This window comes from Geotrypetes seraphini, chromosome 11, assembly GCF_902459505.1.
Source record: "Geotrypetes seraphini chromosome 11, aGeoSer1.1, whole genome shotgun sequence".
NCBI classification, from domain to species: Eukaryota; Metazoa; Chordata; class Amphibia; order Gymnophiona; family Dermophiidae; genus Geotrypetes; species Geotrypetes seraphini.
Genome location: NC_047094.1, coordinates 50,018,676 through 50,452,380, shown reverse-complemented (window position 1 = coordinate 50,452,380; position 433,705 = coordinate 50,018,676). Strand labels below are relative to the sequence as shown.

Genomic DNA, 433,705 nt, shown 5'->3' with positions numbered 1-433,705 from the left:
TTGTCCAGAACTTGGGAGATCTCATTCCAGGAGACATGGATGATGATCATTTTTCTGATCTCTTATTATCTGGGGATGCTCCTCCTGTAGCTGGGAGACCGGGAACGTATGCAGCAGGCTCTTTAGATCATGCTTTGGCTTAGAACCAGGGTGACAATCCCATGGTTCTGCGTTTATTTAAGTCTTCTGCCTTGCCAGATCTTATTTCAGAGTCTCTGTGTGAGTTGGATTTAGTCACTCAGCCAGTGCCTTCCTCCTCCCTTATGTGTGGACTACAAGCTCAGTCCTTGGCATTTCCTTGGCATTCTATTAGTCAACTACATGCTCCTCATGACCCTGTCAGCTCTCCCTCTGACATCACTTCCTATACGTGGCACCCCGAAGTGATGTTCATGGGAGAGCCGACAGGGTCATGAGAAGTACATTGTCGACCACTGCGAGCAACAACTTCAACTAGAGGGAAGGGGGAAGAGCATGGGGTGGAGAGGAGGAGGAGTGCTGGGGTCCCCACCAACATGGCCTCTCCTTCTTACTACCCCACTGAAGCCAACCCCTCTGTGGTATCTGTTGGCCAGCCTACAAAACTTTTTTTTAAGCTCGGGATCTGTTCCCCTTCTAGCATTGCTTGCCTACTGCGTCACAGGGACTTGAGCGCAGGCTTTTAAGCATCTGTAGGGGGCTCAGCATAGCCTGTATATGATTTATATTACTTTAGTCTTGCATTTTGGAAATACTGCACAATGCCTTCAAAATAGGTCCTTTCCTTTATAACTCTATGTAATATTACAATGTTTTGGACTATGAAAGTTCTTTAACAAATTTGAATCTGCAGTAAGATGCGATTTGTTTTCCCATATCTGTTTTTGTTATCCATGTAAACTATTTTATTATGTGCCTGTTCATTGTTCACTTGGTAAATAAAATTGTTGTCTATTTTATTAAAATTTTGAAGTACAGGATGGTTTAGGTTGCAGTGCAGGTGCTGCTGGGAATGAATCAGCCCTTGCTGCTGCTACCCAGAATGCAGACAGCCTGACGTCAGATCAGCAGGACAAGGAGGAGGAGGAAGGGTAGGGGGGAGCTTGGTTAGCCTAGCTATTCCAATGAGGACTACTACAGCCGGCTGGGAGGTGCCTGAGCTCTGCTAGTATTATTGTTGTTCTCTGTTGCAATCGGAACAAGAGCCTGGGGGTGGGGGGAAGCAAAGCCCACAATAATCAGGGGAGCAGGAGAAAGGGAGAGGAACGGCAAGGGATTCTGGATTTGAAAAGGTGCGTTTTTGTTTCTCTTTGGGTATCATTTTTGCAGTCTGAATTTTAATCTAAGCAGTAAGAGTCAGAGTGGGAGGAGGGGAGAATCAGGTGCATGATCAGTAAAATCAAGCAGAAAAATGCCTTCTCACATCCTTGGTGCTGGCCATCTTTAGGATGGATGAGACGGTAAGCTAAGAGCATTTTTTGGTATATGACCAATTTGTTAAAGAGCAGAGTCTGTCTTTGTTTTTTAATTTGCAGTCACCAAGTGGGAAGCAAACCCATCTGTCCCTTTAAGGGACTTGCACAAAAAGGCAGAAAGAAAATGCCGGGCCACTGATCTCCCAGGATTTCTCTTCCCACAGGAATATATCCTGGATTAATTTTGTTGTATGGATGTGAGAGTGGTAGCAGAGAAAACCGGCACGGTTAAACAGAATTTTTATTTGAATTAAATAATTCTTTTACAGATATATGTATATACAATGTATATTTAAAAATTGTTACAATAGGAATTAGACACACTGAATTTAAAAATCTGCATCTGAATATTTGGGCCAATTTTCAAAATTTATAATGAAATGAATAGTAGTATTATCAAGTACATATTTAAATAATTTGAAGATATACTACGTATCAGCCTACCCAAAACAGAAAGCAAACGCAAATCTAGGCCACTCTCCTCTTTCTCCTGTTCTGGGGTAGTATCTTCAACTGCCAAGATGATGGAAATACAGATTGATGATGGGGTGGTATACCAGGATGACTACTGCTCGGGCTCCGTGATGTCCGAGCGTGTGTCTGGGCTTGCTAATAGCATCTATCGGGAGTTTGAACGATTGATTCACTGCTATGATGAAGAAGTGGTGAAGGAACTGATGCCACTAGTGGTGAACGTACTGGAGAATCTTGATTCAGTGCTGATGGAAAACCAGGAACATGAAGTAGAACTGGAGCTGCTAAAGGAGGATAATGAGCAACTGCTAACGCAATATGAACGAGAAAAAGCACTACGCAAGCAAGCTGAGGAGGTGAGTTGTTATCACTCTCAGGGGGTTTCTCCAGGGGCTGGACTTTTCATGGACTCCTCTTTGTTTTTGTGGAGTTCAGTCTTTTTTTTTTTTTTTTTTCTGCATGTGTTGCACCAAGAAAATAAATTCCCTCAGGTATCAGTGGCAGGATGAGCTAGGTTTAGTTTCCTATTAGTGAACTTGTGGAATTGTGTTTATTAAGAAAACCAGGATTACAGATACATGCATGAAATATGGCAAAAACCAAGATTAATTTAGGACTTCGATTTATTAAGATTTGTCAGCTCTATTAAACGCAAGCTCCATTAGGGGGTCTATTCATTAACAAAGTGCATTGATGTTGTGTTAATTTGCTTTAATATGTTAATGCACGTTAGTAAATTAGGCCCCTAGTTTGCTCCTGTTGACCTGATCATATAGCGACCTTACCGCAAGGTAACATCAGTAAAGATGATTTCTTTAAAACTGTCATATACTACATCATATACTACATTTGAAGAGATCTCTTTTGTTGCTGGCAGCAAACTATAGAGGTGTGTGAGATTAAAACAACAGCCTCAGAACCCTGAGGTTGTGGGTTCAAAGCCATGCTGCTCCTTGTGACCCTGACCCTGTGCAAGTCACTTAATCCCCCCCCCCATTGCTCCAGGTACATTAGATAGATCATGAGCCTGCCCGGATAGACAGGGAAAAATGCTTGAATACTTGAATAAATTAATTTAAACCGTTCTGAGCTCCCTTGGGAGAACGGTATAGAAAATTGAATAAATAAATAAATATAATGCAAAGCATTTGTTTAGGATTTTGATAAGTCAAGACCTGTTTATTTTCACCTTTGAACATTCTAAATTACGAAATAATATTTGGGGGTGGTTCTTCTCCAAAACTTTTCCTCACTTTGGGTTTTAAATTCATCATATTACATTGATGTCTTCATGTTTCAATGTACTCAAAGAATTATGATACCTATAGGGTTTTTCTATATGACTCTGGAAAAAGGGTTTTACTTTAATTAAAAGCAATGGATGTCAAATCCAGATGTCTCAATCTGTCCTTTTTCTGGAACCATATGGTAACACTACATATGGAGCCCTTTTATGGACATGAATGTTATGTGCATTTAGAAATGATAAACATACAGGGCTGGCCCTAATACTTGGCAGCAGAATTGGAAGGGGGGAAGGGAGAGAAGTAGTGTACAGCAGCAGTTCAGGGGCAGGTTTAGAACATATGCACATATTCAAAGCCTGTTTTGTTCTACGCCCTCTGACAGGAAGCTTGCCTCAGAAGGGATGGAATGCAGCAGGCCTTGAATGTCTGCAGGTACTCAAGGGCCTAGCATCGCACATATTTTTTGGGAGGTGCAGGATGGACTGGTCCGGAGAAGGGGCAGTGAAAGAAAGGAGAAACTAAAACCAGTAAGGGGAAGGGATGGGAAGATAGGGGTTGGTGAAGGGGAGAAGAGCTGGCTACCTAGTGGGGTGGGGATGGGGTTTAGGATAGAGAAAGGGAGGTGCTGGAGTCCTGGCAGAGAAAATAAGGAGAAAAGCTGCACATGGAGTTGGGGGTGGGGGGGGCAAGAAGGCAGGGGTACGTTGAGGACTTTTGTATGATATATTGTTTTGGAAATGGTTCTTGAACTTCTTTTTAATTGATCTTGTGTGCTTAATGTCTTGTTTTGAGTTGGTTTTTTTAATGTATGTATTAAATATATTAATTTAAAAAAAAATGCTATGAGGCAGTCCAGTTTCTTCACAGTGATTTGATTGGGTCAGGATTGAAATTCATGGTTGAACTGTTTTACTGGAATGGTGCTATGTGGTAAGTCCAGTAAGTTAGGATTAGACAACATTGACAGAAATCTTTTTGAATGCAAATCAAGAGAGGATGGTATGGAATACAATTTAAATTTGATGGAACAGGAGAGGTAAAGAATGTTGGTCAGGGCTAGTGATAGGCATGATGGGGCACAGGGTAGCAATTTGGACCCCAAAGCCTGTCAAGCAGGCTGCAACATCTTCAGCTTTAAGCTGACTTGGGGCTTCCTATGACATGGGGACCCAGACCCACTGTCCTTTTGGCACCCCTCTAATGCCAACCTTGGGTAGTGTTTTGGTACCGGAATAGCATGGGGTGCTGCAGGTTAGATTCATGGTGTGTTTGTAGAAGTTTGTGATGCTCCAGAATTTAAGAGATTCCTTTATTGTTGGGAATGAGATGCATTGATAGAACTGAGGATGGGGGAGTTCAATATTAAAATAACATATCAAAACCAAGATGCAAGTACACCCAGCTGTATTACTACTACTAGAATAGTACCGTATGCTACAGATGAAGACCAATGTGTATGTGGATCAGAACTTTGACTGTAGACAGAGATCTTTTTGTCCCTTATGAAATGCCAAAACGTGCTTGCTTTATGCAAAATATATTTTTGCTATTTTTAGGTAAAATATTCACTTTGCTATTAAGTTGTTCTCCATGTCTGGAAATATCTTTATGGAGGCACTTTTCCAGAGTATCTAGATTGGTTGTTAGGGAAACTGACAGACTGTGTGGCTAAATTTATCTTCCCAAAGAGTATGTGGCTCTAGAAATAAGTTTGTGTTTAGGGAGGGAAGTTAAATGGCTAGACATGACTGTCGGCAGCACCCAGCTAACTTAGAGGCCCATATTTAAGACCATGGATTGCTGTTCAAAATCCATCCAGTAATGTCTACACTAGAGCTGACAACCTATCTCCTCCCCCTCCACATATCAAAATAAAAATAAACCTCAGACTCCACCCCAGTGGCGTATCTAGCATATGTGACACCTGGGGCTCATCATTTTTTGACATATGATTTTTAGTAACAATCCACACACCACACAACAAGAATATACCTAGGAAAATGCAGCCATGACAATATTAGCTCCGATGCTCATAGGAATTCTATGAGCCCTGGAGCTTTTACTGCCAAGGCCGGCGATAAAAACCCCTAACGTTGCTTTATAACCCCCTCCCTTTTAAGAAGCCACATTTGCCTTTTATGTCACCGACCTTGGCAGTAAAAGCGCCAGTGCTCATAGAATTCCTATGAGCAACGGAACTAATATTCTCACGGCTTCATTAAAGGGGGGCCAAAAGGGGGGGAGGGGGAATAAAACAAAAATGGAAAATAAGATAGTACTATTTTATTGGACTAATACATTTTTTTAATTAGCTTTCAGAGGCCAAAACCTCTTTTCTCAGGTCAGTAAAGTATACTGCCGTTACGGTATCCTGTCCTGATTTGAGGAAGGGGTTTTGGTCTCCGAATTAGTCAAAAATGTATTACAATTAGTCGAATAAAAGGATCACCTTATTTCCATTTTCTATTTATAAATATTTATCAACACAGCTACAATACTACTATATCGTAAAGCAAAAAAATAAATAGAAAATTTTTTTTCTACCTTTGTCTTCTCTAGTTTCTGCTTTCCTCATCTTCTCATCACGCTCTTCCTTCCATCCACTGTCTGCTCTCACTCTGCCCTTTCTATTTGGCATCTCTCCTTCTATGCCCCTTCCAGAAACTGCCTGCTTCCATCTCTCCCTCCACCCCCATTGGTCTGGCATCCATCTTCTTCCCTTCCTCAATGGTCTGGCATCTCTCTCCTTCCGAGTGGCGTACCTAGCATATGTGTACAAAAAACATGATTTTTAGTAACAAGCCACATGTCACACATGAGTACCTAGGAAAAGGCAGCATCTTACATACTGCAGTGAGCAGTACAACATCAATACACCCATTGTAAAACTAAACAAGCCAGACTAGTACAGATCAATCCTGCAGTCAATCCTAACAAAAATCCATGTCTTTCAAACACACAGAACACAGAAAACACCTTCGCCTAGTATGGAATATGTCATCACAAACGAATCCCTCCCCCTTTTACAAAACTGTAGTGTGAAATTTAGCCATGGTGGTAACAGCTCTGATGCTCATAGAATTCTGAGCATCAGAGCTGCTACCACCACGGCTGGCGCTAAAAAACGCTCTACAGTTTTGTAAAAGGGGAAATAAATAGAAATACATAGACAAAGGTTAAATTGAACCAGTAAGAAGCTGGACTCTGCATACAGTGCACCACAGAAACAGTGACACATGTCTCCTAAAGCAATAAATAAATACAAAATTTTTCTGCTTTCCTCATCTTCTTGTAACTCTCTTCCTTCCATCCACTGTCTGCCGTCTCTCTTCCCCTGTATGGCATCTTCTCTCCTTTTATGCCCCTTCCAGAAATGGTATGCCTCCCCCTTCCATCTCTCCTTTTACCCCCATTGGTCTGGCATCTCTCTCCTCTCCTTCCCTCTCCCACACCTCTCCTCTGCAATCCCTTTCCCTTTTTTCCCTCATTTTCCTTTTCAATTTATATTCTGCATCTGTCTAGATTACGTTCTTACTACCCTCTTATCAATGTCCTTTTTTACTGTCTACCTAAAGCTTGCCACCTCTTTCCCTCACCCCTCCAGTGTTTCCCTAACTCAATCCTTTTCTCCCCATCATGTGCCCTCTTTTTATTTATCCCCTCCTTCCATCATGTATCCTCTTTCTCCAACCCTTCCATCTAGTACCTTCTCCTCTCTCTGTCCACTTCCATCCAGCGTCTGCTCCCCTCTTTCTCTCCTCCCATTTCCTTCCTGCATTTGCTCCCTTATCTCTCCCATCTGCACTTCCATCCAGCATAGGCTCCCCACTACCATCCAACGTCTGCTCTTTCTCTCGCCATCCATCCCTCTTCAATCAGCATCTGCCCCCTTTCTCTCCCTCCAATATCCTTCCCCCTTATGTCTCTCCCCTTTCTCTGTACATCAATTTTATCAGCACCACCCTTCCATACCATCCTGCCCCCTTTCTTTCCCTCCATCACTTTTCCATTCCAGCAATCCTGCTCCTTTCTCTCCCTTCATGCAGCAAGGTCCCACGATGATTGTAGCTGCCGGCTGCCAGTCCACCCCACTATGCACTGGGGGCACTAAGGACATGGGAAGGAAGGAGGGAGGGAATAGAAAGGGACAATTGTTGGGCCTGAGTGCAGAAAGAAAGAAATGAAAGAAATGATACACAGTCAATTAATAGATGTCCCCTTTTGATGAAAAAAATAAATGGTCACGGTACCTCTGACTTACTTTCTCTGCAGCAGAGTCGGCAGCTGTGCTGAGGTGCAGGAAGGTCCCGCGCTGACTCGTCTGCTGGCTCTGCTCCAGAAGTAAGTTACGTCCGAGGGAGTCGACCCAGCAGATGCAGGGAGTTGTGGCAAAGTCCCGAAATGACTGCGTCTGCCGGGTCCACCCCCTCCGATGTAACTTACTTATTCCAGAGCAGAGCCAGTAGACGAGTCAGCGCGGGACCTTCCTGCACCTCAGCTGACTCTGCTGCAGAGAAAGTAAGTCAGAGGTAACGTGACCATTTATTTTTTTCATCAAAAGGGGACATCTATTAATTGACTGTGTATCCTTTCTTTCATTTCTTTCTTTCTGCACTCAGGCCCAACAATTGTCCCTTTCTATTCCTTACCTCCTTCCTTCCCATGTCCTTAGTGCCCCCAGTGCTTCTGTCCTGTGTCCATAGTGCCCCCAGTGCATCCATCCCGTGTCCATGGTGCCCCCAGTGCCTCCATCCCGTATCCATGGTGCCCCCAGTGCCTCCATCCCGTGTCCATGGTGCCCCCAGTGCCTCCATCGTATGTCCTTAGTGCCCCCAGTGCCTCCGTCCTGTGTCCATAGTGCCCCCAGTGCCTCCTTCTTATGTCCCCCCACTACCTTCCAGATTTTGGCCACCCCAAAGCCAGCCTGCCTGTCTACCTATCTCCCTCCCTCCCTGCCGCGCTAAAGTCATCCAGCTTGCCTGCCTACATATTGCCCTCCCTGCCGCGGAATAAAAATGCGCCTCTCCCTTTCCTCCGGGCCGCGCCGCTACGATCCTACCTTCCCCCGCTGACAAGAAGTCTTTCTGACGTCAATTCTGATGTCGGAGAGGACGTTCTGGGCCAGCCAATCACTGCCTGGCTGGCCTGGAATGTCCTCTCCGATGTCAGAATTGACGTCGGAAAGACTTCTTGTCAGCAGGGGGAGGTAGGATCGTAGTGGCGCAGCCGAGGGAAAGGAAGGGCAGGAAGACCCGTACCTGGCCGGCTGTGCACCCCCCCAAGCCGTGCACCTGGGGTGGACCTCCCCCCCTGCTTCCCCCTTGGTACTCCACTGCTCCTTCCCTTCCTTCTCCTACTCCCCCATGGTCTGGCATTTCACTCTCTCCTTTCCTTTCCTTTTTTCCCCTCATCTTCTTTCGCAATTTATTTTCTGCATCTGTCTACATTCTTACTACCCAGTCCTCAATTTCCCTTTTCACTATGTCTACCTACAGCTTGCCATCTCTTTCCCTCACCCCTCCACTATTTCACTAACTTTATCATCTTCCCCATCAAGCATGTGCCCTTTTTTATTTATCCCCTCCTTCCATCCAACATCTTTTCCTCTCTGTCCACATTCATCCAGCGTCTGCCCCCTTTTTCCACTTCCATTGTCTGCTCCCCACTTCCTTCCTTCCTCCTCCCCTCTTTCTCTCTCCTCCCCACTTCCATCCAGCATAAGCTCCCCCTCCCCACTAACATCCAAATGTCTGTCCTTTCTCTCTCTCTCCATCCACCCTTCTTCCATCAGCATCTGCCCCTTCTATCTCCCTTCATCCCACTTCCATCAGCATCTGCCCCTTTCTCTCCCTCCAACCCAATTCCATCCAGTATCCTTCCCCTTCTGTCTCTATCCCTCTCCCTGCATACCAATTCCATCAGAATCTGCCCACTTTTTCTCCCTACATCACACTTCCATACCAGTCTCCTGCTCCCTTCTCCCTCCCTCCACCACAATGCCATTAAGTATCTTACCCTCTCACCTCCCCACCGTTGCTGTATGCTTTCCTAAACCAGCAGCAGCAACAGTAAACTTAAACACAGTCATCGTGGGACCTTGCTGCATCTCCCCGCAGCTGCTGGCTCTGCTCCGGAACAAGGAAGTGATGTCAGAGGGGGTGGACTGTCAGCCATAGGAAGGTGCAGGAAGGTCCCACGATGACTGATTTTAAAGTTTGCTGCGGGTTCAGGAAAGCAAAAGCGTTAGAGTGAGGCAGGAGGTTCCGGACTCAGTGTGCTGGCTGTGCACCCCCTTAGAGTGTGCATCCGAGGCGGACCATCCCTCCCAACCTGCCCTTGGTATGCACTGCTCCACCCCCCTTTTGGAATTTTTACTTACCTTTCTAGAGAACCAGTGCCATGGAAAAGTCTTCACAACCTTGTATATTTTTCACATTCTAATGTCTAAAAACTATATTTAAATTATATTAACATTGGAGTTTGTCTCATTAATCTATACAACTCTACATTTTCAGCCTGAAAGAGCAATGACAGAAGTAGTCAAAAAGTAATTATTCTATCAAGACGTTTTGATTTCTTATTCCGGTGTCTGTCAAACTGTTTTTTTTTAGCTCTGGCGTACTAAATGGAGCAAATGTTTTCATAGCATATTATAATTGAAATTATAAAATCGCAAAACCAACAAAAAATAAAATTTCAGAATTATTTATTTAAAGTTCTTTAAGCTATTTATGGGTAATTGTAACAATGGTGAAACTAATCCCCTCTTCTACTAAACTGCGCTAGCGGTTTTAGCATGGGGAACCGCGCTGACTGGCCCATGCTGCTCCTGATGCTCATAGGAACTCAATGAGCGTTGGGAGCAGTGCGGGCCATTCAGCGCGGCTCCCCGCGCTAAAACCGCTAGCGAGGTTTAGTAGAAGAGGCCCTAAAGTAGATATTATAGAATTGCTAATCAATGCGATGGATGTGCTTGTTTTTGAGTGCAAATTAACTCAAAATGCAGCTCGGTAGTTGATAAGCAAACACACATTTCATCGTCCACCATCTGCAATTGTTCTTTTTTTCTATTTAATTTCTGTCAGAGCTGAAAATCCAAGTTCGCAAAGATAAGAAGATCCAAACAGTAACAAAGCCTTGATTCCTTTGTTGCTCAAGTTAGGATAATTACTGCATAAAAAATAAAATTATTTGCAATTAGTTTTCAAGGAGCAATCATGTCAAAGAATGATGTTTGTCTGGGCGATTGTATCCTTATGTACACAGACACTCATAACATTGATAGACTCTCATGTATGTGACATATGTCATCTGTTCTAGTGTATATTTATGAAGGGAATTTTTAAAAATAAAGTAAGATTCTGGAATCTCTTGTCACACACCAGGAATCTCTTTGGGGCATACCACTGTGCCATGGCACACAGTTTGAGAGACACTATCTTATTCATAAATGGTAGCCCCTTTTGCAGTAATAACAATCACGAATCATTCAGAATAAGTTTTTACTAACTTTACACAGTAGGTGGTACAGGTTTAGTCCATTTCTCTAAGCAGAAGAACTTGATCTCCCAGTCCCAGGTTTATGGCAGACTGGTATAGGTTCTCCTCCAGGATCTGCCTGTACTTCATCTTCACAAGCCTCCCTGCCCCTGCAACAGCATTATGCAAATCATAATATAATGTTTCCACCACCATTCATTATTATAGGAATTGTGTTAAGGTGATATGCTGTGCGTGTTTTTTTGTGCTAAATCTTTTTTATTGTGAAAGGCAGCAAACAGTTAATAAACCAAACAATGGGTCATTTTTCTGTATCTTACTGAACCGCTTCAGTTCTCTAATCTGACCCCCAACCCGTGTCTCCCCTAGAAGTCACATTTACAAAAGAAGTAATCTGATGCTGTGGGTGTTTTTATATCGCACACAATTTCTTTGCACCAAAAAGTACAACTTTTGTCTCTTCAGACTATACAATAAATATGCATGCCGTGTCCTGTAAAAATGTTTCTTCATGTCTTTTCTCAAGCAGTGACTTCCTTCTTGCTATCCTTCTCTATACATGGAGTAATCTTGAAACTAATGAACAGTCAGAATTTTTCCCAGTCTCGGCCTTACACCTCTGTAGTGCTTTTAAGTAATCTTAGTGTATACAGTAAGCAGTTTCCTTAACCTATAACTACTTTAAAGGGATGGTCTGATCAAACTTCCCACTTTACAATGCTCCAAGAAATTTTCACACGCACTAATATTTTATTATAGCTTCCCCAATTTGTACCTTTGAATAGCACTATCCAGGAGATTTATTATGGCTGCTCTGTTTTCAAATGTTTATACATTTGTTTCAAATTCATTTACCATATTAGAAAAACAGCATGATTCTTCTAGCAGTATTTGAATCAGTTTAGCTGCTGTTTGGCCACAAATGGGCTCTATTTAACTTACTATAGGCCTTTGTAGATTTTGTTTTAAACATTTATATAATTTTTCTGATGAATTGTTTTATATCTTTGGACTGTTATCCAAATAGGACTTTTTTATTATCATAATCTGCCTCAAACATCTGGTATAAATGAAATGGAAATACCAAATTAAGACAGTTTTTGGAAATGGAGCCAATTTGAAAGTGTTATGATAAAGTACATAAAGACATACATTCAAAAGTTTTTGTTTCTTAATGACTTTTTGCATATTTCTACAATTGTTCTTTTGCATTGAAAATATGTACTGTAAAAATAAAGCAAGTTCGAGCTATTATTGCTCATATTAGGGACCGGGATGAGAACATACAGGTTACAGATAGGGGTATTGGACAATCCTTTTTGGATTTTTATCAACGACTATATAGTCATGGAGGGGAGGGGGTAGAGGGGGAGGTGGAAGGCTTTCTGGAGAGGATAGAGCTGCCGGTCCTGTCACCTGATGATCAAGCGCAGCTTGATGAACATAAGAACATAAGAAATGCCTTCACTGAATCAGACCCTTGGTCCATCTAGTCTGGTGACCCGCACACGCAGAGGCTTAACTAGGTGCTTCCTGATAAAGACCTAGGTGTTCCCAGATGAGACCTTGTTTACCTGTATCCCTCAATGTGATTTGCAAGGAGGTGTGCATCCAACTTGCCCTTGAATCCCATAATGGAGGTCTCTGTCACAACCTCCTCCGGGAGAGCGTTCCAAGTGTCCACCACTCACTGTGTGAAACAGAACTTCCTGATATTTGTCTTGGGCCTGTCGCCTCTCAATTTCAGTCCATGACCTCTCGTCCGAGTCACATTTGACAACGTGAATAACGATGCTTCTTGCTGGATTTTGTCAAATCCTTTTAGTATTTTAAATGTCTCTATCATATCTCCACGCAGTCTTCTCTTCTCAAGGGTAAACAAGCTCAGTTTTCTGAGGCGTTCTTTGTAGCTCAAATTTCCCATACCTTTTACTAGCTTTGTGGATCGCCTCTGCACCCTCTCCAGCAGGGTTATATCCTTCTTTAGGTAGGGAGACCAGTGTTGGATACAATACTCCAGGTGTGGCCTGACCATTGCTCTGTAAAGCGGCATTATGATGTTAGCCGATCTACTTGTGATTCCCTTCTTTATCATGCCCAACATCCTGTTTGCTTTCTTTGTAACCGCTGCGCATTGTGCCGACGGTTTCAGGGTCCGGTCTATCAGTACCCCCAGGTCCCTTTCCTGTTCACTCTTGCTCAATTTCACACCTAACATTTTATATTCATGTTCCTTGTTTTTCGTGTCCAGGTGCATCACTTTGCATTTTTCAATATTGAACTTCATCTGCCACTTTTCTGCCCATTTCTCTAGCTGGTTCAAATCTCTCTGGAGTTCTTCACTATCCATTTGTGATCCAACTGACCGACATAGTTTCGTGTCATCTGTGAACTTGATTATATTACTCGTTGTTTCCTCTTCCAGGTCATTTATGAATATATTGAATAAGATTGGCCGGTGACGTTGCGTGAGGTTTTGGAGGTTATCTGGGGAACCAAGCCGGGGAAATCACCAGGATTAGGTGGGTGCACGAGTCGTTTATATAAGAAATTTGGGGACCAGGTAGGACCTTTGTTGGTGCGATTAATGAATGGGGTTTCACAGGGGGGACCTTTTGCCTCATACCATGGGTGAGGCGGGGGTTACGATTTTATTGAAACCTGGTAGAGACCCAGCATTTTGCGGGTCCTACCGACCTATCTCCCTGTTGAATGTAGATGCGAAAATTATTGCAAAGGTCAATCCGGGTTTATCCAATGATGTCAGGTGGGGGATAATATTAGGCACACTTTACATCTATTGTGGGGGGGTGCAGCAGAGTTGGGACCCAGCAGCGGTAATGGCGATAGATGCTGAGAAAGCTTTTGACCTGGTTTCGTGGGATTTTTTATGGGCAGTGATGAGGAAAATGGGAATTGGAGGGTCGTTTAGTGGGTGGGTTAGAGCTTTGTACTATGCACCTAAAGCCTGTCTCAGAATTAATCAGTCTTATACGGACTATTTTTCCATTGCCAGGAGCACTCGTCAGGGATGTCCGTTGTCCCCACTGCTTTTTGCGCTCTCTATAGAACCCCTAGCAGCTATGATTCGGGACCATCCTCTTTTGAGTGGGATTCGGGTAGGGGGTGTGGAACATCATATTGCATTATTTGCAGACAATATTCTTTTGTATTTGATGGATCCAGAACGCACTATACCCCTATTGCTAGATTTTGTGAGAGACAAAAACAACCCAAATAATCACCAACAAAGCACCTGCTCCCTGGTACACTAATGACCTCCGATCCATAAAACGATCCCTGAGGAAAGCAGAAAGGATCTGGGCCAAACATCCGGACATTGAAACCAAAACCTACTGGAAAAACATATCCACCACATACAAAGCTGCCATTCTAGAAGCAAAAAAGACCTACTACTCTCGTCTCCTACAACAAGCCCCTTCTAGATCAAAACAACTGTTCAGCCTCACCAACCATCTCTTCACCAACGCCCAAAGGAATAATCAAATCAACCAAACAGAACTCGATAGCGAAACTCTCTCGGACTTCTTCCAGTCCAAAGTACAAAACATCCGAGCTAACCTCGACCTCAACACCAAACCCACTCCTACTCAGCTCCAACCAACTCCATATACCCCCCCCTTCCGCCACTCTCTCCCAATTTCATTTAGCTACTCATGCGGAGGTCCTCGAAACCCTGAGAGAACTCAAACCCTCCAACACCATCCTCGACCCCTGCCCGTCCAGCCTCCTGCTATCTGCCGGAGACGCCATGGCAGAATCCATCCTCCCCATCATTAACACCTCTCTAACTACTGGAACTGTCCCCCTCAGCTGGAAATCAGCTATTATCAAGCCCACTCTCAAAAAACCCTCCCTTGATCCTAATGAACCTGGCAACTATCGCCCAGTCTCCAACCTCCCAATTGTCTCCAAACTCCTTGAACGAATTGTACTCCACCGCCTACACCCTTTCATTGAAGAACAAGCTGCCCTATCCCCAGCCCAATCCGGCTTCCGTAAGGGCCACAGCACAGAATCAGTTCTCCTTGATATCATCGACGACAGCTGGTCAATACTTGACAAAGGCAACGACGCCCTACTAGTCCTACTTGACCTTAGCGCTGCCTTCGACACAGTTGACCACCACCTACTCACATCTAGGCTCCAAGACCTCGGAATCAAAGACACAGCCCTCCAATGGATCACCTCCTTCCTTCACCAAAGGACCCAAACTGTCCTACTAGGGACACATAAATCTAACCCTAAGCCCATCAAATATGGCGTTCCTCAAGGCGCCCTTCTATCCCCCCTCCTATTCAATCTCTACATCAAACCCGTCATCGATATAGCGCAAAAATATAAAATCAAAATCCACTCTTATGCAGATGACATCCAGCTGCTCCTCCCCTTAGGCGAAAACCGGCCATCCCAAATTGCTAACCTCGAACTCTGCCTCACTGACATGAAAACTTGGATGTCAAACAACAAGCTTCAACTTAATGCCTCCAAAACCGAACTCCTATGGATCAGAAACAAAAACACCAAATACCTACGACCTACACTAACATGGGATTCCACTCTACTAACAGCAGCAGATCAAGTTCGCAGCCTGGGAGTAACCCTAGACGGACACCTATCCTTATCCAACCACATATCCCAAGTAGTCTCCACCTCCTTCTACTACCTTCGCCAACTGAAAAGGATCAAACCCTACATCTCCACACCAGACCTCGCCCAACTCCTATACGCATATGTCCTCTCCAGAATGGATTATTGTAACTCCCTATTTAATGGACTAACCAAAAATAATATCAAACGCCTCCAACGGGTCCAAAATGCAGCCATCCGCCTCCTACACAACCTCAACTACCACGATTCCATCTCCCCTGCACTCCATGCTGAACACTGGCTCCCAATTAGCCAACGCTGTACTTTCAAAGCCCTGACAATTGCCCACAAGAGAATCTACTCCACCACCCCCTCCTACATAAAATCCAAACTTCCCATCTATAACCCCACTCGCACCCTCCGCTCAAAGTCAGAGATACGCCTATGCACCCCCCCTGGAAGATCCCTGCTCACAGAAACTGCCCACAAACGATCCTACAGCCACTTCATTCCACACCTCTGGAACCAACTCCCCCCCCAACTTAGACAACAGAACTCATTATTAACATTCCGTAAATCGGTAAAGACCCTCCTCTTCAATTAAAGATCTCCTCTGTCTTCTCCCCCCCTTAGGCCCCACCCTCCACTCTCCTACCACCTTCCCGAAATTCCAGTATGACCCTCTCTTACTCTATCCACTAACAAATTGTACCTATACGCTTATAACTTTCCTTAAACTAAACTACTGTATTTCCCCCTTCTCTCTCTCTGCTTACTCTCCCTGTATTTAATTCTCTCCAAAAACTAAATCCAATCACTAAACCTGTTGTACCACTTATATGTCTAGTTGCTCCCCACTGTGTATGTTCATTTGTAAACCGTTCTGAGCTATTGGGAGGACGGGATAAAAATCTAAATAAATAAATAAATAAATAAGCTATGGGAAGGTGTCTGGCTTTAAGATCAACTTAGATAAAACCGAGCTGATGGATCTTACCTTGGGGGAGGATCGCGTCATGGCACTTCAATGCAAGTTCCCCTTTAAATGGGTGACTAAGAGCCTTAAATATCTGGGGATTTATCTGCCTCGAGATTTGAGTTGCCTGTATGAGGCTAATTACGGACCGATTATTCGCCAGATCCGTTTGGATCTTCAACGCTGGCAAGGACTCTGGATTTCATGGGGGGGACGCATTGCTGTTCTCCAGATGAATATTTTACTCCGGTTATTATTTTTGTTTCAGACCTTGCTTATTCCCATACCAACCTAGACGTTTAAGATGTTACATGCTGCATTTCAGAAATTTATTTGGCAAAATAGAGCTCCCAGAATTTCACAGCGCGTGATGTGGGCGGATCGAGCAAGGGGTGGAACAGGGTCCCGAACCTTCATTGGTACTATCAAGCGGCGCAGTTGCGGATGTTATTGGAGTGGGAACTGGGCGCCTATAAGTGGGAGGTTCAGTTGGAGCAGAGTATTATATATCAGGGAAGTTTGGTCGCTTGGCTCTGGTCGTCTTAGTCTCTTCAGCAATGGGAAGTGGAGATAAATAATCCTTATATTTTACACTTGATTAAGTTATGGATTAGGACTAAACATGAATGTAATAATGGGCGGGTAACTTCTACTTTAGCATCCTTGAGGGAGGAACCCCAATTCAGAGTGGGTAAAACCAATCCTGTCTATGGGAGGTGGGAACGAGCAGGGCTGGTTAAATTTCGAGATTTCCTGAGATCGGGGACCATGATATCATTTGAGGCCTTACAACATCTCCCTGGGGTGAGGGCTGGGGACTATTTGGCTTATCTACAGGTAAAGCACTTTATAACTACTAGAGGATGGGATATGATTTTTCACGTTGAGGCTGGACACCTAGAACAATTGTGGGAGACTATACAGAGAGTGCTCAGGCCTATATCTATAATTTACCAATACTTACGGGGCAGGGTGACATCAAAATTTGGTTTTCAAAGACATTGGGAGAGGGACCTACACTGTTCTTTCATAGCTAAAGAGTGGAAGCTTATATGTAGGGAGGTAGGCAGAGCGTCCCTGTGCTCTTATACAGGTGAATGCCTATAAGGTATTGAGTAGGTGGTATTATACCCCAGAGAGACTTCATAGGATGTACCCTCAATCATCGGCACTTTGCTGGCGGTGTCATGCAGCCGTGGGCACCTTTATGCATATTTGGTGGGAGTGCCCGGTGATAATCCCTTGTTGGATAGGCTGTGACGGGGTCTCTGTCATCAATGTTGGAGATTACTGTTCCTGTTACTCCCCAAGCATGTTTGCTGGGGATGTCTAATATCTGTGAGATTAGATGGCAAACCCGAATATTGCATATGGGTTTGGCGGCAATTAAATGCCTTATTGCTGCTTACTGGAAACAATCTCTGGTTCTAACTCTGAGTGAATGGAACGTGAAATTAGCCTTGCTGGGGAAAATGGAAATGTATATGGCCAAACGTAGTGGATATTATTTGCAATCCATGAAAACTTGGACTGTTATTACTCAGAAATTGCATATTTAGAATATTGGAGACTGTACGATCCTGATGTCTGTTTTCTGTAGATGGGGGGGAGGGGGGTATTTCTTAGAGGGTAATGAAGATGTTGTATGCCTATAAGGATTTATGTTGCCATTAGATCTGGTATTCGCACGGAAGGTGTACTCTTTGCATTGATTGCTTTGTTTATTCTGTTTGAAAACCAATAAAAATCAAATTTTATTTTTTTTAAAGAAAATATGTACTGTTATGTAGATATTTGATATGACTACTGATTTAATGCATTTTGAATTGTATTTTTTGGAAAGCAGAATGTGAAAGTTGTATAAGGACGTGAGGACTTATAGAAGACATTATACTTAAGGGTTCAAGAAGGAAGATTTAAGTAGAAGGCAGTTATTGAGTATCATACTTGTTTTTATATCAGATGAGAGTTTGACCAGTTACCCATCTCTGGAAAAGCTCTGTTTGTATATTAATAATGCTCAAGTATTTAAACATATATGTATCATATCTCCCCTAGCCCACCTTGTCTGTAGGATATAGATATTTAGGTCTTCTGGTCTCTTCTCATATATCTTTTGGCAAAACCCGCATAGTTTTTCATTGCCTTTCTCTGAACTGCTTCAAGTTTTTTTACATCCTTAGCAAGATAGAGCCTCCATTTGAACCCGATACGCCAAGTGGGGCCTCATCAAAGACTTGTACAGTGGCTCATCATCTCCTGTCTTCTGCTGGTTATGTCTTGCTTTGTGTAGTCTAGCATCCTTTTGGCTACAGCTGTTGCCTTGTTGCTTTGTTTCGGCACCTTGAGATCCAGGCTCAAACACTATCACCCCAAGGTCCCTCTTCCTGACTGTGCATATTAGCCTCTTGCCTCCTAGCATATTCCTAGCTTCCTAGGATTTCTAAATTCCTAATCCTCAAGCGCATCACTCTGCACTTTCACTTTAAACTTTAAACCGCCAAACATTAGACCATTCTAATGCTTGCAGACAACATTTCTTATTATTGATTCCCTCTGGTGAGTCCAGTTGCAAATTTTGGTATCATCTACAAAATGGCAAACTTGCTCACAAATACAGTATTTATTCAATATTTATTTTTATTTTACAGGTATTGAATAGGTATAATACAGTACTGAATGATAAATCAAGTACAAGCGAAATGATGTAACTGATACAAAAACTTCACACGAATATTATTCGTGACACCTGTATAATAAAAAGAAATAATTAATAATTTTATTCACTTAGGGCTCCTTTTACTAAATGGTGGTACAGCTTTCTACTGCGGGCTGGTGAGTTAAATGCTCCACTCATAGGATTTCTATGGGTGTCAGAGCATTTAACTCACTGACACGTAGTAGAAAACTCTGACACTGTTTAGTAAAACCCAGCATTAGTATTTATACACCTTATGACCTAAGTGGTTTACATTCAGGTACTCAAGTATTTCTTCCTATCTGTTCCAGTGGGCTCACAATCATGACTAATTTGGCCCACCATGTATATTGACTAGGATTGGCTCTAGCACCCATTCTTTAGGCACTCCATTACTCACCTTTCCTATGAATAGATTCCATTTACCGCCACCCTCAGAGGTCTGTCAGTCGACCAGTTTCTAATCCAGTTCACCACTTGGGGTCCTAACTTCAGCCTGTCCAGTTTATTCAAGAGCCTGTCATGAGGAACTGTCAAAAGAACCAACATAATGAGGCTTTCTCAAAAAACTGTAACCTATTATTTACTGCACTTTCCATTTTATTCAGCATGGCTATTGAATTTTTCACGGTTAAAACTTTACTGCAACTTTGTGATTTAAATTCTCTGTTTCTGGCTGTGAGGTAGTTTCATGCATAGAAGCTTTTGAGTAGTACTTTGTCAATTCATAATAAAGTTTTGCAACTTCAGTTCTCTGCTCCTGAAGACAGGATTCAGGTAGGTATTTTTTCAAGGACATGGTGAGCGAGGCGCAAAATCTTTACATCCCCAGATTCAGAAAGGGGAGCAAAAAGAGTAGAATAAAGGACCCGATATGGATGACTAAAATAGTGAAGGAAGCGATAAGTAATAAGAAAAATTCATTCAGGAGATGGAAAAAGGACAAAACTGAAGGAAACTGGATAGAACACAGGAAGTATCAAAAAGAATGTCACCGTGTGGTTCGAAAAGCTAAAAGAGAGTATGAAGAGAAGTTAGCCAGGGAGACTCATAATTTCAAACCGTTCTTCAGATATGTTAAAGGGAAACAGCCAGCTAGGGAGGAGGTGGGACCGCTGAATGATGGAGTCAGGAAGAGAGTAGTGAAGGAGGAGAAAGAAGTCGCGGAAAGACTGAACATGTTCTTTTCGTCTGTATTTACAAACGAAGACACAACCAACATACCGGAACCTGAGCAATTCTTCAATGGAAATCAAGCAGAAAAATTAACATTCATGGAAGTGAGCCTTGAAGATGTGCGCAGGCAGATAGATAAACTAAAAATAGACAAATCTCCAGGTCCAGACGGAATCCATCCAAGGGTTCTGAAGGAACTAAAGGAGGAGATAGCAGAACTACTGCAGCAAATATGCAATCTATCCCTGAAAACAGGCGTGATCCCGGAGGATTGGAAGACGGCCAACATCACGCCCATCTTTAAAAAGGGATCAAGAGGTGACCCGGGAAACTACAGACCAGTGAGTCTGACCTCGGTTCCCGGAAAAATGGCGGAAGCACTGATAAAAGAAAGCATCGATGATCACTTTGAAAGAAACAAACTTCTTATAACCAGCCAACATGGTTTCTGCAGGGGGAGATCGTGTCTAACCAACTTACTACACTTCTTCGAAGGAATTAACAAACAGATGGACAGAGGTGACCCCATAGACATCATATACCTTGATTTCCAAAAAGCCTTTGACAAGGTGCCCCATGAACGATTACTCCGGAAACTGAAGAACCATGGGGTGGACGGAGACGTACATAGATGGATCAGAAACTGGTTGGCAGGTAGGAAACAAAGGGTAGGGTTGAAGGGACACTACTCTGACTGGAGGAGGGTCACGAGTGGTGTTCCGCAGGGCTCGGTGCTCGGGCCGCTGTTATTTAATATATTCATAAATGATCTAGAAACAGGGACGAAGTGTGAGATAATAAAATTTGCAGATGACACCAAACTATTTATGGAAGCTCGGACTAAAGAGGACTGTGAGGAATTGCAAAGGGACTTGAACAAACTAGGAGAATGGGCGACAAAATGGCAAATGAAGTTCAACGTTGAGAAATGTAAAGTATTGCATGTGGGTAGCAGAAACCCGAGGTACAACTATACGATGGGAGGGATGTCATTGAATGAGAGTACCCAAGAGAGGGACTTGGGGGTAATGGTGGACAGGTCAATGAAGCCGACTGCACAGTGCGCAGCGGCCGCTAAGAGAGCGAATAGAATGCTAGGTATAATCAAGAAGGGTATTACAGCCAGGACGAAAGAAGTTATCCTGCGCCTGTATCGGGCAATGGTGCGCCCACACCTGGAATACTGTGTCCAGTTTTGGTCGCCATACCTTAAGAAGGATATGGCGTTACTCGAGAGAGTTCAGAGAAGAGCGACACGTCTGATAAAAGGGATGGAAAACCTTTCATACGCTGAGAGATTGGAGAAACTGGGTCTCTTTTCCCTGGAGAAGAGGAGACTTTACCCAACGTGTGGTGGACACTTGGAATGCGCTTCCAGAGGACGTTATAGGGCAGAATACAGTACTGGGATTTAAGAGAGGATTGGACATTTTTCTGCTGGAAAAGGGAATAGAAGGGTATAAATAGAGGATTACTGCTCAGGCCCTTGACCTGTTGGGCCGCCGCGTGAGCAGACTGCTGGGCAAGATGGACCTCAGGTCTGACCCAGCAGAGGCATTGCTTATGTTCTTATGTTCTTATGGTATCAAACAGTACCTCTGTAGTCATGGTGCATCGGCTTGTCATGCCACTGGGGCTTGCACGCATCTGTGAAGCTGAAAGCTATGCCGTTGGTAGTTTCACTACCAGCAGGGCCTCCAAACATAGGCAGATTTCAGTGGAGATGTCAGACTAATGAGGTACTACCCAACTGGGCAGCAGCATATGGGCAGTGTTGGAGGCGGAGGATCATATTTGATGCGACAACGGCGACAACATCAAATTTATACTGCGCAGAAGACAGGCCTGGCAATCTACTTCTGTATTCTGCCATGAAAACTTGATATAATTATCAAGTCGCTAGGACTCGAGCATGAGTCAATGGCACCTAACAACAAACAGTACATGCAGTGGTTATCTCCAGGCATTCTTTTGACCATAGATAGGAATGGGTGGGAAGGGGAGGAAGAGAGTGCCGGGCACAATTTAAAACAGAATTTATATAATGATTCTTTGACATAGTTTAACATTGGCAACTGAAATATACTGAGTGCCCTTGGAATAGGTCCAAAGTAACTGACTGGGTTAGAAACTAGTTAAGTGAATAGAGACTGAGGATAGTGACTGGGTTAGAAACTAGTTAAATGAATAGAGACTGAGGATAGTGATAATATCCTTTTCCTCAGCATGAATTCCATTTATCAGTGGTGGGCCAGCTCTTTTTAACATCTTTGCGAGTGATATTGTGAAAGGGCTGTCATGTAAGACTTGTCTCTTTGTAGATGATATCAAATTCTGTAATAGGGTAGATTCTTCAGAGAATGTGGACAGCATGAGGGATCTAGTAAAGGTTGAAGAATAGTCCAGAAATTGATAACTAAGATTCAATGCTAAAAAAATGCAAGGCCATGAACTTGGGCAAGATAAACTCAAGGGAGCAGTATAATACAGAGGATGAAATGCTTCAGTGTACAAAAGATCAGCAGGACATGGGGACAGTATTATCTGATGATCTTAAGGTAGTCAAACAGGTGGAAAAGGCAACAGCCAAAGCCAGAAGGATGCTCGGGTAACTAAGGAGAGGAATAGCCAGTAAGAAAAAAAAGGTAATAGTGCCTTTGTATAAGTGTCTGATGAGACAATTTTGGAGACTGCATTATCATAGAGATTTAAACAAACCAAAAAACCAGAATGGAGCTGGTCCAGAAGGCAGCTATAAAATTGGTCAGTGTTGTCTGTTAAAGCATATGGGGACATTCAACCTCTATGGCAATTCTAATATACCATACTAGCACTACCACATACCACAAAGCAATACCTAGGAAATGGCCACACTAGATTATCAATAAACCTATTGGGAAAACTAAATAAGCTGGGTAAGTACAGATCAATTCTACAAAAACCTTCAGTGACATTTTAACCACACCGAATACAAATCGACCCTCACCAAATATAGAATAAGTAACCATAAACTAAAAATAGAAATATATAGACAAAAGTTAGCACTAAATGCTCCGACACTGCTCTAACGCTCATAGAATTCCTATTTAGTCAGCCCCAGGTTATTCATCTGGAGCCACTTTTGTACTCAGATTTCCTTGTAAATGTCTTGTTAATTATAAAGGAGTTAGATAAACTTTTTTAAAAATCTTCTCAGTTATCTAGATTTATTTTAGGTAAGACAGTGATTACTGCCAGCACCCTAGCTGATGAACAAGAAGTACACTCATAGATAATAAACTGGGTTTGACTCAGGTGCTCATTGGTTTTCCTTAAATAATGTAGTTTTAAATGGAATCCAACTGTTACTTTGACTTTCTCCCCCATGAATAATGGACTAAAATAACAGAACAAAGGAAAAATAATTGCCGTATATAATTTCAAATTGTATAAAATTATTATTTTTGTTTCTGTGTAAATTGAATGATTTTGTGATCATGGAAAACTGAAATTTCAATATAAATAAAATTACAAAAAAAAAAAGAATTCCTATTTAGTATTTAGTGTTCAGTATTTAGCTGCAGTAGAAACCTCTACTGCAGCTTAGTAAAAGGGGTGGGGGGGAGGGGGTAAAACACTCAGGAAGTCAGACTGTATACAGTGCAATACCAGAGAAAAATAAACAGTGATGCATGTTCCTCTGTACTGTGCAGATATAAATTTCAAAAAACTGACATTTCCATCACTAAAAAGGTCTTTTACAAAGCTGCGCTGCCAAGCAGTGCACGCCAAATGCCAAGTCATCTACTCTATTCCTATGGGTGACACGGTATTTAGCGTGCACTGCTTGGCAGCACAGCCCTGCAAAAGACCCCCCAAATTAAAAATTAATAAAATCAAAATATGGAAAATAAGCAGATAATTTTTTATTGGACTAATTTACTACATTTTTTTTTATACCTACACTAGATAGAATGTTGACCTAAGGAATGACAATTTGTCCTCTGAAAGCTAGTCCAAAAATGTATCTATCATAATAAAACCCTTAGCACGCATGCACACTTTAATCTCCTTGCCTCCCTGCGTCGTACTTCCGTGCTGCGCATGCGCAGTACAATAATTCGACTGCTGTTGATCACCCATGCCTGCCTCAGCTGATTTCCTGCCTTCTGCCTCGATCTCCAACACTGGCTGACTTCCTGCCTTCTGCCTACCCTACCAGGATGCCTCTTCTTCTCACCCCCAGACCAGCAGCGGCAGCAGCCGCGGTTTCATCAAGCAGCTATGGGGCCTTTGCTAGGCCGGCCCACTTGAATAATGTGAGGCGGGCCGGCCTAGCAAAAGCCCTGAGGCTGCCCGGGCTAGCGGATGCTGAACAGGGGGAGCAGGGAAGGGAGAAGGGGTACTACTGGACAGGGGGAGGTAAAAGGAAGGGAGAAGGGCTACTGCTGGACAGGGGGAGCAGGGAAGGGGTACTGCTGGACAGAGGGGAGGTAAAAGGAAGGGAGAAGGGCTACTGCTGGACAGGGGGAGCAGGGAAAGGGTACTGCTGGACAGGGGGGAGGTAAAAGGAAGGGAGAAGGGCACTGCTGGATAGGGGGAGCAGGAAGCAAAGAAAGAAAGGCCTCGGTGCCCCATTGTGCTAAAAGTTTGCACATCTATTCTAGCACCCGTTAATGTAATGGTCTTAAACACTAGTTTAGTTCAATAAAAAGGTATCACCAAAGATTCCAATTTTTGCTTTAATTTATTAACCTTTAAGTGGACTAATGTCACCACCACACTGCTTCACTCTCTAAATTAAAAATAACTTTTTTTTTTAACCTTTGTTGTCTGACTATTTAATTTTTCAATTGTGTAGCTCCCAATTTCTGGCTCCTTTTTTCCTAAAGAGGTGCTGAGTGAGGATCTGCTAAGGCAGTGTATTGCAAACTGTGTGCCTCCTGAGATTTCAGGTGTGCCAAAGCACAGTGAGGAGGAGAGGCACTGGCTGACTGCCTACAGGATGTGTCTCTTGTGGCATAAGCGCCTCTCCTTTCTGGCTCTCTTCCCTGCTGGCACCCTCTTCTGGTATCTCAGGGCCCATCTGGAGGGCTTTCGCACGTGCAAAGACATCGATGTGATGATGTCATGCATGCGCATGATATCATCACAGTGACATCTGCGCACTTCTGGATGGTTCGAGCCGCGGCCACTACGTTTAATGTGCCACAGCTTGAGAAAGTTTGCAGGACACTGTGCTAAGGGGAAAAAAAAACTCCATTGGAATATCTTATCTGCTGACATTCAAATTTGGAAAAGGTAAAACATGGGCATCGGTAGGTTATTGTCCTTCTCTTTTACTTAGATTAGGGCACAGATAGCAATTGAGGAAAGTTTTTGTTTAATGTTTAATTCCTGACCACTCACCCCTGGCCTGATGTCTGATTTATAGGCCTTTGGACCAATTAAAATGCTAAAAAAGTAATTAGCTAATCTCTATTTGATAGTAATTAGCTCTTAAGAAATAGTCTAAGAAATCATGGGATTGTAATCTACCAATTACAACATTACAAAATACAGTAATAATAAGATTAAACATTACCATAGCCTAACATAAAACCAGCAATCTTAGGGGACCTTAGTGTATATTTTACAACTCCCGTAGTAACTTAACAAAGAAATCACCAATATTAAGATACAGGCAGCAATCCAGCAGTAGGATGGGACTATCCATTCTTTTCTACCGAGTGTCACATTTTCGATTCTCTCCCAGTTGGTGAGAGTTCTTTTGTGTATGCTCAGTACAAAGAGCTCCTAGCACTCCAGGAATGGGTTCAATCTCTTGAGGCTAGAATAGCAGACTTAGAGGCGCTGAGGAAGACAGAGAAGAATTACAGGGACGTTGTAGAAAAGTCCCAACTCTAGTCTAGCAACTTCTGTTGAAGAAGGCAATCTTGTAGCAGAACTGCCCACTAGGGGATTTAATGTCCTCTCGCACAGAGGATGTGTCTCTGGGGGCTTCTGCCAAGGAGGAAAGGGTTAGAACGGCTGTTATAGTGGGAGATTCGATCATTAGGCATGTAGATAGCTGGGTAGCTGGTGGACATGAGGATCACTTGGTAACTTGCCTACCTGGTGCAAAGGTGGCAGACTTCATGCGTCACCTAGATAAGCTTACAGATAATACAAAATACATCCATTAAACTTATCTTTAAAGCAAAAAAATTTGATCACGTAACGCCGCTCCTTAAGGAAGCCCATTGGCTTCCGGTGGGTCATCGAATAATATATAAACTCAGTTTGATCACCTTTAAATCACTTCTTTACAAAACTCCAGCTTTCATTCATAAACTGCTAATCCCTTATACAGCTAATAGAACTCTAAGATCTGCCGAACAACATCTTCTAACGATTCCATCGCTAAAAATAATTAATACACGTCGTCAGTTTATTTTTTCAGTCACTGCACCCCAGACTTGGAATTCTCTACCGAGCTTTCTAAGGGAAGAAACTAATTTAGTAAAATTTAAATGTAAACTAAAAACATTCCTGTTCAGTGACGCATTCATAAACTAACTAGCTCCTAAGTGTCTTTTTAATAATCATGAGAATTTCATAAATTTAATCTTTCGAGTCTCATTTCCGATTTTTACTCTCCTATCAAATTTTATCTTTTTAAAATTATTATCATTATCCCTCCCTTATGTGCCTTCCCTTTATGTACATTCTACTGTTTTTAAAATGTAACTTCATCCCCTTATTTTCCTTTTGTCTCCAGTTTTGTCAAATCTGTTTTTTAACCTTGTTAGTGGTATCTTCTATGATTTTGTTTTTACATTGTAATTTTATTATATTGTACATCGCTTCGAATTTAGAAGAAGCGATTCATCAAAAACGTATTAAACTTGAAACTTGAAACTTGATAAGATTTTAGACAGTACCGAGGAGGAGTCTGCTGTCTTGATACATGTGGATACCAGTGACATTGGGAAATGTGGTAGGGAGGTTCTAGAAGCCAAATTTAGGCTCTTAGGTAGGAAGTTAAAATTCAGAACCTCCAGGGTAGCATTTTCAGAAGTGCTCCCTGTTCCACGCACAGGTCCCAAAAGACAGGCAGAGCTCTGGAGTCTTAATGCATGGATGAGGCGATGGTGCAGGGAGGAGGGTTTAAAATTTATTAGGAATTGGGCGACATTCTGGGGAAGGGGGAACCTATTTTGCAAAGATGGGCTCCACCTTAACCAGAGTAGAACCAGGTTGCTGGCATCAACATTTAAAAAGAAGACAGAGCAGCATTTAAACTAGAAAATGGGGGAAGGCTGACAGTCGCTCAAAAGAGCATGGTTTGGAACAAGGTATCTTTAAAATATATCATAAAAGGGAAGACAAAGAATCCCGAAAGCAAGATTGCAATACAGGCCGTGATAGATCAGGTTTCTTTAAATACAGAGGCCTAAGAAACAAGATGGGAGAGTTAGAATATATTGCACTAAATGAAAAGATAAATATAATAGGCATCCCTGGTGGAAGGAAGATAACCAATGGGACACTGTTATACCAGGATGCCAACTATATTGCCATGATAGGGTGGAACAAATTGATGGAGGCATGGTGTTAAGGAGGGCCTTGAATCGAATGGACTGAAAAATCTACATGAGCAGACATACACCTTGTAATCCCAATGGGTAGAAATCCCAATTGTAAAGGGGAAAAGGATAGTGTGTACTACTGTCCACCTAACCAGAATGAACAGACAGATGCTGAAATGTTATCAGAAATTAGGGAGGCTAACAAATTGAGTAATACAATAATTTGGTTTCAACTACTACCTTTATCACCAGAGGCCCACTTTAAGCTCGTCACCTGTGCAGTCGTCATTATTCATATCTAGCCAGCTCAGCTTTACGAACAGCTAACACATAGCTCATCTTTCAGCCGAGTCAGGATTTTCCTAATGTATTATTGATTAGCCATTTAGAGTAGCAGAGAAAGGAGAAAAACGGGTGAAACTGTGTAGTTCTCTCTTTATTCTTTGTTAAAAACAAAAGAAGTAAACAGCAAATTCCTGCAAACTTTTATTCAGTCATCTACAAAATAATACATGCATACATTGCTGACAGGTATGCAAATATACCAAACAGGAGAAAGTGATAAGGAATTAGAACATTTATGAGACTACTATGATACAATTCTACTTCCTTCACCATACAACTTTTAAAAGGTTCGAGGGGTGTTCAATAATTTATCTACCTCAGTATGAGTTTTCAAAAAATTGTTGTTTTATTTTTCAATATAGTCCCCTGATAGCTCCATACACTTCATCCATTTTTTGTGCACTTCATTCACTTTTTCTGCAATGACTTTAACCCCTTTGAAAAGAATTCTTCTTTTGACCTTCAAACCAGGACATCATAGCTTCCTTGACATCTTCATCACTTTCTGTCCACGGAGAGATTTCTTCAAAACTCTGAACAGGAAATAATCTGAGGAAGCAGTTCAGAAGTGTAGGGTGGATGGTACAGCTGCTGAAACCCACATTCCTGGATGGCAGCCTATGATTGTCGTGACATGCGCATCGGCGCATTGTCATGAAGAAGCAGCACGCCTGCTATGAGTTTTCCTTGTCTTTTCTCCTTGTCTTTTCTCCTTGATTGACTTCTGCAAAGTGATTATTGTGTTGGTGTAACTCTCCCCAGATATGGTTTTCTTCTGTGACATGAACTCCAGATGCAAAAATCCTTCATCATCCCAGAAGACAGTTACCATGACTTTGCTTGCAGATTTTTCTGACTTGAACTATTTTGGGGTGGGGGATGACTTGTGCCTCCAATGAATTGACTCCATTTTGGACTCAGGATTTCTGTGTTAGAACCAAGTCTCATTTCCAGTCACCAAATGATGAAAAAATTCACTTGGTCTTCACAGAGCATCTCCAAGTTCTCCCAGGTAACACTGGAGCCTCGTGGTCTTCTGACATGGTGTCAGAATTTTTGGAATCCATCTTGCACTAACCTTGGTCATGCCCAACTTTTCATGAATTATTTTCCAAACTGTACCTGCGGGGATGCCCTTTTCTTCAACTATTTGGGAAACCTTTAATTTGTCTGACAAAATTAAATCCTCGACTTTCTTGCACATTTCTGTGCAAGTTGCTTCTACAGGTCATCCAGCGTGAGAGTTATCTTCAATGGACTCTCTACCCCACTTAAATTGCTTGCTCCAAAATTTTACTTTGGAAGATGATGGGGAGACTCACCATAAACTGCAGTCATGTGTTCATGGATCTCCTTTGGCTTTTTCCTTTCTTTTGTGAGAAATTTTTCACAGAACGGTGCTCCAGATCTAGCAGTTTCTTACTTGATTTGCATGAGGACTCTCCTGACATCCTGTCTCTTGGAATGTTAGACTCACACTGAGCTGCAACTGTGCATGAGTAACCTTGAGACATGTCACAACATGCATAGACTTGTTTCAACACACTAGGCCATCTTAGAAAAAAAAATGAAAAAAAACCCAGGCAGATCTGTCGGCAACCCAGGCTTTTCAGGGTTGGGTTTTCCGATCTGATTCTGGCATACAAAGTTAGGGCATCAGTCGGATGACTGTTTTTAATATTAATGCCCTCATTTGCATGCCAGCATTGGAGAATGAGCGATCATACAGAAAACCACGCAGTGAGTCAAATTATGCATTGGGTTGGCAAATATGATCAGTCGCTAAACCAGTCAAACTGGTTTAGTGACGATTGTTAGACAATCGAAGACTTTAGTGCATCTAGCCCCCAGTCTTTGTCTCCTCCACCTCTACTGGGAGCCTATTACACACATTTACCACCTAACTTTGGGATCCACATGCAATTTTTTTTAATTGGCGTGGTAATTGACTGTGCCGGTTTTCAACCAATCAAAAAAAATTAAATTACCAATTAAAAGTCCAGCACCAAACTCATAGGACACCTAGTGATGCCTAAGTGGAGGCACCTTCTGACACCTACCTGAAAAGTAGGCATGGTTGACTTAGGCATCAGTAAATTAGGCTTGGTAAAACCTAGCCTAATATACAGACACCTACCTCTAGGATGCCTAAGTACGCCTAGGTACTGCTAGGCAGAATTCTATGAATGGTGCTTAGTGGTTGATTTACAACCATGCCAAGTGGAGTCAACAGTGTAGGCATGCTTAAGTGCCATTTATAGAATCTGAGCCAGTTAGCTGGGTGCACATTTTGAGGAGTTAGGCATCATATATAGAATCTGGGAAATAATGGTATGTAAGCATTTTTTTAAATTATATTTATCATTTTATTACATCCTATTTTACAAAGATGTTTAAAGGAAATACAAGATTATAATCTTACTTAGTTAAAAAAAAAAACTAAGATACAAAATATACAATGAAAAAAATCATCAAATACAGTCCACAATTAGAGGAGAAGAGACAAAATTAAATAAAGCCCCTCGGGAAAGGGGAACATATACCCAAGAAAATCACAAATTAGAAAATAGAGCAGTATAAGATGTTATCCTATCCATTAGTTAATACCGCATTAATAACCTGTTTCATTCGGACTGTTTAGAGATTCCTTTACCCTCCAGGAAAAAACCTAATTGGGCAGGTTCAAAGAAAATATATTTACTCCCTTGATAGGAGACGAAACATGGGAAATCTTAACTGGAACACTGCCCCCAATGCAATCACTTTTGGTCGATAAATCAAAAATTCTTTCCTCCTAGATTGTGTCCATTTAGAGACATCCGGAAATATATATATCCTTTCACCTAAATAGGTGACCTGTTTCAAATTAAAATACAATTTCAACAACATTTCTTTATCTTGTAGAAATACCAACGAGACTAATAATGTTGCCCGCCCCTGAATTTCAATATCAGATGATTGCAAAATGGCTGAAACATCCAATTGTGTTTTTTCAATTTCCACTACTTTTTCCTTTTGCATTTGTTTTAAATAATACATTTTTTGTGTCGGGGGAAGACTTGCTTCTGGAATATTTAATACAGTCAACATGAAATTCTTAAACAATTCTTGAGGCGGCATAAACTTAGCAACCGGAAAATTAAGGATTCTCAAATTCAAGTTTTTTTGTTGGTTTTCTAAGTTTTCAATCTTCCTCAAGATCATCATTTTATCTGTCATTTGTTTAGTAAGTAAATTCTTAGTCTCAGTTGTTACTTTCTCTAAATTTTTAAGATCCACTTGATGTTGTTGAATAGAAGTCTCTAAAGAACTTATCCTAGTGGTAGAATTCAAGGTAATAGAAACAAAGTTAGTGCATACCAGATGTAGATTCTCTATTGCAGTCCAGATGGAGTCCAGTGTTACTGCCTGAGGTCTCACCAATGGCTTGAGGGAGGAGATAGCAGCCAGATTTTCTATAGCTTCTGCCCCAAGAGAAAGACTCTGGGCTCCTACGACCTCACTACCATTCACTGCCAGAGGCTCCTCACTCCCTGAACGCTGCACCTCCGACGCCGGGGTCAGCGTGGTTGTAACTACTTCCGGGTTCATCGCGGCAAACGAACATGCCTCTCTCCTTACACCGGGGGAGCCCTCCTGCATGTTCTGCTCCACCGACGTTTCCCCGGGTTTGGGAGGGGTATGCGGTCCTCGCGGGCTCAGCAAGAGAGACATCTCGCTGTCCAGGCTGTGAGCTTCCCGGCTCGCAGCAACAGCAGAATCGCCCGAAGTGGAAGGTTGGACTGTAAAAGCAGTGATTACAGTCTATCTCGGCGTCGAGGATCCGGAGGTAGGTGGAGGGACACCCCTCTGTTTCCCCCTTCTCTTCGGCATGGAAACAATTTTCTCAAAAAAAGATTTTAACGAAAAAGTAGACCTTGAGATGGGAGTGATCCTCTCAGCGTCCTGCTCCAGACGCCCATGTAAGCATTTTTTAAAAGCCTGCATAAACAAATTAGTTTTTAAAATTTTCTTAAATTGTTGCAGCATTGGTCAAAAATAAATTTGTCCTGGGAGCCTATTCCATACTGCTGTGCTGTGCTTGCAATAGAGAAGACATGCTGATGACTCTGCATAGCGAATTGTATTTGGTGTTGGTGCAGAAACCTACCTCTCAACATCAGATCTCAGCCATTGCACCACAGTATACTACAGTTTTATTTCTTGTAGATATCATGGAACCTCCTTTTTTAATGTTTGGTAGATGATTACCAGAACTTCATATTGAAAACAGTACAGCACAGGCATCCAATGAAGCTCTTTCAATAGCAGGGTAATGTGCTCAAATTTCTCCTTGCTCAGAATCAATTTAGCTGCTGAGTTCTGAATTATCTGCAGTGTATCTTTCTCGGAGGCAAAGGAAACTAAGGAGGGTAAATCTAACAGTTATTGCATCCTGGTAGTTACTGGAATGTTTTAAGCTTAGTGCTTCTCTGAAAACTATATTACTAACTAGAACTTCTCCCCTGCCACAGGGCACTGGAGGCATGCATTGGAACAAAATGTGTTCTATTCTCATGTCTTAGATGCTAGGTCAGTAGAAAGTCATGTATCTGTGTCTTTGCATTCAGCAATTTTTCAGAATTGCATGAACAGCTTTTGTTTTTCCCAGATGCCTTTGTTGCTTCTTTAGTTGACCCCATACAGATGTTCCTATAGAGCAGTAGGTTCATGGTTGCTAGTAACCTCAGGATTTTTGGTTGATGCTGCCAAAATGTTACTGTTTACATGGCCAACAGGAAGATACTGGACTGGCATGCTAAGTATTAAAATACTCCCATATATTTCCAGAATACTGCTAGCTGATTGGCTGCTGCGCATTCTCATGGTCCAGTGAAAACTCACGGCAGCCATTTAGCTAGTGGCTCTGCATAGGCAGGAGCGAAGGAAGGTTGTTTATGCCATGATTCACCGCTGGACCACCAGTGATACTACAGGTACACAGGGGAGGGGGGAAGGAGATAAAAATTCTTAAAATGGACTGGGACAGGAGACAGGAGGGATCCCTCTTGTCCTGGCCACCGTTGGACCATCAGGTTTCACGGCAGGCTTAGTGGAGGCCTACAAGGCATCGGGAGGGAGGGGGGAAAGGGTACAGAACATGGAGGGAAGGGGGCTGGGTGCAGAAACAGGCAGGGTAGGAAGTGAGTGAGGAGGTTGCATGCAAAGCAGCGAGGGAGGGGGAAAAGGGTGCAGAGCCTGGCAAGGCACTGCACTTGAATATTTGAGTCAACCTTTTTGCCTTTTTGCACTTTAATATTTGAGTCAACCACTGCAATTTATATTTGAGTCAACCTTTCTGCCTCCTTTTTTGAGGGAAAAAAGGTTACTTCGGTTTATATTTGGATTGGTTTATATTTGAGTATATACGGTATCTATTAAATGTTGGAAATGCTCCTTGATGCCAGCAACAATGAATGAATCTGTTGCAATAAGAGTAAGTTGCATGAGCAACTGGGCATGTGATAGAAGGACATTGCAGATAGTAGGAATCTGATCAGCAAACAAAACTCTTGTTGCCACATCAAAGGCAGATAAGACATAAATGTCATTTAATAGTTCATTTAAATCCCAAAACTAGCTTTTACAGTTTTTTTTTAAAATCATTTGAGTTCAGTTGCTAGTTGTCTAAGATGTGTTAAGTTTTTACATATTGCGGACCGGTAGCCGTCACCAGCTCCATCTGTGTATCTTTAACAGCTCACTTTCAATTTATCGCACAACCTTTATTATAATGAAGTAATTCTGAAATGTATCAGATCTGTGAATCGCCTCAGATTTATGCTATCACAATTAATACTACATTCTTAAATATTATCCTTCAGATCCTCAGTTTCATTACTTTAGGCTCAAAAACTCTCATTGCCTAAAGATTTATGTGTCTAATCGTCATCGGATGTTTTGTATTAGGTAAACCTCAATGAATTTTAAAGTTTGAAATGTTCTATTTTAAATTACTGTAGTACCGGTACTTAGGGCTCCTTGTACTAAGCTGTGCTAGTGGTTTTAGTACGCGCTACATTGCCCCGTGCGCTACACGCTAACGCCTCCATAGAGCTAGCATTAGTATTTTTTGTGTAGCGCAGGGTTAGCGTGCACTAAAACCGCTAGCGCAGTTTAGTAAAAGGAGCCCTTAGTTTTATACGAGTACTTAGCTTAGTGGTCTCTGAATAGGGATGTGCTTTGCCGACATGTTTCACCCTGTGCTTTTTCAAGGCAGAATCCTTATAAAAAAGATTTACATGTGACCAATTCAACCTCAACTTAAACAAAGTACCCAGCCTCCAACTGAAATGCTATTTATAAATTTATCACTTCCCAGCCCACCAACTTCTTTGACCACATTATCAAAAAATGATGGCATCGTCGTCTTTTGTTTGAATTTAAATGCCATCCAGGGTCCGTCAGCTGGGACCACGTAATCTTATGTCACCAGCGTCAGAGACCCATTGAGGAATCTCGCTCTCAGTTCTTAAGACCTCCCCCTCCCAGACCGCAGCTAAACAAGGGAAAGCCACTCCAACTCCACATTTAAACCAAGCGGGGAAACTGTATTTAAAGTGTATATCCAACGCTGTTCTTTGAAATTAAGTCTCTCCTCCAATACACCTTACACTTAATACAAAAGATCCGATGATGATTGGACATGAAATCTTTAGGCAATGAGAGTTTTTGAGCCTAAAGTGGTGTTGCTGAGGATCTGAAGGATAACATTTAAGAATGGAGTATTAATTGTGATAGCATAAATTTGAGGCGATTCACAGATCTGATATCTTTAACAGCTCAAGGCATGCCATCCTTCTCAAAAATTACTCTTACTTCCGTAAATATCAGCAACCAAATTTATTAGGACAACTATTATCTAGGCTTCTCATCACCTGTGATATGGACCACAGTCTCTTAAACACAAAGGAAGATCATCAAGTTCTGTCATTAAAGCCAAACCCACTGGCCCTTTAAATTCCAATACACTCAGCCAGTCAGCATAGTTCAGGATTGTCTTTGTACACAACTCCTAATCCTCTCACTTGTCTTCAGGATTGCCCAAATCACAGTCCTTAGTACATGAAGGAATGTTCCAAGCGTCCAACAAACCTAAAATAAAAGTCTAAGTATTACAGTTTAGCTGGTGGTCTAATTCTTCTAACAGGTTTAAACTCCTCAATCCTAATTATTGGTATAACTCAGACAGGTTTACCCCTGGAATAATCTAAAACCTTCAGTTTTGTAGTTTTAAGGTTCATTTCTTAGAGTGGGAAAAGCCTCTTGATAAACTCAGCTTCTCTCTTCTGTGGATAGACTGGCTGTCACTCATCTATGCTCAGTCTTGCACCCCTTTCCATTCCTTTCTTCCTCAGTTTCACTCAGGGGATTCACCCACAGGGGTTTTAGGAATTTCTCTTAAAAACTCACAATTTAGCTTCTTTATTAACCCAGTTCCAGTTCGCCTGTGAGAAAAATGCCCATAGCTCCAGGAGAGCTCCTTTGTGGTGGCTAAGCTGCCTTTCTCATTCTTCTCCTAAACTCGTGTCAGCTGTGAGCTCTTAAAATCCTCTCAAACTTAGTTCCAAGGGAGAACCTCAAAACATGGACCAGAATTGGCTGGGTTTAGTTCTGGCAGTGCTTCCCAAGCTTCCTCTTTTCTTAAATCAGTTCTGCTTTTCTTCTCCTAGTTGCAGTCCTGTTTGAATTGGGCAAGGCTCTGCAATATGGGAAGCTTAAGTTTTTCAGACCATTTTCCTGAGGGGTATGGGGGAGGGGAAAAGCTAAAGGTGCTATTTTGGAGTCTGTTTCAGCTCCCCGTCACAATATTGATACTAGCATTTTATAGATGCTGTTCCATCTAGTCGGAACAGCTTCTTTAAGGCTAGTCTCAATGACATGGGGACACAGTTTGTCCCTGTCCTAATCGGCCCTGGCCCCTTCCCTGTCTGCATCCCATCCCTGTAGGCTCAGTCCTTGCCCTGTGGTTATCCATGGGTACTCATCCCATTGTCTAATGGCTGTATAAGAGAGGCTTGGGGCTGGAGAGTGTGATCAGAGAACTTGAAGGTTGTGTGCAGTGAGCTGGGGGTCTATTATGAGAGAAAGAAACAGGTAGAATATGATGGAGGGGTAGGGAGTTGTATGAGAGAGGGGCTGTGGGCATGGAGATGTGTGAAAGAAGGACTGAAGGGATACAGTATATGTGAAATAAAGGTGAAGGAGACAGGCTGAGGATGACTGGGTGTGGAGTAGGGAGAGGAAAGGAAAGAAAGAACTATTTATTTTCAATTTTAATCTGATGACATTTTGCTTCGTTATTTTACTGATCCTGCTAATCCTGTCATTACTTCTTTACCAACCTGTCTTGATTCTGTAGTCGACTGGCTGTCAGTTAAATTGGTATAGCACATTTTAAATTAGTAATAATAATAATATTATGGGAAGGGTAATGGGGGAGGGAGGATAAGGATCATGGAAATCGTTATCTGTATCCCCCATGATCCCAGAATCACATTTACCTTGCCTTCTCTTTTCCTCCAATCCTGTATCTCCCGCCTTCTTTTATCCCCAGTCCTCTCTCTTTTCCCCCTCCTCAGTACCAGAAATCAACAGAGCAAAATAAAAATTTCAGTCACAAAATAAGTTTAATTATACAAAATAAGTGTACATCAATTACCTTGCAAAATAATTCATACTTCATGTAAATGTAATACATAATTGCCTAAGAATTTAGAAACTTGGCTTGCATATAATGCTTGCATGCCTGCTGCAGAATTTTCCCCTTAGCAACTGCAATAAATTGAGGGTTATGCTTATAACAGAGGGAAACAGGCAAGACAGACAGAACCCTAATTAACACTGGGTAGTAACTTTGTTCCTCTTCTTCCCTCCTCTTTGGAAACCTTCATCCATCTAAGGCAGTGGTCTCAAACTCACAGCCCGCCAGGTATTATGTTGAGGCCCTCGGTATGTTTATCATAATCACAAAAGTAAAATAAACAGTTTCTTGATCATTTGTCTCTTTAGCTATAAATTACAATATTATTATTAAGACTTAGCCAAAAGGAAAGATTTATAAACTACTAGCTGATGCCCCGGCGTTGCACGGGTATTTAATTATAGCAATAACACAGTAAATGGATTGAAATAAAGATACTTTATAGTGGTGAATGAAATTATTTTTTTACAGCTTTATAAAAAGTACAATAATCAAATTATAATGTGAAATATTTGACAAAATGAATACAATACAACTAACACAAAACTTGATTATAAACAACATTTTTAGTTTCACCTCCAGGAGCAAGAACATATAAATTCTTGGGTGAACCCACCCTTGATCAAGCAACATAGAGTTGTCCATGGGAAAAACAGGGGGATCTTAAATCCACTCCACAGTATGTAATAGTCTGTCCCTGTGATTTGTTGATTGTGATAGAGAAAGCAAGTCTCACTGGAATTTGCAATCTCTTAAACTGAAAAGGAAGATCTGTTGGAATAAGTGGCATCCAAAAGTTTCAGTATTGATTTAAACAACTCAATATGTGGAAACTCAGGTTGAAAAGAAACTCCATGCAGTTTGTTTCTGGTTCAGAATGGAACCTGTGTTCCTAGTTCAGCATATGTGAGTACTCATGTAATGTAATAACATTATGAACTGGGGTGCATGAAGGAAACAGTTACAAACACATTTAGAACATACAAACTCTATATGTATGCTGTCCATGGTAGAATAGAAACGATGTCCCTAGTGGTTATAGTGTCATAGAAAGTGTTTTATAGTTGGAATTACTGTGAGAATGGCAGCTTTTTACATTTTATCCATTGACATGAATGGGTGAAATCTGATTTTCTGTGTGTAGCTCCGCCCACGTGTGCAGGTGGGCCGCGAGACCCCCAGAACATATCACCCCAGGTAGTGAGGGATCTGCATACCAAGTTTCGTTCAAATCGGTCAAGTCGTTTTTGAATTACTGTGAGAATGGCAGCTTTTTACATTTTTTCCATTGACATGAATGGGTGAAATAAGATTTTCTGTTTGTAGCTCCACCCACGTGTGCAGGTGGGCCGCGAGACCCCCAGAACATATCACCCCACGTAGTGAGGGATCTGCATACCAAGTTACGTTCAAATCGGTCAAGTCGTTTTTGAATTACTGTGAGAATGGCAGCTTTTTACATTTTTTCCATTGACATGAATGGGTGAAATCTGATTTTCTGTTTGTAGCTCCGCCCACATGTGCAGGTGGGCCGCGAGACCCCCAGAACATATCACCCCAGGTAGTTGGAATTACTGTGAGAATGGCAGCTTTTTACATTTTTTCCATTGACATGAATGGGTGAAATCTGATTTTATGTTTGTAGCTCCGCCCACATGTGCAGGAGGGCCGCGAGACCCCCAGAACATATCACCCCAGGTAGTGAGGGATCTGCATACCAAGTTACGTTCAAATCGGTCAAGTTGTTTTTGAATTACTGTGAGAATAGCAGCTTTTTACATTTTTTCCATTGACATGAATGGGTGAAATCTGATTTTCTGTTTGTAGCTCCGCCCACATGTGCAGGGGGGCTGCGAGACCCCCAGAACATATCACCCCAGGTAGTGAGGGATCAGCATACCAAGTTTTGTTCAAATCAGTCAAGCCGTTTTTGAATTACTGTGAGAATGGCAGCTGTTTACATTTTTTCCATTGACATGAATGGGTGAAATGTGATTTTATGTTTGTAGCTCCGCCCACGTGTGCAGGTGGGCCGTGAGACCCCCAGAACATATCACCCAAGGTAGTTGGAATTACTGTGAGAATGGCAGCTTTTTACATCCTTTCCATTGACATGAATGGGTGAAATCTCAGTTTCTGTTTGTTGCTCCGCCCACGTGTGCAGGTGGGCCGCGAGACCCCCAGAACATATCACCCCAGGTAGTGAGGGATCTGCATACCAAGTTTCGTTCAATTCGGTCAAGCCGGTTTTGAAGTACTGTGAGAATGGCAGCGTTTTACAATTTTACCATTGACGTGAATGGGTGAAATCTGATGTTCTGTTTGTAGCTCCGCCCACGTGTGCAGGTGGGCAGCGAGACCCCCAGAACATATCACCCCAGGTAGTTGGAATTACTGTGAGAATGGCAGCTTTTTACATTTTTTCCATTGACATGAATGGGTGAAATCTGATTTTCTGTTTGATGCTCCGCCCACGTGTGCAGGTGGGCCGCGAGACCCCCAGAACATATCACCCCAGGTAGTGAGGGATCTGCATACCAAGTTTCGTTCAAATCGGTCAAGGCGTTTTTGAATTACTGTGAGAATGGCAGCTTTTTACATTTTTTCCATTGACATGAATGGGTGAAATCAGATTTTCTGTTTGTTCTCCGCCCACGTGTGCAGGTGGGCCGCGAGACCCCCAGAACATATCACCCCAGGTAGTGAGGGATCTGCATACCAAGTTTCGTTCAAATCGGTCAAGCTGTTTTTGAATTACTTTGAGAATGGCATCTTTTTACATTTTTTCCATTGACATGAATGGGTGAAATCTGATTTTCTGTTTGTAGCTCCGCCCACGTGTGCAAGTGGGCCGCGAGACCCCCAGAACATATCACCCCAGGTAGTGAGAGATCTGCATACCAAGTTTCGTTCAAATCGGTCAAGCCGTTTTTGAATTACTGTGAGAATGGCAGCTTTTTACATTTTTTCCATTGACATGAATGGGTGAAATCTGATGTTCTGTTTGTAGCTCCGCCCACGTGTGCAGGTGGGCCGCGAGACCCCCAGAACATATCACCCCAGGTAGTTGGAATTACTGTGAGAATGGCAGCTTTTTACATTTTTTCCATTGACATGAATGGGTGAAATCTGATTTTCTGTTTGTAGCTCCGCCCACGTGTGTAGGTGTGCTGCCAGACCCCCAGAACATATCACCCCAGGTAGTGAGGGATCTGCATACCAAGTTTCGTTCAAATCGGTCAAGCCGTTTTTGCGTGATCGCGGCACATACATACATACACACATACATACCTCCGATTTTATATATATATATAGATTATATAATGTGCTGCAAAAAATATTTGCTTTATTTAGTGTGCTGTGCAAAACATTTGCTCCATTTCGTGTGCTAGAGCTAAAAAAGTTTGAGACACTGATCAACATTATTCAAGATAGACAAACAGGTCAAATAAGGGATTAAGGAGTTTCATTATCCTGGTTCCCATTGGTTCTGTATAGCCAATGCCCTTTATGTAGCTAGGCTGTCAATATTTCATAAGCATTTTGATTTTCTGGCGTTCGTTGTCACTGCTATTTTAATTCTCTGCAGTTTTTGTTTCCTTATGTTTTCATTTTTTTTGCTACTCTTCTGTTCCACTTTCCCCTTGTCACATCTCATTTTTGTTCTTAATTCTTTCGTCCTTTCTTTTTCATACTTAGAGGGGCATAATCGAAAGGGACGTCCAAGTCTTTTTACGTCCATCTCACAAGTTGTCCAAAGTAAAAAAAACAGCTTAACACACATTTTCAAAAAATACGTCCAACTTTTTTTTCATTTCGAAAATCGTCTAATTATACGTCCTGCCAATCTGATTGTCCAAGCAGCTAAATCGTCCATCTTTATACCACATTTTCATCCAACTTTCCGTACAAGTCCAAAACACCTAGAACAAGCCCTGTTGGATGTTGGAGGGGTCTGCAAAGTGATGGACTGCACACCCAGACATGCCACCTAAATAGTGGGGTACCTTACAGGGCACTGCTGTGAACTTCACAAAAAGGGTGCCATGTCTTCTCCTCCCTACAGCTCCCTTATAGGTTACGGTGAGCCCCCCAAACCACCTCCAGAATCACCTAGACCCACTTATCTACCACCCCAATAGCCCTTATGGCTGCAGGAGCCACTTATATGCCAGTAAAAAAGGGTTTTGGGGGTTTATAGGGCAGTGCACATGTTTAAGTAACAATGCAGTGATTACAGGGGCTTATGGGCATGGGTCCTCCTCTCTATGGGTCCCTAACCCACCCCCAAGACGACTTAAGCTGCCTCTGTGCTGGACAACTAGGCTTTCCTATGCCAGGGGCCAGGTGATGATGGTCTGGAGGCTGAATTTTAAAGATGTGATTAATATTTTTATGGGGGTGGAGGGGTCGGTGATCACTGGAGTAGTGTATTGGGGTCTGTATTATATGTTTTCAGTGCTTATCTGGTGAGTTTAGGTAGGTTTTTGTGACTTAGACCATGTTTTACATGGTTTACATGTTTTACATGGTCTAAGTCAGTGTTCTTCAACCACCGGTCCATGGACCAGTGCCGGTCCACAGAAATTTCCTGCCGGTCCACAGGGCCAGCACATGCATCAGGCCCAAAACAGTGTTCTTCAACCGCTGGTCCACGGTGCGATCAATGCGGCATTATCTTCAAGCCAGCTCCCTCTTCCTAACTGATTCAGTGCACAAAGCCACGGGCAGTGGCTCCTACGGGCATCCTGTGCCTGAACCGGAAGCCTTCTCTCTGACGTTGCAACGTCAGAGGGAAGGCTTCCAGATGAGGCAGGGGACGTGCAAGGTGCAATTAGTACTATTATGGGGTTGGTGTCTGGGGTGGAGATTGGGTAGAGATGGGCAGGGTCTGGCCCACAACTTAGCCCAGTGTTCTTCAAACGCCGGTCCACAGAATAATTCTTTTATTTCTGCCGGTCCATAGATGTAAAAAGGTTGAAAAACACTGGTCTAAGTCACAACGTCCAAGTTCCGTCAATCGTGGGCTGTATAACTTTCGGTTATACATGCTATACGACTAAGTCTAAGCCGGCCCACGTCCCGCCCAACTCCTGCCCTTGAGACTCCTCCCAAAACGCCCTGTTTAGCTTTGGTCGTTCAGCGGCTCTATGAAGGCCTAGGTCATTTAGAAATATGTCCAAAACCCGTTTTTAGTATTGGCACTTGGACGTATTTGAGAAATGTTCGTCTAAGTGCTGACTTAGGACGGTTTTTGGATGTATTTCTCTTTCAATTATGAGCATCTTAGGCTTTAGAGCCATGGTCTTCACTTCCAGGTCTCAAAGGCCAGCAATGGGACAGGATTTCAGGATATCCCTAATAAATAATGCATGAGAGAGACTTGCATACCCATTGTATACAAATCTCCTTTGCATATTCCTTAGGGTAGGGGTTGACTACAGTCCAGTTGAATTTCAAGATTTCCACAATGAATATGCATGAGTCTACAATGAATATGCAAGAGGTTAATTTGTAAGTATTGCTTCCATTGTATATAAATACATCTCATGCATATTCATTGTGGAAATCCTTTTTTTGTTGTTGTAAGCAAGGTAAAATGAACAAAACCCAGCATATAACAACAATGTATAACACATATTAAAACAGTAATGCAGCATAGAGGAATGCAGGTTATAACAATAGCTCAATATACAATGGCATCCAAGCGAACAAAACCCAGAAAAATAGTTTTGCATACCTGAGGTTTTTATCATTTTCCAACAAAAGATAAAAAACCAAATCTCTGTCCCCAACTCCCACCCTCCCTACCTCTCCCCTCCCCAGCCTACAGCCCTAGCGACCCAGTGTACAAGGATACATATTTCCTCCACAGTAAACAATATGCTTTACGAGTATCTCTCCTACTATGTGAGAATCTAGCTTGCTCCCATTGAGCCATTTGCAGCATAAGGTCCTGCCATTGTTGCAAAGGTGGGGGATGCTCTCCCATCCAGTGCTGCAAAATGTATTTTCTGTGCTATTATATTGGCTAAGAAATCCAGTGAGTACAGTGCTCTCCAAACCCTTGACTTGTGAGGTCCCCATCCCAGCCTAATAATAGTACCTTTTAAGACCATTCAAGTGGAATACCCAACACTTTCTCCAAATCCAAAGCAGAAAAAACTCCCAAACAAAAATTTCTAAGTGTGGGACATTCCACAAAGTGGTGCACAGGTAACCCGTAAAATGCATGCAGGACATTGGCGCACCAACAATTCTGCCCCGACATTTGCTCACAGGATAAATGCACGCCACCCCAATGCCTTCCCATTTGCAATCTGAGGGGGGGTGTTTGGGAGGAAGCACCCCAACACACTCGTACTCTCGTTGAGGGTGTGTGTGGAGGGAAACCCCCCAACTACACTTACAACTCATGCTGTCCTCCCAAAGCCTTCCTGTTTCCGCTCTTCTGCTCTGAGGGAGGTGTGGGGGGAACCCCCCTACTACAATCACTACGTTCTCTTTCAGGAGGATGTCGATGCGCTCTCAATTTGAAGATTGCCGCAAACCCCCCCTACACTTACAATTGTGCCCCAAAAGTCCCGCTCCCTTCATGCATGCACTTGGTGCATGCATTTGATGGAATGGAATTGTCGGGGCGCAATTGTCCTGCGTGTTATTGACGGTGTACCAGTGCACAAGAATACTAGCAGGAAATTTGCATCTATTGCAACTGTCATCATCCCAAAGCCCCATCTGCTTACCCCTTTGTTTTATGATATAAGTCTGGTGTAGGATCTTAAATTGGATTTCTTGGAGACCCACATTAGGTGTGAGTCGGAAGGCCACAACAAAGCCATTAGCCAACTTCTCCTCCGTAAATTCCTCCATGAGCAACCTGGTCCATGAATCAGCCAACAGAGCAAAGGAGGGAGATGGTCGGTATTCCCTGCCCAAAGCGTACCATGTAGCCAACCTATTGCAGGGAACAGTCCTGTGTAGAAAAAGCTTGTCAAGTAAAGTAAACTGAATAGGGTTCCCAGCTCTGCCTTCAAGAGACATGTAATAGTGGTGGAGTTGCAAGTATTGGAAGAAACACCGCTGAGGGATCCCCCAATGCCATCAAGCCTGCGGAAAAGAAAGGATGATCCCTGACTCACTGCAGTAAAAATAGCCAAGATATCTACAACTCCCAACCCAGAGAAAGCACGAGTGTTTGTATTTATGTTTATTATTCAAGTTTGATATACTGCCTTATCTGGTAATATATCAAATTAAAATCAAAATGAATAAATCTATATATATAAAATCGGAGGTATGTATGTGTGTATGTGCCGCGATCACGCAAAAACGGCTTGACCGATTTGAACGAAACTTGGTATGCAGATCCCTCACTACCTGGGATGATATGTTCTGGGGGTCTCGCGGCCCACCTGCACACGTGGGCGGAGCTACAAACATAAAATCAGATTTCACCCATTCATGTCAATGGAAAAAATGTAAAAAGCTGCCATTCTCACAGTAATTCAAAAACGGCTTGACCGATTTGAACGAAACTTGGTATGCAGATCCCTCACTACCTGGGGTGATATGTTCTGGGGGTCTCGCGGCCCACCTGCACACGTGGGCGGAGCTACAAACAGAAAATCAGATTTCACCCATTCATGTCAATGGAAAAAATGTAAAAAGCTGCCATTCTCACAGTAATTCAAAAACGGCTTGACCGATTTGAACGAAACTTGGTATGCAGATCCCTCACTACCTGGGGTGATATATTCTGGGGGTCTCGCGGCCCACCTGCACACGTGGGCGGAGCTACAAACAGAAAATCAGATTTTACCCATTCATGTCAATGGAAAAAATGTAAAAAGCTGCCATTCTCACAGTAATTCAAAAACGGCTTGACCGATTTGAACGAAACTTGGTATGCAGATCCCTCACTACCTGGGGTGATATGTTCTGGGGGTCTCGCGGCCCACCTGCACACGTGGGTGGAGCTACAAACAGAAAATCAGATTTTACCCATTCATGTCAATGGAAAAAATGTAAAAAGCTGCCATTCTCACTGTAATTCAAAAACGGCTTGACCGATTTGAACGAAACTTGGTATGCAGATCCCTCACTACCTGGGGTGATATGTTCTGGGGGTCTCGCGGCCCACAACTCTATGTTGCTTGCTCAAGGGTGGGTTCACCCAATAATTTATATGTTCTTGATCCAGGAGGTGAAACTAAAATTGTTGTTTATAATCACGTTTTGCGTTAGTTGTATTGTATTCATTTTGTCAAATATTTCACATTATAATTTGAATATTGTACTTTTTATTAAGCTGTAAAAAAATAATTTCATTCACCACTATAAAGTATCTTTATTTGAATCCATTTACAGTGTTATTGCTATAATTAAATACCCATGCAACGCTGTGGCATCAGCTAGTTAGAAATAATTCCAGTAAATGAATAGGACAGAAAAAAAAATCAGACAAACAAAACAAAATACGGGTGTTTGAGTTTATACAAAACACATGAAATCAGAATTTTAAACACTGCAGTTATTTAGCTATATGGAAATGTGTGTAACATCCCAAGGGATTTAGAAATGGGATCTAGTACATCACCTCTTGATGAAGGCTCTGTTGTAGCATTCTACCTTTATTTAAAATCCAGTTCATGGTTCATTGAAAGTCTACTCTATATGCTTCAGGTGGTTAACTGAATTTGTCTTCTTTCTGGTACTTTTAAGAGATGAATGTTGTTTGTAGCCATGTAGATTATATTTGAATGGGTAAAAATGATCCAAAGAATACAGAGTAGAACCCTTCCTTTCATATTTCACTCTTTTTTTTGTTTATTTTCTTGCTAAGATCAAATATCAATAAAAAGAGTTTCCCCAGAAGCTTTAACAGTTAAATCTGGAAAATCTATTCCTTTCTGGAGCACAAGAAAGTTCTAAATGCATTGTTTGTAAATGCTGCAATGATACAGCTGAATGGAGCTTGGAACCCATATAAATCTCTTCAAGCTTGTTCTACAGCATATAAGTCTGTTCTTCTGCACTGTTCTTTCACTTTGCTGATAGACTTTCAGGTGGATATACAGTATGAATTTGTGCAAGGACTGGAAGGGTATGGTCTTTTCTTAAAGTATGTTGTACTACTGCTTCAAAGAATGTATAATAAACCAAAAGTTGCCAGAATTTTTCTTTCTGAAAACTGATTTTACTATGAACTAACTTTCTAAAGACAATCTAGATGTGAATTGAGTTAGTCTCTCTTTTTTTTTAAAGCAGTGGAGGTGATCACATCAGCACAACTGATAACTTCTTTGGAACTCTCAGTACAACTGGGGAGTGAAAAGATATAGAGGCCAATATTCAGAGCGATTTAAGCAAGCCAGAGAGGCTTTGGCACACTTTATCGGTGTTTAAATGCTGATATTCAGCAGCACTAAGCTGGTCAGTGCTGCTGTATATTGGCTCTGACTGGCCTCCAAAAAGTGGGATGGTCAGGGACGGGCCAAGGAGAGGCAGATGGGAGCCTGCATAAATGAGCAGGCTTTTTTTTTCATAGTTTATTTAAATTTTGATTAAACGCTTATCCAAAGGTACAAAGTGTTGTACATAGTTATCTACTATAATAAAATGCTAAGTGCGCATGCGCACTCCTACCTGCGTGTTCCGTGATCCATATGTCCGTGGCCGGCAGGAGTGCGCATGCGCGCTTACAACTGCCCAACACTCGCGGACATCCAGGAGCAGGAGGGAAGGGGGGTAGGTAAAAAGTTTGGTGCATCCTATCTTTATTTAAAGCTCCAAGCTGCTAAAGACTCTCCCCAAAGCCCTGGCGGAGGGTCGGCCCCTGCCCCTGCGCAGGACTGGCAAGCTGAAAGTGTTCTGGGTGGCGGCCAGTGGGGGCTCGAACCTGCGCAATCAAAAATCCCTCTCCAACCTCTCCTTCTTCACTGACGCTGAAAAGAAGCCCCGTTGCACCTCCAAGGCACCCACCCCCGCCCCACTATTACGCTCCCTCTCGCGCTCTGAGCACTCACTCCACATAGCTGAGAGCAACGGCTGGAGGGCGGCGGTTCCAGAGACTGCGGGAGCAGGAAAGGGAGGAGGAGGAAAAGAGAGCCACAGACCCATCTTCCTCCTCTTCGGACTCAAAAGTAGAGAAACAGGTGAAGAAGCAGCAGTCTGAGAGGGGGAAGAGAGCACACTCTTCAGAGGAGGTGTTACTGTCGGCCGCAGACTGGGTTTCACGCCGACAATAATTTTTGTCCGTGTGGTAGGAAACAAGCCGGCAAGTATGGACATGATGGAGGGAAGGAGGGAACAGGTTTCAATGGATATGGCATACGGACATATGCTGGCCACAGTGGACAGTAGGCTGTGGCGCCATGACAGAAAGGTTCCTAAGGGGGAAAAAAGAGGGAGTTGGTAGTGGCAAACATGAATGCAGTGGATTTGAGATGGGGGGGGGGGGGGGTGTTACATATATAGCAATTGGTGAAAATCGTGGAATAGAATGGATATTAAAAAAAGGATGAAAGTGAACTGCTGGATTATGGATGCTATTACTCCTGGACAGGGGGGAAGGGGTGCTACTGGACAAGGGACTTCAGGAAGGATGGAGGGGGTAGAAGAAAGACATATGGCCTTGGGGAAGGACAAATGGGACCTGAAAGGAAAAGATGGCAAAAGGGGTGAAACAGGGTCAGAGAGAGATGGTAGAGGGTGTGGGAGAGGGAAAGGGTGTGATGAGGGTCAAAAGGGTACAGAGGACTAAGGAAATGGTGAAAGGTGAGGTGGTGGGATTGGGATCAGTGGGAGGCACGATCCAGCCATGGTACAGGTGGGGGGGCATGGTGGGCTTCAGGGTATAGGTGGGGCTATTCTAGCACCCATTACTGTAACAAATGTAATGGACTTAAACACTAGTTTAAAATAATTGGGAAACGAACATTTTAGATAATTAAACATAAACCAACAAAACAAACATACTTATGACATGAAAACATTTGGAAAAAAAGGGAAGAACTACAATTTCTTAGAAAGAATACATAAAAGGAAAATACAATAGGGAAGGGAAACAAATTAAGTGGTGCGCAAGTAAGTATAAACGTAAAAAAATCAGTTATAGGCATCTTTAAAGAGTTGAATTTAGGACAGTTCAAAAGCTGTCCTAACTTTGTCTGCTCATCTTAAGCAGGTCTCGGCTGAATGTTGGGCTAGGGCTTTTTGTTAAAAAAAAAATCTCCTGCACCCCTTTCTCCCCTCACCCAGCTGGCCACCCTATCTAATGTGTAGGTAGTCCCTCCCTGGGCCTACATACATACCTGATGGTCCAGCAAGGGGTGTTTGGGGGAAGGAGCTTGGCCCCCTCACAGCTGCCTTGAAATACCATGAGCTGCTGCTACAAGAGGTCACAGCAAACATGTTGCAAAGCAGCTGCAAAAGGGCAGGAGCGAGGAGGCTGCACTCATGCCCCCCGAAGAACCCCCCCTACTGGACCAGATATGTAAGTTGGCTGGGAGGGGCATTTGATGTAGGAGGGAGGGGGAGGGAGGTGCATTGTTGGAGGTGCAGGAGTGGGTACATTTTTTTTGTTTGTTTTTTTAATAAAACAAAGATAAAATGCTTATGCAGCTCCAGCCTGATATTCGGCCGGGGCTGCATAACTCTTATGTGGGCCCGGTTGAATATTGACTAGGTATGCATAAGCTCTGGAGTTATGCCCTGATATTCAGTGCTTGTGCCCAGATATGGCCCGGCACTGAATATCAGGACATAATTTAGCCGGCGGTGGTCAGTGCTTAAAAAAAGTTGACTGACGCTGGCTAAGTATCAGGGAGATGGAGACTAAATTCCTCTATCTTCTATGAACGCTTAGAGGTAGAATTTAAAAGACTGGATTAAAGTTCTTTTTTATGTCACGTCTAAGTTCTTAGTTGGAATACAGGGTGAGGAGGGCTGTGTGCGTGAATAGTCATCCCTTCTCTTTTTTTTCCTTTGCTTCTTCCATGCAGAAGTTCATTGAATTTGAGGATGCTTTGGAACAGGAAAAAAAAGACTTGCAGGTCCAATTGGAAAACCTGGAGCTGCAGTCCCGCCAATTGGAGCTGAAAACCAAAAACTATGCAGACCAGAGTAAGTAATATATCTGTCCTGAATCGGTTACCAAACTCAGATTGCTTAATATGAAATAAATTTATCACAGCCTGTACTGTATACCATCCATAGAAAGGGTTATAGAGTTAAAAGGGTATCCTTTAAAAGAAAGGTAGAAAAGGAGACACATAATTGAAATATTCAAATTCATAATAAGCTTCACTAAGAGATGCCAGAAGGTAATGTTGTTCAGAGAATGTGAACTTCAAGAACCAGGGGCTATTTATACGGAGTGCAAAATCAACCTAGTGGTTAGAACAGCAGGTGGAGAAGCAGGGAAACCAGCTTTCAAATCCTACTGATATATGCCTTGACACTTCACCCCCTGTTGCCTCAGGGACAAACTTTAAAAGTCTGTTTACTAAGCTGTGTTATGGCAATAATGAGCTTTGTGTGCCAAAGAACACAATTTAATGTAAGAATTTTCACAGCAACATGCATCCGAAACAGCTCATCATCATTTGTTTTTTTGCCGGCAAATTTTTTTGCTGGTTGTGTGAGAGTGCCAGTTGCTTGAATGCTGGTTAATTGGGATTCTACTGTACATCATGTACAGTAGAATCCCAATTAACTGGCATTCAAGCAACCAGCACTCTCACCCAACCAACAAAAAAAAAAATCATCCCCAATACAGTATGAACCATGAATTCCCACCCCCCCTTCCAGGCCCAATGCAGCAGTAGCAGCAGCAGTCCTGAGCCGCGAACCTCCTTCACTCCAGCCCTGAAGCAAGCAGTGGTCCTTAGCCGCAAACCCCCCTCCCTTCCTCCCTCCAACCCCAAAGCAGCAGCTGCAGTCAATCAGCAGAGGCAGCGCTGAAAACAGGCTGCTTGCAACCAGTCCCGGCAGGGCCTTTCCTCTTATGCATCACTTCTGACGTGGCAGAAGAAAAGCCCTACCGGGGCTGACCATGAGCATCCTGTTTTCAGCATTGCCTCTGTTGACTGGCTGCCGCTGCTGCTTCGGTAAGTGAGGGGGGTCCAGGAGGCAAGACCCGCGTGGAAGGAGAGCAGACTGGAGGGGGGGGGGGTGAACCAGAAGTGTGTGTGGGCCTATGGAGGAGGGTCTAGCAGGGGAGGGGAGATGAATGGATGCTGTCCAGAAAGAAGTGACAGTGTTGTTGTGGACCTACAAGTGGAGGTGGGTGGAACGATAGAATGAGATGGGAAGGGAGACAAAACTATTTTTACAGTAACTCTCAAGCAACCAGAAATTTGTTATCTGGCATCCACCAAATCCCCATGTGCCAGATAACTGAGAGTTTACTGTATTAAACTTTGTAAGCTATATTATTCATTGAAAGTTAACAACATATGCAGAGGAGGAAGCAATTTAAAGGGGCTGGTCTGTTTAAATGAAAAGGCCCCCTCCCTCCCGAGTCAAAATTGTTGGTCTGTCCCTTCCTTCCTCATACCCATGTGAGGTATGAAAAATATCCATTATACATTTAAGCGCTACTTCTTGTCTTAAAAATTTACAAATGGCCCCTGCCCCCCCCAACCACCTACCTACCAACTAATTTTCCCAGGTGTCATTTAGGAGCAGGAGTTATCACTGGCCACTCTTGCCCTGGCTAGCCTTGACCCATAGTTCAGTGCTTCTCAACTCAGTCCTGGAGGCACATCTAGTCCCATCAGTATATTCACCATGAATATGCATTAGAAAGATTCACATGTACTGTCTCCTTCGTATATAAATCTATCTCATTGTGGATATCCTGAAAACCTGATGGGACTAAATGTGCCTCAAGGACGGGGTTGAGAAGCACTGCTCTAGGTGAATGGTATTCTCTTCACCTCCTTTGGTTGGATTTGATGAGAGCTTGGGAGGATGAAACCTCTAGTTCCTAGGGGATTTGGGGCTATACTATAGGAGGATTCTATAAAGTAGGTGTTAACATTTGTGCATTGATTGTGTGCATAATTCCATAAAGATCGCTTAGTGCTAAGCAACCTTTATAGAAGAATACTTAGAGTGGAACCTAAACCATGCCAGTTAGGTATGGAAATCCAAGTATTCTATAACATGGTGTCTAATTTCTGGGAACACCCCTGACCTGCGTATGCCCTTCCCATGGTCATGCACCCTTTTGAGTTGCACACTGAAATTTAGACACTCATGTTATAGAATAGGGCTTAGTGTAGATGCACATGTAACTCATAATTAGTGCCAATTATGTATTGATTAACCCCAATTACTAATTTTAGATCTAATTGACTAATTAGTTTTCAGGCATATCTAGGATCTGCACCCAAATTTAGGTGCCCAACTTTGGGTAACCTTTATAGAATCTGGGGGATATAAAATATGCCTGCAAATTCCAAAATTCCACTTATGCACTAATCTGTAAATACATGCATATATTACAGGCTGGCACTAACTTATAGAATACCATAAGTTGTGTGTGCATCACTGGCCACCTAGGTACACACAATTATGCCAGACTTATGGCTAGCCTAAGTGCTTATGCCTAAATTATAGGCACATGCTGAAGCTGTTAGGCTAGTATTTTATAAAGGAAATAGGCATCTAAATTCCTTTGTATAATAGACTCCTACTAGGTGCCTTGTTGGCATCTAATTATAGGCACCCAGTTATAGAATTGCTCTCTAAGTGCATGCTGCATGTTTTGGGTCAGCGTACATGCTTTTTTGCACACACAATAAAGAAGCTCCGGTTTTGTGAGTATACAAAAATGTTTAGGTGTTTTAGTGAGCTTGTAAACTTTTTACTAATATGCATGATAAAGCATTTTTTGTTCAAGTTTTAATGCATAGGTTCCTAAGCTCTTGAGTTGCATAATAGACCTGTTCCTTTTCATCCAACTAGACCAGTCCAGAATGCATAGATTGTGACAGACAGCAGATGGAGACAAAGACAAGAGCTGTGAGTTCTACCCTATAAAGACTTTGTACAAGTAGAACTCACCAGTATTCTCTTTCTCCAGCAGATCCTTTGTAGTTCTGGGCTGGTGAGAGAGCTCCTAGGCCCAGTTGAAGATCTAGTCATCTGTTTCAGTTTAGTGGTTGGAGCAGAATTTAGTAATTCTACTACCACACTTCAGAGGATACCTGAAGAAGTCTAGAAGGCTGCCTATTCGTGAGCTGATTGGTTCCTCGTAGCAAGAAAAAAAAAAAGAAGAATTGAGAAGAACAAGTTAACAATATAGAAGAAATATCCAGCAAGAGAAGGTTATTACCAGATCAGAGAGGATGTGATTCAAGGAGAGAATTAAATTTTAGACCATTATCCCCTCACCCTCTTTGAGAGTAGCATTGGGAGTGGTGCTTTGAGTTTGTTGCCCCAGTACATTACCTTCCTTCCTTAGATGCTTTTGTGGAGGTCATTTGTGACCACCTCTGTTTCTACAAGCATCCATTCCAAGATTTCTAATTAATGAGGCAGTTTTACTTGACATGGTTTGGGAGGCCATGCTTTCACTGCACCTTGACATGGTTTGGGAGGCCATGCTTTCACTGCAGGGGAATGGTGTGAAGTGCAGCCTATCCTGACTGTTTTTGGCACCAGGAGTGTTGAAGGCTGACAAGCCAGATTGCTTCAGCTGGTGTAGAACAGTGTGTATATTTTGGCACACCTAGGATCATGGAACTTAGCTATTGAAATAATTATTTACGAGCATGGTGGTCCCAACAAAAATGACTAAAAGGTGTTCCTGCTGTGGAAATCACCAGAGCAGTTCTGGACAGTGTTGTTATTGATGCAGAATCCTTCCTACAACCTCTTCTATTGTGGATGCGGCTGGAAAGCAGTCAGTTGCCTATGGTCTTAAGAAATCGGATCATGTAAGCCCTTATTACAAAAAACTACACTGGTTGCCTGTAGAGGCAAGGGTTATTTTCAAATTTGCTTGCCTCTGTTTTAAAATTTTAACAGGTTCATCTCCGATTTATCGATTACATCATTTTACATTTCCAGGCATAACCTGCACACGTAGTGCTTATTTGTTTGCTTTGCCATCCTTGAAGGGTTGTATTTACAAAAGATTTCTTGATAGAACATTATCATTCCAGGCTGGCCAATGGAATGAGTGTTTAACCAAATTCATTCCAAATGCATTCTCTTATCAAACTTTTAGAAAGTCAATTAAAACTTACCTTTTTGATAAATTTCTCTGACTCAATTTCTATCCCGATGTATCTTTAAACACTCTTAGCTAAATTTGAGTAACCTCAATCTGCTAATGTAATTCTAGAAGCTTTCTTTAATATCGCTGTCTGTATGCAGTTTCTTGTTCTGTAAACCGCATTGAACTATTTGTGGTACTGCAGTATAGAAAAATAAAGTTATTATTATGTCTTCTCACAAAAAAGTTGCCAGTGTGTTGAAAATAGTAGTACAAGAAGTCATTTTAACTCAGGGTTCTAAAGAGTTGCTTCTGGCAGCTGTATCTCATTTACAGATCTCAGAGGAAGCCTATTCTCTTCTAGCCCTTATAGGATGAAGCTATGGCATTGGTGCCTAATCTGGCTTCCCAGCAAAGTACTAGAGATTTTTCTCTGGAGTTTGGTTTTCTTCATAAGGCTTTTCTCTTGCAGCCTGCTCAACCAATCAAACTGCTTCAAGCAATAAATAAATTAATAAGCATAGCTGTACAGTTGGGGCAGCAGTTCTGGTGGCAGCCCACTCTGGGGATTGCTTTGTTACATCCCTTGCATTGTGGACTAGTCTGGTTAGATGAAAACGAAAGAATATTTGATCTTACCCTGCTAATTTTCTCTTCTTGAGTCCCAATCAGATCAGTTCAGAAAACCATCATATTGCCTGAATTTGGTATAATTTTAATTCTTGCATTCTTCTCAGTTATATTTGACAAAAGTGCCAGGGGCTCCTTGAGTTGATGTGTCAGTTATAAAATAGCCCTGAATTCTCTCCAGGAGTACTTTTAGGTTTTTTTGAGCAAGTATAGCTGTTTAGCCTTTTGCTTTGTTATAGAAGTACTGAGGACTGGTAGCTGTGCCTTTACAGTTACCATTATATTGTAGCGTTCATAGTTTGTAAGTCTGTCTCCATCTGCTGGCTGATGAACATGACCCATGCATTCTGAATTGGCCTGGTTAGGATTCAAGGAAAGAAAATTAGCAGGTAAGACCAATTTTTTCCACCTATGTGGTTCCTGTTATTCTGGATCTCAAGCTCTACAGAACAAGGGCTTCTTATTATGCAGAATTCTGTGGTATTTTTATTATTATTTATTTATTTACATTTCTTATACACTGCTTCTATTCAAAGTGATTTACATTCAAGTACTCTTAAGTATTTCTCCTATCTGTCCTGATGGGTTTACATTCTAACTATGAAATAGCAGGCCCCTCCCGCACACGAAACGCCCACCTATTCACCTTTCCCTCCCTAAAAGGCTGCCTTTACAACAGATTCATTGATAGAACCCTAGCATTCCAAGCGGGCAAATGGAACAATTGCCTTACCGCCCTCATCTCCAACTCCCCGCCCTACCACCTGTTCAGGAAGTCACTAAAAACCTACCTCTTCGACAAATTCCACTAACGCTGCCTTCCCTCCTTCCCTGCACCCTCCTGACCTCGACATCCCTCCATTCCCTCTGACTACGCCCCCCTCCCAAGCCACTTTGGCCTCTCTTTCTCAATCTCTGTTTTATCTAACTGCCCTGCCTTTTCATTGCCTCACATTCAACATCACTGTAAATGTACCACCGCTATAACATGTAACATCGCTGTATATGTACAGTCTCTTCTTTAGTATATGCCTTTTTAATACTGCTATTTATGTAACACCTCTGTAAATGTAACAACACTGTAATATGTATCATCACTGTAAATGTACAGTCTCTTCTATTGTTAACCGCATTGAACTTCCATGGTATTGCGGTATACAAGAATAAAGTTATTATTATTATTATTACCTGGGGCAACGGAATATTAACTGACTTGCTCAGGGTCACAAGGAGCGGCGCAGGGATTGAACCCACAGCTTCAGTCTGCTGAGGCAGGGGTTCTTACCACTAGGCCACTCCTCCTATTGGTGCTGTGATGAGAACTTTAATGCTCTTACGTGGAGGTGAAAAACCAATGTGCTCACCCATATCCAATGAGTTTGAATGAGTTTGTTAATATAAAGAAATATAATTAATGATTTCAGTGTCCCACATTTTTGTTAAAACTACTAATACAAGTTCTAATAGACTGTAGAAGAAATAGATAATTCACTTGGGGAAACAAAAGCTTTCTTTAGTACAAAGCAAGTACTGTAGCAAGTGTTAATGGTAAATTTGCTAAACTGAGGTCATAGTCCACATATATCCTTGCTTAGAAGTAAAGTTTATTATTGTCATGGTATACACAAAACCAGTGGCGTGGCGAGGGTAAGAGGCACCTGGGGCTGTGGTGCCCTTCCCCCTCTCTCCTCTCCGCCCCCCCCCCTTCACACGCTCCTTCCCCAACCCCTCCTCCTGCACACGCTTCGCTTCCCTTCCCCTGTACCTCTTCTTGGCATGAGCAGCAACCCCCGAGCTGCTTCGCGCCAGGGTCGGCTCTTCCTCTGACATCACTTCCTAGGCGCGAGTCCAGGAAGTGATGTCAGAGGAAGAGCTGACACTGGCACCGACAGCAGCTTGGGGGTTGCTGCTTATGCCAGGAATGTTACAGAGGTCCGGGGAAAGGGAAATGATGCGCATGTGTGGCGGCAGGGGGTGGAGAGGAGGATGGATGCCTGTGCCCTCATCAAGATGGCGCGCAGGATGGACCGCCCACCCCCCCCCCCCCACCTTGCTATGCCACTGCACAAAACTAACCTCTTTGAAGACATTGCCTCCTAGAGAAACAGAATAGTTAACAAAAATTATGTTTGGAAGGGTAACATCTGAAGCAGAGATAAAATGGGAATACTGTAATGGGAGAAGGGTAGTTTCAGTGGAAAGGCATACTATATCTGATGTCACTTGTCTAATGGGACAATTAATTTCTTGAAGTTTCTCGGTTGGAAGAGCGTGAATCAGAGATGAAGAAAGAGTACAATGCTCTGCATCAGCGACACACAGAGGTACTGTCTTAGTTTCATTTTTTCCTGTCTTCCCTTCTGCATGCCTGCTTAATACCGTGTTTCCCCGAAAATAAGCCCTAGTATGATTTTTAAAGGTGCTCCTAATATAAACCCTACCCCAAAAATAAGCCCTAGTTAGATTGACCCCGGAAGCCCCTCCTGAATGTCCTCGACACTCCCCAACTCCATCCCTGTCAAAAGTGCTGCCCAATTCATCAGCGAGATGGAAAGATGCTGCACAAGGAAATGGGTGAGAGGGTGGGGCCTATGGCCTGCATTGCTGACAGGCAGCTGGCGGAGGAGCAGGAAGGACTGAGCACCCTTCCTGCTCCCAACTTAAAGGTACGGGGAGGGGGAGGGGGCAGTGACGAGATTTGACCCAAGGGGTGGGGAGTATCGGGGGAGTGTATGTTGGCAGGAGGGAGTGCGTACCCCTCCTTTAGCGCGGGGGCAATGGTAGGAGGGAGTGGACATCCCTCCTGCCATATTTGTGTGGGGGGAGGGGGAGCGTCAGGGGGAGTGTGTGGTGGCAGGAGGGAGTGGGCATCCCTCCTGCCATTTGTTTTGTTCGGGGGGGGGGAGTGGGCACTTTGTCGGGAGGGGGCTTTTTATCTTTTTTTTATGTTGGACAGATATTTTGTGTGTGTAATACACACAAAATATCTGACCAGTAAAAAAACCCAGCAGAAGCTCTGACAGCAGTGACAGGAGGCTACTTCTCATTGAGCGATTGAGTTGGTGAGTTTGCATTCAAATAATTTGCACCTCCATGCAAATGATTTGTATGTAAACTTGATAGTGAATCAATTGCTGTTTGAAAATCGGCCAGAGAATCGGCCAACAGCGATTGAGTTGCTATTTTTAGTAAATCTGGGCCTAAGTGTTTCTGAAGGGATCCAACTGGGGGTTGGTGGGATTTTTTGTGTAACTCAGGAGGTTGATGAGATTTAGTTGATAAATAGGAGGAGGAGGGAGCATCTCACTTAACTTCCAGGAAGTCCGACCTGTGATATGAAGGACGGAATCCCCAGCATGCAGCAAGGAGGAGTTAGAGCATTTTTGGCCATATGTTTGCCAGTAAGGAGTTCCAGAAATTTTGAATGGATTTTTGTCCAAGGAGAGGTGATGGACTTTTTCCTGATTTTACATATACCCTTTCCAAGGGTGCTATTTTGAGAGAGATTTTTCAGAGTTCATTTTGTATTTAACACAAATACTAAAGATGATTTTGTGATAGAATGAGAAACTATATTCTATTAAAATATTTTTTTGCAGAAAAGGCAGAATAAGGGGGTATCTACCTGAGGACCCTGGAAGAGAGGAGCTGACATGGAGACCAGGAGATTGTGCCTTGGGGTGACATTAAAGGAGTACCAAAAAAATAGGGCTGAGTGTAGATTTTTTAGCTTGATTTTTTTTTTTTTTCAATTTTGTTTTCCCTTCTCTTTGTTTTCTAAATACCTTAGGTCCCTTTTTATAAAGCCATGTTAGGCTTTTATCGCTAGATGCAGTGGTATTAGCTCCTAGGAATTTTATGAGCATCAGAGCTTTTACTGCCACGGCCGGTGATAAAAAAAAGCCTAACACAGCTTCATAAAAGGGGGGTTTATTTGGGGGGATGCACCTAGTAAATATCATAAGTAAATATCCCCTGAACTGGATTTAAATTCTTTTGAGTGTGGCGCAGTGTGAATTTTTCCCCCAGTGTGATTAGGCAGTCAGATACTTGGGGGATATCTGCCTTCTTCTGTATATCTAAACCCCTTTGAGTTTTTACAAATTCTTTCTGTACCGCCTGGGGCTGGCAAGATCATTAACTCTCACTTTACCAAACGAGGGGCTTTTGAAAACTATGTTTGGGAAGGGCATTTTTATAATTTCAAAGCACGGCAAAGGAAGATATTTTATAAAGGCAACCTATGTGCCTTTATGAAATAGGCTTCCATAATCAGCTTGAGCAGGGCAAAAATCCTCACACATAACGTTATACCTGCTCTGAAGAACATATATAGTAAGGGGCTGTTATGTACTTTAAGACTTCACTACAGATCTGCCCAAACTACACCCCCAGGAACTCCTATGTGCAGTCCACATTAAAGTAGGTGATATCTTTCAGCTCATATATGCCCTGTGTAATTTTATAAGAGCTTTTTCGCACATTAAACATACTTTATATATGTAGAATGCTTAATAAAATTACCACTACTTATTTATTATATAGTGCTGAAAGGTGTAAGCTGTGCTGTACATTTTGACAAAATTACTCTCATTCCCTTTCATTCTTTAACATCAATTAAAGTTAGATGCCAATTGTGCAAACAAATTATAGAATACTAGCACTTTTGTGTGAGACTGTTATAGTTATGTGCATCAGTGCTAGTTAGGCACCAAACTGTATTCTCTAAGCACTAATATTCAGTGGCCATTTTGCCCTAAATATTAGCGCTTATCCGGCTTAGTGCTATTTAACCATCTAGGAGTTGTTCCTGTTCAGTTAAACAACGCTGAATTTTGTGCCTGATATTCAGCATTAACTGACCAGGAACAACTCCTGGATGATTAAATAGCACTAAGCCGGATAAGAGCTAATATTTGGTGCAAGATGGCCGCTGAATATTAGTGCTTAGGGAATAGCCTGCTATTTTGCATGACTTAGCCAGCTATCCACAAAATTTAAAGCAATAGCTGGCTATGTTTAGCGGCCAAATTGGGTCACTTATATAGCTGATCTATTTTTGGCTGCTATATACTTAGCTGACCAGCATTGAATATCGATTTAGCCAGCTAAGTTTATAGTGGCCAAAATTAAACCATATATTCAATACGAAACAGCCCAGCAATGAATATCTGGGCTCAGCACCAACCGCAGAAATCAGTCATATTAGCCCCTATAACTTTAATACATTTGAACTGGCTCTGGCAACTCAATCTGTATTTGCTGAGGGGAAATTTGTTCTTCTTTCTGTTTTTGTTTTGTTGTTTTTCCTTTCTGAGTCCTCTAAATGTCCCCTTAAAAAATAACAAAAATTATCTTTCAGATAACATAGTATTCTAATCATAATCCCAGTATGGTTGACATAGGATCACTTCTCAAGTGAATTCCACGGCTAAAATAAATACTTCTGCAGTGTATCACCTCAGAATTTATTGTCCTTTTCGTACATTTTTTTTCTTTGTCCTTTTCCTGTTTCTCTAGATGATCCAGACCTATGTGGAGCACATTGAACGGTCTAAGATGCATCAGGTAGCAGGAAACAGTCAATCAGACGGTGTCATCCCTGGAAGAAGGTACACACGGGACCTGTTCTATACTGTGTTTCTTGCTCAGTGGGCTGTGGGTGAGCTAGCACCCTTCTTGTGAGTGCCTGAGTGAATGATTAAACTGTTTCCCTCCACTCTGCATATGATGTCATACTGTAGAATCATTTCAAATGGGGTGTGGACAGGAGATTCAGAGTAGAGAATGACACGGTGACAAAATTCATCACCGTTCTCATCCCCGCGGATAACCGTGGGAAATAATTCCATGTCATTTTCTAATGTCTATTTCAACCTTGGTCCTTCTACACCAGCATTCTTCAAAGCAAAGCTTGCGGGTCGATGGTTGTGACCATTCATACTCTGATTCTTCCCTCTCTCCTTAAAGAATGACATGAAGATTGTTTACCGCGGTTATCCGCGGAGACGGGAATGGTGATGAATTTTGTCACCGTGTCATTCTCTAATTCAGAGCTAATGCACATGTAGCATGGCCAGCTACCCTCCAGTATACATATACCAAGGCAAAGGCAGTCTCAGTACTATCAGTAGGGATTTATTAACTGGTTCTAGTCAAACTAAAACTGTGTAGTACATATCAAAATTCTCCTTGCAGAAAGCATATGAACTGAACTTACCATAAAGAGCAAAAGTAGCACAAAAAAAGAAAATTATGGCACAATACATTTCCTTGCAAATACGGCTAGAACAGTGTCTCGCTAAATTCAGTGCCCCAGCCAGAAGGCACTCGGAAGTGCGCGGAGGCCCAACTACCCACGACCCACCAGTGGAGGGATCTGGCGGGGAGAGGAGGAGAGATGCCGGCCAGGAAGAGAGTCGTCTGCACCGGCTGTCTGCCTACAGGACGTGCCTCTCACCCCAAGAGGCACATCCTGTAGGCAGACAGCCGGCATGGACGACTCTCCTCCTCTCCTGTTGCATGCGGCACACAGTTTGTGATACACTGGGCTAGAAGAACTTTTGGGCCTTTCAAATACAGGCTTAGACAGAATGTAGAAGAAACTCCTTTCCTAGCATTCCTTATGCTTAAGAAACAGAAAAGGTATTCTAGCACAATAGACGTGTCATTCCGGATAGATGGATAATCTCCCCATGCTTGTGAACCATGAAGAAGGAATCCACTCCAGGTTTTTGATTCCTCTTCCTTCACCAGAGGGCTCTGCCACGTCCTTCAGGTTTTCCTTCTGCACACAAGCTGGAAGGAGTTTTTCTGATCTGCTCTGTATATTTATTTATTTATTGGTCTTTTTTCATGATTTTTAGTGACTTTCAGTGCTCAGAGCTCCTCACTTTGAGGGTCAAACTCTTCCTGCGTGGCGGAGAAGCAGACTGAGGTCTGCAGCTGACAGGCCAATCCCTCTGTGGTACTTGTTAGCCAGCATGCAGAAACATTTATGGAGCACGAGGTCTGGTCCCATAGTAGCTTTGTTTACCTACTGGATTGCAGGGGCTTGAGCGCAGGCTGTCAGTGATCCATAGGGAGCTCAGTGGGGGCTTTTCAGGGTGCTGGCTGCATTTTCCTTTCCTCCTTTCGCATGTGCGGGTCTGACTGGCAGTACAAAGATTCAGCGTTGGAGGAACGGTCCAATTGAGACAATGATTTCTTCTCCAAGTTTCAGCTACTTTAAGAGCTGAGGCAGGATGCAGCACATCTCCAGCACAGGTCGCAGTGAGTAAGGCTGTTCTCTGAGGACAAGCAGGCAGTTATTCATGGTACTGCCACTTAAAAAAAACTTTAGCACGTGCTTGCGTGTGTACCTTCCTACCCAACATCTGTGCATAAGACCCTCAGTTCTGCATTATCTGCAGAGCAAAGTAGTGGTGTTTTGTATACTTGTATGTGTGGTAAATTTTTTACCTCTTTTTGTGCATCAGGACATTTCATGTAATCTTTGCAGTTGTATGCAAAAAAGATCTCTTAAAGCTTGTCAGATACAATTTGAAAAGTTTTTTGGTTCAACTTCAACAGTGTCTGCAGAAACAGTTCCACCATCTCAGGTATCTCCAGAGTTGATGTAGGCATCCCAGCCATCTGTACTCTCCTGAGGTTGTTCTGGTTCATCTTTGTCAGTGCTCCGACCCTCAGATGACATGCGCAGGAAATCTAAAAAGTGTCAACATTCACCATCTAGACGCACATCCATCTACTACTCCTCAGAAATGTTGACATCCTGACTGATTCCCATCATACTTTCTCTGTCGAGACATCCTCCTCCTTCAGTATCTCCTCAAAGTCAGCCCGAGCCAACTGTACCTTTGCCAGCATTGGTACTGGCTCAGTCCTTACAGGACCAGATCAGGGCATTACTGCAACAGGAATTGGCGTTGCTAATGCATTCACAACTACTGCTTGCTTTGATGCAGCAGACCCCAGCCTCAGCTCAGCCTGACTTATGCCTCACAACTTTCAATACCTCAATGTCGCACTTCATCTAGACATCGGTCTACTCAGTGTCATTCATCATCTCGACATCCATCACCATCGTGACTTTGATTGAGGTCACGCTGCTCAGCCTCTACATCTTGATTCTGATCGATCTCTCAATGGCATTCTCAATGTTTTTCATCATCTAGGCATACTTACAGAGCTTTTTCTTGATGCTCTTTGTCATTCTTCTCGATGTTCAAGATGCTCTCTTTGATGTTCGACATCACATTCTATCAGAAGGCATCAAGTCAAGGACCTAGACTCAGACTTATCTTTATATTTTTCTGAACCTGAATTTTCAGCTGAGGAATCTTTTGGTACTCCCTCAGATCCATCTCCTCTTTTACCTAGAAGGAGATCTTCTGAAAACGTATTTACAACTTTTATCAGACAAATGGGACTGGAACTCCCCATATATGGAATCTGATCAGGAACCTAGAGCAGAGCTCATGGAAGCCTTGGATTACAAAAGTTGGCCAAAGGACTGTATTAAGCTCCCACTCCACAAACGTATGAGGGATGCTCCACTTACATTTTCATTTGCTCCTAGAAAATTGGACACTTTGTACAGGCTTCAGTCCACCCCAGTTTTTGATAAACCACAACTTCAACACCAGTCTTTGTTTGTGGAATCAGCAGTAAAACATGCCCGCAGTTCACGTTCTTATGCCAGTACACCTCCTGGATGAGAGGCTAAGACCTTTGATAAGTTTGGCAGATATGTCTTTCAATCCTCTATGCTATCTAGCTGCATTCTTGATTACAACTTTTACATGACTTTCTACTTAAAGACTCTGATCCAGCAACTTTCTGTTTCAGCAGCATCTTCCTCCATCAGACCAAAATAAATCCTTTCACATTCTAAGAACCTCTCTGAAACTAGGAAATACATGGTATGATCTGCTTTTGATGCATTTGGCATCTCTTCTAGAACATTCATTGTTTCCATCACTATGCATTGATTGGCTTGGCTCTGGGTGTCATATCTTGAACCTAATGTACAAGACCGTTTCTCTAATATCCCCTGTACAGGAGATGACATGTTTGGGGCCCGCATCAAGGAGGTCACAGAGAAAATAAAAAAGCAAACAGATTGCATGACTATCCTCTCTAAAACACAATCTAGTCAACAATATCATTCTTCATGCAAGTATTATACACTTTATAGACGTCAGCCATTTTATGCCTCTAAACATAGATAACCTCAACCAACTTCATCCTCACATCAAGCTACACAAAGACATCATCATCAACAGAAACATCAAAAGGACCAGTCTATGCAAGACTCAGCAGTCTTTTTGACGGCTTCATAGAAAGCATAGCCAGCCTACAGTTATCTCTTCCAAAATACTTGCCAGTAGGGGGAAGAGTTCACCATTTTTACCAACATTGGTGCTTCATCACATCAGATTGTTGGGTTCTTCAAGTAATTTCTTGAGTCTATGCACTTCACCTGCAAAAGACTCCTCCACACCACCATCCAAGAGAGTCTTCTTTCAACTTCCATCAGAAATCTCTTCTTTAACAAGAGCTCTTGTCTCTCCTTCAGCTGCATGTGTTCCAGTTAGTACCTCCCAAGCAGTGAGGCAGAGGGTTTTTTTATTCCAGCTATTTCCTGATACCAAAAAATTTTGAGGTCTCTGACCCATTCTAGATCTCTGAGCTCTCAACAAATACTTGGTGAAAGAGAAGTTTCTCATGATCTCTCTGGAATAGCATGATTGGCTTTGCTTTCTAGACCTCAAAGAAGCTTACACCCATATTCCCATACTATCAGCCTATCACAAATATCTTCCTTTTCAAGTGGAAACGCAACACTGTCAATACTGGGTACTTCCTTTTGGCCTGGCCTCTGCCCCAAGAGTTTTTACCAAGTGTCTCGTAGTGTTCCCATACTTGGATGACTGGTTCATCAAATACACTTCACCAGTCTAGCTCATCAAGCCATTTCCTCCATGATTCATCTTCTAGAACTGTAGGGATTTGTAGTGAACTACAATAAATTGCACCTTTCTCCCTCTCACTCTGGAGTTTATCAGGGCTCTCCTAGACATGACTCAGATTCGAGCATTTTTACCTCAGTGGAGACTCAACAATTTATGTTGAGCAAGCTCATCTCAAACACATATCACAGCTCCACAAATGTTATGACTCATAGGTCAAATAGCGTCCATAGTACATATAGTCTCTTTCATTTGTCTGCATCTCAGAGTACCACAGTGAACACTATTTTCTCAATGGCTTCAGTCAGTAGATCCACAAAGATTCAAGTTACCACAGAACTTCAACTTCAGTGGTGACTCAAGCTGACCAACCTTTCCAGGAACCTACTCTTCCAACCCCCTCCACATCAGAAAATCCTCACTATAGATGTGTCTCTCCTAGGATGGGGGGGCCCACCTCATGGTTTTGGAACACAAGATCTTTGATCCACCTACAAAAAAACCCCTTACAAATCAACCTTATAGAACTATGAGCGATATGGAATGCTCTATCCACCTTTAAGGATCAATTGCACAAACAAGTGGTTCTCATATGTACTGACAATCAAGTAGCAATGTACTACATCAACAAACAAGGGGGAACAGTCTCTTATCACCTCTGCCAGGAAGCCACTCAAATTTGGACTTGGGCAATAGATCACAATGTCTTTATCGAGGCAAGAGAACTTTCCAAATCAATCTCCTAGAACTTTGAGCAATCTGTAATGCTCTATGCATATTCCAAGATTGCCTCCTCAATCAAGTAGTACTCATTCAAACAAACAACCAAGTAGCCATGTACTATGTGAACAAATAAGGAAGCACAGGGTCTCGTCTACTTTGCCAAGAAGCAATCAGAATTTGGTCCTGAGAAATTCCTCACAACATATTTCTCAAAGTGGTTTATCTTGCAGGAAAACAGAATAACTTAGCAGACAGGTTAAACAGAATCCTATAACCTCATGAGTGGTCACTCAACTCAACTATTCTAAGGTGAATATTCAGGGACTGGGGGACTCCAGAGATGGATCTCTTTACTTCCCCACAACCACAGACTTCTCACTTATGTTCCAGACTCTTCACTCCCGATTGCCTAGTCGGATGCCTTATCTCCTCAGCTGAAACATGCCAGAAACATGCCATCATCATCCTCATAGCACCACCGTGGCCATGTCATCCATGGTTTCCTCTCCTACTGCAACTGAGCATATGGGAACCCATCATACTGATGCTTTTTCCAACATTGCTCACACAGAACGAGGGTTCTCTCCTCTATCCTAATCTACATTTGTTAGCGCTCACAACATGATATCTATCCCCCAACCATTAGATACTTCTGTACTATCTTCACCAGCGTCAGCCATCATTGAAGCTTCTAGAAAACCTTCCACACAGAGCTGCTATCATTTCAAGTGGACTCGCTTCACAGTTTGGTATAATCTCCATTCACTGTACCCAAGCATCTTTTCTATCTATCTTCTGCACCTTTCCAACTCAGGCTTCAAGACAACCTCAGTTAGAGTTCATCTCAGTGCTCTCAGCACTTTTCATGCATGACTAGATAAAACAAAGTGCTGTCTGTACATCATTTGTTTGCCAGATTCATGAAGGGCCTTTACCATACCAAGCTACCTCTTAAGCTACCTCTTGTAGCATGGGACCTTAACGTTGTCCTTTCTTCTCTGATAAAGCCTCCATTGAGCCATCTCTCAAATATCTCACTTGGAAAGTAATATTCCTCATATCTCTTACATTTGCATGCTGAGTAAGTGAGCTTCAAGCGCTTGTGTCCGATCCACCTTACACATTCTACAATGATAGGGTGGTTCTTCGGATATAACCCAAGTTTCTCCTGAAGGTCGCCTCGGAATTCCACCTAAATCAATCCATTGTACTTCCTGTCTTCTTTCCAAGGTCACACTTGCACCCTGGTGAAGCAACACTCCACACTTTGGACTGAAAAAGTGTTCTTGCTTATTACTTGGATCGGACCAAACCACACAAGATTCTACACAACTGTTCCTCTCATTTGATTCTAACAGACTTGGAGCTCCTGTCACGAAAAGAACCATCTCCACATGGCTGGCAGATTGTATATCCTTTTGCTATGCTTGGGCTGGGATGATGCTGGTAGGCAATATCACTGCACATAAAGTTAGAGCACTGGCGACTTCAGTAGTTCATGTATGCTGATGCTCTACTCTCGTTGAGGACATCTATAAAGCAGCCATCTGGTCCTCAATCCATAACTTCACATTCCACTACTGTCTGAAGAATCATTCCAGATGGGACAATCAGTTCTGCCAAGCAGTTCTAAAAAATTTATTCTCTGTTTAAATGCCAGCTTCCCTCCAACCCTTTCTATTTCACCAGGCTCACACAGGACCTTGGCAACTAGGGAGTCCCACAAGTGAGAATATGCTGCCTGCTTGTCCTGGGATAAAGCACAGTTACTTACCTGTAACAGGTGTTATCTGAGGACAGCAGGCAGATAGTCTCACAAACCTCCCACCTCCCCTTGTTGGCTTCTTAGCTTTTTTACTGATCTGATGGTCCTGCAAGCTGACGCTGGACCATGTGTGGTATGGGCAGTCTCGAGACTCTGAAGAGTTGTAAAGTGATGGTACACTTTTTGCACTGTCTGTACCAGGCTCTGTGGATGATGTTACCCACACATGATAATATCTGCCTGCTGTCCTCTGAAAGCATCTATTATAGGTAAGTAACTGTGCTATATCTGTCCATGTACAAGTACCGTATTTTCACGCATATAATGCGTGCGTTATACGCGTTTTTACCTACCGCGCATACCCCTCGCGCTATACGCGTGAGCGCGGTATACAAAAGTTTTTCTACATAGTTCCCACCCCGCCCGACGCCCGATTCACCCCCCCCAGCAGGACCGCTCGCACCCCCACTCCGAACGACCGCTCGCACGCGCTCCCACCCGCACCCGCGATCAGAGCAAGAGGGAGCCCAAGCCCTCTTGCCCGGCTGACTCCCCGACAATATCGGGCCAGGAGGGAGCCCAAACCCTCCTGGCCACGGCGACCCCCTACCCCCACCCCGCACTACATTACGGGCAGGAGGGATCCCAGGCCCTCCTGCCCTCAACGCAAACCCCCCTCCCTCCCTCCAACGACCGCCCCCCCAAGAACCTCCGACCGCCCCCCCAGCCGACCCGTGACCCCCCTGGCCGACCCCACGACACCCCCACCCCCCTTCCCCGTACCTTTGCTAGTTGGCCGGACAGACGGGAGCCAAACCCGCCTGTCCGGCAGGCAGCCAACGACGGAATGAGGCCGGATTGGCCCATCCGTCCCAAAGCTCCGCCTACTGGTGGGGCTTAAGGCGCGTGGGCCAATCAGAATAGGCCCTGGAGCCTTAGGTCCCACCTGGGGGCGTGGCCTGAGGCACATGGGCCCAACCCGACCATGTGCCTCAGGCCGCGCCCCCAGGTGGGACCTAAGGCTCCAGGGCCTATTCTGATTGGCCCACGCGCCTTAGGCCCCACCAGTAGGCGGAGCTTTGGGACGGATGGGCCAATCCGGCCTCATTCCGTCGTTGGCTGCCTGCCGGACAGGCGGGTTTGGCTCCCGTCTGTCCGGCCAACTAGCAAAGGTATGGGGAAGGGGGGTGGGGGTGTCGTGGGGGTCGGCCAGGGGGGTCGCGGGTCGGCTGGGGGGGCGGTCGGAGGTTCTTGGGGGGGGCGGTCGTTGGAGGGAGGGAGGGGGGTTTGCGTCGAGGGCAGGAGGGCCTGGGATCCCTCCTGCCCGTAATGTAGTGCGGGGTGGGGGTAGGGGGTCGCCGTGGCCAGGAGGGTTTGGGCTCCCTCCTGGCCCGATATTGTCGGGGAGTCGGCCGGGCAAGAGGGCTTGGGCTCCCTCTTGCTCCGATCGCGGGTGCGGGTGGGAGCGCGTGCGAGCGGTCGTTCGGGGTGGGGGTGCGAGCGGTCCTGCTGGGGGGGGGTGAATCGGGCGTCGGGCGGGGTGGGAACTATGTAGAAAAACTTTTGTATCTCGTGGGCTCTTATTAGACTCTCTGCTGTGTCTTCCAGAAGGGAGGATATTTAGTGGGCAAGTCATAAGCTTCTAATAAAAGCATTTATTAGGGGGCGGTCGGAGGTTCTTGGGGGGGGGGGTCGTTGGAGGGAGGGGGGTTTGCGTCGAGGGCAGGAGGGCCTGGGATCCCTCCTGCCCATAATGTAGTGCGGGGTGGGGGTAGGGGGTCGCCGTGGCCAGGAGGGTTTGGGCTCCCTTCTGGCCCGATATTGTCGGGGAGTCGGCGGTCCTTCGGGGTGGGGGTGCGAGTGGTCCTGCCGGGGGGGGGGCAGGGCAGGGCGGGTAAACGGAGAGTCGGGACAGCGCACGGAGAGTCGGGGCGGGCGAAAGGAGAGTTGGGGTGGCCAGAGGAGAGTCGGGGCGGGCGAAAGGACAGTCGGGCAGCATGCGCGTTATACCCGTGAGCGCGGTATACAAAAGTTTTTATACATAATATTGTGGTTTCTGCGCGCTATACCCGTGTGCGCGTTATACACGGGTGCGCGTTATCTGCGTGAAAATACGGTACATTCCTATGTGATCAAGCTTGTGTATTGATCCACTGATGTGCATTAGCTAATAACCTTTGCATGTTTACTGTGCTGTATAGCACTTCACCAGTATGTAATCTCTGCCAGCATAATGTTTGCAAAGTACCAGGATGAGTTAACACAGAGTCTAGGGAGTTTTATGCATCATAGCATTGACACATTTTAGTCAGCATATGCATCCCTGATGGATAGGGCTGAGTATTTCTATGCTGGTGAGCATTACCACACAGATGTGTTGAATGCTTGTACAAATACATATATGAGCAGTGACAGGTTATTGCTATAGAGAGAGGTTTATGCAAGTACATTTGTGGCTACCATGGCAATAATGTTCATGCGAATGCTTATGCAGTTTCTTATATGTTGCTTTAGTGGGTACACATGTACTGTATCAGCATTTCTATGTGTGCATGTGTAAAGAGAATTCCTACTGGGTGCTATGTGTTGCTGCACTGGGGCATATTGCTGAGCACAAATTAGCACCAATGTGTGTATCTCTGTATTTGTGTAAGCACTGGCATGCATTGTGTGCGTGTGTTTGCATGTTTTTTGCACTCTAATGGTTGTTTTCTTGTCTCGCTTCTTGTGCCATTGCCGCTGTGTTTTGCCTGCTATGTTTGTCACTGCAGTCATCGCCAGTCATGGAGGAAAAGGTAATCTCTCTTTCCATGGTTTGTTGCTGCAACCTTTGGGGATGAATAGCATAGAGCTGTGCTGGGAAGATGGAGGGGTAAATGGAGTGCACAGTGTTGAATTTATGGACCTACCCATTCTAGCAGACTTCTGTGCCATTTCCTGCTAACTATGAGGGCAATTTTAAGAGAGGTCAGTGATACTGCAAGCAGATTTTCAAGCCCTGTTGGCCAGTAGGGCTTGAAAACCACAGAATTTGTGCTTACTTTATCGCAGGAACAAAATGCCCCCTGTAATTTCAACATGAAATTCAAATTCATACTTTTCTATTCCTGCTGTAACCCTACCTACAACCCCACCCCTTTCCAGCATGGACATCATGAATATTTTTGCCTTCCCTGAAGGGGCAATATTGAATTACTTTTAATGTGACTATTTGAAAAATAGCCCTCCATTTGCAGAGGGGCAGCAAACACTTGTAAGACATGCCAGTGAGGTTTGGTTAATTATATATTGTCTTGTAGAAACACCTATACAAATGCTTTATTGACTGATACTCTGCATTTCAGTATTAGCTAAAAGGCCAACAAGGCAGTTAGGAGTCACTGCCCAGGAAAAGGAACTAGGTGTCATCGTTGAGGATACATTGAAACCCTCAGCTCAGTTTGTGGCGGTGGCTAAGAAAGCAAATAGATGTTAGGAATTATCAGGAAAGGAATGGAAAGCAAAGATGAAAATGTTATAATGCCTTTATTTAGCTCCATGGTATGGCCGCAAGTTGAATATTGCATGTAATTCTGGTCATCGTATATCAAAAAAGGTATAGCGGAATTAGAAAAGGTACAGAGAAAGGCGAAGAAAATGATAAAAGGAATGGGACTACTTCCCTTTGAGGAAAGGCTAAAGTAGCTAGGGTTCTTCAGCTTGGAGAAGAGACGGCTCAGGGGTGATATGATAGAGGTCTATAAAATACTGAGGGGAGTGAATCACTTGTTTACTCTTTCCAAAAATACTAGGACTAGGGAGCATGCGATGAAGCTACTAAGTAGTAGATTTAAAACAAACCAGAGAAAATATTTCTTCATAAACGTGTAATTAAACTCTGGAATTCATTGCTGGATAATGTGGTGAAATCAGTTAGCTTAGCAGGGTTTTAAAAGGTTTGGATAATTTCCTAAAGGAGAAGTTCATAGGCCATTGTGGAGATGACTTGGGGAAATCCACTGCTTGTTCCTAGGATAAGCAACATAAAATCTGTTTTCCTTCTTGGGATCTAGCTAGGTACTTGGTACTTGGGACCTGGTTGGCCACTGTTGGAAACAGGATACTAGGCTTGATGGACCTTCAGTCTTTCGTAGTATGGCAATTCTTATGTTCTTAAGACACCATCCTCCATGCCACTTGTAGGCTAGATAGACTCCGGTGCTGAGATTTTAGCACAAAGGACCACAAAATGCATAACTTTTGCTTGCTTTAAACATGCTGGAAATTTCAACAAGGAACATTGCCGTACAGACAAATGACATTCAGCCCTGTACATTACAATACATACAGCAGTTTTCTCCAGACTTGTTCAACACATCCACCAATAGGAAGAACTTCAAAAGCCATAAAGAGGTCTGATTTTCAAGATAATCAAAATATGCAAATTAACTAGGCTCTTAGGCTAAATACATGCATCTCCAGTAGACTGGCATTGCCTAGCCCATAGGAGCTTAGAATGACACTCTGCTAAGATAGTGTAGGTTCTCTGTGATGAGCACAGCACTGTGTTCTGTATACTATACTGTGTCTTCCTGAGACTGCTGGCCAGTGTTCATTCTTCTATAAACAAATCGGCATGGTGTCTTTTATTGCTTTGGTAGAGAAAGAGTCAGTTGTTTTATCCTAGATAGGATGCCCAGAGACTGTAGTTCTGCACTACTACTTATCATTTCTATAGCGCTACTAGACATGTGTAACACTGTACATTAAAACAAATGTCCTTTCTCAAAAGAGCTTACAATCCTAGGCAAGACAGACAAATGGCCAAACGGGACTTAACCAGCCAGGATCCATTCCTGGCCAGCTAAGTCCCACTGAATATCACTGTGCTCTGATTCTCCAGCTCCAGTATAGAGGCACATAAAAATTTTGTATTTGATATTGCTTCAGAGCAGTTTCCTATTCTGGACTTTATTTCATTTGGGACTCGGGAAGATTTTACCCTCTGTTCATAGTTTAGCATCCCACAGGAGAATCAGCAGCTTTAAGACCTAAGCTGCTAATAAATCTATTTTATCTCTCTTATCTGCACAGGTATAAATAATAATAATAATAACAGTTTATATACCGCAATACCGTTAAGTTCTATGCAGTTTACAATAGATTAAGCGAGGTACAAATTGATTGAATTTAAGAGGGGGGAAGAGGAGAGTTAATAGGACTGGAAATGCATTGTTGAGGAGAAAGAGATTAATAGGACAGAGGAAACACTATGGAGGAGAAAGAAGATGAGTGGGTCAGTTGTCTAGATACTTTAGGAACAGTTGAGTTTTTAGATGTTTTCTGAATTCCTCATAAGTAGTGGGCGAAAGCAGTTGATCTAGGTCTTTACCCCACAATGATGCTTGATGTGAAAGAAGGTGTTCATGGTGTTTTTTCAGTTTACAACCTCTAACTGGTATGTGAGCCCTACTGGCCTCCCTCCTCAAGCTTCTGCGTAAATCCATTGTTGTATCAGGCTTTGCTTCTCTTGGGTCTCTGGAGCCTGGGGCTCAATTACATTCACTTCCTTCAAGGTCACAAATGGAGCAAGCAAGGTTGGATGCAAAAATAACAAGAAAGGAGTTCATCAAATTTCACATTCGCACCCTCCCTAATGCTTCAACTTCAGCATACCCACAGCTTTGATATAAATAGATCAGGATTCTTAAAAAGCCATTTCTGCCTAATAACTTCTGAAATCAGTTATGTTAAGTTGCTACTTGTGGGAGTTTATCACCACAGTGTAGCACTAGCTGCTGTCAGCAGGAGGAAACAATTTTTTCCCTCTGAATATGGGTGCAGTTCATGCCCCTTCATTATTTCACCCCCCCCCCCCTTTGCCCCATATTTGGGAGTCTTTCAGCCCTTCATGAGCTTACTCCGCTGGGGAAAGGAAGCAGACCCACAAGGACAGGCTGCTGCTCACAGGCCATTCTCTCGGAGCACCTCTAGAGCCAGTTCATGTTTTGGCGTTTTCTGGTATTTTCTCGTTTCTCTCTGCTCTCTGGGTATACTTCTGCAGAAATTTTTTTTCTCAGTAACTGTTATATTTTGGGGAAGAAATGTATCTTGAATTGTTGGTTGTCCACCGAGCCGCCCTACTTTTGGTATTGGAGGAATCGGCTGCATGAGCTGATGGGCTGGGAAGCTCGGTTGGCTTATTCTTCTCGCCGACAAAGCAGAGACTTTGTTAACACTTGGACTCCATATTTGAACATTTTGCTCCAGAAAGTCGTAGCCAAATTTTGAATTGGCTTCAACTGTATACTGTCCTACCTATATAAGTTCTGGTACTAGTCTGTGTACTGTTTTGGGTGGGGGGGGAGGAAAAAGGGGGGTTGGGGGTTGGGAGGGGATCTGGGTTGGGGTCATGGTGCTTTGGTATGACTATGGAGGATATAAGAGTACAGTCCTCCTTGGTGGGCAGATATTGTTAACTTGAATTGTGCTGTTGACTTTGTTCTGATTGTATCTTTTTTCTAATAAAAAAGATATAAACATAAAACTACCAAACAATACCAATAATAAAAAAACAAACAAACCCCTCCCCCCACCCTCTCAAGCACTCCAGTGTCAAAAGTTCAAGAGAGCACTTCTAGCACATTTTGACATTTAATAGACAGTCCCTACTCAGAAGAGTTTACAATCTAACCTGTACTCTCCTCCCCCCTCTTCCCTTCCTCTTATTTTTTTATTTTTTTTGATGTGATTAAAATCTCCCTCCCCCCCAGCTCCTTTTGTACCTAATGTGTCCAAACTTTGTCCCTGTCTAGGTTATAAAGAGTCTTATTTTATTTTTATGTTTTATAAATTTTTAATATTGTAAACCGGCCAGATACCTGTGATGGTCAGTATACCAGATTATAAATAAACTTGAAACTTGACTTGATGGTGGCCACCCTAGAAGTCATCCCCTGGGTGAAAGCACATATGCATCCAGTCCAAGATTCCTTCCTCTCCAAGTGGTCCTCGCAACAGCATTCTCTTCAGATGGCAGCTTCCCTGGTCATGGGAGGCAAGGAGGAACCCCCTGGTAGCTCCAGGGGGACTCATAATTGAAGGGCATGCTCCTCAAAATCAATTCATGGGTGATACTCACAACTGACGCCAGCCTGAGCAGCTGGGGACCCATTGCTGTGACTGCTTGCTCCAGGACAAGTGGACACCATCAGAGAGCAGGTGGTCCATAAAGCATATGGAACTGAGAGCCATTCATATTGTGTTGAAAGCACTGGAGATTTCACTGGTAGGAAAGGCGGTCTGACAATGCCACTGCGGCAGCTTACATGAAGACAGGGAGGCACCAGAAGTGCCCCTTTGTGCCTGGAGGCACAAATATTGTTCAAGTGGGTGGAAGTTCACTTACAGGTGCTGTCCATGACAGGAACAGAGAATGTCCAGGCCGACTTTCTAAGCTGCCAAATTCTGGATCCAGGGGAGTGGTCACTGTCCCTAAGAGCGTTTGACCTCATTGGGCAGTGCTGGGGAAGACCAGAGATGGATCTCATGGCTTCAACCAAGAATGTGAAAGCAAATCACTTCTACAGTCAAAGAGCCGAATTGGGAAATGCAGGGCTGGATGCCCTGGTTTAGCCCTGGCTCTCAGAGAGTCTCCTCTATGTGTCCCTATCATGGGCCATGGTGGGCCAGATCTTCCAGAGTCCTGAGCCACCAGGGTCTGGTAATACTGGATTGGCCTCATCAGCCTTGGTATGAGGATCTGGTGTGGCTACATAGAGGCAGGTGTCTCAAACTGCCAGTTCATCCGGGGCTCATCAGTCAAGGCCCAGTCCCCATGGAGAATCCAGAGCGCTTTGGTCTTACAGCATGGCTCTTGAGCAAATGGCCCTAATACATAAGAGTTATTCATAGCTAGTTGTTGCATCTCTACTTAGAGCAAAGAAACCTTTGATGTTTGCAGCTTATGCTAAGACTTGGAAGGCTTTTCATTTATGCTGCACCAAGGAACAGGTAGATCCTGGCCAGGTACGAATTCTTGTGATCCTGGCATTTTCTGCAAGCTGAGCTAGAAAAAGACTTAGCAGTGGCATCTCTCAAAGTGCAGGTGGCAGGCCTCTTGTGCTTTCGTGCTAGAGGAGGTAAGCGGTTGCTGGCATCTCATTCAAATGTCACTCAATTCTTGAAGAGGGCACTCAGATTGCATCCTCTGTTGTGCTGGCCTTTCCCATCTTGTGATCTTAATATCATTTTGAAGGATCTCTCTCAGTTCCTGTATGAGTCTCTGAAGATGTGTTTCTTCGGTCAAGATGGTTTTTCTGGTGGCCCTAGTCTCTGCAAGGTGAATTTCAGAATTACAGGCTCTCTCCTGCAGAGATCCTTTCCTCAGGTTTACAGAATCTGGTGTTTCACTTTGGACGGTACCTTACTTTCTGCCAAAGGTGGTATCAGTTTTTCATGTCAATCAAAATATTGCCCGCTTTCACTCTACAGGTTTGGCAAAACAGGATTGTACAGAGGCTGGATTTGCGAAGCGTTTTACTTCACTTCCTGGAAAGGACCAATGATTCTTGTCTCTCTGACCATCTTTTTGTACTGACCAGTCAATCAAGATGAGGCAGACCAGCTTCCAAGGCTTTGATTGCCAGATGGATTTGTATGGCAATTTCTTCTCCTTATATTACCTGTGGCAAACAGCCAGCTATCTCTCTCACAACACAGTTGACTAGAAGTGTTGCTGCCTCCTGGGTGGAGTCCCGGGCTGTTCCATCCAATGAAATCTGTAGAGCAGCTACTCTCCATATCTTTATAAGGTTCTACAGAGTAGATGTGGCAGCTTGAAAGGATGTTGTATTTGGGTCCTCGGGGCTGCAGGCAGGCTCATCTATCCCTCCCTAGATGTCTGGCACTGTTTTGATATGTCAGCTTCAGTACAGAATCCTGTATCTTTGCAACAGAATGGAAGATTAGGTTGTTACCTCAGTAATCTTCTTTCTGTTATAAGACATAGGATTCTGTACGGCCTGCCCTGTGCAGAATTACAATTCACCTATTTTGCTGCCTTGAACATTGCTGGGGTCTGTCACGGGACTTCTCCTGTCATTGAATGAACGTGTAACCCCCCCACCAAAAAAAAAATCAAACCCAACAAGAGTAAAGAGTTTATTAATAGCAATAGTATTTTTATTGAACCTTGGAGTTTCTTATGTGATAGTGTTAGTTGCACACAGCAGGTTGGTTACTGGATACTCCTAAGCTACAAGTTTATGTTGATTATTGTTCTTTTTTCATGAGTTACAGAGCAGAACAGAAATGTGTGTTTTCTTTGGAGAAGTTCACCATGCCCCTCCTTCTCTTTTTTCTTTTGATTCAGTGGAGTTCTGTTGCTTTGGTACTAACTGAAGTGGGAGCTATTCCCACTGGTGAAGGGGAGGAGTTGAAAGATATGAGTGACACCCTTCTGTAAAGTTCATGACTAGAGGAGGACAACAGCTTCAGAACAGAAGGGGCATCCCTCCTACCAGGGATTATTTAGGGGTTTGCGGCAGGAGGGAGTGGACATCCATCCTGCTGCAGACAGTGTGTGTGTGTGGGGGGGGGGGGGGGGGGGTTTGGGGTTTGTAGCAGGAGGGAGTGGGCATCCTTCCTGCCGGATGACTTGCAGTGAGGTTCGGGAGTTCCCTTCCACTCAGCTGATCACGGTAGGGAGATTCCCTTGCTGTGATCAGATCAGCGGCAACACATTTCTCTAAATGGCATCTGTGACATGGACGCCAGTTAGAGAATTGGGGTGGTTAGATGGGGTTAGGCATTTGCACCTGTCCGCAATTCTATATAGGATGCAATATTCAAAAGCCACTTAGGCGGCTGTCAAGACTAGGCATCCTATACAGAATTGGGCTCTTAATGTTCTGCAATTCAAATGAAAGAGAATTCCACAGACTTGAATCTGCAATATAAAACATAGCTGAGTAATATTCCTCTAACTGAATATTGTCAGAAAGAAGGAAAGTTCTTTACAAATGTTACCAAGAATATTGCAAATGTTTATTAATATTTATTTGGTCCATGCTTGATGTTGGATGTGATGAATAATTTTTTTCTCAGCATAAAGCAGTCAAATCTGAAATACAAGTGCTGTAATTTGTGATACTTATCAACATGCCAACCCATGAAATGGTTGAATGGGGTTTGTTTGAAGAATTTTTAAAGTTTCCGCAGAATTTCCTGGTCTGTGTGTAATTGGCTTACTACTAGAACTTGCTTATTTGAAACTGGAAGTTTCTTCAGATGCTATGAAATGTTTAACTTGTTTTTAAAGGAGCAGAAAGGAATTTTTAATGATTGCCTTCTTGTTTCCCATCAGGAAAGAACGCCCAACTTCACTGAATGTCTTCCCAGTCACAGATGGAATGGTACGTGGGCAGATGGGGGGCAAGATAACCCCCAGTACGGACCACTGGCACCTGAGTGACCTCAGCCAGCTGAAGTCCAACTCCAGCTACAAGGTTTGATAGACAGTCATGGGAACAAGGTTCCCCTTTCCTCCACTGTCCATGGCATCTCACACATCTTGTAGAGATGGAGACCATAATGTGTCTTTAACCCTTTGCAGCCTCACTTACCTAGGATGGACAAGTTAAACACTCTTAGGGTTAAATATAGACTAGATGGACAATTACCGTATTTCTTTACAATACTTCTTGCTTTTATACCTTTAAAGACAGGCTTCCCAAATGTTCTACAGAAAGGTGAATAGTGGAGTGCCCTAGGAATCTGTACTGAGACCAATGCTTTTTAACATACAGTATTAGTAAGTGATTCTGAAAGGAGAAGAATGAGTCAGGACTGGCAATGACACAAGTGGATTATGAAAAGTTGTAGGTAGATTTTTCAAGACTGAGGGTACTACACATTTAAATGGCAGATGAAACTTAATATAGTCAAGTGCAAATAACCCTAATTATAGCTACTTCATGCTAGGTTCAACATTAGAAGTCTATACCCAATGAAAGGCTCTTAGGCATCATTGTGGACAATAGATTGAAATATTTTAGTCAATGTGTAGTGGTAGCCTAAACAACAAACAGAATGTTAGAAATTATTAGGAAAAGAGCACCTTGAGTATTGTGTGCAATTCTGGTTATCTCAAAAAAGATAGAGCAGAATTAGAAAAGCTAAGGAGAAGCACAACCAAACGATAAAGAAATTGGAACAATTCTCCTATGGAGAAATGTTAAAAAAGTTTGGACTCTTCAGTTCAGAGACTGAGGGGAGATTTGATAGAAGTCTATAAAGTCCTGATTAGAATAGAACAAGTAAATGTGAATTGGTTCTTTATTCTTTCAAGAAATATAAACACTAAGGGGAATGCAGTGAAATGTTAAATAGCACATTTAAAATAAATCAGAGAAAATATTCTTTCATTCAATCTACAACATTTGATGTACAATTAAACTCGAATTCATTGCTGGAAGTGTAGGTAAAAGTAGTCAGTGTAACTGCATTTAACAAAGGTTTGGACAAACTGTTATCATGTAGACTTGAGGAAAACCACTGCTTATTCCTGGGAGTAGGCAGCATGAAATCTATCTACTTTTTTGAGGATCCTATTAAGTACTTGTGACCTGGATTGGCCACTGTCAAAACTGTTTGAAACGGGATACTGGACTTGATGGACCATTGGTCTGATCTAGTATGGCAATTCTTATGTTCTTATGAGATAGCAAGATTGTGATGATACTCTTTAGATGGCATTCATGGTTTCACATGGTAGCTTATGTACAGATCTTGTATAACTGGACACAGGTTTGACTTGTCAATTGCACTTCTTTAGATAAACACATATCCTACTTCTTAGAATTAGTTTTATTCATACTTTTCTTGCATTCAGAAATAGACCACTTCTGCAAGTCCATTTAGCATGGACTTGTATCTGGAGAAATGTCTATGATAATTTCCTGCACTCCTGCTCATTTGAGATGCGGGTGTCAGAAAGGCAGTAATAATGAGTTTTTTTCAAGAACCTGTGGCTGCAAAGGGTTATTATTCTAGTATTCTTTCATATTACATATGTTTTCATTCCTGTTTCCGTTCTGTTCTTTGGCTTTGTGTCAACATGAATTCATTCCAAAATTTCATACCACATTTTTAAAGCTTTAGATTGGCTATAAACAATCTACCGAGACATGGATGGGTATCTGAATTCAAATAACAAGAATCAAATGCATTATAACTAGAAATATTATGGTGATTTATTTAAATAGTTGTAGCAACTGTCCCTTGGTACAGCTGTGTCGAAGGTGTTTACTACCTTCATTCAGAACATCAATAAAGAGTGTTCTGTTAGCTCTAATTTAGTTAATTTGTTTTCTGAGAATAGCAATGCCCTGTCACTCATCAGACAACAGCTGGAGCTATTATCTTAGAATGCTGCTAAGATGCAGATTGTAAACATGTACTAATTTAAGGACCCTCAGTAGTATAAGAAGGCATAATCTTCCTCACTCTCCTTCTCTTCTTTGAATATCCCTTTTGGATCTACAAAATTGGCCAGCAGGTTAAAGAAACTAAAAAAGGTACAGAGTAACTTCAAGGTCTATTATGATACCGTTTCAGCATTGTTCGGCACTCTCTTTTGGTACTTTTTCACACCTCTCCTTTGTGCTGCATTATGTGTTAATTACTTTCTATTTGGCTACTATTCTTACTGATACTTTTAGAAGAAGTGTGAAAAGGTCCGTCCTCTGCACTCTTCTCCGGTGTAGGCGGGTCCATCCACTTCTCACTTCTACTTCTCACTTCTCTGGTCCCTTGTTCTGATCACAACTCAACTGATTTAACCTCTTCTGGTCCAAGGTCTGGTTACCACCGTCAAATTGGCTCCTTCTCCTCCTCAAATAGGTTTACCGGGGGTTAGGCTGAGGCCAGCATTTCTCCTCCCCAAGTGTCACCTATGAGAGTCCTTGCCTCTAAGAAAAAAGCTCAGAAACCAATCTCTCCTCTCTCCCAGGACTCACCAGCAACTGAGTCCTAATTCCTGTCTCCCTGTATAGTCAGGATGAGGTGTCACTCCATTTGTAAGGATTGTCCACAAATCACCCAAAGTCTGGAGGAAACCTAGGTCCACTTCCCTCTTAGGCCCCTTTCGGGCCCGAAAAGGGACTTTCATCCTTCCAGACAGTCTTCCTCTCTAGTTCCTTGTCCTATACAAATTAATATGCAAGTTAGTCCAGTGGTCAGCAAACTCATTAGTCATAAGAGCCAAAGATCAGCAGTACAACGATTAAGATTTCTTTTGAGAGCCATATTTCTTTTCAAGAACCATATTTTTAGGAGTCGGTTTAAACTAACTACTAACATTAAATAAAACCAGATATGGCAAATGTCATTTAAAAGCAGCCTACTCCCCTTCCAGGTTTAATATCCAACTCTCAACAAGGAGTTCTCTTGCACAACTTTCAGAATTTTCCTTGCTTGTTTTCACATGCATTTCCTTATATTGCACTGACTTTTTGGGGAATGCTGTAAACCAAATTTATTCCCTGCATTTCTTGCTTAATAATGTGTCGGTATAATATTGTCAGTCTTCCATCAGAAACTGGGACATGTAAACATCTGCTGGTATAAAAGGCAGGGATATTTTTAGGGGGGTTTCCCATTTATTTGTTTTCCTGCTTTTGTTCCAATGACCACAGGATGAAATGTCTGAGTCTGGACAGTCCTCTGTGGCTGCAACACCGAGTACCACTGGAACAAAGTCCAACACACCAACCTCATCTGTTCCTTCTGCGGCTGTCACACCCTTGAATGAAAGCCTGCAGCCCCTTCAAGACTACAACATAATGACAAAGAACAATAAGAGGGCAAGAGAGAAACGCAACAGTCGCAATATGGAGGTCCAGGTCACCCAAGAAATGAGGAATGTCAGCATAGGTAAAATACTGCTGTTCTGCCACAGGTTTTTGGAGTAGTAGGAGGTGTGACTACCAGTTTAATATGCACAGGGCCTGCTTAACTATTAGGCAAACTAAGCAGTGGCTTCTTGGGATGGCAAACAGCAGCTGCAGTCATAGCAAAGTAATAGGTTCTGACAGGCACATAGGTTCAACACACACGTGTGGTGTCCAATTATGCGTTATTGCAGTTTTGTTTTGGGAGGATCGGTGTTGGGTTAGTCATGATTTCTGAGTTTAACTACCCAACCTCAGGTAGGGAGATGAGGGGCCTGAATGGTAATTCAGAGGGGCTCAAGGCTGAAACTTTGCTCAGGGCACCTAATACCTTGCACCAACACTGGTCATGCCAATGTTATTGTACTGCTATAACAGCATATGTATAATTATTGTTAATCAGTAGCAAATCATATCGCTGGTTTCCATTGCATCCTATCAGACCAATCTAGACCAATGGGTTGTGTCCCTCTACCAGTGGACAGAGACAGATGAAGAAAATAGTTCTTGTGACTCACTTCTTAAGAGTATAAAAAGATTACATTCTTACCTTGCTAATTTCTTTTCTAGTAAATAGGTATGTCATTCTGGATGAGCAGGTAATATCCCAGTGCTTGCGAGCCATTCAGAAGGAATCCACTCCAGCTTTTAAATCCTTCCTACTTCACCAGAGGGCTCTGCTGCCCCCTTCAGTTTGTTCTAAAGCAGGTGATAGCCCCCTCTAGAAACACCTGCGAATGAGAGGTCTGGAGAACCCAGGGAATCCCAGGGGCAAATTCTGTAAAGGACTCCCTAAATTGTAGGCATCGTTTAGATGTCCGGGAGCACAACGCTGAGCATGATTCTTTTATGCATAGACGCACAATAGAGAATCGTGCTCAGTGGTATCCAGCAAATTTAAGCACATCTATATAGTTAGGCATGCTTTATAGAAGCACCTTTTAGGCATTGCATAGACATCCTGACATCTGTAATGTTATTGCATTTTAGCATTATGACATCATTAGAACAACAATTTTATGCTGCTTTTTTTTTTACATTAAAATTGTATTCAGTAAAATGGCAGGCTCTTCCTCCCCAAGAAGCACCACTATTATATTTTATTTATTTATCTTTAAATTATTTATATACCTAAGTGGTATTTATATTTAGTTACTTTATCATATTTCCCTTCTCCTTGGTGGGCTCAAACTCTTATCTAGTATATCTGGGGCAATGAGGGGATTAAGACTTACCTAGGGCCACAAGAAAAAGGTTATTTGAGCCCACAACCTCAGGGTGCTAAGGCTGTAGCTCTAACCCAGGGGTGTCAAAGTCCCTCCTCGAGGGCCGCAATCCAGTCGGGTTTTCAGGATTTCCCCAATGAATATGCATGAGATCTATTAGCATACAATGAAAGCAGTGCATGGAAATAGATCGCATGCATATTCATTGGGGAAATCCTGAAAACCCGACTGGATTGCGTCCCTCGAGGAGGGACTTTGACGCTCTTGCTCTAACCACTGCACCATATACTCAGCCATTAAACCACATGTCAATTTAAAAGCCAAGCTTATATTCTCTTTATTCACAAGCAGTCATTTCTCTGGATAAATATCAAAGATGTACCTTCAACACTTGTCTAGTTCCTCTGCTGTTTTCTAAAAAAACACTCCTTTGGCCTCTGTCTTCCTCAATCAAAACACATGAAAAAAAAAATATATTGCATACTAAACCTCCTGTTTTTTGGTGTAAAGAGGACTATAGTTAAGGTTAAAAGATATTTAATAATGAATTACTCAAGCAAAGCACATGAACTAATATATTGCATGCTAAACGTCATTCCCAAAGTTTAAGAAAATAAGAAGAGAAACCCTACTCACAATAGCTGTGGTTCAGAGCATGTGGACATGTTTAACACACAATCTTTAAATACCAAAACACTAGTCTTGAACCAAATTATCCATGGAATTCAGTTTACATTATATTTTTTTTATAACTTATACATAAGTGCTCAGTGCCCAATCTCCTGAATTGGAGCCACAGCAAGATTAATTAGGGACCATCATCATACCCTACTCACAATAGCTGTGGTTCAGAGCAACTGAACATGTCTGATGCACAATCTTGATATCATTGTGACATCATCAATATGCACCTAGATGGTAGATTGTCACTAAAAAAAATAGGAATATGTGCTGAAGTACCTGACTATACTAGGAATTTGAACCCATGACCTATGGAAGATGGAAGAAGTGCCTTTAGTCAATGAGCCACAGGAGCTTCCTTTTTGGCAGGGGTTCCTATTATGTTTTAGTGACAATCTGCCATCTATGTGCATATTGATGATATCAAAATGGTCAAGATTGTGCATCAGACATGTCCAGTTGCTCTGAATCACAGCTATTGTGAGTAGGGTTTCTCTTCTTATTTTCTTAAATTTTGGGAATGAGGTTTAGTATGCAATACATTTCTTCATGTGCTTTGCTTGAGTAATACATTATTAAATACTTTTTACCTTAATATCAAACTGAAGTATTCTTTACTCCCCCCCAATAAACCCATACCACTATATCTGGACGCCTCTAGCATGCCTAACCCATGCCTAACTCACACCTAGCTAGCACCCAACTCACGGCCAAAAGTAGACCTGGTTTTGCAACGCCTACATTTTAGGTGAGATTGTAAACAAGTTAGGACATTGAGCAGAATGTGATTCTGTATATGGACGTCTAAATAAAAACCACACCCACTTTTATCATGTTAGGCACAGCTTTTTCTGATGGGCGTCTATGAAATTTTGGACGCCTATTTTGTGAATCGCGCATAGCCTTTGGATGTCTAACTTCCAATTATTGCTTGTTAAAGTCATTAATAGGGCTTATTATTCAATTTATTTGGATGCCTAAGTGTTTGGACATCCACATTGTGGGCACCTAACTTTAGGCATCCTTTACAGAATTTGTCCCCCAGGGTTCAAGATCTACCAATCTTTAGCAACAGCACTGCCAAAAGCAACATGAAAATAATGGGCTTTTAGCAACCATTTAAAATACTTCAATGAGTTTTATCACACACAAACAAAGAAGAGCATTCCACAAGACAGGAGCCAAATAAAAATAGGCACTTATCCATATGAAAACCAAATGCATTCTGACCAGGGAAAGTCCTATTAATTTAGATTCCTATCTGAACTTCAACAGCCTCCTAGGCACATATGGTACAACCAGATTGGCAAATGAGGAAGGAACTTTTTCATAATAGGGTCTATAAGTTAAAACCAACAATTTAAACTAATGACTCCTTTTACAAAGCCACGCTAGCGGTTTTATTGCATGCATCGGATTAGTGTGCGCTATAGCTCGCGCTAGCCGGAAATCTACTGCCTGCGGCAATTTTGCGCACGCTATTCTTCGCGTTAAGGCCCTAGTGCGGCTTTATAAAAGGAGCCCTAAATCCTATATTGCACTGGCAGCCAATGATAACATAAATAAAACAGTGACATGATCAAACTTATGCTTTCTATCTAGTACTCAAATTGCAGTATTCTGCAAGGTTTGTAACTTTTAACATTAGCATTTAGCAACCCTGCCAATACCGCATTTCCATAATTAAACTGTAACATAAAGTATCTAAAAGAGTGAGAAAAACCTTTTCAATGAAAAGACTCTTAATAGTTCCTAATTTACAAAGGACAGTATAACCTCTGTGGATCATTGCAGTTACTTGATCATTAAAAGTAAGTTGAAAATACTTGAGAATGCCCAAATATTGAAATATGTCTACTAGAGGTATAAAAACTCTCAAAACTACTACTCACATGGAGAGATGATCCATTTGTCTATTATGTGTCTAAAATATGTCTAGATTGTATTTGATTCTTCAAAACCTGACGCCTCAGCCCCACCACTCCACCGCAATATTCAGTTTAAAGAGCGGGAAGTTTGATGTGGGTGCCTCATCATTGGCTGTCGGTTCTGTAACGTTATTTAAATCGTTGTCATTTTTATTTTTTGTTTTTTATTTTTTATTTTCGATTCTAAATAGACTTTAAGAAACTTTAAGAAATAAATATTCCAAGACTCTTCGATTTTTGAATGTCATGGTGTAAACTCTAAAAGTTTTTTATATACTTATCTCAGCATAAACCCAGGGAGTCAGACCCGACATGTTTCACAAAGATGTGTTTTATCAAGGGTCTCCCAAGGGCGCCGCTGTCATCCGACTCCACTGTATGAATAAAGTGGAGTCGGATGACAGCGGCGCCCTTGGGAGACCCTTGATAAAACACATCTTTGTGAAACATGTCGGGTCTGACTCCCTGGGTTTATGCTGAGATAAGTATATAAAAAACTTTTAGAGTTTACACCATGACATTCAAAAATCGAAGAGTCTTGGAATATTTATTTCTTAAAGTTTCTTAAAGTCTATTTAGAATCGAAAATAAAAAATAAAAAACAAAAAATAAAAAATAAAAAGCAAAAATTAAAAATGACAACGATTTAAATAACGTTACAGAACCGACAGCCAATGATGAGGCACCCACATCAAACTTCCCACTCTTTAAACTGAATATTGCGGTGGAGTGGTGGGGCTGAGGCGTCAGGTTTTGAAGAATCAAATACAATCTAGACATATTTTAGACACATATTGATTGCTATTAGTCTGGATTATATCAAATAATATTTTTGCCACACGGTTTGCAAGCCATTTGTCTATTAGCCATGTTTAGAACCAGGCAGTGATTCACCAGCCACTATGACAACAACAAAAAACAAGCTTGTAAAAAGCCCAGGTCAGGATTTATCAGGGAAAATCTGGCCACTAATATAATATCATTAATATAAACATAAGTGCTAATATTAAAAGCCTGTATGGGCACCAGCAAGGTGCTCAAGAAGACATTAAATAAAATCATGGGAAAGTGCGGAGCCCTAAGGAACCCAACAAACATGTGTTCTAGGTTGCAAAACCTCAGAACCCTTAGACACAGCAAAAGTACGGCCCGACATCCAGTGCCCACTGATTTACACTTTATAGATGAGCATATCTCAGAAAGCAGGTTAGCCAGTCCTCTGGAATTATGTAAATGACAGTGACAATGATATATGGGCAGTCATCAGGCCTTGATCATCTTTCAGTTAGATTAATGCAGTTGTCTGTTATGCCAGATTACCTGCAGACCACTAGGAGGCTACGATTAATCCAGAATGCTGTCATTTACAAATAATCTTACTCTGATATCAGGGATCATGTAGCACCAATTTTAAAGACTCTACATTGGTTCTCTATAATTTTGTAAGCTGATATTAAAATGTTGTCCCTTGCTGCATTATAATTGAGGCCCTGTTTGTTTAAAGGGTTGTATTCTGAAGTAGGCTATGAGATTTGTTCAGCAAGCTTTGCTCCAGAGTCCACCTCCATCAGAAGTAAAGTTTCAGGGGATTACCAGACAGCCCTTTTCTTCTGTAATCTCATTGCTATGGAATAGTTCCCATAACCTCCAGCATATTTCCACAAGAAAATAGTTGTTAATTCCCCAGTGCTTCCATACACTCCATATACTCTGCAAGAAAATTGATGCTAATCTTCTAAACCGATTTTCTTAAAGGAATGGGCAGCAGTGATGAGTGGTCAGATGTCCAGGATATTATTGACTCCACCCCTGAACTGGACCTGTGCCAAGACCCTCGTCTGGAACGCTCTGGGAACAGGTAGGTGCTTATCTTTAACTCCCTTCTTTCCCCTGTACTTCTTGGCTAATTCAAAGAACATCAAGAGTAGGCACCATTCAGGCTTCACATGAGAGACTCTACAAAGACAAATTTTTGACTAAAAATCTTGAGGGGGGGGGGTATAACATCATTGCTTTAACATGACTGCTTAGTCTTGATTCTTCAGCCACACCAAGAAGAAAGTAGCTTCCTCGTTGATTGATTTCCCCCTGAAGAAACTGAGCTTTGCAGTATATATGCAATTCTGAAAAAAATAGTGATTTTAAAAGTTTTTAATAGAACTGTGAGGTCCCTTGTTGAGAATATAGAGGTGGCAAATTAAGTGAACTGGAGCCTGCAGTGAAGTGTATATATCTGAAATGAAGCAATAGTTTAAACAAAAACACGGTGACGGGACTAAATCGCGCGAGACAACGGCGCGCCGACAACTGAGCGCAGCAACTGAGCGCAAAGTTGACGGCGTGCCGAAGAAAAGCACTATTTTAAAGGGCTCCGACAGGGGGCGTGGGGGGGAACCCCCCCCACTTTACTTAACAGACATTGCGCTGGCATTGTGGGTGGTTTGGGGGGTTATAACCCCCCACATTATACTTAAAACTAAACTTTTTCCCTAAAAAACAGGCAAAAAGTTCGGTTTCAAGTATAATGAGGGGGGTTACAACCCCCCAAACCTCCCACAACGCCAGCGCGATGTCTGTTAAGTAAAATAGGGGGGTTCCCCACCAACACCCCCCATCGGAACCCTTTAAAATAGTGTTTTTCTTCGGCGCGCCGTCAACCTTGTGCTCAGTTGTCGGCGCGCCGTTGTCTCGCGCGATTTTGTCTATGAACCGCAATTGGATTACACAATTTTTTATTTATTCCTATTTGTGAATCCAGCAATTTTTGGCATACAAAAATAACAGTCTGAGTGATGATTTGTTGGTTCATGCCACACCATGGGTACAGCGAAAAGCATCTTCTTCCGTTTCCCATTCAGCCACTATGTTAATCCGGAATAACAGACAGTGCAGCACACATGAGGTGCCCATGCTTTATCTTGGTCACCAACTTTACAGCCAAAATAATGCTTGTATGCTCTTGGAAGTTTGCTGAACAGATTCTTTCGCTGATCTTGTGTAGTAAATTGTCCACATACATAACAGAAATTATCAGGATGGTTAACACAACCTTGTCTGTTCATAATACTTATAATATCTTAGACAAAAAACAAACAAAATATAAAAATTCACAGGTAGAAAAAGCAGCACAATCACTTTTTAGTATAAACTTTCAAATTACTGTTATTATGTGATCGATGAGCTTTCCTAAAATGCAATATTGTGTTACAGAAACAGTAAAATACTGAGACTTCATGATAGCGTTATTGACAAAAATGATATAAACACAAAATGATGCATAACTTAAAAACAGGATGTGATAGATGAAAACTGTTTTCAGATTTAGAGTCAGCATATGGCCCTGGTTAAGGTACAGGTGACAGAACTCCAGTAGCAAAATGTGTGTTGACCAGTGTAATTGGTCCCTTCATTTTCAAAACTAAACAATGCAATTCCCACCAGGTTTCAAAATTACCTAGTCAAAATCTGAAAGGGGATAGGTGAGAAGGGGATAGACTAAGAAGTAATCTGAGGAAATACTTCACAGAAAGGGTGATGAATTTGTGGAATGGCCTCCCGATGGAGGCAGAAAGAGATGAAAACTGTATCTGAATTCAAGAAAGTGTGGGACAAATACATAGGGAGACTGTATGGCATGGATGGACAGACTGGATAGGCCATATGGTCTTTATCTAACTTCATTTATCTCTGCTTTTGTACATCTAAAAGAGGTAAAGACCGAGACAAAAGCAATGAGTTATGATATGACTAATCTTGTTAGAGAAAAGCAGATTTCACTGAACTAGTGAGAGACAGAGGGACAAGTGGAAATCACTTTATTTTGAGGATGAAGAAACTGGGCAAGATAGCAAGCTGACATTTTGCATAATGATATAGAAAATTAATCAATAACATTGGGACATTTTCAAACTGAACAGCAACCCATGGAAGGAGCAGAAAAAGAGATGTCTTTGTGCAGCCCTGTGGCATTGTTGAAATTGTTTTCAGAAAGACAAAGTATATATATATATATATATATATATATAATTTTTTTTTTTACTATAAAATCTGCTATAAATACATGTGGACATTTGCACTTGTTTTTCATGCAAATAGTGTACATATTTCAAGAAAAATAATATGTAGAGATTTGAAAATGCAGTCTGTGGGGCCCTTTTACTAAAATGTGCTAAACAGTGATGGTAAAATGGCCACATTTTCTCTTTATTCCTATTAATGCCCTACATGCTAATTTCTTCATTAGTGCATGGCCATTAGCACGTGAGCACTTACTGACTCCTATTTTCTAGGCAATAAGGGCTCCCATGCTAACCACATGTTAATCAGTTGCTAGGTAGCAGTGTAGCCACAATAACTGATTAATGTTGGGCATGCCTACTCTCCATCCACAGTGCTAAAAAATGTTTTCTGGGTTGTTGTTTTTTTAAGCACAGTTGAAGCATTTGCTGATCCCAAAACTACTGAAAGATGCCTGAACATGCCTCAGGGTGGTGTTTTTAATCTGCGGTAAAACATGTTAGTGCTTATCACAGCATAGTAAAAGGGCCCCTGAGTGTATTGCTTATATGCTGTGATTTAAATATACCCCAGCAGTGTATTACAGGAGCAACTCAGCCAGCCTCTAGTGAAGGAGATGCAGAGTCTCTCAGTCAGCCTCTTTCCCTGTCCCACACCAGCAGAAATGGATTTCTAGTACAATAGGTGTCATTCTGGATGACGGGAATCTCCCGAGGCTCGTGAGCCGTGCAGAACAAATCCATTCCAGGTTTTCAATTCCTTCTTCTTCACCAGATGTCTCTGCTGCCCCCTTCAGTTTTTCCTTGTGCACACAAGCTGGAAAAAGTCTTTCTGATCCGCTTTGTATATTTCTTTATTTTTTAAGGGTTTTTTTTTTTGCTTTTTTTGATGACTTTCGGTGCTCAGAGCTCCTCACTTTGAGGGTCAAGCTCTGTCTGCATAGAAGAGATGCAGACTGATGATTGCAGCTGACAGGTCAATTCTGCTATGGTACCTGTTAGACAGCCTGCAGAAACTTTTGTGGAGCTCAGGGTCTGGTCCCCTATTAACTTTGCTCGCCTATTGGGTTGCAGGGGCCTGAGTGCAGGTTGTCAGTCATCTGTGGGGGGCTCTTCAGGATGCCAGCTGCCTTTCACTTCCCACCTTTTTCATGTGCGGGTCCACAGGGGTTAGAGGCTCAGTCAGACTTTGGTCCAACTGGCAGCCTGAAGATTCAGCATTGGAGAAACAGTCCAATTGAGGCAGAGATTTCTCATCCCGGTTCCATCTACTTTAAGAGCTGAGGCAAGTTGCAGCACATCTCCAGTATAGGTCACATGGGCCACCACTTGTTCTCCTTCCAAGAATGATAGGGCTCTGATCAGCTAGTCATCTAGATCAGCCTGTCCTGCGTAGATATACGGCTACCACAACCATTCCCTTGGTGACCGTATGAGGTGCTGTCACCAGTCCAAAGGGAAGAGCCAAGAACTTGTAATGGTTCTTCAGGATATGAAATCTCTGCAACTTTCTGTGTTCAAGAAAGATGGGAATATACAGGTAGGCCCATGCTGCCGAAGGATTTGGGCACCGGCAGATGCTCAATATACTTCATAGTGCCCAAGAAAAGCTCAGAAGGACTGGATTTTGAAAAGGTTGAGGTTACCAATAAGTTTAGGCTGTCTGACCATCTTTTTGTGCTCACCAGTTAGACTTGACAAGGCACACTGGCGTCCAAGGCCATGATTTTCAGATGGATCCACAGGGCCATTTTGTCAACATATATTGCCTGTGGAAAACATGAAAGCACATTCAACTAGAAGCACGGCTTCTTTGTGGGAGGAAGCTCGTGCATTCTTCCCCAGTGGGACTTGAAGGGCAGCAACCTGGTCCACTCTACATACTTTTCCAAGTTTTATAGAGTGGATATAGTGACAAGGGAGGACTCTTCCTTTGGATCTTCAGTTTTACGAGCTGGCACAGAGGTCCCGCCCTAGATTTCTGAGACTGCTTTTGTATGTCCTGTCCATCTAGCATGACATACCTATTGCACTAGAAAAAGAGATTAGGTTCTTACCTTGTTAATATCCTTTCTAGTAGATAGATATCTCCTGTGCCTGCTTACTGTCTCAATCAGAAAGTTTGAGTCCAAACTGAAATTTGGATGTCAGTCAGACTTTAAGGATATGAAGAATAATCTAGTGCTATAACAAATTGGGGTAATGTTTGAGCTCCATAAATGTTTGTTTGGTATGATTATTTCAATGTTCTGCTTGTTCAATGACAATATGTAATATGTTTGTTATATTTTCAGAGCAGAACAGAGTTATAGTTCTGGGAGTTTCCCATACCCCTCCTTTACATATGTTTCTATATAGGAATATTGCCTGCTTTGGTACCAACTGAAGAGGGCAGCAGAGCCCTCTGGTTAAGGAGGATGAATTTAAAACCTGGATTGGATTCATTCTGCACAGCCTGCGAGCATGGGAAGATTATCTGTCCATATAGAATGACACACCTATCTACTTGAAAAGATATTAGTATGATAAGAACATAATCTCTTTATATTTTTCATATGGCTTACTTCCATGCTAGGATCACATAAATTACTATATCAGTCAGAAAAAATGGTATTGCCCATATCCACCTGAGAAATATCAGGGTTTTTATTTTTCCTGTTGAACAGTCTTCTGCATTGGGCTCAACTGTTTTCTGAAAAAGGAATACATTAATAGACATTCCATAGCATCCCTCTGATAAACACTCCTACCAGCAGATGGAGACTAAGAACCACTGAGCTTTGACTTAACCTGTAAGTGGACTGTGCTGTACCCTGGAAGCCAGACTGTTGTGGTTAGTCTGTGCAGTTTTCCTGAGGTCTTGGTTCCTTCCTGGGGGTGAGAATTCCTTATTGATTTTTGTTATGTGGAAAAGTTAATAATTCCCTCTCTCCTTTGTGTTATTTGCTGCTGGACTGGGACTGAGGCTTGCAGAGGTCTCTCAAGGTCTGGGGGTGTTACACCCGTGCGAATGGATTCCTACTCCTCCCCCTTCTAGATCTTAGTTCCTTTTCTTTTAATTTTGATCTAGTTTTTTAAAAATGCCTTGTCTGGACTGCTCTGCTTGTAAACAGATGGCCAGTCTAGAGATCCTTAGGGGTCTGCCTGCTATATAGCCAAATGACCAATTGAAAAATTAAAATAATAAAAAAAATAAATTGACTAGAGGGCACAAGAGTTATTCTTTCAATCTTTGCAGCTGCCAGTCTCTCATTTCAGTATTTGGCACTGTCTACCAGTTTTCTTCTCTCTGCAGGCCATCCCTTTCTGTGCCAGAGGAAAGATGAGCTCGCAGTGCCAGAAACACTGTGCAATTTGCCAACATAAAGCTCTGGATGTGGCTCTGGATGTGGAATCTGCACTTTTTGTGCTGCCATGACTCTACAGCATTCCATCGGTGGCCTCAGGGTCTGAAAAAAGTGACTGTGATGAGTACCTTGTGTGAGGTTTCGGCAGGTGCACATAGAGTTGGTTGCATCCTTTTTGAGCCCTTATCCGGTTGTTCCTTGAAAGATTTCACTTTGCAATTCACAGAAAACTTCATCTATGATCTTTTCTCCAACTAAACGCACACCAAATCTTCCAAGTTTTAGTTTGAAGAGAACTCTACTGTCATATTAATCATCCATCAAGATCCTTGGTGTCACCTTGGATACCACATTGTCGTTTCATTCACACATTTCTAACATAGTTTCTTCATCTTTTCTATGGCTTTGCCAGCTTCATTCAGTCGCAACTAATTGTGAATTCTCCTGCGCTGGTTGTTTCAAGGCTGGATTACTGTAATTCTTTACTAATTGGACTTCCTCAATACCAGCTGTGCCTACTTCAGCATATACAAAACATTGCACTCAGGCTCCTCTGTCATCATTCAAAATTTGATCACATTATTCCCTTACTCAAATCTGAACACATGCTTCCAATCTCCTATAGGATACTTTTCAAATACAACATTCTTACTTTCCAGATTCAGTCTTCTGGTCCTCCTTTATTCCTATCTACTCATTTGATTCCGTTCTCACCCAAGAGGGAACTTTGTTCCTCTCGCCAGCATTTCCTGTCCATTCTATCCTTTAGACAGATTTTTCTGGATATCAACAGAGACTAGTTTCTCTGTTATTGCCCCGACACTTTGGAACTCTCTTCCGTTATATTTGCAATCTGAAAAATCTCTTAAGCTATTTAAGTTTCAACTGAAAACTTAATTATTTTAAAATGGCAATTGAACCTACTTCCTGATAGTCTACTTTTCTTTTTTGTTTACTCTTCCTTTTTTAATTCCACATACCTTTTGTTCCTTTGATCCCGTCCAATTGCCGAGGACCAGAAGGGAAATGACCTGATTCACATGGCAAGCTGACACTACCTTGGGGTGCAAGGAAGAACCATCTGAAACATCACCTTTTCCTTAAAGAACATCAAGAAAGGTTCCCAACACAAAAAGTGCCTGCAATTCTGAGATGCAATAAGCCATGAGAAAGACAGTTACAGATATTTTATTTGATATACCGCAATTTTTAACAAAAAAAAGTTAAGTCAAAGCGGTTTACAAAAAAATAAAAACAATGGGCAATGGTTAAAAATCAATAAAGATAGACTCTTCCTGCCTTGTCTGCCTACTTGTGTCCAGTTTTGTTAATTTGTCTATGTCTATTTCCCCTGAGCAGTCCTTGGTTTTGCCTCAGGGCATCTGTAAGGCAGCAGTTTGGTCTTCAATTCATTCCTTTGCTCATCTTTACAGGTTGGATATTTATGCCTGTCAGGATGCTGTTTTTGGGGCCTGGGTTTTGGACTATCTTTGGTACTGCTCATCTGTGCCGGTTTAGAGGAACATTAAAGAAGGAGAAATTAGGTCTTACCTGCTAATTTGCTTCCCTTTAGTCCCTCTAGACTGGCACAGAGCCCACCCGTTCTTTGTCTGTACTACTTATGATTCTCGTCTCTACCTCGGTTTGGTCTAAATTACGAGGGGTTAGTTGTTAGGCTAGAATTTAAAGAAAACAAACAAAAAAATCCCAGAGAGGTTGATTGATAATTTGGCTATATGAGTTAGGATGCTCCTCTCCTACTTTGCTTACTATGGAGCACATCAAGTAGTCACTTATGTAGTTGGGGATGCCCTATGGAGGTTTGTCTAGACTATTCTGGAACTGACCAGATCAGGCAGTGCCAGATCCGGTGCCTTGAGATTTTTTGTTTTTTTGAGAAGTGTTTGGCTGTCTTTTTTTTTTCCTTTGAGGGATATCTGCTTGGCTATTCAGTGATTGGCTTCCAGGGAACTGCACAGCCCACTTATGGACGGATCAAGCCACCTACTTATGCAACATGCACAGTGAGGAATCCACCCTGTGAAGTTTTGTGGCAAAGTACAGGAGTACATAGGGAGACTGTATGGCATGGATGGACAGACTGGATAGGCCATATGGTGTTTATCTAACTTCATTTATCTCTGCTTTTGTACATCTAAAAGAGGTAAAGACCGAGACAAAAGCAATGAGTTATGATATGACTAATCTTGTTAGAGAAAAGCAGATTTCACTGAACTAGTGAGAGACAGAGGGACAAGTGGAAATCACTTTATTTTGAGGATGAAGAAACTGGGCAAGATAGCAAGCTGACATTTTGCATAATGATATAGAAAATTAATCAATAACATTGGGACATTTTCAAACTGAACAGCAACCCATGGAAGGAGCAGAAAAAGAGATGTCTTTGTGCAGCCCTGTGGCATTGTTGAAATTGTTTTCAGAAAGACAAAGTATATATATATATATATATATATATATATAATTTTTTTTTTACTATAAAATCTGCTATAAATACATGTGGACATTTGCACTTGTTTTTCATGCAAATAGTGTACATATTTCAAGAAAAATAATATGTAGAGATTTGAAAATGCAGTCTGTGGGGCCCTTTTACTAAAATGTGCTAAACAGTGATGGTAAAATGGCCACATTTTCTCTTTATTCCTATTAATGCCCTACATGCTAATTTCTTCATTAGTGCATGGCCATTAGCACGTGAGCACTTACTGACTCCTATTTTCTAGGCAATAAGGAGTGGTTTGCCATTGCCTTCTCCCATGCAATGTGTGGCTCCACTATGTCGTTGCTGCCCAACATAGAGCCCCTCGGCCTACAGCACCTTGTATTCCTAGGTGGTCCCTCATCCAGGTACTAGCCAGGCCCAACCCTGCTTAACTTCCAATTGTAAGAGTAGGCCTACCCAGGGCAGTCAGGCCATAGATATACAGCCCACATATAGGTTAAGTCAAAACTCAGTGGTCCTCAGTCTCCATCTGCTGGTAGCAGTGCATAATACCCATCTGTGCCGGTCTAGAGGGACTAAAGGAAAGCAAATTAGCAGGTAAGACCTAATTTCTCTTTATTTGAAGTAAAAATAAATAACGAGGCTTATTGTCTGTTTCTTTACTCATGAAATGACAGTCCAACCCAGGGGATTGTGAACAAGGCTTTTGGCATCAACACAGACTCCTTGTATCAAGAGCTGTCCACAGCAGGGTCAGAGGTGATTGGAGACGTGGATGAAGGAGCAGATCTCTTAGGTAGATGATATCTGTATTCTATAAAAATTCCTTTGTATTAGAACATGCAAGAGCTGCATCAATATTGCTGACTAGGTAACATGGCTTTTTCTTTGCTCATCTCTGAAGGGCCCTGTTTTTGCATAACTGTTGCAGTGTGCAGCAGAGTTTTGTCCAGCTAATGTCTTACGGAAACTCTAGCCCTGTCCCTGATACAGTATTGACTGATGTGTTTGGAAAAGAGCCCATATGAAAATAGCCATTACGAATGAAATATGATCCGGTTAACGTTTGTAGGTAGTGTTAACAGACAGCAAGTAAGCTGGAAAGATATGGAGAGTTCTACCTGTGATTTTTAATATGTATTGCGGTTTGCAGTCCGAGCGTTATGCGAATGTTCCATTTTCCTGGAAATTCTGTAACTGACTTTTCATAGCATTAGTGAAATCTGGGCAAAGGGTTTGGGGGTTATGAATGCAGCATCACCAGTTCAAAGAGTAAAAACCAGGCTGAAGAATCTAGTGTTGGTCCTCTGTATGACAGCACACAGCATTGTCACTGAACAGACCATTCAACTCAATGTCTGCTTTAACTGTTGTACACCAAAATAAACAATATTCCTGTACCCAGGTAAACCCACAAGGTAAAAAAAAAAAGCAAATTTCCTATGTACAATAAATGCTGAAAAATATTTTATAGAAATAGATTTTAATTAATATTTTAATGGATAACAAAACAAATCAAAATAGTGTTGTATAACCTCCCAATAGTAAAACTGAAGAACAAGACAACCCCTCTCCCCAACACATTGTCCTATCAACAGCATTCGATATTGTTTCTTAAACAAACACCAAATTTGCGGACTCACTCCTCCCTAGCATCTAACCCTCCCTCTCCAGAAAAATAAGATCAACATGCATCCATTCCTCATGTTGCAGGTTAAAACCACCCATATGCTAATCAATCGTTGGTTCCATGTGTTATATTACTTTTAGTTTCTACTGAAAAAATATATTATGTAAAATTGGGTAGACTCTCATTTAAACTATAAACCTTTAGTGTAGCCATATTGCTCATTCAAGCAAGGATCAAAGTGTTAGTGTCCAAGAAAGTGATGCAATCTCAATCCAATCTCTCTCTCTCTCATTGAAAGCTTCTATACTGCTACTAATGACTGGGGAGTCAATTCAGAGCAGTTTTACATTGCTTCAGTAAGATGTTATAATACTTGAGCTTCTGTAAACAGTTTGGGTGTTTTGTTGATGGTTTCCATACTAAAGAAAAAGCCTGGAAAGGACTCTACAATGAAGACAACAAGCCAAATACGAGAGTCATGAGGAAGATGATGTTGATCACTCAGCAGTGGGTTATACAGAATGCACTTTACTAAATGGAGAACAATGTGAACTTGTAGACTCTTTTTCTTATATCTCATCTAGCTTTTCTTCTAAAAAGGTCTTTATCTGGCTTTTTTTTCTGTGCTTTTCAGTTAAAAGGATCATAAGATCCAAAGAGCATTTGTTTAAAATGGAACACCATTTGTCTAAAAATAACTGAGTGTCTAATAACATAGAGCTTTATTTATTTGTAATCCACATGGAATCTTTTTTGATCTACAATAATTAATTGTGCTGTCATTTAATAAAGTGCATTCTGGATAACCCACTGCTGAGTGACCATCATCTTCCTCTCGACTCTCGTATTTGGCTTGCTTTCCATGCTAAAGCATCTGTAGTGGTGTTACAGTACAGATTTAGAGTGTTTCTGTGGTGGTTTTCAATACAGTATTTACCTACAGTAAATATATAGGGGCAAATTCTATGAACGGCATCACGATTGTAGGCAGCGATAGGCGTCCTACTGCTATCTAACCAGTCAATCGGGAGGCACATTTTCTAAAAAACAAAAATCAAAACCAATCCCTAGGCAGGCCGCCTACACTATAGGCGTCTGTCACGGGTGCAGGGAGATGCTTAGGGACGCTTAAACTCGCCCAAGGCTGGGCCTGGGCATAGTTTTGATGCTGTGCACATGTTGATGCTACAGTATGTGCTAATACTAGTGTGCTAATTCTAACAAATTACAGTATGCGCTAATACTAAAGTGTGCTTATTCTAACATATTATTGTATGTGCTACTAGTGTGCTAATTCTAACATGTTACGGTATGCGCTAATACTAAAGTGTGCTTATTCTAACATATTATTGTATGTGCTACTAGTGTGCTAATTCTAACATGTTACGGTATGCGCTAATACTAGTGTATAAGTGTTTTGAAAATGATCCCCAAAGTGTGCTAAAACCCAACTCTATCTTAGAGTATGCTAATACTAGCATGCACTACCATAATACTAAAGTTCTCTAATACTAACATGTGCTATCATGATAGTATAATAATAACAGTTTATATACCGCAGTACCGTTAAGTTCTATGCGGTTTAGTATGTGCTGATACTAACATGCACTACCATAATACTAAAGTGTGCTAATACTAACATGCTACCATAATCCTAACGTGCTCTAGTAACACTAGTTCATTGTGGTTAATAAAAGAAACTCCGCTATCATGTTAGTATGTGCTGATACTAACATTTGCTACCATAATATTAAAGTGCACTATGCTGACAAGTTAGCGTGTGCTAATACTAACATGTGGTGTGAATCAATGTGATACTGCATGTTATTGACTCCAGCTGTAAATCTACCTGAGCAAAATCTGGCTGCTGGCTGGTTACAAGGGTCATTTCATAAATAATGCACACTATTTTTAAAAAATTTACATGTTTTATTTTTTTTCAAGCATTTCTTTACAGTCCTTCAATATAGTCTCCCTGCTTTTCAGTGACCGAGTCCCAATGTCTGGGAAGCTTCATTATTCCATCCAAGACACCGTTTTTGTTCAGTTGCCAAATGGCTCAGGTACCGGCGGAAAAAGCTGTTCCAGAGGTGCAAAATGATGTCCACGCATAGGTTGTTTCAACTTTGGAAAAAGGTCGAAGTCTGGTGGACTCATGTCTGGACTGTAGGGAGCATAAGGTAACACCTCCAAGTTGTATTTGTGTAGTTTTTCAATGACAAGTGGAGAGCTCCATCTTCCCCATGCCAAAAAAAATTTTGATGAGCTCAATCAAAAGTCAAACGAATGATGATTTTTGCTTATGAAGGCATCATCGTTACAGACAATGTTCCATGTGGAAGAAGTGTCACAGCAGTGTATTATCGTGATTTTTTTGCCAAAAATTCAAAGAAAAATGCACAAAACCCGACCTCAGTTGCTCTTGGCTGGGCCACTCATTCTTCACGACAGCATTCGTCTGCATATAGGGAATGTCGTCATTAAAAAAAAACTACGCAAATACGTCTGGCAGGTGTTACCTCATGCTCCCTACAGTCCAGACATGAGTCCACTAGACTTCGACCTTTTTCCAAAGTTGAAACAACCTATGCGTGGGCATCGTTTTGCATCATTGAAAGAGCTTTTTTCCACCGGTACCCAAGCCATTCGGCAACTGAACAAAAACGGGGTCTTGGATGGAATAATGAAGCTTCCCAGACGTTGGGACTTGGTCATTGCAAAGCAGGGAGACTATATTGAAGGATTGTAAAGAAATACTTGAAAAAAAATAAAACGTAAATTTTTAAAAAATAGTGTGCATTATTTATGCAATGACCCTCGTATATTTTGTATAGCTATTTATGTGGCTGGGGGGGGGCACACTAAACTAAGCCAGTTAGTGCAAAAAATCAGTGCCACTCAGCTAACTTGCAAGACCTCCCTGTGAACTGCCTCTTCCTAGCCTGCTAAAATTGTCTAGCTGGTTATGGAAATTTTTTTAAAGGGGCAGTTTAAGCAGTTAACTGAGGCAGGGTCTGTTAGTTTTCTTCCCATTATCCCTACTGAATCTGTTTTCCCCCATTAATGCAAAGAATATCTTACATAAATCTCCTTTTGCGAGAACGCAAGGTTCATGTATCAGATAGACAGTGCTGCCTCACGTGCAAATCTGAGAATGTCGCAAGGAGCGTGGAACACAGAGAAGGAGCTAGTCCCCCTTCCCTCCCCTCCCCGCATTGGATTTGTTCTGTCCATGGAATCACACTGCTGCTCCTTTCATTGCAGGTCCTGTCCTTGTTAGGATTCCATGCCTGTTTGTCATTACAGTGGCTGAATCATTGTTGAGTTTGTTTTATTTCTATTTTGATAAACTTTTGTTTAGTTGGTTGCAGTCACTGATTGACCCTTTCTTTTCCTGCCCTGCCTCTCTGTGCTTCGCTGGACATACTCCACAGGGGAGTTTTCAGGTGTGTATCTCTCCTATTTCGCTTTTTCATTCACTTTTCTATGTCCTTGTTGAGATTGAATTGAACGATGCAGCATACACATGTGATACTCCCCTGCCGTTGTCCAATCACGGTTGGCTTTGCAGATGTTTCCCCCACCTTTCCCCTCGTATTATTTGCTGCACCAAGAGCACAAGGAGAGACAGAAACTCCATAGCACATTACTGCTTTGTGCTTACTTCTCTGCTGTATCTTAGCTTGTATGGCTTGCTTATGGCTTGCTGCGCTACTCTCATTCATTGTTAAGAGCTGAGTACAACCTGGGTTCCTAAATATCTCCAGGTGGGCCTTTCCCCTTGCACAGTAACCTAATGCAAATGAACATTCAAGCAACATTTTCCAGAACCGAGAACTCTTCCAAGCAGAGAGTCGTGCAGCTTGAGGAAAATGTGATCATTCTGAAAGAGGTCAAAAGTCAATTGTCTGCTAGGAAGAACTTGAAAGCAAACGGAAGATTTTGCAATTACTGTAGATTATTTTATAATAATCAAAACTACAAATTATTTTTCCCATGTATTTTACTGGCTGATGGCTCCAGTTGCTATTATCCTGTATCCTATCCAGCCTACAAATACTCATCTGTATCTCGAATCACCCTCTTGAAAATCTAAGTATCACGATAAACAGAATTGAAGTAAAATGCACACAGAATTGTTATCTAGCATCCTCCTATATCGTGCCCATATTTCTTCTCCACACAAAGTCCTTATTCCTTTTATATAGACCCCGAGTCTAACCAGCACATGCACCAACCACTTGCAACTTACCCACACCCCACAGAATGTATCTAGTATGTAACCCTGTAGCTCTGTAATCATCCACCACTGAATGTAGCAAGTTTGTAACTCTGTAGCCCGTCTGTTATTATGTATGTAATTCTGTAACCCATTCTGAGCTCTTCTGTGAGGATGGGCTATAAAACAAAATAAATAAATAGTGATAATTTCATGTAAATAGTATGAGGAAAGAAAGTGATGGTTTGTTGAAACCATCTTACCCTCAGTAGTGCTTCTGTTGAAACAGTTGCACATTGAGCTATAACTATTATGATACTAATTGATGTGTCAGCTCCATGAACATTATAAGCATTAAGAAGATGAGGAGAAAAGTATTTTTTTTAAATACCTTGTAAAATTCAAAATATGAAGCAAGTGCACCTTCTAAGTTGTATGTGATCATTTGTTTTCTACCTCCAATACCTCTAGAGACCAACTTAAAGGAATGGCCTCCTTTGCTTTGTTTAGGAGTGGCAAAATAACTTTACAGAAAAAAAAAAACACCCCGGAATGGTCCCAGTTTCTATTAAGCGGGAGCCTTACAGTATAGAGACTTCAGCCATTGGTATTAGAGCAGGGGTAGGGAACTCCGGTCCTTGAGAGCCGTATTCCAGTCGGGTATTCAGGATTTCCCCAATGAATATGCATGAGATCTATTTGCATGCACTGCTTTCAATGCATATTCATTGGGGGAAACCCGACTGGAATACGGCTCTCGAGGACCAGAGTTCCCTACCCCTGTACTAGAGAGCCTTATACATTGCACTAACAACATCCCAACTTCTAGATCCATTACTTTTCCACCAGGACTAGAATACACAATTTTTTTTTAAAGCTAATCATTGCAACACACACATAACACACACCTGCATAGAGAGGCACATACTCATGCTTGTACAAGGAAATAGCTACATCTAATTCTAACTGCATTGATTTACTTATATATTCTTACAAACATATGACCGCAAGCCTCATGCAAATGTATATCTCTGAACTTACAAATATAGACATTTCTATCTGTCCTCACGAACATATTTGATACACTTGCAAACACAGGCCTGCATACCCATATAGCCACTCAGTTTTCTTGTGATTATACATTTAGGGTTGCATACATTGAGATATAGATATCCCATGTAGACATGTTGATACTTGGGTGTACAGGTTTACATGCATGTGAATGCACATGTTCTGCTTAAATGGCTGTTTCTTAATTGGTATTTAATGGCTGTTTTTTCTCTTCCTTTCTTCTGTCTGTTTCCTGTAACTTTGTCTATCTACCCTCCTGCTGTGGGATTGCACTCATAGTGCGGGATGATTTCTTTGGTAAGGCACAGGCCTTTTATTTTCTTTAAAAAAATGGTTTTCAAGCTCAAAATCTTTTTCTATTTTTCTTTACTTTTGCTTTCATTTTTGTCTTGTTGCTTGTGGAAAAGGCTGCGATAACAGATTGTGCAATGTGTTTTTTGTGAGCTTTCTCTTTTTTGGGGGCTCATTAGTAGTTGATTCTTTACTTTCATGTTGAAAATACAATTTTGTGGAATATTTATTATTTAGAGAAAATCTTTCTCCTATCTCTGTAGAAAACTACATAATCTCTTCCTCATTTTAAGAAGTTTCCACATCTGTATTAGTGCTGCCCAATTAAGGGAACATTTTTTTATTTGATTCAATTTTGACTATTGAATTGATTTTTCGATTCGATTCACTTTTCCTGCCTAATAGGGTGTTTTTTTCCCCCAAACATCCTGGTGGGTTTTTTTTAAGTCTCCTCACCCATCCCAGCCCCCTTTGCCCTTTCCAGCCCTATGCTGGCGCTGTAGTGTAAACAAAATAAACAAAAAACTTTTCCTCTCTCTATTAGGTTCTAGCTCACAGTCAGGCCCTGATTCTCCAAAAGTGCGTCCAATTTTAGGCAGCTGTAGACGTCCTACAGCTGTCTAATCAGCCAATCGGGATGCACGTTTTTAAAAAAAAAAAATGCTCCCCAGGCAGGCCGCCCGGGAGAGGCGTCCTATACTAAACGCCGATTCTGTAACTGGCGTCTTTAGAGAATCGGGTTAAATTAGACGCGGCCGCTATACTTATGGCAGCAAGGGATCTCCCTGCTGCAATATGTATAGCGGCCGCGGTTGTTGCGGCCGCCTGTCCCATCACCGACAGGAGAATGCCTAACTCCTCCTGTCGGAACCCCGAGCCCCCTCCCCCCCAAACTCGTAATCGCCGACAGGAGGATGCCCAACTCCTCCTGTCGGAACCCCGGAACCCCCTCCCCCCCAAACTCGTAATCGCCGACAGGAGGATGCCCAACTCCTCCTGTCGGAACCCCGGAAACCCCTCCCCCCCAAACTCGTAATCGCCGACAGGAGGATGTCCAACTCCTCCTGCCGGAAAGCCCAACGACCCCCCGCCCCAACTAATCTCCCTCCCCCAACTAACCTTTCAATGTTGGTCAGCTGGACGGGTCTTGCTGCCGTCCAGCCGACGGGTCTGCCTCGTGGAAATGAGACGGCACGCCCCTTCCCGGCCCATCCCCGCTAAATCTAAGGCCTGATTGGCCCAGGCTAGGCACCTTGGCCAATCAGGCCTTAGGATTAGTGGGGATGGGCGGACCCGCTATGCCTAAGGCCTGATTGGTCCAGGCTTCTACAGCCTGGGCCAATCAGGCCTTAGATTTAGCGGGGATGGGCCAGGAAGGGGCGTGCCGTCTCATTTCCACGAGGCAGACCTGTCGGCTGGACGGCAGCAAGACCCGTCCAGCTGACCAACATTGAAAGGTTAGTTGGGGGAGGGAGATTAGTTGGGGCGGGGGGTCATTGGGCTTTCCGGCAGGAGGAGTTGGGCATCCTCCTGTCGGCAATTACGAGTTTGGGGGGGAGGGGGTTCCTGGGTTCCGACAGGAGGAGTTGGGCATCCTCCTGTCGGCGATTACGAGTTTGGGGGGGAGGGGGTTCCGGGGTTCGGGATTCCAACAGGAGGAGTTAGGCATCCTCCTATCGGTGATGGGACAGGCGGCCGCGGCCGCTATACTTTATTGCAGCAGGGAGATCCCTTGCCGCGATCAGTATAGCGGCCGCGTCTACTTACAATGTAGACCAGCATTTTGCTGGCCTACATTTTAAGCGTCTCTTCCTCTACTAGGGAGGCGCTTAGGGCCGCCTAAGTTCGCCTAAGGCCTGTAGGCGAGCTTAGGCATCTTGCGGGTCTCCCTAGGCTCCCGGAGGCGACTTCAGGCCTGCCTGGGGAGCATTTTTTTAAAAAAAACGTGCATCTCGATTGGCTGATTAGACAGCTGTAGGACGTCTACAGCTGCCTAAAATCGGGACGCACTTTTGGAGAATCAGGGCCTCATTGTCTAGCACTTGCTCTGGCAGGAAACACATTTCAAACCTGACATATTGCAATCACAAAATAGAAAGTAAAATGATTTTTCTACCTTTTGTTGTCTGGTCATTTTATTACTGTATATACTCAAATATAAGATGATCCAAATATAAGTCGAGGTACCCTTTTTCCCCACAAAAAGGAGGGCAAAAGGTTGACTTAAATATAAGCTGGGGTGGGGGGTATTAATATTCATGTGCCCTGCCAGAATCTGCACCCAGCCCCCTTCCCTCCTTGCCCTACCAGGCTCTCCACCCTATCCCTCCTCCCTCCCTGCCAGGCTCTGCACCCTGTCCCACCTCCCTGCTCTGTATCCTGTCCCCCCTCTCTCACGATGTCCTGCAGACCTCTACCAAGCCTGCCGTATGACCTGGTGGTCCAGTGGTAGGCCGGGATAGGAAGGATCCCTCCCATCTCCTGCCCTGGCTGACTCTGACAATTATATTACCTCCCTCCCACCTCCCCCCACGTACCTTTTTGAATGAGTTTTCCGCATTCCTGCTCCATGCTGAGCCCCTCCCTGAATGGCTGCCCCAAGTTCTTGCGGCCCAGCAGTATACTGGGTGTATGTGAGCTTTTTGTGCTCCTGCCTGGCCCTGAGCTGCTCCCTAAATGGCTGCCACAAGTTCTCATGAGTCCCATGAGAACTGGCAGTAGCCATTCAGGGAGCGGTTCAGGGCCAGGTAGGAGTGCAAAAAGCTCACTCATACCCGGCACACTGCTAGGCTGCAAGAATTCGAGGCAACCATTCAGGGAAGGGCTCAGCATGGGGCAGGAGTGTGGAAGCTTTCTCCTGCCCAGTATACTGTTGGACCACCAGGGATTCGAAAAGATACGTGGGGGGAAGCGGGAGGGAGGTAAAAAAATTGTCAGTCAGCTGGGACAGGAGATGGGATCAGGTGATATGGCAGGCCGGCAGAGGCCTGCAACAAGTCTGGGAGGGGGACAGGTGGGCACTGACCCGAATATAAGATGAGACCCCTATTTTTGGGTCATTTTTGGGCCCAAAAATCTCATCTTATATTCAAGTATATACAGTATTCAAATAATTTTGGTCCTAAGCTCTCGTTTCTGTTTGTCTTCTGTTAACTCGCTCGCCAGGGTCTCCTGCCCATTTGATATTTTTTTCTTTCTCCATGCTCACCATTCATTTTCCATCTCTGTACCTTCCCTTCCACTGCCATAACCAACATATCTGTTTCTTTCCCACTATATACCATCTCTCTCCCTGCCTTGTGCCCTGGGTCAAACCTCTCTATTCCCCTCCATGCAGCATCTATCCCTTCTTCCCCTTCTTCATTATCATGTGCATCATTTCTTTCTCCTCATGCACCAACTCTCCCTGTCCTCTACCTTATGTCCAACATTTCTCCCTCTCTCTTCTCCATGCATTTCTCCTCCACCTCCTCCCCTCCACCATATGCAGAATATATCTATCTCACTCTTTTCTACCTCTGTTGCATCTCTCCCTTCCTCTCCCAATCCCATCTCCACCAATTCTTCTTCTCTCCTGTCCTCTCCCCCCATGTGCAACAGCTTTCCATCCCTCCTATCCCCCTGTGCAGCAGCTTTCCTTCTTCCTGTCCTGTGCAGCAGGTTTTCATCCCTCCCTCCCATCCTCCTGTGCAGCAGCTCTTCATCCCTCCTATTCCCTTGTGTAGCACCTACTGAATGATCCCCACCCCCCTTCAAGCCTCCTAAAGTAGCAGCAGGGGTGGCAGTGACTGGCTTGGCAGTGGTGCAGCACAGTGAACAAGCTTCTTGCGCCTTCCCACCAGGACTTCCCACCCAGTTGATGTTTTCTTCTTTCTCTGTGCTCACCATTCACCTTCCATCTCTGTACCTTCCCTTCCACTGCCATATCCAACATTTATATTTCTTTCCCACTGTCTACCATCTCTCTCTCTCTTTCTTTCTTGTGCCCTGGGTCAAACCTCTCTATTCCCTTCCATTCAAAATCTCTCCCTTCCTCCCCTCCATTATCATGTGCATCATTTCTTTCTCCCCACACACCATCTCTCCTTGCCCTCTACCTTATGTCCAACATTTGTCCCTCTCTCTTCTTCATGCATGTCTCCCTCCCCTCCACCATTTGCAGGATAACTTCCTCTCACCCCTCTCCTCCATCCCATCTCCACCAATTATTCCTCTCTCCTCTCTTCCCCCATGTGCAGCAGCTTTCCATCCTTCCATCCTGTGCAGCAGCTTTTCTCTTTCCTATCTTCCTGTGTAGCAGCTTTTCATCTGTTCGTCCCATCCCCCTTTGCAGCAGCTTTCCACCCCTCCTATTCCCTTGTGCAGCACCTCTTGACTGCCCCCTCCCTCCTTTTCAGGCCTCCCAAAGTAGCAGCAGTGGTGGCGGTGACCGGCTTGGCAGAGGCAGTGCGGTGAACAGGCTTCATGCGTCATCAGTGATGTGGCAGACGGAAGGCCCCAGAGGGGCAGGCCAGAAGAAACCTGTTCACCGCACTGCCGCTGCCAAGCCGGTCACTGCCACCACTGCTGCTACTTTAGGAGGCCTGGAGGTATGTCAGGAGTCAGGACTCACTGAATTGGTGAGTCCACTTTTTTTAGAAAGTGAATCCATTTGCATCGATTCACCAAGATGAATCTATTTGAATCAGCGAATCGGTAGCACTAATCTGTACCCATGCTATCTTATTGTGAGAGGGGGATGTTCATCAAAAAGATAGAGTTCACCAGGCTCATTCGGTCTGCCCATTGTCTCTACTTCCTGAATTTAATTTTGACTTCATTCACTTCCCTGCTTCTAAAGACGCCATTAACTTGATTGGTTAAACGGCTTATTAATGATTGTGCTAAGTTAAATTAAAGATATTCTGTACTTGTCTCATGCTGTTTTGAATTCTAATCCCATTTAGCCCCCACCACCTCCACTAATAGGCTATTTCCTGCACTTTTCATACTTATGGCGAAGAAATTCTTCTTTGTTATTAGTGACTTTATACTTCTTCACCCTCATAATCCTTATTCTGGAACCTCTCTTCCATCCACAAATGCTTCCCTCTTGTGAGGTGTTTTATATTTTAGAATATACTTCCTTAGGTCCCTTTTTACAAAGCGGCGCTAGTGAACGCCACGTGGCTAAAGCCCTGAAACCTTGCCGGCCCACGCTAAAACGCCTTATAAAAGGGGACCTTAGTTTGCTGCCTTCCAGATTAGGCCTCGCTAAGTCCTTAAGACTCACCTCATAAATTATGGTACATTGCTTTCACCTTTGTATCTGCCCTTTTTTGAAGTGCTTCTGCTCTGTTTTACATGCTTTCAGGCTGACTCCTGAAAAAAAACAACCCCAAAACACAGTGAGGGTAGATTCAGTAAATTTAAAATTAAGTGGAACTGCCATTCTGTTGCAAAGACATAGGATTCTGTACCACAGCTGTTGCTTCTCATTGGTCGCAGATCTGCAGAATGGTGTCACTCAAAACTCTGAACACCCTTTTTGACACAAGTAAAAGTTCCCATACTCTATTGCATACAAAAAGGGAGGCAGTTTTCAGCCCCCTTATTGTAAAATCATCTGAAACTTACCTCTGAACAGATCTGGTTGCCTGATGGATTCCTGAGGCTCTCCTGTGGTTACGCTTTTCTCCATAGAGCAGTGTCTCTCAAACTGTGTGCCAGGGCACAATGGTGTGCCCCGAAGAGATTTCAGGTGTGCCATGAGAGAGTCCAGAATTTTACTTTATGAAATTCCCTTCATAAGTGTGCACTTGAATAGATGACATGTACATTGCGTATGCAAGAGCCTGTTAACGTTATGAGTGTCTGTGTGCATAAGGAGACAACCGCTCAGACAAGCATCGTTCTTTGACATGATTGGTCCTTGAAAACTAACAGCAAGTCATTTTAGTTTTATTTTTTATGCAGTATTTATCCTAACTTAGAGCAACAAACCAATCAAGGCTTTGTTACCGTTTGGATCTTCTTCTCTTTGCGAACTTGGATTTTCAGCTCTGACAGAAATTAAATAAAAAAAAAAAAAAGAATGACTGCAGATGGTGGATGATAAAATGCGTGTTTGCTTGTCGACTATCGACCCACATTTTGAGTTAATTTGCACTAAAAAAAAAAAAAAAGCACATCCATCACATTGATTAGCAATTCTATTCTATCTACTTTAGTTTCACCATTGTTACAATTACCCATACATAGCTTAAACAACTTTAAATAAATAATTCTCAAATTTTTTGTTGGTTTTGCAATTTTATCATTTCAATTATAATGTGCCGCAAAAAACATTTGCTCCGTTTAGTGTGCTAGAGCTAAAATAAGTTTGAGAGACATTGCCATAGAGTAAAATCCTTCTACCTCAGATCCTGCAACGTGTTAGTCTACAGTGCTTTTCTTTTCCTGTGAGTCTATTAATTGTACAGAAGTGCACTTATAAGGCATGCGCATCAAAACTACAGCTACCGGTATCTTTCTTGATTCAGTTCTACATGTACCCTTCTGCATCCCCTGGAATGACTCCTCAATCCAGAGATTGAGTAAACAGGTTTCAAAATTCTGATCTTCTGAATGACCTAAGTCAAAGCTGCCAGGTGAGCCAATTCAAGGAGAGATACTTTAGGTCAATTCTGACCATTCCATTTTGGGATGCATTGTGCTAACTGCTGCAGATTTCAATGAATAGAAACAGGAGCTAGGAATACCGCAGTGCACTGAATTAAGATGAACCCTGCCCCCTCCTGTACCAGCAAAAGTATTCTTTCAACTGGATCACTTGCCACCTCTGTTCTTTTCCACCGTAGCTAGATTTACTGGTGTGCTACTGTGCTGGCATGTGCTAATGCCATTAATGTATATAATTAGTAAATAGTTCCCATTGTATAAAATAGGACTTGTGATAACTGTGTTATTGAGCATTAGTTAGCATGTAGTAACGTGGTAGCATCTATTAATAAATCTAGTCCTAAAAGAGCATTCACAGTACCTTTCGTTGAAAAAATAATTTCTGGCCTATTCTCCATTTCTTGACTTCTTTCCCCCTCCCCCTCATTATCTCAATATCTACTTGATGTTCTCAGCTTTTACTAACCTCACAGGTGAAAAAGCAATCTCTTCCACTTACATTAATACAAGCCATGATCTTCCCTCCCAATTTCTCAGGCTTATTTAATCTGTAAATTCTATATATAGCACAGCGTTTGGTATGTGTTTACCTTGGAAGTGATGAATCCACTACAAATAAATAATTGTTTATTGATGTGGTTGTACTTTTCTTGGTGCCTCCTGATTTCTCCATTTCCTGGAATTCTTGCTTTGCTCATTGATCAGCTCATGCATCTTCCTTTGGGATTTGGGATGGTGTGTTTGAATGTTGTACTGTTTTTGCTGCATATGTCTCTGGCTACTGTTCACTGTATTTAATTTTTTTTTCATTATTTGGGTTTCTTTAAATACAAATGAATATTGCTTTTGTAATAGTGCTGTTAGTGATGTAGAGATTCATACCCATGTGATTTTCTTTGCACTTTGAGCTGTGATTCTTTTGAATATTGTTCAGAGGGCGCTGTCCAAGGTAGGGAACAGGGTTTCCCAGAGTCCCGTCTCGCCCTGTCTGGAGAAAGGGCTGTCCCAGAGGCCCCTCCCTATCTGGAGAGGGGGCTATCAGAGTTTAGTACAAGTCATCTAATCACAGTTCACCTAATAGACAATCGGTTTAATGGCAATTAGTCCAGTGATACATTTCGGCTAAGAGATAGTCTGTCCAATAGGACAGTTGGTCTAATGAGACATTTTGTTAGAGATAAAAGTGAAATGTATTATATGAAGTCTTAAAAATTGATATGCCTATAAAACTGATTGAACCTAAAAGAGCTATCTCTCTGTCTTCCACATAAAAGAGGAACTTTTAGAGCAACATTGACAAATATTCATGCTTTTTAATTTTCTGATATTAACTTTCCTCTCTCATATATATGAGTTTATAAAATTAAGTTCTTCTATAAAGTTCAAGTGCTATTCTTTATCTTCTGAAAATCAAAAGGTCCAAGACCTGTATCTTACTGTAGTTTTTTCATCTGTATCCTGTCTCCTCTTATGTTTGCAGTTGAGCCATTAGACAAATTGACCCATTAGCCATCATGGGTTCGATATTCAGAGCACTGGAGTTAGCCGGGTTGACTCCCACAGTTGGCACTTAGCCCGGATATTGAATGCTGGACCATTTCAGGTGACTGGCATTGAATATCTAGTCCATCTTTGGCCTCTATAAACTTAGCAGGCCAAATCAATATTCAGCGCTGGCTAAGTTATAGAGGCCAAAGAAAAGTGGCCCGATTTGGCCATTAAACTTAACAGCCCAGCACTTTAAATTTTGTGGATAACTAGCTGTCACTAGCTTCTAAGCAATGATATTCAGCAACCATCTCATGCTGAAGATTAGCGCTTAGCTAGCTTAATGCTATTTAACCAGCCAGGAGCTGTTCCTGGCCAGTTAAAAAGTGTTGAATATTGAGCAGCATATATTTTCTAGTGCAAAAGGCACATGAGTCTTGACCAGTGGGTTATTCTCCTCTAACCACGAGTTGTACAGAAGATGTCATCTACCTTTTTCAGCTTCGCCTCCTTCCTCACTGGGCTGGGCTGTAACTCCTCAATTTTTTCTTCTACAAACGAGTTGGAAAATGTCTTTCTGTTCCGAGTGTATGTTATTATTTTCAGGTTTTTATGTGGATTTGGAGGCTTTTTGGTGCTCAAGAGGTCCCCAGCAGCCCTGGAGGAGCTCTGCCTGGGAGAAGACACAAACTCTCTAAGTAGAAGTCTGTAGCTAACAGGGCAACTCTTTTACACGGAGCCTGTTTAGCCTGCCTGCATTTAACAACTGTGGAGCTCAGAGACCAAGGCTTACTCCTGGTTGTTCTGGAGATTGTGTGCAGGCTGTTTGACCTCATGGTGGTCCTGAAGGCTTTAATAGGTGCTGGTTGCATTTCCCTCCCTCTGTCCACGCATGTGGAATTGTTGGGGGTCTGAGGACTTTTTGAACCAAAAAAATGTTTATTATACTCCTGACCCTGTGAAGTAACTGGGTGCAGAATTTTTCTTTTGCGTTAATAAAGAATTTTCCTTTACCTTCTGTGCTTGTATCTGGCTGTTTGTATACTGGCCCAAACCCCACCCTGCAGTAACAAGCAGATTCTCTATATACTTCATAGTGCCCATGAAAGACTCAGGTGACTGGAGACCAATCCTGGATCTGAAGTAAGTCAATGCAGCACTGAAAGTATCCTGATTCCGCATTTGTTTGGTCATTGTGGCAGTAGCGCTGGAGGAATTTCTAGTCTCCTTAGATTTGTTGTAGGCCTACTTACATATTCCCATATTTCTGGGTCACAGAAAGTTCTTGAGATTTCATGTAATGGGGAGACACTTTCAGTTTCAAGCACTTCCCTTCAGTCTGGCAACAGCGCCTTGCACCGTCACCAAGGAGATGGTCATGATAGTTGTGCATCTCCACAAGGCAGGGATGCAGGTGCATCTTTACCAGGGCAATTGGCTGATCAAAGCTCCATCTAAGTCTGATGAAGTAAGAGCAGTGGCACAGCTGTTGCAGGACATGGGTTGGATTATCAATTTCTGAAAAAGCCACCTGGAGCCAGCCCAGTCCCTAGAGTTCTTGGGAATCTGTTTTAACATGGGAGAGGACTGCGTTTTTCTTCAGAGCCATGCAAACTGAAGTGCACTCGCCAGACTTCAGCCCTTCTGGCGATGCCATCTCCTATGAGTTGGCAGTATCTAGAGGTACTAGGGTTGATTCCAGCAACCATAGAGGTCCCTTGGGCGAAAGCTCATATATGCCCTCTTCTGGACATGCTATTGTCCTGCTGGTCCCTGCAGAAGGATTCGATCCAGATGCTGCTGTCCTGGATGATGAAGGCGGGTCAAAGTTTTCATTGGTGGCTCCATCTAGAAGGATGCCACTCCGCATATTCTCTGGGGTGATCTTGAGAACAGTTGCCAGCCTGTATGGCTGGGGATGGTTGGGTCATTACAAGGGTCATCCAGTTCAGGGACACTGGTCGCCCTCTCAGAGGAAATGGTCTAGAAACAGTCTGGAACTGAAAGCAATTTGTCTGACACTACAGATGTTGGAGAACTCCCTGAAAGGCACAGTGGTCAGGGTTTTCTCAGTGATGGCCTATGTCAACAGGCAGGGACGCACCAAAAGTGCTCTGTTGCAACTAGAGGCTCAGTTGTTCTGTTGGGCAGAAGTCCATCTGCAGGCTTTTTCAACTGTACATGAGAGGGAGCATACAATCTCAGTTCAAACTGACTATCTCAGCCAGTAGTCGCTGGACTCAGGAAGTGGCCATTGTCCTAGAAGGCATTGTGTGTTGATGGGGATGACTGACATTCAATCTGATGGCATTGACAGCCAACAAGAAAGTTGATTGTTTCTTCAGCCAAAGATTTGAGCCCGGAAGTGCCGGTTTGGACACTCTAGTTCAACTGTGGACAGAAAGAGGGCTGTTGTATGTGTTTCCCCTGTGGCCCAGGATAGAATAGATCATTTGCAGAGTAGTGAGCCTCCCATTGTTAGTAATCCTGGTTGACCCAGATTGGCTGTGTCGGCTATGGTACACGGATCTAGTGTGCTAGCAGAAGGATGAAGGTCTCAAACTGCCAATTCAACCATCCCTTCTGTTACAGGGTCCAATTCCCATGGAGGATCTAGAACACTTTGGGTTTACAGCAGGGGTGTCCAACCTTTTGGCTTCCCTAGGCCGAATTGGCCGAAAAAAATGTTTCTGGGGCCGCGCAAATGCTGCAGCAAGACAGAGGATGGAGCTGGCAAGATGGTAAACACCCGGGGGCAGCAGAGGAAAACACTGCATCGCCCTCAGCCGGGGCCACACAAAATACTTCACGGGGCCACATGCAGCCCTCGGGCCACAGGTTGGACACCCCTGGTTTACAACATGGATCTGGAGCACAAGCTGTTAACACAGAAGGACTACTTGGGGGTGATCATAGCTATCCTCCTAAGGTTTAAGAAACCAGTGACAGTCACAGCTTATGCTAAGGCTTGGAAAATGATTCAGTGCTAGTGTGCTAATGAGAACGCGAAGCCTTTAAGAGCTCCGATGTCAGTGCAGGTGGCAGGCCTTTTGTGCTTTAAGGCTCAGGTAAAGAAAGTTTTGCTGGCTTCTCATTCAGACGTAGCCAGATGCATCCTCCTCTACAACAACCTTTTCTGTCATGGAAACTTAACATTGTTTTGCAGGGCCTCAGTAAGTCTCCATAGGAGCCTTTGCAGGAGGCATTTCTAATGGATCTAGTTTTTCTGGTGGCTGTCGCCTCTGTGGAAACAGCCTCGGAGTTGCAGGTGCTCTCATGCAGAGAGCTGTTCTTCAAATTTACAGAGGCTAGGGTCAATCTGTTACCTTCTTTTTTGCCAGACGAGGTTTCGGCCTTCCATGTAAATCAGGAAGTCTGTCAACCTGTGTTCCATCCCACATGTTTGAAGAAAAAGACAAAAGTTTTGGCATGGATGGCAAAGTTTTGGCTGGATGTTAGGAGCATTCTGCTCTGTTACTTTGCTGTGATGAATGATTTTTGTCTCTCAGATCAACTTTTTTGTGCTAATCAGTCCTAGTCAACTGGGAAGGTCAGCTTCTAAGGTCTCTATTTTCAGAGGGATTCGCATGGCAATTTCGTCTGTGTTCACTGGCTGTAAGAAACAGCCACTGATCTCTTTGACAGCACATTCCACTAGAAGTGTGGCTTCTTTATGGACAGAGTCCTTTGCAGTAACACCCGATTAGATTTGTAGGGCAGCTACATGGTCCACCATCCATGCTTTTATGAAGTTTTACAGAATAGATGTGAGAAGACAAAGTGATGCCGCATTTAGGTCCTCTGTGCTCACAGCAGGCTCATCTGTCCTGCCCTAGACTCAGGGGACTACTTTGGTATGTCCCACTGGTCTAGTGCCTTTTGCACTAGAAGGAAAGATTAGGTTCTTACCTTGATAATCTTCTTTCTAATAGAAAGGCACATGAGTCTTGACAGTCAGATATCGATTTCACCTGCTTACTGTCTCAGACAGATATGTGTCCAAACATTATGATCTTATCCTATCAGATAAGTCTGAAGAGTAAAGAGACATCTCTGTTCTAAGAGGCAATTGAGAGCATGAGAGCTCCAAAAGTTTTACTGCTATATACATTCAGGTAGGTGGCTTGTTCGTTCCACTTTGTTTTTGTAATTTTTTTTAATTAACATTGTTTTCTTAACAATAATTATTGCAGAGTAGAACAGAAGTGGCTTGTTGAGGAGGTTCCCCATATTCATCTTTATTTTTCCTCTTATACTGGGACAAACTGAGGAGCTACAGCACAGCTCTGTGAAGAAGGAGGCAGAGCTGAAGAAGGTAGATGACGACTTCTACACAACTTGCGGTTAAAGGAAAATAATCCACATGCTCATGTGCCTTTCTAATAGAAAGAAGATTATCGAGGTAAGAACCAAATCTTCCCTTAGACTAACTGTCATTAGACCAATTGTCCATTAGATGAACTTGGGCTGTCCCAGTCCCCACTTTCCCATGTGGAAGAGGGCTGTCTGAGGTCTTCATCTGTCTCCTCACTGGCAAAGCCGATCCTTCAAACCTACCACCTGCAGTAAAGCCAGCTAACATTGGAATAGCTTGCATATAAATCTGCACAGAATGCTCAGAGGACTTTAGTGCAGGAAACAACTTGCATTGGCAGAGATGGTTGCAAATTTTATTTAAATGTAATCAAATGTATGCTAATGATGTTGTTTGCTATGTCTTCACAATGCTCAGAGAATGGAATACAAACAAGCCCTGCTCTTACCCCTGGAAAAATACTGCTGGCTCGGAAACTTTATTTATTTATTTATTTAATTTACAGATTTATAGCCCGTTGCATCCACAGTCCTGCATAGGTTACAAAAACACACATAATCAAATTGTAACAAACAAACAATATATAATAGGATAAAATTACTGTAAAATTACACTCAACTACTATTATCTCTACTCATTCTGCAGAAATACAATAAATAGATGTAGGTGAAAGGTTTGAAGAGAGGATTTGTTTTGATTTTCAGTTTAAAATCTGATGGTTTTGATTTCTTATGGAAGTAGAAGAAAGCCCATGTAAGTGCCAATATTGAGAAAGAAATATGTGGGAATTCAAGTAATCTGAAAGTAAAAGCAAACATTGGCACCTGTTGTCTGTACTTAAATAAAAGCTTTCCAAGTAAATAAAAAAATTGATAAACTTTAAATTTAAGGGTGCAGAAGAGTGGCGGAAATGTGTGCTGCATGGTCAAGTTTGTCTGGTGCATGCGGACAAGAGCTGTACTTACTGTTGAAAATCCTCTGTTCGTGCGCCAAGCATGCTCCTCCTCCGTGCTTTCGCTTTTACAGTGCACATATAGTTTGAATATCATTTTCTCAGAGCATTGGAGAGCAGTTTTTCTGCACTGTTTTGGCAGTTTGGGGTATGCACTGTTGGCTCTACTGTGGTGATTCTGAGAATCAGCTTGTAGGAGGGGGGCCTCTATCACAGATACCACACTCTTTCTATCCCAGAATTCAGTGGCTGCCCACAACGGGATGGCTGTAACATCTTTCCCTTTTCCCCTATATTAGGATGGATCTGTCCCAGAGTTTGCAGCCTCTCCACACTAGGAAGGGATTGTCCCTGAATATCATTGCCTTGTTTAATATTAAAGTTTGTGGTGTGGGTAGCCCTGGGAAGGGGTGCACATGTTACTACTTCTTGAAGGAGATGTTCTAGAACATGCAGAGACGAAAGTGTAGAAGAAATCTCTTTCCTATTTTACAGCTGAGGTTGGCTGAAGAAACAATCAGCTTTTACAGTTGAGCTAATAACCTCTGTGTTTATGCAACAACTCTTTTGGCTTCTCTTTCAGGAATGGGGAAGGAGGTGGGGAACTTGCTGTTGGAGAACTCACAACTATTGGAGACCAAGTAAGAAATCGAATTATTTAAGATCATAACTCCGCTAAATTTACCAGCAAATAGATATCAAGTGTCTGGTGGAAGTGGAACTGTCTTGATTCAGGCTTTGACTATCATCTGACTGAAGAATTGAATGCAGAGTAGCGGCTTGGAATAACAGTGCAGTGCTATGGTTACCAGAAGAGAATATCCCTTACATACCATGTAAATTAAAAGTACAAACATCAGATGTGATATTTGTCATTGGAAGCTTAAGGGCTCTTTTTACAAAGCCACGGTAGAAGTTTCTTCTGTGGGCTGGCGAGGTAAATACTCCGACGCTCATATGAGCGTCTACTGCAGTTTTGTAAAAGCTAGCGTAAGTTAACAAAACAGTACAACTTTAATATATTTGCCCCATTTAAGATCTGCCTCAGGTAAGTTCCTGGGGTAAATGCCCCTCTTTCCCTGTTCTTCCATAGATGATAGATCAGAACCCTTGTAATACTTGTTATATCTACATCTATATCTGTCTATCCATATTTAACATTTTTAACCTGCCTGTCTTTACAATACTAATACTAGACTTGGTTTAACTGAGAAATATGTTACTCACTTGCAGGTGTTTCAGAATACTGAGGCTGAATTGATTTGGTGGTAAATGTTGAGAGTATTCAATTTCTTATTTAGTACTACTATACTGGCTCTCTAATCATGCTGGTCATGTTTTTGTAAATTTTATGCTTAGTTTTTAAAGTCTTGCATGGGCTGGCTCCTGCATATATGTCTGATTTTATGAGGTTAAAATTGACTGTGAGATTCAGCAGACATACAGCAATCCAGAACCTGCAATTTCTTTCTGCAAAAAACCTGTCAAAAGAAAACATTTATAATGTTATTGTATATAAGGGTCCTTCATGTTGGAATGAATTATCTAAAGATATTAAGCCCCTAAATTTAGAAGCCTTAATTGCGATTTCCAGTGCAATAAGAATGGTATACTGAACCGTAGGGTTATCCTCGTATAGTCACAAGCACTCTGCAGAAGTTGTCAATTATAGCTTTATAGCTTCTCCTCCTTCTCCCCGGTCTCTGCTGCTCCCTTCAGTTCTTCCTTCTGCAGACAAGCATGAAGATGCTCTGATCTATTCCCTTTATTTCCTTCTTTTTACGGTGTTTTTTTGTGGTCTTTTTCACTTGTTTTTACGTGACTCCAGGATCCACTGTGCCTGCTTGAAGAGGAGCAGACTCTCTCTGCAGCTGGAAGGTGTATCCTTCGGGGACCTGTTCAGCCAGCCTGTTGGATATTTGTGGAGCTCAGGGTTCTGAGCCCTCAGCATTTGCTCGCTTCCTTAACTTGGTCAGGAGCTTCAGCACAGGCTGTCAGGCGACAGTAGCATCCTTTGGGGCGCTCACAGTGCCAGCTGTGGTTTCGTCCCCCTTCTCGGTTGAGCAGTCATGTGGTCTAGGGGTGGAGGTTCAGTCCGACTGAGGTCTGACTGGCAGTCCAAAGATCTCGGCATGATAGCTGACTGGTGGATTGAGGCAGAAATTCCCTCCAACTCTAACTACTTTCTCAAGTTGCTGAAGCAGGCTGCAGCACCTTTTCCCCTGCACATGACCATGAGTACAGCCAATGTGGAAAATTGGGGGGGGGAGGGGAGGAATCTGAAAAACCCTATAGCCTTGTTCTCCCCCTTTAAAATCCTGTTTTTAGGTCAACTCTGAAGTGTTTTAAAGGCGTTTATGGTGCCAAAACAATGCTGTGATGGCTATCTTGGATTTCCTGATTTTTTCTAAGTTCTCAAACTTTCTCAAAACACCTTGTTTTGCCTCATATATAATAGGGATGTAGTCCTCAGACCTTAATACCTCTATATCATGCCTTATTTGTGCTGAATGAGTGACTGACCAGTGCCTATGTGCCATATGCTATGTGCCATGCAGCATGGGAAGGAGGGCAGGAGCTTCGGGATTAGCCCTTGTGCAGGCCTTCAGAGTTGGAGAAAGATAGGTGGGCCTGTTAAGGGGGACGAAATACATTCCAGGACCCTGCAGCAGTGGTGCTGTACTCCGTCAGGGCGCAGAGGCTTCACAGCTCAAGAAAAGGTGTCTGATCCATCCTAAAGGACAAGAAGTCTTGCCCTCTCAGGCCTTTACCCCAGAGTTTATTAATCTACTCTAGTAGGCTTTTGCACAAGGCAGAAATCTGCTGGTCAAGTCCGTGAGTGATCAGAACATTATGCAAACATTGTCAAAGTCTCAGAGTGCTTCTCCCTAAAAGCAGAGGCTGTTTTGGACTATGATGGTCCTTCTGACAGGGACTCATAGGATGAGGGGTCAGATCTGATCCCTTTACTGTCCCAAAGTGAGGCTTCCCTGACGGGTAACATGGCCTCCTATGTAGAGGACCATGATTTATCGGCTATAGATCAAGTAGAGGATCTCTCCCTATCTCACAGGTCCAATGACTCTAGCACTCCCCCCTCCACCTTATGTCTGGTGCCCAGCACTTCCATCACCCCCACCCTCCTGTGTCTGGTACTTGCTTCCTACATCCAGCACTGCACAGCCTTCTCTCACTCCTTGCCCACAAGTCTTCTTTCCTCCCTCCTGCCAGCACATACCTTCCGGAGCCAGCCGTTCCCACACAGGCCTGCTCATGGCCTTTCCTTTGCTGGTTCCCTCCATATGACACATCATAAGGACAGGACCAGCAGAGGGAAGGTCACAAGCAGACCTATGTGGGATCGACTGGCTTGAGCGCAGGTTATGTGGTCCCTGAGTAAGAACCCTAGGGGTATCAGGAAGCCGGCTGCATCATTTCTCCCCCTGTCACTTCATGAGGAATCTCGGGAGTGGAAGTCAGTGGTAGTGGTCCGGCTGGCAGCCAGAAGAATTCCTTCAACGGTTGAGGTCTGAGCAATTTCTAGTCAGAAATCCTTTCCCTGCAGCCAGGCTGATTCAGACAAATAGGCACCAAAAGTTACAGTGAATACTCCTATTATTCTCTATGGAGAACATTGAGGGGGTCTGAAGTGTTGAGATTTAGAGGTTTCTGGGGTCAGTACTATGTTTCCCCCCTTCCTCCAAAACCCTAAAAATCACCATTTTTTTCTTTTTGCATTTAGCTCCAATGGCCCATTTTTGGTGCAGTTTTTTTATGGTGGCCATCTTGGATTTTTAACAATCTGATTTTAAAATCCTTTTTTCTGCTTCAAAACTGCTCGTATTTGCAAGTGACTGCCTCTGATGGATGTCCCAGGCCTTTCTAGTCCAGGATCCTACTTCGTTTGCTCAGATTTGCCAGTTGAGAAATTGCCGTGTCCCACAGGATGTGGGAAGAAGGAGCAGGAGCTTTGGGCTCAGCCCCCAGTCAGTCCTTCAAGGCCTTGGAATCCCCAAAATCGTGGAAAAACCAGACTAAGGGGAAGAGATCCTGTTCAGATGACCCAAGCAGCGATGGGACAAAACGCAAGCGCATGGTAGCAGATGATTCTGTGTTTCTCCAGTCTGGGGTTGTGCAAGGAACCTCAGGTCCCCCGATGCAAGGCTTTATTCTTTTATGCCTGTGACCCCATGATTGCAGCCAAATAAAATTGTGTGATCCCCTGGAAGTGCAGAATAATGGTTTATCTATAGAGAACCCATCTAGGTCGTGATCACAAAAAGCAGGTTTTGTGACCCCATTGGGGGGGCAATCAGGGCAGCTCCCGGTACCCTCCATAGACTGGGATGTCCTTCCCTTCTCCCCACACAGTTCTGAATCCCCTTCACCTTTAAAAATGCAAGGGTGTCATTGGTGCAGCAGCGATTCTCCAGCACTGCCAGTGGTTTCGTCGGCACTGTTCCTCTGCCGTGGTCTGCCCAAGCGGATATAGGAAGTTGCATCAGATGGTATGGTTATGTGTTTTGTATTCTGGCGTACACAGATTATGGTTAAACTAAATATAAGTAACCAAATTAAATTAAATTAATTCAAAGGATTTATTTGTATGAACTCCAAAGACCCATGATGAGTCCTTTACTTTCAAATTCCTACCCACTGAATGGATAACCTTTTAGCTAATATGTGGCTAAAGTTATACAGAAAAAGAGGGGTGGGATTAGAAGTGCTGGGGAAGCCAAAAGTTATCTGGATAGTGGTGATATTCAGCTGCTACACAGAATTCCTATGAGTGTTGGGGTTCTTACTGCTGCAGTCAGTGCTAAAAACGCTAGCACGGCTTTGTAAAGGAGGGGCTTTATAATTTATCTATTTAAAGTTAGAAGCATATATTCAGCAATTTGACTTCTACAGATTCTTGACTGAATATATGGATAACTCATCCATATATCTTTATGCGGCTTCCATTTGCTGCACATTGATCCCATCTATATATACCTATGTAAATACTGTATGTTTATATCTATACTAGTGTTTAAGCCCGTTACATTAACGGGTGCTAGAATAGATGTGTAGACTTTTAGCACAATGGGTCGCTGAGGCGTTTCTTTCTTTCTTTCTTTCTTTATGTTTTTTATCTCTCTCCCTTTCTTTCTGTCTCTGTCCCCCTGTGTGTCTCTGTCTCTTCCCTGGCCCCCTGTCTTACTGTCTCTCTCCCTGCCCCCCTTTCTTTTTTTCTGTCTCTGTCCCCCTGTGTGTCTCTGTCTGTCTCTTCCCTGCCCCCCCCCCCCCCGTCTTACTGTCTCTCTCCCTGGCTGTCTATCAGTCTTTCTTTCTTTATCTTCTCCCTTCCTTTTACCTTCCATGTCCCCTGTCCAGCAGTAGCCTTTCTCCCAATCACATCCCTCCCCCCAAAGAAAACCAAGATAGTTTATTGTTCTCAACCAATTAAAACCCTCCCCCCACATCAAAGCAAGATTGTTTCCTATCCCCAACAAATCACACCCCTCTCACCAAATGGAAGCAAGATTGTTCCCTTCCCCCTTCCCATCAACCCCCCCCTTTAACTAAAGTAATGTAAGATCGTTCACTGATTCCCCAGCACACAAACCACCGAAATTAAAGCAAAATATTTCCCTTCCCCAAACAGGCTTATTTGATAAGGGGCTCGGCACAGGCCATCATGTTGAGACTTGGAAACCACCTTGCGCAGAACGCAACCGCACAGACAATGAGTGTAGGCGTCAGTGACAGCAGGTTACCTCGACCACCGAGGTTGCGCCCCCACATGAGGCAGTAGGTATGGCGGCGCTGGGGCAGTGCAGAAGAGGAGGAAGATGGGTCTGTGTCTCTCTTCTCTTCCTTTCCTCCTCCTGCATTGCAGGAGAGCAGGGAGTGCCGTGTTGTAAAATTTCTCAGCTGCGCGTGGGGCCGTAGTAAGCATGGGGCATGCTGCACTCTTGGCGGCCACGGACCTACGGATCATGGAAGCATGCCGATAAGAGTGCGCATGCGCCGCTTACGGTTTTATTATATTGATTAGATTAGATTAATTATTCAAATATTTCTGTGTCATGTTGGCCATGAATTTGGACTTGGAGATTGAAATGTACAGTGTCAGCATCTATGAGACAAACATGGTTATTTTTGTTACATAGGATTTTTTGGACCCCAGTTTGATTAAATAAAATAGATAGTTCTAAGTCTAATAGATGCTGGCATTGTCATACTGGTATAGGGATTTTGGATCATCTGTTGTATTTTTGTCTATTTATATTAATATATTGGAAGTCAATTTGGGGCCAAATAAATTTAGTACTAGATTCAAATGTTCCAATGTCATAAGAGGCTATAATTTGTGGAACAATTTTACATGTGAAACCCACACTAGATAAATATAAGAGTCGTCTATTTATGATCCTAACAGGTATAGCCATTCAATTGATTACAAGTAATTGGAAAAACCATGATAGAATTAATTATACATTTTGGTGGGTGAATGTGTGTACTACATACAGATACGAATGAATTAACGCAGAATGTAGGGGTTTTAGTGAGGTATTTAATAAAATTTGGAGCTCATTGACTAAATTTGTAAAAACATAATAATGTATTTTCATCATATCTTTTCTTTTCTTTGGTTTATTTATCTTTACACATCCAGGGGGGTTGGAGGGAGGGGAATAAATATTGATAGTGATATTTGGGTAACTTTATTCTTTATTTGTATTGTATATTAGGATATATTATGATATTATTATATGCAGGAAAATGAAATTATTGAATGATATTTATGTTACCTGTATAGATAATAGTGTAATATGTGGAATATCTTTTGTTCTTTCATTTGTATGACACTGTTTTTGATTAAAAATCAATAAAGAATTAAAAAAAAAAGATTAGATTAATTATGGGATAATAATCAAACTGCTCACATTGGTGCAAACTCCAGTGCTTTAGAAATACTGAATAGTAGTGGTAGTAATACCTATGGGGTTTATACCAATAATCAATACTCAAAGCTTGGATAGTTTTATTTTGATTACAGCCTCTGGGAGAAATACTCACAGATTTGTGCCTGGTTTTTCTGTGGTCACCAAAGTAATAAGTTTAAATAGAAAGCTCTAAAGAAACTACACACAAGTTCCTCAGTTTGCCACACAGTTTTAACGTATGGTAGCTGTCCTCATAGGAACACTATAGTGTGTAATTTTTCTTTTTTTCTTTGTTTTCTTTTATATATTATTCAGTAAGTTATAAAGTGCTTATGCTTAATTTTTATGGTATAATAGCGATAGTAGCGAAAGTAGCGATTACTTAGCTTTTTTTTATATATATGAGAAACTGGGTCTGGCTCAATCCCCACCGACGCGTTTCATTATTTCATCAGGGTCGGGGAAGGAGAACGCAGAGCAGTTCTATGTCTTAGCAAAATGCCGGCTCATTAATCATGGATTTAGCATTTTGCTAAGACATAGAACTGCTCTGTGTTCTCCTTCCCCGACCCTGATGAAATAATGAAACGCGTCGGTGGGGATTGAGCCAGACCCAGTTTCTCATATATATAAAAAAAAGCTAAGTAATCGCTACTTTCGCTACTATCGCTATTATACCATAAAAATTAAGCATAAGCACTTTATAACTTACTGAATAATATATAAAAGAAAACAAAGAAAAAAAGAAAAATTACACACTATAGTGTTCCTATGAGGACAGCTACCATACGTTAAAACTGTGTGGCAAACTGAGGAACTTGTGTGTAGTTTCTTTAGAGCTTTCTATTTAAACTTATTACTTTGGTGGCTAGTTTAAGTCTAACACATCTGTAAGTGAATTTCTGTGCACAAATTTGTTATTGGTTTTTCTGTGGCCATATTTTCAGACAAGGCACTCTATAGGTATACTGTATTCATTTGAATTTGACTCACTGTGCACATTGTTGCCTCCCCTGATCTAACCCTGCCTGTGAGGACATTTCTAAACTGTGCAGGGCTGAATAGCGCACATATTTACACCTGCATAAAAGGAGAGTAATTTTTAGAGAGCTCATTTTCACAGGTAAAATTCTGTTTAACTTTCGAAAATGGCTTTGAATTTTGCCTACTCCAAAGGGTAAATTATACACTAATTCTGATATTTCTGTACTTTGCTACAAAAACCTTTATGTGCATTTGCTGCTGGAATAAAATTGCCATTTTGCTGTCCACCACAGTGAGCACTATCTGATCCTGTCTCCTGTTCTTCCCTTTATGAACTGTTTCTCTTGCTGTCATTAAAGAAATGCTCTGAATGTGGTAAAGAATGACTTGATTGCTAAAGTGGATCAGCTGTCCGGAGAGCAAGAGGTACTAAAGGGTGAGCTTGAAGCCACCAAGCAAGCAAAAACTAAAATGGAGAATCGAATCAAGGAGCTGGAGGAGGAGCTCAAAAGGTGAGTGTAGGTATAACCGCCACTCAGAAAATACTCCTTGCTTACTGATTGATAGAAACTGTGACTTCTATGTTCAAGGAATAGTTTTTTCACACTCTCAAAGCAGTCCAACTCCTCTCCAAGACCTCTTGAGCTTCAAGGCCAATATTGATGTCACTAGATTTCAAGCTTCTCACTGAGTTCTAAGTTGGTCTCTATGGTAAATGGACTATGCATGTTTTACTCTCCCTCAAAAATTTTCCTCCGTGGTTCTTGGAGGAGAATGTGACTTAGCAGTTAGAGCTACAGCCTCAGAATCCTGAGGTTGTGGGTTCAAGCCCTGCACTGCTCCTTGTGACCCTAGGCAAGTCACTTAATCCTCCGCCATCCCAAGTACATTAAATAGATTGTCAGTCCACCAGGACAGATAGGGAAAAAGCTTGAGTTGCTGACTTGTAGCCCATTATGAGCTCCTTTGGGAGGATGGGCTAAAAAAAAAATCAAATAATAACATAAATACATGATAAGACTTATTCAATGACCTGTTTTAAAACTGTCAAGTACATGTAAACTGTTCTGAGCTCCCCTGGGAGAACATTATGGAAAATGTAATGAATAAATAAATAAATAAATACATCTCTACAACACTTGCTGAGACTAGGGTTTCTAACTGCAGAGGTGTAGCAGTTGCACTTCAACCTGTGAATCCTCATGCAGGGCAATGGAGCAATTGCAGGCTTCCTCTCAGGCATTGGTGTAGGCATAGACAACTGCTGAGGGTGCCAAATCCCCAGACCAAAATGAAGCTTGTTCCTGCTTACTCTAGGGCCAAATGCATGTGTTGTTTAAAAGGAGTACCATCATGTTTCTGTGTTTCTATTATTAGAGAGAGGAGGAGATAGTGGATGCTGCGGATGGGGCAGACTGGATGGGCCATTTGGCCTTTATTTGCCATTGTGTTTCTATGTACATTATAGCTTTCCTCTGCTCTTCTTCTGGCTCTCCAGTCTTTGGATCTCTGTCACTCACCAACCTCACTCTGTATTCTGCTGCCTGATCTTGCATTTGGGTGCCATAATCTTGCCTTGCTGCTTCTATGGGCTAGGAACTAAAGCTGTGTTATCCTCTCCTCTTGCATATAAAACTTAAAATGTCTGAAAGAGCACAGCCCTCCTTCAGAGGTAACCACTGTACAGTCTATTCAGAATGCTTGCAAGTATTAGAGGCAAGATTATTCTTGTTCTGCAAGGAGGCATTGGAAGAGAAAATGCCCCAGAGTTACCGTATTTGCCGGCGTATAAGACGACTTTTCAGTACTTTAAAATCCTCCCCAAAGTCGGGGGTCGTCTTATACGCCGGGTACTGTTTACATGCCCTTACTTTACATGCCCTAACATCTCCTTCCTTACCTCCTTACGGTGCTTACGGTACTAGTAAACCTGCCGGGACATCAGCGGGGCCATGGCGGGACATCAGTGTGACAAGGGTGCCAGCTCCTTCATCCTGCGCAGTGGGAAGCAGCGGCGCTCTGGCCCCACCCCTTTTCTCTTTACTACGTCTCTCGCACATGCGGCCGTGTGTGGAGTCTAGCCCTTAAGGAAGTTGCGGGGGCGAACAGGAGGCTTTTGAAGGCTTTTAAAGGGAAACTGTCATGCCAGCAAACTTGCTAGGGACTTGCCCGGCACTTGCTCTCTCCCTCTATGTGTTATCTTCCTTCTATCATTGACAGTTTCAGTTTGGTTAACAGTTTAGAAAACAAATAGCATGGCAGCTCCCATGGGTTTATTGTTCTATTCAGCTTTAGTGAATTAATTAAAATTGTTGAAATAAATTCTGATGTTCTTTTAAGTTTTATTTGTTGTGCAGAAGGTGTGCGGAAGAAGGGGTAGTCTTATATGGCGAGTATATAACAAACTCTATATTTTAACTGTAAAAGTTGGGGGGTCGTCTTATACGCCCAGTCGTCTTATACGCCGGCAAATACGGTACTTGTAGGAGCTGGGAAATGAGAATTTGCAGCTTGTGCTTTGTAATGACCTTCCTGAAGCCTTCATTACACTCTCTTCTTAGACTTAAATCTAGGTAATTGGCTTAATAAAATCTTTAGAGTCTTCATTTTTTCTCAACAATCTATACTTGAACTAGAGACAGTACGACAGAAAACAAGACAGAGTTCAGCCAATTTCATCTTTCAGGCGTCTAAGGTTTTCTCCCCTAAATGTTTAGACTTCAGATTCTGATTTTGAAGGAATCCAGCATGAGGGACTACTAGCACAATTTGTGTTTAAATCTTTATTGATTTTCAAACTTTGATAGTTCAATACAATTGGTAAATCATAAATACAGCATTGGACGCACTAATAACTATACAATTATTACATTAAACAGTCATTTACTCCCATGCTCATCTTAATTATTAATACAATAATACATATGATGTGATTTCAATATTATAATTAAATAATTTAACTCCTCAAAGTACATTGCCCTCCCCCCCACCCACCCACCCTCCCTGGATGTGCAATTTGATAAAAGGCATGCACCAAATATAGAATCGCACTTAGCAGCCTAACATGTACATGTCACTAACATTTAGGCACACCCATTTAGGTCAAGAAAAACCAAGCCTAAATACCTGTGCCTAAGTTGTGTATGGATCGGGCATATACTATAACGGTGCTTAATTTTTAGGAATACCCACTATTTGTTCATGCTCCTGCCCTGGCCACATCCCTTTTGAACTTTGTGCACCAGAACTGATGTGCACCACTTTCTAGAATGCACCTACCGAGTTGTGTGTGTAAATTGACTGTGCACACCAATTTGCACTTGCAACTTATGGTGCTATATGAAGAATTTGGGAATAAATGTGTCACTGTGTGCTCCCCATATGTTTGCCCTTGTGATAGAACAGTGTGTAGCTGGAATGTTGACATTTATACATATATGTGGACAAATAAGTACACAAATGCAGGTATTTACAGGGTACCACTGCACAGTATATGATTTCCAAGTAAGAAAAAAAAAAGCCCATTCCTGTGCAAAGAGCATCTGATTCCTTACTGCTGGTAATGCATCCCTGCTCTCGAGTCTTGCAGAAAGTATCAATCATTTTTCTCAGCTCTGCCTCCTTGTCTCCTTGGGCAGTGCCCTCTCTCTTCAGTTTTACCTTTTGCAAACGAGATAAGAAAGTGTCTTTTTACCTGCTCTGCATTAAATTTTTATTTTTGGGTTTTCTCATTCGATTTTTAGAGCTTCCCAGTGATCCTGGGGCATTGCTTGTGCTTAGAGGTTCTCAGTAATCTTGGAGCATCTCTACCTGTGAGAGGATCCAAACTTTGCAGTCTATTGCTGGGGGGGCATTCTTCTAATAGGGAACCTGCCTGGCCAGCTTTCAGTAACACTGGGGAGCCCAGGGTAGATCCCTTGAGAGTGGTGCTCATCCCTGCAGAGTTCAGGTGTTTGAGTGTAGGCTGATTTGACCCCAATAACTGGCTGGGAGGCTTGGTGATGGTTGGCTGCTTCTCTGACCCCCTCCCCTCCCCCAAAGAATTGTGTGGGTGCAAGTGGGGTGAGGGTGTCAAGATTCCTGAGCTTGGAGGTTTGGCAGCCAGAAGAGATAAACTGCTGGGTATATTTCTTGCTTGCTTGAAGCAAAAATCCTTCTCCTTTTCACCAGCTGGAGCAAGAGCTGGTGCAAGCACAGTACTTGGCAGTTCTGTAAGTACAGTCTATTGTGCTAAGGGAAGACATCAGGGTTGGTATAAATTTGACCAAACTAAGGGTTTCTGAGGCTGTCCCAGTTGTTCTCTACCTTCAAAATACTTTTCCAGTGCAATAGAGATGGTATGCTTATGTGCATATTGCAGATGTCAATCACAGCTTTTCAAGTCCTCCTCTTTTTCCATGGTCTCTGCTGCCACCTTCAGTTCTTACTTCTGTAGGCGAGCATGAAGGTGTCTCTCTGATTTGCTCCATTTATTTCTTTATTGTTTTGCGGTGTCTTTTCGGTTGTTTGGCTTGTTCACAGGTTTTTTTACATGGCTTAAAGGCTCTGCCTTGCCTGCTTAAGGAGCAGCAGACGTTTAAGTCTGCAGCTGGCAGGTGCATCCTTCAGGGACCTTTACAGCCAGCCTACTGCATATTAGTTAGGTACTTGAGCGGCAGTTGTTAGGCATCAATAGTGTACCTTCGGGGTGCTCAGGGTGCCGGCTGCAGCTTTGCCTCATCCCTCCTCTTTTATTTTGCATTGTGTGTCGTGGCCCGAGGGGTAAAGGATCAGTCTGACTAAGGTCTGACTGGCAGCCCGAAGATCTCGGCATGGCATCTGACCAGCGGTTTGGGGCAGAGAACCCCTCCAGATTCAGCTACAGTTTAAAGGAACTGAATCAGGCTGTAGCACCATTTCCCCAAGCACAGGACATGAATACAGGCTATGACAGCTATGGGGACAATTGGGGGGAGTCTTGAAAACTGTGTTTTGATTGTTTCTGCAGTTAGGTCTTTGGTCCCCCTCCTCTAAATTGTATTAAAACATTTTTTTTGGGCAGCCCTGAAATGTTTTGAAGTAGTTTTTGGTGCCAAAATGCTGCTGCAGTGGCCATCTAGGATTTCCCAATTTTTTTCTACGTTCTGCAATTTCTTCAAAACACTTAAAAACTGATAGCCCCTATATCACTTCAAAACTGATAGCCCCTATATTATACCTTACTTGCACTGGATGAGCAGCTGAAGTGACTCGGTGGATGAGGGATCAGATTTAATCCCTTTATTGTTCCAAAGCAAGGCTTCCCTGGTGGGAGAGGCAGCTTTTCATATGGAGAATCAGAAGGCAATATCGGCCGTAGACCAGGGAGAAGATCCCTCTGTTCACTGACTTTAAATCTTCTGCATTGCTTGAGATCATTACCAAGTCTCTTTGAGAACTGAAGACAGACCCTCCTCAGCCTCTGTCCTCTCAGTGTTCTCTTCTGAGTGGGGTTCAGGCTCATCCCACTTTCCCCTTTCCGTGGCACTCAGACATGAGGATCCTAGTCACAGAGCCCTGGGAGACCCCTGAAGGTGGCTAAAACTATGACTAAATTGTATCTCATGGATCATAAATTTCAGCAAATGTTTGCTGGAATGCCAAAGGTGGATTATCTGGTAGCCTAGATGACCAAATGCACTTCCCTACTGAGTGAAGGAGGCATAGTTTTGAAGGATCCACAGGACAACAGTGTAGATATGGTCCTCAGGAGACAGTTTCAGGTCCTAGCCTTAGGGATTAAGGCTGCATCTGCAGCCTCCTTCATGGCACATGCCTATCATTCCAAGCTACAAAAACAGAACCTGGTGGAGGCTGAGCCCTGCCATAGTTTGTTTTAGCTGGGGTAGACTATGTAGATTACATAGCAGATGCACTCTATGATATAATCAGACTCATGGGGAAAGTCTCAGCATATTCGATCACAACCTGTTGTATGTTTTGGATCAGACAATGGTTGAGTGATTCAACCTCTAAAGCAGTGGTTCCCAAACCTGTCCTGGGGGCCCCCCAGCCAGTCAGGTTTTCAAGATATCCGTAATGAATATGCATGAGAGAGATTTGCATACCTGTCACTTCCATTATATGCAAATCTCTCTCATGCATATTCATTAGAGATATCTTGAAAACCTGACTGGCTGGGGGTCCCCCAGGACAGGTTTGGGAACCACTGCTCTGAAGCAACACTGAGCAGGCTCCAATTCAGAGGAAAGATGCTTCTTGGCAAGGATCTAGTTGACTTTATGGCCAGTGTACAAGATCACCAGCCAAGATCTTTACCAGACAGCAGACCCTGAGCAGCCAGAGACCAGAGCTGGGGGTCCTTTCATGGGTCAAGGTGATCCTACCAGTACTCAACAAGAACCTGTACCCAGAGAGCTTTTCAAGGTTCCAGACAGAAATTCTCCAGGATCTTGAGGAACCATACTTCAGGTTCCCACTCCGCAGTGCCAGCCAAAAATCCACAATGATACTAATCCTCAAGCTACTCCTCTGAAGATTGAAAGTTGGCTCTTAGACTATCTGGATTCCTGGGAACAGATAATGACCAATCACTGGGTCCTGGAAATTATCAGAGAGGGTTACGAGCTAGATTTTGTGCACCCTCTCTCTGACTGGTTCATAGATTCACCGACAGGCCGGCCAGAGAAGGCAGAAAAGGTCCAGGCAATGTTACAAAGGTTGCTAGATATTCAAGCAATATAACCAGTCCCTCCAGAAGACTCAGACACTGACAGATACTCCATATACTTTGTCATGCCCAAGAAAGGCTCAGAAGAGTGGAGGCCTATTCTGGATCTCAAACCCTGAGAGCTCCTTGTTCTGGTTGGAGACCGTCCAGTCCATCATTGGATGGAGGCAAGGTCTATTCCTGCTGAGATTTGTAGATCAGCAGCCTGGTCATCCCTTCATACCTTCATCAAATTCTACAGGATGGACATAGTATCACAGGAGGATGCCACTTTCGGGCTCTCAGGACTACGAGCAGGCTCATCTATCCTACCCTAGAGTTTGGGGACTGCTTAAGTATGTCTCTATGGTTCAGCATACCATTCCTCTTGCACTGAAAAAAGAGATTAGGTTCATAGCTTGATAATATCTTTTCCAGTAGATAGGGATGGTATGCTGAACCTCCCGCCCAGTAATTTTTCTAATGTGCCTGCTTTCTGACTCAAGCTTAATGGTCAGCTCCATAACTAAGATTGCACTGTCTATCAGACTATTGAATTAGGAAGAGCTTGTATATAGGAGGGAGGAATAGTTGAACTCCATAAATGTTCAGGCTGTTTGTGTTTAACTTATATTTTTTGTATTCATGATTCCTATTAGAATCTTGTTAATGTTTTCACTACATTAATGTTTCTTCAGTGATTGTTTTAAGTTTATCTGAGCAGATCAAGCATCTGGTTTCAGGAAATTCCCCGTATCCCTCCTTCTCTTGTCTTCTTCTGTAGGGCTGTCGCCAGCTTTGGTATGAACTGAAAGGGGTAGCAGAGACCATGAAGAAAGATTTGTGCAAGAAGGGTACTGGAGGAGTGTCCTTGTACCGTATGCTGTGGGGCACTTGAGGGGAGTGGGAGCTATGGACTTAGCCCCCTCTGGTTCCTTCATGGACTCAGAGTTGCTCAAGGATCGGGAAATGGGTAGTAAAGCCCTTCTAGAGCATCCTATTCATGACTTGTCATCATCCACTAAGCATGTTTGTGTAGACCGTACCGAGCTCTACGCTTGTGGAGATGGCGTGGTATATAAACCTAAGGTTTAGTTTAGTTTAGTTTAGTTTAGACATCACAGACCTGGAGAGGAGACATGAGTTAATCCTGTTGAGATCCCCAGAGGATCCATAACCTGTCTTTGACCTTGATTTGATGTCCTTGACAAAAGCTGCAAAAGGCCAACCTCTAAGACTTCTATTTCATGATGGATTCACATGGCTATTTCCTCGGCATACATTGGCTGTGGTAAATAGCCACTATTGATCTTGAAAGCTCATTCAACCAGGAGTGTAGCTTCTTCATGGGCGGAGTCCAGGGCACTGTCACCTGATGAGATTTGTAGGGCTGCTATGTGGTCCACTCTCCATACCTTTATGAAGTTTTGCAGAGTGTACATGTTGGCATAATGGACCTGGCTTTCAGGTCCTCAGTGCTGATAGCAGGCTCATCTGTCCCCCCCCCTAAACTTGAGGGACTGATATGGTACATCCCAGCCATAAGGAATTGGATGCTGTTTGCACAGAAAGAGAGGATTAGGTTCTTACCTCAATAATCCTCTTTATGCCCTACCCTGTCAGAGATATGTAAAACCTATGTTAGATCTCATTCTGTTTGTGTATTCAGCGGCTTGGAGTAACTAACTGTGACTTGACAAACAGAGACAACAGAGTTGAAAAAGGGCTCTTTTAGGAGAGCTGTATAACCTGAATTAGCTTATTACTTGTGAGCTAGTGCAGATTGCACACAGGTAGGTGGTTTGTTTGAATCTACCTTGTTTTATGACATTGCAGTGGTTGCATACTGTCTTTTGTGTTTTTTGCTATTGCAGAACACATCAAAATTTGTATGTCCGGGGAGTACCCCAAGCCTCTTCTTGTTTTCTGTTATATGGGTTATCACATGCTTTGGTATGAACTGAAAAGGGGGGGCACTGCCCAGGGAGACAAAGAGGTGGAGCTGAGAAAAATGATTGATGCCTTCTACAAGCCATAAGCAATCATATGCTGTTATACAGGAAAGAGGATTATCAAGGTAAGAACTTAATCCTTCCTAGCCTCTTATGCTGGATTTTTCTTAACCAGAATCTGAATAGTCTAAAGTTCCAGGGGAAGAAACCTCAAATGTATGCCTGCTCTTGGTACAATATTTAAAAAGCTCATACACCCAAATCTATATAAATATACTAAAGTGCGACTTTATTCTTGCCAGAGATTAAATATAGAATTATTTATTCTATAACCTCCGGGTCTTCAGTGTGCCGACTGAGTCACCAGACCCAAGCCAGCTGGTCTCTTCATTAGTCCCATTGGTTAATGTTGCTGCTAAGCAAGCTAAGTACATATGATTAAATCAAATTGATATTTTAAATAAATCATTGATTTTTAACGAGAATTAGAAGATACATGAAATGAGTTAGAAGAAATATGAAATGAATTAAAATATAGAAAAAAAAGAAAAGAAAAAGCCTAAATAGTACTAACCAACAGGACTAATGAAGAGACCAGCTGGCTTGGGTCTGGTGACTCAGCCGGCACACTGAAGACCCTGCGTTTATAGAATAAATAATTCTATATTCAATCTCTGGCAAGAATAAAGTCACATTTTGGTATATTTATATAGATTTGGATGTATGAACTTTTTTAACATTTTTGATTAGTCTTTATTTATACCTTCTCCAACTTGGTACAATATGACAGACTCTCTGGAAGACAAAATTGGCTGTTTTGTTTTCTAGAGTATTGTTTCTAGTTCAAGTAGAGATAGTTGGAAAAAAAGAGAGCTCTGAAGAATTTTATTAAGTTAATTATTTCAGCCTAAGGAGAGAGTGAAATGAATGCTTCATGAAGTTCATTACAAAGGACAAGCTACAAATTCTCATTTCCTAGCTCTTACAGGTATCTCTGGGGTATCTTTTTTTCCATTTTCTCTTCACAGAACAAGCAAAATGATCTTGCCTTTATTATAGATTTATTCCCAATAGGTCAAAAACATTTCTCTTTTGACTCTTTATTGGGAACACAATAGAAGGGAGAAAAAGAGGGTTGGCTTGATGGTAATGCTATGTGTTATTATACAGAAGGTCCCTAGTTTGATCCTTGGGTCATCCAAGCCTATGGATTTTGCAGAGGCAGCATCCACAACCCATCAAGATGGAGTCATAGTCATTAAGGCTGACACTTGGTGGCCAGATTTAGAGACCCTTATCCAGGCTTCTGGAAGGATCCCTCATGCATGGCTCCTGATCTTGGTATTTTTGCTGCAGGGACCATGCTTGTCTATGGGGGAATGAGTCTATTAAAAAAAGGGGGGTGAGCCCCAGGTATACATGAATGAAAGCTCATGGCACCTGGATCTCAGCACTGTTTCTAATTTAGCTGGAAGAAAAAAGAAAGGAGAGATTTCCGAACCAATCGAAAGAGGTGTCTAAGTCCGTTTGCGTCTAAGTCGCAAGTCATCCAAAGAAAAAAAACAGCTCAGAACACATTTTCGAAAAATATGTCCAAAATTTTTTTTTTGTTTTGAAAATCATCTAACTATACATCCTGCTGATCTGATTGTCCAAACCGCTAAATCATCCATCTTTATACCACATTTCCGTCCAACTTTTCATCCAAGTCAAAAACGCCTAGAACAAGCCCTGTTGGACATGGGAGGAGTCTGCAAAGTGATGGACTGAACACCCAGACATGGCACCTAAATAGTGGGGTACCTTACAGGCCACTGCTCTGAACTTCACAAAAAGGATGCCATGTCATCTCACTACAGCTCCCTTATATGGTGAGCTCCACAAACCACCTCCAGAATCCCCTAGACCCACTTATCTACCACCCGAATAGCCCTAATGGCCGCAGGAGCCACTTATATGCCAGTTCAAAAGGGTTTTAGGGGTGTATAGGGGAGTTCACATGTCTAAGTATCAATGCAGTGATTATAGGAGCTTATGGGCATGGGTCCTCCTCTCCATGGGTCCCTAACCCACCCTCAAGATGGCTTAAGCTGCCTCTGTGCTAGACGACTAGGCTTTCCTATGCCAGGCGGCCAGGTGATGATGGTCTGGAGGCTGAATTTTAAAGGTGTGATTAATATTTTTATGGGGGTGGGGAGGTCGGTGATCACTGGGGTAGTGTGTGGGTGTCTGTTTTATGTGTTTGCAGTGCTTATCTGGTGACTTTAGGTGAGTTTTTGTGACTTAGACCATGGTCTAAGTCACAACGTCCAAGTTCCGTTGATCCTGGGCTGTATAACTTTCGGTTATACATGTTGTACGACTAAGTCTAAGCCAGCCCACATCTCGCCCAACTCCGGCCCTCGACACTCTTCCCGAAATGCCCCGTTTAGCTTTGGTTGTTCAGCGGCACTATGAAGGCCTAGGTCGTTTAGAAATACGTCCAAAACCCAATTTTATTATCAGCACTTGGACTATTTGGGAAATATTCATCCAAGTGCCGACTTAGGCCGGTTTTTGGATGTTTTTCTTTTTCGATTATGAGTTTCAAGTTTCAAGTTTATTAAAAAAAATTTTTAGACCACTTATTCAGATTTCTAACAATATAAAATTACATAAAAGCACTTGAACTTTTAAAATTTTATTTTTATACATAATTTCATATTGCATTCACCAAACAAACAATGTGAATGATGGAAATACAAGAATAATATCCCACCCATCCGACCAAGATGATAAAGGGGATGGAACTCCTCTCATATAAGGAAAGACTAAAGAAGTTAGGGTTCTTCATCTTGGAAAAGAGACGGCAGAAGGGAGATATGATTGAAGTACAAAATTCTGAGTGGTTTAGAATAGATACAAGTGGATCAATTTTTTTTACGCTGTCAGAAATTATAAAGACTACAGGACACTCAATGAAGTTAAAGTGAGATACTTTTAACCAATAGAAAATAGCTAAGCTCTGGAACACATTACCAGAGGATGTGATGAGTGGTTATCATAGCTGGTTTAAAAAAAGATTTGGACAAGATCCTGGAGGAAAATTCCATAGTCTGCTATTGAGACAGACATGAGGGAAGCCACTGCTTGCACTGGATCAGTAGCATGGAATGTTGCTACTACTTGGGTTTCTACCAGGTACTTGTGACATGGATTGGCCACCATGAAGATAGATACTGGGCTAGATGGACCATTGGTCTGACCCAGTAAGGCTATTCTTATGTTCTTATAAGAGATAATTAATATGTTAAAAAAATCCAAATCCAAAACTTTTGCCCATAAAATTGATGGAGAAGCCAAAAGAAATTTATACATATCATGAAAGGTGCTACAATAGTCCTAAGACATGCTTGTTAAGGAACATCAGAGGGTGGCTAAACAATTGTGGAAGGTTCCTTTACTACTAAAAATTCCAACAGATGTTTAGGATCAAAGAACAAATAATTATGTCCTCTTAAAGAAAAAAAATCATAACATTTTAATGGGATAAGGAAGATACTGTAAAATTCTGCATTAGTTGGATTCTCCAGATTTAACAGTATAATTACTAATGTAGAAGTACTACAATATCTTGTATGATACTATATACAAGACAATCACAGAATTGAGTGTATTTGTATCACCTAACGGAAGTCTAATGGTCCACACTGCATTTCTACTCTTTTCTGTAGAGTGAAGTCTGAAGCTCTTGTGGCACGACAAGAACCTAAAGAGGAGGTAGAAGATGTAAGTATATCTGTATTTATAGAACTGTTCTACTTTTTGATTTATTGCAAGGTTTGGACAACTTTATCTTGTAAGTAGAACTGCCTTATATCCCCTGAATGATATTAAACCCTAGACTTCATTAGGCTGTACCGATCCCTCCATTGTAGCCATGATTATTTCACTTCAATTCTCTGTTTCTAAACAGGTTCATTTTGATCTCTTTTGGGATCCTTACCTGTTTTTCATGGCATCCATGGTCTTGCATAAGCAGCAGATGAATCTAGAGACTCGTGGGTTGTGCCCATTTACTAGCACTGAATTGAACTCTGTCTTATAAGATGGAATGTCCCCTGGTCAATCTGTATTCTCTATCTCCAGCAGGCAGAAGGACCTTACCTCTCAAGCTCCTGGTCTCTGTACCTCTGTTCTGTGTTCCTTAGTTCAAGCTGAGCTTTGGGGGTGTCCTGGCTGAGCAGTGCCAGCTTTAGGAGTCAAACCTGGTAAAGCCAGGTCCCTGCTACTTAGTCTTTTTCTCATTTCCCACATTGTTGAAAACCAAAAAAAGAGTGAAGAGATAATTGGCACTTTAGCTGTGACTGCCTTACATCTTTAAAAAGAGAGTTATTCTGCTTCTTGTTTTAGGGAATCCTTTCTCCCCGTTTGGTAGTTCTGGTTGAGTATTCCTTTAAATTTTTTTATTGAGTTGGGCTCCATTGCTCTTTTGTGTTTGTTTTTTTTTTTTTTATTATTATTATTTATTTATTATTTTCAACTTAAATTTCAAGTATTGCACTTGTACAGAAAGCAAGAATAGGATAGATATCAAATACAAAGCAATATAAATCTTAAATTAAACAAATATACTATTTATGCTCAAGTCCACAATTAGGATCCAAGAATTATTGAAAATTGGCGAAATTATCTAAAAAGAAAATTGTAAAAGAAACTGAGAACTATAGCACTGAGATGAGGTCACAATATCCTAAATATAGGGCTCAAAGATTGTTAACATTCAGGCGAGACATAGCCACAAAGTTTGTCAATTGTGATGGTTCAAAAAACACATATTTAAGAGTACGGTGATATACAATACATTTACACGGATGTCTCAAATAAAAAGTTGCTCCCAAAGATAAAACCCCAGGTTTCAAAAGAAGAAATTCACGGCGACGCCTTTGCGTCTCCCGTGCCAAATCTGGGAACATTTGTATTTTATAACCAAGAAAGCTTTTTTGTCTATTTTTAAAGAAAAGTTTTAACAACCATGTTTTATCAATTGGCAAAGCTAAAGTAATAATCATGGTGGCTGGTGATGCTAGATCCTTCTCAGATATTTCTAAGATCTTTGATATATTTGGAAGTTCTTGATCTGAAGGTTTTTCTTTTAGTTGTTGATTTTGTTCTTTATCAGGCAAATAATAAACCCGTGAAAATGGTGGTAATGAATCTTCGGGTATCTCTAAGTTCTCTACTAAATATCTCTTAAGCATTTCTCTAGGTGTTACTAACTCAAGTCTTGGAAAGTTAATTAACCTTAAGTTATTACTGCGTGAATTGTTCTCAAGCATTTCAGTCTTCTTCCTTAGGTTAATATTATCTTTAACTAATACCTCTTGAACTTGTTTCAATGATACAATTTCTTTTTCCATTTTTTGAACAGATAAATTAGAAATATTCGTTTCTTTTCTTAAATCCTTCAATTCTTTATCATGTTCCTTAATTTTCCCTTCAATTTGTTGGAGTGTAGGAGTAATTTTTTTAACAAAACCAGCCAATAAGTCCCAGATAGAGTCTAAAGTTACTTCTGCAGGTTTAATCAATTCAATTGAGGTTTGTGTAGGTGTAGAGTGCTCACCGTTCTGAAGTCCTTCGGGGGGGTGTCTTCAGCCCTTCCCCCTCATATTGAGATGATATTCCCCCAGGTACCTCCATAGGGGCCCTGGAAAAGTGGGCCCCAGTCTCCAAGCTCTCCAGTAAATCTTCCCTTGCCTCTGGAGAGGAGAAAACCAGTGAATCCGGGGTTTCCCCGCCCCTGGGAGAGCTGGTCGTCTGGGGTTGCGGGGGCGGTGCCCTAACGTCGGGGCTCAGTGTAGTGTCGGGCCCAGGAACATCCACGTTGGTTTCGCCTCCCTGTGTTGTCAGCGGGCCGCCATCCGACGTCACTGCGACCTCCTGCATGCGCCGCAGTAAATCCTGAATATTCCCGAGACCCGGGGCTCCAGGACGCCGCGAGGCAGAAGCGGCACTCCGGCCCCGTCTCTTCGGCATCGCGGTAAGTAATTACCGTTAAGGAAATTAAGAGAAGCACAGTCCTGGGACACGCAGCTCAGCGCGTCCTGTCTCAGATCGCCATCTTGGATCCCTATCCTTTTGTGTTTATTTTCATTCAATTCTGGGCTGAGGATGTTGAGTACTGCTTTCGCCTTGGAAAGTGAAAAGCAGCATCAGGGCATTGTCTGGGAAGTTGTTCAGGTTCTCCTACCATGGATGCTATGCTAGTAGGTGAGGGACCATTGGTTTCCCATGTGGGGGAAGAGAGGCCACACTGTCTTCAATCTCCCTTAACCATTTTACATCAGCAGCTCCTCCTGTGTATTTGGGTAATACAGTGTTGGGGGAGCATATGACTGTGCCTACCCCCTAATTTTCTGGGAGTTCTCAAGAGCCTTTCTCCCCAGAGTTTGTTTTATTACAAGTTTGATGTCAAGGTTATCTTTTTGTGCCATAGCTTCCAATTCCCCCATCTTATTCCTTAGGCTCCTTGCATTCATATACATACATTTGAGTTTGCGGCCTGTTACTTTCTTGCATTTCCTTCCCTCTTCAGTCCCTTTTGATCCGTCAGGATTTCTGTCTTGCCTATGATCCGGTGAGTCTTCCCCGCTATCTTCCTGCACGGTATCATCTGGGTATACTGTTTTCCGAACCATCGACTCTTGGTCGACTGTCGGCTTTCCCCGTCTTCCTAGTTTAAAAACTTCTCAATTTTTCTCTTGATGTTGCTTGCAAGTAGCCTCATTCCGTCTTTGCTGAGGTGGAGTCTATCCTTCCTGTATAGCTTGCTCTTCCCAAGGCCGGATTTAGATGAAAAGAGGCCCTAGGCTATTCCACTTATGAGGCCCTTTCACCTCCCATTTTTAAGTTTGTAAATTACATGAGAGATAATAAAATACATCATTACTGTGATATATATCAATATGTTAAATGGGACATGTTATTGGTACTAACCTTTATAAAAAATGTGACACGGATCTTGAGGCCCTAGGCTGAAGCCTAGTTAGCCTAGTTAGCCTATAGGAAAATCCGGCTCTGCTCTTCCCCCAGAACATTGTCCAGTTGTGCACCAAGTGGAATCCTTCTCCCTCACACCAGCGCCTCATCCACGCGTTGACTGCTTGCAGCTCCGTTTGCCTCTTCTCGTCGGCCCTGGGTACTGGAAGGATCTCTGAGAATGCTACCCTCAGCGTTCTGGTCTTCAGCTTCCCTCCTAGTATCCGGAACTGGTCCTTCAGTCCTTCTCTGCTGTAGTTCCTGTTGCTCACGTTGTTTGTCCCCACGTAGATCACCACCGCTATATCTTCCTCTTCCACGCTGTCGATGATCCTGTCGATGCGGCTCACTATATCTTCTATCTTGGCTCTGGGTAGGCATGTCACCAGCCAATCCTGTCTTTCTCCCGCTATGTGGCTGTTGACTTGTCTGATGATGGAGTACCTCATAACGATAGCTGTCCTCTCTATCTTTTCTTGTCTCTCCAGCCGCAGGTCCATGTCCCTGGTGTATGTCCATTTCTCCAGCCGAAGGTCTGTGTCCTCTGCATACTTCCATCTTCCCTCATCCTGGTGTTGGCTTGCATCGGACTCGTATTTCTGTGGGTTCCCTCCGCTGCTTCCAGGTCTCGTGCTGTGTCACCCATTTCTTCCTTGTACTTGTCCTCCAGGTGGTCCTTACTCACTGTAGGTGTATCTTGGCAGTTCCACAGTTGCTGGTGATTCTCCACAGCCTCCTTGTATGCCTCCTCGATGAACTTCTCTAACTCCCAGACTTCTTCCTCTATCTTGAAGTTTTCTGCCTTTCTGTCATCCTTCTCCACTGCTCGAAGTGCTTCTAGTTCCAGTATTCTGCCTTCCAGAAGTCTGACTTGTTTCTTCAGGCCCTCCAGTTCCTCGTACTGAGTGCATACATAAGACCACCTCCCAGAGGGGAGGTAGTCATACATATGGCAAATGGTGCAGACAACTGGGTAGCTCAACATCCTGCTTCTGTCTGCTGCTTCCATTGCTGTACTCTTGCCGGTCTGCAGTCTGAAGTGGCTTCTCCCTGTTTCCTTATGTAGCGTCCTTGTTGTTACTGTGAAATCCCTCTCCTGATTTTAAACCTGCTACCCTTGCTTGCTTGTTGCTTGTGTGTCCTCTGTGTCTGCTGTGGTTGTCCTCTGTGTCTGCTGTGGTTGCCCTTTTTTCTTCTTTGCAGTGACTCGTCTCTTCTTAAGGCCCTTCGCAAAGGCACTCTTGCTAAGGCGAGCGCCTTTAATGCTTGCCTTCGCACGCCGAACAGCTGAGCACCATTGGCCCCTCCCTTTTAAGGAGGAGCTCCGGTGGATGATGTCGGGGGGGGGGTGGGATGGGCAGAGCTACCTCTTGCCGATGCCCCTTGCTCTCTCCTGCTTCTTCTTCCCTTCTCCTGTTCTCTCCTGCGCTTTTCTCTCCTTCTGCTTCTCCTTTCCTGCTTGCCTGCCCAAGCCTGACTAACTCAGCTCTGTTGGCCCCTCCCATTTTAAGGAGGAGCTCCGGTGAATGACATCAGGGGGGGCGAAGCTATCTCTCACCGATGCCCCTTGCTTTCTCCTGCCTCTTCTTCCCCTCTCCTATGCTTCTCCTTTCCTGCTTGTCTGCCTAAGCCTGAATACTCTGTTAAGAGCCTATTCTCTACAGGAACATAGGCATCTCCTTTCCTTTATAAAATAATAAGCTAATAGTGAATATGCATGCCTATTAATTAGGTGTAAGCACTTATACCAGCCTAGAGCTGGCATAAGTGTGTGCATGCCTAAATTGTGGTGATAATGCTTATAGAATAAGTTACATGTATGTAAATCACGCTGACACCAGACTCTGCCTATGTAAGATAATACGCCTATTTACAGAGTAGCACCTAGGTGGAATTTTGGCATATATACATGTATCTGCCATTCTAATAAAATACACACATTATCACTTTATAGAACTGCTCTCTGTGTGTGCAGCCAAACTTAAAGCTCAGGCACAAATTCTTGCATGTTCCAATGTACAAAATGAAGGATAAGATTCCTGACTAGCATGCCAACAGAATACTGGATTGTACTATCACAATCTATCTGATAAATGTAAATACATGAATCTTCCTCTGTCCCACTTGCCACTTTATTGAGTCTATCTCCCTTTTAAAATCTCATCTGGGAAGAGAAAGCTTGTCTCTTCTCCTTGCTTTGTTCTTAAACCATAAAAGGGTGCTGTATCACTGACTGTTACACAGTCATTCTATTCCACCACCATTCTATTCCTTTCTTTCGTATGTTTACAAGGTTAGATTAGCAGATGGTAGGTTGCAGCCTTGGCTCCCATGTACTAACACTGTTCCTCTGTTTCTTGTTGGCTGAAGCAGTGCTCGTCCCCATTGCAGGACAACATTCCAATTGCTCAGCGCCGACGCTTCACTCGCGTGGAAATGGCTCGTGTGCTGATGGAGCGGAACCAGTATAAGGAGCGGCTGATGGAGCTGCAAGAGGCTGTGAGGTGGACAGAGATGATCAGGTGAGATTAGTAGACCTTGGGTATAAAATCCTAGATCAAAGACTGTTTAACACCAGTTAGAATGTCACAATATTGCTTCTTTCATGTGGACAAAAAACTGAAACCTCATCTACATGCAAATAACTTTTCCAAATTTCAAGCACACTTCCATATAAAAGATTTCCAATGGTAAATGATTCAAGTGAAAACAACTGTAGAACTACTTATCTGAAACAAGGTTAACACAGAGTTGTGGTGTCCCTCTATGCACACCTTCTGTGGCAGGTTCTTGGACAATGGTTTTCACCAGCTTGATGCTTCAAATGGCCTCACAATTCAAAGATTATCCCACAAAATAATCACTCAGGAATATGCAGAGTTCCACTTTTCTTCTGGGAACTCTTCTGTGGCTCTATAAGAGATTATTCTCCCTATCTGTCACTTACTGAGGTTCAGTTCTTGCTCTGTCCAACTACCATTACTCCCCTCAGAGTAAATCCCTGTATTCTATTATCCTGTATGTTTTTATTTCCTGTCAGTTAGTTGTAAGCTCTATGACATAACTAACATGCTTAACTAATGCACTTTATTAATTATATAAAGGGTAATTTTCAAATCCATTATCACTAGCTGAATTGTCCTGTCTGAACAAGGCTAATCATAGGCAGGGGCAAGAGGTGCAGTCACAAAAGGCCTCGTGGCTTGACATGTTATCCCCTTCTCTCCACCCTGTCCAAGTCTCTCTCACCTTCCTGTTCTGTGCTGTGTAGGGGGTTACTGGTGATAGTGACTCTGGTGGAGTACCTAGGGCACCCTGGAATAGCTAGTTTTTAAAGTACACCAGGAGGAGGGGGTTCAAAGAGTGGGAAAAATGCCAGATCAGGGGTGTGGTGGGGGGAAGATGAAGGGGCAAAAATGATGGGCCTGGAAACAGAGAGGGAGATGGTAGACAATAGGATGGAGAGAGGGATGAGAAAGGGAAAGAAGGATAGGGAGAGAAATACTGGATAGAAGAGCAGTTGGGAAGAGAAAAGGAAAGATAGTGGACTTAAGGGAAGTGTGTGACGGGGTGGGGGAGGAGGGAGGGAGAGAGAGAGATGGACTAGAAGGGCAGTTAGGAAGAGAAAGGGAGAGATAGTGGACCCAGGAGAGGTGGTAGAGTGGGAGAGATATGGGATGGGAGGGCAAACTGGAAGAAAAAGAGAGAAGTTGGACCTGGGGAAGAAAGAGAGGAAGAAAAGCTTGGTCTGGGGATGGAATGAAAAGGAAAGATAGTGGACTTAAGGGAAGTGTGTGACGGGGGTGGGGGAGGAGGGAGGGAGAGAGAGAGATGGACTGGAAGGGCAGTTAGGAAGAGAAAGGGAGAGATAGTGGACCCAGGAGAGGTGGTAGAGTGGGAGAGATATGGGATGGGAGGGCAAACTGGAAGAAAAAGAGAGAAGTTGGACCTGGGGAAGAAAGAGAGGAAGAAAAGTTTGGTCTGGGGATGGAATGGAGGGAGACATGCTGCATTTCTTCCTCCTTCGTCCCATTGTTCAGCATCAAAGTATGTGTGTGGGGGGAGGGGGAAGGGAGAAGAAGAACAGAAGATAGAGAGAATAATGTTGGACCATAGGAGGTAGGGAGACAGAGGAAGAGAGATGGAACCATGGGGGGCAGGAGGGAAGAAAGATGGGATAGGAATAGTCTAGGGGGTGGAAGGAAAGGAACAGGGAGATGTCAGACAATGAGAGTGAGGTGGGCTACAAAAGTAGAGAAAGGGAGAGGGAATTCTTGAAATGGTAGAGCCATATGGGAGAGTTCAAAAGGGGGATGGCAAGAAGATGAGCGAGGAGAGAATAGTGAGGAAAATGTAGAAATATGATAACGGGAAGTAGGTGAAAAGAAATAGGAGGCTGGGAAGAGTGAGATGGGAAATGGGAGAGCTAGGGACTGAGAGGAGATGGAAAATTGATAGATAGCTGAAAATTTAAAAAAAGGAAAAGGAAATCTGACTTTTTGCTCTCATTTCCATGCCAAATATCACAGTATCATAGGATAGTGCCACCGGATTATCTAACAAATTATTAATTTGGTCCCAAATTGATTTCCAAAAATTCATAATAAATGGGCAATGAAACAATAAATAATCTAAAGTTCCTGCTTCCAAATGACAATGCCAACATCTATTAGACAAAGAACTATCTAATTTTTGTAACCTAACAGGGGTCCACAACGCTCTATGCAACAGAAAAAAACAAGTTTGTCTCATAGATGCTGACACCGTACATTTCATCCTCCAAGACCAAATTCGTGGCTATTGAGATGCAGTAATTTCATGCTTAATCTCAATGCTCCAAATATCTCTTAAACCATTTTTTAATTTATTTTTATTAAATCCATTTAACACTTTGTACCACTGGGCGGCCTGGTGACCCAAGAAGTCTGTCTGAAAACACAGAAACTCCATACTATAATGATTATTAAGGTGGCACTATCCTATGATACTGTGATATTTGGCATGGAAATGAGAGCAAAAAGTCAGATTTCTGTGAATAATAATAAATTATTACTTATAATGACTGGTGTTGCCATTCAGCAAATCAGGATGTATGGAAGCCATTAACAAAATATTGTACGGAGTAGCTGAGTTTGTTTCCCTTAATTTTATTAGTATTAATTGGGTAGGGTGGGGATATTTTATTAATACATATTTATATTATACTGGATTATATGCTAGGGAGGGAGGGAAGGGGGAGTGATAAGATTTTAAGTAATGTGCAAATGATAGTTTGTAAGTGATATATTTATTGTTAATGTGATTGAATATATGTAACACTTAATGTAATCTTAAAAATGAATAAAGAATATTAAAAAAAAAAGGAAAAGGGTAAGAAAGAGGGTGACATTTGGGTGGACAGAGATAGAAAAAAAGGGAGGAAAAGAGCTCAAAGAGAAAAATCCATATTTTAGAGACAGCTATAGTGAGGAGAATGAAACAGGAGAGAAATGGAAAATGAATAGCAGACACTGGAAGGAGAATTAGCAGAAAACTGACAAGAAAACAAAAAAGAGAAATGGGGACCAAGATGTTGGAAAAACAAAGGCCCTGATTCTATAAAAGTCACCTAAAGTTAAGCGCTTAGATCGGCACACCTAGCCAATCTAGCTACCTAATTTTTTTAAATTGGTAAAAAGGTTGTATATTATTGCATCCTATTTTGGTACAATAAACATTGCCTACATCTTGTACATAGCCTGCAGTTTTTTCTTGGTTTCTTCTTGCTGTTTGGTTCACTGCAGACTACGTTGGATTTTTTTCCTTGTTGCACTTATGCTGCCAAGACATTTTGCTATGGGTCTTTAAAAGCCTTACACTCTTAACACAGTGTCTCTCAAACTGTGTGCCATAGCACAGTGGTGTGCCCTGAAGAGATTCTGGGTGTGCCAAGAGAGATTCCAGAATTTTACTTTAAAAAAAAATTTTTTTTAAAAATTCACTTCATAAGTATACATTAGAATAGATGACATGTATGTCGCGTACATGAGAATCTGTCAATGTTATGAGCATCTGTGTGCATAAGGATACACTAGGATGATCTTGGGTCTTAAGGATTTCTCATACGAGGACAGGCTGCACAGATTGCGGCTATACTCTCTCGAAGAGCGTAGGGAGAGGGGAGACATGATTGAGACATTTAAGTACATCACTGGCCGCATAGAGGTGGAAGACAACATTTTCTCTTTCATGGGTCCGTCAGCCACAAGAGGACATCCGCTGAGAATCAGGGGCGGGAAATTTCATGGGGATACCAGGAAGTACTTCTTCACAGAAAGAGTGGTAGACCATTGGAACAAACTCCCAGAGCAGGTGATCGCGGCCAGCAGCATACAAGATTTTAAGAATAAATGGGATGCCCACGTCGGATCTTTACGAAGGCAGTATAGAGGTGATACCACCTGTGAGCGACCCCTTAGGAGGTTGTTAGGGTAGGGTTAATGGAGTGGGCAGACTTGATGGGCTATGGCCCTTTTCTGCCGTCATCTTCTATGTTTCTATGTTTCTAATTGGCCAGACATTCTTCGACATGATTGGTCCTTGAAAACTAACTGCAAGTAATTTTATTTTTTATGCAGTAGTTATCCTAACTTGAGCAACAAAACAATCAAGGCTTTGTTACCATTTGGATCTTCTAATCTTTGAACTTGGATTTTCAGCTCTGAGAGAAATTAAATCGAAAAAAAAAAAGAATGACTGCAGACGGTGGATGATGAAATGAGTGTTTGCTTAAGAACTATTGAGCTGCATTTTTAATTAATTTGCACTCAAAAACAAGCACATCCATCACATTGATTAGCAATTCTATCCTATCTATTTTAGTTTCACTGTTATTACCATTACCCATACTTTAAATAAATAATTCTCAAATTTAATTTTTTGTTGGTTTTGCAATTTTATAATTTCAATTATAATGTGCTGTGAAAAACATTTGCTCTGTTTAGTGTGCTGGAGCTAAAAAAGATTGAGACACACTGCTCTAACAAATGTACTCCCTAGTAGAGAATGACACGGGTACCGTTTACCGTGGTCGCCGCAGTAAATCCGCAAGAATGGAGACATTTGCAACTGGTTTACCACAGGAATGGGGACAAGACCTTTCACTGCCCCGCGGGATTGGGGCCAAGACATTATACTACCCCTTAGGTGTGGTGAAAAGTCTTGCTCCTGTGTTAAAAAACTGCACCCGTGTCAGACTCGGCATCTCCTCCCCAGCTCGTCTTGCGCCTATTTTACCTTCAGGAGCCAGCCATGCCACAATGAAGACAGAAGGAACCCAAAATCAAAGCTTGAGACCAATGTGATTTGAAGAATAAAATTACCAGACAACAAAAGGTGGAAAAAAAATAAATTTTATTTTATATTTTGTGATTAGAATATTTCAGATTTGAAATATGTATCCTGCTGGAGCTGGTATTAGACATAACTGGGGACCACAAAGCCCAGGCTATGCTTCTTTAGCTTCCAGCTGGCTTAGGACTCTCTCTCAGACCAGGGGGCAGTTGGCCTAGTTGCTCTCCCCTAACACTATTCCTGCCATGTGTGACTGAAGTATTCTGTTAACTTGATTTTTCTAAGTAGCATTCTGTAGTAATTTGGTTTGTTCAGTTTTCACAATAGTGGAGGGGATATTTGTGAAAGGGAGGGGAGACAAGGGTTTTGTTGATCCTTGCTCGGTATTATTTGTGTTTATAAAATGACAATTGTACAGAATATTGTCTCTTTTTATACTTTAATAAAAGAAATTCAGTATAAAATCATAACTATTTGAGGCTTGTGCGGATGGGATCTGACAGTTTGCGGGGCAGGGACGGTGACTAAGCTTGTGGGGATGGGGCAGGAACGGGGACTGAGCATGCAGGGACGGGGCAGGGACGGGGACTGAGCTCACGGGAATGGGACAGGAATGGGGACAAGCTCATGGGGACAGGGTTAGAATGGTGATAAATTCCCCTCCCCCCCCGTGTCATTCTCTACTTCCTAGGTGTCTGCTTAAACAGCCAGGGTAGGCTAGTCTTGCCTTCCTGGATGCTAAATGTGCACAAGCTTATACACGCATCTACTCTAGGGGACTGACTACAAATACTAGCAGTGTATAAATAGAAGAGTGCCCCCTAGGGGATAAAAGTAAGGGTGGCCTGTTAGAATTCACTAGACAGTCATGGAATAATATAAAATGTGAATGAGACTGAGGATCCCAGCTAGAAAAAGAGTACTACAGCAGTATTCCTCTTATAAAAAATATGATTTCTCTACAAAGTTTGATATGTCACTAGTTGCCACTGAATGATAGGACTACTAAATTTCATTGTTGTCTTTTATTGTGCTTGCAGAGCATCCCGGGAGCACCCATCTGTACAAGAGAAGAAGAAATCAACCATTTGGCAATTGTAAGTTAACCAATGATGCAGGCAGATTTGAGAGAAGATTCTATATAGGTCGTCCAAAGTTGGATGTGCAAATTATTGAGTTAACGAGGTATCAACATTCAGTAATTGGAGTTAATTGGCAGCAATTTGGATTTCCCCAGGCCCATCTGGCCTAGTGGCTATTGTATAACATCCATGCCTAAATTTTATAGCATGCAACTCAAAAGTGGCATGTGTAGGTCAGAGAGGTATTCCCACTTGTTAAATTCAAGTATTCGTGTGCCCAGCTGCTATCAGTTGAATGTGAGGATTTACAGCAGACGTAAGTCCGTGCTCCCAAAGTTGGGCATGGGAATCCGCTCTAAGCACTATTCTGTAAAGGTCGCCCAGTACTAAGTAACCTTTATTGAGGTGGTGCTTAGAACAGATCTTAATGGCGCCTATCTTTGGGTATCATATACTGAATCCATAATGGGCTCATTTTTTCTTGCTTCCTAGTGATCTGTTTCTAAAGGATAGAGTCATTGTACTTATTAAAGATTTAATGGAAATGGGGTCAGTTATGTTTGTAGAGTAAATGGTCGCTATAAAACTGACTATAAGGAAAAAGGCTGAAATTAACACTGCAGCAGAAACTATAAAGGTGGCCGTGGAGAAGAGGCTATAAAGATCACAAGATAAGGGCTGTGAAAATGAGACAGACAGTTTGCGACAAGGCTATTTCTGCCACTAGGCGGACCAAACATCTTCCTAGGGTGGCAGAATTTGGGGAGGGGTGGGGTGGGGTGTATCTTGTCTCCAGTGTAGCAGGTGAGCAGCATTTTAAATCTGCTATCAGCGTAGTGAGAGCCTTTCAACACATGTCTGATGAGAAGCTTATTAGAAGAAGCAGGACTTGGCAGTGCTTGAGCACAGGCCTATGCAGAAAAGTCTGCTGCTGTGCTTAGCTTTCTTTAGATGCTGCCTTGTGCTGCAACAGGGGAAGGTAGGGTAAAGGTGGTGACAGTCCAGAATGGAGATGGAAAGAGGTGGGAGATGCTGGACAGGAAGGAGAGGGGGTAGAGAGAAGAGGTAATATGCGGGATACCTGATGGGGAGAGATGCTGGCGAAAAGGGGAAAAGAGAGATGCTGTGTGTGTGTGTGTGTGTGTGCAGTGGCGTAGTAAGGGGAGCAGAGGGCAGTCTTCCCAGAGTGTGGTCTTGCTTGGGACGCCGGCACCCCTCCCCTTCAGCATGTGCGCTCCTTCCTTTCCCCTGTACCTTTTCAACTTCGGAGCGAGCAGCCACCAACTTGCTGCTCACGTTGGCTTCGGCGCTCTCTCTGATGTCACTTCCGGGACTTGCGCCTAGGGAGTGACATCAGAGCGAGCACGGAAGCCGACGCGGGCAGCAAGTTGGTGTCTGCTTGTGCCGAAGTTAAAAAAGGCGTGGGAAAGGTGCAGCAGTGGGATGGGGAAAAGGGCGTGAGAGGGGCACCACCGCCCCGGGCACTGCTCACCCTCGCTATGCCACTGTGTGTGTGAGAGACAGAGAGGTTAGGGAGGGACAGAGGAGATGCTGTTCTTGCTTCATCCATATCTCATCACCCGAATCTTGTTAATGAAGGGAAGGGGAGATGAAATTCTGGATACCTTGGGAAAGAGGCTGGGGAAAGGAAGGAGGATGTGCTGAACACTGAGAAAAGGGAAAGGGTTGAAAGAGAGAATGAGATGCTGGATGTGGGGCCTACAGAAGGGAAGCTGCTGGATTACAGTGGCTGAAGCTTTGCCTGGGGTCTCCTATATTCTTGGGCTGGTTCTGGTTTATAATAGAGCTGGTGAGTTGATATTTGACTAGTCACTTAGGAGTTTAGATGAAGAGTTTGAGAAATGTGCCATCACAGGACCTCTCATTACGGTATGATTATATAGTATTATATAATCATTATCAAAACAGTAATGTAACCTTGATAGTCTTTTGCTAAGAACCTACAGAAGGGCATTAGAAATTAATTCCATGATATGGGACAAGGCAGGAGGTAATCCTAAAGTTTTACTCCTATGCTGTTACTTTTATTTTTAACAATGCATTACTCATCCCATTCTTTTTCCTTCTTTCTGATAGCTTCAGTCGCCTCTTCAGCTCTTCATCCAGTCCCCCACCTGCAAAGAGGTCCTACCCATCGCTAAACATCCACTACAAGTCACCCACGACAGCAGGCTTCAGCCAGCGACGCAGCCACACCATGTGTCAAATCTCCTCTGGTGGTCGCACCCTTGAGTTTTTCCCTGATGAGTGAGTCTCTAAGTTGGAACCTGCTGTTGCTTAAGTCTCAGCGCATTGTCACTTTTCAAAATGTCCCTTTCTGCAGTGGAAATGAGACTTATGCCCTCATTTTACAAGCCTAGTCACATTGATACATGCATAAACCTAAGTGCGTACAAACGACAAGGGAGCGTGGTGTCGGTGTATTTGGGATGGTCAAGTGTGTGGAAAGTTCATAGACATTCTGTAAAATAGTGAGTGGAGTGGAACAGGTAGATATGAATTGCTTGTTTACTCTGCAAAAATACTAGAACTAGAGAGCATGCAATGAAGCTACTAAGTAGTAAATTTAAACAAACCGGAGAAAATATTTCTTCACTAAAAATGTAATTAAACTCTGGAATTCTTTGCCAGAGAATGTAATGTAAGTAATTAGCTTAGCAGAGTTTTAAAAAGCTTTGTATAATTTCCTAAAAGAAAAGTCGATAAACCATTGTTAAGATGGACTTGGGGAATCCACTGCTGGTCCGTGAACTGGTGGACTGACAGTCTGCAGGGCCAGCATGTGCATCGGGCACCTGACAGTGCTCTTCAGCCGCCGGTCCACGGTGCGACTGATGCAACATTGTCTTCAGGCGGCTCCCTCTTCCTCAGTATTGCAGTGCACAGAGCCGTGGGCAGAGGCTCCTACGCGTGTCCTGCGCCTGAACCAGAAGCTTTCTCTCTGATGTCACAACATCAGAGGGAAGGCTTCCAGATGAGGTGCGGGACGCGCAAGGAGCTACTGCCCACGGCTTTGTGCATTGCAGCATTGAGGAAGATGGAGCCGGCCCAAAGATAACACAGGGGGGCAGGCCAGAAGGCAAGGCACAGCATGGAAGGAGGGAGACAACAATGGCAGGGGGGAATTATTATTTTTTTTTTTTTAACTTTAGTGATTGATTTATATCTGCTGTCTGTTCAGGAAGAAACGTATTTGTTTCTTTTCCTCTGGGGTTGTACTGCATGCAGAGTCTTTGTTTGTTAGAGTTTGTTTGTATATATTAGTACTTTTAATTTTTGGTCCCGTATTTGCATGGGGTTATCTGTGTTTTGGTAGGAATGAATATTGAGAAGCATACAGTGTGCTTTGTGTAGTTTAATTTTGTGGTTAACCATTATGTGTTGTTAATACAATTATATTGTGTGTGTGTTTATAGGAAAAATGAATGGAAAAAATAGTATTACAATTAATACTATTATGGGGGCAGGGTCTGGGGCGGAGATTGGGTGGAGATGGGCAGGGTCTAGCCCATGATTTATCCCAGTGTTCTTCAACTGCCGGTGCTGGTCCACAAAATAATTATTTTATTTCCGCCAGTCCATAGGTGTCAAAAGGTTGAAGAACATTGATATACAGCATAAAATCTATTTTATTCTTCTAGTGTAATAGGAGCATCAGTCTTGAACCTGTAGGTTGTGAACCTCTGATCGTGAGATCCTATGTAGAGAGCCTCATTTACATTTTTCTTCTCTGCCTCTCATCACTCTGGGCTGTCCTGTAATTCCTCAGTTTTTCTCTCTACACATGAGATGTTAGGAGCCTATCTGTTCTATGTTTCTATGTTCTGCTTATGCTTATTTTTCTCTTAAATTTGGATTTTGTTTATCTGATTGTGAGGCTTTTTGGTGCTGCAGAGAATTCTGGTTAAGGGTCATCTCCGTCTGTGAGAGTACACATACTCTGAAGGCAGAGGTCACTCTTTGCAGGGCACCTGCTTGGCCAGCCTGCACCAACAGTCTGGGAGTTCGGGGACTGTTCCCATAGGAGCAAAGCTCACTCCAGGTTTTGTCCACAGAGAACTTGTGCGCAGGCTGAGTGGCCTCGTGGTGGTTTTGCACTTGGATCAGGGCTGACTACGCTTCCTCCCCACAACTTTGCGCACAGGTTCCAGTGGAGGTTGAGGTCTCAGTCCGCTTGGTAGGACTGAGGGGCAGTCTGAAGAAGCAAGCTGTCTGATTTCCATCCTTATCTGAGGCAGAAATCTTTTTGTTTACCCAGCTGCATTTTCAGCCTTAGCAGCTCCCAGCACCTGCATGGCACAGTGAGTACTGACTGTATAGCCTATGAGAAAAATCAGAGTGGGGTGTCTCTAAAAGTGTTTTTTTAGGGTTTCTGGGGCTAGGGACAGAGTTTCCCACCTCTAAAATCCTACACTTCAATTTTTTTGATTGTTGATTTAGCTCCCATGGGCTGTTATAGGTACCAGAATTGCTGCTGTGGTGGCCATCTTGGATTTTCCTTTTTTTTGAACAAAAACCTTTATCTGCCTCAAAATACATCAATATAGCTCAAACTTTGGACTCTTCAGGCCAGGATACCCAGATTCATACTGGATGGTTGACAAAGGATTGTCTGTATCCCACATGCTGCGCAGCACATAAGGGTGGGCAAGAGCCATGGACTTAACCTCCTCTAGTCCCTCTGGGGGTATGGGGTTCCAGATGGCTCAAGTTCAGAGTCATAAATCTGGATTGGAGCTGGGAAATGGTGAATCTGTGTCCCTGGTGAAGTGCAACCCACATCTGCTACTAAACCCCTGAGGGGACCCCAGGAACACCTGCAAGGACCCTCTGGGTGTCCTGGTCTGGGTTTTGATGCAGAATTTCTTAGTATGATGTACAAAGCATACTTGAATTACTGTGGTTGGACTCCTTGGGAGTTGCGGTGATAGTAGTACCAGGGGTCCTCCCCTCTAAGGGCGCAGTTTCCCCACAGCAGAGCCATACGCAAGATATTGGGGTTCAGTCCAAAGTTGACTGGATGAAGTGGATTCTGAATTTATGCCTTTACTTTCCCAATCTGAGTCCTCAGTAGAAGGAGATTTGGCATCTCACTTGGAAAGGGAGGATCTCAACCAGGTGGCTTCCCTGGATCTCACAGAGGATCTGACTGTTCACAGGCTGTTTAAGCCCACTGCATTTGTGGAGTCTCTTCAAAAATTTAGGATAGAGCCGCCACAGTGCTCACTCCTGATCAACAATAAGGCTCAGACTACATGCTGTCTCTTCTATTCAGACCTTACTACTAAGATGTTAACAGACCATTAGGAGATTCCAGAGGGGCTCCTTTGGGGGGCAAAAGCCATGATGAAACTTTACTCGATGGGTGCTGATTTTAATCAGCTGTTGGTGGATTACCTGGTGGCGCATGTTTAAAAAATTGCCTTCCTCCCCAATGAAGGATGAGTAGTTTTGAAAGATGCACAAGACCACAGGCTAAATTAAATCCTTAAGAGACAATTTGAGGCTGCGACGTTAGGGTCGAAGGTGGCAGCAGCATCATTGTACATTGCATGTGCCGGATGCCAACATGGATCCCCCTTTCCGCATGTCAGGAGTGGCTTATGTGGAAGATGTTCTATATCACTTATTCATGGTCTTGAGCAAAGTCTCTGCGAATGCTATTTCTGCCTGTAGAATGCTATGGATCACACAGTGGTCGGGATATTCATCTGCAAAGGCTACTCTGAGCAAATGACCTTGAAAAGGCCAGGTGCTTTATGGCAAAGGGCTGGACAATCTGATGACCTGTGCGGTAGATTGTAAGCAATGACGTAGTAAGAGAGGCAGGAGGGAGTGGACCACCCTGGGTGCCATCTTGGTGGGTGCGATGGCACCTCTCTAGCCCCTGTTGCCATGCTCGCACCCTCCCTTTCCTTCCCTCCATCCTGTACCTCTTTAAATCTTCACCAGTGCAAGCAATTACTCTGGCCTGATGCTCGCGTTGGCCTGGATCCCTCTGATATCATTTCCGGGTCGTGGGGCTAGGAAGTGACATCAGAGGAAAAGCCAACATCGGTGAGAGATGCAGACTGGAGAAGCTGCTCAAACTGGTGAAGATTTAAAGAGGTACGGGGGTGGGGAAGGCGCAGGTATGGCTTAGGTGGTGCGGAAGGAGCAGGGGCAGAAAGGATGGTGCGGGGGAGCGCCACTGCATCGGGCATCTCCTACCCTCCTACACCACTGATCATAAGCCAAAGTCTTTGACAGACATTAGGCCAAGGACCTCTAGGGATTTAGGTTGAAGAAAGTTTTGTGGCTTGGTAGTGCTGCCGTAAATACTTAAGAGGTTCCTTGGGCCAGAGATAGAGATAAACCTCAGTCATCCGGAACCCGCTCCACAGCAGCACCAAAAAACAAGCAGTTATGGTGCCAAGCCAGCAATCGTAATGCCACAGATATGTGGGAGGTTGCTCACTGGGAAGCGTGGCACAGATCTTCTTGCACCGCTGGGTCCTGGACATTATTTAGGAGGAGTACAAGTTAGAGTTCTTTCATCCTCTTCTGGACCTCTTCTCCCCTTCACAAAAAATCTTCAATACAAACGTGTTTTCCACTCCATGCTCACCTTTCTTGGTGTAAAAACTTGGAATGACCTTACTGAAGCGATCAGAACGGAACCTAACCACACAATATTCCGGAACAAATTGAAAACTCAGCTATTTGACACTTAATCACCAGTATCCTCCCCTCCCCCCCTCCTCTTGTCTTCTCCCTCCCCTCCCCCTGTCCATCTTCATCCCTCTCTATAAGTCGCCTTGAGCCTACCTAAGTATGAGCGACGCAGAAATGGAAGATTAGATTAGATAGTGGATGTTGGGTATTTGATCAGAGAGGATCTAGAGGGGGTACATGGAATTAGAAGCCTGTCTAGGAATTTGGGGGTATGTTGAAAGCATATTTTAATAAATGTTCTCCATGGACATCAGGACAATTCAGACATAGATCCCTTTCCTCCGTCTCCTCCAAAAAAAGAAAAAAATCAAACAAACAAATAAACAAACAAACAGAACATTCAATATCTCATCATTCACTACCTCTCATACAAGCTAAAGGAAACAACTGAGGACGATGCCTTGCTCAGTGCAGGAAGGATACCAAGGCTCCTGATTGGTTAAAAAAAGGTGTTGACGAGCTTGAGAGGGCAGTTCTGGACTGGTAGCCTGTAGCGACTTTACCAGTGTGTCTGCAAAGTCCTGATGTCCATGGAGAATACCTTCTACAGGTAAGAAACTTAGCTTGACCTACTCAGTGGATTGCCTAAAGAAGGAGATGTAGTTTTTGAACAGAAGCATTTTAAGATATGACCTTTTGTAAACAGTTATTTTTATCTTTGCTTTTTTTTTCTTGCTTGATCTGATTTGGCAGTTATTCCCTTGCTCGCAGTTCAACTGCTGTGCTCTATCTTATTCTTTTGCATCTGCACATGGCTTTCCCTTCCTTGACCCTACGCTTCTGTTTCTAACCATAGATTGAGAAGTAACACTGTTGCTTCTCTCCTCAGTGACTGTACATCGTCCGCACGCCGCGAACAAAAGCGGGAACAATACCGCCAGGTGCGGGAACATGTGCGGAACGATGATGGTCGCCTACAGGCTTGTGGCTGGAGCCTTCCTGCCAAGTACAAACAGGTAGGTTTCACACAACATTGTGATGTAAGAATGTGGAGACCAGGGTGACCTGGGAATATGATGAATGTGGAATCAACTTTGATGGTAGAGGTCAGGTGCACATTTTATAAGGGGTAATTTTATAAGGGGCTTGAGTATGAAGAACAGTGTTTTATGCACTTAAGTAGGGCTTTTATATATTTTCTGGGGTATACCTACATATAAAGTAGGCACCCAGTAATATGAGGGCTAAGTTTATAACAGGATGTCTATGTGAAAAATCCAAAAAAGGCACCTATTTTATGTCTATTTTATAAAGGTCAAATAGCTGAGTAGCAATAATGTTAATCCACATCAAGGGTCTAAGGATAGAAACTTGTTAAATCATCCCTCAATGTAAAGAAATGTCCTTAGAACCTTAGTGGTGATGCTCAGTAGTATATAAACTTTCACCATATGAGGAATGGCGGTCAGTTGTCTAAAGGGCTATCCTTGAAACAAAAATAGCAAAACGTGCCAAATCAAAAAGAAGCCCCCTGATTGATTTACCTTAATGTTTGGAATTACAGATGAGTACTACCTTTTAAAAGGTTTTTATTTTTTTTTGAAACTACATGAATGTTATGTATACAAGGTAAAAATAAAATAGAAAAATCGGAGAAGGTTATGCCGCTGTACCGGGCCATGGTATGCCCCCACCTGGAATACTGCGTCCAGCACAGGTCGCCATACATAAAGAAGGACACAGTATTACTTGAAAGAGTCCAGAGAAGAGTGACTAAAATGGTTAAGGGGCTGGAGGAGTTGCCATACAGTAAGAGATTAGAGAAACTGGGCCTCTTCTCCCTTGAAAAGAGGAGACTGAGAGGGGACATGATCGAAACATTCAAAATAATGAATGGAATAGACTTAGTAGATAAAGACAAGTTGTTCACCCTCTCCAAGGTAGAGAAAACGAGAGGGCACTCTCTAAAGTTAAAAGGGGATAAATTCTGTACAAATGTAAGAAAGTTCTTCTTCACCCAGACAGTGGTAGTAAACTGGAACGCTCTTCTGGAGGCTGTTATAGGGGAAAACACTCTCCAGGGATTCAAGACAAAGTTAGACAAGATACGCAGATAAGGCTAGACTCAGTTAGGGCACTGGTCTTTGACCTAAGGGCCACCGCGTGAGCGGACTGCTGGGCACGATGGACCACTGGTCTGACCCAGCAGTGGCAATTCTTATGTTGGACCAGTGACAAGGGTGGAGTATAATCTCACTAATGAAATTTATATACCACTGAGGTCCTAAGAACAGGGGAGGCCCTATCGTTAAGCGAAGTGAGGTGGTTGCTTCAGGTGGCAGAATTTTTGGAGCTGCATGAAGTGCCCTCAGCCACTCCCGCAGTGACATCTTCACTCTAATTTGGGCAAGCAGAAATTCTCTAATTGCTGCCTTTCAGCTGCCACTGCTTCTCCCCATTCCTCCATATGGTAGAAACTGAATGATAGACACATGATCCCTGCAACCCATGTGGGTCTCCAAGGCTCTGCTGGTCATGCTCCCTCTGATGTTTACTTTCACGTCACAGGGGGCATGCAGTATTCAGTCTATAAAGATTATATGACCCTTGCAGATTTCTGAGTTGCTCTAGATTACACTGGTCATAGGCTGCCTCTATAATACAATCATGCATGATACAATAAGTTAATATGTTACTGTTATTTAATATTTGAATCATTCACTCAAAAGATTTTTTAAGTAAAAGCTCATATTCAATATTGTTATATAATTTTATGTTGATCCAATAAAAGAGCTGGAGTCCACTTTTTTGATAACCAGTGTTCTTCTGTTAGCCACACTCTTCTTCATTACAGCTGAGTCCCAATGGTGGACAAGAGGACACTCGAATGAAGAATGTGCCAGTGCCTGTGTACTGCCGCCCACTGGTGGAAAAGGATCCTACTATGAAGGTAAACAAGGAATGAAATGTAAGAAATGACTATTTACACAGTGCTCATATTTATAAATAATTCTAACTGCTCTCACTTGGCATGCGCTGAAGAATACATTGTCAGAATGCATTGGGACTTTCCTCTAATATTTATATATTTTATTTATTTCAATATATTTTTATTGGAGAATGACATTAAGCAGTAGATACAACAACCAAATGTTCAATGAAACAATGCTTTTTCCCATCCAAACAGTATTACATGCCCGGAGGCCTTTACTCTTGAACTGCCGAGCACATTAAAATTATAAACCCCCTCACTGTAACCTTCCCCTCCAACCCCCCCTCCCCCTTGTTTATTACGAATTCTGTTTTATTGTAAATCAGCGATAGGTTAACAACAAATTGTGTAGTACTTAATAGAAATACATAATTCTAATTGCACTCTTGAGGCTCCTTGAGGCATTCTCATTGATCTCTTCTCCAAGATCACCTCAGCACTCTCCTCAACGGTCACCTCAGTACTCACTTAAGCATCCATCCCAATCTTCACCTCAATGCTCTCAACTTACAAGACCTGATGTCAAAATCTACAATCCAGAATGATTTCATTGATCAGACTCTGACTACTCTGGCTTGTCTGCAGAGGAATCTTATGGCATACTGTCAGATCTTTCTCTACCACCTCCTCGCAGAATATCCCTACCAGAAAGTATGTCTTTTACTAAATATATCAGCAGATAGACCAAACTCTTCCTATAAATATTAGATCAGAGACAGAGTGTAGAGCAGAGTTAATGGATGCTTTAGATTACAAAGAGTGGCCAAGAAATTGCATAAAATTACCTCTCCATAATATACTGAAAGAAGCACTATTCAAAAACTGGGAAGCACTACTCTGTCCTAGTAGCTCCACGCAAGCTTGATACCCTGTATAGGATCCAATCTTACCCAGGGTTTGACAGACCCCAATTGCAACATTGGTCCTCAGTGGTAGATTCTGCTTTAAAGAAGGTGCCCAGTTCCAGAACTTATGTAGGCATTCTACCTAGAAGAGAGGGTAGGACACTCAACAAATTTGGTTGTAGAGTGTTCCAAAGATCCATGCTGGCTAGCAGGATCTTAAATTACAACTTTTATATGAAGTCCCTTATTCAAAAGCTATCTCTTTACAAGCAATACAGAACATCTTAATTCCTATCAACTTGTCTCCAATAACCTACTTGAGACATGGAAGTACATGGTGCATTCTACTTTTGACGCCTTTGATATTATTTGTTGTACCTCAACAATGTTCATTGCCATGCACAGACAATCATGGATCAGAATTTCCAACCTCAATGCTAATGTACAGGATGCCTTTCCAATATTCCCTGAATGGGAGATGATTTGCTTGGAGATCGCATAGAAGAGGCAACACAGAAAATTAAAAAGCATGAGGACTGTATGACACATTATCATTTTCCAAGTCCACTTGGACTCAACTCTCAAGAAAATATACTTCTACTTCTAGATGTCCCACTTACTAATCCAGAAGTAGATATTAGCCTTCCTCATCCTCTCGAACTCCCATTCAATGGTGCCCCAGACAACAAAGCACACAAATGTCCCATTCACAGCCTCAGTCTAAACAGCAGCATTCTTTTTTATTCCATACTAGAGAGCATTGTTAATGTTCCTCAACCCATACATCAGACTCTTCCCATTGGAGGTCAGTTCATACAGTTTTTACACCAATGGTCATTAATAACATCAAATCAGAGTTCTTCAAGTAGCGAGTTAGGGCTATGCCCTACATTTACATACAAATCCTCCAGATCATCCTCCAAGAGAGTCGAGTTTCAGCTTCTATCAGAAGACTCTCTTTTACCAAGAGCTCTCAGCCCCCATCCAGCTCAATGCCATAGAACAGGGGTAGGGCACTCCGGTCCTCAAGAGCCGTATTCCAGTCGGGTTTTCAGGATTTCCCCAATGAATATGCATTGAAAGCAGTGCATGCAAATAGATCTCATGCATATTCATTGTGGAAATCCTGAAAACCCGACTGGAATACGGCTCTCGAGGACTGGAGTTCCCTACCCCTGCAGGAGAGGAGACAAGGGTTCTACTCAGAGTATTTCACCTACCAAAAAGACTGGAGGTCTCCATCCAATTGTGAACCTCCATGCTCTCAACAAATACTTGGTGAAAGAGAAATTTCAAATGGTCTCTCTGGGGGCTCTATTGCCACTATTAAAGAAGAACAGCTGGTTCTGCTATCTAGGTCTCAAAGAAGCATATACATACATTCCCAACCTCCAAGCCCAGAGGAAATGTTTTCGCTTTCAAGTGGAATCATGCCACTACCAGTACAAAGGACTCCTGTTTGGACTGGCATCAGCATCCAGAGTATTCACAAAATGCTTAGTACTAGTAGCTGCGATCTTCCACTAATGTGGTTTTCATGTGTTCCCTTAACTGGACAACTGGTTGATCGAGGCCCCAACATCTTAAGAAGCTCATCAGGCTATGAATTCAATGATACATCTCTTAGAACTTCTCAGATTTGCAGTAAATTACTAAATGTCTTATTTCTTACCCACTTAAATTCTAACCTTTGTTGGAGCACTCCTAGACACAACAAAGGCTCCACACTTTCATAAAGATCTGATAGAAAGTCTCCTTGCTCCAGCACATCACTGCACGTCAAATGCTTCATCTTCTAGGCCACATGACATTCACTGTTCACATGACTCCATTTACCCCCTATATCTGAGCGAACCTCAATGGACACTCTCGACTCAATGGTCTCAATCCACTGAAGCACTTTCCCAATACTTATGAATGACCTCAAATCTTTGTCAGACCCTTCAGTGGTGGCTATCACAGACCAATTTTCCAGGGGCCTTCTTTTCCATACCCCACCACATCAAAAAAATATTAACAATGGATGCTTCCTCAATGGCAGCTGGAATACTCATGAGAAAACTCTCCACACCAGTCTCCTTGCGCTTCAAACAATCCACAATGCGCTATATGCATTCCAAGATTGTAGGGTCTCGCCCTCTTTGTCAAGAAGCAATCCAAATCTGTTCCTGAGTGATCCCTCAAAACATATTTCTCAAAGCAGTTTATCTCACAGGCAAACAGAATGTTTTAGCAGACAAGTTGAGCAGATTCCTATAACCTCACTGTTTTATGTCAGATGTTAAAGGATTGGGGTCTCCAAAGGTGTGTCTAGGACAATTCAGCATGGCTGTTAAACTGCAGCTGTTTCATTGCGGCCATTGTAATGCTTAAAGCATAGTTACTTACCTGTAGTAGGTGTTATCCAAGGACAGCAGGCAGATATTCTCACAACCCACTCACCTCCCCTAGTTGGCTTCTTAGCTTTACTACTGAACTGATGGTCCTGCAAGCTGATGACAGGCAGGAAAGCACTGGTACATGCGCGGTATGGGCGGTCTTCAAAAGACTTAGTGACAGTACACTTTTAGGCTGTACTGGGGCTATATGGATGACATCACTCACATGTGAGACTATCTGCCTGCCATCCTTATATAACACCTGCTACAGATGAGTAACTATGCTGTTCTTTCAGTGAGATAATATTAGAAGGGAAAACACTCATATAAGTTTTTCAATACTCACTGCAGAGCTTAGGTGGCCTGCCATAAAATTATTATAACATGTTTGATGTTGCACAGTGAATGATAGAGAGGAAAACTGAATCAGAACTAGAGTTTAGAGGTTTACTGACCTGTGTGCGTAAGCATTAAGTGTTCCGTATATGCAGTAAAAAAGGTTGTACTCTGATTTACTGACTGGTGACTGCTGATGCAAGCTCTGATTCTTAAGCTTGTATCTTAGAAAAAAAAATAAAAATAAAAAGCTGGCACGGTTCTCGTTGGGGTATAAAGCAGGCACACAGTTTCTGTGTTTTCTTTATCCTTTCAGTTGTGGTGCGCAGCTGGTGTAGACCTGACTGGATGGAAGCCACTTGAAGAGGATTCTGGAAATGGATTGAAGGCTGCTCCAGGGCAGGATCCTTTGACCTGTGACCGAGAGGTGGAAGGAGAAAGCAAGAGTGCCCACACGTCTCCTGAAAAAAAGAAGGTAAACAAGCAGACACTTCATCCTCTCTGCATGTTGCTTTGCCTGCTTTTACTTCTGTCCACTTCTTCTATGCTATCACACCCCGATATCCATTCTGCCTCAGCATCTTTTTTTTCTGTGCTTTTCTGTATCCACACTGCAGCCTCTATCCTTCCTTCTGACCTCTGTGCTGTACCCACACTGGGTCCTCTGTCCTTACTATCTGTTTTTCCATATACACACTAAAGCAACTGGTTTTTGTTTGTTTGTTTTTTCCCTTCAAATCCAGTTGGCATATACCACACTTCATTTTCTTCATTCTAAATCTGATTGGATCCCTTTTAATATATAATTGTACTTGCTCCTTCAATTCTTGGATTCCTTTGCTTACTTAGCTCAACCTAGGGGGGGGAGGGGTCCAGGTATTCTGCATACTCTGCCCTCTGTTCTGTCCCCTTTTCAGTGCTGATTTTCTCTGCTTTATAACTACTGTATATTAAAAGCTGAAGGTTTTTCACATTTACTCAGTGATCCTTTACTAGGCAAAACTTTAGCAACTGAGCAGATAAAGCCCCAGAGTGCCTACTCTTGTACAGGATCTAGTATTTCTGCTACCAGCCCATGGTGGGACATAATTAGGATTGGTTTCTAACACATTTCAAGCAATTGCAGTTAAATTACAAGGGGTTAGTATTAGAGATTCTTAAGTTTCAAGTTTCAAGTTTATTGATTCTTAATGAATCGCCTATTATAGATTACTAGGCGATGTACAAAACCATAAAACATGTAAAATAAACAATGGTGAAAATATAAAAACTGATTTTTGTTATAGATTAAAAAAAAAAAAAAAATGACAAACAAAAATACTTATATATTAAAACAAATATTAGTTTTAGACATAGTACATACAAGAATTGTGAGGAAAAATGGGGGAGAAATTACAATATTTTAGCAAGAAAAAAAGGGTTACAACTATGGTAAAAAACAAATAGGAGGGGAAGTTAAATTTGGTAAAAAAGAACCAAAAAAAAACTTTAAGAATCATATGCATCTTTAAAGAAGAAAGTTTTTAATGCTTTTTTAAATACGGCTAAGTTTTTTAAGTCCCTAATATACTGAGGTAAAAGATTCCATGATTGAGGGGCAAATACTGAAAACATATCATTACGCCTAGTACCTAGTACCTCAAAATTAGGTTCCCTCTGGAGATTCAGTGCCATTCTGTTGTTGAATTTTTACATTCTGTTTCAGGGGCCAGTGCAGAAAATTGTGTCATACAAGTTGTGCTCTGTCCTACAGCTCAACACAGGATTTTCTAATGTGTTTCCCAATGCAGTAAGCAAACTGTATGGCAAAAGGCTAGGAGAGTGAACCAGAGGTTTGCACGTATGGGTCTGCAATAGCAGCTACAATACTTAAAATGATTTTTTTTTTCCTGCAGCATGGCATTCTGTCATGTGCATGGATATGTGCACATGGAACTCTGGCCCTAATGCTCTAAAGTTGCCATTAAAATCCTGTGAGCCATTGTAGTGGCGCAAAATTTTCAGATTTCTAAATGACGAACAATGCTCCAAAATGGTCCGTGGAATACAATCCGATCCGTCGTTGGAGAAAGTGGCTGACACATGCGCAGAATAGTTCACAGAAAGAGACATAAATGTGAACATGTTCCAGGAAAAACTGCATCGTAGGCACGCAAATCATAGGTGTGCCTTATTGTAGCGCATCATAGGCGCATGTTTCAAGTTTCAAGTTTATTCGTTATTTGATTGATCGCCTATCACAGTTACTAAGCGATGTACATAAACTATAAATATAAGGTAAACAATAACAAGAATATATAAAAAATATAAAAATCTTTTAAAAATAGACCAATTACAACAGGAAACACTAGGATAGAAGGGAGCGAAATACATTTTAAGATAGGTAAGGAAGAACATTTAAGGGTAATATACAAAGGGAAAGGGAAAACGAAATAGTTTATTGGGAGTAAAATACACAATTGAACAAAATGAACGGCAGTTATAAAGAGCAATTGGCATTTCAATTAGATATTGAAAGCGTCTTTAAAAAGAAAGCTCTTAAGTTGGCTTTTAAATTTATCAAAATTTTTCTCCTGTCTTAAGTGGGAGAGAGTTCCAAGTTTGTGGTGCTGTAACGGTAAAAATATATTGCCTTCGTGTATTAATCATTTTAAGGGTAGGAATAACCAATAAAAGTTGTTCATTCGATCTTAAAGTTTTTTGAGAAGAATATGGAATTAAAACTTTGTAAATAAATGATGGAGTTTTGTATAGCAATGATTTAAAGGTGAGTAAAGATAATTTATAAAGAATGCGGTGTGCCACAGGGAGCCAATGTGCCTTTTGAAGTAACGGGGTGACATGATCAAACTTTTTGGCCCCCATAATTAATTTGATGGAAGTGTTTTGGATAATTTGTAATCTTCTAATTTCTTTTTGGGCCATTCCTTTGAATAAAGCATTACAGTAGTCAATTTTTGAAATAATCAATGAATGAATTAATGTATTTAAAGATTTGGGACAGAGGAATTTTGAAATAGAGCGGATTTGACGTAACCTGTAGAAAGTATTCTTGACCACGTAGCTAATGTGGTCATGATAAGTAAGATTTTCATCTAAAATGATACCTAGTATCAGGATTTTATTTACTTGTTTGAGCGTAACTCCTTATATATTAATAGAAACCGCTATTTTATGATTTTCTTTCCAGGGAAAGAGTAAAGTGTTGGTTTTATTAATGTTTAAGGACAATCTGTTTTGGTCCAGCCATAGATGAATCTGTTTAAGTTTTTCATTAATGGTGGCAATTTCTGACGGATTATTAGGGTCAAGGGGGTGTAAGAGTTGTACATCATCAGCATAAGCGAATACTGAGAAACCAATAGATTGACAAAGAGTCATAAGGGGAGAGAGGAAAATATTGAACATCATTATTGAGGGGTGGGGGGAGGGGCAGAGAACTACCAGCAAACCATGCAAATATATTTTCTTTTAATTTACACAATCCAGTCCTGCTGGTATACAGTTTTAATGAATTAACCTGAGATGTGCCTTTGACATGCACCTGAGATGCGCTTTTAACACACATGATTCAATGCTACCAGCACCTCCAGACCTGGTAAATTTGGAGTGTTAAAGGTCAGCGCTTTATTTTGTGCATCGCCCAGCAATGTCTAAGCATCACCCGGAGGGCTCATTTTAATATTAATGAGCTTGTTGTATTTAATTTCCGCACTGTTCTCGGAGGCTGCTGCAGGGCACGAGAAAGACTGCATAGAACCATTATGTGCATGGGAGGCTAAAATGCTTGTACGCTAAACTGGTTAGAACAGGTTTAGCGACAAATGTTAAAGGCACAGTAAATTTAGAACATTGGGGGGGGGGGCCTCTTGAGTGCTCGTACACAACAACGCAAGGGCCACGCAAGCGAGACACTGGCTCAGGGTGCCAAAGCTCAAAAATGCCAAACGTCTGCCTCATCAGCTCAGCCTTCACAGAGAACATTGACCAAGGGTGCCACCAATCCTTGAGCCAGCACTATATCAATACATCTCCCTCCTCAACCACCTGTTTTTCAATAAAGCCAGAAAATATATGTGTCTTCTTTGCTAACGGTAAAAAGAAAGAGAGATAAAATCCTCACTGGTGCTGACTGCAAAAGAATGAGTTAATCCTTTTACTTCTCCTTGTATTCAAAATCCACTACTAGAATACCCTGTGCTAAGCACTTATCTGCATCTGCACTAAATAGCTAATATTTTCATTATCACATGGGATTTAAAGGAACTGTGTGCTAATATTTACCCATGTCTTTGTGTGCAGTTAGCTTATACACAAAACTCATTTCCTCACTGAGCACATAACAGTATTGTGCACAAATGACAAACTAACCTGTGTGCAAAGCCTAGCACACTTTACCGCATTGATCCCTCTGTGGGTCTTTGGAAGTTTTATAGGAGACACTCATTACTGTATTGCACATCCTCTGATTTTTATTTGAAATATCTTTATCGCCATTTTCCAGGGACAAAAAAAAAATCACAATCAAATTTAACAGTACCGTTTTGGCAAAACGCATGAATAGTAACAACGGCAGAAACATTTTTCCATTATCACTCCTCTTGTGAAACTCAAATCCCTTCCCCCACCCCCACCTACACACTTCCTAAACTCCATGTTTAAACAAATACACTTCTCCCTCCGTATTCGCTGTGATAGGGGGATTAACAGAGCCACAAATACAGAAAAACCGTGACTAACTTTTTCATATGTTATTCGCTGTTTTCTATTATAAACCATCGTGAATATGGTGAAACCGCGAATGACCTGGCCTGTTCCTGAAGGAGAGGCAAAACATGGTGAAGAAAGTGCTGGGAATCAGCAATTTTATCTGTAAACACTTGGAATCGGCGATTTCTCTATGCAAGCTGATGTAATTTTGGGGGGGGGGGGGGGGGAGGAGCCAGCAAGCTAAAAAACGTGAATAATCGAAACCGCGATTACTGAAACCATGATTACGGAGGGAGAAGTGTATAGTCTTAGGGGTTATTATACTCATAAGTCCAATACACATTCAGCTGATAAAAGGACACAAACTTCAGCCTTCAGCATTCTAGAGTGTTCAATACAGCAGAGCATACCCTGGTAGTTAATGTGCTGAAATAAGGGTTCCATATTTTTAGAAGCTGCTTCTATGGCCCCTAGTATCAATAGACGTTTGTCCCTTTTTCAATATTTTTGTGCACAGATTCTCTGATTTTATGTCTATTATAGGCAAAAGAGCTTCATGAGATGGATGCCACATCCAGCCGTGTATGGATCCTCACCAGCACCCTCTCCACCAGTAAAGTTGTGATCATTGATGCCAATCAGCCAGGCACAGTGGTGGATCAATTCACGGTCTGCAATGCCCATGTGCTCTGCATCTCCAGTATTCCTGGTAAGAGAGAAGTACATAGAGACGTAAACAGACCTGAGTTGTTGAGGAGGGCATGAACGTTTAGCATGGGTGAGAACGAGGCAGCCCATTTCCTCTGCCTCCCTTCTTCTCTTCCCTCCCTCCCCTTAACAAAAAAATTAAAATAAAAAAAAAAATGTCTTAGCTGGTGGAGGTCCATAAACCCTGCCAGGTGAAGGACCCTGGAGCTGTGTGCTCAGTCACTAAACTGTGGCACCTGGCGGCAACATGTTCAACTGATGAAGCTGGCATCCTGAGCATGCTCAGTTCTTGCACATGAATTGAGCATGCATGAGAACCAAGCATGCTCATAAAGCCAGCGTCAGTGGCTCAATGTGCTACTGGCAAGTGCCACGGTATCCCTGTCAGTTAGACAATTGGTGCACCTGGATGTTGGGTGGACATGAGGGCAAAGCGGATGGGCTCAGGCCCACCCATGACCATGTCATTGAAAGGACCTGTTGTTTTAGACTGAGAGATACCCACTAGTCCTGAGCACCTGACTGTTATGTGGTGTTCAAAGCATCCCATATATCCTATATTTCGTGCTTACACCAGGCTACTATTTACTGGCATTTTTTTCCCTGTTACTACAGTAGTTCTCGTATTAGAAACTACCTGTTCAGTGTTAATTACACATACTTGAGCATCACGGTTGTAGAAACAAATGGACCAACATTCTGCCATCACAGTTAAAAAAAAAAAAAAAGCCTGTATGTTCAATGTCGTTATCTGGATAGTGATTGGCGCCAAATATCCAAATAAAGTGGCAACTGCTGGCATTATCCAGATAGTAGCAATATTCAGTCCACTCTCCAGATCACTTATTCGGATAACTTAGGAGATCACCTACCCTCTGCCCATGTTCTATCCTGGCACTATCCACATGGTGCTGGGCAGAATAATAATTTTTAATGGCTCTGTCCAGATAGTGCCATGGAAAATTGCTAGATAGATGTGACCAGTGGCATTTATCTGGATAACAATTACTTCTCAAGTTTAGGCTTTTTGAAATGTTTATGTTATGTTTATGTTGGTTGCTTTTCATTTCAGCGGCCAGTGATAGTGATTACCCACCTGGGGAAATCTTTTTGGAGGGTGATGTGAACCCTGAAGACTCAGCTGATACAGATGGGGTCCTGGCAGGTATCACGCTAGTAGGTTGTGCAACCCGATGCAATGTGCCGCATAGTAACTCTTCTTCCCGTGGAGATACTCCTGTACTGGATAAGGGCCAAAGTGAGTTTCTGCACTCAGTGTTTTCACTCACCTAGATCTGTCTCTTTTCTTTACCATAAAAACCAGTAAGTCATGCTCATTTTAAGGCGGTAACATAGGCTACAAAATCCTGTAGAAAATAGAGAATCTGTTGAGATCGTTATAGTCATGTATGTGATTATCTTTCAGAATTCCAGAATGGTCTTGAGTATCATGGAACATAGTAAGAACCCCGTCACCCACATTTTGCTGCCCTAGGCGTAAGCTCTTTAATATACCTTAGAACAGAGCTTCCCAAACTGTAGGTCAGGACCTCAAATAAGGTCACAAAACCCACATTTGGGGTCATGGCTTGGGTGGGATCTCCACAGATGCACCATAATTCTGTACCTCCGGGGGTGTCACACAGTTTTACGTGGCCACTATTACTGGGTCATATCCAGAAAAAGATTGATAAGCACTACCCTTACTCCTGGTGGATTCTGCATGTGCGAGATCTTGATTCATATAAACAGTCGGGTCTAAGCTGGCAGAGGAGGAGAAAGTGACCCGCTGTGCAGTGGTTTACTTCCTCCTTTACTGCCCACGTCTGCACTAAATCCTCATACGTTTTTATACTTGGATATTTGATTTTAATAAACTTTTTATGTGCCAACTTTTTCTGCTACATCTAGAGACTATTGGTCCACTCTGTTTTGTTTTGCTATGTGTCCTGAGAGGTGAGGAATTCTGCACAAATTCTGCACTCACAGAATTCTACCAGGAGTAAAAGATGAAAATATTAGATGTGTAGATACTTCAGGAAGATGAAAGATTTTAACTTTAGTTATTACTTTACTGACTTCCCTCTCTGCATTCTGTGGTTGGCTGCTGTATTTGCATTAGAAAATGATACGGGGACAAATTATTCCCCGTCCCGTCCCCATGAGCTTTGTTGCTCTCCCTGTCCCATTCCTGTAAGCTCTGCCTTAACTGTACAAGCCTCGAACACTTATGATTTTAAAGCGTTTGAGGCTTCTGCAGATGAGGATGGAGTTTGCAGGAATGGGGCAAGGACAGGAAAAGAACTTGCAGGGACGGGACGGAAAAATTAGTTCCTGCAGGGACAGGGAAAATTTGTCCCTGTGTCATTCTCTAATTTGCGTATTCTGTTGCTTCTCTTCACTTCTCACACAAACACTGTCCACAACTGACTGTTTGTTGTGGACAGTGTTTGTGTGACAGTGGACAGTGTTTATGTGGGAAGTGAAGAGAAGTAATAGCTCGTGAAACCAGCACCAATAAAGTTTGTGTCAGGTTTTCTGAGGCAGCTAGATGCGAAACATGTCAAGACCCGTCTAAGCCTTTGCTCCGCTCCAGCACAGATAAGTTTTTTAAAAAATAACTAATGCAAGATTTAACTAGCAAGATGTTGAAAACTTATCAAATGCAAAGCCATATTATGTGCTATGATTGAAAAAGGAGAATTTTTCCTGCTGCTGGAGCTCTGCTATGTCTGGCCTCTCACAAACCTTTTTCTGAGCATTCAAAAAAACCCCCAACAAAACATGTTACACTGTATTTGAATTAATAACCATTGAGGACTCTTTTGGCTTATTACATTGTATCACATTGACCTTGGTGACACATTTGGTTATTAAGTATCCCTGGTGTGTTGGGTATCCAGTTTTATTTTATGTACATCACATTAAACTGTAAGGTATTTGCGATATAGAAATACATTTTTATGTCATGTTTATGTTACAACAACTCTTGGACATTCATGCCATAGAACCAGTTCCCGAAGACAAATTGTGCACAGAAGATTAGAGGTCTATCCTGGACCTAAAGTCAGCAAATGAGGCACTGAGAGTTCCACACTTCCACATGGAGACAGTTCGGACAGTCACTGCAGCAGTGGCTCCAGGGGAATTCCTGATGGTCATACAGGTTCACACGTACCTGGATGATTGGCTCATCAGAACCCCCTCAAGGCAGGAAGGCATGCATGCAGTGCAGCAGGTGGTGGATCTCCTTCAGGGACTTGGTTGGATAGTCAATTTCATAAAAAGAGGAGACTGAGAGGGGACTTGATCGAAACATTCAAAATACTGAAGGGAATAGACTTAGTAGATAACTGCAGCCTCTCCAAGGTATGAAAGTTGAAAGGGGATAGATTCCGTATAAACATAAGGAAGTTCTTCTTCACCCAGAGAGTGGTGGAGAGCTGGAACGCTCTTCCGGAGTCTGTTGTAGGGGAAAACACCCTCCAGGGTTTCAAGACAAAGTTGGACTAGTTCTTGCTAAACTAGAACGTAAGCAGGTGAGGCTGAACTCATTTAGAGCACTGGTATTTGACCTGAGGGCCGCCGTGTGAGCGGACTGCTGGGCAGGATGGACCACTGGTCTGATCCAGCAGCGGCAATTCTTATGTTCTTACAGCAGACTCAGTGCTTGGAATATCTGGGAGTCCATTTTGACATAGCGAGCCAAACAGAAGCTTAGAAAGCATATCACAGAGATCTTGGCATTGCTGAGCCTCATGACCTGACATTACCTTCAGGTACTGGGCTTGATAGCAGCTACCCTGGAGGTCGTCCCCTGGGTGAGAGCTCACATGCATCCTCTCCAGGATTCCCTTCTCTCCAGGTGGTCCCCCTAATGGCATTCTCTACAGATTCAGCTTTCCTGGTCATAGTGGGTAAGGAACAGCTTACGTTGGTGGCTCCAGGGGGATGCCTTGTCAAAGGAAATGCCCCTCAATCATGGGTGACATGATTGATGCCAGCCTGAGCGGCTGGGGGAGCCAACTGCTGTGGTCATTCGCTCAAGGGTAAGTGGACACCATCGGAAAGCAAGTGGTTCATAAATTGACTGGAACTGAGAGCCATTCATTTGGCATTAAAAGCACTGGAAACTTTCCTAACTGGAAAAGCGGTCATAGTATTTTCCATCAATGCCACCGTGGTAGTTTATGTAAACAGAAAGTGAAGCACCAGAAGTGCTCCATTATGTCTCGAGGCACAGATGTTGTTCAAGTGGGCAGAAGCTCACTTATAGGTGCTCTCAATAGTCCACGTAGCAGAAGTAGAGAATGTCTAAGCTGACTTCTTAAGCAGGCAGACTCTGGATCCAGGGGACTGGTCCCTGACCCAGAGAGTGTTCAGGCTCATTGTATGGTGATGGAGAAGACCGGAAATGGATCTCATGACCTCAGCCAAGAATGGGAAAGCAGATCACTTCCACAGTAGAAGTGCCTGACCGGGAAGCGCAGGGCTGGATGCCCTGTTTCAGCCCTGGCCCACAGAGAAGCTACTCTGTGTGTTCCCACCTTGGGCCATGGTGGGCCAGATCTTCTACAGAATTGCGAGCCATAATACTGATAGCTTGGTATGTGGATCTGGTGTGATTGCAAAGAGGCAGGTGTTTTCTTAATCAGGGTCCTGTTCCCATGGAGAATCCAGAGTGTTTTGGTCTTATAGTATGGTTTTTGAGTGCTCAGCCTTAACTCATAAGGGTTACTTGGAGGTAGTCATTGCGACTCTCCTTAAAGCAAAGAAGCCTTTGATGTTTGCAGCTTACGCTAAAACCTGGAAGACTTTCCAGCTCCTTTGCACTAAGTAGCAGAAAGAGCCTTGTCAGGCACCAATTCCAGTGATTCTGGCATTGAAAAAAGCTTAGGGGTCGCATGCCTCAGATGACAGGCCTCTCTTGCTTTTGGGCTCAAGGAGGTAAATGTCACTGGTATGTCATCCAGATGTCACTCGGTTCTTGTGTGTGTGTGTTGAAGTGTGTGTGTGTGTGTGTGTGTGTGTTGGGGGGGGGGGGCTCAGATTGCATCCTCCATTGCATTGGCCTTTCCCATCATGGGACATTAATTTCATTCTGAAGGGCCTCTCTCAGGCTCCATATGAGCTTCTGCAAAACGTGTTCTTTTTGGACCTTACGGACAAGATGGTATTTCTGGTGACTATTGTCTTGGCGAGGCGAATCTCGGAACCTTTCCTCAGGTTTACAGAGCCTGGTATTTCTCTGTGAATGGTTTCTTCCTTTCTTTCAAAAGTGGTCTCAGCTTTTAATATCAATAGGACAGGATTTTGGAGAGGCTGGATGTGCAGAGTCCTGCTGCACTACCTGGAAAGGACCAATGATTCCCATCTATCCTACCATCTTTTTGTGCTGACCAGCCAATCAAGATGAGGCAGGCAGGCTTCCAAAGCTGCGGAAAACTGCCACTTACCTCTACTACAGCACATTTGATTAGATGTGTTGCTGCTTCCTGGGCGGAGTCCCAGACTGTTCCACTTGATTAAATCTATAGAGCAGTTGCTTGGTACATGCTCCATACCTTTACAAGGTTCTACAGAATGGATGTAGTGGCTCAAGAAAATGTTGCATTTGGGTCCTTGGTGCTGCAGGCTGGCTCATTTATCCCTCTGTAGACATCTGCCACTGCCTTGGTACATCAGCTTCTGTACAGAATCCTATGTTTTTGCTACAGAATGGAAGATTAGGTTCTTACCTTGGTAATCTTCTTTCTGTTATAAGACATAGGATTCTGTATGGCCTGCCCTGTGCAGACTTCTGATTCACCTGTTTACTGCCTCGGACATTGCTGGTGTCCATCACAGGACTTCTTCTATCATTTGGATGAGTAGACAAAACAGAGCTATGGGAATATGAATAACGCTATTCTTCTTAATCTGTGGGGTTTTTAAAATGTGATAGAAACATAGAAACATAGAAACATAGAAATTGACGGCAGAAAAGGGCTATAGCCCATCGAGTCTGCCCATACCAATGACCTACTCCCTGACTTTTACTCCCCTATTGATCCCATGTGAATATCCCATTTTCTCTTAAAATCTGACACGCTGTTGGCCTCAATCACCTGCTGATAGTGCTAGGTGTACATAGCAGGTTGGCTCCTAGATATTCCTAAATTCGAGTTCATGTTAATTTTTTTTAATTATTGTTCCTTTATCATAATTTACAGAGCAGAACAGAAATGCAGTCTGTCTTGGGGAAGTTCTCCATGCCCTCTTTCTCCTGTTTTCTATTTCAGTGGAGTTGATTGCTTTGGTACTACCCATGTTTCCCTGAAAATAAGACACTGTCATATTAATTTGGGGTCCAAATAATGCACTAGTGCTTATTTTCAGGGATGTACTTTTTTGTGTACAGTGATCATCTCTCACCCATCCCCTTGTGCAACATCTTTCTATCCCTCCCTCCCATCCCCCTCCCCCGTGCAGCAGAACCCTGAAAGCAATTTCATTGTGCTGTGTTAGATCTAATCTAAGCATTGTTCTTGTATGCCACATCTTCCCTATAAAATAGAGCTTTAAATGGTTAACAAATAAACAAATTACAGATCGTCCTTAAACATACTGAATTTCAGATGTCATAACATTTCTGAAATAAAAAGTCTTGAAATCTTTGTGAAACAGATAATACAAAGCCATTCCCCCCATGCAGCAGAACCCTGACGACCCTGCCAACTCATTCTCCTGCGCAGCATCTTTCCATCTCTCTCTCCCATCCCCCTGTGCAGCAGAACCCCGATGACCCTCCCACCATGAGGCCAACATGCCTCCATTCCAAACAGTGATGCAGGAAAGGGAAGGCCCCCGGCGGGAAAGGCCGCAAAGCAGCCTGTTCAGTCCAGTGTTTGGAACGAAAGTATGTTGGCCTCGCGGTGGGAGGGTCGGTGGGGTTCTGCTACGCAGGATGGGAAGAAGGGCTGGAAAGATGCTGCGCAAGGGGATGAGTGAGAGGGGAGGAAAGATGCTGCACATGGGGGGGAGCGCTGCCATTGGCGAATTGGAGAGTGACAGGGATATTTGGGAGGGGCTTCGGGGGCGATCCAACTAGGGCTTATTTTCGGGATAGGTCTTATTTTTGGAGAAACACAGTAACTGAAGATGGAGCAGGTCTCCACTGGTGAAGGGAAGGAGTTGAAAGATATGAGTGATACCCTTCTGCAAAGTTTGCGACCATAGGAAGACAACAGCTTAAGTATAGAATCCTATGTATTCTAACAGAAAGAAGATTACAGCAGTAAGAACCTTATCTTCCAGTGCTGGTGTTTCCTTTTCCCTTACACTTCCATGGATCAAGTAAATGCTCATTTCATTCAAGGCTGTGGAGTCTGTACACTAAACATTTGACTCAGACTCTTCTATTATTTCACTGTCCACTCCCGAATCTGACTTCTACTGCTTTTTAATTTTGTGTTCTGGATCTAAAGTATTGGTAAATGGAAGTTATATTTACTAGTACTTTAGATACAGGGCTAAGATATATATTTATATGATAAATTTACCATATATTATAATGCTGCAAGTTTTTAGTTTTGAAGCCGGAGTTGGTACATTTTTACTGACTGACTCCACCCAAAAATGCTTTCGGTTCCACAGCTCTGATCTCAAGGTGACACTATTTATCTATCTGGAGAAGTTTTCTTTGCCATCCTGCCTGTGTCATCTTAAGCAGGGAAGGGATAAAACGTGGACCTCATGGACCTTACGGACCTCGCAGATCTAAAAAACACACGTCCTTAAAAATCTGAGGTCCGAGCCACTTTTGAGGTTCCTTGCCACTTTTAGTCTCTGGCTCTGACAGAGCTCTATGACAATTTAACTCTGACAGATCCTAGCATAGGGAGGGAAAAGCATTAGGATCCGTCAGAGTTAAATTGTCATAGAGCTCTGTCAGAGTCAGACACTAAAAATGGCACGGACCTCAAAAGTGGTGCGGACCTCGGATTTGTAAGGATATGACGTGCAGTTCAGATCCGTGAGGTCCGCGAGGGAGCCGGGGGCCTGAGTTGAGCTGAGCTGCAGGGAAAGCGAAGGCGGACTTGTCAATGCACGGTCCTCGGATTTTTAAGGACGTGCGGTTTTAGATCCGCGAGGTCCGTGTTTTACCCCTTCCCTCTTAAGTAGTGTTTCTTCCTGCTCTCTCTGATTCATTTCATGAAAAAGAGCAGTAGATGAAGGCTGGATGGTGTGACTCACAGTAGTGCTGTTTGATGAGATCAATATAATCAGAAATGGGGGGGAAGGGGGGGATTTCTGTAAACTTACCCACCTCTCCCTATAATCCTTCTGTTCTCAGTTAACATCACATTTTTGCTCTCCTGAAGGCGATGTGGCAACAGTCAATAATGGGAAAATCAATCAGTCGCAATCAACAGAGGAAGCAACAGAAGCAACAGAGGTGCCCGAGAGCAGCAGTACAAGCGAAGGGGAAGCAACACAGATGCGCCAGTGTCCACTCACCGAGCATATCTTTACAGACCCAACTCCAGTGCAACCAATGAACAACAGACTAAGCAGGTAGGGGAGGGGCTTGCACATAGAAATACCCGGGCCACAGATTTTAGTAGTGTTAAATATCTACCGCCAAGAGTGAAGCGAGCGCTCTGCTTGGTTGTCAAAGGAGAGGGATCGCCGACCCCTGCAGTGATTTTTGCTTATTTTCATAAGGCTACTTCTTTTATTTCCCTCCTTTTTTTTTTTTTTACCATAATCGTCCTTCTTTCTATCATTATTATTGTATTTCATTACCCTGCCTTTCCCTTTGTTTTCCTCTTCTGTTTATTCTGTTAGTCGTTAATTTAATATATTTTGTTCAGTGTCCATCTGTCTTTTATCACCCCTGTATTATCTGTAAATTGAATGATTTGTTCATCGCTTAGATATTGGAGTAAGCGATTAATCAAATACTTAATAAACTTGAAACTTGATTTCACACTGTGTCAGAAAAACCAGGATGAAAGCAATCCAGGACATGGACAAGCAGGATGAGCCAGCCACACTACATTGCTAACGTCACTTAGTGATGCTGTGGGCTGATGCTGAAAGAAAAGTGGGAGAGGAGAGATATGATACACTGGAAATGAGTCTCTGTTATTGGAAAGGAAACTCTTGAATGAAGGGGCCTATGATGAGGTGAAAGGGAACAGATTCAGAAGTAATCTAAGGAAAAACTTCCCGTAAAGTGTGGTGAATTCTTGGAATAGCCTCCTAGTGGAAGTGGTGAAGACTGTCTGAATTCAACAATGCTTGGGACGAGTATGTGAGGATCTCTTAAGGGACAGGGAGGGTTCCGAGGTGCCTCAGCCAATCAGGGCCTTAGGCCCCTCCCCGTGCATCACATGATGGACCAGGGCATGGCCTAAGGCCCGTATTGCGTCGTGGACCTGGCAGAGCAACAGGAGCAGGAGGACTTTGCGCTTCCTCCTGCTCCCGAAGATAACTGGAGGTGAGGCAAGGCCTAAGGAGCAGGAGGGACTGGGCAGCCCTCCTGCTCCCAACATTTTTTAAGGTAAGGGGAAGGGGGTGGGTCCGGCCAGCCCAACCCGACCAGGGGTGGGCCAGTTGGGGGTGCAGTAGGCTACTAGGGGGGGGGGGGTCAGTGGCAGGAGTGAGGCCTACGGAGCAGGAGGGACTGAGCACCCCTCCTGCTCCCAACTTTTACGTACGGGGAGGGGGGTGGGCCGGGCAGCCAGGCCAGGGGGTGAGCAATTTATGACTCTCCTGCTCTCTGCTGCCTTTCCCCGCAATGCAGCCTCACTTTAAAACCACAGATTCGCACTGCGGGGAAGAGAATCAGAACAAGAGAGTCGGGGGAGCCAGTAGTCAGGGCAGTTTTAGAGAGCATGAGAGTCTGGGGGGGGGGCAGGGCAGGCACAGAGCAAGAGAGTCGGAGCAGGAAGAGTCGGGGGAGCTAGAGAGAGTTGGGGGTAGGCAGAGAGAGCAGGGGAGCCAGAGAGAAGCGTTGGGGCTAAGCTGTTTTTTACACAAGCTACTGGTCCTCACCAGTCACTTGTTCTTGACCGGCCAGCCAGTCGGTATGTAGGGAAAAAAGTTTTGTGAATCGCGTCCTTCCTGCTTTGCATGCCAATTTCCCTCATTTGCATGCACGGATCGAGATGGGATCGCTACACAGGTTAGTGAATCGGGTTGGAGGGAAATCGGGTTGCATAGGGGTTGCAAACCGATCGGTACACGATCGTTTTGCTTAGTGAATATAGTCCTTTGAGAGGCCCTGGTGTTTAATGGCACCTTTATCGCCTTCCCCCACTGACTTACAAAAAATCTTGTCCTGGTATCTAGTAGCATTCTTGTACCCCCTCCCCCAATGCACACCATAACTAGAGGGAGGAAGCAGTGCCTACTCATTCTTGCCTCCAGGACTGCCACCTTGAAAAATGGCTGCATCTGGTCCTGCATTGTGCATTCTGAGATGCACCATGCAGGGTCAGTCTGAAATTCTCTCAACCAACTGTTGTACGTTGCTCCAAACATCATGGAAAATTTCCTGCATTGTCTGCATGTCAAAACCCACTGTTACCTTCTGTGCATTGCAATGGAGTACTTAATTACCATGGATTTTGCAGGAATGAATTCCATATAAGTTAACATTCACACTCCTCTCTGTGTTGCTTGGAAGTTAATATGGATATATAACTAAGGTGACCATACGTCCCGTTTTCGGGCCGATCGTCCCGTTGTCCCAACCCACCGCTTCGGGACACCAAAAATGTCCCATTTTCAGGGACAGCATCCCGAAGCTGTGTGTGGGGCACCAGGACAGCCGATCACTTTCCTTCCCTGCCGCGCCGATTGAAACGCTGGGCCACCGCCGCTGCTTCTTGGCTTCTTCCCGACGTCAATTTTGACGTCGGAGAGGAAGTTCGGGCCAGTCAGGCAGCGATTGGCTGGCCCCGAACTTCCTCTCCGACGTCAAAATTGACGTCGGGAAGAAGTCAAGAAGCAGCTGCGGCGGTCCAGCATTTCAATCGGCGCGGCAGGGAGGCAGACTGGAAGGCAGCGGCGGTACACGGGCGGGCAGGCAGGGGGTTTGAATCCATGGAGGGGGGTTGAATCTGCGGGTGGGGGGGTGTTGAATCCACGGGGGGGGGGGAGTGTTGAATCGCGGGGGGGGGGGAGTGTTGAATTTTGGGGGGGTTGAATCTTCGGGGGGGGGTTGAATCAGGCACTGGAGAGAGGGAAGGAAGTAGGCAGGCTGGCTGGTTTCGGGGGGAGAGAAGCAAGAGAAGACATAGGAAGGAGGCACTGGGGGCACTAGGGACACAGGACAGGCACTGGGGGCACTATGGACATGGGAAGGAGGCATTGGGGGCACTATGGACATGGGAAGTAGGCACTGGGGGCGCACTATGGACATGGGAAAGAGGCATTGGGGCACTATGGACATGGGAAGAGGTACTGGGGGCACTAAGGACACAGGACAGGCACTGGGGACACTGGACATGGGTAGGAGGCATTGAGGGCACTAGGGACATGGGAAGGAGGCACTGGCGGCACTAAGGACACAGGACAGGCATTGGGGCACTATGGACATGGGAAAGAGGCATTGGGGCACTATGGACATGGGAAGGAGGTACTGGGGGCACTAAGGAAACAGGACAGGCACTGGGGACACTGGACATGGGAAGGAGGCATTGAGGGCACTAGGGACATGGGAAGGAGGCACTGGGGGCACTAAGGACACAGGACAGGCACTGGGGACACTGGACATGGGAAGGAGGCATTGAGGGCACTAGGGACATGGGAAAGAGGGACTGGGGGCACTTTGGACACAGGACAGGCACTGGGGGGCAGTATGGACATGGGAAGGAAGTACTGGGGCACTAAGGACAGAGGCACTGGGGGCACTATGCACATTGGAAGGAGGCACTGGGGCACTAAGGACACAGGACAGAGGCACTGGGGGACACTATGGACATGGGAAGGAGGCACTGGGGGCACTAAGGACATAGGAAGAAAGGAGGGAGGGAATAGAAAGGGATAATTGTTGGGCCTGAGTGCAGAAAGAAAGAAAGAAATGAAAGAAAGGATACACAGTAAGAAGGAAACACAATCAGAGACTCATGAAATCACCAGACAGCAAAGGTAGGAAAAATGATTTTATTTTCAATTTAGTGATCAAAGCCTGTCAGTTTTGAGAATTTATATCTGCTGTCTATATTTTGCACTATATTTGTCTATTTTTCTATAGTTACTGAGGTTTGCATATTTTAAAGTCATTTGCCTTGACATCTTTGAAAACCCCAAATGATAATTAACATTTTCTCTGCGTATAGTGTGCTTTGTAGTTTTTTTTAATTTTGAGGTTACCATTATGAATTAATATGAAGATATTATATGTACATGAAAAATGAATGGAAGAAATTTGGGGCGGGATTGGGGGCGGGGCTAGGGCAGGATTGGGGCGGGACTAGGGCGGAATTGGGGCGGGACTGACAATTAATAGATGTCTCCCCTTTGATAAAAAAAATAAATGGTCACGTTATATATAACTCACAGAAATGGTGTGATTATGCTTTCTGCATCAGCCTTCCAGAGCTCAGACAAGCCCAGAGAGGACTTTCATAACAGTTTAAATCAATCTGCCCTGCCAGTCTGACAGAGGGTGATGGGACATAAGTATGCGAGATTCGGCACGCCAACATTGCAGCGCAGACAATTTGGCGCAAGACCCCAGCGTGCCACCTAAAAAGTTACTTTTAAAGAGCTTCGACTGGGGGTGTATGTGGGGGGAACCCCCCAATTTACTTCATACTCTTTATGTAATGTAATGTAATGTAATTTATTTCTTATATACCGCTACATCCGTTAGGTTCTAAGCGGTTTACAGAAAATATACATTAAGATCAGCGTTCCCGCTAAGCTGCGCTGGGGTGCGCTGGCGCTCAAAATATTACCTCGCAGCGCACAAGTTTCTCGTCACAGCGCACACAGTGTAGAGCACAGTTCTTCAACCGCCGGTCCGCAAACAAAATCTTGCCGGTCCGCGAAGGATTCGGTCCCCGCCGCAACGAAAGGCCGGCGTCAGCTGACTTGCAACTTCCTGTTGCAGTCGCTGTGCCGGGACTCCTGCCTTCGCCGGGACTCCTGCCTTCCACCGCGTTTGCCTCCTGCCTTGTCTCCGCACCTCCAGACCAGCAGCGGCAGCTGTGTATGCTTTTAACTTCGGCACAGAGCTGCCCCTAATCAATAGTTTAGCGCGGTTTCATAAGGCAGCCTCGGGGCCTTTGCTAGGCCGGCCCACATCGCATCATCGAAGCGGGCCGGCTATCAAAGGCCCCGAGGCTGCCTCATGAAACCGCGCTAAACTATTGATTAGGGGCAGCTCTGTGCCGAAGTTAAAAGCATACAGAGCTGCCGCTGCTGGTCTGAACTCTTGGGCCGCTGAAGGAGGGCAAAAAGCAGCTGTCCTGGAGGTTTCCCTTCCTCTCGCCTTTACAGGTTCCTTTTTTCCACCTTTTTTTTTTTTCCTTCAAACGGCAACGGGCCCCAGCATCGACATCAATCAAGTAAGTTCCACTGTCAATCAAGCGGTTCTGCTCGGCCAAAGCTTCCCCTGTGACATGAGCCACCCTCAGGGGAAAGAAAGTGACCCACAAAGGTGAGGGGAAGGGGGGCAGATGATGGAAGTTGGGGGGGGGGAGAGAGAGAGAGAGAGAGAAGGGGCAGATGATGGAATGGAGGAGATGAGAGAGAGAGAGAAGGGGACAGATGATGGAAGTGAGAAGAAGGGAGAGAGAGCAGAAGGCAGATGGATGTCAGTTGAGAAGGGAGAGCAGATGCTGAATGGAAGTGGGGAAAGAACACATACTGGATGGAAGGAGGAGATAAATAAAGGGGGAAGAAAATAGTAAGATAATGGAGGGGTGAGGGAAAGGGGTGACAAGCTGTGTGTAGACACAGTGAAAAGAGGGAAATGGGACTAAATAGTAAGAAAGAATTTAATTTAGATGGAGGCAGAAAATAGAGAAGGAAGACCAGAGAAGAAAAGGGAAGAGAGAGCAGAGAATGATCAGATCTGAGTGGAGGAAATGAGAAGAGAGATATGCTAAAAACCACAGGGGGGAGGGAAGGATAGAGATGCCAGACCATGAGGGGAACAGAAGGAAGATGATGGATGCTAGACCAAATTGGGGGGTGGGGGGGGGCAGGAGGAGAGATGGCAGGGAAAGACAGACAGTGAATGGAAGGGGCAGATGCTGGACTGAAGAGACAGAGAAGGTTATCATGCTGCTGTACCGGGCCATGGTACGCCCTCACCTGGAGTACTGCGTCCAGCACTGGTACTTTAAGAAGGACACGGTACTACTCAAAAGGATCCAGAGAAGAGCAACTAAAATGGTTAAGGGGCTGGAGGAGTTGCCGTACAGCGAAAGATTAGAGAAACTGGGCCTCTTCTCCCTTGAGCAGAGGAGATTGAGAGGGGACATGATAGAAACATTCAAGGTACTGAAGGGAATAGACTTAGTAGCTAAGGCAGGGAGAACGAGAGGGCACTCTCTAAAGTTGAAAGGGGATAGATTCCATACAAACGTAAGGAAGTTCTGTGGTAGAAAGCAACATATTTATTTGGCTCATAACTTGCTGGCGCCCGATATTTTTAGCTCACAGTGAAAAAAGTTTGCTCACAACACCCGCCCGCTTAGAGGGAACACTGATTAAGATTAGAAATAAGAAAGGTACTTGAAAAATTCCCTTACTGTCCCGAAGGCTCACAATCTAACTAAAGTACCTGGAGGGTAATAGAGAAGTGAAAAGTAGAGTTAGAGGAAAAATAAAAATAAAATAAACATTTTAACAAGACAGCATTGATCTAAATACTTTATGCTGCTGTTGGGGTGGGGTGGGGGGTGCAAACCCCTCCCCCATTATAGAGAAAACAACTTTTTTCTAAAAAATCTGGAAAAAGTTAAGTTTACTCTATAATGGAGGGTTCCAACCCCCCCAACCTACCCTAACAGCAGAGTGAAGAGTATGAAGCAAAGGGGGGGTTCCCCCCCACAACCCGCATCAGAGCTCTTTAAAAGTAACTTTTAGATGGCACGCTGGGGTCTTGCGCCGAATTGTCGGCACTGCAATGTCGGCGCACCGAAGTCCCGCGCGGGGATGACTATGAACCCTGACAGGGTCTCCTGCTCTATAATACTCCTTTTCTTGTCTTTTCTCCTTTTTTTCATTTTATTTTCCTCTCCAAGTCCCACAATGAGGAAAAGAACACATTCACCCAGAAATCCTCTGAGCCTGTAAATATGAGGCTTGGCCTACTGACTTCCCATGTGGCTTTCTTCTTAGGATTACCAGATTTTTGGGAACGTACTTAACCCTTGGACTAGAGAATGACACGGGGACATATTTTTCCTTATCTCCGCAGGAACTAATTTTCCCATCCTATCCCAGCGCGTTCTTTTCCGGTCCTTCCCCCATTCCTGCAAGCTCTGTCCTCATCTGCACTAGCCTCAAACGCTTTAAAATCAAAAGTGTCCAAGGGTTTGCGCGGTTAAGGCTGAGATTACAGGAATGGGGCAGGGACAGCGACAAAACCTGCGAGGACAGGACGGGGAAATTGAGTTCCTGCAGGGACGGGGACAGATTTGTTCCCATGTCATTCTCTACCTTGGTCCACCTGCAAAATATCTGGTTAAAGGGGATATTCAGAGACACTATCTGGGTAAGTGCCGCTGGATATTCCCTTGGGGCCCAGTCAGCATGAGTTAACCAGGGTGCATGCACTGGGGGCAGATTTGGAGGCAGAAAGTAGTGCCCAGTGATAATTGGTTTGCACAGCTACATCGGTGCACGTTGACTAGAAAATAGGTTTGGTAAGTGCTTTTATGCTAATGGCTTTTATGCTAAGGACACAGGACAGGCACTGGGGGCACTAGGACATGGGAAGGAGGCACTGGGGGCACTAAGGACACAGGACAGGCACTGGGGGCACTAGGACATGGGAAGGAGGCACTGGGGGCACTAAGGACATAGGAAGGAAGGAGGGAGGGAATAGAAAGGGACAATTGTTGGGCCTGAGTGCAGAAAGAAAGAAAGAAATGAAAGAAAGGATACACAGTAAGAAGGAAACACAATCAGAGACTCATGAAATCACCAGACAGCAAAGGTAGGAAAAATGATTTTATTTTCAATTTAGTGATCAAAACCTGTCAGTTTTGAGAATTTATATCTGCTGTCTATATTTTGCACTATATTTGTCTATTTTTCTATAGTTACTGAGGTTTGCATATTTTAAAGTCATTTGCCTTGACATCTTTGAAAACCCCAAATGATAATTAACATTTTCTCTGCGTATAGTGTGCTTTGTAGTTTTTTTTAATTTTGAGGTTACCATTATGAATTAATATGAAGATATTATGTGTACATGAAATTAGAAATTGAGAAATTAGTGCATAGCTATTAAAAGAGGAAATAGGAAATGTGGCCATTTTATAGCCACACTAAAAGTGGCCTCAGTGTGTGTGTGTGAAACTCACTTGCCAGTTATAGCGCAGGCCATTTTATAGTGCAGCTTAATAATAGGTCCCCATTATTTCTGATTTTTTTTCCGTTTTTTTTTTTTTTTTTTTTTTACCACATAATTTTAAAATTCAAAACTGAACTACATAATCCTGTTTCAGTACCCTCATGTTGTTGATCTCTGTCTGTTAGAAGACATCATCTAGGGCAGTGGTCTCAAACTCAAACCCTTTGCGGGGGCCACATTTTGGAGTTGTAGGTACTTGGAGGGCCTCAGAAAAAAACAGTTAATGTCTCATTAAAGAAATTACAATTTTGCATGAGGTAAAAGCTCTTTATAGTTTATATATCTTTCCTTTTGGCTAAGTCTTAATAATAATATTGTAATTTATAGCTAAAGAGACATATGATCAAGAAACTGTTTTATTTTACTTTTGAGATTATGATAAACATACCGATGACCTCAAAACAGTATCTGGCGGGCCACATGTGGCCCCCAGGCTGCGAGTTTGAGACCACTGATCTCTGGAATTAGCTGAGAAAAATGTTCTGATGAGGGGATAATGGAATTGAAATATTAATAAGAACATTAATGTATTCTGCAGTGTTAAGTCCTGCTTGCTGCATCCAGCCATGGTAAAGTTCCCATTCCTGTTTATTCAGACTTTGTAGTCTTGCATTTGGGCGAGGTCACATGTGGTTTATGCAGTGAGGCATGCTGCAAGGTAATTGACAGCTTTCTCTCTTTGCTCTAGTGAAAATGGACAACAGAAGCTGGATTCAAGCACAACGCAGAAGGAGCAAGAAGCAACCAGTGAGGCCCTTGGAGCTGTCACCAGCTCAGCTCCTACCATGTGGCTGGGAGCACAGAATGGATGGTATAGAACTGTGCAGATCACACTTGTATTTGGTTACTAAACATTTGAAAGTACCATGTTTCCCCAAAAATAAGACAGTGTCATATTAATTTTGGGCCCAAAAATTGCACTAGGTCTTATTTTTAGGGTAGGTCTTATTTTTTTCATGTACAATGATCATCTCTCCCTTCCTCTCCTCCACCCTAATTCTTCCTTTTTGATTTCTCTCCCCCACATGTGCAGCATCTTTTATCCCCTCTCACCCATCCCCTTGTGCCTTCCCTCTGCTGCATCTTTCTATCCCTCCCTCCTTCCCATCCCTTGTGCAGTAGAACCCTTGCCCAGCTTCTATCCCCCCCTTCCGTGCATCTGCAGCAGAACCCTTGAGCAGCCCCCCCTCCGCACAGCTAAACCCCCGCTGACCATCCCATCTTTCCATCTCTCCCTCCCATCTGAACCCCACCGACCGCGAGACCTACATACCTCCCTCCGTCGGCAGCACTCTAAACAGGGAGCTTTGCGGCCTTCCATGCACCATGGTGCTGATGACATCAGTGATGCGGCAGAGGGAATGACCCAGCGGGAGAAGGCTGCGAAGCAGCCTGTTTAGAGTGCTGCCGATAATGCTCTGTGGAGGGAGGTAGTAGGTCTTGTGATCATAGGGTTGGCGGGGTTCAGACAGGAGGGAGAGATGGAAGAGTCAGCTGAGGTTCGGTTGTTTGGCAGGGGTGGGGGGAAGTGCTTCTGTCGGCGAATCCAGAGACTAGGGCTTATTTTGTGGGTAGGGCTTATATTAAGACTTACCCCGAAAATCATGCTAGGGCTTATTTTTGGGGTAGGTCTTATTTTCAGGGAAACATGGTAGCACAGAGACACACTGCCTGTTGTAGATGTAATAGATAATCATTGTTGGTTATGTTCCTAGCATCAGCTTAAAAGAGGAATGTGGTGAGAGCTGAGAATCATCTCTCTAGGGAAGGGATTCAGTTTTAAGAGAGATGGTTTAACTAACCATGTTTCATCACTGAATATAGCAGTGACTTTTTCATTAGTTCTATCAGGTAATAGCAGTTTCAGCAGGTCCATCAAATATATTCCAGCTTCAGAAAAGTTTTTCAGGTACACCGATGAAAGCGCGCAGGACATTGGCACATTGACAATCGCGCGCCAACACCTGCATGTAGGATGAATGTGTGCCACAAGGTCCTGTTGCTTTTACACGTTACCATTATTGTTCTGAGGGGGGACGTGTGGGGGAAACCCCCCACTACACTTATAACAGCTCGTGCTCCCGTTGTGAGGGGTGGGGGGTTGGGAGGGGGAACACCCCCAGTACACTGAAAACTTCTGTTCTCTTGGTGTTCTGCAGTTTTCAGTGTAGTGGGGGGTTCCCCCCACACCTCCCCTCAGAATGCTAAGGGTAAAGGCATAAAAGCGGCAAAAACAATGGTGCACAATCGTCCTGTGTGCATGTGTTGGCACATGATTGTCGGTGCGCCAATGTCCTGTGCGCTTTTGACGTGCCACCATTGCTGGAGAACGTTTGTGAAATCAGCTTAGTGGGGTTTAAAAAAGGCTTGGATAATTTCCTACTAGAAAAGCCCATAGGCCATTATTGAGATGGCTTGGGGAAATCCACTGCTTATTCCAAGACAACCTTGGGGAAGAATTTCGAATGAGTGGGAAGAACCACCCCAAGGTTGTCTTGGAATTTCATCTGAACTAGTCTATAGTTCTGTAGTCTACTGTATAGTTCTCCCTGGTGAAGTGGCACTCCATACACTAGACTGTCAATGTACTCTTGCTTATTATTTGAAACAAACCAAACCTCTTAGAACTTCTATTCAACTGTTCCTGTCATTCGATCCAAACAGCTTCTGTCATTAAGAGAACTATTTCTACATGGCTAGTGGACTGAATCTCCTTTTGCTATACTTGTGCTAGGCTGATGCTTGAAGGCTGTGTCATTGCACATAAAATTTGAGCAATGGTGACTTCAGTAGCTCATCTACGTTCTACTCCCATTGAGGACATCTATAAAGTAGCCACCTGGTCCTCAATTCACACTTTTACATCCCACTATTGTTTAGAGAATCATTCCAGACAGGATAGTCAGTTCAGCAAAATGTATTTCTCCATTTAGATGCCAACATTCCTCTAACCCTTTTAGTTTTGCCAGGCTTATGGTAGTTGTCAATAACCCTTTTCTCACAGGCATGATCCTGGCAGCTATGGAGTCCCACATGTGAGAATAAACCGCCTGCTTGTCCTTGGATAAAGCATAGTTACTCACCCATAGCAGGTGTTATCTGAGGACAGCAGGCATATATTCTCACAATCCTCCCACCTCCCCTAGTTGGCTTCTTAACTTTCTTACTGAAATGATGGTCCCGTGAGCCAGTGTCAAGGCACCAGCATGTGAGCAGTCTTAAAATTTTAAAGTGACAGTACACTTTTTGGCTCTCCATGCTGGAGTTCCATGGATGACGTCACCCACATGTGAGAATATCTACCTGCTGTCCTTTGATAACACCTGCTACAGGTGAGTAACTATGCTTTCTCATTAGATATGTATGTTTCATGCGTACTGCGTATAGTAAGATGTAATATTTCAAAAACAAGAAAAATGACCCAATGTGGCTCTGGCAGATGGAACACTAGCTTTTTGAGCCCATGTCCTGCACACAGCTTCTACGGAACAGTTCATTTCCGACTGGCATTTTTATCCATGTATCTTTACCATAGGACTTCATAGGGACCCCTGAAGAAGACATTCTGTTGAAACATGTTCCATGTTGGGCCCAGGGTCCAAAGCTTTTCAGCGGACTGCGTCCTAGAGGTTTTTATGTGGTTTGCCAAGTTTTAATAATATTTTAATATTTATAAAGTCCATCTCAGGAACATCATTTCTCCACATTGTTTATAATATCTCAACATATATGTTCCTATCTTATGCACATGTGCTCTGATATTAAAATTCTGCATGTATTTACGCATACACAACATATGTACGTTAAGTACAATTTTGCTTTCTTCCCCAGGCTGTATGTTCATTCTGCAGTATCCAACTGGAAGAAATGTCTGCACTCTATAAAGCTGAAGGATTCTGTGCTCAGCCTGGTGTAAGTGCTAGTGACATTATTATGTACCTTGGGCATTTCCCACATTTAGGGAGCTTTTTAATAAAGCCTTGGTAGAAAGTGGCCTTAGTGTGACCTTATGTGGGGGTTTTTTTGCACATGCTAATGCCATTTGAACTATAACAGTAAAATGGCTGATCTATTATTAATGGCCTTACAATAGTGCCACAATTAGAACATGGCCAACACTATAATCATTTCTATAGTGTTAGTAAATACGGGTACTTTTCTCTGGCCCTAGTGGACTGTGATATTGCTTGAACAGGATTTTCAGGAGAGCTCACACCATCAGAACACACGTGGTTATGGCCAAGAAAAGAAGTTTTATTTTCACCTCAGCCTGAACTTTTTACATCACAAATTCTTTGGGAACAGTTATATTTGAAAAAATTAATATATAATGCTTTGTTACAATTGCCCCGCCCCAAACACCAGGTTAGCTACACTTCTTCCAACACTGGGTCTAGCTTAGGCAGAGTATAAAAGTCCAGAGTTCAATACATTAGTGGCCTACCTCAGCCAGCCTTTATAATAATAATAATAATTTTATTCTTATATACTGCCATACCGAAAAAGTTCTAGGCGGTTCACAACAAGGTGAGCTAATACATGGGATACAGATAAAATACAAATTAGAATAATGGACTTAAAAACAGATAAAGACAGAAAGTTTTTACAATATAATGCAGAAAAGAAAACAACAGTTTAAAATTGGGGAAGCATTGCTGACAGTTTAAAAAGAACTGTTAAATGCCAGCTAGACGGGCAATAAAATACCTGCATGGCAGGGAAAGAATTAATACATAGAACAGATACATCAAGTTGAATATAAGGAACTTGATTGAAAAAATGAAACAGAATGCATTAAGATACCAGCCTATTGAAGAGTTGAGTCTAACAATTTTCCTAAAATCAAGATAGGAAGAGACCTCTAACATAGTTTTTCCAAGCCATACATTCAATTTAGCGGCTTGAAATGAGAGGGTTCTCTCAAGGAACTTTATGTGAGGACAGCTTGGGTTCTCCAGTCAGAGTCTCCTGTTCCTACCTTCCTCAGGGCTCTCCCAATCCTCCTCATTCTAGCTCTGCCTTTTATGTTCCTTAGAACTACTTCCTGGTCTGTTTCCCTTCTCCCCTCCCCTTCCTGAGGAGGGCTCATATTTCATAGAGGGGAGGGGCCAATGGCGAATAGTACACCACTGTGCCAGAGAGAGCAGGGCAGCCAGTAGAAAGTCGGGAGGCAGGTAAAAGAGAGAAACAGCTGAAAAGGAGCAGAGGCAGAAGGGAGAAATCAGTTGAGAAGAAGTAGAGGAAGAAGGAAAAGGGCATGCAAGAGTGAGGGGCAACGGCGAGAGGTAGCTCCACTCACCCCTTCAACATCAGCCAAGCATTATTTACCGTAGGTCCCACTGTAGTCAGTAGGACCTATTTTTACTAATAACATATGCTAATGCAATATAGTTAACTTTAGTAAACTGAGATCTGTGTTTGTGCACAAGATGTCTTAAGGATATTTTCTTTCTAGGCATGTGAAAGGCAGAGTTCTTGTGGCTCTGGCAGATGGAACACTAGCAATATTTCATCGAGGCGAAGGTAAGAGTTAAAATGGTAAATGGAAATTAACCAGATCTAACCCTGACACAGGAGAGTTTCAGTACTTTTTTGCATTCTAGGCAGTTTCCTACTCTTAACGTACAGTAGTTCATATCCCTGTGCACTGTGATTTTTTTTTATTGATGAATGGAATAGCCAGAATTGTCCTAAGATTTTTGTTTAATTCTGGTTTGTTTTCTACATTTAGTTATTTTTATTCAACAGTAGTTTGAGAACAAGGCCAGTGCCAGGAAGACTTCTGTGGTCTTTATCCTGAAAATTGCAAGGACAAATCGAGATCAAATATGCCTATGCAGTATGCCTTTGCTGTGCTATATAATCCCACGAGGAGAACCAGAAATTTTAATTTATTTGCCTGTCCAAAGATCACTGGTTGTAGATACAGGTCATTTTTGAATAGGACTTTTATGTTTCAAGCAAGTTTGGTAATTACATTAGTGTAGCTAAGATGACCTATGGCGCTTTTTGGAAAGAAATTAAAACTGTACTATTTGATAGATACATATCCTAAATAGAAATTACATTAACTGTAATAATTTTCTAATAATTTCAATAATTCTATTTTGATTATCCTTTAGAAATATACTGTACTGTTACTATTTGTATTTAGTACTTCAATGATTGTCCAGTCTCTCTTTGATGTAAACCGCTGAGAAGTCATCAGATTGTGGCGGTATTATTATCATAACTATCACATCATACCTTATGCTTTGAGTTTATCTTGTTGGGCAGACTAGATAGACTGTAGTATACAGGTCTTTATCCTAGGACAATTAGCATATTTTCGCACGCGGGTGATGTCATCTAAGGAGCCTGGTATGGACAGTGCAAAAGTATACTGTCACTTTAAAAGAATGAAGTGTCTTGAGACCACCTGCACCACGCATGCGCCGGTGCCTTCCTGTCCGATGTCAACTCACAGGACCATCAGTTCTCTGTTTTCTATAGAGCTGAGAAGCTGTGTTTTATCCCAGTGCGTCAAACTCTGCTTTTAGAGTGCCTTCCCGTTCATTTTTTTCCCTCTTAGTTTCTTCATTATTTCTTTTTCCTTTATTTTGGCAATTTTTTTTCCTGAATTTTACTGCTTTTTTTGTTTTGGGGCCTTCAGGCTCATCTCAGCCTGTTTTCAGGCCCGGAGCATCAAGCTGTTTTCTGTATCATATCTACTCGACCTTTCCGGACAATTAAGTCCTTTGATTTCGTGGCTGCAACTGAGATCCTCACCTCTCTTCTTTTCTGCTGCCACACACCAAGAACAGAACTTCCCTACTTTCCTCCCACCATTTCCCAGGTCGCTAATGCTATTTCTTCAAATGAGCAGCAGTGGTGGAGGAGGCAAAACAGCCTGCCTCACTCTTACACAGGGATGCACACTTAAGTCCCCTTCCGATTCCAGGGCAGAGCCGGGAGTACACAGAGGCTGTGAATGACACTGCTGCTGCTCATTTGGAAAAACTATAGTAGTGGCCCAGGTGAAAGTCTGGTGCAAGCTTGCTGTGGAGCCCAAACCTAAAGAGTTAGTTCCTGCTCTGGTCCTCAACAAATAAAATAACTTTATGTGCTCTCTGCCAGCATCCGGAAGAAATAGGGAGTTACAATACATAAATAAATATCTCCTAATCTGCCAACCATGGTCAGTGTGTGTTTCATCTTTCTCAGTTCATTACATTCAACTTAGTTTTCAATATTATGTTCCAGTAACCCTTTATGGTTTCCAGTGAAGTAGATATGTGTAACCACGATGACAATGCAAGAATAGTTTATTAAAATATTGGTATGAATATTGCTTAGTATGTGGCTGTAATCTGGCGTACCTCCTGCCAACTTCTGACTTTTATGTCTCTACAGATGGTCAGTGGGATCTGAGTAATTATCACCTCATGGATCTTGGACACACGCACCACTCCATTCGCTGTATGGCTGTTGTGTATGACAGGGTCTGGTGTGGTTACAAGAACAAAGTCCATGTTATCCAGCCCAAGACTATGCAAATTGAGGTAATGTGGGTGGGGAACCGAGAGTGAGAGGACTAAATGATGGCAGGCCTGTTTCTTTTCAGGCACATAAAATCCTACCCACTTCTTTTACTTTACTGAAATGAACACAGTGTGAATGGGAGGATCTTAACAGTGTTCCTTTTGTTGCCTACTACATGACATACAAGTAGAACCTATTTTCTCTTCAAGTGCCATAGGAACATCAATCTTGAACCGGTGGGTTGTGAACTTCTGATTGTGAGATCCTGTGTAGAGAGCTTATTTATATTTTTCTTCTCTGCCTCCCATCACTCTGGGTTGTCCTGTAATTCCTCAGTTTTCTCTCTACATATCAGATAGTAGGAGCCTGTCTGTTCTGCTTGTGTTTATTTGTCCCTTAATTTCGGGTTTTCATCCAGTTGTGAGACTTTTTGGTGCTGCATAAGTTCCCAGTTATGGGACATCTCTGGCTGGGAGAAGACACAAACTCTAAAGGCAGTGAGTGGACTGTTCCTTTGGGAGCAAGGCTCGCTCCAGGTTTTATCTACAGAGAGCTTGAGTGCAGACCGAGTAGCCCTGTGGCTGTTTTTCAGCTGGATCAGGTGCTGACTGTGTTTCCTCCCACTGACTTTGCATGCAAGTTCCAGAGGGGGTTGAGGTCCCAGTCCAGCAGAGGGGAAGTCTGAAGAGGCAAGCTGTCCGGTGTTCTAGACTTGTCTGAGGCAGAAAGTTCTCTCATTTCTCTGGCTGCAAATCTTGAAATCACGTCCCTGGTGAAGCTCAGCTGTGCAGCTGGCGTTAAACTCCAGAAAGGAACACAGGAGTGCCTGCACGGATCCTGTGGGCATCCTGGTCAGGGTTTTGCTCCAGAATTTCTTATTATGATGTATGAAGTGTACTTGAATTATAGTGTCTGTATGGACCCGGGGGTCGTGGTGGTGGCATCACCCAGGGGTCCCTCCCTCTAACAGCTCAGTTTCCTCACAGCAGAGCCAAGATAAGGGGGTTCAGTCAGAAGAGAACTAGGATGAAGTGGATTCTATATCTATGCTTTTAGTTTCCCAGTCTGGGTCCTCAGTAGTAGGAGATCTGCATTGCACCTGGGAGGGCCAGGTCCTGACCATCAGGGAGGACCTAACTGTGCGCTGGCTGTTTAAGCCCACAGTGCTTAAACAGATAATTACTGAGTCTCTTCAAGAATTAAAGATAGAGCCACACATATGAGCAGCAATAAGGTTCAGACCACATGCTTTCTCTCCCATTAGGCCATTGCTAAGATATTGAAAGACCATTGGCAGGTCCAGGAGAGTAGCTAAGGTCATGACAAAACTTTACCTGATGGATGATGATTTTAATCAGCTGTTTCTTCTGCTGAAGGTGGATTCCCTAGTGGTGCAGGTTACCTAGTGTACCTCCCTCCCCAGTGCTTAGGACCACAGCCTAAATTTTGTCCTTAAGAGGCAATTTGAGGCCACAGCATTGGGATTGAAAGCAGCAGCATTCATTGCACAAGCTTTCCACTCAAGGGGTAAATGCCCAGTTCCAATGCTGGGAGTAGATTATGTGGCAGATGCTCTATATAACCTGTTCAGGGTCCTGAGTAATATCTCTGCATATGTTATTTCCACCCAGAGAATGCTCTGGATTAGACAATGGGCAGGAGATTCATCCTCTAAGGCTATTCTGAGCAAATTGTCTTTTAAAGGTCAGTTGCTTTTTGGTAAGAGTCTTGATGATCGAATGGCCAGTGTGCAGGATCATAAACCAAAGTTAGGTCGAGATAATTTTTGTGGCTTTAGGCACTTTCGCCAGTACTTGGGAAGACCTTTGATCCAGAGGGCTTTTCAAGGCTTGAGGCAGAGATTTGGGGGTGCGAAGCATCCCTAGTCAGCAGGATCACACCTCAGAGTGGCCCACAAGAAGTAGTTATGATACCAGGTTAGGAGCCATACTTCAATAGAAGGGAGGTTGTGGGTTTATTGGGAGGTGGGCAAGGATCATCTCAGACCACTGGGTATTGAACATAAGAACTGCCGCTGCTGGGTCAGACCAGTGGTCCATCTTGCCCAGCAGTCCGCTCACACGGCGGCCCTCAGGTCAAAGACCAGTGCCCTAACTGAGACCAGCCCTACCTGAGTACGTTCCGGTTCAGCAGGAACTTGTCTAACTTTGTCTTGAATCCCTGGAGGGTGTTTTCCCCTATGGCAGACTCCGGAAGAGTGTTCCAGTTCTCTACCACTCTCTGGGTGAAGAAGAACTTCCTTATGTTCTTACAGAATCTATCCCCTCTCAATTTTAGAGAGTTCCCTCTTGTTCTCCCTACCTTGGAGAGGGTGAACAACCTGTCCTATTCACTAAGTCTATTCCCTTTATTATCTTGAATGTTTCGATCATGTCCCCTCTCAATCTCCTCTGTTCGAGGGAGAAAAGGCCCAGTTTCTCTAATTTTTCACTATATGGAACTCCTCCAGCCCCTTAACCATCTTAGTCACCCTTCTCTTGACCCTTTCAAGTAGCATCATGTCCTTCTTCATGTACGACGACCAATTTTGGACACAGTACTCCAAATGAGGGCGCACCATGGCCTGGTACAGTAGCATGATCTCCTTCTTAATCATTCCTAGCATTCTGTTTGCCCTTTTTGCCGCCACCACATATTGTGCGGACGGCTTCATTGACTTGTCGATTAGAACTCCCAAGTCTCTTTCCTGGGAGGTTTCTCCAAGTACCACCCCGGACATCCTGTATTCGTGCATGAGATTTTTGTTACCGACATGCATCACTTTACACTTATCCACGTTGAACCTCATCTGCCATGTCGATGCCCATTCCTCGAGCCTGATTATGTCACGTTGCAGATCTTCACAATCCCATCTGAACAACTTCGTATCGTCCACAAATTTAATCACCTCATTTGTCGTACCTATGTCCAGATCATTTATAAATATGTTGAAAAGCACGGGTCCAAGCACCAAACCCTGAGGGATACAAACCTGAGTTCTTTTGTCCCCTCCCAGACTTCTCTGTGGATTCCCCAGTGGAGAAAGTGGTCAGAGTCCAAGCGACAATAAAGAGGCTGCTAGATCTTGCAGCCATAAAAGCTGTCCTGGATGAAGAATTGGGCTTAGGCAGATACTCTATATTTATTTATTTTAAAAATTTCTATACCGTTTATAACTAAATGGTTCACAGAGTTATACACATAATTTAAAAACAAAATCATCATAACATACAAAAGATTTAAAAAAAAAAAATGTTAGAACATTATTAAAAACTAAAACCATGATAAGAATGATCGTGAACATTTCATCAACATTGCCAACAAAAGGCAATTAATAACTATAAAAAAGCATCTACAAATTGCTGTGTCTTGAGTAATTTCCTGAATGTACCCTTTACATGGCAATTTCGTATTTGGCCCATAAGGGAGTTCCATTTTTTTAACTCCTACACAGCAAAAAGTCATTTTGCCAGTCGCAACAAGCCTTGGTTTACATTCATCTTCAGTAAAGCTAAATTTTCAGAGCGTAATGATCTGTTTGGTGTGTAAGTAGACATATTGGTTTTAAACAATTCTGGGATGTTTCTATACAAGAACTGATGACAGATCATTACTGTTTTATATTGTATTCTGAAGGCGACTGGTAGCCAATGCAAATGTTGTAGATATGGCAAAATATATACTTTATCATGCCCAAAAGAGACTCAAAAGACTGGAGGCCGATTCTGGATCTAATGTCGGTCAATGCTGCCCTCAGGATACTGCATCTCTATATGGGTAATTCTAACGATGGATGCCAGCCTTTATTGTTGGGAAGTGCATTATGAGAGGTGTTAATCCTCCTCACAGACAAAGTGGTCGATAATCAGTTGGAGCTGAGCCACCTGCTTGGTGCTGAAAGCGCTTGGAAGCTTACTGCAAGACAAAGTGGTTTGAATTTTCTCGGACAATGCAGCAGCAGCAGGGAGGCACCAAGAGTGCTCCACTATGCTTGGAGGCCCAGTGGGTAGAGATATAACTGTTGGCACTCTTGGCAGCACATGTAGCAGGAGTGGACAATGTCCAGACAGATTTTCTCAGCCAGCAGATTCTAGATCCCGGAGAATGGGCTTTATCTCAGGAGGCAGTGGCAGTAGCGTGGGGGAGGGCAGGGAGACAGAAAGAATAGGGGGGCAGGCAGGGGGACAGGGAGACAGAAAGAAAGAAGGGAAACAGAAAGAAAGGGGGGGTCAGGGAGACAGAAAGAAAGAAAGAAAGAAAGGGGATAGGCAGGGAGACAGAAAGAAAGAAAGAAAGAAAGGGGGCATGGAAAGATAAAGAAAGAAAGGGGGCAGGGAGACAGAAAGTCAGACAGAAAGAAAGAAGGGGGCAGGGAGAAAGAAAGGGAAGGGGGGCAGGGAGAGAGGAAGAAAGAGGGAATGAGGTCTGGAGGAGAGGAAGCATACAGTAGGCTGAAAGAAGGGAAGAAATATTGGATACACAGTCAGAAGAAGAAAGTGTAACCAGAGACTCGTGAAATCACCAAAGGTAGGAAAAATGGTTTTATTTTCAATTTAGTGATCAAAATGTGTCCATTTTGAGAATTTATATCTGCTGTCTATATTTTGCACTATGGCCCCCTTTTACTAAACCGCAATAGCAATTTTTATTAGCACAGAGAGCCTATGAGCGTTGAAAGAAGCGCAGGGCATTCAGCGCAGCTCCCTGCACTAAAAACTGCTATCGCGGTTTAGTAAAAAGGGAGGGGGTATATTTGTCTATTTTTATAGTTGTTACTGAGGTGACATTGCATAGAGTCATCTGCCTTGATCTCTTTGAAAAACCCCCGAATATAAATGATAATTAACATTTTCTCTGTGTACAGTGTGCTTTGTGTTTTTTTAAAATTTTTTTATTGTTGGTAGATCATTTTGACTTGGTCATTTTAAAAGTAGCTCACAAGCCCAAAGAGTGTGGGCACTCCTGGCCTAGGCCTTTCATATACCGAGACCTGGCTTCCCTGGGACACTATTCTTTGCCATGTTAGCCAGAGCACCATCTCACTTGCCACTACTACCACACATAAAATAATTTTAAATGACTTCACACACAAAACACAGACAGATATTCACCAAATTCAGAACAAATTAGAAATATGAATCACCAAAATTAAATTGGGAACTTCAAGAAGGTAACCTCAGAAAATATTACAACATTGGAGAAATAAAAACAGAAATGCATTAAATTTTGTACTGAACACAAAGGTGGGGCTTAGCCCCACAATTAATATTTCCCTTGCTGTGGTTGGTGGGGATCCTCAAGCCCAATGCATTTAATTTTGTACTGAACACAAAAGCACAACCACAAAGGTGGGGCTTAGCCCCACAATTAACATTTCCATTGCAGTGGTTGATGGGGATCCTCAAGCCTCACCAGATGATGACTGTCTTCTGACCAGAACTCTCCCAAGCTCTGCAGCCAGCACCCACCTCCACCACATGCCTGCTTGGGTTTCATGCATGCAGTGGCAACTTGGGGATACTGCCACCAGCTGCAGAACCTGGAGATTTTTGGCTGCTGGAGGAGGTGGTCTTCATTTGGCAGGGCTTGGGGAACCCTACTATCTCAAATATTTATATAGTATTTTGTATTTGGGTGGGGAGAAAGTTGGTGCCTATCTATTTTGGGCTCAAGCCCTCCCCACATCAAACATCTGGCTACACTTTTAAATATAATACAACCCCCCCCCCCCATCAATAATGCATATATTCTAAAGCTAACATATTCCTATTAGTAAATTCAGAATAAAACACATTTTATTCTACCTTTGTTGTCTGGGAATTTTGCTGTTCCATCATCTTAGTCCCAGTTTCTCTTTTCTGCTTTATTGCCAGTCTTCTGCTAATTATCTTTCCAGTGTCTGCTGTCCATTTTCTTTTCGCCTCTCTTCTCTCTTGTTCCATTCCCTCACTACAACTAAGATATTGATTCTTCCCTTTCAGCTGTTTCCTTCTTGTTTTTCTTTAATGTATCTGTCTATAAAAATTTCACCCTCTCATATCTTTCTCCTTTTTAATTTTCAGCTACTTATCAATTTTCCATCTTCTCTCAGTTCCTAGCTCTCCTATTTCTCATCTTTCACATCCTCCTATTTTCTTCCATCTAATCCCCATGACCACATTTCTGCCTCTGTGTTCACTATTCTCCTCTCACTCATCATCTTGCTACCCCTTTATGACCTCTCACTATTTCCAGAATTCATCTCTCCTTTCTTGTAGCCTAACCCAGTGTCATTGTCTGACATCTCCCAGTATCTTTCTGTCTCACCTCTCTTCCATCTCTTCCCTCTTGCTCCTAAGTCATCATTATTCCCTCTCTTTTCTGTTCTTGTACCCTCTCCCCCTTGATGCAGCATCTATTTCCGCCCTCTATCCCATTGTTCAGCATTTTTACCTCCCTTCCACCCCCAAACTCAATGTTTTCCCCTTCCCTCTCATCACCAGCTTCATACTTTTCTCTTTCTTTCAGACTGCCCTTTCATCCAGCATTTCTCCTTCCCTCCCCACTGTCCCCAGATCCATCATATCTCGCAGGAAGACCAGGGGAACGCCAGACAAGGATGGAGGCAAGGGAACCCCTAAAGCCATGGGGCCCTGTTTGCCCTGCCCTAATGCCAGCCCTGATGCTTAGGGGGACCTAGGTATGCATAGATGTCACCATGTGCTCTTAATAGCCAGGGGTTTTTTTGGCCTAATTTACCAGTGCCTAACACAGACATGTAGTGATGTCTAAGTCAACCATGCTTATTCTCTGCCCTTAACCATGTCTACTTTTCAGGATTGTGTTGTTAGGCTCCAGTAGGTGCCTCAACTTAAGCATCACATGGTATTGTGCACGAAACCTTATGTAAGGAGGGGGATTTCTGTTTTCACTGAATCTTTCAAAGTGCAGAAATTCAGCAAACAGGCCTCTGATGTCATAGCAACAGGGAAACTGTCTTTACATTATATAGACTCTTCCCACTGCCAAGAGCACAGGGAAACTTCAAGGGGATCCGCAAGGCAAACAGCTCCAATACTAAACCAGTGTCCACCCAATGTTCTGCCTCTACTATACTGAAAGGATTGATTGGACCTACACTGGTAGTCTCCGTGAAAGTAAAAGGGAAACCAGTGAAGGCACTATTGGACAGTGGGTCACAGATCACCATCATCTTTTACTACTGGTACAATGCCTATCTGAGGCATCTGCTTCTACACCCTGTAGAGAGCTTGACCATATGGACCTCAGTGAAAGCGGTTACTCATACTGAGGTTATGTGATAGCAGAAGTTGAATTTCCAGAGAAAATCACAGGGATTCAAGAAACTGTACCCATGATAGCACTAATATGTTCTGAAGCTTGAGGAAGGGACAGCACTTCAATCATCATTGGTACTAATGCTAGCCCAAAAGTGCCAAGAGAAGGTGGGTGTTAACTATCCATCAACTACTCCAAGAGGCTTATGTTAAAGCAGGGCAGTACCACTTTCAGACCCATGAAGAAGATTTGGGCCCTGTTTGGTATGCTTCCTCCAAGCCATTAAAGTTGCTGCCTGGAACAGTAACCTCAGTGGATTGGAACAGTAACCTCGGTTGCCGGCCATGTAGAGCTTCCTCCAAAGATAAAGAAACAACCATTGATGATATATGCTCCACTAGAGAGCACTCTACCTGAAAACATATGAAATGCAAATGTGGGTACAAAATGAATCCAAGAAAGAGATCAGTTTACAAAAGGATCATAAATAGCCCATGTATATAGAGTAGAATTCATCATTGCAGGCTATTCTCAGCAAAAAACATCAACATCAGAAAATTATCTATCCTTGTTCAATTATGGGGACTCACCTTTTCCTTCTTATTGGAAGGACAGATTGATACAGCAGCTTTTAAAAAGAAGCAATGTATTCTCAACATATGAGTAGGATGTAGATTTGGTCAAAGAAGTAGAACATCTCATAGATCAGCATGATCCACACTCCTTCCAGGAAAGATTGAGATGGTTGGCATCAGGAGACATGCATGATGTTGGAAAGCACTTGTGAAAGCTTTTAGATGCTGGAATCATCAAAGAGTTCCAAAATCCATATGCCTCATTGTTAGGAAAAAGAATGGGTCTATGCGCATGTGTATAGACTACCGAACATTGAACAAAAGAACCGTACCAGACAGTACACTTAGATAATGTGTGGGACTGTCTGATGGGTGGCAAGTGGTTCTCAGTTTTAGACTTGTGGAGTGGGTACTATCAGTTACCTATGAAGGAGAGTGATAAAGAGAATAAAGCTTTCATCTGCCCAATTCGAATGGATGCACCAAGGGATCACAGGAGCTTTGAATACCTTCCAAAGACTCATGGAGAAGATGGTTAGAGACAAGAATCTTTTGGAAGTGTAGGTTTACCTCGATGACCTCATTGTGTTTGGAAGAACATGAGGTAAGACTGATGAAGACCCTTGACAGGCTGAAGGCACAGGGGCTCAAGCTGTCATTAGGCAAAAGCCAGTTCCGCTCAAGTGAAGTATGTGGGACACATTGTGTCTGAAAGAGCTATTGCTACAGATTCAGACAAGATTGCAACAGTTGCCACTTGGGATAGACATACTGATTTGGAAGCCCTCAGATCATTCCTAGGATTTTGTGGCTACTACAGAAGGTTTATAAAAAATTATTCAGTGATAGTACGTTCACTAAATGAGCTCACGAATGGTTACCCACCTGAAAAGAAAGGAGGAGGCAAAAACCAAATGTCGGGGCTACCATACTTAAAACCAGATGGACCCAGGAGTGTGAAGAGGCGTTCAAGAAGATTATCCACTGTTTGACAAATGCTCCAGTGTTGGCTTTCACTGATAGTCAACTTCCATAGATTCTGCATACAGATGCTAGCCAAGAAGGGTTAGGTGCAGTATTGTACCAACCTCATCTAGATCATGGATCTCAAAGTCCCTCCTTGAGGGCTGCAATCCAGTCGGGTTTTCAGGATTTCCCCAATGAATATGCATTGAAAGCAGTGCATGCACATAGATCTCATGCATATTCATTGGGGAAATCCTGAAAACCCGACTGGATTGCGGCCCTCAAGGAGGGACTTTGAGACCCCTGAAGATGGTATAAGTCCTGTCACTTTTGCCAGCCAAAAATTATCTGAACCCGGAAAGAAGTATCCAGCTCACCAGCTGGAATTTTTGGTATTAAAGTGGGCTTAACTGAAGGCATCTTTTATAGAATCAGGGTCTAAGTGCAAAAATGTACACACAAGATTATAGAATAAGAGTATAAATGTTGAGATATATATATATATACTAGCTCTTTAAGCCCGTTACATTAATGGGTGCTAGAGACGCTTCCTCCCTTTCCCCTTCCCCTTGCATTTCCCTTTGCACGGTCTCCCTCGTGATCAGGACGGGGTGGAGGGGGCTGCTGGCCGGGGCCGGCGGAGAGGAGCTAGGCAGCTGGAGGAGTAGCAGCATTTGCTGCCGATCGCAGCCTCCGTCCTACCTGGATTTGCTTTTTTTTCTGCATCGGGAAGGTGGAGAGCGGCCTGCAAGGTTCGCTACAGCGGCTGGCAAACCTCAGCAGGCCGCTTTGAAGAGCAGCGGCAGCGGGAGGGGGGAGTCTCTGGAGCACGCGCCTCCAGCTAGCGCAGGCGCTGTGAGGTGTGACACAGAAGCACACCTCACGCCACCAGGAATCACGATCTTTGAAAAGCGCATGCGCACTTAGCCTTTTATTATTATGGATATATATTTATATATATATATATATTTTTTTTTTTTTAGCTCTATTATATTCTGCTTCCTAAAGGTTTCTGGTATAGAGAAAGGGAAAGAAAATGGGACTTGATATACCACCTTCTGGTGGTTACAGTAAAAGCAGTTTATATATTATATACAGGTACTTATTTTGTACCTGGGACAGTGGAGGGTTAAGTGACTTGTCCAGAGTTACAAGGAGCTGCAGTGGGAATTGAGCCCATTTCCCCAGGTTCACAGACTGCTACACTAACCACTAGGCTACTCATATACAGAAATCCTGCTATATGTAAAGAAATTGCTAAATCTTTGCATCCTACAACTTTGGGTTGCATAAGAAGCTTTCTGCAGATTTGGTTTCAATAAAATAGAAGCTTCTTCAGGTACTGCTGTGAACAGAGATTTGGGGGAACCAAGGAGATCAACTAATGCCCTGTAAACATGCAAAAGCAAAGTAAAGTACTAGAAATCTGCACAAGCTGTGTTAATATTGCTGATGTAAACTCAGTTTTGTGTCACTCTTTCCATATTTACCCTTAGAAATCCTTTGATGCCCACCCTCGAAGGGAGAGCCAGGTTCGTCAGTTGGCATGGATTGGAGATGGTGTGTGGGTGTCCATCCGTCTGGACTCCACGCTGCGCTTGTACCATGCCCACACCCATCAACACCTGCAAGATGTGGACATCGAGCCTTATGTCAGCAAGATGTTAGGTAGGAGAGAGAAGCGTCACTCTGAAATGAGAGATGTTCCTCATCTTATCATGGGCACTGCATACTCTGTGAGAGGACTGTAGGCAGCTCTGAGAACCCCCCAGAAATTCTGCTTTTCTTTCTTTTCTTTTCTTTCTTTCTTTTCTTTCTTTTCTTTTCTTTCTTTCTTTTCTTTTCTTTCTTTCTTTTCTTTTCTTTCTTTCTTTTCTTTCTTTCTTTCCTTTTCTTTCTTTCTTTCTTTCTTTTCTTTCTTTCTTTCTTTCTTTCTTTCCTTTCTTTCTTTCCTTTCTTTCCTTTCTTTCCTTTCTTTCTTTCTTTCTTTCTTTCTTTCTTTCTTTCTTTCTTTCTTTCTTTCTTTCTTTCTTTCTTTCTTTCTTTCTTTCTTTCCTTTCTTTCCTTTCTTTCTCTCTCATTATAATTATAGGCTTACCTACTTTAAAGCTTGAAAAGGTACTATGGGGAAGGGGAGGCTATTCATGAACCTAGTTGCCTGAATTAAGGGCAAATATTATAAGAAGTGCCCAAAAGTTGGGCACTGATATAGACACTGTTCAGTGCGATTCAAGTAGAATTGGGTGCTATTTAGTTATTCATGCTGAGCGGCACCTATTTTGAAGGCGCCCATTAAATAGGCCAGCTCTAGGCACAACTAAAAGTTAGGCGCCCATGCGCACGCTTAAGAGCAGTGATTCTGTAAGAAGGCACCTAAAACGTAGCCACGCCCACGCCTAACATGCATAGCGCCTCTTTTTTGAAGGCCACCTAAATTTTTAAAGGCGTCTTGTTACAGAATCGCGCTTTCTTGATAGGCACCTATCTTTCAATCAGTGCTGATTAAAAAGCTTAATTGGGCTTGTTCTTCAATTTAGAAAGGCGCCTATCTAATTGGTGCCTCTGAAATAGGCCCCCAACTTAAGGCACTGGTTACAGAATTTGGGCCTTGGTCACTTATTTAAAAAAGGTGGAGAAATTGTACTGAGCATGTGTAGGCTGTAATAACAACAATCAATATAAACCAACTCCACTATCATAAACACATATAGCTCTAATGTGTCTTGTTAGGAGGGAAAAGCTTCGGGTTCTGAGTAAGCTGTAATACTTAGCAGTTCTACTCTTCAACATCATAGGCATAAAAAACCTCCGGACACTTGTGTTGACTAATTATAATCAATCGTAAACATTAGTGAGCACAACTTGAATCTTGTAATCCCCTGACGTGGGCCCGCGTTTCAAGGCAAAAGCTGCTGCTTCAGGGCACCGAGGATACCAGCTGTAAATAAAGAACAAAAACAAAAACAAAAAAACATTGTCTTTGCACTCATTTAACGCTTCTTACTATCTAGCGAACTTTGTACTCACTGTATCGTTGTTGCTTGTTTCTTATGAGTGTCAACTGTTCAACATGGCGCCTTAGTGTTTTAATACTCCCCCTCTGACATCACCTCTTCTGATTGGTTGGGGGGGCGTGACAGAGTCACTGACATGAAAGCTATTCAAATCAAGCAACCAGACTGTGAAAGGGAACTAATAAAAATAAACCAATCTATGGTACTAATGGCAATCTGTAGACATCCTGTGAAACATGGCATTACTGACACCATGTCCCAGTGCCGACGAATGATCCTTCCTAATTAATGTGCTCTTGTATCATAGTTTAATATGCACATTATTACTCTATCTTCTGATTCATTTCTGGTTGGAGAGAAGAAAAGTTCTCGATTCATGTGTTTAGATGTGTTTACGATAGTGGAGTTGGTTTATATTGATTTCAGTTGCAAATTCTTCTACTCCTGGTATTGTAATAGTGGCTGTAATAACAGTACACATTAAAGGCAAAAACCCAAATTAAGCTTGTCCACACTTCTGTCTTTATACTGCTTCATTTGCATATTCTCTGGTGTAGAGGACATATAAGTCCTGATAATATGTGATTTTCCTTTGCTCGCGAGTTGCTTGCAGAAGAATTAAATTTACATTCTTCAGCTCCGCCTCCTTCTTCAGTGCTATAGAGCCTCTTTCAGTTTTTTCTTTCTGCAAGTGAATTGAGAAGGTATGATTCTGATCTGCTCCGATATTTTTATTTTTTGTTTTTCTTTTTTTTAATCTAAGTTTGATCCTTTGGTTGCTGGAGAGGTCCCTGGTGACCGCGGATCAGCTCTGCCTGGGAGAATACGCAGACTCTGGGTCAGACGTCTGCAGCTGGCAAGGCAACCCTTGGGGTTCCTGGCTGGTTGGCCTGCACTGGATTTTGTGGAGCTCGGGGGTCTATTCCCTTTGAAGCTAGTTTGCATCCTGATTTATCAGATGCTAGATTGTAAGCTGTTTGGCCCTGGTTTCAGTACCGTACAGATTAATGGCTGTGTAAATTTCTCCCCCCACATGTGCATGGTCTGTGGGGGTTGAGGACTCAGTCTGGTTTAGTTTGACTGGCAGTCCAAAGATCCTAGCACATGGACTGGTTTCCTGAGCAAAAGAAGCAGTGTCTTCTCCATTTCCAGCTTCTGTGAGTACTGCCTATTGAAGTCTATGGGAAAATCTGGGCAAGGGGGAGTCTGAATTTGCAGGTTCTGAGGATTTTTGGGGCTGTTTTTAGGGTCCCCCACCTCCAAAAACCCCTTGCCATAATTTATTTACCCTTAAGTGGGTTTTCCTAACCATGCTGCCACTGCAGCCATTTTGGATTTTCCTGATTTTGAATAAAAGCCTCCATCTGCCTCAAAACCCCCTCAATTTGGATTTAAAACATTAGGGATGGACTCCTTTAGTAGAGATACCTCTATATCATGCCAAATTTGCGACAGATGGCCAACTGAACAGCAGCCGTGTGCTGTATGCCGTGGGGCATGTGAGAGAGAGGCAAGAGCATTGGGCTTAGCTCCATATGGTACCCTTAAGGCTGGGGGATCACAGAGGACCCCTTGCCTGGGGAAGAGAACCTCTACGGAGCCTTGGGATGGAACATGGGTGAAGCACAGTTGCATGGAAGAACAATCCGGGGGTCACTAGTCAGGGATTTACCCCAGAGTTTCTTAGTTTATTGTGGAAGCTTACTTAAACTGTCAGGGGTATTTCACAGTGGTCAAGGGAGCAAAGCTGTCTGCACAAGTGGATGTGTCCTCTTCAAGCTTCAGCAGAAATTCCTGAGCAGGAGCCAGAGGACCAGTCTGATAATGGAAGTTGGATTCTATGCCTTTACTGTCACAGAGTGAATCGTCCCTTCTGGGCGATTCGGGGTCTCAAACAGAGATGAGAGGCCAGGAGACTGTAATCCCCCTTGAACAAGGGGAAGACCCAACAGTACGCTGCCTTTTTAAAGCAACGGTGTTGCTGGAGCTTATCCCAGAGTCGATGTAGGAGTTAATCTTAGAGACTCCACAGGCTGTGGTGGCACAGTGCTCAATTATGAGTTCTTCCCAGGCTCAGACTTCATTTTTTTCTGTTGCATCCAGATCTTACTGCCCTATTTATGGAGCATTGGGAGGTCCTGGAGGGCTCCCTAAGAGGAGCTAAGACAATGGCCAGGCTGTATCCCATTCTTCCTGAATTTCCGCATAGCAGTTTTTTGTTCAGCCTAAGATTAACTCACTGGTAGCTCAGGTTACCAAGCGGAGTTCCCTCCCTAGTGAGGGGTGTGTAATCTTGAAGGATGTGCAGGATTGCAGAGTGGATGTAGTCCTCAAATCCCAGTTTCAAGCCTTAGGCTTGGGATTTAAGGCAGATTTAGGCCTTAGGATGGATTTAAGGTGACCTCTTTTGTGGCATGTGCCTGTCATGCTAGAGTCCGTTGTACTGCATGCACGAATGACAAGGTGTACCCGCAACTAGTCATGGAATGGATTGACTATGTTGTGGATGCCATATATGACGTTATTAGAGTCCTGAGCAAAGTCTCAGCTTATTCCATCTCTGCCCACAGAATGCTTTGGATCTGATAGTGGGCAAGAGATTTGGTCTCTAAAGCCACCTTAAGCAGACTCTCCTTTAAGGGGCAGATGCTTTTTGGAAAGGGTTTGGATGATCTTATGGCCAGTGTGGATGATTGTTGTCCTAAAACACTTCTAGACAGTAGATAACGGAACCCTCGAGGGTCTACTCGGAATAAATTTTGTGGCTCCAAGCACTTTTGTCAGTACTCCGGAGGATTCTCTACCCAGAGAGCAGCAAAGGGTCCCAGACAAAGGTTCGGTAACTCTAGTCATACCCAAGCCTCTGGACCACACTCTGCCGCAGCCTCCAAGAAGTCTCTATGATGCTAGGACTGTAGCTGAACTTCCACAGATAGGAAGGTAAGTTATGCAAGTGTCTGCTGGGTGCTGGACACAATCTGAAACAGATACTAACTTGAATTCAGCTACCCCTTGGTGGATCGTTTTGTGGATTTCTCAATCAGACAACTAGAAAATGTGGTCTCAGAGTCTGATCAACAGTGGACAGGCTGCTGCCCACAGAATCAGGCTTGGGCAGATACTCTATATACTTCATAGTGCCCAAAAAAGACTCCGAAGAATGGAGACCGATCCTGGATTTGAAGTCAGTCAATGCGGCCTTAAATGTGCCTCGCTTCTGCATGGAAACTGGTTAGTCATTGCGGTGGTTGCTCCATATTCTGATTTATCCAGTTCACAGGAGATTCTTGAGATTTCATGTACTAGGGAAATATTTCCAATTCTCCGCCCTTCCATTCAGGCTCGCTACAGTGCCGCTCACCTTCACCAAGGTATTGGTGATGGTGTCGGCAAATCTCTGAAAAAAGGAAATTCAAATACATCCCTACTTGGACGATTGGCTGATCAGGGCCCTGTCCAAAGTGGAAGGAGAGAGTGCATTGACTTAAGTAGTCCAGCTGTTGCAGGATTTGGATCATCAACTTCTGCAAGTTCTGCTGGTTCAGCAATTGGAGTACTTAGGAATATGCTTCAACATGTCAGACAGCCAGGTCTTTCTTCCCGAGCCACACAAGCTATAGTGCGGCCTAGTGTTCCCGCTAAGCTGTGCTGGCGTGCGCTGGCGCACAAAATATTAGGTCGCAGCGCACAAGTTTCTCGTCACAGCGCAGGACCGGCAAGATTGACTCATTTGAACTTCTGCAAGATCAGCATCGGAAGCGTGCGCTGGGCCGGAGAGATCTTGGGGAGCCTCCGACAGTGGCTTTCTCCCCTCTCTGCAGCTCTCCTTTACTTCCCAGCGCAGCGATTCACGAAGGCAGCCTCGGGGCTTTTGCTGAGTCGCGGCTGCCTCTGATGATGCAACTTCCTCTTTCCTCAGAGGCGGCGCGACACAACAAAGGACCCGAGGCTGCCTTCGTGAATCGCTGCGCTGGGAAGTAAGAAGAGCTGCTGGGAGGGGAGAAAACCACTATCAGTCTGGGAAGCTGCTGGGCAGGGGGAAAAAAGGGACAGCTGCTACTGGAAAGGGAGAAGGAGAGATGCTTCTGGGAGGGGAGGAGGGAAAGGAATCTGGGAAGCTGCTGGGCCAGGAAAAAAAAGGGACAGCTGCTACTGGAGAGGGAGAAGGAGAAGGAGAGATGCATCTGGGAGGGGAGGAGGGAAAGGAATCTGGGAAGCTGCTGGGCCAGGAAAAAAAAGGACAGCTGCTACTGGAGAGGGAGAAGAAGGAGAGATGCTTCTGGGAGGGGAGGAGGGAAAGGAATCTGGGAAGCTGCTGGGCAAGGAAAAAAAGGGACAGCTGCTACTGGATAAGGAGAAGAAGGAGAGATGCTTCTGGGAGGGGAGGAGGGAAAGGAATCTGGGAAGCTGCTGGGCTAGGAAAAAAAGGGACAGCTGCTACTGGAGAGGGAGAAGGAGACGGAGAGATGCTTCTGGGAGGGGAGGAGGGAAAGGAATCTGGGAAGCTGCTGGGCAAGGAAAAAAAAGGGACAGCTGCTACTGGAGAGGGAGACGGAGAGATGCTGCTGGGAGGGGAGGAAGGGAAGAGAGTTACTGCTGGACAGGAGGCTGGGAGAAAGAAAGAAAGGGGGCAGGCAGGGAAACAGAAGGAAAGAAGAGAAACAGAAAAAAAGAAAGAAAGGTTAGGGAGAGAGGAAGAAAAAGTTGGGGGAGGGAATGAGGTGTGGAGGAGAGAAAGCATACAGGCTGATAGAAGGGAAGAAAGATTGGATGCACAGTCAGAAGAAGAAAGTGCAACCAGAAATCACCAGACAAGGTAGGAAAAATGATTTTATTTTAAATTTAGCAAAGTGGAGGCAGTATTACCACAGTTTTCAAAGGAATTTGCCCAAATAACTTAATAGTTAACTGGGTAAATTCCCAGAGATGAAAACTTCCCTTCACTTACTATGCACAGTTCTGAATTTATATCTGCTGTCTATATTTTACAATATGGTCCCCTTTTACTAAACCGCAATAGTGGTTTTTAGCGCAGGGAGCCTATGAGCGTCAAGAGCAGTGCTGGGCATTCAGCGCAGCTCCCTGCGCTAAAAACTGCTATTGTGGTTTAATAAAAAGGATGGAGGGTATATTTGTCTATTTTTGTATGCTATAAAAAACAAATACAGAGAGAGACTGAGAGCTGTTGACGAAGAGCTACGTGTGTGTCTTTCTTCCATTCCAGCCAGAATATCAGCTTTGTGTTCAGCCAAACAGGCCCAGGTTTCACACTGAATAAAGTATTTTATAATTTTTATAATTTTTATTTCATAATAAAGTAATTATAAAATACTTTCTTTGTGTTTATTTGATTCCTATTCAAGAGAATTACTTTATATATAGTCAATATAGGCAGAGAGTTAAATTTTTTAACATTTTCTAATGGTGGTGTGCCTCGTGATTTTTTTCATGAAACAAGTGTGCCTTTGCCCAAAAAAGGTTGAAAAACACTGGTCTAGAAATTGAAAGCATCAAACGTATTGTCTTCTGGACTGTTTTTAATTTACAGTTTACACATATGGATGTAACAGACATAACTACATTTGTTGTAAAACATTTATTAAGATATCATTTCATCCCTACAATTTCTGTGTTCTTAAAAATATTATTTAACGTTATTTAATTTAGCGTGTAGGCCTAAAATTCCTTTGAATACCTCGTCCTCATGTATCAGCAACTTTGACAACATATTTATTTGGCTCATAACTTGCTGGCGCCCGATATTTTTAGCTCACAGTGAAAAAAGTTTGCTCATAACACCCGCCCGCTTAGAGGGAACACTGATTCCCTTATATATGTTCTTCAGTTGTACCAGGCCATATACAAAAAGAATCTCCTGGTATAAGTGAAGAAAACCTTAGATCCACAACCTGGGTTGTTTTTTTTTTATCTAATCACAGTGTTTCTGCAAAACAGACCAGCACGGAAAACATAAAGTTCTCTACCCATGTCTTATCAGGCACTAATATTTGTAACAATTCTCCCAGATATCAGTCATTCTAGGAGCAACCTCACATAAAGCACATAAATCTTCCTTACCCCAATCGGTCAAAGCCATACTAACCCCATGACTTCTCTTAATATCTTTAAACAAACTTCAGTTTCTCATAATATCTCCCACAGCTGTTCCCTATCAAGCTGCTTCAGAGAAAAAAACTACAGTCTTACCTGATTCACCCAGAGATAGAACAGAGTCACGGCACCAAGCTGTTTGGTTGAGATAAATATATATACAGGCTATCTACCTGCCTCCTAATTCTTCCATATAGTCCTCAGTTCTTAATTCTAACTCAGGGAAGATCAGAGAAAGAAATCTCACACAAAGTGATGTTAAAAATAGTCAAAGCTTTGAGAAGCATTTCTGCATCCTCCAAAATAATGGGACATCAGAAAGACTTCCCCAATACAGGTGACTGGTCATTTTATTGACATCATTAATTAGTTCATTATTAGACATACGTAGTTGGTACATCTTCCAATCACAATGCATTTACAATTTGAAGTCACATGGTTTCTTAATTTTACTTTGTTAGTAATTTCCTTAGCAAAAGTGACTTAACTCCTCACATGCTGTTTGTCTCACCTCTTGTCAGCAATAAAAGGACCATGCAGACATGTTCTATTCTATTGCAAATATCTCGTTTACAGAAACAATCACATGATTTTCTATAGTTCAAGCTCATCAATATTTGCCCTAACTATGTAAGTGGAAGAAAACTATGTTCTTTTTTTTTTTTTAAACTTCTTTATTCATTTTTCCATCAATCAACAAGTTTACAATTTTATACACTATATTATCCACAATCATTTGTACATTCTTACTCATATCTTATCAAGTTGTAAAATATCCCACCCCATTCCCTCCCACTTCTATATTTCAATCATTATCATATTCTAACTCTTTCATTTTATATTCAATCAATCTTGTAAAGGTGCCAAATCATTTGAATATTCCATTAAAGGCCCCCATATCTTTTTAAAATTCTTATAATTCCCATTCTGTAATGCAATAGCTTTTTCCATTCTATATATATAACACACTGTATTCCACCAAAATGTAAAATTCAGACTTGTATAATCTTTCCAGTTCCTAGTTATGTGCTGGATGGCAACTCCTGTTAATATTAATAATAATTTATTATTAGATCCTGAAATTTGACTTTTATATCTCATTGAAGTGCCAAATAAAATTGTATCATAGGATAGGGATACATGATTTTCTAATAGCAAATTAATTTGGGGCCAGATTGACTTCCAGAATACATTTATACAAGGACAGAAAAAAATTAAATGATCTAACATCCCTGCTTCTTGCTTACAATGCCAACTTCTATTAGATTTAGAATTATCTACTTTCTGTAAACGAACTGGGGTCCAAAACACTCTATGCAACAAAAACAACCATGTTTGTCTCATAGATGCCGACATTGTTGATTTTATTCTCCAAGACCAAATTCGTGGCCATTGAGATTCCGAAATTTGGTGTTTTATCTCAATGCTCCAAATATCCCTCAACCCAGTTTTCTTTTTTTTATTCAAATATTCACTTAATAATTTATACCACTGTGCGGCTTGGTGACCCAAGAAATCCGCCTGAAAGCAAAGGAATTCTAAACTATATTGATTATGAAGAGTCTTCCATTCAGGGAACCCCCTCCTGAATAGCCTGCTTCAATTGCAACCATTTAAAACTTTGATTTTTATTCAGATCAAATTTGTGTTGCAATTGTGAAAAACTAAGCAGCGATCCATTTAATATAACATCATTCAAGGTACGAATACCCCCAATAATCCATTGCTTCCAAACGATTTGCGCTCCGCCAATTTTGATCTTGGAGTTTACCCAAATGGATTGGTGTAAAGATTTAGCAATTGGAATAGGTGACATGTTACTAACATAACTTAATGTTTTCCATGTGTCAACAAATATTTTATCTTCTCTATATCTTCTAGGTATTTTTATTAAAACTATGTTCTTATAAACCAATGTGTTTTTCTCTCTAAACCGTCTAAACAACTACTGGAAGAAAAATATGTATACCAGAAACTTTTTCATTTGCTAACCAATACATTTCTGCAACCACATGGTTATAGTCACATGATTTCCCCTAACTCATCAAGCGACAAATATGTCAGTGTGACTTTTAGCTTATTTTCATGGAACCATTGTTATGGCTTCAGCATCTTGTTCCAGACATTAAACCAAAATATTTTGTTCTATGAAGGAAAAATATGTACTCTGCTGGCTGTGCTGTTTATACTTTGCTGTGTCACAAGTGTTTGAAGTATTTCTATTATTCATATAATATTAGTGTCTTTTAAAGTCTTAACTAAAAGTGTATCTAATACATATTACTTATGGGCCTCCCCCTTATGTTCTGCATAATACAATTATCCTCATCAGTGGTAGCATGCGTGCTGGCAGGCAGTGTTATTGTATTAGCTACATGGTACAGTGTACTTTTATGCTTTATAGTGGCAATGCCAATATATATAGGCAGTCCCTGTTTTACGAACATCTGATTTAACATCAGACATGTAGTTATGAATGGGGGGTCCTGTTCTACCTTAGGTGTCACAATGCATGCCTCTCCCTCCCAAGTCCCAACGTGCTTCTCTCTCTCCCTCCCTCCATTCTATGCCTCAAGTACGTGCCTTCCTCCAGTGGGTGTTTACCTTCTGGCCAACTCCCTTCTCCTTCCTGCCACAGTCATTTCTCTGCACAAAGCCGCGGGCGGAGCTCCTAAGCGCATCCCGTGGCTGAGCTGGAAGTCTTCCCTCAAACTTTGGAGGAAGCTCCTCCCATGTCAGAGAGAAGGCTTCTGGCTCAGCTGTGAGATGAGCATAGGAGCCGCTGCCACCCATAGCTGTGTGCAAACGACTGCGGCAGGAAGGAGGAGGGATCCGGCCAGAAGATATACAACTGCCGGAGGAAGGCATGTACTTGAGGTGCAGAATGGAGGGAGAGAGAGGGGCCTGTTGAGACTTGGGAGGGAGGGAGAGGAGCTCATTTGGACTCATGAGGGAAGGAGCACACACTTTGGACAAATGATGGATGGAAGGAAGGAGGGAGGGGGCATAATCTTGGGACACAGAATGGAGGGAAGGAGGGAGGGGAGCATTAGCCATAGGATGAAAGAATGGAGGGAATGAGGGGAAAGAGATGCTGAGGTGAGGGAGGGAATAGAAAGGGAGAATTGGGTGTCTGAGAGAGGGAAAGAGAAATGGTGCACATGGGGAGATGAAGAAAGAGAATTGTTGGACATAGGGAGGGAGAGAGAATTATTGGACAAGGTGGTGGGAGAGGAGTGAGGTAGAGATGTATGGGGAAGAGCAGTGGCGTACCTAGGGTATGTGGCACCCGGGGCCCATCATTTTTTGACACCCCCCCCCTATGTAAAAAAATATTTTTTGTAATGACCATAAATGGTCAGAATAGAAACAGGCAGTGAAAATTTTCTTATATTCCAAACATAACATAACATAAATTATGTCTGATTTGTCATGACATCAGAAGTACATATGGAGTAGTTGCAGGTGATGCTTGGGACAGTTCTGATTGTGTTAGTTCGGTTTTATGTGTTTTTTGAATAGAAGGGTTTTTATTTCTTTTTGAAGGTTTTGCAGTCTGTGGTCGATGTCAATTGGTTGTAGAGTTGGGGGTCGAGTGTTGCAGCTCGAATGGCTAGGAAGTTGTCGAACAGTTTTTTTCTTTTGACGTTTTTGGTTGGAGGGTGTGTGAATGGTGTGTGAGTTCTCCTATGTCTGTTTGAAGTGGATTGAATTATTTAGCTGAAGAAATTAGTTACCCCCTCATCCCACACACATTAATTCTCTTCCATTTTTGTTCCCATTATAAAAAACACTGATAAGTTCCCAGAAAAAAAATACATTAAAATAAGAAGTGAAAACAAAGGCCCCTACAGATGAGAACATAACATAAGAATAGCCTAACTGGGTCAGACCAATGGTCCATCATGCCCAGTAGACCATTCTCATGGTAGCCAATCCAGGACACTAATACCTGGTCAAAACCCAAAGAGTAGCAACATTCCATGCTACCGATCCAGGGCAAGCAGACACTTCCCCCATGTCTTAATAACAGATTATGGACTTTTCCTCCAGGAATTTGTCCAAATCTTTCTTAAAACCAGCTACACTATCTGCTTTTACCATAACTTCTGGCCACTTCATTTTTAAGTTTAGCTCTTTCCTTTCAAACAGAGACCTTGCTAGATGTCAAATACAGCACAAGGTAACTTCACATGGACTTAGCTGTGCAGGAAATGTGAATCTCCTCATACACCCACCATATAGTGCAAAAATGGGAAAAGGTCTGTTTTTTTCTTTCGATCACTACATAGCCTAATGCCACACAAGCAGCGCTGTTACAAACATATTCTGTAGGTCAATGCTAAGGATAACAAAGTTTCCTTCCTTGGACCAGAAGGAGATAAACCACTGGAAGAGATCCCAAAACAATACACAAAGACCCACTCAGTGTGTGAACCAGTTGAGTGGAGTGGACTAACTGGGGGATGGAAATGGGCCCGGAGTTTGCTCAGCAGAATTTCCCAGACCACCTCTTCCTCTCAACACATTGACACGCTGCCACCATCACCACTAGGAACACCTCACTGAGTAGGCCAGCTATGCTATAAACTTTATAAAACACATTATTATATTTTCTTATAAAGCACATATTTTAACTGAACTCTCTGACATCCTCAGCCTTTCCATTCACAAAAATAGAAGGAAGAAAAGTTCCCATTTCCTGCTGTCTCATGTCCCCGGCCTATACAATATTTTTTTTCTGCAGACCCTTCAAAAGTCTGACCAAATCCTCGTTTCACTTGCATTATAAAGTACTGAGGATGCCATCAAGTTCAAGTTTCAAGTTTATTTAATTCTTAATATATCGCCTATATAAACATTCTAAGCGATGTACATAATATAATAAAACATAGAAACATTAATATACTTTAAAAACAACAAATTTCAATAATGACTAACAAGAAAGCGGGGAAAAAGGGGACAAAGTTACAATAAGGGCATAGGAAAAAAGGGAAAAAACAAAAGGTTGGGTAAATTGTTACAAGGCACTCTTTATGAATATTAATTTAGATCAAGTAGATACGTAAAAAAAAAAATATTAGAGATCATAGGCGTCCCTAAACAAATAAGATTTTAAAAGTTTTTTAAAAACTGAGGTATCATGTTCCATTCTAATATGCTGAGGAAGGGAGTTCCATGATTGTGGGCCTGCTACAGTAAAGATATCTGCTCTTCTCGTGCCGATGATTTTTAAAGAGGGGATAGTTAGTAAATTTAATTCTGATGAGCGTAAAGAGCGTTGTGGTTTGTAGGGGATTAGAGATTTTGAAATGAATTGTGGCTCGCTAGATGATAGAGTCTTAAAGATTAGAAATATAATTTTGTACAATATCCTGTGGTTAATTGGTAACCAATGTGCGTCAATCATCAGTGGGGATACATGATCAAATTTTCCCCAATCCCAGGTCCTAAAGTCTAAGACAGTAGCGCAAACTAATGCTGCCAGATACAGGAAAAAAATTTTTGATTCGATTCAGCCCTATTGAATTGGTTTTTCAATTCGATTTTCCTGCCCAGTTGGGTGATTTTTTTTCAAAACTCCTGGTGGGTTTTATAGCTTTTTCACCCCCTTTGGCTTCTCCTAACCACACTGGCGCTGTGGTGTAAATAAAATAAAGAAACAAAAAGGACTTTTCCTCTCTCTGTTAAATCCTAGCTCACGTTTGCAGTCCAACACCAGCTCTGGCAGGATACACATTTCAAATCTGACATATTATAATCACAAAACAGAAAATAAAATTAATTTTTCTACCTTTTGTTGTCTGGTTATATTTCAAATCTTGTTGGTCCAAGGCTCTGGTTTTCTTCTGATAACTTGCTTGCCAGAGTCTCCTTCTTTCTGCATGCTAACCATCCATCTGCCAACTCTGTCCTCCCTTTCCATTTCCCTTCCCTTCCCAGGAAGTCTGGTATCTTTCCTTTTTTTCATCTCCCTCCACAGATCCACCTTTTCTTAAATACCCTTTCATCCGCCATCTCTCCCTCCTTCCCCACCACCCCAGAGTCCACCATCTCTCCCTTTCTTTTCCTAATTACCCTCCTATCCAGTATCTCTATCCCTCCTCCACACCATCCCTTGTGTCCAATTTCTCTCCCTTTCTGTTCCTTCATCATCTCTCTCCCTCTCCTCTATTTTCAGACCCATTATTTCCCCCCCCCCCAAAGTTTGGCATATGCACGTCTCTTTGAACACCCCCTTCCCTCCGTGTACTTCTAAATCATGGTCCCCCCCAAAGGCCTGTCCCCCCTTAAAGGTCTGCCTGTCCCCCCTTGAAGGCCTGCACCCCCCTTGAAGGCCTGTCCCATCCCCTTGTAGGCCTGTCTCCCCCTTGAAGGCCTGCCTGCCTGTCCCCCTTGAAGATCTGCACCCCCCGAAGGCCTGCACCCCCCCGAAGGCCTGTCCCCCACTTGAAGGCCTGTCCCACCCCCTTGTAGTTTCTCCCCCCCCCCCTTGTAGGCCTGTCCCCCCTTGAAGGCCTGCCTGCCTGCCTTTCCCCCCCCTTGAAGGCCTGTCCCCCCTTGAAGGCCTGCACCCCCTTGAAGGCCTGCCCCCCCCCCGAAGGCCTGCACTCCCTTGAAGGTCTGCACCCCCCCGAAGGCCTGTCCCCCCCTTGAAGGCCTGTCCCACCCCCTTGTAGGCCTGTCCCCCCCCTTGTAGGCCTGTCCCCCCTTGAAGGCCTGCCTGCCTGCCTTTCCCCCCCTTGAAGGCCTGCACCCCCCCTTGAAGGCCTGCACCCCCCCCTTGAAGGCCTGCACTCCCTTGAAGGTCTGCACCCCCCCGAAGGCCTGTCCCACCCCCTTGAAGGTCTGTCCCACCCCCTTGTAGGCCTGTCCCCCCCTTGTAGGCCTGTCCCCCCTTGAAGGCCTGCCTGCCTTTCCCCCCTGGAAGGCCTGTCCCCCCCCCTTGAAGGCCTGCACCCCCCAAAGGCCTACACCCCCCCCGAAGGCCTGCACCCCCCCTGAAGGCCTGCCTGCCCCCCCTTGAAGGCCTGCACCCCTTGAAGGTCTGCACCCCCCCCGAAGGCCTGTCCCCCCTTGAAGGCCTGCCTGCCTGCCTGTCACCCCCTCCCCCTTGAAAGCCTGCCTGCCTGCCCGCCTGCCCCACCCTGAAGGCCTGATGCCCCGACCCACCCCGAAGGACCGCTCGCCCCCCTGGCCTCCCCGCACCACCTATGAAGCAGCCGCAGCAGGATCGCGAAGTCAGCGTCAGCGATCCCTGCGCTGCTTCCTGCGCCACGGTCCCGCCCCTCCTCTGACGTCAGAGGAGGGGCGGGATCGTGGCGCAGGAAGCAGCGCCTAAGCAGCGCAGGGATCGCTGACGCTGACTTCGCGATCCTGCTGCGGGTTGCTTCACAGGTGGTGCAGGAAGGTCAGTGGGGCGAGCGGTCCTTCAGGGGTTGGAGGGGACTGAACGGCAAGGCCGGGAGCACCCCCTTAGGGCTGGCACCCGGGGCGCACCGCCCCCCGCCTCCCCCTTGGTACGCCACTGGGGAAGAGAGAGATGAGTGGGAGTAATGTTGGATGTTGTGGTGGTGACGAGGGAACAGTGGGATGGATGGAAAAGAATGCAAGAAGGGGCCTCAAGGAGGTGGAGAAGGTGGGAAGAATACTAGGATCCGAATTACATACAAATTCAACTTAACAGTTTAAAAAATGGAACCGGTTCTTAACCTGGGGACTGCCTGTATAGCAAAATAGTACTGTCAAAATATGCTACATGGTATCAGCCTCTTTATATGTGCATTGTTAAGGTCTCCCTTATGTGTTACCCAGTGCCAGCTTCCTTATTCTCTTCATAGTGGCAGCATCCTTTGTGCTGCATAATGGCAGCCTTCTTATCTGCTACTTGGTAGCAGCAGTCTTCATCGCTGCATGGTATTCATGAGCTACAGCCTAGCTGGTTATTATGAGCCTGCTTTTGGCTGTATCTCATCACTTAGTCCATTGGCTCATACCTTCTGGATATATAACATATTCGATGACATTCATTTCTGCTGTAGTCATTAGTCATCTTCGTTGTTCTAGATGATAGCTTCATCAATATCTTTAATGTTTCTGTAGAGTAGGCTGACTCTTTATAGTTACCTTTGGAACTCTGGTTTGCTGATTCTGCATTTCATTTCTTCTCTGTTTTTTTCCCTTTGTCCCATCCTAATTGGGGCACCGCTTTGCTATATCCCATTCATTTTGGACTGGTGTGGCATAGATGTAATGAAAAGGAAAATTATGTTTCTTACCTGATAATTTTCTTTCCTTTAGTCATGCTAGACCAGTTCAGAAGCCTTCCTTCTCTGGTTTTCCTTAAGTGTTTTCTTCTTATAGATAATAGCTTCTGCTTTTTATTACCGTCACATGGATGCCTCACAGCTCCTGATTCAGTGAAATACCTGTATGTCAGTTGAGTATGAGCCGCTTTCTATAATGTTAACAGTATAGCCTCATATAGCCTGTGACATGTTGTATAGTCTTTTCCAATTCTCAGCTATAATTGTTATGAGCACCAGTGCCTGATTATTCAAAATACTGAACATTACAGACTGTACAAACCCTTAAAGGGCAAAGCTCTGGGGACTACTTTTTCTTCTCTGCCTACATCCACTGGTAGATGGACATAACTCATTAGTTCTGGGGTGGTCTGGCATGACTAAAGGAAAGAAAATTATCAAGTAAGAAACATAACTTTCCCATCATGACCTCTTGTCAATGAGTTCTTTTTTTTTTTTTTTTTTTAGCCATATTATAATAAGACCTGTTAAATATTTAAATGTTCTATTCTTATTTCCTTTTTCCCCCTCTTTTACCTAGTAAGTATATTTTGACTTTCTTAAGCTTATCTTATGTTTATTGCAGACCATCCAAAACTGTGGGTTGGGATCCCAGATGGGATCACAAAAGCTACATTTTGGGTTATGCCCTGGGTGGGCTGTCCATAAGTGCATCACTATTCTGCATCTCCAGGGGAGAAAGGTGTTAGTTTTATTTTTCTGCAATCATAGCCACAAATAATTGATAAGCACTGGCTTATTTTATCATGGAGTAAATTTCCCTTAACTTCTTTCTGCTTCTAGCGTAACATTTTACTTCATGGATGCCAGTAAGCATTGTAATCTGTTCTCTGCACGTCTGTGATCTAGTTATACACTGGATTAAGCTTTAAGGACTGAAGAGTTTGATTTTAGTGTTTGGAGTCTATTTGCTGCTGGAGAGTGGATTTCTTGTTGACTGCACAGATAAAGTGTCTGTTTTAATTGGCAGGCACTGGAAAGCTGGGTTTCTCATTTGTACGAATCACAGCTCTGCTCATTGCTGGGAATCGCCTCTGGGTAGGAACAGGAAATGGGGTAGTCATCTCCATCCCCCTAACTGAGAGTAAGTAATGCTTGTTTGACCTTTTTCTTTCATCCACAAACGGCTGTATTTACTAAATCTGGCAGCAAAGTGGCACTGTTTTCTAGTATAATACCAGCCTCAGTGCCAGAAAGAGTTCTTGTGTTTGCGAGTAGTTTTCAAACTCCCTCATATCTGCATAGTCTGTAATTTTTACATGCACTTTTGCTTTGAAAATTATATAAGAAAAATGTGCTTGTAGATATCTGGATCTTCTTTCTTTCTATGTGTGTATATTTTCCAAGTAAAATAACATACTTTAGAAGATTCCAAAAGTATGCACAAATTTCCAACCCTGCTTCCAGGAATGCCTCTTCCTTTTTTTTTCTTTTCTTTTTTTAGTAAATTATGATTATGAAGTATGATACCACTATATGTGTAATTTTACACATTTTTAAGGTGGGTAGTTTTCAGAAAGCCCATTTCTGCAAGTAAAACACTGTTAAATTTTTCAAGTTTTATTTAAAATTTCATATACCGCTTAAAAAACTGTCTAAGCGGTGCACAATATAGTAACTATTAAAAACAAAGGGGATAACATTAAAACCAAAAAGACATTAATGACATATAGAAACATAATGATAAGGGGAGAAGTACAATCTATGATAGGAAAGGAAGACTTAAATGGTCAGTATATGAGGAGGGGGAGATGCTCTTCCTTCTGCCTAAGGTCTGATATCTACTTGTCATAGGCGTCCTTAAAGATCTGTGGAAATTACTTTGAAAATTGCCTTCTCAAGGGATGATGTGTTATAATATATTCTTCATTTAAAGCCCATTTCTGCATGTAAAACACTGTTTTACCTGTGGAAGTAGCTTTGAAAATTGCCCTCTAAAGGGGAGATGTGTTAAAGTATTTTCTGCATTTAAAATATGTTCCTCATAGAGAAAATTACTCTTAGAATAGAATCAAATACTTAAGTGTAAGAACAAGTTCTGACAAGACCTTATGTTGGCAGTCCTGGATATATAGTTTGGGATGAGGTTTGATGTGTGTTTGTGCTTATAAAAAAGGCATCTATGTTACGCTTATAAAGTACTTTTTGAACTAGCTTAGATGTCTTATTATGAACTTACCATCTAAATCAGGGATTCTCTTTTTCCTTTAATCCTCTTTAATATAAATCTTGGATCCTTATATAAATATATATGTATATATATATATATATATGTATATATATTTATATAAGGATCCAAGATTTATATTACCATTTAAGTCTTCCTTTCCTATCATAGATTGTACTTCTCCCCTTATCATTATGTTTCTATATGTTATTAATGTCTTTTTGGTTTTAATGTTATCCCCTTTGTTTTTAATAGTTACTATATTGTGCACCGCTTAGACAGTTTTTTAAGCGGTATATGAAATTTTAAATAAAACTTGAAAAATTTAACAGAGAGAGAGAGAGAGAGGGCCATTCTCTACCCAGCACGTAAAGATCTTATTGTCATCCTTTTGGACAAGTAGAGAAATGTGTATTAGTGTGCAATTTAGCAATTAGATTTAATAGTGTTGCCAGTTTATAGAAAGTTTTGTGTACAGCTTTCATCTGAGATGAACAGAAATTATTTCAACTAAAACAAATCCTGGAGACTATGCCCATCATTTTTCAAATGTCTTCCACCAAAAACAAACATTAATTATTATCTAGTGATGTATTGATCATTATTATGCAAATGTCTCCTAAAGTTGTTGATAGGGTCTGACTCCACTAAGCTGCCTCTTCCATACCCTATTGGAAAAGACCATGGCAGATCAAGATCAGAGTTTGATTTCCAACTTTGTGAATGCTGGGCTATGTTTACTCAGGAGAATAGCTACAGATAGGCCCCAGTGGGCTGGGGCCCACCCACTTTAAGCTCAGACTCACTTGGCAGTGGCACACCCTTAGTGTGGCTGATAGGGATTCCCAAGCTTGCCAGCTGAAGACCTCCTTCTTCCTCTGAGAAGCAAGCATGCGCTAGATGCCATCTTGTTCTTAGGAACACTGCTGCCAACAAGAGCTTGGTGGCATGGCAATCTGGGCTGCTGGGCATCATCAGAGTCCTGGAGGTTTTCAGCTGGTAGGGTTTGGGGATTCCCACCCAGCTCAGGTATTTATAGTGTGAGGGGGTGATGCAAGAGAGTGGAGAGGACATATCTTTTCTATCTAATCTGCCCCTAGGCCCACCCAAATTTGTTTTCTGGCTATGCTACTGATTGAGCTACCACATTAGCATGCATTATCTGTTGCATAAAATGGGATTTGGGGTAAATAATGTGCATTAATATGTGTTGGCATTTAGTAATGTGGCTGAGCATGTTTGTACTTCTAGCCCTTTGATTTTGAACTTCTTTTAATACCTTCCATTTTATTAAATCCTAAAGGGCTGTCTTGTTCAACAGCAAAAGAGAATGTGTATTTACCTGCAAATTCCTAGGGTCTAGCAAATGATGTTTGGCTTCTTGGCTTGGTTTTACCTTCTTTTCTTTGTTTCCTTCCAATAACTGACTTTCTCTTGTCACCTCCACCTGTCCCTATTTCTCTCTGTTCCTTTCTCCTGGTTTCCTCATCTTGCCTCTCTACTAGCTGTAGTCCTCCATCGGGGCCAGCTGCTTGGACTCAGGGGTAAGTTGAGGACCTTCCTCTTGCTGGATCTTATATTCATTCCATCCATCCTTTCATTCATCCATCCTGCTGTTTTAAGTTGCAGTTCCTGAGAAGAGACCAGGAGATGCTTAGTGCAGTGCTAACCTGTGGAGCAGGGCATCTTGCATTCTCCTACCCATTATTTTGAAGTTGTCTGGGTTTATATCTCAGAATTAGATTACCACTGGATAGCAGGATAGAATGGTGATAATGATTTTGAAATTTTTTAGATGGATGCTCCATACTATCATCCAAGACTGAATCTCTTAAGTTTTTTCACCTTCTATAGCCAAGGAATACTGAATAACGGATCATCTTGCTGTTCTCCATTCAGCATTCCTTATTCATGAGATCTTTTCAAGAAATTGAGCATGTAATAAGATGAATTGAAATAGCTAAATGTTTCGTTCACCAGATATTGCAAACTGGTCTAATGCACGTTGTCAGTTTCAAACATACAAACTCAGATGTTGAAAAGTGTAAATTTAAACCATGTGCTGCACTTTCTGAAGGGATCTGTTCCAGAAGGTTTAAACCCTTTTGAAACTGTATCACCAGAGAACATTACCCTTGATTATCCAGCACAAGAAGTATCTGGATGACTTCAACGCAGAGCTTACGTGTCAGTATTCAGATTATGGGCAGTACTCACCATTGATGCTGTCCAGTTAAAGACAATATTCAGCTCAGTACCCTAACTCTGGATAAAGTTAGGATCACCAATCCCAGCTCTGCCCTCAGACTGCCCTGGCACTATTCAGATATTTCCGAGGTGGTTTGTAAGGATATTCAGTGACACTACCTGGATAGTGCTGCTGAATATTCATGGATAGGTCTGTCTAAAGCATTTCTGTGGATAATGGTGTTGTAATATAGATAAATGCTGACACAATTGTGCAGGGCTGGATCAAACTATGGACCAGGTGAGGCCCTGGCCCAGGGCGCTGGTGATAAAGGACACCACAATCCCAGTACAGTCTACCTTCAGACTTCTAGAGGGATAAATGCTGGAGTGGGATTTTGGCACCCTTTATCATCAATGCCTTGAGCCAGTGCTTCACCTGATTCAGCAGGAGGGGGAAGACCTTAGAGATGTGGGAGATACTGAGGAAAGACAGGGAGACCAGATTATCGGGGTGGAAAGGCACCAAGGCAAACATTGGCTCAGGATACCATTCCCTTGAGCTGCCCTGTAATTGTGTTTAAGTGGGGAACTAGCTAACTCTGTGAACATAAAATTAGAGCAATTCACAATTGGTATAGCACAGGTAAAGCTCCATCTCTATAGATGGAAATTTATTTATTAAGCTATATTAGTTGCTAGTCTAGCAATTACTGGGAGTCCTTAGTACATTTAGTAGGTGTTTTAATGTGGAAGTTCCCAAGTAGTACTGAAGCAGGTTTCGAATGGATAGTGGCTGTACTTTAGAGTTGTCTGTGAGATAATTTATCAGTCTTATTTTTGTGGTAATACAAATTTGGAATGATCTACCTATGGATTTTGAATATTTTTTTAACAGCTAACTTTTATTTTGGAAATCTTTGAAAACCAGGTTATTCAAAAAATATTTGTCTTAGGTTGATGAATTATATTTATAATTTAGGATATTTTTAAATTATGTTTTATTTTATTGTATAATATGAGGCTACATCTATATGTCCCAGGTATACCTGATTTCGTTCTTATGTAATCCGCACTGAATTTACAAGATATTCACGGAATACAAGCATTAGATTAGATGTAAACTATTAATGCAGCAAATGACGTGGCATGACTAATGCTACCTTAAGAGGTGTAATTAGTTGTGTTGTGGTATCTTGTCAGTTAAAGAATTAAAAGGTTTTCTCTGTCTTAACTGAATGGATAACTGCTGGGAATGTCCCAGACAGTTAATGCAGACATGTTGCAGTTAACATGCATTAATTTTGCAAAGCCTTAGTGCAGGTTAATGAACAGGACCCTAAGATCCTTAAAGTTGATACCTAGTTACATGTCTAAATCCCTGGTGCAGTCAGGTATGGCTGATTTAGATGTTGACACTGAAAACTGGTCAGGTTTGTGTAGTTGCAAGATTTGACCTTGATGCATATATTGGATTTTTTTGTTTGTTTAAATTAGCACTCCTTGCACCCCTAGATGGGCACAGTGTAGAAATACAAATGAGAGAAAAAGTTCCTGCTCTGTGGAGCTTACAGTTTAGACAAGTAACACAGACAAGTGTTATTATTATAGCAAATGTGATTTAAACCAACAAGGTTTTGAGTAGAACAAGCTCGTGTTTAAGATTTAAAAGCAACCTTGAAAAGTTGAAGTTTAGGTGGGACCAGGGAGGGAACATGACAAATCCGATCAGGACAGTGGAAATTATGAAATTAGACTGACTGTTATCTTTTGACAGTGCACAATCTCCCAGGTACATTTGGGCCTGCTGGCCCTGAAAGGTAGGAAATTAGAACCAGTATTCCTTTACAGCACAGTCCTGTGGCCATGCTGTGTTTTGGTATTTCAATCCAATGTCTGTAAAATAGAGATAAGACAATATTGGCACTCAGAGATTCCTGCTGGAATACAAGGAGCCAGAGATATGGGTCAATTAAAGCTGACTTCCAGCAAGTTAAAAATGTTGCCTTGTGAGGAAGACTTGGAGGATGCATCTTATTTTTTCAATTCATTTGGCATTTTCCTGCCTATTAAAGTAAGCAGAGTGGGGTTGGCCCTGCTTTCCCACAAATGTAAACCGCTCTGAAAGGTTACTCGTTGGGCAGTATATCAAGTACCAATATGCTTGAAATGTAGAAAAAAAAACCCCTCTCCTGTAGAAAAAAAAAGTAAGGGGAAAGTGTTCTGAGGTTCAAGTTACATATTTGTTATCCAAGTGACCTTAATTAGACCAAGTTTTAATATCTGGTGACGAGCTTTCTGCATAGTTTAATGCAGTCTTCTCTACATTATCAGAGCCAGAGCTGTGGAGCAAACCACTATCCTGTTCTCTTCTCTGCATGTTCACTGTCTCATTCATTGCTGGGTGTCTTGCATTTAGTTTTATCATACTAGTTTTACCTGCGGATTTAGTGGCATAATATTTTCATCTTTCTATAGAAAGTAGTAGTTCGTATTACTGTTTTCCTCCATGCAGATGAACAAGCACTGTCTGGTAGGCACTAAGGTCAGAATGCATGCTACAATCTCTGCAAAGAAAGCTGATTGGGGCACTTACAGTGAGTTACATAGAGTGATCAGAATTCAAGCAGCATGGTGTGCTATTAATACATTGATTGGTTCAAGCCATTACAATGCACCAGAAAAGCAAACCTGGAAATACTTGTAGTGTTTTTGGCTGCAAGTTGTCTTTATGGGATCTTCTTTTGCAAAAGGCACGAACAGAGAAAGCCTGATACACAAGGAACAGTATTGTTTATTTATTAATTTGATGAATCGCCTATCCATAATTTACTAAGCGAGTTACAATAAGTTATATAAACATATTAAAAAAGCATACAAATAATATTATATAAAAAAAGGGTAAAAAACAGACTCATAAACAAACGAAACAAAAACACGAAAGGAGAAAAGGAGAAAAGTTACAGAGTAAATGTTTTGGAAAAAAAGAAAAGAGAACATTCAAGGAAAAGACATAAGGAGGGATGACTTGGCTACACTGTTTAGATTATGTTTATTTTAGAGACTAAAGGCATCTTTAAAAAGAAAAGTTTTTAGTTTATTTTTAAAGAGACTGAGTTCCTTTTCATCTCTTATGTATTGTGGTAGGGAGTTCCAAGTTTGGGGGTCCACTATTGAAAACATGTCATGACGTCTGGTGCCTACCACTTTTAAAGAAGGAACTGCCAATAATCCTTGCGCTAAAGATCGAAGAGTGCGTGATAAGTTATACGGGATAAGCATCCGATTTATAAATGATGGTTCACTCGTAGATAGAGTTTTAAAGAATATATCTAGTTGCTGATGCCTTCAAGCCAATCTATAACCCCTAAAAGTAACAATTTTAAAAGAATTTACCTAAACAAGAAGTAGCAATAGACAAAGCAGTAAAAATATTCAAATAACAGTGCTTATTATGGCATCATATGCTTCTTACAATATCAACATCTCTTCTTTGGTGGTTCAAGTTTCCTTCTCTCCAAGCAGGATGTCCTTTTCAACCTCCTTGGCCTCAAGTTACACAATCACCACAAATGCTTCCAATACAGGCTGGGGAGCACATATAGGCCCACTCAAAACCCAGGGCCTTGGAGCCACAAAACAATCATTTGGAGCTTCGAGCAGTCTTCTATGTCATAAAGATGGACGTCACAACCCGATATGGCTGCTTAATTTGAGCGCTCCGCTGTAGCTGCTCGATAAATCTAACAAATCTATACTCTCCTCACCTGTACGAGCCGGGAACGGGCTGATTGGGTGCCTCATTTTGGAAATCTTTGAAAACCAGGTTATTCAAAAAATATTTGTTTTAGGTTGATGAATGATATTTATCATTTAGGATCTTTTTAAATTATGTTCTATTTTATTGTATAATATGAGGTTACATCTATATGTCCCGGGTATACCTGGTTTCTTTCTTATTTAATCCGCACTGAATTTACAAGGTAACATAGTAACATAGTAGAAGACGGCAGATAAAGACCCGAATGGTCCATCCAGTCTGCCCAACCTGATTCAAATTAAATTTTTTTAATTTTTTCTTCTTAGCTATTTCTGGGCAAGAATCCAAAGCTCTACCTGATATTGTGCTTGGGTTCCAACTGCCAAAATCTCAGTTAAAACCTACTCCATCCCATCTTAACCCTCGCAGCCATTGAAGCCCCCTACAGCCCATCCTCCCCCAAACGGCCATATACAGACACAGACCATGCAAGTCTGCCCATTACTGGCCTTAGTTCAATGTTTAATATTATTTTCTGATTCTAGATCCTCTGTGTTCATCCCACGCTTCTTTGAACTCAGTCACCGTTTTCCTCTCCATCACCTCTCTCGGGAGCGCATTCCGTAAAGTAGAATTTCCTAACATTGCTCTTGAATCTATCTCCCCTCAACCTCAAATTATGTCCTCTGGTTTTACCATTTTCCTTTCTCTGGAAAAGATTTTGTTCTATGTTAATACCCTTCAAGTATTTGAATGTCTGAATCATATCTCCCCTGACCCTCCTTTCCTCTAGGGTATACATATTCAGGGCTTCCAGTCTCTCCTCATACATCTTCTGGCGCAAGCCTCCTATCATTTTCGTCGCCCTCCTCTGGACCGCTTCAAGTCTTCTTACGTCCTTTGCCAGATACGGTCTCCAAAACTGAACACAATACTCCAGGTGGGGCCTTACCAATGACCTGTACAGAGGTATCAACACCTTCTTCCTTCTACTGGCTACGCCTCTCTTTATACAGCCCAGAATCCTTCTGGCAGCAGCCACTGCCTTCTCACACTGTTTTTTCGCATTTAGATCTTCAGACACTGTCACCCCAAGGTCCCTCTCTCCGTCCGTGCATATCAGCTTCTCACCTCCCAGCATATACGGTTCCTTCCGATTATTAATCCTCAAATGCATTACTCTGCATTTCTTTGCATTGAATTTTAGTTGCCATTCCTCTAACTTTTGCAGATCCTTTTTCATATTTTCCACTCCCTCTTCGGTGTCTACTCTGTTACAAATCTTGGTATCATCTGCAAAAAGGCACACTTTTCCTTCTAACCCTTCAGCAATGTCATTCACAAACATATTGAACAGGATTGCCCCCCAGCACCGAACCCTGAGGGACTCCACTACTCACCTTTCCTTCCTCCGAGCGACTTCCATTAACCACCACCCTCTGGCGTTTGTCCGACAGCCAGTTTCTAACCCAGTTCACCACTTTGGGTCCTAACTTCAGCCCTTCAAGTTTGTTCAACAGCCTCCTATGAGGAACCATATCAAAGGCTTTGCTGAAATCTAAGTAAATTATATCTAGCATATGTCCTCGATCCAGCTCTCTGGTCACCCAATCAAAAAATTCAATCAGGTTTGTTTGGCACGATTTACCTTTTGTAAAGCCATGTTGCCTCGGATCCTGTAACGCATTAGATTCAAGGAAGTACACTATCCTTTCTTTCAGCAACATTTCCATTATTTTTCCAACAACCGAAGTGAGGCTTACCTGCTTCATCTCTGTGACCACTTTTGTGAATAGGGACCACTTCCGCTCTCTTCCAATCCCCAGGAACCACTCCCATCTCCAGAGATTTGTTGAACAAGTCTTTAATAGGACTTGCCAGAACCTCTTTGAGCTCCCTTAGTATCCTGGGATGGATCCCGTCTGGTCCCATTGCCTTGTCCACCTTCAGTTTTTCAAGTTGTTCATAAACACTCTCCTCTGTGAACGGCGCAGAATCTACTCCATTTTCTCGTGTAACTTTGCCAGACAATCTCGGTCCTTCTCCAGGATTTTCTTCTGTGAACATAGAACAGAAGTATTTGTTTAGCACATTTGCTTTTTCCTCATCACTCTCCACATATTGGTTCCCAGCATCTTTTAGTTTAGCAATTCCATTTTTTATCTTTCTTCTTTCATTAATATATCTGAAAAAATTTTTGTCTTCCTTTTTTACATTTTTAGCCATTTGTTCTTCCGCCTGTGTTTTTGCCAGATGTATCGCTCTCTTGGCTTCTTTCAGTTTCACCCTGTAGTCCAGTAATGGCTAACCTTTTTGAGCCCGAATGCCCAAACCGCCGCACAAAACCAAAGAATTTCCTCAAAGTGCCAGCACGTCAATTAAACCTTAATAACAAGATTTTAGTATCTAAAAACTCTTTATAAAGTTGCCTGAACTATGTAACATCATTTTTAAAGGTTGGAATCTTTGTATTGTCAGAGAATCAATTTGATTCACAATCCTTTGGTTTTCATTTCAATTTATTGGCAATTTATAATGTTTTAATGAATTTAGGAAGAATTTGATTCAGTTACACAATATATTTTAAATGTATTATTCACATAACATGTGAAATGTATCCTGAGTAAAAAAAAAGATAAACTTCTTATAACTGTTAACTGTGTCAAGACTCGGTGTGTATTCCCAAAGAGTCTATACATGTTTTTTTGTAAAATTTACAATCAAAATAGAAAATAGTTAAATCATTACATTTCTAATAATATGATGTAAAGAAAACAAAAGAGCTTTCAATTAAATCAACCGTTTTTATTGGAAATTCCAGATTGGAATACAACAGGGCCATGTAAAGTCCCTTTTTTAAATAACATCTTTAAATAATATTTAAATAACTTAGAAAGTGTCTTAACTGCAAACTGAAAATACTGCTTCATGTAAACATATGCATTGGGCATGCTCTGAAAAAAATTAATGTGATTTTTGTTGTTGCATGCATGCTGATAACTTGTCAATCCTTGGCTCATAGTGCGTTAATTTCAGAGCAACACATGCAGCACTCATGTCATCCGTTAATCTGTTTCTAGCATCAGATTTTATATGATTCAAAGCCGAAAACAGCTGCTCACAAGCATAGGATGACCCAAACAAAGTAAGAAGAGCAATCCCAAGTGCTTTCATGGACTTAAAATTGTCTGGCAGAGAATTCCACGCTTTTAGGATTTCATTTTCAGAACTGCTAGCAGTGATTTCATTTGTCACCTTTTCACACTCAATACGTTCAAGAGCCGCACGCAGGTCATTGAATTTACTTTTCCAGATAGAGCTTTCTTGAAATTCCAGTAGCTCCATTTCCAAATTTTGAATATCCAACCACTGTAAGCAGGAAAGATCAAGATCTTCAAATGTGGACTTTTCTGGGGAAGTTATAAATGAAAGGGATGTCTCCATCTTACGGAACTGAGAAAATCTTTTACTAAAATTCTCCTTTGCTTCGGCTACAATGGTGGAATATGCTTTGTGGATTTCCTGGTGTTTTTTATGACTGTCCACAAATGTTGTAGAATTATCCAAATGTATTTTTAGGTTGGGAAAATATTTTAGCTGTCCACTCTCAAGGTCTTTTTCAAAAACATGCAATTTTCTCTCAAAAGCTTTGATGTCACTAAACATGCTTTCTGCTGTTTTTCCCATGCCTTGTAATTTTTTGTTTAGTACATTAAAGTGGTTAGTAAAATCTGTAAAGAACATGAGGTTGTGTGGTTTTGCAGCATTTACAGACTTGGAGCAATGGTATGATTGTTTCACTTTTGACCATTTGCCATTTAAAGACTACTTGCTACCCAAAGACTTCTAAGACTCCTGATGCAGGCCGGATGGCCGAAACGTGATCATGTCGAGTCATTGAGTTGCTTTGGATGTACGATTTTGTTTTGGATTAATAAAGACCATTGGATTTATCAGATGAGTTGAAAGACACTGTTTTTGTGCACCATCTTGATTGGACATTTCCACTTTGCCCTTGCTTCTACAGCAGGGGTGCCCACACTTTTTGGGCTTGCGAGCTACTTTTAAAATGACCAAGTCAAAATGATCTACCAACAATAAAATTTTAAAAAAAACCCACAAAGCACACTGTATGCAGAGAAAATGTTAATTATCATTTATATTCCGTGGGTTTTCAAAGAGGTCAAGTCAGACGATTCTATGCAATGTCACTTCAGGAACAACTATACAAAAATAGACAAATATACCCCCTCCCTTTTTACTAAATCGCAATAGCAGTTTTTAGAGCAGGGAGATGCACTGAATGCCCTGTGCTGCTCTCGATGCTCATAGGCTCCCTGCGCTAAAAACCGCTATTGCAGATATAAATTCTCTAAACAGACACATTTTGATCACTAAACTGAAAATAAAATAATTTTTCCTATCTTTTTGTCTGGTGATTTCATGAGTCTCTGTTTGCACTTCCTTCTTCTGACTATAAATCCAATATTTTTTCTTTCTGCCCCTCCCCTTTTCTTTCTGTCTCTTTCTTTCTCTCTCCCCCCGCCCCCCCAAGCCATCGCGCCAATTTCTCCACTTCCCTGATTCTTTCCCTACCCCCTAAGCTACCATGCTGATTTCTCCCTGCTTCCATGAGCCAGGCCAGGAATGTACAAGCGCCGAACTCACAAGACTTCACCTCTGATGTCAATTCTAACGACGGAGAGGAAGTTCCAAGCCAGCCAGGCAGCGATTGGCTGGCCCAGAACTTCCTCTCTGACGTCAGAATTGATGTCGGAAGTGAAGTCTTGTGAGTCCGGCGCTTCTACACGCCTAGCCTGGCTCAGGGAGGCAGGAAGAAAAAGATTGCCAAGGCAACGCGATCGACTCACATTGCCTTTGCGATCTACTGGTCGATCGCACTCGACCATTTGGGCACCCCTGCTGTTATGGTATCCTGTCCTGACCTGAGGAAAGGGGTTTAGTCCCCAAAAAACTGCCTTATTTCTATTTCCTATTTATAAACTTTAATCAATAGATACAATACTACTTGATTCTACGTAAAGCAACAAAACAATTTTTTCTACGTTTTGTTGTTTTTGCTTTAATCATCTTGTTTTCACTCTTCTTTCTAGCCAGCATCTGTCCGCTCTGTCTTCCATACAGCATCAGCCCCTTCCATCCACTGTCTGCCCTCTCCCCGTTCCATATGGCATCTTCCCTCTTTTTATGCTCCTTCAATAAACTGTCTATCCTGTGCCCCTTCTCTTCTCCTTTATACATGATTGATTTCAGCTCTGCCACCTCTCCATTTTTCTCTCTCTGTCACCATCCCGTCCCCTATGCTCTGGCATCTCTCTCTTCTCCTTTCTTTCCTTCGCACCCCATAGTCTGGTATCTTCCCTTCCCTGATTCTCTAGCATCTCACTCCTTTCCTTTTCTTCCATCTCCCCCTCCCCCTCCATGCTCTGTCTTCTCCTCCTTCCTTTCCCCTTGGTCTGGCATACTTTCCTCCTTCCCTCCATGCCCTGGCATCTCTTCCTCCCTCCCTTCCCTCCAATCCCTGGCATCTCATTCCATTCCCTCCCTCATCTTCTTTCTCCCTCCAGTTGGGTGCAGCAAGTCTCTCCCCTTCTGCTCCCTTTCCTCCTTCTGTCACCCATGACCTGGCATTATGAACTTCTTCAGGCAGCAGCATTCACAATTTGCTGCTGTTGCCAGCTTCGGGCCTTCTTCTCTATCGGGTCCTGCCTTCATGGAAACAGAAGTAGGCAGGACCCGGCGGAGAGGAAGGCCTGAAGCTGGCAACAGCAGTGAATTGTAAATGCTGACGCTAGCCGAAGAAGTTCATGACGCCAGGTCGAACACCCGGGGCAGACTGCTACTCTCCCCCCCCACGACCCTCCTAACTCTCCCTCCCTCCCATCACGAGACTCTAAACAGCACTGCTCTACTCTAAGCAGGCTGCTTCAGGACTTTCTCCTGCCGTGATTCCCTCTGGCACGTCACTGATGAGGGAAGGAGGGAGAGATAGGAGGGTCGGATCGGGTTGGGGTTCGCCCGGGATGATGATGAGGCTGCTGCTGCCGCCAGTGAATCCAGCAAGGGTGAGGCCCCAAAGCACAGCACTGGCAGGCCCCCCTGACTATTTCGGGCCCTAGGCCTGTGCCTGCAGGGCCTATCCTTTAATCTGGCCCTGCTTCCCCCCCCCCATATGCCCTGACATCTCTCTCTTCCACTCCATGGTATGGTATCTCCTTTCCCTCCGTCCCATGGTCTTTGCATCTCTTTCCTCCTTTTCCTGATCTTCCTTCTCCCTCCTTCCCTCTCTCTCCCCAATTGGGTACAGCAGTATTTCTCTTCCCCCTCCCCCCACTGAGTACAGCAGTATCATCAGCATTTCTCTTCCCCCCCCAATTGGGTACAGCAGAAGCAGCATTTCTCTTCCCTCTCCCCCCTAATTGGGTGCAGCAGCATTACTCCTCCCATTCCCCCCCCCCGTCTCACACACCCGGCAGATTCGCTACAGACAAAGGCAAGTTGCAAGTTTCCCTTGGTCGCTGACCTATCTCCCAAAGGGCAGCGACAGAGGGAAGTTTACAACTTGCTGCTCTTGCTTACTTCGGGCCTTTCTCGTTTGCAGGACCCGGCAACGAGAAAGGCCCGAAGTAAGCAAGAGCAAGTAAGCTTCCCTCCGTGGCTGGCATATCTCCCGCATGCTCCGGGGCTCTAATGGTCTGTGCCGGCTTCTCTTCTCTAACCCCCCCCCCCCCCATGTAACTTCCGGTTTCGGAGGGAAGCCGGGTTCGAGTCGCTTGCTGGGGGGGTTTTTTGTTTAAAGTCCGGTGGGTTTTTCAGCGGCTCTTCAGGCTGCGCATTAAGCAGTGGCGGCAGCAGGATTCGGCAGATGACAGCTGGGCGGGCATCTAAATTTGCTGGGCGTTGCGCCCGGCTGAAAAGCACTGGGGAGAACACTGGGGAGCCCGGGCCCCCTGTCAGCTCCGGGCCCCTGAATGCAGGACTGATGGTGGCCCTGTCGGTCGGGTTAGCGCCACAAAAGTAAGGGGACCTGGCCGGCTGTGCTGCACACGGGGCGGGGCGGAAGTCTTCCCGACGTCAGCCCTCCCTCCCTCCGAGGTCAGCGCTGACGTCGGGAAGACTTCCGTTCGGCTCTGTGCTGCAAGCAGAGCAGGTAGGGAGAAAAGCCGCACGACTTAGTACATCCAGCCCCGTTCCCGTGCAGCTCTCTATTGCGGACCTTCCCGCGTGCCAGCTGCAAGGCCTTCGTGTGCCACAGCTGGCACGCGTGCCATAGGTTCGCCATCGCTGCTGTAGTCCTTTCTGCACTCATCTTCTTGGGTTTTTTTTAATATTTCATGAATGCCAACTCTTTCGCCTTTATTTTCTCCGCCACTAGTTTGGAGAACCATATCGGCTTCCTTTTTCTCTTGTTATTATTTATTTTCTTCACATAAAGGTCCGTAGCCATTTTTATCACTCCTTTCAGCTTAGACCAATTCTCTTATGTCCTCCCATTGCATTAAAGTCCGTACATTTGAAATCTAGGACTTTAAGTATCGTGCGACCGCTCTCCACTTTAGTCGTTATATCAAACCAAAATGTTTGATGATCACTACTTCCCAGGTTAGCACCCACTCAAACATTAGAGATACTCTCTCCATTTGTGAGGACCAGATCCAATATCGCTTTTTCCCTCATGGGTTCTGTCACCATTTGTCTGAGCAGAGCCTCTTGAAAGGCATCTACAATCTCCCTACTTCTTTCCGATTCCGCAGACGGAACATTCCAGTCCACATCTGGCAGGTTGAAATCTCCCAACAGCAGCACCTCCTCTTTCCTTCCAAACTTTTGGAGATCCTTATCAATTTGCTGCTATTGAGTCAGAGGTCTGTAGACTACACCCACGTAGATAGAAGTTCCATCTTCTCTTTTCAGAGCGATCCATATCGCTTCTTCCTCTCCCCAGGTCCCTTGCATTTTGGTCGCTTGGATATTGATCTTTACATAGAGAGCTACTCCTCCACCTTTTTGACCATCTCTGTCCTTCCTAAAAAAGATTATATCCCGGTATGTTTGCATCCCATCCATGTGATTCAGTGAACCATGTCTCTGTGATAGCGACAATATCTAGTTCTGTCTCTAACATCAGGGCTTACAGATCATGAACTTTGTTGCTTAGACTGCGAGCATTTGTGGTCATCACTTTCCAGCTATTTTTCAGCAGTAATCTCTTTTTTCGTATAGATTTTTGTTTCATTTCACTTTCCGTTGCAATGCTAAGAAATGAGTTGCTGATATTATTTATGTTGTAATCTTTACTACTATCACATCTTTTGTTTTGCTGAGGGTGGTCTGTATAATTTCCCTTCATACATACACCACCTCCACCTTCTAGTTTAAATGCCTAGAAACATATTGTCTAAATTTCTCTGCAAGGTTTCTTTTTCCTGCTGTAGTAATATGTAGCTCATCAGTGCAATATAGCTTCCTGTCCTTCCATGTATTTCCCCATCCTCCTATGAACCTGAAGCCTTCTTGATGACACCAGGCTTTGAGCCATCTATTAAAGTCCTCTGTTTTTCACTCTTTGCTCTCCCTTTCCATATGCAGGCAGTATTTCAGAAAAAGCTAAAGTCTTTACAAAAGGTTTCAAGCCCTCACCAAGCGGAATACCAACATTAGATTAGATGTAAACTATTAATGCAGCAAATGACGTGGCATGACTAATGCTACCTTAAGAGGTGTAGCTAGTTGTATTGTGGTATTTTGTCAGTTAAAAAATTAAAAGGTTTTCTCTGTCTTAACTGAATGGATAACTGCTGGGAATGTCCCAGACAGTTAATGCAGAAATGTTGCAGTTAACATGCATTAATTTTGCATTGGTTTCTGAGGATGGCCAAGCAGAAAAAGTTGGAGAAATTCTGTTTCCCAATGGAGACGGGGGATAAAGTTGATTTGGTGCCTGAGCCTATTTTGGCTGACATGCACAAACTGTTGAGTCCTTCCTCGTCGGGGATGGAGGAAGATGGACAAGCAGGTGCTGTGGGAGATGGTGCTTTGGCCTCCACATCGGCGGTGCCCCTATGGTTTCAAGAGCTTCAGCAGGAGATGCTGGGGGTCCGCCAGGATGTTAAATTGGCACTGGCGGAGATTAAGGCGGAGGTGCGGGAGTTGAGCACCCACGTGGCGGCCTCTGAGGATCAGGTGGCTAAGATGGTGGTGGAGGTGGCTGAACAAAAATTATCTGTGAGCTCCCACGATTCTCTCATTAAAGAATTGCAAGCACATGTTGAAGATTTAGAAAATAGATCCTGGAGGTGCAATATCCGTTTTAAGGGGATTCCGGAATTGGAGGAGTACTGGGATTGTGCGGCTGTGGTGCGAGATCTATGTGGCTCATTACTGGGGTTGACTGATGCGGCAGACAGTGGATGGCTTCATATTCAGAGAGCACATCGCAGCTTGGGAACCCCTAGAGGAGCGAATGTGCGGGACATAATTGCATGTTTTGGAGATTATGGCACTAAGGAGCGTATCATGGCCAAGGCGAGGGGATCTCTAGAATGGTGCTGGAAGGAGATTAGAGTGGGCATTTTTCAGGACTTGGCATGGGCCACGCTCCAGAAGAGACAAGCTTTTCATGATGTGACTCGCCTGCTGAGGGCTGAGGGACATAAGTATCATTGGTTATGCCTTAAAGACTTTTCAGTCGCTAATACATCACAAAAAAGTGTTGATTCAAACAGACAATCAAGTCACCATGTTTTATATAAACAAACAAGGGGGGGTTCAGGTTCTCTATGTTTTTGCAGAGAAGCTTACCGCCTCTGGATCTTCTCTCTTTCTCTCTCTGCATGCAGACCTGCAGGCAGTTTACATTCCAGGTCAAGCAAATGTAATCGCAGACTCACTCAGCCGACAACTCCAGCCTCGTGAATGGTCTCTTGATCCTTTTGTTCTCCGCAGGCTATTTCAAATGTGGGGTTCCCCCCTCATCGATCTTTTTGCCAGTTCAACCAATACAAAATGTGATCAGTTCTGCTCCCTTCTTCCATCACAGCATGCCATAGCACAGAACATGTTCTCAATTCCCTGGACAACTCCACTGCTTACACTTTTCCACCAATTCCTCTCATTTCAAGAGCTCTTCAAAAAGTCATAGTGGACTCAGCTCAACTCATTTTAATAGCTCCATGATGGCCTTGTCAGATCTGGTATCCTCTACTGCTAGACCTACTCGAAACAACACCAATCCCTCTAAGGTCTCACCCGACTCTCCTGACGCAATAAGAGGGTCATATTCTACATCCCAACCTGTGCAGTCTCAATCTCATAGCTTGGAAATTGAACTGGAAACGCTAAGATCAATCCCAGTTTCTTAGTCAGTCATGTCTGTCCTCCTTGCTGCTAGAAGTCCTTCCACTATAAAGTCCTATCAGTCAAAATGGATACATTTTTCACACTGGGCAGTATCTCAACAACAAGATCCCATTTCATGACCACTCCATAGAAACATAGAAAATGACAGCAGAAAAGGGCCATAGCCCATCAAGTCTGCCCACTCTAACAACCCTCCCCCAAGCTACACTCTATCAATCCTCCCCAAGCTGCCCTGCTCTATGCTACCCTTGTAGGGATCCGACGTGGGCATCCCATTTATTCTTAAAATCTTGTATGCTGCTAGCTACGATCACCTCTTCCAATACATACTTTCTTACTTGCTATACTTGTCAGATTCAGGTCTGAAAACAAATTCAGTGCGTTTTCAACTTTCAGCAATTACTGCTTATCACACTCCAATTGATGGCAAACCAATTTCTCACGAAGCCCTAGTGGTACGCTTTCTCAGAGGACTCAACAATCTCCGTCCTCTATTCGGAACCCACCTCCTTCATATGATTTAAATATTGTCTTGGATCAGCTTATGCAAGAGCCTTTTGAACCTCTCAGTGAAGCTTCTCTTTCCTTTCTCTCATGGAAGACAGTTTTTCTCATAGCCATCACTTCAGCATGCAGAATTAGTGAAATTCAGGCATTAGTAACCTACTGTCCTTACACACAATTCTTCCAAAATTGTGTGCTACTTCAACTCATCCAAAGTTTTTACCTAAGGTAATATCGGACTTCCACCTTAACCAGAACATAATTCTGCCAACTTTTTTCCCACCTCCGCATGCCTCTTCAGCAGAACGTCTACATACCCTGGATTGCAGAAGAGCACTTCTTTTCTACCTCAAGTCTATAGAATCATTATGTCAGACTAATCAACTTCTTATCTCTTATAATCTGGCCTCTGCAGGAAAACTAGCTTCTAAGCGGGCCCTCTTCTTGTGGATTTCTCACTGCATTGACTTCTGCTACAAGAGACTCGAGAGTGAATAGGTTCCTCCTGGCACCATAGGACCATATAAATTGCGAGCAACAGCTGCTTCGATTGCAAGCTTTCGTTCCATACCTATCTAGGACATCTGCAAAGCTGCAACATGGGCCTCAATTCATATTTTTTCAAAATATTACTGCCTTGATCAAAGCACTGCATAAGATACTCACTTTGGACAGTCTATCCTGAAGAATCTTTGTGCTCCATAATTATTTTTCTTCCACTCTATTTTCTTTTTAGCTAGGGACTCACTGGTAAGTGTGGCTGCATTCCCCTGATGTCTATGGAGAACCCATGATACAGGTAAGCAACTGCTCTTTCGTAGTATGCATTTTATTCCCATTTCAAAAACTCTTGAATTCATATTTTCTTCATGTAAGATTTTGTCTCTGTTAGTGGCCTTTTGTGTTAAATATATTCCTTTGAGTAGGATAGACACAGGGTTAGTTTGTAGGGAATGAAAGTCATCACCATCTGTAAACTGTTGACTTATGTGAACTGAGTTGGTAAACTTAGTGGGCAGGTGTACAGATGACTAAAATGCCACTAACATTAATTACTGTCACTGTTTAGTCTCAGCAGAGAAGTCAAAAAGTGAATAGGCTTGAAAACTTTTTAATTTTTAAAGGGAGCTCAGGGTTCAGGCATTTGAGCAGCACAGCATGTGAGGGAGACATTAACTGCATCTGCCCACATTCTGTGCATAAATGGAAGACTTTGGCTACTAGTGAGTAAATCAATGGTCTCAAACTCAAACCCTTTGTAGGTACTTGGAGGGCCTCGGAAAAAATAGTTAATGTCTTATTAAAGAAATGACAATTTTGCATGAGGTAAAACTCTTTATAGTTTATAAATCCTTACTTTTGACTAAGTCTTAATAATAATATTGTAATTTATAAATTTATAGCTAAAGAGACATATGATCAAGACACTGTTTTATTTTACTTTTGTGATTATGATAAATATACCGAGGGCCTCAAAATAGTACTTGGCAGGCCGCATGTGGCCCCTGGGCCGCGAGTTTGAGACCACTGGAGTAAACCTAACACTTTCCATGAGAGCTAAATTTCACTATAAACCCCCCCAATGAGATAATCAATTGAATAAGCAGTACCTTATACATATACTCAGTTTAATTATTGAAGTTTGGTCTTTCCCAACTTGTCCCCAGCCAATAAGACATCGCCTACATCTAGTGAGGGGACGCGGCCTGGAGGAGTGATCCATGTGTACAGTGATGACACCAGTGACAAGACAGCTGGAAGTTTTATCCCATACTGCTCCATGGCACAAGCTCAGCTCTGCTTCCACGGACATCGTGATGCTGTCAAGTTCTTCGTCTCTGTGCCTGGTACACAACTGCTTGGTATTTGCTTTAGTTCAGCTGTCTTTCTTGTGCCTTGATGCAGGACTGCATCTGGTGGGAGCAGTACTGAGGCTCTTGCAAATTCTGCTGCCACTGGGCATAGAGAACATTCTTTAAATTAAGGAAGTTACCAGTTCTTCCCCTTTTTTGATTCAACTCAGGCTTTAGCTCAGATCCTTGGACATAAAATGGCATCTGCAATCCAGTAGTGTCAGGGGATCTTGGGGCACAGCTATTCTTCACCACGTGACTATTCTGAATTTGTGTTCTATAATCCAACTCTGGACTTTGCTGTGACACCTGTTAAAAGCAAACTATCTAAATTGAAGAAAAAAAAAATCCTATACCTGCAGCAAGACTAGACACAACCAGGGAATGCATTATCCAGAAAATGTAAATTCTAGAATTCTAATGTATCTGCTGAGTCCTTTTAGTTAAATAATCATCTGTAGGTTCTACATTTATCTTGTTTGCCTCTTTTCCTTTGGTTGAGTTTAATGTAAGCTGCAATGCATGTTTGCCTTTAGACTTTAGCTGACACAAATGCCCTGAATATTTTTTTATATGGATTTAGTTCTTGCCTTTTATTGACAGCTCAGTACACGTTAAATCATGTATAGCAGGTATTTTAGAACATAAGAATAGCCTTCTTAGGTCAGACAAATGGTCCATCAAGCCCATAGCCCATTCTCACGGTGGCCAATCCAGGTACCTAGTACCTGGCCAAAACCTACAGAGTAGCAACAGAGCAAGCAGTGGTTTCCCCCATGTCTTTCTCAATAACAGATTATGGACTTTTCCTCCAGGAAATTGTTCATACCTTTCTTAAAACCAGCTATGCTATCAACTCTTACCACCAGCTCTGGCAATGCGTTCCAGAGCTTAACTATTCTCTGAGTGGAAAAACATTTCCTCCTATTAGTTTTAAAAGAATTTCCCTGTAACTTCATTGAGTGTCCCCTAGTCTTTGTAATTTTTTATTGAGTGAAAAATTGATCCACTTATACCCATTCTACTCCACTCAGGATTTTGTAGATAACTTCATTCATATCTCCCCTCAGCTGCCTCTTTTCCAAGCTGAAGAGCCCTAACCTTTTTAGTCTATCCTCATACGAGAGGAGTTCCGTCCACTTTATCATCTTGGTTGCTCTTCTTTGAATCTTTTCCAGTGCCGACATATCTTTCTTGAGATAAGGAGACCAGAATTGAACACAATACTCCAGGTGAGGTCACACCAAGGAGCGATATAGAGGCATTATAACATTCTTAGTCTTGTTAACCATCCCTTTTTTAATAATTCCTAGCATCTGATTTGCTTTTTGGCCACCACCGCACATTGGGTGGAAAGTTTCATTAAATTGTCTACAATGACACCCAGATCCTTTTCTTGGGCACTAATCCCCAAGGTGGACTCTAGCATCCAGTAACTGTGATTTGGGTTATTCTTCCCAATCTGTATCACTTTGCATTTGTCCACATTAAATTTCATCTGCCACTTGGACGCCCATTCTTCCAATTTCTTAAGTTCGGCCTGCAATTTTTTACACTCCGCAAGTGTTTTAACAACTTTGAACAGTTTAGTATCATCTGCAAATTTAATCACCTCACTTGTCATTCCAATTTCCAGATCATTTACTAAATAGCACTACTCCCAGTACAGATCCCTGCGGCACTCCACTGTTTATTCTCCTTCATTGAGAAAAATGACCATTTAACCCTACCCTTTGTTTTCTATCCAATAACCAATTCCTAATCCATGAGGAACTTTGTCAAAAACTTTCTGAATATCTAGATACACTATATCAACTGGCTCACCTTTATCTACATGTTTATTCACACCTTCACAGAAGTCAAGCAAATTGGTAAGGCAAGATCTCCATCGGTTGAACCCATGCTTACTCTGTCGCATTAAATCATGTTTGTCTATGTATTCCACAATTTTATTTTTTATAATTATTTCCACCATTTTGCCTCGCACTGAAGTCAGGCTTAGCGGTCTGTAATTTCCCGGATCTCCCCTGGAACCCTTTTAAAAAATCAGCGTAACATTGGCCACCCTCCAATCTTCAGGTACTACAGATGATTTTAGCAACAGTTTACAGATCACTAACAGCAGGTCAGTCAGCAATTTCATGTTTGAGTTCTTTTAGTATCCTGTGATGCATACCATCTGGTTCAGGTGATTTATCACTTTTTACCTTGTTAATTTGGCTTAGTACATTTTCCAGATTCACTGAGATTTCTTTCAGTTCCTCCGCATCATCACCCTTGAAAACCATTTCTAGATCTCTTACATCTTCTTCCGTAAAGACTGAAGCAAAGAATTAATTCAGTCTCTCCACAATGGCCTTATCCTCCCTGAGCACTCCTTTTGCTCCTTGATCATCCAACAATCCCACAGATTCCCTCACAGGTTTTCTGCTTCTGATGTACCTTAAAAAATTGTTATGAGTTTTTGCCTTTCTTAGCTTTCTTTATCAATGCTTTACATCTAACTTGCCAGTGCTTGTGTCTCATCTTATTTTTTTTCATTTGGATCCTTTTTCCATTCTTTAAAGGATGTTTTATATGGCTCTCCACATGGCTTACAATCTAAGGTTAAATCTGAGGCGGTGGAAGATTAAGCTATTTGCCCAAAGTCATAAAGAGCATCAGCAAGATTTGAACCCTGGCTTCCCTGGTTCTCAGACCACTACTCTAAGCAGTAGGCTAGTCCTCCAGATGTAGCTGTTGTTTAGTGGGTAATTCAGTGGTTCTGGTGCCAGATATGATAATGATCATGGGTGTGATCAAGTGATCACTGGGATTCTGCTGACTGTTGCTGTGTAATTAGGCTTATCGATGGTATTGAATGATCAGTAGTTACGGGTAGTATAATCATGATCGATTGGGTTGTACATTTACAGGTAATGTCCTAGCTACACTGAATGGGAGTGTGTTGGACAGCCCCTCAGAGAACCCCAGCACCACCTCTGCAGAAACTGAGGAGCAGAAGCTGAAGAATGTCTTGGTCCTGAGTGGAGGCGAGGGTTACATTGATTTCCGAATTGGTGAGTTCCTCTTCTGTTTAGAGAGAGAGGATTGGAGCAGAAGAGTAACTGCATCATTATAGTGGATAGTCTGCTTAAGCACCCTTCCCTTGATGATTCCTACAGGGTTCATACAGAAAAATTTTACTGATAGTTTTGTGGACAACAAAGGCTTCTTGGGGATGAGGAAGGATAAACGAGTTCAAAGAAGATACTTATGACTTCTGGATTGTGACTGGGAGAAGATGTGATTGGTGCAGCTTCCTATCTTTGATGATATTTGAGTTATTAAGAACCCCCACTCATGTAAGGTCACTGAATAGAGTACACATTAGTGTTCTCTCTAAGAAGTGGCTGGGTGCTTGCACTTTTTTTTTTTTTTGAGTGAGCAATAAGTTCTAAAAAAAACAAGTTTTTGATCCCAATATCAGCGATGCATTTCTGAATAGCACAAAAAACATCAAACATATGGTTAATTGATTTAGTTTAATTTTTTATCATTTAATTTTGTTTGAAAGTCAGGTTGGGTCAGCATTTTTGTGAGTAACCATGTAAAATATATGAGCAATTGCTCATGTGCTCTGCTTAGAGGGAACCTAAGTGCATAGGTGCCAGTTCTCTGAGTGTTGTGGGTGCCCAAGCACCCCCAATATTTTTGGGACCTCATGTGACCATGAGCTAATAGTGGCCCATGGTTGGAAAACTTTTGGGTGGCTTGCACAGTAGTTCAGGGTGCCATCCCCCATGGGATCCATCACTTTAGCTGTTCTTTCACTCTTCAGGCACTGGCAGTGTGAATTAAGTAAACGTGCTGTTTTCCATGGCCCAGAAGCTTTCGCTCTGCTTCCTTTCCCCACTTAGGTGCAAAGCAGTAGCAGATGGAAAGCTTCCGGGCTGCCAAAGACATTGTATTTACTTCACTCATGTTGCCGGTGGCCCAAACTGTGCAAGAATAGCTGCCTTACCAGATCCCATGGAGGGGAGGATCACGAGGGGGGGGGGTCATTGGGGGATTGTGAAGGGGGTGGTCATTAGAGAAATGCTGGATTGTGGAGAGAGGGAAATAAAGAGAGAAATTTCCAAAGTGCCTTAAGACAATGTAATTTACGTAATTGTAATCCATTTAGGTGATAAGCGGAATAGAAATGTTAAAAATAAATAAAATAAAAGAGATGCTAGACCTCCAGGGGAGGGAAGAGAAAGGGAAGGGGAGTACAGAGATGCCAGACCATGGTAGGGAGGAGGAGGGGGGAAGGAAAGAAGAGGAGATACCAGACCATAAGAAGGGAGAAAGGGAAGGAGAGAAATGGCAGACTACTGGAAGGAGAGGGGAGAGAGATACCAGACCAGGGAAGAGGAGGAGAGAGAGGTAGGTGAGAGGGGAAGGGAAGGACAGGGAGATGTGAGACCACAAAAAGGGATGAAGGAAGGGAAGGAGGGGGAAAGAGATGCCAGACTGTGGGAAGGAGAGAAGAAAGATGTCAGACTACCAGAGGGGGAGAGGGAAGAGATGTTGCACAGGGATGGAGAGGGAGGAGATGGTGCACAGGTATGGTAGGGGTGGGGAAGGGGAGATGCAAGAAATGTTGTTTAAGGTAGGAATAGGAGAGATTAAAGAGGGAGGACATGGTATATACATGGATGGAGGGGAGGAGAGGGGAAGGGCAGAGAGAGAGAGGAAGGTGATGGTGCACATGGATAGATAGGAAGGGAAGACATGGAACAGTAGATAGATTTGAGAAGGAAGCAGAAAAATTGAAGAAACTTGAATATTAAATGTTAATACCAAAGTATGGATGTAGGGCAGAAAGTGGAGAGAAAAACAGCAAATGGATAAGAAGGCCTTGGAAACACAGTTAAGAGCACAGACAGAAGGAAGTTCAACCAAAAATTGGGAAAAGATAATTAGAAAAATAAAATCACCAGACAACAAAGGTAGGTAAAATGATTTATTTTCAGTTTAGTGATTGAAATATGTCAGTTTTGAGAATTTACATCTGCTGTCCCTAATTTGCACTGTTCATTAAGAAATACATTTGTTTCTATTTATCTGGTGGTGTACTGCATACAGAGTCTGGCATCTTAGGGTTTCGTTTGCATTTATTAGGACTTTTAGTTTGTGGTTCTGTATTTGCGTAACATTTATCTATGTTCTGCATGTGTGACCAAGGCCAGGTGTTCTGGTCAGAATGAACGTTGCAAAGCGCCACACAGTATATTGTGTATAGTTTAATTTTGTGTTTAACCATTATGTATTGTTAATAAGATTATATTGTGTGTATATATGAAAAATGAATGGAAAAAAATGGCATTATAATTAATACTAGTATTATGGGGGTGGGGTCTAGGGCAGAGAGCTTGGGCGGGGTCTGGGACAGAACTGGAGCACCCCCCCCCCCCAATAATTTTGAAAAGTTGGCTCCTAGGAATAGTTAAACATGAGTGATTAAAGTGAAAGGGTTGTGCAGTCCTCATCCTACACACTTATCTACATTCATTATGTGCTGATTGGTGCAAAAGCTTCCACAAGTCCAGTGATGCATATGGATGCAGGTTTCACATTGGAGTAGCCAGATGTTTGAACAGACTATGAAATGCCCACTTGACGTATTTGGGAAATTGTGATATCTTGGTACCTGCTCATTGACCTGAGTAGAAAATGTTGTTAGTCACTGAAATTGAGTTTTAAAACTATGTGCTACTATTTTGAAGGACTTGCTTTTAAAAATGAGGGCTTTTGCTTATGGTGAAGAGGTGTGCTTCCCTGGAATTTCTTCAGTTAAAGCCATGTTTCATATAACACTGCTGCTCTTTTCCACAACTTGGTCAGTAAAAAGTCATAAGTTGCTATCTGGCAATTAGATCAGAGTATCTTGCCTAATTATTGAAGGGCTGTGGTTAGGCACTACAAGGACTACCTTTTACCACCTGATTTTGAGGACCAACATTGCCCTACTGGTTCTTGGTTAAAAAGAATGTTTCCTTGACTCTTGGTACAATTTCCAGTTTGTGTGGGCAATGAGAACCATGAGCTTCTGACAGCCCATTGGTGACCTTGTTATCTAGTTCTATAGAGGAAATTTCTGTGAACCTAGACTCTTATGATTAATGACATGCCAATGAGTGTAAGAGCTTGTGCCATAACTCTGTTTCCTTTCTTTCGTTAGGTGATGGGGAAGATGATGAGACAGAGGACCATTCAGGAGATACAGGGAATCAAGTCAAGCCAGTTCTTTCCAAGGCTGAAAGAAGTCACATTATTGTGTGGCAGGTTTCATACATCCCAGAATAAAATCTTCTTTCTTTAACAATACACAAACCCTAGCCACCTCTCCTGAATGCCAAGGTGTATATATACAACTGCTGCATTATGCCTGCTGCTGAAAACCAAACCCCAGAAAAATGCACTGACTCCTGCATCGGTCTACCTTCTCCCTGCCACAGCCTGCTCCCCTAGAAAAAGTCCCCTTCTTTTGAAATTGCAGCTCTCATCTTGTATATTCCCTGGATTCCAAAGCCTGGTGCCCACAAGAACAGGAGTGGCAGAGATCTTTAGAAACTTACAATGATGATTCTGGAAATGCCACAGAAATGGATAGAACACAAGAAGATAACGATCTCTCTTCTGCAGTTTTTTTTCCCCATGAAAGAGAGTGAAGGTTTCCAGGACTTCCTTATTCCCCTTCTATGAATTCCCCCCCTTTCTTTTCAAATATATTATTCTTTCTTATCCCTCTTCTTAAACATTGGATCTTGATGGGTAGCAAGCACCAAAGTGGAAGCCACTTGCTTGAGTACTGATGGGATGCAAGTATAGAACAGAAATCCAAGGAACTGTAACCAGCTTGCTGCTTGGGCTACTCCTAGAACAGCAACTTGGCAGGAAGAATGACAAACAGCTTTCAAAAAAAAAAAAAAAAAAGTTCAGAATGCGCACATCTGTACTTTATGAACATTAAAGCAAGGGACAGATCCTGAGATAAAAGGGAGAGGAATGGTATTGCGCAATCCACAACGTAAACTTTGGGTATGGAATTCAGTAGTTTGTACATGCTGTCATGCTGCTCCCTGTGCTTTAAGCAATTCACTTTATAATACGTGGCTGGTGGGGGAGCCATGCTAGCAGTTGCATGTAGAAGGCATTGATGGGAAAGAGAGCTGCTGCTAAGCTCCACTCAGAATATTGGGTGAAAAAATGTATGAAGTGAAATGATGAAATAATAGCAACCCTCAAACTGGCTCTTGAATGGTTTGAGATTTGGTCATTAGAGGACTCAGAGTTACTCATAATTGTTCTGCTGGCACAAGTTTCACATTTCGTCTCCGCTGCTGATCCCTAGTTTGAGAACCGTTGGTGCAGCATATGTACAAAGACAGCAACAATGCTGGCAATTTTTAAAGTGGCTTCCTATGCCACTTTAGCATCAATGTACTCAAGACAGAATGTGATACCTTTTATTAGACCAACATAAATATTATCCAAAGATGAACTAAAGAGAAGTCCTAAGTAGCTTGAACAACCACATACAAACTCAGCATGGCATAATTCTTACATTGACCTAATAAAAGATATCACAACATCTCAAGTGACTCATCTGACTTTATTCTTTAGGATCACATCTTACTTCATCTCTGCTGCTGCATGTTTATTTTAAGTCTAATGTCTGATTGACCTCAGATCTGGTTGACTTGTGGTCTGTTTGTGATTAACAGATTTAAGCCTTAACCTGGATGCACTGGCTCGACTTTTGTAATATTTTTTTTTTGTACATAGAAATGTTCAATAGAAGGGAGTTATGAAGAAACCATTTGAATACTGAAGGGCTGGAAATACCATCCTAGTGGTTAGAGCAGAATCAGTCATTCATTACCAGCATTGTCTGGAATTCCGTCACCACTTACTTTGCAACCATGAGCTTTCTCTGGGCTTCTTCATGTTTGGCAGTGTGCAGGTACACAAATCATTGCTATTTTGCTTCTACTGCCTCGAGTAGCACTTTCAATGAAAAGAGATGGTTTAAGGTTCTTATCTGCATCTTGGAGCAGAGAAGACACTAGTGCTCAGAATAGCAAGCTGCATTGCAGGAAAGCTGGATCTCATGGACACTCCTTGTGAGCTTGGGCAAGTTACTTTACTCTTCATTGGCTCAGGAACAAACTAAGATTGTAAGCCCACTCTTGCAGGGAATGTCTTTACTAATCACCTTTCAAAGTCTGAGCTAACATTCAAACCTTTCTCTATAGAAGATAATTCTAGAAGAGAAAATTGAGCAGTAATTATTTATACAGCAGTAGGCAAAGCTAGCACAGAGAAAGACCAGGTGCAGAATACTATGATTCCAGTCATAGTGTAGAGGGCATCAAATGGTTTAAGATCAGCTGGTAAGATCCAAACTTCAGTTGCAAAGACTCATATCTTTCAGCTCTTCCTACAGTACTTCTTTGCCCTGCTAATGCAGGTTTTGAAGTGCAATAATGTTTTGTAGAGGATTGAGAAGCCTACTGTCTTATAGTGTTGATCATGTGAGTTTAACAGTTTGATTAGTTAGCAGCTTTCTCCTTCAGGATGACAAGTCACTAATGCATATCCTAGACCTGGTGAAAGCTACCATCCTGACCACATAAAGATCAGCAACAGCATCTCCGTACATACCTAAACTAAACTTTAAGTTTGTATACCGCATCATCTCCATAAAGATAGAGCTCGGCACGGTTTACAGGTAATTCAATAAATGAGGGAAGGACATAATAAGAAATTAGAGGTTATAAAGAGGATAGCTAGCTTTACGTTTTAGCCAGATACCTCTTCCAGCAGAAACAATGTGCATTGTCTTCTTAGTACTATAAGAAAACACCTTGATGGGTAGATAAAATACCCAAAACTAAAGAGGCAAGAACATCTCATAGCTCAGGGAATTGTTACAGAAGGCAACAATCCACTGCTTTGAAGTGTTATATATGAGGAGCAATATATAAACAGAGATGCTATATACTGTAAAAATGAAACCAGCAGACCTCTGGGGAAAAAAACAATTTTGTGATACAAGAGGACAAGTTACTGGGGACTTTACTTTTCTGATCAAATTCAAATTACTTTAAGGATAAGCAGTGGATGTATAGAAAGGTTATGAGGATGAACGCTTTTTCACAGCGGAGAGGTAAATTTGTGTGAGCAGATAATCTTCTCAGTCCTTTACAAGCAGATGGGAGATTAATAACACTGTTGCTCGTGACACCCAAATAGCAGTGTCCCTCAACCTAATGAGCTGGGAGAATGTTATGTTTAGTCTTCAAACTGAAGCCCTTTGTTAAAATTATTAAGTTCTCGAGAGGTGAAGAGGAAAGAAATTCAAACAGCAAACTTTGTATTTTTCACCCATGTCCTTAGGCTGATGCTACTGTGGGGCAGTTCCTCAACTGCTCTCTAAGAGCTCACCAAAGGAACAGGATTTCCTTTAAACGCACCAACAAATGCTCCTGTAATGTATTGGTTTTCCGCATGCTGTCCTTGAACAGAAGAAGCACACTTTTCAAAACAATCATTTTCCATTGGCTCCCGAACAGCAAGGCAAAAAGCTGATTGGCTAATACTTACCCTTTTACTTCAAGCATCTCCACTGTGATGAATGTAAAGTACCTTGTATGTTATAACAGGATTTTCCAAAGTGTCTTTTGGCAGCCTGTAAACTCTGCTGTTTTGTTCTTTGGTTTGAAAGTGGCATTATGTAAAGAGATTAATGTATGAATACTTTTATCTGGCTTTATTTCCCCATCATGTCTAATAAAGGAAACCATATACCTGTTCTGTATGTAATAAAACATATTAACATCCTGAAACTGGGAGGTAGGAATTTTTTTGTAAAATTTTTTTTGTGTTTTGGAAGGGAGGGGCTCCTAAAAATTACTTATTGTAAGAAGCCTTGAGGTAGCTGGGGTGGTTCAAGAACCACCATTGCATGCAGATTTCTCTACTGCGTAATCATTGAGAAGCTGAAAACTTGAGTGGCTGGGGGACAGGTTTGAGAATCGCAGCTCTATACCGTCATGCAGAAGGGTTCGTGTGGTCTTTTCTAAGCAGGTGAACATTAATGGCTCAAAAGGGGTTGTAGGGAATGGGAATAGTACAGAGCAGCAGCACATGGTTGTCAGTGCAGCCAAAGTCAGCTCTGCCATTCAGCAATTGTGGGTTTGTTTGTTTTTAGCTTTTGTTCCATGCTGATGAGGCCTTCCAGGAGTAGCCTAATGTTTAGAGTGTCAGGCTAGGAATCAGGGAAGCCAGGGTCAAAGCCCAGTGCTGCTCCTTGTAAACTTGGGCAAGTCATTTAATCCTCCCATTGCTTCAGATGTAAACTTAACACTGTAAGTCCTCCCCAAAACCAATAGGTACATATTGCTCCCAAATGTAACTCACCTTGACATACTACTGAAAAATATATGAGTTAAATCTAAATCTCCAAACTTGCACCTGTGCTGTTTTTATTGGTGCACACAGTAGCTATTTAAACCCTGCCAGTCCAGTTTCCAGAGGGAGAAGGGACATCAAGGCAAAAACAAGAGCTACTGTTATCATTTATTATCAAATACAAAATGGATAAATTGTATTTAAAAAAAAAACACACAAATGTCACATGCTTCTGTACTGTAAACAGTGTTTCCTCATGTAACTACTGCCTGTGCATTTTCATGCAGAAAGATAGAGCATAAAGGCAACTGGTTCAAGAGACTGCATCTCAGCTAGCCTGCAGGGAGATCAGCAGCCCCATCCCCTGGAGATCAGGTGCTTGTGTAAACATTATACGAGCTGCAGTCTTTCTACACCAGCTTTCTTTAAACTTATGGTGCTGAAGAGCTGATTTTTCTTGTACTTCAAAGGGTGAGCAAATACTAAGGCTGGAAAAGGCAGCACCCCAACTCTAATAAACTTCTCCAGAGATGACTGATGATGCTTCAAACTAAAATACATAGGGGGTGAGAGCAAAGGGAGACAGCAGCAGCAATGACTCTGTAGCAAAGAACAAAAATGTAGTTTCCTTCAATTCAATCCACAAAAGTAGAGATGCTTCAACTGGGACTTTATTGCACTAAAACAAACATCAGATGGATCAGAAACTGGTTGGCGGTTAGGAAACAGAGGGTAGAGGTGAAGGGCCACTACTCAGACTGGAGGAGGGTCACAAGTGGTGTTCCGCAGGGCTCGGTGCTCGGGCCGCTACTATTTAATATATTCATAAATGATCTAGAAACAGGGATGACACCAAATTATTTAGTGGAGCTCGGACTAAAGATGACTGCGAAGAATTGCAAAGGGACCTGAACAAACTAGGTGAATGGGCGACAAGATGGCAGATAAAGTTCAACGTTGAGAAATGTAAAGTATTGCATGTGGGAAGCAGAAATCCGAGGTACAACTATACGATGGGAGGGATGTTATTGACTGAGAGTACCCAAGAAAGGGACTTGGGGGTAATGGTGGATATGACAATGAAGCCAACGGCACAGTGCGCAGCAGCCACTAAGAAAGCGAATAGAATGCTAGGTATAATCAAGAAGGGTATTACAACCAGGACGAAAGAAGTTATCCTGCCGTTGTATCGGGCGATGGTGCGCCCGCATCTGGAATACTGCGTCAAATATTGGTCGCCGTACCTTAAGAAGGATATGGCGTTACTCGAGAGGGTTCAGAGGAGAGTGACGCATCTGATAAAAGGGATGGAAAACCTTTCATACGCTGAGAGATTGGAGAAACTGGGTCTCTTTTCCCTGGAGAAGAGGAGACTTAGAGGGGATATGATAGAGACTTATAAGATCATAAAGGGCATAGAGAGAGTAGAGAGGGACAGATTCTTCAAACTTTCAAAAAATAAAAGAACAAGAGGGCATTCGGAAAAGTTGAAAGGGGACAGATTCAAAACGAATGCTAGGAAGTTCTTCTTTACCCAACGTGTGGTGGACACCTGGAATGCGCTTCCAGAGGACGTAATAAGGCAGAGTACGGTACTGGGGTTTAAGAAAGGATTGGACAGTTTTCTCCTGGAAAAGGGGATAGAAGGGTATAAATAGAGGATTACTGCACAGGCCCTGGACCTGTTGGGCCGCCGCGTGAGCGGACTGCTGGGCACGATGGACCTCGGGTCTGACCCAGCGGAGGCATTGCTTATATTCTTATAACTTGGCCTGTGTTTCTGCACCTTAATGCTTTCCCCGGAGTCAAACTGTTGAAATATGCTGTTTGGAGAATGACACTTCATATAATGGCATATAAAAAATCCCAAACACTGCAATATCCACCCACAGTCACTTAAATAAGTCAAAGGAGTCTTATGTCCAAATAAATCAAGCTAACAGGAAGCATAAGACTCTCTTGACTCATTTCATTATTTAAGTGACTGTGGATGGATATTGTGATGTTAGGGCTTTTTTGTGTAAATTAATATAAGCCAAAAAAACAAGGAAAAGTCACAATAAATAAAATGGGGAAGGAACATTACACATCAACCAGAGATAAAATAATTGAGGTTTCATTACAACACAATGAAAAAATATATTCTGAATGGAAAATTACAACATTATATGCAATCTGTATAGTAGACCTTAATATCAATCCAATCTGTATACCAGACCCAACATAGTCCGTGTTTCGGTTTCAAAAAGCCTGCCTCAGGGGCTGCAATTGGTATCCAGGCACTCTTGTGGTATCAAAGGTATATGAAACGTCTGATATTCAATGAAACATATATCTTAAGTTTCACATATTCATAGTTCCCATACAGAAACGGTAAACTGAACAATTCACTTTGAAAACAGTTTAGCGTTTCTGTATGGAAACTATGAGTATGTGAAGCTTGTAAGAGAAATGTTGCATTGAATATCAGACGTTTCAAATATCTTTGAAACCACAAGAGTGCCATTTACTGGATGCCAACTGCAATCCCTGGGGCAGGCTTTTTGAAGCCGAAACACAGTCCATGTCAGGTCTGGTATACAGATTGGATTTAATGTTATAATTTTCCATTCAGAATATATACATTGTTTCATTGTGTTGGAATAAAACCTCGATTATTTTATCTATGGTTGATGTATAATGTTTCTTCTCCACTTTTTTTTTTAAATTGGGCTTTTTTGTATATCATTATTTGAAGTGTCATTCTCCAAACAAACAACAGAATATATCAACAATTTGACTCCTGAGGTGCTGAAACACAGGCTGTGTTGAATCTGATGTTTGTTTTAGTGCAATAAAGTCCCAGTTGAAGCATCTCTTTCATCTCTACTTTTGTTGATTTGAGTGTGATATTTTGTAGAGGTGTTTCTCTGGTTTTTTGGGGTTTGCTTTGAGTTTCCTGCAATTTTGCAACTAAATCACATTACGCACATATTTCACTATATTCTAAAACTTGTTTGTCCCTTAAACTTCAAATCTGCAGCTTTGGTCTCTTAACTCCTTCTGCCAGGAATCCACCCATACAGATGTTCAAGGTCACTTACAGCTACTAACAGCATCATTTCAACTAACCCCATCAGTATGGACATTCCCTTGTATAATTATCTTACCTACATCACTTGCACATAGTAATCAAGCACAGCCAGAAAAATGGTCAGCACCCAAAATAAATTATGAAAGTCCATCAATGAAAATAGAGCATATGAATATTATATACCATCAATATTTTGACAGTCTGCATATCTTGATCCTAAAATCAGGAGGTAAAAATACTAAAAAAAAAAAAAAGGTGCCCTTTTCAGACTAAATTCTGAAGTATTTTTCAAGGGAAAAAATGGGATTTCATGGAATAGCACTATAGTAAGATATTTAGAGGGAAATTCTATAAATGACACCTATGTTAGATGTTGCTTGGTGCTCTAATTGACAATGCTTAACTGAATTCTGTGCAAAATGTAATTGTTTTAATTCATAAAAAAAATGTAAAAAAAAAAACCAAAAACCCCTCCCAATAACTTGTTTTGCATGGAATACCATGTGGTGCCAAATGAAGTCTACCTGAAAAGTAGGCGTGGTTGACTTAGGTGTTGTTAGGCGCCAGTAAATTAGGCCAGGAAAACCTTGGCCTAATGTAACAGTACCTACCACTAGGTCACCTAGCTAAGCCTAAGCCCACTTAGGCACTGCTAGGTGTGATTCTATAAATGGTGCTGCTCAGTTGCTGGACAACTATGCTGACCGGTGCCTACATGTTAGGTGCCATTTATAGAATCAGCTCCTTAATGTTTAATGTAACTGAAAGGTTTGTTGTTGGGGCTGGAGACTGGTGAAATTTAAAAAAACTATCACTTATGAGAACTAAGTTGGAGCAGGAGAATTTTCAGGATTTCTCCCCCCCCCCCCCCTAAAATTAAATAGGCTAAGCAAGGTATTCCAAAACCTAGACCTGGCTGTCTGCCATTCTGAGCTTAGTAGTGTAGGTTAAACCTCAGTGGAACTGAAGAGACCAGGTTTCTTTCACTGGTAAGAATGTCAGGGAACTGAAGCTTGAAAGCTAACCAGTTCTTATACCTTATGAAATGACATATACAGCAGAAGACTTGTGCTGTGGCTGCAGTGACCCATAACTGGAGAGCTGAAAAGCCCTAGATCTACCTCTCAGCCCCTTACCTTCTACACTGTCTACCATGTGGCTGAGGGCAGCAGGGTAAGTATAACTCAAGTGAAAGGACATGGGAAAAACCACTTGTTGTGCAGAGATACAGGAGTACAGGCAGTGATATCTTACAGGTCAATATTCAGCTATTGCAACTGGCTGTGGTGGTTAAAGAAAACGCAGATAGTCAGTGCCACCATCCAGACAGTAGCCAAAAAGGAACTGGGGTTTGAATTGATCCAGATGGGAGCAATACATTCTATCTGGATCAGTTCTGGGACTGTCCAAGTTCTGCTCCGCTCTAGATTGATCCAGCTTGTAAGGATGCTTTAGGGATACTCAGAGGTACTGTCTGCATAATACCTCCAAGTATCCTGGTCAGCAGCAGCTAATGTCCAAGTCCTTTTGAATACTGACCTGTTAACGTTCCCATTGCTCTCTCCCTACCATAAAGCAAATCCCTAAACTAGACCAAAGTAGCAAGATACATCAGGCACCATCTGATTTTCAGTGACAATGTGTTTCCCTCCTACAATCCTTCGTAAATCCAGCTCTCGGCACTCTCTTCCCAGCACAGCAGTTCATTTGACTTAAACCAGAGAGTAATTTCCCGTTGAGCGCTCTGGGTTGAATCACTTCCATGGATCACATTCCTGTAAGAAAGATAGCATGAAAACACCACGGGTGCACAACTTACCACTCCCATTCTGGCCTATGCCATTCACACATTGCTCTGTAACATCACTCACTGCAAGAGGTGGGGGGGACATGGCTCAATTCTCTTTGTGCTTTGGTACAATTTCCCATGTATCAAAACTAGACGATAAACAATTCCAAAAAGCCACTAGAAGACCCTTTGTTTTGGCAAACATATGTCTTTTCCAAAAGGACCTTACACATTTGATACAAAACTATAATAAAGCCAAAGATAAAGAGGCCCACAAAGAATATATAATCTTTAAATTTCACTTTCCATAAGTGGGCTAATTTCATTTCATTCCACTTTTATACACCACTTTCTTTCTCAAGGACTCAAAATGGTTTTCAACAAAAACATTATAATACTTCAGTAACTCAAGCCAGTGACGTAGCCATGAGGGGTCCTAGGCCCTCTCTGCTTTAATGGCTGGCAGGGATGCCAAACCCCTGCCAGCTGAAGTGGTCTCCTATATGAGTTCTGCCCGTGCTGTCTGAGCAGCACTTAAACCAGCAGGTTCGCTTCAGCCACCGATACTGGTTCTCTTAGGCATACTCAGTTCAGCAACTAAAGTGAGCATGTATAGAAGTGCTAACGTTAACGGTTGAAATGTGCTGCCAACTTGAGCGCTGCTCTAGTAACACAGCTGGGACTTGTGCTAGAGGCCTCTGGCTGGCGGAGCTAAGCATTTCTGCCAGCAAAGATATACTTTAATGTGGCGAGAGAAGGGGGGGAAGAAAATACCTGGTGCTCTCAAGCCACTTTTGGGCCACCCCCAAATGGATTTCTGGCTATGTCCCTACCTTATGTTTAAATCTTTTTAATACTAGCAACTTACAAATGTTCAATACAAAAATTTTTGCATTTTCAAAATTCTGAACTAATATAATACTTAAAACAACCCAAAATTGTTTCCCTTTAGGCATTTCAACAGTTAACTTATAACGCTCTACTTACTAAATAGTTCTATCAAATATCTAATTAAGAATGATCAAGAAGCAGAAATCTTTATAAGCCAACAAATCTCATCACTAATGTAACCAAATGAAGGAAGACAAGAACACTGAATCCAAGCTACATTTCTTTTGTTTCTCCACTTCTTTTTCCTGCAAAAGCAGAACAAAAGATGGCATATTTCTGCCAAAATGAAAAAGGACATACGAGGTACTCTAACCTGCTGACATCCACACAGAAATCCCCTCGGATAGTGCCAGGCTTGGAGTCAGCTGGGATGGTCTCCCCCAGCATGGTGCGAGCGGTTTTCACCACATCCAGCCCTTGCCATACCTGCAGAGAGAAAACAAGACTGCCGGTCACAAAAGGTCAGGTCCCAGAGAAATGGGATGGTGCTGAAGGCAGAGAGCAGGCAACACTAACCATAGCGAGCACTGGTCCCGAGCTCATGTATTTTACCAGCCGACTGTAAAATGGTCGATCCCGGAGAGCAAGGTAATGCTCCTTCAGCAGTTTATCTGAGGCCTGGTAAATGCACAAAGAAAAATGGTATGCAGAAGTTCTTTGCTTGTGAAATGTTAAACTAGTGAACATCTTCTCTCGCCAAGAGAGCACCCGCACTGTTTCAAGTTTCTACTGGAACACTAGTTTTAACAAACAATGGAAACTGATCTTTGCACATCCAGTGACATCATCAAAAGGGGCAGGGTGGAGAGTAGGAATGGGCATGGTTGAGTGGAAAGTGGGTGTAGTTTGATTGGATCCTCAATTTTGATTGGCTGGCAACCGGGAAGCAGGAATAGCACCTGTCCAAATCAATTTCCATATATACCCGAATATAAGTCAATCTGAATATAAGTCGAGACCCCCATTTTTCCCCCAAAAAGGAGAAAAATGGTTGATTGAAATATAAGTCAGGTAGCTTAATATTCAACTGTCCGGCCCTGTCAGGCTCTGCACCCAGCCCTCTTCTCTCCCTCCCCTGTCAGGCTCTGTGCTCAGCCCCCCTCCATCCCCTGTCAGACTTCCATCTCTTACTTAGATTTTAGGAAACAATTAAAAACGTGTTCATTTTCTAGGTTTCTGGGTAATTGATATGTCTTCATTCTAACTTTTTGTAAACCGCATAGAACATAACAGTTATGCGGTGTAGAAGCCGATTTTTATGTTATGTTTCCACCAAGCCAGAAACCCAAAAAACACAGCGGTTTCGTTCCTGGAACAGTCTGTGAACGCAAAAGCCTTAAACTAAGTATTGTATGCTGTTTTACCTGCATTAGTTTCATCCCAACCAGTTTGAAACCTTTCTGCTCAAAGCGACGAATAATCTCACCCACCAGACGCCGTTGGATGCCATCGGGTTTAATAGCTAGAAATGTACGCTCATTGATCCCCATCCATGCTAAAAAAAACCCACAAAGAACAGACTGATGAAGCTGGAACCCAGGGGAGCACCACAGCATCAACTAAGGAAATCTATTTTACATTCACAAGTGAAACTAAAAGGTGCATTACTTATCTGAGTGGTACTAAGACAAACCCTCCTCATCTTTTCCAAATGAGATACAGCCTCCTCTCAGTGCAGGACACAGCGTTCTTGTATTAGGACACAATAAGAATGCCACAGGGACTCCTCAACTTTAGGAAAGCAATAAAAACATACCTCTTCACCTAACCCCTGCCCTTGACTGATGGGACTACAAAGAAATGTACATTGGTACCAGACCCCTTTATGTGTCACCAAAGGAAAGCCTATAAGGTAAAATCTGGTATTATAACTATGGCAAATCCAACCTATAAACTGCTTGTCAATTAGGATAAAACTTGTACTGTAGAATAACCAGGGTAAATTATAACCAGTAAACTGTATATTAGTATTAGACCCTAAATGTGTGTCTAGTTAGAAAAAACTTGTATTGGAAATATGTACTGAAATTATGGCTAATCTAGTGTAAATTGTAACCTGTTAACTATATACTATGTATGTTAAGCCTGTAACCCGTTCTGGGCTCTTTGGGGACAACGGGATAGAAATCGAAATAAATAAATATATTCTGGAGAGCATAGTATTTTCTCACATCCTTTTCAAAGCTTAACCCTTTCAGGACCATAAGGATCGTAGGCCAATTTTTGTGGTTTTGACGACATTTTTATGGTAAAAAGGGCTTGCAGATGCCAAAAAAGTTGATTTTTTTTTGTGAAATATCATTATTTTTATTTAAAAAAATCACACTTCTGGCTTATGGACAGTGTGGCAAGTGAATCTTCTCGTCAATCTGGCAACGACGCTAATGAATGAATGTCAGAACCAGTTTGTTTACATAAAGGCAGTCTCATATGGAATCCGTACATATCAAATTTAGAACTGTAGACTATCCCAATCAAAATTGATAGGATTTTAAAGTTATGAGACAAATATGTCCCTTGGTCCTGAAAGGGTTAAAGGCATGCTGAGTTTTATCTCGTGATGCACAAAATACCTAACTTTCAAAAGGCGTGCGGTGCTGCCAGCAGAGATTTGCTGGCAGACAGCAGCATTCTCAAGAAACAGGATGCTCCCCACTATGATCTCTTGGGGGCAGGGGACAACAATACCTCTCTATACCAAATCTACACATCAGCTGGTGCTCTCTCTGCTTTAGTTAAACTTTATAAGTTTGCAGCTGGCAAAACAGTGCCAGAAACAAGCAGATGTGAGGAGGGGGATCTTGGACAAGTCACTTAATCCTCTATTGCCTCAGGTGACACAAAAATGCCTACTGTGTTTTATGTTTTATTTAAAATGTGATTATACCACTTTAAATAAATTATCAAAGCTGTGTACAGTGTTAAAACTATTAAAATCCTGAGAAAGACATCAAATAACAAGACTCTACTGACTTACAAATTGAGTTGGGGGGGAAAGTACAACTGATAATAGGAAAGAAGGAACGTAAAGGTCAACACACTAGGAAGGGGATATGCTCTGCCTTCTATCTGTGATCTAGCGTCTACTTGTCATATGCATCTTTAAAAAGGAAGGTCTTTAAGTAATTCTTGAATTTGTCCAGTGAAGTCTCTTCTCGAAGGTGAGAAGGAAGGGAATTCCATATTGTTGGTGCAGTAACTGAAAATTTTTTTTTTTTCCTTGTGCTGTCATAGAATAAGTGCTGCGGGGATGGGACCACCAGAAGGTTCTGGTTACTGGATCTTAGGCCTCTTTTTACTAAAGTGCACTAGGGCTTTAACGCGAAGAATAGCAAGCGCTACATTGCCTCGCGCGGTAGACCTTAACGCCAGCAATGAGCTGGCGTTAGTTCTAGAAGCGTAGCCCTTAGTGTTCTGGTTGGGCAGTGTGGGATAAGAAGTCTATCTATGAATCCTGGAGTATGTGTTAACTTTATTTTGAAGATAAGTAGTGAAATTGTATATGCAATTAGATGATTGAACGGGAGCCAATGTGATTTTATAAGCGGGGGAGAAGGGGGGGTAACATGATCAAACATAACTCACCTTAAACTATGCGCTAGTGTTCTTAGTGCACGCACCAGATTAGCGCGCGCAACCCAAAAAACTACCGCCTGCTCAAGAGGAGGCGGTAGCAGCTAGCGCGCGGCATTTTAGCTCGCGCTATTCCGTGCGTTAAGGCCCTAACGCACCTTTGTAAAAGGAGCCCTATATCTAAAAATAAGCGAGCTAAATCCAGATCCCTCTTTATGCATCAGTAAAAGGGCACTTTTATAATACGATGCCATAAGTAGGCACCAATTATAAAGCTTAAGTCGGTGCCTATCTTTATGACATACAGTCAAACCTTGGATAGCGAGTAACGTGGTTTGTGTTTTGCCAAACGAGCAAAACATTTTATTAAATTTTAACTCGATAAACGAGCGTTGTCTTGCAGTTCGAGCACGAATATGCGTGTCACATCATGCGCGCACAATATACGTGTGTCGCATCGCTGAGCACAGCTGAACATAATGCAAGCACCGCAACTCAAGCGCGGACAACATACGCACATCTCACGCTGAGCGCAACTGAACGTAATAAAAGCACCACGCCCAATTCACCCGCAGTGTAGAGACTATTCGAAACGAGTGAGGTCTGTAGCATCCTGTTTGCTTTTATGGCCACCGCCGCACATTAGGCGGAAGGTTTCATCGTACTGTCTACGATGACACCAGATCCTTTACTTGGGCACTAACCCCCAAGGTGGACCCTAGCATCTAGTAACTGCGATAGTTGCTACTTGGTACATATTCTGAATATGTGAATAAACCTGCATAAAGATGAGACAGTTGCGAGACTGTCAAAAGCTTTCTCTAAATCTAGATATCATCATGAGAGACTCCTGAGGAAATTAAAATGCCATGGGCTAGGATGCAATGGTTTGTTGTGGATTGGGAACTGGTTAAAAGATAGAAAACAGAGTAGTGTTAAATGGTCATTTCTCTCAATGGAGGAAAATGAAAACATGCATCTTCCAAAGTGATCTGAGAGCTCCCAAGAGAGGAGCCTGAGGTGCCTGAGCCAATCAGGGCCTTTGGCCCCTCCCCATGCATCACACGATGCACCGGGGCATAGCTTAAGGCCTGCAATTGTTCGGAGGAGGCCGGAGGAGCAGGAAGGACTGCACATCCCTCCTGCTCCCAACTTTAAAGGTACGGTGGCAGGAGGAAGTGGGCATCCTTCCTGCCATTTGCTTTTTTTTTTTTGGGGGTGGGGGGTGGAAGGAGCGCCGATGGCAGGAGAGAGTTGGCATCCTTCCTGACATATTTTTAATCATGGTGGGGGGGAGCGCCAATGGCAGGAGGGAGTCGGCATCCCTCCTGCCATTTTTGGGGGTTGGAGGGGGAAGGCTTTTTTCATTTTTTTTTTTAAATTGTTCAGATATTTTGCGTGTGTAATACACGCAAAATATCAATGCCATTTAAAAAAACCTGCAAAAAACCCAACAGGCAGACCTGTCGGTAACACAGTTACTGACAGGTTTGCAGCAGTCGGATTTCAGGATAGTAAAACCCAATTCAAAATAGCCAAGCTAGTGTTAGTGAATCAATCGCTTGGCTATTTTGCATGGGGTTTTACTAATTTGCATGGGTTGAATCAGATCGGACAGGAGATTGATTGGGCAGCAGTTTAGTGAATCGGGTCTGGGAACGATCGCAAAACCAGTAAAAGGATCGGAAGGTTCAGTGAATCTAACCCTTAAGGCTCCTTTTACTAAGCCACATTAGGGCTTTAACGCGTGGAATAGTGCGTGCTAAATTGCTGCCCGCGCTAGACCTTAACGCCAGCATTGAACTGGCGTTAGTTCTAGCCATGTAGCGCGGGTTTAGCGTGCGCTAAAACCACTAACACAGCTTAGTAAAAGGAGCCCTTAGTGCATGCTAAATTCTGAGAGTCCTATTTTATACCTATTGGCCATATGGCACTTAGCACGTGTTAATGCCTATTGAGTAAAAGAGCCTCTAAATTTACAGATGACATTAAACTTCCAAATTGTTAAAACGCATGCAATGAGAAACTGCAGGAGGACCTAACAAGATTAGAAGACTAGACACTGAAATGGCAGATGAAATTTAATGTGGACTAGTGCACAGTGATGTACAGAGAATAATAATTAAAAAAAAATAGCTACATAATGCTAGGTTCCACATTAGGAGTTACCACCCAAGAAAAGATTTAGGTGTCATCGTGAACAGTACAGTAAATCTTCTGCTTGGTGTGAAGTGACGAAGAACAACAAAAAAAGCAATGTTAAGAATTATTAGGAAAGGAACAGAAAAAAAATGCCTCAGTCTCTTGTATGTTTAATGTACAGCACTGCGTGCATCTGGGAGGACCGCAGAAATAATAAATAGTAGTACAGTACTAGAATCACACCACATATGATCTAATATCGAGCACTGTGTGCAATTCTGGTTACTGCATCTCAAGAAAGATATGGTGAGATATGAAAAAGTGCAAAGAAGGGTGACCAAAATGATTAAGGGTCGAACTCCTCTCATCTAAGGAATGACTGGTGTTTAAAAATGGTTTGGACAAGTTTCTGCAGGAAAAATCCATAGACTACTACTAAAGAAGGCAGGGGCTGATCGGAGCTTCAGGCGAGAGCTGCCATCACTCGGATGACATCACCGGAAGTATCAAATTAAATTTTTTAATTCCAGTTTGCATTAGGGAAGGGGGGGAAGGGATTGGGACTTCTATACTGCCTTTTGTAGTTTTTACAACCACATTCAAAGCGGTCTATATACAAGTACTTCAAGCATTTTCCCTAACTGCCCCAGTGGGCTCACAGTCTGTCAAATGTACCTGGGGCAGAGGAGGATTAAGGCCCAGATTCTCAAAATATTGCGTTAAAAACTGACGGGCCGCTGCTGCAGCCGTTATAGTGGCGATTTTAAAAATCGAGCCACTCTCCCAAAAATGCTCATGCAAATGAGATTGGTGGAGAATAGTGAAGATTCACTAAATTTGCATGTGCCCATCGCTGGTGATAGCAATGGGCACATGTGCAGAATGCACCCCCCCCCAAAAAAAAAAAACCAACAACAACAAATCGAGCTGCTGTGGCAGTGGAGAGAGTAAGCATCTCTCCCGCTGCTGACGGGGTGTTGGGGTGTGTGTTGCTTGTGGAGGGACAGAGTGGGCATATCTCCTGCTGCGGGGGTGGGTGGGGTGGGGGTGGGTTATTAGTGTCGGCGAAATGGCAGGAGAGTGGGCATCTCTCCTGATCTTCAATTTGTTTGTTTTTTAATTGACATGGGGATTAGAAGTGTCAGGTGATTGTGTGATGCAGCAGGAGAGAGCGGGCATCTCTCCTGTCGATCTTCAATTTAGATTTTTTAAAAATTTTAATTTGCATGGGGGGAGGGTCTGAGCTGTCACACCTTACTTTCTCATAAGTGCCTGAGTCAATCAGTGCTCAGGCACTGATCAGAAAGTGAGGAAACGACAGCTCAAACTTGTCGCTTGGAATAATCATTTCAATATTAATGACCTGGTTGTACCACATTTGCATGGCAGTATCGGAGACTGCTAGAAAACTCAGAAAAGACCTCCCTACCCCATTTTGATAATCAGCCACTAAATCAGCTGGAACCTATTTAGCGAGCACGTTAAAGACAAATTTTTGTTTTGAGAGTCTGGCCCTAAGTGACTTGCCTGGGGGTCAAAAGAAGCAGGATAGGGTTTGAATCCACAACTTCAGGGTGGTGAAGCTTTAGCTCTAGCCACTGTGACTATACCACACTCAAGAAGGTCCTAGAATAGAGTTGCACTTAAAAGTTTCCCTGTTCCGATCCCAATGATTTTGGGGTTGTGTGTCTTTCCAATGTTTATGCATCACGCACAAGTCCCCAAAAATACAATTTTAGTTCTAAATGAAAAGACTTGCTTGCTTGTTCAATTCCTTGCAATAGCTACATATGAATGTCAACAAATGTATTTTAAAGACTTGGGATTAAGGATGTATTTTAAAGACTTGGGAAGATTAAGGATTACATCCCGGGGATCTTAAAAAGAGAAGATAAACTGTAACCAAATAAAAAAACCAAACAAACTAGGAAAGATTCTCGGCTCACGTATCCATCTAAGAAGGAACAGGAAGTCGGGGGAATGGGATAACGTAATTAGAATACAGAGACCCGGCTGAAGTTCCTCCCTTCCCCAGCAGGGGGGGGGGGGGAAGGGGGGTGCTGAGAGTTTGCAGAGCAGATACGCGTCTCTGCCGGGCATGCTGTGCATCTTTCATAAGAAAGAGCAACGGATTGAAACACGCAAGGTAGGGCCCCAGAGCCTGGAGTGCAGAACCGGAGCCCCTGCGACCCAGCAGAAAGCCAAAAAGGCCGGCGCCTCCTCACTCACCGCTCGGGAAGATGTGAGCAAAGATGGTCAGTATGAGGCAGATCATGGCTAGTAGTATAGCGCGAAGCTCGGCGCGGAGCCGGACAAGAGCGAGCACGCACAGCACGCTGACCGAGGAACGCGCTCCTTAAAGGGGACGTGACGGATTTATCGAAAAGTCGAGGAGGAGGGTCCTTGGAGACAGAAAGGTTTTGTATGGCGAGAAGCAAACTGGCTGTACCTGCACACCAACCAAGCCCGATGTTAATTAAACATGCTGGGGATCTCCCCGAAGGCCTTGTCGCACAACACCTCTCCAACTACCTTGAAGACCATCACATACTACATCCATCACAATCTGGATTCAGATCCAACCATAGCACAGAAACTCTACTGGTATCACTATTAGACATTGCCCGACAACACCTCAGCAAAGGAAACAAGCTGCTTCTCATTCAACTCGACCTTTCTGCGGCATTCGACTTAGTTGACCATCACACACTACTCCAGACATTAGACGCAATAGGAATCTCAGGTAATGTTCACAAATGGTTCCAAAGCTTCCTCAAAACACGAACATACAAAGTCAAATCAAAAGAGCACATATCCGATCCATGGTCAAACCCATGTGGAGTACCACAAGGATCACCTTTGTCACCCATATTATTTAACCTCTTCATAGCATCCCTAGGCATAACCCTAGACGCCCTAAACACAGTATCATTCAGCTATGCAGATGATATAACTATCCTCCTCCCCTTTAATATTCAAGACCCCTTATCCACAAACCACCTGAAAATGATAATGGAAACGGTAGAAAAATGGATGTCAAATCATAAACTAAAACTGAACTCGGAAAAAACTAAATTCCTACTACTGGAAAGGGAAAAAAAAACCATCTCTCACAGAACTAGAAGTAAATACAATCAAGTACCCAATGCAAAGCACACTCAAGATCCTGGGAATTCTACTAGACAGAAATTGCACAATGCAGTCTCAAATCCACAAAATCATCCAAAAAGCATTCTTCACAATACGTAACCTAAGAAAAATAAGAAAATTCTTCAACAAAGATCAATATAAGATATTAGTACAATCCCTAGTACTGAGTATTGTAGATTACTGTAACAGCCTATACCTATCATGCCCAAATTACATGATAAAACAATTACAGACAGTTCAGAACACAGCCCTCAGAATCATCTACTCACTAAGCAAATATGACCACATAACCAAAGCATACCTAGACTCACACTGGCTACCAATAAAAGCAAGATCCCAGTTCAAATTCTACTGTCTATTATACAAAGTAATGCATGGAACAGCACCCATCTACCTAAACAACAGACTACACCGTAACCTCTCACACAGATCAAGGAGAACTCAGAGCCTATTCACTTATCCCCCTCTCAAAGGAACACGACGAAAGAAACTATATGACAGCCTTTTAGCAACACAGGCAGCAAAGATCGATATTAACATCACCAATCTACTGACCAAATCAATAGACATTAAAGCATTCCGAAAAGAAATCAAAACTCATCTCTTCAAAAAACACTTCCCATCATCATAACCTCACAAAAGTATTAGAAAATGCGCTCATGACTACCCTAACACCACCACCAGCAACACCTTGAATCCGGACAGTATTATCTCCACTCATCTAAACAACAGAACCCGGACATTATTAACTCTACTCGTCTAAACAACCTATCACTATCTACTATCCATTACCAATTTCTCCTGGAAAAGTCCAGAATAACAATTGTAACTTAACGCATCCTTGATTATATGTACTGTAAAGCTACTGGAAATGTCCAGTCTTCTAAATTGTAATCCGCTTAGAACTGCAAGGCACAAGCGGAATAGAAATCACTAATGTAATGTAATGTAATGTAATCATTAAACATAATGCATAACAGTATTAAACAAATCTCTCTAGGTAGGACGTTCCTTGTGTTTAGGTTGTAAGCAAAGGCAACAGAATCCTCTGGTTTGAAGACCAAGCTGTGCCTTCAGCTCTCACTACTGATTGTAATGTTTTCTTCTATACTGGGATCTAAGGCTGGTGTTGGATACAAAAAGGACATGTGCTCTGGGACCTCTTGCCAGAAGGGGCCTCAAGCCTGCCCAGAATGAAAGCCTGTTAGCAAGCTTTGGGGGACCCCTTGCACATTTTTGCCCCTTGCACAACCTTTCTTCTCCCTATTCCTCACAGCATCTCCATTTTATCTCCCTACCACCTGTTCCAACAGTCAAGTATCTTGCCTTCCCCTCCCTCTTTATCCAGCATCTCCTTATTTTCCCTTCTACAGTATATACTGGATCCATCCACTGCCACTGCCTAGCCCTCCCCATTCTGGAGATGAAGAGCAACTGACCAGTGAATTCAGCACTGACATGGGAGCTTGAAGAACAGGCTTGCACTCATGGCATGCGGCAGGACATAATGGCACATGAGCATGGGCCTGTTGTTCTAGGTCTGAATCTACTTTGCTCTTTGCCTCTGGAAAGGGGAGGTCAATGGGAGGAGGAAGAGAAGGGAAGTAAGATGCACTACTCTCAGTCCTGCTTCCATTGCCCTGGGCAACAGCTGAGCTTGGCTCAAAATTTTGGTGGGGCCATGACCCCTGTGGCCTTCCTCATTCTGCCACTTATGTTTAAAGATGAGAAGCTATTTTTCCAGTGGGTGGAATTGAACATTCCCCTTCTATCAGCTGCTTATATTGCAGTCATGAACATGGAAGTAGATTACTTCAGTAAAGTGGTTCTGGATCCAGGAGAATGGAAACTATCTTCCAAAGCTTTCAATCTCAGTTTCCCGTTGGGGAACCCCCCTTCTTGGAATGCAGGACCAATGCACAGGAGAGAGATGGATTCCTTGGGAATTGATGCTTTGTCCAAATGTGGCTGACTTCAGGCATGCCTTTTGTATTTCCCCCCTTGACCAATGATAGGCAGGATATTAAGGCACATAGCTCTTCATCCAGGAGAGACTTGGGAGCACTGGTCAAGAAATCGATGAAGCCATTCATGCAATGTGCAGTGGCAGTGAAAAGGGCGAACAGAATGCTAGGAATGATTAAGAAGGGGATCACAAACAGATCGGAGAAGGTTAACATGCCGCTGTACCGGGCCATGGTATGCCCCCACCTGGAATACTGTGTCCAGCACTGGTCACCGTACTTGAAGGAGGACATAGTACTACTCGAAAGGGTCCAGAGAAGAGCGACTAAAATGGTTAAGGGGCTGGAGGAGTTGCTGTACAGTGATAGATTAGAGAAACTGGGCCTCTTTTCCCTTGAAAAGAGGAGACTGAGAAGGGACATGATCGAAACATGCAAGGTACTGAAGGGAATAGACTTAGTAGATAAAGACAGGTTGTTCACCCTCTTCAAGGTAGGGAGAACGAGAGGGCACTCTCTAAAGTTAAAGGGGATAGATTCCGTACAAACGTAAGGAAGTTCTTCTTCACCCAGAGTGGTGGAAAACTGGAACGCACTTCCAGAGGCTGTTATAGGGGAAAACACCCTCCAGGGATTCAAGACAAAGTTAGACAAGTTCCTGCTAAACCAGAACGTAAGCAGGTAAGACTAGATTCAGTTAGAGCACTGGTCTTTGACCTAAGGGCTGCAACAGGAGCGAACTGCTGGGCACGATGGACCACTGGTCTGACCCAGCAGCGGCAATTCTTATGTTCTTAAATTGGCTAAGACATCCTTGGTACATGGACCTGGTTCACCTCCAAGTGACTCTTCCCTTGCACCTACCCTCTCAGAAGGGACTATGTAATGTTTCAGAATAGTAGTAAGGGATCACGTCCTTCTAATACTGTACTGATTGTGTCCCATCATCAGGGCCGCCATCAGAAATTTCTGGGCCCCTTACTGAGCAATCCTATTGGGCCCCCCACGAACCCCTTCCCTCCCTGACCCCCCCTTCTTCCATGGGCCGAATACACACATACTTTTCTCTGTCGCCACACTCTTTGACCAAAAGATTTGTAAGCCTGCAACCACATCAAGATAGACTCTTTCAGCAGCTCCCCTCCCTCCCCCTTACCTTTGTGGCCAAGTCAAAATGATCTATCAACAATAAAATTTTAAAAACACAAAGCACGCTGTACGCAGAGAAAATGTTAATTATCATTTATATTCCGCGGGTTTTCAAAGAGATCAAGGCAGATGACTTTATGCAATGTCACCTCAGTAACAACTATACAAAAATAGACAAATATTCCCCCTCCCTTTTTACTAAACCGCGATAGTGGTTTTTAGCGCAGGGACCTGCGCTGAATGCCCCACGCTGCTCTTGAAGCTCATAGGCTCCCTGCGCTAAAAAACGCTATTGCGGTTTAGTAAAAGGGGGCCATAGTGCAAAATATAGACAGCATATATAAATTCTCAAAACGGACACATTTTGATCACTAAATTGAAAATAAAATCATTTTCCTACCTTTGGTAATTTCATCAGTCTCTGGTTGCATTTTATTCTTCTGACTGTGCATCCAATATTTCTTCCCTTTTTTCAGCCTCCTCTATGCTTCCTCTCCTCCAGACCTCATTCCCTCCCCAAACTTTTTCTTTGTTTCACCCTGTCCCCTTCTTTCTTTTTCTCTCTCTCCATATCCCCTTTCATTCTGTATGTCTGTCTTTCTCTCTCTCTCCGTGCCCCATTTTTCTTTGTTTCACCCAGCCCCCTTTTTTTTTTTTTTTTCTGGCTCCCTGTCCCCCCCTTTCTTTCTTTCTCCTTGCCCTCCCCTATGCCACCACCATTGGGAAAATGCTGCCACCGCCACTGGGGAATAGGCTGCCACTGCCGCTATCGGGAACAGGCCGGCGCCAAGTTCGCCCTGCTTCTCTTCCCCGCGGGGCGAGTTGGTCAGCCCCACAGGGAAAAGCAGGGAGAACTTGGCACCGGCCTGTTCCCAATGGCGGCGGTGGCACTCAAGTGGCTAAAGAGACACAGTTTGCCAGCCTAGGAAGAACACTGGAGGGTGGCCAGCTGTTGACCCCCTTGGGGCGTAAACCCGGAGCAGACCGCCCCCACCCCCACCTTGGTATGCCATTGTCTGTGCCTCACTCCCTCCCTATGACCAAAAATTCTCCTTTCTTCTATTCCCCTTGCACACAACCATCTCTTTCCCTCCCTTCCTCATTCCCAAGTCTTTGCCTTCTGTGTCCAAAAACACATTCCCTCCCCCACCTCAGCATCTCTTTCCCTCCCTTCCTCTCTCTCAAGTTCATGCCTTGTGTCCAAAACGCACTCCCTCCCCCTTTTGTGTTCCCCGTTTGCCTCCCAGCCCATCTTAGCAACTTTCTCAGCAAAATGTAGCTCGAGCCGTGTAGGCTTGACTTCTATTTCCTGCCTGTCCCGCCGCGCACACATAGCCGACCAGAAGTCTTCCCCGACTTCAGCGCTGACGTCGGAGGGCGGGCTTTGCTTAAGCCCTCCCTCCGACGTCAGCGCTGACGTCGGGGATGACTTCCGATCGGCTGTGTGAGCGGCAGGGCAGTCGAAGACGAGCCTCGCGACTTGAGTTATATTTAACCCCGCGGGTCCCCCATCGTCCACGTTCAGCTCTCTCTCCTGTGCACCCCCCTTGGGGCGTGCACCCTGGGTGCACCGCCCCCCCTAGGTACGCTACTGGCCCGGGCCCCCTGTCAGCTCCGGGCCCCTGAATGCAGGACTGGTAGTACTGCCCTGATGGCGGCACTGCCCATCATGGTGTCAGGGGGCACTCTACTAGTGGTTAGAGAATAAAATAGGGACAAAGTTTGTCCCCCATCTGTCTTCATATCTGTCCCCATCTCCATGGCCTCTGTCCTCATTTGCACAAGCCTTGAACACTTACAATTTTATATTTAAAATCTCTTTATTAAAGTATAAAAAGGGACAACATTCTGTATAACTGTTTATAAATCACAAATAAAGCCTTCCATTTTGGTACAGCCTTCTGCTTTTGGTACAGCCTTCCCGAAGATTCAGTTGCCTATGATTTTACATCATCGGAAAAGGTAATTGGGCATAGAAGAGAACCTAAACTGTGTAGTGGATATTAAATGTTGGAAATGTTCTTTGATGCCAGCAACAATGAATCTGTTGCAGTAACAGCAAGATGCTTAAGCAGCTGGGCACATGATGGAAGAACCTTGCAGATGATGAGTCTGAACAGCAGACAAGAAACAAATGATGTCATTTAACAGTAGTTCATTTAAATTCAAAAGCAGCTTCTGCTGTTTGTTTTTTAAGCAAAACAAAGGAAACTGAAGATACACGTACAATGATGCAGGCTAAATTTAATAATTAAATGCGGTTAAAAACAACACCTTAAAACAAACCAGGGGACCCAACACGGTCCATGTTTCGGTAAACACGCCTTCATCAGGGGTCCTGGGTGGAAAAGGGATCAAATGAAACCGCAAATAAACTATAGCCTGTATAACAACAAACTCCAAAAAGCAGATCTCTATATGGGCTGCCTTTTGGAGTTCGTTGTTATACAGGCTATAGTTTATTTGCGGTTTCATTTGATCCCTTTTCCACCCAGGACCCATGATGAAGCCGTATTTACCGAAACACAGACAGTGTTGGGTCCCCTGGTTTGTTTTAAGGTGTTATTTTAAACCGCATTTAACTATTAAATTTAGCCTACATCATTGTAAGTGTGTCTGCAGTTTCCTTTGTTTTGCTTTCGTATCCTTCACTGCTGACCTTGTTGGTTTTTTCTTTTTTTTTTTGTCTTCTGTTTGTTTTTTTTAAATCATTTAATTCAGTTGCTAATTGTCTAAGATGCATTAAGTTTTAACATACTGATACTAGTCTCAAGTTTTTACAGAATGACATGGTGACAAAGTTTGTCCCTGTCCTGTAGTTAACTGCAGGTACCCATCCCCATGTCATTCTCTAGGTTAGAGGCACTGTTACTCCTAAGCTAGCACTGACCCATTGTCCTAGTTAAGGGACACATTTCCCTCTGAACCAATACTGCCCAAACCCAGTGTGGGTTTACTTAGTTATGTAAGTAAACTGAGACAGCCAGCCACATATTTCCTGTAATAGTGCAAATTGAAAAAAGCTTCAGTATAGGTTTGTATTTAGAGATATTCCAAGTTGATTAAAAGTTTCAAGTTTATTAGATGGCTTGATTAACCGCCTTTAACCAAGTTTCTAAGCGGTGTACATTTAAAAAGTTACATATATTGGGTAACAAAACAGTCCATACAATTAATAAATAAACTTATTGTGCTAAAAATTAACATTGTTAAACACAAGGAAAGGAGGGATGAAATACAATTTTTAAAGAAAAGAGGAGACATCAAAGGAAAATACAAAAGGGTAAAAAGACATTTAGGGGAAATAAAATGAACAACGTAATAAGATAAAAGATTAACTTGCAAATGCATCTCTAAAAAGGAAAGTTTTTAACTCGTTTTTAAATTTTACAAACTCTTTCTCCTCCCGTAAAAACATAGGGAGGGCGTTCCATGTCTGCGGTGCTGTACAAGAGAAGATAAATTGTCTCCTTGTATTGATAATTTTTAGAGAGGGAATAGATAAAAGATTTTGTTCGCTTGATCGTAAGGTTCTCTTTGCAGAATAAGGGATAAGTAATCTAAATAAAAATGCTGGAGTCTTATTATATAAAGTTTTGAAAATAATTGTACATAATATATGAGTAATTCTATGTATAACAGGAAGCCAGTGAGCCTTTTTAAGGAGTGGTGTTACATGATCAAACTTTTTGGATTTAGTTATTAATTTAATTGATGCATTCTGAATAATTTGTAATCGTTTTATTTCTTGTAAAGCAATCCCTTTAAATAGGGAATTACAATAATCGATTTTAGATATCACCAGAGAATGAATAAGTATATTTAGTGCTTTAGGACAGAGAAATTTAGAAATAGAACGAATTTACCGCAATCTGTAAAAGGTAGTTTTCACAATGCTACTGATATGGTCATGAAAGTTAAGTTTATTATCAAAGATTACTCCTAAAATTTTAATATTTTTAACTAATTGAAGGGGAATGTTTAAAATTGAAATAGGAGTAACAAGAGAAAAACTATCCTTCCAGGGAAAAAGCATGACATTAGTTTTTTTAATATTAAGAGCTAGTCTGTTTTTGTCCAGCCAATGATGCACTTGATCTAGTTTCTCATTTATAGACGAAATTTCATTTATGTTGTTATTAACTAATGGGTGCAATAATTGTATATCATCGGCATAGGCAAAGACATGAAATCCAATGGATTGGCATAGTGTCAATAGTGGAGCCAAAAAAATATTAAAAAGCAAAGGTGAAAGAATAGATCCCTGAGGAACCCCATGTGTAATATGTGAGGGTAGGGATGAAGATTCATTGAAAATAACTGTGGATGTGCGATCCTTAAAGTATGATGTAAACCAAGCTAGAACTTCATCTGTAAACCCTACAGAATGAAGTCTATCAAGGAGTAACTGGTGATCAATCGTATCAAACGCTGCTGAAAGATCAAGCGAGGTTAACAGCACCGATTGATGATGATCTAAGAAGTATTGAATAGAAGTTGTCATACCGATAAGAGAGTGTTCCGTACTATGATGCTGTCTAAAACCTGTTTGATTTGGGTGTAACACATTGGTTTGTTCTACAAACTCTGAAATTTGGTTGAAAACAATTTTTTCCGTTAACTTTGCCAAAAATGGAATGTTTGAAATAGGTCTGTAATTAGTTAGATCATTTTGACTAGTATTTTTTGTTTTCATAATTGGTCAGATATAAGATTTTTTCCAGTCTAATGGCACTGTGTGTTGGTTTAAACTTTCTGTAACTAGTACGTGAATCTTAGGTCCAAAGATGTCAAAATATTGTTTAAGAATTAGTGGTGGTATTTGATCAGCTTTGGAACCCTTGATATTCAGAGTTTTTAGAGTAAGTTCAATCTCCTTTAGGCTTGGTATTTTAAATTTTGAACATTTTGAAGATAGTAAATCTTGATTAATTTGATCTAAATCAGTTGGAAGGAGTAATTTTTTAAATGATTTATTGATATTAATAATTTTATTAATAAAATAATCAGCAATTTCTTGAGCTGTGGGAATTATAGAATTTGAGTCAAGCTGTTTATTTTTGCTCGGAGTTATATTATTAAGGATTGAATAGAGAATAGAAGGGTTTTTAGCCTTAAATATTTTCTCGGAGTAGTATTTCATTTTAGTTTATTTTTTTTTTATAAAGTTCAGAATATTCCTTATATGTAACTAAGTTTATGTGAGTTTTATCCTTCCTCCATCTACGTTCACAAGATCTTAGTTGTTTTTTTAGAAGTAGAAGTTCTGTGGAAAACCATGGGTTACGGATTTTACGAGCAGAGATGATTTTATTTTGTATTGGAACTAATGTATTTAAGGTGGATTGAATGGCCTTGTTCCACATATTGGTTAAATCGTCTATTGTCTTAGTAGTTGATTCTGAAAAGTCTAAATCAAATGCAGTTTGTAATGATTCACTAGAGAGATCATTAAAATTCCTGACGGCAATTATTTTTTGTTTAACTTTATTTTCTATATTTGGATTTTCAAAAGTTAGAGAAATCAGATAATGATCCGACCATGGAACTGGAAGACAATGATTAATCGTGAAATTATTCTTTTCTGACAATGGAATTAAGACAGTGTCAATAGTATGACCCGCTTGATGAGTTGGCTGAGTTATTAAAGAACAAAGATCTAGTTGATTAATAAAAGAAAAAATGGTTTTTGTAAAACTGTTATTTTGTTCATCAAAGTGAATATTAAAATCTCCCAGGATCCATGGATTTGAAGAAGAACTACCAAATTCAAAAAGTAAAGATTGAAGAATAGTAATATTATCTGAGTTTATTGGAGGAGGTAGGTAGATTAATAGCACATCTATTTTGGGTTTTGATTGAATGGTAATTTGTAAATATTCAATAGGTGAGAATCCTGTAGATTTGTCCACTTGAGTTATTAATGAATCTTTAAATATTACTGCCAGTCCTCCCCCTTTTTTATTAGAACGATGGTTAAAATAAAAAGAAAATCCATTGGGGCAGGCAAATGAGAGATATGCTTCTTCTCCTTCTGATAACCACGTTTCAGTTAGAAATAATATATCTAAGGATTGGTATGAAATAAGATCCTTAATGAGATGATATTTTGTTTTAATAGAACGAGTATTAATTAAACCAATGTTTAAAGCTTTGAATTTGTGTTTATGGAGTAAGTTTGAATTATTAGATGGAATTCTCTTAGTAGTAAGTATTTTTAAATTATTTTGAAAAGCATTTTGTAAATTATTTTGTTTAGATTTGTGTTTAATGGGTCTGTGACCCCAGAAGACTGGAATTAATGATGATGTATTATCCATTTCTGCAGTTAAGATCTTGAATATGATAAGCGAAAAAGGCACAGAAAAAAAAAGCTGTGAAAACAACAAAAAGAGAGTTTTTTGAAGAATTTTTGTATGATTAGATTGGGATTAGTACTCCACCTTCCGCACTGCAGTATCGCACAAAGGAGCGCACCAAGGAGCAGAACCTGCTCCTTAAGCGCGCTCCTTTGGCGTGCGCCGCAAAGTGCCTGCTTTTAAGTGCCATATACCGGAAGTTGAGGAGTGGGTCCTGGAACGCGCCGCCACTGTGCGGCGGCAGAAAGATCACAGAGGAGTTAGCTGAGAAAAATAAAATCAAGGTAAGAGCCTTAAGACAGTTAAAAGAAAACAAAACTTTAAAACCATAAAAATTGATACACTAATCGATTAAAGTTAGTTCTCAGAGCATGCAATCTCTATCAATGCTTGTTGAGTGTTAGCGTGCGCCGCAAAGTGCCTGCTTTTAAGTGCCATATACCGGAAGTTGAGGAGTGGGTCCTGGAACGCGGCGGCAGAAAGATCACAGAGGAGTTAGCGGAAGTTGAAGAGTGGGTCCTGGAACGCGCCGCCGCTATGCGGCGGCAGAAAGATCACAGACGAGTTTGATTAAACGATTATGCATTCTAGGTGTTTTACAATAATAAAAATGGGGGAACTAACAATGACTGACTAAACAAGACATGATACTGACTTACAGTAAGAACAATAGGAAGGTGGCAAGAACTACAATATTTAAAAGAAAAGTAGACAATGAAAGATGAAGACAGAAGGTGGGGAGAGTCCAGTAAGGTGAAGGGATCAGATTAGTAAAGTAAAGAATACCTTATTAATAGGCGTCTTTAAAGAGGAAACATTTTAATCCACCTTTAAATTTCTCAATGTTTTGTTCTGCCCTGATATTAATTGGAAGAGAATTCCAGGTCATGGGAGCTGTTACAGAAAAGATGAAAGCCCGACGGGTACTGATGATTTTTAATGAGGGTACATAAAATAGATGTTGAGAGGTGGATCTTAAAGTTATAGGTGGATCATGTGGGATCAGGAATCTATCTATGAAGGCGGATTTCCTTGGTCTTTTGGGCTGGACACGCCTCCTTCCCAGCCGGTACATGCGTATAAATTCCCTTCCTCTTGCGGCGCACGCTTACCCCGCAAAAGGACGTTTGGCTGTTTATGTTATATCACAAAGGCTTTAAGCACTGAACCATACTCATTGTAGTTTGCTCACGGCTTTATTTTAAGTTGTTTAAGGAATTCTATAGGCTCACGGTTTATCTACTTCCTGGTTTGTTTGTAAGTCTTTGCTTTATCAATTACTTTTATATATGTTATTTTATACTCTTAAATCGTTGTTTTAATTCACTTGTTAATTTACTTTCATATATGTTATCTGTTTTTTTATATTTGTTCAGTTACCCTAGTTTTAATGATTTTAAAGTTAAAGTTTCATGGTTTACTTTTATGCAACTATTTTATATTATTTTAATTATTTGATTAACATCTATTTTTGTTGTGTTTCTATCCTTTAGTCTTACCTTTCCATCTTGAATCGCCGCCGCAAAGCGGCGGCCCGCTGGACACACCTCCTTCCCAGCCGGTACATGCGTATAAATTCCCTTCCTCTTGCGGCGCACACCGCAAAGGCGCGTTGTGCTCCTTTGTGTGCTACTTTGGGGGAAATCTCATTATCTATGTTATATTTTTTTTCCTCTTTTGGTAGAATACTTTTATCGCAATTTCTTTTTACACCTCTGGATTAAAAAATTGCCTTCTAAATTTTATATTTATTTCATATTAGTTTGTACACACACCATTTACTCGTCAATGGATTCAAATCCAATCCCAGTATTTTGGGGTCGTAGATTTCCCCATTTAGACTCAAAGTCTACACCTGACTCTAATAACTTGGTTAACCTAACTTTTAATAAATCTTCCCAGATATTTAGTTCTATCTTACCTAAAAGAACTTATCCCTCCTCTTTCAGTTCTCTAAAAATAGGTTTAATTAACGTTAGATCCCTACGGTCAAAACATCATATCATCAAAGATCTTGTAAGTCACCAACAATACGATCTTCTATGCATTGTGGAAACCTGGCTATCAGAAGGTGAGGAAGCCTATCTTTCTTACGCTACCCCTCCCAACTACAACTTTTGTTTTAACCATCGTAAAAACAAAAAGGGTGGTGGTCTTGCTGTCATTTATAGATCTAATCTATCATTAGTTGTGGAAATAACTCAAGCCATAGAAACAATAGAATACATTCAATTTAAAATTAGAACAAACCCTAATATTAAGCTACTCTTATTATACAACCCACCACCCATTAATCAATCTACCTTTTTTCAACTATTATCAATTGTTTCAAATTTTGTCACTACATCAACATTTCCAATTCTATTGGGGGATTTTAATCTCCATTTGGACGAAATATCTAATCCATATACTTCAGATTTTCTTCTCCATACAAGTGATCTTAGCCTTAAGCCATTAAAAACAGGAACAACTCATTTAAAAGGTCATACTTTAGATATGATTTTTACTCCAGAGGAACTATTTCCTAATTTTTCAGAACCTGAAACCTTAAAAGTTCCATGGTCGGATCATAGCATTATTCAAACAGTTTTAGAACTAAATCATAACCACGATTTACCACAATCAACTAAAGTAGTTAAGATAAGAGATTTTCAAAAAATCGATGATTCTCAAATCACTTCACCAATAATTGATTTAGACAACTTTAAATCTTTATCAATAAATGATCAACTATTCATGTGGAATAATAATTGTCAATCACTTCTTGACAAAATAGCTCCTATAAAATTGCTAACTATCACTCCCAAGAAGCAGAAAAACCCTTGGTACAATTCTTCTCTTGCTTTATTAAAACGACAGCTGCGATCAATTGAACGTAAATGGCGTAAAAATCCAACTCAAATCAATCAAGACACTTATAAACAACAGTCATATCATTACCGTGAAATGATCAATAAAACAAAAAAACAATATTACACGCAAAAAATCTCTATGACAAAGAACTCCTCAGCGCTTTTTAAAATGTTAAAACAACTTACAATTTTTAAACACAAACCTATTATTTCCTCAACTGATACCCCCTCTGCTAACGGTTTAGCCAACTTTTTCTACAACAAAATAATATCAATAAGAGCAAACATAACTAATAATGCCAGTGCATCTTCACCCAAAGATTTCACGGATAATTTAGATTTAGATTTAGATGAAGATCAAAAATTAAAAACCAGGTCCCTACATGCCACTTGTTCCAACTTTACTCTTCCATCTTTAACAGAAATAAAACAGCTTTTTCAAGGTCTAAAACTTAAAGGGTCTATATCTGAACCCTTTCCACCTTTTCTTCTCAAACGTTACTTCTCTGTATTTGGTCCAGCTATCCTTCAAATTATACATACAAGTCTGTCCACCTCATCAGTTCCAACGGATTGGAAGCATTCTGTTCTACTTCCTATTATCAAGGATACCAAAACCAGTTTGTCCGACTGCTCTAAATATCGTCCAATTTCGAGTCTTCCATTCTTAGCCAAAATCACTGAAAAAGTAGTATTTCAACAATTATCAGAATTCATTGACAAAACTCAGGTACTACACCCTAATCAAACAGGATTTCGTAAAAATCATTCGACTGAACATTCATTATTAGGCCTGGTTACAACTATTCACTATTTTCTGGATCAACATAAATCTGTTATTCTCATATCCCTTGACTTAGCTGCTGCATTCGATACAATTGATCATTGTCTATTACTTCATCGCCTTTCTTCTATAGGTCTCACAGATCAAGTATACGAATGGTTCCGTTCTTACTTTACAGATAGATCTTCCAATGTTTTCTTTAAAAATTCCTTTTCTAAGCCTAATCAAAAAAATAATTATGGAATACCACAAGGGTCCATACTTTCACCATTATTGTTTAATATTTATTTGGCCCCATTATTAACACTATGTCAATCCATAGGCTTCACAGTATATGCCTATGCAGATGACTTTCAACTCCTGCACACCATTGACCCCAATAGTTTGCAAGACATAACAGAAATTAATAAGAAGTTAGCAAAAATTCACGAATGGTTAAACAATAATCAACTTTCCTTAAGTATTAATAAAACCACAACTGTACTCTTTTCAGAGAAAGAAGGAGTTCAACTTACAAGTCCAATTATAATTGATAATAAACCCCTCACTCAGACCACTAATACAAAAATCTTGGGGGTTTTAATAGATAACAATCTTACTTTCCGAGGACATATCAGTGCAACGGTTAAAAACTGTTTTTACAGATTAAGAATGATCCGTTCACTTGCTCCCCTTCTTGATTCATTTTCTCTTAATACACTGATCCATTCATTAGTTATCTCAAAATTGGATTATTGTAACTCCTTATTAAAAGGGGTTTACCAAAAGGATATAAGGCGTCTTCAACTCGTTCAAAATACTGCAATAAAGATTATCTCAGGTTCCAAAAAATTTGATCACGTCACACCCTTACTTCAAAGTGCTCATTGGTTGCCAATATCTTATAGGATCACTTACAAAATAGCTCTTTTAGTCTTTAAGACATTAAAATCCAATACTCCGGCTTTCATAGATAGGCTCTTGATCCCATACAGTTCATCTAGAACTCTCAGATCATCTTCACAATGTACTTTAAATGTCCCCTCTTTAAAAATTATTGGAACCCGCCGTGCTTCAATTTTCTCCGTTACGGCACCAATGTTATGGAACTCTCTTCCTTTGTATTTAAGATTAGAACAAGATTTAAAAATATTTAAAAAGAACCTTAAATGTCTTCTTTTTAAAGAAGCCTTTAATTGACAGATTATAAATTCTCATTTTTCTAGACATCCTTTCGGTCTCTCATTTTTCCCCTTATCTCCCCAATGTGTTTCCCTTTTATGTAATCTTTTAACAAATATTGTATTTCCTCCCCACCTTCCCATTGTTATCAGCTGTCTTCTTGTCTAAAGTTGTTTCCCAGTTTGTTTATATGAATAGTAATTGTATAAGTAAGTCTACTTTATTTTATTTATGTAAAACGCTTTGAAATTTTAAAAGCGTTTAATCAAACAATATAATAAACTTGAAACTTGAAGACAGCAATTTTATAAGTTATTCTGTAAGGAATTAGCAACCAGTGTGATTTCTTTAAGAGGGGAGGTAACATGATTGCATTTTTTTGAATTTGTAATGATTTTGATGGTGGTATTTTGGATTAATTGAAGCAGCAAAGGCGAAAACAAACAGCCAGACTAAGCAATTGTCTGCCAAGACACTATTACTAGAATAAAGTCATTTTTTTCTGAATCTATTTTATATCCTGTTGAGACACAGCATCCAATACATCATATCAGAATATAGAAATTGCCAGGAAAGCTGTGGGAAAATTGCTTTTGAGGACATAGCTAAAATGTGGTGATTTCTCTACCACTATTCCACACATATTTCTTTCTCAGTATTGACAAAATGTTTTCTTTTCTCCACAGTACTACATGAATTGCATTTTTAAAGGAATGTAAGTTATTGTATATGGGGTAATTCTCACAAGGCTGGAGATATGCACAAGGATGCTGCATGCCAAGTACAAATTCTATATCAGCAATTATACTTTGCCTTTATCTGCCATCATATTTCTATCTGAATTCAAGAAAGCGTAGGACAGGCATATGGGATCTCTTAGGGGGAGGAGAAAGTGGATGCTGTCGAGGGGCAGACTGGATGGGCCATTTGGCCTTTATGTGCCATCATATGCTATGTTTCTATTAGAATACTAATCATAAGGAAAAGAATACTGCAAAATCAATTATTTAAATATATAATAGCACAATAATTGCCCCAGTATGTGCTCAGCTCATATAACTATCTAATTTAAAAAATGTGGGGGGAAAAAGACATGCACATCACTCCATTACACACAATAGTGTCACAGATAAGAAGCTTAAAACTCCAATGCTGAAGGCAAATCTCAAATGAGTGACCCTCTTAAATCAGTAACAACAAAGAAAAGGCTTAAAAGAACTTAATGTATCAAAAGTCCACTGCTTCCTCTTCACCGCTAAACTTCAGCTTCCACCCGGTCCCAACCGCAGCCCAGTTTTGCTGAAGCTTTATCAAAGGGAATTCACCAGACCTACATCAAAACAATGTGGTTGCATTCCAAATTCATTTGAAACTTCCAGAGCATCACTCTCAACATGGCTCCACAATAATGAAGTGACCTCTCTGAGGCCTTCTGGCCACATTTGTTTAAAATGAGATGGTTATGAGCTGGACACAGGCTGGGGCAATTATTGTGCTATACACATCTGAATAATGGATTTTTGTATTATAGAATACTACTATAAGTTCAAGTACTCATCTAGCTCAGTGACTGGTGTAAATGCTCGTGTCTAAATGCTGTCATTTAAGTGTTAATTGGCACTATTCTATAATCTTAGTGTGTAAAATACCTGATATCCACATCCCCTTGCAGCTGCACCCTAGTTACACAATACCAACTTGGGGCTAGATTCACTAACCTCATGGATCTGATCCTTTAGCAATCTGATCCATGAGGTTGCCGGGCGCCCAAGTCACGATGCATCCTCATGCAAATGGGGGCGATCTGAATCACGACCCCAACCGACCGCACAGATCACTGGAGAGCGATCTTGACGCATGTGCAGACCATCTTCTTTGCCTCTAGATCAGGGATCTCAAAGTCCCTCCTTGAGGGCCGCAATCCAGTCGGGTTTTCAGGATTTCCCCAATGAATATGCATTGAAAGCAGTGCATGCACATAGATCTCATGCATATTCATTGGGGAAATCCTGAAAACCCAACTGGATTGCGGCCCTCAAGGAGGGACTTTGAGATCCCTGCTCTAGATGGAAACTTTTTTTTACTCTTTTTACTTTTTTTTCACGAGCCCATGGTTTTAACCCCTGGGTGTAAGTGGGACTGCATGGCAGTGTGTTCTGGAACTTAACAGAACACACCGTAGTGCACCCCCCCTTTAAATCCACAAGTTAAAACCATGGAGTCAGGGCAACAAGAGCTGGAGAGTCGCGGCAGCAAGCAGGAGAGTTGGAACAGAGCGGGATGGCAAGCAGGAGAGTTGGGGCAGACAGCAGGGCAGTTGGAAAGGACATGAGCAAATGGTCCCCAGCAGTCGCTTCTTTATTGATCGTCCAGCCCAGTCGGTGTTCCTGATTTTGGTTAGTGAATCGCTGCCTTCCTACATTTGCATGCGCGGATCAGGAGTAAGGTTAGTGAATCGGGTTGGGGTCGCAAAGTGGTTGCAAACTGGTCGGGACACGATCGGTGTCCTTAGTGAATCTAGCCCTTAGTGCAGATATATTCATAACTGAAAATTAATGCCATAATTAGTACCTAATTTAACAATTAAGTTATGTGCTCAATTGGCAGTATTCTATAACCTGTGTGCACAATTTTGCACACTAAGCACAAAAATGAGCAAACAAGATGATAGAATTAGAGGGTATGTGCTTTCCAACTGTCTTCCTGTTTGGGAGCTTGTTTTTGTTTAAAAAAAAAAAAAGGGGGGGGGGCAGTAGACACTTAGGCACAGATCTGGCCTTTTTATTAAAATAAAGACAGAATTCCTGGTACCACCAGATAATCTGTTAATTTTTTACTCTTCAGTACCCAGGGTTGATGCAAAAGAAACAGAACAATCTGAGTAGTTCTAAACTGGGAGACATGACAAAAGTACAAAAAGAGACAATAATTAACAGCCTGGGCTAAATTTCTGTCAGGCCCCTGACTTGGAACTTTTATGAACAACTCCAAATAATTAATTTTTTCTACTGTAGTCAGAGTGGCTGGTGGCAGCAACTGCTGCCTTTAAGAAAATCCTTATTGAAATGTCAATACATTCAACAGCTACGGTATTTCATAAGAGTGATGAATTTTCCCCAACTATTTTATACTCCTATCCCAACCTACTAATTGTCTTATCAGTGATGGTCCTTGACCAGAGACCATGCACCGACACCTTCCAGAACTCTACAATCACTGGCCCTGAATTTAACCACTAGGCATCACCCTTAAGCAATTTCATTTCTCCCCATCTCAGTGGGCTGTGAACACTGTTTATGAAGCATTCCGAGCCCCAGTTGACCCAGGGGGTGGAGACTTGATCTGGATATCAAACTAGGGACTTGCCATGCTGCAGTATGTACACTTCTCCCTCCGGATTCGCAGAGGATAGGGGCAGAGCCGGACCGTGAATGGCGAAATACCGTGAATATCTTCTGGCCCGGCTCTGACCCACCCCCGCCTCCCTTCCCCCTGGCATCCCGGCCTTACCTGGTGGTCTAGCGGGCTTTCGGGGCAGGAGCGATCTTCCTAAGCTCCTGCCCCGTGCAGATCGCCAATAGGAAATAGCTGCCGTGAGTTCCTGTAGTCTCTTGAGACTACAACGGGAACTCCCCACAGCCATTTCCTTTTGCCGATCTACACGGTGCAGGAGTGTAGGAAGATTGCTCCTGCCCCAAAAGCCCGCTAGACCACCAGATAAGGCCGGGACGCCGGGGGGAAGGCTAAACTGGTTTTTTTTTTCTTTTTTTCCCCCTCCCCAAAAAATCGCGAATATGTGACATCACGATTGCCGAAACCGCGAATGGGGAGGGGGGAAGTGTAGAACTTGCAAACTGAGTCATTGGGTAAGGATGGGGAACATTTTATTGTTCTTGTGCCCAAGTCTTTATACTGCCGTTCCTTCTTCATTTTTCTTGAGATTCCAATTTATAAAGTAGTCCTTAGGAACGAGGGTGGGCCTCTGCAAATCAATCATGGGTTCCTGGATGTCTGGTTTCCCTTCTTTTTGCAACTGTGCTAGCTTCATGGCACGAAGAAGAGGTGGATATGGCACATAACGCAGAGGCTCAGGCTCAGGTACTGGAGTGAAGATCTTGAAGTTCTCCTCTTCATGTTTTGGCACCATCCGCCAGTCATGGTACATGACCTGTTCGACTTCCTTTTCGTCTGCCTCAGTCTTGCCTGAGAAGAGAGAGAAACAAATATTTTGATGAATCTGGACTCCTACAGAGGAGACCTTATGATTTCAGATGAAAGCTATTTTGGCACAATTCAACCACTGCAACAAACACCAGCAGTAAATCAGAGATTCTTACTCTGGGTTAGGAGAGATGAGCATTTATGTCTCAAGCCAGTAGGCAACATAAGCATTAACAATATTCTGTGAAACATTTAACACAGATCTTACTTGGAAAAGGATAAAATTGATCTGGAGAAACTGGCATTCTAAGTGATGGTTCTGTCTATATATTTTAGTTTAAAAATCTATTTTTATAACATTTGTATTTAAAAAAAAATACCTTTAAAAATCATCCAAACAGGAAAGCATTTGAATAGATTAAAAAAGGAAAGAAAATCTTGAGCTGAAGATGGTTGAAGTTTTTTTAATTTTTTTTTTTTAATTCTTTATTCATTTTTACATATTACAAGTGTATAAGAAAAATCATTCGAACTTATAAATATACACTTGATTAACTTTCATATATCATTAAAAATATAACTTTTCAGCCAATACCTATATTCTATAATATTTTGAATATTATGAACTATTCCTAATATCTAAACAGTTGATATCAAGTTAGAAAACCCTCCCAACCCCTCCCTCCCCTTACAAAAGTTCAATTCCCAATACATCAAAAACAGTTAAATACTCTTATACATTATAGGATTTAATATTTATTACCCATCCACACCCCTCCATGTCAAATATCTTGGTTGAAGTTTTACAAAAGCAGAAACAATGGAAAATCAAACAGCATATAAAATATTTGGAAATTTGGAAAACCTAACAGACATGGAGAATTTTCACAAATGCTCAAACTCCAGGACACCTTAACTGTGGCATGCTAGAGCTAGAACTGTTTTCACAAGCTGTGAATTGGATTTTGCCCAAACTAAAATATCACCAGGGGTCTCCTGTATTATTACAAAGCTCAATGTTATAGCATTTTGCAGCAATCAGTAGAATGAAGATTAGTATTGAATGACTTTAATTAGTAAGTCCTTCTTTATGAAAACTACCTTTATACAAAGTCTTGTAGCCCAAACTAATGCAATGGGTACAACTATCTCGCACATTATACTCACTCTAATGGAAAGCATGAAGAATATAAATTGTTTTTTTTTTGTTTTCTTTTGGGTTGGTTTGGTTTTTTTGAGTCTGATGAAAGGCTAACATAGGCTCCTGGAAGTGAAAGCTATACAAAAAAAATTGGCATGTAAGAAAATGCTGAATTACCAGCATGTGGCAAATTTGGGCCCAGTATATGTACATGTACTTGTCTAAGAATCTGGTAGATTGTCTAATCAGGTCTCTCTCCCCTATAGAGATCAAACAGCAGGAGGAGGAAGTAAACTGCTGCACATTGAATCACTTCCTCCTCCTCTGCAGGCTTAGACTAGATTGTTTACTGAGCTGTGGGGGTCATGTGGTTCATATAACAGTATGGTCTAAGCTAGCAGAGGTGGATCCAATGTACAGCCATTTACTTCCTCCTCCTGCTGTGAGATCTCTGCAGGAGAGGGGGGAAAGCCAATTCCAGGAATACAATAAAGGGGGGGGAGACAAAGGTGAATGTGCTATTGGGGAGGCTAGAGCTTCAAGAGGAAAATAGGAGGAAATTTTGGGCCTTTAAGAAAGAGAAATTCTGTGCAAAAAGAAACAAATAAAGAGCACAGAATTGTGAAAACCTTCGCACAGAATTTCCCTAGAAGTACAAGGGGGTGCTGAAAAGTTATCAGCCAAACCAAAAGAGAATGACGTGGATATGGTTCAATCAATAATTTGAAACAAAGTCAATTGGCACTTAATGAAATAAAATAACATTCTGTCCCTTTCCCTGCCCCATTCCTGCAAACTGTTCTCATTTGCACAAGCCTCAAACATTGTTTGAGGCTTGTGCAATTAAGGCAGAGCTTCCAGGAATAGACAAGGCCAGAACTCGATGGGACAGAATAGGGATATTGAGATCCCACAAAGACAGGGACAAATCTGTCCCTATGTCATTCTCCAAGAACCTTCCTTAAATGCTCTGAGATGTAATTGAAGCAATGTCTAGTATGTTTCATACCCAGAAATAACAATTGTCTATGTGGTGTCCTCCTGACCTTCCTGTCAATAAATTCTAATATTTTTCCTTTTAATGCAAGTGTAGTTTGCATTTATTGAAAGGAGATAAAAATATGTTTATCTATTCTCCTAATCCATTGTAATCCTGCTCATGTTTCTCTAGATTCCTATCTTTCTCCCATAAATCACTTAAAATCTGCAGTTGGCCAATTAGGTTTCCATTCTTCATTGGAGAGGAGGAGATAGTGGATGGGCACTGGATGAGCTATTTGGCCTTTAACTGCCATCATGTTTCTATGTTATGCCATTAAAATAGCATATACCAAATGTGAAATTACAGTGACCTGTACTGGACATAATCATAACATTTAAATCATTTGCTGTGAACCACACCAAATATTCTGTGCTTACCTCGGAAAGTCAGGATGCCCCAGGCTTTTCCATGATCCATATTCTGCAAAATAAAGAAAGATGGTAGTAGCATTGTAGAAAAGATTAGCAGTGGTTTCAAAGTAAATTTGCATGACACACAACCAATTAATTTTGCAGGCATTGGCTAAGGGAAATAATTTTTTTTGTTTTAAACATAATGAAGCATAAATAAAATATATGGGACCAAAAATCAAATAATTTATTGTTCCTAATGAGTGGTATGTTCCTAAATTGGCCTCTTTGAAAATGGTTAGAGCTGAGTGCCTAAATTTATACTCAAAATTTTACTAAAATCCTAAATTTAATTACTGGTGTTCCTTTTCTACTGATCTATTTTTTATTTGTAAATCAGTAAATCAGACAATCAACAAACAAATAAATTTAGGAGCATAAAAAGTGGGTGCAACAGGGACAGATTAGGGTAGGGAAAAGTAATTAAGAGCTTTGCACTGATTTTAAGCACTAGGCCCATAAGGGAAGTTTAGGTACTTACCTTGATAATCTTTCTAGTTTGAAAGGCATATGTGTCTTGACCAGTGGGTTGTGTATCTTTACTCACCAGTTTTGGCGCAAAAGTCCTCGTTTACATTTCTGACTCCTCCTGTGCTCCAGCTCTGTACATAATTTGTGCACGTTATGTTCTCTGCCCTCCCCTTAAAGCAATCAGTCTATTTGAGGTCCAAGATGCCATGTACAATCTTGGTAAAATTGAGTGCAGTTCTAGAAATGACTTTCAATGCAGGTTCCTAGATGCTGCTTGTAGTCATTTTTTCTTTATTGATAAACCACTGTGTATGCGTTGTAGCAGCCCTATACAAATTAAAATCAATTCTGCGTGTACAGTATGGCCTTGGTCTCCTCTTCATTTCCAAAACCGTTTTGGTGTGGCTAGTAACTGGATATACTATTAGTCACTTACCCGTTCTGAGCTCATTGGGAGGATGGGATATAAAACTAAACAAATAAATAAATACATTTATATATATGCTAGTATTTTAGCCCGTTTCATTAACAGGTGCTAGAATATATGTCTGTCTGTCTTTATTTCTGTCTCTCTCTTTCCCTCCCGCTGTCTTTCTTTCTGTCCGTCTCTCTCCCTGGCCCCCTTTGTCTGTCTTTCTGTGTCTTCTCCCTGCCTCTGTGTCTTTCTTCTGATAGACAGGAACCTGAAGCCGTCAACTCAATGCTCAGCAGCGGCAAATAAAGCAAACAGAATGTTGGGCATGATGAAGAAGGGGATCACGAGTAGATCGGCAGACGTTATAATGCCGCTTTACAGAGCAATGGGCAGACCACACTTGGAGTACTGTGTCCAACACTGGTCTCCATACCTGAAAAAGGATATAACCCTCCTGGAAAGGGTGCAGAGGCGAGCCACGAAGCTAGTAAAAGGTATGGAAAATTTGAACTACAAAGAATGACTCGGAAGACTGGGACTGTTCACCCTCGAGAGGAGGAGACTGCGAGGGGATATGACTGAGACGTTTAAAATACTGAAAGGATTCGACAAAATAGAGCAAGAATCATCATTGTTCACATTGTCAAAAGTGAAAAGGACAAGAGGTCATGGACTAAAGCTGAAGGGCAGCAGGCTCAGGACAAATGTCAGGAAGTTCTGTTTCACACAACGAGTGGTGGACGCTTGGAATGCTCTCCCGGAGGAGGTGGTGACGGAGACTACCATTCTGGGTTTCAAGTGTAAGTTGGATGCACACCTCCTTGCAAATCACATTGAGGGATACGGGTGATCAGGGTCTCCATCTGGGAGCACCTGGCTTGGCCTCTGCGTGTGCGGGCCGCCGGAGTAGATGGACCTGGGGTCTGATCCGGTGAAGGCGTTTCTTATGTTCTGTCTCCCTTTCTCCAGCTGTCTGTCTTTCTTTCTATCTATCTGTCTCTCTTCCTGCCTCCTATGCAGCAGCATTTCTCTCCCCCCCCACTTCCCTGTGCAGCAGCCACAGCAGCAGCATTCCCTCCCCCCACACCACTTCCCTGTGCAATAGCAGCAGCGTTTCCCCTACCTCCCCTTTCTCTTCCCACGGTCTGCCCCTCCCTTCCTGCCCCTCCCTTCCCTTCCTGTGGTCCCGACAAACCTACCGATTCCAGCAGCGTGTGCAGCACTCTACACACGCTGCTTCGGGGCCTTCTACTGCCCTGATTTACTCTGGCACGTCCCTGATGACATCATTAGAGACGTGGCAGAGCAAATCAGGGCAGTAGAAGGCCCCGAAGCAGCGTGTGTAGAGTGCTGCACACGGTGCTGGAATTGGCAGGTTTGTAGTCGGGACTGTGGGAAGGGAAGGGGGGGGGCAGTAAGGGAGCCGGTCAGACGTAAGCTTTAGGTTTCTTCCCCCATTGCCGAGTCGCTGTTAATATTCAGATGCCATCTCTCTGTCTCACAGCGGGCTTGCCGGCTCCGGCCAGACAAAGTTCATTTTTTAGTTCAAAGCCGACGCTGCGTCTCCTCTCTCGATCCCCGCCAGAGTCGGAAGTCTTCTCCGACTTTGGTGAGGTTCGATAGAGGAGCCGCGGCGGGGGCTTTGAACAAAAAAATGAACTTTGTCTGGCCGGAGCTGGCAAGCCCGCTGCGAGACAGAGAGATGCGTGGTAAGCGCGCATGCGCACTCTTTCGGCCATGGAACTACAGATCAGGCAACACGGCGTTAAGAGTGCACATGCACGCTTAGCGTTTTATTATAGGTATTAGAAATGTTTAGTGCTGTTCACGCTATAGGCAGGTATGCCTTCATTCATCACAGCAAAAGAAGATGACCCAAATTTCTACAGGAGAAAAAAAGACAGTCCAAACAAACAAGACTGTGGAAATCCAATGTTCTTGACGCTGCTTTTATTCAACAAATCCTTTTAAAATACAAAATCCACATTTGTGATAGAGGGACCCAACACGGGCCATGTTTTGGCAAAACATGCCTTCCTCGGGGATCCAAGCTGATGATAACGTGATCTTTACAAATGTGGAATAACCTCAAAGGCTAGACTAGCCTTAAGAAAGCCAAATAGAGCCGCCAAGGGCCACAAAATCTGAGTGCAAGCAGACACCTTATCATCATCTTGGATCCCTGAGGAAGGCGTGTTTTGCCGAAACACGGCCCGTGTTGGGTCCCTCTATCACAAATGTGGATTTTGTATTTTAAAAGGATTTGTTGAATAAAAGCAGCGCCAAGAACATTGGATTTCCACCGTCTTGTTTGTTTGGACACTCCTTCATTCATTGCAACCCGAGGGAATGCTGAATGGGAAACACAAGTGTTCGCAGTGCCCAGCAGCCACAGAACCGCTCACCTCGGCCGTGTAGTCCACCTTCACCTTACTGATGACCCAATAGCAGGGCTCATCGAATTCCTCGAGCCAGGACTTGCGGGTCACCACGCGCCCAATGCCGAAAGACGGCTGGCGGCAGAGCAGCGAGAAGAGGCGTAGCTCCCGCCGCACGTCCCGCCACGCCATCGCCGGCAGCCGCTTGCCCGTGAACGGCCGCGTCATGCTCTCGTAGTCCAGCGCGAAGCGCTGCGAGTCCCGCGGGAGGTTCTCCAGCTCACGGGAGGCCCGGATCTTCCGCGCCATCTCGGCGATCAGGCGCAGCCGCTTCTTACGGACCATCGCGTGCCTGGGGAAAGTGGCAGCGCACGGAGTGAGGTCAGCGGTCCCCTTTTCACGTCCGTAAGGAAGCGGCAGTTGGGAACTTCTGTGCGACGGGCCTCGGGACCGGAAACGGCCGTGACTCGAAAGCGAAGACGGGAAAGAACCAGGATGTGACGCCAAGGGGGCGGGGAGTCGGCGACTGATTTCACCTGAGATATGGGATGTTAGGTGAAATTTGGGGTTTTGGTTACTGATAGGCGGAGATAGTTTGGCCATGAGGTCTTTTGATGTGTGGATCCCTATGCTGTTAGTCATGGCTGGTTTCATGGGTTTTGTGCAGATGTAATTTGAAGTGCAAGTGAGGGAAGATGAGTAGGCTCTCTTGCATTCTCACTCAGCACTCTCCAAACAGTTCGGAGTCTAGGCCTCCAAGTAAAGCTTCTGATCCTTAAGCAAATTGATAGAACCCTTGAAAACCCGCGGCAGAGCTATCCAAGTCAGCATTGGGTGGTTTAAAAAAAAAATCTTTCTTGAAGGGTTCTGGAGAATTCGGGTAGATAGTCTTAAAATTCTTCTTCGTCCTCTTTCCTGTTCCTAAGTAGCAAGAATGAGAGAATTGGGGGTCCCCCCCCCCCCGAGAAAATATCTCCTGCATTTTGTTCTACGTTCTTAAAAGTACAAGGGATTATTTCAAGATTGTCAGAAAGATAAAATGCTGCTAAGATGTCTTGATGGAATACTTACTGAAAGCAAAGTTTACCAAAAAACAAAACCCTGTTTATTTCAAATTAAAAACTAAACTCCTTTTCAGAGTAAAACAAAACAACCTCCCTAAAAAAATAATAATAAAATAAAAATGAAATTGTAATTAACATAAGATAAAATATTACAAACAATCATGGAGACAAAATTCAAAGAGAAAATGTGTTCTCCAGAATTTGACAGTAAAATCAGCAGATCTTTAAAGGGACATCTCAGACAGGTTACTGATTGGGAAGTTTCAGATTCTGAACCGGAAAGTGATGCAGAATCATGTAAAAATGAAAGCGACAACTTAATAAATTTGGTGCAGAGTAGTCTGGGTTCTGAGACTTGTGATAGTAAAGAGAAAGTCATGCTGAATATTAGTGAGAAGGACATTACAATGGCTTTACCCAGCTTGCCAGCTGTGAGCCCAAAGAAAAGACAAAGAAAGAACAAAAGTCTAGAAGAGATTGAGTCAGACAAAGTTAGAATAAAAGAAAAGAAGCTTGAGAGGGAAGGAAAAAAGCTGCAACGGGAAAAAGAGAAGATGGAGAAGCAGAGGCGGAAAGAAGCTGCAGAGGCCTTGAAGCTTCTGCGGCCAGACCAATGTATGAAGTATCTAACCATCCATGTGGACCCAGGTGGGCGGTAACATTTGAACTTTACTAATGAGTTGAACTTTGGATTTAGTGTAAGAATATAATACAAAAATTCTGACTTCAACAAAGTAATATTTTTAAATTACAGGCAGTTCCGGGGGTTAAGAATAGGTTCTGTTTTTAAAACCATTCTTAAGTTGAAATTGTATGTAATTCGGATCCTAGTATTCTTCCCACCTTCTCCACTTCCTTGAGGCACCTTTTGCATCCCTTTTCCTCCATCCCACTGTTCCGTCTCCACCACCACATCCCTCTCATCTCTACCCCATTCATCTCTACCTCACTCCTCACCCACGACCATGTCCAATAGTTCTCTCTCCCTCTCTATGCCCAGCATTTCTCTTTCTTCATATCCCCATGAGCACCAGCTCACTTTCCCTCTTTCTTAGACACCCAATTCACCCTTTCTATTCTCTCTCCCACCTCAGCATCTCTTTTCCTCCCTCCCTCCATTCTTCCATCCTATGGCTCATGCTCCTCTCTTTCCCTCCATTGTGTGTCCCAAGGTCATGCCCCCTCCCTCCTTCCATCCATCTTTTGAATTTTGTGTTCCCTCCTTCCTGTGTCCCAAAGCATCCCTTTCTCTCCCTCCATTCTGTGCCCCAAGGTTGTGCCTCCCTCCGGCGGGTGCTTACCTTCAGGCTGGCACCCTCCTTCTTCCAGTCGCAGTCGTTTCTCTGCACAAAACCACTGGCAGCAGCTCCTATGCGCATCCCACAGCTGAGCCGGAAGTTTTCCCTCTGATGTTGGAGGAAGCTCCTCCCACGTCAGAGGGAAGGCTTCCGACTCAGCCGCAGGACATGCGTAGGAGCCGTTGCCCTTTGCACTTTGTGCAGAGAAACAACTGTGGCTGGAAGGAGGAGGGAGCAGGCCAGAAGGTAAACACCCGCTAGAGGAAGGCATGTACTTGGGGCACAGGAGGGAGGGAGAGGGGTGCATTTGGACTCGGGAAGGAGGGAGAGGGGCGTGTTGGGACACCAAAGGTAGAGCAGGACCCCGTTCGTAAGTACGAGTCCGACGTATGTCGGATGCTCGTAAAATAAGGACTTCATGTATTTATATATTGACTTGATTTTGAAAGAAGAAACTAAATATACATATGGAGTTATAGTGTGAAACAAAAATTAATTGTTCAATATTCAGCTCTCTGTGGTGTTTTAAACATTGACAGCTGTGGGCAAATTTAAACTCTGATATGTTGGGCTATGGCATTATCAGCGGCTGACCATAGTGTTAGGCTGCTGGCCCTTATGTGAGTCCCAGTTGAATATTGGCCAGGAATCGCATAAGTATTATGTCCATGCCTGTTTCTCCCTGCCTCCCTCCTCCCCCGGTCAGAGTTGGGCCCCCCTGGATCTACCTGAATTCCCGGGTATTCCAGTGGCATGATGGGAGTTAAGAGCGAACCCCATAGGATGGACCTTAAACAACATGGGCCAATCAGAGCTTCAGACCCCTCCCTGGTGCATCCCAGGATGCTCTGGGGAGGGGAAGGCCTGCAATTTTGAAGAGGTGAGCCAGCTGTTCGAAGGTAGTAGGCATCCCTTTATAAGTAAATGGAGGTCGTTTGAGACATGGGGGGGAGGAGGGAGTACATAAGAATTACCGCTGCTGGGTCAGACCAGTGGTCCATGGTGCCCAGCAGTCCGCTCCTGCGACAGCCCTTATATCTAAGACCAGTGCCCTAACTGAGTCTAGCCTTACCTGCGTATGTTCTGGTTCAGTAGGAACTTGTCTAACTTTGGGCTCCTTTTATGAAGCTGCGTTAGCGGTTTAACGCGCATAATATTGCGCTCTAATTTGCTGGCTGTGCTAGCCACTACCACCTCCTCTTGAGCAGGTGGTAGTTTTTCGGCTAGCGCAGGGGTTAGCACGCAGGTGCGTGTGATAAAGCCGCTAATGCGGCTTCATAAAAGGAGCCCCCTAGTCTTGAATCCCTGAAGGGTGTTTTCCCCTATAACAGCCTCTAGAAAAGCATTCCAGATTTCTACCACTCCCTGGGTGATGATGAACTTCCTTACGTTTGTACGGAATCTATCCCCTTTTAACTTTAGAGAGTGCCCTCTCGTTCTCTCTACCTTGGAGAGGGTGAACAACCTGTCATTATCTACTAAGTCTATTCCCTTCATTATCTTGAATGTTTCGATCAAGTCCCTTCTCAGTCTCCTCTTTTCAAGGGAGAAGAGGCCCAGTTTCTCTAATCTCTCACTGTACGGCAACTTCTCCAGCCCTGCCAGGGGGATGGTGTTGTGGGGAGGGCATTGGGAGGGAGTGGGCATCTCTTCTGCTGTAGGGGAGGGGGGTTTATATGTTGGATGATTGTGTTTTTAAAAATTATTTTAATTTGCAAGGTGGGGTTAGCAGTGACAGGTGATTGTGCGACGTGGCAGGAGAGAGTGGACATCTATCCTGCTGATTTTCAATTTGTTTTTGTTTGGTTTTTAAATTATTATTTTAATTTGCATTGGGGGGGGAGGAGGGTCCTGAGCTGTCAAACCTTATTTTCCTGACGGTGCCTGAGCCAATCAGCGCTCAGGCACTGATCAGAAAGTAACTCAATGATAGCTCAGACCTGTCGGTAAATTTTGGCTGCAAATGTGGCACAACAAGGTTAGAGAATCACTCAGCAATTATAGAGAATCGTTCGAAATGATCATTTTAATATTAATGACCTTGTACTACATTTGCATGGTGGTATCGGAGACTGCTAGAAAACTCAGAAAAATGCTCGGTAAAATGTTTTGATAATCCGCCGCTAAAATTCGTGCCCACTAAACCGGCTGGAACCGGTTTAGCGAGCATGTTAAAGGTAGATTTTAATTTTGAGAATCTGCCCCCTAGTATAGTAAAATAGTTTATAAAGGGGGTAATTCTGTAAGGAGCTGCCTAGAGTGAGTTGGCAAGACCATATGTAAATTTTGCTGTAAATTTTGCTGTGTCATATGTACACAGATGACCTTTTTCTGGCTAAGCAGTATTCTATAAGTATATGCCAATATTTGATAGCATCTACTTTGCAAGTGGGCGTTCACATGGGAGGAGTTTGGGTAGATGCACTTTTATGTGGCAACATGGGTACTTGGGAGGATTACTAAACAAGAACGTGTTTCTCTGATTCTAGTAGATTTTCATTGGCTTCCAGTAGTTTGGAGAATAAACTTTTAAGATTGTTGTGCTTGGTTTCAAGGAAATACATCAAATTCTACCTTCTGTGATGGCTAATGTAATAACACCTTATAAGCCTCTCCATCTCTTATGGTCACAGACTAGACAGTTGTTGAAAATTTCTTCTTTGCGTCAGATAGATAAGACATACATTCTAGGATGTTTAAGGTGGTGGGTCCATTCATAGCTGTGGATTGTACATCTAGAGCAGGTTCACAAAATAGACTCATTGATGATTTTTCAAAAATGTGTGAAAACACTATTTTCAAGAAGCATTTCAGTAATGCACTGGAGACTTGAGAATGAAACAATGAATTTACAGTAATTGTATATTGTTTTTATTGGTGCTGTATTACAAGATATGCATCCATGAGGTGGCCAAACAGATTGAAAAGGTGACGGTGAAAGCTAAAAGGATGCATAGTGAGAGGTATGGCCAGTAGGAAAAAGGAGGTATTGATGCCCCTGTATAAGACTTAGGTGAGACCTCATTTAGAATATTGTGTACAAAAAAGATATAAAAAGGATGGAGTTGGTCCAGAGGAAGGCTACTAAAATGGTGAGTGGTCTTCGTCTTGAGGCGTATGGGGACAGATTTAAAGATCTTAATCTGTATTCTTTGGAGGAAAGATGGGAGAGGGGAGATATGATCGATGTTTAAATACCTACGTAATGTAAATGCACATGAGTCGAGTCTTTCATTTGAAAGGAAACTCTGTGATAGGCTCTGGAGTAATCTAAGAAAATACTTTTTTACAGAAAGAGTGGTAGATGCATGGAACAGTCTACCGGAAGAGGTGGTGGAGACAGAGACTGTGTCTGAATTCAAGAGGGCCTGGGATAGGCACGTGGGATCTCTCAGAGAGAGAAAGAGATAATGGTTACTGCGCATGGGCAGACAAGATGGGCCATTTGGCCTTTATCTGCCATCATGTTTCTATGAGTTCAGACTGAGTGGCTCCTTAGCTTTTTTTTTTTCCCAGATTCAGGGCAGACTGATTGTCTACCCCTGACTGCGCAGGCAAGGTTCTGGTGGGGGTTGAGGTCTCTGACTGGTGGTTAGGCCTGAGAGGCAGTCTGGATTCCAGGCTTGTTTTCTCTCTGTAAGCTGTCTACATCTTCAACATAAGCAGCCCCCAGCACGGCACAGTGAGTAAAAAGCTAAGAGCCTATAAATCTGAATGGGGGGAGGGGGGAAAGTGTCTCTAAAAGTGTTTTTTTTTGTGTTTTAGGATTATAGCCAGGGTCTCCCATCTCTAAAACCCCCAAAACGTTTGTTTTTGGATCCTAGTGTAGCTACCACGGGCCATTTTTGGTGCTAAAATTCCTGCCGCGGTGGCCATCTTGGATTTCCCAATATGAAAATAAAAGCATTTATCTGCCTCAAAACACCTCAATTCTGATCAAAAGCAGGTGTGATGGACTCCTTAGGCCAAGATACCTTGGATTTATGCCAGATTTGTGCTGGATGGCCATCTGAGAATCCTCTGTGTCCCGTGTGATGTGCAGCACTTGGAGGGGAGGGGGCAGGAGCCACTGGCTTAGCTTCCTCTAGTCTCTTGAGGGTGTTAGTGCCAGGATGGTGCGAGGGCTAGGCAAAAAGTCCAGGTTTGAGCTGGGGAGCAGTGCAAGTTTGTCACTGGTGAAGTTCAGCCGTGCCGCTGCTTAGAACCCCAGAAAGGAGCTCGAAAGCATCCGCAGAGGCTATCTGGATGTCTTGGACAGGTGTTCCCCCCTGAATTCATCAATATGATGTTTCAAGCTTACATAATTAACAAGGGCCACACGGAACCCTCAGGGTTGTAGCCATGCTGGTGCCAGGGGTTTCTTCCCCTTAGAGTGCAATTCCCCAGCATCAGTTCCATGTGCAAGATGGGGAGGTCCAGTCTGAGAGTGACAACGAGGGCCCTATATCGGTGACTTTACTTTTCCCAGTCTGGGTCCTCAGTAGCAGGAGGGCCACTTCATGTCAAGGAGGGCCAAATCAGATTTGGTGGAGGCCCTTGATCTTGGAGAGGATCTGACTGTATGCAGGCTGTTTAAGCCCTTGGTCCTTTTGGAGGTAATCACAAAATCCCTCTAGGAATTAAAGAGAGAGACTCTAATTCTCAGCCATACAGTGCTTGCTTATGAGCAACACAAAAGCACAGATTGTTTTCCCTCTCATCAAGACATTACAAAAATGTTAATGGACCATTGGGAGGGACACTTCAGGTGGCCAAAGTTATGGCAAAGCTCTGTCCGATGGAAGCTGAATCTAACCAGTTTTTTGTTTCACTGAAAATGGATTCCCTGGTGGTGCAGGTTACCAAGTGTACCTCATTTCCCAGTGAAGGCAGTGAGGTATTAAAGGATGCCCAGGACCACAGGCTGGATTTTGGTCTTAAGGAGCTATTTGAAGCTGCAGCCTCAGATTTAAAAGCAGCTGCAGCAGTGTCTTTTGTCGCCCATGCTTGCCACTACAATTTGCGCTGTGATCCGGATTCTGCGGCCAGGAAGGATCACCAGTTTCTGATGTTGGGAGTGAATTATATTCCTCTGTATGATCTCTTCAGAGGTGCAAGAAAGAAATTCTCCAGGAACCAGAAAACCTTCAAGTCACTCCTCTGAAGGTTGGAGGTCAGTTCTCGGACTATCTGGAGGCCTGGGAACAGATAACGCCCAACCACTGGGTCCTGGAGATTATCAGAGAGGATTACAAGATAGAGTTCATGCACTCTCCTTCTGATTTGTGGATTGGCCGGCTGGCTGGTTGGCCAAAGAAAGTGGAGCAGGTCCGAGCAAAGTTACGCAGGTTGCTAGATATTCAAATCATAGAACCAGTTCCTCTAGAAGGCTCAGACAAATACTCCGTATACTTTGTCTTGCTCAAGAAAGGCTCAGAGGAATAAGAACATAAGAAATGCAGATGGTTCTGTCAGGGAGAGAGAAACATCTGGAGCCCCAGGACAGCAGTACTGCACACCATAAGGTTGTAGATGCTCTGCAGCCCAAGAAAAGGTGACCACCTCATACTAATGGGGAAGGAGGACTTTACCCTGGAATTCATTAATCTCCTGGCAAGCTTATGCACAAGGCTGAACTGCCTGTCAGATCTCCTGGCTGGATGCCCAGAGCATTTATTCCTTCAGAGCGGAGGCTGTTCTGGACTCTGATGGTCCATCGGATAATAATAATAATAATAATAACTTTATTCTTATATACCGCCAACAATCTTGCGACTTCTAGGCGGTTTACAATGAAGAGAAACTGTACAGACAGCGAATTACAGAGTATAGCATTGAACATAAGAACATAAGAACATAAGCAGTGCCTCCGCTGGGTCAGACCATAGGTCCATCCTGCCCAGCAGTCCGCTCCCGCGGCGGCCCAAACAGGTCACGACCTGTCTAATCACCAGAAGGGGCCCCCATGCCTCCTTGGTTTCCTAATTGAGTCCTATCTTCCTATCAAAGTCCTAGCCCTCCGGTCTTGCACCTGCACGACCTGGTTGGGTTTCTACATTTATTTTCTGGTTAACTTTCTCAGTATCCTACAATCCCTTTATCCCTCAGGAATCCATCCAGTCTCTGTTTGAATCCCTGTACCGTACTCTGTCTGATCACTTCCTCCGGTAGCGCATTCCAAGTGTCCACGACCCTCTGGGTGAAAAAAAACTTCCTTGCATTCGTTTTGAACCTATCTCCCTTCAGTTTCTCCGAATGCCCCCTCGTACCTGTTGTCCCCTTAAGCCTGAAGAATCTGTCCCTATCCACCCTCTCTATGCCCCTCATGATCTTGAAGGTCTCTATCATATCACCCCTGAGCCTCCTTTTTTCCAGAGAGAAGAGCCCCAGCCTATCCAACCTCTCAGCATATGGGTAGTGTTCCAGCCCTCTTACCAGTTTCGTTGCTCTCCTTTGGACTCTCTCAAGTACCTCCATGTCTTTCTTGAGGTACGGCGACCAATATTGAACGCAGTATTCCAGATGCGGACGCACCATCGCTCGATACAGTGGCATGATGACTTCCCGCGTCCTGGTAGTTATGCCCCTCTTTATGATGCCCAGCATTCTGTTGGCTTTTTTTGAGGCCGCTGCGCACTGTGCAGATGGCTTCAGTGATGCATCCACCAGCACACCCAAGTCTCTCTCAAGATTGCTTTCTCCCAACAATGCCCCCCCCAATTTGTAGTTGAACAACGGGTTCTTTTTCCCTATATGCATAACCTTGCATTTTTCCACATTAAAGCGCATTTGCCATTTGTTTGCCCAGTCTTCCAGCTTGTCTAGGTCCCTTTGCAGCTGGAAGACTGGGCAAAGTGAACATCTAGTGATAGTAACAGGAGAGTTACAGGGTCTGTGTATTACATGGTTTCACAATGAGTAGCATTATACAGTCGACGATATTCAGAGCATAAGTAGGAGAAGAGAAAGGAGATTGCGCTTTGAGTTACAAGACTGCGAAGGTGAAAAAGATAACATAAGATGTTGATAAGAAGTAAGTTGTTAACTTGGTACATTTGAACGAAGGACGGGCACCAGTGGGAAAAACTGGTAACAATTAAAGATGGAAATTTTGGCAGAAGAGGGTAGACGGACTCCTTGGGATGGGAGAAGGCTCCGATTTTAGGGGAGAAGTCTGGTTAGGTTATAAATTTCTTAAACAAGGTGGTTTTTAGTTCTTTCCTAAAGATACTATATGATTCTCTGGCGGCATCAGTAAAGTAGCCTGTCCAAGTTTGCAGTCTACCTGCTTGGAATTTGAATGTTCTATCAAAGAAGGTGCGATATCTACAGCCTATGATATTTGTGTAGGTAAAGAGGTTACGGTTTCTGGTAGGCCTAATAGAGGAGTGGAATTCGAAGTGAGGTAGTAGGTAGCTGGGGGCCAGTCCCCAGATTAGTTTATAGCAGAGGCAGGAGAATTTGAATAGAATTCGTGCTTCAATTGGTAACCAATGAAGGAGTTTGTAGAATGGACTAACATGATCGCTCTTCTTTAGTCCGAATATTAGACGGATGGCCGTATTTTGAACTATTCTCAGTTTTCTCACATTTTTTTTAGATATTCCCAAGTAGACAATGTTACAGTAGTCCAGGGTGGATAAAATCAGTGATTGTACTAATATTCTGAAGGATAGCGGGTCGAAGTATTTTTTTATGGTTTTCAGTTTCCAAAGGATGAAGAAGCATTTAGGGATGAGGGGTTAGATTTGATTCCTTTACTGTCCCAAAGTGAGACTTCCCTGGTGGAAGAAGCATCCTCTCGTATGGATGACCAGGAGGTGATATCAGCCATAGACCAGGGAGAGGACCTCTCCATTCACTGACTCTCTTTAAGTCCTCTGCATTGCTTGAGATCATTATCAAGTCACTTCAAGAGCTGAAGATAGACCCTTTGCAAACTCCATCTTCTCAGTGTTCTCTTCTGAGCAATGTCCAGGCTCAGCCCACATCTTTTCCGTGGTACCTGTTCATGATCTATTCACAGAGATGCAGGTTGCTAGATATTCAAATCATAGGACCAGTTCCTCCAGAAGGCTCAGACAGATACTCCATATACTTTGTCATGCCCAAGAAAGGCTCAGAGGAATGGAGACTCATCCTGGATCTCACACATCAACGTAGCCCTGAGAGTTCCTCTGTTCCGGATGGACTCTTCAGTCCGTCATCACAGTGGTGGAGCCAGGGGAATTTCTTGCTGCCCTAGATTTGATGGAAGCTTGCCTTTACATCCCATTGGGTCGGCAAATGCGATTGTTGCTAAAGCAGTCAAAACTGATTTAGTGACAATCGCTGACTTTAGTGCATCTAGCTCTAGGTTCTTGCCTCAATAATATATTTTTTGCAGTAGATAGGGATGGTAAGCTGAACGCCTAGCCTAGCAATTTATCTATTGCACCTGCTCTCTGACTCAAGCTTCATGGTCGGCTCCATAGCTAAGATTCCACTGTCAGTCAGGCTATGGGATTAGGATGAGCCTGTACATAGAATTACAAGGGACGAATAGTTAAGCTCCATAAATGTTCAGGCTTTTCTGTTTCTTGCTTAATTTGTATTTTCTTGGATTCATTGTTATTCTCAGGGGCTTGTTAATGTTCAGGGGCTCAAGGGTCTCTCGTACGAAGAGAGAATGAACAAATTGCAGTTCTACACTCTCGAGGAACGAAGGGAGAGGGGAGACATGATCGAAACATTTAAGTACCTCACGGGACGTGTCGAAGTGGAAGATGATATTTTCTTTCTCCAGGGACCCTCGGCCACAAGAGGGCACCCGCTCAAACTCAGGGGCGGAAAATTTCATGGCGACACCAGAAAGTATTTCTTCACAGAGAGAGTGGTTGATCATTGGAACAAGCTTCCAGTGCAGGTGATTGAGGCAAACAGCATGCCAGACTTTAAGAATAAATGAGATACCTATGTGGGATCCCTACGAGGGTCAAGATAAGGAAACTAGATCATTAGGGCTTAGACAGGGGGTGGGTAAGCAGAGTGGGCAGACTTGATGAGCTGTAGCCCTTTTCTGCCGTCATCTTCTATGTTTCTATGTTATTGCTTCTACAGTTATTGTCTTAACTTTGAGCAGATCAGACACTTAGTTTTGGGAAATTCCCCATACCCCTCCATCTCCTGTCTTCTTCTTTAGGGCTGTCACCAGCTTTGGTACAAACTGAAGGGGCAGCAGAGATTGTAGAGAAGGAGGAGGACTCGTGAGAACTGGCGGCAGCCATTCAGAAAGCGGCTCAGGGCTGGGCAGGAGCGTGGAAAGCTCGCTCATGCCCAGTACACTGCATGGGGCAGGAGTGCTGAAAACTCATGCCTGCTAGGCATACCACTGGACCACCAGGGATTGAAAAAGGTACATGGGGGGAAGCAGGAGCGAGATTAAAAAATTGTCAGAGTCAACTGGGACAAGAGACGGGAGGGATTCCTCCTGTCCTGGCCTACCACTGGACCACCAGGTCATACGGCAGGCTCGGTGGATGTCAGCAGGATATCGGGAGAGAGGTGGGACAGGGTAGGGAGGTAGGGTGGGGTGGAGAGCCTGGCAGGGAGGGAGGTGAGACAGGGTGGAGAGCCTGGCAGGGCAGGGAGGGAGGAGGGACAGGATAGAGAGCATGGCAGGAAGTGAGGGGGTCTGGGTGCAGATCCTGATGGCACATGAATATTAACCCCCACCTTATATTCGAGTCAACCTTTTTTGGGGGGAAAACGGTACCTTGACTTATATTTGGATCGTCTTATATTTGAGTATCTGTTTATATCCTGAAAACCTGACTGGGGGATCACCAGGACAGATTTGGAATAACTTTCTTAATTTATTTCTATTAATACAACAATCAGAATAGATATTTTCCCTCATCCCAGAGTGGCTGCTGTTCTGCTGAACTCGTCTCTTTCTCCCCAGGAATTCTGGAAGATGCTGGGTCAGATGTATTAATGGAGATTATGAATTCACTAGAATGTAAATATTACATAGAGCCACAAGTGGTGCCTCATAGCATCACGTGGAGGAGAGAGATGCCATCCAATTGGCTATTTGTAGTGAGTATTGAATTCCTGTCATTTGTGCCTGTAGTACTGAATTTTTCACTCCCTCCCCCCAAAAACACACACCATTTGGGCATTTTTCATCAGCCTTGAATTCCCTGCATCCAAGCACCCAGGAGGAGAACCTGGATTTCAGCCATCTTGACTAAAGAGCCATGCTTACTAAACATTTTTCTCACAGATGCAAAGTGGAAGAAAACTTTTGTAAACAGGTCTTTGGATTTCTTAAACCCTATTCCACTGTGCTCTGTGATTTGTCCTCTCAGGATTCCATTACACATGGAGTGGCTGCTGCAGACTTAACAGCCTCTGCCGCACTCACCATAGGTGGCTATGTGCAAAAACCTCTAGTATCTCTCAACTCACCATGGTCTCCAAGGTGAAGTTTCCTTTCCTCCCTCTGCCACTGCTGCCTAAAACTTGCTCTGACTGCTGCTGCAGAAGGGACCACCTTGGCTGCTCAGCACAACTGTGGTACTCACATGCTTAAAAATAGGCTGATTCGTGCCTGGGGGGGAGGAAGGGGGGGGTGTTTTCAAGGGCTCCCTTCCATAAGTAGGGAAGTGAAGGGGGGAACTAAGACACGTGTATCGAGCATCCTGAAGAGCTTGATTGTTGTTGGTGTGGGGGATCCAGCACAACCAGGTATAATACCCCAGAATTAAATGGAGTGGTCTAGCCAGACCAAGCTGTGCATTAACTATCTCTGTCTTTAATGGTCAATGAGGGACACCCAACTACTACTCCAACTCCCTATACTAGCCTATCAGACCAACTGCACAGAGTCTTATCTGCCATTTGCTGGAGACTTGAGAAATACTGACTCCTGAGAGAGTGCACAGAATAATCAAAGGTTAAGTTCAGTGGTTCTCTGTCTCCATCTGCTGGCAGGAGAAGGCATACTTGAGCATTTGAACTGGTCTGGTGAAATAAGGAAGAAAAGGTTTTGCTGAGATGTCCCTAGCAATTCTTTACTTTAATGAGGTTGGTATAATGGCTAGTACCTGTCTTGGCAAAATTGTTTGGTTATTACCTTTGACATGTTCTGTTCCATAGAGCAACCTGGAGGTGAAGATTGGTGAGGAAGATGAGATGCTAGTGCTGATGGAGCCCAAGGACTTTCTAAGGAACATCTTTTTATTAACTCAGGTAACCTGGCACTTCAGCTCTGCAGAGGCTTAGTTGGATGCTAGCACTAGAAAGACTGGCTTTGCTTAAAAACCACATTACATTTTTTTAAATTAGAGGAGTCATCGTCTCTTCTCTCATGTTAACAGTTATCTTTTGTTTCCTATGTTTTCTGTACTATTCTGCACACTCTCCATCCTTTGGGATTAGAGTTCAAGTGACGATCTGTCAGAGAAGACGTGTAATCTACCTCCTGGTCTCACTTTTGCTATTCCAGAAGGACATCATAAGAGGATTTGCTTAGTAGTCATTGGACTGGATGCACACCACTGGTAGCTATAATGTCTGTGTGGGTTTAAATTTGTGCTGGATGAACAGACGACACATTTTACAGAGGTGTACAACCAGCATTGGAAGACTTTTCAGAGATTAGAAGCCTGCTTTTCGGCATGGGGTTGCAGATATGCATTATTTGGTTGGTAAATGTGTGTGTCGGTTGGGAAGAATAATGATATGGGAGAAAACAGGATGTATCCGTTATCAATAGCACTAATACTGTACCTGATTCTTCCTCCATATCCTTTACAGTTATAGCATAAGTTACTGATTCTTTTACCTTTTTGGCTCATGTTGATTGTTTCCTACTTAGTAATAGCTGAGCCTTGTAGCTATTGAGGGGTAAGAAATACTTATTCCCCACACAGTAGTATTAACAGATAGATGGAAATTATTAGGTAAAGTGGAAGAAGGATACCTCATATTCCTATCTAGAAAGCCTGTTTGTTAAACTGTGTTAGAGGGCTAATGTAAGCTTAAATTTAATGCATGTCAAAATGGAATACAGTAAACTATTTCCATGTGGAAGATACTTGGGCACCAAACTGGGTCAGTCTACCAGTCTCTGTGTTACCTGGGACTGAGGGTGGTACAAACGTAGAGTTCACAGATTCTGAGAGAAGGGAATAATGGTTTTCAGTCAGTTATGACATCTCACGACTGATTTCTCAGCTTGGGATTGCAGGATTGCACTAGCTGAAGAGCTATCGATGCATGACCAGACCAATTGTTTGCCAATGTATTCTTGTGACTTAACAGTTATTTGGAAAAGAAAAGATAGTTCTCCCCTGTTGATTTTAAGATTTTAGTTTGTCATAATTATTATGTTTGTTTTAACTCATGTGAACCGTTTAGTTCTTAAGCAGTATAGAAAAATTTTAATAAATAAATAGGTAGAAAACACAAGAAAAATTCCTGAGTAGTTGTGAATGGCATCTCCTGGTAATGGATCCTAGCTCTGGTTGCTTTTGAGTTGAAAGCTCAAAAGAGCATAAGAATGCTATATATATATATATATATACAGTCAAACCTTGGTTTGCGAGTAACGCGGTTTGTGAGTGTTTTGCAAGACGAGCAAAACATTTTTGCAAATTGTGACTCGCAAAACTAGCATTGACTCGATTTGCAAGTCCCCCCCGCCCACGAAGCGGCATCACCTCTTCCCGCCCGCAGATGCCAATACCTCTCCCTCCCCCCCCCCCCGCAAAACGGCATCCCCTGCCCACCCAAACTGAAGGCTCACCCCCAATCTGGCACTGGCATGCAGCACCAACCCACAGGAGGTACCGGTGCCCGAAGATCCTGCCTCTTTCTGGACTGGGCTTTGAGCATCTGCACATTCTCAAAGCCTTCTGGCTCTCGTTTTCCCCGAGAATCTCGGAGAAAGGCGGGAAACAGAAGTCCTTGAGCATGCACAGTGGAAAAAAAGAAAACACAAACAACAACTTATGTTCAGACTTCTGAATTTGTCTATGGAGAATTTGCAGTAATATATTGTAGCAATAAGATTTAGTGTTCCAGAGCAACATGCTGTTTTAGTTTGTAAACCATATAGTTCTGCAAGTCAGTTTTTTAGCAGTATAGTAAATGAATAAATGAAATGAAAATAAAATAAAATGTCAAGACTATACCAAGAAGCCATTAAAATGCTGCTTTTAAAATATTAGCTCTTTCCTCCATAGGCAGAGTTGTTTGCATAAATCATCGCTGGATCAAAATAAAGATAGAGATTCTGGAGCAGAGCCCAGCTCAAAGTATCCTGTCACACAGCAGCAGATAGAGGAGGTGAGTGAGAAAACAAGAGAAGGAAGTAAGAGTACATAATAGCAAGGGGGTAACCTAGCAAAGATAATGCTGAAAATGGGAATAGTTGTTGTTTTCGTTCAGGTTTCAAATACATGTATATATAGGCTACTCTTCAGGGCCACCAGTATTCTTCTGAATGGAAGGAATTTCCAGGAACACTCCTTGGTCACTGCCCTTCCTCCTATCTCTTTTTCTCCTTATGTTTTCTCTCATTCTTGCATATCCTCCTTTCTCTCTCATCCTCACTACCTCTTTTATGTCCTCTCTTTCCTCTTGTCATACCTTGCAAGGGATTGGGAATCAGGATGAAGATAAAAGAGTTGAGAGTTGGATTGTTCTAAAGATTCAGTTTGAATCCTCCTTGTTCTAAAATGAGATTAGCTGTAACCACGAGAATGGAAGCGCTAATGTGGCTTCCCTCCAGCTTTTGCTTCACTGTGCTGATAGATTTCATGAAGGGGCGAGTGGCCTGAAATGCTAGTGTAACTGGAAAGTTTGGGAATATGACTGACCCAGAGCAGCTGTAAAGGGCTCAGAGAACTTCCTTGTCATCAGCAGTAGATTAATTCAGAGACAAGTGGATTAAGTCCACCTACCAGCAGGTGGAGATAAGAGAGCACAGAGCTGAGCTCTGTCATATATGTGATTGTCTGCTCACTGGAACTTCAATATTCTCTATCTCCGCAGGCGGATGGATGGTCTCGCTCCTGCTCTTGATTTCATATGCTATTTAGGCTGGCTTGCAAGGCTCAAGGCACAGCTCAGGTCCTATTTTAGCTAGGCTAACTTCATTGAGTAAGGAGAGTAGGCTTCTTGAGTGCATATCGCTGGGTATAGTTGGTGGTGCTGGTTCCCTCCCCCTCCCCCTCCCCTGTACCCTTCTATCATCTTTAACCTGCACTTTAATTTCAATTGTTAATTTATTGATACACTTGTTGTAAGATGTAAAAATGAATAAAGATTTTTTTTTTTTTAAACCTGCACTTCTCCCTTCTCAAAAAATAGAGTGAACTACCTCAACCCAGAGGGAGTGCAGTAGTCTAGGAGCATCTTCTTGGGAAAGAGCAGCCATCTGTGTATATGTGTGTGCTGTGTTTCACAGTGAGTATGTTGCCCCTCTGCTCTACCATTCATGAGGCTTCCTGCATTGGGGGAGAGGGTGAAATTGGCCGTGGGGATCCAGTCCTTGGTGCCTCTGTTTCTAGCATTGCCTTTTTCACTTTTGTTCTGCTGTATTAAAAAAAAAAAAAAAAAAGTCAAGAAAGCTGAGCTTCGTTGCTGCTAAACCCCTCCTCTTCTGTGGTGTCTTCTGTGGCTGCTGTTTGAATTCCAATGGTGACATGCTTTTTTGTGGGAAGCACTCGCAGGCTGGTATCAGTTCCTGGCGGTGAGGCATTAGTGGGCCAGTTTGTCTTGGCTGCCTCCTTCGAAGTTCCTACTTCTAGCTGGGACCCAATGTCAGAATGTTTGCCACACTAGGGTTTTTGGCAGGAGCACATTTAGATTTGCTGCAGCTTGTGCCGTGCTCAATGCTATTCCAATGGCTTTTTCAGAGGGCTGCTGTAGCAGAAGGACACTACATTACTGGGTCTCCAAATGGATGCCTTGAATAGACATGGTTATTCAGATATGGTCATCTTGGTGCTTTGAAGTCCAAGAAACCCTCAACTATGGCTTCTTATGCCAAGGCCTTGAAGGCTTTTCAACAGTGGCGTGCTAAGGACCGAGTGGAGCCTGAGCGGACTACCATTTCAGTGGTCCTGACTTTTCTTCAGGCAGGCTTGGATAAGGGTTAGCAGTGGCCTCCCTTAAAGTTCAGGTAGCAAGCCTTTCTTGCTTCCGGAGATGCACAGGGGTTCTAGTTTGCTTACTGCTCTTCTAGATCTCACCTGGTTTCTGAGGGGGATGCTTCGTTTGTGGCCTCCCTTACATCATTCTTTCCCATCATGGAATTTTAACATCATTCTTTGGGGCCTTGTGGAAGCCCCATTCGAGCCACTGAAGGATGCTACTCTTCTGGATCTGACGATCAAGGCTGTCTTTCTGGTCGCCATTGTTTTGGCACGGTGTATTTCGGAGCTTCAAGTTCTTTCATGCAGGGAACTCTTGCTCCGACTTATGGATGCAAGAGTAGTTCTCCGTATTGTACATTTCTTTCTACTGAAAGTGGTTTCCGCTTTCCATGTCAACCAGGAAGTTTGTTTGCTTGCATTTCATTCTACAGGCTTGGAGAGAGAGGATCAGATTTTACGTAAATTGGACGTTAAGAGAGTCTTGTTCCATTATTTGGAGAGGAGTAATGATTTTCGGCTATCTGATCACCTCATTGTCCTGACTGCCCTGCCTTGGCGTGGTAGGCCAGTGTCTAAGACCTCAATCGCTTATAGGATTCGTATGGCCATTTACGTGACTTATATCGCTCGTGGCAAGCAGCCACCAGTTTTCCTTAAGACCTACTCGACAATGTGTTGCTGCTTCTTGGGTGGAGTCTTGCGCGATTCATCTAGATGAAATTTGGTCCTCTCTTCATACCTTTACCCATTTTTAACGGGTGGATGTGTAAGCTCACTCTGATGCTGCTTTTGGGATCTCTGTGTTGCAGGCAGGCTCTTCTGTCCCTCCCTAGACGCAAACCGGAAATGAAGTATCTGTGAGAGGACAACATGGAAGAAGTTTTTTCACTGCTTAACAGCTAGCGAGAGTAGGTTCTCTGAAGCCTTTGGTTAAACGCGTCACAACCTGCTATACCCGCTGCAGTGAGACTTTCAAAAAGTTTCTGCATTTAAGTTAAGTTAAATTATTGAACTGTTTTGCGCTCGTTTTGAAAAGACTATTTTGCACTTTATGAACCAAATACTTACCTCTTTTTCACTAGCAACAAGATGGTGCAATGATAGACTCTGAAAAGCACAGTTAGGGGTGTGTCCCCGTTTGTGATTCTTTTTGCCACCTTTGGTTCTGAGCACCATCGTCAGTTTAAAGGATTTGAAACTTTAGTGTCACTTTTTTTGTTTTGATGTGCCTCCCTAGACGCTGCCATTGCTTTGGTATGTCACCTAGCGTACTAAACTAAACCTTAGGTTTGTATACCGCGCCATCTCCACAAGCGTAGAGCTCGGCACGGTTTACAGGGTTAGATTGAAAAGGAGCTACAATGAAGGGTTATAAGAAAGGAGCTAGGAAGATAAAGAGGGACAGGGTAACAAAGAGCGGGAGGTGTTAGATTTTTGAAAAGAGTTTTCAGGTGTTTGTAGAAGGATTGAAGGGAGCTTGAAATTCTGTGCGGGGGGTGAGGTTGTTCCAGAGTTCTGTGGTTCTAAAGGGGAGGGATGTTCCTAGTTTTCCTACGCGGGATATACCTTTTGCAGAGAGGAATGATAGTTTCAATTTTTGGGAGGATCTAGTGGAATTAGGGTTAGAGGAGTTCCAGAAGAGTGGGATAACGGGAGGGAGGATGCCATGTAGGATCTTGAAAGCTAAACAGGCACATTTAAAGAGGACTCTGGAGTGAACTGGGAGCCAGTGAAGTTTGGACAAGAGTGGGGAGACGTGGTCGAACTTGCCTTTAGCAAAAATAAGCTTGGCCGCGGCGTTCTGGATTAGCTGAAGTCTATGGAGTTTTTTTTAGTTAGGCTTAAACAGATGGAGTTGCAATAATCCAGAAGGGACGTAACAAGTGCCATCTTTATTTTCCTAAACTTGTCTTCGATAGTAAAAGTTTTGTCAGTCGTTCTACAGGTCCGTCCCTCTTATTGTGGACTAACTAACTTTGGAATGTATTATTTTACCTATAATTATTATGCAGGAATGTTTTGCTTTTTGCAATTAGCTATATTTCTGTTTCCATAGTATTTTTCTTTTTGACTTGTTTATTGTCATATCTTGAAATTACAATAAATAAAGGATTACAAAAAAAAAAGGGGACGTAACAGAATGAAAGATTAGGTTTTCACTTTCTTTTTTATAATCTTTATTCATTTTCTTTTGTTACAACAAGTGTTTCAAATATACTTATTAGAAACTTAAACATATACACTTGATAAACATACTTATTATCATCAAGTTTAACATTTTTTAGAAAATTAATTTTATACAAAATTTATAATATTATGTAGTAGATCTAAATTTTTTATAATTTCTTTTGAATGTGTTAATCCCCCTTCCCTCCCTCCCATTCAATCAATAATATTTAAAAACAACTTTATTGTAAATTCATTCAACATTGATATAGTGTGTAAAAACCAAAAATAAAATCCCATCCCATTCCCCTCTAATCAAATTTCTATCTTGGGAAAAGTTAATCATTCATTACAAAAATCTGTTAATGGTCTCCATATCTTTTGAAATTTATTAATATATCCTTTTTGTGTTGCTATGGTAAGCTCCATTTTATATATATGACAAACAGAATTCCACCAGAAAATGTAGTTTAATCTGTCATGTTTTTTCCAATTAAATGTGATTTGTTGTATTGCTATTCCAGTTAAAATAAATAGAAGTTTGTTATTACTTGATGATATTTGACTTCTTGCTCTCATAGTTGTTCCAAATAATATAGTATCATATGTCAAGGCTACCGGATTTTCTAACATTCTATTAATTTGGGGCCAAATTGATTTCCAGAATGATAGGATAAATGGACAAAAGAATAAAAGATGGTCTAATGTCCCAATTTCAACATGACAGTGCCAGCATCTATTAGATTTAGAGCTATCAATTCTATGTAAACGTGTAGGGGTCCATAAAGCTCTATGTAAAAGAAAAAACCAAGTTTGTCTCATAGATGCTGATACCGTACATTTTAACCTCCAAGACCAAAGTCGTGGCCATTGAGATGCACTAATTTGGTGTTTTATCTCAATGCTCCAAATGTCTCTAAGACCATTTTTTGGTTTTTTATTTATATATCCGGATATTAATTTATACCACTGTGCAGCTTCATGTCCTATTGAGTTTATCTGGAAACACAAGAATTCCAAGCTGTGATAATTAGTAAGATTTTTCCATTCAGGGAACCCTACCTGAATGGATTGCTTCAATTGCAACCATCTAAAATATTGTGTTTTATTAAGATCAAATTTATGTTGCAATTGTGAAAATTCCAGCATTTTACCATTTTTTATTATGTCGTCTAAAATACGAATACCTGCTGTCATCCAGTTTTTCCAGATTATTTTGAAACCGCCTATTTTGATCTTGGGGTTTAACCAAATTGTTTGAGTTGTTGATTTACTAATTGGAATAGGAGTTAGATTACTTATGTATCTTAAAGTTTTCCATGTATCCATGAATATTTTATGTTCTTTGTATAGCCTTGGCATCGTGATACTAACTACATGACTAAGACGTAATGGAAACATAAGTCTCCATTCTAGCCAGAACCAATCTGGAATATTTATAGTGGGCTCTGGGAGGATCCAATACATACCTTGACGTAAAATATAGGCTTGATGATACCTATAGAAGTTGGGAAAATTTACCCCTCCCTCCGCAATTGGTCTTTGTAATGACACTAAAGCAATTCTGGGGTTTTTCCCAAGCCAAATAAACTTTGTCAATATTTTATTTAATTTTTTATAAAAAGAATTTTGGAAGAAAACTGGTATCATTCCCATTTGGTAACAGACTACAGGTAATATCATCATTTTAACAGTTTGTATTCTTCCCCACCAAGATAAGTGTAAAGGGTTCCATTGCTCACACATCTCTGTTACTTTTTGTAATAAATTTTTTTCATTAATTTTCATTGTGTCATCTAAATTTTTTGTAATCCAAATTCCAAGATATTTAATTGCATCCTCTTTCCAAACAAAAGAGAATGATTTAAATAAACCTTTTGTACAATGTATATTTAATGGAAGTACTTCTGATTTGTTCCAGTTTATCTTATATCCTGAAAATTTTCCAAATTTTTCAATCAGTTCAAGTAAATGTGGAATGGTAGATTCTGGGTTCCTCAAATATAATAATAAATCATCAGCATAAGCTGATATTTTATATTCTTTATCTGAATGAGGTATACCTTGTATCTCCTTTATTTGTTGGATTGCTAATATTAAGGGTTCTAAAACAATATCAAACAGTAAAGGAGACAAAGGACATCCTTGTCTAACTCCTCTTTGTAGATTAAATTTTTCTGAAAACGTATTATTAATGTATAATCTAGCAGAAGGGGAGTTATATAGTGTTTGTATCATTTGTGTGAATCCAGGACCTATTCCAAACCAATCCAATGTCTGATACATAAATGTCCATTCTATTCTATCAAAAGCCTTTTCTGCATCTAAAGAAACAGCAAAAGTTGGCTCGTTCATTTTCTTTGTTAAGTATAACATATGGAAAGCTAATCTAGTGTTATGAGATGAATGTCTTTGAGCAACAAATCCTGTTTGAGACATACTTATAATATGGGGAAGAGCTTTAGCCAATCTTAACGCAAGTATTTTTGCTAATAATTTTCCATCTACATTTATTAAAGAAATTGGTCTGTAATTTGATACCAAAGTGGGATCTTTATTTGGCTTTGGTAAAACTATTGTTAATGATTCTGCCATAGTGCCTTTAGTACAACCTTGATTTAGTTGATATTGAAAAAGATTTAATAAATAGGGTAATAAAAAATTTTGAAATGTTTTATAAAATTCCACTGTATAACCATCACCACCTGGAGCGGATCCAACTCTAAGGGATTTCAAAGCTGTTCCTAATTCTTTTAGTGATATTTGTTCTTCTAAACTTCGCTTTATATGTTCAGGAATTTTTGGACCCTTTAATAGTTTCAAGAATTCTAAACCTTCTTTTTCTTTATTTAAATAAGTCTCGGAAGAATAAAGAGATTTATAAAATTTTAGGAATTGTTTTAAGATTGGTTCAATTTTTGTTAGTGTATCACCTTTTTCATCTTTTATAGCAATTATTTTTGTTTTCTTTTTTTTCACTTTTAGGTAATTTGCTAGTATTCTTCCCGACTTATTTGAGTTTCCATAATACAGTGCCTGCTGAGAAAATAAATCTTTTCTTATCATTTTTGATGATATTTCATTGTATTTACCTTTAAGTTTTAACAGTTTTTGTTGTGTAGAATAATCCCATTTTTCTATAAGTTTTAATTCTAAATTTTTTATTTCTTTTTCTAAGTTAGTATATTGTTTTTTATTTTGTTTATTAAGATATGCCGAATAAGAAATAATTTGTCCTCTTATTGATGCTTTAAATGCATCCCATAATATTTCTCTAGAAATCTCATCTTTATCATTTATTTGAAAAAATTCTTTCATTTTTATTTGAAAATTTTCACAGAATATTGGATCAGCAAGCAATGTATTATCAAACTTCCATATTGGTCTATTTGTATTTTGATCTGTGATCTTAATTTCAATCCATACCCCACCATGATCAGATAAAATGATTGGATCAATGGCAGCTTTTGTTACTTGATGTGCTAGATGTTTTGATATAAAAATATAATCTATTCTTGAAAAAGAATTGTGAACATGAGAACAGAATGAAAATTCCCGTCCATCAAAATGAAGTATACGCCAAATATCCATTAAATCACAAGTTTGTATTAAATTATCTAGGCCCATTGATTTTATATATCTACTTGGGTTTTTATCCAATATAGGATCCATAACAGCATTGAAATCCCCCGCTACTATTAGATTTGAAGTAGCCAGTGGTAAAATCAATTGTTGAAGAGTTTTAAAAAATTCATTTTGGTTCGAATTAGGGGCGTATATATTAAACAACGTCATGGTAGTATTTCCCATATTCATTTCCACAATTATCCATCTTCCATTAATATCTGCTGCCTTTAATTTGAATGTAGCAGTACATTTTTTATTTACCAGAATAGCAACACCTGCTTTTTTCTTTGTAGCTGGTGAGAAAAAACAATGTTTGACCCAACCTCCTTGTAGTTTACTAGATTCAATATTTGAGAGGTGGGTCTCTTGTATAAAGCATAAATCCGCATCTTGCCTTTTTAAAAATAATAGTGCTTTTTTCTTTTTTATCATATGATTTAGACCATTAACGTTTAAGGATATTATTTTAAGATCCATTTATGCATTTTTGATATATTTTCCTTAAAATTATATGAATTATTTTCCTTAAATTTTTTTTTTCCCAGTATTTAAAATATTTTAGAATATCTCCTTTTTCTTCTTTACCCCATTCTCCATTATTTTTCCCCCTTCCCTTCCCTCCCTTCCCTCCCTTCCCTCCCCATTTTAATATGACTACTTGGATACGCATATTGAGGTTAGGTGTATATAACTCCTACAAGCTATTACAATATATAACTATATTTACTACCATTATTATTTATTTTATCTTTTTAATTTTATTTCCCCTTTTAGAGATGTTTTAATTTATTTTATTCTATTATAAATTCCCAATGTATAATTTATTTTTTGAGTTTATTATTATGTTTTGGTTTGTATTGTATAATAAAGTAAATGTTTTCTAACAGTGAATTCTAAGTGGTATCAAGAAATATTTCATTTTTAAATATTATGTATGAATTATATTCTTTCCCTATTCTTTAAGGAGATTATTACATATGACAACAATGTAAATCATAAATATAGTATTCGATAATAAGTTCTTGTTTAAGAGGTCATTGGCTGTTCATATTGATCGAGGAAATCTTGAAGTTTTGTAGGATCTGAAAAGTTTTGAGTTTTGTTGGCTATGGTGATTTTCATTACTGCTGGATAAAGAAGGCCATATCTTGCCCCTAGAGCTCGTAGTTGGGGTCTCATGTCTAGGAATTGTTTTCTTCTTGATGCAGTTTCTTTTGCAAAGTCAGGGACAATGTGGATTCTTGCATCCTGACATTTGAGGTTTTTGTTTTCTTTTGCGAGTTGGCAGATTTCTACTGCTTGTTGGTGTCTCAAAAGTTTAAATATTAAAGTTCTTGGTCTTGATTGAAGGTTTTTATTCTGTGTTGGTATTCTGTGTGCTCTTTCTATTTCTAATGCAGCTTTGAATTTTAAAGGTAGTATTTTAGGTAGAAATTGTTCCAGGAATGTTATAGGGTCATTTTTTTCTACCCCTTCCGGAATCCCGATGATCCTTAAATTATTTCTTCTTTCTCGATTTCGGCTGTCTTCCAAGTCTCTTTTAATTTCTTCAACTTCTTTCCATATTATTTTAGATTTTTTCATGTCTGTATTCAGTTGTTCTGTATTGTTTTCTATGTCATTTATTCTATTTTCAACTATATCCACTCTTTTGGTGAGAAGTGCAGCATCTTCAATTGCTTTTTTTAGTTTTTTATTGCTGTCTAATACTATTTCTTTAATTTGTCTCAACTCTTCCAAGACGTCGGGGCTTTCATCCGATGGCAACGGAACTTTTGAGGGTGTGTTATTTGGTTCTGGTTTTGATCTTTTATTGCTGCTACCAATACCGGAACCACTTGCTTCTGAATCGCACTTGTTTTGTTTTTTAGATGTCATCTTCTGTTATTCTTCTCTTCTCTTTATCTCAGCCTACCTTCACTGTCTCTTTGTATCAGTTTCAATATTTTGCCGCTTGTCTCTTTTCTTTGAGTCTTCAATTTATGTTTTTACTATTTTGCTATATCAATTTATAAAAAATGGTGAGGAATTTTCTTTCAGGATTTGTTTCTATCTTTTAAAATAGAAAGATTTTTTTTTTTCTTTTTCAGCCTTTTTTCCTTTTTCTTTTCTTTTCTTAGTTATCTGTCCCAATCTTATATTTAGAACAGACTCAAAACTTTTATTATAGTATTCTTAGAGCAACTGTCAGTTATTTGTCTCGAGTTCTATTGCTGTGAGTAAAAAAAAATGTCGGTAGTCCTTCTCTCTGTTTCTCCTCCTTCAAGCCTTATCTCAGCCTCTATGAAGGCAATAACACTCAAATTAGCAGCCTTTCTTTTCTTTAGATTTTTTTTTTAGATACAGCTGGTCATTCTTTTTACAGATTTATTTTACTAAATCCGTTAGTCACTTTTTTATTGTTGACACTTTGCATCAGCGCTGAAAAAATCGGTAATCCTTTTTTCTGGCTCTCCTCTTATAAGCCCAATCGCAGCCCTTACCAAGGAGAGCAATATTCCATCCAGTATATTTTTTTTACTTTAGTATTCTTGAAGTATAGTCTTTATCAGTTTTCAGTGCCTTTCAATTACCTCGATATTACTTTTCTTCTGGTTAAAAAAACTGTTAATCCTTTATTCTGTCACCTTTCTCACAGCCCAAGCGCTGAAGAGAAAGAAAAAACCAACAATCTCTTATATCGGAATCTTTTTCAATTTCAATTTCAGCAGCAGGAGATTGATATTTATATTGGCAGCAAGGAAATAGTTTAAAAAAAAAAAAAAAAAAAAAACCGTTGCCAAGTAGGTTTTACAGCAGACCTCGCTTCATCACCGGCAGAGGAGAGCTATTTCAAAGTAGCTTATCTCTATAGTATGACAGGCACCAACCTCCTCATATATTATTTATAAAGAAGAAATTTTTATCTTTGTCGTTAGGTAGCTCACCAGCAGTTTCAAATTCCGTTAATCTCCTGCTTTTTACGCCTCACTTCTCAGATATAAAAACGGCACTTTTACTTTTGATTTTTCATCTTTCAAACGTCTCTCCGTCTCAGCTAAGGAGGTAGATTTTAATTTATCACACCATCAAGATCATAGGAAATCATTTTTTTGTAGTAATTTCTGAAAAATAAGCTTGTTTGTACGGAGCTTCTCCTTCACCCAACCGTCAGCATTCGCGTCCAAGCCATGCCCCCCCCACTTTCAATAATCTTCTTTCTGTTTGTCCCTGGAGGATTCAGTACAGCCCGCCCTCTCTGTGTAAGCTCTGTTCTGAATCGCCTGCTTTCTGCCACGGTTATTCTTCTTATAGGCTTCAGGATTTTTCAGCCAGTAGACTGATCCTGTGGGGAGTTCGCTCTTCTGTGAGTATGCATATTACCGATGACTGTTTCATGTGGGTGCTTGTTGCACACAGCAGGATAGTTCTAAATTGTTCCTCAATGTTTTTCTGTGTTGCCTTTTGCCTGTTTATTACTTGTTTTCATGTTGAGCAGACCATTACATTACATTAGTGACTTTTATTCCGCCATTACCTTGCGGTACTAGGCAGATTACATAAGAGCTAATCTGGACATTTCCAGGAGCATTACAAGATAGATATTTAATCGGAAAGTTATAGGATCTGGAGAAGATAGAAATGATAATTTGTCTTTGCTTAAGCCCTACCTCAGACGTCAGCGCTGACGTGGAAGACTTCCGGTCGGCTGTGTGCTGTGGCAGGGCAGGTAGGGAAAAGAAGACGAGCCTCGCGGCTCGAGTGCATCGGAACCCCGCAGGATCCCCGCAACCCTAGGGGCATCCCCGTGGGATCCCCGTTCCCCCCATTCCTGTGCAGCTCTCTAATCCAAAGCACTTGTATAACAAAGCAAATTTCCCCATAGGAAATCATGGGAACTCAGACGATTCGTTCCATAACCCCAAAACTTTAATACAAAATACTATACGTACTCATATTGCAAGACCTCGCTCATTTAGAACAGTCACTACACTCCTGCAGCGTCAGAGAGAGAAGAACCATCACCTCAATTGTGATGATGTGACACGTGTATACTGTATGTACTCGTATTTCATGACCTTGCTTGTTTATCAAGTTAAAATTTAATAAAATGTTTTGCTTGTCTTGCAAAACACTAGCAAACCAAGTTACTTGTAATACAAGGTTTTACTGTATTTATTTTCAACAAACAGGCAAAAATCTATCTAAAGTCACTTACCCCCTCTTTTACTAAGGTGCGGTAGCCGTTTTAGCGTGCGCTAAAAATTAGCATGTGCTAAATGTTAAGGCATGCTAACGCGTCCATTATATCCCATGGGCGTGTTAGCACGCCTTAACATTTAGCGCGCACTAAAATGGCTACCGCACCTTAGTAAAAGGACCTGTTAATATCATCAACCTCTGAATTAGTATTTAAAACATTTTCTAATAATGGTTTGTCTTGAAGAAAAATTTCCAATTGAGTTGGGTCTAACAATACAAACTTATTATTGGCATATGAAATCAAACCTTTGCAAGGGAATTTAAGAAAAAAGATAGCTCTCACTGCCAAAGCTTTAGGCCAGGGGTGTCCAACCTGCGGCCTGAGGGCCGAATGCGGCCCAGTGAAGTATTTTGTGCGGCCCCGGTAGAGGGCGATGCAGTGTTTTCCTCTGCTGCCCCCGGGTGTTTACCGTCTTGCCGGCTCCCTCCTCTGTCTTGCTGCAGCGTTTGCACGTTTGTGCAGCCCCAGAAACATTTTTTTTGACCAATGTGGCCCAGGGAAGCCAAAAGGTTGGACACCCCTGCTTTAGGCTTAAGCAATAGGAACTGTTTTCTCCTAAATTGCGTTTGTTTGGCAACATCTGGAAACGCTTTTAGTAACTGTCCACAAAACAAGGACTGTTTCTTTGAAAAACAGTTTCAAAATAACTTGGTTTTCAATTTCAGATTTGAATGTAACTAATAATGTTGCTCATTTAGCTATATAATCCTTAGAGGATTCCAAAAATTGGGAAACATTCAGACTATCGGGAGATACTAATTGATCTACGTCTCCTTCTTCAGCTACCATCTTGGAGCTCCTAGGGACATAATAAACATTATCAGGTGTAAAGGAATCTACTGACTGTTGTAATCTTGTTTCTAAAGAACTCAGCTAGTTGGGTGGCTGAAGGGGGGGGGGGATCATTGGTGGCCAATTAAGGTTTGGTTTCTGTGAGTTTTTTTAGTAATTGGAATAGTCTTTTAGTGTCTTGAACTTCTATGCCTGTCTGGTTGGTGTAGTATGTCTTTCTTTTTTCCTTTAGTTTTTTCTTGTATTGCTTGTTAGTTTTCTCCATGCTGTTTTTGTGTGTTTTTGGTTACTTTTTTTCCATTCTCTTTCAAGTCATCTGTATTGCTTTTTGAGTTGGAGTAGTTTGCTGTCGAACCATTTGTTTGATCGCCTGCTGATTCTGGTTTTTGTTTGTACTGGTGCTAGATCATATAGCACAGTATTTCTCAGCCTTTTCAAGCCAAGTACCCCCTAAGCCTAACAAATACCAACCGAGTACCCCCACCCAAACTCTGCCCCAGACCCACCCAAATGCCGCCCCGACCTGCCCAATCGCTGCCTGGCTGGCCCGGAACTTCCTCTCCGACGTCATAATTGACGTTGGGGGGAAGGCTTGTGGGCCTGCCTCTTGTGCGGTCCCTGCATGTGCCTGGCCCGTCTCTATTGCTGCATCAGTGGCAGGGGAATGGAGCGTGTCAGGGTCGGCGGGGAAGGGAGGGAGGAGGGAAATGGAGCGTGGCAGCTTCAGGGGCGGGGAGGGAGAAATTTGCAGCGGTGGTGGCTTAAGTAAAGGAGGCAGGCAGGGAGAGATCTTGGGTGGCGGCTAGCCCGCAGCCCCCCAACAGGCGGCCCACGTACCCCCTGGGGTATGCATGCTGCAGGTTGAGAAACACTGATCTATGATAGGGGTTCTTCAAAAGTATGTAGATATTAAAAACTACGTGAGTGAAAGTGTCTTCTGGCGCCACTGAAGCGTTTTTCCACTTCTCAGCGGCAATGCCAGAGGACACTGTCACTCACGCTCGGTACATAAATTTTAATATACACACATTTTTGAAGAAACCACACTTGGACCCCTGAGGAAGACACTTAGGTCGAAATACAGGTCTGTGTTGAGTTCCCTGTCAAGGTGTGGCTGTTTTATTGACTCTCTTATTCAAATAAAAGTCTACATCAGCAACATGAGTTTCCACAGTCGTTTGCATTGGATTTTCGTTTCATCTGTGGATTACACAGGTCAACTTCTTGTTTCATTTCTTTAGTCACAGCAGATGAATCCAGAGTCCTGCTCTTTCTACTTTTTTCTGTTTTGCCTTTGTACCATAGGGATTGGCCAGGCAGGTGGCCTTATGATTTGCACAACTGTAAGGAGGGAGTTCTTTGCTGTTGGGCCTGTTCATTGATCCTGCTACTTTAAGAGAAATACTGAAGTTCCAGTGAGCAAACTATCACATATATGATGGAGCTCAGCTTTGTGTTTTCTATCTCTGCCTGCTGGTAAGTGGACTTAACCCACTCGTCTCTGGATTCATCTGCTGTGACTAAAGGAACAAAAACTATCAGGTAAAAACATAATTTTTCCTTCTCTTGTTCCTCAGGCACTGGTGATGCTGCAGCTTTGGTGTGACACAAATGTTTTATTCTTAGACAGTTGGCAGGAGTTTGTGCAGCATATCTGTGCAATGACTAAGGCAATAGCACAGCGCCCTTACAAGTGAGTCCACACAATTTGCTTTACAAATATAAAGAACCTGAACAGAAGCTTGCAAACTTGTATATCTACTGTCATAATTGCTGTTACAGGCTGGTCCCTCTAGGTCAGAAGGAACCAGCAGTATCTTTCCTTTTACTTGTTTTCTTTACATGATTCTTCACCATGGGCTGCTAATTACAGTAGAATCCCAATCAACCAGCACTCTTGCCGGCAAAAACAATCACCCCTCCAAAAAAAGACTCCAAAGCGGTAGCGGCAGTGGTCCTGAGCTGTGAACCCCCCTCCCTCCAGTCACAAAGCAAACCCCAAAGTAGTGGTAACGGTCCTGAGCAGCGAACTCCCCTCCCTCCAGTCCTGAAACAACGGCCCTGAGCCCCATGAACCCCTTTCCGTCTGTTCCTCCCTACTTACCAGAAGCAGCAGTAGCAACTGGTCAGCAGAGGCAGTGCTGAAAGATTTCCTCTGACGCGTCACGTGCAGCCTGCTTATGGGGCTGGCCACATGCAGGCTGCTTACAGCGCTGCCTCTGCTGACAGGTTGCTGCTGTTGCTTAGATAAGTGAGGGGAGGTCTAGAAGGCCAGACCCGCATGAAGGGAGGGAGGACTGGGGGGGGAGTCCAGCAGGGGCAGGGGAAATGGATGGATTCTGGACCCATAAGTGGTGGTGGGGAGAGAAAGTGACCCAGAAAGAAGGGCAGAACAGATGCTAGACCTACAAGTGGGGGTAGGGGATGATAGCATGAGGTGGGAAGGGAGACAAAATTATTTTTACAGTAACTCAAGAAACCAGAAACTAGTTATCTGTAATACACCAATCCCCATGGGTGCTGGATAACTGAGAGTCTGCTGGATAACTGAGAGTCTGCTGTAGCAATGTACAGCCTGTCCAGCCCCCTTACACAACTTAATCCAAAATACAATTACAAGGAGAAAATTAAGTTTCCTAATTACAGCTATTCTGGTTTTCCATGATCCAGACTATAGCCAGTGGGCTCTGTATGTCTTATTCATTTGCCCTTTTTTTTTTCTTTCAGGAAGCACTCTGAAAATCAGAAATTCTCCTTTTGCACTACTGATGGTAGCTGGTCCAGAGGTGTACAGGTGAAGAAAGATGGCACAGGGCTGCAGCAGGTGTGGAAAGGGCAAATACAGCAATTTAACAGAGTCAGCCCTGCAATGGCAGCTGCTGTATCCTCTGCCTACCCTTCACCACAACTCCTCCTACAGGTCAGACTCCTATTATTTCATTTACTACCAAGGTCTCTTTAGCTGCATTAAATTGCAAGGAGAATGGGGAATAACACTAAGGAAAAATTACTGTGACTGAGTAGAGTAAATAAGGGGAGGGTTATGAGCCACAAAGCTGATAGGGTCTCCTACTGCTACTCAGAGGATGGCAGACTGTTATTATGGATCCCCAACAAATCTCAGATGGAAAACTGGGTACTTTGGAGCATTTCTGCAGGTACTGAGCTTTTACACCTAAATTTAGCCACACTGATTCTCTGTATATGAGCTCTGCTTGAAAGAGATCATTGCATGCAAAAAAACTTGAACCAGTGTTAAATGAATGCTTCAGCGTAATTACTGGCTTTTTAATGCAAACAAGGACAGCATCTAGCTCTTGGCACATATCACACAGCAGTGAAGATCAGGACAATGGTGAGGCATGCACACCAGACCACAGATCCTAGACATCTAAACTTTCTATCAGCATCTCTCTTATCTATATACTACTAGCTGACTTGGGCTACGTAAGAATTTTATCACTACTATTCTCTAAGTTTCTCTCTTTTTAAAAAAAAAAAATTTATTTATTTATAGATTTTTCAAATTACATACCAAGTATTCACTTGTACAGAAAGTAAGTTAGTGAGGATATGACTTATAACAAGTATAAATCTCATTTATACCTTTACATAATTTAATGATAAAGAAAAATCTTTTCAACTAACTCAACTCAAGTCCTCAAGCTCTAAGTTTATTTTTAGAGAACATTTGGCTCTAGTTATTGAAAGCACAACTAAATGCAACAGGGTCAAAAGAACCATAGGCAGTTCCTAAAACACAGTTATACCAGTGTCAGCTGCTGCAAAATGAACCTCTAGAAGTGAGGCCTGTGCTCATAGAAAAAAACGCACACCGATCTGTTGGCTTTTCCACAAGTTTAGGGTATAGATCTAATGCCTGGTTTTAATATTAATGACCTTATTTGAATGCCAGAATTGGAGAATGTAGGACTGCATGGAAAATCACATGCTGAGCCTGTTTAGAGCATTGGGTTAGCAAATATGATCGGTCGCTGATCGTTAGATGATTGGAAGTTTTAGTGCATCTAGCCCTCAGTGACTGGTTTCCAGGGAACTGCATAGTCCACTTGAAGCTCAGTGATTCTCAGTCTCCATCTGCTGGTAGGAGTGTGTAATACCCATCTGTGTCAGTCTAGAGCAGACATGGGCAAACTATGGCCTGTGGGTCATATCCGGCCCACCAACCATCCAAACTCTGCCGACCACGAGCCCTGCATACCTCCCTCCAGAGCAGCATCAGGCTGGCAGCACTCTAAACAGGCTGCTTTGCGGCCTTCTCTCATCGGAGAATTCCCTCTGCTGCATCACTGATGATGTCATCAGTAACGCGGCACATGGAAGGCCCCGAAGCAGCCTGTTTAGAGTGCTGCCAGCCTGATGCTGCTCTGGAGGGAGGTATGTAGGGCTCGTGGTCAGCAGGGTTTGGATGGGAGGGAAGGATGGTCAGCGGGGGTTCGGCTGCATGGTGGGGGGGTGCTCAAGGGTTCTGCTGCACAAGGGATGGGAGGAAAGGATGGAAGCTGGGCAAGGGTTCTGCACAAGGGATGGGAGCGGGAGGGAAGGATGGAAACTGGCAAGGGTTCTGCTACATGAGAGAGGGAAGGTTACAAGCTGGATCACCAGGCTATAAGGGGGATTTAAAAAGGTATGACGGGGCGGGTGTGTGTGTGTTTTAAGGTACTGGGGGGGGGGATTTTAAATGGCACAGGGGATTTAAAAAGGTTCGGCCCATTTGTCAAATTTATGAACCCATTCTGGCCCATGAATTAAAAAGTTTGCCCACCCCTGGTCTACAGGGACTAAAGGAAAGCAAATTAGCATGTAAGAACAATTTCTCCATGCTCCTTCTTGCTTACTTTCATAGTACTAGACCATGTATGGCAGAGCGTAGAGCCTTTCTGCTGTGTATAACACTGTCTTTTTTTTCTGTCTCTTCAGGCTTATGAGAAATGCAGTATAGAACAGGAGCGCCTGAACTTACTCTCAGACCTACAGATCAGAGCAGTCAGCAGCATAAAGAGCTATGGTCCAGCAGTCACCGAGAGAAAGCAGCCAGAGGATGAGGAACAGCAACTAGTCGTAAAGCACCACAAAGAGCGACGTATTGGCCCAGATCTTTCCCGACGTGTGTATCTCTTTATGTTGTCCCAAAATCCGGATCTTGTTTTAGACCTGAGTTCCTAACATCGTATTTTGTAAAAGCGAGAAAAAGCATATATTAGGAAACCTAAATTAAGGCTTAATTTATTAAGGGCAATGATTGTCTCCTCTTGTAGAGCTATAACAAGGGTTCTCAATCCAGCCCTTGGGTCCCACCTAGCCAGTCAGATTTTCAAGATATCACAATAAATATGCATATGAGAGATTTGCATGTACCGGTACTATCTATATTCTTGTACAATCCCACTCCATTCCTGAACACTTGGGTAGTCAATCCCATCTTGTGAGATTTCTTGTAGGAAGCCTCATTAGCAAAGCTTTTTTGCTCCTTCTCTCTTACCTCTAGACTGCCCTCAAACTTCTTGTTGTCTTCCTACAAGCGAGACAATAGAAGCTAATCTTTTCTGATCGTGGTTTTTTAATGTATTTTTCCTGGAACGCCTACTGAGAATTACTGATTTGCAGCCTTTCTAAGAGTACCATCCGATTATGTTATGCATTTTGCCTTGGGGGACCCTGGTTGTAGTGCCCCCCTCCCCCCCCTGTGTTAGTGAAGGCTGTGTCTCCTTATAGCACAGTTTCTTTCAGGTTTAAATTGTTTAACATTTTTCAATTGTTTATGATTGCTAAGATTTTTCTTGTTATGAGCAGATTAGGCTAATATGTCGAGGAGTTTCCCTGTACGTGTCCTTTATGTCCTCTACAGTTGTGACTGTCTGCTTTTGCACAAATTGGTGACCAGAGGGCAGTCCTGAGGTAAGAGGGGAGAGTCCTCTATGTAAATGAGGTTTCCTATAAAGAGTCATGTGACATGGGATGCATAACCCACTTGTCCAGAAATGGAGCATGGATTTACAAGAAAGAAGATTAGCAAAGTTAAGAACCTGATCTTTCAATTTAGGTGTGTACTGCCAAACTCTGCCCCTCTACACACCATTGTGCCATTGGATCTACTTTTATGGGATGCATGAGTTTTATGAGAATTCACAGGAGTAAGGAAGCTGCTCAGCACCGAGCAGCAGTGCCTAATCATGTTCCTGCTCGTGCTGCTCAGCGGCCAAAGAAACTCGATCTATGGCAGCCGGTTAGCAGCAGGGCAGGTGCTCAGAAAGCTTCTCCTGCCCGCTGCTCTTCCACCTGGGATCGGTAGAGATATGAGGATAGGGTAGGGAGGGGGGCAGAGGCTGGCTGCAAACCTGCAAAATTCCAGGAGGGGGCGTTGGCTCGAATTTAAACCAGGATCCCCATTTTTGCCCTAAGATCCCGGTTTATATACGATAATTCAAAACTAGCTGGGATTTTCCCCCTGTCTCCTTCTCACCCCACTCGTTGCAAAAAACAAAACAACAAATGGTCTTCAAGCAGGGCCTTACACCCCTGTGCTCCTTTTGGACCCTTATAATCGCAGGCTCTAAATCCAGCCAGTGGCCTCATGCTTGAGCTATCATTCCTGAAAGACTGTGAATGCTGTCTCTGTAGCATCCCCAGGGTGTGGAAGACCTGATCCAGGAACCCAGTTTACAGTGCATGATACCACATAGTACTGCAACCAGCTCTAGTAATTATTTTAATTGACACCAAGCAGTTCAGCCTGGTCAAATGAGCATGAAGTTCAGCCATAGCCATCATTCTAAAGCTGCTCATGACCCATAAAAGTACTTTACCCCACACTGATCTCTTAATTTTTTAATTTTATTTTTACAAAGAATATTTTAAAATTAGGTATACAGCACATTGTGACAATATTAAATGGTAAGTTCATTGGAATGTACAAAAATATAGGTTAAAACAAGGTAAGACCTTGTACTTGGACTAATTGAATACATTACTTGCTTTTGGGAGATGACGCTGCTGATGGCATCTTTTGCTCATTCTGCATTAACCTGAATAAGTAAAGGTTAATGAAAAGTAAAGGTTAATGATGAGTCAGGTTATTTTCTAACTCGTTTGATGCTTTGTTAAATGGGTAATCAAATCCATGCAAAGATTATAGTCAAGAAGAAATATATTAAGTTAGTCTAATACAAAAAGATCATTTTTTGCTAATCTTTATTTCTGAACAGTAGAAGTGCCTAGAATAAATAAATAAAATCAAATTTCCTATCACCCGATAAATAATAAATCCCAACTGTATTTCTAAAACCATTGGCTAGGTACTTTGTTAGAAGTTCTACAGCTACAAGCTCCTCCCCTCCCTCTTTGGCAATGAAAGCCATACAGAGGTCCGTGTCACTCATCTGCAGGTACAAGAGACTCCTGCAAAACCCAGGCTGCCCATCACCAACTGTCACACTTTGGCCGCTATATATAGTTCAGGCTCTTCCATGTTACAAGAAAGCAAGCATCTTCCTTTTTTCATGATCAAAGGAAAACTAGGTGATAGGTCAAAATGTGAGCCTAGTGAAGAGCTTTTGAAAAAGCTCAAATAAATCCTTCATCGTGCTATCTTATAACGTCTGAGGAGCTGTACAACATGTCCTCTTGTTTCAGGATTGATTCAGACTGTACCAGCTAGCTCAATGTCAAATCAATGAAAAAATAAAAGTTAAAAATCGTTTCATTGTCTGTATTCTTTTGATTAAAAATATTTTGTTATTGACTATATAAACACAAAAAGCAAGGATAGCCACAAAGCAAAAACATTTAAAAGTTTTCAGCAAGAATGGTAATTAACATAATACCCTTCAGCACAGTAAGCAGCCAAGGCTGAATGGACTACATATGAATTAATAAAAATGCATTTGCTACTATACAAGGTGTCCATTTCTCATTCAGGTGGTTAGTGCTCTGCTTCTAACCTTAAGGAATGATATAGTCAAGGAGAGGTACAGAAAGCCAGAGCATCCTTAGCATGGAATCTTCTCTGGGTTACATCTGTTATTAGGGAATATGCTTGTATTTATTTCTTCCATTCCATAAAACTCCCTGATATCATCCTGGGCCAAGGGCAGAATGTACCACTTTCCCAACTCATTACAAGATCTTCATTGAGGCAGTTGGCATTTGCCCAATAAGCTGTCATGGGTAGGATTAGGGGTAGGGTAAAGAAAACAAAAATCACAATCGTTTTTTTTTTCTTTTTAAGCTTTGGCAAGGTATATTTATGTCCGCCTACAGCGCTTCCTTTGGCACCTTTCTGCATCTGAGCTACAAGAGCTGTCTGAGTCACTCCCAGAGGAGGTGGTGACAGGGATTGGCATTGAAGTGGAGGACTTGGTTAGCAAAGGCTTCACTGGGCTACAGTTCATATTCAGGACCCAGCCCAGCTTGTTACTGAGAACTTGTTTCAGTCCTGGTGGTAGGGGCAACACTTCCAGTGTGTCCATATAGTTGGGAAGCAGTTGACGGAGGCGAACACAGCAGAGGTATTGAAGAGAAGTATGGCTGGAGCAGGAACGGATCACCTTCATGCTGCTTTTGGCTGCTGTGGAGCACACCATGGGGAAGAACTTTTTGTTATGTAGTTTAGTTGCTGCTACTCCTGTAGAGAAAGCAAAAAACAGCCTTTTAAAATATTCTTTATTCATTTTTAAAATATATTCAATAAGTGAAATATAGAATATATTAATCATTTTACACGTTAAACATCACTTAAATTTTTCAAGATTCGTACATATTAATTTCCTACCCCACCCAACCCAATTTTTCCATTAAGTAATTATAGAATTTTCCCATAATTTTAGTCCTATATTATACATATTTTAAACAGGAAAAATATATATATCTATCTATTCAGACTTACTCATCAAACCACAAAATTTATCATCCTTCTCCCCTATTTCCATCCATAAGAATAATCAATTAAAGCCCTTGCATACCTCCCTCCCCCACCCCCTCCCTGGATGTGCATATTATCTAATAACTAACCATAACTATAGAGATTCTACAAAGGACGTCAATGGGCCCCAAATTAATTTAAAATTTTCATTGTTCCCTAACATAACCGTTCATTTTCTCATATTTATAAATTAGACATAAACTTGCCCACCAGAATGTAAAGTTCAGACAATCCCAGTTTTTTCCAGTTTCGTGTAATCAATTGTATAGCTGTACTTGTCATAATTAAAGAGACGTCTTTTATGTTTATCTAGGAGATCTTTGATTTGCAAAATAGTACCACAAATTACTATTTCATAAGTTAAAGGAATCTCAGAATTTAAAATATTATTAATATGTCCCCAAATTGATTTTCAAAAGATTAGAATTTTAGGGCAATGGAACAGTAGATGGTCTAATGTTCCTATATCTAGGTGACAGTGCCAGTATCTATTAGATCTAGAATTATCTAACTTATTCAATCTAACAGCCTTAATCACACTAGTATTGCTTTGGAGACTGCCACAAGTAAGGGGTAGAACACTCTTGAAAATATGAACACTGTCGCACATGAGTGATGTTTTTGGATGGGTGATGCAGCTGGGTTTGTTTTTTTTTGTCTGAGTCTGGCTATTCTGACTGAACACACTTCAGGACTAGAGTATAACATGTGGAGTGGCATTTTCAATATGACATCTAAAAGTTATGTTATGTTAATCAGATTTTCTATTCCGTCTTTTCCTATTCAGTTTAAGGTTGGATTACATTACAAGAGGAAGTTACAATGGACAGATTGATACAGACATTCAATAGGGTTGCTAGTACAGGTAGATCAGTGTAACTATTAATACAGTTAGGTCATAGTTTCAAATATATAGTTACAAGTAGGTCATTGTTCTTTTATCCCAGGAATTGCATTAGACAGTTTAGAATCAGGCTTTTACAATTATCTTTTCAGTTACTTCAGGGCTGGCTCCCTGTCTTTTAGAAGTTTTCTGAACCTAAGATTGTGGTCACAAGATCATAGTGTAAATGGTAGTTCTTGTACAATCTCACTTTATTCCAGGACCAGTGGGTTATTTCCCTCTACCCATCAGGACTTTGTAGGAAGCCTAAAACTTCAGAGGCTTAAACTCCTCCCCCTCTTACCTCATCACTGACCCTGTGAACATCAGTCTTTCTTCCTACAAGCCAGACTGTAGAAGCTTTCCTTTTCTGCTCGCGTTTTATTTTGTGTAATTCCAGATTTGGTTTTAAAGTTATTTTTTTATTCTTGCCAGCTTCATTTTTGAAAGAAAACCACATAGATGACCTCCCTAGGGCATGATGTCAGATTTATGCCTCATTTGCGGTGGATGGCTGTCGGATGCGCAGCCGAGTTGCACATGCACTGTGGCCCACAAGGGGTGTGAGGCTTGCCCGGATTCAGTGCCTTCAACCTCCAAGGAGGGTCTTCTACCACCTTCTGTCCTGACTTCCATAAAAATGGTGTTGGGGGTCTCGGGGAGTGCACAAGCAACGTTTCAGCGAAATGCAAGCGTGTCACAGGAGATAAACCCCATAAATCCTCCAAACAGTCCAAACCTAGTGCGCAGGAGTCTGCTCCCGCCATAGATGGGTTTTCTCCGGATTTTGTTAATATGCTTTATCGGGCATACTTGATTATAAAGTCTCTGCCTGATTCCTTCCACTGGACTCCATGTTGGTCACAGGGACCCCTGCACAGTGGACCAGGGTCTTCTCTCCTGCCTCCCCTCGGGTGTGCCATCAGGTAAGCCGGTTATGCTTTCCATGCCTCTGCTTTCGCAGGGAAGCACTGCTGCAGATGTGGAAGATCTCCAGGATTCAGATAGATGCAGAGCCCATGATTTGGGGAAGGATCTCACTATGTACAGATTTTTCAAGCACGCACATCTTGTGGATTTAATCTCTGAATCTCTCTAGGAATTAAAGTTGCAGTCTAAGCAGCCTGTCACTGCAGAATGTTCCCTCATGAGTGACCAGAGGCCACAATCTGCCTCTTTTCCTGATCATTCTTAAAATATATTTGGGAGGGTCTCTTGAAATGTGCTTGTGCCATGGCAGGGCTTTATCCCATGGCGGATGCCTTTAATAAGCACTTTGCTTCCCTAAAAGTGGATTCTTCAGTGGCACATGTCACCAAGCGCACTTCTCTCCCCAGTGACGGGGGTGTAGTCCTAAAGGATGTTCAAGACCAACGGGTGGATTTTATCCTCAAGCGTCTGTTTGATTTGGCGGCTAAGTTGTCGTCTGTCTCTCATTTCGTGGCATGCCATTCTAAGCTGTGCCATGATCCTGACACTGTGGTGCTTCGTGACTTGGATTTTATAATCTCAGGAGTGGATTATATGGGGCTAATGCTTTGTATGACATCTTGAAAGTCTTGCTAAGCCTATTCTGTTTTGGCTCGCAGGATGCTCTGGTCTGGTGATTCATCTTCTAAAGCAACCCTGAGCCGGTTGCTCTTTAAGGGACAGCTGTTTGGCCAAGATCTAGATGACCTGATGGCCAGTGTGCAGGATCGCAAGCCCTACTCACTGCCTGTAAATAGATCCCGTCCTTCCAGAGGTTTGGGGAGTCCTAATTTTCTTCCCTTCAAGTGCTCTCATCCATACTCGAGCCCTTCCAAGGGCCAGAGATCCTCTTCGTCTGCCAGACTGCACTTTGGCAGTTCTTGTGAGTCCGGCGGCTCCTGCCAAGAAGCAGTTCTGACACCAGGATGGTGTCTTCCCCCCCCCCCACCCCACCATGCATAGGAGGGTGGTTGTTGGCTTTTCTGGCGGAATAGCAAGCCATTACCTCCAACCGCTGGGTCTTGGTGGTTCTCAGGGATGACTACAAACTAGAGTTTCTCTGTCCTCTGACCAAGTATTTTCTAGATTTCCTGGCAGGCCGCCCTGAGAAGGCGGTTCGGGTGCAGGCTACAGTCTGCAAATTACTTGATATTGCAGCCATAGAACCTGTTCCAGGAGACTCAGGCTTTGGGAAATACTTGATATACTTCATCGTTCCAAAGAAAAGCTCTGATGATTGGAGACCAATTCTGGACCTCAAGGCTGTCAATGCGGTGCTGAAAATGCCTCGCTTCTGCATAGAGATGGTGCACTCAGTGGCACGGGGGAAGTTTCCAGCCTCCCTGGATCTGACGGAGACATATCTCCACATTCCCATTTTCCCAGATCACCGGAAGTATCTGAGGATCCACATCTTGGGATAACAATGCCCTTTGGGTTGGCAATGGCACCCAGGACCTTCACCAAAATGAAGGTGGTGGTGGCGGCCCATCTTCACACCCTGGGTGTCCTGGTTCATCCGTATCTGGATGACTAGTTGACCAGAGCTCCCTTGCAGTCTGAGGGGCGTGACTTTGGCTGTGATTGCCATGTTACTACACAGTGGAAGGAAATCCACAGTGGCTGCCTATGTGAAGATTTGGAGATGTTATCAGGCCAGGAACAGGTGGACCTGTTTTTTTTGTCGGTCCCTTGGGTCCTGGAGTTCCTGCAGGATGGCCTGAAGAAAGGCCTAACAGAAGCTTCTCTCTGGGTGCAGATTGCCAGTCTTTCATGTATGGTCTCTCCTTCTCTGAGAGGCTCACTGGCAGCTCATCCAGACATGGCTTGTTTTCTGCAGGGTGCTCTGTGGCTTTGCCCTCCATCACGCCTGTCCAACTTGGAATCTTAACCTAATTCTCCATTTGCTGGCTTGTCTGCTGGATGAGCCTCTGGAGCAGGCATCCCTTCTGGATCTCACAAGTAATACAGTCTTCATGGTGGCTATTACTTTAGGTCTGTAAGGTTTCAGAAATAATGCTGAGAGTACAGAGATTTGGGACAGCCAGCACACTTTGAGGTCTTCACCCTGATCCAGGGCTGTCACTGCCTCTTGACAACCGTTCTCATGCAAAGAAGTGGACTCTACCAGTGAAACTTCATCCTAGGACAAAAGTGGCATGGAATTGGACTTTCCATCCTCTCAGTCTATAACAGACTGAACCTCCTGGTCCAGGGCCGAATTCATCTGGTTGGGGGTGCAGGAGTTCCCCTATGCCACCACCACTGGTGTACTGCAAATAGACGCTGAGGACATCAGCAGATGAAATAGGCATTCCACATAAGGCTCACAAAATACTTAAGCCTTATACTGGGTGTCTCAAAAATCCTGGCAGGGACTCCCCACCCCATCCCACCCACTGTCGGTCGGTCCTCCTTGGCTCAATGGCACCCACATAACTGCGCTTGGCCAAACTAAAACTACATTCAGAGGGGCCTAGAAAGGGTCTCTTCCCCATGGAATGCACCTCCTGTGGATCTCCAGCCCTGGAGGACTTGGAGGAGGCTGAGCCCAAGTCTCCCAACCTCCCCTGCGTATTCTGTCACATGCAGGACATGGGTGCTCCCTGGCCAGCCAGCCAGTGCAATCCTGACATGATATAGGGGTAAGAAGGACCGGGGAGTCCATCCCTGTCAATTTTAAATAAAATTGAGTGATTTTGAGGCAGATGGAGGCTTAAAAAATTGTTTAAAATCCAGTAAAATCATGCCAAAAATGGCCCATGGGGACTTCCCTGGAAGTATAAAAAATGCAGGGAAAGGGTTAAAAAAAAAAAAAAAAAAAAATAGGTGGGGGAACCTAGGCTCTGGCTACAGAAACTTCAAAAATGAGTTTTGTAGAATTCCCTCACCCCCAACCACCACCATACATACACAAACAATTTTCCCCAAAGGCTAATAGCCTTTCATCTAGAACAAATGGAGAACTCTGACTCACAAATTTGATGGACGAATCTGGTCTTCTGGCTGTCAATTGGACCAAGGTCAGATTGAGCTTCAACTCCTAGAAAACTCTGCCGTGAAAGGGGGAGGACCACGCATCAAGCCTACTGTTTGTTCTGGCTAAGCTGGAAAGGAGCCAAACTGCCTACGCTCAAGCTCCTGAGTAAATCAGGGATATGAGCAGCTATGCAGGAGATGGCCCCTGAGCTCAAAAAATATAAAAGCGGGCTGGCTAGCGAGGTGTTCCCAAGGGCTAATCCTACTAGTAGCAGATCGCTGCTGCTGGTTCTGCATCTTCTCCCAGGCAGAGGTTCCAACAAGTAGGAATCTCTAGGTACTGAGCTTCCAAATGAACATTGATTAAAAAAAAATTACCTGAAAATAATAAAACTGCAGCACAGGTCAAAAACACTTCTGACCAACTTGCTTGCAAAAACAAACTGAGGGCGCAGAAGCAGCTCCCTGGAAGGGGGGCAGAGTTGAAAACATGACTGAGAGTTTTCTGCAGGTAATTTGTGAGTTGGGATACAGAACCACTAGACACATTGCACTAGAATTAAGTGTTAGAAGGCTTACTCAAGGACACAAGGATCTACTGGGTGGATTTAAACCTGGGTGCTCTGGTTCCTAGCCCGCTGCTGTAGCCATTGGGCTACTCTCCCCCGCCCACTATAAAGGCTAACTTACAGCAAAATTATGACTGCTCTTTCATACTTCCTGTTAACTCAATTTCTCACTCAAAGCTTGAGAGAATTATATCAGCTTATCTTTAAAATACTGAATTCGATATAGGCAGTGCTCTGAAACTATCATGCTTTTCCCCTTAAATTTGTGAGAGGCTCTAAAGCCATAATTTTATTTCCAATGGCACCCCCCCCCCACACACACACACTCTCTGTTTACCTATGCATTTCCTGTTTTTGAAGAAGGTCAGCATGCCATGCCAAGTATCCAAATGAACCCCAATGATGGAGCCCTGTCCAAACCGGGAGGAGAAGTTTGTCTTGTCTCCTTTGTGATGAAGCAGTCCTTAAAAAGTAAAAAGGAGGAAATATCAATTTACTAATGGCATTCATTAAAAGTATACTGTATAATATTGTAATCACAGCTATAGTCTCTTGTTAATAATATTGCTTTCTTAAATTTATTTTAAATATTATTGTAAAGTGCTCAGACCAAGTAACCCAAAATATAGTGAAGTCACTACAATGAGGTTAACAAGGGGACCATCATCGCCTTCACCAGTCCCCTGCCCTCCCTACGTGACCACGAACTAATACAGATCAACTAGATGTACTTATCTCAATAGGGGGGTAGTTGGTTTCGTTAATTCTCATTGGTGACTGTATCCCAATAAAATCTATGTGCTCCGTTAAAATCCTAGAACTGTTCGTTCATTCTTCCAATCCCGTCCCCCCGACTCGAGTTTCACCTCTTCATCAGGGAGGGACACTGGTGAAGGCTCACTGAGATCAGGCTCACTCAAAGCAAACGGGCCAACCAGGCATTACAAGGGGCTGCTGAGAAGTTCTCTGCCCAACCAAGAGAATGATGTGGAGCCATGAAACTTACAAGTGTCAAGAAAAGTGTCGAATAACTTGTAAATTGCAAGGCTCCACATCATTCTCTTTGTCGGGCAGAGATCTCCTCTGTGGCCCCCCCATACAATTTAATTCAATCCCTAAAAGATCACCTAGGTTGAAAGCTGCTCCATGTACTGTACTCACTATCCTTTCTGAAAATAAATATTTCTCTAGATTACTCTCTCCCTGTGCCGTCCTTGTTCTAGAGCCTTATTGCCACTGAAAAAGGCATTCGATCCATAAGTGATTGAGCAGTGAATTCCAAAGAGAGGGTGCATAGACAGCCAAGTTGTTGGATCTCAACGTGTTAATTAGTTTTAATGATGGGACAACAAGAAGATTCTGTGATGTAGAACAAAGAGATTTAGTAAGATAATAGAGAATTAGGAGTCTATCAATAAACTCTGGTTGATTGTTTCAGCGAGTTGAAAAAGTTAATAGTAAAATTTTATAGCTAATTCTATGTTCAACGGGTAGCCAATGTGTATTGAGTAGAAGAGGAGAAACATGGTCATATTTCTTTGTGCCATAAATGATCTTGATAGCAGTATTCTGCACTATTTGAAGGCGTCTTATTTCCTTTTTTGTAATGCCCTTATAAAGGGCATTACAATAATCTATACAAGAAATTACCAAAGAGTGGATTAGTGTATTCAGAGATGCTGGATCTAGTAGCTTAGAAAGGGAACGTATCATTCTAAGGCATTGGAAGCATTTCTGGACCACCGTACTAATATGATTGTGATAGGAAAATTTACAGTCAAGAGTGACTCCTAGCAGCTTCAAAGTGGGTACGACTTTAATTGGGAGGGATTCAAATTTTAAGGGGGCCTGAAGAGTTATTCCCTCTTTAAAGGTAAAAATCATTAATTTTGATTTATTGATGTTGAGGGACAACCGATTTGAATCTAACCATAATTTGATTTTTTTCTAGTTTGTGGTTGATGGAAGCAACAACCTCTATGTTATTAAGATCGTTAGGGTGAATTAATTGCACATCGTCGGCATAAGCAAATGTGGTAAAGCCGATGGATTGACCCACGGTCAAAAGAGGGGACATAAAGATGTTAAAAAGTAATGGTGACAGGATAGAACCATGTGTTTGAATAGCAGATTAACTTGTAGCCTTTGAAGTCTAGACTTGAGAACCTATGGTTTAAAACAACTGTATGCTCATTTCCAAGTCACTCATTTTTACAGAGTCTTGGTTCCAGAGCACTGATCCTAATCACTGCTTTCATGATATGCAAGCCTATGAGGAGAAAAGCCAGGAGACTCCATCAGCAGGAAGGTTTAAACATACCTTTGCCTTATCCTGCCCATCCCTTTTTCCTAAGCATAAAAGTACACATATTTTGAAACCTTTGGCATACCTTTAGCCACTAAATGGAGAACAATTTTCAGACAAGAAAATGTATTAAACAGGTGCTTTAATTACCTGGGCAAATTCCTTTGAAAATTGTCCTTATGTTGCTTCCATTCATTCTATATCCTAGTTCAGCTGGATGGCGATTCTGCCTCTAGAATGTTTCACTAATGATCTAAACTAATCTGATATTTATATGCTGCCTTTATGGTACAACAGAATATCACTCAACATGGCTTAAACCAGTGTTCTTCAACCGCTGGCCTGCAGACTGGTGCAGGTCCGCAGAAATTTCTTGCCGGTCCACAGGGCTAGCATGTGCATCGGGCCTGAGACAGTGTTCTTCAGCTGCCGGTCCATGGTGCGATCAATGCAGCATTATCTTCGGGCCGGCTCCCTCTTTCTCAATGCCATAGTGCACAAAGCCACGGTCAGCGGCTCCTACGTGCATCCTGCACCTGAACCAGAAGCCTTATGACGTTGCAACATCAGAGCGAAGGCTTCCAGATGAGGCGCGGGACATGCAAGGAGCTGCTGCCCACGGCTTTATGCACTGCATTAGTGAGTAAGAGGGCGCCGGCCCGAAGATAACACCAGGGACAGCATAAAACGGCAAGACAGGAGCAGGCCAGAAGTTAAGGCACAGCATGAAGGGAGGGGGACAACAAAGGTAGAGGGAATGATTTTATTTTTGAATTTACTGATTGAATTGTGTCAATTTTGAGAATTTACATCTGCTGTCTATATTTTGCACTGTTCAAGAAGAAAAGCATTTGTTTCTTTTTCTCTGGGTTGTACTGCATATAGAGTCTTGCATCTTAGGGTTTGTTTGTATGTATTAGTACTTTTAGTTTTTGGTCCTATATTTGCATGGGGTTATTGTGTTCTGGTAGGAATTAATTTTGAGAAGCATACAATGTGCTTTGTGTAGTTTAATTTTGTGGTTAACCATTTTGTTAATAAGATTATACTGTATGTGTGTATATATGACAAATGAATGGAAAAAATGGTGTTACAATTAGCACTATTATGGGGCGGGGTCTGGGGCGGAGATTGGGTGGAGATGGGCGGGGTCCGGCCCACAACTTAGTCCAGTGTTCTTCAACTGCTGGTCTGCGGACCGATGCCGGTCCACAAAATAATTCTTTTATTTCTGCCGGTCCATAGGGGTCAAAAGGTTGAAGAACACTGGCTTAAACAATATGAAAATATACAATAGTGGTTATCACCTCTCTACTGAAGTTTTAGACTTTATCTTATCAATAAAGGAGTTGGAAAGCAACTTTCCTTCCCCCATTTTATTCACAACTACCGTGTTTCCCCGAATATAAGTGTCTTATATTAATTTTGGGTCCAAAAAACGCACTAGGGCTTACTTTCGGGGATGTCTTATTTTTTTTTCATGTACAACAATGATCTCTCCCTTCCTCTCTTCCACTCCAATTATTCTTCTTTCCTTTCTTCCCCCATGTGCTGCATCATTCCTCCCCTCTCACCCATCCTTTTGTGCATCTTTATATCCATCCCTCCTTCCCATCCCCCTGTGCAGCAGAACCCCAACAACCCTCCCACCGTGAGACTGACTTACCTCCACTTCAAGGCCTCCAAAAGCAGCAGGGGTGGGGGTTGCTAAATTGACAAATCTAATTTTTTTCAGCAAATAAGCACTAGTGTCAAGGATGGAGTCAGGGAGTGTTGGGGACAATCGGGGGGGGGGGGGAGGGGAGGGCTTATATTAGGAGCAACTTTAAAAATCATTCTAGATCTTATTTTCGGGATAGGTCTTATTTTCAGGGAAACAGGGTAGCAGCTCCTTTCCTCTGCTATGTTCATGTCTAAACATTCTTTCCTCAGCCATATAGAAGGGTTTCCTCCTCATGGCCTTACCAGTGCAAAAGGCTTACACTCCTGAGTCTTATACATGCACAAGATGACTTATGTGCACTAGAAATTGTCCTCCCTTCATCAACATCCTCTTAAAAGTATCCTTCCATATCCTCATCTGTACATGACAAACTCCCCTACCATGGTCTTACCTGTTTGGTAAAGACTCCCCTCAGTATCTTCCATGTGGCCGAACTACCTCCCATATCTCGTGAACTTTCCCTGTTGCCTTACCTGTGTAGGAGAGTCCCCAGCTATCTTCATCCCTCCCTAGCAGGCTGCAGAACGTGTGCCGATATTTGTCCAGGTCTACATCAGATGTCCCGATTCCCACCATCTGGTCAGCAACCCATTATGTATGGAAGACAAAAAAAAAGGTTATGTACTTAACCTTGTAAGCTTTTCCAGTAGATAGACGAGACATTCTGGACAGTACGGTATTATTCCCATGCTTGTGAGCCATACAAAAGGAATCCATTTTAGGTTTACAACTCCTCCTCCTCCAGAGGGCTCTGTTTCCCCTTCAGTTTGTACCAAAGCAGGCAATAGCCCTATATAGGAACACATAAGAAGGAGGGTTATAGGCAGACTCCCCTAACTACAAATCTATTATGCTCTGACAGTATAAACAAACGTGTTAAACATTTTAATTGAACAATCAAAACATCGAAATAACCATAATAATCAGAAACATTTATGGAGCTGAAACATTCCCCCAAAGTTCTATAGCAATATATCATTCTTCATGCCCTTAAAGTCTGACTGACATCAAAATCTCAATTTTGACTTGGAACTTCCTGATTGAGACAGTAGGCAGGCAGAGTAAATAGTGACAGGGCAAGGTTCCAGAATGACATATCTAACTACTAGAAAATAACTTAATCTCCTTTTCTAGTACAATAGGTATGCCATTCTGGTAGTAGGGATGTACAAAAGCAATCTTAGAAATCTAGGGTGGGACCTCTGCGCCTGCTCGTAACACTGAGGACCCAAAGATGGTGTCCTCCAATGCTGCTATATCCACTCTGTAGAACTTGGAGAACGTATGCAGAGTGGACCAGGTCACTGCCCTACAAATCTCCCTTGGTGAAATCGCATAAGCTTCTGCCCATGAAGAAGCCACGCTTCTTGTGGAATGTGCTTTCAAGGAGACTGGCGATTGCTTGCCACAGGCAATATATGCTGATGAGATGGCCAGCTGCTCCCAACTTGGAATGATAGTCTTACATGCTGGTCCACCACATCTAGCCTGACTGGCAAGCACAAAGAGATGGTCTGACAGTCAGAACTCATTGGTGACCTCTAGATTAAGTAGGAGGACTCTCCTCACATCCAGCTTTCTCAGAATCCTGTTCTTTTTCTTTGATCCTGTGGTCTGGAACACTGGCAATCTTACTTCTTGATATGAAACGCAGGTGGGACTGTGCGCAAGGAAACTCCCGCCTCCCTGATCTTGAGGAAGGGCTCCCTGCACGATGGGGTCTGCTGCTCTGAGACTCATCTCACTTACATAATGGCCACAAGGAAAATGGTCTTGTCAGTAGAATCCAACACGGATGTTTCCTGAATAAGCTCATATGGAGCCTGACTGAGGCCATGCAAGACCACATTAAGTTCCATGATAGAAACGGTTGTCTTACTAATGGTCTGAGCCTTCATTCCCCTATTAGGAGTCTGGCTATGTCTGGATGAGAAGCCAGGGGAACTTTGCATCCATGGGCTCTGAAACATGAGAGGCCCGCTACTTGGATCCTGAATGATACTACTGCGAGGCCTTTTTTGATACCTGTTTGGAGGAAAGCTAGCACCACTACGATTGGAGCACTAAACGGCTCCACATTCTCTTTCGTGCACCAGTGTTGAAATGTCTCCCATGCCTTAGCAGAAGCAGAGACCATTGTAGGTTTCTTGGCCCTGAAGAATAGCAATGATTACCTCTGAGTTTCCTTTGTGCTCTAACGCCACGATCCAGATCTTCTATGACCACTGGGCTCTGAGACAGAAGATTAGGATGTACCTGCAGTCTGAGAAGCTTGTCCCTCTGAAGAGGCACTAAGTCTACTTACCATGGACTGTATGGCCAATCCGGTGCTACAAGGACCACTCTCCATGGGTGGCTTACTATTCTATGAAGTATCCGCCCTATCATGGGCCATGGAGGAAACATGTACAAGAGCTTGCTCTTTGGCCACGGCTGGACTAGGGCATCCAGGCCTTCTCTTCAGGGCCTGGATCTTCGACTGAAGAACTGGTCTGCCACCTTGTTCCTTGTTGTAGATATTAGAAAGTTGGCCAACCCTATTGAAGAACAATGGACTGCAATGCTGCTGCAGATAATGGTCCATTACCTCAACAGGAAGACCTTAGACCCAAGAGAATCAGCCTGGACATTGCCCACTACCACTACATGTGCAGTGGCGATCTGTAGCTCTGCCCACTGGAACAATAAGTGAGCTTCCAGGCTCAACTATGCTTCCTTGGCAATTGTCATATACCACTGCTGTAGCATTGTCCAAGAAGACTTGGACTACCTGTCTTCCAGACTCTTCTCTAGTTTCTATAACACCAATTGAATAGCCCGAAGTTCCAGTCTATGCATCCATTTTGAGAATCACCCAGAATTATTCTGAGGTTCATTTCCTGTAATAACTGTGGATGAAGTCATCAAATCATACTGCAGCAGGATTCCAAAGTTCAAGGGAGAGTCATTTGAAGGGAGCCGTTTGAGAGGACCACTGAGACAGTAGTGCGTTCTGGAGCCTTCGCCCAAGGGACCACATCTATAGTGGCTGCCATGAAGCCTATTACTTGCCGGTAGTGCCACGCGGATGGAGGTGGCTTGGTCATCATATTAGTTATCTGAATGCAAAGTTTCTGTCTGCATGCCTCTGGATAGACCTGCCTTTTGTCAGCAGAAAACCTGAGGTCATAATGCCACTGTACAGATCCATGGTGAGACCTCATCTCGAGTATTGTGTTCAATTCTGGAGACCACACTACCGAAAAGATGTGTTGAGAATTGAGTCGGTTCAGCGAATGGCTACCAGAATGGTCTTGGGGCTCAGGGATCTCACGTATGAAGAAAGGTTAAAGAAACTGCGGATGTACTCGCTGGAGGAGCGAAGAGACAGAGGGGACATGATTGAGACCTTTAAGTATATTACTGGGCGTATAGAGGTGAAAGATGATATCTTCAGTCTTACAGGACCCTCGGTAACCAGAGGACACTCGCTGAAAATCAGGGGAGGGAAATTTCGGGGTGATGCTAGGAAGTACTTCTTCACCGAAAGGGTGGTCGATCATTGGAACGAGCTGCCTCAGCGGGTGATTGAGGCCAGCAGCGTGTTAGATTTCAAGAGAAAATGGGATATTCATGTGGGATCTCTAGGAGAGTAAGAATCAAGGAGCGGGTCATTGGTATGGGCAGACTCGATGGGCTATGGCCCTTTTCTGCCGTCAATTTCTATGTTTCTATGTTTCTATGTTTCTGCCAGGTTGAATAGTACGCCCAGAAATTCATTATCCAGCCCAGGCTCTGCAAGACCTGGACCACTTTAACCACTTCTTGTTTCCCTTTTGATAACGACAGAGTTCTGATCAGCCAGTCGTCTATATGTGGATGCACTTGCAATCCTGCTCTGCGGAGATACATTGCTACCACAACCATCACCTTGGTGAATGTGCAGAGTGCTGTTGCCAACCCAAAGGGGAGCAGTGAGAACTGATAATGTCTCTCCGGCACATGGAAACTCAGAAATCTCCTGTGTTCCAGAAATATGGGAATGTGCAAGTAGACTTCTGTCAAGTCTAAGGAAGCCATAAATTTCCCTGGAGCTACCACTGCAATGATTGATTGCATGGTTTCCATGCAAAAACATGGAACCTTCAGGGCCTCATTGACATATGTGAGATCCAGAATGAGTCTCCAATCTTCTGAGCCTTTCTTGTGCACTATGAAGTATATGGAGTGTCTGCCTGAGCCCGATTCTTCAGAAGTCTCTGTATTGTTGCTAAGATTCTGCATAACTTTTCCTAGGTGACCCACCGGGAAGTCCACAAACCTGTCCGTTAAGGGTACAAGCTTGAGTTCTCAAGCTTGTACCCTCCACAAATGATCTCCAGCATCCTGATGAGATTTGTGTCCAGACCTCTACATACACTGAGAACCTTCCTCCTAGTCTCAGGGGGAAGACTTCAGCCCTGGCGTTATTGCACTTTCTTGGAGGTTGATGTGGGACAAGAAACGGAGGCTTGGATTCACCTAGGTCCTGTAAATCTCTGTCTTAATCCCCGATAGGATCTCTGAGATAAGGCTCCTCCTGGGCACTGTCAAATGCGGCTGGAATTACAAAATTAGACCGCTCAGGCAGAGATTTTGGTCAATGATCTGCCACACTGGCCATTAGATCGTCCAAACCCTTTCCAAACAACATCTGTCCTTTGAAAAGGAGTCTGCTGAGAATAGCCTTGAAGATGGAATCTCCTGCCCATTGCCTGAGTCAGAGCATTCTGTTGGGCTGAAATCAAATAAATTGAGACTTTGCTCATGACTGATGATGTCGTAGAGAGCATCAGCCACATAGTCAGGGAGGATGGGATATAAATCGAACTAAGTAAATAAATAATCCACCCCTGCTAGCATCAGCTGGGGCAAAGGCTCGCCCTCTGCCAGGGTGAGCCCACTCATTTTGGTATGATAAGCGCATGCCACAAAAGAGGCTGCAGCAGTTGCTTTGATCCCTAAGGCCAAAGCTTCTAACTGCCTTTTTAGGACCACACCCTCTGTGATCTTGCATATCCTTTAATATTATGCCTCTCTCATTTGACAGAGACATGCGCCTGGTTATCTGAGCAACCAAGGAATCCAAATTAGGCTGAGCGAACATCTGTTGACACTCCTGCACCATAGGGTACAGCCTAGACATTGTTCTGGCTATCTTTAAAGAGCTCTTAGGAGTGCTCTGTGACTGAAACACTCATATCAGGATAAAAGGGAAAAGACGTGGGCTGCACTCTCACTCTGTTCAGGATAGAACAAAGAGTAGAAGGGGCCTGCTGGGTGTCTAACTGTAACTCCTGCAGGGAGTCAATAATGAGCTCTAATACTGCCGAAGGCTTGAACAGCCGGTGTACTTTGAGATCTTCTCCTTGGTCGAGGACCACCATTGATTACTGCGTACTTGCTCCTGTTTGTGATGCTATATCTCCCAGCAGAGAAGACTCACTCTGTGACAGTAAGAGCATATAGACTGACACTTTGTCTTTGAATCCGTCAGAAAAGTCTACAGATCATGGTCAGCCTTTGCCAATGACACTGATGTGCCCTGGGAGCCCAAACCCCAGCTCTCTTGCACAACGCTTGGCTTGCTATCCAAAAAGTTCTCCACATCAAATTAACAAATTCAGCAGGAAAAGGCTTTACTAGGCAGCTCAGAGTTCCCTTTGGGTAATTCTGCCTTACGTCTCTTGGTCTCCATAGTTTCCATGCTCTTACGCTTTGGTATGCTGCTGTTCAAGGCTCTGGGAGGAATTTTCCCCCAGACAGCCCCCCACCCCAGGTTCCTCAGCCTTAGAAACCAAAGGGAAAGCTAAGCCTGATGCTCATGCCCTCTTTCATGTGCTGCGTGACACATGGCGCAAGGGCACTCTTCTGGCATCTAACCAGCACAACCTTAGCATGAATTAGGGGGTAAAAGAGCCGGAGGACTTCATCCATGCCAGTTTTGGGGCAAAACAAGGTGATTTGAAGGCTCTGGAGAACTATGAAAAAAAAAAAATCAGGAAATTCAAGATGGCTGCAGCAGCATTTTGACTCCAAAACATGACTCAGAAACGACTTTTCTGAGTTTTTTTTTTAAAACTTTTAGTAAGCCGGATTTTGGAGGTAGAAGACCCTAAAGAATGTGGCAGAAGCCTTAAAAAATCGGTTTTTCAAATCTCCTCCTGTACACAGGCTATCATAGCCTAACTCTCTGAAGCCTATGCTCTGAAGGTACTGCAGCCTGCCTCAACTCTACGAAGTAGCTGAATTTGGGAGAAGAAGCCCTGCCTAAATCAGCCAATCCTCCAAACACTGAGATCTTCAAGTTAAACTGATCATCAACCCCCACAGAACAGGGAGCATGAAATTGCAACTGTCACCCTGAAGAGCCCCACTGAGCACCCTGAGGATGCATAACATCCTGTGCTTAAGCCCCTGCAATTCAGTAGGTGAGCTAAGCTATTAGGGATACAGACCCCTGAGCTCCACAAAGTTTTCTACAGGCTGACCAATCAGGTCCCCAAGGACTTAAACTGCTGGCTGCAGACCCAGGTCTGCTTCTTCTCCATACAAAGCAGAGCGTTCCCCTGTACTGGAGAGGTTTGGTGCACTGATAGTCACAAAAAATACTGAAAATAATAAACAAATATACAGAGATCAGAAAGACACCTTCTGAAGGAGGCAGCAGAGCTCTGTGGAGAAGGAGGAGGGGTTAAAAACCTGGAATGGATTCCTTCTACATGGCTCATAAACATGGGGAGAACACCCTACTATCCAGAATGATACACCTCTTGCACTAGAAAGAGAGTTATATTTGGTGTGGAATCAGAAGATGTAACTAGCAACAGAAATTTATGTTCTTAAAATCCTTTTCTGATATATATGTAGAATGCAAAAAATGCAATGTGTTATACAGATAATTTTGCCTCATACTCGGTCCTTTGGCTCCACATACCATGTCTGTGCCATAGACAGGCGAGGTCATTTTTATCTCCCAAAAGTGTTGTCCGTCAGTCAATAACTTAGTGCCACGGATAGCAGCTGTGCCACAGCTGTACTCCATGTGGAAGCTCACTTTCCGGTTGTCACAACTCAGAATGGTGGCAGTTGATTTGCTCATGTCATCCCAGACCCAGTCAAAGTCTGCTTTTAAGGGAAACCAAGCAAAAGATGGTATCAGTGTGCAGTGCTTGCTGCCTAGCCAAATCTTAACTACTACTATTTCTATAGTGCTACTAGATGTGTGCAGCACTGTAGAAAGTAAAGAAATCATATAATAAACAATAAATCATGAAAACAAACATGAAACAAAAGCCTTTGGGTCCAAAATTTAAGAACTATCACCAAGTCACAAGTACTCAGCAGGATCCCAAAGAGTAGAGCCTCTCCTTATCGTTCGTATGCAGAGATAAATAGTGGCTTATCCATAAGGCAAAGCTAGAAAGATTGTGGACTTTTCCTCCAGGAACATAATTAACCCTATTTTAAACTCAACTGTGCCAAATGCCTTGATCACATCTTCTGGCAATAAATTCTATAGCATCATCATTTGCTGATTGCAAAAATAAATATTTTCCCCAACTTTGTTTTAAATTGCTTCCCAGTTTTATGAGGGGCAAAAACAAGCAAAGAATCCAACGAAAATGCAGTAAAATATCATATATGTAAATATAGTCATAAAACAGTTTGTATCCAAAAGGGTTGATGAACCAGGACCCAACACGGTCCGTGTTTCAAAGAAACACTCCTTCCTCAGGGGTCCTAAAGTATACTTTATACAAGGAAACCTGATGGATAACAACTGGAGTCAGCAGTGTTGGTGAACAACTAAGCAAGCTGTATGAGCTCCTACAAACTATTTTATGACTATATTTATGATTGTTAATTAAAGACTTAAGAGTCTTGTGCATCATTACTGTAGTTTTTGCTTTTGTTCTTCGATCCCAGTTTTATGAAGCATTTTCTAATCTTGGGATTATTTGAAAGGGTAAACAACTGATTCCCTATTTACCTATTCTAGCCTAGTCATGATTTTATATACAGTACTCCTCTTAAATTTGTGGGGGTTCCGTTCCAGGTTTTTAAGCAGGGGAGACTGGAGAGGCAGCTGGAGTGGCAGGAGAGGGCAGCCGGAACACCGGCGAGGGAAGGAAATCACTCGCGTATGCTCCGACCGCCTCTTCCTGTACTAAAGTCGGGCCTCACCAATCAGGAGCTGCGTGTCAAAGCAGCTCCTGATTGGTGAGGCCTCACTTTAGTACAAGAAGATGCGGTTGGAGCATACAGCAGGTGATTTCCTTCACTCGCTGGCCCTCCGGCTGCCCTAAAGGAGACATGATAGAAACCTTCAAGATCATGAAGGGCATAGAAAAAGTGGACAGGGATAGATTTTTCAAACTATGGGGAACCACAAGTACAAGGAGAAATTGAGAGGGGAAAGGTTTAGAACAAATGCCAGAAAGTTCTTTTTCACCCAGAGGGTGGTGGATACATGGAACGCGCTACCACGCTACAGGGCTTCAAAGAAGGTCTGGACAGGTACCTGGAGGACAAAGGGATTGAGGGGTACAGATAAGAGTAGAGGTAAGGTTATAGGGATAGGATTAGAGGTAATTTGTAAAATTAGTCAGAGACAGGCAGAGGCAGTGGGCGTGATGGGCCGCCGCGAGAGCGGACCGTTGGGCGAGATGGACCTCTGGTCTGCCTCAGCGGAGGCAACTTCTTATGTTCTATCCTGCCTCTCCAGCTGCCTTCTCGTGCCCAGTCATTCGTGGTCAGAAAATACTGCTGACCATGAATTCACGGGGGAGCACTGTACTTAGTCATATTTCATAGCAGCTCTTTCTTCTCTAACCTGATGAGCCTTAATATATTTAGCCTTTCTTTATAGGGGTGATATTCCTCACCTTTCATTCATCCTTCCATGGATCTTTTCTAGTTCTGCTATAGCTTTTCTGAAATGCACACAGTACTCAAAGCATTATTAAAATTGTGTTTTCTCTTTTCCTTTCTAAATAAAACTTTCTAATATTCTATTGGATTTTTTTTTTGACTGTGCTGATTTCAATGTAATATCCACACCGATTCAAAGATCTTTACCTGAGTGGCAACTCCTAATATGGAAACTGACATTGTATAAAGTAGAGTTAACATTCTTTTTCTCTATGTATATCAGTATTCACTTGTCCAGATTGTTTCATCTGCCCCCAGTCTCATCAGAGTCTCCTGTAAGAACCTGCTAATGATTTAACAACTATGTTAAAAACATCCCTGGTGCACGCCCTCTTTCTCAATTGAGAAAACTGACCATTTAGACCCGTTCTGTTTCCTGTCTTTCCCAATCCACAACTAGACAGATTCACTAACCTCCCTTTTCCCATCCGATCCGTGGGCGATCCATGGCCGCTCGCCCGCATGCAAAGTAGGCATGCCCCCCCAGTGACTACACAGATCGCTGGAGAGCAATCCTGACGCATGTGCAGACCATCTTGTTTGCCTATAGATCAGTGGTCTCAAACTCAAACACTTTGCAGGGCCACATTTTGGATTTGTAGGTACTTGGAGGGCCTCAGAAAAAAATAGTTAATGTCTTACTAAAGAAATGGCAATTTTGCATGAGGTAAAACTCTTTATAGTTTATAAATCTTTCCTTTTGGCTAAGTCTCAATAATAATATTGTAATTTATAGCTAAAGAGACATATGATCAATAAACTGTTTTATTTTACTTTTGTGATTATGATAAACATACCGAGGGCCTCCAAATAGTACCTGGCGGGCCGTGAGTTTAAGACCACTGCTGCAGATGGTCTGCGCATGCTCTCCACGCAAGGAAGAGCTGGAAACTTCTTTTTTTCATGGGCTGAAACTTACTTTTATGCAAGCCCGTTTTACTCTCCCGTGTCCCAGGCTAGCCTGCCCTTTCCCGCAGTGCGAGCCTATGGTTTTAACCCGTGGGTTTAAAGCAGGGCTGCACTGCGGGGAAGAGCAGTTGTTCCGATGCATTCTGGAAAGGAAGGCGAAGGGCTGTGACAAGCAGGGAGTGGAGCTGGGGAGAAGCTTGTGGGGCTCAGGCTAGCCTGGGACATGGGAGAGTAAAACGCAACATATTCTGCCCCTACACCTTGGTATTCAAATCCCCGGTGGCTGATTTCTTCTTTTCCTTTTCGCAAGCCCATGCCACCCCGACTCTCCTGCTCTCTGCCGCCCTTCCCCACAGTGCAGAGTCAGGACAGCAGAGAACAGGAGATGTACCTTAGCTGGTTGCTTATTTACAAGAGAGAATGCTCAGGCGTCAGCAGGGCCGTGAGCGACTGGTCCTCAGCAGTCGCTTCTTTTTGATCAGCCAGCCGTCGGTGTTCCTGATTTTTTTTAGTGAATCACATCCTTCCTACATTTGAATGCAATTCTCCCTCATTTGCATGTGCAGATCGGATGCGGATCAGATCAGGAGTAAGGTTAGTGAATCGGGTCAGGGTTGCAAAGTGGTCGGGACACAATCGGTGTCCTTAGTGAATCTAGACCATTGTCTCTTATCCTCTGGTTTTCTCATTTCCTCAAGAGTTTCTCATGAAGGACTTTGATTACTAAGACATCAGATATTCTTACAGGAGGACTACACATGACCTCAAAGAAAACTGAATCCAAACGCCACACTTTTACCACCTTAAAACCATTTTCTGTCCATACTGTTTCTAAGGAACAGCAGTACAAAAACAGGCCTATGATTAGCACTCTGTAATAACCAATGGCGTCCTAAACGTGATGACATATTTGGCCATTTCAGGAATGTAAGAAAGAAAAGCTTTAGTTGAATTAGTGTCATACAGTCATCCTCTTCTCCGCACTGGCAATCTTTGACCCGGTGGAACGAATGCAGGCTCGGGCAATATGGGGTCTCACTTTGATTTTCACAGTCACAATATGATTCTCCTGTAACAGGAACCGCACTGGGGATGGCAGGAAGGAGTGAAGGAAACTCTGGTTCAGAATCTGAGTCACTATGCTGGTAAGATAAAAACAGAAATAACAACGAACTATAACTTTTGTTCTATCATCATATGGCACTTACATAGCACAAAATGCTACAGAGAAGGGGTGAAAGTGAAGAATTGCAGATAAAACTAGCAGAGCCATGTTGAATTTCAATGTTTGGCAATAATTATCTACAAAAACAATACAAAGCTTTATCCCCTTCATCCCCACCAATATATTTAATCGGTGTCCAACATTTAGGGGCAACAAGGCACTTCAGATTCTACAAGATCTCTCTAAATTCAGCCTTTGAGGGGCAAGCTCTATAACTCGACATTTATTTATTTTTTAAAATTTATGAATCGCTTAAATATAAGCGATGTAAAAAAACATTTCTTCTTATAATACTTTTATTCTTTCCAACTTCATGGAAGTCAGACATTTTTCACCCTTTATATATAATTCTATCTGGGGCAAAAGGAGAAATTAGGTTCTTACCTGCTAATTTACTTTCTTTTAGCTTCTCCAGACCAGTAGAGGTTAATCTTTACGAATGGGTATATATCCAATCATGACCAGCAGGTGGAGACTGAAAACAAAACTGTGGGACAGTATATAATATACTCCCTTCTCTATTTACATCAGTCTGCCGAATAGCAAAGCAGAACTAAGAACTGGAAAACAGAAAGAAAACAATACTCCGAACAGGAGTAACAAATAACATACCCAAATGCTGTTGGAAAATGCAGAGGAGAAATACCAGAAGGAAAATGTCCCCACAGCTCGCCAGCTAAGCCAGCCGAGCCACAGCCGCTGTTCTTTAATTCTCCCCGGCCCTAGAAAAATACTAGAACCCGCAGCAAAAAACAAAAACTGCCCGCGAAACAGCCCCAACAACAACAACAACAGACAGGTGCGGTTCCTGTTACAGGAGAATCATCTACTGGTCTGGAGAAGCTAAAAGAAAGTAAATTAGCAGGTAAGAACCTAATTTCTCCTTCTTTAGCACTCTCCAGACCAGTAGAGGTTAATCTTTACGAATGGGACGTACCAAAGCAGTCCCTCACACGGGCAGGACCCCCGAAGTGCTGACACCAGAACACACACACCGAACACCGCGTCCTGACGCGCCAGAACATCTACCCGAAAGAGTCTGACAAAGGAATACAAGGAAGACCACACCGCAGCCTTACAAATGTCCACTGGAGGCACGAGCGACGACTCAGCCCATGAAGCCGCCTGACCCCGAGAAGAATGAGCTTTGAGAAACTCCGGAACGGGCTGCTGCCCCAGAAGAGAAGCGGAAGCAATAGTCTCCTTGATCTAGCATGCAATAGTAGCCTTAGAAGCGCCAGCCCCCCTAAGAGGACCAGTCAGAAGGACAAAGAGATGATTTTATTTCCTGATCTCCTGGGTCCGCTGCACATAAGAGCGAAGGACCCGACCAACATCCAACTCGCGCAGCTGTCTTTGCTCAGAAGAGCCCTCCCAACTACCCAAGACCGGGAGGACCACAGATTGATTGACATGAAAAGGAAAAACTACTTTCGGCAGAAAAAGAAGGAACAGGCCTCAAGACAACCTGCTCCATAGAAAACTCCAAGAAGGGAGCCCTACAAGAGAAAACCTGTAGCTCAGAAACACGCCTAGCGGAAGAAATGTCTACCAAAAAGACCATCTTCAGAGTAAGGTCCTTCAAAGAGCAGCCGTCCAACGGTTCGAAGGGCAGGTGCATCAGAATAGAGAGAACCAGTCTGAGATTCCAAGAGGGAACAGAGGACCGCACGGGAGGCCTGAGCACCTAGGCCGCCCGCAAAAAGCGAATCACATCAGGAAAGGCTGTCAAACGCTGACCCGTCACAAACCCCCGAAAGACTGACAAGGCCACAAGCTGAACCCGGAGAGAAGCCGAAGCCAGGCCTCTATCCAGGCCATCATGCAAGAACTCTAGGATGTTAGGCACAGAAACGCGAAGAGAGACCACTCCCCGCACCTGGCACCACCCCTCAAAGAAGTGCCAAATCCACACAGAAGCCTGAGAGGTAGAAAGCCTCCAGGACCCCAAGAGTGTAGAAATCACCCTATCTGAATACCCCTTCTTACCAAGGCGACCCCTTTCAAAAGCCAAGCCGTAAGACAGAAGGGAGACGGGTCGAACATGGGAATGGGACCCTGCGTCAGAAGGTCGTCCAAGGGAGGCAGAGGATCCGCCACCAGAGTGTCACCAGATCTGCGTATCACGGATGTCGAGGCCAATCTGGAGCCACCAGAATCACCAGACCCAGATGGCGAACAATGCGGAGAAGAACTCTGCCCACTAATGGCCACAGAGGGAACATGCACAACAGCCCCTCTGTTAGCCATGGTTGAACCAGAGCATCCAGACCCTCGGCCAGTCCATCCCTGCGACGACTGAAGAAGCGGAACACCTCGGCATTGCCACTCGTGGCCATCAGGTCCATCAGGGACTGACCTCAAGCCTGCATTATCAACTGAAAAGCCACAGGGCTGAGACACCACTCTCTGTGATCTAAGATGTGACTGAGGAAGTTCGCCTGAATATTCTCCACCCCGGCCATGTGAGAGGCCGAGAGGTCCAGAAGGCGTGACTCCGTCCCAAAGCATGAGCCGAACCGCCTCCTCCGCCACCTGAGCGCTCTTGGTGCCTCAACGATTGACATAAGCCACCGCTGTGGCATTGTCAGACCGGACTCTGACCGACTTGCCCATCAAGAGGGAGCGGAAGGCTAACAGCGCCAGAGGGACGGCTCTGGTCTCCAACATGTTGATCGACCAGGACGCCTCCTCCATGGACCAGGTGCCCTGAGCTGAGTGACCTAGACACTGAGCCCCCCCAACCGAGGAGACTGGCATCCGTGAGAAGCACCGTCCACTGCGATAGATCCAGACTCATCCTCTGGACCAGATGAGAGGTCTGGAGCCACCAAAGAAGACTGCAGCGCGCCAAGCCTCGCAGAGGGACAGGGACCTCCAAACTGAGCTTCTGGGGTGACCATCTACGGAGCAGAGCATACTGAAGAGACACATGTGGGCCCGCGCCCACCTCATAACATCCAGGAACGCTGCCATCGACCCCAAGACTTGGAGGAAATCCTGCGCCCGAGGACACTGGGACGCCAAAAGAAGGCGAATCTAAGATTGCAATTTGCTTACCCGGGCCTCTGGAAGGAAGACCTTCCCCAAGGAGGTATCGAACACAACCTCAAGGTACTCCAGATGCTGAGCGGGGACCAACCGACTCTTGGAAAGGTTGACCACCCAGCCCAGTGACCGGAGAAACTCAACCACCCGAGCCGTAACTCGGGTGCTCTCCTGCAACGACTTCGCCCGAAACAACCAGTCATCCCAGAAGGGGTGCACCAGAATGCCCTCTGACTGCAATGCCGCCGTGACGACCACCATCAACTTGGTGAACGTCCGGGGAGTCGTGGCCAGGCCCAAGGGAAGCACACAGAACTGATAGTGCAGACCCAATATCGCAAAGCAAAGAAAGAGCTGAGGAGAGGCCCGAATGGAAACAGGCAAGTAGGCCTCCGCCAGAGCGAGAGAAGTCAGGAACTCCCCCGGCTGAACCGCCAGAAGGACAGACTGCAGTGTGTCCATGCGAATAAAAGGGAATTCTGAGAGTCCTGTTGACCTCAGTTTAAACCAAGGATGGGCCGAAAGGTCCCCTCCCTTTAGGGCCCCATAAAGGAAATGGCGTACCAGCCGATACCGCACTCCTGAGGGGACACTGGACAACTGCTTTGAGATCTAGCAAGCGCTGAAGGGTCTGGCGAAAGGCTAGCGTCTCCCATGCCACCTGACATGGAGAGGCTAGATATGATCCGGCAGAGAGCGGGCAAAATTAAAGTACATAACCGTCCCGCACCACCACCAGGATCCACTGATCGGACGTGATCTTGGCCCACTTGGGAAACAAGTTGCGAAGCCGGGCACCCACGGGAACCAAAGGGGGCGCCGGAAAAGAGACATCGCGCAGGACGGGCAGCAGGGGAACCGGGGGGGGAACTCCCAGCCCCCCGACGGGCCCCCTGAAAAGACTGCATGCGCTAAGCCAACCGACCCCGGGGAAAAACCGGAAGCCTGGAAAGAAGCAGTCCCATGCCCCAGGCGAAACTTGCAAAATTCCCGCAGACGCCCCTGGGCAATGCCAACCCGAGATGCCGGGCAGGCACGGTCCTCAGGCAGACGGGGCACCTCAGAGTCCGTCAGAGGCTGAACCACCGGATTTAAATCCTCTCTAAACAAAAAACAACCCCCGAAAGGGAAATTTTGGGAAGTTCAGTTTTGGACTCGGCAACCGCCGACCAAGCGCGAAGCCACAAGGTACAGCGTGCGGCCACCAAAAGTCCCAGACTTAGCAGCACCAAGTCACAAAGAACAACCGAGAGGAACGAGGCAGTCATCTCAAACTTCACCACCTCCTGATCCACTAAGGACCAGTCATCAGACTCACGATCCAGGACATGCTCAGACCACCGAAACACGGTGCGAGCCGCCTGGACCCCCAAGGCAGAGACATCAAAATTATACTTAAGAAGTGTCTCTAACGTACGCTCCTCAGAGACCCTAAGAGCAGAACCGTCCATAACAGGCACGGTATGCCGCTTAGGAAGTGCCGAGACCACCGCATCCCCCATTGGCGAAATTAAGGTAGCCCTATCCCCCTCCGGGATGGGATACCCATGAGCCAAGGCGCACACCAAACGAAACGGTGCCCGTAGGCCACTGCGCCAACACAAAATCCCGAAAATCCTGACTCACAGGAAAAGAGTGGGAAACAGGACAGACCCCCTGAAGCAGAGGGGCCCCCATACGCGGGGTCTCCGGTGGCGCAACTTCAAAAATGCAGCACCAAGGAGACCTGCTACATCAGGTCTAAAAGCTCATCCCTCTACATAAAAAGCGCACTACGGACGCATCTGCTCTGGAAGACGGGAAACCCGCCGCCCCGCTACCAGCGGGCGTCCCCTCTAGAGGATCCTGGAAGCCCGCCAAAGCAGCCAGGTCCTCAACCATGCCAACACGCTCCTCCGACCACCAATTCACAATCCAAGCCCCCCCGCGGGCGCTTGGATGAGGGAGGAGGAAGAGGGGACGCCAAACGAAAAGAGGGAGGCAAGCCATAGGGGGCGCGGAGGGAAACCACCCCCGAAACCCCCCAGGTGCACGTGGGACCCCCAATTGTCTGCACAAAGAAAGAAATTAAATTGGGGACAAAAAACCCCTGGGGGTCCCCAGGGACTCCCTGCCCCAGCAGGGGTCCCTGCTGAAACCTGCCCCTGTGTTTGCAATACAGGGGGAAGGTCACCTGAGGTTGCAGACAAAATGGAGGGGCCAGACAGAGAAAATGGCGAAATGCCCGCCAAAAATGCTCCCTCCATGGCCTGTAGCGGCTGAGAAGGCTGAACAGTCCCAGCCGCTAAAACAGGCAAGTCGGCATCAGCTGTCAAAAAATCAGCTGAGAGGGAATCCTTCGGGGAATCCCTCCGTGGGCGGTTGGGGAAGACCGGGCTTCCCCACTGCTCCCAGCCGACTCGCGAGGCACCATCGGCGGGGAGCTCTGGGCGCCTGCAGCTGCTGCCGACGGAGCTCCACCACCTCACCGGGCCAAACTACCGATTTCAGTCCGGCCGCAAGTGCCTCGCGGCTGGACCTAATTGTGTCCCACTCCCCCGGAGAAGGGCACAATTGCTCCATACGCGACCTAGCTATAAAAAAGTGCCGGTTAGATGAAAAAATACAGTAAAATACAGTTTTCTTAAAGGGATACAACCCTCCAGACCAGCACTACCTCAGGATTTTTTTTTTTTTTTTTACAGAACAGACTCCACAGGCTCTCGAAGCAATATGCCTTGCTTGATTTAGGGGGCAAGGCTTACTGCTGAGGCTCCTCTAGAAAAATGTGGGGAGGTGGAGGAAGTGGGGGGAGGGACCCCGCTCGAGAACCGCCGGGTTTGACACCCCCGAGGTCAGACGGACCCCCAAACAGGGCCCGCCCAAGCTCCGTCTGGCCAAAAACAGGGACTAGAAACTCCCTAAACAAATTTCAACAGACCTACCAAGGGAGATGGGTACAGATCACTCAACACCTGCTGGCGACTGAAAGAAGACTGATGTAAATAGAGAAAGGAGTATATTATATACTGTCCCACAGTTTTGTTTTCAGTCTCCACCTGCTGGTCATGATTGGATATATACCCATTCGTAAAGATTAACCTCTACTGGTCTGGAGAGTGCTAAAGAATAACTCTTGGAAACTAACAGAATGGGTTGGAATGGTGGGGGAGGGGTGTGTGAAAAAAAACCCATCTAAATAAAAAATGGGTGACATTGGACTAGAGAAATAAGCTCTTGTCCACAAACTGGACTTATGAACTTCTATGGCAGCAGCGGTTCCAGCTTCAGCAGCATAGAAACTTAGGATATCATATATACTCAAATATAAACTGAGATTTGTGTAACAAAAAATGGGTCCGTTTATATTCAGATCTACCTTTAATCCTGGTGGTCCAGTGGTGTGGTGAGCCAAGCCGGGCGGTAGTGATCCTTCCATTTCTTGATGTGAGGTGTCGAGTCCTGCCCTGGCGCATCCCCTCCTTCCCTCCCTGCTGTAGAATCACCATGGGGCCCCCTCCATTGGAGCAGCAGTATAGGACTCCCACCTTAATCACTTGTGGTCCAGTGGGGTGAGTCAGGGCAGGTGCAATCCTCTTACCTCCTGCCTATGCAGTCTCTCTGAAAAAATAGCTGCTGCGGCAATTCACGAGACTGCGTCAAGTCTCACAAATTGCTGTGAGAACTCATGGAAGCCATTTATCCAGTGAGACTATGCGGGCAGGAATGCAAGAGGATCACTCCTGCCCCAAATCACCCCGCTGGACCACCAGTGATTAAGGTAGGTCCAGGGGAAGGCCTATGCTGCTTCTCCGAGGGAGGGGCACGTTTTGATTCTACAGCAGGGAGGGAGGGGGTGTGCGGTGATTCTATAGCCAGCTGATAGACAGGACAGGACCTGACACCTCATCTCAGGGTAAGAAGGGATCGCTTCCGTCCCGCCCCAGTTTGGCTCACCACACAACTGGACCACCAGGATTTAAGGTGGACCCGGGGTTTAGGCCAGCACCAGGCTCGGGGCGGGTGGGTATACAATTGGGCTGCTCTTGAATATAAACCCTCCGTTTATATTTAACATTTGTCCCCTAAAAAAAGGGGGGAGGGAATGTTCTTAGTTTATATTTGAGAATATACAGTAGATATTCAGCCCATGGTGGTCTGAGGTTTTAAGCTGCTTATAGCCATGAGTTGAACTAACTCTGGATATCCAATGCCAGGGCATGTCTTATCTTATCTTTATTACTATTTGATAACCAGTGGCGTCCTAAATGTGATGACATATTTGGCCATATATACCGCAACAGTGGACTTAAAAAGGCATCAAACAGGGTATTGTCGACTCCAGCCCTGAATATCTGGCTATGTCCAGTTACCAAGGTACTGATTGATATTCAGACTGGTTAGCTTGGCAAATAAAGTTAGGGAAGTCTCTTTGCTTTTCTGTCTGCATATTTAGCCAGTTAGTGGACTGAATATCTACGCTAACCTGTTAAGTACTAGTCTACCCCTTAACTGTCCCAGCACTAAATGGACAGTGCCTGGGGGCAGAGGCAATATTCAGCAGCATTATCTACTTAAGTGCCACTGAGTACTGCCATATGGTCTGCCGTTATCTACTATGCTAACTAGGCGGGAGCCGCTCCTGCCTGGTTAAGCTCTTTTGAATATCAGGCCCTTAGTGAAAATATAGCAGCTAGGAAATTGCTTTTTTTTTTCAAACTGTCTCACACCTTGTTCTCTATTCAACTAATCATTGGCCAGTTTAATGAATCATTTATTGCTACATCATTTTTATTTATTTATTGGGACTTTATTAACAGCCTTTATGAAGAGACTCGCCCAAGGCAGTGTACAGCAGATACAGTTTTAAAAAGGTTTTTTTTTTTCTGTTAACAACATAATAATAAAATGACCAAATATAAGCATAAATACAATAAATCAATGAGGTAAACTTAAAGATGGCAAACAGAAACCTAGTAATAGGACTAACACGATACAGTATAAGAAATATACAATCATATTTCAGATATATGATAAATGTCAGTAAAATACAAATGATATCATAATTAACAGCATGAAAGAACATTCAAATATAAATACAATACTCAATATCAGTACAGTATCAATGAAATACCTAATAGATATGCATTTGAATATTCAAATAATATATGATCTAAGGCAAAAAAAAAAAAAAGTTAGACCCTAAAGTTTTTGCTATGTTCTCAGCAATCGCTTTGAATTTCAATGAGAAATTAAATGTAATTAGTCATCATACTTATATATTACTATTAAACAATATTAATTATCTCAAATGATGTTGATATCACTGACATTTTAGTATTACTACCTAGTGATTTTTGTACATTAAAAATGTGTGAGCTGTAGCACAGTAATTGACATCATTCAAACAATACAACAAACAGTATGTCAGAATTTCACAGACACTACGAATGCTCAAAGTGTCCACCCCCAGCTTTAACATGGTCGCTTTGGAAAGTTCTTAATAGCCTTATCGATCAGTCCTGTGGCAGGCTGTCCCAGATCATCTGCAGCACTTCCTCAAGTTTGACGATTGCATCTTTGAGTGAAGCTTGCGATAGGCCTTCAACATTGTGAAAATCGTTGGATGGTCAAACTAAAAAAATCTATAACTTCACTGTATTTAAAAACACTATCTATGTTTGAGATTTAACAAATAAAGCTATAAAATTTCATGTTGAAATTCCAAGCAGTTGCTGAGAAAAAAGCAAAACATTCTAGGAGGTTATTTTTTTGCTTTACCCTATAGATATGATGCTAATACAGTACTCCCTCGAAATTCGCAGGGGTTCCGTTCCAGGAACACCCGTGAATTTTGAAAAACCGCAAATGCGGTTTAGGAGCTGATCGAAGGCAGGAGAGGGCAGCTGGGACGCCGGCAGGAGCTGAAAATCATACTCAGTATTTTCCAACCGCCTCTTCCTGGTACTAAAGTCAGGATACACCAATCAGGAGCTGCTTTGATATGCCACATAGCATGTCAACGCACAACACTACACTCAATATATATGCCAAAAATCCTAAAATAGTAACAACAAAGAGGCACAACCAGTCACAACAGGGTTTGGATGGGGGACGCCCAGGGTGAGCTACAATCCTAGCCTGCAACAACTCCACTTGAGAAATAAAGGGCGCTCTCAGTGTGAACCATCAGCAATGGGAGCAGAAGCTCCGATACTTCACTTCTGGGTTGAGGCGGGAAGCCTCCACCACCACACCATCATTGAGCCCCCTATGTGTATATAATGAAAAACACCTGCAATAAGGCCCTAAATAAATAATACAATCTAAGCAACCCCGTGAGCAAATCAAACTCAAACGGTGGAATTATAACCTGAGCGACCCCCACACAAACCCTGCCAGCCGAAACCCGCCAAGCTAGAAATAAAGCAATAAAAAACAAAATCAAAAAATGCTCAATTTCAATCACAAATAATACTTATCTGAACCAAACTACCACGAATGAAAACGCCAGGAGCCAAAGTTCAACCACGCTGGTTTCGGGGAGGAGCCCTTCTTCAGGAACCTAGCCCCCGACCACAAACCAAAAAGCAAAGGAAAAAATGCAAAAACGCGAAGCGGGACGGCTGGAGGGAGGGGTGTCCGAGCGGGAGAACACTCACGCCTAAAAAGAGGACCAGGATACACGTCACACACAAACCAACCAATCATACAGGACGCGCAACGCGTCAGCGATCACTCACACCGGGGCAGAAAAAAGCCCCAATACTGCAGAAAGGGAACGATAAAAACCCGTTCAGTGCTAGAAACCCGACAGTGCTGGGAACAACCCAGCGCAGGAAACCTCCACGATGACACGGCACCCAGAAAAAATAGAAAATAGAATGGAACCCTATATGATGGTGTTCCATTCCACACTTTCATTAAGACTTTCTCAAGTGGAGTTGTTGCAGGCTAGGATTGTAGCTCACCCTGGGCGTCCCCCATCCAAACCCTGTTGTGACATAGCATGTCAAAGCAGCTCCTGATTGGTGTAGCCTGACTTTAGTACCAGGAAGAGGCGGTCGGAAAATATCATGAATTACTGAGTCTGCGATTCGCGAACTCACAGGGGTTTACTGTACTGTCTGTACAATACAATGAAACATTTTTACATGTAGCTCAGGGGGCAAGGACAGTGTTTGACAAGCTCTGCCACCATCAATCCGATGTCCAACTGCCTTAAAGGAGTGGAGCGCCAAAGTGCACAACAACTGCCAACGTCACAAGGCAAGCCCAACCACTGCAGGAAACATAAGAGAGCCTTACCTCATAGCAGCAGCTTGCTCCCCCCCCCCCAACAGACCTCCAACTGCCTTACCAGGGGGCAGAAGGTAAGAACATAACATAACATAAGCAGCACTGCTTGCCAACACCTGCTCTGTACAACGAGCTGTCTCCTTTTTTATTAGATCTCTGTCTCCAGCTGGGTTTACAATCTCAGAGGTTTTTTTGTTTTTGTTTATTTTTAAGAGGAGGTAATAAGGGAGAACAGAGTATCTCAAGGTGGTCAGGGAAATGGTGCTACCAGCTCTGCCCTCAGACAGGCACCCACCTAGCCTGATCCCAAACTCAACCAACTCGGAAACACAGATCAGAAGCTGGAAATGGCTATCCACTCGCCTGCTGGAGATCAGAGTATACTGAAGTGCCAGGAGTGTGCCATCCAGTATCTATCATGCAATTCAGTGCTCTCCGTCTCCGCCTGCTGGTAGATGGACATAACCCATTCATCTGGATTCGTCTGCTGTAGATGACAGGGAATGAAACATTTTTACATTTAGCTCAGGGAGCAAGGACAGCTGAGATATATAGATGGGACAAGATGGGTAGTATAGAGTCAATTGGGATAAATATAGTTGGGGAAGATAACAAAAAATAATATGTTCAGCGGAATAAGATATAAGGAACTAGTCTAAGTTACAGCGAGTGTAGCAAGCTAGTCTAGATGCAGAGTGAGTAGATAGTTTCACATACGTTCTGTAGTTTTGAATTAGATGTAGCCCTCTGGGAGTAACTTCCAATGTGTGGAGTATACTCCTGAGAAGGCTCACTAGCAGGTATACTGGGAAATTTTTTACGACAAGGGCAAACTACGGACCGCGGCCCATATCCGATCTGTTTAGTTTTTTAATCTGGCCCACCGACCATCCAAACCTCACTGACTGTGAGCCCTACGTACCTCCCTCCAGAGCAGTGTTGGGCCAGCAGCACTTTAAACAGGTTGCTTTGCGGCCTTCTCTCATCAGAGAATTCCCTCTGTCGCATCATTGATGATGTCATCAGTAATGCGGCACACGAAAGGCCTTGATGAGAGAAGGCCGCAAAGCAGCATGTTTAGAGTGCTGCCAGCCCAAAGCTACTCTGGAGGGAGGTATGTAGGGCTCGCAGTCGGTGGGGTTCAGATGGGAGGGTCAGCGGGAGTTCGGCTTCATGGAGGGGGCAGGTGCTCAAGGGTTCTGCTGCACAAGGAATTGGAGGGAAAGATGGAAGCTGGGCAAGGGTCTGCTGCACAAGGGATGAGAGGGAGGGAGGGAAGGAAGGATTGAGGCTGGGCAAGGGTTCTGCTGCACAGGGGGGATGGAGGGATAGAAAGATGTTCTTGGTCTGGCTCCTCTGTCAAATTTAAGAACCCATTGTGGCCTATGAGTCAAAAAGTTTGCCCACTCCTGGTATAGATAGTGATGCTCATTGAGAGGTGTGTAGAGTTCCACGTATGTTCATTGTGATTCTTTAGTGATAGTTTCATGCTGTGGTTGGGGGACATGGGAAGAACTACAGCAATTCTTTCTTTGACTTAATTACAATTCTGTTTTGCAGTTTATTTTGTGAGCAATGTAGAGGTGAATTTTTAGGTATTACTATGTTTTTAATACCTATTGTGTTTCAGTTTCTACTGAAAACCCGCAGATGGGGAAGAAGTGACAACACGCACCAAGATGGATGAGTTCCATCCAAATCTACTTCCATCCACCCTTATTGGCACTGCCATGAACCAGTTATATTATTCAGAATAGCAGAAGACTGATAGCCCCCCGCTGCTGGGGAGGGTGTGAGAGGTTTGAGACTTTAAACACATGTGGAGTGCATGCCGAAGTCCAAGAGTTTTGGAAGATGTTAGTAGGCCTAACAAAAAGGAATCAAGTGTTTATGTTGGAGTTACCATATTAATAAAATACAATGAGTTAACTTCGTCTCCCCTCCAGTTAGAGGATGTAAACTCAAAAGACACCATCAACACCTTTTCTCACATCAGGCAGCATTATGGGGTAAAGATCTAGAATAATTGCTTACGCCTACTACTTATGGGGAATTCAGGAAAAGCCTAAAAACATATCTGTTCCTGAAGTATCTAGGCAGCTGATCCATACAACTCTTTCTCCTCAATAACTGATCCCTTGAGCTGTTAATCACTAGCTTCCATCCTGTTAAGTTCAATCAATTTGTACCATCTTTTAATCTTTGTAAACCGCATAGAACTTCACGTTCCTGCGGTATATAAACTGTTATTATTATTAACTAAAGGAGTGGGTAAAAATAATAGCAAATTAATAATGGGGTGTATGGCACTATCATGAGCCATGGCAGTGGAAAAGTCCAAGCTTACCAGAGAGACAGCATTCTTTAGGCATATGGAATGGTTACAGAAAATGTCAGAATCACAGAATATTAAAAATCCAAGTCAACATTTCAGACTGGAGGACGACACATTATAATTTGTGATTAAATGGGGTAAGGGTACCAATTTATAATAGTAGTACACTGTCTGTTTTGTTTTACTATGACCGATTATTGGCTTTTCTTACAAAGTTTCAAGTTTAATAATAATTTGATTAATCGCTTAATCTAAATTCTAAGCGATGTACATAATAATAAAATTACAAAATAAGGGGCATAATACAGTAAATAACAAAACTAAGACTGACGAGACTATTGACAAATTTAACGAAACTAGGAACATAAGGGAGTAGATGGATAAGAGTTACAATTTGTTTAAAAGTTATAGAAACAAATAAGGGAGATACATAAGGAGAGGGAAGATAAAAATTACTTCAATAAAATTATAGAGAAAAAATAAAATTAGTTAGAAGACTAAATGATTAATTTACAAAGGCATCTTTAAAGAGAAAGCTCTTTAGTTTACCCTTGAATTTTTCTATATTGGGTTCTTCCCTTAAGTGGCTAGGGAGAGAATTCCAAGTTTGGGGGGCCGTGACTGAAAAGATCAATTGTCGTCTAGTATTAATAATTCTAAGGGAAGGAATCGTCAGCAAATGCTGTTCAGCGGATCTTAATGTTCTATTGGAAGTGTATGGAATTAGTAACTTGTAAATGAAAGCCGGAGTTTTAAAAAGAAGGGATTTAAATGTGAGCAGACATAGTTTATATGTTACCCGATGAGCAACTGGAAGCCAGTGCGCCCTCTTAAGAAGGGGTGTTATGTGATCGAACTTCTTAGCTTTGAAAAAGCTGTGGTAGCTGCTGCTGCGGTAATTGCTGACATCCATAGGGATTTAATGGGTGTCTGAGCATTTGCCACACAGCAGTTGCTACCAAAGCTTTGTAAAAAGGGGGGGGGGGGGTAGGCATGTTAGCTAAGTGGAGGTGGGGAGTAGGGAGAAAGTTAATACACAAATGGATATTGGGGAGTCCCTGGACATCGTGTACCTGGACTTTAGCAAAGCATTCGATAGCGTACCACACCGCAGGTTACTGAGCAAGATGAGTTCTATAGGATTAGGTAACACATTGACGAAATGGGTTGGGAGCTGGCTTGGAGGTAGGCTACAAAGGGTGGTGGTGAACGGCACCCCCTCCGAAATGACGGAGGTGATTAGTGGAGTATCACAGGGCTCAGTCTTGGGCCCAATCCTATTCAACATCTTTATAAGAGACTTGGCAGAAGGGCTTCGAGGTAAAATAATATTATTCGCCAATGACGCCAAACTGAGTAATGTAGTGGGCAAATGCACAACAGACGAAGATTCAGTGCCCGACAACATGATGCACGACCTACTCCTACTGGAGCGATGGTCTAGGACATGGCAACTAAACTTCAATGCCAAAAAATGCAAAGTTATGCACCTGGGCAGCCAGAATCCAGGCAAGTCTTATACCCTTAATAGCGAGATCCTAGCAAAAATGGTAGCAGAACGAGACTTGGGGTAATCGTCAGTGAGGACATGAAGTCTGCCAATCAAGTGGAGCAGGCTTCGTCCAAGGCAAGACAAATCATGGGCTGCATACGAAGTGGTTTCGTCAGTCGTAAGGCGGAAGTCATTATGCCATTGTATAGATCCATGGTGAGGCCCCACCTGGAGTACTGTGTGCAATTCTGGAGGCCGCATTATCGCAAGGATGTGCTGAGACTGGAGTCGGTGCAAAGAATGGCCACCCGGATGGTCTCGGGACTCAAGGATCTACCATACGAAAAACGGCTTGACAAATTGCAGCTATACTCGCTCGAGGAGCGCAGAGAGAGGGGGGACATGATCGAGATGTTCAAGTATCTTACGGGCCGCATCGAGGCGGAGGAAGATATCTTCTTTTTCAAGGGTCCCACGACAACAAGAGGGCATCCGTTGAAAATCAGGGGCGGGAAACTACGAGGTGACACCAGGAAATTCTTTTTCACTGAAAGAGTGGTTGATCGCTGGAATAGTCTTCCAGTACAGGTGATTGAGGCCAGCAGCGTGCCTGATTTTAAGGCCAAATGGGATCGGCACATGGGATCTATTCACAGGGCAAAGGTAGGGGAGGGACATTAAGGTGGGCAGACTAGATGGGCCGTGGGCCCTTATCTGCCGTCTATTTCTATGTTTCTATGTTTCTAAATGGTGTTAGCAGAATGGAAGATAGACAAGAAGCATTTGTTGGATGAATTAATGTGACATTGGACTGTTAAGATTGTTGAATAAACTTCAAATGTTAATAAAACCAAATTACTTCTAAAGGTTTAGAGAATTTGTTAGTATCTTGATATTAGCAAAAAAAAATAAATAAATAAATTCTTGCTCTCTTTTACTACTAAAATGTTGATGGAGAGACTTGCTCTCTGGGAAGTCAGCACAAACCTGTCCATCCGAGTCATAGCCCCATCCTTCTCCACCTGATGTCAAGGCCACTGCCCGTGCATCTGTGTCACGCTGCACCCCGCTGAGAACAAAATGCCAGGCTCTGTTGTTCCGTGGACGCCGTGCCATGATGCTCTACTATATGAATTCTACAAGAATAAAAGCATAGATGGGGCGATCACATACCAGGAAGCAGGAGTTGTGTCTATTCTGTAAAATATAGGGCAGGTTTCTAACACTTTCTCTGACAAAATGACATTTGCCATGACTTCACAGCTGCAAAAGTGGCATGAGAAGAACCCCTCTTGCGCCTCAAGATTGCTGACAGGAAAATGTAGACAGATGTTACCATAAGATTTCCACATAAAATTACTTTTGAAAGCAATGCAAACAAAGTTTTGGAGCTTGATTAAAAAAATTTCCAGCAAATACTGCCAACACACATATAAAAATATCAGCATAGTACATTTAGAAAAAGCAGTAGAGAGACACTGTATCTCAGATAATCCAAGTAAAACCTTCAGTGCAGAACTTTGGACTGAGCTCTGCTCTTCAGCATATTACAAGGGCAACTTAAAAAAGAAAAGTGTTTCACAACCATTAATCAGCTGTCTAAGAATTGCTCTCCCTCACTACAGCTAAGAGTCCATACTGTACTTTCTCCCACAACAAAACACATTTTTAGCCACACTGAAAGGTGTTCTTGCAGGCATATTTAGATTTAGTGGAGGAAATGTGCATATGGAGATGGTATTTTCAAATCTTTTGAGTATTTCTCCAGGGGGAAAAAAAAAAAAAAAAATCTACCTATACAAATGCAATTAAGTGATCACGCATATTTTGTACACACAATTTTTATAGTTGTAGAACATACACATTTTTGCTTTTAAAAGAAATGGTGCAAAGCTAGGGTAAAAGACATGCACACTCTTTGCCCTGGCACAGAGAATCTGAAAATTGCCCCTTACATTACCTTCATTTATTTATTTATTAGAAGTCTAGGCCCCTTCATTTTATTTCAGAAAGCTCTGAAAACTTTCTTGTTTACTAAACACTTTGGAAACTAAGCCATTCTAGATTACATTCTTCTTCTATATTTATGTACATACTTACATTATTGTAAACCGAGTTGAGCACCTTTTTGGTTGAAGACCCGGTCTATAAAATTAAGTTTTAGTTTAGTTTAGATTTATTGTCTTTTTAAATAAATGTGCCCAAGGTGGTGTACAGCACAAATAAGTTGAACATAAATAGACAATTACAGAAATAAAAATATTCAAATAACAGTACATAGTATGGCATAAGATGCTACTTACAATAATCAAGAGAATATCTAACAAAACATCTTAACAGATAGCATAGGGTCTAAGCCAGTGTATTGCAAACTGTGTGCCACGGCACACTAGTGTACCTCCTGAGATTCCAAATGTGACGCGGTACTCTCAGGAGAAAGAGAGACGCCGGCCAGATGATTTGCCTACGTCCTAGGGCCAGAGGTTCTCAACACATGGTCCGGCGCCAGCGCTGCATGTCTAGCGACTTCCTGGTGCCATCGCGTTTCTCCTGGGACTCCTGCCTTCCTCGTCTTATTTCCCTACCCCTGGACCAGCAGCGGCAGCTGTGTGCGTTTAATTCGCCACACAGCTGCTGCTAGCATTAGCTGCGTGGGGAAGTTAAAAGCACAGATGGACCAATGGGAGAAGGGAGGGAAGGAGAGAAATGTCAGACTACTGGAAGGAAAGGAGAGAGAGAGAGAGATGTTGGACTATAGGGGGGGAGGGGGAAAAAGAGAGATGTCAGACCATGGAAACAGGGAGGGTGACCGTAGAGATATCTAGCAATGAGGTATGTAGCACTTTTTCTAGGATGAGTTCATTAACTTAATTGTCTTCTTTAAAATATAGTTGTTGCTTTTTAGGGGAGTTAAGTCCACATACATTTAGAGAAACTAGCCAAAGAATCATCTCTCTAGCCACCCTATACATTCATAAATGCCCCCCTCTCCCAGCCCCCTTCTAAGCCATAGGTAGGGAGGCAGACCATCACAGAGGGAGGGAGGGAGAAGTGCTCTGATGCTCAAAGGCTGGGAGAGGGAGGGGGTATTTTTGGAAGTTGGGAGGGTTTTTTAAAAAAGGACAAAAATAGTTATGTAGGTCCTGGTTAATTTGCAGTGCTGCGGTCTGCCCATGCAGCCTGCATACAAACCCACAAGCGGACAAACCTGGGGTGAGCAATGCTCCCAAGGGAATGGTCCCTGAGCCCCAATCTGTGAATGTAGGCTGTCTAGGTGGAAGCACTGCAGAGCTGCCAACCAACTGGAAACAGACTTTGCCAGTAAAACCTGCAATCTCCCGCAGTCAGAGCTGTCCCTGCGGGGAACCTCTGCAGCATGAACTCACGAAGCTGCAAAAACACTGAATTTAGAGGGAAAAAAAAAATAAGAGAAAATTAGCTCCTACTGTCTTGCTTGTAGGAAAACAAGCCAGAGGGCAGTCTTGAGGTAAGAGGGGAGGATCAAAAATATGTAAATGAAGCTTCCTACAAGAGATCTCACAAGACAGGATTGACTACCCACTTGTCCAGCAATAAAGCGGCATTGTACAATAAATATTTATTAACCTTTAAAAACACAGGTACCACACTATTTTATCCTGAACTAAAAATAAAATTCTTTTTTCTATCTTTGTGTTCTGGCCTTTCACTTCTCTGATTTCTGCTTTCCTTCGTCTTAGGTCTTTCCAGGATTTCTCTCTCCTCCCTTTTCTTTCAGCTTTCAATTTATTTTTCTACTTCTATGTCCAAATTTAACTCATTCTTACTATTTAGTCTTCAAGTTCCCTCTTTTTTACAGTCTACTGGCAGCTTTTCATCTCTTTACCTCACTCTGGCTCTCCTATTTTACTTTCCCTTATTCCCAGTCTTTCACTAACTTTGCCCTCTTTCTCTCCCCTTCTATACTGTGTTTGCTCCCTATACCTGCCCTTTTTCCCCTTCCATCATTATCTTCCTCTTCTCTTCCCCAAATATCTGCTCATTTCTCTCTCCCCTCTTCCATCCAGTATTTACCCCTTCCATGCTCCATCTGTCTCCTCTCTCCCTTTCCATCCAGCATCTCCGCACTCTCTCTCCCCTTCCATCAGTATCTCCCCCTGTCTCTTCTCCCCTTCCATACAGTCTGTTCCATCTCTCCCCTTTCACTTCCCCCTTCTATCATCTCCCTCCCGTCTACCCTCTTCTACCAAGGCTTCAGTCTCCCTCCTTTTATACAGCTTATTCCCACCCACCCCACCTCCACCAATATCTCCCCTCCCCTACACCAGCATCTGCCCCCTAGCATCCCCACCACTGCTGCTGCTGCTTTCCCGAAGCAGCAGCAGCAAACAGAAACAAACTGCCTGCAGGACCTTCCCATACATATCCACGGCTGCCGGCTTTACCTCGGGATAAGAACTGGCGTCGGAGAGGGTAAGCCAAAAGCTGCAGCTATGTATGGAAAAGTCCCGCAATTGATTTGTTTCAGTTTGCTGCTACTTTGGGAAAGCAGCAGCAACACAAGAGGAAAGAGTGATACCGAAAGGGTGCTGGTCCCGACTCCACTGGCTGCTCAGTGGGGCTGAACGGCTGGGCAGCCTCCTGATAAAATGTGCGCAGCCGTGCAGCTAAGAGGGAATATTGCCTGCAATGCAGGCAGTCCCTTGAATACAGACTTCTGACCTAAAAGTCTGTGTTCTCCCACAGCCACCTGGGCCTGTGCAGTACTAAAAAGCCTCTCTCAGATGATAAAAACCTGAAAAAGAAATAAACTGGCTCTTACCATCTTGCAAGTAGAGGGAATAACTGAGGAGTATAGGACAGTCCAAGGAGCCAGAGTGGAAAAATGCAAATGAGTCTCTACACGCACCACACGAGTGAAGGTGCATAACCCACTGGTTCAAGACTGATGTTCCTATTGAACTAGAAATTGTTTTGTGATCTGTAAATATGTACACAGGTAAGCAGCATCCCAGACCCAAGATACAGTTTGCACCAGTGTCATGCCTGTGCTCATTTTGTCTGCCTTTTCACTTTTTCCCAGAAACAAAGCACTGTACCACTGGAAGCATCTATACCAGGGGTCCCCAGTTACTAGGCCACACAGAAATTTTTATTTTATTTACATTACAGGCAGTCCCCGGGTTCTGGCTGGCTCCCTCCTCCCAGCAACACTTCTCTTCACAAAGCCGTGAGCAGTGGCTACTACATGCTGTCTTCGGCTGACCCAGAAGTCTTTCCTCTAGGCTTCCAGATCAGCCGCAGCCTTGTGAAGAGAAGTGTGGCTGGGAGGAGGAAGCCAGAGGGAGAGAAGGATGAAGAGGAGAATATTGGGACATTAGAGGAGCAGCATTAGAACACAGAAGGAAGGGAGGGAGCACAAATTTCGGACAAAGGATGGAAAGAAGGAAGAAGGGAGGAGGCATGAACTTGGGATACGGGATGAAGGAAGGGAGGGGAGCATGAACTTGGGGCATGGGATGGAAGAATGGAGGAAGTGAGGGAAAGAGATGCTGAGGTGGGGGGAGGGAATAAAAAGGGCAAATTGTTGGGCATGGGTGTCTGAGTGAGAGGGATAGAGAACTGGTGCACATATAGAAATGAAGAAAGAGAATTGTTGGGCATAGGGATAGGACCATCAAGCTGCAGGGAAACATGCTCAGGGCTCCTACTGATTCTGAATTATGGTGAGTTGTATCACTATATTGTGTGTGTGTGTGTATATATATATATATATATACTACAATGTAATAATAATAGAAATGAAGTACATAATTTAAAATGTAATAATTACATTTACATTATATATGTAATAATTATATTATATACTTTATTGATTATGCGCTTGAATCCCTACCCACCCTCCTCCTCCCCTTCCCTGTGGAAAAATTGTCTTGCATGAAATCAATCGATCCTTGGTGCAAAAAAGGTTAGGGACCGCTGATCTTTAGCATCCGGCTAAGACACACTCCTCCGATTCTCAACAGTACGGCAGGCAATCTGTAAAGAACCGACAGATCTAGGCCCACGATCCCTTACCTTTTTTCGGGCCGCGGCCTTCACTGCGTCCCAGGTTTGCTAGTGCTATAAACGTTCTGGCTTTCTCGGGAAGCTGTAGACAGTGTAATAACGCCTTTCACCTATCGCCCGACAGCTCCACCAGAATTCTTACCAGATACCACCCCCCTCTGCCGCGCTGACCTACTTTGCCCGGACACCAAACCGTAAACAATATCCTGGTATCTACTCCGCCCGCCTCTACGATCGTCTCATTGGGCCCAAACGGCAGAAGAAGGCGGGATCCGAAGTACCTGATTCATTGGCCTTAACATCTTTCTCCATGGAAGGCGGGCTCACCTCAGCTGAGTCTCTGACGAAAGGAGGGAAAGTTGTCAATCGGAAGTAGGTCAGTTGTGGGAGCTGCTTGACGTAACAGAAATATCAGAGACGTTCATTGGTTAAAATGTCACGTCAACAAACAGATGGCTGAATCGATTGGCTAGGGGTGATTTTCATTTTCAAGCCCTTTACAGCTCGGAGCCTTTCATCTCGTATTAGAAATGCTGATCCATTGGCTGAAATTGTTTCTCTCTATTCGAAGGGTGGATTGTATGACCCAAAGGTTGGGTTGTGATTGGAGGAGACTTCTGTCATTTCCGATATACGGAAATCACTAGCAAAGAAAAAGTCAAGGCAGCATGGAAGAAAGAAAGGGTAAGTAAATAAGTTGAAAGATGTTCTGGAAAGTTCTGCCAGATAAAGTAATTATAAATAAATAAAGATGAATAATTTTATTTTTGTTCTTACTGGATGTTGACTCGATGATACAACCCGTTACGTTTTGTAAAAATAGCAACGAAACGAAAACATCTTAAACAGCCACGAGTGGTGATATTCAATAATTCTCTGTGTTGACCTTTACTGGAACTGACTATTGACTGATAAGTGGGATATTTTCTTTTACTATTACTGCCATAGAAGCCACTTATCTGGGTGCTTGAGAACATAAGAACATAAGAACATAAGTAGTGCCTCTGCCGGGTCAGACCAGAGGTCCATCCCGCCCAGCAGTCCGCCCCCGCGGCGGCCCAACAGCCTTAATCACCAGAAGGGGCCCCCTTGCCCCCTAGGTTTCTCATCGAAGTCCTATCTTCCCATCAATGTCCTAACCCTCCGGCCTTGCACCTGCACGACCTGGTGAGCTGTCTATACTTATGCAACACCCCAGCACCTCCCTCAGTACCCCACGGTCCCCTTTTCCCTCAGGAATCTGTCCAATCCCTGTTTGAATCCCTGTACTATAAGAGCATCTCAAATATTGAACACATTCCTTGACCGTGTTCAGGGGTAAGTAATTAGTGAATTTACCACCCCCAATAAGTTTGAAAAGTTGGCTCCTATGATTACTGTTTCGTCACTGTTTAATATCTCAATATCTGTTTGAGTCCTTTGGCAACCCTTATTCAGTCTTATGGTATCTCCACCTATATCTATGCAGATGACATTCGGCTAGCTTACCATACTGATCCCATGGAGGGGCATAATCAAAAGAAATGTCTAAGTCCGATTTGGACGTATGGCGCTAGACGCCCAAATTGGTAAAATGTCCATTCTCGAAAAATATGTCCAGAATATATTTTTTTCTAAATCGTCTATCTGGACGACCAGACCATTGATCATCCAAACCACCAGTACGTCTGTCTTTATACCACATTTTCGACTAAAAATGTGTCTTAAGTCCCAAACGTTTAGAACAAGACCATTTGGACATGGGAGGGGCCAGCATTGTAATGGACTGGCCACCCAGACATGGCAACAGAGCAGTGAACTGCCGTGAACTTCACAAAAAGGATGCCACATAAACATCTCACCAGAACTCCCTTATAGAATATGGTGAGCCCCCCAAAACACTATACCTATCTGTCTACAACCCCAATAGCCCTTATGGCTGCAGGTGGCACCTATATTATAATAATAATAATAATAACAGCTTATATACCGCAATACCGTTAAGTACTATGCGGTTTACAATAGATTAAGCGAGGTACAAATTGATTGAATTTAAGAGGGGGGAAGAGGAGAGTTAATAGGACTGGAAATGCTTTGTTGAGGAGAAAGAGATTAATAGGACAGAGGAATCACTATGGAGGAGAAAGAAGATGAGTGGGTCAGTTGTCTAGATACTTTAGGAACAGTTGAGTTTTTAGACGTTTTCTGAATTCCTCATAAGTAGTGGGCAAAAGCAGTTGATCTAGGTCTTTACCCCACAATGCTGCTTGATGTGAAAGAAGGTGTTCATGGTGTTTTTTCAGTTTACAACCTCTAACTGGGGGGGGGGGGGAAACGAAGTAGGAATGAGAGCTTCTCTTGTGTCTGTTGGCAGAGAAGGAGAAAAGGTCAATTATGTATTTAGGGGCTAGTCCGTTTAGCGCTTTAAAGCAGAAACAGGCGAATTTAAACTTTATGCGTTCTTCCATCGGTAGCCAATGTAACTGCCGGTAGTAGGGTGATACATGATCGAATTTATTTAGTCTGAAGATTAATCTGACCGCTGCATTTTGCATTAGTTGTATACGTCGCATATTTTTTTGGGAAATGGCTAAGTAGGCGATGTTACAGTAGTCAAGATGACTTAGTACAAGGGATTGGACCATGGTTCTGAATGCCGACGTATCGAAATAAGCTTTAATGGATCTGAGTTTCCAGAGAGTGAAGAAACCCTTTCTGATTAAGGAGTCCACCTGATCTTTCATGGTTAGGCATTGATCTAGAGTTACGCCTAGTATCTTTATGGTGGGCTAGATGGGGTGATTAAGTTCATTGATGCATAGAGGTGTTTTGGTGTCAAACGGATGTGGTGAAGCATGAAGAATCTTGTTTTTTCTGAATTAAGTTTGAGCTTGAAGTTTGTCATCCATTGCTCCATCATGTGGCAATACAGTAGGGTTTTGGGGGCTCACATTTTCCACCATGAATGTAGTTATTAGAATGGCTTATGGGCCTGAGTCCTCCTCTCTATGGTTCACTAGCCCACCCCCCAGGCTACTTAAAACACCTGTATGCAGCTCTACTAGGCTTTCCTATAGCAGGTGCTGATGTTTCAGAGACAGGTATGTACGTTTTTATTCTGATATTTGTGGCAGTGTGCGAGGTCTTTATGTTGTCTGCAGTGGTTATTTGGTCACTTTGAATACCTTTTTGGCATTTATACTTGCTTTTACATCATCTAACTCACAACATATAAGTTTTGTCCAGGAAGTCTTGTGAAACATTCGATTATCCCTGCAGGATGACTAACTCTAGGTCAGCCCACACCCCGCCCTAACCACTCCTTCAGATATGCCCCTTTTGGCTCTGGGCGCACAGCAGCATTTAGAGGCCTAAAAAGTCCCTGTATATGTCTAGAAAGTTAGTTTGATTATCGGCACTCGGACGACCTGTCTTTTAGGTCATCCAAGTGCCGACTTGGGTGGATTTTTAGATGTGTTTACGTTTTGATTATGAGCCCCATAGCTATTAATTGTGGCCTGCAATGACATGTATAGCAGGGGATTCAGTAGATGTGCTAAACCAAAGGTGTCCAACCTCTGCCTTTGCTAGGTCAGGATTTCCCCAATGGATGTGCATGAGATCTAGTTGCATGCACTGTCTCCATTGTATGCATAGATCTTTGTAAGGTTTAGCCCCTCAAATGTAAGGTTTAGAGGGGTAATTTTGAAGCAGCCTTACAATCCGCCAGGTCTCGGGTTCAATAACCTCGTAGAAGATTCAGTAGGAAGTAAAATCAAATGACAAGCACAGCCAGAAGTGATTACACAAAGAATATAATATAAAAATAAGCTTAATATTACTGAAAAGTAAGATTCATAAAGATACATCAAGCATTACAATTAATGAGAGAGAAAAGACAGTCTACCTGCCTTACAGAGTTCAGAGGAAAGACAGAGAAGAAAGGGGGGGTGATGTTCCAGACAGAGAGAGAGGGGGTGTTGCAGAGAGGAGGCTTTTATAGGTAGAAACTATTGTATTTCCCAGTATCTTTCTGTTTATAATTTATAAACTGTTTGAAACAATGGTTAGTTTAATTGATAAGGAAGATGTGATACTTGCAGGCATGGTAAATGGGATTAGTCTCTGGCTTCTTTGTCCCATTCAAGTAGCCTATCTTCTTGATAAACAATCCATTCTGGCTGGATGCTTAATGTATGTGAATTCTGTGCAGGAGCATTTAGGGTCTACATCAACATTCCAGAGTCAAATTGATATAATGTCCCATAGGCCTTTGCTGACGTTGGTTAGGCCAACTGAAAATGCTGGCTGCTAGCAATGCTAGGCTGACAATCTTATGCAATTCAGTATCTTCATTAATGGCATATACAGAGTTCACTTTTAAAATGAATGAATGACAAATTTACAAATGCTCTTAAAAAAACCTGGCAAAATGGCTGGAAATGCACATTAAAATCAACAATAACACATTTAGGAAAGAAACATAAATGCCAACAAAGTATAGTAACCAAGGCAATGGAGGGTTAAGTGAGTTGCCAAAGCTCCTGAGGATCTGTTTTGGGATCTGCCTGGAAGTCCAACCTTTGGGTTACTGCTTAGGTTTCAAGCTCATATGCATGTGTAATTTGTTTCATGGTGTGGTTTGTGACTTTAAATGCTTCTATCTCTCAACTGGAATGCCCAAGCTCTAAGAGAAACAGCTGAAAATAAAGACATGCCTATGGATGGCTACTCATATGCAAGTTCTCAAGAAGAAACTCCTTTGCAGATAATTGTGCAGAGTATGGGCAGTCCCCGTTTTACAAGCATCCGACTTACGTCGGATTCGCACTTATGAACGGGTGTCCTGTTCAACCTTCAGTGTCCCAATGCACCTCTCTCCCTCCATTCTGTGCCCCAAGTACGTGCCTCCCTCCGACAGGTGTTTACCTTCTGGCTGGCTCCCTCCTCCTTCCAGCTGCAGTCATTTCTCTGCATAAAGCTGCGGGCAGCGGCTCTTATGCACATCCTGTGGTTGAGCTGGAAGTCTTTTCTCGGACGTGGGACATCAGGGGGAAGGCTTCCGGCTCAGCCGTGAGACGTGCATAGGAGCCGCTGCCCACAGCTTTGTATAGAGAAATGACTGTGGCTGGAAGGAGGAGGGAGCCAGCCAGAAGAAGGTAAACGCATGCCAGAGGGAGACATGTACTTGGGGCACAGAATGAAGGGAGTGAGAGGGGAACTTTGGGACTCAGGAGGGAGGGAGCACAGACTTCGGACAAAGGACGGAAGGAAGGAGGGATGGGGCATGAACTTGAGACACAGAATGGAGGAAAGGAGGGGAACATGAGCCATAGGATGGAAGAATGGAGGGAGTGAGGGAAATAGATGCTGAGGTGGGGGAGGGAATAGAAAGGGAGAACTGGGTGTCTGAGTGAGAGGGAAAGAGAGATGGTGCACATGGGGAGATGAAGAAAGAGGAGAATTGATGGGTGAAGGGAGGGAGAGAGAATTATTGGACATGCTGGTGGGAGAGGAGTGAGGTAGAGATGCACAGGGAAGAAAGAGATGAAAGGGAGTAATGTTGGATGTGGTGGTAGAGAGGAAACTGTGAGATGGATAGAAAGGGATGCAAGAGGGCCTCAAGGAGGTGGGGAAGATAGGAAGAATATTAGGACCTGAGTTACATACAAATTCAACTTAAGAACAGTTTAAAAAACAGAACCTGTTCTTAACCCAAGGGACTGCCTGTATAGCATTTTGCTGTAAGACTTAGAACAAGACGCAATGAATGCTTATTCATTATGGATGTCCTGAAAATGCAGCTGACAAGGGGGTACCTGAGAACAGATTTGGGAGCCACTGTAGATAGAGCATAGTTATGTTATCAATGATCCTTCATTTTTATTTTTTGTCTCATTCAGAGAATAATAATCTGGCTGGCGTACGGCACATTATTTTGGTACTTTCAGGGAAAGGAGGTGTTGGAAAGAGTACTGTCTCCACTGAGCTTGTTCTGGCTCTCCGTCATGCAGGAAAGAAGGTGAGAACTGTACTATAGAGAAATTACATTATTATGGCATGGTGTAGTTTTAAAGAGAGAAATGGGGCTGTCTCTGCAGATCAAAACTTAGGGGCTGATGCTCTAAGGCTTACAGTAGAGTGAAAACTCTTATTACAGAATCAGCACCTAATAATTGCTGCTGCATACTCAAACTAATAAGCATGACAAATTAATGTTGGGTTAAAATCACAGCAGTGATTTGTAGCTTAGTGCTAAATATCAACTTTCTTGTTGGTGCCTGAGCAGCAGTGGCGGAGGGTGGGGTGAAATGCCCCAGGCACCAGCATCTATCAGCCCTCCTACACCATGTTCTCGCCCCCCACCCCCACCCCACCCCACCCCTGGTAGCTCTTTAAATCTTTGCCACAGGCCTGACTCTAAAATCGCTTTCTAGTTGCGGGGTCTTGAAGTGATGTTAGAGGGAAAGCCAATGTTTGCCCGAGCAGCAGGGCGAGAAGCTGCTTGCGCTGGTGAAGATTTAAAGAGGTACAGGGGGAAGGGAGGGCACCATCACTCTGAGTGCTTCCTACCCTCGCTACACCAGTGCTGAGCAGTGACCTGGCTCAGAAACTGACAGAAGGGTTGACTTTAACAAAATCAACCCCCCCCACAAGCATGCCATGCCATGCATCATTCCCTTATCCCCAACCTGACACTTCTTCCTGCCCCCTCCACCAAAAACATATCCCTGGTGTCTAGCAGTATCCACCTTGCTTCATTCCCATATGACTGATGCCCTTCCAACCTGACCCTCTCCCTTTCTAAATTAAAAAAAAACAAAAAACAAAAACCTTGGTGGTTCAGGGACACCCTCCCCAGCTTCCTCCTTTCTGTACCTAGGCCCAAAAAATTTCCTGATGGTCGAGTCACAAACATACCTTGGTGGTCTAGTGGAAACTCACCAAATCCTGACACCCCCCCCCCCCCCCCACCATCTCTGCAAAGCTTGTCTTGGGTGCACTGAGTTAGTCCAGTAAAAATGTTGAGCTTAAACTTGTTCATTGTCGCAAAATCATTTTCTTAGTTGCTTGTAAATATGCACTTGAAATAAGGAACTTAAGTATTGAGGTAGTTTGGCATCTATTTTTATTGCAGGTGGGGATCCTAGATGTGGATTTTTGTGGCCCCAGTATACCTCGCATGCTTAATGCCCAGGATAAGGACGTGCATCAGTGTGATAGTGGCTGGGTACCTGTCTTCGTGGACCAGGAGAAAAGCATCTCCCTCATGTCCATTGGTTTTCTGCTAGAGAAGCCAGATGACGCAGTGGTGTGGAGGGGACCTAAGAAGAATGGTATTGAAAGGGATGGGGTTAGCAACTGTGCATGTTTCATGCAAGCAGGCAACTGTATAATTTTCATGTTTCATTCTTTTCATGCAATCTTCTGCTGAAGTTTGTCCAACATGAGCGGTCACTTTTCTGTGTACATCCTTGCAGCTCACTAATGAGTTAGAAACTCAATTCCAATGCAACAGGAGCAAAGATCCTGAACTAATGGGTAGTCGCCCTGAAACCGCAAATTTCCTTGCGGAAGCTGCCAATCATCTTCTTGCATAGCTCCACCTTTCAGAGGGCTGTGGTATAGCCCATCAATTAATTGCAAGCGAGTTGAGAAGTTGTCTTCTGTTCTGCTCTGATTTTATTGTTTTGTTGGGGTTTTTTTCTTTTTTTTTTTTTTTTCTGTGGGGGTACTTCCCAAATTGTGAGGCTTTTGTGCTGCAGAGGTTCCCTGTGTTCCTGGGATAGTACTGACTGCAAGAAGACACAGACTCCTGTTGCTAGCAGGTGTCTCTAAGCTTACCTACCTAGCCAGCCTGCTGTACCGGTTAAGAAGGCTCTGGAACCGTTCCCCTGGGAGCATGGTTTTTCCTAGACTCCGTCTAGATTTTGAGCGCAGGTTATGTGAGCCCTGGGTTGGGCTGGAATGGGGCTGGCTGCATTTCTTTCTCCCCTTGGTTAAGCAAGTGGATCGGTGGGGGTGGGGTCTCAACTTACCTTCTTAACTTAAGGTCCTGTTTGGCAGCCCGAAGAAGCAAGCAGCTTGCCTAAGGCAGAAAGTCTTCTCTTCCTCATAGCTGCACTGGCAGCTTAAGCTGAAAAAGCAGTTCCCAGCACAAAAGGTACATGTGAGTGCTGGCTATTGCAATTTTGAAGGTTCCTAGGCCAGATTGGGGGTCTCCTACCTCTAGAAACCCCTTCCCCAAATTTTTGGAGTTTCTTTTTAGCTCCCACGATCTGTTTTCAGTACCCAAATCACTATTGCGGCAGCCATTTTGGATTTATTCATTCTATTTTTATTAGCCCATCCTCCTAAAGGAGCTCAGAACAGGTTACAAATCAGGTACTCAAGCATTTTCCTTATCTGTCCCAGTGGGCTCAAAATCTATCTAATATACCTGGGACAGTGGAGGATTAAGGGACTTGCCCAGAGTCACAAGGAGCAGCAAAGGGTTTGAACCTACAACCTCCTAGCCTCATTGGACTTAACGGAGACTTATCTCCACATTCCCATATTTCTGACTCACATAAGGTTCCTGCGGTTTCACATGTTAGAACAGCATTTTCAGTTCTCAGCTTTTTCCTTTGGGCTTGCAACAGCGCTGCACACCTTCACCAAGGTAATGGTGGTTGCAGCGGTGCAATTCTGCATATCAGGGGTCCAAATACACCTTTATCTGGATGACTGGCTTATCAGAGCCCTTTCCATGGTGGAGGGAGAGATGGCAGTGCAGACACTACAGTGTCTGGGCTGGATAATCAATTTCCAGAAGAGTCACTTCAATCCTTAGAATACATGGGAGTTCTCTTTGACATGACAGTGGGTCTTGTTTTTCTTTCTGAGCCATGCAGACAGAAACTGAGGCACCAGATTACAGAACTGTTATTGATGCAGCCTGGCATTATCTACAGGTGCTAAGATCAATGGCAACGATTGTAGAGGTAGTGTCTTGGGAGAAAGCCCATTTGTGCCCCCTTCAAGTCTTGCTGTTGTCAAGTTGGTCGCCTCAAACAAATTCTCTTCATAAGCCACTGGCCTGGATATAGTAACAATAAATGACGGCAGATAAAGAAAGACCTGTGTGGTCCATCCAGTCTGCAACGGCAGTCACATTCATGCTCAAGGCAAGAAACCAGTAATTGCTCATTTTACTTGCTAAGTTTCAGTATAAGATGTTCCCCTCCCCCATTGAGTAAGATCTGTACTCAGATGATTTGAACGTGGTAAAAGATACTTATAATTGCTCTTGATCCTTTTTGCCGCATATGGGACAGAGACCATAGAAGTCTGTCCGGCATTGGCTATATCGCCCCACACTTCCCCATGGCTAGAGTTGCCGTAACAGCTAACTCCAGCCACCCTCTCCCCCTGATTCATCTTGCCCTATATGAAATACAGACCATAGAAGTTCGTCTAGCATCATCTTCTTTCCCCGCTGCTGAGCTTCTTTTAAGCACCATTCCTGTGCATCATAAATGAAAATATAGTTTTTGATCTGTTGAGTTTGTATCAAAACTATCCTCTTTCTGTTTAGGGATCCTTTGTGTTTATCCCATGCATTTTTGAACTCCATTTCTGTTTTTGCCTCTACCACCCTCTCTGTGAAGAAGTATTTCCAGATATTTCTCCTAAGTCTGCCACCCTGCAACCTGATATTATGTCCTCTAGTTTTACTGCTTCTCTCTCTGAAATAGATTTCTTTGTAGATTAATACCCTTCAAGTATTTAAACTTCTGTATAATATCTCCTCTATATCCCTACTCTCCTCCAGGGTATACATATTTAGGTATTCAAGCCTCTTCTCATACATCTCTTGGCGCAATCCTGATATCATTTTCGTTGCCTTCCTCTGGACTGCTTCAAGTCTTCTTATATCCTTAGCAAGGTACGGCATCCAGAACTGAATGCAGTATTCCAAGTGGGGTCTCACCCATGACTTCTACGGGGCATCAATGCTTCTTTTTTCTGCTGGCGATTCCTCTCTCTGCATAGCCTAGCATCCTTCTGGCTATAGCCACTGTTTTGTCACATTGTTTTGCAGTCTTGAGATCCTTGGACACTATCACGCCAAGGTCCCTCTCCCTGTCTGTGCATATCAGCTTCTCACCCCCAAACATATAGAACTCCTTTGGATTTTTACTTCCCAAGTGCATCACTCTCTACTTCTTCGCATTAAATTTTAACTGCCAGATACCATTCTTATGGGCCGCCGCGGGAGCGGACCGCTGAGCAGGATGGACCTATGGTCTGCCTCAGCGGAGGCAACTTCTTATGTTCTTATGTTCTTATGTTCATCTCATGCTTTCTATTCCCTCTGGCATGTCTCTCTACTCTGTCTTTGTGTCATCTGCAAAAAGACACACACTTTTTTTCCTTAGAATCCTTCAGAAATATCACTCACAAATATATTGAACAGGCCCCAATACTGATCCCTGAGGCACACCACTACTCACCTACATTGGAACGCTGCTCCACATAGACTCTTGGGTGATCTGATGACAGATACCAGCCTGTATGGCTGGGGAGGTCACTGCAACGGACATCCAGTTCAGGGGATGTGGTTGCCCTTTCAGAAGAAATGGTCGATCAACTATCTGGAGTTGCGAGTCTTCAGCTAATGCTGCAGAGCCTGCAAAACACTCTGGAGGGCCAAGCGGTCAGGGATGTTTCGAACAATGAAATGGCAGTGGCTTAGGTCAACAGACAGGGAGATACCAAGAGCACACCCCTGAGACTAGGAGACCATTTGTTGTTTCATTGGGCAGAAGTTCATCTACAGGCACTCTCAGCCACTCATGTAGTGGGAGTAGAGAATGTTCAGGCTGACTACCTGAGCCGGCAGACCCTGGACCCTGAGGAGTGGTCCATCTCCCAGAGAGCAATTGAAAGCATTGTACAGCAGTGGGGGGACTCAACGTTCAATCTGATGGCAATAGTGACTAAGAAGAAAGCTGGGAGGTTTTTCAGTCGAAGATATGAACCCGGAAACACAAGCATGGAATGGTTGATGGAATTAGTCAATCTGGCTTCTTTGTTCCATTCAAGTCTTGATAAACAGTCCAGGCTGGCTGGATACTTAAGGTACCTGTGGATTCTGTGCAGGGGCTGACATTCCAGAGTCAGATCGATGTAATGTCCCATAGGCCTCTGCTGACATTGGTTAGGCCATGCCTGACAACCAGCATTCAGTAATGCAATGCTAACAGATGTCAGGAATGTTCTCAGATTATTTTTTCGTCTTAACAAATCCAAGCCATTGCGGAAGGCCAGCTTCCAAAACTTCTATTTCAAGATGAATTTGCATGGCGATATCTGCAGCATACATTTGGAGTGGAAAACAATCCCCATTCTCATTGAAAGCACACTTCACTAGGAGGTGGAGTTCCAGGCAGTGTTGCCCGAGGAGATTTGTAGGGTGTTGAAATGGTCCACCCTTCATACTTTCACAAAGTTTTACAGGGTTGATGTAGTGACTCACCTGGACACAGCTTTTGGATCCTCAGTGCTGGCAGCAGGCTCATCTTTCTCACCCCAGACTCTAGGGACTGCTTAGGTATGTCCCATTAGTTCAGGATCTCTGCTCTCTTTCATAGGAAAGAAGATTATCGAGGTAATAACCTAATCTTTCTTTCTAGTGAAATAAAATAATTTATTTAAAGCTAAGGCTAAAGCTGTAGCTAGCATGTTGGCATTGCTTTTTCTAATTAAGCAAAAAAGATTTTAAACTGCAGCACCAAGTTGCTAATGAAGTTATGCTTTTCAACCCAACAGAATGTTGGAAAGAAATTCTATATAAGGAGTTACAAAAAGGTTCCATCTGTTTGGGAGCAAAATAACTCTCTAAAAGTAAAATGGAAGAGATCAAATTTGCCATGGAAGAAAGAAACCCCAGTGAAAACCACATTGAGCTAAAAATGGGCAAAAGGATTCCCGGGAAGTAGTCTCTCCCACTGTCCCCTCGAAAAAAAAAAATCCTAGTGCATTTCTATGGGAGAAGTGGTTCCAGCAGCTGCAGTATACAAACACTGATTAACTCTAAAACGATGCATAGGGAATTGCACTTTACCAAATTGCCCTCCCAGCCATGGATGCACACAGAGCAAACACTGACAAATACATATAAATCAGTGGTCTCAAACTCGCGGCCCAGGGGCCACATGCGGCCCGCCAGGTACTATTTTGAGGCCCTCGGTATGTTTATCATAATCACAAAAGTAAAATAAAATAGTTTCATGATCATGTCTCTTTAGCTATAAATTACAATATTATTATTATTATTATTAAGACTTAGCCAAAAGGAAAGATTTATAAACTATAAAGAGTTTTACCTCATGCAAAATTTCTTTAATAAGACAATAACTATTTTTTCTGAGGCCCTCCAAGTACCTACAAATCCAAAATGTGGCCCTGCAAAGGGTTTGAGTTTGAGACCACTGATATAAACCATCCTATCCCTGTTTCGTTTCTTTTTAACATAAATTAGCTTGGATGCTTTGTTTATCCACTTGGATACATAGAGTTAAAGGTCAATAAATAACTATACCTTTTAAGAACTAATATATTTTTGACTAGTTGTGCTCCTCTCCCATTTTAATAATGTAACTGGAGAGTTCCTCTCTGTCTGCAGCTCTGATAAAACAATTTGTCAATGATGTAGCCTGGGGAGAGTTGGATTTCCTGTTCATAGACACACCTCCAGGGACATCTGATGAGCACATCTCTACAGTGGATGCACTTCGTACCTGCAAGCCTTTTGGAGCTATTTTGGTGACAACTCCACAGGTATGTCCTGTTCACATGGTTAGGAGAGAAATGATGAGCCTGCAGAAGAAGATCCTTTGTAGGTTGCTAAGAATTAGATACCCCCCCAAAAAAAAACGTGTGCTAAGATGTATCCTGTAATGGCACTGTTGTGCATTCCAAATCTGTTATAGAATACTAGCTTAATTTTTCAATTGCGTGCCACACTTTAGGAATGACTACTTATGCCATGCCCATGGCTGGAATAAATGGTAGCACTTGGGGCTAGGTTCACAAAGCAAACTGATTGTGTACTGATCGGTTAGCGACCAGCCCGATTCACTTACCTCTCTGCCGACCATCCTCCAATCCGCGCATGGATATGAGGGCAATGGCAAGCACAGTAGGCAGGGATGCGATTCACTAAACAAAACCCTGTAACACCAACTGGCCTGGCCGATCAAAAAAAAAGCGACTGCTGAGGACCAGTCGCTGAAGCCCTTTCCGGCTGCCCTGCCTTCTGCCGCCCTGCTCTCTGCCCTGTCAGCCCCTATCCTGCAGCCCCGAATGCACCTGCCTACCTGCCCCGAATGCGTCTGCCTTCCTGCCTCGAACGCATCTGCCTTCCTGCCCCGAACGCGTCAGCCTTCCTGCCCCGAATGCGTCTGCCTTCCTGCCCCGAACACGTCTGCTTTTCTGCCCCGAACACGCTGCCTGCCTGCCTCCCTTCCCCTCACTGCAAGACCGTGGTTTTAATCCGCGAGCTTAAGCGGGTTAAAACCACGGGCTTCAAAAAAACGATTGCCTATTTTTTTTTTTTTTAATCTATGCCGGCCCTGAGGTTCAGCACATGCGCAGACCATCTACAGATGGTCTGTGCATAAGCGGGGATCGCTATCAAGCGGTCCGGGAAGTCAGATGGGAGCGTTCCTCTGATCGCCCCATCTGCATATTGGGGCTTCGTGAATTCATCGGACCTGCCCGGATCGGGCCCAGATCGGGTAGGTTCGTGAATCTAGCCCTTAGATGTGACATTTGGGTGCTGATCTAGAACAGTAATGGCTCCTGGTGGTACCTTGTGAGTTCTTTTGTATTTTTGGAGGGCAGATGTGCATAAATTACTCACACACTCGCCTAAGAATTAAATATAATAGATACCTTCTGATGTGATACCAGAGTGAAGAGGTACACACCTTCTGGTTACATGTAGATATTATTCATGGCAGTCACTTGCCTCACTTGTACAGGGAGTGGGCATGAAGGGTTTGGACTGCAGGGGCTTGCGGCTGTATCTCCACAGTACACAGAGATGGAATATTGTAGCAAAAAGCCATAGAAGAAAAAAACTTCAAATGTACCATTGCATAGTGCAGTTTTACTCTTGCTCTGCCCAGCTCAAAACAAGGCAGAATTTGAACAGGGAAACCAATCAAATATGTATATGTTCACTTTCACAGAGCCTAGCCAGAGTAAAGTGTATACCATATATACTCAAATATAAACCAACCCGACTATAAACCGAAGTAACCTCCCCCCACCCTCCAAAAAAAGGAGAAAAAGGTTCACTTTAATATAAACCAGGGGGGTTTATATTCAGTTGCCCTGCCTTGCACCCTGCCCTCCGTCCCTCCTTCCTTCTCAGCTCTGCACCCAGCCTTCTATGCCCACTGCAAGCCTCCTTTAAGCCTTGGTGGTTCAGCAGTGAGCTGGGACAGGAGCAATCTTTCCCCTGCCAGCTATTAACCACTTCGCCACCCTCCTGCCTCCCAGACCTGTTGCAGATCTCCCGGTTAAGCCCTGGTGGTCCAGCGGTGAGCCAGGACAGGAGCAATCTTACCATGTCCTGTCCTTACCAACTGGTTTTAAGAAAGGTTTGGACAATTTCCTGGAGGAAAAGTCCATAGTCTGTTACTGAGACAGACATGGGGGAAGCCACTGCTTGCCCTGGATTGGTAGCATGGAATGTTTCTGCGCCTTGGGTTTTGGCCAGGTACTGGGGACCTGAATTGGCTACTGGGCTTGATGGACCATTGGTCTGACCAAGTAAGGCTATTCTTATGTTCTTAACAACCCCACCTCCCAGATCTCTCTACAGCATACCTTTCAACCTTGGTGGTCTAGCGATGAAGCGGGGCAGGGGCTCTCTTCGTTCGTTCCTGCTCTGTGCAGAGCTGCAATCAGAAATGGTTGCTTGGAGTTCCTGCAGCAGTCTCGTGAATTCTCACAGTTTCACAAGACTGCCCTGGGAATTTGTGGCAGCCTTTTCTGATCGTGGCTCTGCATGGGGTAGGAGCAAACAAAGATTGCCTCTGCCCTGCTTCACAGCTAGACCACCAGGGTTCCAAAGTATGTTAGAGGAGTCAGGGAGGTGGGGTGGTTAACAGTTGGTTGGGATAAGACGCTTTAAAATTGCTCCTGTCCCAGCTCACCGCTGGACCACCAGGACTTAACCACCCCTCCTCTCGGACAAGTTGCAGGCCTCCCTTGGGCCTGATTAACAGTTGGCCGGGACAGGACTTGGGAAGGATCACTCCTGTTCTAGCTCACCGCTGGACCAACATGGTTTAAGGCAGGCAACAGATCATGGCGAGGGAGCGCGTAGACCTTAGGACCCGAATAGAAACTGAGACCCCCCATTTTTGGGTCATTTTTTGGCCCCAAAATCTCGGTTTATATTTGAGTATATACGGTATATACAGAAAGGAATGTTTCTGTCTCTCAATTACTGATAGGAGGTGAAGGCCTCTGGCTGTGGCAGGGAGATTCATTGACAAAGCAGTGCAAACATGGGCATATCAGATAAGAAAAACAGATGTAGGTCAAAGGTAAGGATACCTAAGGAGAGGTCTCTGAAAAGCCCAGTTCACATCCTATGTCAATTTCCAATGACAAAAGCACATTTGTTCGTTCTTCAGCGGGCACATAAATGCAACTATTCTATAAAGTGCATGCAAGAAAAATCATAACACCCCTAACACACCTGTGCCCCTCCCACATTAATACCCCCTTTACATTTGCACACAATAGAAATTAGGCGCACTGTTTAAGTCCATTATGTGGACAGTGGCAAATTAGTGCCAATTATTAATATTGCCAATTTAGTATCAGTTAATAATGTTGCACATGTAACTGGCCCTATTCTATAAATGCATGCCTAACTTTGGGTGCCATTTATAGAATTTGGGGGACAATGTACATGTAAGATGTACTCTGAGTATATGGGTGACTGTAGGGTCTCTTATCTCTGACATTCCATAGGAAGGTTTGGTAACTATTGCTGTTCTTAGGAAGGGTGTGCATGTTCCTCTGTTTGCAGGCAGTATCTGTAGGGGATGTGAGACGGGAGCTGACCTTTTGTAAGAAGACAGGATTGCGGGTGATTGGTATTATAGAAAATATGAGTGGATTTGTCTGTCCACATTGTTCGGTAAGTGTTCCAGACATTATACTCAGGCCTTCCTATTTGTGCTTATAACTAGGAAGCCCTCATTAAACCTCTGTGAGGAGAAATTTGCTGCAGTTGCAACTGGATAAAATCAGCATTGGATCTGGCTGTTTTCTGTCTCCACTGGCTGCTGTCTCTGTAAAAATCCAAGCATGTTCATCAGGCTACTCTTAGGGCTCCGTTTACTAAGGTGCGCTAACGTTTTTAGCGCACACAGGAAATTACCACGCGCTACACCGCACGCTACGCGGCTAGAACTAACACGAGCTCAATGCTGGTGTTAAGGTCTAGTGCGCGTGGCAATGTAGCGTGTGCTGTTCCGCGCGTTAAAGCCCTAATGCAGCTTAGTAAAAGGAGCCCTTAATAGGGTATTATAATAAATTTAAGGATGTGTGGGGACCATTATTAAATTATTATAATGAATAATTTACACTTTTCCCAATTTTAATACACATGTGGATTTGGGGTGGGGGGGATTCTCGGTTTTTCACTAATAATATATATATGAATGACATAAGATATTATTTTCATGTGGTATATTTTAGTTGTATATGAATTTGGGAGGGGGGTGGGGGTTAAATCTTCTTGTAGGATATTGTAGATTTTCAAAAGATGTTGTACTATAATTGTTTGATATTTAATGTACACTTGATATAAGTTATAAAATGAATAAAGAAATTAAAAAAAAAAAAGGTTTGAGCCATACAGTGCAAAAAATCCTGGGCTGGTCTGGCCACCTCAAGTTCAAGAGGGGATCTCACCCTCCACAGTGAGACTTGTATTTCTGTTTTCTCATGTTGGGGCAAGAGCAAAGGTCTTAGTAAGGCATTTCCCATATCTTAAGCTTTTCCCAAAGGCTCTATTTGGCATGAAAATATTCAATATCTAAATTTACAGTTTATAAATCTTAAAATCGGAAGCAGTAATTACATCTAATTAAGCTGCTGCTCCCCAGTAGATGAGAGACCAACTTCAAGGACAATCTGAATTCTACAGAGGAATCTTGCTTGGTTTAATGTAAAGCAATAGCAGCTTTTCTGGGTTGGAGGGTTTCAGTTATATAATGACAACATCTTGTGTTTTTCTTTGTTCTAGGAGTGCACTAATATTTTCTCCAAAGGGGGTGGAGAAGAGCTGGCTAAGCATGCTGGAGTCCCCTTTTTAGGTAAGTGACAAGAGTTCTCTGTTTAGGTATACTGTAAGTAGGAGGTTAATGCTAATCTGTTGGGCTTTTTTAGCTTAGCTAGAACCTCCCCCTTGTACTTACGGCCACTAAGGGCTCCTTTTACTAAGCAGCGATAGCGTTTTTAGCGTGCGCAGAATTGCTGCGTGCGCTAAACCCGCGCTACGCAGCTAGAACTAACGCCAGCTCAATGCTGGCGTTAGCGTCTAGAGCGCGGGGCAATTTAGCGTGTGCTAAAACCGCTATCGCAGCTTAGTAAAAGGAGCCCTAAGTGGTATTCTATATATGGCATGTGCCTTTTATAGAATCGTGCTAAGGGCCATTGTTGTTGGTGCCAGTTTTTTTTTAAGTGCTATATAAAATCCAGATGAGGAGTGAGGGACTGACTGCCACATGCCTGCTCATTGAGATTATTTCTAGTGGTCTCTACCCACCTATTTTTATTTATCCCAATTCCTTTCTCCAACAAAAAGATAAGTGACATGGTTTAGAAGTTTGTTTGACCTGTCTCATAGATTCATAATTCAATATAAAGTTGTAAAAGAAGCAAATATGTGATGGACCTGTGAAAATGTGAGCCAGTGTGAGTTAGGTTTCCACACGGCAATCTGACGTTCGAAGAGATTCAGATATTTAATCCTGTAGGACATGATGTTACTTGTATAAGTCACAGCAAGGAGATTTACACTGTTGAATTGCAATATTATAACAGTTATTAAGTAAAATTATAGTCAAGTTGGAATTGACTTGCCTTCTGCGGGGGGGCACCTCTCTATCTATATCTGGTTAACCCTGTTGATATTGTACCAGACAAATAGCATGTCCTGTGCTCAGATGAGTTTTGAAATGGCTATAAGTTGCTTTTTATGACTCTATCTTAAAAGGACTGGCAACTTCAGGAGAAATCTGTAAGGTAGCCTATCCTTCCAAGACAACATAGTTGAATATATTAATATGCATGGGTTAATATTCTCCCAAAGTGTTACATAAGAACTTAAGAGTTGCTATACTGGGACAGACCAAAGGTCCATCAAGCCTATTATCCTGTTTCCAACAGTGGCCATCATGAGCTGCTGGTTAGAAAATATTATTTAATATTTTATTACTTCATATGCTAAGAGCTGTCCATTGGAGACCATTGAGCCATGTGGGGTATTTATTGTGTTTTGATTGTGAAAATAATATTAAATCTGTACTATCAGAAAGGATGGTCTGGCCCTTCTGCTGTCATAGCATGAACATTAGTGTAAAAAAGAGTATTTAGGATAAGCTGGTTCTATGTAAATTGACTAAATAATGTGATCAGCTCTGTTTAAAGGAGTGTAGGTGTGTAGCTTTTGAGGCAAAAGCTGAAGTACAGCGCTGAAGGCATTTATTTGCTCTTCCACCTTTCAGCTGTGTGCATATCTTCTCTTCCACATATTTTTCATCCTGTTTCCTCTTCTACTATCCTGTATTAATATCCTGTGCCCCAGTTCAGCTAACTCATTGCACTGATGGAGCTTGGCAATAACCACAAAATTGCAGCACCCTCATTTGAGCTGTTAATCCAAGCTCAGTGGTGCCAGCTCCATCCCCAGCCCAGGGCTGTGAACTTTGCCTCCAATATCCCAGGAATTAGAAGCCCAACCTAGGAACTGAATTCAAGTCTCCTGTGTGGAAGTGTGTGGTGTGGTCATCGAGACTTTGGGCTAACCTTTTTTTTTTTTTCTTTTGTTTGTCTTTACTATCAGAATGTGTGTCTCTTGTGATTTTCCACTCTGTTAAGTTTCTGTCTTCTTGCTCATGATTTGCTTTGTGTCTCTCTTGCCCACAGGCTGTGTGCCGTTAGATCCTCAGCTCAGTCAAAGCTTGGAGCAAGGTAGAGATTTCATGCAGGAATTTCCTCAGAGTGCTGCCTTCCCTGCTATTTCCAAGATTGTTGTGCAGTTACTAGAAGCATCATCTTCATCAAACTCCTGATCCTTTCGGTAGAAGCAGGACGGCTACTGGCCATTCTTTACGATACATGCAAGGAATATGGAAAGGAAAAGAAAAAGCTCGGGCAATTTTCCACATGGTTTTTTGAAAGTCTTGCTTAAGCCAAGGCAGCAGAGGTCACTGTTCACTAATCAAACATGTCCTTTGTTATGGGAATCTGGATTTCTGTCTTCTTCCTGACAACTTTTGATGTGAAGGAGCATTTTAAGATGGTGTTTTAACAGTGGAGCTCCACAGTATCCAAGACTGCACAGTCAGTTGAAGCAGCTGCATTATATATCTGAATGCGGGTCTAAGAAAAGAGCAGAAGATTATTAGTATGTAGAATTTAAAAAAACCAAAAAGGAAAGCAACAATCACAAAATTCTAAGAAAGCAACAACAGTGAATGAAAAAGAAAAAGAACATACATCAACCAGAAACCAAATCTACTTCCAAGATAAATGGCTCTTGCAATGCTCTTGTTCCCTCTTGTACAGACACAAAATATTAAGGGCTCGATTCTATAAATGGTACCCATAATTTGGGCGCTGTAAAAAATTGGCACCCAACGCTATTCTATAAAGGGCACTTCAGATTAAGCACTGATTCCTGTACCCAAATTTGGGCGCCATACTTCTTAGTACCTAATTTGAGCGTGCATCCTCGGTATTCTATAATACTACACACAAATATGCAGACCAAAAGTCCATCAAGCCCAGTATCCTCCCAGTATCCTTTTGGATTGTGTGCTATGGGATTTGAACGCACAGTGCTGTAGAATACTGTGTAGCAAGAAGCATGCACAAATTATTGCTGTTAATTTGACTTGTTAACCAGTTAAGTTGCAACACATCTTAGCAACATTGTGTCTAAGTATGGGTGCCAAATATATAGAATCCAGATGTAAATGACTCCTGAATCAATCAGTTGTGTTTTATAGAGCTTTACTTGACTTTGGAATTTCTTGTCCCTTGTTTGACTCCGAAATCTCTGATGTTCAGATATCACTTCTGGTTTTCTCCCAATGATTGATTTTGTTACCCTGTAACCTGTTCTGAGCTCTTTGGGGATATAAAATGAATTAAATAAATAAACTCTCATATATTTATTTATTTGGAATCTGCTTTCCACTTGTCTAATTTTCTATCGTATGACTTATAATTGCAAATTTCAATTTTCTCTGGAATTTCTTTTGCTATAAAATTAAGATGGAGATGGCTTTGTGCAAGATGATGTCACTAGAATTAATTAGAACATAATCTAATTTGTTACACTAGTTATTCTGTTTTGAAGACTTTCTTCTGCAGGTATGTGTTGTCAAACCTCATCCATGTCAGGAATATAAAAAAAAAAGCTTGGGAAACATTTTTACTTTTTCATTTTTCTTCTGTTCTTTTGGTGCTTTAATATTATATATTGGAAAAGGGAAATAGGGTCTCTGTGTAGTAAAGGAGCATCTAACTTTTAATGTATGATGCTGATACTGATCATATATGACCTATAAAAGGTGTTTTTTCTTTAGTATGTTCAGGTCTTGATTTATGCATTTTTAAATTACTTTTCTTTTTATTCTCATGTTAGACTTCATGCAGACAGTACAGAAGATTTCTCTGAATTGTCTCTCAGAATCGCGTTTCATCTTGTCCTATGTTGTGTAGATCTTCAGGCAGGTCATTACTTACCCTAAACAGCTGAAATTAGTACATGTAGTATTTTATTTTAAAGTTTTTGGTCTGTGGAACGAATCGTCTTCAGTTTCCATTATTTCTTATGGGAAATTTGCTTTGATTATACGAGTGTTTTGGATTATAAGCATGTTTTCAGAACAAATTATGCTTGCAAACCAAGGTTTTATTGTATTCTAAATTATGGGTATTGAGAGTGGCAACAACGTTTGTATAAGAATGAGGTTCCTCTCATTCCTAGCTTCCTTCCCTGCTGTATTGTGTAGTTTCCTTGCTCTTTCATTTAGGTTGCAGTACATTGAACATCATAGAAGGATGGTGGCAGCACATCTGTGTTTTCTCCAGAGATGTAGGTTAGAAGTAGTTGGTCTAGCTCAGACATGGGCAACTCCGGTCCTCGAGGGCCAGAATCCAGTCAGGTTTTCAGGATTTCCCAATGAATATGTATTGAAAGCAGTGCATGCAAATAGATCTCATGTATATTCATTGTGGAAATCCTGAAAACCTGACTGGATTCCGTCCCTCGAGGACCGGAGTTGCCCATTCCTGGTCTATCTGCTGGTCCTCAAGCTGCTTGGTGTTCTGCCCTGTCCTCCTACTTTATAATGTCTCAGCTCCTTCCATTTCAAGGCTACCTTAATGGTTAGGCAGCATAAGCCATTGCCTAGGGCAGCAGCAGTCACAGCAGAACCAAAGGTCCTGCCATTGCACTAGCTCAAAGAATCATTCTGCAGGTAGGATAGTTAGTTTTCAAATAGCTTGATTTTGGAAACTGTCTTTTCATTATTTAAACATTGCTTCACACGTTCTGGACATCATACTTAAAAAAATTATAATGTATAATTACATGCTTTACCTTAGCTTCCTATCACATTACAGGCCATGAATTTTTATGATTTTATCTCCTCATCTCCTGCCCCATGTCTTTCTCTTTCTCACCCACCCTACCCCTTTTGTCTTGCACCTCACTCAACCCCTCTCCCCCTATGGGATTATTACTGAAATGTTTTGATGTTTCACTTATATATACTGACAGTTGTCAACTTTTGCCTATTTCTGATCTGAGGAAGAAGGGTCACCTTTGAAAGCTAATCAAACAATGAGTCCAATAAAAAAGGTATTACCTTTGATTCCTTTTGTTTTTTTATTTTTTTATTCTATATATTATGTTTTTATAGAGGGTTTTTTTCTGCGGTAGTTTACTATTGAGGTATAGAGATTTAATTAAAAACCTTCATCAAGTTGCCAAGAAACTGGGGGGGAGGTGGGGTGGTGGTGGAGAGTGCAAGTGGATGTTATAGGTAAGCGATTTTATTCTGCCATTTGATTGGGATATTCTAATTGCAATGTTGGCCAGATGCAGTGAGATCCTGGATTCGCTGCAGGGAGAACTAGTACCAGAACCTACCTGTTGGCCTGATTTTAGTCCTGGTACTTACAAGTGGTGCAAGTGTCTCTGATGTTCTAGATGATCTGGGATTTTGTGCTAACTCAATGGTGTGGTTCTATATATTTTTTTAAAAAATATACTATATTTTAGGAAAGCTTGAAATTTCCATTGTATCAGAAGTAATTAGCTATATGGGGAACATCTAGCCTAAGAATAGCCTTACTGGATCAGACCAGTGGTCCATCAAGCCCAGTAGCCCGTTCTAATGGTGGCCAATCCAGGTCACTTATACCTGGACAAAGCCCAAAGAATAGCAACATTCCATGCTACCGATCCAGGGCAAGCAGTGGCTTCCCCCAAGTCTTTCTCAATTACAGACTATAGACTTTTCCTCCAACCTTTTTCATGTAAAGGGCTGCAGTGTGAATATGAGAAAGTGCTGAGGGCCACCAAAACATTTCAAGCTTACACATACTATTAATTTTGTAAACTGCTTTGACTGGGTATTATCTCACCCAGATTTGTACCAAACCATAGTACAAATCCTAAACTTCTCACATCCAATATCCAATCCTCAGTTCCTCAGAAGTACCACTATATCCCTGAAAGGAAGACCACACTAAAAGCTAAGTACTTTTATAAACTAAGCATGCCCAAAGGGATGTTATAGAAATAATAAAATAAGTTTTATTATTAAAGCTAAACACTAGCTCCGGTGAAGAGATAGTACATAAAGCAATGAAAATCTGTGAGCCCAGGTGGTACTTCTGAGGAGCTGGGGATTGGATATTGGATATGAGGAGTTTAGGATTTGTACTAAGGTTTGTTACACATCCAGGTGAGATATTGATTGGTGACCCTCACAAAAACACTATAATAAGTTAAGTGCGGTAAATTGACTGGGTATTAAGCATAATATTGATTTTACTAGTCGTTAAGCCCGTTACATTAACGGGTGCTAGAATTTATGTCTGTCTGTATTTTTCTTTCTGTCTCTTTCCTCCCTCCATTTCCCTGTGTAGTGCTGTCTCTGCTTTCTTCCTCAGTCTGCACTCTCAAGCTGTAACATTACTGCTTAGTTTTTTCTCCCTGCAAGCATCTCTGCTCTCTTTCTCATCCCCAGTCTCTTTGCTATTTTTCTCTTCTTGCAGGGGTCTCTGCTCTCCTTTCTCTATATGTTCCTGATTCCTACAAACTTCTGTTTTCTCTGTATGCTCTTGATCCTGTGTTTCCCTGTAGGTGTCTCTTCCTTTTTTTTTTAATTCCTTCTTCACGTATGGTTGATTTATTAAAAGTTTTTATATTTTTCCTATTTGTTGCATGCCTTTCTCCTTGGCCGCTGTATGTTTCTCTTTTTTTGCTTTCTGTGTTTGTTTGTGTTTTTTTGCTGATTGTCTACTTGGTCGCTGTCAGTCTGTCTGTCTCATTGGCTGCTGTATGTCTGTATGTCTTTTTTGCAATCTAACTCCTTGGCCATTGTATGTCTTTTTTTCCTGAATTTATCCTTGGGCATTGTATTTTTTATTTTTTTCTGTTTGTCTCCTTGGCTGTTTGTATTTTTTTTTTGCTGTCTCCTTGCCCACTGTCTCTGTCTGTCTACTTGGACGCTGTATGTAAGTATGTCTGTCTCCTTGGCTGCTGTATGTCTGTTTGTCATTTTTTTCCTGTGTGTCTCTCTCTCCTTGTCCTCTGTGTTTTGTTATTTTTTCAATCTGTCTCTTTAGCCCCCTGTCCTTCTGTGACTGTCTGTGTGTCTCTCTCTCCTTGTCCACTGTTGTTTGTTTGTTTTTTTCAATCTCTCTTTAGCTCCTGATCCCCTCTCACTGACCCTTGCGACTGCATGTTATTCCGGCTGGGTTTCCATGGCAACCCTGCTCACGGGTCTGTGAGTGTAGGGCCGTTTTGTTATTTCCTCGTGGTAAGCTGTCCGGGTCTGACGGCGCCGTGTAGGATGGAAGCGGGGAGGCGGGGCCTCAGCACTGGCCGGGCAGCTCGCACCGCCGGCCCCCAGGAGCCCGAGGCTGGCGGCGGGAGAGGCAGGGACATGCCTGGCGTGCCATGGTGCAGGAGGAGCGGAGATCGGCGGCTGGCTGCGGTCCGGCTTGTGGAGGCAATTGGCTGGTGACGTATAAGCGCGCATGCGCACTCCTTCGGCCACAGACCTACAGCGCACGGAACACGCAAATAGGAGTGCGCATGCGCGGCTAGCTTTTTATTATATAGGATAACACTTCAAGGATCTATTTTAAAAACTCACTTTATTTTGGACTCTGAAAGTTGATAATTATCTGTCCACCAGCTGCTAAAAGCTTGAGTCGTTTTCAAAAACATTTTTTCTTGCAGCAGCAGCAGTGGGGATGCTAGGAGGCTGCTAGGAGGCAGACCCTGGTGGATATGGAGAGTAGGTGGAAGAGAGAGTGGAGGTAGATACTGGTGGAAATGAGATGGGGACAGATGCTGGTGGAAGAGAGGTGGGAGGAGATAGAGAGGGCAGAAGCTATTGGAAATGGTTTGGGGGTGGGAGGGGGAGAAGGGCAGAAGCTGGTGGGGTGGGTGGGGGAGGGGGCAAATATTGGTGGAAAAGGTGTGGGGGAAAGGGGTAGACACTGGGGGAAATGAGGTGGGAGGAATGATGGGGCAGAATCTGGTAGAAATGGTTTGGTGTAGGGGAGAGAGGAGCAGATTTTGTATAGAAGTGAGAAGACAGATACTAGAACAAGGGAGGGAGAGGGCAGATGTTGGGGTGGGGTACAGAGAGGAGGGAGATAATGGATCGGGAGAAGTAAAAGGAAGCTTCTGGATGGAAGGGGGAAAGGGGGAAGACATATGGAAGGGGAGAGAGAGGGGAGATGCTGGATAGAAAGGGGAGGAGGAATGAGCTGTATAGAAGGAGGAAGACAGAAGCCTGGATGGAAGAGGGGAGAGACAGGAGGAAGATGATGGAAGGGGGAAGTGAAAGGGGGCAAACTATATGGAAGGAGGAAGAGACAGAGGGGGATATTAATGGAAGGGGAGAGTGTGGAGATGCTGGATGGAAGGGGGAGAGAGGAGGCAGACACTGTATAGAAGGGGCAAATGCTGGATGGAAGAGGGAAAGAAAGGAACATATATTTGAGGAGAGAGATAAAGTGAGATAATGGTGGATGGGAAAGAAAAGGCAGATATACAGGGCAAACACTTTGGAAGGGAGAGAGAAAGGGCATAGGGAAGAAGGGGAAATAAATAGGAGAACTAGGTTGAGGGAAAGTGATAGAAAGCTGCTGGTAGACCGTAAGGACTTTGTCTTTGGGTCCTTGGTCGTCAGGATCAGCTCGGCAACCTGCCGTAGGTATTTGGGGGACTGATTTTGTACGTCCCATCTGTCTAGAATGTCTCACCTATTGCACTGGAAAAAGACATTATGTACTAACCCTGGAAAGCTCTTTTCCAATAGATAGATGAGACATTCTAAATCTTCACCCAGTCCTTATCGCACCTATCTACTATTTTACTCTTTTTATGCTTCTCCAAGCTGATTCTTGGATACCCGTGAGCCCTTGAGGGCTGGAAAGAATTTGTATATATGTTTCGGTTTTATATGGGAGCTGTTTCTGAGCTCCTCTGAAGCCGGTGTTAACAGTTAACATTACTGTTGAGTTAATTCTTGAGCAGAACAGTTGGTTTAAGCCTGTTGCTACAGGTGCCTCTACTTCACGTATATTGGGTGGCTCTCAATGCTTAGGTACTAACTGTAGTTGGAGCTAGAGAACCCAGTGAAGTACAGCAGAGGCAGAGTGAAAAATTCGGAGTGGATTCCTTCTGCAGCACGCAGCTATCGGGAAATAACCCATCTGCCTAGAATGTCTCACCTATCTACTGGAAAAGATCTTACCAGGGTAAGTACATAATCTCTTTTTGTAATTCTTAATTTGTAATGTACAGTGTGCATAATACCATCAGGGTAATGTAACAGAAAAATTTTGCTCACATGAAAAAAGTTTTTGCTCACAAAAAAAAAAGTTTTTGCTCACTTAGTCCTTAGTCCTTAGAGGGAACACTGAGAACCTGGGGAACTGGGCTCAAATCCCACTGCAGCTTCTTGTGACTATGGGCAAGTCACTTAAAAACATAAGAATAGCCTTACTGGGTCAGATCAATGGTCCATCTAGCCAAGTAGCCCATCCTCATGGTGGCCAATACAGGTCACTAGTTTCTACCGCAGCCCAGAGTGCTAAATGCTCCAACGTTGCTCCGATGCTGTTAGGAATTCTATGAGCATTGGAGAATTTAGCACTCCAGGTTGCTGTAGAAACCTCTACTGTGGCTTAGTAAAAGGGGGATTACCTGTACATAATATGTAAACTACTTTGAGTGTAAGTACAGAAAGGCAGTATATGAAGTCCCATCCCTCTTTCCCCCCATAGTTTTTAGTATTCAGTTCCTTAACTTTTATCTACTGTGACCTTTTTATAACTGAAATTTCACTCAATTTCTGAGGAAAATGAAAAAGCAGGTCTCCATCCTCCTTTCTTCTCCACTCCCCTTTCCCAAGTCATTCAAAGCAGGAAGGCTGGAGCAGCTGCAGTGGCTGCAACCATGGCAGCAAGCAGAACAGAGCTTGTGAATCAATGTGTACTCGCAGACCTAGAACTTTGTGGGTTACAATTTTTTTAAATAAAATACAGATGTTCCCAGCCAACCAGTGGGGATGTGGGTATACAAATGGTCACTGGCACATGGCCAAATGCTGGCTGCCATGCTCTCTGCCACTAGTGGATATAGGTCAGTGGTACTAATAATTGACATTTATGTGGCTAAGTGATAGGTGGTTTCTATACAGTATCGAGCTCATAATAAAAAAAACATAGACGTCCAAAAAGCATCTTGAATTGGCACTAGGATGTCCTAATCGCCAGGCCGTCCAAGTGCTGGTGATCAAAAACCATTTTTCTGTACGTCTAGCGAGGTGTTCCTGCCTCTACGTTCAGAGCATGAAATGGGTGTGGTGGAGACATGTTATAGGCGGGCTTTGGGCGGTCTCAAGAACGGGTTACACATGGACACCTTGCAGCAAAAAATCAAACATTTTGCAAAACATCCTGGACGGAACTTATACTTTTGGAATTAAACCTGTTTTAGAAGGGTCTAAGTGCCACAAAGGTGCCCAAACTGACCAGATGATCACTGCATGCATCAAGGTACAACAGCCCCACACTCCCCCAGTGCTCACGGACCCCCTGACACCCACAGAGATCAGATTACAAAGGTCTCCAGAACATCAGCACCTGGTATAGGAAAGCCTGGTAGAGCTACACACAGGTGTCATAAGTAGCCTGGTGGGTGGGCTAATGATCCATAGAGAGGAGGACCTAGGCCCATAAACCACTCTAATCACTACATTTATAGTAGAACATGTGAGCCCACCCAAAACTTATTATACTGCCATATAGGTGCCACCTGCAGCCATAAGTGTTATGTGCATGGCACACAGGAGGGTATAGTACTTTTGGGGGGGCTCACCCTAAATTATAGAGGGGTTATAGTGAGATCTACAGCTGGCACCCTCTATGTGAAATTCACAGCAGTGCTCTCTAAGGTGTCCCATTGCTCTGTCAGGATGTCTATGTGGCCAGTCCATGACTATTCTGGCCCCACTCATGTCCAAATGGTTAGGATTAGGACATTTTCAACCTGGATGATTTTCTGATCAAAAATGGGGTATAAAGTTAGACATTCTGGTGGCCTGGACTTCCCAGTGGCCAAGATGCCTAAGTAGACTTAAAAAAAAAATTATATTTGGACGTCCAGCAGTTTGCCATTTGAAAATGGCCATTTTTGTATCACGTTCAGTTGGAAATGTCCAAGTTGGACTTAGACTTTTTTCTTTTTAAACTGCCCCTCTATGTATCAATGTCAGAGCCAATTTTGTAAATGATACCCAAATTTGAGCACTGAAAAAAATAACCACTGAGTGCTATTTCATAAATGTGCTCTGAACTGGGTGCTGTTTATAGCATAATGCATAGTGCTGGATCCATATCCAACTGGATTTATATCAAACTGAAACTTGGTGTAAATTCTCGCATTGAAATTATGCATAGAAAACCAGAATTCTATAATAGTGCGAGCATTTTTAGTGAACACCATTGATCTGGCCATGCTCCTCCCATGGCCATGCCCCCTTTTCAGTTGCACCTAGCAAGATGTGCACAAATAAGCCTAATTACTGCAATTAATGCCAATGATTGTTAGCACCCAATAATTGGTGGTAATTGGTTCATTACTCAAATTTTGTATGCAAATTAGGCTTGTGCCCAAATTTGCATGTCCAATTTTGAACTCCATATATAGACTCTGGGGGGGTTAGTGTGTAATTGCGAGGGTGGGCTTACATGTGGGTGGAGCCTGAGCAGGCCATGAGTGTATCACCAAGTGACATAGACAACTTATAGAATACTATCAATGGTTCACAATACATGGCACACTTAGACACACAAAATTACGCCAGCCATTAACCTGCCAGAAGTAGGCATGCCTACATTTTGATGCGCCAATGCAGCTTTGTGCTAGTGTTCTGTAATGGCTTAGCAGCATTTTAGTGCAGTTATAGAATTGGCATTAAGTGTGCCCTAGTGTGGTCCTACATCTTGGCACCAAGTTATAAAATTGCCCCTGTAAGATCAGGTATAGGAATATTAATAGAGCAAAATTTAAAGTTTCCTATTTTTGGCAACCAAACATATCAAGCAAAGACCACTCAACAGAACGGAAAGCCATGTAAAAAGAAAGACTTTATTTTTATGTTCTACAAGCAGCAAAGTTTTAAAGAGTAAAATATGGATAAGTAACTTCTCGTGCTATGTTATATGAACTTGTATTTCTAAGTGAAAGGAAGTGGACCTTAAAATACTCTTTTTTAGGCCCGCCTGGTAGATTCTGCTTTCCAGATTAACTAGAACTAGGCATGCTGCAAAGGCAATGTTTACACTTTTGTGGAGAAGGGAATCATGGAGCAGCTGAGTTACCCAGTTGCAAAAGGAAGGTTTTAAGTCAGTCCTGGATTTCTGACAGCCCCCTCCCCCCCCCCCCCGATGCATTATGGGACTAGCAGCACTGATTTCAATGGGTACACTAGCTCAGTGGCTGGTGTAAATACTCATGCCTAACTGTTGTCAGGTGTGTGATTTGACAGTATTCTATAACTTTGGGAATTATGTCCTACTGCTAAGGTCATAGAATTCCAACTAGTTGCAGTTATGTATGAAACTGCAAATTAGTACCAATTGATCCCAATTATAGTCAATTATTAACACTAATTAGTGCCTAGTTAACAAGTTACATGTGTGACTGACAGTATTCTATAACTTAACCTGTATGTGCAGTTCTGTGAGCTAAGTGTGAAAACAGGCATGCAAGATTATAGAATTAGGGGGCTAATGCTGCAAGGCATAATGCTAAATAGTGGTAACATCTACATATCCTGATGGGCGAGACAAGTGGCATTATTTCATGGATAACCAACTACCTATGGGGCACTTGTATAATTGTCAAAGGTCCTCTGTCAACCCAGGAAAGGAAGCTGGGTAGCAAGCAAATGCTTCTCAAAGGCCCAGTGTTAAATACCATAGGGACTGGGGTTACTCAAATCCTCTAAATCAGTGTATCACAAGCTGTATGCCGTGGCACATTAATGTGTCCCAGAGATTCCAGGTGTGCCATGAGATGGCAATGAGGAGGAGTGGCATTTATGCCGGCTGACTGCTTACAGGACGTACCTCTTGTGGTGAGAGTCACGTCCTGTAGTCAGCCTGCACCTCTGCTTCTCACCACTCCTTCTGCAGCAACCCTCCCACCAGCGGTAATAGGCTCAGGGCCATGGCTGGAGGACATCCGTGCATGCACATGATGTCATCGCATCAACGTCCATGCATTTCTGGGTGCCCTCCAGCCGCAGCCCCGAGATTAGTGTGCCAGCAACTTAAAACATTTGCGACACTGCTCTAAATTTTTTTTTCTTTTAAATAAGGCTGAAAAATGCTATACTAGAAGAGGCACAGTTGTGAGTCACTTGGCTAGCATTCAGAAAAGTAGGTGCTGCTCAGATCCCGCAAGTCAATGCCCACTACATTGGGTGGGCTTGCACAGGTGATGTTGTTAAATGTGTATACAAGGGTAAGGGAATCATCTCCTTCTGTGATGGATTGTACAAAGCGAGGCACCACAGTGGCATTCTGAAAGGTGAAGTCCCTTAGTTCCTTCAAAGAACAATCACAGTGCCATTTGTTGTCTCCCAACCACAAGCGTACCAGTTGAGATGTGGGAGTCAGAAAATGAACCGAGAAAGCTTTCAGGGAATTATTCCTGAGGCTGAGATATCTTAAGACTGGCAAAGGCAAAAATACACTGTCAGTCAGTGTCTCAAAATGATTGTCTGCGAGGTCAAGCCAGAAGAGGCGCTTCAGTGGACTGAAGGCTTCCAGAGAGATGTTTAAGAGCTGATTGGAAGAAAGAAGAAGATATTCCAGGTTTTTCAAACCCATAAAAAGCTGACTAGAGAGGTGTGACAGCTTGTTATACCTTAGGTCCAACTCCAGGAGTTCTGGTAAATCAGTAAAACTGTGTTCCTCAATTACTGAGATACTGTTCTTTTGCAAAAAAAGCCTACGCAGACTTGAAAGATTGGAGAAGATGTTTGGCCTGATCCTTGTCAGACAACTATTTTCCAAATGAAGGTTGTGGAGGTTGGTTGCACCTTTAAAGGCATATTCAGGCAGATTCTTGAGACAATTGCCTGATAGGTTCATCACTGCTACATTAAAGAGACCAAGAAATGCCCCTGGCCTGATATCCTGGATAAGATTGTTGTTTAGAGTAAGAAATTCCAATTCTCCCAGTCCATCAAATATTTTTTCTCCCAGGCTCTTAATCTTGTTGTGTCCAAGCTGAAGCTCCTCCAGGAACTGGAGGTCTTTGAAAACCCTAGGTCTGATACCTGTTAAGAAATTGTATGACAAGCGTAACACACGGAGAGTCAGAAGGCCAGAAAATGTTTCTTCATAAATATTCACAAGACGGTTGTGGGACAGATCAAGCCATCTGAGGGATTTCATGTTTGCAAATGCCCTAGGAGCAACAGTAGTAATCTGATTGTAGTTTAGATAAAGCTTCTGGAGTTTATGCAGTTTGATAAAAATGTTTGCTTTGATGCCCTTGAGTGAATTTCCACTTAAGTCCAGTTCCTTCAGTTCACTGACACTGAGGAACAGTTGAGGTTGAAGATAGGTTAGCTTATTTCCAGCCAGAATGAGCTCTCTCAGATTTGGCAAGTCATGGAAGCCTTGTTCAGGCAGCACGGCCAAAGAGTTCCATCCAAGGTTCAGATACCAAAGGTTTGAGAGACCAGAAAACAAACCATCTACAATTTTGTTGAAGTTGTTATTGTTGAGGCTCAGGGAGACCAGATTCTGAGTGTAAAGGAAAGTATTGGGTGCAAGATATTTGAGCATATTCCTCTCCAGATGTAAATGAGCCAGAGCCTGCAAACCATGGAATGCATGCTGCTCCACACTTACAAGCTGATTTCCCTGCAGATTGAGGAAATCCAGGTTGGAAAGATTCTTAAAGATTGTAGATGGAATGGAAGTGAAATTGTTACCATCTAACCACATAGACCTGGCATTGCTGGGTACATGCTCTGGGATGTGTGACAGATTGCGAGAACTACAGAAGACGTTGAGCTCTTCACTATAGTCATAACTGCATACACATGAAGTGGGACATTTCAGCAACTCTGAATCAGGATTATCTCCTTTGTTTTCACCTTCTGGAGTCTTGGAATCTGATGCTGTTATACAGAACAGTAGGGGTGAGGTCAGCAATGCCAAAAGAAGAAAGCCTGTTGGGAATAGGAATATATATAAATGAAATTATTCAATTGCATAGCATATACTGTATATTTGCCATATTAAACAAAAATTAAGCAGAGGAGTCTGTTACAAATATAGGTATGTTTTCAACAGATCTGCTTTCAAATAGCTACATATATCAAAAGGAACAGACTTGGAGGACCAAAATGTACTGAAGAGGAGGAAGAAACTAAAGGAGATCCTTCCTCAATACTACCAAGGGCTTCTGTGCCAAACCAGTATAACTGAGCACCTTAATGTTGCCTCAGTTGAATTTGAAGGAGATCTCGCTATGCTGGATAAGGATGGAAAATTAATCTGGTCTGAGCTGAATATTACTCTATCCCTGGATGGAAGTTCTCGTAGCCAGCAGCCAGGTGAGGAATCTGTTGCAGGATTTCCCAGTGCAGTTGGAGACCTGAAAGTGGTTAGCTTACAAGCAGTGCAGGTGGGGGAGTGTGGTAGAGACACTACTGATTTGGGATTATCTCCTTAGATGCTAGCCTTTCCCAGGTTGGTATGTGTGAATGATGAGGGGGAAGGCCTGTTCCTGGAGATAAGGAAGACCAATGTTTCATCTGTAGCTTATGCTATTTTGGTTATAATTGAGATTTCCTATTATAAAGCTCAGTCAGGTTATACTAAACTGTCTCAAACAGTGTTAGCATTGGTGGATTCTTCAGTGTCAAATTTGGTGAATGTTTACCTTGAGCACATTGGGGGTCTTCTTTCCCCCCAAAAGATCTAAAGGAATGCAAGATACTAATTTTGACTTTAGATTGGAGGTTAAATATTTTACCATCTATGCAAACGGGCTTAATTCAAGATGAATTGCTGATCCACAGGAAATTAGAGACCTTGGAAAAATCATCTGCAGGCCTTGAACTTGAGGCTTATCAATATTCCCAAAATTCTTTTGGCCTACCCAGTGGAAGATTTTAGAAGATATCTATATGAGATCAAACAGGAGAGTATAGGTCCTCGGGGAGAAGGTTTAGGGTTCTGGTCTTTGAACCTCGTTGGAGTCCAGTAGTGAACAATTCAATCAAGTGACACTCCTTGTTTCTTTTGGGTATCCACCATATAAAGATCATATTTTGATATTAATATTTTGGAAAAGATATATTTGTTTTTTGGACCACAAAGTGACAGTTCTATAGAGAGCGCCAAAAGTTAGGTGGCAAAATGCAGCTGAATGCTAATTCTATACCGGCAGCTAGGATCTCAGGGGCTGCTGAAAAGTTCTCAGCCCAACCAAGAAGAGAATGCCACGAAACCTACGAGTTATTCCACACTTTTCTTGACACTTTTCATTTCAATGATGTGAAAAGTATCAAGAAAAGTGTGGAATAACTTGTAAGTTTCACGGCTCCATATCATTCTCTTCTTGGTTAGGCCGAGAACTTTTCAGCAGCCCCTCATATTTAGGCACACCCACTCATGCTATATCCATGGCAGGCATACATATGTGTGCATAATGTGGCACCTTGGCCTGTAAATGACCCTCACTATGCCACTACACTTATGCATGTGAATGTCACATTCAGGCAAATAAGTGTTTGTATTCTATAATCTTAGCATTCAAATCACACTTACATACAGGTGTGAAGGTTATAAAATTAGGGGGAAAGTATGGATTTTTCCTGATATTTGTGGCTTCTCTCAGGGGTACAGAAAGAAATACTTGCCTTGTGCTAACTAAGGAGCTTTAGCTCTGAGCACTTCCTTTTTATTGCTGTTTCCATAGTAACATACATAGTAGATGACGGCAGACAAAGACCCAAATGGTCCATCCAGTATGCCCAACCTGATTCAATTTAAATTTTTTAAATTTTTTTTCTTCTTAGCTATTTCTGGGCAAAAATCCAAAGCTCTACCCGGTACTGTACTTGGGTTCCAACTGCCAAAATCTCCATCAAAACCGACTCCAGCCCATCTATACCCTCCCAGCCATTAAAGCCCTCCCCAGCCCATCCTCTCCCAAACGGCCATATACAGACAGATTGGCCTTAGTTCAATATTTAATATTATTTTCTGATTCTAGATCCTCTGTGTTCATCCCACACTTCTTTGAACTCAATCACCATTTTCCTCTCCACCACCTCTCTCGGGAGCGCATTCCAGGCATCCACCACCCTCTCCGTAAAGTAGAATTTCCAAACATTGCTCTTGAATCTACCACCCCTCAACCTCAAATTATGTCCTCTGGTTTTACCATTTTCCTTTCTCTGGAAAAGATTTTCTTCTATGTTAATACCCTTCAAGTATTTGAACGTCTGAATCATATCTCCCCTGTCCCTCCTTTCCTCTAGGGTATACATATTCAGGGCTTCTAGTCTCTCCTCATACATCTTCTGGCGCAAGCCTCCTATCATTTTTGTCACCCTCCTCTGGACTGCTTCAAGTCTTCTAACATCCTTTGCCAGATACGGTCTCCAAAACTGAACACAATACTCCAAGTGGGGACCTCACCAATTATATATCAGAATGTACAATATTATACAATTATATATATTATATATCTACAAGTATATAACAGAATGTACAATATGTCTCTTTTGATCCATCACAGTTACACAATTTCTTGAAGGGGTAACGCTCCTCTGTGGAATTAATGTAATCCCTCTTTTATGAACGCATAGCGTGGGTTTTAGCACCGGTAGATGCTCATAGAATTCCTATGAGCGTCGGAGCAATTACCGCCGCTGCCGACGCTAAAACCCACGCTATGCGTTCATAAAAGAGGGGGTTAGTTTTGTTTTGAGATGACTACTCCTGATTCTTCTTGGCATCTCTCACTTTTGAACTTGGAGATTGACATGTTTTTCCTTAATTTGATAGAAATGTTTTCATTTTCCTATATAAAGATCGCTGGATTAAGTTTTCCGAGCATTACACTTCAACTTTGTGTGGAAATTTGAATTACATAATGTTTTAAAAAAGAGCAGACTTGATTTTAGTCTGGGTTGCAAATATGAAATTGTGGATAGGCAGACTAGATATGGCATATGATCTTTTTCTATCATCGTATTCTATATTTCCAGTGGCATACCAAGAGCAGAGCGGAGGGGGAAGTCCGCCCTGTGTGCAGGGAGCTCGAGGCTGCTGGAGTGGTCAAGGGTCTGTGGTCCGCCTGCAACAGCCCTCATCTCCTCTGATGTCAACTTCCTGTTCTGGGGTGGGGGATCAGCACCTTCCTGTTGCCTGAAGGAGGAGGGTCAGGTGTGCCGCCCTAGGTTCCCATTCCACTAGGTACACCACTGTATATGTTTGTAGCTCCAGTATCTCTAGGAAGGGCAATGCTAGATTCTAAGTATGCAGGACTGTGTCTTGTCTGGCTATAGAGCTGTGGTAGAAAGTGGCCTTTGTGCACCCTTGCACAGTTCTTTCCTTTGCTTTAAGGCCATTTTTACCACAGCAGTAAAATGGCCAATTTTCCATTATTTATATTAATGGCCATGCACTAGTATTCAAACATTTCTTTTAGTATATCTACTATAATCTCCTATAAAAAGGCTAACTTTAGATCAAGAAGATCTTTGCTCAATGATATCAGGAATAAAGACTGCAGGTCTCAAGTGCCCACAGTCAATTACCAGAACTAATCTTGGTTAATTGGCCATGCATGCGGGCTATCATTGATCAGAGTCTTTCCCTTTTATTCATACATTTTTGTTATTTATTTAATTGCTGTTTAAACCACTGTTTTGTTACTATTGTTCTTTATATTCAATAATGCTATATGATACTTAGCTCGGGTGTTATGTATCGCCCAGCTTGCTCCACTGTGGAGCAATACAGTGGAGCAAGCCGGGCGATACATAACACCCGAGCTAAGTATCATATAGCACTATTGAATATAAAGAACTAGTAACAAAATAGTGGTTTAAACAGCAATTAAATAAATAACAAAAATGTATGAATAAAAGGGAAAGACCCTGATCAATGATAGCCCGCATGCATGGCCAATTAACCAAGATTAGTTCTGGTAATTGACCATGGGCACTTGAGACCTGCAGTCTTTATTCCTGATATCACTGAGCAAAGATCTTCTTGATCTAAAGTTAGCCTTTTATAGGAGATTATAGTACATGCACTAGTATTGACATCAGCATGCAGCCATTAAAAAAAATTAGCATATCAGCACTTACTAAGACTGATAAAACTCTCTTTTCAGTTTGCTTTATGGGACCAAGATTTTAGGCAGCTCTTATCGTCATCCATCTCTTATCTTCACTATAGGAAACAACTCAAGATTTTCTTATTCTCAGCCCTTAATACTATTGTAGCTAGTCTTTGTAATCCGCGTTGAACTTTATGGTAACTACGGTTTAGAAATAAATTTTTATGCTATATTATTTTGTAGGCAGTAAGGGCTCACAATCTAATCCTGGTAATGTAGATATGCTAACTGATTAGCACAGAAATGCCCACTCTCCACCCTCCCAGACCTGCCCCCGTCATGAAAGAAATAAAAAAATTTTTTTGCATGCCATTTGCATGCACAGAGTGGGATCGTACTATAGGCCACCTGAGTGCTTCTTGCAGTAAACCTTTTTAAGCTGCAGTAAGCAGGCCTAGCACTTACTACAGCTTAGAAAAAGTTTCTGGCTTGTATTTATTCTTCTTACTTCTTAGCTCAGGAGTGTCAAACTCAATCACATAAGGGGCCAAAATTTAAAACACAGGCTAAGTTTTGGGCCAAATTTTTTTATTAAGATACTTAGGACCTCTTCTATCAAACTGCACTGAATGGCCCGCGCTGCTCCCAATGCTCATAGAGTTCCTATGAGCTTCAGGAGCAGCGGGCGCCATTCAGCGCGGCTCTCTTCGCTAAAAACTGCTAGCGCAGTTTGATAGAAGAGGCCTTTAGGGCTTCTTTTACGAAGGTGCACTAAGCATTTTAGCGCACGCACCAGATTAGCGCATGCTATAGTGTGCGCTAGCTGAAAATCTACCGCCTGCTCAAAAAGAGGCGGTAGCGGCTAGCACGCAGGGCAATTTAGCGCACACTATTCCGCGTGTTAAGGCCCTAACGTGCCTTCGTAAAAGGAACCCTTAGTCTTAGTAGAAGTATAGGGTTACAACATTACCAACCCCATGCCGCCTCTGGGGTGTAAACAAAATAAATAAAAAATTATTTTCCTCTCTCTTTTAGGTCCTAGTTCACGCTTGCTGTCTAACACTAGCTCTGACAGGATACACATTTCAATTCTGACATATTGTAATCACAAAATAGAAAATAAAATTATTTTTTTCTACCTTTTGTTGTCTGGTCATTTTGTTTTTCCATCATCTTGGTCCCAGGTTCTCTTTCTGATTTTTGTATATCTTCTACTAATTCTCTTTCCAGTGTCTGCTGTCCATTTTTTCTCCTCTTCTCTCTTGCTCCATTCCCTCCTTATAACTGTTTCCAACGTATCGATTTTTCCCATTCAGCTTTCTTAACTGTTTCTTTTCTTTTTTGCCTCTGTCCACTCAAATCATGCCCTCTTTCTTTTTAAATTTTTAGCTACCTCTCAATTTTCCATCTTCTCTCATCCCTAACTGTCCTATCTCACTCCTTTCCCGACCTCTTATTTCCTTCTATCTACTCCCCATTACCACATCTCTCCCCGTGGTCCAACATTTTGCTCCCTCTCTTTTCTATTGTTCTTCTTTCCTCCCCCTTTGATGCTGAACAATGAGATAGATGGGGAAAAAGAGATGCTGCATCTCTCTCTCCCTTCCACCCTCAGGCCTAACATTTCTCCCTCCCTTCCATCCCCAGATCCAACTTTTCTCCCTTTCTCTTCCCAACTGCCTCCCATTCCATCTCTCCCCCTGCCTGCCTCCCTTCCTCCCTCAGGTCCACCATCTCTCCCTTTCTATTCCCAACAGCTCTCACTTCAAGTATCTCTTTCCTTCTTCCTCCATACTACCCCAGGTCCAACTTCTCTCCCTTCAGACCATTGCCCACCATCTCTCTCTCTGTCTGTCCTCTGTTTCTGGCCCCATAAGCTCTACCCCCACGCCCAGTCTGGCACTGCTTTTAATACCCTCCCACACATACTTATAAAACAAAAAGTTAGTCCAAGAGGCTTCCTAGACCCAGCATGTCCTCCCCTTCTCTCTGCACCGATCCAATGTTGCCCTCACTTTCTGTCATGCTGAAAAATCTGCCGGCCTTGGCAATGATTCAGCAACATTGCCTGCGGCTCCCCTTCCTGCTTTCCATCTGCCATGGTCTGTCTCCAATGATGCAACTTCCTGTTTCTGCCCGGGTGGACCATGATTCAGAGAAAGGCTATTAAAATAGTCAGTGGTCTTCATCATAAGACATATGGGGACAGACTTAAAGATCTCAATATGTATACTTTGGAGGAAAGGCAGGAGGAGATATGATAGCGATGTTTATGTACCTATAAAGCATAAATCAGCATGAGGCGAGTCTCTTTCATTTGAAAGGAAGCTTCGGAATGAGAGGGCATAGAATGAAGTTAAGAGGTGATATGCTCAGGAGTAATCTAAGGAAACACTTTTTTACAGAAAGGGTGGTGGATGCGTGGAATAGTCTCCCGGTAGAGGTGGTGGAGACAAAGACTATGTCTGTATTCAAGAAAGCATGGGACAGGCACATGGGATCTCTTAGGGAGATTAGGAGATGTTGGATGGGCAGACTGGATGGGCCATACGGCCTTTATCTGCTGTCATGTTTCTATGCAGCACTGTGGGTCCAGAAATGCAATTGGGTTTAGCAGGACTGACTCAGTCTGTCTGTTAAGACATGTAGCTGTGTGACCCAGCTACACAAGAAACATTGCTGGCTCACAACTTTGTAATTAAATGGATAATTCTTCTGCTTTGTAGACATCCAGCATTCATCCAACTGTCTGGTGCCTGTTAGCCTGGCTGGTAAAACTTCAGATTTAAATGATGAAATATTCATACATTTCAGCAAGGAAGTTGAATCTGGCCCACAGCCGTGAATGAGACACGCTGGACAAGGATCAAAATTATTTCCTTGGGGCCTTTAAATTTTCTGAAGTGATTCAATTTCTTTGTTAGTCAGTAGGTCAGACTGCTATAGAAGGATTTGACCTTGCTTCTGCAGTAATAATGGGATGTATACTGTACATCACTGTCTTCCTTTCAAAGACAATTGTAGATTTAAAGAATAGAGCAAAACCGGAGGCACTGAAGAAATGGCACAATTAAATATTTATGCACGATTGCCTGCTATATCAGGGTGAATCATTCACTATTTGAAACAGCTTTGGGCAAGTAATAACTGGATGAATGTCACATTAGGAAATGTTAAGGATCTTGAAGTTTATATTGAAATCAAAAGCCCCTAGAATCAGTCTGGTGAAACTGACCTTGGATAAGTGACTGGGTGGACTCAACGTCCCTGACATCCGATTATATAACATGGCGGCTCTCATGTGCTGGATACACGAGGGCTATTTGGGGCATGAGCGCTATTTCTCTCCTGGGTGGATCGAGGGTGGGAGGTTCCCTTTTACATTCGTGAACATGCTTCATTCCCAAGTGGATCCCACCCGTCGGCACTGAGCTCGTTTACAGTTTGTGCTACCTTTGAGACAGGTCCGGCAATGGTGGAGGAACAGGCAGGGATTGAGCACAGAGGTGTCTCCCTTTTTGCACTTTGTAGGGAATTCTAGCCTTCCAACGGGGTGGGTAGCCTTCCAACGGGGTGGGGGTGGGTTCCGTGTTTCAGGATTGGGCTTTCCAGGGTTGCAAGGCTATGGAACAGCTGGCGTCACTCTCTCCTGAATCCTTCCCCTCATTTCAACAGGTGCAACATCAGTGGGGTATTCCATACTGTGACTTATTTTCCTATTTCCAGATCCGTCACTATTGGGAGACTGAGCACATGAGACATGAGGGGGCATGGGTACTGGGAGCACTGGATAATCATTTCCTGGGTACACCGGCCTCACTAAATAGCACAGTTACTTACCGTAACAGGTGTTATCCAGGGACAGCAGGCAGCTATTCTCACATGTGGGTGATGTCATCCGACGGAGCCCCGATGCGGACGCCTCACAAGCAGACTTGCTTGAAGAAACTAGAAGTTTCGAGTCGCCTGCACCACGCATGCGCAAGTGCCTTCCCGCCCAATGCACAGGGCGTGTCTCCTCAGTTCAGATAGCTAGCATAGAAGCCAACCAGGGGAGGTGGGTGGGTTGTGAGAATAGCTGCCTGCTGTCCCTGGATAACACCTGTTACGGTAAGTAACTGTGCTTTATCCCAGGACAAGTAGGCAGGCTATTCTCACATGTGGGTGACCTCCAAGCTAACCAGAACGGGATGGTGGGAGTGTTGGCAATTTAGGAGAATAAATTTTGTAATACTGTTTGGCCAAACTGTCCATCCCGTCTGGAGAAAGTATCCAGACAATAGTGAGAAGTGAAGGTATGAACCGAGGACCAGCCTTGCAAATTTCCTCAATAGGTATAGATCTAAGGAAAGCTACTGAAGCTGCCATTGCTCTGACTTTATGGGCTGTAACTTTACTGTGAAGAGGTAATCCAGCCTGGGCATAGCAGAATGAGATACAAGCCGCCATCCAGTTGGAGATGGTACGCTTAGAAATAGGATGTCCCAACTTATTTGGATCAAAGGAGACAAAAAGTTGAGGAGCAGATCTGTGTGGTTTGGTACGTTCCAAGTAGAAGGCCAAAGCACGTTTACAGTCTAGAATATGAAGAGCTGATTCTCCAGGATGATAATGAGGCTTTGGAAAAAAACACTGGAAGTACGATGGATTGGTTGAGATGAAATTCTGAGACCACTTTAGGTAGGAATTTCAGATGAGTACGAAGAACCACTTTGTCATGATGGAACACCGTGAATGGTGGGTCAGTGACTAAAGCTTGCAGCTCACTGACTTGTCGAGCAGAAGTGAGAGCAATGAGAAATACCACTTTCCAAGTGAGATACTTCGGATGAGCCTTATCCATTGGTTCAAATGGAGGCTTCATGAGTTGAGTAAGGACAACATTGAGGTCCCAAACCACAGGAGGCGGTTTGAGCTGAGGTTTAACATTGAAAAGTCCTTTCATGAATCTGGAAACCACTAGATGAGCAGAGAGGGGTTTCTCTTCAATAGGCTGATGGAAAGCCGCAATTGCACTGAGATGGACTCGAACAGATGTAGACTTGAGGCCAGAATTGGATAAGTGCAAAAGGTAGTCCAAAACAGAAGATAAGGAGGAATGCTGAGGCTCCTTATGATGAGAAAAACACCATGTAGAAAATCTAGTCCATTTTTGGTGATAGCATTGTCTAGTTGTAAGCTTTCTAGAAGCTTCTAGAATGTCTCTTACAGATTGAGAAAACTGAAGAGGGGTTATGTTGAGAGGTACCAGGCTGTCAGGTGTAGAGACTGCAGGTTGGGATGAAGCAGAGATCCCTAACTCTGTGTAAGCAGAGAAGGAAAAATTGGTAGAAGATATAGCTCCCTGCTGCTGAGTTGAAGTAGAAGGATTGCCTCGGCCATCGAGGAGCAATCAGAATTATGGTGGCATGATCGTTCTTCAACTTAACCAGAGTCTTGAGAATGAGAGGGAATGGAGGAAATGCATAGAGGAAAAGATTCGTCTAGTCCAGAAGAAAAGCATCTGCCTCGAGGCGATGAGGAGAGTATATCCTGGAGCAAAACTGAGGCAGTTTGTAGTTGTGGGGAGCTGCAAAGAGGTCTATCTGTGGCGTTCCCCATTGTGAAAAAATGTGATGAAGAGGTGAGGAATGGAGAGTCCATTAGTGAGGTTGCAGGAGATGACTCAAGTTGTCCACTAAGCAATTCTTCACCCCTTGAATGTAGACAGCTTTGAGAAAGGTGTTGTGGCGGATTGCCCAGTCCCAAACCTCCAGAGCTTCTTGACAAAGGGAGGCAGACCCTGTCCCTCCCTGTTTGTTGACATAATACATGGCGACTTGGTTGTCCGTGCGAATGAGGACTACTGTGTTGTGAAGGAGATGTTGAAAAGCATGGAGAGCTTTGAGGATCGCTCTGAGTTCCAACTGATTGATATGACACTGACGATCCGTACTGGTCCAGAGGCCTTGAGTACGGAGACCATCGATATGAGCGCCCCAAGCGTAGGTCGAAGAGTCTGTCATGAGGACCTTCTGATGAGGGGGCGTTTGAAAAAGCAAGCCTCTTGAAAGATTGGAAGAGAGCATCCACCAACGGAGAGACTTCTTGAAGGAAGAAGTGACTGAAATTTGTCAGGAAGGAGGGTCGCAAACTTGCATCCATTGAGATGCCAGGGTCAACTGAGGAATTCTGAGGTGAAGTCTGGCAAAAGGAGTCACGTGTACTGTGGAGGCCATGTGACCCAGAAGAACCATCATGTTTCTCGCCGAGATGGAAGTTCGGGAAGACACTGTGTGACAAAGTTGCAGAAGAGCCTCCAGACGTTGTTGAGGAAGGAATGCTTTGAGCTGGACAGTGTCCAAAACAGCTCCAATGAATTGCAGATGCTGTGAAGGATGAAGCTGGGATTTTGGAAAGTTGACCTCAAATCCCAAACTTTGTAGGAACCAGATAGTCCGTTGGGTTGCTACAATAACCTCTTGAGATGTGGAATCTTTGATGAGCCAGTCGTCTAGGTAGGGAAATACCTGAAGACCATGATTCCGTAGAGCAGCTGCTACCACTACTAGGCACTTGGTGAACACTCTGGGAGATGAGGCCAGGCCGAAGGGTAGAACTCTGTATTGGTAGTGCAGATTCCACACCCGAAATCTGAGGTATTAACGGGAGGCCGGATGGATAGGAATATGAGTATAGGCCTCCTTGAGATCCAGAGAGCATAACCAGTTGTTCTGCTCGAGAAGGGAATAAAGAGATGCCAGGGACAACATTCGAAACTTTTCTTTGACTAAAAATTTGTTGAGAGCCCTGAGAACCAGAATGGGTCGCAGATCGCCCGTCTTCTTCGGAACAAGAAAGTAACGGGAGTAAAACCCCCTGTCCTGCTGTTCCAGGGGAACAAGCTTGATGGCATGGAGATGAAGCAGAGCTTGAGCTTCCTGAAGAAGAAGGGCGGTCTGGGATGGATTGGAAGGATACTCTCTTGGAGGAAGCTCTGGTGGAAGCTGAGCGAAATGAAGAGAGTATCCTTCCCTGATGATGGTAAGTACCCAGAGGTCTGATGTAATTATCATCCATCGTTGGTAAAAATGATGGAGACGACCTCCGACAGGGAGAAAAGGGGACAGAGACAGAACGACGGAGGTTATGCTCTGTTGTAAACAGTCAAAAAGGCTGAGAAGCAGAAGGTTGAGATTGCTGTTGCTTCTGAGGATGCTGCTTTTTCAAAGGAGGACGAGTATAAGGAGCCAGCTTTGGAGGAAAACACCTCTGGTAGATGACAGGAGGGCGTGTAGGCTTGAGTGGAGTCGGCTTTGGCTTGGGTCTGACGATGGAAGCAAACGATTTTGCAAGGTCAGATAACTTCTTGGTGGCCGCCTCGATGGATTCATCAAAGAGGTCGTTGCCTTGACAAGGAAGATTAGCCAGACGGTCCTGAAGGTTAGAGTCCATGTCAATGGTTTGAAGCCAGGCAAGACGACGCATAGCCACTGAGCAAGCAGCCGCTCGAGCAGATAGATCAAAAGCGTCATAAGATGATTGAAGGAGATAAAGACACAATTGAGAGAAAGAAGCAATCAATTCTTGAAACTCAAAATGCATTTGGTTGTCCATGTAAGCCATAAACTTCGGCAGAAGGGAAAGAAGAAATTCAAAATAAGTAATGAAATGAAAATTATAGTTAAGAACTTTAGAGGATATCATAGCATTCTGGTAGATGCAACGTCCAAATTTGTCCATAGTTTTCCCCTCTCTCCAAGGAGGAACTGTGGCATAGACCTTGAAAGGATGGGATCTCTTCAAGGAGGGATTGATGAGAAAGCTGCGAGTTGTCAAAGCCTTTGTGATGCACAGTTTTATACCTCGAGTCCAACTTGCCTGGAACTGCTGGTATGGAAAAAGGAGTCTCCATGCATCGAGCAAAAGTCTGATTTAAAAGCTTATGAAGAGAAAGCTTGAGACTCTCAGCCAGAGGCTGAGGGAGACACATGACTTCTAGATATTCCTTAGAATATTTGGAGCCAGTATCCAATTTCACATCCAAATCCAGAGCCATCTGTCCCAAGAAAGAAGAAAAGGATAGCTGATCTGGTAAGGCTTGGTCTCGAGAAGGACTCGAGGAAGTCGAGGCAGCTTGTGTCGAAGAAGAAGCTTCGGCATGGAAAAAAGCATCGAAGGAACCTGGTGACTTGGATGAGGCAACTGAGACTGGAACATCCTCGAGGTTCGGCATCAGAGACCTTGACTGAGGAGTCGGCGGTCTGGTCGAGGTCGGAGTAGAACGAGGCTTGGAGGAAGAGGGAATATCCTGCAAAGAACGATGACTGGAAGAATGCCTCGATGAAGGCCTCGAACGATGATGAGAGCTGTGTCTAGAACCAGATCTCGAGGATCGAAGAGACTTCGCCTCGGAGACACAAGGAGCCAATGCCATCATGTGAATAGGGCTAGAGGCTGTAGAGCGAAGCTCCAGAGGCTTGGAAGAAGAACGTCGATGCACTCGTAAAGACTCTGCTCCTTGCTGAGAGTGTGAGGATTCTCGTCGAGGCACTCGCAAAAAATCTACTCCCTGCTTTTCGTGATTGGATGGCAGACCATACACTCGCAGAGACTCTGCTCCCTGCGAAGAGTGTGAAGGTCCCGGCTGGGACATAGGAGGCGGCTCGACCTCGCAGGAGCCTGCTAAATGGCCAGACAGGATAATAGGAAGCAGTTTAGGACCCATAATGGTAAGGTACTGAAGATGGGCTGGAAAGAAGCCAGCAAGGTGGGTTCCGCGTCTGAAAACGGCCCACCTGCCTTGGCTGGAGGTTCCTACGAGGTAGTGTGAGAGTGCTTCGACTTAGTAGTCTTGGACACTTTAATCACCACCAGTGGAACCGACTGCTGAGCTATCTGACCTGAGGAAACAGGGGAAGATACAGCAGGTGGCGTCGAAGCAAGAGCTGCTGCAAACGATGAAGGTTTGATGAGGCTCGAGGTGGAAGCAGGAGGCGCCAAAGGAGCACCGATGGAAGTCGAGGACGAAGATGCCTTCGAAGTCATGGATTCAGATGGAGACTCCATGTCAAAGAGCTTATCCACCAAAATGCAACAACGCTTGAGCTCGAGGTTGAAGTGTTAGGCAAGCACTTGAGGCAACGTCTGTGAGGGTCCGTAAGGGAGATCGTGCACCAACACTTGCTATACTTCTTAAATCCTGTAGCAGGCCGGGACATAGGCCGAAAAATAGCCGCCGCAAAGTCGAAGCACGCGGGCTGCGGCCGAGCGGCCCGTCCCGGAGAACGGACGGAAGATGAAAAAAATCTTTTTTTTTTTTAAAACAAATTAAAACAAATGAAAACAGCTATTCGTGACGAAAAAAACACAAACCGCGGTCGAAGAGAAGGCAAAAGTGAACGAAGTTGAACGCAGAGAGTCAAAGACGGACTTCTCGGCTCTGCGGAAAACTAAGAACTGAGGAGACGCGCCCTGTGCACTGGGCGGGAAGGCACTCGCGCATGCGTGGTGCGGGTGACTCGAAACTTCTAGTTTCTTCAAGCAAGTCTGCTTGTGAGGCGTCTGTATCGGGGCTCTATCGGATGACATCACCCACATGTGAGAATAGCCTGCCTGCTTGTCCTGGGATAAAAGTTGTTCCATTGGTACAGAGTACTGAAACTTTCTAATCCCTTCTGCGGGATCTCCAAACTGAGGGAGGCCTAGTAAGGAGACCTTAGTCGGTCACTCATGGACTGTCAGTTTCAAGAATGTTGTGACATACTTTTTGAGTTTTCTAAATCTGCTGACTATCAGGAAATCCAATTTAATGTACTGCATAGATATTACCTCATGAGACAAAGGGGAGCTCATTTGGGTCTTTGGGATAGTGATCTTTGTGTTAAGTTTCTGATTGACATTGACATTTATTTTCATTCCTTCTTGGAGTGCTCAAAGCTGACTATAGGGAGGGTGGTATTGCCTTTATTGGAATTTACCATTAATCACAATGTGGAGTGGAGTTGGAAAAATTGTGTGAATTGAAGTTTCTCCCATGAGTTTGAATGCGCTTGGTTAGAAAATATTTTTTAAAAATTTTTTAAAGCCCATCCTGGGGTCCCTCAAAGCAATTGATTACTCAAAGCTCTGTTTTTCTTAAAATTTGCTATTATTTTTGCTTAAAGGAGCACATTTCTTGGTATTATAGCTATAACTTTTATGATTTCACACTCAGCTTGATAAAAAGATATTTTGGCCCAGATTCTATAAACGGCACCTTAGTTACAAAACCACACTAGTGGCTGATGTACAGCAATGGCTCCGAAGCCCTTTAAATCCTTATGGGCTTCAGGGCAGTTACCATAGCGGCACATGCTAAATTGCTTTGTAAATGTGGCCCTTAAGTTGAAAATGCTGTTTAAAACCGCTAAAAAGTGGGTTAAAAAGAAAATGTAGACACCTACTGGCACCTAATAAACCTTCTTTGAGGGAACCCAGGATGGGCTTATAAATTTTTAAAAAATTATTTTTTGATCAAGCACAATCAAATTCATGGGAAAAACTTCAATTCACACAGTTTTTCCATCTTTAAATGTTTCTGGTCAACCCTAGGCTGAGTTAAAGAACTGGCAGCAATGATAGTGTAGAGGTGAGAACACTTCCTGAGAGGGTGCATGCACTTGTGTATGGCTTCTGTATATATAAAGATTTCCTTTGAAAGTCCACAGCTACAAATTTACCTGTGTGTATATTAAAGAAGGGAAGTTTTGAGCCTGGGGAATTTACCCAGCTAGCTATTACGTTTTCTGGGCAATTTCCTTCAAACACTGTCCTAATACTGCCTTTTCTTTATCTATATCCTTTTAGAAACACCAAAGACAATGACATTTTTTTATTTTGCCGCTTCCATTTGTGAAGCTTTTCTCACAAGTAAAATTTTGTAAATATATACCTCAATTACACTGTCCCTTGGCACCTTGAGTTTGTACCAGAGGCAATGAAGGGTGAAAATGATTTACAAAACTTCTCTGGTTCCTGGATCACTGCTGCAGAACTGTCAAGTTTCCCAACTCCAGAAGGGAGACTTTTGGATAATTCAGTGGTTGAATTTATCTCCCAGTATTTGTAGTCTCTGATACTGCCAAGTGAAATCAGCGTTTCATGTTTCATAATGTGCAGAGATGCAGGACTAATTCAGACAGTGGCATAGTAAGAGGGGTGCTGGGGGGAGTGCAGGCACCCATCTTCCTTTTCATTGCCCCGCTCCTTCCCACCCCCCCTGCTGTACATGTGCGCCCCTTCCCTTCCCTTGTACCTCTTTAATTTTCCCTGCCCGAGCAGCATTACAAATTTGCTGCCTGTATTGGTGTCGCCTCTGTCTGAGGTCACTTCCAGGCCCTGCACCTAGGAAGTGATGTCATAGGGATAGCCAACATGATGTGGGCAGCAAGTTCGTGCTGTTGATCATGCCTAGAGAATTAAAAAGGTACGGGGGTACACATATGAATAATACTTTTTTGGGCTCAACAATTTGTACATTTCCTGATATATCTCATGAGATGCAGAAAAGAAGGCTTTTTGGTTTACAGACCTAGAGTTATAGCTTTGAGTGGTTCCTTTGTTTTAAAATTTCCTGCTACATACTGTATCTCATTAGAAGGAAAATCTTTTCTTTTTTTTAACCCAAACAGTTGTTACAATTTGTTGTGGCCAAGGAAGGGGGGGGGGGTTGTTACCATTGGTTCAATAGTGGCTCCTATAGTTTAGCGAACTGGCCGCCAGAAGTAGTCTCTCTTACTTTTATTATGTCCTGATAAATGATTTATTGTATTTCTTTGTCTTGGATCATTGTGGATGAAATAATGAATATTATTTTCCTTTTAATTTTTCTTTGGTTGTGGGTCACCATCCATTGTTTCTTATATTGTAATTCTAATCCAAATTCAAGCTGAAGTGCTTGTTTTAAAATGTAAAATTTGAATAAAAATAGAAAAAAAAAAAGGTATGGGGGTAGGGAAGGGGGTGCGTTCGTGGTGGGGAGGTCAGGAAGGAGCGAGGGAGCAGAGAAAATAGTGGGGGAGTAGTGCTACAGCCCTGGGTGCCACTCCCCCTCGCCATGCCACTGAGTTCAGAATCTCCCTTCTAGAACTGGGTAACTTGGTACTTCACCAGCTCTTACCGTTAAACCTTTCTATTTGAGGCATGTGCTCACCCACAAAGTATTACTGCCACCATGACCACAGATAGGCTCTACATGTTCCCTGCTACTTCTGGAGAAGTGAATTGTTGGGGTGGGGGGGGGGGGAGGGAGGAGGTTGAGAAAAGAAGTAAATCAGGGAAAGTGGAAATCCTGGTAATGGGGCCTGCAAATATATATAAGCCTAGGGCCTAATAAAGTGTTAATCCTGCCCTTGGTATGCAGTTGAGTACAGTAGGTTTTGGGTGGGTTTTGGAGGGCTCACACTTTCCACCTCAAGAGTACTAGTTAAAGTGGGATATGTGCCTGTGTCCCTATTTCTGAAATATACTGCACCAACCACTAATCTACTCCATAACATCTGAAGCTGTCATGCAGGCTGGTATGTACTGTTTTATTCACATCTTTGGAGGATGGAAGAGGGTCAGTGACCCCCTGGAGGAGTAAGGGGGACCATGTCTTTTTGCCTCCAGTAGTCATCTTGACTACCTTTGTGGCACTTATTCGTTACTGAAACAGGTCTAGCCTCAAACATCCAAATTTTGTCCTGGGCGCTTTCTACATTGATCCCTTATTGCAGAAAAATGTCCAAATCATAAGTCTTCACAACCACTCAATTGGAGAGATATCTAATAGATGTTAGCCCTGCCTCCGGTGCCTTCTCGATATGTTGAGCTATTAACAGTGTCCCTCCCTGAGGAAGACTTGAAACTCGAGTCGGGTGGACAGGGATAACGGCAATGGTGCAATAAAGAATATGTTTGTTTGAAAACGCACAGGCACTAGTCACTTTAACACCGCTGAGGTTGAGTAACAGCTATCAAACCATCCTGTTCAGATAAGTTATACATTTTTTTATTCTTTACTTCATTTAGTTTTTTTGATTTTAAAACTATTTTCGGATGGTGAAGGGGACAGTGAAAGCGATGATGGTCCTCTGATTAACCTCGGTTTGGTGTCAACACTAATTCACAGGGTAAAGGGTCTGAGCTATTCACAATTAATATTTTAACAAATTTTAGAGCTGTGATTAAAGAAGTCAAATCATAAGTCTGCCATAATCTCAATCAAACTCTTCCCCCATCATGCCCCCTTCCGATTTAGATGCACTGCAGACAAACAGCATAAAAAACAGTGAATAAATGTGTTTCAAAAATGACAATTTGGACATTTTAGCAAAGAAAACATCCAGATGCCACTGAATGCCATTTTTGGATGATTTTCTTCTTTAAAAAATGAGCAGCAAAAAAGCAGTTAAAATAGTTGGGTTTAAAAAAGATTTAGAAAAATTTCTGGAGGAAAAGTCCAGAAATTGTTATGAGGATAGACCTGGGGTTATACAGCATGGAATCTTGCTACTTTTGAGACTCTAATCAGTATAGAAAAGAAACAAGGAAGTAAAACCCCGCGACAACAACCAAAGAAAAGTCCAAAATGTGGGGATGGAACTGCAAATAGCAACCGGAAATATGTCCACAATAAAACTCACATACAATATTAGTATGTTGTTTAGGTTTATATATATATTTCTCTCTGTTGGTCTCTCTTTAAACCGGTTCCTACCTCGTATTCAACTCCACTGCTCATTTATTTTAATAGTTTGGTTTGCATCTTTCCATTTTTTCCACTGGCTTAATACAATTTCCATTTTCAACAGCCTTCAATGATTATTTTGCTGCAGTTGTTTTTATTTATTTATTTAGTGAACTTATCCAATCAGATGATGGAGGAATGGTATATCAAATTTTAATAAACATAAGCAAAGAAAATGACAGATAAAGACAACAGTATCTCCCCTTTTTCAAAACTATAGTGTGGATTTTAGCGCCGGCCATTGTGGTAACAGCTCCAACACTCATAGAATTCCTACGGTTTTGTAAAAGGGGGGTTTATGCACTATCCTCTCTGCCCATACATACCATTTACTATCCTTTCCTGTCCCTTAGAGCAGTGTTTTTCAACCTTTTTACACCTATGGACTGGCAGAAATAAAAGAATTACCGTATTTGCCGGCGTATAAGACGACTTTTTAGTACCTTAAAATCCTCCCCAAAGTCGGGGGTCGTCTTATATGCCGGGTACAGTTTACATGCCCTTACTTGCGGGGCTGGATGTACTCAGTCGCGCGGCTCTTCTTCTCCCTACCTTCTCTGCTTGCAGCACAGAGCCGAACGGAAGTCTTCCCGACGTCAGCTTAAACAAAGCCCTCCCTCCCTCCGACGTCAGCGCTGACGTCGGGAAGACTTCCGTTCGGCTCAGTGCTGCAGGCATGGCAGGTAAGGAGAAGGAGAGTAGCCTCGCGGTACCAAGAGAGAGGGGCGGCCGCCCCGCCCCGGTTGCAGCACAGCCGGCCAGGTCCCCTTACTTTTGTGGCACTTCCCCGACCGACCGATAACAGCCCGGGTCCGACAATCCTCCCTGCCCTGTAGCCGCGAATCTAAATTACCTTCTTACAGCAGCTGTAAGAAGGTAATTTAGATTCGCGGTTAAGGGCAGGGAAGTTTGTCGGACCCGGGCTGTTGTCGGTCGGTCGGGGAAGTGCCACAAAAGTAAGGGGACCTGGCTGGCTGTGCTGCACCCGGGGCGGTAGAGAAGGAGGGGGGGGGAGAAGGACGCTGAAATGCCATGGTGAAGACAGGAGGGGGGGGGGGGAAGGACTCTGAAAGCACTTGAAGACAGAGGAGGGAGAAGAACGCTGAAAGCACATGGGGGAATACAAAGGGGTGGAGAAGGAAGAAGGGGTCGTCTTATACGGCGAGTATAACACAAAACTCTATTTTTTAACTAAAAGTTGGGGGGTCGTCTTATACGCCCAGTCGTCCTATACGCCGGCAAATACGGTATTCTGTGGACCGGCATCGGTCCGTGGACTGGCGGTTGAAGAATACTGGGCTAAGTTGTGGGCCAGACCTCACCCATCTCTACCCAATCTCCACCCCAAACCCCGCCCCCCATAATAGTACTAATTGCACCTTGCACATCCCGTGCCTCATATGGAACCCTTCCCTCTGACGTTGCAACATCAGAGAGAAGGCTTCCGGTTCAGGCGCAGGATGCCCGTAGGAGCCACTGCCCGTGGCTTTGTGCACTGAATCAGTTAGGAAGAGGGAGCTGGCTCATTGATCGCACCGTGGACCGGCGGTTGAAGAACACTGTTTTGGGCCTGATGCACGTTCTGGCCCTGTGGACCGGCACTGGTCCATGGACCAATGGTTGAAGAACACTGCCTTAGAGATCCTATGAACATGCCCCAAGCTTTTCATCACCATCGCCTCCACTTGGAGGCCAAGCCAAGGTGACAGTCTTTAATATGAGCAATCCTATTGACTGCCTGAGAACTAGCAGAATACCTAGTAGTTTACTAGTTCCAAAGCAAAGCAATTATCTTTAATCCTGATTAATCTAATATTTCTAAACTTTTTGGTTGTTTAGCTCTCTTTTAGAATGAAACTTAACAGAGTTTCATTTGTGCCCAATGTACTAAGCTAATGAGATGCAGTGCATGCAGTTTCTACATTATCATTAGTACATTTCCCCCCTTAAGTGGCTCCAAAGGGACAATTAGTAATGGAAATGAACTTCTGAGACAAAGCCCTTCCTCTTCTCCCAAGTGAATTGAGTCAAACCCATGTATTCCCCAGAGTCAAGATTCCCTCAATAGAGAAGTACCTTTTCCACAATAAATTTCCTCTGAATCTGGGAACCCTGCCACACATATTTGACCCCTGAGTCAAGGCTCCCTCTTCAGACTGACACCTCTTCTATAGCCAGATCTGCAACCCTCCCATCCTGGTTTATGGTTCAAAGTACACCTGTAGCTGCCTGCTAACTACAGTTAACTATGGGGGACGGGAGTTGTATGCCACTTTTTCTGCCTGGGGCAATAAAGTGTTAAGTGAATTGCCCAGAGTCACAAGGAGCTGCTGTGGGAATCAAACTCACAACCTCAGGGTGCTGAGACAGCTGCTCTAACCAATCGTGTACCAATCAGTTTGAGACCCCTTTGCGACCCGATTTCCCTCCGACCCGATTCACTAATCTGGTGGCTGAAGGATGCAATTCACTACACTTTTTTCTGGCACACCGACCGACTGACCGATCAAAAAACAAGCGACTGGTGAGGACCAGTCACTTGTGCTAAAACCCTGCTCTCTACCCCGATTCTCCTGCTCTGGCCGCCTTGCTCTCTGCCCCGATCAGACTTCTCTGCTCTCTGCCCTGCTCCACTGCACAGAACAAGCTTGTCATGCCCTGCTCTTGCCGCCACGACTCTCCTGCTATCTGCCGCCCTTCTCTGCAGTGCGATCCCGTGGTTCTAACCCGTGGGTTATAAGCGGAGCTGCACTGCGGGGAAAGCGGCAGAGAGCAGGAGAGCCAGGGGGGGTTTGAACCACAGGCTTGCTGAAGTCGGGGCGGCAATTGCAGGAGAGTCAAACTGCTCTTTTTGCTGGAATTTGTACATGGGCAGACCTGCACGGGAGGGGGCACCAGGCCGAACGGCGGGAAACACAACCCAGGGAAGAGAACAGCAGCATTAAAGCAAAAAAAAGAAGTTAAAAAAAGAATAGTTGCTAAGGGGCAAATGCATGCGCAGACCATCTGCAGGCGAAGTAGATGGTCTGCGCATGCATCGGGATTGCTACACAGTGATCCGTGTCGTCGGATGGGGGTGTGCCTCCGATCACCCCCATTTGAATATTCTTCCTTCCCGAATCGATCGGCTCTGCCCAGATCGGACACGGATTGGTCACGATTGGGCAGGTTAGTGAATCGAGCCCTTTGACTGTCATAAAGTTGATGCACTAAAAAGGCAGCACAGTTTAGTTCCTGCTTCCACAGACTTCATATTTATTTATTGCTTTTTTATGAAACGTTTCACCCAATTAGTCTGGTCATAACGATTTAGCTGTTATCATGCTATTTTAGTTGCATTTTATATATAATGAGCCTAGATGGGCACTAAAGAAGCTGGCTGCCCTCCCTCCAAGTAGGATCTTAGTAAATAGTAAACAGTGAGGCTATAGATTTTGCACTTATCATGCATGTTAGATATAGCACAAGTTTACGACATGGAACCTATTTTGTAATTGGAGAATGCTGTCAAATGCTGGTATGGTCATGTTTTATTTTATATTGCAAATGGGGGGGTCAACATATTCAGAATTAACGAACTATATGGTGGCAGTGTCATGTGAACCTAGATTCGCCCGTTCCCTGTCAGCTGTAGCTGGGGATATGGCAGAGACAGCATTCACAGCCTCTTAGAGGGAAGAAATCTAAATGATAACACCTATTGGCTAGACTGACGCTACATGCATACAGGTTTTGGAGCAAGCTGTGGTTCTTGGCCAAGAACAATCATTGTAAAGTTTGCCTAGGTGGGTAGTGATAATGCAGGCTCATGGCTCTGTAACTCAATAGAGGCTGGCTCTGACTAAATTGAAAGCCTAAAGGCAGGGAAAAAAGCTGCCGAATTAAAAATAAAACAGGAATATTAAAAGTGATTTCCTAGCAGCTTCAGATTCCACAAAATGATTCATGAGCCCTTTACTTAAAGCAACTATGGTGTGCTGAAACAAAAACATACTTTTTAAAATTAATAATCTAGAGATGGGTAGGACAGAAAGCTACAGATATATGGGTTGGATTAATATTTGCTCTGTTATTATTATTATTATTGCTGAATTTCTACTGATACAGAATTTATTGAACTAAATTCTTACAAGTGGCCACAAAAGCTTCTGGTGCGTGGTAATGTTTAAGCATTGTAAAGAGATTGGTCTAATAAAGAGTAGCACTGTCTTTTATGAACCCAGTCGTTCCTAGGGTCAGTAGATATGAAGACTTTATGGAGGATTCATAACTTATTATGATTTATTAAAAACATAGAAATATGATGGCAGATAAAGGCCAAATGGACCATCTAGATCAGGGGTAGGGAACTCCGGTCCTCGAGAGCCGTAGTCCAGTCGGGTTTTCAGGATTTCCCCAATGAATATGCATTGAAAGCAGTGCATGCAAATAGATCTCATGCATATTCTTTGGGGAAATCCTGAAAACCCGACTGGACTACGGCTCTCGAGGACCGGAGTTCCCTACCCCTGATCTAGACTGTCCAACCGCAGTAACCATTATCTCTTTCTCTCTCCGAGAGATCCCAAGTGCCTATCCCAGGCCCTTTTGAATTCAGACACAGTCTCTGTCTCCACCACCTCTTCCGGGAGACCGTTCCACTCATCTACCACCCTTTCTGTAAAAAAATATTTCCTTAGATCAGTGGTTCCCAACCCTGTCCTGGAGGACCACCAGGCCAATCGGGTTTTCAGGATCACCCTAATGAATATGCATGGAGCAGATTTGCATGCCTGTCACTTCCATTATATGCAAATCTCTCTCATGCATATTCATTAGGGCTAGACTGAAAACCCGATTGGCCTGGTGGTCCTCCAGGACAGGGTTGGGAACCACTGCCTTAGATTACTCCGGAGCCTGTCGCCTCTTGACTTCATCCTATGCCCTCTCATTGCAGAGTTTCCTTTCAAATGAAAGAGACTCGACTCATGCGCATTTACATTACGTTGCATGACATTACCCTTCTGGAATACCCATTGCAAGTGCTTTTCTCTCTCTTACCTTTGCTTGTATTCATTGTGGAAGCGGCAGAGAAGCAGAAGAGAGAGACAGAGACAGAAATGTGACAGCCCTGGGCTGACCCAGCTCCAAATTTCCTCTGACTGATAACCCAGGGATGATAACAGAAATCACAGTGCTTCAGTCCATCAGGACTATCTAAGTAGGCAGGAACTTGTTAAGAGATGTATTGAATCAATTTAACCATTCCTCTTCTGTCAGGACCCTCAGCATTTCATTTACATAAATTATGAAGTGGAAAGGACGGTGGCACCAGTTTTGTAGACTCTCTGTTTTTTGGATTAGTACAAACTGATTACAGAAGAAACAATTCCCTAAAATAACAAACAAAAATGCAAGAAAAGAGTTCAGAGTGAGTAAGTGCACACTAATATATAATCAGTGTCCAAAGCTTCCATACAAGTGCACAGTAAATCATTTGTAAGAATCCCAGGAAAGAGCCTGTACAGCTGTCAGGTTTTCAACACAGTCAAAGCACAGCAGGAGGCTGGGCATCATAGGGTCTTTTATATGTGACCTTCAGATATTTTCCTCGCCAATCATTCCACTCTATTCTAAATACCAAAGTGATCCCATGACATTTCTTAATAAAGGTGCTGCTTAGGTAAATGGCAACTCAATGCAATCCATTGCACTAGCACTGTATTAACATTTTACAAGTTCAAATTCAATCTTCAGAACACTGCTGGGGTCTGGCACCGTTCAAACAAATGTGCACATTGTGGGAGATTAGCAATCGATTAACTAAAAGCTAAGAGGTTTAGTTTCTTATATAACCTCAGACTTTGAACACAGTATTGAGACAGGGAGATTCTAAGGCATTATCTTACAGTTTTTCAATAAATGCAGTGACATTTTTCTAATCTGGATGTTTTGCGCCAAGAACATTTATTAGCCCACTTTCCAAAGGCAGGGCATTGCATATGTCCTTTCCACATCAAAGTTTCAGGACACATTGGGGAATCCAAGAGTATTCTGCCTGGGAAATGAGAGCTCAAGGTTCTGTTTTGCTACTTGGGATCTAGCTAGGTACTTGGGTACCTAGGTTGGCCACTATTGGAAACAGGATACTAGGCTTGGTGGACCTTCGGTCTCTCCCAGTATAGCAATTTTTATGTTCTTATGTTCTTCAGGATACAAAAGACATGAGCAATGAATAACTAGCAATATGCAATAAAGCCAAATATAGAATGAATGCAATAGCAGGTCTCGTTATAAGGAACCCCAGCTATAACAGAAAAATAGAAAAAAAACAAATGACCTATCTAGTCTGCCTATCCATGTAATCTACTATCCCTTCCTTTCCCTTAGAGATCCCATGTACCTGTCCCAAGCTTTCTTGAATTCAGATATACTTTCCATCTCCACCACCTCCATCAGGAGGCCATTCCCCATGCATTCACTACACTTTCTGTGAAAAGTATTTTCTGAGGTTACTTCTTATTCTGTCCCCTTTTACCTTTTATCATCTGCCTCCTCATTCCAGAGATCCTTTTGAAATGAAAGAGACTCACCTCATTTGAATTTCTGCCACAGTAGGTATTTAAACATCTCTAGCATATTTCCCTTCTTTCACCTTTCCTCCAAGTATACATATTGAGATCTTTGGGTTTGTCCCCCATACACTTTATGATGAAGACTACTATTTTAGTTGCTGTCCTCTGGACCAACTCCATCCTGTTTATATCTTTTTGAAGGTGTGGTCTCCAAAATTGTACACAATATTCTATATGAGGTCTTACCAGAGTCTTATACAGGGGTATCAAAACCTCCTTTTTCCTCCTAATGGCCATTCCTCTCCCTATGCACTTAAGCATCCTTCTAGTTTTCACCATTGCTATGGACAATTTTAGAGACCACATCTCCAGTGATATATAAATAAGCACTGTGATATAGTACCTAAGGACCTAAATATGTATACGAGGGAGTCCATTGAAATGAATAGTGTCAAGAAAAGTGTGGAATAAATTTCAGGGCTCCACATCATTCTTTTCTTGGTTGGGCTGAGAACATTTCAGCGGCCCCTCATACCCTGAGGCAGGGGTGGATAACCTGTAGCTCTTGGGCTGAATGTGACTTGCCACTGAATTTTATGTGCCCTGTGAGACCATGGGAAGTATACACAGAATATGTCATTCACCAGAGTTGTGGCAATTTTAAATACTTTCACAAATAGTTTTCAGAACAGCAACTGTAACAGTTTATTTCCAGGGGGGTGAAGAACTTTTGTGCATGAAAGAGGAGTGTGAAAAAGCACCAGCAAAAGCTAGAAAGGGAATGACCAGTCCAGTAGCAAAAAAAAAAAGTGATAATGCCTCTGTTTAAGACTCTGGTGAGACTTCATTTAGGATATTGTGTATAATTCTGAAGACTGCACCTTCAAAAGGATATAAACAGTTCAGAGGGTGGTCCAGGGTCTTCATCATAAAGCATATGGGGGCAGACTTAAAGATCTCAATATGTATACTTGGAAGAAAGGTGGAAGAGGGGAGAAACATTTAAATACCTCCTTGGCATAAATGAGTCTCTTTCAATTGAAAGGAAGCTCTGGAATGAAAGTGAAAGGAAGAGTTTCAGAAGTAACCTGAGGAAAGAGTGGTGAATTCTTGGAATGGCCTACTGGTGGAGGTAGTGGAGTGTCTGAATTCAAGAAAGCTTTGACAAGTACATGGGATCTCTAAGGGAAAGGAAAGGATAATCAGTGGCATGGATGGGCAGACTGGATAGGCCATATGATCTTTACTTGCATTCATATTTCTCTGTTTTTTTTCCTTTTAGTTACATTTTTACTTATTTATCTGTGGAGCTCTGTACCTTTCTGGGTTCCGACACTGTAACGTTGCAGCCTGCTAGGGATAGTCCTGCTATTCACGTAGCCCTCTGTGTATAAAGGTTGCTCATCCCTGCCTGAAGAAGATTAAGATGTGTAAATGATGTAAAGGTCTGTTATACATGAGAAAAGTATTTTCTTAGTGGAAAGGAAGTTTTAGACCAAATGGCCATGAAGCGAGAGTGGTAAACAGTAGCCCCTGGATTCTATATATGGCGCTAAATACTTATGTCAATAGTGGTAAATCAAAGAATAAATCCAATCCAATACTATTCTTGACATGTTCCAGTGCTAAAATCCTAAATCACTGCTTATTTATTAGCAAACACTTCTAGAAAAATGTTAGTGTTTACATTACATTATATTAGTGATTTTTATTCTGCCATTACCTTGCGGTTCAAGGCGGATTATACAAGAGGTTATCTGGACGTTTATAGGAGAGTTACAAAGTAGAGCAGGTTACTTCGGGGGAGATCTGAACATTGTTTCAGGGTCATTACAAGATAGATAATTTAGTTGGAAGGTTGTGGGATCTGGGGGAGACTGAAATGCTTCAAAGATAAAAAGTCTCTGATTATATACTTTGCATAGAGTCCTTGGTCAGTGTCTATAGGGAAGGTAAAATCTTCTTGACATCTATTCTTGCCTCCTTTGTAAAAGTATTTTAATCAATTCTAAGGTCAGAGTTTCCTTTTGCAATAGTCCTAAGGCTCTGCGCAGTTATAAATGATTCTTCTTTGCAACATACCCCTGTCTAGAGCCCAAAGTACCACTGTTCATGGAAAAGTACGAACCTTGATGTCTTAGTTCAGATCCTTATATCAACACAAGCAGAAAACCAGACAGCTCAACTTCAACATTACAATTCCTCCCAGTGAAAACAGCATTACAGTTCCAAAAATAAGACCCTCCAAATGAATTGCTGTTTTTACTGGTTCAGAGAAATGTCAGTGGGAACATCCCCAAACATAAAGTACCAACTTTTGAAATGCAAACAGCACTGTAGAAAGTCAATCTGGTAGCACTTAGACCTAGAGGACCTTGTTTATTGCAACTTAAAAATACGTACTTTGGGCCAAATTCTATATATGTCGCCTGAACACTTGGTGCTGAAAAGGACGGCACTTAGCGCGATTCTTAAACCATCTTTGGAGTTAGGTGCAGTTTATAGAATCAAGCGTAGCACCCGTCCGCAAGATTAACATTTAGGCATAGACATTTATGCCAATGAAAACCAGGCCTAAATATCTGCACCTGCTTTTTTACAACGTGGAAATTAAGAACCATAAAAAAATATTTTGATCCTTTATCTTTCAGACTATTGGTGCAGGCATTAGTTTTTATCTCTTTTAGACTATTGTAAACATCATCTATTTAGGAGCACCCAAAAAAATTCTAAGGAAATGAAGGATAATTCAGAATACAGCTGTTCGATTGATTTTTGGTTTTTAAAAAGAACGACCATATTAGTCCATATGGGCAGACTGGATGGGCCATTTGGCATTTATCTGCCATTGTGTTTCTATGTTTCTATTGTACATATTTTAAATAAATAAACATCTGGCATTATTACTGGTTATTATTAGTTAGAGGACAGTGGGCCCCCAACTGCCGTGAACCCTCATGCACTGCCCTATTGACAGATTGGCCAGTCTGCCCCTGTAGCACTATGAGCCTTAATTTACTACCACCTGAGGTTTTTTCTCTATTTTTTTAAAATCTGTTCGCAACTCATTTTAGTACAGTCGTTCCAGTGCAGTCTTCAGAGCAGCCCATGCAATAAGGATTCTTCCAGAACCTTCTACTCATTGGCTCTAGATCTGCCCAGAGGTTGCTGTTGATGACTTCCTTTTTCCAGGGGATGTGAACACTGTCCCTGCAGCAACCTAACTCCAGGTGACCCGAGAAGCAGACTTCCTGAGCCAGGAATCAAACCCAGCCTTCTCCGCTGAACCACCAGTTCAGCCAGAAGATTTCTACAGTAAAGTGAGATTATGGTCGCATCATAGTCCATCTTTCAGCACCACCCTGGCGACAGCCATTATTTGATCCTTTCATCGCCTTTGACCAACTGGAGGGATGTTGGAATTTATTGCCAGATCACCTAGGCAAGAGTCCACTTGGGTCCATTGAACTCGAGTCATTTCTCTTTTATAGCGATCCTCCGAAAAGATCTTTCCCAGAAAACATTCAACATTAACTATTATCACCTCACTCGGCTCTGGAGCAGCCAAAGAACCTTTGTGTTCCAGCAGTACTTTTGGCTAATTAATTTCTCCAGTTGTTATCTTGCTGACTTCTTTTGGCACCTATGTCACTGCAGCTGGCTTTCAGCCACTATACACACTGACTGGAGACATGAATGAGTGCACAGATATCATACTGCATATCTCTGATGTTTTCCTTTCTGTTTTGCTTATGAACTAATTGCCTTCTTTAGCTACACTATGGCATATACAAAAATTCATTTAATCCATAATTTCTGTAATTCAAGAAATCTCAATTTAGATGAAAGATTGCATAGTTTCAAGCAGTGTTTCCCAAGTCAGTGCTGGAGTACCCCTTTACCAGTAGCGTAGTAAGGGGGATTTGTGAGGGAAGGGGTGGTCCACCGGAACCCCTCCTGCTTTCTGTCCCCCTTCCTACACCTCCCCCTGCCACGCGCGCGTCTCTTCCCTTACTCCCATACCTTTTTAACTTTGGCGTGAGCAGCCATGAACTGGCTGCTCGTGTCAGCTTCGGCACTCTCTCTGATGTCACTTCTGGGACCCGCACCTAGGAAATGATGTCAGAGGGAGCGATGAAGCCAACGCGAGCAGCAAGTTCGTGGCTGCTTGCACCAAAGATAAAAAGGTATGGGGAAGGGGCACATGCGTGCGGCCGGGGAAAAGGGTGGGATAGGGGTGCCATCGTCCCGGGCGCTGCTTACCCCCACTACGCCACTGCCCTTTACCATTCAGGTTTTCAGGATATTCACAATAAATATGCATGACATTAATTTACATGCACTGCATTGCATCCATTATATGCCAATCTCTTTCATGCATACTCACTGTGGATATCTTGTAAACCCTGACTGGCAAGGGGGTGTTCCAGGACCAACTTGGGAAACAATGGTTTAAAGCGGTGTCTTGCAAATTTTGTCAAGCTGCGACACACTAAATGTGGTGGCCGTGGCTCGAGGCAGCCAGAAGTGCGCAGACGTTGACACGATGATGTCACGTTGACATCTGCACACGCGCGAAGGCACTCCAGATGGGCCCTGAGTCGCCAGTCGGGGGGGGGGGGGGTAGGAGGGGTGCTGGAAGGGAAGACATGCAGAGAGGAGAGGTGCTAGTGCTGGCTGACTGCCTCTAGGATGCGCTTCTCGCCGCACACCTGAAATCTCAGGCGGCACACTAGTGTACCACAGCACATAGTTTGCAATACACTGGTTTAAAGAATAAAGGGCAGTTATTGACAGCCAATTACTTCTTTTTTTAAATGAGATGGCGTGGAGAGAAAGTAAGGGAGAGTTTCAGTACAACTTCTGCCACCCCCTCACCTGAACCACTGCAGTCATTAAATATACCACAGATAACCACCTCATAAGATAACGGAATTGAAGACTCCAAAATCAAATTAATTTGTCCCCATATTGATGTCCAAAAGATGATTCTTTTATTTTAAATTTTTATTGTTAACCGGTCAGATATTTGCTTTATGATCGGGACATGAAAAACTAATAAACTTGAAACTTGATGAGTATCAAGAGACAATAAAACAACAAATGATCCAGTGTTCCTATTTCAAGATGACAGTGCCAGCATCTGTTAGATTTTTTTTGAACTCACCCCCTCTATTGTCACATCCAACATTTCTCCCTCTCTCATCCTCCGGATCATGGGCAGCATTTTTCACCATTGTCCATAAGCCCCATGCCCAACATTTCTCCTTCTATCACCCCTCTCCAACACCATGCCACACCTCTCCCTCCATCACTATGTCCAGCATTCCTCCCTCTTGCATCCCCTTCAATCTGTATATAATGTAGGCAAGAATTTTGTTCGAAATGTTTGTCTGATTAGGCTTTTTTCTTAATACAAATTCTGTCGATGTATCTCTCCTTAGTTTTCATACTCTCCTCTCCTCAATTTAGTGGTCTGAGAAAGAACTTATATCTTATGATTGCATTTCCTATTTGATTTGAAACCTTTATTATTTAAGAAGGGAAACAAGGTTCTGTACTTTTGTAACAAGTGATTTAAATTGTAATTATTGATAAATCAATAAAAAAGAAAATAATAAAATAAGTTTTCTGAATCTGAGATAGTGGCCACAAGATTTTAGCGTAAGTGGTAGTTGGTTCCAGCATTATGCTAATTGATATTGGATGGATAGAGTAATTTACCTGGTGGAATTTATATTATTGCATGCTAAGAATTTTAAGTGGAAAACATTTCTGATGGAATATCTGGTATCCTGGATAGAGATGGCCAACTCTGTTAGGTACCGTGTTTCCCCGAAAATAAGATTTACCCCCAAAATAAGCCCTAGCATGATTTGGGGGGTAGGTCTTAATATAAGCCCTACTTCTGAAAATAAGACCTAGTCATCGGCAGCCACGCTTCCCCCGCCCTACCCCACCATGCAGACGAACCGCAGAACCCCCGCTGACCCTCCATCCTTCCCTCCCAACTGAACCCCACTGACCGCGACCATAAATACCTTTCGACAGAGCAGCGTCGGGCCAGCAGCACTCTAAATAGGCCTTCGCGGCCTTCTCACTGGGGAATTCCCTCTGCCGCGTCACTGTTGATGTCATCAGTAATGGGACACCCAGAAGGTCCCAGCGAGAAGGCCATGAAGCAGCCTGTGTAGAGTGCTGCTGGCCCAATGCTGCTCTGCAGGAAGGTATTTATAGTCACGGTCGACGGGGTTCAGTTGGGAGGGAAGGATGGATGGTCAGCGGGGGTTTGGCGGTTCGGCTGTGTGGTGGGAGCGGCGGCAGATGCTCAAGGGTTCTGGTGCACAAGGGATGGAAGGGAGGGAAAGATGGAAGCTGGGCAAGGGTTCTGCTGCACGAGGGATGGGAAGGAGGGAAGGATGGAAGCTGGGCAAGGGTTCCAATTCACGTGAGATGGGAGGGAGAGAGGGAAGGATGGAAGCTGGGCAAAAGGTTCTGCTGCACGAGGGATGGGAGGGAGGGAAGGATGGAAGGATATAAACTGGGCAAGGGTTCTGCTGCACAGGTGGATGGGAGGGGTGGAGGGATAGAAAGATGCTGCATAGGGAAGGCACCAGGGGATGGGTGAGAGGGAAGGAAAGATGTTACACATGTGGGGGAAAATAAAGAGGAAGAATTGGGGTGAAGGTAGAGGAAGGGAGAGATGATCATGAACATGAAAAAATATGCCCTACCTGAAAATAATTCCTAGTGCGTTTTTCGGGGAAACATGGTAGTTGAGGGCATCGCCTATCAGGAACTTAAAGGCAGTGATGCCTAATTTAAACTTGATCATTGCAGTTATGGGCAGCCAATGTAGTTTCATATAGTATAGCTATAGGTATTATGATTTCCAAAGTCTGTATATGAGTCTTACTGCTGCATTTTGAACTAGTTGTAGATGCAGTAGCAATGTTTTAGAGCAAAGAACTAGTGTTACATTACAGTAGTCTAATAAATACAGGATTAGGGATTGCACTAAGATTTGGAAAGTCTCTGTTTCAAAGTATTTTCTAATGGATCTTAGCTTTCTCATCACAAGGAAGATTGTTGATTGTCTGTGGTTCTTCATGGATAGGTGGTTATAAATTTCTACTCCTAAAATTCGAGATTGTAGTTCAAGTGGAAAGTTTGTATCATCTACTGTAATCCTTGGAGTGTAGCATGGGTCAGATGAGGGTCCTAGCCAAAGGAATTTGGTTTTGTTCATATTTATTTTGAGGCAGTGGGTTGAGGTCCAGTTTTCTATGATATGAACACATTTTTTTTTTTATAGTGGTGAGGGTGTTGGCTAATAAGAACATAAGAATTGCCACTGCTGGGTCAGACCAGTGGTCCATCATGCCTAGCAGTCCGCTCATGTGGCGACCCTTAGGTCAAAGACCAGTGCCCTGAGTCTAGCCTTACCTGCATATATTCTGGCTCAGCAGGAACTTGTCTAACCTTGTCTTGAATCTAGATAGCATGATGGTTATATCGTTTTCATAGGTGAAATATTTTATTCATGCAAGATCTAGGTTGGCTCCCAAGGATTGTATTAGAAGGTTGAACACTGATAGTGAAAGTGGGGATCCTTGGGGGACCCTGCTGGGAGTGTGTCAGCTGTCATAAAGTTCACCATCCTTACATACAGCATACAGATGGTTGCCTTGGCCTGTTTTAGGGGTAAAATTAAAGGCACTTATATAAGGCCAGTGGCTTCCTTCTTCAGCTGCTGCTTGTAGTTTTGGGTGATATTTTCACTCGTTCACCAGTGGGTATATATTGTTATTCCGGAGAGTGTGGAGAAGAATTAGATGTTTCACCTTACTGTTCTTTTCCATGCTATACTAGCTAACTGAAAGTCAAAGGGGAGAATGAGAGAGCAAGTCTCAGAGGCAGCCATTGATTGTGCTGAGTATATATTTACACAAGATGCTATCAGTTTGGAAGTTTAAAAAGAGCTGACAGGCAAGAATAAAGCCAGCCAAGTAACACAAAATCTGCAAATGATTTTAAATAAAATAAAACCATAGCAAACAAGAAAAGAACTAAATTTAGATGTGAGGTACAACAGAAAAAAATATTACCTTCTCTAAAGGAACAAACTGAGAGGAAACCCCCTCACTCAATGATTTGCACTTGTGTACCATTGCTGTAAATAGCTATTCTTAGCTCTGTAGTTTGGTATTTTGAAATGAAATGAAATGTAGTAAATTGTCTCTTCCATTCATCTAAAGTAGACTTTCCCTTTGCTAGTTTGCCTTAGCTCTGCTTTGATGGCTTCACTTTTACAGGTAAAGGTGAATGAATCACAGCAACTAGGATGCCAAGCACACAGTTAATTTAGCTTTATGGAAGCTTGACTAAAATCATCACCTTTTTCACATACAAGTTATTGAAGATGGTATCACATTCAGCCCTGACAATCTAAAGCAGAATAATAAATATAGCTCGTAGTACACTGACAGAACTTTAGTAAAACTAAGTTGTGTGATTCATTAAATGCTATGAATGCCCATTATAAAAGGTAGGAAGAATCCCTGTATTGGGATTGGCTGCCACATGTTCCAGCTCATGTTATTGTCCCAACAAAACTGTATCTAAACATTGGTAAATGAGGTAAAGAAAAAAGATTATAATTGGAATATCACTCAACAGTGTTTGGCAACTGAAGGCAGTATAGTCTAAAGATTCATTCTAGAACCTCAAACATTCCTGAGATGTTTCTGTATCATATAGTGGCAAGTGTGGTGTAGCTAGAATTGAATGGACTCCTGGTGAAGAAATGAAGATGGGTCCTATAAAACCTCAGTCCAAAGTACTGTAGTCCAAGCGGGGTCTGTCATTCAGAACTCGAGTCTGGAGCAGGGGAGGAGCTGTTGGGGTATGTATGGAAATTGAAGGGCGTTTGAGGCAATGAATGTGTGTGGATAGCTATTGAGGCTGGGGTAATATGAGAATGAGTGAGTTGGGCTGAAACATGAATGTGGGAGCAAAAGTACTTCTAAGTATGTAGGGAGATATCTGGACTCGTAAGGTTATGGAGGAGTATCTGCTGTGGGAAGTGGGAGCTTGTGTATATTTTGGGCACAGTGGTGATGTGATGTGTGAGAATGTATATATTGAGGTGTCTAGAGCAGTGGTGCAGCAGGAGTGTCTGAGGTGAGATGAGTGTGTGTGGTAGGCACCAAGGAAAAGAGTGTGAGATGGTGACTGGGACCATGGCACAGAGATGATGTGTTAGAGGTGGGTGTCTAGAGAAGGTGTCAGAGTGCTATGGAGGGTTCTGACAGCTGTCTTTCTCCTTCTCCCCCCTTCTCATAAACATTTAGGCCTGGATTCTGCAAAGTGCGTCCCAATTTTAGGCAGCTGTAGGCGTCCTACAGCTGTCTAACAGCCAATCGTGACGCATGGTTTAAAAAAAAAAAAAATGCTCCCCAGGCAGGCCGCCAATATTGAAGGCACCTCCGGGAGCCTAGGGAGGCTTCTAGAGCCTGGACCAATCAGGCCTTAGGCTTAGCGGGGATGGGCCGGGCCCGCCTCATTTCAATGAGGCGGGCCGGATGGCAGCAAGAACCAGCCAGGTGGCCAATTTAGAGGTTAGTTGGGGGGAGCGGTTAGTGTGGGTCATCGGGGGGGGTTAGCACGGGGGCGGTGTTAGCGTAGGGGGGCATTAGCATGGGGGGTCCAGAGGGGGGGGCATCTTCCTCAAGAGGAGTTGGGCACTCTCTTGCCAGCGATCAGGGGTATTAGGTGGGCGGCCTTCCGGCAGGAGGGGTCCTCCTGCCAGCGATTGGGGGGGGGGGACAGGCAGCTGCGGCCACTATACTTATCGCGGCAGGGAGATCCCTTGCCGTGATAAGTATAGCGGCCACGTCTACTTACAATGTAGGCCAGCAGCCAGCCTGGGGAGCTTTTTTTTTTTTTTTTTTTAAAGTGCGTCCCGATTGGCTGATTAGACAGCTGTAGGACACCTACAGTTGCCTAAAATCGGGACTTACTTTGCAGAATCCGGGCCTTAAAGCCTTTCAGTCTGGAGAACGTTTTTACCTCCAGCAGTTTTGCCTCACTGCCTCTGCTCTTGTTATTCAATCTCTGATATGGCCAGGCAGCAAGAGAAGTGCTTAAGTGCCTCATCTCTTGCTGCTGAGGGGCCAAGTCTTACATGAAATATTTCCTTCTGTTTTGCTTTTACCATGGGCCTGATTCTATAAATGGTGTCACTAGGCATGGTTGTCAATCAACCACTAGGTGCTGTTTTTAAAATCGTGCCTAGCGGTGCCTAACTTGACTTAGGCACTGGTAGGCATCATAATGTGAGGCACTGGTATATTAAGCCAGAGTTTTCTTGGCCTGATTTACCAATGCCTAATGTAGATACCACCTGGCACCTAAGGCAATCCACACACAAATTCTGCCCCTGGCTTTGCCTACTTTTCAAATAATAATAATAATAATAATTTTATTTCTTATATACCGCTATACCATAAGTTCAAAGCGGTTTACAACAAGTTACATACAATGAGAGTAAGAGATGTTTACAACAAGAAGTAAGAAATGTTTACAACAAGATACATACAATGAGTGTATGAGATGTAAGGGGAACAGAAAAAGTACTTTCTGGGATACAAATTGCAAATGGAAGAGAACCAAGATGGTTTGAATCAAAAGGAAGTATCTAGTCAGAGATTGGGGTGCAGGGGAAAACAATTTGGGTGGAAAGCCTTTACAAATGGGAAGAAGGATGAGTTAATCTAAAATCAAGAGAACTGGGGATTGGGATGTGGATAGCTGAGGGGGATTGGGCAAGAATTGGGAATTAGAATTTGTTAAAGAGACGGGTGCCTTGGTGTAGATGCCTACATGATGCTTATTGAGTCAGGTGCCTAATCGAAAATGATTTTTAATTAAGTTGTTTTTTTAATGGCACTGTTAAAATAACAGTGCTGATTGAACCAAGTAAAAAATTACTCCCTCCCCTCTTTTTTAAACCACAATAGCGGTTTTTAGCACAGGGAGCTGCTTTGAATGCCCCGTGCTGCTCCCAATGCTATTTTTGCACTCTGTATGACTTGCACACTAGTCTCCCCCACACACTCCACTCTCTTCACTACAACCAATGAGAGATGGTGGTGGGTTGGGAGCAGTTTTTGCAGCCCTTTATATTTGTGCCCTGTGTAGCCACACCACTGGCTCAATTGGTACAGCACAGATTTTTCTATATTCAACCCTAACTAGCACTTTCACATCTTGTTGACAGTATTAATGCTTCACCTACTTTATCTTTCATCAACCTTCTCCCCTTGACGTTGTTTCCCTCAACTGTTTATGATGTGTTTTACAGCTCCCTTTTATGTTCCTAACAAGTAAATTGGCTTCCTAAAACAAGGGAAATCACAACAAATATTTTGCTATAATTGGAAAGAAAAAAATCTGACATTTTTCGCTTTTGCAGACGTGTATATTAGTACATTAACAGAACTACAATTATTACTTAGTACAGAAATACAATTATTTTGAAAATAGCACTCTTGATATCGTAATATTATTTGTATAGCTTTTTAGTGTTATTTTGCACTTTTTAGCTTTTGCTATTTTGAAGATCACTGCAAAAATGGTATTCATTGCAGTTTACTACATGAAAATGCTACAATATATTTACAGGTGTTGCTGCATCTGAGCAGAATGGGCTGCTGCTGTTGCTTAATTTTGCCTAGAGCTTGCCAAAGTTATACAAATACTGCAAAGATTTAAGATTACAAACAAAAACCTGACACATTATTGGGATTAAAATTCAGTCATAAATCAGAGAAGCCTATGAAATATAAATCTCAGATTTTATTTATATTGAGAAGAGAAGGAAATCAGCTTAATGTTTTTCTTTTGAGTATTTCCTTTTGATTACCAGCTGGGGATGAAAGACAGTTCTGGTACCATCCAGGGTGTGGATGCTGTTAGTTATTAAAAGGAAATAACCCTAGATATTGTTGTAGCCATGGTAGTAGAACCCTAGAGAAGTAAAGGATATCATTTGTATATTCAAATGACTAACCAGTCTGTCCTTTTAACCTTGTTGTTATTCATGTCAAGCCTATAGGAAGTGCTGGCAAGCTTCCATAGGGAAAGAGTTGATGTTTGATATTTCATCTTGAGTGTAATAGTACCAAAAAGTATATAGACTATGGAGGATTGAATTAACTTGACAGACTTGTTTTTGAGCTCTTTTTCTTAGAGGCTAGGTCTTGCTGTTAGTAATGAAGGGTTAGACAAAAACAAGAGAATTGACCCAATGATCTCCACAAACAAATCCAAGAAGAAACAAAAAACAATGTGGAGAAATGATGTTCCTGAGATGGACTTTATTAATATTAAAATAATATTTAAACTTGGCAAACCACATAAAAACCTCTAGAATGCAGTCCACTGAAAAGCATTGGACCCTGGACCTAACACGGTCCGTGTTTTGACAGAATGTCTTCTTCAGGGGTTCTATGAATAATATTATAATGAGTTTCATGCCATAGTATCCTGTGTGCATAAAGGCATCACTAGATAGTACATGATAATTGAAATGAATGAAATGTCATGTTTAATGTGGTATTGTGCAGAAATGAAAGATGTGATGACCGGTGGTAAGATACATCAATATGTGATTGAAGCCAGTGAAAATACAGTGAAGAACTGGTGATAAGATTGTAGCATGTGAGAAAAAGGTAGAGACCCAGTAATTGGGTGGAAAGAAATGTGACAAAGTGTCAAGATTATAGTGACGCTTGAGGTTTTTATGTGGTTTGCCAAGTTTTTATATTATTTTAATATTAATAAAGTCCATCTCAGGAACATCATTTCTCCACATTGTTTTTTGTTTCTTCTAGTAATGAAGGGTTAGTCACAAGGCACATTTCCTGAGAAGCCTATAAGAGAAGAGAGCTCTAGGTTTCTCTGAAGTGACGAGTACCTGTTGCTTCATGATAGTATATTGAATGAATAGGATGATAACCTGAAATTGTAGAGTAACATATACCTAGATCACTTATTTTCTATATGTTTTCTTAAATGTTGGCGTCTGGTTTACAGAATTGCCCTTTTTGTCTCACTACTAAGACCAGCAGCACTAGCAATAAACTTCATGTATTGCCATCATCTCCAATGTACGACTGGTTTACCATGAGGTTCATCCCTGACTGTCCTAGTAAACAAAACATTTGACCCATTTGGAGACATTACCTCTACAGTGTTTTTAGAAACATTCCTGAAAACATGTTAGCATTTTGAGTCTTATATACGTACAAGAGTTTAGCCTTAATTTCCAACTCTAAATAGGATTTCTATAGGTAATTATGTATATAAAGTTTTTAACAAATTGAAAATATTTAGCAGTTTTTTATTTTAAGATGACTAGAATCATGCAGGGACACTGATGAATTTCGGGGGATGGGGCCTAGCT

At 42.8% G+C, this 433,705-nt stretch overlaps 7 protein-coding genes across 32 annotated transcripts; 3 read left to right on the top strand and 4 right to left on the bottom strand.

Moving 5' to 3' along the window:
* Positions 1 to 1,091: 1,091 nt before the first annotated feature.
* MAPK8IP3 (mitogen-activated protein kinase 8 interacting protein 3) lies at positions 1,092 to 243,153 on the top strand. 20 transcript variants are annotated; one of them, XM_033914092.1, is made up of 34 exons: positions 1,092 to 1,271; positions 1,959 to 2,284; positions 48,780 to 48,900; positions 55,889 to 55,959; positions 59,156 to 59,247; positions 68,869 to 68,892; positions 76,443 to 76,584; positions 79,774 to 80,011; positions 85,619 to 85,721; positions 94,368 to 94,486; positions 98,755 to 98,766; positions 100,890 to 100,907; positions 114,900 to 114,957; positions 122,592 to 122,744; positions 134,586 to 134,640; positions 140,263 to 140,414; positions 146,265 to 146,321; positions 148,404 to 148,574; positions 153,838 to 153,997; positions 155,815 to 155,931; positions 159,849 to 160,007; positions 164,786 to 164,951; positions 166,023 to 166,208; positions 173,314 to 173,506; positions 182,227 to 182,349; positions 185,370 to 185,450; positions 186,994 to 187,061; positions 188,931 to 189,079; positions 199,375 to 199,546; positions 216,301 to 216,414; positions 219,003 to 219,041; positions 235,996 to 236,175; positions 239,097 to 239,240; positions 242,387 to 243,153. In XM_033914092.1, exons 2-34 carry the CDS (start codon positions 1,976 to 1,978, stop codon positions 242,509 to 242,511), a joined length of 4,071 nt encoding a protein of 1,356 aa, XP_033769983.1. In that variant the 5' UTR covers positions 1,092 to 1,271; positions 1,959 to 1,975; the 3' UTR covers positions 242,512 to 243,153. The 20 variants fall into 20 exon arrangements, with proteins under 20 accessions (XP_033769983.1, XP_033769997.1, XP_033769994.1 ...); XM_033914106.1 differs by having other exon boundaries at positions 1,092 to 2,284; positions 76,443 to 76,491; positions 153,871 to 153,997; XM_033914103.1 differs by having other exon boundaries at positions 1,092 to 2,284; positions 76,443 to 76,491.
* Positions 243,154 to 248,260: 5,107 nt separating this feature from the next.
* On the bottom strand, positions 248,261 to 260,430 carry NME3 (NME/NM23 nucleoside diphosphate kinase 3). 2 transcript variants are annotated; one of them, XM_033914961.1, is made up of 5 exons: positions 260,319 to 260,430; positions 253,739 to 253,869; positions 252,891 to 252,992; positions 252,688 to 252,800; positions 248,261 to 251,469 (listed from the first exon to the last, which is right to left on the bottom strand). In XM_033914961.1, exons 1-5 carry the CDS (start codon positions 260,362 to 260,364, stop codon positions 251,346 to 251,348), a joined length of 516 nt encoding a protein of 171 aa, XP_033770852.1. In that variant the 5' UTR covers positions 260,365 to 260,430; the 3' UTR covers positions 248,261 to 251,345. The 2 variants fall into 2 exon arrangements, with proteins under 2 accessions (XP_033770852.1, XP_033770853.1); XM_033914962.1 differs by lacking the exon at positions 260,319 to 260,430 and adding an exon at positions 259,617 to 259,757.
* Positions 260,431 to 279,230: 18,800 nt separating this feature from the next.
* On the bottom strand, positions 279,231 to 286,205 carry MRPS34 (mitochondrial ribosomal protein S34). The gene is made up of 3 exons (XM_033963620.1): positions 285,554 to 286,205; positions 282,230 to 282,272; positions 279,231 to 279,711 (listed from the first exon to the last, which is right to left on the bottom strand). The coding sequence occupies exons 1-3, from the start codon at positions 286,178 to 286,180 to the stop codon at positions 279,416 to 279,418; spliced, it is 966 nt and encodes a 321-aa protein (XP_033819511.1). The 5' UTR covers positions 286,181 to 286,205; the 3' UTR covers positions 279,231 to 279,415.
* Positions 286,206 to 286,299: 94 nt separating this feature from the next.
* On the top strand, positions 286,300 to 321,409 carry EME2 (essential meiotic structure-specific endonuclease subunit 2). Its single transcript, XM_033963612.1, has 8 exons — positions 286,300 to 287,238; positions 297,811 to 297,947; positions 299,010 to 299,102; positions 299,292 to 299,413; positions 301,100 to 301,202; positions 315,422 to 315,537; positions 316,572 to 316,764; positions 318,786 to 321,409. Exons 1-8 carry the CDS (start codon positions 286,752 to 286,754, stop codon positions 319,029 to 319,031), a joined length of 1,497 nt encoding a protein of 498 aa, XP_033819503.1. The 5' UTR covers positions 286,300 to 286,751; the 3' UTR covers positions 319,032 to 321,409.
* Positions 321,056 to 363,873, bottom strand: SPSB3 (splA/ryanodine receptor domain and SOCS box containing 3). 5 transcript variants are annotated; one of them, XM_033963616.1, is made up of 8 exons: positions 363,782 to 363,868; positions 359,553 to 359,597; positions 358,440 to 358,588; positions 343,039 to 343,216; positions 339,169 to 339,359; positions 332,687 to 332,789; positions 328,523 to 328,648; positions 321,056 to 322,488 (listed from the first exon to the last, which is right to left on the bottom strand). In XM_033963616.1, exons 3-8 carry the CDS (start codon positions 358,566 to 358,568, stop codon positions 322,109 to 322,111), a joined length of 1,107 nt encoding a protein of 368 aa, XP_033819507.1. In that variant the 5' UTR covers positions 358,569 to 358,588; positions 359,553 to 359,597; positions 363,782 to 363,868; the 3' UTR covers positions 321,056 to 322,108. The 5 variants fall into 5 exon arrangements, with proteins under 5 accessions (XP_033819507.1, XP_033819506.1, XP_033819508.1 ...); XM_033963615.1 differs by lacking the exon at positions 363,782 to 363,868 and adding an exon at positions 363,510 to 363,763; XM_033963617.1 differs by lacking the exon at positions 359,553 to 359,597 and having other exon boundaries at positions 363,782 to 363,873.
* A 33-nt stretch (positions 363,874 to 363,906) lies between these two features.
* Positions 363,907 to 384,415, top strand: NUBP2 (nucleotide binding protein 2). Of its 2 annotated transcripts, XM_033963621.1 has the most exons (7): positions 363,928 to 364,184; positions 369,383 to 369,501; positions 370,618 to 370,816; positions 376,150 to 376,304; positions 379,579 to 379,689; positions 380,803 to 380,872; positions 382,707 to 384,415. In XM_033963621.1, the coding sequence occupies exons 1-7, from the start codon at positions 364,169 to 364,171 to the stop codon at positions 382,850 to 382,852; spliced, it is 816 nt and encodes a 271-aa protein (XP_033819512.1). In that variant the 5' UTR covers positions 363,928 to 364,168; the 3' UTR covers positions 382,853 to 384,415. The 2 variants fall into 2 exon arrangements, with proteins under 2 accessions (XP_033819513.1, XP_033819512.1); XM_033963622.1 differs by lacking the exon at positions 379,579 to 379,689 and having other exon boundaries at positions 363,907 to 364,184.
* An 8,262-nt stretch (positions 384,416 to 392,677) lies between these two features.
* Positions 392,678 to 419,067, bottom strand: IGFALS (insulin like growth factor binding protein acid labile subunit). The gene is made up of 2 exons (XM_033914335.1): positions 418,724 to 419,067; positions 392,678 to 395,800 (listed from the first exon to the last, which is right to left on the bottom strand). The coding sequence occupies exons 1-2, from the start codon at positions 418,737 to 418,739 to the stop codon at positions 393,978 to 393,980; spliced, it is 1,839 nt and encodes a 612-aa protein (XP_033770226.1). The 5' UTR covers positions 418,740 to 419,067; the 3' UTR covers positions 392,678 to 393,977.
* Between the last annotated feature and the right edge of the window lie 14,638 nt (positions 419,068 to 433,705).

Coding starts and splice junctions, on each gene's coding strand:
- MRPS34 (XM_033963620.1), bottom strand. CDS start 286,180: ATGAAACCAGCCATGACTAACAGCATAGGGATCCACACATCAAAAGAC. Junction 282,273..285,553: donor AGGTGGACTACACGGCCGAG/GTGAGCGGTTCT, acceptor TTTATTTTGCAG/AATATGGATCATGGAAAAGC. Junction 279,712..282,229: donor GGGCATCCTGACTTTCCGAG/GTAAGCACAGAA, acceptor CTCTCTTCTCAG/GCAAGACTGAGGCAGACGAA.
- MAPK8IP3 (XM_033914092.1), top strand. CDS start 1,976: ATGATGGAAATACAGATTGATGATGGGGTGGTATACCAGGATGACTAC. Junction 48,901..55,888: donor CAAAAACTATGCAGACCAGA/GTAAGTAATATA, acceptor AATTTCTTGAAG/TTTCTCGGTTGGAAGAGCGT. Junction 153,998..155,814: donor TTCCTGCCAAGTACAAACAG/GTAGGTTTCACA, acceptor TTCTTCTGTTAG/CCACACTCTTCTTCATTACA.
- NME3 (XM_033914961.1), bottom strand. CDS start 260,364: ATGATCTGCCTCATACTGACCATCTTTGCTCACATCTTCCCGAGCG. Junction 252,801..252,890: donor CGGGACCAGTGCTCGCTATG/GTTAGTGTTGCC, acceptor TTCTCTCTGCAG/GTATGGCAAGGGCTGGATGT. Junction 251,470..252,687: donor TTCTGTGTGGATGTCAGCAG/GTTAGAGTACCT, acceptor TCTTTCTTACAG/GAATGTGATCCATGGAAGTG.
- NUBP2 (XM_033963621.1), top strand. Junction 376,305..379,578: donor TTTTGGTGACAACTCCACAG/GTATGTCCTGTT, acceptor CTCTGTTTGCAG/GCAGTATCTGTAGGGGATGT. Junction 380,873..382,706: donor TGCTGGAGTCCCCTTTTTAG/GTAAGTGACAAG, acceptor TCTTGCCCACAG/GCTGTGTGCCGTTAGATCCT.
- SPSB3 (XM_033963617.1), bottom strand. CDS start 358,568: ATGGCACGGCGTCCACGGAACAACAGAGCCTGGCATTTTGTTCTCAGC. Junction 339,360..343,038: donor GTGCGGAGAAGAGGATGACT/GTATGACACTAA, acceptor TTCCCTTAAAAG/CAGACTTTGACTGGGTCTGG. Junction 332,790..339,168: donor CTGTCTATGGCACAGACATG/GTATGTGGAGCC, acceptor GTTGCTGACCAG/ATGGTGGGAATCGGGACATC.
- EME2 (XM_033963612.1), top strand. CDS start 286,752: ATGGAGACAAAATTCAAAGAGAAAATGTGTTCTCCAGAATTTGACAGT. Junction 297,948..299,009: donor CATCCAATTGGCTATTTGTA/GTGAGTATTGAA, acceptor TCTGTTCCATAG/AGCAACCTGGAGGTGAAGAT. Junction 299,414..301,099: donor GGACTGGATGCACACCACTG/GTAGCTATAATG, acceptor TTTCCTCCATAG/GCAGAGTTGTTTGCATAAAT.